At 42.0% G+C, this 535,022-nt stretch overlaps 5 protein-coding genes across 19 annotated transcripts; 2 read left to right on the top strand and 3 right to left on the bottom strand.

Moving 5' to 3' along the window:
• Positions 1-9,303: 9,303 nt before the first annotated feature.
• UROS (uroporphyrinogen III synthase) lies at positions 9,304-47,698 on the bottom strand. 3 transcript variants are annotated; one of them, XM_005281908.5, is made up of 10 exons: positions 47,563-47,698; positions 41,788-41,866; positions 39,999-40,082; positions 33,795-33,891; positions 28,680-28,754; positions 23,435-23,509; positions 17,304-17,387; positions 16,655-16,740; positions 14,291-14,389; positions 9,304-10,406 (listed from the first exon to the last, which is right to left on the bottom strand). In XM_005281908.5, exons 2-10 carry the CDS (start codon positions 41,848-41,850, stop codon positions 10,281-10,283), a joined length of 789 nt encoding a protein of 262 aa, XP_005281965.2. In that variant the 5' UTR covers positions 41,851-41,866; positions 47,563-47,698; the 3' UTR covers positions 9,304-10,280. The 3 variants fall into 3 exon arrangements, with proteins under 3 accessions (XP_005281965.2, XP_008164497.2, XP_023959322.2); XM_008166275.4 differs by lacking the exon at positions 47,563-47,698 and adding an exon at positions 45,001-46,981; XM_024103554.3 differs by lacking the exon at positions 47,563-47,698 and adding an exon at positions 42,248-42,393.
• BCCIP (BRCA2 and CDKN1A interacting protein) lies at positions 47,620-65,508 on the top strand. Of its 4 annotated transcripts, XM_042855387.2 has the most exons (8): positions 47,622-47,808; positions 49,103-49,180; positions 51,319-51,393; positions 52,214-52,294; positions 54,407-54,499; positions 55,821-56,008; positions 59,853-60,030; positions 63,997-65,508. In XM_042855387.2, exons 1-8 carry the CDS (start codon positions 47,686-47,688, stop codon positions 64,165-64,167), a joined length of 987 nt encoding a protein of 328 aa, XP_042711321.2. In that variant the 5' UTR covers positions 47,622-47,685; the 3' UTR covers positions 64,168-65,508. The 4 variants fall into 4 exon arrangements, with proteins under 4 accessions (XP_042711322.2, XP_042711321.2, XP_042711323.2 ...); XM_042855388.2 differs by lacking the exon at positions 52,214-52,294 and having other exon boundaries at positions 47,620-47,808; XM_005281911.4 differs by lacking the exon at positions 49,103-49,180 and having other exon boundaries at positions 47,627-47,808.
• On the bottom strand, positions 64,202-114,757 carry DHX32 (DEAH-box helicase 32 (putative)). Its single transcript, XM_065553626.1, is given in 19 exon segments — positions 64,202-64,663; positions 64,666-64,739; positions 68,817-68,884; positions 69,925-70,154; positions 71,971-72,017; positions 72,019-72,086; positions 72,089-72,126; positions 72,129-72,176; positions 89,082-89,108; positions 92,551-92,682; positions 92,769-92,868; positions 95,212-95,331; positions 95,333-95,363; positions 95,365-95,432; positions 101,345-101,538; positions 101,541-101,599; positions 112,794-112,872; positions 112,875-113,033; positions 114,727-114,757. Coding segments are annotated over 19 exon segments (1,614 nt in total). The 3' UTR covers positions 64,202-64,622.
• A 14,066-nt stretch (positions 114,758-128,823) lies between these two features.
• FANK1 (fibronectin type III and ankyrin repeat domains 1) lies at positions 128,824-191,790 on the top strand. 6 transcript variants are annotated; one of them, XM_065552251.1, is made up of 12 exons: positions 128,958-129,078; positions 147,163-147,245; positions 166,850-167,027; positions 171,281-171,405; positions 180,485-180,566; positions 182,866-182,940; positions 183,316-183,381; positions 187,566-187,731; positions 190,156-190,299; positions 191,238-191,315; positions 191,398-191,442; positions 191,542-191,790. In XM_065552251.1, the coding sequence occupies exons 2-12, from the start codon at positions 147,215-147,217 to the stop codon at positions 191,641-191,643; spliced, it is 1,092 nt and encodes a 363-aa protein (XP_065408323.1). In that variant the 5' UTR covers positions 128,958-129,078; positions 147,163-147,214; the 3' UTR covers positions 191,644-191,790. The 6 variants fall into 6 exon arrangements, with proteins under 6 accessions (XP_005281963.2, XP_042711331.2, XP_065408326.1 ...); XM_005281906.5 differs by lacking the exon at positions 147,163-147,245 and having other exon boundaries at positions 128,824-129,078; XM_065552253.1 differs by lacking the exon at positions 190,156-190,299 and having other exon boundaries at positions 128,955-129,078.
• Positions 191,791-200,767: 8,977 nt separating this feature from the next.
• On the bottom strand, positions 200,768-520,413 carry ADAM12 (ADAM metallopeptidase domain 12). 5 transcript variants are annotated; one of them, XM_042855394.2, is made up of 24 exons: positions 520,275-520,413; positions 505,428-505,556; positions 485,762-485,895; positions 432,072-432,145; positions 326,754-326,832; positions 321,843-321,919; positions 305,049-305,232; positions 297,472-297,537; positions 296,448-296,519; positions 293,638-293,807; positions 291,722-291,806; positions 283,529-283,677; positions 256,466-256,643; positions 252,884-252,973; positions 251,169-251,364; positions 240,843-240,951; positions 240,548-240,746; positions 237,051-237,128; positions 228,614-228,722; positions 223,513-223,648; positions 222,761-222,869; positions 222,094-222,276; positions 204,437-204,567; positions 200,768-201,964 (listed from the first exon to the last, which is right to left on the bottom strand). In XM_042855394.2, exons 2-24 carry the CDS (start codon positions 505,543-505,545, stop codon positions 201,907-201,909), a joined length of 2,784 nt encoding a protein of 927 aa, XP_042711328.2. In that variant the 5' UTR covers positions 505,546-505,556; positions 520,275-520,413; the 3' UTR covers positions 200,768-201,906. The 5 variants fall into 5 exon arrangements, 4 of the variants coding, with proteins under 4 accessions (XP_042711328.2, XP_005281962.2, XP_042711329.2 ...); XM_005281905.5 differs by lacking the exon at positions 520,275-520,413 and having other exon boundaries at positions 505,428-505,700; XM_042855395.2 differs by lacking the exon at positions 520,275-520,413 and having other exon boundaries at positions 201,801-201,964; positions 204,442-204,567; positions 505,428-505,700.
• Between the last annotated feature and the right edge of the window lie 14,609 nt (positions 520,414-535,022).

The raw sequence follows: 535,022 nt of genomic DNA, 5'->3' as shown, positions 1-535,022 counted from the left end.
TTTATTCAGAGGTGTATGCATATGAATAATATGTTGAATCTAGATTTCTGCTAGGATGGCCATACTTTCCTAGCAATTATATCAATTGAGGATGATTAGCAACTTCAGTGTTTTTTTGTTTTAATATTCTGTTTACATCAAAAGCAAACACCTGTGAAGTAAGAAAGGGTAAGATTCTTCTGATTTGTTTTTAAAGGGCTATAGTTATAGAGCCAAAAAGTAAACAGGGAGCCTAAGACGTCTAATCTAATCCGTTGAGTCTGATTCCCTATAAAAATGGTAACTTCTGTAGGTAACTTCTGTAATTTCTTAATGGCTAATCATGTTACAATTCCACACTGCAGTGGAAACTAGATTGCAAAACAGAAGTTGTTCTTCTTTGACATGTTCACCAGGCATTTGTGGTTAGCAAGCTACACCTTTTTCCTTGCATGAAAACTCATCTGTTGTGAAGCACTGGGAAACAACTTTGGCTTGCTGTAGTCAGAATTCAGAATAATAATCCCATTGATGTACATAATCTCGTTTGTTAACATCCCTGTTCTATGGGTGTCATTGTGACTTGTTCAGTGGATATCTAATCTATTCATGATCCTATCTTAAATACTGAGTTGCTGATGAGAGAAAAACCCCCACTTAGTTATCATTTCATCTGTGTACAATCTCTAACTGCAAATAAATGTAGAGTAACGTGGACAAGCTTTTCCTTGGCTCCCCAACTGGTGCTGATAGTGGAGTGCCAGAAAATGCCCCCACAACCATCCATTGATGCAAAAGTACAAAACTTTGAAACTAAAGGCCAGTTGTCGTTTGTTATTGCATTGGTCTCTAACTGCTAGAAGCCCAACCTAGTACTGTAAACTAATGTAAGTTTTTAAAAAATGCTTTAAATATTTGCAGAATTTATAAGAGCAGGGTCAGGTATTTTCTGCTATTTAGCATCTGGCTGAGATTATCACTTTGACTTTCGACTGCTTTCAAAACTGGAATTTCAGCAGGGCATCAGTGTTTAAATCTACCTCCCAATAATTGTTCAATAGTTGTTACAAGTGGTTAAGATCTCATTTTTTAAGCCTTGATCTGCCAGGCAGCATGGTGCATTCTAACATGAGGCTGCCCCATTAATTCAGTACAACAAAAAATTATGCATAAATAGCATCACTAGGAGTTCACAGGCATGACGTTATTCATGTGTGTAAGTCTTTTTGCAGGATCAGGACCTTCACCATCACAGTACCAACTGCTGAATCATAAGCACCAGGTCCTTCACATGTTCTCTGGGGGTCTCCTATTTGGGTGTGACCCAGCCTAACACTGTTTAGCTTGCACCAGCTGATTGGAACATATGATTCATATACATGACTATGTTCAATCCATAAAGCCAGCCCACTCCCTTCCTAAAGCATATTCTAACAAAGTTTGACAAGACAATGTTTCTTTCGGGGTTTATGCCTTCACCAGTCAGTGTCTCTCACAGTTTGAGGAGTAACTGCACATATATTCCCCTTCCATTGTCCATTCCAGAAGTGCCCAGTCAGGCCTCAAGAGTCCAGCCATCATCTGTCTCGTGGCAGGAATTTGTGTCCTCCTCCTTTCTGGCCAGAGGTTTTTAAGGCTGCACATTCCCTGCTGTACATTATGATATCCCAGCAAGCCAGTTTGTCTAATGACCGCTCCTAAACTGTGCTTTCTCTCTGAGGACAATGACAACATTTGTACCAATAATCCATACTGCTTTCTCAGCAAGCATGTTTATGTTTAAGGCAAAAGCATTATAGGGAAAACATATTTTTAAAAGAAGTTCCTATACACTTACTAATAAACATACCAAAAATTGCCAATCAGTCTTTTGGACCTTGGTAGGCCAATGCCTTCCAACTCTTCCCGCTAGGGTTGGGGGTCCCCTAGGACCAACAGTCCTGTCTGTTTGCTGAATCAAAAGGAAGACCACATGTAATTTAGTTCATCCTTTTATACCAGAAGCCCTTTCTTTGATTCCTAGTGTCTGGAACACCCAGCCTCATTGAGTATATGCAAGTCATTCCAGTGGGTGGTGCTCTAGATCGGTTTGCAATCCCAGGGGTATTCACACATACCCTGCTGACTGTTTTTAGTTCTCGGAGGAGTTGTGGTAACCCTCCACCATGAAGTAGAACACAGTCATACAGAAAACGTTAATGAATTTAATACAGTGGTTCCCAGAGATAATGTGCAGGGTTGCAATATGTGTCACACTATCCATAATGATATATTTTCTTTTCTTCAAATTACCAAATGCAGTATGGCTAACCTGAACCAATCGAAAGTCATGAGTCAGGCACCCACAAAATTATGCGTTAAAAGAATAACTCTTCTGTTTTTTGTGTATTTAGGGTTCATGTTTTCAAACTGTTTTCTGAACCCATAAAGGACACAAACTTAGGCTTTGACTACACTACAGGGGAAATTCGATCTAAGCTACGTAATTGGAGTTACATGAATAGCATAACTCAAATCGATGTAGCTTAGATCTGCTTACTGCGGGGTTCACACTATGTGATGTCGACATGCTGTCTCGTTAACTTCCCCTAGTCTTCTCAAACCAGTGGAGTACAGGAGAGCAATCTGCAATCGATTTAGCAGGTCTTCACTAGACTCGCTAAATCGACTACCGATGCATCAATCGTCGCTCATCAATCCCCCAGTAAGTGTAGACAAGCCCATACTTTCACATGAAAGCTGAGAGTCCTAGATATAACATGATTCCAGGAACTCAGCCTTTAAGAAAAGTACCAAATATGATATTCATGCTAAAACAGTGAGCATTGGCAACACTGCGAAATTCTTTGTTCCTTGAAGTGGACACTCATGCCTTTTTCTATATATTTTTTTTCCCCTGTGTATCCAGACATGCACAAAGGCACCAGTATCAGGCTGCAATTCCATGTTGCTATTTTGGCTAGAGTTGGGGCCCTTCAGAGTGTGCTGTGATTATAGTTCTCATGAAGCCAGTACCAACGGCCATAAAAGAAGTAAATATTAAATCATCTCACTAACTCTCCATATCACCTTTTCTTTCCTGGAGAACAGCGTTGCACTCTGTCTGCTAAAGCAGAATAGAAAATGCACCTTTCTACATCTAGCATCTTTAGATACTCAAATTCTTTTAAATCAGAATTAACAACACTTGAAATTGAAGCCAGGCTGACTGCTCGCTGTGCTCAGATTTTGTTTGCTGTAAACAAGAAAGCTGGGCAACAGCAGAGGAACTGATTTTTTGGCTGACTCTTGTTAGCCCACGTAAATGAGAGAAACCATTGCCAGGAACTGGAACGAAAACACACATCAGTTGCACCTTAGAACCCCCAAAACTCAAAGGTCACTTTGCCATTAGATGGCATTTGGAACAGGAGCAAGCCTAAATTGTTCTGCGGGATTTGCGGTTTTTCAGAAGCGTGTGTCAGCCACGCTTTGGCACGGAGAAGTGAACGAAATTTGGAGCAAAGCACTATGCCTGTACTCCACTGTACTGTGTGGCTCAATGGCTCTAGGAAGCGCCTGTGCCTTTATTTCTCCTTGTTGTTTATAGCAATAGCCGTTGACGTGGTTAGGTTACCTTTTGTTTTCAGACCAGGTTACTGCAATGTAGCCTGTGTTTCACCCTCATTACCACTCTTCCCAAGTGATGTTAGTGGAATCCTTCATTATCCCAACTGCCATTCTAATTTATGGGTCTCTATTTTTGTCATTTTAATTAAATTAGTAAGCCCTGTTAGCATTCTCCCTTAAATTACAATTAGATATCTGTGGCAGGAATATAAAAGTAACTTAAGCCATGTATTTTTACCTGTTGGGAAAGGGACCAACTTCCTCCATCAAGGTCTGATCCGGATGGTTTATGTGGACGCTATTGGTCATGTGGTTATGCTGACCAGTCATTGTAAAAACAGCGGAATGGCTATAGTGCCTATAATTCTGTTCCCTGTGTTTTAGAAGCAGCAATTCACTCTCCGGTCTTCTCACAGTTAATGCACTTTGGCATCTGAGCGAAATTACACAGCAGGGACTGTCAGAACACAAGCCAGAATACTAAATAACCTGGGTAATGTACCTTTTCTTTTGCTCTGTAGTAAGGTGGCCAGGCAGCCCATCTCTTGTCTGAGAATTAGGAGCTTCTACTAATGGAGAGGTAGCTGGGCAGTGCGGTCTTGGTGCTATTCAAAGTACAGATCTCCTAGAGAAGTAAGTGAAACATTTCTCTTCCTGTGAAATAATATGCATTCTTTATGCAGAGCCTCCACATTGTTATCTGGTCTCTCAGACTTCCTTGTCATGCCACTTTTGTACTATATTTCTAAAACCCAGTTCAAATCCCATCTAATGGGGGAATATATGAATACAGTGCTCCGGCTATGAGCCACTGCTAGGAAATGACCTGTAAAATGAACTGCTATCACTAAGATGAACTCAAATTAACCAGCATTAGCTCAGTTTTTAGATGCCTTCACATAAATAGATACAGAAATATTCTAACTCTTTCACTGCCGGAGATTTTATGAATAAATTGCAGGTGAAGGTGGGAACACATCTTGTGTTTTGGGGACCAAATGTTTTCTACTTAGCCTAAAGTGAATTTTCCCTAGTAACTGGGGGAGGTGGGGGGAAGTGCCAGAAACTAAGCATGTGCAAATCCCTGATTTGTTGATCCAGTGTACGTCGCAAGCACACCCCAATTTCTGACCTAAACAGAGCAAAAACTAATCTTATTGCACCACATATTGCGGGAGTGGGACGGGAGGAGGGAGGAAGGGTGAAAGCTGTATTAAGCATCTTTTTTTTCAACACATACAGGCTAAATTTTCACAACGGGCCTCTAATTTTAAATGCCTAAATGAATAAAACCCCTTTACAAAACACACGAACCAGAGGTCACCCAATACAATTAATAAGCAGCAGGTTTAAAACAAAAGGCAGTAGTTCTTCACACAACGCACAATCTGTGGAGCTCGTTGCCACTCATTGGCTAAGTTTATGAAGGATCGGGCCTTCAATGGCTATTAGCCAGGATGGACAGGGCTACAACTCTATACTCTGCTGTCCCAAAACTCCGACTGTTAGAAGCTGGGACTGGATGACTCGATAAATTGCCCTGTTCTGTTTACTCCATCTGAAGCAGCTGGCACCAGTCATTGTTGGAAGACAGGATACTGGGCTAGATGGACCATTGGTCTGACCTAGTATGGCCGACCCGATGTTTTTCTGAGCTACAGAAAAAGGCAGGAGAAAAATGGGAAAAAATGGAAGTCAATGATAAAATCCTGGCTGGAGCAAAAGCAAGGGATGATGGAGTACGACTACTACAGCTCAGTAAAGATGTCTCTTTCTGAGCAGTTTCCAGCAGTCTTAGAGCAGGGGGTGGGGGCATTAATATTTAAGGAGGCCTCTGTGCAATAGTGGCGTGGTTTCTGGTATTTCTAATGTAAGTAACTGAATGGGATTACAATGGTAACTGTGTGATAGGGAAGAAAATGTATACTAGTGGCTTGAGCACAGGTGCAGGAGTCTCCATTGACTTCCATTTTTTCCCCCTATATCTCTTGCCTTTTTCTGTATCTCATAAAAACATAAGAGGGAGTCTATTCCCTCTAATGCCAATGCCTGTGTGACCTTGATTAAGTCATTAACTTCTGTCCTTCAGTTTCCCCTATGTGAACTAGGGCTAATAATACTGCCCTACCCCTCAGGAAGTGTTTTGAGTATAATTTAATGTTTACGAAGCACACAGATTCTTGCAGAAGGCAGACAGGACCGGCCCTTTAAGTGGACCCAGCAAAGTCTGGGGTGAAGAGACGCTGTAGCAGAGTTGCATGGAAAGGCAGCTAGTAAATGACCTCTCCATCTTCCATCCCACACAGAGCCATGATTTGGGAGCATATGGCCTCAGCAGTTCCAAATATCTCAGTCAGTGCTCCATTGTTGTTAATTAGTAATAGCCCAGAACCTTATCCCCAATATAGGAATGCTACCAGTCTGAGAAGCACCAGCCTCTACCTTAGAGGGATTCCTGTCACTTAATTTCACACCCAAGAGCACACTTGTCAAGTTTGGTACTTCAGTGAGAGTTCTGGGGAAGACAGTAGCATGGCATCAACTGGGAGACTGAATTCACCCTTGGATTAGCTTTCGTGGCTGTGGAAGACAGGAGGTGGTGTGAGGTGCTTCTGTGCCCCAGAAGTTGAAAAGGCAAATTTGGCTGGATTGATCCCTTTGAATAAACAAGAAAGTTAAAAAATATATTATCTGAAGTGCTTCACCTTATAGAATGGTGGGAGGTTTTATGAAGACAAAAAGGTGTGATTTCCTCTCAGGGCCGGCTCTAGGATTTTTGCCACCCCAAGCAAAATCAATTTTGGCCGCCTCCCTCCCCCCACCCCCGTTTTTTTCTTACCCAACCCCCCGGCCCTGCCTCAACTCCGCCCCTTCCCCAAATCCCCAGCCCTGCCTTCTCCCCCCAGGCTCTCAAGCCTAAGAGGGAGGGGGAGAAGCGGCGCACGTGCCGCAGCCACTCAGAGTCTCCCCCTCCCTTCCAGGTTTGAGAGCCTGGGAGGGAGGGGGAGCAGCAGCGCACGAGTGGGGGCAGCGGCGGAGGTGAGCTAGGGCGGCCGGGGCACATTTTTAGGGGCGGCATTCTGGCGCTGGCCATGCCGCCCCTAAAAATGTGCCGCCCCAAGCACCAGCTTGTTTTGCTGGTGCCTAGAGCCGGCCCTGTTTCCTCTTACCTGGGCAGAATAGGGTTCAATAACAGTAGAAATCTCCATCGCTGAGATCTCAGCTGAGGAACAGTTTATTAGAGTACCCATAGCTGGGACTTGTAAGCCAGCAGAGTCTGCTGGAAGGGAGGCCAATCCATCTGCTGCAGTACTTCTTCCTTAGTGGAGACCAGATGATCTATGTGCTTCATGCACATCTGAGTGTGCCCTGCTAGTGCCATATTATTAACTTGCAACATAGACCCTGTCAGACCATGCGCTCGCAAACAGACCTTCAAATAAGGATTTGCAAAATACTTTTCAGCAAAAGCTGAAGTGTGCTGACCAGTGACTTGCTCAAACAAGCCCTTGATGAAGATCCAGACTACCCGGCTCCTTTGTTTTAGGCAACATTGTCACTACACTACAAACACGTTACAACCGTGTTAAGGAAGCCCAGAAACTAGGAGGAGAGTGCATCATTCCCCACTGGCCCTGCAAGAAGCAAGATAATTTAGCCCCTGACTGCTATCTTTCCATAGTGCCCCACTCCAATGTTGAGGACCTCAGGGCAGCTGCTGATTGCAGCAGCCCTGATAAGTGATACCATGGCTACATAACTCATACAAGGTGCAGGGCCTCCATTCTGATGACCCCTGGCCTCCTGCTGATTTCCTGCGATCCACAGGGGTTGGAGGCCAACCCTCAGGCTTGAACAATGGGGAGAGCAAACCCCCTAACAGGATGCCTTGGGACAAACTTTCTTGAGGAGAATCTGGTAGTGTTTACATCGCTGGGTTTTCTTGCAGGAGGGTGTAATTGAGTCCTAAGTTATTTGCCAGTAGACAATAAAAGGGCTATTTGGTAAATTATTAAGTGCTTGTTGTCTTTAGAGCGTAAGAGCCTCAGGAACAGAACCTGTTTCGGTTTTATTCATTGTCTTTAAAAGGTATCCTGCAATACACATCACGCAGTAGCATTAATAACTGCAGTATACAGGATGCAACTTTCAGTGATTCAGTCAATATTTCCTGTTTATCAGCAAGCAATGGATGATGTTTCTGGACTGTACTTCCCCCACTTTTTTTAAACCATCCTGTGCACTAAATATCTGTTACTCAGATTGGATTATAGACGTTGGTGTCTGCCAGAAAGACAGATAGTTTAAAAGAGGGGTCTAAATTTAGTAACAGGCAAATAATTGAATTCATCTTATACTAATGCTGTCGAGGGAGAAAACGCAACCATCAGAGAAACTTATGCTCATCTCTGTTCTCAGTCGATTTTTCTGCCTTTCCCGCCCTTGAACAGTAAGTTTCATATAAATTTGCTTTCAGATGTCTGACATATTTCAGACTATGAACGTGCTGAAAGTTTAAAGCTTTCCGAGTGGTATAGTGCAGGGAACCTAAGCAGATTTCCAAATCCTCAACCAGCTGTAGGTTTATTTCGGAAAGAAGGAACGAGCTGAACTGCTATTTTCTACGACATAATGATATTACATAGTTGAATCTGAATACAATTGGGCTTAGCGTACACTCAATCATGCTAAAGAAAATTGTGACAGAGAAGGTCAACAATTGTTTTCTAATCATTCTCTTCCACTTTTCCTTTGGGACTTGTCTATACACAGTCTTGCAGCTACATCCAGTGAGCACAGCAACACCAGAGAGTTTTAATAGATTTTTATGATGACCAGTGTTGACCACTATTGTTGAGAAGAGTAATTAAAGATTGCATGTTGTGAGGGCTTTCAATAGCCTTACGCAAAAACTGATACAAAGTAATTCCCACAGCTGTTACACTTCTGCAATTCTATCTCAGCCTAAGGAATCGAGCCACTATGGACCCTCATATGTTTACTGGGCTGAGTCATACTGACATACATGTGTACAACTTCCGTTGACCCGCGTGAACTGTAGATCAGAATTGGAATCTGACTTTTAACTACTATTTTGGGTAAGGAATTTCTTGTTTAAATAACTTCATTCAGTTCAGACACTTTGAATTAAACCAATAGAAACTTGCAGCAAATGAGACATTTATGTGGCGTGCTGTGATGTCATGGCCCCTTACCAGCATTAAAGATTAATTACTTAAATCTTAATCATGAGGATTATAATTGGGCACATCTTGATTTAAATTTTCTTTGAAAAAGAATGTATGTTAACATCAGCTGAAAGTACCCATAGTGCTAAATTATTATTTTTCTCCTGCCCCAGAGAAACAAACTATAAATCCTATCTAACACTGACAACTATGTAACCACAGGAGTATCTTTATAATGCTTCTTCATTAACACTAATAAACTAGTATTTCTTATTACAAATAAACCTCCTTTCTTTGAAGGACAGAAACCAAAAGAATTAGAGCTGGGGACATACTAGTCGAAAGGTACAGCATGAAAAGTGTATATATTAGCGCAGATTGATCTACTTTTAGCTCCATGACTGCTACAATTTTTGCAATATTTATATAAATACTTCATAATATTTTACTACCATGCTCTACAACCATTATCTAAGCAAATATTTATGCTTATTGAGATAAACAGGGAACAGAATTGCAAAGCAACTTTCACAACAGATTTTTTTATTGTAATTCTAATTATTTACCATGATCTGTTTTAAACCCCAAAATGTGCTCACAAACAATATGACATTGAAGCCAAAGAGTAAAACCCTGTTTTATATGCTATCAGCTACCCACTGTGGTTTTCTATGTGTGTGTCTGTGCGCATGCACGCGCGTGTGCAAGTAAGTCCAACACTAGCCTTTCGCAATTTGTAACCAACTGACTTTTAAGGAACTACCATACCAAATTATCCATACACCAGCCATGGGTTGAAATTAAAGGGAAAAAAACTAACTTGTTTTATGCTACATATGTGGCCAAATTCTGCTTTCAGATACTGACGTGCAGCTCTCATTATTTCCAATGGGAGTGCACGTATGAGGATGGAATTTGACCCATGAAGTTTTAGATGTAGCAGTTCTTGAGTATTCAAGAAAGGGGCAATATAGACTACAAAAGTGTCCAATACAAACCTGACCACTGACTGAATGAAACAATTTCACTTATTCCAAGTCACTCTGAACCATATTTTTGAAAGGTATTATGCCATAATGTAAAGTATATCTGGAATGTGAAAAATAGCAGATATAACACTACCCAAATACTTGTTTAATAATCTGATTTCTTTAACATGGTGGTTGGTATTAGTTACTGACTTTTTATGTTTTGGACTTCTGCTGGCTAACATATGGTGAAAATCACTGTCTTCTCTTAATGACCATTATTACAGTGGGTCAACAAAATTAGCCATATATTTGATCTTGACTGGTCAATCTAGCTTTTCCACTCCCACCACACAGTGCTATTAGAAGATGGATGGTCAAGGAAGGATTGAATGATAAGGCAGAGAGCATGGCTTTTTAAAAAAAAATCCAAATGAATGTTAATATCCCTGTTAAACACTGATGAATTGTCTTAAATTTCTGGAGGACTATTACAGCAACATGTGTGGTGCTTCTACTCAGGTAAACAGCAATTCTACAGGTGAAGGGCTTTTTTGATACCAGCAGCAAGGTCTTGGGGAGAAGGGTTCTCTGCGGTGCAGCTCACTGGGATTCCTTCAGCTTCCATTGCTTCAGCTGTCGTTGGACCTATAGCAGCAAACTGAAATGACAAATAACATTTATACTCGTATATAATAGAATCAGATGTGGTGTTAGCATCAGCTCTTGCTATGTTATCTCAGTGTCTTCTATCATTCTGTCCTGCCTCTAATCAAACTTAAAGAACATGTCCAACTTGAATACTTAAGTGTAAAAGTTGTTTGGGGCTGAGGATTTTCTATATTAAAATCATACATCAAATTTAGCTGCTTTGTAATGACTAAGTAAAGCTTATGGCTTAGTTCACTGGTCCAAATACCTTAAAAATCCTATTGTTTTCATACTCAAGGAAGATAGATTCTAACATGCGTCAGCCTTGTCAGTGCCAATTCAAGCAGGCACTTATTCTTGGCTTATAATAATCATGAGAAAATCAAATCCTACCCAAAGGAGGAAATGGATTGGGGAAGTCAGAAAAAAACAACAACCCTCCTTCTGAGGAGAAATGTCTCTGCAAAGGCTACAACACCCTCATTCGTGTTAGGCAATCCTGTTGCAGGTGCTTGGCTTACCAGTAAGATGCAACAAGTCAGTATCAGTCAATAAGAGGGAAGAAGGACAAGGCTGATTGTAGTAATGTCGGGTAGTTATACAGGGATGCAATGTGCACAGATTGCTGCTTCTGAATCCTTTAAAACTTTGTGTTTGTCCCACACACTCCCATGAGGAGAATCCTACTATATGCTGAGTAACTCACCATGTATATACATTCCAGAATGCTGTAAACTTTGCTAGAGAGAAAGTTATGTGGCCCTTCTGAGCAAGTTCAAGTTACTCTATCTGTACTGGAATCATCAAGTCAGTCATTCACCAAGTCCCTAAGGTACATGATCAGAAACTGCCAGCACCAGCTTTAATAGAATTTTTACTGAATGCAAAGAAAAATGTAAAATCTCAACAGGGAGCACAGAGTTTAAGATTATATATAAGAGTATTTGTACTTCCTTAGAGTTAAAGCCCAGAAACCCTGTTAGTAATTTTGTAGTTTCTAACTCCAAGTCCAGTAGCACCTAGAGTTGATCTAATTTATCTCTCATCTTCTTCATGCCACAATAAGAAATATGTTGATATATTCACAACTATAAAGTACATGAGATGTTGAAAGAATTGTTTACTTCACCCTGGTTTCCCCTTCAATTGCTTTTTAAATCCATAATTTCATCTTTTTATTGGTGGATGATTTATTTCCATATTCCCTGGAAACTCTGTAGTAATTCCCAGCAACTGCTGTGATACATAAAAATGATGATCCAGTGCATACTTCCCTGCTGTTGAACTCACCCCACAAGCTGCTTCTGGATACAGCCTACTGATTCTTTTAGCCTACATAAATATTATGAATTCCTATCCCTCTTACTCTCTGCTATATGCAAATACCACCACATAACACCATGAAAGAGTGTACAAATGTTTGTCTCCCTGAAGACGAAAAACAGTAAAGCAAACAACTTAATTTTCATTGTCAAGTTTCACATGGTATGATTTTGTTAGTCTGCACTGCAAGCGTGGTAACAGTAGAGATCTGTTGGGGCCTGTGACGGGGTATATCAGACCCTCTGAGGCCTCCTGCTGGAGGCCTCGTGGCCCTGACACACACTGCCCCAGGAAAGGGCAGTGGAGAGGGTCCTCTGAGCTGCCTAGCGTGGCTGTGTGGGACACAGCCAATCAGGGCCCAGCAGGTCAACATAAGAAGAGCTGCAGGGCCAGAGAAAGTTCCAGTTCCTTGCTAGAAGTGGGAGCATGGATGGTGTGTGGCTGGCTGAGGGACCTGCAGGACCTCGGATGAGGCAGCGCTGCCAGAAGCCGCGGAAAGCGAGAAGGAGCCCTGAGCTGGTTGTGGAGACTCCATCAGGACAAGGCCCTGAGGTAAGGGTGAAGACGGCACAGGGCCATGGGGAAGCGGCCCAGGGAATTAGAGCAGCAGGCACACAGCGGACAGCTGCTATCTACAAGGTCCTTGGGGGAACTGAACTGCAGTGGCTCAGCTGGAGAGCTACAGCCAGAAAGGTCCTAAGAGAGCGAAGACTTTTTCACCAGGGAGGGAACCCTGGGGCACTGCTCTATCCTGGAGCAGGGACAACGTGTGGAGATGTGTGTGATTTCAGCTGGAGGGCTGAGTCACTAAAGACACACTACAGAGAAAGTGCAGGCACATGCACTTGGCCAACGGGGGGTGCTCACAAGAGGTGAGTGCACCCCATAACAGGGCCTTCTTTTCATATTTTAAAATTACATGCACTATGCTATCTGTTCTTTTCAGGTTCTTACACCATCCTCATTATTATAGTATCTGAGCACCTTCCATAAGTGCTTTACATGATGTGACTGGTATTTGTCACGTAATTCTCTCTTCCCCTCACCCCTGCCCTTTGGTGAGGATTTTTCTTTAAAAAAATGTTTATATTTACTTTTTTATGGCTAATGTGCTCTGGGTGCTTGTTCGGGAAAGGTCAAATCAGTGCGCCTTGGAACAGAAAGTGATGATGTTTGAGATAGTGTTTAGTTTTTGTGGATTTGTTCCACAGTCTTGGACTGGATGCTGAGAAAGTTCGGTCTCTTATACAGATGAGCTTTACCCTTGCAGTGGACAGTTCCCTTGTGCTTGTGGGGTGGCGCTGTCAACCACAGTCCTCAGCCTGGAGCTTTGGGCTTCGAAGATACTAGTTTATCTTTTGGACCATAAAAATTATAGGTGTCCAAAATCAGGACTTAGGCATGTGTATAAAAAGCCAAAGTCTTTCAATATGGTCAAGCAGATTTATTTCTTTAGTTATAAAAGGTCTACACTAGACCTTTTATAACTAAAAGCCCTCATTTTTGGTAAACTATGGCTCCATATCCAACCTCTATAGCTGGTCCTGTTTGAATAATGAGCTGATTCAAATCCCGTACATTTTGGAAAAGTTCATATCCTGATCTGAACTTTACAGCTCATCTCTAGTATGAATGTAAACTCCTATAGGAAGACATTTCTTGTGCCACAAGAGGAAAAACTAGATGAGAATGTGAGGGACTGAAGAGAAATTTCCCTTCAGCTCAAGTGTATCTTTCAACTTAGGTCAGAAAGTGGGCCAGAAAAGTATGTGTCCTTGTTTGTCAATTATCATCCGGAATGAGAAGAAATGATTCATTTGAAAATAGATTCCCACAAAGGGGCAGCTCAAATTCATATTAGAGAGAGTCAAACAGAAGTAGCTGTATCTTTGTAATAAGTTGCACCTCATTTCTCCTTATCCCCATGACGGAGACCCTCTCCATAATAGGTGCAGCTTGCGACCATTTCCGTTATTTTCTGAAGGTACCAACTTTACGCAATTTATATTCTAAGAAGGGACCTATGTTGTACAGCATATTGGTTTAATTTGTGTGATGATCTTAAATGCATAAAGGAAATGTGATTGTAGCACTTTTAATTTAAAAAAAAGAAGACAAAAAAGCCTTAATAATTCATTATCATCCACTTAGTCACATGGTAGATGGAATTTTCAAACTGAAGAGGTCAAAGTTTAAAAATCTATTAGTGAATTATTCATTTCTAATACCTTTAAATACACAGATTTCAACAGGGGATTTACTAAAGAAAGAGGTAGACAACTCATTTTAACTAAGAATCTAAGATATTTTTTTTAAAAAGAAACACTTTGCACTAATTAGCCACTTTCAACTGATGATCTTAAAGCCATTTCTAATGGCCAGTAAACATTATAATCTGTATTTTATAGACAAGTAAACATAGGCAGAAGAGCCTGATGACTTATCCAAGGTCCCAGAGTAACTGAGTGGTAGTAAGGAACAGGATTTACCTCTTCTGATTCCCAATCCTTTGATCTAACCACTAGACCACATGCCTCCCTCCTATGTTTTAATACTTATTGGATACTTTACCTTAATTTGATTAATAAGATCACCAGAAAACTTCTGAATGTGCTGGAGACAAAATCTGACACCAGACGGACTGAAGAATGTGATGCTTGCTGGAATACCCTGTATAAAAGTAAAGAAGGAACAGCAGGTTGAAACATGTTTCTCTTGACTCTAGCTGCATATCACAACATGTTTTCATATCAATCTCTTCAGCAGTGTCTCTGTGTTGGCACCAGGCTGCCAGCAGAGAAGTGTTGAAGTCAGCCAACAGGCGAGATTTACTGAGGACAGTCTGTGGTGCCCGGCCTGATGCTGATAGTCTGCCAAGACTACACTCTACAATGGACCAATTGAAATTCAAGTGTTTTGTTTTGTTTTTTAACCATCCATTTTCCGTCATGTGACGATTGTGAGCTCTTTGATAACAATATGGGGATCAAGATGTCTCCTTCTTTATTAATGACCCAGATGGGGAACCCTTTAGATTCACTTACTCCCGTTAAACAGGAAACTTCCATACACTATTCTCCTAACTCCCTTCACAAACACACGTCCGTTCTGGACAGATTCTTGATGCCTCCCACCCTACATGTTCTCCCTGTTCACCCTCAGCTGTCCCAGTCACTCATTTTCTCTCACGCCCAACAAACTGGAATAGCTTCAACAGGAGAGATTGAGAGAGACCCACCCCAGAATATCTATAGCCCAGTGGGTAGGGCACTCTCCTGGAAGATGTGACCACTGGGCTACTGCTATAAGGAGACTACCACCTCCTCTGTTTTTCATGCAGAATGGCTGACTTGGCTTAGGTGCCTAACTCCAGAGAAGACTTCACAGCTGTGAATCCTGAGCAGAGATAGACACCTAACTCCCTTTGAGGGATGGGGCTTAGGCCACACCCCAGTCCTCAGCATTTCTTACTTACTAGCTTAGGCGACTCCCCATTCAGCATGCTGGCTTCAGTGAATTCCTTATTAGGAACCTAACTCTCTCTATGTATTGCATAGGGAGCCTGGATGCCTAACTCAGGGTTGTGAACTCCACTAAGAGGCAGAGAGTCACACTTTGGGATAGATTCCCACCACCACCACCTTATATTTATGCAGGGCACTGCACATTTAACTACAACAGAAATATCAAAAGTTAAGAGCAAGAAGCTTATAATAAACATTGTCTCGCTTAGCCTTGAATGACAAGAATGAACATCTCTAATTGCAACAGGTAATGAATTCCATAACAAGGATATAAAATTACAAGATGTCCTGGCTGCTACTTACTCACATTTATGACCTGTAGAAACCATATGATTTCATAATTTTGACTTTAATATCCAGCTGGAACAGATAGATAGCACAACATAACAGAGAGGCTGGTGGGACCACAGCCATTCAGGACTTTGAATGTAAGAAGAACTTCAAAATCAATATGTAATTTAACAGGAAGTCAATGCAAATAACATGCTCAGGCAAGCATTCTGTAAGGATGCAAGGCTGCATTCAGAATACGCTAAATCATAGCTATAATGCAGGTTCCTGCAAATAAAAACATTCCAGTAATCTAATCTTGAGAAAACAAAAGTGTGTATCAGTGGCTCCAAATCTATTTTGCTATCCACTGATCTCAACCTAATCACCTTTATTAGATGGCAAAAAGAAGCTTCAGTGTGGATTTTAAGAAACCGATCTATGTGAGGATGGTGTATCATCCAAAATTTTTACACTTAAAATGGAATCAGTAACACATTCTCAAATAGAATAATCAGCGTCCGAACATGGCTCAGCAGCCATGGAGAGCTGATAATTAGTGCTGGATTCAGATTCATAAAGTTGTGGCAAACACATTCAGAGACAGGGTGACAGAGATCCTACATCTGTGGCCATAAGTAAGTAAATCATTAAATACCCTTAGTAATTTTGTCTCTGATGTGACATGATCTAAAACCAGACTTTTTCAAAATTTCAGTTTTATTAAGCAGATCAAAAAGAACAAGGTGAATATGTAATTGTTTATAAAATAGTTTTTTCCAGTAATCCTGATAAAAAATATAGCTTGGAAACTGGGCAAAAATTTGAAAGGTCTACCATCAAAGAAGGTTGTTGTTGTTTTTTTTCTCCCATAGAGGTATTATTATCTATATATTTTAGGACTTTCTATAATGTCTGTTACCATAGTATTTAAGTGCCATTGTATTTACTGAAATTTTCTGTGTACTTTCCCCAATTTTAAGGACTGATTCACTATATTCAAAAGATTAAAGCTATCGGCAAGGGATTCTTCTCACAATAATACCTTGTACAGATAACTGAGGGGAAAACCTTTCATAAGGTTTCACATATATGTCAGAAAGCTTTACATTTACTCTGGTGACCATTGACTCTGAAATACCTGTTGTGAGAAATAATTCTTCAAGGATTCTTGGAGACTGGGATGTTGAGCAGTTTGATAAACAGTAAGGCTTTCCAGGGAAATTCCTGTAATTAAAAGAGAGAAAATACACCAGCAACTAAACAGAATGTTAATAGCTCCCATTATTCCAATACAACACTACTATAATATTGATTGCATTAAAATATATTACTTTAAAGCCTAAGATGTAGGAATATTTCTTTTAAAAGATTCCTGGGCAGTTCGTGTTACAAGATGCAATTACAGTTCTTTACATGTCTAGAGCATTTTTAATCTGAGGATGTCAAAGCACTTTACAAACACTATTTAAGCCTTGCAACATCACTGTGAATAAAATAAATATAGTAATTGCCATTTTACTAATGGGGAACTGAGCTAAAGAGAAGGATCAAGTTAGCTTCCCAATATCAGAGATGGACTCAATAGTAGAGCTGGAAGAAGCACTGAGATCTCCGGATTCTCAGTCCTGTCCTATAATCTCCAGACAGTACAAATCCAATATACACAAATCCATGGATGGTTCACAATGAAGAATAAGCCTTTAATCTTTTACTATTACTTTGAGGAAGGGTGGGGGTTTCCACAATAAATTAACAAATTAAAATAAAGCTCTAAAGGCTGCAACCACCTTTTTCTTTGAGTATTGTTGGGAGAACTTCTCTTTTGAGAGATCCACAAGGAAAAAGAAGAGGTGATGAATTAGGTGTTTCCCCTGTAAACAAGCACATTAGCAAATTTAAATCATGGTTACATTTTTAACAGTTGGCACAAATGACACTTTAAAAGTGCCAAATTTTGAACATATACTGAAAATGCAGTATGCTTCATCATAGGTGCGTACAAAACTAAGATCATTGAAAACATTTGTAGTTCAAGCCACGTCTGCAATTCAGAAGGCAGAGGCTATTTAGCATGTAAATTAAAAATGATTCCATTGCTATAGTGTGAATACATTGGCTAAAAAGATCTGGCAAAAAGATAAATTGCATTGCTATATTCTATTTCCTTTGCCTTTCAATAGAGAATACCAAGTAAAATGTAAGTTATCTCCTTCTCGTCAGTCACTCCTCAATTTTCAGACACACACTTGATTTGCTATTCAAAGGCTTAATCCAACAGAATGTAGCTGCAGCCATCTGAGCCGTGGATAACTCCATGATAGATCATGCTACGTAGAGGATAGAACAGGCAATTGAAGAAAGGGACAGAATGCTTTGCAAAAGTGTTCCAAAGCTACCTCAAGCAACTTTATTTCCTTGTTTGTGGGGGAGGATAGACTCCTACTCCCATTACCATGGGGTCTCAAAGGGGTCTCCCCACCCATCCTTACCCTTTGAGTTGGAGGGCCCCCATCCCTAATTGCTGCTATGCTGGGAGGAGCTTGCTGACATCAGTTGAAAGAGCAGGAAGGCTGGTTGATTTTTGGAAAGGGGACAGTCTTTGATTTGTATGTTTCTAATGCTGGCTTCTTCATGACTGATCTGTTAAATGGAGCCATTGGCTCAGAAGGAGATAATATATTTGGACTACAGATCCTTACCAATACTGCTATAAGGCTAAACACATATTCTTAAAAGGCACTATCAGCTGGTATTTCAGATCTCCATGTTGGCATTTTTACGGGGTCTATCACTGGAATCTATGTATCCACAAACCCTATCTGATATGGTAGGCATGGAAGTGAAGACCATAATTCCAACAAGAATGACAGCAGTGTTTGTGAATAGAAGCTCCCCCACTGGATGGGAATGAGATAACATTAATTGTATTTTGGGAGTGTTTCAATCTTTTGCTGGATTTTAGGGATTTTTTTAATTAATAATTTAGGTCACTGCTTCAGAAAACTGTTGTTATTTTTTATTGCAAGTGATTGTGTACTTAGAAAACAGGGGTGAAAGATAACAGAGGAAGAAGGGATATGATTATATTTATCTGTAAAATGGTAGTGTGTAGAAGCCCCAAGCAGGATCAGGGCCTCACTGAGCTAGATGCTGGGGGGGGGGGGGGGGGGGGAATAAATACGAGAGAGAGAGAGAGCAAAAAGAAAAACAACAACAATCTGGATAACTATTTATTTCAAGGTGCACCAGAAGGCCAGGTGTATATGGGTAGTCGTCCCAGTCTTTTTCTATGCTACTGCCCATCACTGCTTTCTGTTTAAAACGAGACGGTGGTTTGGCAGGCGTTTGGTTAACATTTTGAGTGCTTTTAACAAAAGAAGTAACACAGCTCCCTCCACCATATTACAACTTGAAATACTACATCATTCTTGATATTCTAACCAAACTTCCTGTAGTATCTATTTCTAAATAATGCTTTTGCAATTGTTATTTTTACTGCTGAAAAGAGATCCCAACATGGGAATTAATATTTTAATGAAATGGGGGTCCATGTCAGCAACAAATGAAACTATGACAATTACCAATCTTCCCTTTTTCCTAAATGGAACAACAAACTCCTTGTGGTTTTTTTCAGCATGAAACAACATCTGAGCAGTGGACATATTCTAATAAAGTCTGTGCACACATTTGCTTTTTTATAAGATACTTAGTGTAAAATATATACTGATGCACACAACGGTCTGAGGCAAAATTCTGCACAACTACATCACTCTCTTTTAAATAAATGGGGTCCTTTAAAACTTATTAATTAATCATTCAATTTGCCTTTAAAGAGATTTTTTTTCAGGAGTCTATCAGAACAATACACCACAGATTGGGTTGTTTATTTTAAGCACTGAAAAGAGATTCTTGGTTTTCAGCTTAAGCATCAGAGTTGCCTCTGGGAAAAAAACAGACACCATAGTAAAAATCAAATTGAAGGACCTTATTAGCAGTCTACACAGATTGATCTGAATATCCTAATTGCAAACTGAAGTTTTAGTAGGACCCAGAGACATGTTAGTAATAAATTACAGGAAGCAAAAAATTGAGATAAAATGCAGAAGAGTATTCTGAGATAAAGGCAAAATACATTAATATCAGCCCAACCAAAACTCATGTTAGTTAATTGAAATGCCAATGTGATATCTGGAAAGTAACACTTATCCTTTTTGACTTGTGTTTACAAAGCAAAGAATAATAGTTCGATAGCTCTGTATCAATATACAATATAACAAGCACTGGCCCCAGAAGCATCCTCTAACTTACATAATCAACACTACAAACACATTACATTCTAATAAAGCAAAAAAGATTTGTCTTGAAAACAGACTGAAACTACCTATTTAATTAAGGAGTCATTTGATCTATTCTCCTGATTAGCTAAGCCAAAATCAGCACCAAAGACATAGAAAGTGAATAACAAAAAAAAAAAAAATGTAACCCCTTCAGGGTTTTTTTCATGCTGACAGCAAATATAAATGACATACAACCTTTTGTCTATCTAGATTTAGTCTTCTCATTTAATTCCTTATTTGTAATTTTATGTATAAGCAAAAAGAAATGGTTGACTAATAAGTGCATAATGGAAAACATTGATTCAGGACATTATTATAATTTATCTCTTACTTCAGAGGTTGTTATAAATGATTTGATAAACTGATTGCATCTATTTATAACCAAACTTAGACTTATCAGGTTGGGTATGTTCACATCAGTAACAGGAGTCCCCACTGATTGAAATGTTCTGTATTGTTATGATACATTCGGGATTGCATTTTTTGCAAGTGTACTGAGACTCCTGCAATTTTGTAGTATTCTAAAATGTTGCTTGAGATCTAACACAAAGCTGCCCTCAGCCCAGGAATTTTTCCCAAATTGGTGTAAGAGGTGCAGTTCCTGCTTTCCAACTGGTGGCTTCCAGAGGCTGCTGTTGGTTCTGGAGGTAGTTCACCTGCTCTCACCAGAAGGTACTGTTTCCTATCTGGCTGCCTCTATCAGTACCAGCTCCTTGCTCGGCACTGCCCGAGTGTGTGGAGAACAGGGAAGAAGCTGCTGGGCTAAGCAGAGTGAACAATAAGAGCTGGGATAAGTGTATCAGCAGAGCAACCCACTGTCTCTCCAACCCAGAGAGAACAAACGTGGAGGAAGAGAAGGGGCTTACAGAGGGGGAAGTGAGACAAAATCTATTAGGGAGAGGGCTGTGCCTTTAATGCACACACCCAAGTGGGGGCGGGTTATCCTCCTAAAAGTAAAATAAGAAGCAGCCAAACCAAAAATCTCTTTAGATTTAATTTAAAACAAAGGGCTGGTTTGCCCTCCCTCCTTTTCATCACTTTTGAACCTGCATGGTAGGCAAGCCTCTATTTTTTCCAGGGCTGCTGTTGTGCTCATTGCAATGGTACAGTCATTTATTGGGGTCAGATAAAGACTTCCTTTTCTGTAATACAGCACTGTCTTGGAGCAATCAACAGAGCTCTTAAAGGTCATTTTTCTTTAGTGCAGTTCAGGTCTTTTCTTATTATTGGATTTCCTAAAAATGTCACAATTCCAGTCACTGGAGAGTAATCCTTGGTATTACACATCTTTTTTTTCTCTTTCTTGCATTTATCCTAAATCTATGTTTTTTTCCCACATTCTCAGATCACATGGCCCAGACAGACATCTGTCCTCTCTTCTATCAAATTCTCTTCAAAACGCACCTTTTCTGCAAAACCCACAAATACTAACCTATAATCCAAAATTACAGTTACCCACAATTTTTTTAAATAATCTCAGAGAAAACTTTCTGTATTGCGTGATCTTTAGGACAGGGACCATGGGTTGTTCTTTTATGCCTTGTGCAGTGTTGTATAGGCCAAATATTACTACTTCATTTTTCATTTCCAGAATTTTTTTTCATTTAAGTCAGCAGCTGTCTTTCTTGATTATTAAGAGGATTCAATTTATTTAAAAACCTGCTTATGCAATTTAAAAAAAAAATCTTGCAGCCTTTCTGTAAATAAAAGTTTGACAGCTCTAATCCTACTTTTTCAATTGGCTACATAAATCTCTGTTGTGCATAAAAGACTGTACTAAAACCCTCTACCCATAACAAATGTTATGTCCAATGGCCAAAAAATAATCTATCTAGGTTCTGACCCCATGCCCATCACTACAGTATCTGAGCACCTTGCTAAAAGATACATGTAGTCAGCAGGATGATAAGGTATGGTCAAGTAATAACATATTTAAGACAGCAGCTACACTAATTCACCTAACAGCTAGAATAACTGCACTGATCACCATCTGTGTTTCTGCATCTGGCTGCCCAAAGGTGGACCATTTTCACTTTAGTGGTTAAATAAAATGACTTTTCAAAGCCTGGGTCATTCTCTGTTCTATTGATGGATACTGCCTATGTCCCTAAACCAATGTTTTCTCCCCCCCTTCCCCCCCTCCCCCAATGTTTGGAGCAGAAAGCTCTCATCTCCCTGGCCTGTAAAAAGCAATTCTTCAGTTGAATCTCCCTATCTCCCCAATCTTCAATTTCACTGTCTCTTTGAGACTGCATTGCAGTTTCCTTAACACCCTGATACCTTGCATTGCCAGCAGAGGGACAAACTCAGTATTCAGTGGATTTAGGGTACAGAGCACCTAGACACTTGGTGCACAGCCTCCCAGAGTTTCTACAGCTGGCACACACACACAGAGCTCAATAAATCTCAAAGCCTTTTTAACATTAATTCCTGCCTAAATCTGTTGATCTTCTCTTGTTAAGCATCTCATCAAGCAGATATCAATCTGAATTTGAACACACTTTGAAGTCAGTATGAACATCAGTTACGAACTCTCCTAAACACTATATATATCAGAAGTTCTGATACCAGTCTCACTTCCTTAGCAATTATCTCTTATGGCGTAGGTTTCTCCTAATTCTAGAATCCCAGCTGTTTGATCATGAAACATCTCTGTACGGCTTGTAGTTGTTCTATCTTACAGTTGCCCAATAAACAATAATCAGCCACCAGCCTAAACATGTTTCTCAAAAACACTACTACAGGGAAAACTGATACTTTAAATTTCTGATTATGGAGCTGGTTGGTTCCCCACTATTTGTGCATACAATACATAACAATTTTAATAGCATGGCTATATGCAATCCAGGCCAGTATAACAAAAACTAATAAACACATTACCTAAGCTTTCTAAATTAGCATTTTCCACTGGACCGGCTGGCTTGAAATCACATAGAGCAGACAAAAGTTTGATACTGTTAGAAGTAGCTAGTAGTCCCGCATTACAGCTTTCACCATAACAAAAGTTAAGTTCAGCTTTCCATTGGAACCTTCCTCCCACCCCCGCTTTCTTAACTTTCTCAAAACAATTCTTGTTTGGGACTTGTCTGGTTAATTTTGAGGGGGAAAGGGTTATCCCTTTATCTACTTTTGAATCATAGGACAATGGCAGGGGAAGGGGGGGAATGCCAGCCTCATTTGGTTTGGGGTAATGTCTAATTTTGAAGCAAGGAAAGTCAGTATCAAAGGGACATGGAATATCAATTGCACCAAGATAGATAAACAGGCTACATCTGCAGCTCTGCCTTTCATTACATTATAAAAGTCATGGCTAATAGGGTCAGTAAATGCCACTTTGTCTGTTGGACCATAAAATATTTTATAATTATTATTACAATTTACTTCATATAAACTAATATACCAATTGGATACTGTATAGCACAAACCCATTTATCCAAAACATGTTGGGGACACCTGAAGCATTCCAACAAGAGGGTTTTCAGGATTCTATTGAGCACCTCTACACAGACTATGTGCAGTATTTTAAAATAAATTTAAATAAGTTTAAATGTGCCTTCACTGAAAGATTTCTGCATACTTACTTGCGCAAATGTATGCAGCTAGTTTTTCAGCATTTCCACACTTTTCTCCTTGTGGAGCAAGGCCAATTTCCTCCACTGTAAGAAAAGTAACAAAGAAATATATTGTTTGACAGAATGTGACAACCAATCTGATTTTATTTTCAGAAACACTTGAATGGAAACAGGAGATCCAACTTGATCCATCTTTTACTGAACTTTCTTTAGACTTTCTTGAATCATTTTTTAAAATAACGTACCATCTAAGGATTTGATCCTTGATCACACAAAGGGAACTGCATTAGGAGAGCAACATGGGGGATTATGGAGTGTCTGAATTTTTTTCTGGAGTCGGTTTGTGAGTAAGGCTGCGAGTCTGTCATGGCTTCTGTGACTTTCCGTGACCTCCGTGACTTCTGCAGTGGCTGTTGCTGGCTCAGCAACAGCAGTTTGGGTGTGTGGGAGGAGACTCAGGGGCAGAGGGTTGGAAGGTGCAGGGGGGTACTTACCTCGGGGTGGGGGGCTCCCACTGGCATGGCCCTGCAGCTCCTAGGCAGCGCAGGGGTCGGGGGGGCTCCGCACCACACGCTGCCCATGCCTGCAGGCCCCTCCCTCACGGCTCCCATTGGCTGCGGTTCCCAGTAAATGGGAGCTGCGGCAGCCGGCATTTGTGCCCCTCCGCTGCCTAGAAGCTGTAGGGACATGGAGCCGGGTAGGGAGCTCCTGCCAGCCCTGCCAATCCTCCCCCCGCAGCAGCAGCAGGGATCCCGGGCCGCGCGCCTCAGCCCGGTTCTCCTTCACTCCCAAGCACCAGCAGGGTCCTGGGCTGCACGCCTCAGCCCAGCTTCACGCCTGCCCCCAGCACAGCGGGGGTCTCAGGTCGCACACCTTGGCCTGGCTCCCTCCCCAGTACCAGCAGGGGTCCCGAGCTACGCACCTTGGCCTGGCTTCCCCCCCCAGCACTAGCGGGGATCCTGGGCCACATGCCTCAACCTGGCTCCCTCCCTCACCCCAGCACCAGCGGGGGTCCCGGGCCACCCCTCTCCCCCGGCCTCCCACCCAAGTTTTAGTCACAGGTATTTTTAGTAAAAGTCATGGACAGGTCACATGCCGTGAATTTTTGTTTACTGCCCGTGACCTGTCCATGACTTTTACTAAAAATACCTGTGACTATGTCTCTTATTTACCTTAAAGGCATATCTGGTGGAAATCCCAAGTAGTTAACTATATAGGGTCAGATGTGACTGGCTCAAGCTTCCTTTCAGTCCATATTATTTTCTGTATCTTGACTGATATTGTGAATTGTGACCTTCTATGTGCAGTTAAATTAATCTCTTCTGTACTTCTAGAAATTAAATCCAGATTATCCCCATGCTAAGCAACCATTCAGGATCAGATTGTATCAGTCTTTTTATTTAATCCATATACGCTAAATATCACTAAACATTTTAGGTCTCTTGCACAAAAGCAAAACATCTGATGCAAAGCTAAGCTATCTTTTGTCTCCTTGAGGCTCTCACATACATCCTGGTGGCCTTAGTGAGATTTATCATAGAATAGAACAGGGATTGGCAACCTTTGGTATGTGGCCCGCCAGGGTAAGCACCCTGGCGGACCGGGCTGGTTTGTTTATCTGCCGCGACCGCAGGTTTGGCCGATCATGGCTCCCACTGGCCGTGGTTCACCGCTCCAGGCCAATGGGGGCTGTGGGAAGCAGCGCGGGCCGAGGGATGTGCTGGCCGCCCTTCCCGCAGCCCTCATTGGCCTAGAGCGGCGAACCATGGCCAGTGGGAGCCGCAATCGGCCGAACCTGCGGATGCGGCAGGTACACAAACCGGCCTGGCACACTAGGGGCTTTCCCTCAACAAGCGGTGGACTGGCTTTGAGAAACCACTGATCTAGTTCAACCCCCTGCTCAGAGCAGGACCAATCCCCAACTAAATCATCCCAGCCAGGGCTTTGTCAAGCCTGAACTTAAAAACCTCTAAGGAAGGAGATTCCACCACCTCCCTAGGGAACCCATTCCAGTGCTTCACCACCCTCCTAGTGAAAAAGTTTTTCCTAATATCCAACCTCAACCTCCCCCACTGCAATTTGAGACCATTACTCCTTGTTCTGTCATCTGCTACCACTGAGAACAGTCTAGATCCATCCTCTTTGGAACCCCCTTTCAGGTAGTTGAAAGCAGCTATCAAATCCCCCCTCATTCTTCTCTTCTGCAGAGTAAATGATCCCAGTTTCCTCAGCCTCTCCTCATAAGTCATGTGCTCCAGCCCCCTAATCATTTTTGTTGCCCTCCGCCGGACTCTTTCCAATTTGTCCACATCCTTCTTGTAGTGTGGGGCCCAAAACTGGACACAGTACTCCAGATGAGGCCTCGCCAATGCCGAATAGAGGGGAAGGATCGTGTCCCTTGATCTGCTGGCAATGCTCCTACTTATACAGCCCAAAATGCTGTTAGCCTTCTTGGCAACAAGGGCACATTGTTGACTAGGGTTACCATATTTCAGCAAGCAAAAAAGAGGACGGGAGGAGCCCCGCCCCTGTCCTGCCCTGGCCCCGCCCCATCCTGCCCTAGCCCCACCCACTTCCCCCCCCTCAGAACCCCCAACCCTCCCCCTCTCCTTGTCCCCTGACTGCCCCCTCCTAGGACCCCTGCCCCTAACTGCCCCCCAGGACTCCACCCCCTACCTAAGCCTCCCTATTCCTTGTCCCCTAACTGCCCCCTCCTAAGACCCCTCCCCAAATGCCCCCTAGGACCTTACCCCCTACCTGTACCCTGACTGCCCAAAACCTTATCCATACCCCCACCCCCAAAAAGCCCCCCCCCGAACTCCTGACCCCCCCCCGGTCTCTTGACTGCCCCCTCCAGAACCTCCCTGCCCCTTCTCCGACCCCTTGGCCCCCTTGTTGTTGGCCTTTCTTCGCCTAATGTCTCTGTGAGCTTGCTCAGGAATGGCCTGAGCCTCTTGTCCCGACACGCTGGGGAGCGGGGGAGGAGGAGCTCCAGACTGCTGGAGGTGATCTGCGAATGCAGGGAGGGATCTCTGCTGCAGGGGGGAGGAGGGGCTCTGTCTGGCTGTCGGAGCCCCATGTAAGTGGCACCATCCGGCCGGCTGCCCTGTTAGCAGTGCGCGCTCTGCATGGGGGGAAGTCCGGACATTTACAAATTCCCCCCCAGACGCTATTTTTAGCTCAAAAAGCCGGACATGTCCGGGGGAATCCGGACGAATGGTAACCCTACTGTTGACTCATATCCAGCTTCTCGTCCACTGTAACCCCTAAGTCCTTTTCTGCAGAACGGCTGCCTAGCCACTCGGTCCCTACTCTGTAACAGTGGATGGCATTCTTCCATCCTAAGTGCAGGACTCTGCACTTGTCCTTGTTGAACCCTCATCAGATTTCTTTTGGCCCAATCCTCTAATTTGTCTAAATCCCTCTGTATCCTATCCCTACCCTCCAGCGTATCTACCACTCCTCCCAGTTTATCCAGTCATACTGAGGGGAATAAAACCTGTATCTAGCTTTGGAGTCTTGCTTGTCCTCATGGGCATGCGATTGTAAGATATTTTTGCAGGGAACTGAACAATTGCTCAGGCTACGTACTTCACAAAATAGTGGTGGGATAGGCAATGAGATAGGTGCAAGGAATCACATCACATAGCTATTGACACCTACTAATGACGAACATCGTGCAACTTGTAACAAAACAGTTGCCATATAAATTCATCTTCTAATTCAAACAACAAAATGTCATCTACCATGCTGAAGTTTACAAGCAGACAGGGTTTACATGAAATTAACATATCATTTAAAATGTGCCAAATTAACAGGAGGGAAAAAAACCACAGTCCTGTAGACTTTAAATAACACAGTATTGATTTATCCTGCAGTACCCCAGCTAAATGTCAAATGTTCTACACTGTCTGATTTAGACTTTGGTTACCCATAACACTAAAAACCACACACACAATAGCTAACAATAGCAGAAAAAAATGAGAATCAAACTGTGCTGCTTGTCTCTTTATAGACCTACGTTACATCTTGTTTACCTATGTCATATAGTATCTTAATAGAAGAAAAGTAAAACTTGCATGGGACACCTAGGTCAGACTTAAACATAAACACCACGTTATAGAGTTATAACCAATGTATCAGGCCAATAGCAAACAGTGAACCTACACATTAGTGAAGTGGTTAAAATTAATTCAGCTAACCATATACTGAATAAGTCATCATTTATAAAATAAAGATCAAGTAAATAAATAAAACTGATATTACTGAAAAAGTGCAGTAAACTCCAATTAAGAGAACTATTGAGCATTGGCCTGCTAAACCCAGCATTGTGAGTTCAATCCTTGAGGAGGCCACTTAGGGATTTGGGGCAAAATCAGTACTTGGGCCTGCTAGAAAAGGCAGGGGGCTGGACTCAATGACTTTTCAGGGTCCCTTCCAGTTCTATGAGATAGGTATATCTCCATATATTATAAGGGAAGGGATGGCTCAGTGGTTTAAGCATTAGCCTGCTAAACCCAGGGTTGTGAGCTCAATCCTTGAGGGGGCCATTTAGGGAACTGGGGTAAAAATCTGTCTGGGGATTAGTCCTGCTTTGAGCAGGGGGTTGGACTAGATGACCTCCTGAGGTCCCTTCCAACCCTGATATTCTAGTCTACATAATAGCTGATTTGTGCTACTAGCCTACCTCTACTTTGAAATGCTCTCAAAACAAAAGGAAAACAACTTAAGTATCAATTAATAGAATTTCAACATATGGTAGAAGGATTCTTTGCCCACAGCATGAGTTATTTGTACAGCATAATTAAAACAATGTATACAATTCCTTTAAACTCTCTGATGATGGATCACAACATAGAAACAATGGGTGAAATCCTACCCCCTTGAAGTCAATGGGAATTTTGTCACTGACTTCAATGGCACTAGCATTTCATTCATACTATAAACAAACAGAAAATACATATGAATTCAATACCTGTTTTTTTTTTCTTTTTTTGACTAATCTTTTAAATCACCATTAATGTAATCGCAATTGCCTTATAATGGGGAAAATAACGTGCATCCCAGGGCCAGATCCTCAGCTGGTGTTGCTCTGATGATGTGTATAAAGCTGACTTTTTAGAAACTTTCACTTGTTAATAAAAAGGAGCTTCGTATGCCTTTGTCCTGGGAAACCTTGAACTAAGGTTAATGCTTCAAGAATTGGACTGAAGAGGTTGTTTTGTATAAGGGTTTCTTCTTTAATCCAGCTTACCTAGAGAAGCTGTAGCTTTTCCTACAACATATGCTGATTTGGTATTCCATTTTTCTTTAAGAGAATTACTCCAGGCTGTAAAACATTACATTATGTGTAAGCATTTGGCAATAAAGCATAAACACCAGAGTATTTGGACATTTGCCCAAAAGATTGTTTATTTATCTTGCAAAATCTGTGAGTGCACCAAAATACTAATAACCAATACTACATTATAAATGTCAGCAATTCTACGTGTACAAAATGAAGACTTTAAATCAGTTATATGGTTCACTATAAAAACAGTCTATAACATACTTCAAAAAGCTTTGGTTGAACAAATACTGTTTTCAATTACTTGTATAAAGTAGTATTTTTAATGCATACTTGCACAGTACCAGATCAACTGTAACTTGTAATCCTCATTTATATTTTGACATTAACTAGTAATAAAAACTCAGTTAAACTTGCAGAAGAAAAAGAATTCCAGAGCAAAAAGTGCATGATAAACTGATGAATTTCAAATTGTGCAATAAGGATATCCAATATCGATTCAGTCTTAAACCTGAAAGCTTAGACGTAGAATAAATGCAAGATTTCATGCCAACCAATCAAAGAATAGTAAATAAATCCTATATTCATCACTGGAATACTTTAGTATGCAGCTTTATTATTTTATAAAAATAATAAGACAAATGTATACGCTGATTGTGCTTTGAATAAAAAGAAAAAATAGATCTATCAATATGGAGAAAAATATTATCCTAGAGAAGCAGACACCAAAATAAAATGGCTAGGAAATAGCTTTTCCTTCTAAAAATGTTAGTTAAATTATAGCTTCACACTGAGCAATGTTGTTCGGCTCCAGCCTCCTCTTCCTCCCAATTCCTGAAAAACTGATTGAGCAGAGATAGATCTGATAGGTCTCCTATTATAATGCCTTATATAAAACAACAGTACAGACTCACATGAAATATACTGAGTTCATTTCTGCCCTTGAGTTTTTTAAAAAAAATGGCTGAATAGAAGTAGAAAAGACCCAGAGAGAGTCGTGCAAAAAAACCCCCCCAAAACCACAGAAGAATGGAAAGCCTTCCATATAAGGTGATATTGAAAAGATTGGGACTGATTAGCTTAGAAAGGAGTCTGAATAAGAGGAGACATGTGTGACACTACACACCTTGTATTCAGACCCTACACACTATTGTAATAATCTTCGTACAAATATTCCTTGTGAGGTTTCATTTCAAAACTAGTAACGCATTGATCATTAACATTTTTGCATGATGTATGCACAGGTGTGAAAAAAAAGTTATGAATATATGCTGGAAATATGAGTAAAGTGTGTTTAAACCAGGCATGTCAGGGGAGATGGTAAACAGGTCTGCCTTAGACAAAGGAATGTGTATTTGATTCTCTGACCAGCCTGATCTTCAGGCAAAGACAATGAAGGTCCACTTTTACATATTAGGTAAACAAAGCTGTTAAATTAAGAAAAGGGGAAAGAAAGAGCATGGAGCTTTCTTTACCACCAGACTTAATGTTGTCTTCCTTGCAGTTTGAAAAAACTTTATTTTGAGGGGTAACCCTCAGAAAAAATCATTTAAAAGGTTTATTAGGCCTGATCCACACTAACCCCCCACTTCGGACTAAGGTACGCAAATTCAGCTACGTTAATAACATAGCTGAATTCGAAGTACCTTAGTCCGAACTTACCGCGGGTCCAGACGCGGCAGGCAGGCTCCCCCGTCGATGCCGCGTACTCCTCTCGGCGAGCTGGAGTACCGGCGTCGACGGCGAGCACTTCTGGGATCGATCTGGGATCGATTTATCGCGTCTAGACCAGATGCGATAAATCGATCCCAGAACATCGATTGCCTGCCGCCGGACCTGGAGGTAAGTGTAGACGTAACCTTAGTCTATAAAGACAGGGGGTCTGAACCTCAAATGATAAGCAATTGAATGAACTGATTGTATACAATATTACTATATTATAAAAGTGTATAGAGTGAGGTCTTTTATGAAACCCTATGACACAATAGTGATTAATATCAGTGTGAACTGTATGTGTTAACACTACATAAGAAATTATGGAAACTCATAGGCTTTCCTGTCTGTGACCAAAGGGAGAAACAAGTTTTCCCCCAGATAGGGATGAAGGTAGCTGTCTACCTGTCTCCAATGAAATTATGCAAGGTGTGACCAGAAATACGGGAAGTTCTATTTACATAGAGATCAGCAGGGGAAGGGAAGACCACAGGAAAGGAAAAACAGCATGAGGTCATCCTGCCTCTTGAAACAAGTTCATTGAACTTTGGAAAATATAAGCAAGGGCAGAAGTCATCTTTGGCATCCATCACTAGACAGACAGAAGGGAACAGAGCTTTTGCAAGCTGAGAAACATGGATCCTTCCACCAAGGGCGGGGGTAGAGAGGAAGGAAGGGTGGAAGTCTCTGGAAACTGAATATAGGTGAGAAACCATGTTGAACAAGGCCCGTACCTTGCTAGATTAAGTTTTAAACTTTTAGCTGTGTGTTTTCACTTTTATTTGCTTGTAACCCTTTCTAACTTTATTCCTTTACTTGGCATGACTTGGCCTACGTCCTATGTTAATAAATTTGTTTTATTTTTACTATAGACCAACTCAAGTGTTGCGTTTAAATGGAAGCATGTATTTACCTCATTTAAGTTAATAAGCGGTGATGTGATTTTGTGTCTTCAAAGAAATAAGAAGATTTGTTTGTTCCTCTAAATTGTCCAGGAGAGGGCTGGACAGTGCACAGCACATGGTTCTGAGAAAATCTGGGATTGGAAGTGTGTTGGGGTGACCAGGCTGTTGGAAGCCAGAGAGGGGCTGTAGTCAGGCTGCTGGGATCACAGCTGCTGCACCAGGGATGTCTAGAACACAGACACTTCAGGGTGTGACCTGCATGCTTGTAGGCTAGCTGTGAGCATCCCAGGCTGGGAGCTACAGTAGCAAAGCATTCTAAGATGCATAGGTTGCAGGGCAAATAGTTGCACAACCCCCCCACTTCTCTGGACTGCACCCTGACCGATGACATGATAGAGGTATATGTAATTATTTAAAATATGTATGTATTCCAGTAGTGCTCAAAAGCCTGAATCAGGATTGGGGCCCAACTGTAACAAGTATTGTACAAATACAAACGAGATGGTCTTTGCCCCCAAAAGCTTAAAATCTAAGGTGCTAATCCTGCAAACACTTAAATACAGGAACAGTCTCACTGAGCTGGTATTACTTACATGTGTAAAATTACTCATGTACATGTTTGCATGATCAAAGCCTAAATATGGAGAAGGTAAATCAGGTATTTCTAATTACCCTTGCTCATAATACAAGAACGAGGGGGATATCATTTGAAATGAAAAGATAAATACATTTAAAACTTGTGAAAGGAAATAATTGTTTAAACTCATTGCCAGAAGATAAAACATTGAGTTCTAGAGTTTAGTAGGATTTTAAAAAAGGATAAGATAATTTTATAGTTAATGAGAACAATCAGAATTATGTTAGTGCGAAGGGATGTCCACCCCACACAAGGCCTGAAGGGGTTAAGGTGGCGAGATGGGCCAATTAACCACCTAGGCAGCACCTGAAGGAGGTGGCAAGGACTAATTAGAAATGAGGCTGAGCTGGACAGGAACAGACTGGGCCTGTATAAAGCCCAGCAGCTCAAGGCAGATGGGGGCTACAGAGAGTGAGGCTACAGTCACTCCCAGGATAAGAGAAGGTAAGGTAGAACATAGCCCAGGGATACAGCAGTAAGATTCAGGACTGTGCAGACCTTGATGGCTTGTTGTAGGGTCCCTGGGCTGGAACCCAGTATAGAGGGTGGGCCTGGATTCTCCTACCAGCCACTGGAGAAGTGGCACTGTTAAGGGGCAATGAATGGGAAGATTGCCTGGGACAGTGAGACCAGAAAGACTTTGACTCCCCAGAAGGGGAGTACTAAAGTGACCTGGCTGGAGGGCCAAGCCGCAAAAGGAGAGCAGTTGAGTCCTGAGAGTGAGAGGCACAGAGAGAGTGATGAAGTGCCACTGCAGGAAGGGGCCTTGGCCTGGCAGAGCTAATCCCAAGGAGTGAGTAGAGCACCCCAGGACAGTTAGATAAAAGTATTAAAGGGTATATATCCTTGTTCTATGGAGAGTAAACCAATTATTAACTGTCTGGGGCCACGTCTACACTACCCGCTGGATTGGTGGGTTGTAATAGATCTATTGGGGATCGATTTATCGCGTCTCGTCTAGACGTGATAAATCAATCCCCGAATTGAGACCCGTGACACCTCGGCAGGAGGAGTAAGCGGAGTCGATGGGGGAGCTGCGGCAGTCGACTTGCTGCCATGAGGATGGCCAGGTAAGTCGAACTAAGATACTTCGACTTCAGCTATGCGAATAGCGTAGCTGAAGTTGCGTATCTTAGATCAATTTCCCTCCCCCAGTGTAGACCAGCCCTGGGAATAGAAAGAAACTTTCTCTATATGTGGGCTATTCAATAATTGTCCATTTATATGCTTTCTTGCACCTTCCTCTGAAGCATCTTGTACTAGCCACTGTTAAAGCCAGAATTCCTGACTAGACAGACTATTGATCTAATCTGGTATGACAATTTCTATGTAATGTTCCACAAGACTTTTCCACCCAACCTGGTGCATTGCTGTTCATTCATTATCATTTGTTCACTGTCTTTTCACTACTTTTCAATCCACATGACATATTTTATATTCAAGATTTGAAAAAACTGTTTCAAGTAAGATTTCATGCATGCATGATGATGGGGATGGCCAGTTTCTAGCGGCTAGAGAATTTTCAGCGGACACCTATGTACAGTCCCAGAATATACCTTTATATATTAAAAACTGAAATGGATTCCTTAGTTGGTGCTTACTACTGTCCTAGCATTACTAAGAAGAATAACAAACAAAATCTCTACATGTGAAAACTCACCTAAGCATAAAGCAGCATGGTGCCTTTAAATATTCAAAGTCAATTATTAGATACGATTTTTTTTAATATACACATACAGACACACTAAGTAGACTGGTGGGAGCGAGAATGAAATTTACAAAACTTCACTTAAAAAGACATAACCAAAGGGATAAATCTGCACTTACCTTCATTTTTACTATTCTCTCCCAAACATAACTTTGCAGCTTCTACCGCTCTTGGGCTGGTAAAAATTAAACCCTCATAATGATCTGGATGAGAGAGCTACCAAAAACAATTTAGAAAATATATTTAGATAAACTCTGAGAAGTTCAAAAAACATACAGTGAAGGTTACAATTTTACAATATGAATGTTACAAAGTGGCAAATATTTTGATCACTTAATACAAGTAGCAGAAATATTAATGAGATTTATAACACTAAATTCAGGTTAACTCAAACTTTCACACAAGACAATGTTAATTCTGAAATCTGAATGTAGGAACAGACATAAATTCTTCTCACCAGACTTGTATGTGAGAAAAGTGTATAGGGTGACCAGATGTCCCAATTTTATAGGGACAATCATGATTTTTGAGTCTTTTTCTTATATAGGCTCCTATTATCCCCCACCCCCGTCCCAATTTTTCACATTTGCTGTCTGGTCACCCTAAAAGTGTATGATGGTTTTAAAATTCTTACAGGGGAAGCTAATAATTATTGCTAGCAGTAACTCAGAAAGTAGCGTGAGGGCAGGTGCTTGCCTCATTGCCAGGGTGAAGACTAGTTCAGATTACTGTCTATGCAAAAAACACCACCAATAAAACATTTTCAGTGGGATCCTAATAATTGTAGGCCTTGTCTGAACATAGTAACAGATTACACAATTTAAACTCAGCACTTCAGGCAAACTCACTGGTAAAGATAAACAGTAAAACAAGTTTATTGATTATAAAAGATAGATTTTAAGTGATTATAAGTGATAGGCAAAAAGTCAGGTTACCATAAGAAAAGAAAATACAAGCACGTAGTCTACACTCTCAACTCTATTAGACTGGGCAACATCTAAATTAAACAGTTTTTCTCACCCCACTGGATATTGCAGTTCAGATTACACAGATTTCACCCTTGAAACCTAGGCCAGTTTCCTCTATTGGAATCTTCACTCTTCTGAGTGTCCTTCCTTGTTGCTTACAGCATAGGTGCAGGGAGGAGAAAAGGCAAAGCTTGGGGCCCCTTTGTGCTGTTTTATACCCTTAGTCCATGTGCTTGGAGAACACAAGTCCAGGCATGTCTGGTGGGCATTGCTGAGTCCCCAGGCAATTCCCCTGATGTGGCCTTGTGCATGTGAGTCATTGAATTGTAACTCCCTTGCTGGACAATGGCTGTTGATGGTTGTTGGACACCCGCCCGGGCATTGGTTATCCCCCTCGTTATTGTCTTTGGGGAGGTAGTATCTGGGTGCTTCCCAAACCCACAGCATATTTTAGTGACAATCATACAATGCAATTCTCATAACTTCATATGAAGTGATGATATACACATTTAGATGGAACAGTGGGTTTCAGCAGATCATAATCTTTCCTCTGATACCTCACATGGCATGCTTTATATGCAATATCACAATTATATATAGATGATGAATCTGAGGGCTACCGGGCATTCCCCCAAGGTATAGAGTGTCACAACATTTTAGATGTAAACTCTCTTAATGTACAATCTAAATCCAGCATCAGGTTGGAAAACTATGAAGCAGTATTTCAAATGTTCAGGGTAGCTGCAGGTGCGTTTCTCCATCCATGGTCCCTCAAGGGTTACACTTAAATGTTTCTGGCTCCCAGCCGTCACCTCTCCTGGATGGAAACCAGTGTCTCACTCCTTTCTGCCCTGGGGGCTTTAAGGCTGAACAGCTCCCAGCTTTATATTGCAATACCTCAGTAAGCCAGTCTGCCTAAAAGGCCAGTGCCTGTCCTTTGCTTCCTCTTTGAGGGCTATGACCAGTGTATTGCCAACACTTACAAATTACCACACAGCTCCTTCTAAGCCAGCACATTTATTGTTAAGGTAAAATCATCAGTATATAAAAACAACAACAACAACAAAACATACACGCATGCTACAAAGCTTACCAGGGTCACTCCCAATTTCAACATAAGTCACTGGTAATGTCAGTCTTTCAAACAGGGATAGCTCAGTGGTTTGCGCATTGGCCTGCTAAACCCAGGATTGTGAGTTCAATCCTTGAGGGGGCCACTTAGGGATCTGGGGCAAAATCAGTACTTGGTCCTGCTAGTGAAGGCAGAGGACTGGACTCTATGACCTTTCAGGGTCCCTTCCAGTTCTAGGAGATAGGATATCTCCATTAATTGATTTATTTATTAAACCTGACAACTAGGTTTTCCCCATGGTTGCAAGTTCATATCAGTCTTTAGATCAAGAACCAGAATGAAGGCCCTGAGTTATTTTAAGATGGGGCTATTTATCCAAAAGTCCTTTTTTGTCTGTTGGGCTCTGGAAAATCTAGTTTGAACTGGAATATGCAAGCCTCCCTTGGAGGTACTGCAGTACCTTTCTGGAGGTGTTATAAACTGAGTGATTTGTGCTGATCATCCCCTACTGTTTTCAATTTCTGAAGGAGCTGTGGTAACCCTCACCTCTTGGAGCGGGATTGGAGCGCAATCCCTGGCCCACAGATGTACCATTCATACATTTAATACAAAAGGGTCTCCCAAAGATATTACAGAAAGTTGCCTATCTGTCACAAGTATATTGAAAAGTGGATTGCTTCTGTATGAGATGATCCTTTAATTTAACAAATGCATTCTAAGGGGAGTCTTCCTCTGTGGGATGAACAGCTCTTTTGCTCCAATCCCTCAGACAGAGACAAACACCTACAGGATCTCTATCAAGCGTTCTTAAAACTACAATACCCACCTGCTGAAGTGAAGAAACAGATTGACAGAGACAGAAGAGTACTCAGAAGTCACCTACTACAGGACAGGCCCAACAAAGAAAGTAACAGAATGCCACTAGCTGTCACCTTCAGCCCCCAACTAAAACCTCTCCAGCGCATCATCAAGGATCTACAACCTATCCTGAAGGACGATCCATCACTCTCACAGATCGTGGGAGACAGGCCAGTCCTTGCTTACAGACAGCCCCCCAGCCTGAAGCAAATACTCACTAGCAACCACACACAACACAACAAAAACACTAACCCAGGAACCTATCCTTGCAACAAACCCCGTTGCCAACTCTGCCCACATATCTATTCAAGGGACACCATCATAGGACCTAATCACATTAGCCACACCATCAGGGGCTCGTTCACCTGCACATCTACCAATGTGATATATGCCATCATGTGCCAGCAATGCTCCTCTGCCATGTACATTGGCCAAACCGGACAGTCTCTACGCAAAAGAATAAATGAACACAAATCTGACATCAGGAATCATAACATTCAAAACCAGTTGGAGAACACTTCAACCTCCCTGGACACTCAATTACAGACCTAAAAGTGGCAATTCTCAACCAAAAAACTTCAAAAACAGATTCCAACGAGAAACTGCAGAACTGGAATTAATTTTCAAACTGGACACCATCAAATTAGGCCTGAATAAAGACTGGGAGTGGATGGGTCATTACACAAACTAAAATCTATTTCCTTATGCTAATTTTTCCTCCTACTGTTACTCACACCTTCTTGTCAACTGTTTGAAATGGGCCATCCTGATTACCACTACAAAAGTGATCTTCCCTCCTGCTGATAATAGCCCACTTTAATTGATTTGTCTCGTTAGAGTTGGTAAGGCAACCCCTATCTTTTCATCTTCTCTCTGTGTGTCTGTGTGTGCGTGTGTGTGTGTGTGTGTGTGTATATAATATATATATATAGTCTTCCTACTGTATTTTCCACTCCATGCATCTGATGAAGTGGGTTTTAGCCCACAAAAGTTTATGCCCAAATAAATTTGTTAGTCCCTAAGGTGCCTTACCTTAAAAAGTTTATATTTGTTTTTTAGTTTTAATAATCATGTAACAGACCCAGGTGCTTGGCAACTGACTCAATAAGAATGCCTAAACAAACATCAGAGTAGAAGGTTTAAAAAAATACAGGAAAGAAAATCAATTTTATGAGAATGAATTGAACATTTTGAAGTTGTTTCTAGCTTGCAGGGTTCAAAATGGAGCAATTTCTCACGCTCCTTCCCCCCACCCCCCAAATTTTAAGGAAATACCTTTTAAAAAATGTTTGAATTTTTGTGTTTTCCTCCTCTCACTTTTTGCCACCAAGTGCAATAAAATAAATTATGTGCAGGGACATAATTTGTCAGTAACTTTTCATTTTTCCTAACCTTTGAAAAGTTGTAAAATAGCAAAAGGAAAAATGAAACTAATTCTGCCACAGTAATTATTCAGACGTCTCCAGTTCTTGAAGAGTCTGAATTTTCATTTTTGCTTTTGCCACTCTAGCTTCTCCAAGGTAAAGAAGTTTTGAAAAGTTACAGTGGCAAAGGGAAAAATGAAAAAGTGACACCCTCCCTCCCCCAAAAACCTAGCTATGATTAATTTGATGGCAAAATGGAGGGGCGAAAGGGGGCAATAATTAAAATTTTTGAAACTTTCAATTTCTAAAAAACAAAACAAAAAAAACCAGAAAATTTTTAAAAAACCAAAAGCTTTTTGTGAAAGTTTTGAGTTTAGTACAAAGACCATCTTTTGTCCCCAAGATGTTTCAAAACAAAAAATGTCAACCAGTCCTACTAAACACATTTCTTTTCTGTTTCTTTCTCCAGCTCACATAGTCTTTCCCTCCTCTCTCTCAAGTCCACAAAATCCCCATTATTTAGAGCATTCTGTGGAACACACCACTGGGCACCTGTCAGGTAGGGAAACTTGAATAGTAAACAGTGTCCTTAGAATCTAGAAAAACAACAAGGAGTCTGGTGGCACCTTAAAGACTAACAGATTTATTTGGGCATAAGCTTTTGTGAGTAAAAACCTCACTTCTACACGGCTACCCCCTGATACTTAGAATCTAGGCAACAGGTGGTTCAAATCATACAAACAAGTTCTTACTAAGGCCTATCTTTTTCTTGCATAAACCCACCTTCCTGTATATACCTTCCTTTATATACATCCTAGTGTTACAGCATGCTATGCCATAGGCAGGAGCATAGAAGAAAGCACAGTCAGATCTTGGTTTAGTTTCCAGTTAACAAACAGAGGTCACTGATGAGCAGCTCAAACCACTAAGTGTGCTGTCCCCATTCCCAGTGGTTTTCAACCAGGGGCCAGGGTGCCCTGAGGGGCCACAAGCAGGTTTCAGGGGGTCCGCCAAGCAGGGCCGGCAGTAGACTTGCTGGGACCCAGGGCAGAAAGCCGAAGACCCACCACATGGGGCTGAAGCCCAGGGCCCCAAGTCCCGCCACCCGGGGCTGAAGCTGAAGCTTGAGCAACTTAACTTTGCAGGGCCCCAGGCAATTGCCCTGCTTGTTACCCCCTAATACTGGTCCTGGCTTTTATATACAGAAAAATAGTTGTTGTGGCCATGGAGTTTTTATAGCATGTTGGGGGGGGGAGGGGGGCTCAGAAAGAAAAAGGTTGAGAACCCCTGCCCTAGCCCCCATTAGTTTGGGGGAACAAGAAAGCAAGTCCTAAATTCAAAAGCTTGTTTTCTTGCCAGGCAGCAGCTCCACTTCCATGGCAAAGGCTTCTAGGCAATTGACCTAGTATTATAGTCACTGCAAGACTGGCTATAGCTCATCCCAGCTGAATCTGTCAGGTTAGTTACATGAGAAGAGACTACATCATCTAAGGGCTGGTCTTCACTACCTGCCCGGATCAGCGGTAGAAAATAGATCACTCGGGGATCGATGTATCGCGTCTCGTCAGGACGTGATAATTGATCCCCGAATCGACATACGTACTCTACCAGCACAGATAGGAGTAAGCGCCGTTGACGGGGGAGCCATGGCGGTCGATTTGCCGCCATCCTCACAGCGGGGTAAGTCGGATCAGATACGTCGAATTCAGCTACGCTATTCCCGTAGCTGAATTTGCGTATCTGAAATCGACCTCCCCCCCTAGTGTAGACGTAGCCTAAGGATGTCAGAGGGATGAGTTTTGCATGCTCAGTAAGTTCTTCACCATGGTTAGTAGCAGCTTTTTGGTCCAATTAGGCAATGAGGGACGAGACTAACAAGATACATACTTAAGGAGGGGACTAGAGTTGTGGAAAAGTTCTTTAACTCCCTATCAATTCAGGAGAGAAATAGCAATACAGATAGCAGTGAGGGGGTATTATTGAATCAGGATTAGTCTTTGTAGCTTGGCAGTCATAGGGCATAATTTCTCCAACAGGACTACTAAAAGGTTGAAATCTTACCTTTTCAAAGAAAGTTTGAAGAGACACAAATTCAAATGACAAAACAGGGATTAAAGCTGCTTCAAATCCATATAATCCTAATTCCTATGGATAAAAGTATATCTAGTCATTGGAATGCATCACAAATAGTGGTTATTTATAAGACTGGGCTTTTAGCAGCAGAACTATTCAACTACTTTTCTGAACTAAAATCCAACACTATCTATGGAATTTTTGGTTGTTTTTACTGATGAATTTAGTGCTGCTGAAAGATATTGTACTGACAGTCCTGGAGACTGAAGCCCTCTATTTATCCATTGAACAGGTACAATATAAGCCAGAGTGGGCAAACTTTTTGGCCCAAGGGCCACATCTGGGAATAGAAATTGTATAGCGGGGCATGAATGCTCACAAAATTGAGGTTGGGGTGCGAGAGGAGGTGAGGGCTATGGCTGGGGGCGCGGGCTCCAGAGTGGGCCCAGAAATGAGGAGTTCAGGATGCGGGAGGGGGCTCCGGCCTGGGCGGGGGGAGTGCGGTGGGGGGGGGTGAGGGCTCCGGCTGGGGGTGCAGGCTCTAGGGTGAGGCTGGGGATGAGGAGTTTGGGGTGTAGGAGGGTGCTCTGGGCTGGAACTGAGGGGTTCGGAGGGCGGGAGGGGGGTCAGGGCTGGGGCAGGGGGTTGGGGTGCGGGAAGGAGTGCAGGCCCCGGATGGGGGGGCGGGCTCTGGGGTGGGGATGGGGATGAGGAGTTTGGGGTGCAGGAGGGGGATCAGGGCTGGGGCAGATGGTTGGGGCATGGGGAGAGGCTCAGGAATGCAGGCTCCGGGCAGCGCTTACCTCAAGCAGCTCCCAGAAGCAGTGGCATGACTCTTCTCCAGCTCCTAAGCGGAGGCGTGGCCAAGTGGCTCTGCACGCTGTCCCGTCCGCAGGCACCGCCTCTGCAGCTCCCATTGGAACGCCAGAGGGGGCCATTGGAGTGGGGCCATCGGAGCACATAGGAACTGGAGGGGGGCCATGCCACTGCTTCTGGGAGCTGCGTGGAGCAGCCCCCAACCCTGCGCCCCGGCTGGAGCACCAGAGCAGGGCCCTGTGGCTGCTTCTGGGAGTGGCCCCCGAACCTGCTCCCTGGCTGAAGCGCCGGAGCAGGGCAAGCCCCAGACCCTGCTCCCCAGCGGGAGCTCGAGGGCCAGCTTAAAATGGCTGGTGGCCGGATCCGGCCCGTGGGCCGTAGTTTTCCCACTCCTGATATAAGCGGTCTGTCACCACTGATGTGCCTCAGTACTAAGGGCCCAATCCTGCAAATTGTTGCATACTTGGAAGGTTCATTAAAGCCAGTGGGACTATCTGCACAAGTAAGAACTGCCCACGTGAATAGGGTTTGCAGAGAAAAGGCCAATTATAGGGGTAAAAGGTATTTAAGTATCCAATTATGTTCTTGGACTCTCAATGGAGACTGCTAACAATTGTTTATAACAATTACAAAATACTGTAATCATAATTCTGATCTATGTGAAAGCAAACTGATATTTAGTCATTTACCCCGTTAAAAACTAAATTCAATAACAATGGATGATTACCAGCTAAGAACTTTAACTTTGATTTTACTGCATAACTATCATATCTAAAACTACTTTTTGTAATAGTGCAAATTACACTGGAAAGTTAGTTTTCTCAATAGATACTAACATTTCAAACACTTTTTCCTAGTTTTGTAACATCCAAGCAACTCAATGTTTAATTGCTAAGTATTATTATTAATTTAATAGTGAAACAACACAAGGGATAGCTTCCCCCACCCCCAAGTTACATACTTGAATATATGGATCTGGTCCTGAGTCTCGGTCTTTGGGCTCCTTCAGTAACAGAACCTTCATTGTTTACCAAAAATGGCTACAGAACATTGAAACACAACAAAGAAATATCTAAATTAGATCTAGAGGACTTCTCTCTGTACAATGCCAGTAAAAGTTATGCACCACAATAAACAGCATAATTGACAGATACACTACTGTTTACATAATGAGTAAGCAGTTAACGAACATTCTCTGGGAGTGAACATCCACCCTGATAAGGCCAGCAAAAAGTATGTTGGTTTTGAATGATACCACTTACAGAGAGACAAACGACAATGAAAACCAACAAAAAGAATGCACTTTAAAGGAAAACACTTTTAAAAAGGAATAATAATCTAAGTAACATATTAACATAGTAATATAATGAGCATCCTCTGACAGCTTTGCTATTCTATTCTATATTGGTTCTTATACTGACCTCATCACATGGTATTTGAGCACCTTCCAGTGGTGCACTAAGCCAGCGTTTCTCGCATCCAGCCACAGCCGCCTGGGCAGTGATGGGGGGGGGGGGGGAGGTGGGGGAAAAGTATTGGCCCCTCCTCTGGGCCTGCAAGTAGGGGCTGGGCCCTGCCCCCAGGGCTGGCTCTACTGTTTGCCGCCCCAAGCAGCGTGCCGAATTGCCGCCGCAGACGGCGGGGGCAGTCCGTGTGCCATTAGGGCGGCACGCGCATTTCGGCAGCAGCGGCAATTCGGCGGCAGCTTCTGTCTTCACCCAGAAGACAGAAGCCGCCGAATTGCCGCCGTGGGCAGCTGAACGTAGAAGCTGCCGCCGAATTGCCGCCGCCGTGCAAACACGCGTGCTGCCCTAACGGCACATGGACAGCCCCCGCCGTGCGGGGCGGCAATTCGGCGCCCTGCTTCGGGGGGGCAAAAATATACGGACTGCCGCGCCTTGCAGATTGCCGCCCCAAGCACCTGCTTGGAATGCTGGTGCCTGGAACCAGCCCTGCCTGCCCCACTCTGGAGCCACAAACGCCAGAGCCACAGCCAGTGTGAGTTCCCCACCTTCCCGTAGCCAGAGGGACTCATCCAGCTTCAGCCCTGGGGTGGCAGGTGGAAAGCTTCAGCCACGTGGCGGCAGGCTCTGGCCACTGGGGTTCAGGCTCACCACCTGCCTCATCGCCTCTAGTCCGCGCTGCCTCTCTCAGCCCCTAACCCAGCCACCCCATCACCCCTGGCCCCCAATGCTTCCCTACCCTCCACCCCATCCAAGGCTTAATTTGTCCCCTGGCTTGCCAGGGCTGTGTAAGTCTAATGTGAAAAGTGATATTTGTATGTTTGTTAATATCACTTTTCTCTGCCCCACAGCTAGCTAACAAGTCTGCTGCTGTGAAAAGTGATATTAACAAACATACAAATATAATTTTTCATAGAAGCAGACTTACTAGCTATCAATTCTATTTAAAAGAAAAAAACAAACCAAAAAAACAAAAGAAACAACAAAAAAGACAAGAACATGCAAAGCACCTTATTTGTATTTCTATTCTGTTTAGGTCCAGTAAAGAATAGAGACAACTGTACATTGTTGTTATTATTGAGTCTGCAAAAAACCCAACAACCTTACATATATAAATTACAATGATTTGGACAGGTATATGTGCATATTTATTTGTTTTTCCTAAAATTAATTACGTTTTTCGGAAAAACTGTCACAGCAGCCACCAGCAAGAGTTGGTGGCCGCACTCTGAGGACACCAAAAAATGTGTTGTGAGAACCCCTGCACTAAGCTACATAACTAACATCTGTCACATTTATTCTTTCATCCTCTCCCCATGGAGAAAAGTGTATGTAGCAGAATGTTTTATCTTGGAATTTATTTTAACAATATGTGTATTTCAGAGCACACACTTCCAAATGAAGTCAACAGAAGCTGTGAGAGCTCAATATGTCTGAAAATCAGACCCCATTGAAGTCAATGAGACCAGCTAGTCGTGCTTAAAAATAGGCATGAGCTTAGATACTTTGCTGAATTGGGGCCTAAGTGACTTCTCTCCTACAGGACGATTCAATATCAGAGCCATGACTGGAACTCATAGTACTACTTCCTGTTGCTGAGGTGTTAATCATGTCTCCTGAGATAAGGTTGTGATGACAGTTGCATGATAATAAGTCTAATTTTGACACACACATCCTCTTAACTTTTCATAGGAAGAAGATATTCCTATGAACATTTTTATGCTTAATTTAGAGGCAGCAAATATTTTGGGGAGTGTCAAACAGAGCTTTTTTTTCTTGAAAAATACGTGTTCTTGTGATTTTTTTCAGCCATTTATAACTTTGAAACAAAATTCCAAAGTCAAAATAAACAAAGTTTGGTATACCCCTCTGCAGAGTATAGGTTATTAGAATTTTGATTTTGAAACTAAAGGCATTAACAATCTTTCATGCTATTGACTGAATCTCCACTAGCCATTCCACCATATAAAATGTAAGCATTTCAAAACTTCAACCAGTTACTGATTAACACTTAAGAAAAATGAACTTAAAGCACTGGCAGAGTTGTTAAGGTTCACTGAAGGAGAATCCATTTTTGGAAGAATTTATGCAATTTACTATAGCACAGCTCTCCTCTTGTAGACATTAGCAAGTCCACAGGAGGCAACAGAAGGCAATGTATCGGGGAAGATCTAAGCCCAAGGTCCCTGCCTGTGGCTGACAGACCAAATAAGATACACAGGAGGACATCTCTGCTCCAAATTCTCTAATATAGACTAATGTAGTAGGTCTCAACTTTGGCAGACTTCATCAAGCCCTCAGGAGGGTATGTGCCTTTCTATCTGTCTGTCTGTGAGTATATACATGTTGGTGGGGTTGGGGGGTTCAGATTTTTTTTAAAACATAGGAAATTCACACAAACTTTAACTTACTCTTAAAAGTTGTTCCAGTAATTACTACAACTGTTATATAAATTACATAAAAAGAAAATTACGATTAAAAAACTCAACAGTCTAAGCCTTAGAAAGTATTGAAATTATTATTAAGGAAACATATATGTACTGCAATATCCTTATAGTTCATACATTCTCTTAACAATAATGACACACACACTTCATAAATTACCTGACCGCAACATGAACTTACAAACTTTTCCAAAATATACATCACTAATTATATACTTTAAATAACAGATGGCATACATATAATGACATTTTAAGAAATCCTTTCACCTCTTTGAAGATAGATGTATAATGTTTAATAATACTAAGAATGAAATAATCAAAAATGTGAATCTAAGAAAAAATGAAAATCGTCCCAAGGCAATAATTCTACTAGGGAAGAGTAAAAAAGCCAAAATAGAGTTACAAAACCCCAGAATGAAATCATAAAGTTGATTCAGGTGCATTCTGGAAGGAGGGGAGGTGTCATTGATGTTTTGGATGTAGTCAGAACCAAATTATCTCCCCATCATGTAGCCTGTGTCAAATACAGAATAATAGTAAACAGGTAAGCATCCATACTTAGAAGCTTATTATAGGCTTCCAACTATCAAATGAATTCCACTGTTTAGTTCTTATGGGCAAAATATATATTAAAACTAAAGAAAAATTATTGGGAAAAGTCTTGTAATATCACAAACTACTCTAATATGCAATTAGCTGAATGCCCACTTTACACAGAAATCACACAACTTATGTTTTGGACTCAGCCATCTGGTTTACTTTGAGTAAGCCTGCTTGCTCCTGATACCATGAACATCTTTGGCTTGCTTTAATTTCTGCCAGAAGGCAGCTACTTTATTGACTTCAAAGGGATTGCAAAGTGTGTGACTGAAAACAGAATTTGGGCTAGAGCGGCTGCAGATTTGTGCACTCCTGTAATATTTGTCATGCCATGCTAGTGTCCTTTGAGGGGCTTTGGTGCACCTGCTGTAAAAGCAGCTACAAATCTCTCTGAACCTTGTGTTGTCTTTTCCTTCACAGTTCAGGCAGGTTTATGTGGCAAATATATTGACATGTATGATCAAATATAAAGTGATATAATGCACCAGTATGGCAATGCTCTCACGCAGCAGGGATGTCCTATAGAAGAGACAAACCTTGCATTGTTTTGGCTACAGCCTATCCAAACTCATTTTTCTTAGCAATTATGCCCTAGGACAACTGACATCACCGTGAATGTAGGCACAATGCCACCCTAACAGATGGGGATGAGTACAGACAGCCAAAAAGCCGAGTATGGGAAAATATGCATGTTGAATATGGTATTCCCAAATCAGAAATGTTGAAACAGCTGTTATTGCTGAACTTGTACTCCCATGACTAAGTGAATATATAATCAGTACTTAAACTATAAATTGGATTTCCTTTAGAAATAATACTTTTTAAAAGTAACAGCTTTTGCGGCTTATTACAATGTGTTATAGGTGCCACAGAAACAGGAATAATAATCTGTATTTATAATGGATTCTTCAAATCCTTGAGACTCTGAGAAGGAGCCCCTGAAATTGGCTAATGAATTATTATTCTGAACAGCTGGATTCCCGCTGAATAAACTGAAAGAGTATAGAACTCTGTGAGATATTTCTGCTATATAGAAGAGTCCTATGTATCCTAGAAATGGTGGAAATACATGAATAATGCACACAATTTCCTTGGCAATATATTCAATGTGTTCCCACATATACTTAAACATTACGCTCCTTTACATTAGCTCCATTTGTCAAGAGATATACACAAACTTGTGACCAACATTAAAAAAAGTTTATGTAAAGAAGAATCAATGGAAAATGAAGTCCATTTGCTCAGTAGCTGTCGATTTACATCTGGAAATCAGAAATGATTCAGAAATGTTCCCACTGCCAATTCTTTGTCTAAAAGTCAAACCCTTAAAATGGACCACCAGATGCTTTTCGAACAGACTCCAAAATCTTTTTATTTACTTATCTTTTTTTTGGTTATTTTCTCTGGAGTCTGGACCTTCACTATACCTTGAGCAAGAAATTTGGACCTTGACAAAAAGTATTTGATTATCCCTGCCTTAAAACAAGTAACTGAAGCCCATCTTCCACTCTTGGCTAATTCAAAGAGTCCCTCCTTCATAGGTGTTTCAAAATGCTATCATTACAAAGATTGTTCTTCAGTGCTAATGTAAATTGCATAAAGTGACCTGTAAAGGGAGGAGGGAGAGGGAGGGGCTTTTGCCCCTTTTTTGTTCTTTTATATATAACGATATATAATGGAGGCCTAAAAAGTGAGGTGGAGGAGAGCTCTGCTTGATTTTTTACATTGGAAATTAAGGTTTTATCTACCATGTCAGATGCCACGTATCACTAGAAACCTCCAGGACTATGAAATTACAGAATCAAACAAACAAACAAAAGGAAACCTTAAAAATCGGAGAGTTGATTTTATTTATTCATAGCATTTAAACCCCTTTGGTTTGGCACCCCCCTTGTGACAGAGTGGCCGATTTCCAGACTCTGCGCAGGGAGGCAGGGCTGTTCTACTCAGTTATCCTGCTGTCAAGCTCCCGGACTTCACACCAAGATGCAGAGCCGGTATTTTTGCTGCCGTGCCCCGCGGCCTGCACCTTGCCTGCCCTCGCCCCCACCCTGCCATGTTTCCTGCTCCGAGTCCCTGTGCACCCGGAGCCCCGCCACCCCATCTCCGTGTCCCTCAGCCCCCTCCGGGACGCCGCTTAACGGGCCCCGCCGCAGCGCACGGCTCCCCGGCCCGCTCTCAGTCACAGCCCCCAGGCTGGGCAGCGGCCGGGCCCATCCCGCCGCTCACCTGCGTGCGGGGGCCGCCCCTCGCCAGGGCTCGCTGTGCGCCGCCCCGGTCCTCCGCCTGCTCCTCCTCCGCGCTGCGGCCTTCCGGCTCCGGGGCGCCTGCGCGCGGCGGCGGGGCAGCGGCATGGCGACCCGGGCCAAGCGGAGAGCGCCGGGGCCGCCCGAGCGCCGGGAGCCGGACGGGGAGGAGCAGGACTCGGACTCGGAGCAGGGGGACTCGGCCTCCGAGGAGGAAGAGATCAGCGAGGTGACTGGCGAGAGGGCCGGAGGCCCCGCTCTGCGGGCTCCCGGTCCAGCTACAGCCGCCCCACCCGCGTGGGCAGCGGGGCCCGCTCTGCCTTCCCCTCCCGCGGGTCCCGGAGCCCTTCTGTCTTACGGCCCCCTTGCCAGGGCCGCCCTCCCTCTTTTGCTGCCCCTCTTCCCCTTGCCCCTTCTTCCCACAGCACCGGGACTACGCTCGTCTTCTCCCTGTTCTCTTCTTAATCTCAACCCCAGTTACAAGCTTCACCAGCCTGTGCCTCAGTTTCCTCAGCTGTAAATTTGGGGGAGGGGGTGCTAAATTTATGTCCTATGGAAAGTGCGTTGAGCTCTGCAGGTGAAAGTACTATAGGGCAGCTAGGAGGTATTATGCTATCCCCGTGTGTCCCTCTTATAATCTCTCACCCTTCCTTTCTGGAGTCTGTCTTTCTACATGTTAATCTACTCCCCATTTTTGTTTCCTGAAGAGTAACTTTGATTTGTTATCTCTGCCCTTCCTGAAAAAAACAAAAACAACCACTCCTAGACTCAGCATTAAATGCAGTTTTCAGGCAACGTGCAGTATTTTTAAGCTAATATTTTTGTTGGAGCAAAGCAAAGTTAATTTAGCAAAACTAGAAAACAAGAAAGGCCAGCTAACAGGCTCAAGTGCTTAGGTTGAGAGAGGGTGATGTCAGAGTTTGATGTACTGGATTTTATGTGTATTAAAATAACACTAATTGTGAAAGCTTAAATGCAGAGTTAAAGTTAAAAAATTGAACAGTTCAGAGTTAGGAAATGTAAACAATCTCATAATATTAAGATTATAATACCAACATTTGTTTGCCCATATGGCATGTACTGGGCCTGATCGCACCAATTCAAAGAAATACCTATTTTCTATGGCCCCAATTCTGCAATGCAGAACAAGCTGTAGTATCAAGGAGGCCTGCTTTAGGACCAGACTATATTAAAATATACATTTAACAGCCTAAATAGCAATCGACAATGCAGTGTGTGTGTAATGAGTTGGTTACTGCTAGAGCCTTAACTTCTATATATTTTTACTTTTTAATGTTTATATCTCCAAGCCTGCAGTCAGTTCCACATGGATAATCCCTACATCTATATGGAGCCCTGTTGAAGCCACACAGGGATAAGGGTCTGCCTAGGTAGATTCAAATTGTAGGACCATGGATGACAGCTTGTTGGGAAAAGAATTTCTTCAGTCATGGAAGAGAGAAAACCACATAGGATACCAGAAAATTGATTATTTCTGTACTGATTTCAGTGTGTACTTCCAGAGCTGCATGAAGTTGAAAGTGTGCTCAGTGAACGCCGTAGTGAAAATACACTCTCTCTTCTTCAGTAGGGGGGAAAAGGTGGGTTTTTAACTGAAGTTAATTAACTCAAAGTAAAATCCTAGAAGACAAAGCAGTTTGTAGTTTTCATGTGAGTTAGTAGGTCAGATTACAGACAAGGCTTCCGTGAAGTCTTCAGCTAGACCTGCTAATGTAACGCCGGCAGACCTCTATTGTCAGTGGGCAGGATTGAACCTGGGACCTCTGGAGCTAAATACATGAGCTAACAGCCATGTAGCTCTTAGCTAAGGCTTTAGAGCAGACTCATTAATCTCTGTCTAAGTCAGGGGTGGGCAAACTATGGCTCGCGGGCTGGATGCGGCCTGCGGGATTGCCCCCCATGGCGCACTGCGCCACTCTCAGAAGTGGCCGGCACCACTTCCCTGCAGCCCCTGGGCGGGGTGGGGGAAGGGCTCTGTGCATTTCCCTTGCCTCCAGGTACTCCCCCATCGCCCCTGGGGGAGCTTTGGGGAAGGTACCTGGAGGCGCAGCAAGGACAGGGCACACAGAGCCCTCTTTCCTCCCTCCCCCCCCCCAGGGGCCGCAGCACTTCCTGGAGCAGCATGGCATGGGGCCAGGGCAGGCATGCAGGGAGCCTGCCCTGACCCCTGTGTGCGCCGCTGCCACCCTGGAGCGGGCTGGAGCCTGAACCCCGCCTGCACCCCAAATCCCTGCCCTAAGCCCTGCATACAATTTCCCCACCCAGAAAAGTTTGCCCACCCCTGCTCTGTGTGTTTTCGGTGCCACTAGATGGGGCAAAACACCACACCCAGAAGGTGTGTAAGTTAGATGTGAAAACTACAAACTGCCTTGACTTCTAGGATTTTACTTCTAGTTAAGATGACACCTGTTTTCCTAGTGAAAACACAACCTAAGACCCTGTTCTGATTGGGCGAGTGAGGTATGTTTCAATCATGGTAACACTGAGTTAGCTTTACATGATGGGATCTCTTGGGTATATCTACATTGCCAAAAAAAAAAAAAGAAATCCCTGTGGCAGCAAGTCTCAGAGATCTGGTCTACAGACTTGTGCTTGTGGGGCCTTCGCTACATGTTAAAAATAGCAGTGTAGATCTTCCCACTTGGGCTCTGAAACCCACTCCCCTCACCGGGTTTCAAAATCTGACCTCCAGCCCAAGCAGGAATGTTTATGCTGTTATTTTTAACATCATAGTGCAAGACAGAGTCTGTAAACCTGTATCAGAGGGGTAGCCGTGTTAGTCTGAATCTGTAAAAAGCAACAGAGGGTCCTGTGGCACCTTTAAGACTAACAGAAGTATTGGGAGCATAAGCTTTCGTGGGTAAGAACCTCACTTCTTCAGATGCCATCTGAAGAAGTGAGGTTCTTACCCACGAAAGCTTATGCTCCCAGTACTTCTGTTAGTCTTAAAGGTGCCACAGGACCCTCTGTTGCTTTCTGTAAACCTGGGCTCTCTGCCTCACTGAAGTGTTTTTTTGTTTGTTTTTTGCTGTGTAGACATACCCTTAATTCTCATTAAGATTCAGGCTAATGTATTCAAAATCATGTCATACACAACTTGGTGGTTGTGAAATCTGAGGGGAGCCTAGTAATAGGAATTTTTAATCTTGTTTTTAAATACCAGTGTGGCCTTTTTTTCCCCCTAGATTTCCATAGAGCTGGCAACATAAACATTAAAGCATTATGCTAGTGGATGGGCACTAGGAAGTGAAACTAGACTAGCAGTAATCTTTGTTTTATTTTCTAAGCTGAATAAAAAAAGAGCAAAAATGGTGGAAAAATAGACTCTGAACTTGTCATTTAAAAAAATTAGACTCCAATTTGATCCACACAGGTGAACTCTCAAAGCTATATGGAGTCCAGCTCTGCATGGCTGTAGTAGTGCACCTGTTTGGACCAGATTGCAGGATCAAGGCCTAAAGGTCGTGCTCGCAATACGGACTTGGAAAATAGTTTGTCTAAAAATGTTAACTTGACCAAGTCTCTCTAAAAGTTACAAAAGAGATGTATAAATGCTTCAAAAACGGCTGATATCAACGAGTGATAGAAATAAAACTTTAGATTAAGCTGATTGCCTTTTTTTCTCTTCTTCATGTCATACATGCTTTAACTTTGTTCTAAGATGTATTCTGCTTGCCAACCATATGTGTGATACTTGCTGTCTTCTGCTTATTCACAGGAAGTGAATGTTGAATTTGAAGCACATTCGATATCAGATAATGACTATGATGGGATAAAGAAATTACTGCAACAGGTAGACTCAGAATATTCTTTCTTGCTCCTATTCAGATTTCTTCCATTAATAAATAGCTTCTACAGCCTTAAACTGTCATCAGTCACCATTACTAGTATTGATTTAATGTTTTACTATGCCTCAGTAGATGAAGACATGAATAATTACAGCTACAACATGCACTTGACTAAATGCAGTGGTTACAATCTGTGACCCACAATGCACACCCAGATAGACCATAGTCCCTTCTTTCTCATTATTCTCAATCTTCAAGCAGTGGTGGTTCCTGAGATTTGTATCCCATTGGGTTTCTAGAGGGTTTTTGACCAACTGTAGCTTTAAAAAGTACCCATCTGCATCCTATTTGGCTGCTTCATTCCTCTCTTGATCAGTGGTTCCTCTTTTTTCAAATTCATTCTCAAACAAACTTGCAAACTGTGCCAGAATTGAAAGGGTAAAATACAGAAGAGGACAAACCAAATGCAAAGTAATTTGAAGACATTCAAATTACTTCAGGCAACTAGGGGAGATTAGATTTATTAGTGCTTGAAATCCTACACCCAGGGTAAGGAAATAAACGATAAATGTACTGAATGGGATTGGGGGTTAAGAGTATGGTACAAGAACCTAAACAGATTATTTTAAAGATTTTATTTTATTTTGATCTTCTTAATGCTGTCCTAACTTTTTCATGTAACTGAGCACTATAGCTGCCTCAGAAAATATGTGGGAGCAGGCTGGGAGGTGGTTCATAGGAGGATCTAAGTTTTAATAAGTAGTTCACAACAGGAAAATGTTCGACTGTTTTCACAGTACTTGTTCTTTTTTTTTTTTTTTTTAGCTGTTTCTAAAAGCTCCCGTTAATACTGCTGAGTTAACTGACATATTAATACAACAGAATCACATTGGGAGTGTTATCAAGGTAAGGGCTTCCATTCTTGCTAATTCAGCACAGTATAATTTTAAATTGGAATGGAATAATTGAGATCCCCTTCATAATATACATGTAGCTAAGAGTTCTAAAGCTCAGGCTGTTGCAACATAAAGTACTTGGATGTCACTTGTATTTTCATGTTCTAATCCACTCTTCAGAGCAGTGGTTCTCAACCCACGGCCCCATTAGCACACAGCTGTGGCCCAACTGTGTGCTAAAAAACCCAGGCGCAGCAGGGTCCAGGGTCTGGCTTCCTGGGCCTGGGACTCTGCTCTTGGCCATGCCCTGTGGAGGGGTCTCTGGGCAGGGGGCGCTGGGCATAGGGGTTGGGAGTGGGAGAATTAGTGGGGTCGGCGCTGTGGTTCTCAACCTGTGGCCCACAATTATAAATAGGTTGAGAACCACTGCTTTCAGAGTTCAAGTGGAGTTTTTGGGTGACCTCAGCTCTTGATATGGTAAGTTAACTCTTCTATTCCCTTTATCGAGTCTGAGCTGAAGTCAAACTGTTGCAGATTATCCATGTTCCTGTGTCTCTGTGAGTAACTAACGAGAAGAGTTGTGGTGGTGCTATAGTGCTTACAGTAGCAAACACTGTATTGAACATTATTTATAACCTCCATTACAAATCCCACTTTTCTCTTGCTTATAACTTTGTTACAAATTCTCCTTTTGGGGCTGAAATTTTCCATTCTTCATTTCAAACAAATGAGTTTTTGTTGTTGTTGTTGTTTTTTGGGGGGGGGGGAAAGAGGTTATGATATTGAAGGAAATTCTGGATTAGCTGAGAAATAGTGTTAAGTAAGTGGGGTAGAAGAGGAAGCTTTAATTTAAAAAAATTGTGACTTCCCCTCACTCCCCCCCTCCAAATTTAAAATTGGCTAAAACTCCAAACCAAACAAATGTGTGTCTTGAGTTTCTGACTAAGCAAGTGAAAAATTGTTTCTGTGCACATTCATTAGACATCTCCTAAGAACTTAGCGGATCCTAGTGAAAAGCTATCCCCTAACCCACTTGTGAGATGATGTAGCGGGCAGGGAGAATTGCCTATTCTTTCTTCCTATCCTGACGAGAGGGTTGGATAGGGTTAAGTGCTGCTGTTAGGACTACTTGGGTTAGGGAGAATGTAAATCGTTCACTGAAACACATTAACAATTTCCAAAATAAAATAAACTGCCCTAAGATGCCCCTCCCCCTGCAAAGAAACTTTGATTTTTATGGTCTGCATTCTGCTATGTTTTTCTAAATCATTTACTCTAAAATCATTTCTATTTCTAGTGCAAAGGGAGGTTACTACTATTATTTTTGACCCTGCCTTGCAAAGGTGTTTCATGCCAAGCAAATGGTAACATGAAAACTTGCCCCTCCTCAACCAATAAAACTCCAAGTGTGAACTGCAGTATCCACTTAGATCATTACAATACACAGTTGTCATGCCAACATATTTTCAGAACTGTGGTTCCTTCCTCCAAGAAATTGCTAGCTGTCTATTAGATTTTGTTTCTTAATCATTTAAATCTAGAGCCTTGTAAATTGCATTTGGTTAATCTGCCCATCCCATAATACACACACACACACACACACACACTTTTCTCTCTCCAGTGCTCAGGAGAGTTTTCATAGCAGAAAACTGTCAGATGGTCTCATTTCAAAGACATCATTACTTTTACAAAATATGCCCCAGAACATTTATTACTATTTATCATTATGAAGTATTATGAATAAAACTAAATTACTCTGGTCAGATAAATGAAGTACCTTGATATGCATATTCTTGCTTTCTTAAAATTTGTTTTTACACAATAATTCCACTGCAAGTAGCTGAATATCATTGGTGTGAATTAGTGAGGTTCTGCTTGGAAGTAAGTAAAAATTGGAGGTTGTAACATATTCTTATAAAGGTTTAACAGAATAAATTATTTAGACAACCTACAAATTTTCGCTCTTTTAATGTTCTTGTCTCTTAAGCAATTCCGTAGACTTGCAGAATGGCTTTTAGATGTGCATAAAACATCCCGGACATAGAATAATGGTGCTGTTTTGTTTGCTTTTGTTTTAAAAAGCAGCTTGGTATTAGTTGTCTTTTTTACTTTTGTTAAATAGCAAGCAGAAGTTCAAGAAGAAAGTGATGAGGAGGAGGAGGAAGAAGATGAAGTCTTTGGCTTCATAAGCCTCTTAAACTTAACTGAAAGGAAGGTCAGTAATACTGGTTAACTTCTGGATGGTAATTTCTAGAAATTAAAACTCTTTCTATTCATCCTGTCTCATTGAAAATTACTTTGTAGACATTAAGTCAAGTGCTAGATGGTTGTCTCTCTTTTTTCCCCCGTCACTGTCTACTCAAATGCCTTTTATATTACCAATAATTTAATTGTTCTGAAATACTGTTCCCCTTCTATAAGGTTACACTGTAAAGCATCTGTACATTGTGTGGCCAAGCAGTTCGGCTGCATTTTTATGGTAATAATGGAAAAGCACTGTAAGTTTTGGACAGGCCACTAAGAATTTCCAAATAAAGCTCATATTTCTGTTAGACCATAGCATTGCACAGGTCATGTCATGATGCATTACAGTCTTCTAAAAATATATTTAATGCATTTGTAAGGCAACTAGAAAGGTGTTCATGTCACCTGTACCATAAAATAAAAGTTACCATGCCAAATATACAGACAACCTGAACTAGATCTGGCACAATGACGTACGAACCTGATGATTCTCTGGTAAATTTCACCACCAGTCAAAAGGGATAAAATATGTGCAGAGAATAGGGATGAAAAGAGGCCAGTAAATACAAAATCCAAGGGAACAATATTTAATTAATAATTCCAGATATATTCCCTTCATTATTCTATAAACTCATCTTGGGTTTTGGATTAATCTAATCTTGTGATTTATATCATTAGTTCGTTTTAGTGCTTTGAATTACATTTTTCTGTTAACTTGATACCATTGCGTATAGAATGTGTTACAATATTTTAGATGAAAATGGTATGACAGTCACAGTGTAAGTGCTTATGTGGCCCTCATTAGCATGGTATCTGAGTGCCCCACAGTCTTTAGTGTGGCTGCTATGTTAGGTAGGGAAGTGTTGTTATTCCCATTTTACAGATGGAGGATTGAGAGACTAAATGACTTGCCCAAAGTCACACATGAAGTCTGTGATGGAATAGGAAATTCAGACTAGGTCACTCAAGTGTCAGGCTAGTACCCTAACTACTGGACCATCCGTCATCTCATGTTTCATGTTTCTCAGTTGTTGGGGTTGTTCCCCTTTTTTTGTGGTTATTATGCAGAGTGGAGTTGTAACTCATAGCTGCATTGTTATCATTTAGGAACCTCAGCCTGCCATCACCTTGAGGGTGGGTGAATAATAATTTTCAAAATCTACAGTACTTTAGAAACCATTGCGGGAAATTGCCCACAGGCCTGTTGAATACTCTCTTGAAGTTCACTTTCAGGTTTTCTTATGTAAATAATCGTTCTGGAATGTAAAGAAAATGTACCCTTTGATTCCTAGGGTACTCAATGTGCTGAACAAATAAAAGAGCTGATTCTAAGCCTGTGTGAGAAGAACTGTGACCAGAGTATGGTTGAACAGCTGGATAAGCTCCTAAATGACACCACCAAGCCTGTGGGCTTCCTACTAAATGAAAGATTCATTAACGTACCACCACAGATCGCTCTGCCCATGCACCAGCAGCTGCAGTAAGAGTCATTCTAAACATGATTTTGAACAGTAATTTTTTTCCTTCAGATGTCTTCAGAAACCTTATTTAAATGGAAATGTGTTGAAGGAGTGGGAATGATACCATAGATTTAAGTAAGAAATATATCAAAAGAAAAAATACAATTGTTTTATATAAGGTCCTTGATATTGACTTTTAATTTCTTTATTTGATATTACTTCTTTATGCATTAAAATTCCTAATCATTGTCTCTTGAAGAAATAGGAAGCCACTTTAAAATTATGCCACATACTACTAGAACAGGATAAGTGTGTGAATTGTAGTTGATCTTTGTTTTGAAAATTGAGCAAGCTTATTAAAAATTATACAACTTACAGCATTTTAATAATGAGTATCTGAGGTATTTTTGTTTATTGTGTTTAACTCAGGCTCATAGATGGAAATCTTGGCTTCAGCAGATTTGTAAGTGCATGATCTGTGGATGAGCCATTGAAATACTTTTTAAATCAGCGTCTGAGATGAGTGTTAGGCACTACTTTGTCTCCCAACAGGGTTCAGTGTTAAGGCCCTGTCAGGGATATCAAGACAGATGATTTGGAAAGATATGAGCAAAGAAAGAGTAAGCAGAGATGTCAAGGAAGGGAAAGAATCTAAATTTGCTTGTAGCTTTGACTGAGATGTAGGGTGTAGTAAGATGAGAGAGAGGTCAGGACATCCTTTCTGGTTTTCTGTGTGTGTGGTGTGTTTGTTTTACTTTTTTAAACAACTTTCTGGTAATCTGGTAGTATTTTAATGGGAAAATGGACACCCTTTGCTCTTCTATTTTTTTCCACTCTTCCTATCACAGGTCACATCACTTGCTGGCCCTTCTAATTTGTCTACTTCCAAATGCCAAATTAGGTTTTCTTTGAATCATTGCCTCCTAGTCCTATTTAGACACTATCTAATCTCCCACAGGGATGAGTTTTCTCTCATTTAGGTCTGCCTTTCCATTCCCATTTGTCTCATCTCCTCTTATTATTCAGGAGAGATTTTTTTGTTTTGTTTTGTTCTAGGACACTTTGGAGTTTCTCATTCCTTATTAATATCTCCTTTGAAGGAGAATGGCAAATTCTGTTGTGGTTGTAATTGGGCGATATTTGACTTTGGCTTTAGCGGCTTATCATCTTTCTCTGTCTCGATCTCAGGGACCACCATCTTCCTCCCCACAGTTTTAAATATGTCTGCAGGAATTAATTTCTACTGCTCCTCTGGCTTGGAGTTATCATGATCTGAAGCAAACACTTCAGCAGGGGCACTGGAGTTTGTGGGAAAAGATTGTCAGAAGTGTTTGAAGAGGGTGTGTTTTTGTGTCTTCTGGCCTTTGGACTTTCTTTTTCTTATGCCTTTTGAGAGCGGATGATTATCCCCATGATGGGAGTTCTTATCTCTCTACTGTTCACTCTCTCTCTCTTTATGGGGAATTTATCTCAGGAGAATGGTAGGTCTCTAACCCCTGTGTTCTTTATTTTCCACTATGTGATGGGGAGGAAGAGTTAGGAGTACATCCTTGAATGAGCCAAGATTTATCTTGGGAAGAAAAGAAGTTGTAAAAGATGCCTAGCTAGATAGCTCTCTTGCCCACTTCAGAAATGAGGGAAGATCTTTGAGCTTTTCCTTCTGAGATGGATATCCTTTTGTGGGGATATTATTAGACTTACCCCAGAACATTCCCGGATTGGTGAGAGTTGTCCAACATATTGCGTCCCGAGTGCTTAAGAGGACTGACCCAACTTTGTCGGGTTGCCTCTGAAGGGTTTGAGACGTGTGTGTTGGGATGGATGTGGATGCCTGACTAGACCATCCAGACACAGAGCCCCTTCCCTTGGCAGAATAAGTGTCCTTGGTCTGGGAGTGAAGGTTCCTATCTCTGGATTCTGAGAAGGTCTCCTCACGGAAGGAATTCTTCAGGCCTTCTGCTTGGTCTACTCTACTCTGAATTGGGAGGTGGAAACAGAAAGTAAGAGATCAGCTGGTTAGTTTCTTAATCTAATGTATCAAATTGGGAGAGAAATGAGGATTCCAAAAGTTTACACAGGTTTAGACCCCATTTTATTTTCACACTATAGTTTTAATTTTAAGCTATAGAATTAATTTTTAACACCGCATGTAGGATCCAAGTATTTTGAGTAGAATATAATGGTGATTATGATAGGGATACATGTAGTTAAGAGCCAGGAAACATGAGCTTTATGTCAGTGAGACTGTAAAAGGGGAGAGCCTCACAATGAACGTGCAGTATCTACTTTTTTTTTTCCTCATTACTCTATAACAAACTGAGAAATACACATTCTCAGCCATCACTGTTCCATTACTGGCTTAGTGATTCAATTGCAGCTAATTGTGCATTAGTAGAGATAGTTCTTGCAAACATCAAGCATTCAGAAATTGTGAGTTTGACTTAAAAATCATGGGGCTTTTAACAGTAGATTTGGGGTTCTTTGTATTTGCCTTCTAGTATTTGAGCATTTATAGTTCACATTTTCTAGGTTTTATCTGCAATCATAAAGGCTAGAAACATACCTTTTTTTAGTGAAGGATGAGATGCTCCGACATCGCTCTATGAGCTGGGTCTTCAGGTAATGTTGAGAGACTTTCAGTAAAATAATAGGATTTGTAAGAAGTTGAAGGTTTTCAGGACTTGAAATGAGCAGTGATCAGAGCCTCTTTCCCTCCCCACCTTCACTAAGACTAGTCAGAAATGATCTCCTGGATAGTAGATGGAACCACACATTTGTTCTTCCATTAGTGGAAGAGGAATTTACACAGGTGACTCCATGCCTGACTGAAGAGGGAACAGGCAATAGAATATTAACACATCCAGAATTATGGAGGTAGGATTCATAAATCCCAGCTCTGGACTGGGAGGGGTCTTTGAACCCACAGAGGCTGAATATGCTGGGGTGCACTGCCATAGAGTGCTGTTGTCCACCCTGGGGACTAGGGAGCAGAGAGTGACTGTAGAGGTTCAGAAGCTAGGGGAACTATGCGCACTCTTGTAAAGGAAGGGGCCTTTCATTTGTTTGGGTTGAAAGAAGCAGGGAATTTGTTTGACTTAGATCCAGGCCTCATTTAATCTTAATCTACCATTGCTGTTAGGGAGCTTTCATCTGCTCTTTTAAGTAGTAATACCGATCTCTAAGAAATGAATACTTCTGGATAGGAGAAAACCTATAACTGTCTCTTTGCTTTTTTTGTTTGATAAACTTTTAAATGGCTTGTCAGAGGAGGGGCTGGGGGAGATTTGAGGTTTATTTCCAGTGGAACATGACACACACAATCAGAATTCAGGTCTTGGGCTCCTTTACTAGATGGGGCTTGCAGCACTGCAGTGGCAACACACTCAACCGAAGGGAGGGATGAGAGCATCCAGTCTTCTGCGCCAGACAGAAGTTTGTCATTTTTAAGGGCTTCTGGAAAGGGGCAAAAAATAAATAAAACCTGGGGATCAAAGAAATGAGCTAGTTTTTGGCTGGGGAGGAAACCACTCCTATGAATTGTAGTTAATGGTGAGTGTTTAATTAGGTTCTAAGCATTTACAGCCGCAAGAACATAGTGTGTCCTTAGTGAGGTTTCCATAACAGGAGAAATGTATTATGAGGAGTAGGGGATTGGTTTTGTTGGTGGTGATTTTAAGAGTAACTGACTGCAGAGAACTTTTCAAAGAAAATTACTGCCATAAATTCATATATAAAGTCAATATAGCTATTTGAGTGACAATTATGAAGATTGGGAAAAGCATCAGTATGTTATTGCATTATGAGATCTGTGTGCATTTAATGGGGCTTTAAAATATTCTTTATGTAAATAATATTTGTCTTTAGGAAAGAATTGGCTGAAACTCAAAGAACAAATAAGCCATGTGGAAAGTGTTACTACTACCTTCTCATCAGCAAGACCTTTACAGAGACAGCAAAGCGCAGCTCTAAGAAGAGAGGAGAGAGCACACAGCAGAAAGAGGAATTAATGTTTGCAAATGCAGAGGAAGAATTCTTTTATGAGGTAACAGACTTCTGATATCATTAAATCCAATTGTTTGATTTTTCTTTAGAGCAGGGAAATGGAGATTCTGACTCTACTTTTTTTTCAATAATAACAGTGGCCTTTCTTACTGAGCCACTTTAGAAACCTGACTGACTTGCAGTGATTATGAAAAGGTGGTAAAATGACCTTTTTATTTAAATCCAGCTGCTTTTTGTGTAATTACTATTGAAAGATGCACAAACAAACCATCTTTGCTAATGTAGGATATTTATACTCACTAACTCTTGACCAAAGTAAATAGTGTTTTGCCTTGGGGGAACCACTGAGAGCTGTATTACTACAGATGCAGATTATAAAATGGCACTTGGCTTTTTTGTAGTAATTTATTGATATTATTTACAAGAAGTCTCAGTGACATGGTGATAAAAGCACTGGCATGTGCCTAGGCTCTGTTTACAGTAGCCCTCTCACCGTTGCTACCACCATTGGAGCTGCACCAATGGCAGTGCAATGGTGGGAAACTTCCCAAAAATGCCTGATGTAGACAAATTCTTCAAGGGAAAGATCAGCTGTTACCTTCAGTGTCTTGGTCACAAAGAATTAACTGGTTATCTTGAGGGTAATGCTGAAGGGATTTAACAAAGGATTCTGAACTAAGTGAACGTCTGGTTGAGGATCTGTGAATGAAATTTCCAAGTTTTTGAAAAGAATGGACAGAAGAGAGCAGAAGCACAGAGTTTAACCGTCTGAATTGGCCCTTCAAGGTTTTTAATCCTAGGGGTGGAAAAACCCTTTTAGTTCAGAGGCAGTTGTACCCTCTCTATAGTCTTGTATTTGAATCTGCATAAAAAGTTATAACTATTTGGAAGAGCATGATTCAAATAATCAGAGCAATTGCATCTTTCAGGCTTCTAGGAAAAAAGAAGTCTGTGGTGTTATGAAGGACCAAATCAAATTGCTGCATACATGATTCATGTAAAACATAAATATTTTCCCCTCTGAATACCCAAAAAGTAGATCACCTTCTCACAAACAGGCATCAAATTTATGCTCTGAGAATTCTTCCCGAGAAACTTGGCAGATTCAAAGCTCTGAATCTATGCTGCTTTTGGTTTAAAAAGACTGTTCAGAACAAATCTTCTGAAGAGCCAAATGTATGGATGTCACTATCCCATTTGTTTTATATATTCTGTTTGGGAAAAATACATTAATAAAAAGCACTAAAATATTGAACTGGAGCTATTACTTATAATTTCCTGAGGGAACCCTGCCACTCAGTTCTGCTGGTCCCAAGCCATATACAAAGGGGAGGATGCAGAAAATTAAATTTAAAATATAATTGGAAATGCATGGAATTTTTCAGTGTTCTTTACTTTTTTCAGAGCTTTAAAAACATTATTCCACAGCACTGCTGCTATGTCAAGAGCTCCCTGTTCTTCCTCTTTGATGGCAGTGCACACAGGGTAAAATGTTGGCATGTGACACCTCTTTCCCTAGCGCAGGCTAATAAATGGCTATCATGCTAATACTGGTCATTTAAGAAGAGGAAAACTTTAAATTCAAAGTCTAGGCACATTCATTATGAGACTGCAAGAAATACTGCTGTGGGGTGTAAAAGTAACAAGCAGCTAAGAGTTTTTCTTTTTATCTTTTTGTAGCAGGGTCTCCAGCACCTGAATTTGAACTTTATGCACACCAAGTGACCAAAAACCAGCATGTAGTGAAGGGACTTTCAATTCCAGGGCTGCATTTTCTCCCTGAAACTTCAAATATTTGATGTGGGAGGGGTAGTAAAAGGACACTACTCTGCAATATATATTACAGACAAATTGAGTCAATAAATATAAATAGAAACATTATGAAAAACTATTTACAGTATTTGGGAAAAGTGTCCTCTATAAATAACTTGCACTTCCAAGGATTTCTCAGGGCTCTATGAGATTCTATGTAAGGTGTATGTAAGGTTTTTATTTAATGCCTCTCACCTTGGTATCTAGGAATTTAACATAAAGATTCCTAATGCCACTGTGAGGAAGGGAACTACTACATCGTTTTTTACACCTGGGTTAATTGGGTCACAAAGATGTTAACCTTTGAACCTGTAAGGCTGCGATTGAAGTGATTCTTTAGCAGTGATTGGAGAAGAGTATGCTCTGCTCCCTCCATGCACTGCCCCTTCCCCCACCCCAAACTGTATCAAACTGACATCCTTGCACTGTTGGCTTTGTGTCCCCATACAGAGCCTCTTTGGGATGCATGACAGCTCCTCTTGCCCTGCTTCAGCTCTTGCTATGAGTCAACTTCTTCCCCCATGTCCCAGGTCTGCTGCTTCCTGGCTTTAGAGAGTTAGGGGTTCACTAACAAGCAGTGGGTAGTATTCTTGACAAGAGATTCAACATGACCTTCCCGTCGCTGGCCAGAAATCCCCACTCTCTGCCACAGTACCTCTTAAGAGCCTGGCTATAATACCTGATTGTAACACCTGAGGAATTATCTGCAATTTTAAAAACTAAGTAACTTGTCCAAGGCCATCTACAGCTAGTGACTGGAAGACCAAGAAGTCGTCGTTCTTATGTTTCATTTGTCCCCTACATTAACAATAATGCACATTACACAATGAATTCTGTTTGTTTTGAGTTTGATATGAAATGATAAGTGGTAGCTTGTGAAACAGGACACCGAATATTCTATTTTAGTTTTCATTGGATTTTTCGTAGGGATTTTTTCTGTTTAGCTTGCACTCCCACAAAACAGAACTTTCTTTTTTTACTTCACTTAAAATGATATTCATAATATCTTAAAACTAATTTTTGTAACATCATTCATAGAATCATAGAAATGTTGGGCTGGAGGGACCTTGAGAGGTCAGCAAATTCTTTCCCCTATGCTGAGGCAGGACCAAGTAAACCTAGACCATCACTGACTAGTGTTTGTCCAACCCGTTCTTAAAAATCTCCAGTGATGGGGATTCCACAACCTCTCTGGTATCATATTCCAGAGCATAACTACCCTTATAGTTAGAAAGTTTTTCCTAATATCTAAACTAAATCTCCCTTGTTGCAGATTAAGCCCATTACTTCTTGTCCTGCCTCCAGTGGACATGGAAAACAATTGATCAGTGTCCTTTTTGTAACAGCCTTTAACATATTTGAAGATTTATCTGGTCTTCCCTCAGTTTTGTTTTCTCAACTTTAAATATGCCCAGTTTTTTTAACCTTTACCCCTAGATCAAGTTTTCTAAACCTTCTATCATTTCTGTTGCTCTCCTCTGGACTGTCTCTAGTTTATCCACATAGTCCCTAAAGTGTGGTGTCCAGAATTAGACAGTGCTCCAACTGAGGCCTCACCAGAGCTGAGAAGAGTGGGGCAGCCCCCTCCCTTGTCCTACATACGATATTCCTGTTAATACACCCCAAAATATTAGCCTTTTTTGCAACTGCATCACACTTGATTTATATTCAATTTGTGACATACTGTAAGCTTCCGATTCTTTTCAGCAGTACTATTACTTAGCCAGTTATTCCCTATTTTGTATTTGTGCATTTGATTTTTCCTTCCTAATTGAAATACTTTGTGCTTACCTTAATTGAATTTCATCTTGTTGACTTCAGACCAATTCTATAATTTGTTAAGCTTGGTTTCAATTCTGAGCCTGTCCTCCAAAATGCTTGCAACCCTTCCCAGCTTTGCATCATCTGCAAATTTTGTAAGCATACTCTTCCCTCCATTATCTAAGTCATTAACGAAAATATTGAATAGTACCAAACCCAGGAGTGACCCCTGTGGGACCCCACTAGAGAATACCTCCCAGTTTGACAGTGAACCATTGATAACTACTCTTTGAGTATGGTCTTTCAACCAGTTGTGCACTCACCATATAGTAGTTTAATCTAAACCACATTTTCCCAGTTTATTTCTGAGAATGTCATGTGGGACTATGTCAGAAACCTTACTAAAATCAACATTTATTTATTTCTGTTTTAGAAAGCCCTTCTGAAGTTCAGCTATTCTGTGCAAGAGGAGAGTGACACATGTTTGGGAGGCAGATGGTCCTTTGATGATGTACCAATGAAACCTTTGCGAACTATTATGTTGATTCCATCTGATAGAATGAATGCAATCATGGATAAACTGAAAGAATATCTCTCCGTCTAGACAGTTTCCTTGGATAATGTTTTTATAAAGCAACCATGCAAAACGATATGCCTTTTGAATAGCTTCCCAAAAGTTTTATAATGTGATCAGTTTTGTGTTCCTCAGGAATCACCTTTGTATACTAGTGAAAGGTGTAGGTTGTACAACTAACAATGTCAATCATACTGTTACTATAAAATATTATATCCTAGTAGACTTTGGAGTCACCATTAAGAACACAATAAAAAAAACCCCTACATCCCTAAGACTTCTAAAGAAGTTAATTTTTCTTCTCTTTCCTGTTAAATACCTGTGTATTTCAAGTTGAAAAAACATTGAATGGATTAATTTGGGGACATATTGCACATACTGGTTCTGTTTGGTTGAAAGTAGTTGGATATAAGTCATTGAATAATTCATCTTTGTTCAGCAGGAGTTTGGGGATATTTTTCATATTCTTTGTCTTGCTGTTTTATTTAGCGTTCCTCTTTCATTGTTGAAACAGGTGATAAATGATTACTTCCTGCAGAATCTCCTTGCTTTCACTAGAAGGCAGATTGCTAACATATTATTGAAGTGCCAGTTCCACAAATCTGGTGAGAAATGGAATAAAATATATTTTTTAAAAGATGAAACTTTAAATGCTTTGTATATACATCTCATGGTTTGTGCAAAAAAGTGCTTGGAGCCAGTGATAGGTGCAACTGCATATTTAATGCATCAACAATTGGTATTGGGTTTATTTCAAAACGAAAAACTGCCACCAAAATGAAGCTGTATGTTTGTGCTCGAAGCAGACTTGCAAATTAACATGCTCAGCCTGCACTTGGAGTGATTGGGTTCAGTTCCCAGTGCTGCAAATCACATTAAATATTAATTATGGAGGTTTTTCTGTATTTGAGTGCACAGCATGCTCAACAAAATACAGAGAGAGGGTGCATTCTGTAGACCCCTGAGAAGGAGAAATCAGAGGGAAACTTTCTTGGCAGTTGTATGGGATGACTCAGTTGCATAGGCATATGAAAAAAGCATTTGCTGGAAGTGTCATTTTGGGGGAAAAAACTGGTTAACTTTCTTCAATTAAATTATTTTAATAGAGCAATCTTGCTGCTTTAGCATTAAGACCAAAGAAGAACTAAAATACATTTTCCGTTTTTAGAAATGCGTGTTTAATCATTTTAGGGACATTCTTTTTTAAATGGATTGAGTACAATCACAATGACAGACTTTGAGATGTAATGAATGTACGGGAAGGTGCAGTTGGCTTACAGAAGGTACACTCTGATATAGGGAATGCACAGTCTGATTTCCTGTATTATTTTTTTTAGTGAAAAACTTAATAAAAGGTTGGTATACATACAATATACCATACAGTGTTATGCAAAGACACAGCATAGACCAGTAAATATAAACAAAATAGAACTGGGCCCAGCAAAAGCTGCAAATTCCGAGCACTTTCACGTATGTTCCTATACAGATTATGAAATCTGTGTGAAAATAACTCCTCACCATGCCAGTCTTGTCCCACTACATGCACTTATACACACAGTTTGTCCTCTCCTTTCATGACCATCTTCACACTTTCACACCACCAAGAAGGGGCATTGGTTATGCTTGGACCCCTCTCTCAAACAAAACCATAAGGAGAGCTGGCAGAAATATTTCTGATTAAAGTTTCTTTTGTTGAAAAATGCTATTTTATCAGAACCAAAATGTTTTGGAAACTTATGTTTTGACAACTTTTTAGTCAGGAAGTTTTCTAAGGACCAGGATGGATTCTTGGGTCAGAACGAGAGAACGGGAGTTGACTGTCTCTTGTAATATGGTGGTAGGTTGCTGGGATATGGGAGATCCAGGTTCCAGTCTCTGCTCCAACTAATGCAGATCAGGAACTTTGAACCTTCATCTCCAGACCAGTGACTTAACCACCAGGCTATAAAGTCTGGTTCTTACTCCCCTGTGCATCAGAACAAAAACAAACTGAACCTCATAAGGTGAGATCCTTTCTCTTCCTCCTGAAAATCCATTTCTATCATAGTTTGATGCAAGGATTTACCCAAGTAATATGGCTAGGTCAAGTGCCATTTTAAGTTAACTTTTTTCCCCTTCTATAAATATCAGCTGATTATTTGGTCTTTCATCCAATCCTTTGTTTATTGTTTGCCTTTTTAGATCATGAACTCTGTGTGGTAGGGGTTGGTTTACCAGTACTGTATAGCTGGACAGGACCTAATGCATACTAGGAAAGCTACTGTCATAGAAATAATTGTAGACCATTGTCCAGATCCTAACTTTCTTGCACTATTGTCAATGTATTCTGCCTCAACTGTTCATGTGCATTGTATGTAGTTAATGCACAGCTTAAGGGGGTGCTTTTAATTCAGTTTATCAGCTTCATTCATTATAGCTGGCCTGCCTCAATGCAGGGGACTGGATTAGATGAGCTACCAAGGTCCTTTCCAGTCCTATGATTCTATGAGCTTCTGTCAGATGTTGCTTTCATTTTCTGATTTGGCATATCTGGATTCGGAGAGCAAGGTGGGGAAGGCTCCTGAGCTGATAAGCCCAGTGTGGCAGGCGTAAAGGTAGAGTACCATCTACTTGGTAGAACACTTTCATAACTGAACACTTCCCCTCCACATGCATGTGTTCTGCCATCCTTCAAGGATCTAGCTCAAGAAAGAGGTCAGAGTCCTGGCAGTTGATTTGGTGCTTAGGAAGTGGTATGGCTGCTGATGGGCATAGTTTGGAAATGGGGCTGGCTGCCATGGATTAGGGAGGGTTAAGAGGTAGTCTTCATAAGCAGAATGAGTGAGGGAGTCATTTCTTGCTGGAAAGCAATGCCGTGCTGACAGGAAGACCAGAGAAGAATGAATGTTTTCAAGGGGGATATAAGTATATAGCCCTACCAAATTCACGGCCATGAAAAACACATCACGGACCGTGAAATCTGGTCTCCCCCCATGAAATCTGTTTTTTTGTAAGCTTTTCTAGGGTTACCATATTTTGAGTGTCTGAAAAGAGGACACTCCACAGGGCCCCGGCCCTGCCCCCAGCCCCGCCCCTGCCCCAACTCCACCCCTTCCCCAAAGTCCCCACCCCAACTCCGCCCCCTCCCCTGCTTCCCGTGAACATTTGATTCGCGGGAAGCCTGAAGCAGGCAGCAGGTAAGCGGGGGGGGGGAGGAGGAGCAGGCGCGACCCAGTCTGTCCCCCCCCCCAACCGAGCGGCTCCCTCTGGCCCCCGGCCCAGCACTCCCGGCCCCGCACCCCGGGCCAGCCCCCGGCCCAGCACCCCTGGCCCTGCACCGCCGGGCCCGGCCCGGCCCCGCACCCCGGGCCAGCCCCCGGCCGAGCACCCCCAGCCCATCACCCCCGGCCCAGCACCGCCGGCCCGGCCCCCGGCCCAGCACCTCCCTATTTTCCCGGACATGTTCGGCTTTTTGGGATTTTCCCCTGGACGGGGATTTGAGTCCCAAAAAGCCAGATATGTCCAGGAAAATCAGGACATATGGTAACCCTACCCTATACTATACAGATTTCACAGGGAGACCAGCATTTCTCAAATTGGGTTTCCTGATCCAAAAGGGAGTTGTGCGGGGGTGGGTCACAAGATTATTTTAGGGGCATTGCGGTATTGCCACCCTTACTTCTGCACTGCCTTCAGAGCTGAGCAGCCGGAGAGCAGCGGCTGCTGACTGAGAGCCCAGCTCTGCATACAGCAGGGCAGAAATAAGGGTTGTAATACCATACTGTGCCATCCTTACTTCTGCACTACTACTGGCAGGGCTCCTGCCTTCAGAGCTGCTCTCCAGCTGCCCAGCTCTGAAGGTAACGCTGCTGTCAGTGTTATACCAATAAAAACTAGCAGGATCTTATTAAAGGGGACAAGATAAAGATGCCACATTTATTATAAATATACTGATAAAGCAAAAGATAAAAGTAAACAACGTTGTTTGACTACTTATTTCTAATACACACACACACACACACATATATATATATATAGAGAGAGAGAGAGAGAGAGAGATTCATTCACACAATCATTCATTCAAGTTCTGTATAGGTGTTATAGTTACCAGCCTAGAAGTTGCTCATGCCAAGTTACTGGCCAGGTATCTTGGTCATGAGGATGGAGCCGAGTCTGTGTCAGGTGCACCTGATGCTCCTGGAGGCTGGCAGCAGAATCAGAGACTCAAAGTCATCAGTCTTTAGAGTCCATTCTTATAGGAATTAATTCCTATGTTAGTCTATGGGAGCTGTTTCATCCTGCTGTTGCTGACTCAATCAGCAGATGGCACATTCCTGTCCAAAGTGGCACATTCCTGGTGGCTCCACACTGTCCAAAGTTTGTGTTTCTCATCCTTCCAGGTGATGGGGTGGATCCCAGTTTACCCTCCGGGGGTTTTCTGGTCATCCACTTGACACATTCTTTGGCCGATGGATACTCCCTTTCTAGGCTGGCACCTCCCTAACCATCCATGTATATCAAGCATTCATCAGCATACATTCCATACCTTAACCATATTTTAATTTACTGTCTCCACCACTTTCAGGGTGTGTGCTAATTCATTTGAGACTCCCAGCCCTTTAATCACAGAGGGTGGGGGTCTGTCCTAGGAGCCGTTGAATGAAGTGAAAGTCCCTTAATGGCTTATAGTGTTTGTTTACCTTGTATCAATTACTTCAAGAACAAAGTCAGTTAACTTGTTTGTAAATTTTACATAGTAGTAAAGTATCTTTCACAGGATAGATATAATCAATGGTTTCTATAGACAGTAGCTTAAAAGTTTTAACAGAAGACCCAAGAGATTTTTGTACTTGGTGAAACTGTTGGATTTTAAAGTGTGGGGGACAAATTATGAGGGGGTCACTGTCACTTGGGGGAATCACTGTTAGTACCTTCTTTTATATCCCTACATCAGCAGCAGAGCAGAAGTAAGGACAGCAGTACCTTCTTCCTACAATAACCTTGTGACTGCTCCCACAACTCTTTTTTGGGTCAGGACCCCTACAATTACAACACTGTGAAATTTCAGATTTAAATAGTTGAAATCATGAAATTTACAATATTTGACTGACATGGACCGTGAATTTGGTAGGGCTCCAGATATAAGCCACTCACCATCTTGTCTTTTCTATAGCTAAACTGAGAATGATTCCTCCTAGTTTACATTAGGAGGAATGTAAATCTAAAAATGTTCAAAAACTGCTGCTTTTGTGTTGTCTTTCTGTTGTAAATTTGGTTGGAATTAAGAATATTCTTTGGGTAATTTCATGCAGACAACCCCAAAGAGAAAACAACCCTGTAACAAGAGGTGCTGAAGGGTAAAGTGTTTCTGGAACCTACCCCACCTCTCAGCCTCTAACATGGATGTATGGACAGTGGTTCCCTTTCCTAGTGAGCCATCAGGCTGTGGCAGATAAATACCAGACGAGAAGGCTAGAGTATGTGGAGTATTGGTCACATCTTCTCAGGAATTAATGGCTTACAAATGTTTCCAGTACACTGGGTAGAAGAATTTTAAAAATACACTAATTAATGACCGCTTTGAAACAAAAGAGAACTTGGCTGATACTATAAGAGAAATTTGTTGGATAAATCATAAGTACTTGAATAAATGGAATGAAAGTGTACCAGTAATCCTTTGCAGGAATCAAGGGAATACCATTATCTAGCTTAATTTCAAGTTCTTTAATAGCAATTGGTTTAACTTAAATACTGTGCTGTCTTCTATTCATATCTATAGAATTATACTAAACCCTATTTTTTCCTTACTTGTATGAAGTAACCAGATAAGAGAAGTTTCTTTATGCTTAGCGTATTTTCTTTTGATTCAAAGTCAGGTTCTGAAATGGGAAGTTCAATACATTTCACAATCTCTGCCAGTTCAGCTCTGATAACTTCTGCCCTGCTCAGTGCAGAACAGCTTAGGAAATAATCATGACACCATTTCTCAACATCGTAGTCTGAGGAAGAAGTGACAGCATGTTGCAGGGGTGGCCAAACTGTAGATCATGAGCCACATGCAGCTCTTTTACCATTAAAGTCTTGGGGCTTCAGCCCTGCAGGGTGCACCTGCCAGCACTCAGGGCTTCAGCAGGAGCGGGGTTGAAGTCCCTAGCCCTGTCAGATGCCTCTCGCGGGGCTGAAGCCCCAACCCACAGCTCCCAGCAGGTGTGCCCCAGCTCTTGAACTTCTGAAGATTGTCGTATGTGGCTCGGAGGGCCAGTAGGTTTGGCCATCCCTGGCATGTTGCTTTGCCATGAAGTACAATTCAGATTGGGAGTAGGAAGTATATTAATGTGATGTGGCAGAATAAGTAGATGACCCCTTTGGCACTTGCTCCCATCCACAGAGACATGGCTCCTGGATAAAATGCTGTTCTATCTGTGCAAGAGCTTAAAAGGAGAGTGGGAATGAGCAGTAGTCTCTGACAGAGCAGCCCAAATTTTGAGGCCAAGAGCCACATGGAAAACTTAGCCTCATTTAGCTTGCATCTAACGTACATAGTGGGCCAATCCTGAGTCCTCACTTCATGTTTTATATATTTTTTTATTTTATAGAATTTTTCAGTTACATCTTCCAAAATGAAAGTTACTCAGAACAGAAAATCCAAATAGCCAGATTTATTGTTCAAAAGATATCTATAAAGTTATCCTGAATTTAGCCTCCTGAGGCTGCCTAACCATTTCAGGTTTGTGTCTCTTTACAATTAGAGGGCACAAACTTACATAAACTAAATACTGGAGCCTTGAGTAAAACAGAGACCACAAAAAATAATAAAGGGGGGGGGGAAATTGATAAGTACCCATTAAATCCCTCTCCCAAATTCAGTGACCAGATCATCCCTTTAGTCCTTACTTATAACACAATAAACCCCAGCATAAAATATGCATCAAATTTTTGAAAATCTAACTGCCACCTAGACTGGGCTGTGTGTGTTTGTGAGGGAGGCACGCCTCTCTTTTCATCCCTCCACGGTTCCCTTTTCTCTATCACATTAAACATTAACTGCTGGGTTTCACTTTCCAGGCCCTTCACAGTCTATCCCTGCCCTACCTATCATCTCACATTCACTATTGAAATGTCAACTCCAGTTTCCAATTGGCCAATGATTACTGATTTGTTAAATTTTCAAACAAGCACTTTCATACTTTCTCCCATGCTGTCCCTCATGCTTGGAAGGAGCTCCTCATAAACGTCCACAAAACTAACTCATCATCTTCTCAACTCAAATTCTAGAGTTAGCAGCCCTCAAATGCAAATGCTCTGTTTCCAGATCTTAGGTGTTCAAAAGTAGGGCCCACTGTTGATCCATTAGAATGGCATGGAATGAACACCAGCCTAATTGTTCTATAAAGTGATGTGATGGAATTTATAAATTAAAGTATTTTGTCCTCCAAGGGGTGAAATATGTTGACAAAAGAATTTCTAGTCGGTCAATAGTCCAATAATATTTTTCACAAGAACTTCTCCCTAATATGGTCTCTGCTAAATACAGGTGAATATAATGAGATCACAAAATCTCTCTCCTCAAAATGAACTTTTTCTCTTTCTGATAAAAAGTTGGAAATCAATGCTGTGTTTGGAGCATAGAATTCAGTGATTCTCATTACTTCACTGAAATTCATGCAAAACTTGAGTTTCACTGCATACTCAGAATAAAAACAGACACGGCTGTAGAGATCTTCACTTTGAGTAGACAAGAATTTGAAGAGCCTCTCGAGAGCTAAATAGTGGATTCTGGGGCCTGTGTGACAAAGCTAGACTTTAAAATGAGCCTGTATAGGCTTGGGTGGGGGCTCAAGTGCCATGCACTACAACATTCTTTAGGAATTCCTGTTACCGTGGCAGCAATGGTGAGCATTACTGTCAAATTCACATGAAGCTAAAATGGACTTGGACAGCTGTGGATCCTGAGGAAACTCTGACCTACTGTAATTATTCCAAATTCAAAAAAGTTTCCATCATTCTCCTTGGTGCTAGATAACCAAGATCTTCTAAAGCCTGCATCAGATTTTCAGGAGCTAGAAAAGGGGGAACAAATAATGTTAAATGTGTTAAACATACATGGATACGTATAAATGAACGTAGAACGTTCACATCCCATCACAATAGTTCAGTTATATACTCCCTTATGTAAAAGTGACTGGAGTCAGCGATCTGAAAGTGCGGAAAGGAAGCTATCACAAGAGGGATGAATGGAAGGGCACCAGATCCTTTGCCGCTAAATACACAAATTAAATTTATATTGCAAATATTTCCCCTTTTCTTCTTAGGCCGAAGGTTCCAAAGCCGTTCAACAGAAATTTTCTGCACAGCAGCAACCAGTTTAGGTATTGCTGATGCTTTTTAGACCTGAGGAGTTTGTGGCTTTTAGCAAAGAGAAAGAAAGAAGGTATGTTGGGGAGCCCTGAATTATTTTTGAAACTGACCTACCCAAGCAAATGAATGGTAGAATTTACAGCAGGTTATTCTGCATAGATCTTGGCTGCAAAACATGCTTAAGTTCTCCAGGGGCAGGAAACTGGAGCAGCTTTATACACAAAATAAGGGGTTAAAAATAGTTTGTACCTATAGATAGTGCAAACACTGACTGTGCTGATGGCCTTCCATTTTCCCCATCTTGCTGAAAGTATCAGAGCAGCTTCCAGAAGACAAGAATTCGTGAATGCCACAGGATTATAATATAGGTTGACTCCAGTCAGAATTCTTTGCCTCCTCTCCTGGAAGCATGGAGCATAGCTCTCCGCCTTCTGACTCCAACTGTTTCTTTTTGCTTGCTTCCTTTTCAGTGGAAGTGGACAAAAGATACTGGGATGATTCCAAGAAGAGGATTGAATACAGGGAGAAGCCAACAAAGAGGAAAGCCAAGGGCAAGCTCTTACAGAGCTGCCAACTTTCCCAGGATTTTTTGTGAACCCTGTGATTGTATTTGTTTTTTTTAATAACTGCTCAAGTGTCAGAAGAAAGATGAGGATGATCTCCTTGTGCTCACCAAAAATGGCTGCCCTTCCCTATTGTTTCCACAGAACTGAAGGCACAGGCTGCTCTCGCCACAGACAGCTGCCATCTCCCTATAGCCTTTGCAGGTGGGAGTGAGGCTGTTTCTAGTAAAGATAGTCACTGACTCCCATTGTTTTCAAGATAGCCATCCCCTATTTATTATGTGTGACCTAGGCATGAGACAGTGTGGGAACAGGGGAATGTGTAGGGACAGGATATGTGTAGGGTAGGGAGAATGACTAGAGGGACAGAGGAATGTAGGATACAGAAAACTGAGGGGGGAAAAGGAGGGAGAATATGGCAGGAGACTGTGGGTAGCAGGGAGTGACATGGGCTGGGATAGGAACTGAGTGAGAAGAAAGGGAGAGGGGAGTGGAGGAGACTGAGGCGAAGGGCCGGTTGGATAAGTAGAGAGTCAGAACAATGGTAGACAAGGGGGATGGAGACTAGAATGGCAGTTTCCTCACCCCAGGGATTAGAAGAGTAAGTGGAGTTCCTGCCATGAGCAGTCATTTGGGAGATCTATGTTTGTGTGTGCATTTAACATTGGATTTTAAGGCTGAAATGATCACATGCATTTTCACTTAAATACTTACACAGTCTGAAGGAAGAATTGCCAGGGTGTATGGTCTCCATTAGTGGCTCACTAAAAACCTTTCATAACATGATTTATTGACACTGCCAGCAAAAGCATACTCAGCAAGATGCCTTTCTATTTCAAGGATCAAGATAGCTGAGACTATCACCCTCAAGATCGTCAGAGACGCAAATTGGCCTCCCCTCATTCATTAAACCTTCATTAAATACTTCTGAGTAGACTTCAAATCTAGAGCCAGATTTTGAACCCTTCAAATCCAGAGCCAGATTTTAGGCATAAGGTACTCCAATCTATCGCTCAAGTCAGATCACCTTCTGACTTAGGATATTATTTGCATTAGCTGTTCTGATAATTCTACCTGGAGGGGAGTAGATGATGATCATTTCACTGGTAAAGAAGTTTGTCAGAGACCTTTCTCTTTTCCCATCATGTATCCCTCTCATAGTTTCATAGATTTTAAGATGAAAAGGGAACCATTATGATCATCTAGTCTGACCTCCTGAATGGCACAGACCATTGAACCTCACACAGTGACTCCTGCATCAAGCCCATGACTGCTGTTTGAGCTATAGTGTATCTCTTTGAAACACATCCAGTCTAGATGTAAAGAGTTCAAGTGATCCTCTTCTCCTTAACTTTGTCCTCATGGGTTTCTGCTTCCAAACTACCTAACTGGGTGGGAAGTGGAGTCAGTCTATATGTATATGCTAGGCCTTTCACCAATATTGTGTTTTTTGCTTCCAGTAGATGATGCTATAATAACTAGCTATTCTGATAACTGCAACAAGACTGGAGAACAGGAATTACTCTGTCAACAAATGGAGGCACTGGTGAGTATGTTTCCCTTCCATCTATAAGAAGGCTTTTCAACCACAATTTTTCTCAGTGAAAAATCGAATCGTAACTCAGACTTTTATCACATTAGATGGCGGTTCCATCCTCCCTTCCAGTGACATGCTCAGTAAACATGACTTAAAGACGACAGGTAAGAACTTAAATTCAATAAACGAAAATGAAAAGCTGGGAATCTCCCTAGTAAGGGTGAAGTTCAATACCCTTGAGCAAAGCATGAGTAAATATGCTTTGGATGTACTTCATCTGCAACCGTCTTCCCTGAATGCAATGGAATTGCCACGATTCCACTGCTCCAGATACCTTCCACTGCCTCTTTTCTGCTGGGTGAACTCATTTTATTTCTCGTTTGTTGTTAGAGGTGTTGCTAGAACAAAGTTCTTTCTATGCACCTCAGACCATATGGGGAATCTGTCTATGAACAACTTAAGAATTGATTGATTTTTATGAACTCTATAACTCTAACCCTCAATGTGTATTAAATTAGCAATTTGCTGACAGAGACTATATCACACATCACAAACCCTATTTGGAAGCAGCTGTAGGACAATCAAATAATTTGTTAACTTGGAATGACTTTGCCTTGACTACAAGGGACATGCAAAAGAGACTGGCCAAGCAGCAGGAAACTGGGTGTTCTCTCGAGAGTGTTTTCAGATTGTAAACATAGTACCTATCTTTAAAAAGGAGAGCAAAGAGGATCCGGAGAATTATAGACCAGTCAGCCTAACTTCAATACCAGGAAAGATACTGGAACGAATTATTAAATAATCAAATTATAAGCACCCAGAGGATAATAGGATAATAAGTAATAGCCAACATGGATTTGTCAAGAACAAACCTATCTAATTTCTTCTTTGACAAGGTTACTGGCCTAGTGGATGGGGGCAAGCTGTAGACTTGCTGTATCAGAGGGGAGGGATAGCTCAGTGGTTTGAGCATTGGCCTACTAAACCCGGGGTTGTGAGTTTAATCCCCTTGAGGGGGCCACTTAGGGATCTGGGACAAAATCAGTACTGTCCTGCTAGTGAAGGCAGGGGGCTGGACTCAATGACCTTTCAGGGTCCTTTCTAGCTCTATGAGATAGGTATATCTCCATATATTTAATTTAATTTTAATAAGGCCTTTGACACAGTCCTACATGACATTCTCGTAAACAAACTAGGGAAATGTGGTCTAGATGAAATTATTATAAGGTGGGTGCATCACTGGTTGAAAGACCATGTGCAAAGAATAGTTATCAATGGTTCACTGTCAGATTGGAAACATATATCTAGTGGGGTGCTGCAGTGGGCTGTCCTGGATCCAGTGCTATTGAGTATTTTCTTTAATGATTTGGATAATGAAGTGGAGACTATGCTTATAAAATTTGCAAATAACACCAAACTGGAAAGGGTCAGAATTATTGTGTAGGGCAGGATTAGAGTACGAAATTACCTTGGCAAATTGGACAATTGGTCAGAAATCAACAAGATGAAATTCAATAGCAGCAGGTGCGAAGTACTACACTTAGGAAGGAAAAAATCAAATGCCCTAATATAAAATGGGGAATAACTGACTAGGCAGCAGCACTGCAGAAAATGCACTTGGGTTATAGTGGATAACAAATTAAATATGAGATAACAATGTAATGCAGTTGCAAAGAAGCTTCATATTCTGGGGTGTTTTTTAACAGGCGTTTCATATGTAAAACATGGGAGGTAACTGCCCCACTCTTCTCAGCACTGGTGAGACATCAGCTAGAGTCCTGGGTGCCACACTTTAAGAAAGAATTGGAGAGAATTCAGTGGACAGCAACAAAAAAGATTTAGAAAACCTGACCTATGAGGAAAGATTAAGAAAACCGAGTCTGTTTAGTCCTCAGAAAAGAAGACTGGGGGGGGGGGGGGGGGATTTTAGATCTAGACTGCACCAATATGTCTTTCTGACTTCCAGCTCATTCAAATTCACAATTGTTCCATTATCATCACAACAGCATCCTCATCTTTCAAACCTGAGAGCCTTTGATTCTCCTCTTTGTGTCCTTTGGGTACCGGACTAAATCTTGGTCCCACTGAAGTCAATGGCAAATCCCACTGAATTCAACAGGATCAGGATTTGGTCCTCTTTCCTCATTGTGGAAACTACGAGACACCAGTGACTGTACTGACAACTTTCCAGGTGTCCAAGGGCTGCTCTCAATTTGCATACAAATTTCCATGAATCGCTTAATGAGAAATAAATGCACACATACATAATGTGTATCTGTACTTACATCTTCACTGATAGAGGACTAGAAATCACTTGCAGCACTGCTTCTGATCCAACTATTGAACCAGAAGGAGGAAACTGAAAAGTTTTATTTTTTTACATTGATGGTTCATATAGTGCATCCATGCTAACAGTGGACTCTGCACTGAGAGGAGCTGACTGCAATGAGTTAAGGAAAATCGGTTAGTAAAATAGAAAACAAGTAAAAAAAAGGTCTATTTTTAAGTCTTCTTTGATTATTAATTCCCCTTACTTTTCCTTTTACAAGGCTCACTCTGAAATAATGTGATGCATAACTTCGCCATAGCGTTGTGCCCATAGTTAAATTAAAAACATGAACAGCATTTTCTTGCAAATGAACCACTTTATTCCACTCAGATGCTATGTGTTTATGTAGAGATCAGTATTTTGAATCTGTTTTGTATTTAATATTAGAATTCACGTCCCCATCTATACAATATTCAGGATTTATAGTAACTGGGAGCATTTATTAGTGGGCATACAAGTTTTAACATGATAATAGATGAGACCTTGAGAAAGTCAAAGCATCTGAGAAGAAAATAGGTTGGATATATAATAAGGAAAAAAAGTTTGAGTTTTACCACTGAGCCATGAAATGAAAAGTAATAGCTGATGAACAGGGAAGAGAACAAGAGTCAGTGACAGAAAATACTGACACGCGATTAAAAAGATCGAGCAGGGGAATAGCTATTCAGACTTAAAGTAATTACCAGGGAATCATGGAAAACTAATTTCTATAAATCAAAAAAGCAGTTTGCATTATAAGATACAAAATATATGGCTGTCATCCTTATAAGCATCTGGGTTGTCAGCCAATTTCAGTCCCTGGATAGTCTTAAGTGCTTTGCATTTTTATGCCGCAGAGTTAGTTGCCATGAAGTTTAGAAGCAGGAATGGCTTTATGATTTTGCAAGCAGTGTTACAGAAACAAAAACAGAAAAAAATATTATATTAGAAATGGCAAGTTAATAAATGCAGATTAGACAGGTGAAGGAACAGTAATACAATAAAAAATGGAAGGGATTTTCAGATATTAGTTTGCATTTTCAGGCACAAATGCAGCCAATAAAAAAGCCATTGTAAAAATGGCAAATGTTCATTTGAGAATTCTTTATGGTACGTTCCTATTAAATAAAACCCATCATAAATAAGGCAAACAAGAGCAGCATAAATGCTTATATTTGTAAGGCTTTCTTTAAAAGAATAGGGATCAGCATTGTTTTATAAAAAAGGTTTTTAACAATAAGAAAAATGTCATTATCAGGACTGCCTGCCAAAGCTGGTTCTATTGCTATCCTAAAGGCAAACTTGCAAGGCTTTGTGACTCAACTGCTACGTCTACAAAAACAAATTTAAAAGGAAAATGGAGAATTCGGCAATTGTTTACATATTTTTCCTTGTTGTTACATCTCTGTAACTTTGAAAATGCAAAGTATTTCCTTATCAGATATTTTTCTTCCATTGCCTGTGCATATTGGCTACTTCATATTGAATTGGTCATAGATCATTTTTAAAGGAAAAACACCAGGAAGCAGTTGTTTTGGAAAATAAGTGTATAAGTAAGTAGGTCATCTAAGTGGAACAGAATGAACGGGTGTAGGATATCTTTGAAGATATCATTCATGAAATATTGGAATGTGGCCAGGGCACTGGTGAGATCGAAGGGCATAACCAGGTACAATAGTAGCTATCTCTGGTGTGGACAGCTCTCTTCTACTCGTCACCCTCCAGGATATGGACCAAGTTGTAAGCACCGTGCAGATTGAGTTTAGTGAAGACTGTTGCTGCAGCAACCCATTCTAGAAGCTCATTGATCAGAGGGAGAAGGCATTTGTTCTTGATGGTAATACTACTTAAGGCCTGATAGTCACCACAGAAACGCAATGTTCCATCCTTCTTTTTAACTTTCAGGATAGACTCTATCTGATAGAGAGTCCAGCAGGGGATTTGGAGGGCCAAAGTTTTTAGTCAGATTCTCATCCAGGTATTCTCGTAGAGTCTTGAGCTTAGTTCTGATAAAGAGTAAATATGCCCAAAAAGGATCTTTTCCCCTGTCTGAGGGTCTATAGGGCAGTTGTAGAGTCAATGCGGGGGTAAGACATCAGCATTCTTTTTATCGAACATGTCTGCAAGATTTCCATTCGTGGCTGGAATTAAGGAACCAATATCTCATGATGCTGATGTAGAACCAAGCAGAAGGATGCTTTCCCAGGGACCAGTTCTGTGTTCCCCAGGCTGGATCTCCCTAGGCACCCGAGCTGGCAAAACCCAGAGTCAAACCATACCCCCTGCACTCCCCAGGAAGTGCTCAGGTTGTGGAGGGAGAGCTAGGAGAGTCGCAATATGACATGAAAGTACGGCAAAAGGTTCAAGTCAACCTGCATAATCTTATGGTAGTCCCAGATGTCAATTTGGAGAGGTGTGGTCTTGTAGGAAACAAGCCCGGAGCTCAGCATACTGCTGTCAGTAGTCTCCACCTGCTCTGGGTCAAACTTCCTCCAGATGGGCAAGTGATTTGCTCGGGCAAAGCCCTGGCAAAGCCTGTATTTGCTGTTGTACCTTTACATTAGCGCTGCTTCAGCTATCCAAATGCAAAATATTTCTACTAGAGGTTCATCAAGGAATTCTCCCAAGTAGTGCCCAAATTACCCAACTCCTCTGAAAGAATTCTGCCTTTATCTGATTGTTGGAAGCCCAACAAGCTTTCAAGCAAATAAATAAAGCTTTCACTTCTGCACCTATATTGAAGCATCTGGACCCATCCATGCCCTTTATTGTCAAGGAAGATGCTTCCTATTATGTCATCAGAGCAGTACTGTCACAACCATAGGGGTCACCGAGCATTCTCCACCCAGGCACATTCTAGTCCAGAAAGCTCTCCTGCAAGGGGAGTACCTTGATGGCAAGGAAGGATCATCAGAACCCATCACCCTGGCCCAGACTGCATGCCTCCATGAGGTCATACATCAACTCATGTGGCAATACAAAGGTCTCCCACACTAAGGCCCTGGGTGCCTTGGTCCCCATACCTACCCCTTCCAGACCCTGGGATTCCATATCAGTGGATTTTATTGTGGAACTCCCTAATTGCCAGAACCACAGCACCATATTCAGAGTTGTAGATCTCCCATTCAAGATGTCCTATTTTGTGCCCTGCTGCAAGATCCCCAGCACAGAATTGTCAGCCTATCTCTTCTTCAACCATGTTTTCAAGCTTCATGGGTTACCCTCCAACATCATGTCAGAGTATGGACTACAGTTCATTTTCCACTTCTAGCCTGAGCTCTCTACTCTCGTAGACATTGACGTATGCCTCTCCACAGCCTATCATCCCCAGACAGGTGGACAGTCAGAGTGGCTGAATGAAGGTTTACAGCAATACCTGCAGTGTTTTATTAATTTCCATCAGGATGACTGGGTCTAACTCCTGCCCTTCGTGGAGTTTGCCTATAACAATTCTGAGCAAAAGTCCATCGACCAAAGCCCCTTTTTCTCCAACTATGGTTCCCACACCCAGTTCCGCCCACCCCTATCCTCAGTGTTCCACATCCCTGCCACCTCTGACCTGACTGAACACCTCCATCATATCCAGGAGGAGCTAAGATCCCAAATGGACGCCACTAAGGCAGACTATATAAGTGGTTCACTGATTGTCACAGCGAGGCTAATGCTCCCATCACCATCAGGGACGAGGTATGGCTCTTCATGCAACACATGGACACCCCCCATCCCTCCCGCAAACTCAACTACCAGTATCTCAGCTTCTTCCTTGTCACCCACCAAATTAATCCAGTCACTTTCTGCCTCCAGCTACCCCCCATGATGTGAGTACACCCCATGTTCCTTGTCTCCCTGCCTAAAAATAACACTCCCTATTCCTGCTGAGATAATGTAGGCTTCTTCTCCTCTGGTCATAGTGCATGGTCAGGGAGAATACCTTGTGAGTCAAACCCTAGATTCCAGCATCCTCTGAGGTAAGCTCCTAGACCTGACGGACTGGGAAGTTTATGGGCTGGAGGAGCACTCACAGGAGCCGATGAACAACATCCATGCCCTCAACCTGCTCCATGAGTTCACAGTCCCGTACCGACAAACCTGGCCCAGAGAAGCCTGTGAGGCCCCATGAGGGGAGTGGGGGATAATGTGAGGTAGATCCACAACAGGACCAAGGCTGCTCACTCAGCTACAATGACTTACCCCTCAAGCAGAGCCTGCTGTGTCTCATCTGGTAGGCATGCTGCAGCAGTTTATCCCTGGGCAGGCCCAGGTCAGATGACCCCCAGGGACAGGTATTTCACCTTCACCACCAGATAGTCTTTGCAGCATCACCACTTGGCTAGGAACGCTTCTGCTATCTCACAGTGTTACATCCAGTCTGCCCTGGAGCCTCTCCTTTTTCTTGCCCCAGCCTTGCCTGAGTCATGTTCCAGCCTGCTACAGCCTTGTCCATGACATATTCTGCTCTTGCTCCAGGCCTGTTCCTGATCTGCTGTACCCCTTCACCCACCTCCTAAACCCCCCAGACATTGGGACTGACTCCAATCTGCCTTTGACCTTCAGTCTGCTTCCAGACTCTGACTATGATCCTGATTTGGCTTATCCTCAAACTCTGACCCGGGTTCTGACACACAGCCGGACCTCAGTTTCAGTGCTGCCCTCAGCCCGGTCCCAACTCTACGTCTGGCTTCAGCCCTTGATATCCGTTCTGAACCACTGCTCCAACCACCAGTCTGACTGTCTCGAACCCAGAGCCTGACTCATTCTTCCTTCCCTCCTGTTCTTTTTGTTTCTCTTCCAATTCTCCCCATCATGTGCTTCTCTGCTGTCTGGTTTCCTTCTCCTCTGTATGCTTCCCGGCTGCCTGGTCCATCTCTCGCCCTGCACATGTTTGCTTATGGCCTGTGTCTTAGCTCTTCCAATTCTTTGCATATGTTTCCCTTTCCCATTTTCCTTCTCCCTACTACAATATCCAATATATAATCTAATCTATGTGCTTTTGCTTAGGAGGCAGGTTGTTAGGATATATGTAATAGCTGTTTAGTCAGATTTTATACACACACATACACAAACACAGCTTTGCAAATAAAAAATATACAATTGGTGAATGAACTCAACCACTTTATAGAGTCAAGGTGGGTGAGGTAATATCTTTTATTGGACCAAAGTCTGTTGGTGAGAGAGACAAGCTTTCGAGCCACATAGAGCTCTTCTTCAGGTCTGAGCTCTGTGTGGCTTGAAAATTTGTCTCTCTCACCAACAGAAGTTGATTCAATAAAAGATATTACCTCACCCACCTTGTCTCTCTCGCCTTGTTGTACCCATGGGACCAACATGGCTACAACGTTACCTCTTTATGGCAGATTTGTGATCTGATCTTTGAGGAGAAGCCCTTGTTATATGGCAATCTGTTGCAGTCTTTTCATTTTTTATTTTGTGTTATTCTGTCTTTGTTACAATTTGTTTTCTAAGTTAAAATGTGATAAAATTTGTCTACAAAGTAATTTGAAATGAGGCACATTTGTTCACCCCTTGTTAACACGGAAATGTAGGAATATATTCTCAGTGCACAGGGAGTTACAATAACAGCATCTCTCTCACACATATTATGGATCAAGCAGCATAAATTCTTGTCCATCAACATGGGACTCTAACATGAAATTGTTTGTGATAGCCACTGTATGAATGCAAAATCTGAAAACTGCTGTATGTCTCCCACCCTCTTATGTAATATTAGTATGACTTTATGATTTTAAAACCACTAAGCCATGTTCAAACCCCAACAAGGATTTTCAAATGATTTATAAATGAGTAGACTTACTGCTGTAATCCACAGGCAGGCAGCTCTTTTACCCCATTATATAACGCTCTGAAGACCCAGCTGATTTACAGATAAAAATGTAAAGATCTTAGTATTGGGGTGGTGCAGGAATTCAAATAATGCACTTCAGGCCATCAATGCCAAATCCATTTTCATCTGGTTCATGAATTCTAAAAAGAGTAACAAGTTTGCTGCATTTGTTCATTTCAGTTGTAATCTGAATCAAATGCAGTAGCTGTAAGCATGACACGTTTGTTGCTTCCGTAATACAGTGATGAGTTGGAGTTAATCCACACTTTCATTGTTTCCCCCCAAGCACAGCAGAAAACATATGTGCATATTGTGTGTGAAACAAAATGTGTTATTGTTACACTTCTGTTCCTTTAGTTGTCTGTTTAAGCTAGATCTAGTAGATGCTTTCTAGTGTTGATCACAGAGGATAGATTGCAAGATAATGGTCTTTACTGAATTTCTGTTATATTATGAATCTTGCTTTTTTTTTTTTTTTTTTTGAGGATCTCAGTGGAGGACTGACTTTCCTATCCATTTGCCAGGGGTTGGAAACAGCTACTGTGTGTCCACATTCCATCTCAACACTTCTCTGAAGCTACTATTTTGTTCTGCAGAATTTCAGGTTTCATTGTTTTTAAATCTCTAAGTTTTATGATTGTGAAGGAAGTCTCAAAAATATGAACTGATCATAACTGATGCAGAAATGAATCTGTAGAGAGCCTAGAACAATACTTCTAAGAAATGTGAATTGTCCCACTCAGCTCAATGAGGTGTTAACTCAGATGCCTAGTGATGACAACTAACAATGTTGATATTTTTAAGATTTCATCATAGCTCTGCACAATTTCCTCTCAGTGCTGTTTCTTTTGCTGCCTCAAATGAGTGGTATTTGGGGGATACCACTATTTATTTTTCCCCCCAGTCAAGAAGGATCCAAGACCAAGGAGCCTTGGAGAGCCAATGGGCATATTCAAATCCCCCTAAAGAGGGGCCCAGCTCAAGGAACCCGGTGGAGTTAAGCAGCAGCATTGACAGACCAGCCAGCCTAACTTCAATACCTGGAAAGATACTGGAACAAATGATTAAATAATCAATTTGTAAGCACCTAGAGGACAATAAGATGATAAGTAATAACCAACATGGATTTGTCAAGAACAAATCATGCCAAACCAATCTAATTCCTTCTTTGACAAGGTTACTGGCTTGGTGGATAGGGGGGAAGCTGTAGACATTATATATCTTGATTTTAATAAGGCTTTTGACACAGTCCTACATGACATTCTCATAGGCAAACTAGGGAATTGTGGTCTAGATGAAATTATTATAAGGTGCAAAATTGGTTGAAAAACAGTATTCAGAGTAGTTATCAATGGTTTGCTGTCAAACTAGGAGGATGTATCTAGTGGAGTGCCACAGGGATCTGTCCTCGGTCCAGTACTAGTTAACATTTTCATTAATGACTTGGATAATGCAGTGAAGAGTATGCTTATAAAATTTGTGATTTATTCCAAGCTAGAGGTGGGTAGGTTGCAAACACTCCAGCGGACAGAATTAGAATTCAGAATGACCTTGATAAATTGGAGAATTGGTCTGAGATCAACATGTTGAAATTTAATAAAGACAAGTACAAAGTTCTACACTTATAAAGGAAAAATCAAATGCACAAATACAAAACGGGGAATGACTGGCTGGGCAGTAGTACTTCAGAAAATGATTTGGGGGTTATAGTGGATCACAAATGACATATGAGCCAACAATGTGATGTAGTTGCAAAAAAGGCTAATATTCTGGGTGTATTAACATAAGTGTTGTTTCTAAGACACAGGAAGTAATTGTTCTGTTCTACTTGGCACTGGTAAGGTCTCAGCTGGATTAGTGTGTCCAGTTTAAGAGAGATATGGACAAACTGAAGAGAATATAGAGGAGAGCAACAAAATTGATAAAAGATTTAGAAAACCTGACGTGAGGAAATATTTTTTAAAAAACTGGGTATGGGTGAGTCTCATCTTACGCGCATTTAATATGCGCAAATTCAGCTTTGTGCGGTCGGCAAAAACAAAAACAACCCCCCCCAAGAAGAGAAAAATAACAATTTGAATATTGTACCTGTAGTGCATGCAATTCCGCCCGCCATTACACTCAATGTAATTTTGACTATACGCGATTTTCGCTTTACGCGCTGACAGCGGAACGTAACCCCAGCGTAAGATGAGACTCACCTATCTGTTTAGTCTTTAGGAAAAAAGGGCTGAGGGGGGACCAGATAACATTGTTCAAATTTTCTGAGGGCTGTGTAACAGAGTGGCTTGCCTGATGGGCTGAAAAGCCTGGGGCTAACCAAACCTGATTACAGAATGAGCCTCATCTGAGGGGAATCAGGCAATTCCCCATAAAGAACACAAGGTGACTGCGGTAAATGGAGAGAGCCAGGTATAAGTGTTAGCAAAGCGTAGCTGGGAGAAAGAACTGGAGCGAGAGCCAGATAGGTAGAGCAGGAAGGAAAGAAAGCTCTCCAGGTAAGAAGGCCTAGGAGAGATTGAAAAGCTCTCTAGGCCAGGAGAGACTCTGACTAAAGCAGGAATGAGACAGAGAGATCTAGAGGGGAACTTAAGCTACATAGGAAGTGGCCTAGGGAAAGCTGCAGCACAGGGAAAGGAGCAGACCTAGTTTTTCAGTACTGGGCTGGAACCTAGAATAGAGGGTGGGACCCCTACTTGCCCCAAGCCTGTCACAAGAGTTATGGAGCCCAGTAGGGGGGCTGCAGGCTAAGCCCTGAAGACAGTGTGAGGAATAGTCCCAGTGAGGGCATAAGGACTTTGGTTGTGTTAAAGATGTTTGGGGATTTTTTGTGTGGACAATGGTGACCCTGGAGGGGTGGACTTAAGAGGGTGACCCAGCTGGACGGCTGAGTCAGTGAAAGAAAAATCACCACAGGGCTGGAGCAACCATTGGCCGGGGAGTGCTAGAGAAGAGAGCTTCTATCCCAAGCCTGGCCACCAGGGGGCAATCAGCAGTGAGTGAACTCATTTACAGACATATAAAGAGGGCCACAAGTACTCCTCGTTGTTTTTGCTGATACAGACTAACACGGCTACCACCCTGAAACCTGTCATAAAGAGGATGGTGATCAGTTGTTCTACATGTCCACGGAAGATAGAACAAGAAGTAACTGGCTTAAATTACATCAAGGGAGACTTAAGTTAGCTATTAGCTATTCTTACAGTTACAAAGCTTTTTCTATGTACTGGAATAGGTTACCAAGGGAGGTAGTGAAATCCCTGTCATTGGACATTTTTAAAAGAACAGACTAGACAAATGTTTTTCAGGGATAGTCTAAGTATTCTTGGTCCTGCCTCAGCACAGAGGGCTGGACTAGATGAGCTCTTGAGGTCCCTTCCAGTCCTACATTTTATATGATTATATCTTGAATGTCTGCACAATGTACTGTGAGTGGCATTTCAGATGGGCGGAGCTCTGTGTGTGGCCAGAGATTAGAAGAGTACCACCAAAACTTCCCCCCACCCCATCTGTCCCCTGCCACCCTCTGGGCTCCAGCAACCTGCTTTGGCTGAGAAAGTTTGCAGGTTCATTTTGAACACATCAGCACCCCACGTTGCTCAGTTACAGGGGTTGCTGCACAGTGATGTGAGGCACTTCCTGATCTCGGCGTCTGAATGTTGCCTAAGTATTTCCCAGCGCAGGGCCCACTCCTACAAGGTGGGGTGTACCCTCAACTCTGATTGAACGCCAGGGGAATTGAATGTGCTCAGCAACTTTCAGGACTGGGCCCACATGGAGTAAGAAACTGAACTTGGTGTCTCACAGAGCAGTGTCTACTCTAACTACAAAGCCAGCAGGGTGATGCAGTTCCTTCAGCTATTGAAGCATGCTCTGCAAAAATGTTCTACAATGGCCATCTGGCACACACAAAAATCAGTTTAATACAATAGTTCTGTTTCTTTGTATCAAGAGTATTTAACCAGCAAATCTCAAACTGTCTGTGACCCAACAGTAGTCTACAGAGTGCTTGCTGGGGGCAAATGGAGAGTTGTTTTAGGATTTTATTTAATCACTAATGGGCATGGAGATTGGCTGCACAATTGTGAATGGGAGGGGAGATGACCTCTATGAGACAATCTGTTAACATGTGGCCCACACTATGAAAAAGTTTGGGGAGCCATGAGCTGAACAAATTAAACAGCAACATGTCAAAAAAAAAAGCTTAGTAACATAGGACACTTTAAGACAGAAGGAGTCCAGGAAACCCTGCAACCTTTCCCGTGGCTATATGCTAGGTCTCAAAATGTAATTGTAAACAAGGAATCATCATCAAGTGGGTGCATTCCTAGAGGGGTCCTGCAGGGAGCTGTTCTTGGCCCTATGCTATTTAACATTTTTTATCAGTGACCTAGGAGAAAACATAAAATCATGGATGATAGTTTGCAGATGACCAAAAAATTGGGGGAGTGGTAAATAATGAAGAGGACAGGACACTAGTACCGAGCTACCTTGATTGCTTGGTAAACTGGGTGCAAGCAAACAATGTGTTTTTTAATATGGCTAAATGTCAATGTGTATATCAAGGAACAAAGCATGTAGGCCATACTTACAGGATGGGAGACTATCCTGGGAAGCTGGGACTCTGAAAAATATTTGGGGTTGGTAGCAGATAATCAGCTGAACATTAGCTCCCAATGCGATGCTGTGGCCAAAAGGGCTAATGCAATCCTGGGATGCATAAACAGGGTATTCTCACATAGAGGTAGAGAGGTTATTTTACCTCTTTATTTGGCACTAGAGCAACTGCTGTTGGAATACTGTTTGCAGTTCTGGTGTCATCAAAAAAGGATGTTGATAAATTTGAGAGGGTTCAGAGAAGAGCCATGTGTGATGCTGTACCCCATAATTCTTTATGGGAATATGACATATCTGGAATATGTTTGGTCTACTATATCTATTCATCCTATTTGTACGCATATATCATTTTGTACTTGAGGTTAAGAATATTGGCTGTATACTTGCTTGATTTCTAAGTAAGCTTTGTGAGGCATTTGGTCAGCTTCTTTAGGAAGGAATTCACCAGGTTAAGTACCCGATCAGGAAGAACTTGGGGAACAATGCATCTTGGAATGCTCCAATCCACATAAGAAGTCTTCCTGGAGACATACAAGATACCATGTGGACAATGGCTTCTGCCTGTAAAGACTGTGAGTCATGCATGAACATGTGACTTGCCCAGGTGACTCCAGAACTCCATCTTGGAGCTGGACTTTGCATAGGAGTGAGGAGGGGGTCTCCACCCACAAGAGAAAGCCTATTTAAACCCCTGGGAGACCCCTCCATTTTGTCTTAAGCTAGCTAAAGAGAGAGCCTCTCCACCCCCCAGGATACTTGGAAGAAACTGGAACAAAGGGCAGTGACTGCAAGAGGTGTGAGTGATTGCTGGACCCAGGGTAAAAGGAGATTAGTCTGTAAAAGGGAGCATTCTGGAACTGGTGAGGATCTTATCTGTATTCAGTTTGATTAGACATAGATTTGTGCATTTTATTTTATTTTGCTTGGTGACTTACTTTGTTCTGTCTGTTACTACTTGGAACCACTTAAATCCTACTGTCTGTATTTAATAAAATAACTTTTTACTTATTAATTAACTCAGAGTATGTATTAATACCTGGGGGAGCAAACAACTGTGCATATCTCTCTATCAGTGTTATAGAGGGCAAACAATTTATGAGTAAAACTAATTTATTTGGGTTTAGACCCCATTGGGAGTTGGGCATCTGAGGGTTAAAGACGGGAACACTTCTGTTAGCTGCTTTCAGGTAAACCTGCAGCTTTGGGGCAAGTAATTCAGACCCTGGTTCTTTGTTGGAACAGACGGGAGTGTCTGGCTCAGCAAGACAGGGTGCTGGGGTCCCGAGCTGGTAGGGAAAGCAGGGGTAGAAGTAGTCTTAGCACATCGGGTGGCAGCTCCCAGGGGGTTTCTGTGATCCAACCCGTCACACTATGAATATGGTTAAAGGATTAGAAAACCTGCCTTTATAATGAAAGATTCAAAGACCTCAAAACATTTATCTTAACAAAGAAAAGGTTAAGAGGTGACTTGATCACAGTCTATAAGTACCTACATAGGGAACAACTATTTAATAGTGGTTTCTTCAATCTAGCAGAGAAACATCTAACAATATCCAATGGCTTGATGTAGAAACTAGACAAATTCAGACTGGAGCTAATTTTTAATATTGAGAGAAAAATTTACCAAGGGTTGTGGTGGATTCTCCATCACTGACAATTTTTAAATCAAGATTGAATGTTCTTTTATAAAATATGCTCTGGGAATTATTTCGGGGAAGTTCTATGGCCTGTGTTATCTACTAGGTCACGCTACATGATCACAGTGGCCTGGGAATCTATAAATCTCTTCTTTCATTTTCTCCACAGTTTTCATTTGTTCCACAGTCTTGCCTAACTTATTTTTCATAGTTACCACCCCCCCACCACCAAAATGCCTCAAACTCTTCTTTACCCTGAGTTCACACGCTTGTGTTCTCTTAGCTGGCGGTAGCTATCTTATATCTGACCATATCCCAAATAGCCTTGAACCATCTAGTCTCTGTTTACTTTACAATCTTGTACATATTAGCAAAATTCCTTCTTTATCCTTTATCTTTCCATAAACACAGACCAAATTTTTCCCTCAGTTCCTAAAGAGAAGAACCTAAAATCCCTGTAGTGTTTTATTCATCCTTGATACCCTCTCCATTTCTATAATGCTACTTGTATATTAGGTCTAGCAGTACTGAGCATTTTCCCTAATATAACTCTACTAATTCCACCTACTGCACAAGCTTAACTTCTTTTGCATTCATACAAGGCATTTATTTATCCTAGAATTTTCTTTTTACTAGAATGTGCCTAAACTGAGGGATGGAAGCTAAGTATACTCAGCGACTACTTCTGTCAAACAAGGTATTCTGGACTGTGTGTCAGAAGATTCCCCTCAAGAGCCCAGGAGCTTTATGCTTCTCATCTGTCACCAAACTGGCCCCACTTTCTCACATTGCTGTTAATGTGCTAGTTCCTCCTGTCTGAGCCCCTGACTGACCCATGTGCCTTGCTTCTGTCAGGCAGGTATCTAGCAGGGGGGAAATGGGATGCTATTGTATGCCTGAGACCTAATCCACTCTCAGCAGACAAATTGTTTCTGCTCCCCATAATAGCACCCAACAGTGGGAATTAACCACTGTTATATGGAATAAGCACTGAGTAGAGGTGTGGCCAGTGAATGTATAAAAGGGACAAAATCTTTCCCCTTTTTGCTTAGAAATTAGCACAGAAGTAGATAGTATCAGAGGACCTAATCCAAAATCCATTGCTGTCAAAAGGATCCTATTGGTGTCAGTGGGCTTTTGATCAGACCCAGAATGATCACTGAGGAGTTCAGACTGTTTGGGAGTTCGGTACTGAAGGAAGCAAGCTGTTAGGGGAATAAACTAAAATCTGTATAATAAAGTAAATAGCTTATTTATTTTCTAACTCTAAGAACACAATGGAGGTCAAGCTACTGTCCATTAAGAGAGTACAAACTTCAGTATAACTAATGGGGAAAACAGCCAGCAGCACATTAGTTAGGGTCAAGGACTACCTTGTTTACTGCAAAGTACAGAAGAATTACTTATAGAGACAACATAAAAGCACATTGTAGAGCAGGTTGAGTGACTTGCCTTCTGACAGACGGATGAGGTTGATTATCTCACAGTGGGGACTTTCCTTCCAGAGAGTATGTTACAGTAGTGAGTTAGCAAAATCTCATGATCTTCACCATTTGCTAAAGTTCCCCGAGAATAACTGATGAAATTGCAGTGCTGTCAGCTTCGAACTTGAACTGCAGATCCTGCTTTGAACCTTATGTGGGTCAAAATCCAAACACCACCTCACCTCAGTCCAGTTCTAGTGAGAGTTGACCATTTGTTCTGGTATCTGGGAAGATATTAGGTACCTCAGGATAGCATGGGTTGGCATTAAATTAAATAAACGAAATGAATGGAGATATCCTATCTCCTAGAACTGGAAGGGAAGGTCATCAAATCCAGCCCCCTGCCTTCATTAGCAGGACCAAGTACTGATTTTGCCCCAGATCCCTAAGTGGCCCTCTCAAGGATTAAACTTACAACCCTGGGTTTAGTAGGCCAATGCTCAAACCACTGAGCTATCCCTCCTTTAAAAACTTGTGCCTATAGCAAAAACCCCTCTCATCTAGGGTCTGATCTTGTCCATTTGAAGAAAATACCTGAGGAGGCCCCAGTCATTGAAAGGGGAACCAATGGGAGTCCATTAAAATATTTTGAGAGTATGGTCCTGTATTTCTAAAATGATTGGCTGTGAAAATGATGAGAGGCGTGAAAATATAATAATGTTAGCACTGCACTGTTATCACGCTCTTTCCTCTGCAGCTGACTTGCTTCTCTTTAAAATGAAAGAGATAAAATTCCTTCTGTATTACCCTAGCAGGTATTGAGGAAAGATATAACTCCAGAAGAGGTGAACTAAATAAATGTTGAAAGTAGCAGCTCTACTGGTGCAGGCAGAAGCTGTCCGCTTTATTTCTCTTGGCTTTTTTATTGATTTTATGGTGAATTTATTACTATTCTCAAAACAGGAGAGTCATTCTACATAAAACAGGAATACTGAAGGAAAGGAAAGAAACAGGAGTCTTTTGTTCAATACTGGAGGATGGGTTTGAGATCATTTTTAACCTTGTCATTTATTTATACAGTATTTTCCTTAAATAAATGTTTGACTTGAATTGAAGAAAGTCATACTAAGCAATGAAGTCATTCTTCTGCTCTACTCTGCTCTGGTTAGGCCTCAGCTGGAGTATTGTGTCCAGTTCTGGGCACCGCATTTCAAGAAAGATGTGGAGAAATTGGAAAGGCTCCAGAGAAGAGCAACAAGAATGATTAAAGGTCTAGAGAACATGACCTATGAAGGAAGGCTGAAAGAATTGGGTTTGTTTAGTTTGGAAAAGAGAAGACTGAGAGGGGACATGATAGCAGTTTTCAGGTATCTAAAAAGGTGTCATAAGGAGGAGGGAGAAAACTTGTTCACCTTAGCCTCTAAGGATAGAACAAGAAGCAATGGGCTTAAACTGCAGCAAGGGAGGTCTAGGTTGGACATTAGGAAAAAGTTCCTAACTGTCAGGGTGGTTAAAAACTGGAATAAATTGCCTAGGGAGGTCGTGGAATCTCCATCTCTGGAGATATTTAAGAGTAGGTTAGATAAATGTCTATCAGGGATGGTCTAGACAGTATTTGGTCCTGCCATGCGGGCAGGGGACTGGACTCGATGACCTCTTGAGGTCCCTTCCAGTCTTAGAATCTATGAATCTATGAATGTCCTCTCATGCATCACAGGCCTTGGCTACACTTGCAAGTTACAGCGCTGTAAAGCCTCCCCCAACGCTGTATTCACTCCCTGTCCACACTGGCAGGGCACTTACAGCGCTGTATCTCCCTGGGTACACCGCTGCAGGTACTCCACATTTCCGAGAGGAATAACAGCTGCAGCAGAGTGGCTACGACTCACGGGTGTGAGTGTAAACGCTTGCAGTGCTGTACTAATCACCTCTTCAAGTGGCCAATCCTCTCCATTGTTGTGACCGGCTGCAGGAATGCGGAAGTGCCGGTTTCAAAGCTCGTACCACAGAGAAAAGCAAACAGTTTGCAGCTTGCTTTGAGTGAATAAATGAATGAGCAGGGGGCCAGGAGTTCGGAACTTGCAAAATAGAGAGCTGACGTGCTCCAAAAAGCACTCTCTCTCCTGGCCTCTTTATGAAGCCGGTGGCCTAAGCCTGCTAAATCCATTCTCTTCAGAAAAAGAACCATGCTAGTTAGATCTGAGTCCTATATTCTGTCTGACAGGCATGGTTTCATTTCCTTGTATGTAAATTATCCAGGGTAGAGGCAGAAGAGTTTGCCTGGAAGAGATTTCAGAAAATTCTCTTGCTTTTTGTAGTATTGTATTTATTAATGTTATTATTTAATTTTGTGCTAGTGATTCTACCTGATGAAGACGTGCCCAGAATTTGCGTGCACATATCTTCTTGGCTTTTATTGCTAGAGCAGACGCTCTTATAATGCAGCCTGATTCTAGGGCTGCATACCTTTGAAGTGAAAGAGCGACATAAGTATTCAATAAATGAAGACTCTGCAAATACCAAACGGGTTTGCACTAAAATTTTGTTTGGTAGTTTTTTCATAAAATACTTTGCTATAGATTATTTTCCTTGACACACTATTGTCTCATTGGTCTGAAAATGAGACCTGCAAGCACTTTGATGAGACTTGACAGTGTCTCAAACGATTTATTTTCCGTAGGTATTTCTGTATCCTCTGCTAAGATAAATCTCATTTAATGATGAAATGCACCATACTAAAGTACAAAACATATCCTTATGCCATATAATAGAAAGGCATTCTCAGAGGATTATTTTTCCATCTTTTTTCCAATAATAGAATCACAACATTGTTAGATAATGTTCTGCTCCATTGCAACTCTAGGTCTTTGTCTCACTGATAACAATCAGTGCAGCACATGTGTGTAGATTGGGGGGGAAAAGTGGATACAGTACCTTTAAAAAAAAAGTCTGTTCCCTTCACTTTGATCAAATAAGAAGCTGATTGGGCTCCCTGTATGTCGAGTCAGGGCTATCCCACAGCTTTCATAGCATATAGTAGGACATATTACAATCTGAATTAAGCAACTTTAGTCATATTTTGCATGGCCCTTCCTATAGTCCTTTGACTTCAGTCAGAATTTTAACCAGTAAGATGAAATTTGCTTCAATTCACGAGGCACACACAAGCCCCTATGTACCAGTTAAGTCCTATGCAAGTTGCAAGTCACAAGTTAAGGGCTTGGGGGACTCACTTGGTGCATGTGACCTTGCATAGACCTTCTGAATTTTGCCAGTACTGATTAAATGTTAATTTGAATTGTTGATGAGTGAATCATAAAACTTAAAAATGATCTAGAGTAATAGACTTTAAGGTAGGAATTGTGTTTTCAAGAGAGATTATTTGGTTCCAAACAGAACTGTAAACTCACATGAATTAAAAATATGAAGTCCCGAAAATTTAAACCTGTAAGTCTGCAATCCCTGAATTTCACTTTGGGTTTCAGGTTCAAACAAAAATGAAACTCATTCAAAGCTGTAAGCCTAGCATGAATTCAGTGGCAGATCATAAATCAGCCCAGTTTCATTTAAAAACTGAATCTAGACATGCTCAGAAAAGATCACAAACCTTTTAATGACCCTGTGCTGAATTATGAGTTTGTAACAATCTAAAACCAGGTGAGTTTTGTGTGATTCCAGTTGTTGTGATGAACATTTTATACAGCTCCAATTCCCAAGGTTTTGACTGAACTAAGTGAAATGCTCTGTACAGGTTTCAAAAAGGGATATTTCAGAAAGAGTTTGAGGGATCCTAACTTCATTGTTGGGGAACCCAATATTCATTTATAATTTCATTACTCTATAGCAAGACAGCTGGGCATCTAGGTTCAAGGTCTCTAGTAATGCAGCTTTGTGAATATTGTAGTAAGTTACCACCCACCCATTCATCCCCCAGAGCATTACCGGCACATCCATTCTCTACAAACTCAAAAAACAAGGAAACCAAAGGTTGCTGGTGAACCAGTGCTTTCCAAACGGAAGGGAGGGTGGAGGGAGGAGGGGAAGGCTGCACAAGGCACTTAAAAAGCGGACTAACCCCAGATATAGATCATTTCAAATGAGCTGCAGTGTTTTCAAATATTGATTGGATTTATATCTGAAGATGGTTTTACAATCTGGTGATGCAGCATGTGGGGAGATCCAGACTTAAGAGTAACCTCTGCCTAGGCTCATGGGGGATCAGTCAAATTTCAGAGATGCAGAATGAGTTGAGGTCACATTTCATTGACCTTTGGAGTAACGGAGAACTGATTACACCCTCTTATCACCCCCATAATCAGCTTCCTGAAACAGTTTGGCAGTTTTGCATATTTTATTCTTATAGTTGCTGAAGAGGCAATTATAACACGGGAGGGGAAATTAAGGTGATAATGTCAGACCAAAATGAAAAAGCATGTGAGAGGTTTTGGAATGCACAAAAATGCGTTGCAATTCTGATCATGAAAACTTAGTCTGATTTGAGTTTCCTTTGGAAAATTTGGCTCAATGAATTAAGGTAATCTATATTTTCAGATAAGATATTTACAAAATAGCTTTATTTTTCACAGGTTGAAAGTTGAAAAAATGTTATGTAATTTGGCTTCTGCATAATGAAAATATGTTCAGTACAATAAACCTTCCTATTTTGTATAAATTAACTTTTAAGGAACTACTTATGAAAGAGTTGAAAACATTTGGATGCCCTAAGAACATATTTGCATCAAGCCACTAACAGTTTTAGTAACACACACTCCAGCTGTGCTTCATTATTGTCTTCTTGATTTCACTTACTTTACTAACATTTCTTCTCTCCACATTAATATCAATTGCAAAGGTTACAGTATGAATCCAGACCAACAACTCTCCAAAGCTCATGGTTAATAGCACTTTTCTTCTGTAATTTTTGCAGCATTTTTTTTTCTTTATCTTCATTTGGCTTGAATTATATCTTTGTGGCTGGGATCTAGAGAGACAGGGACTAATTCTCCAAGATCAGGATTGAAATTAGATCCCTCATGTCAGATAATCTGGTAGGCTTTTTAAAATTTCCTCTAGTTGGAAGAGACCTTTTTCATGAGTATTAAAACAAACACCGTTTGCTAATTTTGTATCAATTGATTATTTTTAAATGGATTTTAATTATAAAAATAGTGACATATACTTATCATGTGGATGATATTGATTAAAGGAGAAAATAAAATGGAACTGAATTATATGAGAGATCTTAACACTGTAAACACTGATAAGCATAGTGTTTGAGGACATTTGTTTTCCTCTAGCCCAGGAACAGTTGTGCTTTTTTAATGTACTTTTCTTTCATGTAATTTCCAAGCACATTTCTCCAGCCTGACATTTAATCATATCTGAACCAATCTTGGGGGGGAAAGTAGTTACTCTAATCTCCATTACAATATATCAACATGCTACTGAAATAGCAATACTGAAAAATTATGAGACAGCCACTTAGACTTTACATATTAGTAAGGATGAAATTAGCAGGTTCACTATCTGAATCACTTTGGAAATTACTATTATGATCTTAACCCAGTTTGAATTTAAAATATTAAAAGTGTCATGAATTGTATATATAAAAATGCTTCCTTCCCCTTTAAAACTATTATATTGAAAAATGCATAGAAATTTTAAATTTATTTATTGAGTTTTTTATCTTCCAGTGTTAGGGTAACCATATTTCCCTGCATGTGGGGCTGGCCTGTTCCCTGCCCCTCTTCCCTCTTCCCGTGCACGGGGCTGGCATTGCCGCTCACCCAAACCCTGCCCGCCCTTCCCCCGCATGTTCTTCTGCACCCTGCTAGAGGTGCATGCCCCACTTTTTTGGCAAAAGTGGGCATTTGTCAAGTAAGTCAGGACAGCCCAGATAGGACTTTAAAAAGGAACTGTCCTGGCTAAAACGGGACATATGGTCACCCTATCCAGTGTCAAACTCTGTGAAGGAAACTAAAATAATGAAATGCTAAAAAGCTATGTTAATGACGCATTAAAGTTAAGAATTTAAATGCATAAAAGTCCAAAAGTTAAAGGTGAACTGCAAAGGTTTTTGGGATCGAGGGGATTCTTTTAATCAAGCAATCTCTTTTCACTTCCACAAAAATTCTGCTTGCAAGATATTTTTAAGAGAGTATATAGATATTGTTTTAAAATGTCTTTAGTGCTGAGTGTTTAAAAAAAAACCCTGACAATTATTACATTCTTAAAATCCTGAGAGATCTGATCTGCACTTCCTGGTTTCTATGTGACACTGAGTGACATCACAACCATCATAGAATGGCTCTTTCAACCTGTATTTATCTAAATCCTTATTTCACTCCTACTTTCTTAAAGTTCTTCCTTTTGAGCTAAAATATTGAACTAGTTTATAATACAAATCCAGTTACAAATTTTATGTCTGGCCATGAACTTTGAACCACTATATTCAGCCTGCTCTGTCTCTGCTTACAGTCAAAGTGCGCACAAGAGCAAGAGAATGTAGGTCTAGAATGGTATATTTTCACTTTAGTGTGCAGGAAATTACACAAGCATTGCGTGTGTGTATGTATGTGTATATATATAACATCACTATGAAGTTATACCCCTAAAACTCAAAACACAAAGCAGAGTCAGAGTGACAGTGTTGACAAAATGTCTCCTTGAAGATGCTCCAATGGCATCTAAGGGTACATCTATACTTACCCGCTGGTTCGGCGGCAAGCAATCGATCTTCTGGGATTGATTTATCGCGTCTTGTCTAGACGTGATAAATCGATCCCGGAAGTGCTCGCCGTCAACGCCAGTAATCCTGCTCCGCGAGAGGAGTAGGCGGAGTCGACGGGGGAGCCTGTCTGCTGCGTGTGGACCCGCGATAAGTACCTTTAAGTTCGAACTAAGATACTTCGACTTCAGCTACGTTATTCATGTAGCTGAAGTTGCGTATCTTAGTTCGAACTGGGGGCTTAGTGTGGACCAGCCCTGAGTTGTGACATTTTGAGGCTAGATTAGCAACTTGGCTGGATACATCATAAAAGCCTAACTTTTCCTCTTAACTCATTCCATGTTTTTGTTCAGGTTAAAAGACACTTAATTGTTAAGAAACAATACACCAAATCTTAAACTCCAATTAACCAATAAAACCTACGATGGGATGTGAGTTATGGTGTAATAATTCATGCCAGATGTGGTGTTCAGTGTGAAGGTGAGGATTAAGTGATCTCTTTTCAATTAGGAAGGGATTATTACACAAGTATCCAAGCTTCTGAGTGTAGATGTGCCCCATCAAAAATGTTTTTAATCAACATAGAAACTCCAGTCCTCCCCCCTAAAAAAAAAAATAACCCCTGAAAACTTTATGCTTTTCTCTGATTTTAGATATTTTTCTATGCAGGCACTGATAAATACATTGGGAGGATTCATTAATGTTTGTAAATCACTTTGAAAATATAGAGCATTTTGAAAAGCTAAGTATCATCATTATTAATAAAATTACATAGCCATGTCTTTCTGTACGTAGCATGACCAATAATACTAGTAAGGTGGCTTAAATATATTTATCTTCTACGCCAGCGGTTCTCAAATTTTTGTACTGGTGACCCCTTTCACATAGCAAGCCCTCTGAGTGTGACCCCCTTATAAATTAAAAACACTTTTTAATATATTTAACACCATTATCAATGCTGGAGGCAAAGCGGGTTTTAGGATGGAGGCTGACAGCTTGCGACTCAACATGTAATAACCTTGCGACCCCCTGAGGGGTCCCAACCCCCCTTTCTACACAAAGTCAATATATTGCATGCAATGGTGAATTCAGTTCCCTTTGCTGCAGCTACCACAGAAATCAACTCCTATAAGCAGAATTAGTGATACATAGTAGGAGGATGGTGCTGACTAGCAGGAAAAAAGTTTATTTTTATTTACTTTATTTCTTTTAAAATAACCATCCTGAAATATTGGTTCCTTTGCATCAGCCAGCCAGTTGGGTTTGTCTAATAGGCAACTTTCATTGAGGGGGCTGCTGGATATACTGGGCACTGTTAGAGAGACAAGATATGTGAGGTAATATCTTTTATTGGACCAACTCCTGTTGGTGAGAGAGACAAGCTTTTTACTTACACAGAGCTCTTTTTCAGGTCTGGGAAAGATGCTAAGAGTGTTGCAGATAAATACAAGATTGAATGATAGTTTAGCATAAGTAGTTAGCACATATTGTCTGGATATACCGCAAGAAGGACAGGAGAGTTTTATGGGTTTTAATCAGGCTGCAACTTTATTATACAGATGTCTGGGACTACCCGGCAGATAAAGTGTTCAGTGCAGGCAAATCCATGCTTATTCACATCAGTTCTCCAGGGCTTCCACCAGCTCCCCTTTGTTTCCATCCAGGTCCCCCAGCCAACCCATGGCTTGGACCTTACCATCCACCAGCCTCACAAGAGCCTTAAGGAGGGCTATGAGAACGGGGGAGGGGAGGGAGGGTTTGGCTCCTTGCTGTACCGGTCAGGGGAGTCCCCGAACCCCCCCCCCCCCCATTCTGTTTCTTTATCCAGTACCTCCTTTTAAGTCCTTTACCAGGCCATTTACCTGGTCACTGGCTGCCCTCCCTATGGAGTACCTGCATTAACATCGCCACAAGGAGGCGTCAGCCATTTGCTTAGCTGCCTCCCCCCAACGAGTTTAGGTTGAATTTAGCAGCGTTAGATCAATTTAACCCTGCACCCGTCCATACGACGAAGCCATTTTTGTCAACTTAAGGGGCTCTTAAAATCGATTTCTGTACTCCTCCCCGAGGAGGGGATTAGCACTGAAATCAACCCTGCTGGATCGAATTTGGGGTAGTGTGGACGCAATTCAACGGTATTGGCCTCCAGGAGCTATCCCAGAGTACTCCATTGTGACCGCTCTGGACAGCACTCTCAACTCAGATGCACTGGGCAGGTAGACAGGAAAAGACCCGCGAACTTTTGAATTTCATTTCCTGTTTGGCCAGCATGGTGTGCTGATTAGCACAGGTGACCATGCAGAGCTCATCAGCACAGGTGACCATAGAGTCCCAGGATCACAAAAGAGCTCCAGCATGGACCGAACGGGAGGTACTGCATCTGATCGCTGTATGGGGAGACGAATTCATGCTCTCCAAACAGGGCCGGCTCCAGCATTTCTGCCACCCCAAGCAAAAAAGCAAAAAAAAAAAAAAAAAGCAGTTCAGCAGCAGGTCCTTCGCTCCTAGAGAGAGTGAGGGACCTGCCGCCCCCGAATTGCCGCAGGTGCCGTCCCTCTCCCTTGGCCGCCCCAAGCACCTGCTTGTTAAGCTGGTGCCTGGAGCCAGCCCTGTATCCAAACTCCGTTCCAAAAGACGAAATGCCGGAATATTTGAAAAAAATCTCCAAGGGCATGAAGGACAGAGGTTATAACAGGGACCCGCAGCAGTGCCATGTGAAACTTAAGGAGCTCAGGTAAGCCTACCAAAGAACCAGAGAGGCAAATGGCCACTCCGGGTCAGAGCCCCAGACATGCTGCTTCTATGATGAGCTGCATGCCATTCTAGGGGGTGCCCCTACAACTACCCCAACCCTATGCTTCCCTCCTCCCCCACCCCCTCCCGGGCTATCTTGGCAGTTATCCCCCCATTTGTGTGATGAATTAATAAAGAATGTATGAATTTGAAACAACAATGACTTTATTGCCTCTGCAAGCGGAGATCAAAGGGGGGGGAGGGGAGGGCAGTTGGCTTACAGGGAAGTAGAGTGAACCAAGGGGGCAGGTTTTCATGAAGGAAAAACAAACAGAACTTTCACACCCTAGCCTGGCCAGTCATGAAACTGTTTTTCAAAGCTTCTCTGATGCACAGTGCGCCCTGCTGTGCTCTTCTAACCGCCACCGTGTCTGGCTGCGCGTAATCAGCAGCCAGGCGATTTGCCTCAACCTCCCATCCCACCAGACGTCTCCCCCTTACTCTCACAGATATTGTGGAGCACACAGCAAGCAGTAATAACGATGGGAATATTGGTTTCGCTGAGGTCTAACCGAGTCAGTCAACTGCGCCAGCGAGCTTTTAAATGTTCAAAGGCACATTCTACCACCATTATGCATTTGCTCAGCCTATACTTGAACTGCTCCTTACTACTGTCCAGGCTTCATGAGCCATGGGAGCAAGGTGTAGGCTGGGGTAGGTGCGACCGCGCGGTGCTGCCGACTGGAAGAGCAGCCTGAGGCAGAAGCCTCCAGCTGGCATGATATTCCAGACAGGACTGAATCTCCATTAGACAAAACTTAAAAAAGAGAATGACCTGGAGTCATTCCCATTTTTGCCCAGGCGCCCCCGACCAACCTAACCAAGGTCGGCCAGGAGCACCCACAGGACGACGACAATGGTTAGCAGTCGTATTGCACCATCTGCCGTCCGCAAGGCAAGGCAGGATGCTGCTGCTGTGTAGCACTGCAGTACCGCATCTGCCAGCAGTACCCAGGAGACATACAGTGACAGTGAGCTGAGCGGGCTCCATGCTTGCTGTGGTATGTCGTCTGCTCGCGTAACCCAGGAAAAAAAGGCAAGAAACGATTTTTTGCCGTAGCTTTCATGGAGGGAGGGAGGGAGGTATGACATGTATCCAGAACCACCCGCGACAATGTTTTTGGCCCATCAGGCATTGGGAGCTCAACCCAGAATGCCAATGGGTGGTGGAGGCTGCGGAACTGTGGGATAGCTACCACAGTGCAATGCTCCGAATGTCGACGCTAGCCTCAGTACTGTGGACGCACACCACCAACTTAATGCGCTTAGTGGGGACACACACAATCGACTGTATCAAATCAATTTCTAAAAAAATCGACTTCTATTACATCGACCTAATTTCGTAGTGTAGACATACCCTTAGTCTCTAAGGTGCCACAAGGACTCCTTGTTCTTTTTGCTGATACAGACTAACACGGCTACCGCTCTGAAACATTTCAAGGAATGACATTCGTACAATGTTAAAGGGATTAAAAACAAATCCTCAGACCTCTGAATTGTTTCAGTGGTACAGCAGCTCTCAAATGGGACAACATAACCCACTTCATGGCCACTATTGACATCCATCTCATCAGTTACACGTAGTGCCAGCCACATTGCTGTCTGCTTGTGTACACCACTATCCCCTGTTGATAATGGGCAGAAAGACCGTACTTAGCACACCATTGGGGAACCTGTATAAAAAAGAGGAGAATGCACTCTGTATTTAACATGTATAGTACATAATATAAAATGAGCATACAATCTAGTATTTATACTGTAAAAGTTATACCAGCAAAACATCTCTGGCTTACTAGCTGTCTGATTACTGGCAACTGAACTGCGTACTAAATAGAAATTATCTGCCTGAATAAATGTCAAGACACTGAATCTGTTAAATGGTCAAGAGTTGGAGTCACATGAACTGAAAGTCAGGTTTGGGAATTTCTTGTCTTAAAACAGATTAATCTGAGTACACCTCTACCTCGATATAATGCTGTCCTCGGGAGCCAAAAAATCTTACCGTGTTATAGGTGAAACCACGTTATATTGAACTTGCTTTGATCCACAGGAGTGCGCAGCCCCGCCTCTCTGGAGCACTGCTTTACCATGTTATATCCGAATTCGTGTTGTATCGGGTTGCATTATATCGAGGTAGCGGTGTATATTACAGAAGTGACAGAACTGGTTTCTAGAGAGGAGGGAAGAGTGACCCTTCCATTCTTGATCCAGCTACATTAGAGCTGTTCCTGGTGAGGGCCTTCCATTTGACTTCAGATAATTGTAGTAAAATATCCATTCCAGGAAGAAGAAGACCTCAAAATTATAAATAAAAAGTGATAATTACTTAATTTCAGATTAAGTTCTGTAAATAAATCTAATTGTATATGAATGGTCCCAGAAAGGTATGTAATCTTTTTAACTGATAAAAGAAAAAATTGAAAATATATTATCACATTTACAATGGAAAATAAGTACAACAAAATTGTAAAGCAGTGTTCCATTATCTTAAGAATCTAAAAGCATTTTGAGAAAATCACTTTAGTGAAAGTATTAATCAATTTCTAACTCATCCTACTTAATTTAACTATGGAACATACATCATCTTGTGAGATTTGGCAGTATCAGGTAGATGTCACTTCTTTCTGTGTAAATAGTTACTTATATTTAATACCTTTATATAAAATTGATAAATGTTTTACAATGAATAGTCTTACTTGTACTGACATCCTGTTAGCAAATAAAGTAATGATATTGTAAATTTAAACTATGGAAATTACACAAAGCCCAAGGAAGACAAGGCCCTTGCAGAGAAGCTAAATGAATTCTTTGGATTGGTCTTCATAGCCAAGGACATGGCTACATCAGCCCTATTCTTTTTGGGCAACAAATCTGACATACTGTCCCAAATTGATGTGTCAATAGAAGAGCTTTTATAACAAACCGATAAACCGAACAGTTATAAGTCACCAGTTGGTATTACTGAAACCTGCTGGGATGACTCGCACAATTGGACTGTTAAAATCAATGTTTATAATAACCTGTTTAGGAAGGATTGAGTGTGCAAAAAGGGAGGAGAAGTGGCACTCTATGTCAAAATTGACATTACCTGTTCCCAAATCACTGATACAATGGAAAAAAATAATCTTGAATGCTATGGATCAATGTCCTAACAGATAAAGCACAAGAAGTGGTAATGGCTAGTGTCTGCTACAGCCTACCAAATCACCTAGAGAACATGCTGACTGCTTCTTATTCACCCATCTTTAATGTGCAGGGAAAACAGCTACGTGATCATGGTGGCCTTAAATTTGAGTGACAGATGCTGGAGGGCTCATACTGCCAGTACTAAAACATCCTTGGAATTTCCAAACATTAGCGATGACAATTTCCTAACTCAAAAAAGTGTTGCAGCCAATATGGGGGAATTCTTTATTAGATCTTGTCCTAACAGATAAAGAGGAATCAATCACATAACTGAAAATTAATGGTAGCTGGGGTACAAGTGATCCTGACTTGCTCACTTTTGAAATGTACAAGCAGAATAAAGTCCAGACCAGTAATATATATACTTGGGGCCAATTTACAATACTTTCTGTCTTATTTTCTAGCCCTTTCCTCATCATTCCTAACATACAATTTGTTAACCTTTTTGACTGCTATTGTGCACTGAGCAGACATTGTCAGAGAACTATCCACAATGAGTCCAAGCTCTCTTTCTTGGGTGGTAACAGCTAATTTAGAACTCATCATTGCATGTGTATAATGGCACTTATCAACACTAAATTTCACCTGCCATTTTGATACCAAACTGGATCAAAACTGATCCAGTTAGTCCACTGTCCGATCCCTGACAGTGGCTAGTATCAAATGCTTCAGAGTAAGGTGAAAAAGACCCTGCAGTAGGAAGTTCTTGGAAAACCTGCCCCCAGGGAAACTTTCCATTGGTTCCTAGCACCCAATAGTTACAGGCTGAAATGTGAGTGTATGTCTTGCTTTAAAACTTTTTTGTATTGTAACAAAACTGGGCTATTATATTTACTATTAGAACAGAATTAGATATTCTAGTTAGCCATATAAATAACCAATCCTGTTTTGAATCTTGATAAGCTGTTGGCCTTCACTGGTATCCTGTGGCAATGACTTCCATAGGCTAATTTTATTGGATGAAAAAGTATTTGCTCTTAACAGTTTTGAGTTTGTCCACTTTACATTTAATCTAGTCTTCCCTTGCTCTTGCATTGTGAAAGGGTGAATATTATGGCTGTCAAGCGATTAAAAAAATTAATCACGATTAACCGCGCTGTTAAATGATAATAGAATACCATTTATTTAAATATTTGTGGATATTATCTACATTTTCAAATATATTGATTTCAATTAAACACAGAATACAAAGTGTACAGTGCTCACTTTATATTTATTTTTATTACAAATATTTGCACTGTAAAAAACAAAATAAATAGTATTTTTCAATTCACCTAATACAAGTACCTATAGTACAATCTCTTTATCATGAAAGTTGAACTTACAAATGTAGAATTATGTACAAAAAATAACTGCATTCAAAAATAAAACAATGTAAAACTTTAGAGCCTACAAGTCCACTCAGTCCTATTTTTTGTTCAGCCAATCACTCAAACAAATTTGTTTAGATTTGCAGAAGATAATACTGCCTGCTGCTTGTTTACAATGTCACCTAAACACGAAAACAGACGTTTGCATGGTACTATTGTAGCTGGCGTCTCAAAATATTTACATGCCAGATGTGGTAAAGATTCAGATCTCTCTTGATGCTTCACCCACCATTCCAGCAGACATGCATCCATGCTCATGACAGGTTCTCCTCAATAATGATCCAAAGTAGTGCAGACTGATGCATGTTCATTTTCATCACCTGAGTCAGATGCCACCAGCAGAAGGGTGATTTTCTTTTTTGGAGGATCTGTAGTTTCCGCATCAGAGTGTTGCTCCACACCTCGTCCCTCTCAAATTTTGGAAGGTACTTCAGATTCTTAAACCTTGGATTGAGTGCTGTAGCTATCTTTAGAAATTTCACATTGATATCTTTTTTGCATTTTGTCAAAGTTGTAATGAAGGTGTTAAAACGAACAACATGTTCTGGGTCATCATCTGAGACTGCTATAACATGAAAAATATGGCAGAATGTGGGTAAAACAGAGCAGGAGACATACAATTCTCCCCCAAGGAGTTCAGTCACAAATTTAATTAACGCATTTTTTTTTAATGAAACAAGTGTCATCAGTATGGATGCATGTCCTCTGGAACTATGGCAGATGCATGAAGAGGCATATGAATCTTTAGCGCATGTGGCATGTAAATATCTTGTGACGCCAGCTACAATGGTGCCATGCAAACAAACACCTGTTCTCACCTTCAGGTGACATTGTAAATGAGAAGGGACCAGCATTATCTCCTGTAAATGTAAACAAACTTGTTTCTCTTAGAGATTGGCTGAACAAGAAGTAGGACTGAGTGGACTTCTAGGCATTAAAGTTTTACACTGTTTTGTTTTTGAGTGCAGTTATGTAACAAAAAAAATATAAGTTGCACTTTCATGATAAAGAGATTGCACTACAGTACTTGTATGAGGTGAATTGAAAAATATTGTTTCTTTTGTTTATCATTTTTACAGTGCAAATATTTGTAATAAAAATAATAATATAAAACGAGCACTGTATACTTTGTATTCTGTGTTGTAATTTAAATAGATATATTTGAAAATGTAGAAAAACATTCAAAAACATGTAACAAATTTCTATTGGTATTCTATTGTTTAACAGTGCGATTAATCGCAATTAATTTTTTAAATCAAAATTAATCGCGATTAATTGACAGCCCTTGTGAATATTAGTTCCTGATACACCTTCTCATTACCATCCATTATTTTGTATTCTTTTATCATGTTCCCTCTTATTCATCTTCTTTCCAAAGTAAACAGTCCCAATCTTTTCAATCTCTCCTTGTGTGAGAGTTTTTCATCTGTTTTCATACTTTATCTCTGAAGCCATTCTCTTCCTTTTCTGATGCGGAGGTATCCAGAACCAAACGCAGAATTCCAGGCAGGGATATATCATTTTCCAAATAATTTTTCATTCCTTTCCTTATGTAGCCTAACGTTTTGTTTGCATTTTTGATTGCTGCTGCACATTGACCACAGGTCTTCACTGAAATGTCCACGTTTCATGTCTTTTTCATAAGCAAGGGAGCTTGGAGCGTGGTTAGGATGATAGCCGGAGACCTGGGATCAATTCCCTGCTCTGTTTCAGACTTCCTGAGTGACCTTGTGGGCAAGTCACTTAGGCTCAGATCCTCAACAGTATTGAAGCATTTAACTCCTACTGATTTCAATGGAAGTTTGGGAGCCTAAATATATTTGAGGATCTGGGCCTTAATCTATCCGTGCCTCTGGTCCAAATCTGTAAAATGGGGAAACAGTATTGCTCTACCTCACGGGTGTATTGTAAGGATAAATATAATAAAGAGTGAACGATGCTCAGATACTACAGGAATGGGAGCCATATAAGTAACTAAAATAAATATTTTTTTCTTCAACTGGCATACTAAACTTAGAGGAGAGTAAAGGTAAATGGGTAGTTCAAAATCATTCTCCCCAATGTGTGTTACTTTCATTTCTCAACAATTAATTTCTTCTGAAATTGTGCTGCCCATTCACCTAGCTTGTCCCTCATTTTATTCTGTGCAACCCCACTTCAGACTTAATGCAAATCTGAAATGGGATTTCATTGCTACAAGAACTATGTGCTGGTCCACAAAATAGCTGTCACTCAAGATGAATAACACCTCTTTAAAATTATTTCAGAGGAGCCACTACTAACTGAAACACTAATGATTACTGGTAAATTGATAAAATATAAAACTGAGGTAGTAGCAATATCCAATGAATGGTATAAATTCTCTCCCAGTTCAATGGACTCTTTGTTAGTTCACACACCATATGCTCATAACATTATTACAGTATAAACACGTACACAATGACCACAAGAAAATACTTTTAGGTAGCCTTATATAACTAAATAACATTTCCATGAGTATTTGTGGTATTTCCTATATTTATTAAATTTAAAAGATGTTAAAGGAAAGTTAAAGTGTATATTTTTTATGTATGATTATGCAAACTAGCCTCTGGAGCCTTATCTACCCACCAACATTGCACTGTTTTAACTAATTGGTTTAAAATAGATTAGATAACGTAATAAAATTAAACTGATACAAGCCCCTTAGGTGGACTTTTAAAGCAGTTTAAGAATGCCTTACGTTAATTTGCTTAAGCTAAACCAATTTAGTTACACTGATTGCAACTTTTGTGTTTAAACAAGGGCTGCATTAGCTATAATATTCATTCTGGTTAGTAAAGCTGATCAAAATTTTTGGATGGAGCTTCATGACAAGTTTTGAAGGAAAATGAAGTTTTCATTTAATTTGTTTTTTACAAGAAAAAAAATCTCCTCCATCTCTCACTTAAAACAAAACCAATCCCGAAACTTTTCCCCTCTCTTTCTCTAGTGAAAAAACATTAAAATATTAGAGAAAATAGGGTGGCTGAGGAGGGAGTGCTTTTTCAATGGATAAAGAGGGGGTGAGTAAAAGTGGAGAAGTGCTACTTTCTCTCACTTTTCCCACACTCTTCCAGTGCAAAAAAGTTAAAAGTAATGGTGTTTTTAACCCACTTTCTGACTTTTTTACAAAAATTTCCAGGGGAAAAGAAAAGGGGACGGGGAGACAGAGAATGTGGGAATTTTCCCAATATTTCAAAATAAAAAACCCTACAATTAAGAAAAATGAAAGTCAATGTTTTAAACAAAAAATGTTGTCAAACAACCTTCTGGTGAAAAACTTCATTTTTGATAAAACTCAAATTTTTGTTGAAAAAAACTATAATAAAAATATTTCAACTAGTACTACTGTTTCATTTTAGGCTTTTAGTTTCATGTTAAGGTTTTAAGTCTACTTATATTTTTCTTAGAATGTATTACACCTGCACTATAAAAAATGAAGCTTTGTATGATGGGATCTGCATCATGGATGAGTAAAATGTTATATTGTAACAAAAGTGCTAAAGATTTGAAATAATTAATTTTTTAGAAATATACACTTGGAAAATGAGACTGCTACCAGAATGGTTATGAAAGAGACAAGATGGGTGAGGTAATATCTTTTATTGGACCAACTTCTGTTGATGAAAGACACAAGCTTTTGAACTACACAGAGCTCTTCAGGTCTGGGGTCAGGTCTACACTACACACTTACATCGGTAAAAATCCACACCCCTGAGTGATTTAGCTATACCAACCTCAACCCTCTGTGTAGACAGTGCTATGTCAGTGGGAGAGCTTCTCCCAGCAACGTAGCTACTGCCTCTTGCAGAGGTGGAATTATTAAGCAGACAGGAAAGCGCTCTCCCATCAGTTTACAGTGTCTTCACCAGAAGCGCTATAGCAATGCAGCTGCACCAATGCAAGTTTCTAGTATAGACCTGCCCTGGGAAAGGTAACCTGAGTGTTACAGCTAAGTTCAAGGTGGAACAGATTCTTAAGAATAAGGCATTAACATATATTGCGAGAGACCGTTCAAGATGAAGTTGGCATTTGTGGCGACGAAAAAGGAAGGAGACAGAGCGCCAGGTCGTGGTAGCCGAAAAAGCCTCCCAGGGGTTTTTATTATCTTACTTTTCTCTGGGGTTTTTATTATCTTACTTTTCTATTTACAACACTTATAAGTGGTTGAATTTCTGTGCATAGGAGGAGCATACAATACTCATCAACATGACTTAACAAGGTCATATCTTGTGCACGTGAAAGCGAGCAGCGAGGGTGATGATTAGGTCAGCCAATAAATATTTTAATCACAGGCGTGGGGGTGTAGGCCGCTCCGGCCTTGCAGCCACGGGTGCAGTGTGCCGCAGCCGTGAGCTAGCAATTCGGGAGCTGTGTGTTCCTACAGGCATTTAACACCTCTGGAGTCACGGGACAAAGGAGGGCTAGTGGGTTATTGTTGTAGGAGACATAAAGCCAGTGTCTCTGTTGAGTCCATGATTTTTAGTGTCTAGCAAAGTTATGAATTTAAGTTCCCCTGGGCTTAAAAATCATGAGAATCCTGAGGAGTGGAGACTGGGGCTGGGAAGGTAAAAAGAGTGGGACTGGAACCAGAAGCCTGGACTGGAACAGGTCCATGTTAGAAGGAATAGGGCAGAAAAGCTCAAGCGTAGAGGAAATGACCAGAAAATTCTCTTCCCACTAAGGCACACTTCCCTCCAGTGCCTGGAATGGAACTCAAGATTCCTGAGTCTCATCATTCCTCTGTTGTCAGCAAACATCCGTGAAACATACAGGCAAAATGTGTCTCCCATTCTCCTCTAGTGATGGTCCACATAAGGAATGATAATTTACTATTGCTATTGGTTAGTCTGTTAGATCAAATAGCAAGGGTCTGTGTGGTGAATCTAAAAGTTCCAATCCATATCTGTGTCAATATGGTGCCACATGATGGGATTTCTGTTTTTTTTTCTTTTTTGTTAGTTTGCATTTTTAAAAACCTAGAAACTTTAAAAAAAAACATTATTAAGTTTTCAAAGTCAAGCAACAAAAGGTTAGAAAATGCCAGAAATAAGATTGAAATCTTAATTTGGCCCCCTTGTGTGCATGCATTATGATATATTCTTTAATTTCATGATCATATGCTATTTTTTCCACAGGTTCTCTGACTCATTCAGTACACGGGACCTGCTCTGGGACTGAATAAGGGTTGCATATGAAAGAGATTGTGTGTGTAGGACTCCTGCTTCGTTTGTTGCAGAAGTTGGAAGGTGTGCAGTGAATGAAGTAGGGTACTGCAGGAAGAAAAAGGATGGCTTCACGGTTAGGCAGTTGTATGCTGCCTTGGAGAACTGGATTCTATCCCTGTCTCTACCATGCAACTTCCTACGGGATACTAGTCAAGTCACTTCTACCAAACAGATCACAGGTCACTGTTTGCCTGACTTGATGCCCTGTGGTCTGATTTGCAGACGTACTGAGCATTTACAGCTGCAACTGAAATCAATGGGAGCTGTGCTTTGAACATACAAAGGGCTTTATAATGCCAAGTACTTGGAAGAATCAGGTCCTAGTTGTCTCAAATTGGGCATCCAAAATTAGTGGAAACTTTTGACCATAATCTTTGACCTTAGTTCCATAAAATGGGTATTATATCACCCCCTCATCTCATAGGGTTATTGTGAAGATTAATTATTTAATGTTTACGAAGCACTCATATACTAAAGATATGAGTGCCATAGAGCAGCAGTTCTCAACAAGGAGTCTGGGGCTCCTTGAGGGGCTGCGAGCAGGACTCAGGGGGGCCTCCAAGCGTGGCTGACATTAGACTTGGTAGGGCCCAGTGCAGAAAGCCGAAGCCCCGCCACATGGGACTGCAACACAGGGCCCTGAGCTCCACCACCCAGGGCTGAAGCTGAAGCCTGAGCAATTTAGTTTCATGGTACCCCCTGTGGCGTGGTGCCCCAGGCAATTGCCCGACTTGCTACCCCCTAACGCTGGCCCTGGCTTTTATATACAAAAAAGCAGTTGCTGTGGCACAGCTGGGCCATGGAGCTTTTATAGTATGTTGGGGGGAAGAGGCTCAGAAAGAAAAAGCTTGAGAACCCCTGCCACAGAGGAAATTATTTGATTCTGTCTTCAGAGCAGGTTTGAAATTGTGCAGTAAATAAGACTCACTGAACAATTAGGATAAAACAAAATATTGAATAGTTGCTAATTAGGGAACAACATCCATCCTGTGCTTTGAATGAGGCAGGGTCTTGTGGAAAAAAAATAAAATTTAATCACGTAATTAAAGACTGCATCATAATGCATATGCACAAATGGGCTGAATTAAAGCAATCTTAATTCTCGATTTCCTAACCTTTGAGTACATGATTTTGCAATCTTAATGTTCTTTTAACATTTTTTAATGAATATGCATACAAGACAGTCATAAACCAAAATGAGATTATCCATAAGGGTGCTGTACTCATTTAACAAAATCAACTTCTAAACGGGTTCAGTTACATCAGTATAATCTTCTTGTGTAGAAAGGCCTAATTTTCCTATCCAAAGGCATGGCTACATGAACATTTACTATGCAGCAAGATGGGGTCTAAATCTACAGCATTCCAGCATGCCACCTGCTAACTGTCTGTGGACCCTGCTGATGTGCACTAAAAGTTCCCTAGTGTGCATTGTAAGTTTTCATGTAGACATGCCCCAAGATGGTATATGGTTGTCAATAAATTAAAACAGGAATAGAGTATCCTGTGTCCAAGTCACTCATTTCTCTCTCAACAAGGAATTAACCCATACCATGAGTCAAACCTTTGACCATTTGGAATTCACTGAAAGTTTAATGAGTTAAATCTGCCATTTAATTTTACTTTGAAAGATAGTTTAAAATAATAGATAATGCAAAATGAGTGGTGTAATTTACATAAACTTTCAAAAATTCTGTCATGGATTAAAATGGTTGAAATACAGTAAACAGTGCACACATAAATGTGCAGGCCTCAACATGAAAAGAAGTTAATAGTCAGATGCCCTAGGGAATAGTATAGACAAGACTATTATTCAAAATATTTATTAACAATCTGAAATAAGGGTGAACTGCATGATGGCAACATTTTTTTGAGAAAAGGAAAAAATGTGTAGTTTTAGTAGTTTCTAGGGAGGAGCTGACAAAATTAGGCAATTGAGCAAAAAAATGGCAGATTAAATTAAATGTAGACAAATGCAAGATAATAACACTCAACTAATAACAATTTAACGTACTCCATTTTACACTAAAGCTTTCTGAATTCATTCTACCTTCTAAAATGTTTGGATTAAATCCTGGTCCCTTTGAAGTCAGTGGAAAAGCTCTCTGTGACTTCAATAGGTCCAGGATTTCACACCTTGTCTTTTTTAACAAACCTGAAAATGTACAGGTAAACTAAAAAGATATTCAAGTTTTACATGTGATATTGTTATATATAGGTAAAACAAAAGTATATGGAGCAATGTTGTTATATACTGATAGGTCCACATGTAGTTGGTACAGAGTTTTTCTACATATACGTATGTGACTATTTGGTGCAGAATTATTAGGATCTGATAAGTGTGCAGGTGTTGTTTAGTGTATAAATAAGAGTCTGACATTTCTAAAGAGTACTTTTTAAATTTTAGCTTGAGGCCTTTGTTGACTATTTATTGCATATTACAAGAAATTCAGTGATTAAAACCCAATACTTGCCTTTCCCAAAACCTACAAGAACTCAGCCAATTAATAATGGCTTGGCAGGCAGCTGGAAATAGATGCCACTTACTTTACCTATTTATAATTATCAGGAAAAATAGTGGAATTGTACATTTAAATATAAATAGTGTATATATTTGATATTGCTCTCCCTCCACCTTTCATATTTCACTTATCTTAGGCTCCAATCCTTCAAGTTACAATGTGTGGGCAGATCCCTGTGCCCACACAAAGCCCCACTGAAGTCAAATAGGACTTTGTGGGCACAGGATCTACCCTTGCATTGTAAGTAAACTCTTTAGGACAAGGACAGTGTCTTAATATTACAGTACACTACAGTACATAGCACAATGGGGCCTTGATATTGACTGTTGCCTCTCGATATCAGCATAATATAAATTTAATAATAAATAAGCAGAGCAGCAAAAATAGTGAACCATAAATTAAATTTTAAAAATTATTTCAGTTTTAATAATTAACAATGTTATTAGGAAAGCAGTTAAGGAAATCTGCTCTTGGAAAATATATGAACTCAATATTAAATATTAAGTAAATAGCACTTGGTAAGTATTCTGTACTACCCCCTTGGGAACTTTTGCCACTCTTAGCATCTCCTGAAACAATCACCATTTGATTACGAAGAAGACTCTCCATGGAAGGATATTCACTTTCCAAAATGGAAGTTCCTCTCTTTCTTTCAAAAGTTTGTAATAATGAGATGAGTATGGTAAGCCATCAAAAGGATTATGCTCTAAATCTTCTTCACATACTAACATCTCTTCTTCGTCACCATTGCTGGACTCAAATAATTCTGAGAAGTAGTGTTTCCCTGAAGAAAAGGTTAAAAACTTAATTTCTCCCTCATATATTATTCCCAGCAATGAAGCACTGGTGCTGGAACCCTAATGGAGACCTTTATATTAATAAATCATTCAGACCCTACAAACTTGAAGAAATCCATTGCTACACAGTTCAGAATAAATATTCCCTGAGTCCTCAGTTCAAAAGGTCAGAAAACTTTCTGTCCTGGGCTGTTCTATTTGACATCTTTGTCTTTTTGCTACCTCTGAAATTGTGTTGTAATATATATTTTAAAAGTTCTAAAAACCAAAACACACAGTTAAGATGGTTCTGCCGAAAGGTATTTTAACACAAGTCAATTACTTTCTGCATTTTAAAAGCCTGTTTACTGAAGTCAGATAATTAATAATAGTTGGTTTGTTTCCTTGCACTGTTGTCTGTGGCTCCGAGACCAGTCTGGAGAATGATTAGACTAAGAGTGTGCTGAGCCTGACCTTTCTCACACATGGCTGCATCCTGACTGACTGTGAATAGAAAATTACAGGTGTGATTATTATGACTGTAACCCTTCTGCCAGTCAGAGTCGGCAGCAACAAGGGCTGGGTTCAGTATCTAGAGGTTCCTTTTCAACAATACAAAACCTGGCTCGAGCCCCCACCCAGTGACCTGGGACAATTACACACCAACCCCTGGGTGCCTCTAAGAGGCAATACTTCCCCTCTCACAAGCACAGAGTCTGAGTCTAGCAAAGAAACTTTTAATAAAAGGAGGGAAGTAACTTGGCATTAATTTGGGAAAACACTGCAAACAGGGTTCATCATTAAGGCTACGATTATGTCACTGAGGGCACGGAATCTGTGACTTCCATTGACCTCCATGACATTTTCTGCCCCGGGGCTGGAGCTCCCAGCCAGGTCTGCCCCCGCATCTCCCAGCCCCCACCCTGGTGGAGGGACCCTGCAGCTGCCCAGCCACGACAAGTGGCAGGGGGCTGGTGGACTCTGTAGCTGCTAGGCCACAGCAGAGGGCAGGGGACTCCCGGCAGCTGCCCAGCCGCGGCAGGGGGCGGGGGACTACCCGCAGCTGCCCAGCCACGGCAAGACCCTGCAGCTGCCCAGCCGCGGCAGGCAGCGGGGACTCCCTGGGGGATCCTGCAACTGCCCAGCCGCATTGGGCAGCCAGCGAATTCTGCAGCTGCCCAGCTGTGGCCAGTAGCTGGGGGACCCTGCAGCTCCCAGCTGCCCTGGTGGCGAGGAGACCCCACAGCAGCCCAGCCCCATGGGCAGGGGGACCTCAGCGCTCCCACGTACCACAGCGGTGGGGGACCTGGGAGCCCCAGCAGCAGTGGGTGCTGAACCCGTCTACCCCTTTTGTCAGGGATATTTTTAGTGAAAGTCAGGGACAGGTCAGGGGCTTCCATGAATTTTTGTTTATTGCCCGTGACAAAAATATCCGTGACAAAGCTTAGCCTTATTCATAATCATAAACCATGAGCAAAAGACCCACCCTCAAGTAAGTTGGGCAGTGTCCTTTTCCCTCAGATTCTTAAGTCCAGCAACCAAAAGACCCTTTAACATGCCTGTCCCTTCTCTGCACCCCCCTCACAGTTGTCCTTGGTCAACGTAAACGCAGAGTTCAGAAGCACATCTGCAGAGCTCACTTCCCACCCTGGGTGGAGGGGGAGATAAGAAGTTATCTAACTTGCTCTGCTGCCTGGGCACTTGCTCGCTGTTCCTCTTCGCTGGCCGCCATGCCAGCTGATTGGCACTTCGCACCTCTGCCCCAGCCACCCTGCTGGCTGATCACCATGCCTCTCCACCGGGCTTCACTCCGATCCTCTTCGCCACCCACCCTGCTGACCAATCACCTCACCTCTCCGCCAGCCGCTCTGCTGGGCTCTGCTCCACTCCGCTCCTCTCCACCAGTCACCCTGCTGGCTGATTGCAATGCCTCTCTGCAGGGTTCCATTCCAGTCCTCTCCACTGGCTGCCTTGCCAGCCAATCATCGATCCGTCAGGATGTCTTCAGGTCCCACCACTTAACACAGCTCTCAGTGATCACAGCTGTTAGCGGGGGAGCCTCACTGCTGGTGCACACTGGACAGTCTCTTGCATAAGAGACACTGTTCAAAGCAAGTCTAACACTCAGACCTAGGTATCAGTGATTTCAGAGTTCTGCAGTGTGTAATGACTCTCAATTGAATCTAAATTAGCTCTTTTATTACATAGTGGAGAGAGGAAGGGTCAAATGGCATCTAAGATCCTTAAGCAGGACCCACCCTCTCTCTCTACTCACCAGGCTTTGGAACCCATGTCCCCTGCCTAGCGAGTGCCATTTCATTGAGGGTGAGTCCCTCAATTGGGGTATGCCAAGTACAGTTCTGCTGCCCTTGAGTCACACAACAAGAATAACAACCCTTTATTACTCCTGCCCCAATAACAAGGAGACTGGGGATCCAACATCAGCCAAAAGTGATTATTTGGGCAAGCAATCCCATCATGGTGGGTGTGCCCTTGCAAACAAGATCAGCTCTTAAAGTCCTCTTCCACAGCGCATCACTAGATGTCAGGGGAGAGCTCATTCAAAACATGACTCTGAAGATGGTCATGTGGTTGTCCCATTATGATTAAGCCTATGTTTTAGTCACGGGTATTTTTAATAAAAGTCATGGACAGATCATGGGCAGTAAACAAAAATTCACGGCCTGTGACCCGTCCATGATTTCTACTATATACCCCTGACTAAATCTTGTGGGGAAGGGGGCGATCTGGGGGCGCCGCGTGTGCTTGGGGGGGTGGGTGGCCCGGTGGCCCAGGACCCCCGCTGGTGCTGGGGGGGAGGCACAGGCAGTGGCATGCAGTCCGAGACCCAGGGGGGATTGGCGGGGCTGGCAGGCTCCCTACCTGGCTCCGTGCCTCTCTGGAAGTGGTGACATGCCCCTTGCTCAGCTCCTAGGTGAAGGTGTGGCCAGGCAGGTCTGTGCACTGCCTCTGCCCAGAGTGCCAGCTTTGCAGCTCCCATTGGCCAGGAACCACGGCCAATAGGAGCTGCGGGGGCAGTGCCCGCAGGCGGAGGCTGTGCGCAGAGCTGCCTGGCCACGCCTCCGCCTAGGAGCTGAGCGAGGGGAATGTCGCTGCTTCCAGGGAGCCCCCTAGGTAATCACCGCCCAGAGCCCACCTCACCCCCTCTCATGCCCCAATTCCCTGCCTCCTCCCACACCCAAACTCTGCTGCTGCTGGGGGCGGAGGGGTGGTGGCCCGAGACTGCCCCAGCAGCGGCCAGTGCAACTGGTGCAGGGGCTGCCTGAGCGGCCCAGAGGGCAGGTGCACCAGTCACTGCAGAAGTTATGGAGGTCCCGGAAAGTCATGGAATCCGTGACTTCCATGACCTCCATGACAAACTCGCAGCCTTAATTATAATGGATGTAGAAAAAAATTGTGAAAAAGCTGAGAGGGTTCACCTGTGATACAACTGCCATATGAAAATACCATTTAGTAATAAAGCTTTCAGTTTCAGGACAAGTATTCAGAAAACCTTTTAATTAATGCTATTTTGCAGCCCTTTAGAAAGTCAAAAGAGGAAAGGTTTTATATATATTAAAATATTTATTAAATGTGTGAGACCTTTTACAGCCTTTGGTCTATTTAGTTCTGAAATCTCAAATATATTTCTTAAAGAAGGAGCACAGATATGTCAATTGTAATATTTCAAGACAACCAGAAATTCAACAGAAAGACAAAATAAGAAATTTAAATAACTCCAGGTACTAGCACTCATTTGACTCAGTTCAACAACCTAACAGTGCACAAGGTATAAAATATTTGTTATTTGAATAAACTGATAATAGCACAATAGAGGCCCTGATCTTGACCGGGTCCTCTAAGCACTATTGTCGAACAAACAGTAAATAATGATATTTGTAAAATTCTAATTCTGGAGGTGGCCCTCTTGTTGAAAAGTCATAAACTACATGACAATGGCAGTGTGGAAATCCATCTGAAGCAGGCTAGAAAATATCATATTATCTAGTAGCCTTAAATATCCAAAACCCAGTCCAGACAAGTTTAGTTGCATGCTGCCCACCAAACACACTGCTGACTGCAGTGCTTAATTTGTGCCAGGTACTGCCAGGGCTTATCCCCGGCACCTCTGGACTTGCCGCATCAGTTATGAAAGTAAATCGTTGCTTGAGGCCCAGCACCTCTTTCATTACAAATTAAGCACTGGCTGACTGGTCCTTAAAACTCTTGGATGCAATGACTGACCAAGTTGTCCAGTCTCAGGGTGAAGACAAATACTGATCTCCCGCTGGGAAGCATCTTTGAACGACAGAAGGAACAGATGATTTGTCTGCCCACACTTCAGCTTTGCTAAATACTTTCCACAGCTGCATCTCAGCCAGATGTGCCACAAACTGCACATCACAGAGACATGGCTAATTCTGTATGTTGTGCTCTCCCTGAAATGTGGTATGGGATGTAGCTGTGACATGTACAAGGACTGCTAGAACCCGGTTTTCATTTTCAGCGTAAGGTTGGACACGTCCAACAGTCATGCACTAGAGATCAGTAGCTTGTCCTTGAGAGGAAAAAAATGCCCCTGCATCAGATTGGCTTTTCATATGTTTAGTTGCAGCAACCACCACTCCCTCTCCTCAAGCTCAGCATAGACCCTGGCTACAATTTAAGTTTTGGGACCAACATATTTTCTTGTTGCTCATTCAAAGTTGAAATTCAGGTTGTTCCTTGGCAAGTAAATAAAAAAAAAATCCTATCATTAATAGGCGACAGTGAGTTTAAACAAGTTTCCAGATCTCTTAAATAATGGTTAAAAAGCCAGAAATATATTTGAAAATTAAATATTAATTAAATAATAATTGTTATGATTGTTAAGCCTTTAATAAAACAAGGTGACAATCAGTTTACATTCTCTTTCTTTACTAATTCCACAAGTCATTTAATTTTTTAACAAGATGGCCATTGACTGGGTATCCTTTTATTAGTATAGAACAGAACCTCACTAGTTTGAATAAATGAATGGAAGACCCATTGCAGATGAATCAGGGCCAGCTCCAGGGTTTTGGCCGCCCCAAGCAGCCAAACAAAACAAAACAAAACAAAAACAAACCCGTGATCGCGATCTGCGGCAGCAATTCAGCGGGAAGTCCTTCGCTTCGAGCAGGAGTGAGGGACCGTCCGCCGAATTGCCGCTGAACAGCTGGACGTGCTGCCCCTCTCCAAAGTGGCCTCCCCAAGCACCTGCTTGGTAAGCTGGTGCCTGGAGCCGGCCCTGAGATGAATGACAAATTAGAGCCTGTTCCCATTGATCTCAATGCAAGTTTTGCTACTGGCTTGAACTATGTTTATATGTTGTATTGTAAATGTTTATGGTAATATTTTGAAGCATACACTGTACTAGTAAATATGTAGTATATTGATGTAGTATAGTTATTTTGTAGACTTAATGTTGATATGTGGATCCTTTCTACAGCTTGTGCTATTAAATCTTTGTTGAGAACTAGGGAGAGCTTTTTGTGATAAATTATGGGGCCGTGGATCAGTAAGATGGTGCTATATTGTGTCCCTCCCCTTTTGACTGTAATAAGGAACATAGCTTGTTTCTATAATGGAAATAGAAAATCAAGAGTGTGATTGCTTTTCTACAATAAGGTTTTCTGAATGGACCTTTTCAGATTATATTTATTAATTTTTTAAATTTTACTCTATTTCTATTGAGTTTATTAAACAAAAATGCCAATTATATTATTACATTTAAAATCTTTTCAAATATATATTACACAACTTAGTCATACTACGTGAATGGAGGAGAATGCTATGAGAGTACGTACCCCTCCCATCCTGGCCTCACCCATAAATCCCCTGCGAAGCCTGATACTGTAGAGTTCTTGTAGGGTGCCAGAAAGGGGAGGAGAATACTATGGCCTTGTAGCCACTCAGGGTCCCTGGAATTGGAGGGGATATTCAGAACCTGAGATAGGATTTGGCCTGAACACCTAGTGTATGTCTACACAGCACGCTAAGCCTCGGCTTAGACTCAGGTTCAAACCCAAGCCCCCCTTTTTGTCCACACAGAAATTAGTCTGACTCGGGCCAGGAACCACTCTTGATTTAGGCCCACATACCCTCCGAGGGCTGGGGGGGGGGGGGGGGGGGGGACGGAACACAGAGCCAAGTCCTGTGAGGCAGGTCAGAGCGCAGGCATTTTGCAGTATGGATGCAGCTCAAGCCTGCATCACCAGTCTCACATTTGGAGAGTCCACTAACACTGTCCCACATTCACCTGGTGCTTTGCTTCGCAGCCCTTCAATTCCAAAACTTGCCACTCGCTTCCCAGGAACCAGAAGCAACCTCCTCATTCAAAAGCAGCTGCTTGGGATTTAACCCTTCATTTCCAGGTGGACTATTGAATTGGAAACAATACAATCAATGCTAACATGTATTAGCTATGGCCAGCAGTAGGATGAAGTCCTGCATCAGGCACGTTGCTAGCTGTCAAGAGGAGCACAGCCAGATTCTGGTTTACTTCTGGTGTGAGACATCTGACTTCAGCCAGAGCACAAAAAATTATCATGTCTGCAAAACTATATCTGATCAGCTGGTGGCATTGGGGATTGACTGGACAGCAGATCAGTGCAGAGCGTGGTTCAAGTGGCAGAAGACAGACTACAGCAAAGTCAAGGACGCTAACAGCACCTTTGGGAACTCCCCATCTTCCTGCCTCTTTTACAAGGAAGAGCTGGGAACTGCACTGAGCACTGTACCTCCATGGTGCATGAAACTCTGCTGAGCAACAATAGCAACCTTATAAATGCCCACCCACATCACACGCACAGCTGGAGGAGAGCCAGCCACTGATAAAGGGCAAGAAGTGATACTGGAACTGAGGCTGGTGACTGAAGAGGCTGTGTTGCCAGAGAAGCGACAGCACATTCTGGGTTCATACTTGGAGGAACTATTTGGGGATGGCCCTGGGGAGCAGCCTGCTGCAGAACCGTCATCAGAACAAGCGCAGAAGCTGGAGCCTGGTAAATTTCTGCTGCCATGTTTGTATTTATTACTATATGAATGGGAAGGATTTCCATTTTATGGATCTATTAAGTTATTAATATACAACCCTAGATTTGTGTGTGCTTCCTTTCAGGGCAGAACCCACACCATTCCCCCAGTTCCTCCCTGCGTTTCAGCCTGCCACCAAATGGGATTCAAAATGGACACAGTGAAAAAGGGGAAAAAGTAAAATAGTTATTATGACATTTTTACTAGTTACTCACTGATTGGTATATGTATGGGTTGGTGTGCCACAATTCATAACCTCACATAGCCCTACCATGTAAAACATCACACCTTACAAATTAGCTATGCAGGCACTGTTCCTGACTGCCTGTGAACTGGGTCCCCCAAAATCTGGCTGTTATGAGTCCAAACAAAACCAGAGTGTGTATTTGGTCCACTGTTGGCTTTAATGTATGAGTCCAAACTGCAGCAGTGGGTGTCAGTCTATCTGCGTTAAGAGTCCCAATGGTGGCAGTGAATCAGGTGTTTGCATGGACACAGGGTACTTGCAAGGAGGTTGTACTGTGCCTTCATGCTAATTCAGCATCTTGTAGATGTCACCATGAATTTTCACCCACTGCTGGCAGGTGATGAAAGCAAACTTCTCACAGAGCAGGAACTCCAGACGGTCTGTTATGTTCCAGGACAGCGCATACTTATTTGGGCTACCTTTGTAGCTCATGAGCCCCATCCATTCCAGTCACCAAAATAGCTCCTTAGCATACATGGATGGCTGTCCTCTGCTGGCCTGGACCAGAAGTTCACGGTTCCACTTGGGGACCTCCAGAATATCAATGTTCTCCAGAGCTTGCCTGCCTGACATGAACGAACGATCATAGCTTGTAACTAGACCACTCGTAAGTTCCACACTTCCAATAATCTTCCCTCCCCCCAAAAAGAGGGTATAGGAATAATTTTAATTTAATTTTCTGTCTTACCATGATATCTGGTTTCCAGTGCTGCTCCAAAGACATCTGAAGTGGATGGTGGTTTTTGTGTGAATAGAATAGAATACAGCCCACTGATAAAAACTACAGTATAATCTTTTGACTTGGGTTAATAGCACCCCTTTCACAAACTGTAAAATGTATTTTACACCATGCTCAATGATGTTCTCTGTCTCCCTCCTTTTGAGGTCCTTCCATCGCCACAGGGCAAGCACAAGGCACTAGGAGCCCAGATGTGCAAACCACCCTACTGCAGAGGAAGAAAAAAGAGAGTCTCAGATGAGCTGAAGAGAGACCTGCTTGACAAAACAAATTGGTAGATCCAGGTCCAGAAGGCCCAGCTCAGCTACCAAAAGGATAAGGATGACCACTGGGTGGAAAAAAAGACAGAGGCTGAACAGTGTGAGGAGAAACTGGCAGACAGATTCATGGAGCATGACCACCAGGTTGAGGAAGGAAAACAGCATAGCAGAAGTAGCTGTTTGAGTGATTACTGGAGCTGATGGGTACCAGACTGCAGGCTCCAGTGCAACCTTCATCTCCTGCTCCTGAACCAGGGCCTCAGTCCCCTTATCACTATCAAGTCCTGCAGAGCATCCATTCTTTGGACAACTCAGGGGGTGGCTGGAGCATATCACAGGCAAACACTAGTACATGGAATGGACAAATGTACCCTGTGTGTTAATTCACTCCAGTCCAGGTATGGCCTGTATGTGCAAAACTTGCCAGCAAGGCCGAGGACAATATGGACCTTTGCCTGTTTTTTTTTCTGACCAAGTTAGTTTATATTATTGCACTGCGTGCCATGATGGCAGCTGGTCTGCATTATTGGTTATTACAGTATATAGTTACCTCTGTAAAATAAAATGTTGGATTTGCACATAAGAGTACAATAACAAATTTTATTATATGTAATCATCAAAGTGGCACCAACTTTAATGAAGGTCATCCCATGCCGAATGTCAACCTTTCAGAATAAAAATTTACCAACTGTCATCACAGTATTCCAGAAACTGTAAATGGCAGTACATTGCCAGTATGGATAAAATACGTAACACATCCCCATACATTTCACGAAAGTGTTTACAGATTTCATGGTGCACAATACCTACACATTTACAAAAATCTCTCTCACAGAATAACCTCATATGCCATTTAATTCCTCCTCATGCATGAGATTGTGCAAATTCATGTGGGCTCCCAAAGCATCCCTGATTTGCGTGTCTGGATCTAGCACCAGTCTGGACAGGTGTATTGTCTGGGTCTGTGTACCAGTTCAGATATCCAGCAGGGTCCCGAGTCCACGCCTGGTGAAAAGGTTCCCCCTTCTCCTTGCAGGCATTGTGCAGAGCAAAGCAAGCCCCAATAATGCAGACTGTGTTAATGACACTGGCATCCAAATAGTTTTGAAAGTAGTGCCAGTGGGATTTCAATCTGTCAAATACACATTTTACCACCGTCCTACAGCTACTGAGTGTAGTTGAACCTTCTTTTGGCAGGTCCTCTGAAATCAGGATACAGTTTCATAAGCCATGGCAACGGGGGAAGAGTGGGGACCTATAAAATACCAGTGGTAGGATGACCAGATGTCCTGATTTTATAGGGACAGTCACGATATTTGGGACTTTGTCTTATATAGGTGCCTATTACCCCCCACCCCCTGTCCCAATTTTTCATACTTGCTATCTGGTCACCCTAAACAGAGGGGACAGTGACTCCATTTCTAACAATGTCATTTGATGGGAATAATGTCCCAGCCTCTCTGTGAAGGTAAAGTCCTGATCTCCAAAACACTTTGGCATCATGCACCCTGCCAGTGCATCCCATGTTAGTGTCCATGAATCTGCCTTTGTGGTCAACCAGGACCTGCATAACGGTAGAGTGGTATCCTTTATGGCCCATGTACTCATTTTGGTGGGCAAACTACAGGCATATGAGTCCCATCAACGGCCCTGTGCAGCCTGGAAAGTCCATTCTCTGAAAACCAGCAATTATTTCTGAAGCATTTATTATGCCCACCATCTTCAGGTAAATAACAGTTCTGATCACCTCACAAACCTCTGCCACAACATCCCACACAGTTGATTTGCCAACTCCAAACTGGTTAGACACAGACCTGTAGAAGTTTGGGATAGCCAGCTTCCAGATGGCTATAGCAACTCACTTCTGGCCTGGCACGATTGCCCTCATGTGGGTGTCCTGGAGCTGGAGGATAGGGGCAAGCTGATCCCCAAACTCCAAAAATGTCTGCTTCTTCATGTGAAAGTTCTGGACCCCCTGCTGGTCATCTCAGGTGCGCATGACAGTGTGATCCCCACAAGTCTGTGCTTGCGGCCCCACTCCAGAAGCCCTGGTCTATATAGGGGCAATCTGCAGCTAGGGCAACAGGCATGAGCAGCATCAGCTGGTTTGCAGCTGACATGTTAGTATGCCCCACTGAGAGGTGCGTTCAGCAAGTCAAAAACTGCTGCTGAAATGTCCACCAGCGTCTTGCAGATGTTCTGCCTGTGCCCGAAACAGGACCGACAGCATGCGGTAGAGAAATTCTTCCACCAGGGCAGGATCCCTGTTGGCTCTGGCTGCAGGGAGTGTGAGGAAATAAAATGTCTCAGCTGGTTGTGCTCATGAGCTAAAACAACCCAAAATTCTTCCAGTCAACTCCTGCAGGACGGACAGACAAACCACGTTCTCCCATAACCCACTATGGAGAAAGCAACAGAGCGGTTTCAGATGCCAGGGGTGATAGGAATCCTGGAGTACAATAGTACACGACCTACAGAAACTGAAGTTCTGAATTGGGTCTGCATAGTGTACTTTGGACATGTGTTCACAGTTGTGAGGCCTGAGTTTCTATAGCAGCGTGGATGCTCAAGCGTGGGCTTGGAAACATGAGTCCGCAAGCCCAGGTCCTACAGACTCAGGCTTAGTGTGTTGTGTAGACATATCTCTGGTACACTATCCCTTATTTTTTTCAAAAAATGTTGTGGATTATTTAAAAGTTGATTAAAAAAAATACTTTACACTGCTAACAAATACTTCTCCTGATGTGCTTGATCCAAAATCTGCATTGGGTCACTTCCTTTGATGGCACCGGGCTTTGGATTAGGCCCTATGTGTGAGCTCTCTGATCACAAAATGTTTCTTTTAACTTAGCCAGACAACAGTTATTTGTTACCAGTGTATTTTAGAAAACAAATGCTATCTAAGAGAGTATACCTTTTTTATACTTTGTAATCAAATGTTTTAGTTTATTCTCTTTGAAACTGGCATATTCTTTGGAGGAAAGGATCTGGGAATCTAAACGCTTGGCATTTCATTTTTGAAAACCACAGTATCCATTCCTAAATTACAGCTACTAACAAAATTGTCTGCAGTTGTATCCATTAAGCAATTTTTATATCCTTTTCTTCCTTTTGTTCAGATTTCCATTTTCCTCACACTTCTTTCATTATCTTTCTATCCAGTTTTCATTTTAACACCTTCTTCTCATTAAATCCTACTCCCTTGTGCGTACCCCTCCTCATTCCCTTGTTACATATTTTCGGAGGGCTTTGATGCTAAAATGTTAGCCATGACAAAATGGCTATGTACAATGAACATTAGATATGCAATGGAGTTAAATCTCTATAGATTCTTTTTTATGAGATGTTTGACATAGCAATTGTATTTTCCTCATGTATGAGAAGTATATTTAACAAGCATTCAGATATAAGTACATTTCATCAGGAACTTTTCCACAGAGAAAGCTGTCTCAAACTGCCCCAGTCCTTCCTTTCATAATCTTACCCAAAAAGGGAGAGATCAGAGACATTTCATTAAATTTATTTAAGGAACCCTTAATGAAGAACCTTAATGCATCATGGGCTTACAAAGAAAACAGATTTTAAGAATAACACATAGCTCATATATTTCTGTTCATTCAGTGAACAGATTTCCAGCAAAAGCCTTCTGTACAGGGGCTTCCAATAAGAAGTTCAAACATGTCACAGTTCCTACAGATTTCAACTCCTCTGTCTACTCTAAAGGTCCATTTACACTTGGACACTGACCATTACTAACAGTGGTTGTCAGCAACAGATTTTACCTTGAACCCATGCTGACAATATGTTTGACTGCTCATGTAGATGGGGCAACAACATTTTAGCAATGTTACCAAAAGCTTATTACATCACTGTTTCATCCTACTTTCTGCAATAATGATGCTAAAAATAGTTTTGTCCCATGCACACTATCCACTTCAACACCAGTTCAGAAGGAACCTGCTGATGACAATGGTTGCCAAGAATGGGTCAATGTCCTAGTGTAGATGTGGCTCCACAGAGTCCTGGGCTATACAGACAAATACAGATGGGCCACCTGAGTGGGCACAGCCTGAGCACAGCATGGCCACCTACTTCTTAGAGAGAGTTCAAACATAGTATATCCTCAAAATATATACTGTAGGGCAAATAATACCACCTCAGCCACTGAGAGGTACTTGAGTTTCCTTTCAGATTGGAAATGAGACTTTTGCAGTATGGTATAGTTTCCTCACTGGTCCCCATTATACAACATACCAGTGATCTGAGAAAATCACTGAAACAGGAAGATCAAACAGTGTGTTGTATAACATATTTATTAGTATGCACTGTGTGTATATGTTTTGATGTGTTTATGTAAATATATGTTAAATAAAACAGGTCTCAAAATGAGATTACATGCAGTGATGTGGTGTACTAGCACCTGTCCCCAGGTGTTAAGTTAGCAGCAGTATGAGTTTTAGGCCCATTTTGGAAAATGTTCTAGAATATCCCCATGGAAAAACGGTCTGACTGAGAAACAATAGTGGGAGTTAAGATCAACTCAAGACTGAAACAGAGAAGGTGGGACAGCTGCAGTTGGACCCTGATGCCCTGAATTAGGCCTGCTCTATGTTTGTAAAGTTGTCCTGGTATAACTATGCAGGTTAGGGGGGCTGATTTTTTATCAATACAATTATACCAGTATAAGCCCTTCTATGGACACAGTTATATTGGTTTAACTTATTTCGCTTCTTGAACTGGAATAAGCTATACTGGTATAATCACTTTTATACCAGTATAAATGCATCCACACTATAGGGGTATTGTTTGTAGCAGACTAGTAATTTATATTTGTATAAACTAGGCATGACGGTATAACTGAAGTGGCAAAACTTTTTACTGCAGACAAGTCCTTAGCATTCTGAAAAAGGAAGTATACAATTTCAGCAGTCTATAAATGCTGGTAAACCCCAGAAGGGACATTTATCCAGAGTGAAGACCGTGAGGAAGCATCTGCAGACCTGACAGTAGGAGAGAAAAATTCATGTAGTCTCCAGGGGTACAGAGAAACATCGTTGTGACATCAGCATTTCCCCCTCCTACTCACCAGAGGGAACAGGAACTCTTGACAAGGAAAGGAAACTCCCGCTGCTTGGTATGGTATGTTGCCGGTGTTCACATCATTTATGCTGTTAACTTCAGAGAAAGTACATCTTTCAGGCATTAGTTTTGGAGAGAGAAAATGTAGAGGGAATTTCTAGCATTTTAGAAAGAAAGAAACAGTGTGACTATGAGGCTAAATTCTATCTACTGATACTTGAAGTGTTGTAGCAATGTTGGTCCCAGAATATTCGAGACAAAGTGAGATGAGGTAATATTTTTATTGGATTAATTTCTGTTCATGAGAGAGACAAGCTTTGGAGGCTACACAGAGTTCTTCAAGTACAAGATAGTGCTCTTTTTCAAATTGCTACATATTAATAACATGGTTTCCAGACTTGTTTTAGAAAAATCTATTTGAGCAATTTTTTTTTTGAGATATCTGGGTTATCTGTTAACTAAAGATCCAATTTTAGGAATTGCTCAGCTCTCTCAGCTCCTAATGAATTCAACAGTTGAGGATCCATCTTCCTATTCTTCCTCCCCCTCTTAAATAATTTTGTATACTACCGTCATCTCAGTAAAAATACATCTTAAGCTTCAGTAAAAACAAAGTTTTAATCCACATTATGTTGTGGCATGCACACACCTTCTTAATCCAAAATGGTCAGAGATGAAGAAAATTTAGCTTTCTTTACGGATACAGTCATTCCTCTGCCAGCAGCCACGGTGCCCTTCTGACCCAGAGACCATAGAACATTGCACTAGAATCTATGTACTCCACCTCATTCAGCAGGTATCCCTCCTCCAGGAGCCTCATTCAGCAGGTATCCCTCCTCCAGAACCCCCCTCACCCACCACAGAGCTTTGTACCAGGATCCACCTACGTCATCTCACCCAGTAGGTATTCCTCTGCCAGGAGACATGGTTTCTTCCTCTGCTCCTTTCTAGCATGGAGATTCTCACAACAAATTTTTTGATGGCCTCAGAGTGCGGCCACCAACTCTTGCAGGTGGCCACTCTGACAATTTTTCCTAAAATACTTAAGTAACTTTAGGAAAAACAAATAAACATGCACATATACATATCCAAATCATTGCCATTTATTCATGGAAGGTTTTTTGTTGTTGCAAACTCAATAATAAAAATAACTTCTCTATTCTTTACTGGACCTACACAGAATAGAAACACAAATAAGGTGCTTTTCATGTTCTTGTCTTTTGTTGTTGTTTCTTTTGCCTTTTTTGGTTGCTTTTTTAAATTAGACTTCTAGCTAGTAAGTCTGCTGCTGTGAAAAGTGATATTTGTGTGTTATATCACTTTTTACAGAAGCAGACTTGCTAGCTAGCTGGGAGGCACTGAAAAGTGATATTAACAAACATACAAATATCACTTTCCAGAGCAGATTTACTCAACCCCAGCAAGCTGGATGACAAATTAAGCCCTGGATGGGGAGGTGGGTAGGGAGGCAGTAGGGGCCAGGGACAATGGAGGCCAGGGCCAGCACTCACTGCCGCGCAACTGGAGCCTGAAGCCCCACAGCCGGAGCCTGAAACCCGCCACTCCAGGGCTGAAGCCAGATGTGCGAACCCCATTGCCCCCAGGAAGGTGGGGAAGTCACACCGTCTGCCCGCTCCTCCGCTGTTTGTGAAATTGTGGCTTCAGAGGGGCCAGGGCCGAACCCCTGCTGGCAGCCCTGGGGGAGGAGCTGCTGCTGCTGCTGCTTCCTCCCTGTCCCCCCCATCATCGCCCAGAAGGTTTTGGCTGCAAGAAAAGTCCCTGGTGGCTGCATTTGAGAAACGCTGTTCTAGCAGGAGCCACCAGCCACTGTCCACAACATGTATCCCTCCACCAAGAGCCACACAATCCCTGCTTCCCCTCTCCCACTTTATATCTGCTGCCAGAAGCCACATAACCCCTTCACTCATTAGTATCTTTCTACCATAAACAACTACAGCCCTTACGCACTGTGCGTTCCTTCGGCAGCAAGCAACCCCATGATACCCACGCCCTCTGCTTAGCCTTTCCCAGGAACATAAAGACCCCGCTTCATCAGGGACACTGAATCCCTCCACAGGGAGCAACGCACACCCCGTAACTACCTCCCCTCAGAGTCACTGAGATCCTGCACCCAACAGGTGTTACCAACTGGACCCAAGGGGCCCATAGCTACTATGTAACCCTTCATCAAGGAGTAGAGGGCTGGCCAGGGCCCGGGGCCTTGAGACCATTAGCAAACACATTCAGAGTGGGTAAAGGGGAACTGGGGACAGATGAGGAATGTGGGTCAGGGGGCTGCTGGGGGCTCTATGATGGAATCCCATTGTGGGTGATGGCTTTTGGGGGGCTCCTGGCGCATGGTTATACACTGGATGGGTCAGGAGGCCTTGAAGTTCGTTCTAGAAGCCTCTGGCGGAGGGATACCTGGGGTTAAGCAGTTTCTCGCCTTGCCTCTTTCGGCGGGCCAAGCCGCGGGGACAGGCGCGCTGCCGCGGCCCATTCATGTTTGAGGAGCCCGCTGGGCCTGTCTCCGCTTAGCTGTGGGCCGACCATCCCCCCCTCAGCGTTGCCGTGGGGACGGGACGCCGGGCTCCGCCCAGAGGTGAAGAGAGGCGGTGTAAGAGATCCTGGGGTAGCCGCCGCCCGCCCGCCCGCCATGGAGTCGAGCAAGGGTGAGCGAGCCCGGAGAGGAAGAGCCGGGACAACAGCCCGTGGAAGAGGGGACGCTGGGGAGGAGGGCGAAGTAGTGGGGTGGCGGGGGCGCTGGGGAGTGGCGGGATGGCTGGGGGCGCTGGGGAGTGACGGGGGGGCTGGCAGAGGTGAAGTAGTGGGATGGTGGGGGTCGCTGGGGAGTGACGGGGGCGCTGGCAGAGCTGAAGTAGTGGGATGGCTGGGGGCGCTGGGGAGTCGCGGGGGGGCTGGCAGAGGTGAAGTAGTGGGCTGGCTGGGGGCGCTGGGGAGTGGCGGGGAGGGGGCTGGCAGAAGTGAAGTAGTGGGCTGGCTGGGGGTGCTGGGGAGTGACGGGGGGGCTGGCAGAAGTGAAGTAGTGGGATGGCTGGGGGTGCTGGGGAGTGACGGGGGGTCTGGGGCGCTGGGGAGTGGCGGGGAGGGGGCTGGCAGAAGTGAAGTAGTGGGCTGGCTGGGGGTGCTGGGGAGTGATGGGGGGACTGGCAGAGGTGAAGTAGTGGGATGGCTGGGGGCGCTGGGGAGTGGCGGGGTGGGCTGGCAGAGGTGAAGTAGTGGGCTGGCTGGGGGCGCTGGGGAGTGGCGGGGGGGCTGGCAGAGGTGAAGTAGTGGGCTGGCTGGGGGTGCTGGGGAGTGGCGGGGTGGGCTGGCAGAGGTGAAGTAGTGGGATGGCTGGGGGTGCTGGGGAGTGGCGGGGTGGGCTGGCAGAGGTGAAGTAGTGGGATGGCTGGGGGTGCTGGGGAGTGGCGGGGGGGCTGGCAGAGGTGAAGTAGTGGGATGGCTGGGGGTGCTGGGGAGTGATGGGGGGACTGGCAGAGGTGAAGTAGTGGGATGGCTGGGGGCGCTGGGGAGTGGCGGGGTGGGCTGGCAGAGGTGAAGTAGTGGGATGGCTGGGGGCGCTGGGGAGTGGCGGGGGGCTGGCAGAGGTGAAGTAGTGGGATGGCTGGGGGTGCTGGGGAGTCGCGGGGGGGCTGGCAGAGGTGAAGTAGTGGGATGGCTGGGGGTGCTGGGGAGTGGCGGGTTGGGCTGGCAGAGGTGAAGTAGTGGGCTGGCTGGGGGCGCTGGGGAGTGGCAGGGGGGCTGGCAGAGGTGAAGTAGTGGGATGGCGGGGGTCGCTGGGGAGTGGCGGGGGGGCTGCCAGAGGTGAAGTAGTGGGATGGCGGGGGTCGCTGGGGAGTGGCGGGGGCGCTGGCAGAGCTGAAGTAGTGGGATGGCTGGGGGTGTTGGGGAGTGACTTGGAAGGTAGGGTGGCAGAGGTGAAGTAGTGGGATGGCTGGGGGTGCTGGAGAGTGACGGCAGGGGTTAGCAGAGGTGAAGTAGTGGGATGGCTAAGGGTGCTGGGGAGTGATCCGGAGGTGGGGCTGGCAGAGGTGAAGTTGTGGGATGTCAGGGGGTGCTGAGGAGTGACCCTGCAGAGAGGACGGGAGTGGTAGCAAGGGGGTGGAGTAGTAGGATGGCAGGAGATACTGGGGATGTGACCCTGGCAGAGAGGAGGGTTGCTGGCTGTGGTTGAAGTAGTGGGATGTCAGGGGGTGCTGGGGATGTGACACTGGGGGGGGGGGGGGTTGCAAGGGGATGGACTAGTGGGATAGCAGGAGGTGCTGGGGAGTGGCTTAAGAGGGGGTGGGGACTGTCAGGGGGTGAAGTAGTGGGGTGGTAGGGGATGCTGGAGAGTGATTTGGAGAGAGATGGAGGGGGCTGTCAGGGGTAAAGGAGTGGGATGGCAGAGGCTGCTGAGGATTGACCCTGGAGAGAGGAGGGGCTTAGTAGAAAGGGGTGGAGTAGTGGGATGGCAGGAGGTACTGGGGACTAAAGCCGGTCCTGTTCATAACACATGTATGTGTCAGTTGTCTGTTTTATTAAATAAGCCAAAATCCTATAAATTGCACTGTGGCAGCCATATAGCAGGGTCATGCAAATTGGCTGCTGAGGCACCAAATGTGTTTGCCCACCCTTTACCACTTGTCTGTCACAAAATTTTTGTCTTGGTTGAGTAGAATTTCAAAGTCAGATTGTAGAATGGCTGTTAGTACTGTCTAAATATCTACATGTTGAGATGATTGAAGATAGAAAGATGAAGTGGGCCCCTAGTAAATCTGTTGCCTGTTCTGTTTGTTAGAAAACACAAGACCTCCTTTTTCTATTCCCTAGTCAGTAATATAATATAACTGAGTTTTTATGTAGTCATTCATTCATCCTGCTTCCCAAACATTTTAGAATGTTAACCCAACTACAGGGATTAACCAACAGCAGGAGGAGAGAGAAGTCAAAGTACTCTGTAGGCAAGGGAAAAAAGATATATTTTTGGTTGAGATTTGACATTAGATGGAGAATCAATTAGACAGTGTTAGGACAGTCTGTTCCAGATGGAAGAAGTTGCAGATGAGAAGGTTGGGTGGGGACCAGAATGTCTGATGGGACAGTGAGAAGGCTAATGGTAGATGAGCAGACAGACACCAGATCTGTGAGCTCAGCTGAATAAAGCCAAAGCTTAAAAAAGGTGGCAATTTTGAAAAGGATCCTGAAATAAATGGGGAGCCAGTTGAATTGTGTGGGGTGATGTGATCATGCTTCTGTCTTCTCACTTGTAGGAAGAAGTGTTTCTCATATGCTGGAATTCGGGTTGCTATGAATTGTGGGCAGAGCGGGGTGCAGAGGGAGGCAAAAAAATATGAAAGGGACTGGTAACAGTTAGAGTTAGGTGTGTAAAATAGATGAGGATTTCAAGAGGTGGCAATGAGACACTTGCCTACATGCATAGTGGTACAGAGAGGTGATGTTAGATTTGCAGACCTACGAGTTGTGGGAGGAAATGGAATATGGAATTCTGACCCTGCTGAAGTCAATGGGCATTTAGCCATTCATTTCAGTGGAGCCAGGATTTCATCCACAGAGCTTGAAAGGCAAAGCTGACACTGCAGTTACAGGCAGTGGAAACAAATTGGAAGTCAATGGACTTATCCTGACTTCTCATTGGTTTTTCAAATTAGAGTTATATAGTCCAAATGAAGAAAATATTCTTTCTGCAGCGGCAGAAGAGGTTACTGCAGACAAAAAACATGTTTGCCGCTTCAACAAACACTGTATCTAAGTCAGTGTTTCTCAAACTGGGGCCACCGCTTGTGTAGGGAAAGCCCCTGGCAGGCTGGGCCGGTTTGTTTACCTGCCCCATCCGCACGTCCAGCTGATTGCGGCTCCCACTGGCCGCGTTTCGCCGCTGCAGGCCAATGCGAGCTGCTGGAAGCGGCGGCCAGTACATTCTCTCAGCCCGCGCCGCTTCCAGCAGCTCCCATTGGCCTGCAGCGGTGAACCACGGCCAGTGGGAGCTGCGATCGGCCAGACCTGCGGATGGGGCAGGTAAACAAACCGGCCCTGCCCGCCAGGGGCTCTCCCTTCACAAGCTGCGGTCCCAGTTTGAGAAACACTGATCTAAGTAGTTGACCAACAGCTCTATTAAATCACAACTTCAGTTTTCTTTATGACTTTGGCAGCAAATATACAACTTTTGCAATATTATTGTTGATGTGAAAGGTGAATGGTGATTAGGTGCCAGAGTCATAATAATTTCTGCAGTTCAGTGTCTCTCCACAATTCTGATACATATGGGGTACTCCATTCCTGTCTGCAGTTTCCAGAGTCAGTTCAAAACAGTAGCACACCCCTTTGCCGGCTTGTTGCCAGATCTTCTGCCTCTTCAGCAGCAAAGTGGCAGTTCACTTTGCTCCTGACTTTTCTTTTCCAACTTACACACAAAATGGTTGAAATAGTATGTGTGACAGTAGTGAGCAGCCTTTCTTTCTTCTCCCTGTCTTGGATTGGGTATCAGGTAGCGGGGTATGGAGCCAGCACTGCAGTGCCTACTTAATAGATTCTTCTGCTACCCCCACAGTCCTCCCACCCCTGGAAGAGCTGTTGCAGAAACACCAACATAAATTCAAGTGGTGCTCTATCTGTGAAACAGCTTTTACGGGCTCTTAGAGAGTGAATTGTGCCCTTCCTGTTCTCAGCCAGCCAGTCCTTGCATTGATAGGCACGGTCCACTAACAGTACCAAACACCTTTTGTTGGCGATCAAGGTCTTTACCAAGTTTCTGGTGGCAACAACAGCCAGACTCAGATGTGTATCTCTTCCTGGATGACATCTTGATCAGCGCTCTGACCCAGGCAGCGTCACACCGTGCCACAATCAGGATGCTGGATCTGCTTCAAGCACGTGGATTTGTGATAAACGCCAAGAAGTGCTCTTTGACTCCCTTAACAAAGACCGTTCATGTGGCAGTGGAAATAGACACGTGTTGCAATGGTCTATCCATCACCGGATGTACTCCACAAGATCCAGAACCTAATATCCATGTTGGTAGAGTGTGCGAGGCTGACCCTAGCTCAATGTCTATTGCTACTGAGCCTCCTGGTTTTGTCTATAGGACTCACCCCATGGGTGAGGTCCCATATCAGGTGTCTTTAGGCCTTTCTCCTGAAAGTATGTGTAAGCAGAATCAGAATGACCTCTCCCCGACATCTGGTGGTGAGCTGTGGAAAAGGACTTCAGGGGCTGATCTCGTTTGCATGGGACTACCTAGCATGATGGACTGCTTGCCCAAATGGTCACTTTGACTGCTCTGGGATCCCCAGTCTCTTTGTTATTGAGGCAGGAGTAATAAAGGGCGGTTATCCTGGTTATGTGAATCAAGGAGAGTATAACTGTACTTGGTATTTTATGATCGAGGGACTCGCCCTCAACTAAGTAGCACTCGCTAGACCCCCCTTCTGAGGGTCCCAAACACCACTTTTACCCTTCCTCTCTCCACTGTGTAATAACAGAGCTAATTTTGACTCCATTAGGAGTCTTGTTACATGCTGCAGAGCTGAAATCACTGATTCCTAGGTCTAAGCATGTGGTTCTGAGTGTGCCAGCATTGGGACTCCCCTACTAACAGCTGAAATCACTAAAGAGCTAAAGTTACTAAGAGCTGAAATCATTGAGAGCTGTGTTAAATGCCGGGGGGCTGAAGACTTATTGGTGAGCAGCTAGCAGGATGGCTGGCGGAGAGGAGCGGCTAGTGGAGAAGGGCAGAGAGGCATGGCTAGTAAGACAGCTAGCGGAGAGGAGGGGCCAGCAGGTTAGCTGGCGGTGAAGACTGTAGCAGAACGCTGCGGAGAGGCATGGCAATCGGCCGTCGACCCAAGCCGCAGAGCATGTGAGCTGCCCCCTTACCTCCACCCAGGCTGGGAGGTAAACTCTGCAGATGAACTTCTGAACTCTGGGGGCTGCACTGACCAAGGACAGAAACTGTGGGTAGGGGTGACTGTTGGGTTGCTGGACTTAAGACTCTGAGGGGAAAAGGACACTGACAAACTTACTTGGGGGTGGGTCTTTTGCTCATAGTTTGTGTTATCCTGTTTGTGATGTTTCCCCAACATAGTGCCGCAATGTTTCCCTCCTTTATTAAAAGGTTTTTGCTACACTCGGACTCTGTGCTTGCGAGAGGGGAAGTATTGCCTCTTAGAGGCGCCCGGGGAGTGGTATGTAATTGTCCCAGGTTACTGGGTGGGGGCTCAAGCTGGTTTTGCATTGTCTTATTGAACCCATAGATACTGAACCCAGCCCTTGTTGCTGCCAGCTCTGACAGGCAGAAGGGTTACATATGGAACCATTCACCAGAACACTTGCAGGATCAGGTACTGGTTTTGAACTCTTTAACATGATTGACAATCCCATAAAATGTCTGCAAGGGTCTTCCCATATGCCTGCTAGAGCCACAGGTACTCACAGTTGATGCCAGCCTAATGGGCTGGGGAGTGCATCTTGAGCACAGGAATGTGCAAGGCACCTGGAAATCCAAGGAGAAGAGTCTGAGCATCAATCTGTTGGAGGTCAGAGCTATCAAGTTATCTGAACAAAGGTTCCAGAACTACCTAGAGGGAGAATGTGTTCTTGTTCAGTCAGACAGCTAAGCCACTGTGGTGTCTATCAACAGCCAAGGGTAAGAAGGAATGTAATTCTACATGCAGATCTGGAAGAGATAATGGAGTGGAAAGAGAGGACTCTTTCTTTTGTAAGAGAAGTGCACATAAAAGGAGAGCTCAACCGAAAGACTGGCTCAGCAGATACATAGCGAACAACTCAGAATGTTGCCTGAAGCAGAAAGCCTTCACTCTGATTTCACCGAAGTTTGGCTTCCCAGCAGTTGACCTGTTTCCAATTGCAAGAACAAAAAGTGGCTGAAGTCTAGGAAAGGTGATGCAGAAGATCAAGCGAGAAGACGCAAAGGTGACAGTGCTAGTCCCATGCGGGCCAAGGAGACCATTCCGATCTGATAGAACTGAAATTGGAACCACCTTTGCAGCTATCAGTGAGCCCAAACTTCCTTTACAAGGGCCATTCCTCCTTCTGGACCCAGACCGTCTACAACTGACAGCCTGGCTATTGACATGAGACATTGACAACATTCAGTTACAGTGACTCTGTGATTAAAGGAAACCAACCATGTCAATTTCAGCTATAGGCTTGATATTGCAGTTTGATCTGTGGGGGTGTCTGACTTCTGCATGTGACATCAGTGGGTCACATCTTCAAACAGAAGTGTGTTCTATTTCTCTTTGTTATTTTAAAAAAGTTGATGTCCCATTAAAACAACTCATCTGACTGCTGACAAGGTATATTTTTGGTTCATATACCAGCCAATGAAAATGAAGAATTCTTTAGTAAAATAGTTTAGAAAAGAAAAAAATGATTAAAATGCTTTAAAGCAGGATTTTTAATTTTGATTCAAACAATTGATTTAAATTGCTTTCTATTAAATTAACCTACCCTGCAATCAGATATTTGAAAAAACTGTCAAATTATTTAATTGTTTTTTAAATGTTTTTCTCCTTATTGTTTGTAATCCTCTGGGAAGCACACAAGTAAAATACTTTTTCTCACCAGTTAGTTAGTCCTTTTTTGTTTGGCACTTTTTCCCTTGTGATTTGACTACAGCTGAAATTGACATGGTTGGTTTCCTTTAATCACAGAGTCACTGTAACTGAATGTTGTCAATGTCTCATGCTTTGAAAATAAGTCTTAGTTTTGCTTTGGCATCAGGAGACTGTCCCACGAAAGCTTATGCTCAAATAAATTTGTTAGTCTCTAAGGTGCCACAAGTACTCCTGTTCTTTTTGTTCTAGTATAGTGACTTTCAACTACATTTGGACAATGTTATATTTCTTTACAATGCTATTATTTTAATGATGTGGTAGCCAGTTGGGACCCAGAAAATCCCACCACATTACTACGGTCACCATTTTCGATTAATTTTTGAACACTTGGACTTAAATCATGGCCCCACTGAAGTCAGTGGGAGCTTTACTATTGACATTAGTGTGGCCAAGATTTCAACCTTGTGGCCTTATCTACGCCGAACTTCTAGTAAAGTTGATGGGATTGGCCTGCTTATGTTGTTGTTTGTTATTTGTATGATTATACTGCATAGAAGCCCAGTTGTGGACTGAGATCCCATTTTGCTAGGCATAAACACAGAACAAAAAGACAGTTCCTGCCCCAGTTAACTTAGAATCGAAGTATAAAACAGAGCATAACTATGGGTATAGGCAGACAGGAGAGTACAAGGAAACAATGAGACAATATTGGTCAGCATATTAGGCAGTGATGTGCAGAGTCAGGCCCTCTTTGTTTTAAATTTTTAGCAATTTGTGTAGATGATATTCAGGATAAAGAAATCGCTGTCTTCTCAAATTGAAATTTCTAGTTAATAATAAAAACAGAGTGAAATCTTGACCCCATTGAAGTCAGTGGGAGTTTTACCATTTCAGTGAAACCAAGTTTTCACCCAGAAAGTATAATTAAAATGTCTATAGAAAATTTATGGCTAAAAGTTTGCAGAAGTCTAGTTTATATTTAGTAGAATTATTTGTTTAGAAAATAAATTATCATATATGGGGGGGGGGGTCAAATCTGGTAGTTGCCTTTAGGCACTACTGCAGTGTAAATGTTAAATAATAAAATAATAGTATTTTTAGCTTGTAATAATATAGTGTTCTCGAGTGTACACTTTTTTTATTCTTTATATAGTTCTGTTCATCTCTGTTAGAGAAACATCAACTACTACCTGGAAATATGGAAAATACCTATTCGGTAATTTTGTCATCCTGACATCCCCAAGGTGGTTAGGATTGCTTTTTTTTTTTTTTCATTATAAATTTGAAAAACTCCAGAAATGGGACTGCTGCCATTTCCTTTAGGAGACTGTTAAAACAGACCTCAACGTATGGAACCATTTCATAGTATATGTTAGTAAACATTTGTAATGTTATTAAAATAATGAAATCTGGTATATATTAAAGAATAATTGTTTTAAAATGAAAATGTGTTTTTTCTTGTTTAACAAAGCTTTAATTTACATGGCTCCAGAGTATGAAGTAAATAGGTGATTGCAAATGTTTTTTTACAAACACAGTACTGTAACAGGAAGTTGATTAATTTGAGTATGCTATAAGTTTAAAAAAATTTAACATATTGTACAATGCCATGAAATAATTAGAAATAGTATTCAAATCAGGCAGATTCATTAATTCCACACATTTAGCTTTCTATTACTTTTAGGCATGACCTTTATTAACTAAATGATTACAAAATACACACAAATTGTGCAAAGTCTGACAGCTAATCAGGGTACTAGCAATGTATAATGTGTAGAACCAGTTGCACAATATGATGTCTAGGAGAAACTGTGTCCTCAGTCCTATGAAGACTTACGCACATTCTTGTTCTTGGGCGTGTGAGTAGCCCCATTGGTTTATTATTGAAGTCAATGGAAGTATTCAGATGCCTAGAATTAAACACACGAATAAGTCTTTGCAAGATCAGGGCTATAGTGTTGAGTGAAATGATTCCTGGATGTAACATTCAAATCTCTCTCTCTACTTTGGCAGAGGTCCCATTGAAATACAACAGGATGTGGCCTATACATTGTGCAGTGATTTGAGATGAATCTAAGAAGGATCTCATCTCTCCTAGAAGTCAGATATACCATTTAAATGTTATGGTGTCAGTTGAAAACCTAAGCTGATAACTTATATAGCATCACTACACTATTTATTATTTATCTCTGGTTCATCCTGGATGGAAAAGTCAGTGGAAAGTTAGATTTGGTAAATAGCTTCACAGCCTCACCAACCTGCTCTGGCCATGTGTGGCAAGGAGCAGGAATAATGCTAAAGATGCCTTTGTCTTGTGCTTGGCTGAAAATAGCCAGTATGCCTCAAGCCGAATTAGTAACTTCAAGAGAGTTTCTACAACACAAAAGCTTGTGTATCTTTTCAGATGAACAGAGTTCATGGAGTGGTGGTAATAAAATACACACAAATGTTATTGTTCATGTTAAAATGTTGCCTGTAATTTTGTAACTACAGTATGTTCTAGATTTTTGTGGTGATTCCCCATTGTGAATCATGTTGGAAGTAGGGTGACCAGACATCCCGATTTTAACGGGACTGTCCCGATATTTCCTTGTTTGTCCCGCGTCCCGACCGATGTGCGGTCGGGACACTGGACAAACAAGGAAATGCTCCGGAGCCCGGAAGTGCTCCCCCCCCCCCCCCGCCCCAACTCCGCCCTCTCATCCCCCTGTTGGCTCCCTCCCCAAATCCCTGCCTCTTCCCCAGGCTCACCATTCCTCCTTCCTCCACAAGCTCTGGAGGGAGGCCCCGGAGACGCAGGGGGAGCGCGGGGCCAGGATGAGTGAGAGTCCGGCCTGGCCCCAACCAGGCAGGACTCAGTCAGGAGGTAGGGAGAGTAGGGGGCAGCTGTTCTCCCCCCCTGGGCAGCAGGACTCAGGAGCAGCCGCTGCTTCAGCTCCCACTGCCGCGGGGGGAGGAAGCGGCCGATGGCCAAGCTCAGCGGCTGTGGCTCTGGCGCCCGGGCCCGAACCCCCCGGGCCTGCTGCGGGGACCCAGCAGCGCGCACGCTGCGCCCAGCCCCTGGCCAGTCGCGTCTGGGCTGCTGCCCAGCTGGTGCAATCCCGCGGCGGCCCCGGGGCGGAGGCATCGGCAGCCCAGGCCCGTTCGTTCCCCTGCGGGACTCGAGCGGGACTGGGGGGCTGGGGCCTGCTGCCCGCATTCCGGGGCCGCCGCAGGATAGCACCAGCTGGGTAGCAGCCCAGATGCAACTGGCCAGGGGCTGGGTGCAGCGTGCGCACTGCTGGGTCCCCGCAGCAGGCCCAGGCTTGGGGGGTTCGGGCCTGGGCGTCCAAGCCGCAGCCGCCGAGCTTGGCCATCGGCCGCTTCCTCCCCCGCGGCAGTGGGAGCTGAAGCAGCGGCTGCTCCTGAGTCCTGCTGCCCAGGGGGGAGAACAGCTGCCCCCTACTCTCCCTACCTCCTGACTGAGTCCTGCCTGGTTGGGGCCAGGCCGGACTCTCACTCATCCTGGCCCCGCGCTCCCCCTGCGTCTCCGGGGCCTCCCTCCAGAGCTTGTGGAGGAAGGGTGGGGTTTTTGCCCCACCCCCTGATCCGCCCTGCCCCCCACCGCGTCCCGATATTTGACTTGTGTGGTCTCGTCACCCTAGTTGGAAGTCACTTCCGATGTTTAAGGTCACAGCAAACCATAATCCTCCCACAGCTTTTACAAAAATGACTTGTGTGTCTGCTTTGTTTTGATTGTGGTTTTGGTATTTATATTTTTAATTGTTTGCTTGTCATGGCTGCTGCTAACTGTGAGTGAATCTGTAAATAATATGATGCATTGTTAGGGTGGACATTTTTGTGCAAAAAAAGAGATTAACTTGTTAGCAAACTTCCCTAGGGTAGTGCAAGAATAAAGCCCTTCTAAGGTTCTGTCTCTGCGCTCTGAGCCAAGCAACAGTAACGTATGCCTTGCCTGCTTAATATAACTAGATAAATACAATTTGATAAAATGGGAATTACTCCCAAAATATTTGAGCATTACTTCAATAGTATTTTTATTATTAACATGAGACAGAATTTTATATATCTGGAAACAATTAATGAAAAATTGACCTGCTATTGGGTCTTTTTGTGAATCAATTCAGATTCTAATAACTTTTCAGTTTATGAAGATAGCTTTCTAAGGTCTTACATTTTCAAATTTAGCCATTTTCAGATTTATTTATATTAGCTATAACTTTTGTTTGAGAGAGGTGCTGGATTGACAGTCTTGGAAACTGAAATTCCCTGTATATTCACAGAACAGGCATAGGGACAAAGTTTCTCCACCACTGTAACTCCGCTTTCATCTGGAAGGGGGGCAGCTCTAGGAATGACAGAGTAGTTGAGTTTCCATACCTACTCCTCTGCTGAGGCTGCCCATAGGAATGGCATTTGTGTGCATGTATTTCGTTTTATAAAATGGTCTGCTTAACAAATTTGCTTTGCATATATGCAATAAAATCCAAAATTCAGTTAAACAGTAATATTTTATATATTGCCATAATATTAAAGAACCCAAAGTACATTCCTTAAAAACATGCAAATTTGAACCTTTCCTGCATATCGCTTTCTACAAAAATGAGTAAATAAATGAGTCTTCGCAGAATTTTCTTAGGTCAACAGGCTTGCGCTCTGTTGCACCAGCTGGAAGAGTTAACTTATCAGCTGATTTGAATGTGGGGACCACTAGTGCAAGCACCTCAGCTGATTTTAACTCCTGTGGTGTCATGCTAGAAGAGAAATGTGTAGACCTTTTTATGCCAAAATCAGCATCTTTTTTGATAATGGGTTGATCACATTTGTGATGGTGGATTCTGTGATTCGGACATCTGGCTTCTAGGGACTGGACTGAGATTACCAGCTCCTATCACACAGACCACTAAACAGTTATATGGTAACAATTTTGTCACTACTGACCTGGTTCAAATTCCAAACAGTGACATACAGATGAAAGGCTCCATATTTTTTTGATGCAGTGGTAGATCCATTCCTTTGTTCCTTTTCAGTATGTTTTAAGGATTGTTTTCCATATTAACTTTGTAGTAGTCCATATTATAGACCTGCATGATTCTAAATATACAAATTCACAAAATTGACTGTACCTCTCCAAGGAAGCAATTAAGAACATAGTCAATGAGATAAGTTATTTCTAAATACCTATTGCCTGCTTTTCTGATGGAATTGTCCTTATTTTTTATTTTGTCATATTATCTGCCTCTCATATTTTAGTAATATTAATTATTTCAGTGGGACTACTGGTATGAGTCAAGTTAATCATGAGAATAATGTTTGCAGGAATAGGGCCTAAAACATTAAAATCATACTTACTTGTTTATTGTACATTGGACTCTTAGGTGTGAAATTCAGTGACTGAGAGTTGAGTTGTTAGTAAATAGGAACTTCTGATTTGTAATGAGGAGATTGGAGCAACAATATTTGAAGAATATTATTTCTAATTTGCTTTGGGTCCTGGGATATGGAATTAAGGAGCCAATTCAGAGTTGTACACGTATGAGTAAGTAATATGTCTAACTTGATTTGGCATATTTTCCTTTGGTGCTCATTATTCAGTGGATTTAAGCTGTAGAAAATGCAGGGAAGCTGTGCGTTATCTGTGGAAAATGTGATTTTTCTTCTTAATTTAAAGGACAGGTTTTTTTCCCCTTGTACATATTGATTTTTAGTAACAAGTGCAAATGTCATGTTATGGTTAATATTGGCAGAGGTTGAGTAAATGCTTTGCTTCTCTATGTGACTAATGGACACAGTAGCCATACATTATTAAACAGTCATGATAGACAATATCTCAGCATGGACTCATTTACTATGATACTCTATTGACCTGAGGCAACTGGAATGATACTGAGATTGTACAGACCACATTTAAACTTGCAGACCTTGGGGAACCATCTGAAGGTATTTATTCTGAGTTCCTTCTGTAGATAACTGGGATTTAAATTGTCATTATCAACAGGATCTGCCTAATCAATACAAAGAAAATTCATTGTGCGTCAGCACCGATTTTAAGGCATTTTTTCAGATTGCAAATAGAGTGATAATGCAAATTTTAAAAAAAACAGCATGGTGCTGTTTATGCGGCACATGGTGAACCTAAAGTAGCTGGACATTCTTACGTGAAAACACCCTGTATGTAAAAGGAATCTATGCTAGAGTAAAGCTGGTGGAGGCAGTTCTGTTTCTTTTTGTGCTGGAACCCAAGTTAGTGTAATGAGGGAGGGAAATGAAGTGAAGGGAGCATGGACAAGCAAGGCTCCACTATTCCTGATTTTCTTCACTAACATATGTCAGTGGCATACGTTAATTTGCAGCTTTAATTTGCACCGCAGCCTGGTGAATAAGCATCAGGGAGACATGGCCAGCTTCCTTACAACCCACTTCTCCACAGGGAAGTGCTTGGACACAGCAGAGAATCAAACCTTTATTTTTACTACAAGAGACTTTTGTTTACAAATTTTAATGATAGAAATAAACCTTGGAAATGTCCCGCAAGGTCCTAGTCTTTAGTCCTGGAAGAGGATAGCCAAATTAATTATTACTGGATCATCAAGTTTAAATATGTTTTATATACATGTTAGGAATAAAATTACTAAACTAATTTGTTTTGGGTGGGAAAAATCTTCCATGATTTGTAATGCAATATTTTTATAGTTTTCTTAATCTGAATGTGCTCCTCCTTCTTGTCACTCTTTCTTGTTAGAATCTTTATCTGCTTCAGCTTCATCAGACAGTGATTTTAGTATTAATGTGATCAGTGAACTGTTTGAAAGATGATTTAATTGTGCATCCAGAATTAGATGATAACTCGCTGTCATAGCCTGAATTGGGGAAGGAAAAAAACAAGCCAGAAAATGGCAATTCCTGAAGCAAATGCGAATAGTTATGCTGTGATGGAAACAGTGGGAGACGTGAATTTAGCGCAAAAAGCAGGTCCAGTTGTTCCATGGAAAATGTAATTCACTTCTAGTACTAACCATGTTAACAATGAAAGAAAGATGGTAAAATCTAGTAAATATTATGCTATTGATCTTTGTTTATCTGGTGTGTTGTATTGTTTAAGGAGCAAATGCTTCCTTTTCATTGAAGGGTTTGAAATGGAACAATTGTGGTTCCACTGTACAAGGTGAGGCCCTCCCGTGTTAGACCACCACCCCACTCTGCATGCATTTCCTTTTTCTTTGTGCAAAGGGGTTTGTCGGCTGTCACTGCGCAGATTCTCTGTGCTCTCTCTTTTTCTGCATCCCTGTGGAGGGGTGTGGCTTAAATTTACAGGTTACAGCTACTCTGATATTATCTGGTGCTTGGGAGAAAAGCACGGCTGGCTCAAACTTATTTGCCGCCCCAGGCAAAAAAGAAGAGTCGCCCTGCCGTATCCCCCCCCCCCGCGAGCGCCGCCGAAATCCCCGCCCCCCCAGTGCCATGCCGCCCGAAGCCCCTGCCCCCCCCAGCACCACGCCGCCCGAAGCCCCACCACCCCGAACCCCCCGCCCCCGCTCCGAGCGCTGCGCCGCCGAATCCAAATAAATAAATAAAAAACGGAGTGCCGCCAAGGTGCCGCCCCAAGCATGTGCTTGGTCGACTGGTGCCTGGAGCTGGCCCTGGAGAAAAGATATTCCATGGGACCCAGCCCATCTTCAGTCTTCATTCAGCCATTAGCGGGAAGTGTGGATCAGTCACAGATGTGAAATTACAATATTCCTGTGAAAACAGTTGTTTTAAATTAATATTTTCCCAGCAGTATTTGCAGCCCAAGCATTGAAAACTTGAAAGTTTTAAACTGAAACAAAATTGAAAATTACTAAATTTATTTTCATTGCCTAAATTGAGGCTGTAAGCTAGTGTATTGGTAACATAGCAAGGAAATTTTGTTTAAAAGATACATTTTAAAGGCCCTTTAAGAAAAGAAGAGGAAAAGAAATTTGAATGCTAATTGCAATGGAGGAATCTCTATTAAGCAAAAAACTCCTAGGACTAAGGCCCAGATCCTCAAAACTATTTAGATGCCAAAGATCTGGGCCAAAGGGCCCACTTGTGAGCTCTTCTTTGTGCATGCACAGCGGAGCTGGGTTGTGTGCGTGGAACCACTTCGCTTCCCTGTGTGGGGTATCCACATTGCTGGACCCTGCACAGGAGTGAGAACATAGGGTTACCATATTTTAATACAACAAAAAGAGGACACTCCACGGGGCCCTGGCCCCGCCCCAACTTCGTCCCTTCCCTGCCCCGCCGCAGCCCTGCCCTGCCCCTTCCCTGGCCCCGCCCCAACTCCGCCCCTCCTCTGAATGCTCCGCCCCCCTGCTCCTCTTCCTCCCCTGCTTCCCGTGAATCAAATGTTCACTGGAAGCCTGAAACAGGCAGGCAGCAGGTAAGCTGGGACGGGGGCGCGAGGAGGCGCGGCCCAGTCCGGCCCCCCTGGCCGAGCGGCTCCCTCCGGCGGCCGGCACCGGCCAAGAGGCTCTGGCCCCGGCGGCTCTGGCCCCGGCCCTGGCGGCTCTGGCCCTGGCGGCTCTGGCCCCGGCCCTAGCGACTCCAGCTCGGCTCGGGCCCAGGGGCACCGGCCCCAGCCCTGGCCAAGCGGCGCTGGCCGGTGGCCGAGCACTCTCAGCCCCGGTCCCAGCGGCTCCGGCTCGGCTCGGGCCCCGGTTCCGGCCGAGCGGCTGCGGCCCGGCTCTGGCCAAGCAGTGGCCAGGAAAGCATACAGTGAGCGTGGTCAGAACATGCAGGAAGAGATGCTGAGGCTAATGGAGCAAACAGACATGATGAGGCATCTGGTGGTGGTGCTGCAGGAAAGGCAACTATAGTACAGAACCCCGCTGCATCCATTGTGTAACCCGCCTGCTCTCCTCGCCAAGTTCCATATCCTCCTCACCCAGACACCCAAGAATGTGGGAGGAGGGAGGCTCAGAAGGCTGTCATTCAAACAGCTTTGATTTGTAGTGTGGCTACAATAAGCAATGTGGCCTTGTCCTTCCCTCTTCCCCCACCCCACCCGGGCTACATTTTATTAGTCAGCGTTGTCAGTAATCTCAAGGTTTTTTTTAATAAATAAAGAATGAATGGATTCAGCACAAAACGGACTTTATTTACTGTGCCAATGTGGTTGAAGGGGGGAAGGGGTATTGGCTTACAGGGAAGTACATTCACCAAAGGGGGTGCATCAAGGACAAACACACACAACTGTTACACCGTTGGTCACAACTGTCACACCTGGTCAGTCATGAAACTGTTTTTCAAAGCCTCTCTGGTGCGCAGTGCATCTTGGTGTGCTCTTCTAATTGCCCTGGTGTCTGGCTGTTCAAAATTGGCCGCCAGGTGATTTGCCTCAACCTCCCACCCTGCCATAAATGTCTCCCCTTTACTCTCACAGATATTATGGAGCACACAGCAAGCAGCAATAACGATGGGAATATTACTTTCACTGAGGTCTAACCTACTCAGCAAACAGCGTCAGCGCCCTTTTAAACATCCAAAAGCACATTCTACCACCATTCTGCACTTGCTCAGCAGTTGAACTGCTCGTTACTGCTGTTCAGGCTGCCTGTGTACGGCTTGGGTCGCCAAGGATAACTATTGGCATTTCAGCATCCCCAACGATAATTTTCTGGTCTGGGAAGAAAGTCCCTTCTTGCAGCTTTTCGAACAGCCTGGATCTCCAAAAGATGCGAGCGTCATTCACCTTTCCTGACCATCCCACGTTGATGTCGGTGAAATGACTTTTGTGATCTACCAGTGCTTGCAACACCATTGAGAAGTACCCCTTGTGGTTTTTGTACTGGTTGGCAAGGTGGTCCAGTACCAAGATAGGGATATGTGTTCCGACTATTACCCCTCCACAGTTATGGAACCTCATTGCAGCAAAGCCATCCACTATGACCTGCACATTTCCAAGAGTCACTACCCTTGTTAGCAGAAGGTTATTGATTGCCTTGGCTACTTGGATCACAGCAGCCCTCACGCTAGATTTGCCCACTCTGAATTGATTCCTGACTGACCGGTAGCAGTCAGGCGTTGCAAGCTTCCACGGGGCTATTGCCATTTGCTTCTCAACTGTCAGGGCAGGTCTCATCTTGGTATTCCTGCGCTTCAGGGCGGGGGAAAGTAACTCACAAAGTTCCATGAAAGTGGCCTTACGCATGCAAAAGTTTCACAGCCACTGGGAATCATCCCATACCCGCAACACTACGCGGTCCTACCAGTCTGTGCTTGTTCGCCGGGCCCAAACTATATAAAATCGGTTGCTAAAGATAGACGTCTATAAAATCGACCTAATTTCGTAGTGTAGACATGCCCTGAGCACTGTGTCCCATTGGGTAGATAGAAAGAATAACCTAAATAATCTATACAGAAGCTCCTGGAACCCCATAAGATTGGTCCCTAATCCATGAACTATTGGAACTCATTTACAAAACTTTTTTTTAAATATTACATGAATATATTGTTTCATACTATAGAAGTTATAATCCCTATTACATGATAGATTTTTGAGCTATAATGTATCTTAATTAAAACTATCTTTAGATAGTTTCTTTCCTCAAAAAGCATTTTTATAAAAAAAAAAATCTGATTTAAATAAAAAAAAAAACTTTTTTTTTTTTTTTAAATCATTGATTTTTATGCACCCTGCTTAGGAAACACTGGAAATCAGCAATCCCTAGTATGTGGGCATAGTGAATGAAATTAAAGGAGAGTTGTCAGTGCCATCTGAATCTTGGACAACAGTATAGAAAATGAGCTTAAAAAACTCTAACTGAACAAAAACTCTAATGTATTTAGAAAGACTCTAGTTCTTTTAAGTTGACATTCTTTAATTTAGTTATTTATGCTTTGGTTGTAAATAGATGTCAACAACAAATCCATGGTAATTGAAGCTGTAGTCTAAAACTGCAAAACATTTTTTTAGATGTTGTCTTTTCTTGACCTTCCAGACTTCTCATCTCTTGTTTTAATATCCATGTTAACTATGAAGGTAATCCAAAAGAATGATATGATCTCTTAATTTTTATAAAATATATCTGTGTATATTTATACAAAACATATACAGATAAATCTGCTGAGTTGTAAATCTAAAACATCTTCGCTTCCCTTTTTCATGTGGTAAATGATGCCTCTCAGTGGCTGTGGGGCATACCTGTTATGGCTGAACTTTCAGAAGTCTGGAGATTTAATGCAAAGAACCAGTAACCTCATTTGCATAGGTAAATATGCAATTCTTTATTTCAGTAAATTGCAGCAAATGTAACACTGTGATAAGGCTGAAATATGGACTGAGTTTTACTAACAGAAATATCTGTTACTGGCTGGGAGCTGCGGGCGGCTTTGCAAATGTAAACAAACAGTCTGGTGGCCCGCCAGTGGCTTGCCTGGATGGGCTGCGTACAGCCTGCGGGCTGCAGGTTGCCCACCACTGACCTAGAGTATTTCCTCAGCTCTTCACATCAGAACATTTAAGCTGGTAGGCAGCAATTGTGCAGAAAACAGCTTTAAGGCTTGTTTTATGCTGCAAAGTTATATCAGCATAGCTATGTTGGTCAGCGGTATTAAAAAAACCCACCCTTGACTGACATAGTTCTGCCAACGAAACCCGCAGTGTAGACACAGCTATGTTGATGGAAGAGTGCTTTTGTCTTCAAAACAAGTGGATTTTTTCGGTGAAGGCTGTGTCTACGCTAGATGGCTATGGCAGATGAGTCTCTATAGTGTAGACACAGCCTCAAATGGGAGTCTCCTAACCAATCAGGAAACTTCACAGGTCTGTCAGGCCAGTCAGGAGACGGGATAAGCGGAGACAGACAACATGGGGCTGGTGTGGGGTCAGACAGGGGCTCATAATGGCTAATGGGGGAGGACAAAGTGGGGCAGGGGCTGAATGGGAATGGAGGCACAGGGCAACAGGGGTGAGGGAAGTGCAGGACCACATGGGGATGGGGGAAGGGGTGCAGGGCCACATAGGAATGGGGGATGGCTGAGTGGGGGCACAGAGACATGAGGAGAGGGTGTAAGGCCACATGGGGATGGGGGGTGTGGGTGTCTGAGTGGGGGTGGAGGAACACGTGGATTGGGGGGTGCAAGGACACCTAGGGGTACAGGGTCACATGGGGACAGGGGCAGATGTGCTTGACTGAATGGGAAAGTCTAGGGGTCAGCCAGGTTCTGCATGGGGGAAGCTCCTTAACAATCCCTCCCTATCCCCCCGCCAAAAACCTGTTCCATACTTTTCCCACCCATACCCGACAACCCTCCAAGTTCACACCCAGGCTCCTTCCCAGTACTTACTTCCCTCTCCCTCAGCTCCTTCCTTACCCCTGACTCCCCCAAGCCTTTGCACTGCTTCTGAGTGGTGTGGGAAATACGGTTCTGTATTGTAATTTAAATGAATTATTACTCAGAGTTCTGGATTAATATGCCGAGTAAGAAATCTATTTATTTGTCAAACATTTCCTGCATCTTTTTTGTTGTCTGTATTGTTACAGACATATTTGCTGACAGGTTTTTCGAAATAAATGACCAAAAATAATTGAAACTGGTGTGATTATATTGTGTTATTTTCACAAATAAAATTTGCAGAATTTGAAAATATTGTGCGCAGAATTCTTAATTTTTTGGCGCAGAATTCCCCTAGGAGTAGGAAACTGAATAGCATGTTTATCCCAAAATAAAGCTTTCAGTATATGAACAAAGCTGTTTCCTCTTGGGTCAAAAACAGTTACCTCTAGTGGGCAACAATGCCTTCAGCACCTGCAGCTTTGAACCTTTTATTCCATTATACATCACTTTTTTTAAACTGAGGGAATAGTTTTCTGTTCTAAAAATATTTTGTATTTATAATAATTTAAGGTTAAACCCTTCATATGAATATCTTTTCATTCTTATCACTTTGTCCATGATTTTATTCTTTTAGGGCCAGATTCTGGCACTCTTACTTGCAATGTGTATCACAATACTCTGCGAGAGTCCCATTGAAATTAGCTTGAGTAAGGATGGCAGAAATTTGCCACAGCAAGTAAGTATAGGAAAGTCTAGCCCTTATTCTTGATTTTTTTTCTCCCTCTTATTATTCCTTTCCTGATTCATATATCCGATTCAAAGAAGGAATAACTGATCATGCAAAGCAAGGAAATCCTTAAATGTTGAGTAATTCTGCTAGAGTAACTAATTTAAATAATTAAAAAGATTTACACCAAAAGGGAGGCTCAGGTCTTTTTTTATTTTAGGGTATTCATGAGTTTCAACTGTCTCCAGAGAAGTTAAAGTAAACTCCCAAATTGAATTTGAAGCAAGAGATTACAAGAGTGAGTAACTTTAGATTCTGGCTGACGGATTTTAAAAAAAATCTTTTAAAAGACTGATCTGATGCCTCCTAGTACAGCTCTCCCTAGTAAATACAGTGTTCATAAGGTCTGTTGTTTGTCTGTCTTTTTTGTCGTTCACAGTATGCGTCTAAGGAAATTGAGAGAATTTTAGTAATTTTTTGTTAAAGCAACTTCCATCTGAGAATTTAAGAAAACTCCTATGTGTAGTAGGTTTCTCTTTTAGTTTACTTACAGCAAGAGAATTTCTGCTTGTGGCCTAGAAAATCCTAGTTCAAGTTTCTGTGGCAGTGGTATTCTTCATGAAAATGAGATATATAGCTATCCATATAAATACATATGTGTGTATGTGTAATATATATCTATATAAAAAACAGAAACACATCCTCAGGTGTTAAATGAGCCCAAAGTAAATCAGTATAAGGAGAATAACAGTATTATAGATTGTGCTTTATCCATGGAAGTGATAAGCATTTAACATATCAATACTTGTCATGCATATTACAAATCCTGTTTCTGGCTGAGCTCCTCATTCAATATAGATTTCTCAAAAGATGGGACAGTAAACATAGATTATATTACTGTTTTTTTGGCTTGAGATTTTTTTTTAATATGCCAACAAATCCATCCAGTGAAACTGTAGTATCACTTGCTGTCATACTGACAGATAAATAAGGTCCAGAGAATGTTATTTTCGGCAGCAAATAAGCAATAAAGTTGCTTTTGTTAGTTGCCAATGGTAATTTCACAGGACCAATGTGAAAGTTTTACATGGAATGCCCAGGATCAATGGCCAGTGTTTGCTCCATGCCAAATTGCTACTAGACTTACTTAAAACAAGAATAATGTTTTAACTGTTCATAATTTGAAAATAGTTATAGCTTTTCAAAGACAATAGAGTATAAAATGTCTGGTATGCTAACTTTGAGCTCCCCAATAGACAACATTTGGTACAATTGCATCAAATAGAGCGAAAGTGTTTTGTGTTATTAAGTATTTTTATTACATTAAACCTTACTTGTGCCAAATATTACATTGCTCAGAGGACATGGATAGCTGGATTGGGATTGTTCCTTAAAGAAGTAAGAGGAGATGAATTGTCTTTCAGAATGTCAAACTTTTTCTAGGCTCTGTACCAGATTCTTAGCATGAAAACTGTGTAAGATTCCAATTTTAGTCAAGAGATGATGGCCTTTTCTTTATGATTCTGTACTGTTTGATGAAGGTGCCTACCTACCTTTCTTTCTTAACATTTGCTGATAATTTAGAGAAATAGTAGTTGTGAATATGGGGAAGAACTGCTTGCTTCCCACCCCTGTTACTTTTACCGGCTTGTAATATATCTAATTACAGCCTGGGTTTCTTTTTATTCTGTGTTAATTTTAAAACAAAAGTTTGATTAAAACTGGCATTCCAGTTACCATATCATCATTTTAAATTGAGATGGTGTGGAATTAACATTTACTGATTGTGAAAATATTCTGAGAGAAGTAGTTTAATTAATTGGTACAATTTAAAAAGGGTTGTATAAAAAGAGTACAAGAGTATAATGTAGTCTTCCCTTGATTTGTGTGTGTAATTCTTGTTGAACTTAATGAGTTATGTTTATTCATCGAATAAAGAAAGGAATCATATTCTTTATTCCTTTACTATGGTGCAATATGAATAACTGTCAGAAAATGGTATTTATTTGCTGATCATTGTTTCATAACCACAAGAATATCTCACAACATTGAAAATATAAATGAAAATTGATTTTAATTTTGGGCTAGCTTCATACAGGCATATGCCTAAACTGTTGAATCAATACGTCATATGCAATGTATTTATTTACAGCCAGTCTCTTACAGATTGACATATTGACCAAACAATAAATGATTCACTGCCTCTGTAAACCCCAGAGTCTTAAGTCACCTTCCACTATTTGTACAGAGCTCAAATAAACAAATTAGTGCAAACACTGCGGAAGTTATTCTCCAACATAGGAAAATATAAGCAAAGACAAGCTTTAAGGCTCAAAAGTGGTTTTGCTGAGTAAGATGAGCCATGCAAACCTTTTCTTGGAAAATTAACAAATAGAAATTTAATGTGAAAAGCAATAGGTCACTGGATAATTGTGTCCCCTAATCTTGTATTTGGCCTGAGCATAATTTATTTTTTGGGGAAAAAACATCCTCTTTTCCCCCATACGTATTTCTACTGTACTTCTAATATGTGGATGATATGGCCTGTGTAGTCTATAAATTGTATTAATGGGTATTTAGACAGCACTGACAAAAGTGGACATATGTTATACCACTAAGTGTGAGCTAGCATTTTTAGTGTTTTTTTAAAAAACACACACACACACACACACACACACACACACACACACACACACACACACACACACACAGTGTTAAATTTCTAACTTACAAAAGCATAAGTAATGACACGCAATCCTAAGGAAACCACAACTGGTGATACTTTGATATAGGTGTGGTGACAATCTTCCTGACGTGTTGATTGTACATTGAGTATATATTGAAGTTTTAGGATGTCAGTCTCTTAATATATTGCCTCCGGTCTCTGAGTGTTTACTTATCCATCCTTTATAGTTCTTATCTTACACTCCTTTTTGGAGTTAATTTTTTTGTTTTGGGCTTGGATTTTTACTCTGTACCAATTAATTGGTGACAATACCAGGAGAAAATGAAAGCAGATTATTCACACTTTACCATAGTTGTAGAGTTACAGCTGCTGTGCAGAGACTGTGTAAAAATATCAACCTTAGTGCTATAATAAATTTTATTAGAAGAATAGAAAGAAATGTGGTGGTTGACTGGAAGAAGGCTAATGTAGTGCCCATCTTTAAAAAATGGAAGGAGGAGGATCCAGGAAATTCCAGGCCAGTCAGTCTCACCTCAGTCCCTGGAAAAATCATGGAGCAGGTCCTCAAGGAATCAATTTTGAAGCACTTTGAGGAGAGGAAAGTGATTAGGAACAGACTGCATGGATTCACCAAGGGCAAGTCATGCCTGACTAACCTAATTGCCTTCTATGATGAGATAACTGGCTCTGTGGATGAGGGGAAAGCAGTGGACGTGTTATTCCTTGACTTTACTAAAGTTTTTGATACGGTCTCCCACAGTATTTTTGCCAGCAAGTTAAAGAAGTATGGGCTGGATGAATGGACTATAAGGTGGAGAGAAAGCTGGCTAGATCATCGGGCTCAACAGGTAGTGATCAATGGCTCCATGTCTAGTTGGCAGCTGATATCAAGTGGAGTGCTGCAAGGGTCGGTCCTGGGGCCGGTTTTGTTCAATATCTTCATTAATGATCTGGAGGATGGTGTGGATTGCACCCTCAGCAAGTTTGCAGATGACACTAAACTGGGAGGAGTGGTAGATATGCTGGAGGGTAGGGATAGGATACAGAGGGACCTAGGCAAATTAGAGGATTGGGCCAAAAGAAATCTGATGAGCTTCAACAAGGACAAGTGCAGAGTCCTGCACTTAGGACGGAAGAATCCCATGCACTGCTACAGACTAGGGATCGAATGGCTAGGCAGCAGTTCTGCAGAAAAGGACCTAGGGCTTACAGTGGACGAGAAGCTGGATATGAGTCAGTATGCTTTCGTTGCCAAGAAGGCTAACAGCATTTTGGACTATATAAGTAGTAGCATTGCCAGCAGATCGAGGGATGTGATCCTTCCCCTCTATTCGGCATTAGTGAGGACTCATCTGGAGTACTGTGTCCAGTTTTGGGCCCCATACTACAAGAAGGATGTGGAAAAATTGGAAAGAGTCCACCGGAGGGCAACGAAAATGATCAGTGGGCTGGAGCACATGACTTATGAGGAGAGGCTGAGGGAACTGGGCTTATTTAGTTTGCAGAAGAGAAGAATGAGGGGGGATTTGATAGCTGCTTTCAACTACCTGAAAGGGGCTTCCAAAGAGGATGGATCTAGACTGTTCTTCTTCGAGAGATGTCCCTGTGGGTGCTCCACTTCAGGTGTTGGTGCGTCCCTGCGCCTTTGCTCTGAGATTTTTTGCAGCAGTACTCCTAGCGGCCACGCATGCTCAGAGGCTGCCCCCGCTGTGAGTCTAGGTTGATAGTACGCATGTGTGGCCGGTCTCCTCAGTTCCTTTTCTACCGTCCCCGGCCTGAGACGGAGCTCAGCAGACACATTAGGAAATCCCTCACTCTTGCTACAATTACCCTTCTAGTAGTTAGTTTGTTGTCAGTTCCTTGTTAGTGTAGTTAATTACCTCTTTTATCTGTTACCAAAAAAAAAAAAAAGTTTTTCTGTCAGCCGCAGCCGCTTCGGCCATGCCGGACTCCACAGGCTTCAAGCGCTGTTCTACATGTAAGGAGGCTATCCCGCTATCAGATGGCCACTCAAAGTGTATAAAATGTTTGGGGGAAGCCCACATTCCCCAAAAATGTGCCCACTGCTGTAAACTCAGTTCCAGGGCACGGAAGGACAGGGAGCTTAGACTTAAACTGCTCCTCCTGCAAAAGTCTATCGGGTCAGTTTCAGACCCAGGCGCTGAATCCGGCTCCACTGCCCGCCACAGCCCGCCCCCCCGCCTCAAAAAAACTGAAAAAATCTACAAAGAAGGGACAGCCTTCTTCACCAAAGAAGGTTGTGAGGCACAAGGTTTCTTCAGGCAGATCAACGGTCTCCCTGCCTGTGTTTCCTCGCCTGAGCAACTTTGATGAGCCGGGCTCCTCAGGAATCGCGCGAAAGCCGCCTGAGGCTGCGGCGGCGGCGTGAGGCTCCGGTGCCGAGGCATCAGGCTTTCAGTTGCCTGCCTCTATTATGGCACCGTGACGGGCGCGGTGCCGACATTTTACAACATGCCTGATCCCCTGCAGGCTGATGTTGCCCGCCCGGCACCGACCGCGGCACCGACAACCGCGGAGCAGACTGACAGGGAGATCGCAGGCAAAACCCCTGCTCAGAGGAATGCTCCCGCACGGCAACCTCCCCCTGCACAGCTTTCACCTCACGCAGGAGCCTCACCTTTTCAATTTATTCAGACAGCAGATCTATTGGTATCGCCTATCCTGCAGTCTCCCCTGATGAATGCCTGAGTCAGGATCTGAGCAGCCTTCCTCCAGTGAGGAGGAAACTGATCCACAGGGAGTTTTTTCTCCATATCAAGACTCCCACTCCCAGACCCCAGTCAATAGAGGTTATAAGAAAACTACCTCATCCTACTCTCAGGATCCTGCCCCTGGGGGGTGAACCCCTGGATGGCACCACCTATGCCCTACCCACCACCATGGCAATATTGGACACCATGGGCATCGTACCCTCGAGAATACGTGGGCAATGGCAATTCGACCAGACGCAACACTGGTCTAGCGCCACCACCTGACGAATCTGCCAGTGACACAAGACACCTGGCAGCACAGTCACACTTCCAGGATCAACCTAGCCCTGCTCCTATTCCAGCAGAGCCGGAGGTAACGCCTGAGGAAGGCTTACTTCCCCTTCCTCCAACACTGTCGGATGACTACGCAAAATTCAAGACCTCTTTAAAAGAGTTGCCAGTGACTTGAGAATTAACTTGGAGGTAGTCACTGAACAACAGCATGAGCTAACGGACATCCTACAGCCCTCTTCTTCCTCTTGGGTGGCATTACCAATCAACGTAGCCCTTTTAGAACCCGCTAAGTCCATCTGGCAGACTCCAGCTACAAGCCTACCTACCTGTAAACAAGCGGACAGGAAGTACTTTATCCCTTCAAAGGGTTCTGAATTCCTTTTTACCCACCCGACACCAAACTCATTGGTAGTAGACGCCGCGAACCAAAGGGCCAAACAACAGTATTCCCGTTCTGTCCCAGCCAACAAGGACAGCAAACGCTTGGACCTCTTTGGTCGTAAAGTATACGAATCCTCGACCCTACAATTTCATATAGCTAATTATACTGCAGTCCTTGCAAAATATGATCACAAAAACTATAATAAATTCATGGAGTTTATTGACGACATTCCTGAACAGAAGAAACAACAATTCACAGCTCTGGTTTCCCAGGGACAAATCATATCATGCACCGCTCTTCATGTGGCCCTCGATGTAGCCAACACTGCAGCAAGATCGACCGCCACAACAGTAGTCATGCAACGGGGTTCATGGCTCTCCTCCTCTTTCTTTCCTCGAGAAGTTCAGAGCACCATTGAAGATCTTCCCTTTGACGGTGACAAACTTTTTGCTTCTACCACGAACGACGTGCTTCATTCAATGAAGGACTCAAGGGCAACTCTCCGGTCTTTAGGTCTCCAGACACCTATGACCAGAAGACGGCAATATAGATACCAACCGTACCAACGTCCACGCTATCCCGCATTTACACCTACCGATTTTTTTTCCGAAACCACACGTGAACTCGTTCGAAGCCTCAATGCATACACTAGATGTATGCAGGGCCTTGTCCTTCTATTTGGATAGAACCAAACCTTTTAGAAATTCTTCCAGACTTTTTGTCTCCATCGCGGAGTGCTCCAAAGGTACGTCTATTTCTACCCAGAGACTTTCGAACTGGATTTCGCAGTGCATCCGGTTGTGCTATCAGATGAAGAAAGTTACACCTCCAGACGGCATCAGAACACACTCCACTAGATCTCTGGCTGCCTCTGTAGCATTCTTATGCAAAGTTCCCCTGGCTGATATCTGTAAAGCAGCCACCTGGTCCTCTGAGCACACATTTGTTAAACACTATGCCCTTACTCAAGGCCCTCTATCTGATATATGTTTGGGCAGGGCTGTACTATCTACGGTGTTCCTATCAGATCCGAAGCCCCTACCTCCTTAAGATATAGGGCTTTTAAGTCACCTGGAGTGGAGCACCCACAGGGACATCTCTCGAAGAAGAAGAGGAGGTTACTCACCCTGTGCAGTAACTGACATTCTTCGAGATGAGTGTCCCTGTGGGTGCTCCACTACCCACCCTCCTCCCCTCTACTTTGGAGTTGGGGGGCCTCCGTTGTAGAGACGGAACTGAGGAGACCGGCCACGCATGCGTACTATCAACCTAGACTCACAGCGGGGGGCAGCCTCTGAGCATGCGTGGCCGCTAGGAGTACGGCTGCAAAAAATCTCCGAGCAAAGGCGCAGGGACGCACCAACACCTGGAGTGGAGCACCCACAGGGACACTCATCTCGAAGAACGTCAGTTATTGCACAGGGTGAGTAACCTCCTCTTCTCAGTGGTAGCAGATGACAGAACAAGGAGTAATGGTCTCAAGTTGCAGTGGGAGAGGTTTAGGTTGGATAGTAGGAAAAACTTTTTCACTAAGAGGGTGGTGAAGCACTGGAATGGGTTCCCTAGGGAGGTGGTGGAATCTTCTTCCTTAGAGGTTTTTAAGGTCAGGCGTGACAAAGCCCTGGCTGGGATGATTTAGTTGGAGATTGGTCCTGCTCTGAGCAGGGGGTTGGACTAGATGACTTCCTGAGGTCCCTTCCAAACCTGATATTCTATGGTTGTGTAGTTAACAGGTTTTGTCTCAGGAGAGACCAAGGTTGGATGTCCAGAATGTCCTCCAGTTTCCAGGGAAGAGGGGGGGAAGATATATATAAAACTTGGCAGTGGCCGGACGGCTACCCCTGTTTAGCCAAGGGAAGTGGTCATGACACTGACCTGTGAGTGAGAAATGTGGAAGAGGAATCCTTTTTAGGAATGGAGTAAAATCCTCCACAGCATATAAAAAGGAATGATGAGAAAAGTACAGTAACTCCTCACTTAATGTTGTCCTGGTTAATGTTGTTACATTGCTGATCTATTAGGGAACAAGCTCGTTTAAAGTTGTGCAATGCTCCCTTATAACATCGTTTGGCAGCTGCCTGCTTTGTCCATTGCTTGCAGGATTCTCTGGAAGAGCAGCCCCTCCTTGTGGAGATTAGAACTGGGGGAGGGGGGCCCATCAGCCCTGCTCCCATCAGCCCCCTTAAATTCCCTGTAAGGTATGTGGCTCGGCAGCTGCCCAGCAGCAGTTCAGGTGGCCCTCCCCGCATTGCCATGCTGCTCCTGCCTTTCCCTCTGCCTTGGAGCTGCTCCTGGGAGCTTCCTGCTTGCTGGGGGAGGAGGGGAGAGGGGTGCTGATGTCAGGATGTCCCCCTGCTCCTGCCCCCCCGCTCGGAACCCCCTCTCCACAAAGCGGAGGAGGGGGACAGGGCTCAGCAACAGAAAGGAGGGAGCTTGCTGGAAGCTATTGCTTCCTGTCTGAACTGGCTGGTCTGCTTAAAAGGGCAACATACTTGAGTGGGATTGGTGTACTTAAAGGGGCAATGCACATCTCTCTCTCTGTCACTCATGCATGCACCCCCCCAGCACTTTGGAAAGTCAGCATCTGTGCAGCCATGCATGTGCTGTCAGGAGGAGAGAGTGGCGAGCTCCTGCTGGCTAGCGTGGTCTCATCATCATGTTCAGTTTTTCCAGGGAAGTGTTTGCAGCTACTGCAATGCATCTATTGTGTTTCCTCCCTCCTGCCTCAGTCCATGCTGCCTTGTAGAGTGTGAGGCTACATTAACAGTGTATTAACCCTTGAGGGCTTAGCCGAGTGTTAGTTCATCATTTAGCAGCAAGGCATTCCCTGGGAAATATTCCATCCTCTTACTCCACCTCCTCAACCAAGCTTCACAATCATTCATTGCCGTGTACAATATTAAACTTTGTTTAAAATTGTTTAAAATGTATACTGTATATGTATATAATGTCTTTTGTCTGGTGAAAAAAAATTCCCTGGAACCTAACCTCCCCCCACCCCCCACTTATATTAATTCTTATGGGGAAATTGGATTCGCTTAACATCGTTTTGCATAAAGTTTCATTTTTCAGGGACATAACTACAACGTTAAGTGAGGAGTTACTGTATTTTGCAATAGTGTCCTAATTTTGACCCAAGAATTTATGGTAGCAGAGAGATTATATAAGAATCTCTTAAAATGGATTCTATTTCATTTCTTCCCTCATACCTGCTACCTTTCATGAGCTGAAGGGTGTCTGTCCTTCTGTCATTCCCACCTGCTACGGGCCTTCTTTCCAGCTTCCTCCCAATTGCTCTTGTCCATACGGTGCTTCAAAGCTCAGCACAGACTAAGGCTGATCATGGAATCATCACATGTATTGAGTCTGTTGAGCTTTTAAGCTCCATAACTATCCCTGAGTAAAGTGAGAAGCATCTCATGAATTGGGTTAGCTGAGAAGGAATGTGGATCAGGGGACAGGAATCATCGACTGATCCCTAAGAAGTGATGGCCCTGCAACGTTGGGCCATGGATAATGTTGGGTGTTTGATGTGGTCCACTCAAACGGGGTGTTAGGAGCAGCCCCACTGCCACCATCAAACTATTTGGAGGGATCCTCACAGTTGAGCTCAGAAGCATCTCCCACCCTTTCCCCATCTTGCTCTTGAACTTGAAGGTCATTGAGACATAGCAGGAATCATAGTTGGTACCGGGATCAGTACCTTTCCCACAGAAGAGACATGGGAACCTGACCTAGTTCTTTCTGGCTGTCAGTGCAGTATCCTTATGCACAGTGGCCTCCATGGAATCCCTGGGGAAGTCCTTTGTTTGGCAAAATCCTAGTTGTTTGCTCACTCTAGGATGAGATCACCTATATCTCCAGTGACACCCCTCCCCCCCCAAGAGCCACCAGACTTCAGCTGTTGACAGAGGTGGCTCTCTGCGATAGGGCATCCTGAACCTTTAGGGCAGGCAGAAGTCATTCCTGAGTATTCCACTGATCCCAGCTACATCTTCCTCCTCCTCACCAGATGACACAATGAAACCCAAGTCCTTGTCTCCATTACCAAAAGACTTCAGATCGTATCATTATTTGTTCTGGCACATGGCTGGCATCAGCCTGAGGTATTCAGGCTGAGTTTCTTCAGGAGAAGATCCATAAATTGGTGGATATCTTCCAGCTATTGGCTCCTGGGGAAGTTGCTTTCCTTATAAATGAAGCAATACTAGAACTTGCTAAATCTCTATGGAATACTCCAGCTTTGTTAAAGCCCACAACAAAGTGTACTATGTGCCAGTGTAGGATTTTGAATCTTTTTTTTTTCTCTCATCCAACTCCAAATTCCCTGGTTGTGACAATGGCAAAATGAGCGAGCAAGACAGAGAAGATATAAATCTGCGCCTAAAGAAAAGGAGTTCAAAAGGCTAGATTTAATGGGAAGAAAGGTCTACTTGATTTCCTTCTTGCAGATGTGCATTGCAAGCCAGCATTGCTGTTATTGAAATAGGATTTTGTGAACTGGATGCCACATCCAAATTTGTGAACAAGTTGCCAGAATTCCTTAGAGAGGAATTTATGGCCTTTGTTATGGAAGGCCATTTAGCGCTCAAGACATCCTTGTAGTCAGCCCTGGTTATAGTAGTTGCTTCATCTGTGCTCATGGCCTTGGCTGTAATAAACATTTAATAAACATTCAAGTTCTGCAGTTTCTCATTGAAGTCTGTTTTTGTGTCCATTTATTTGTTTGGCCAAACCGGACAGTCTCTAAGCAATGTACATGGCAGAGGGGCGTTGCTGGCACATGATGGCATATATCACATTTGGTAGATGTGCAGGTGAATGAGCCCCTGATGGTGTGGCTGATGTGGTTAGGTCCTTTGATGGTGTCCCTTGAATACATATGCAGACAGAGTTGGCAACGTGGTTTGTTGCAGGGATTGGTTCCTGGGTTAGTGTTTCTGTTGTATGGTGTGTGAATCACCGGACAGTCTCTACGCAAATGAATAAATGGACATGAATCAGACATCAAGAATTGTAACATTCAGAAACCAGTAGGGGAGCACTTCAATCTCCCTGGAAACTCTAACAGAGTTAAGTGGCAATTCTTCAACAAAAAACCTTCAAAAACAGACTTCAAAGAGAAACTGCAGAACTGGAATTAATTTGCAAAATTGACACCATCAAATTAGGCCTGAATAAAGACTGGGAGTGGCTGGGTCACTACAAAAAATAATTTCCCCTCTGTTGATACTCACACCTTCTTGTCAACTGTTGAGAATGGGTCACATCTACCATGATTGAATTGGCCTCGTTAACACTGACCCCCTACTCAGTAAGGCAACTCCCATCTTTTCATGTGCTATGTATTTATACCTGCCTACTGTATTTTCCACTCCATGCATCTAATGAAGTGGGTTATAGCTCACAAAAGCTTATGCTCAAATAAATTTGTTAGTCTCTAAGGTGCCACAAGGACTCCTCGTTGTTTTTACCTGTATTGTAACTGTTGTTCTTCAAGATGTGGGTACAGACATATATTCCATGATCCATCCTCTGTCTCTTTGCATTAGAGTCTCCATCTGGGGATTTCGGTGCAAAGGAACTGAGTGGGGAGGTGGGGCAGCCCCACTGTTATATAGCCAAGATATTGGCACATGCACTGCCAGTATGGTTATTGCTTGGCAAAATTCTCTGACTTTGGTGTGCTGGGAGCACACACACCTGAGTGGAATACTTGTGTGCACTCACATCTTGAAGAACAACAGTTACAGTACAGGTAAGTAACTGTCTCTTTTCTTTCTCAAAAAAGACCTCTCACATAATTTTCTACAAGAGTTTTGACACTGAGAACATCATTGATGTGTATGCTTTTTGTAAACTGTTTGCTATTGACTTCTGTGATGTACATTTATTAATGGTTAAGAGTGAGAATTTTTTCCATTTTATTTTATAAATAAAGTATTATATGCACAATAATTTACTCCTGGGAATTCATGTCCCCCGCAGATTTCTTTGCTTCCTTTGACTTTCTGACAGGGAAGCAAAGGGAATCGGCAAGAGCAGTCATGCACCACTACCTAGTTGTGCAGGTACATCGTTTCAGGCACCTGGAGCAGCTGCGGAGAGGTAAATCACCGCAGGGCTGGGGACACCCCAGCCAGTGGCTTCTACCCTGAGCTGGGATTAGCTGCTAGTCCTGGCTGGGCTGGAAGCAGGAGAAGATGGGACTTCCACTTTTCCTGCAACGAGTGTGCTGGGGCTGTATCAGACCCACCACCAGAATCCTCCCCCAGCTGCAGGAACACCCAGAACCCCCCTAGCCCTCCATACCTGAACCATACCCCATTGAACCCCTGCATCTGGAGCCCCCTGCAGCCAGACCCCCTGCTGCCAGACCCACACCCCTGCACCCAGACCACCCCCACTGAACTCCCTGCACTCAAAGTTTCACCCTGACAAATCCCACCCCCTGCACCACCCTGATGCCCCACATCCAGACCCCCATGCCACTGACCTTCAATTAGTTGCATCCAGACCCCCACCACACCAAACCCCACTCCCTCACACCCGGAACCCTCTGCTGAGCCCCAATCGCTTTCACCTGGAAGTCCCAGCAGAGTCCCATTTGCCCCCCCCCCCCAACAAGCCTCTGTGCATCCAGATCCCCCCCACACTAAGCTGCCTGCACCCAGATTGTCCCACACTTAGATCTCCCCACACTGAGCCCCTCCACACTTGGATCCTGCCTGGTTGAGTCTGCCTGTCCCACACCTGGTGCAGAGGGGCAGGGCCCTAGGATGTTTCTGGGGCAGGCCCAGGCCTTACACTGTGTCAGGGTTGGGTGCAGCCTCACCACTGAGTCTGTGTCCCCAAGGTGGGGGTGTGTGGAGGCTGCAGGGTGATCTCTCACTTTCGAGCAGTTAGTGGCCTGTGCTCCCCACTGCCATGCTGGAGCCTCTGCATTTATTTACTGACCAATAAAACTTGCAGAATTTTAAAATATTGTGCACAGAATTTTTAATTTTGGCACAGTGTGCCCTCAGGGGTAATAATAATAATGTACAATTAAGTGTACAATTTGTCCACCAAATATTAAAATTTGATTGCCTTTAGTAAGATAGAGCAATGCAAAATTTCAGAGTGTTTTTTTTTTTTAGCTGTTTAACTCCGAAAGTTTGTCTCCAAATTTCCTTCAGATTTAGTGGAAAAAACTGTTATACCCTGGGACTTACCCTACATAACAGAGACTTGAATTTTAAGAGTAATGCATGTGAAAATCACCTTATTGTAATGAAATCCTGTTTGCAGTCTTAATTTTGGAGAAACTATTTGTCTGTTCATAATGGTATTATAGAAAATATTCTAAGAAAACCTCATGCAAAAGTTGAGTTCATTGCACATTTATAATCGCTAGCATATTAATATTTTAGCTAGGAACAATTTCCATACAGCTGGGCCCTAAGCTACCAGAGGGGTCAAGTGCATATTCTGGTGAGGGTTTTAAAAACAAAAATATTTTGTCATTTAAAAGTTCTAAACTAATACAGTTTTCTTAAAGAGCTGCTCTCCTACCAAGCCAGAAATCCACTATATCTTACACTCAATGTATGTAGACTGTTGATATTGTCTCAGTATATGTTGTTTCATCACAGTGGTGCACTGCTGGTGCTACAGACTTTGCCATTCATATAGCACATGCAAAACTATTGATAGGAGAACTTCAAAAGTTCTAAGATAAAGTAAACATTCCAAAATGTGAATCTGAATCCATAGATTCTCCTTAATATTTTGTGATCTTCTCCCACAAAATCACCTTTCCCCGTTTAGGCCGTAACTCACTGGGTGGAAAACCTAGCAACCTGCTATCCTATCTAGTGTCATTAGGGCAGGAAATAACTTTGCTCCCTCATTTTGGCAACTTTATGGGGGCACTAATCCCCTCCTCCCTCTCCCAAATTATCCCTCAGTATAGTGTTTCCCTCTTTCCACTCTCCCTCTGCCACCTTTGCTGGGTATCCTTTTATTTTTGCCTGTCCCCAGTAGAAGGTTCAGCTTCTCTCCCCGTTTCTCGCCCTCCTCCCCTCTCTGAGTCCTGTTGTCCTCTTTCCGCCTCTACACGGGGTTTTAACAGTTCCCTCCCATTTCCCTGAGGAATCTCATTGTCGTTCTCCACATTGTGGGAAACGTGATAGGATTACAGCATCGTCATTGTGGAGGCTAGCTGAAGCTGCTGCTGTTTGTAGCTGCCTCCAGCTTATGGAAAGCAATGAGGAGGGCAATGAAAGTATACTTGGAATTCTCTGGTTGCTTAGCAGCGCTGGAGCAGTGACTGCTGGTGGTCAGAGGCAAGGACTTGAACCAGTTTTAATTGTATTTTTAGTCTCAGGTACCAGGTTCTTACCTCTCCGATGTCCCTCATTTCAAGGGATGTTACTCATTTTAGATCCAGGGTCACCTAAGATCTGCACAAATTTAGTGTCCCCTCATCTAGGGTTACCATACGTCCTCTTTTTCCCGGACATGTCCGGCTTTTCGGCAGTCAAACCCCCGTCCGGGGGGAATTGCCAAAAAGCCGAACATGTCCGGGAAAATGGCGGCTCTGTTCCTCCCCTGACTCTTCGGCTCTGTTTAAGAGCCGAGCTGCCCGAGCGCTATGGGCTTCAGGCAGCCCCCTTGCCTCCGGACCCCAGCCGCTGGCCGGGCACTTCCCCTCCCGGGCTCTGGCGGCGCAGGGTCCGGAGCCACGGCGGCTGCCCGAAGCCGGTAGCGCTCAGGCAGCCCGGCTCTTAAACAGAGCCGAAGAGTCGGGGAGGAGCAGAGGCTCTGCTCTGCTCCTCTTCGGCTCTGTTTAAGAGCTGGGCTGCCCGAGCGCTACCGGCTTCGGGCAGCCCCCCGTGCCTCCGGACCCTGCGCCGCCAGAGCCCGGGAGGGGAAGTGCCCGGCCGGGGGCGCAGGGTCCGGAGGCATAGGGGCTGCCCAAAACCCGAGCGCTACCGGCTTCACGGTTTGCTGGGCAGCCTCCAGACCCTGCGCCCCCGGTTGGGAGCTTCCCCTCCCGGGCTCCAGCTGCGCTGGGGAAGCGCCGGCCGGGGGCGCAGGGTCTGGGGGCTGCCCGGCAAACCGTGAAGCCGGTAGCGCTGGGGCAGCCCTTTCCCCGTGGCTGGGAGTGGGAGGGAGGATGGGGCGGAGTTAGGGCAGGGAAGGGGCGGAGTTGGGGCAGGGCTAGGGGTGGGGAAATGGGCGGGGCCAGGGCCCATGGAGGGTCCTCTTTTTTTTATTTATTAGATATGGTAACCCTACCTCATCTTTATTTTTGAAAATTATCTACATCAAAACCAAATAATTATGAAACAGGTGATAAATTCATTTACACTAAAGGAATGAATCCCACATAATTTTTAAGTTTCCTGCATAAATAATGTTTGTGTACCTTTTGGTTCTTTGCTATACATCGCTTCCTACAGTTGGGCCAGGTTGAGATGTATGACTGAGGGTATGTCTATACTATCTGCCAGATCGGCGGGCAGCGGTCGATCCAGCGGGGGTCGATTTATCTAGACGCAATAAATCGACCCCCGAGCGCTCTTCCGTCAACAACTGTACTCCACCAGGCCAAGAGGCACAGGCAGAGTCTAGGGGGAGCATCAGCAGTCAACTCACCACAGTGAAGACACCGCAGTGATTAAATCTAAGTACGACGACTTCAGCTATGTTATTTACGTAGCTGAAGTTGCGTAACTTAGATCGATTTCCTCCCCCCACCCCAGTGTAGACCAGAGCTAAGATAGTCTCAGGCCTCCACCTCTTTCCCTCTTCTCCCCCCCCCCCTGCAGCTAGTCTCTCTTTACGCAATTGAAAAACTCAAAACTTGAGAACAAAATGGTATTGGTTTATTCAGCAGTTGCTTACTTATAGTGCTGAAGAGATGATTGACATTGTGATGCTAGCAGATCAGGTCATGCCAGAGAGTATTCAGGTCAATTCACTTGTGTATTAGTATAGAGCAAAGTAATTGTTAAATTTATAAGAGTGTATTTGGTGTTTAAACTAATGGATCTTACATGTATTATTTTACTTGTGTGTCATGTTATAATGTAATAGCAAACATCTACATTGTAAATATCCCTGTAACTGAATAAATCAGACAAGAAAGAAGCCTTATGAAATGCAAATGAAGAACTTTAACAGAAAAAAGGCTAATTTCAAAGCAGGTGGCCATGGTGTGCAATGACTGAAGGTCAGAGACTCAAAGTGTTTTCCTCACTCACTGTCATCAAATGAAAAGCCCATGTGGGTAGAGACACTGTCAGCTTGCTTTCTGTCAGAAGAAAATTAAAATATGGATTCGAGGAAAAATCCTGCATCTCTGGACTGTTTGTATTCTAACAGGTCAGAGAAACTGAACGAGAAGACAGAGATTCCCAGAATTATTCTGAGTAGCCCTGAAATATTTTTTGGGAGACCGGCAGTTTATTACATCACTGCCACTATTTGGAATTACAAACTGTGTCTCACCTTTATATATATTCTACATGCTTTAACCTCTCAATAACTCTCACTTCCTTTTCTTAGCTAATAAACCTTCATTTAGTTTACTGTAGAATTGGCTACTTGTATTGTCTTTTGTGTAAGATCGGAGGTAAGTGATTGGTCTCTTGAGACTGGGAGCAACCTGATGTGGTGTGATTTTCGGTTTATGTAAACTTTTATCACAAAGTTCAGTTTGCTTGGCAAGATAGACTGGAGAGTCTGTGACTCCATGGTAAGACTGGTATAGTGACCCAGGAGTTCACATTTGTTACCGGTTTGATGAAATACCACCAGCTTGGGGTGTCTACCCTGTTTTCTGACAGTCTGCCTTGAGATAGGCACTCACAGTTGTGAGCCAAGACAACTCCCACATGTTCATGCTCTCTGTATGTGTGTATATATATCTCCTCAATATATGTTCCATTCTATGCATCCGAAGAAGTGGGCTGTAGCCCATGAAAGTTTATGCTCTAATAAATTTGTTAGTCTCTAAGGTGCCACAAGTACTCCTGTTCTTTTTGCGGATACAGACTAACACAGCTGCTACTCTGAAACCTGCAGGTAGCATGAGAGACATCATCCCTTGAACATTTAATAAACAATGTGAAATAGTCAGTATGTGTTCCTTAGACTATATTTGTGAAGGATGTTTAAAATGGATTAGAAACAAATTATATAATAAGGGGACTTTCACTGATTAGTTTAAATGAGCATAATGTTAACTAACTGTATGTAACTTCTGAAATCTTAGCCTAGACTTTTTTGTTTTGTGACTTGGGACACTTCACTATCGATAAACTTTAACATTTATAGGCTTCCTAAAATGTGTTCCAAAGCTTGTGGCATCTTGGATGTCTCAGTCTTGAGTTTCTTTTTATGTACAAATTGTAGTGTACTTAAAACACATTCAGTACACACTTCAAACTACATATATATCCACTGCACCAACTCAGCATTGTTTTTTAAGTAATCTTTGCACAATAATTATGTATTACTTCCCTGCCAAGTGGTGAGTTAAAATATGATCTTACTTGCAAGATAAAGGGATGCAAAATTTAAGAGTGTTCTTCTCAATACATGAGTGTGTACTCTTGGGTACACAAGATCTTAATCAACATAGGAATAACAAAACTAATCAATGAACACCTAAAATGCAGTTTCACACACATGAAGATCTTTTTACATTCTATGTTATAGAAATAACATTTTGAAATATTTTTTAGGAAAACGTACTATCCCAAAACCACATCCTCCAGTTGTAGGTGAGGTGACCCACCACAGCATTCAACTCTCTTGGGATTTGGAAAATACAGCACAAAGAAAAGGACCTCAAGAGCAATGGCTAAAGATGTCAATTGAAGAAGAGGACCCCAAATTACATACCTATGGTACCATTTATACGTAGGTGCAATGTTAATGAAGTTTTATCTTAAGTAATGGCTTGCAAAGCATTTTAAAGATGAAAAGTGATGAAGAAATGCTAAATATTTATTATGGTGGCAATCTTGTTTTTGTTATGTTCTGAAAACTATTACATTTTTCATTCAATTTTTAAAATCTAATTTCTTTCGAAATAAATTACTTAATATAAACACAATTTTTGAGGTAATACCATGTATTACCTATTTTTGTTGTAAAAAAAAAAAAGAATATGTTGTTACTCTGCTCCACCTTGCTTGATCATGAGGGGTGCATACCTGAAGCAACTGAGTAACACCTACATGGCTGTTAATTTCCATTCAATTTCCTTGGTCACAATTAGTGACTGTCCCCTTAACTGCTATATATGGCTGTCAGTATGTTAGGTGATGTTGAGAGACCATGGTTGAAATCCTGGCCCCCCATGAAGTCAATGGCAAAACTCCCATTGGCTTCACTGGGGCCAGAATTTCACATAGTGTGTGTGGCTTCTGCTTGGCTGACAGCTGAAAAGAAAACTAAACCTACCATGCAACCTGCTGGCTGACAGCTCCAAAGTGGTACAGTCATCTGGGAGAAGATGGCCAGTTCCCATGAGAATATATTTAATATTATTAGGGATGACCTCTCTTTTTTTCTTTCCATGGGTTGTGGTCTGTATAGGCAAAATGTGGGAGAGAGGGGCACTAGTCACCCCCCCCACCCCAAAGTGGCTTCATATCCTACTCCCACAAAATGAGCACTGAGTCCCTTATTTCCCTTCCACATTGTGCCTAACTTGAATAATGATTAGTTAGCAAAGTGCAGAACTTGCCTCTGTAGAAGTAAGGAGCTAAGATGATGTTAAGAGTGATTAGGGATGTTAGGGTTAGAGGGCAGAGGCTGTAGGATCTGCTCCTTCCCTTTTGCTCATGTCTGTATATAAACAGACACCAACATAAAATCTGTAAGATGAGCATCTTGTTTGTAAAGCAGTCCATGGATTGATGTTGTATGCTGTCCTTCCCCTAAAGCCCCAGGAGATCAAACTTCTTAAGACTAGTCACTTCTTAACTTGAGCCTCTTGCATTGCACTGTTGTATGGCATGCTGCACTGACTCCAGATTCTTCAGTAACGCATAATATGTTTCCCAATATTTAGAAAACCTTACAGTGTAAGATTTGTCACTAGGTGGCAGAATTAGACTGTAGTAATACTGACCTTTTATGCTCCGCCAAAGGAGTTTTTCACATTTCATATATTTTAAAATTAAAATGTTTTTAAGATGCTGGGTTTTGGGAAAAAAAATCTGATAAATATAGCATTTTTAGAAGAAGAAATTTTGCATCTTGGATGCAGTAGGTGTCAAAGGGCAAACTCTATAGAATTCTTGTAAATAATTAATTAACCCTTTCACTTTGTATTTGTTATATAAAATAAACTTATTAGACACCTGTTTTTTTCCCATTGGGGTATTACTGTTGCAAAATGTATTTAAGCAATAAATGACAACAAAACTATATATTCAGCACCTGGTTTATAAAGATGCGCTCAGATCTGTGCCTAATTTTCAGATACGCTTGCAGCAACTGCATGCACAGATTAGGTATTTGTATAGGCAAATGGCTGTTTATGCTTCTAATGGGCAGTTTGCATCTGAAAATATCTAATTTACATGCTCACTTAACCTTAAATGGGTGTATAAATTAGGCTTTTGTCAACATGAGAGAGTTTTACCAGTTATATTGATATAGTTATATAGGTACAGTAACTCCTCATTTAACGTTGTAGTTATGTTCCTGAAAAACGCAACTTTAAGTGAAACGATGTTAAACGAATCCAATTTGCCATAAGATTTAATATAAATGCGGGGGGTTAGGTTCCAAGGAATTTTCTGGGGGGCAGACAAAAGGCATTATATACTGTACAGCACTGTACTCTACTGTGGTGGGGAGGTGCCCCTGGCTTACCCCACACAGGCACAGCCCGCTGCAGACAATGAGGCAGGCAAGGGCGCTAGGAAGCACCTTGCGCAGCAGCAGCTTCCTCCCAGAAGAACAGGTGCTGACTTTGCCAGGGGATGCTCCAGGCCTGCCTCTTCCCGTCCCCGCTCCACTCCAGGCCCACCTCTTCCTGTCCCCGCTCCACTCCAGGCCCACATCCTCCCACCCCTACTCCACCTCCTCCCTGGAACATGCTGCGTCCCCGCTCCTCCCCCTTCCTCCCAACGCTTCCCTGCTGCCACACAGCTGTTTGGCAGCACTTAGGACTTTCTGGGAGGAAGGGGGAGGAGCGGAGACGCGGCGCGTCTCCACTCCTCTCCCTCCCACCAGTGGCAGATTTAGTTAGTGGGGCCCTGTGGCTCAGCTTCATTTTTGGCCCCCCCTATGGGGGGAGCATTCTCTCATCTCTCCCCCCCCCCATTTTTCATTTTTTTTTCTCCATTCTCCTCCTGGGGCTCAGGACTGGGGGTGCTGCGTCTGGGAGGGAGTTAGGATGCGGGAGGGCGCTCAGGGTGGAGGTGTGGGAGGAGGCTCAGGGTTGGGGCAGATAGGAGGTGCAGAGGACTTACCTGAGGCAGCTCCTGTTTGGTGCAGGGGGTGTGCAGGTGGCTCTGCGCAGCGCGGCACGGCCTCCATGGTCGCGATTGTGGGAGCTGCCCCCCCCCCCCCCCCCCAGGCAGGCAGGGCTACCCGGAACGCAGGGGCTTTAGGGGCTGCAGGGGCCCTGGCCTGCAGCGTCTCTCTTAGGGTTACCATATTTCAACAATCAAAAAAGAGGACTCGGGGTGCCGCCCTAGCCCTGCCCCAGCCCCACCCTCTCCCACTTCCCGCCCCCCTCAGAACCCCCCCTACCTGTCCCCTGACTGCCCTCTCCTGAGACACCTCCCCCACACCCTAACTGCCCCCAGGACTCCACCCCCTATCTAAGTCTGTTCCCTGTCCCCTGACTGCCCCAACCGCTCTCTACACCCCCTTCTCCCGACAGCCCCTCCTGAACCCCTGACCAATCTAACCCCCCCATTCCCTGTCCCTTGCCTGCCCCAACCACTCTCTACACCCCCTTCTCCCGACAGCCCCCCCCCCCCCCCCCCCGAACCCGGACCAATCTAACCCCACCCCCGTTCCCTGTCCCTTGCCTGTGTTTGGCTGCGAGCTCCACGTGCAGCCAAACACTGTGACATTGCTCTGTGGGGGAGGAGGGAGCGGGGGAGGGAGAGGGACTCTGGCTGCTAGAGGCCCCAGTGGCTGCGAGCGGCTTTCAATCAGGCCCAGCCGTCCAATCATCCGCGCCGCACTCTGCATGGGGGAAGGGGGATATCCCGGACATTTCTACTTTATTAGAAATCCCCCCCCCGGACAGCCGTTCAAAGCTGAAAAAGCTGGACATGTCCGGGGAAACCCGGACGGATGGTAACCCTAGTCTCTCTGGCTGGCTTTGAAGGGGAAAGCGCCGCTTCTCTCTGGCCGCTGGCTGCGCAGCTGCCCCTGCTCCTCCTGAGTCCTCCGGTCCGTGCTCGCAGGGCCGCATTTTGAAAGGGGCTTTAGAGCTGTAGGCCTGGGGCCCCCTTAGCCCAGGGCCTTGCAGCCCCTAAAGTCTCTGCGTTCTGGGTGGCCCTGCCTGCTGGGGGCGGTGGGTTTCAGCTTCCCCGTTCGCTCGCTCGCTCCCTCCCTTCCTCCCTCCCAGAAAGTCCTAACGGGGGAAGCCCTGGGAGGGAGAGGAGGCGGAGAAGAGGAACTTGTGCAATGCTCCCTTGTAAAGTCAGCCAAATGACATTATAAGGGAGCATTGCACAACTTTAAACGAGCATGTTCCCTAATGGAGTAGCGACGTAACTTCGAAACAACGTTAAGCGGGAGGACGTTAAGTGAGGAGTTACTGTATAGTCATCCCCTATGTGGATGCTTTTAGTCTAGGATAAGAGTGTTTTTTTCCAGTTTAGCTTAAATCCTTTCCCAAGTGATATAAAATAAACTGAAAAAAGTCATTCTTATCCTGGAATAAGTGTGTCCTCACTGGATTTGTATCAGTATAACTTTATTAGTTTAAATTCACAACTTTAGCTTATACTGCAAAAACTTTCCCAATGTAGACACAGCTGTAAGGTCTAGATCCTGTAGATAGATCAGCGTGGGAGCAGTGGTTTAAAATTGTATGTACGTTTTTGCTTTAGCATCAGGACATTATGCTTAAATGTTGTTTGCCAAAATGTTTGACAAATACTGTATGAATTATTATATAAGAGATTTTTTAGGGGCTATGCTAGACAACATGTCATAGAAGGTCTTCAGCCAAGAACGACCTACAGATTTCGACTAAAGATCACTAGTCCTACAGGGGACTGTGCTTATAGTCCAGCTGTCTCTGTATCCACTACAAGTAAGTACAGACTTTAATTTATTATAAGGTGACAAAAATTACAGAATTCCTTACTATTTAAAAAAAATTGATATAAAATAGCTGTTGAATTGAAAACTGTAGTTCGGAATTCATAAAAATTGAAATGTATATTTTGTAAACATAAATTTATTACTTATTCTAAGAGTATTATGGGTTCTGAGTCACCTACAAGCTGTTTAGTTCTGTATTCTCTAAAATAGTAGTTTAATTTTACAAAATATAGTGTGCTATTTCAATTTCCTCTTCATGTTATTCAGACCCCAAGTGTTGGAGTAGAAAATAGGCCAGGAGTGTTACTAGTTCCATCAAATGCTACTGTGGTTTCTTTTTTTACTCACTTCACTTGAATTCAAAACCAGGTTTATTCTCAAACTGAAATAAAGGTCTGTCCCTTAAAGAGGAAGAACAGAAAATATATCTGAGTCTGTCAGCCACAGGTTTCAAGAAAGGCTAGAGAATGTCTCTGTGTCAGAGAGAGTGGGACATGGGCCTCTCTGATTTGGATTGTCTCATTGGGGAGTAGCACAAGGGAAAGAATCAGAAATACTTTAATCAGTGAAAGATGTCTTCCGATTTTAAGAGTGACAGAGACAGGGCCATAAGTGGTGGAATATATATCCCTTGTGAATAAAAATATTCCTAATAACACATTTTTCATGTTTTCTGGCCTATTCTATTTCATATAATTTACTTAGAATTTTTTTTTTATTGAGAATGTTAGTTTTCTTTATTGTTGTGTGTGTCCAGGAATCATATCTGTGTATTGTGTGCTCTGAACAAGTTGTGTTTCTGCTGTCATTCTAAAAGTTAAAGCTGAAGAGGTACAATTTACTGCTCAGCAGGAGAGACCAACTGCAAGATGTGATTCTTGAACATAGAAAAGCAAAGGGAGATGCAGTATTACCAGCCTCAAGTGTTCAACAATCATCAGTCAGGCCCCCAAAATCATGAAATTGGCTTAATCATAAGATATTAAAAATAATAAATGTTGGGTTCTTAGTCTTTAAGTCACATTTGAGTCACGTTTTCAGGCTTTTATCTGTAACCTGCATGATTGCCATTGGATCTTGTTATGCCTGTTTGTCTGCTAGATTAAAGAGCCCTCTATCAACATTCTGTTCCCCATGTAGGTACTTATAGACTGATCATCACTCGCATCTCATTGTGTAGCAGTCACGGTCGTGTAATCTTCATGTGGTAAATTTACTGCAATACTCTGGCACTGCCAATGGACCAACATTGCCTAATTTTGCAGTTCTGTGGTAAATGTGTCACAATGACTGCACTTTTGGCACCTTCACTCTTCATTGTGATATGGCAATTCCTATGAACAATATAAATATAAACAATTTTATTAAATAGTGAAGCAAATATGGCTTAAACCTGAATAACTTGCCATATAGACTATTTTCTTTTAACTGTTGCAGTTGCATGTAAATATTTTCCATTAACCCATTTGTAAAATAGTCTGTGAACATTATATTATGCACATGAAAACAGACTATGACTCTAGGTTTCTAATTTGCATTCAGTTGGATAGTGGTTTAATAAATCAGAAAAGCAACTACTCTGTTTGAAAAAAGGGTGTTCTGCCTTTTTTTTTCCTCCAGGAAAAGTATAAGAAAATACTGCTTAAATGAGGCATGCAATTTTAATCAATTGGGCCCTAAAAAAAAGAGAGACAAACAGCTGCTGCTTGTTAATTGGTGAATGTCTTCACCAATGAGCTCATCATTTATTCACTGCTTTCAATGGAGCCTTAAATTCCATAAATAAAGGTGTTATCACCACATTATAGTATGACTGCTTGCACATCTGTAACAAAATGACTCATTTATAATACATGAAGGATTCATTTCAAAAGAGAAATGTATGACTTTCACCTGTGCATATTTATTGTGCTTTTCTAATTATTATGTTTTATTGTGAGTGGACAGAGCTCTCATATGAAAGCACAGGCATACATGCTTAAATTCACCATATGAAATGTTAATTTTTAAAAATATTTACATTAAATTTTGGAACAGCACTAAAAAATTCATATATCTCACTTTTATTTCCTCTGACTCTTACATTGACCCCCTACACAACCAGATAACTGTTCTTTTCCAAATAAATTGCCCTTGCAGATTCACACTGTGGTTACCTTGGAAACTAGATGCCCTGCCATGTGGATATGTAACCTTGACAGGGAGGTTTTGCAGTGGCAATGCCAAGGAAGAATTTCGAGTTTTGAAGATTATTTTAAAATATGTATGTTTCAGTAGTGTGGACAGGAAATTAGCAATGATGAATCCAGGTAGACAACATTAATGGTAGTTGATTCTCCGCTCATTTATGCCAGTTATGCAAGACTGTAAATAATTAGATTTATATTTATATCTTTGTTGTATTAGACATTAATATACATAATTAACAACTTTCATATTTTTTCAGGAAATCTAAGTGGGAAAAGGGCATAAGAATTCTGTATGCCTGCAAACACCCATTCCAAATCATGGATTAAAATATATTTGAATGTTCCCACTATTTGATTATTTTCTGGTTGAAATTATTATATATTATATTTGTATTTAATAGACTTCATTTTTAATATTCAATTTAGAAACTTTATATTATTTTTAATTGAAGTAGAATGTCCTGAAAATGTTTGATATATGTTGTTTGTAGACTAAATAACTCTCATTGTATTGTTGGTGTACATACTAATGGGTAACTGGTGCTCTGGTCTTGAAATTCAGGGAGAAATTACCTGCTACTAAAGCATACCATTTTAAAAATTCCTGACCGTTTATCTTTGTTCTGTGGTTAACTATAGTGTCAGATAAATGCAGGTCTGGAAGGGACCGTCAGAAGTCGTATAGTCCAGCCCCACTGTCGTATAATCCAGCCCCACTGTGCTGAGGCAGGGACAAATATACCTAGATCATCCCTGAAAGGTGTTTGTCTAGCCAGTTCTTAAAAATATTCAATGACAGGGATTCCACAACCTCTCTAGGAAGTCTATTTCAGTCTTTAATTATCTGTATAGTTAAGTAGTTTTTCCTAACATTTAACATAAATTTCTCTTGCTACAGATTAAACTGATCACTTCTTGTTCTACCTTCAGTGGACAAGAACAATTGATCACAGTCCTCTTCTAACAGCCCTTAACATATTTGAAGACTATTATCAGTTCCCTCCTCAATTTTCCTTTCTCAGGACTAAACATGTCCAGTTCTTTTTAATCTTTCCTCATAGGTTAGGTTTTCTAAATTTTTGTCATTTTTTTTGTTGTCCTCTGAACTTTCTCCAATTTGTCCATATCTTTCATAAAGTGTGGCATCCAGAACTGGACACTGTCCTCCATCTGAGGCCTCCCCAGTGCAGATGACAACAGGACAGTCATCTCTCTCATATCTTACATATGAAACTCTTGTCCATACACCCCAGAGTGATGTTAGTCCTTTTTGTAACTGCATCACTTCGTTGAATCATATTCAATTTGTGATCCACTGTAACCCCCAGATCCTTTTCAGTCCTTAGTCAGTTATTCCCCATTTTGTAGTTGTGCATTTGATTTTTTTTTTCTTTCTAACTGTAGTACTTTGCATTATTTTCATTGAATTTCATTTAGATGATTTCAGTTCTCTAGTTTGTCGAGGTTATTTTGAATCCTGTCCTCCAAGCACTAGCAATCCCTCTCAGTTTGGTGTCATCTGCAGATTTTATAAGTGTACTCGCCACTCCATTTTCCAAGTCATTAATGAAAGTAATGGATAGTACTGAACCCAGGACAGACACCTGTGGAACCCCTCTAGATACATCCCTCCAGTTTGACAGTGAACCACTGATACCTGCTCTTTGATATGGTCTTTCAACCAGGAATGCACCCCCACCCCTTTCATCAAGACCACAGTTCCCTAGTTTGCTTATGCGAATGTCATGTGGGACTGTGTAAAAAGCCTTACTAAAATCAAGGTATATCAAGTCTGCAGCTTCTCCCGCATTCCCTAGGGCCGTTACCATGTCAAAGAAGAAAATTAGTCTGGCTTGGCATGACTTGTTCTTGATAATTCCGTATTGGCTATTACTTATTACCCTACTGTAGGTGCTTGTCCAAACTGATTGTTTAGTAATTTGTTCCAGTATTTTTCCAGATATTGAAGTTAGGCTGACTAGTATATAATTCCCCATAATTCTACTTTTGTTTCCCTTTTCAGGTTTACCTGAAAGCAGCTAACAGAAGTGTTTCTGTCTTTAACACTCAGATGCCCAACTCCCAATGGGGTCTAAATCCAAATAAATCTGTTTTACCCTGTATAAAGCTTATAAATTGTTCGCCTTCTATAACACTGATAGAGAGAGGGAGCTGTTTGCTCCCCCAGGTATTAATACATACTCTGGGTCAATTAATAAGTAAAAAGTGATTTTATTAAATACAGAAAGTAGGATTTAAGTGGTTCTAAGTAGTAACAGACAGAACAAAGTAAGTCACCAAGCAAAATGAAATAAAATGCGCAAATCTATGTCTAATCAAACTGAATACAGATAATCTCACCCTCAGAGATGCTTCAGTAAGTTTTTTCCTCAGACTGGACACCTTCCAGGCCTGGGCACAATTCTTTCCCCTGGTAAAGCTCTTGTTCCAGCTCAGGTGGTAATTAGGAGATTCTTCATGATGGCTCCACTCCTTTTGTTCTGTTCCACCCCTTTATATATCTTTTGCATAAGGCGGGAATCCTTTGTCCCTCTCTAGGTTCCCACCCCCTCCTTCTCAATGGAAAGCCACCAGGTTAAAGATGGATTCCCGTTCAGGTGACATGATCACATGTCACTGCAAGACTTCATTGCCCACTTGCCAGCACACATGTATACAGGAAGACTTACAGGTAAACACAGCCATCTGCAGACAATTGTCCTGGTTAATGGGAGTCATCAAGATTCCAAACCACCATTAATGGCCCTCACTTTGCATAATTACAATAGGCCCTCAGAGTTATATTTCATATTTCTAGTTTCAGATACAAGAGTGGTACATTTATACAAATAGGATGATCACACTCAGTAGATTATAAGCTTTGTAATGATACCTTACAAGAGACCTTTTGCATGAAGCACATTCCAGTTACATTATTTTCACTCATTAGCATATTTTTATAAAATCATATAGACTGCAATGTCACAACCTTCGTTTCCTTTCTTAAGGCTTGGAAGGTCTGGAAATCTGGAGCTTTTATGCAAATTATATCTTGCCCAAATTTGCATATTTGAAGATGGTGCAGTATCTCATTTGTATAATATTCCCCTTCACTGTCAACCCCATCATTTTTCCCCCAAGCCATCAACTCCTATCAATCCTCCTCTTCCAAGTAATCCATCAGTTCCCTTGAGGTTTTCCCCAGTCTCTCCTCCTGTATCTGTCTTCCATATCCCCTACCCTGCCCTAAGTATTCCTCCAGCCCTTCTTTTTTCTGGTTCCCCCTACCTTCCCCTTTCCCTTGAGTTAGGTGTCCGCCCATCTCTTTCTCTGTCTTCTTCTTAAGGTTTCCTATCCATCTTCTGTTTGATTTCTCCTTTGGGCTTTTCCCAGGTCTCTCCCTTTCTAAGGCTTCCCCTTCCTCTCTTGAGTATGCTTTCCCTCCCTCCCCACCCCACCTTTTTGCCCCTCTTTCTCCCGGCTTTTTCCCCCTGAATGCTAGAGGGACCTAAGGCACTGTTTGTTTTTCTTCCCTGTGGGTTGGTTATATGCTGGAAAGGGACAGACTGCTAAGGTTTCCTACCTAACTCCCTGGTCTGGGTTGCAGCCTGCTGCTCCTTTTGCTGGCCACCATCTGCAAAGCTGCCTTTATTTGTGTTGCTTAGCAGAAGTTCAACATCTGCTCAATTGGTATGCAGGAAGAGATGAGTGAAGAGCACAGAGCCTCTGAGCTGATTTCAGGCTCATTTGCATGGCCTCCCAAGAAGCTGCCTGAAAAATAGGAGATTCAGGCAGCCAACCAAGAACCCAAGAGAGGGAATCTGAAGTATACCAGGGAAATTTTTTTCCTCACAAAAAAGCTCCTCTCATGGTGGATTTGATTTAAATCAAATTTCATGATTTAAATCACTAGTCAGGAAGACTCAGTTTAATCATAAAATTTCTACATATGGGTTTCTACATAAAAGTGCATTCTTGTTGGTTATTATAACCTTAATACATATTCTTCACAACTCAGAGATAGATGACCCCCAAACTGGGTCTCTTTTATGACCTGCTGCCATTATACGTTTTCCCTTCTAGTGAGAGAATGCTATGGTAGATCTCAAATCAATGAAGACTACTCTCAGAAAGACCTCAAGACTTCTAGAATTTGCTGCTCAAACAGTTTCACTTCTGTTTCTACTGCCTGTCCCTCTCCTCTCACATTTATCTCCAGACATCTTCTCCTTGTCCAGATCTATTCCACCCCCCAACAATCTTCTATTCATTGAACTTTTTGAAACTTTGCACTTTTAGAGTGAGGTAAGGGACTGACTCTGTGTACACAAATTTGCAGAGGGACAATAGAGTTGAGGTCTGTTATTTCTCACCTCTATATATTATTTTTATTTAAAAAATATTTTTGCTGTTAACAAGCATGTTATCTCTGGAGACACAAATCCACAATTTGAGAACTGCAAAACTAAGCATCTCTGATGGTATCTTCTAGACTTAGCACTGAGTCCCATTGGGTAGATAGAAAGATTAACCTAAATAGTCTATACGGAAGCCTCTGGAACCCCATAAGATTGGGTCCCTAATCCATGAACTATTTGAACTCATTTACAAAACTTTTCTTAAACATTACATGAATATATTGTCTCATACTATAGAATTAGAATTTATAATCCCTATTCCATAATGATATCTTTGAGCTATAATGTATCTTAATTAAAACTATCTTTACATAGGGTTTTTTCCTTCAAAAAGCATTTTATCAAAAAAATCTGATTTAAATAAAAAAAAATCTGTTTTCTTTTTAAATCATTGATTTTTATCCACTCTTGCCCCTCTACAGAAGTGGTATGTCTCTTCACTACCCATAATGCAGGGTTGTGGCTAAATATCACACTCTATCCCTAATAGAACTGTGAAGCATCTTCTAAAGAAGTAAAGTGAAATGTAGGAAGTAAGATGTGTGAATTAAATCTGACTCACCAAAATGCTGTTATGTTTTTTCTCCTTTATCTTTATCTTCTTTTAATTTCTCCATTTTCTAATTTTTTCTTATTCTCTCTTGTTTACTTTGCTCCTTTTCTTTCATGGTAAACTGTTTTAGCAGCTACAACAGCATCACTCCCTTTTGTAGTGTCCACTCTCTTTGCTTTTGTTTGGTCTTCCTGATGCAATGGCTGACTTTGGAGTCTTGTTGAATGACTTGTGGAACTTTTCAAATATAGATGCACTGCCCTAAAAAATACCACCCTTGGGCTACCTAGCTAATAAGAACTTCAAACACTATAAACATTGTAGAATTAAGATTTAAAGTAATATGCCAAATTCTTTAATTTTTATTGAAGCTGATTCTCAGGCAAATAAAATAAGCATATTCTGGCAATTGAAAACTGTTAACAAATGTCTTGTACAAGCAAGTTAAGTCATCAACTCTGTAGCTATCTTGTAAAATCTCAAAGGATGACAACTGCAGTATCTTCACACTAATCCTCCACATTTTCTTTCTTTAAATACTTCCACACTCTCTAATTAGAATGATTTTAATCTTGCTTTGAGTCAGTACTGCATTTTAACAACATGTAGTTTCCTAAAATGCAGAGCCATACAGGTTCTAGAAAATATGCAGTCTGAAGCTTTTTAAACTGAAATGTGGCTAACCACTAGTTGCTTGTTTTGCAACAGGATTTGACTCACTTGGCATGCTGTCATCAGGTGCCTATCCAATAATCAAATCAAAATCTTCCAGTTTTTGAAGTTTACTTCCACAACACAGGCTTTACATGCAATGCCCTTTTTCATCCTTGCCCTGACTTTTTCAGAGTGCAACCAGATATTTCAAAGGTTAGTTAATTTTCATGGGAGAGACCTGCAACACTTTGTGCTGGACCTAGAGTCTGAGCAATCAAATCTATTTGCTGTGTTCTCCTAGTTTTCTTTCGTATGACCTGGTTAGGTAGCTACAACTTAACTACAGATGTGTTCTCTGTAAATAGGAAAGAGATCATTCCGCTTTCAAAAGAAGGTTGCTATTTTTTTGGTTCATTAATGCCTATGTTCATCATTAGACTAACACAAAAAGTGTGGCATATGGATTAGAAATCTGGTCTTTACCAATTACCACAGGAACTAGTGTGTTTTAGAGATGGCCCATTGAAACTGGGCACATTTATGGGCATGAGGAACAATACATTTGATTTGTTTAGGAAATACCATTTTACAACTGGCTTTTGTTATGAGAGAAGATATCTAGAACAGCTGTTACTCTAGTTCTGGGTGGTGTTTGGTTCTTATTTTTATTTTGACAAATGGGCTGTAGGAAGATATCATCTTTGTGAATAAAGGTAGGCTGATCATGGTCCAAACCCTAGACAGGAGGAGTCATGGTCAGACACAGCAATTTTGCCCTTCAAGAAAGAATTAAGAGAGAACTGGAAGCCAGATCTCTCCCAATCACCACAGCATTCAAGGGATTGTACTATGTTGGCTGAGCAGTAGAGTAGTTTAATATCTAACATGATAGTTCCCAGATATAGGTTCACCTCCAATACAGAAGTATATAAAGGCATTAGTCTTCCACTAAAATAATTGATTTTTAAAAATGGTAATGAAAAAAAGATAAAGATTAGTTAATGAGCATACTGTATTGTGAGAATGATGCCAGTGAGTATAACCACACTTCAAGAGTCACCTCTTAAATAAAAACAGCTATGTAACAGTGATACAGATTCTTTTGTTAAATTTAGTAATCTAGAAAATATCCAAAAGTGGTACTGAAAAATATGAAAGCTAATCATTTATTTGCAGCATTTCAATACTTGGCAACACCACTAGAATGAATTTCTGAACTGTTTTGAAAATACTTTCCTATTTTGTTTTCTACAGGAGAGCCGATGAGCGGAGAGCAACTTCATCGAGCTGTCAGTATGAATGATGTAGAGGCAGTTCTTAACATTCTTCAGGGAGGGTGAGAAAATATTCAGATTATAAAAGATCTATAAAGTGTTACAGTGGACATGAAATCATGTAAACTGCATGATGCTATTGTGTTTTGGTTCAATGATTTAGTTTTCCCATGTCCTAAAAATTAGACTGCACATTTTATGATAAAGTGACAAATTACAAATTTGCTTTCTGTGTTATATCATTTTACAAATGGAATATGTCATTTGGTTTTGATCACTCTTCCTTAAAAAGTGTATATAAGAAATAGATGTGATCCAAATACACCTCTACCCCGATATAACGCGGTCCTCGGGAGCCAAAAATCCCTACCGCGTTATAGATGAAACCCCTTTATATCGGGGTAGCGGCGGCAGGGCTCCAGCGGTGATTTATAGGGCCTGGGGCTCCCCGGAGCAGCCGGAGCCCCAGGCCCTTTAAATCGCCGGCCGAGTTCTGCTGCCGCAGCTCCGGGGTAGCGGCAGCAAGGCTCCAGCAGTGATTTATAGGGCTTGGGGCTCCCCACAGCAACCGGAGCCCCGGGCTCTTTAAATTGCCTCCCGAACCCTGCTGCCGGAGCCCCGGGGGTAGCAGCGGCAGAGCTCCAGTGGTGATTTAAAGGGCCCGGGGCTCCCTGCAGCAGCCAGAGCCCCGGGCCTTTTAAAGCGCCGCCCAAGCCCCGCTGCCGGAGCCCCGGGGTTACCGTGCTATATGCAAACCCGTGTTATATCGGGTCGCATTATATCGGGGTAAAGGTGTACGGGCAATGGGAATGATCAGAAGCATGGGAACACTTCCATGTGAAATGAAATTGAAGAAACTGGGAGTGTTTATTTTACAGAGTTGACAAATAAGGCAGAGGGGATATCATAAAAGGGTACAAAATAAAGAAAATGGGCACCTATATTCACCCCTTCTCATAACACAAGAAAAAGGGGACTTCTGATGAAACAGAAAGGTAGAGCAGGGGTTCTCAAACTTCATTGCACCATGACCCCCTTCTGACAACAAAAATTACTACATGACCCCAGGAGGGGGACCGTGGGCCATAGTTTGCCCACCTCTGATCTAGAACTAAGACTGTCACTTCCTCCCCATACTAGATGGTGGATGGATTGTGGCTTTTGCCTGGTAAGTGGGGAATGGCCCCCATGGGGTGAGATGTGGTGGAGCCAGGGTACTCTTTCTGCTCGCTGCACTCCTCACATGCATAGCGGGGACTGTAGATGTTTATCACTCTCTACTTAGTGTCTGATAAACTTGGTTTGTTTTAGGTAGTGTTAGTAGTTAGCTGTTTAAAGTGCTGTACCACTTCTGGCAGGTGTGCAGGGTAGAAAGTATAGAATGCATCAGCAGGAGCAAGTTTTTTGGGAAAACCAAGAGATAAGGCCAGAATGTGGTGGCCTGAACCTACTATATCTGACAGAGCAAGGGAAAGCCTTCATGTGTTGCACAGATTGAGGTACATCTTATCTGTATCTTGCGTGAAGACCGGGTGATGGGCTCCCATTCCAGGATTTAGCTCCACAGCTCTTTGCATGTGCAGAGATACCATCCCTGTTTAGCAGCCCAGTGTGAGTAAAGGAATGCATTCTACTTCACCCATTGTATCAACCTGATCCATCCTCCCACTATGATAGGCACATCTCTCTTGTCTATTCGTCATAATTGACCACAAATGTCATAGAATATCATAATCATAGAGATGCACACAAACTCATTGAGTTATTTAAGTAAAAGTATATATCTTAATCACTCAGCAAGTTACTATCCCATTCAGTTGCAATCAGTAACATGCAATTTCTAGTTGCTTTCATCTGTATAATAGACTAGTATCCTAGTTAAGTCAACAGGGTTAGAATAAGGTTGTTGTGAAACGTTGTCCAATTTTCCTGATTTTTCAAATGTTTATTAGAATATTCTATTTATTATTTGACTTCCATTATATTTCCAACCTCAACTCTGACATGGTGAAATTATTTTTTCCCTAAAAATATGATTTTACCTAGGCAGCTATAATTTTTTAAGTAGCTTATTTTTTTTGGAAAAATGAAACTTGAAAAATATTTGTCAATGAATTTCTATGGAAAAAACAATAAAAAACAAACTGTAATAATAGAAGTCAGCAAGAATAGTAGTCAGAATTTTTGATAAAATGATTAATGGTTTTTACTTTCACGCTGTTGGCAAAATTAATAGGTGATTACGATGCTTTGAATTTATAAGACACTATTTAGAAATATGTTGTGGAAAGATTTATAGTTGTCTCTGGAAAATATTTGAGATACACTAGTTTGTAACATTTTCTTTTCTCCTCCTGTAAGACATGTGAAGGTGGATGTTCCTGATAAACTAGGCTTTACTGCTCTGATGGTTGCTTCGCAGAAAGGATATGATAGGTATTACTGTTTTTCTTTTACCTCTTTGTTGTGCATGATAGATTTTTTTACACTTTTCTACTATATTGGAGCACAATAATAGATGGTCAGTTTAGGAAAAGTACAATAGAATATTATTGATGTTTTGTTTTTTTCATAATATAAAGGCAACTTTGACAATTTTTATAAAATTAATCCAGAGTGTTTATTTTATTCTTCTATGTATTTATTGTTGAAAATCAAAAAAGTCCTTTTTAGGATATATATTTTTTTTACTATCAGTAATAGACTGTGTGCAAAACTAAGTTTTTATTTACTCTTTCAGAGTTTCTATTTTAATGAGAAATGTTAGTTTACTGGGCATTGTTCTTGATGAAAATATTTTATGTTATATAGGCTTGCGAAAATATTGGTACAGAATGGAACAGATGTAAATCAGAAGAATGGAAGTGGAAAGGACAGGTACTGCATGGATATATTGTTTTACCAGAGATTTTGGGGAACTGGTATTATGCATTACCGCATCAATATTTGTTCAGTTCTGGAAACTGATATTCAGATTCTAGTTTTGGTCACAACTGAAAATGAGTTTTATTGATTTAATCTTAGTCTCCATTTGACCACATCATAAAATTACTATGGAGTTCAGTAAACTGGGAATCTTTGTTCAGGAAGAATACAGGACTTCATTAGAAAAGAGAATAGTAGATCAGGAGTCAGCTGCATTAGCAGAGGTCTGAAGAGGAAGCTTACACAGTATTTACTCTCATTGGATGGCTCTAATATCTAAATTCACTCATATTTGTAAAGAAAAGAGACAAATAAAAACAACTTCAAGGAACAACCCCCTCTTCAAATAAACACTAGAACAGACTGTAGTAAGATAAGAGAAGTGGCTGATAGATATGATAGATATGTAGTTGTTAGGCACCGTATGCTGTTCTGTATTAGAGCCTCTATACAAAATTCATATTCAGCTGAAAGTTGATCCCATCTAGTGATTCTTTGGTGGCTCCTATGTGAGATGAATTTGGTGTGTGTCTGCTCCCACATCACAAACTCACCGCAATGCTTTATAATAATGGGCAGACTCAACAGAGAGACTGATAAGTGCATGGGCTATGGAGGCTGCTGCTGCCCTGGAGATAAACAGAATGTATCATTTACCAGGACTATCATGACAGTGCCTTTCATCATCACTAATTTCGCACACAATTTTTAAAAACAAGTTTATAGTAATAAGTGAATTTTAAATATGCAAATTAGTCAATTAATTGATTTGCATAAGGCGGTGCCTCCTAAAATCTAGTTAAGCTTGCTAGGTCTCTCTGTTTCTCCTGGACCTTGTCTTTATCTGTGCCACTATCTTGATGCTATCTGGGTTCCTTCTAGTCTGACCTCACGGTGTTCTACACAAACGTCTTCCTTTGAACCTGAACTCCCCAGTGATTTCCTTCTGTATATTCTTTACTGTGCCTATCCCCTCACTTGCAGCTGTTACCCTACTTCCTTCTCTGATGAGACTGCTACCAATCTGCTGGGATCCCTTACAGCTGTCACCCCTGAAGCATTCAGGTGGCCCAGTCCATTTGTAGCTACTTGAGTTTCTAGTGTAGCCACTCTGATTTCCCCATTGCATTCTTAGCTCCAGGCAGCCCTTTCTGGCAGTTCTGTTATCCTGCTTGTCCTCTCCACTCATAACTAGGCTACTCAGTTTGGTACTTAGTAAATCAGACCATGAGAGGTAGAGTTACCTGGTTCTATATGTGATCCAAAAGACAAATGCTCCCAGTGATGAACCTTTTCAAGTGTCCCAGGATATTTGTCCATCTGCTTCTCTATTTGTCAGATCACGAATCTGTTTCCCTGCCCCCTTGGCTGATCAATGGGCCAGTTATGGCTTTCTGGGGTTGTAGTATGCACACATACATGTGTTCTGCCTGGTAATGATCTGGCAGGTTCAATAATTTATATATACTTTCTTATACACAGAGCATCAATATTCAATAAGCTTTATTCCACATTCGCCAAAGAAATATATTTGTCTTGTTTCCTGTGCATTGGTAAAGTGTGTTTTCATCTCTATCCATGCACACATTTGATGCCAGGGTTCGTGGTTTTGAGAAAGACTGAAGACTGTCGGATATCAACTAAAATTAGCAAGTGTATATACACAAGACTGTGATAGATAGATATAAATTAGATTCTTTCCAATTTAAAAATAAAGGGAAAACTATAATGATTGGTTACTGATTCATGTTTCTTGTATGATTAACATAGAGCAATTTTATTATGGTTGACAATGAATTTAAGGGCTCAAAAATTAAATGTGTGATTTCATTGTTTGTGTACTTGAATAACTCCCTTGTGACAGGTGCTGTTCAAAAATAAAATAAGACAGTCCTTGTCCTGATAGTTTGCAGTCAAAATAGGGACAATACAGGACAGGTGGGTGTAGAACCAAATTTTGTCAGAGGGAGAAGACAAGGGTAATAGAAACACGAAGTGTGAGTATATTAGCTGAATGTATAGTTTTGTAGCTATATAATTATTTTATTTAAAAGAGATTAGCGAGAAAGAGATATTAGGGTGGAGACAGGGAAAGGAAGCTGGGAGGGATGGGGGAGGAGCGAGGATGCAGCGTGATCGGGGGAGTGGGCAAAACTGGGTGGGAAGAGGTGGGGTGGGGGTGCAGCAGGCACGGGAATGTGTGGAGTGGGGGCGGGGCCTAGGGTGGAGACAGAGTTCGAACTCCCCCTCCCCCCCTCGCGGCACTTTGAAAAGTCAACGCCTGTGCAATGGTGCCTCTGATGTTGGCTGGGACATTGTTGTTTAGACGTTATCTCATTAGTGATTAATTAATTAATTTAATTAAAACTAATTAATGAATCACTAATGAGACAATTGTTTAGACGTTATCTAGGCAGGTGGCCAGTCAAAACATCATCTTAGCATTATTATTGTTGTTGTTGTTGTTATTATTATTACAGGCTAATCTTGTATTAATTTTAATACTCTGAATAAAAAATGTATTTATATTTTCGTTTCACCTTAAGGATTCAGTTAAGGCTTTAAGAGCCAGAACTGTGTTAGAGTAGGAAGTGCATCACCTGAGTAATAGCTTTATTGTATGTAGTGTAGTTGTAGCTGTGTCAGTCTCAGGATGTTAGAGAGACAAGGTGGGTGAGGTAATATTTTATTAGTAAAAGATATTACCTCACCCACCTTGTGTCTCTGACAGTGTTATTGTTATTAATATATTACAGTAGTGCCTGCATGTCCCAGCCAACATCAGGGGCACCATTGCACAGGCGTTGACTTTTCAAAGTGCCGCGAGGGGGGGAGGGGGGGGGAGTTCGATCCCTGCCTCCACTCTAGGCCCCGCCCCCACTCCACACATTCCCGCGCCTGCTCCACCCCCACCCCGCCTCTTCCCACCCAGTTTTGCCCACTCCCCCGATCACGCTGCATCCTCGCTCCTCCCCCATCCCTCCCAGCTTCCTGCATGCCGCAAAGCAGCTGTTTGTGGCGGGCGTGAGGCGCAGGGAGGGAGGGGGGAGGCGCTGATCCGTGGGACTCGCCGGTGGTTGGGAGGCACTGTGGGGATGGGGAGGTTCTGGTAGAGGGGTTGCCGGTGAGTGCTCAGCACCCACCTTTTTTCCCCATGGTTGCTCCAGCGCCAGAGCACCCACTGAGTCGGTGCCTATGCCCCATTGTACTAGGTAGTGTTTAAAATATAGGAAGACCGTTTCTGCCCTAAAGAGTTTACAATCTAAATAGACAAGACACACTAAGGGTGGGAGGGGAAATGAGAAACAGAACGGTGAAGTGATTTGCTGAGTGTCACTCACTGAGGCAGTGGTAGAGCAGGGGCTAGAAGCCATATTCCCTAGTCCAGTGCTCCCATCCACTAGATCAGTATTTCACTGTGGGGATCATGAATGGCAGTCAGGGTGATCACGAGGCATTGAAAATTATGTTACAATCTAAAGCAAAAAAAATCTTCTCCCTTGCTCTCTGCACACCCTTACCCTTAAGGTCTAGTATTCTCGGTTAACTTCTCAAAGATACACAGATTAATAGGATTATTACTGATGCATTTTTTACTGTAACATTTATAGTAAATGTAAAGGAGTTTCAAACATTTTTGGCTTTGAATAAGGGGTTGCCAACCTGAGAAGGCTGAAAAACATACTGCCTCTTATGTCAGTGTAGGGCTGGAGAAAGCATAATGGTTCCAGTGTCGCTGTCTGAAGATGAACTCATTAATGGCCATTTCTATTCTGGGGCCTCCACGTGCTTGCCAGCATGCAGGAAGGTGGCATTATGGTGTTCATTACTAGTAGTTCTCTCCTCTGTATTTGGGTTATGCTGGCTGTAGCATTATGGTCCTCTTCTGTTTTGGAGCACTGGAGGCAGAGTGGGGTGCAGCAGGGGAAGTGAAGGGTCTTCTTGTGCCTTTCTTTCACCCTCTCCCAAGGACAGCTACAGTATAGCTGTACATTAAAATATCAGTAAAGTTGGTGGTTGTCAGCTCAAAATTACTAGTTGACAAGAAAAGGCTGCCCAAATTAAAGTAAGTCAACAATGTAAGAAGAATAATGATGTCCTGTTCTTCCAGCAAAATAATTCTCTTTATGTTTCAGCCTAATGTTAGCTTGTTTTGCTGGTCACCTGGATATTATTAAATACCTCAGAGAACAAGGAGCTTCTTGGGAAGTCAGAGATCTGGCAGGTTGTACAGCTTTGCACTGGGCTGTGGATGGAGGACATTGTGAGGTTATTGAATGGATGATTAATGATGGCTGTCAGGTATGGATTTTATCTGTGTGTTCTTAAGAGAAAACAGCATTTTATGGGACATAAAGAGGTTGTCTGATAGCCTGGTGATACTTTGGGAATGTTAGTGCTCGCTAAGTATATATCTGAGCCCCTTGGGATAAAGGAGTGCATCATATTGCTCAATGGATAGTGACCGTGACCATGACATAGGTCCTGAACATCTAGGAATTGTGAAACTGAAGAAAAAATGGGGGAAGGTGAGGTCAGAGTTCTGATAAGAACATAGAGAATCTGCTATAGGAGGCTGGGGGAAGTGCTGCCTTTTAATTCTGTTGTTTATATAAATAAATTACTATACTTTGGTAATTGTTTTGTAGATAGCTAATAGGGAAATAGACAGACCCTGAAGAGCCTAAAATTGAAGGTTTTATAGTTTTAATAAAAATCTGGCATTTTGTTTTGCTCCCAAGCCTCCATGAAATTGGAGACAGGCAGTCTTGCCTACTTTTGATTTCGCACCATCTGGAGACACAAACTTGCATTAGCAAACAAAATGGGATATTCTTAGTAACAGCTCAGCAAATATTAGCAAATTGGTGGATATAATTTAATCAAGCTCTGGTTGAAGACTGCAGGGAGGCTAAATGAAAAGTTAAAGATATGGAGATAAAGATTGATGGGTATAATGTTATTCTAATTGAGAATACTAGAACTGTAAAGCACCAAGAAATGACCTGTAAAACAAGTTCAGATTAAGAAATGTCTTGTTGATAGAGGCTCCTGCAGGAGTGCAAACTGAGAGAGAAGGGGATTATGTGCTAGATAGGTCATGAAACCTCACATTATAACTTTATTGTCAGAAAGCATTCTTAGCCCAGTGAGTAGGGTAGTAGAGGTTACTGATTAATGAAAAATCTGCAAATCTTGGAGTGAAATTTGATCCTGTTGCATTCCACAATGACTCCACCTAAAGGAAAATGAGTTGTATATTTTCAGGACCTAAACTTGCATATTGCAGTCTGAAAAATATGAATATTGACATAGAAATGGCATGTTTCTATTTTTCAGTTTTAAAATAATTTCATCTAGGTTCTTACCATGTTCTCCTTTGGTATCCATTTTTTTTATTTTACCATAAAAGAATATGGACTTTGAATACTTAATTTATCAGATATCCAGCCATATTCAAGTTTATTACTGGAGCTGTAGTACAAAGGTTCCAGAATCAAGGGGTAGAAAGGAGATTTCTTATTTAAATGATTGGCATACTGCTGAGGTTTTGTTGTAATATTAATTATATGTTTAGGGTGCCTAATGCTTTGCATTTTTGTTATTTTAAATTGCAATAAATAATAAATACATAATGATGTTATGATTCTTTTGAATGAGGAAGAAATCTATTCTCCATGCACAAACTTAAAAGGCCTGAAAACATACAGGAGTCACTTCTAATGTCTACTTTCTTAAAGCAGTTACCATGCAACTTGGGTGCAGAGCAAGGAATACATTGCCTCCTCTTAAAAGGAGCATGTACTCACTGGAGCCTGCAGGAGAAACTTTCTGGGGCTCCAATTAAAATATGTACCCTAAGTACTACTACTAATATTAGGGTTACCATACTTAACAAATAAAAAAAGAGGACCCTCCACGGGGTCCGGGCCCCTGCCCTAACTCCGCCCCCTCCTCCCTCCCACTCCCAGCCACGCGGAAAGGGCTGCCCGAGCGCTACCGGCTTCACGGTTTGCCGGGCAGCCCCCAGACCCTGTGCCCCCGGCCAGCGCTTCCCCAGCGCAGCTGGAGCCTGGGAGGGGAAGCGCCCAGCCGGGAGTGCAGGGTCTGGAGGCTGCCCGGCAAACCATGAAGCCGGTAGCGCTTGGGCTTCGGGCAGCCCCTATGCCTCCGGACCCTGCGCCCCCAGCCGGGCACTTCCCCTCCCGGGCTCCGGCGGTGCAGGGTCTGGAGGTATAGGGGCTGCCCGAAGCCGATAGCGCTTGGGCAGCCCGGCTCTTAAACAGAGCCGAAGAGTCAGAGGAGGAGCAGAGCCGCCGCGGGAGAGGAAGTGCCCGGCCGGCATTTTCCCGGACGTGTTCGGCTTTTTGGCAATTCCCCCTGGACCGGGGTTTGATTGCCGAAAAGCCGGACATGTCCGGGAAAAACCGGACGTATGGTAACCCTACTAATATCCTCTGGGAGGCCGGCCAGAATTGTAACTCCTATGGGCTTCATCCAGCAAGGAAGGTACTGAGTACTGTAGCCCTGATCCAGCAAAGCTCTTCAGCATATAATTTATTTTAAATATGTGAGTTAGTCCCTTTAGGTTTATGGCACAATTTGATTGCACTCAGAGTGGTTGTGGATTTGTTCAGTAATTGCTCAGCAATGTGAAAAATCCTTGTTTATTTAAATATGGATTTTATTTTTCAAGTATGAGAAATGCCTTTCTTTCTGCAATAGGTAGATACTAAAGATACATGCTTAGAATGGACACCATTGATGAGAGTTTCTGCAGTAACAGGGAATAAGGATGTGGCATCTCTTTTAATTGAAGCAGGAGCAGATGTGAATATGAAAGATAAAGATGGCAAAACACCTTTAATGGTATGCCTTTTTCAATAATCAGTTTAGTTGTGTACTTGCAATTAAGGTCAGGAATTTGACTACAGTTAGAAAATTCTTGTTAACTCAGATGTGCAGTAGGATAGCAGTGGTTATTCATCAAAGGGGTAGCCGTGTTAGTTTGAATCTGTAAAAAGCAACAGAGGGTCCTGTGGCACCTTTAAGACTAACAGAAGTATTGGGAGCATAAGCTTTCGTGGGTAAGAACCTCACTTCTGGCATCTGAAGAAGTGAGGTTCTTACCCACGAAAGCGTATGCTCCCAATACTTCTGTTAGTCTCAAAGGTGCCACAGGACCCTCTGTTGCTTTTTAGTGGTTATTCATTCACTCCTAGAGGGATTTTATTCAAGGGAAAAATTTACTACTATTCCTCTACTAATACATTATACATTAAAAAAACGCTTGGTTTGGTTTGTAAAATAACAGTACCTTAGTTTGAGTAGAGGTCATAGGCTCAAATGTATTTTTATTAGGATGAGTCCTCTGATTCTCTCACCCTTTCAGAATTTATCTTTCTGAAGTACTATAGTTATGTATTCTATAAAGATGATAAAATGCTTTCTGTATCATGTTATCATTTCAGTCATCACAGACTAACATAGCCTGTACATTTTAAATCCATAATATTTATAAATACGTGTGTGTGATATTTTGATTTTTGTAAGTCTACATATTATCGCAGAGCCCTCTCTGCTGTCTAAAACCCAGATCCTGCCTCAGATTCAGCTAGTGCTGATCTCTGCACTCATTTGGAATCTCACTGAAGCCAGTGGAACTCTGCCTGGGCACTGGAGTCCACATTAGCAGATCCCAGTACAAGACTGAGGCCTGTGTAATGTAACTAACTTACAATAACTTGTGGCAGATAACAGTATTGTAATATAAGACTATGTATTCTAGTATTCTAATTATATTGCAGGTGGCAGTATTAAATAACCATGAAGAGTTGATTCAGTTGCTGCTGGATAAAGGAGCAGATGCTACTGTTAAAAATGAGGTAGCTAAAAACAATCATCATATTATATATTTTTTTTAAATCTAAAAAAAGATTTTGAATATGCCATTGTTTTGTCTTTCAGTATGGCAAAGGTCTTCTAGAAATGGCTAGAGGTTTACAGAGATACGTATGAATAATTATTTTACATATTGATTTCCTGGTTTCTACTGGTTTTGTTTTTTAAAACCCTTCCCTTTCCCTTAATCTTTCTGCTTTTTTTGTTTAGAGCGTGGTCACCTTATTAGAAGAAAATCAGAGAAAATTAAATGAGAACACCAATTTTCCTCCACCAGTTCTTGGCTCACAGGCACGTGAAGTAACTAAATAAAAGAAAAGGAGTGCTTTTTCTACCAGTAAGGTGAAAACATGAAGACTGGCCCTCAGTTAAGCATTAGAATTTGCTTGTTTTACTTTATACTGTTCAGTTGTTACAGATTCATGGATGCTCATTAAAATGTGTAGCTCAGCTTCTTGAGGATGTTGTCTTGTATCTCAATATATATATGTATGTTGTACTGTCATTGTTCCCTAACACTACTTTATATTCTCTTGCATTTAGAGTTAGATGTAAATCAAAATAATGTTTTCATAAATGTAGTTTGTATATCATTCCCCTTCCTATTCTAAGCCCTTCTCAGAGCTCATGACAAAGATTCTTTTTCACATATTTTTTATTATTACTTCCCTCTTCTTTTCCTTTGTGTCCTAGTAACTGTTCCTCTGGCTAGAGAATGTTCAGTAACTTCCACTGATACCTGTCAGTGTCACTCTTAAAATAGCCAGGAAGTCCCTTCTTTCTTTCCAGGAAACGAGCATCTTGCTTGTGCAGCAAGCCCAGACTAAGCCATAGGAGTGAAGGACTAAGTTTAAGTCTTAAGGACTGTAATATCCTTCCAGGATAATGTGTTAGGTTAGGGAGGTGTATGTAATAAATAAAGTTGAAAGGTGGATTTCAGGGTGGAAGCTGAGTTGTGACGTTAACTGTAACTATTATCCGATGTAAATAATCAGGGATCTCCTCATACACGGTCTTGCAGCATCAGGGGGCAACACACATGCACAATCTATCCTGCGGTAGAAACGCAAGGAAGTCCAGGCACTTAAGTTTTATCACAAGATAAAGAGCCTTATACCCACTTCAAGGGATTGACCTCACTGAGTTCACTTTGTGGTAAAAGTAAAGTGACTGGTCTTCACTGTTTTTTTTTACCTTGGGATAGCTCATGTGTATTAGTTACCCTTTTCAGTAGAGAAGACAAGGTCTATACTGGGGATGTAAGAGGAAATTGTCACTAAAGGTACAGTCTAATCGTCACTAAAGGTACAGTCTAACAGATTTTTGGAGTTCAAACCTAAAGAATTCCAAAGCATTAATGACAAGTTTCAGAGTAACAGCCGTGTTAGTCTGTATCCGCAAAAAGAAGAACAGGAGTACTTGTGGCACCTTAGAGACTAACAAATTTATTAGAGCATAAGCTTTCGTGGACTACAGCCCACTTCTTCGGATGCATCCGAAGAAGTGGGCTGTAGTCCACGAAAGCTTATGCTCTAATAAATTTGTTAGTCTCTAAGGTGCCACAAGTACTCCTGTTCTTCTTTTTGCAAAGCATTAATGCAACATTTAACCTGGCCTGGTCACCAAATAATGTTTTATTATTTTAAAAATTGCTTGTAACTCTTGCATTCACAATATAGTGTGCAAGGTATTAGTAAACCCAGAAATGGCTAGTTGGAGTTAAATAGTGATCAGCTTTAAACATTAATAATAATAACTTAAAAATCAACACAATTTTAGTAGCAGCCAATGTAAACTGTACAAATTATGAGATAAATGTTGTGAGAAAACAAGTAGCAGAGTTTTATACAATTTGAATGCTTTAAATTTTCACAATGGGAAGACCATTTAAAATGTAATTAAAGTACTCTTAAGTTTGTAGAGGGGAGAGTGCACATCAATGTTATTTACTGACAATTACCATATTTCATATGGTAATTATAGTTGATGTTTTTTTATATAAAACACATCCACATAACTATATTTTGAAAGTCTTCTGCATGCTGTCACTTTTAAAATATACACGGATTGACATTAAAATGTAGATGTTTTCCTTTATCATGATACATTGCAATACTTCCCTTACTACAAGGAAATATTACAATGGGGCACATCAGTTCTCTCAGGTGTAAATGTTTACTTTTAAGTGTCAATCATTGTACTTTCTGTCCTGTTGATAATGCTATCATATGCCTTAAAGCATAAGCTGCACTTACTTTGTGTTTCTATGTAAAGGTAAATTAAAAGTATGCATCCACAAGAAGTAACTTTCATTTTGTGGGGCGGGATAACCAGTGTTAGACTGGTATTTTTAACCTTTAAGGTACCAAGAATGCCATTGTGGATTTTTTTTTTCCCCAAAATGCTGCCAACATTTCCTATCCTTGATGCTATGTTGTTTTAAGCAGTCCAGTTGCCCAGCAGCACTGCCAATATGGATGCAGTTTTACTAAAATTCAAAAAATAAATGTATGCTAAAATTCTATTAATTTGAAAAAAAAATAAACCTCAGTATCTTGCAATTCCTGTAAGAAGAAGATTGATAACAAAGAGACTGTACTATCAGAAATATTTACCTCATTAAGGAAGAACTTGTCTGTGACTCTTCTTTCCTGTTCAGGTTTTATGCAGAACAGAAGGGGCTTTGGAAGATGCCTGGGGTGGGCGGGCAGGAGAAAATGCAACAGTTCTAGGATTTTCCTCCATTTGTGCTATTTCTTCTAGAAGCCAAATCTTCTTTTTAATCAGAAAAGCATTCCTAGTTCTTTCCAGGGCAAAGATAATGTCTGCAGTGAAAATTCTGTTCTCTTACTCCAGCCTTTCAAAAAACTGTCAGCCAACTAATATGATTCACATTTTGATGCAGATGCTAACTTTCTTTTCCACTCTATTTACCTTTGTAAGATGTAAAATTGAAATGGAACCATGAAAACAGTAGTACTGTTAGGCATGGCAATTAACAAATAATGGATTGTTTTTATGCTTATCCTCTGCATCTACGTTTTTTCCAGGGATGGGCTGTTTACACATCTATCATCTAACACAGGATGTTTTTATCTCTCACTTTGTGCTGGAAGGAAACTAGACTATTTCTTACGCTTCTGTCTCTCATTTTACATTTTATTTGACAATCTTCCTTCCCTTTATAATGAATTTACTCAAATAGCAGGGATCTATGAGGTGAATCTAAAGGTTTCAACCCTGCTGAAGAACAATATGGAATTTCAGGGGAGAAGGGGTTAAATTTTTTTGCTTGTTTTTACTTTTTTTTAAATGTAGGAAATTACACACACAAAAGTGTTAGAAGAATGTTACTAAAGTTGCAAACAGAAGCACTGAAAAGGAAATACCAGAATTAAAGTTGCTTGTGCAACCTTAATTCTGCCCTCTTATCCATATGTATCAGGAAAAGTCTTTAATTATATTTACATACTGTTTTCTCCACAGTACCTTCTTATATAATGTTTAAAACAAGTAAAGCAGTAATGTATATATTACATGTACAGGTCTACTAACAGAGCAAGATCTGCAGCTGGGAAGGAGTTGGAAGCTTCTTAAACTAATGACAAACTTACATAATGCTGAAACACAAGTTGTTTAAGGAAATTTCAGGATACCCAAAAATATGACACCAAAAGTAGCTGTCTAGCCTGCCTAAAGCTGCTCCTACCCCTTAGTAATAGAAAAGCAGATAAACTGTTCCTTCAATATTAACGTAATTTCTGTTCTGCAAACGCTTTAGCAAGGAATGTTGTATGAGAAATTAAGCTTGTGTTAGACATCTATGTTTCCTTCATACGCTCAGTAAGCTATTTCAAATGCAGCTCTAAAATGGGAGCTTGTCGCTCTATGGCTTCCAATGGCTAAAGAAAACACTATTTGTAAACAAGTTTTTTCCGTTAGTTTACCATATATAAAGGTGGTAGTTCAAACTCCTATCATTTTTTTTCAAAATTTTAAGTACATATTTAGAAAATATCTGCATACATGTATAACAAAAAAGTACCTGTGATATGCTAATGTATAAGAAAAATAATTCTGTTGCATGGTGAAATTTTACAGTTATTTAGAGTGTCAAAATGAAATAATTGACATACCTAGCAAAGAAAGATGTTACCGTATTGATTTCTTAGGTAGTATCTTATATTTTTTTCTTGATGTGGTGCTTGCATTTTTTTCTAAATCGTTTTGGTAATTACATAAGACAAAACAAAACAAAACAAATGTGTTTACAGTTTATTGAATATAGTATTCTTAACAATGAATAGAGTGTCCTGCTATTGCAGCATTACATTGTGTTCACTTGTAATATCTTAAAATAACAAATTCTATAAGAAATGTGTACAAAAGTAACACAAACTGTTATATAGTTAAGTGTGTGAAAAAGTTAAGCACATTTAAGTTTAACTGAAGCATGATAAATGAATGGTTCATAAAAAGTAATGTGCTGGTTTATGTAGCTTTAATCTCAGATCATACTGTGCTAAATGGTCTGCAGTTTAAACAGTTAAAATTACTTATCAGTTGCTACATTTTTTTTTTAGAACAATAGCACCTTTTTTCCCCAGAGTTTAACCTAGTGAAAACATGCCTTGTATTTTTATATATCCTGCCTTAAAGTGCTTTTAAAAATACTTTTCTGTGACTGCTCTGTTAATGATTGTTTACAGTCACTGGTCACACTTTTTAATGCTTTGTTTAAAAACATAAATTAATACATACAAAAGTCTTCTGTTGGTTTGAAATAGATGTGAATGTATATTGGAAAAGCATATTCAGGTATGTTGGAGAAGCAAACACCATCCAGAAGAGTCTATGCGAAAGCAGGAATTTGACAGCGAGATGAAAGTTTGAGGTGCCTTAGATAACGTGTAGCACTTTAATGGGTTTTAAAGTGCTTTGTAACTACTAACTAATTAAGCTTCAAAACCACCCTATGAATTGGATAATTAAGTGTTACTATATCCATTTCATGGATGGGAAAAACTGATGCTGAGAGGTTAAGTAACTGTGTAAGATCAAAAAGAGAACTCTGTATCAAGAAAAGGATGAAAATTCAGGATCTCCCAATTCTTATTCCCATATTTAAACCATTAGACCCCACGCTCTCTTAAATGTGTAGTAGATTAGTATTTTATTTCTTTTTCTGTTAGCTACATTCATATTTAGCTATATTTTGCAACATGTGATGATGATCCATAGGGGCATAATCTCTTGTGGATAGATTTATTTAGTTGCTGTTCAGAAGGGATAATCTGTATGTAGAATGAGTTCTGGCACTAATGAGTTTACAAAAGTAAATTTCCTAGTGTACTAAAAGATAATTAACGAATAAATCTTCCTTCAACTTTATTGTAAATGTCTAAATGCATTAAAAACAAACTATAACTAGTAACATTTATTGGGCATTAGCAAATAGTGCAATAACGTTGGATTTTCAAATAATCAGAACCAAACAGAACTGATGCTAAAAAAAGTACCTGCCAGGAAAAAAGCCATGTACAGCAGCTTTGAACTAACTAGGCATTTAAAAGAAGACACGCAGGTGGAAAAATTACACTTGTATATGAAAACCTGTATCTATATAAAAGCAACACCTATGATTACTAAAATTGAAAGACATTAGATGGGAAAACCCCATATCTGTCTCCGTTTTATACAGTTTTTGTACTTCGCATATTTAGTAATTTTCACTGGTTTGTTGATGGTCATTTGTACTTCCAGTCCCATGCACTAACATAATGCACCTTTATGCATTGCTCTGTGGAAAGCCCAGGTACGTGCTCTTCCCCAGGTTCTATGAGAGTGTTGTTTACCAGTAACAACAGCAGCAACAAAGCATTAAGTTTTTACCTCTCTAGAATGAGGGAATGCTTTCAAAGGGTCCAGATCTCTCTGGAATTTCCAAACCAGGACATGAGTCAGCAAGTCTCAAGTAGGTCATACATACTTGTATCATAGCCTTTAACTGTAAAATTAATCTCAAAATCATTACATATGCTTGAGCTGTTTTGCTTTAAGAAGTTTAAATGTTTAATAACCTTTGATATATATCCCCCTGTTTAGTCAGCAGTTTTAAGTAGTTGTAAATTATTAGTTTACAAGTTGGTTAAAGGTATTTTTCAGAGATTTCTCATGCAGACTTAAGATGAATCTTGGGATAGCAAGAGTTGTCTGATTAGTGATGATGCATCATCTCACTGTAGGTCATATAAGCAAAAAGCAAGATCATGTGAAAGTCAATGTTAAAGTATCATGACTTAACTGTTATGGTTCAGATTAGTTTTAACCCATCTATGATCCTTGTAAATCTGTTTTGTCAGCATGGGTGTTAACTCAGGATCTGATCCTGTAATAAGAGCTATACACACAACCTCACTGGATTCATGAAGCATTTGTAAATTTGGCATTGCAATATTCATGCTTGGAATTCCAGCTTGTTAAAGGGGTATTGCTTAGAGATGCTGGTTACACTTTTAAGGTTCCATTTATAAATAGTTTTTAAAAAGTTAATGGGTGATTAACAGATGCTTTGATACATGGTTAATCAGTTGTTATAGAATCCAACAGGTTAATAGGTTACTTGTGGCTTACAGACATCTACTGATGTGCTTATAACCACCTGTAATATGCAAGTGTAACCCATACACCTTCTGGGTTTGGTGTTCTGTCCCATCTGGTGACACTGAGACCACGTAGAGAGAGATTGAGTCTGCTCTGCAGCCTTAGCTAACAGCCATATGGCTTTTAGCTCATACAGTAGAGGATTATGAACTAAGCTCCAGAGGTCCCAGGTTTGATCCCGCCTGATGACCGGAGTCTGTTGGTTTTACACAAGCATATTCAAAACATGAGTAGTCACATCTATTAATTCTTCATAAACCATATGCTAATGGAACCTTTTTTTATCCAGGTTATTTAAGAAGTGTACCTTTGTGTTTAAACACATTGATGATGGTGAGGGGAAGTTGATCTGGTTTAAAAACTTTCAGACTAGTCATGCAACTTCTGTTCCTCTATATTGTGTTTAAATTGTTCTTGCTAATACATCTTTCACAAAAGTAGTCTTAAAGAATCATACGTGTATCACCCTAATAAGCCTTAGCACCACTACAGATTACCAGTTCAAATCATTAGCTTCCTTGCAGCAGTCTGATTTTTACATTGTGTGCCACTTTGTCACATAATTTTGCCAATTACAAGGGACAATGGCCTTTAATTTTAGTTTCACAATGCCCAATAAAGTTACGAAGGCATAAGTGTTCCCTCTGCAAGTGGCCATTATTTGCTTATATTTTGTTGATTGTGTGGTTCATGTGATGGTGAACTTGAAGAAATTTAGATTGTAAGGCAGTGTACACTCTTTACATATTTTGACATGTAATCGTTTTATATATAGTGGCCAAAAATCCTCCCTGGTGCATCTGCATGGAGTTACACCAGGGAAGAATTTGTCTCCTGGTGCTTGTTAGTCTTGAAATATCTTATTTTCAGAAAGAATTAAGTTGTAAATGTCATTTGCAGGCACTGGAAAATTAGCCTCTCAGCTCTTGAGACCACTATTATATAGGCCCATAATTTGACCTGTTCACAATCTGCTGGAGTATAACCTTTTCACTGAGAAATCAAGAAAGAGTTGCAAAAACAAACAAAAAACCCCAATCCCCTCAAAAACCCCTTTATCGGGCTTACTGCCATAATTTTTAGTACTCTCCATGCTTCCTTTACAGACTCTGAAGCAGAAATTAAACAGTATTTCCATCACTGCACACAATTATGCAGGGAAGCTAATACATAAATAAGGAAATAGACAAAAAAGAAAGCCATATTGTCTTCTGTTGTATTAGAAACATGGGAAAAGTTTAATGTTTGCCAAAGGCTAATGAAGAAAAAATATTTACTTTCAAATAATGTTGTTGGGATTTTCTAAAACTAGAACACTTTGATAGAATACTTTACATGTGCAAAGCTCTGCAAAAATGCTGACTACTTTTCTACCTCAGAAGGGTATTATCACAAAGAAAAAAATACAGAAGATTTTGTGTCCTTTTAATATTAATAGACGTTTTAGGATTAAGTCCCTGCATATCATACTGAAAACTTACTCCAGTATGATCTGAGGAGTCAGGTCCCAAGCTGCTGTAAAATATTACAGCTCCATTGAAGTCAACACTGCTCTGATGTACATCAGCTGAGGAGCTAACCTTCAGGTAAAATTCTGGCCCCACTAAAGTCATTGGGTGTGTTGCCATTCACTTCAATGTGGCCACACTTTAAACATTATCAGAAATACAGAAATATTTTGATACAGTATAGTCAATGGGAGCCTAAAAAAGGACTATAAAGGACTGAAGTGTCCATATGAACCCTAGTATGTTTTAAAAGTGATGTATTTTCCTAATTCTGGCAACAGAACAAGATGCCACTGCTAGCAGTAAGGGGTTAAGGCTTTTAAAAACAAAACAAAAATACCTATCCAAAATTCATAAAAAGGTTGCTTAAATAGCCACAACAGCACCTGGTTTTGGTGTTTGCCAAATCCAATATAAAAGAAAGTAGAGTGCAACCACCCTCAGATATTCTCCATGTTTATCATAAATATTTTGTTAGCATTTTCCAGAATGTCTTATAAATTAAATCACTGGTAATTTTATTAAATATGCATGTTTTAGGAACTGAAATGTCTTTGAGGAGGATTCTATTTTGGTTTATTTGTTTTGTTGGTAATGTGGATTTAGCTGTTTAGTTCATCCGTGAACCTGGCTGCTATATTGTTGCCTTGATACAGTGGAGACTGAGAAAGTTAAGTCGAGTTACACTCACTGAAATGAGATCCAAAGGCCTCTGTACGTTTCTTTCTGCTTGAAGAAACAAACATGAAACTAACCCATTGCTGACAATAATGTCAGTAATGGCTCCCACTTAGTCCCTTTCAACTTGTATTGAAAAGAAGAGTTTGTTGATAGCGTAGGTGAAACATACTATTTTTAGCAGCGTTACAGAAAGAGTGTGGAAGAGACCTCACACAATGCACACACACTCATGTTTCCAGTAGCAGTGTTGAAAATGAATTTGTTGCATCTACACTCACAGTGAAGGTGTTTACAGCACTAGTTGGGCTAGGTTAGCGTAGTGGGAAAAGCTAGGGAGGAGTAGTCACTGTGAGCCTTTGCTGCAATATGACCATTTTCCTAATATAATTTAACCCACATATGGAGCAATGGTCAGTAGTAGCTTGATTGCTTATCACTGTAAAAGAGATGATCCACCACATGGTGATTTGAGGGAACTAAAGTAGGACTTAAAAATATTCCTCTAACAATTTCAGCTTTAAGAAATACAAAACAGAAATCAGAAAGGTATTGATTTCCAATCTCTGCTTTTTGATGAAGATTCGATGTACAGATGAAGGGCAAAAGTAGCTTTCCTTTTTACACTGAATGGTGCTCAAGAGATATGAAGATCCTGTCTGTTTTCAGACACCTCATGTACTTTAGTATAAAGACATCTTTTTAACACTTCGTTCACAGGAGTATGAGTATTTTGGGAAAAATCCATCAGCGACAGACAGAATAACATTTTAGAAGTTAGATACAAAACAGCAGTAAATATGTAAAATACAGTTGATAAGCAGAAGTGAGGCAGCAGAAATGCATATAATCTATTTTTAAAACAATTCTTTGTAAATATAGCATCTTAGTGTTTTCAATGTATTTGACTGTATAGCTATATTGCATAGTAAGATGTCACTATCTTATAGGATATTGAATTTATCTAATTACCAAAGCATCAAAAATGTGATTACATTGGAAGGCCTGAATCTGCATTGATACGGAACGATTGTGTTGAGTTTGATAAAACCGTGAGCTAAAAATACAATTTTATGATATACAGTATTTGTCCAAAACCAATATGCTCTCTTTAAGCACAGATTTCCTGACAATTTCAAACAGTGATACCAGGCATCTTGAAATTACAGTACAACTAGTAACAGTTATTTTGGTTAAACAGATACGGTATACATTCATGTGCAGATATCGGGCATTTCACTGTATTCCAGAAAACCATGGCTCACCCTGATGTAATCATTCACAGGTTTGTTATAAACCATTGAGATCACTAGAGTTGTTTATCCATTGATTTATCCATGAGTATCAGTACTCTATAAAGAATAGATCAAAACTAAACACTCTACATAAGACACAAAGCAGAATGTTTCAAGTTCACTGAAATATTATAAAAAAGGCTTCCTTCCTAGGAAAACTCAGCTATGGTAAAAAAATATCTACTACAGTGCACTGCACTGTAATAAATATTCATCATAAATTAATAATTTACAAGTACCTGAGCAAGTACATGAGCACCATAGCACAGCACAGCACCAAAAGCAGTAGCTCAGAGTTCTTAAAAATAATGGTGTTTTAAACATTAAAAATTCTAAGTATTGTTATTTTTTTTAAACCCACTCTAGTTGGAGTTTAAAGATAGTGCAAACTTCTGTCTTCACTTTTTTCAGAAAGGTGTCAGATTTTCTTGTCATTTCACATAGGCAGTGTTGCTGGATCTGGGCACTTGTGGATGTTTAGGTGCAGGTCTGTTTAAAAAGAGATGAGAAATATATAAATGAAAATGTCAGAAATTGTTAAACTTCTATTTTTAATTTTGGCATTAGGATATGTATAGCTTAATTCATTCAGCAATAAAGGGATTTACCAATTTTATCTTCTTTTTGTGAAGAAGCAGTACAGAACTTTTATGTTGGAAAAAGATAGGACATCCAACTTCTTTTGAAGCTACCATCATGTCTGCTCTAGAAGCAGATTCCTTGTGTGACCCTCAGACAAGTCCCTTCAGCTGTTAAAATATTGCCCTCTGACCAGTGGCAGAACTAGGCTTAAGTTCTAGGTGTGTGTTATAACCTTCCTTAGCTCCCTATGGGGTCACTTAATTTAGGACACTTTAAAAAATGCCTCTTAGTCCTGTACTGTAGCTACCAGTTCAAAGATGTGTGGGTGGCCACCTTGAAGTATTGTTACTGCTTCTTAAGAGCATCTTACTGGAATGCATAATACACAATACAGGGTCTTGGAGGAACTCCTCTCTCCCTCCCATGGATCTTCCACATGGAAGAGTAATACTGGTAAGTTAAGAGCTATGCATAACGTACAGAATTATTAGGAAAGTAAAATGTTATTTTGGTTTTATTTTTCAATTTTCTGAGCAGAGCATCACCCTAGGTGCCTCAGGGTAGAACTGCTATTGCTTCCAACTCCATTATTTTTATTTCTTTGAGAATAATTTTTTTTAATGCGTAGAAGATTTAAACTCTAGGGTTACATGATACAATAATAAAATGGAAATTTGGAAGTTAATGGAGCCTTATTTACACTGGATCCCCCACCGGTGCTACCATTGGTGGAGATGAACCGGTATTAACACGGGTGAGACTTTCTAGATAAAGGGTGATAAAACTTCCTAGTGAAGATAAGGTCTAGGAGGTACCCTTTAAAATACCACCTAAAAGGATTAAATGTTTGTGTGTGGAGGAGGTATGGGGCTGAGATGGCTAAGGGAGGAATATAATGAAGATTCTCAGTGTACATTTCCTACATACCGGGCTACACTAGTCACAAAACCCAAAAACTTCCTATCAAATATGAGTCTCTGTTAAATTGCTATCATCTTTCAAAAAGGTGGCAATGCTATCATCCCCAGTTCTAGTTGTCTGCAGCAGTACTGTGCTGTCTGAAAAGGCTAACTACTGGATTCTTTCGAAGCAGCTGCTGTAAGAGACATCTCTTTTGTGCTACTGAAGATTTTCAGAATCACACTTCAGTGTCTCAGTTTGTGCTGCAACGTCACTATCCGCTTGTTTGTTTGCTTTTTTGGTGGGGGGGCAGGCGTTTGTAAAAACAAACACTCATCTTGCCACACAGTTTTCCTCATGAAAAGTCACTGCAATGACCTGATTTTGAAAGAAAAACTGTATTTGTTTTTCTTTAATGGGCACAGATTAAATCGCGTGTTGACACAGAAATCACAAAGCAAAGTACTGAAGCTTCTAAACAATTTTCTGTATCTACAGTATGGATGATTTTACTGTAAATCTTTGCTATGCCTGTTTGAACTTATTTATCTTGTATGTTTTTAGTTTTATTCTGTTTTATTCACCAAGAATTCTTCCCAAGTAATGTAATGAAATCCTTGCATCCTTTGTGACACTAAATTTCTGAACCACTGCCAACTACATTACTTTCTGGTAATGCTGAAACTATAAAATAATGGCAAGCTTCCTTAAAGGAGGTGCCTGCCAATAAAACATTGTTGATACAGCAGAATATCATCTCAATGTGCAAAGTTACTGCATGCGGTCTTTCATACATTATATAAGATCATATAGCTCTTGCATGAGTTTTGCCTTCATGAGGGCTGTAGGGTAATGCTCTCTATCTCTTTCTTGCGCTCCTTGCCACAGTCTTTCTTCATCATTCCTTGCAGGCGGTCAGCCTAGATGATCACGATGGTCCCTTCTGACCTTAAAGTCCGAGTAATGTACAATATGAAATTATTATTACATAAGAGTTTAAAAAATAAAGTGAATTAGGTGTTTAAAGGCAGATCCTCAGCTGGTAATAAAATGGCATATCTCCATTGGAAAAAAATAGAGCTACATTTATTTACAGTAGCTGAGACTCTGGCCCTATCTTTCACATATTTGGTAAACACAGAGAAAATGATTGCTATGTATCTTGGTAATAAATAAAGGTACTCTACAATGGTATTTTATGTGCAGTTAGAATATAACTCATTGCTGTATAATAGATGTCTTCATTTTTTATCTCCTCTGTGATATACTTGTTTACTACCAGAGTAAGATACAAGCACAATGCTAATATATAGGTAAGGGAGTTGCAGGGAACCTTATTTGATGACAGACCATTTAAATGGAGAGAATGGTGGTTTTTCCAAAAATATGGTAAGTCAGCTCTAAGTAAGGGAGAGTCTACAACTTCCAGTAAAGTATTTGCTATAGGTCATAAAAAACATTTTGATTAGCAAAACTAACCTTACAGGAGTAATGTGAGGCACAAGTTTCTGATGTCCAAATATTGGGCTGGAGGCATTGTTAAACCGAGCAGTTTTGTTCAGAGGATTTGCTGGCAAAGGCTTTTGAGGAGGGTTTGGTTTGAGAGTTTCCTATAAAAAGATATCAGATCATGTAATCTTTGTAAACAAAATGAAAAAACAAACACTTGATTTTAAATGGAGTTGCTTTAGACTTTTATATGCAGTAGCTAGAACACATGGAACACTAAGGTTTGTTGTTTTATTATTTTTTAAATGTTCATTAGAGAGGTGTATTTTAATCCGACAGTACATCACACAATGTCCAAATTATAGACTGTAATTTTTACATTTCAAATGTGATTGAAATGTTCCAAATCTTTATATTGCATATTTTCAGAACCATGCTGTATGTGTTTAGACCAAAAGAACTTTTTAGATAAAACTCACTCTTAACTTTCCTACTGCAAATTTGGTAATTCCATAATCTATGTTTTGGACTGGGGGACATATTCTGCCCTCAATTAAGCTCATGCAATACAAAAAAAAAGTAGCAAATCAAGGGAGGATAGGTAACAACAATGCAATTAAATCAAGGATGAATTCAGTCCATTGTGTCCACATATGTTTATAAGAGTGATCTGTAAAGGGTTTTTTTTTTTTTAAATGAGCTTCTACTATTTTTTTATTGTCTTATGATATATAAAGAGGGCTGCAAAGGATTTCTTCTTAGGCTTTTTCCTTCTCTTTGTTTTTATTTTAGAAATATTGGGAATAATAAATCTGATCTTCACTACCTTTGTGGGAGAACCTCTGATGGGTCTCATTGCATGTGTATTGTGACTTCACTCCTTTATTGAAGAAGCAGTGGTGTTAAAAAGCCATCTTTTGTCCAAAATTGTAATTAATCATTAAAAGTTAGCAGGTGTTAACATAAAACTAAACAAAACAAACAGTTTTAAATAACTTGAGTAAACATCCCCTCCTTTTTCAGTTGCTCAATTTTCATTTGTTTAACTCGTGATGTCATAATTTCACTAGTTCTTCTGTTAGTGTGTCTTTCAGGGCCTGAATTTCTAGCATTAAAAATATTTTGAAAAGCAAACACAATTTTTAGTTATTTAAAGAAACCCTTTCAGGTCATCTTTATACATTATAAGGAGCAAAAAAAAGAGCACAAGCCCAACTTTTATTTTCTTGCAACCCTCTCCAAATCTAGATGCAGCTGCATTCCAATAGCACATCCAAGTCTCCAGGATGAGTTTCCATTGTTTCCGGAGGCAGTGTTTTCGGCCTGGTTAATGTACAATTAGTAAACACATACAAGGTTTCCTACAGGAGATGACGACAACAGAAATGACTTCAAAATGAAAATTTTGGATGACCCTAGAATCAACCTTTCTGATTCCAGTTTGACTGGTGAGCATTCATGGAATTGTTATAAATGCAGCTGCAATTTATTTCAGCCAAAAGAACTGTGGAATTAAGTAGTTCATTAGTAAAGAACAGTAGTAATCTTGCTACAAGGCATGAATTAATGTCATTACTGTGTGGTCGTCAAGCTTCTCCAAAGATGGTAACATTGTTTCATTGGTCTTTGAGAGAAGGATGCTTGTTGCACAGTTTGTGAGCCAAAAAACGACCACCATTTAATATTGTTTGCAATTTGGCATGTGTGCAGCTGAGCAAAAAAAGTTTCTGAACACCAAATTTTCATTATCTGTTGTAAGCATCTCATTTTCAACATAAGCATTGCACTTTTAAAAGGAAATGGGGAATGACCACTAAACCTGCTGATCACAAAGAAGGAAAAAGCTGGACTTTGGGTGAACTTTGGATTCAGTCAGTTCAAGTTTAGAACAGTTTTGTATCCCTCTTCTCCTTGCATGCAGTCACTGCATAACTAGTACTGATGGTGTATGTAAGTGAGGAATGGCAATACAAAATATTTTTTTTTCTGTTTGGCTACTATGAAAAGTTAAAATACTCCATACAAGTCAACATTGACCATCATCCAAAAGAATTTTGAGCTCTTATCAACTTCCTCTTTCAAAATAAAGGAAAAAACATTTTTCTTATCAGTGCTGTTTTGTGTGTGAAGAATAGACTTCATAAAAGGAAAATACAAGGGATATTGCAAATAGTAATGAAGTAATCAGCTATGGTGGAAAAAACAGCACTTTCTTGTAAATATCTTTCTATGTGATAGGAATATAATGATGATGCTTATGAAGTCAATTATAGATCCTAGCAAATGAAATTGTTCAAAATTTGGTAAGTTTCAGTGGATATAAAATGGACAACCTGAAATCCATAAGAGAGAAGCAGCCTTTCTGTTCAAATAAACCACAGTCAAGAAACCACATGTGTTAGATTTCTTGAGGAATAAAACTTGCATATATGTATCTGTTTAAAGCACAATATACCATTTTGGAAGAAGGGAGATTGCAGTTGAACCACATAGGAAACAACTTTTTGCATATATGTGGAATTGCCTCTTACTGAAATACTACATTGAGTTATGATTATGAATATAAGTTCCCTAAGGTAATGGATTTAAAAAAACCCAAAAACCTTTCAATGTGGTTGGCACATGAGAGATTGTGTGCAATTTTATTATACCATTGTATTTGGTTGCAGTTAGTCTTTCTTTGCCAAAGAGTTAATGACCAAATAAATAAAAATGAGCATTACAGAGATGGCAAGTTAATTAGAAGGAATTTAGTCGTCTTGCATCGTAAAACCTTCGTTCCATTGACTGACTACAATAATATGAAAGTGACCTGCTTCTGCATGTGAGTAGCTTTACTCAGATGAGCATTCTAACTCATCTGTGTAAAGTTACTTATTCACTTGTGTTTGCAGGATCAGGCCTTAATGAAAATTCTTATTTATTCGTATTATGGTAGTATCTAGATGCTTCCAATGAAGATGGGGACCTGAATGTGCTAGGCACACTAAAAAATATAGTTAGACAGTCCCGGGCCTGAAGAACTTACAGTCTAAATGGACAAGATCAACAAAGGTCAGGAATTACTTTATCCATTTTACCTATCCTAAGTGGCAGGTAGCTACTATTTCATAGCTCCTCTCCCATGGCTCTCTGCTAGTAGCACCTTCCTTTCGCCCAGCCCATTAGTAGGGAATGGAACTGCTTACTGGGTAGCTGCGGGGCACAGAACAAGGAAGTGCCAGCACGTTGGTTACAGATCAATCGGGCTTTGGACTTGCCTCCATGGGGAAATTATTCCAGAATAGCCATTCCACTGAAGTGTCTTTTTTGGGTTTTAGCCTAATTCACATTGGTAGTAGTTAGAGTTTAATCAGTGCTGGCCCACAACATTTTGGCACTGGGGTGGGGAGCTCAAATGATGCCCTCATGCCCCCTTACTTGGGCCAAAACTTTGAAAGGTCTCAATTCTGCCTTCTTCCTGTTCTACTCCTCTCATGGTACTGCTCTACTACCTATCCCAATAAAGGAGACCTAACAACTTTACGTTGCCGTCCCCTGCTCTATTGAGATGGTTGCAAGGCCAACCAGCCTCTCCTGTGTCATTGTGGAGCACAGATGTATTTTTATTAACTTCAGCTTGGAGAAGCTGCGTTCTCCACTGGGAACTGTTACAGGAAGTGTTAGAAGTATGCGCAGAGCAACAAAAGCATTTGGAAAGGGGGTGGGCATCTTATTTGTGCACATATATTCCAGAACAGCCTTTGGACTTGATCCTGCTAAAATGTATCTTGAAAGGGCTTTCAGTTCATCACCTAAATCGCTCACATCAATATCACACATGTCATCATTTGTCAACACTGTCTCTAGTACCCTGCATTGCTGGTGTAGGTCGTCTTCAGATATAGTGAGGAGTTTTGGAATATTATACAACATCCCAAATATACTGCTATGTTCCTTGAGCTGCATGAAATGTTCAACTGACTGAATTGCACAATCTAGCACCTGGTTAAAGAATTCAACTTTGAATTGTTGTTTGGGGTCTCTTATGGGATTATCCTGTGCCTCGTAATCAAAATGTCGTCTTCTTCGGTGACTCTTGTATTCTTGAATGGGTGGAAAAATAGCTTCAGTGTGAAGTTCCTCTGCAAACGTCTGTGCACTCTTCCGAATGTTTTGAAATCCCTCATCTGACCGGTAAGACTGTAGGTATGACTTTGCTTTGTCCAGTTGTTCCATTGCTCCAGATATATCAACGTCAACACCTTGGTGTCTCTTGCTTACAACATTTATTTCAAACAGTATGTCATGCCACAACACTAAGCCACACAGAAATTTGAAGTTATGTATGTTTCTGGTGATTCCATTTCCCTCTGCCACTGTTCTCCCACAAACCGTTCCTGTCATAGCATTATCCTCCATAATGGCAACTATGGCATCATCTATCTTCGCAATTTGGTGTTTGATAGGCTTTATTGCCTCCACTCAACTTTCCCATCGTGTGGCACTCGTTGGTTTCAGTGTCAGAGATGATGTTGCTTCAGAATTTGCCATCAATGTGTTGATGCAGAGAAAAATGCATAGATGCTTTGAATTACATTTAAAAAATTCAGCAGCCTCACTAGAAGCTGATTCTGCATCACTGACCACCAAGTTCAATTAATGAGAACTGCATGGGACAAAAAAAGCTCGAGGGTTTAACTCTGTGATCCGTGTCTGCACTCCTCTGTTCTTTCCTTTCATGTTGGCACCATTATCGTAGCCCTGACCTCCCATGTCAGCTATCGCAATTCCCGTATCTTCCAGCTTTTTAAGAAGCACATTTGTCATACCAGCTCCTGTAGTATCATCAATGTCAATAAATTCTAGAAAATGCTTTCTGACAGTCACCACTGCAGGGACATTTTCACTAGGTTCTGTTGTTGTTCCAAAACGCACCATTAAAGCCATTTGTTTCATATGGCTGATGTCAGGTATGCAGTCCAGAATAGTATCTTGCTGACTTTAGATCTGCCACAATCTTGTGTTTGACTTTTGTTGCCAGTAACTGTGTGATCTCATTTTGAATTGTTTTTCCAGGGTAGTGGTGTGTGTACATTTCTCGGGTGGTGACTCTTCTTAGATGCTCCCAGAGTACAGCATCAAACTCAGCCATCAGCTCCACAATTTTAAGGAAGTTTCTATTGTTTGGCACATACAACTGATCTGAAGTGCCATGCAGTGCTAGGTTTTGTGTAGCAAGCATTCTCACAATGGCAATGAGCCTTTTCAGAACATTTTGCCAGTAAAGAGACTCTGATGCAATCTTCTCTTGATGCTGATCAGCTAGTGTGGCCTTTAACCTTAGTCTCATCTCAAGCTCTTTCCATCTATGGAATGTTCTCTGGTGATTTGCTGCCTTTTCATGGCATGCCAGATTTCTATCCAGATTTTTCCAGTCCTTTGTTCCTATAGAACGCAATGTGGCTGGAACATTAGACTGGAAGAGTTTGCACCAAAAACATTATGCAGCATTCTGGGTTTTTGAGTACATAAGCCATGGCCTCTCCACTTTGTCACCATTGGAGATTTCACGCCAGTAATGTGTTGGATGGAAACTTCTATTTTCATTGTCTTTGGGGAACATGAAGTTTTTCACTTGCTGTGGCCCATGCAGTACAAGGAAGACCCCCAGGCTACTGCTCAAGTGGGTCCACAGTCCTGGATCATCTAGACTTAATGAACTAAACTCAGCAGCAGCTGTTTTTTGCACCTCCACCACACTCTTCTCTGATCTACAATTTTCTTCAGGAATGTGCATGGTTACATCCATTTGAGATAGAGATATGGATGGTGCAGTAGCTACCAGGTCACCTACACTCTGACTAACTGGAAGATCAGACATCTCCTCACCACTCACATCCTCACTGGGGACGGAAGGCTCACCTTGAACATTTGTGACTATGTATCACAGTAGAGCTCCTTCCTTCTTAGATAGAAAAGCTTCCTTTGCTTTCTTTTTCTGAATGCTTCCCTAGAGGGGCATTTTCTTCTTTCACTCATGACTGCTGTTCTGTGCCAGCTATAGTACACTCAGTTGAAGGGGACAAATAAGCAGGCTGGTAGCAGGGCCTGAGTGAGGGAAGATATGTGCGTCTTAAGGGCCTAAGTGGCTCCTACTATTTCAGTTGACTGCCTGTTTTCCTCAAGTGGGTTCAGGGAAGTAGCAGGAAACAGGAAGCTCCCTGAGAAGCTGGTGTTAATCAGTCCAGGCTCCCAAGGGTGCTAGAGAGGTACATAAGAAGCGCCTCCTCCTCTCTCTCTCCCTGCAGCTCCTGCTGCTTTGTTATTCCCTGTCACCTTTTCTCCTGCCTGCCTGTTATGTCTCTTGTGCCCCCCTTCCTCTAGCACAGCACTCCACCATCTCTGTGCAGCTAGAGCAGAGAGAATAAATATGCACCAGCAGCAGACACAATTTTCTACACTCTGGGGCCCAGGGGTGCCCCCCAGCCCCCAGGCTGGAACCTGAGGCGGCTGCCTCAGTTCGCCTCACAGTAAGGCCAGCCCTGAGCTTAATGGGAAAATTTGAAATTCACACCCGATCTCATTCTGGAATATCTTCCACATGGCGACACACCCTTTATCTGCTGGTAGCCACACTGGTTAATCATGGTATTAGCAGGGTGCAATGAAGTAGAGGGACAAAGGAAAAATGGGGAAGGGCATAGTATGGTAATTATGGCAGTTGGGAAAACAGAATGGAGAAGAGGAGGAAAACAAGGAGAGCAAGGGGGGGCACAGGAAAAAGGTGAGACTGGCAGTAGAGGCAGAGGTAGATGATTGGCAGAGGGAGTTAGGAGGAGGTGACAAAGAATGACAAAGAAAAACAGTGATGTGATAGGAGAGAGAGACGAAGAAGAAGAAATCACCTAACTGGGAGAAAATGATATAAGAAAACAGTGGCCCTCAGAAGGAGAGAAATGAATGTTTGAGAGAAGAGAAAACAAGAAAAGCTGCATCTTTACAGTTGTGTTTCATTTCTAAGTGTATCACAGGGAATACAAATTGACACAAGCCATGTCAATTTATGGAATGAACATGGAAATTAGTTGTGACCCTTGAGCTCCTGGCAACTTGCTAATATGGACCTCAGTACCACAAAGGTGGTGCTTCACTGCTCAAGCTCTCTCTGCTAATAAGGCCCTTTTCCTGACCCTGTTTTTTTTCCCCTACAGAGCCTCAGCTAAACGTGTTTACGGATAGATTTCTTTCTCCAATTTTATATCAGTAACCTAGAGTCAAGTTCAGCATGTCATGTTTTCATCGGTATTTGGGGAAAGGGCTGTTTTCAATAATGGCACTAGCTCTTGTTACAGCTTTGCTTAGGAGAAAGACAGTGTATTTCTTATATAGTAGGCAGCTATAAACAATGTATATCAACTTTAATTGCTCCTTTGGTCTATTCTGACCTGCTTATGGAAAAGGTTTCTAATCTAAAATGCACTGTGAGAAAGAGGGGTCTTTATTAATCTAGTGAAGAAGGTGCTTCAATGGATTCTGTATCAGGGAGCTGACTATAAAGCCAGTTTGAGATGACTGCGGCAGAACATGCAGACAGTAAATACAGGTCTGGCTCCTTACCAACTATGTCCCATAGCAGGGGTTCTCAAACTAGGAGTCATGACCCCTCAAGGGGTTGTGAGCTGTCAGCCTCCACCCCCAAACCCCGCTTTGCTGCCTGCATTTATAATAGAGTTAAATATTTAAAAATGTGTTTTTAATTTATAAGGGGGATCGCACTCAGAGTCTTGCTGTGTGAAAGGGGTCACCAATACAAAAGTTTGAGAACCACTGTCATACAGTAAGGATATTCTGTAACAAGTTGATTTAGATGAGAATGTGGTGTGGCATAACAGCAGTAGCATGCAACTGATTACAGAATAACCAAGGAAAACATGAATGAAGACCTAATTATGGACTGGATTCACTAGGTGCTATAACTTTATGCTGATTTACATCAGCTGAAGATCTGACTTATGGATAATCAAACTGTTTCATGAAGATGTCTATACAAAAGAAAATTTTATATTGGTCATAGACTTTCAAATATTACACTTGCCAAACAGTTAGAAGAGGAGGTTATTGACCAGTAACCGGAGGTTCTTTGAGAGGTGTGGTCCCTGTTTGTATTCCAAACACTGGTACACAGGCGTGCCATGTGCCCAAGTTGGAAGGTTTTTCAGCAGCAGTGTCTGTTGACCCCCCACGGCCTCCTGATGTCACCACATGCTCTGTGTGAGGTTATAGGAGGCTATGTGGGGCGACACCCCCTCAGTCTCCCTCTTACCCCAACGTAAGATTCCCCGCAGCATAGGGGACGGTGGGCAGGTACTGGAATACAAATAGGGACCACACATCTTGAAGAACCTCCAGTTACTGGTAACAGGTTTCAGAGTGGTAGCCATGTTAGTCTATCAGCAAAAAGAATGAGGAGTACTTGTGGCACCTTAGAGGCTAACGTTTATTTGGGCATAAATTTGTTAGTCTCTAAGGTGCCACAAGTGTTAGCTTATTTCTTCACTTTCCCACTTCCCTGCTCGTTCTCGCCTCCGGGACCACTTTCCCCCTGATCTGGTAAGATCCTGGGTAGTAAGTTTAGCCTGCAGTCTCTGGATCTGTTGCTCTATAGCTGCCTGCTCGTCCCTGACTACCCCCACCCCCCAAAGCCAGGACCTCTACCTCTACTTCCTCCCCTCCAGGCTGACCCACCCCTTTCCACGTTGTACTGATCCCCTGCAGTAATAACATGGACCAGCTCTCCCCCCTGATGCATCTGCCTCCACACATCTGCCTGTTCCAGAAACTGGGGTAGCTGATGGGGAGCAAGTTCAGGGTGCTGCAACCTTAAATGCCCCACGAACTGAGGATTGCTCAGCTCCAACCATTTCTCCAGCAATTCCACACCAGTACCATGCTCCACACCCTCACCAGGTGCCCCTGTCTGGGGTATCACCCATGGACCATCCAGGGGATTCACCCAGCACCGTGCCCATTCCTGTATGCGATTAAGTGTATCCTGCCCTGCTTCCCCAGGGATTCGCTTCATCTTATTGAACCCTGCAGTATGAGAGTACACTCCAAACAACTGTTTTGCCACCTGTCCAGGGATTAGAAATGGGTGCGTCAGTCCTGCCACATCGATTCCTAAGGTGCCCCGTCCCAAAAGACTATGCCATATGATCACCTGGTCCTCACAAATTAGACCCGCCATCTCCCTGGCCACCTCCACTAACCACAGCACAAACTGATCCCAATCCTCCCAGGCTACCTTTCCCAAACGTCCTAGTACTGCCTCCTGGTCCTTCAGGGACAAGGGGCGGATTTCTACCTGTTCTACTACTTGTGGGGCACGGTCCTCCCCCTCCCCCCCACCCTGCAACCGGGGCCACTATTCCTACCAGGTAGCCTCTCTCGCAGGGGCTGTAACTGTGGATTGCTGGCTTATAACGTCCACTGGCAGTGGTGGGTATGGTGTTTTTTCAGGGTAGGGTGGTGGAGATGTCTCCTTCAGCTCCATTAGTGGGGGCGGATGGTTTGGGGTCCCCAAGTCCATTGCTCCCATGTTTACATTGATACAATTCCTCCTCTAAGTCTCCTGCTCTCCCCAGAAGTTCATCCCTCTCTCTCCAGATTGCCTCACAAGACTCTTCTGTCCGTGCAGCATCCCGTGCCTTCAAATCTGCTACCTCTACTGCTAACCTGGATTTTTCTGTTAAAATCCATTGCTGATCCACAATCCCCTCCAAATCCTTAATGTGTTGGAGGAGATCGGCTTCCCTTTTTATCAAGTATGCCATCCCAGCATACAAACCTTGTAATACCATTACCTTTTCCCTACACTCCTTTCCCTTGGGGTCTCCCAAAACCTCCCCCATCTCCTTCTCAATCTCATCCCAGGTGGACCCCTGTACCTGGTATGGGCCCTGATTCTTCCTTATCCATTTGTTCAAAAAAAATCTGTTACTCCAGCTTGCCAGAACCCGCAACTACCATCACGAGAGTTCGCCATACCCCCTCCAAGCAGCTGCGCGGACTGTTGGAAGGGGGACTTAGAGGCTGCCACTCACCTGCATCTGAGTCAATGGCACCAAGATGTTAGAAAGCTTATTTCTTCACTTTCCCACTTCCCTGGTCCTTCTCTCATGAACGGAGAGCAACAATACCCGAAGTCCGAAGGTGCAAACAATTCAATGTTTATTGGTGTGAACTTCCAGCAAGCTTAAATCCAAGTTCCTTTTTCCTTATTTTCGAATCCCAACTTACTTCCTGTTTGCCTCTAATTTATATAGTAATATTTACAGCTACCTTAACCAATCATTCTACTGATATTTACCTAACCAATCCTAACATATTGTAACATGATTAGCTAACCAATTATATCCTACCACCTTAATTAGTTTACACCCAGCAAAATTAATTATACAGCAGACAGAAACAATCACAGAACCAGACAAAGACCATGCAAATAAACATACAAAACAATACAGAAGTGAGGATTTCACAACTACATCCATAAAGACATAAGGGTTTCCCAGCTGTGTCTATTAAGAAGTGAATTCTTACCAGACAGAAAACTATCAAACTAATAAATTTCTCTTTACATCTTCTAGGCTCTTCCCTTTTTCTGGAGGTAATAGATCGGATCACCTTTCTAACAGCCCCAGATTGCCTTATTTCAGTATGACTAAACAGGGCCTCAGACTGTCACAGTGAGACAAGGCCCTTATACAGATTCTTTCTTTTATACCTCTATAACTAGCTTAATAATAATCATATAACTAAATTCTTTAAGTCTAGGCCTTTACAGACAGGCTTGAATATCTATATCCTAACAACAAGTATTCCTCGTTCTTTTTGCAGTTACTGGTAAGTAACCACCTCCTGTTCTTTGAGTGATGGTACCTCTATGTATTTCAAATGCGGGTGAGTATGGCGTAATGATCAGTTTGGAGGTGGGTGCGAGGACATAATGGGGAAAGCCTGCTGTAAGACAACGTGTCTTATATTGGCTTCTGTAGATGCCCACTGGTCGATGGCATAGTGCGCTGTGAAAGTGTGGACAGAGCGCCATGTTGCCGCACGGCAGCTCTTGTGCCAAGGGACATCTGCCAGGGAGACGCAGATAGTCGCATGTGCCCGTGTGGAGTGTGCCGTGATTCTGCCAGGTGGCATTGCTTTGGAGTGTGCATAGCATTCTGTAATGCACTTAGAGATCCTGTTGGATATGTGCTGCGAGGAGAGGGCTTGCCCTCTCAACCATTCCACTGTGCCTACAAAGAGGTGTGGGGAGGCGTGACAGACGCGAGTCCTATCCAAGTAGAAGGCCAGTGCCCTGCAGATGTCCAGGGAGTGCAGTGTCCTGTCCACAGGAGTGGCATGCTGTTTAGGATGGAAGACTGGGAGATAGATGGACTGGTTGAGCTAAAACTCGGAGATGAACTTTGGGAGGAACTTAGAATGAAGGCGCAAGGAGACTTTCTCTTTATGGAAAACTGTATATTGCGGGGGGTGGGGGAAAGAAAGCAGGTCAGCCAACATGGCTACTAGTTTGCTGACCCACCAGGTGGAGGACTTTCATGAATAAATGGGCATTTGCATGTGGTCAGGAGTTCGAATGGAGGCCGGGTGAGGGCAGACAACATGAGGTTGAGATGCCAGAAGGGAGTGGCAGTAAGGACTGTCGGGAAGCAGTTTGTTAGGCCCCTCAGAAACCAGGTACCAGTAAGATGGGTAAATATATTGACTGGCCGTCTGTAGCAGTGTGACGAGACACCCCTGCAGCGCCTCCTGCTGGTTGTCCAGGGAATTAGCTCACCAGCTGTCAGAGTGCCCTCTGCTGGTCGCCATCCTACTTGCTGCTGGCCCCGTGTCCCTCCCGTAAAAGCAAGTCATCACAGGCAAGGGAGGTTCTGGACCTGCTGCCTTCCCAGTACCCTTTTAGGCCTTACTATCAGGCCACAGCCTGGGAGGTCACCAGGCCTGAGCTCCCTAGCTCAGTTTGCCCCTTTCCCAGCACTGCTCCACCCTCAGTACCCTTAGCTTTCAGGCAGGAAGGACCATCTCCCTCCAAAGCTAGAGGGAAACTCCTCTAGCTCCTGGCTGATGGCCCTTTATAGGGCCAGCTGTGGCCTAATTGGGGCGTGGCCCAGTTGTGGCTGCTTCCCCAATCAGCCATCCTCAGCCACAGCCCTCTTCAGGGCTGCTTTTAACCCCTTCTATTTTAGGAGCGGGGTAGCCACCCTGCTACACCATCCATGGGAGGGAAGGAGGGAGGAAGGTGGTGAGTGCTACGAGGTGGACGTGGATTGAGCTGAGCATGAGGCCTGAGTCCTTGAGCTCCAGGAGATAGTCTAGGATGATGGGTACAGAGACAGTGGAGGGTGGGGGCACGCTGATGGTGCGCCCAGGAGGTGAAGTGCTTCAATTTTGTGGCATAGCATGCCCTCATAGACTCCCACCTACTGTGTGTAAGAATACAGCGCAGGCCTGGCCACCGCTTCCCGCAGCCCACATTGGCCTGGAGCAGTGAACCAGTGGGAGCTGCAATTGGCCGAACCTGCGGATGCGTCAGGTAAACGAACCACCCGGCCCTCCAGAGGGCTTACCCTGGTGGGTCGCGCGCTAAAAGTTGCTGATCCCTGCATTAGCCCATCCAAAAATCAGACCATCAGTTGGAGTGGGCCCAGGTTGGCAAACTCTACTGTGGTCCTGTGAGAGAAGGTCCAGCCTGTTGGGGAGGTTGATCAGTGGGTGGGCTGACAGTTGAGTAGCTTAGGAAATCAGAACTGTCAAAGCCAGCACAGGGCTATCAGGATGACCCTTGCCTGATCTTGGCAGGTCCTGCGGAGGGACTGGGGGAAGAGAGTACAGAAGGTTGCCATGCCATAGAAGAAGGAGGGCACCACCCTTGGAGTCCTGACCCCTGGTCCTCACTGGAGAATTAGAGGGGGAATTTGCAAAGAGATCCCAGAGGTGGGTGCCCCAGGCCTGGCAGATGGTGCAGCGCATGGGGTCATGGAGCTCCCACTCGTGGTTGAGGTACCAAGCTCTGCTTAGTGCGTCCACCAGGGAGTTCTGTGTCCTCAGGAGGTACGCCACATGGGGCACAATGTTGTGGCAGAGACAACAGTTCCAGAGGTGGATGGCCTCCATGCAAAGTGACCGGAATCTAGTGCCACCCTGTCTGTTTTTGTATGCCATGGCGGTGGTGTTGTCTGAGAAGACCTAAGTGTGTCGGTTGCAGAGAAGAGGCAGGTGGACCGCATGCAGCTCCAGCGTGTTGATGTGCATGCGTGCTTCCCTGGGAGTCCACCTCCCCTGTGCATTGCGGCCCCCCAACTATGCACCGCACCCTGCCAGGGAGGTGTCCATGGTGAGAGTGGCGAGAGGGGTGCCTCCGAGCACCTTGGTAGGATCGGTCCACCAGGTGAGTGATGCACGGACCCAGCGGGGAATGGTCAAGGTTGACCCCAGGTGGGCTTAATGGGGCCTGTAGACAGAGAGGAGCCACAGTTGTAGGCTGCACATATGGAGACACGTATATGGCGTCACATAGGTGTAGGCCACCATGTGATTGAGGAGGCAAAGACAACGGTACACCATTGCGCATCGGTTGCAGTGCAGGGACTTCATGAGGGCCAGAAGGGTGGCGAAGCAGTATGTTGGAAGGCAGTCTAGGTAGGCTCCGAGGAAGTGGATTGTCTGCATGGGGACGAGCACGGATTTCTCCATGTTGAAACAGATGCCCGGTGGGGCAAGAAGCAAGCAGAGCGCTGCGACCACTGTCATCACCTCGGCAAAGGACAGAGACATCAAAAGCCAGTAACCAGATAGGGGAATCCAAAGTGCCCCCCCTCGGCAGAGGTGAGCTGCTATGACTGCAAAGACATTGGTGAAGATCCTGAGGGCTGTGGCGATGCCAAAAGGAAGGACGCTGAATTGATAGTGGTTGTCGCCCACACAGAAGCAGAGGAACTCGTGGTGGGCCAAGTGGATGTTAATATGGAAATATACGTCTTTCACATTGAGGACTGCGAACCATGCCCTCTGGGAGAGGGAGGGAATGATGGAAGTGAGTGTCACCATATGGAACTTGCTCTTTCCGATGAAAGTATTGTGTAAACAGAGATCGAGGATAGGGCGAAGGCCACCATCCTTCTTTGGGATGAGAAAGTACAGGGAGTAGAAGCCCGTGCCAATGAAGGTGATGGGCACAGGTTCGATAGTATCCTTCCTGAGGAGAATGCCCGCCTTGTGTTGAAGGAGGATGTCGTGGACAGAGCTCCGTGGAGAGAGCCCGGGAAAGTGGGGGCCCGGTGAGGTGGGAAGGTGAGAAACTCTATCCAATAGCCATGTTGCATGATCTCCACTACCCATCGATCCATGGTCATCTTGCCCCAGTGGTGGGTAAATATGGCAAGATGGCCTGCAAAGGTGGCACGGGGGCTGCAGGCAATGAAGTGGGGGGTTCAGAGGTCTCGACTATCGGGCCTTTTGCTGGTGGCGAGTTGTGGAGGTGGCCGATGGCAGTGGGTGCTGGGAGCAGGGGCGCTTGTGGGCCAGCTCCTGGTATTTAGTGTAGGTAGGTTGGTATGGAGGGTATGGGCTCTGCTGGAACTCCAGCTTAGATTGTTGGCAGCAGAGGTGTAGATCCCAAAGGATTGAAGGGCCGCTTGAGAGTCCTTCAATGAATGCAAGGCCTCGTCAGTCTTTGTGGAGAACAGCTTGTCCTTGTCAAAAGGGAGGTCTGGGATGGTGGACTGGACCAACCTGGGAAAGCTGGACAACTGGAGACACACTTCACATCGCATCGCTACCCCTGTGGCCAGGGAGCGGGAGGACATGTCCATCGCATCCACCACGGCCTGGAGGCTTACTTTGGCCATCATGCTGCCCTCATCCAGCAGGGCTTGGAACCATTGGTGCTTATCATGCGGGATGTCCTCCAAGAACTCCATCAGCTCGGTATAATTGTTGAAAGCACACTTCATTAGCAGAGCTTGATAGTTAGAATGCGGAATTGAAAGGCCGCAGAGGAGTAGAGTTTGCAACCCATGAGGTCTAGGCATTTTGCCACCTTATCCAGGGGGGTGGAAGAGGAGGAGTGCTGGTGTGCCCGTTCCATGGCAATGTGGGGGTGGGAAAACAGAAAGTCAGCCTCCTTAGCTGGCACAAAGTATCTGCCTTCCTATTTATTGGGTGTGGGGACGCAGGATGCCAACATGTGCCACACTGCTCATGCAGGTTGTAGAATGGCATTGTGAATGGGCAGAGCTACAAGCATCAGACCTGCGCCTGGAGAATGTCCCTTGGCTAGTCTGGTTGGTCTTGGACCTTTTCAAGGGGCACACCCACTCCAGGGCCACCCGAAGTAGCAGATCCTGGTAATGGTGGTGATCATCAGGAGGGAAGAGGGTCGGTGGGATAAGGGCCTTGTCCAGAGAGGAGGAGGCTGCCATCAGCACTGCTGGTGTTGGATCAAGCGCTGGGTCCTCCTCCTGGTCCAAGACTATGGGAGCTAGCAGAGGGGCTGAGGGCTGGTATTAGGCCACCGATGGTGGGTACGGGTGGCAGTAAGGATCCCACATGGTCCAGTGGTGCCACAAGGCTGGGTTGTGATGGCACTGTGGGCTCCACGGGTACAGGTACCATCCAGGCAGGCCAGAATGGGTGGGCAAGCCTGGGAGTCCGCACTATGCTGGGAAACCAGGGAGAAGGACGGCTTTTCTGCTGAGAAGCCCTCTGAGTCTGAAGAAGTCTCCGGCAGTTGCGAAGCCATTGGTGCGGGTGGTACCGCGACCGGCAGGGGCAGATTGCAGCTGAGGAGAGGCAGCTCATCCGCCGGTGAAGGTGGCTGTGGGGCCGAAAGAAGTAGTGAGGGCGGGTACAGCAGCTTCAGGTGGGACGTGGGGATCAGCAGATCCATCCAGCCCAGTGTCCTGGGCACATCCCGCTGTCTGCTGCTCTGAGGAGGGGTATGCAGAGCAGAACCCAGAGAGTTCTGCCACGGCTGCGTGGCACACGCTGGCAGGCTGTTGGGATCTTTGGTCCTTGTGGGAACCAGCAATTCCAGTGGCTCTTGCTTCTGCTTTGCCTTGCCCCCTGCCTTAGGGGATGGGCCTGAGGGGTTGTCACACGAAGTCTAACCCAGATGAACCTGGCTTGGGGAGGAAACATGGTGCGGACAGCGGTCCATGATGCAGACCTGCTGCAGTGTTCACGAGAGCGCTTGGGACTCTCCTTCTTATGTCTTGGTGGTGCCGATGGAATCGGGTGTGAAGCTGAAGGTGGGACGCTCACCGCCAGTGATGGGTGATGCACTGTCGGCATCTCCGGTCGGGGATTGGACTCCACATGAGGTCAGCGCACTTCCGCCATGAGGAACTTGCGGAGGTGCTGAAGTTGAGTGTCACAGGTCCTTGACAAGAAGGACTTGCAGATATTAATCCCATTTCACAAATGAGGAAACTGAGGTACAGAGTGGCTTAGTGTCTTGTCCAAAGTCGTACAAAAAACAAACCTGGAAAATCTCTTGTGCTATGTCTTCATTGCAGAGTTAAATCAGGATCTTACTCAGGTGTTGCCCTTGTTCCCTTTCTGTTCGCATACAAAACTTTCTATCATTCAAGTTTGGTGGTGCTTCAGCCTGAGCTAACTGGCTTATCTGGGGCTGCAGGCTAAAACTCAAGTGAAGCTTTCACCTGGGCTAGTAACCTGGCCACTTTGCAGTGAGGACAAAGGCTAAATCACTCGAGGGCTAATACTTTTCCAGTGCCCTCCCACAATTCCTTGTGGATCAGCGCAGAAGGACAGAAAAATTCTTCCACAATTCACCAGGAAAGAATCAGAGTGGTTCAGTTAACTGCAGCACAAAGAACTATCAAAGGATATGTCCTGAGAAGTCCTAACACTATATATAGGTGAGTACAGCACCAGGGAGCACACAGTAATTCATCTAGAGATTTGCAGTGTGGCTGCACACATGCAGGCTAGGCTAACCTGGATGGTGATCATGCGAATTAACTCTGCAGCAAAGAGATACCTTTGATTCTCAATCTTGCACTTCAGCCACATGACCATCTCCTCTCACATGAGTAATGGTAAAAAGGATCTTTACTTATAGGAAGGAGCAGCAATAATAGTGGTCACCTGGCCAACATTCCCTTGTTTAAAGTCCCTTTCATCAACACATGTAACCAAGAAAGGGAAACCAGTTACAACACAGAGGATAACTCCACTGCAAATTTTAGTGTTGACATGTATGCTAAACTGGAAAATACCCTTGATGTTTACCCAGTTACAGAAAGGTTCCATGGTAAAGTTCCCACCTGTACTATATATTGCAACCATGTACTAACTTGGTCTTTTAATTGGCTGAAGTACAAGGAATAGTTAAGGCCAAATCCTCATTCAGAATAATCAGAACACTTCCATTTACTTAACTGGAGCTACACCACTTTACACAAGCTCAGGAGCTAAGCCATAATGACTGCTGTCTGGCTATCCACTCTTTACACTATCAATCAAACAGGAAATGCTGTGGGAGAACCCATATATGAAAAGTGATAAAACATTTTATTCTGATTTATTATATGCTGTTATTCATGCTGCAGTCTGTAGCCTGACATCACTATTTGTAAATATAAGAAAGAAAGAAAATGTAGATTTACCTGAGCAAGCCTAAGAGATGGGTTAGCTGGCAGTGGTCGTGCAGGTACAGTTTGAGGACAGGGTAGCTGGTGAAGGGGTGGTAGGACTCGCTTGGGTGTTTTTGACCGCTGTAAATCAGATGTCTTTACAGAGTTATTGATGTCAGTAGTCTGATATGGTAGCAATCTTCTCGGACCATCTCTCTATAGAGCCATAAAATAATAAAATTGGTAGTTTTAAAAAATCCCAATGAATATTATGGATACAAACAATATTGTTTGAAACACTGTAATCTTCCTTGTTCTGCACTTGCTTTGCCCTTCTTTCCCTCCCTGCTTTACCGTACCCCTAAACTCCTTTTCTGTAGCCAGAGAACAAGCAATTAACAACTTCCAGAAGCCTATTCAAACACTAATCCTTGGCTGTTCAGAAGGTAGTGCTTCTGTCTGAGATGGCTGGCTGTATCCCAGAGACTAACTGTATTTCCTTTCAACATTTGAGTCTCCATCTGTTTGGAACTTGGAAGCCAAAGTGCATTTTGGACCCACTTTTTCTGCTCTTGTTTAACTAGTTCATCGTTTTATATAATTTTAATACTTAATGATAATAAGTGTCATAATTACTTCAAACATACAGGAAATGTATATCAAATTCTAATAATGATACTTTGACTGTTTAAGAACCCACCTGATGTATGTTTAAATTTTGTGGCTTTATGACTAGATTTTTACTGAGAGTTGTGGTATGAACATGATTTGGCTCAAATGAACTGGAAGGCCTTGCTGGACTCACAGACCTGCAATACAAGTATACACTTATTGAATGCAACTTTGTTCTTACAGCTTTACTTTTTTCACAGTATCGTTCTCAGAATAACACTTTGAAAGGGCTTTCTTATTTTTGCTCTCTATGGAAAACAAGGAAATGTAAAAATTATCTAAAAATCTTGCAAGAATAAAAATAAATATTGATTTTTTTGAAGCCACTAGTCTGTTAAATTAGCTCTTGCAATCTGTGGAAATGCAGTTTTAGAGCACCCAAGAGACTGTTCTAATGAGTCTAGCATTTAAGTAGTAATGACCTCAAATACGGAAGTTTTAGCTCACTTGACTGAGTTTAGATAAAAGGCCAAGCCAGATAATGAAAATATTTCAAGCAACCCAAAATCAAGGCAAAGTTTCCTTTACTTTTTAATTGCTTATCACAGAAAGCATAATAAAAAGGCATATAGTCAAACCCCATTTTATTTACTGACGTCACTGAAGTTGAAGTGAAGAAAGAACACTTCTGAAAAACTCATCTTAATTAAAGAATGAATCCACTTTTAGTATAGTAAATGTCTCATATACGTACCACAAGTACTGAGAAATGTAATGAGTACAGTCAGTTTCTATTGAAGTTTATTAAAATGAGTGGGTAGTTAAGAAAAATTATCATACCTTAGTTTCTCTATTGTTGTCTTTTTATTTGTAAATAGCAGTCTAATCAAAGTCTTCCTTTTGAGATACATGATTAAACCAGCAACAATAAGGCACAGAATGGTTACGAGTATTCCTATGGTTAAACTTCTATTATCTGAAATAAAACACAGTTTTTGACTTGTGATGGAGTCAGTTATGATGAAATCTGTCTGATATCAAGAGTGGGATATTGCTGGCTAGGCCTGCTTTCTAGCAACATACAAAATGCAATTAGTAAATAATACATTAGGGAATTAATAAGGTAGTATTTCTGCTATGATTATGCTTGAACTTAATTCTCACATCATTTGTTTCTGTCAACTCCAAAAACAAAATGGTTAAATACAAGCTGATAGACTCATTCCTCAACTGTATAAATATCCAAAGCAGAAAACTGGAAAAAAAATACAGAGGGGTGCACTAAAAGAGGGAAGAAGCAATTAAATATCAACTCTTAGTGATACAAATACTAAAAACTTTGATAGTTTATTGGTTAGCTTCAATTTGAGATACTACACAAAACTCAACAGCTGATAGCAAAATGGTTGTGTCTCGGTTTACCAAAGTTTTCTCCACTTGAAATGGATATTAGTGAAAGTGTAAAAATCAGTTGTCTTATGGTGGAAAAACATAATGTTTGCCATTTAAGGGTCAAATTAAGTAACAAGACCACTCATGGTTGTATTTATTTAAGACACTACAGAATGGCAATTTCATTACCAGGTTTCACTGTATTCCATTGGCCCATTTCACAGTGTTATTTGGATTGCATTACTCTGGATTTTACAGTCCAAATGTCAGCCTTTTACATTACAGGTTGGTAACTGCTGTGACAATGGTTATGGCTCCTTGAGCTCAGTAACAACAGATGGAATGGAATAATGGGTGGCCTTTGCTCTAAATACAGTAATATGCAGTAATGAATAATGCTGGCAGCTTCTGCTCTTCCAAAACCAGAAAATAATCTAATCAAAGATTCCATCCAAGCCAATCCAGAGCAAACCCTGCCAGGAGCACTCTCTCTCTCTCTCTCTCTCTCTTTTATACCAACAGGGAGCTCCAGCTCAAGGCTCTCTGCTAACTGCAGCTGTGGCAGTATGGCAGGGGGAGCGGGAAGGTCTCAAGCCCTTAGGGCTTTATACGTCAAAGCCAACATCTTAATCTCAATTTGGAAATCAAGGAGCAAGCAATGTGAGAATATGGTATCATGTGCTTGTGATGAGACACACCATTTAACGTGCAGGCTGCTGCCTTCTACACTGCCTTAGGTTTCCAGAATGATTTAAAGTGCAGTTTTGTGCAGAGCACATTGCAATAGTCTAATCTAAAGGTAACAAAGACATGAATTAATCATGCCCGCAAGGTTTGCACCTAACCCCCCCCCCCCCCAAAAAAAACCCAGTTACAATCTTGTGGTCAGGAAGAAATGGAAAAAAACTCTGGTAGACAGGTCTGCTATATGATCATCTACCAGCAGCTGGAGATGCAATAATACTCCAGAACTACAAACTCTAACAATATATGGAATTTCTCACCCTCAGTAAAAGGTACAGTTATAATGCTTACAATGGCAACCTATCAGCATTATCTCAGTCTTATCCTGATTGAATTTCAGCCAGCTAGATCTTCAACATACCCTAACCTCAACTAGACATTGGTCAATGCAATTGACAGTATTGATTGCGTTGACTGACAGCGACATAGAGCACTTTAGCTCAGAGTAACAGTAATAAATCTCTTTCCAGTACTAAAAGCTAAATAAAATTAGTAAACCGAGTATAGGCAATTACATTTAATTTATCTTTACATAACGATTCTGTTAAATATTTAGTGCTGCTATTTAATAAAGCTATAGTGTGCTGAGTACACGGATTTAGTAAAAGTCAGCTGGGTAAAATCAGTTACTAAAGACAAATCAGGCCATATGTCACATTTAACTAAGGTAAATGACTGTGTGTCTTTTATTGAGCGAATCCTTCTACAGTTTGATTAACAGATGTGCAAACTATTCAGATCATAATCCAAACCTTGTATCAACTGCTCATATTTAAAGCACAAGTGTCAGGGAAGGAAAATTAGCTCCCCTAGCAATTTCTATATTTGTTCATTCCCAATACTACTGAATATAGCATGGTCATTGAAAATAGATGGCAAAAGTATCATGATATATAAAACTGCAGAAAACTATTTTAAAAGTAACATTAAAGAGCTTCCTTCCAAAGAAGAGAACTGAATTATTGAAGACACCCCGTATTTGCCTTCTCCCCAGTTACCGCTATGTAGTGCAGCACATTCTACGTGATATGTACAGTCAGATTTTGTAGTTCCCTGCACTACTTAGCCATAGCAAGGTGAGTTAAAAAAGGACTTGTGTTAGAGCAAACCTGGAAAAATGAGACTATTTACACATTAATAACTGTACTTGCTCACTTCTTGAGCTCAGTTTCTTTGCTATTTTGTTGGATGTTTAGTGTTTGAATAAGCTCTTTCTCCCTCAGAACCCAGAATCTTCTTTCTGCTATGTCCTGCAGTGAAATCATAATGTCATGTTGTTGCCATGGAAATGATTGTGAGGTCACTAGTTCAGCATTACAATTCACTGCAGGATCCAGTATGTAGAGAATACAATCCAATTTACTTTTGAATAGCATTATTCATATGAAAAGAGCTCAGATTACTTCCCAGGAAATCATAGGCCACATATGCAAATGTGAGTAGACTAGGGGCCTAATTCTCCTGTCACTGATATAAATTAGAACTCCATTGAAATCACTAAAGTTATGGTATGCTGAAATATAAATATAGGAGTGCACAGTAGATGGTTACAGTGGTCCTTCTAGCTTTATACTCTGTGAATTATGAGACTGATTTTCAATGGTGTATTTGTACTGTTTGTGCATGCAAAGCCACGCCCACAATTGTCTAAGGATTATCAAGGATTATTAACACGTATCGAAAAAATCTGTCTCTGGCTAGAGGAGAAATAGGATGCACTGGCCAGTAGGGAAATTGAAGGCACCGGGTAAAGGAAATATATACATCTTCCATTATCATCAAATTTGAGAAGAACTTTTAAATATATGTGAAAGTTAAAAGCATTTATGTTTAATTGTGACATATTCAGAAGTTTTCCCCACTACAAAAGCCCGTTCTTAAAGTTCCCATATCACAGTTGCTTATTTTTCTGGATTTGTCATATTCTGAGGTTCCGATTTTTAAAAGTGCGTGCATGCATGCAAATCAGTTAATAGCATGCATGAATGTCTGGCCATCTGATTGCACAAATTCCCGATTTGCACTTGTAACGACAGTAATTTCAGGCTTACATTAGGCACACAGTTGTGGGCGTGGCTTTGCATGCACAAACAGTACAAATACACTATTGAAATTCACAGAGTATAAAGCTAGAAGGACCACTGTAACCATCTAGTCTGCCCTCCTATATAACATAGGCCATAGAACTTCCTTGAATTAATTTCTTTTTGAACTAGAGCATATCTTTCAGAAAAAACATCCAATCTTGTTTTAAAAAATTGCTAGTGATAGAAAATCCACCATGATCCTTACTAAATTGTTCCAGTGGTTAATTACCCTCACTGTCAAAAATCTGCACTTTATCTGTAGTCTGAATTTGTCTAGTTTAAACCTCCAGCCTTTAGATCTTGTTATATCCTTGGTCTGCTAGATTGAAAAGCACATTGTCAATTTTTTGTTCCTCACATAGGTACTTACAAACTGTGACCAAGTCATCTGTTAACCTTCTCTTTGTTAAATAGATTGAGCTCCTTGAGTCCATCACTGTAAGACATGTTTTCCAATCCACTAATCATTCTTGTGGATCTGTTCTTAACCCTCTCCAATTTATCATCAACATCCTTCTTGGATTGTAGACCCCAGAACCGGACACAGTATTCCAACAGCGGTTACACCAGTGCCATATATTGAGGTACTATCCTTAATATTACTCGAGATTCCTTGTTTATGCATCCAAGATTGCAGTAGCCCTTTTGGTCAAAGGGTTGCACTAGCAGCACATGTAGAGCTGATTATCTGCCATGACCTCCAAGTTTATTTCCAGGTCAGAGTACCCCATTCTGTAAGTATTCTTTGTTTATATTTGACCATATTAAAATACACATGGTTTGGAAGTGATCCAGTTTGTTCTGTATCAGTGACCTGTCACATTCATTACTTACCACTCCCACAGTCTTTGTGTCATAAGTGAATATTAAGTTTTCTTTCAGGTCACACCAAGAAACAATCCCTGAAACCCACTAGAAACACACCTGGTCAATGATGATTCCCTGTTTGCAATTACATTTTCAGACCTCTCTATTAGCCAATTTTTAATCCATTTATTGTTTGTGATGATAATTCTGTATTCTAGTTTTTTAATCAAAATGTTGTGTGGTATCAAGTCAAATGCCTTACAGATGTCTAAGTAAATTACATCAACACTGTTACTTTTAACACGCAAACTTGTAATGTCATATGGAAAAGATATCAAGTTAGTCTGAGAAGATTTATTTTCCATAAACCCATGCTGATGCTGATACAGTGATGCTGTAGTCAATGGAGGATGCTTTGGAGTTTGATGTATCTCAAGGTAGATCAGAAACACTGTGTCTATCTCTTATATGATAATATGATATAGAGACTCAATAAATACGTGGGAACTGTTACAGGGTACCCTATAAGCCCTTACAGCAATTGAAAAGTTAAGTTACTGTACTTGCTCATGTCCACACACTGAGTTCGGGTTAAAACTTGAGTTCCTGGTTCATAATCTTGTGCTCACACCAATATAACGTCGCCCCACATCCCAGAACTACCTAACTGGATAGTGTACTTTTAAAAACAAACAAAATCTCTGGGTTGTGTTCTTAATTATGCAACTACATTGCTACAATCAACTGGCAGTGTTTTTGGCTTCATTAAATTTTAATTAGTGCCAATTCATTTGGACTAGCTTGCCCAATTTATTGACAGTTTTGCAGTCTCAGTACATATTTTCAATAAAACCCATTTGGATTTTCACTTTCTACCATGGAATGGCAGGAAAGCACCAGCTATTACTAACCTGCTTGTCTGGTTGGTCCACTGTCCATACTGCCACCAAACCCTGGCTTGTCACAATGGGGAGGGGCCCAGTCAGCTTCGCAGTGACAATTTTTTTTATTGTTACAGACCTTCAAAATAAAATGACAACAAATGAAGTAATATGAAAAGTTATTTCAGGCAGCTTGGATTGAATCTTATCAGACTATAGGAGCTTTCACTCAGGCAGTGGTAGATGCATGGGGATTAAAGCTTATGTCACAACAGGGACACATCCAAATCAGCCTGCTGCCACAACCTCGATTAAATACAATTACTTATACATTTTTCAAAATGTGTATAGCCTAATAGCAACGTGGAACCTAAATCACTATTCACGTATTGCAGGTGATAATTTGAACTGTAAGTGCCATCTAGTACCTCTATTGGAACTATAAACCTTTCTCACAACTCCTGTTCCTTCTCCCTTGAAAGGAACAAGATTCCTCTCACCTTCCTAACGCCCCGACAATGCCTGAGCAGCTTGCTTCTCTGTCCAATCCTAACCTACCTGTGCTGGACTGCCTACTGATTCTGCCACTTCTCAGGCCTCAGCAATAAGGGGGACCAACATTCCCAGCCAAAGGGAGGAGACAGGGAACTGGAAGCAGGACAGAGTTTGATCACACTGGATATGCAGGTTGAAAGAAGAGGGATCTTGACAGATGAGAAGGATGGTGCAAGGTGGACACCTCTGAAGAGACCTGCCCTGCCCCAGGTTCCTGTGACTAAAACTTTTCTCCTTGACACTAGATTTGCATGACCTGAAAATATATATACACCTCTACCCCAATATAACGCTGTCCTCGGGAGCCAAAAAATCTTACCGCATTATAGGTGAAACCGCGTTATATCGAACTTGCTTTGATCCGCCGGAGTGCACAGCCCTGCCCCCCCCCCGGAGCACTGCTTTACTGCGTTATATCCGAATTCGTCTTATATCGGGTCGCGTTATATCGGAGTAGAGGTGTATATATATACTAGTGTCCCACAGTGGTGCTCTATTTGCTTAGCCTATAGTTAGGCAGACATAGAAGCACATGGCTCAGTCAGGGAGTGCTCCCTGCAGCATGAGGGAGCACCAAGGAACGGACCCAATAAGTAGGGTTACCATATTTTAATTTAAAAAAAGGAAGACACTCCACGGGGCCCTGGCCCCCCCTCAACTCCGCTCCTTCCCCGCCCAACTCCGCCCCAGCCCCGCCCCAACTCCGACCCTTCCCGCCCCCACCCCTTCCCCAAAGTCCCCGCCCCAACTCTGCCCCCTCCCCTGAACGCTCCGCCCCCCCCTTCTCCTCCCCCTCCCCTGCTTCCTGCAAATCAAATGTTTGCGGGAAGCCTGAAACAGGGAGGCAGCAGGTAAGCTGGGGCTGGAGATGGAGTGGGGGCTGGGCCTGGGGCGGGGCGCGGTGCGGCCCACTCCGGCCCCCCAGGCCGAGCGGTTCCCTCTGGCGGCCGGCCGGCCCAGGCCAAGAGGCTCTGGCCCCGGTGTCGGGCCCCAGTTCTGGCCAAGCAGCCCCGGCCCGGCCCCGGCCCCCGGCCGAGCACCGCTGGTCTCAGCGGCCCCGGCCCCCAGCTGAGCACCGCCGGCCCTAGCGGCTCCGGCTCAGACCCAAGCCCCACGACCCCTCCCTCCCTATTTTCCCGGACATGTCCAGCTTTTTGGGATTTCCTCCCGGACAGGGATTTGAGGCCCAAAAAGCCAGACATGTCCGGGAAAATCCGGACATATGGTAACCCTACCAATAGGGTTATAACAACCTGTTTCCGTTGCACAAGGGAGAATGAGCTAACGGGATCCCTGTGCTTTATTCTTGGGAGAGATACTAAAAAGAAAAAAAAAGAAACCTTCAGCTCTCCAACGAAGGGCTAGCCCTTCAGTTCTCGCCCAGGGGAAGACCCTCTCCTCCCATCCAAATGAGGTGCTGCCAGGATTTTAAGCAGCGGCTAATGATGCACCTTTTGCCATTATGGTATGATTGAACGAGATAAACATTGTGCTGCATAGGGCTAAGCAAGGCAGAGTTACACTTTATCACTCTCACACTCGCATTTATGGCAAGGTGCCAAGGAGGTCCTTAGTGCTACTAACATTGATCATCACTGCTCTGCAGAACCTTTGCCATGGGAAAACTTGACAACAGATTGATCAGTAGAATCCTGTTTAAGACAATCTAGTTAGGTTAAATAATCTCTCAAGATGCTTTTTCTGAGGAAGCCAATTTGCATGTTTTCAGTAAGGCCGTATTTTGGGGAGTCTGCATAGTTCAATAAAAATAATCATTTACTCAGCCTTCGCTTTCTCTCACAGTACTTTCAAAGAAAATATTCCAGAGTCATATAAAACATTACAATTGATTTGTTTTCCACATACAGAAGGACAGTTAAAAATATCATTTATGCTACACTTATTTATAAATTAAAGCTCTACAAGGATTACCATCTACAACTCTGCAAGTTCTTGTTTTGCTTCTTAGAAGTCACTATGTGTTCTCCATAACACTGACGTACACATGCCAATCTGTAAATCGATGTTTATTTCCGCACACTGACAAAACCCAGTTACTTACCTTTTGTAACTTGTTCTTTGAGATGTGTTGCTCATGTCCATTAGATTCTAGGTGTGTGCGTGCCCACGTGCATAGTCGTCAGAGATTTTTGCCTTAGCGGTATCCATACAGTCGGCAGTGGTGCCCTCTGGAATGTCGCGCTCATGCATCGGTATATTAGGTGCTACAGGCCCTATGCCCCCTCAGTTCCTTCTTGTCTGCAACTCCGACTCAGGGGTAGGAGGGCGAGTAATGGAACGGACATGAGCAACACATCTTGAAGAATAACAGTTATGAAAGCCAAGTAACCATTTTTTCTTCTTCGAGTGTTTGCCCCTGTAGATTCCATTCTAGGTGACTCACAAGCAGTATCCATGGAGGCGGGCATGGAGTTCACAGTTGTACGGCTTGCAACACTGCTCTACCATAGACAGCATCATCTCAGATCTGCTGGGTAAGTGCATAAGGAGACATGAAAGTGTGAATAGATGACCAGGTAGCAGCCCTGCAGATATCTTGAATCGGCACTTGGGCCAGGAAGGCCACCAATGAGGCTTGCACCCGTGTTGTCTGGGCGGTTACAATCGCTGTGGAGGCACTTTAGCCAGATCATAGCAAAAACAGATGCAGGAGGTGATCCATGATGAATTCTTCTAGGCGGACACTGGAAGACCTTTCATCCCGTCCGCCACCGTGACAAACAAGTGCGTTGACTTACGGAACGGCTTGGTCCTGTCGATGTAAAAGCCTATGCTCGCCTGACGTCCAGAGAGTGTAATTTACGTGCCTCATCTGACTTATGAGGCTTTAGAAAGAAGACAGGTAAGTATATCCTGGGTTGCATGAAACTGTGAAACAACCTTAGGCAGGAAAAATGGGTGTGGTCGCAGCTGGACTGTGTCCTTGTAAAATGGAATTAGACCTTCCAGGAGAGTAAAAGAAGGGAGCAGGAAGCCAAAGGCTCAAAAGGAGACCCATGAGCCGCGTCAACACGAGATTCAGGTCCCAAGGAGGGACAGGGTCATGAACACGTGGATAGAGTTGCTCCAGACCTTTCAAAAACCTGATTGTCATGTTGTTAGCAAAGACCGACCTGCCCTGGAATGGAGGGTGGAAGGCTGAAATAGTGCCAAGTGGACCTTAATTGAGGAAAGAGACAGGCCATGGAGCTTGAGATGCAGAGGTAGTCTAATATCGACCACAGCAAAGCCTGCTCGGGCCGGATGCTCTGGTCAGGGCCAGATTAACTCTCCTATGGGCCCAGGGCTATTAGATTTTGTGGGGCCCCTGTATACAAATCTTTTTCCTAATTTAAAACAAAACAATCACAATTATGGCATTAACTCTATACTAATCTTGCCTTTTAATTAACATAAAGCCGTTCTGTGGTTCCATTTCAGTCTGAAAACATGTAAAATATAGTTAAATTAATTAAAAATGGTCTACTTCTTACCTTAGAACAGATGTTATATTAGTTTTTTCTGGGAGGGAGTTTGGGTGCAGGAAGGGGCTCCAGGCTGGGGCAGAGTATTGGGGTGCATGAGAGGGTGAGGGGTGCGGGATCTGGGAGGGAGTTTGGTGCAGGAGGGGATTTGGCTCGAATGTCCTTAAGTCCATGCAGCCTCGCATCTGTCTGCTCGGAGAAGAGACCGCTCCCATCGAACGGGAGGTCCTGGATGGAGGACTGCACCTCCTGGGACAGACCTGCGGATTGAAGCCAGGAACTGCACCTCATTACCATGGCGGAGGCGCCGACCCTGGCTGCCGAATCGGCTGTGTCCCAGGCCATCTGGAGGAAGGTCCTTACCACTGTGGTACCCTCCTCCAAGATGGTGGTGAACTCTTGGGCCAAGTCCTGGGGTAGCGAGTCTTTAAACTTTTTGAGGGAGTCCCACCCTAAACTGAAGGCTGGACGTCAAATAAACTTTCAAAAGCACGTTGAATAAAGTGTCAGGCTGCTCTGCCATTTCTTCTACCTCCAGGCCCAAGTTCGAAGCCACCCTTCTGAGCAAGGCTTGGTGCTCCTTAAAGTCATCAGGAGGTCTGGCGCTTGAGGGCCCTGCTACTGCCTTGTCTGGTGACAAGGATGAGATTAGACCACCTGGGGAGGGCCTGGGACATTGTCCCCTGTGGGGAAAGATTCTTTTGGAGTGGGCACCCACTCCTCTACTGCAGTATCAGATTCCGCTCTGCGCACCGAGCCCGGTGCCATCGGTGCTGTGGGTTGCTTCTCCGAGGCAGCAAGGGAGGAGTGATGCGAGAAGGGCATTGGCATAACTGGCATGCCCCCCGCATTCCAATATGGCCACTGCGCCTGCCACCGGCCCTGCTGCCTGCTCGGCACCGTGAAAGCCGAGATGGTCTCGGGCGCCTACAAGGGCTGCTGCTGTCATGGCGAGGGGCTGAAGTCCAGTTCTGATCTGGATGAGTCCCCTTCCGGTGACCAGCATGGGGTCATAGAAGCATGCGTCTGGCAGCTGACCGTAGCTGTGGAAGTGTGATGCCTCGAACTGAAGGACCGGTGCCTCTCCAAAGACCAGTACTGGAGGCAGGGAAATCAGTGCCATGCCAATGACTGGTCCCATATCTGAGGGGAATGATGCACCGATGGAGATCTATGCCGAGGGGTAGGCTGGCAGGAGGATGATCTGTGTTGGATGTACGGAGACCACATCTCACCATAGGCACATCAATGGTGACCGCAAGCGCAGTGCTGGCGACCTAGGCTGTCTGACAGGAGACCTAGGTTGTAGAGTCAGGGATCCCAGCCACGGAGATGGGGAACGCTGCATCTGCTCTGGAGACCAACAGCGTTTGGCTGCCCGCTGAGGAGGTCTCATGGCTGACTTACCCCTTTGGGAAACCTTAGCCAGATCCAACACCATGCACTGCATTCGCAGCGCTGGGAGAGCTCTCTGATCCCTGGCCATCGGGAGGGCGTCAGACGTCGATGGCCCTACCAAGTGCCTGGGTGCCCTACCACTCCTGGGAATCGGTGGTGGATCCCTAGCGGGGACTGGGGCGTCCAGCCAGAGAGGTACCCCCTTGTGGCTCTGGAGTGGGCGGGTGGCCTGAACTGGGCCCTTTGCCCAACATCCCTTGACCCTTCTTGCTCGGTGCTGGGGAGTCTCATTTCTTCAGACGCTTCTTGGCCACCGGCGAAAGGGAGCAGGACCGGGCGGACCTCAGTGTTGGCGGTGCACCAAGGCTGAGGTGCTGGGCGTAGAGTCAGAGCGGGAAGGCGCTGATGCCGGGCGAAGAGCAGCCTCCATGAGGAAGGCCCTTAGACGAATGTTGCGCTGCTTTTGAGTTCGAGGATGAAAGTTCTTGCAAATGCGACACTTGTCCTTCACGTGTGACAACTAACTAACAGGAAAAGGCCTATTGCAGGCAGAACAAGGCTTAAAACCCAGGGACCGGGGCATACCCCACCCTGGGGCTAAATCCCTGCTGGGACTCTAACTTACTAAGTAACATTACTTAACACTTACCTACTGTAAACAAACAACATACAAAGTTAACAACAATGAGAGTTAGAGAGAACCGCTATCCACTTGCAAGGCAAGGGGAAGGTTCTCCGACCAAATATCATGGGCGGTAAGAAGGAACTGAGAGGGCATAGGGCCGGCAGTGCCTAATATACCGACGCATGAGCACAGCACTCCAGAGGGCACCACTGCTGACCCTACAGATACCGCTAAGGCAAAAATCTCTGACAACTGTGCACGTGGGTGCGCACTCACCTAGAATGGAATCGACATGAGCAAGCACTTGAAGTTATGTTATCATTGATTCTGCAAATCTTCTCAAAACAAAAGCTATAATATTATCTATTAATTATATAAAGGGATTTTTAGTTCCTATAGTTCTTGAAGCATGATTTCTGTTGGCACAGGCTTTCACGGAAACAAATGAACCAATCGTGCATCACATCAAGATTAAAATGATGTAGTTTGAAATAATTAACACCTTTATGAAAAATAAATTGTGTTTAAAAGCATTTAGGTGCTCTTTATTGCTAAAAAGTTTTGTGAACTGAAATAGATTATCATAACTGGTTTAAATCTAAATCTATCTCATGTAACTTTCATAGAATCATAGGACTGGAAGGGACCTCAGAAGGTCATCTAGTCCAGTCCCCTGCACTCACGGCAGGACTAAGCATTATCTAGACCCTCCCTGACAGGTGTTTGTGTAATCTGCTCTTAAAAATCTCCAATGATGGAGATTCCACAACCTCCCTAGGCAATTTATTCCAGTACTTAATCACCCTGACAGGAAATTTTTCCTAATGCCCAACCTAAACCTCCTTTGCTGCAATTTAAGCCCATTTCTTCTTGTGCTATCCTCAGAGTTTAAGGAGAACAATTTTTCCTCCTTCCTCCTTGTAACAACCTTTTATGTACTTGAAAACTGTTATAATGTCCCTTCTCAGTTTTTTCAGTCTTCCCTCACAGGTCATGTTTTCTAGACCATAGTTGCTCTTCTCTGGACTTTCTCCAATTAGTCCACATCTTTCCTGAAATGTGGCACCCAGAAATGGATACAGTACTCCAGTTGAGGCCTAATCAGCCTGGAGTAGGGCAGAAGAATTACTGCCTGTGTCTTGCTTAATAACACTCCTGTTAATACATTCCAGAAGCATGTTTGTTGTTTTTGCAACAGTGTTACACTGTTGTCTCATATTTAGCTTGTCATCCTCTAATGACCCCCAGATCCCTTTCTGGAGTTCTCCTTCCTAAGCCGTCATTTCCCATTTTGTATGTGCGCAGCTGATTCTTCCTTCCTAAGTGGAGTACTTTGCATTTGTTCATAATGAATTTTCATCCTATTTTCTTCAGACCATTTCTCCAATTTGTCCAGATCATTTTGAATTTTAATTATATCCTCCAAAGCATTTGCAACCACTCCCAGCTTGGTATCATCTGCAAACTTTATTAGTGTACTCTCTATGCCATTATCTAAATCACTGATGAAAATATAGAACAGAACCAGACCCAGAACTGATCCCTGCAGGACCCCACTTGATTTGCCCTTCCAGCTTGCCTATGAACCACCGATAACTACTCTGTGGGAATGGTTTTCCAACCAGTTATGCACCCACCTTATTGTAGCTCCCTCTAGGTTTTATTTCCCTAGTTGTTTATGAGAAGGTCATGTGAGACAGTATCAAAAGCCTTACCGAAGTCAAAATATACCACATCTACTGCTTCTCCCCTATCCACAAGGCTTGTTACTCTGTCAAAAAAAGCTATTAGGTTGGTTTGACAGGATTTGTTCTTGACAAATCCATGCTATTACTTATAGCCTTATTATCTTACAGCCTTATTATCTTCTAGATTGTTCACAAATTGATTTGCTTAATTATTTGCTTCATTATCTTTCTGGGTACTGAAGTTAAGGTGACTTGTCTGTAATTCCCACACTGCAGTCACCATGGTTTTGCTATTTTTTTAATTTTAATCCTTTTTGAAGTGCTTTTTGAAAAATCTCAATTCAGATGCATACTATAACTCACTGCTGGGACCACAGAGAAACAACTTGTTTGAAATGTTAATAGGAAATTCTTCATGAAGGAAGGGTAGGCTTAAAATCACTTTGAAGATGACACAATTCCTTTTAATCACAGAATGTTAATTTAAAAAAAAGATAAATTACTACTTGATCAATTTTTTTGTTAAATAAAAATCACATTTAATTTCTCGCAGTGTGTAAAGGGCACTGAAAATTAATATCTTTAGAGTGAAATGTTGAAAAGACTTTGACTGATATATTACAAAGAATCATGGATTCCAGAGGTGTTACAAATGAATGATTTATTGCTCAACTGGGTATTGACTGACTGCAAAAAATTGTTTCTGTAATACTTACTCCGCGTCCATGGCATTTTGTTGCACATTCATGAACACCGAATATACTAGTATTTTGGCACCGGCGGTTAAGACAGATCTGCAAAATGAGAAAGAACAGCTTTAATGTTGCTGAAAAAAACATACCTAGGGTGCACACAGCAAACTGTTACATCCTTACAGCTACATTTGTTCATCTATCACCTTTCCATTAGCAATTTTACTGATTTGCCTATGCAGCAACTGATTTCACACCAGTGGAGTTATCCCTGATTTACAGCAATGTAAGGGAGGTCAGAATCAGAACCTATGGCCCAGATTTTTAGGTGTTGTTGCACTCAGTGTTGCAATGTGTAACTGATTCATGAGCCTAAGTTTCATTTTCAAAAGGAATTTAGGCACTTATGCTCCAAGCATGGCGGTCAATGGCATTTGGGCTTCTACATGCCTCAATCACTTTTGAAAACAAGACTTAGGTTCCTAAATCAGTTAGGCATTGCGACACTGAGCTCAGCAATGCCTAAATACTTTTAAAAAGTATGTCCTTTAAATTATCATCCTTGTAAATCCTTTGGGTTCAAATCCACTTCAATCCCAGGTCAGGGTAAAGGTTGGTATCACTCTTGACTAGCATGCAGGGTATTGCAAGATTGAATTTCAGATCTATTTGATATCGCAGGCTATATCCTGACTTCAATGGAGCTACACCAGTTTACACTAGGTGAGGATTTGTCTCTTAGGTCTGGTCTATACTACCCGCCTGAATCGGCGGGTAGAAATCGACCTCTCGGGGATCGATTTATCGCGTCCCGTTGGGACGCGACAATCAATCCCTGAATCGGCGCTCTAACTCCACCAGCGGAGGTGGTAGTAAGCGCCGCCGACAAAAAGCGGCAGAAGTCGATTTTGCCGCCGTCCTCACAACGGGGTAAGTCGGCTGCAATACGTCGAATTCAGCTACGCTATTCACGTAGCTGAATTTGCGTATCTTAAATCGACTCCCCCCTGTAGTGTAGATGTACCCTTAGTTTTTGAAAATTAACAACTACTAAAACACTTTATTATTTAAATAATTGTGTTCTTATTTTTCCAGAACTATGAACATGCCAAACTGGATTCTTTCATGTACTTGAACTGGCTGTATTAGAATTCTCACAAGCCAACAGACCACTTCCTGAATTAAAAGATTGGATCCTCTGCTGGTATAAACTGACATAGCTCAATTTACACCATTACGTGGCGCTATGTTGATTTACACCAGTGGAGGAGCTGGCCCAGGATGTCTGGAAATTTCTGAGTAGTTTCAAAAGAACACTGATCAATGCTGGGGGGAGGGGCTAATTTCATCTCATCTGATAAATCTAAATGATTCTAACTGAATTTTTTCAAGCTAAATTATTTTTTAAATCAACTATAAATAGAGTTGCAGATTAGGTAAAATAATCATCTCACAGGAAATTACAAATTAGCATTAGCCTAGGGGAAGAGCTTTTACCCTTTTGTTAAGTGGAAATTAACAAATATAGACTGTCATATAATCACATGCAAAATTCTTTGTTTTGCAATCGTTACAGAGAGTTAATGTCACTCTTCCCACACAGCTGAAAGTTGGGATAAAGCAAGATTAGCACCATCTAATAAAAGGACCAACCAATACAAACTGAAATGACTGATGTGACTGATGGTAATGAAAAGTTATCCAATTCAAGCTGAAGAAAATATTACGATTGGAATGACTGTTACTATACTAGCTCAACAATAAAAAACCCAGTGTATAAATTCTGCTCTCCTTTAACTCTGTAGTTCAGTTTAGTAGGATTACAAGGCAGTCACAATAATTAGCAGCAGGCTGGGTAAAAGTGATGGCAGTAGACAAAAGGGATGTCTAATCAGGGCAGTTATCCCCTGGGGGAAAGAAAAACGGGAAACAAATTAAAGTGAATTGGCATCCACGTGTATGCATGCAGTGAATATGCTCTGATTACAGCAGTATTCACAATTCAGATATTCAGAGTGCACTAGCACAGAGAATTCTGAGCACATTAAAATGGCTGCATTTTAAACTGTGTATCTTCAGCATAAAAAAAAATCAAGAATATTTAAATTCATATTCCATATCCATAATACAAATGTGCTAATGCCTTGAAAGTAAAACATACAATTTCATAAGTATTAGGCTGTATATTCAATAGTGTGTGTATATGTATACGATTAAACAGATTAGAAAGATTAGATATTCACTACTGAACTGGAATGGGGGGATTTTATACCACTGGATTCCTCACTAGTTTTCTCTTTGAAAAGCCATTTTATAGACCATTTTAACTTATCTAAACTTTTCTAGGCTCTTCCCCTTTTTCCTTTCTGCCCACAATCCTCCATTAGCATGCCTTCCCCCTCCTCCTCAGTAGTTCCAGGACACCATTCTTCCCTCCCCCAATAAATTCACAGCATTCTAACGTCCCCAGGGCTCTTCTGTCTCCCATTACCCCCGCTGCTCTTTTCCTCTCCACCCAAAACTATGGATGTGGTGCCAAGATGGAAACTGTACTACAAATGTGCAAGACAATTAGCAATGCTTGTGAAATATGTGTGTGTGTGTGTGTGCGCGCAAGTGTGTGTGTGCAAAAATCTGCTTTGGTGGCTGCACAACAATTGGTTTATGTTTCCCTTTAAAGTGAAAGGCCATTCTTTGCAGGCAGAAGCTGCCTTTCTTCTTAGCAATTGCCTCAATTTCAATAAACATTTTTTTCTGAAGTGAAAAATGGAAGTGTGAGCAATGATTAGCAAAATCTCATGAACACATTCCAAAGCTGGTGTGAGGCTAATTAGAATTTTGCAATTCTTATTAGCCTCACACCTGTAATTCTACACAGGAAAAGCCCCGGCAATGATGCAGAGCTCAAGAAACTCCCTGGACTCTGAAAGTTTTGGATATTGGTTTGAAAATTCATGGACACATATTTTGAATCTTATGTTTCATTAAGCACAAACTGGTTGCTCTGAATGGGTCTAAAGAACATTCAAGAAGTCCTGAGTACCCTGTGTATGGAAATCTTTTGACCTAACAAATGAATTCTGTAAAATAGTGTAAACAACAAATCTTGAATCAAGACAACATGCAAACCTGATTAATTACAATCCTAATGTCCAGGTATAGCTCCCAGCAATAAATATACTTAGCCAGATTTTCAATACTTGGCCTTTATTTTGGCTTCTGGAATTATTTTGCAGGAGGTAAAATCTCTGCTATTTGTACAAAAAGTACTTGACTGTGCTCATAAATCATGTCTAAGTGATTTACATTCTACATGCAAAACTGTGGGTTCAAAAACAGAAGCAAAGTGAAGGAGTAGGTAAAAATCTGGCTCATTATGAGGGTACGGAAGACAATGAGATATAATATAATAAAAAAGTGACACTTGTCATAGTACACAGAGATTTGAAACACAAGGATGGCAAAGTTCCACTTTTATATATTGAGAATTAGCTGCTTGGAGAGTAATTTTTAAATCTTACTTTTTCATCTTCACATTTTGTGCCTGCCAAAACGAGACCAGGATCAGGCATATCATCTCCCAAGTACACATGGGTACCACGACATAGAATCTTGCCTCCTTCCTGCAGCGGGATATTTGTTTCTATGGAAACAGCATTGGTACCAATTACAGGTCGATTTGCTCCCCCTTGACACTGAATTTTTCCACATTTAGCATCTCTGAAGGGAAAAATGATTTCAATAATTGTAAAGATATCCAAAAACTGTGGCTTGTGTTGCAATGTCAGTTGTTCTGGTTACAAAGAGAGACCCTACCTGGGTTCACATTTAGCAAAGGAACTTTTGGCGTCTTTGCCACAGTTGCCATAAGGATCACCTGCAGAATTGACTCTCTCAAAGCAGATCCCAGGGGCGGGTTTAGCACCTGAAACAAAAACAAATGAAGACTTTCATCTGATGCAGTGTTCTTAATAATTTTCTTTGAGCTCCACTGGTGTTGTAGTTGAAGGTAAGATGTAGCCTGCATACAGACAAAGCACAGCAAAACACTTGTGCTTGCTCAGCCTGCTAACGGAGCAACCTGAATGTATGGGTTGTCCACAGCTGGTGGTCTCTCTTGGCTAGGCTAATTGATAAACATGGCAGGCTTAATTCTCCTTTAAGATTTCTAGATGGTGTCCCTCATATATCCTCCTAGGACATAACAATTGTAACTAGTTTGGCTAAGACAGATTTTGAATAGTTTGCCAGTTGGCTCTCTTCCCTTCAGAGTAGCTAAGTGAGAACTTAAGAGCTAAAGAATAGCCAAAGAGAAGTGCTAGGTCACTGAGTGAAATGGGGAGAAAGGGATATGTAAAGAGCTCATAAAACACATGCAGTTCTTCAAAAATTCCAAACAAGAGGAAGGACTGGTTTGAGGGAAGGGTAATACTCTAATGAAGGGGCAGAGTTAGGAGACTATGAAGCTACATGACACCTGCACCTTATTTACACTAGCCTTTTTAATGTAAAAAATTCCCAACACCAGTGCAGCTTCTTTGGTGATAGCAAAGGTGGGTATGCTTGTATAGACAGGTCACAGATTCATAGATTTTAAAGCCAGATTGGAGCTTTAGATCACCTAGTCTGACCTCCTGTATAACACAGACCATAGAATTTAATCTAGTTGCTTCTGTACTCAGCCCAATAACTTGTATTTGACTAAACCATTATCTTCTAGAAAAGCACCCAAGTTCTGATGTGAAGACTTCAAGAGATGGAAAATCCACCACTGCCCTTGATAGGTTGTTGCAATGGTGATTGCGCTTACTGTTAGACATTCATGCTTTATACTTAATTTGAATGCATGGCTTTAACTTCCAGCCATTTGGTTCTTGTTACACCTTTTTTATCTGCTAGGTTAAACAGGTTTAGCCCCATGGAGAAGTCATTATTGGCATACACCATATGCAAGTCATTACTGGCATTCCAAGCACCACAACTTGCTCTGAGAAGAGTTAGATGACACAGTAGTTAAAGTTCAAGCAGATGCTTGGACCTCTGCTTGCACCAGCATTCACACCATTGATAGCATTGATGTAGCTATGCCAGTGGCCCTTAACAAAAAAGGCCCTCGTGTAGAATACAGCCAACAAGCATTGGACTTGTGTCCAGATCAGGAAAATGAAAGAACAAAACAAAATGATTTGAAAACCTGCAGGCTGAGAATATTACAATTTTAACACATTATGTCCCTAATCCTTAACAACAGAAACAGAATATCCTAGTGAGCATTACAATTGCCAAATGTTTTGAGCTGTTTCCAAGCATGTGTATATAGTAAAAATCCTGCACTTTTTGGGAAAAACTTTTAAAAGAGGGAGGTTAAAAAAGAGTTTCATACTCTTGGAGAATAAAATTAAACATGATAAAAAGAGTTACAGTTAGTGTGAATCTTTTCACTAATAATGCAAAGATTAAAGCCTCAATTAATTATCTACATTTCACAGTCAGAAGCTTGACTAATAGAATATCCTTAACTGAACAGCAAGGTAATGCTACAATGGACAAAATGTGCAATCTTAAAGAGAGGTTTTAGATGGCTTCCCCACCTTCCTCTTACTTTTTACATATTGAAACTGGAAAACCCAGAATAGAGGGAACAAAATATGAGCTGCTGCTCTCCTGGAGAGAAAGACAAGCACCTGAAATTCTTTGAATGATTAATATCAAGCTTGCTGAGTTCAGGATACTTCTCTAATCTGAGACTATTAAAAAGGACTCACACGGGATCCTTGCACTTTTTTCAGAAAACCACGGGCAATAATTGTAAATTGATTGAAGCATCTAGAAAAAGAAACTACCCAGATAAAAGCCAAAATGCAAATTTCACTTTCTATGTGGTTTCCTTCTTGACTTTTCAGTTCAGGGCCAATGGCTATTCAGCATCAAACATTAAAACGTGCACAGGCTATGACTGGTTTTTGAGAGGGAAAGTGGGATGGGGAAGAAGAGGAGATAAGCTAAAAAATCAAGTACACCTCTACCCTGATATAAAGCGACCCGATATAACACGAATTCGGATATAACGTGGTAAAGCAGTGCTCCGGGGGGGGGGGGGGGCTGCGCACTCCTGTGGATCAAAGCAAGTTTGATATAATGCGGTTTCACCTATAACGCAGTAAGATTTTTTGGCTCCCGAGGACAGCATTATATCGAGGTAGAGGTGTATACCTAATTCTGTTTCCTCTTACCTCTGCACAGACTTAATTATTTAGCCCCAGCTTTCATAACTGACTTAAGGAATACAGCACTGAATAGATCTTGTGCACCTGCTTCTGGTCTCTTCTTCTCAGCTGGGAAACCTCTTACACAGTATGTTATATTACTACAGTAATGAACACTTCCCCTGAGCATGTATCAAGAGAATGCTTCACTCTGGCAGTCCAAAGCACAGATATGTTTGCACCAGAATGGTATGTGGGTCCAGAAAAGCAAAAGCATTGCTTGCATACATTGCCTCAAGACCAGCAATCAGGGTTCACTGAGGCAATGGCCATTACTTGGATAAGAATCTGGATGAAGGAGAGCAGATTGGTGTTTATTTTTATTTTCTGACTGAACCTTTAGAGTGGGACACCCACCTATATTTTTAAATGTGTAAGCAGCAAGCACATTAAAGATGACAAAAGAGGCCTTGCTGGATAGGGGACATATCTGTCTCTTCTAGCGCATCAGGAACGTTCAACTCCAACTGATGTTACTTATTAAAAGAATAGACCTTTTAGAGAACAGAAAGTCCATTCCTACCAGGCTCTGAATACTCTGTATGTAAAAGCAACCGACTCCCACTGGTCAACTGTAGTCTGGAAACCAAAGCCTAGCGCTACGTTTCTGTCTCCTAATTGAAAGCACAACATCCATTGGCTTGGAATTCGGATGGCTGCAGCCTTCTCCAGATTGGTCTTTTTACCAGCTTTGGATTTTATTATAGCTGCAAACATATAAATGTATGAGGAAAGTGAACAGATGGAGTTACTGGGTTAAAAGAAAGATTTCAAAGGACACTTACGGAAGAAAATCATAATGTTGTGTTTCTTGAAGAAGCCCATTTATCACAATTTCAGCACACAAACGGAAGCAGAAAGTGCTGTCTTTCTCTATTTTGCTACTTCAAGAGGCAGAAACAAAATGGTTTGTGCAAATATTTCCAGTGAATATTAAGCTCCTTGATCTGGATGAGCGGAGTTTATTTCACTTTGCTATTGATAATTATAGCATTGCAACCCTATAATTAAGGTCCTATCAGCCTTTCCCATACAAATCTTTTTTTCGAAGAATTAAATCAGCCATCTGAAATCACATCACGTTAAAACATGCCATTAAAGTTGTCAGCCTGGATAGATATTTTTTTTCAGATGTGCGAACTGATAAATTCATTTCTTTAGTTATAATATAGAAACAGAGAAATGTTGTGTGGTTTCAGATGCTTCTATGACCTGTTTTAATTAAAAAATACCTTAAAATACCATCCAGGAGAAGAAGGAGGGTTAGAATCTGGGAAGGAGAGTGAGTGCTGACAGTAGGGGAGGTTACAAACACAGAAGTACCACGTGCTGGAATGAAAAGTAGAAAGGAGGGGAAGGATGGTCTTGTTAAGGGACTAGACTGGGACTCAAGAAACGTAGGTTCAATTCCCAATGTTGACACAGACTTCCTGTGGGACCTTGGGCAAGACATTTAATCTCTCTGTGTTTGTTCCTTGTCTCTCAAATGGGGAAAATAACCCCATAGGGTGAGTGGGAGACCTGATGCTCAGACACTACACTAATGAGTATCAATCATGTAAGAGTGTATAAATAAATACAAGAAAGACATGCAGGAATCCTAAGTTTTGCAGGCTAAAGTCTTGATTCTCCATCCTGTTAAGTCTGCTTTGTGCTGTTCCAGTGGTGCCAAGGCAGACCTCAACCTGCTTTATCTGGCCAGAGGAGAAGTCTCTTTGTATAGGGGGAATAGTTTGGTGGTGCAGAGCTGATATAGTGCCTGCATCACTGGCCCCTAACCGTCCATCTGGGTGATTCCTAGATGCCTGAGCAGCTCCGGTGGGCTGCTGGCAGTCTGTGTAAGACAGCCCAATTTTTAAGCTGCTATGCTTTGCACTGGGGAACACTCTGGGTCCCAACCAGTCCCAATCTGGCCTTGATACTAACTTTGTAGCTCTAGTTGGACTGGAGGAACTGGCCCTAAATTTGTGATGATCGCGTTTTATCATGTTCAAATACTTGTGAATTTGGTTATATAAAGTTCATTTGTATTTACCAGTCATGCAGATAGATATAAATCAATTTAAAGCTTGTTGAGACCTGAGTTCCAGGTAAAATGATTTAACCATAGTTTAAACAGCCAATTTCGATGGGGGCAACCTGTGTTATAATGTCCTAATTTATCTTGATTTGCTGCTGTAGGTTTTTTCTTTTTTTTTTCTCTTAAGAGCGCCTGCCTTGACCATAGGTACCCATAGCAAACACACACATACAACCAGAAGAACTCTTCCTAAACAAATGACCACGGCTGTCCAAACTGCCGCAGCACAAAGTCAACTGCCCTCAAATTATTAAAAAGCCAGTGCCTGCAATTGGCTCCCCAAAGCCCTCATTTATACCATGCCTGGAAAAGGCCGGGAAGCAGATGAGCACTGCAGTATGTCCTGGAGGACACCAGCACCAGGGAGCGAAGCATGTTGTAGAGTCACAGATTCCTCATAGGGAATGAATGGTCATCTAGCAAAGCCCCCCTCCCCTCCTTCTCTCATACCAACGGGGTACGAGCTCAGATGATACTCCCTGTTACTTGCAATGGCTGGGTATAGCACCAGCAGACAGACTCCATCCAACAAGAAGGCCATGTGTCACTCGGCTGCACAATCACACACACACACACACACACACACACACACACACACACACACTCACTCACTCACTCACTCTCTCTTCTTAAAGATTCATTTGCCTGTCAGTGTAGAAAATGCCAGCAATCTAAAGGTTAACATTCCCCCCCCCCCATGCCCAGGAAATCAATAATTTGTCTCTTTTCAATAGTTTTATCTGCATATCTGGCTTTTCCAGAAAATGCCAATGGAGCAGCAGACATTATACAAAGGCATTTACGATTGATGTATCCTTCAGTCATATTACCGTCGATAGGTCAAATCAATGGCAATATGACTTTTTAGAATTAGAAATGTAAAAAAATGTGTCAAGTAGAAGCATTTTACCCTTTTAGTATTTAAAGTGACACACATGCAAGAGTATGCAGTGTTGCTGTAGCCGTGTGGGTCCCAGGATATTAGAGAAGGTGGGTGAGGTAATATCTTTTATTGGACCAACTTCTGTTGGTGAGAGAGACAAGCTTTTGAGCTACACGGAGCTCTTTTGAAGATTCTACCTCCCCAACCTTGTCACTTATACATGCAAGAGTGAAATAGGAGAAAAATCTTGTGTGTACTAGGGGCAGAGCACAGAGGGGATGCTCTTTAACAAGTTTACTGTTATTTTTAGACTGTTCCCTATGTATTCTTTTATTCCACCAGCAGAGGTGTTCTCTGTCCAGCCAAAGACTTGGTGAAACACAAAACATATGTTTTGTAAGTGGCCTTGATTTAGGACCAAACTCTAGCTGTGGAGGACTTGGAGCATCCAAGAGGTTATGCACTTTTCCCAAGTGTGTCTAGGTGTGAGGTAGGAGGCTGCTTGGACTTCTCTTTCAGACACTCGGATTATTTAACATCACTGCAGTCTTCGGTTGCACATCGGTCTATGATCTGTGCTCCTGCGGGCAAAAGACTGATGGAAAGAAATGGTTTGGGGTCTCAATGAGTATTGCAAGACTCCTTCCTGCTCTTTATCTTCCAAACAGCCCCTTACTTTCTTTGTTTGGTAGCTCTAATGCTAAATTGTCATTCAGGTGCTGTCTTAGGCTATGTCTACACTATGCAGCTAAAAGGCGTGCAGTGTAGCCGCTGTTTGTCGGCAGGAGAGAGCTCTCCCGCCAACAAAAAAACTTCTACCCCCAACAAGCGGCGGTAGCGCTCCCGCCACTCCTGGATACTCCTGGATACACAGTGGACTAGGATTTGGTCTTGGGTTACTTAATTTACAAAGATTAAATGGACTCTGGGAAAACATGCCAAATTATTTTAAGAAAGATGATATCCTGGTATAATTAATGCTCAACCCTAAAATATTGCTGGATTTATTGGGTGTCCGTGGCAGGGTCATGAGAAGTACTTCTCCATGTGAACTGGACTTATCTGCTTGAAGCAATGAAGAAACATGGTAGAGTGTAGTTCTTCTTTCCCTGAAACAGATTCTCATTGCTCTTCCTAATTTAAACAAACTTAAATATCTCTCATGGCTTTTCTTTAACTACAAAGGTAGGGTCAACATTTATCATGGGGGGGAGGGTGTTACTGGGCCTTTGTAAGGAAACATGTACGAAGGACACTCAGACCAAGGACTTGAATATATTTATACAGGAAACCTTACTATGCTTTATCCCACATGACTTCCTGTTATTCCAACTCGCTTCTTGGGAAGAAAAAGAAGAGCAGGTGATGTGTGCAAGTGAGAGAGTGAACTAGGGTCTGTGTTTCTCTCTGGCTAAAGTAGAGTTTTTTTTTTATAATTATTACAGTTTAGGTTCAAATGTGAAATTTATGCATTTTAAGGTGCTGTTACTATTATAAAGATGTGGCTAAGAAAAGCATCGTAGAATCTTCAGGCTCATTTTGTTTTACAGGAAGTATTTTTATGATTCCCACCTTACTGCGGTATAAAAAGAACAAAAGAAAACACTGGGCTTGTCTACACTTGAAACATTGCCGCAGCACTGTAGCACTTCAGGGTAGACACTAACTATGCTGACGGGAGAGGTTCTCCCATCAAGATTCACCCCTCTGAGAAGGATAGCTAGGTCGACAGAAGAATTCTTCCATCAACCTACTGCTGTTTACACCAGGGTTAGGTTGGTTTAACTACGCTGCTCAGCGGTGTGGATTTTTCACACCTCTGAGTGAGGTAGCTGGGTCAACCTAACTTTTTTGTGTAGTCGAGGCCACTGAAACTTCACTTTCTTACATGGCATTGAATCAAAGGGGAAAAAATTGCTCTCAACTCACACATCTGAGATCCATTGGCACCAGCTGGGAGTTTTGCTGTACAATCAAGTGTAAAATCTGGTTTTGCTATAAAAGAGTCAAGCTACACATCTGTTGTTTTAAGGTTAATATAAAAATGTCAGGCTCTAAGAGAAACTGTTTTGTGCCAGCATTACATTACTGCTATTTATAATGGTAAATGGTAAATATTTCCAACTCTGCTATAATTCTTCACTGATTAACATCCTTGCTTGGTTCTCCTTCTCTCTCTACTGTAATTCTGCTCTACCTTGCTCCCATTTTCCACTTAATAGCATAGAGGACAGATGATCCTGTGGTTAGATACTAATCTGGGAGACAACGTTCTATTTACTGCTCTGCCTCAGACTTTCTGTGACACCTTGGGCAAGTCACTTAGGGTAGAATTTTCAAAAGTGGCTCAGGGCCTAAATCCCGTTTTCATAAGTGAGTTAAGCACAGAGTATATATCTACACTGCAAAAAATAAACCCAGGGCAGCAAGTCTTGAGCCCGGGTCTATTGCTACTTTTAGCACCATAGCACAAGCCCTGCAAGCCTGAGTCTGTAAACTCAAGCTCTGAGACTCACTGCCACGTTTTTTTTTCTTTTGCAGTGTAGACATACCCTTAGGAGCTTAATGTCACTGAAAGTCAAAGGGACTTAAGCTGCCAAATGCCGAAGTTACTATTAAAATTGGGACTAAAGCTCCTAAATCATCTAGATGCTTTTAAAAGCCTGGTTCATTCTAGTCATTTTACTTATGGTCTGTGTGTATCTCAGTACCCCACCTGAACAATGGGGATAACAGCACTTTCCTACCTCAAAAAAAGATTATAAGGCACTCACTACTACAGTAACCAGGGCCCTCTAAGTACCTAGAATATACAGTGTTCTGGTTAACCATACTCCAGTTTTCACTGATGCTTATTATGAATCACCACTCTCTGCCCAAAATGTGCCTCTCCAGTGTAGTTAAGTGGGGTCTAGTTGGAGGCTACGCCACATATCCAGCCCTCAAACTCACTCCAACTGCTGTACTCATATATATATATATATAGGACCTTTTTTTGTTTCCTTCGCTGTTGGAGCTTTGATTCAACAATTATTTAAAAGCTGTGGGCCAGCTGGTCTAAACTGGGGTAGATCCTGTGAAATCAATGAAGCTTTGTCATTTTACACCAACTGAGGATCTCGCCCTGATTCTCACAAACACAACTGTATTCAGGAGTAGGTACAGTACAGGCCTTGTGCCTTAAAAATAACACAGCTATTGAAGCCACAACCATACAAGGTATCAGTAATTTCATTTAGGAAGAAAGACTCAGGCTGTTTGACATATTCTCATGGGGAAAAGGAGGCAGATTCTGATCTTACCTGGAGAGGATTTACACCACTGTAACTCTGTGACTTCAGTGGAGTTATTTCTGATTTACAAAGGTGTTAGTGAGATCAGAATCAGACCCCTCGATTTGGGTTTGGCAATCTCCTCTCCTTCTCCCTCAGAAATGTCTATGGTAGCTTGCAAGAATAAGAGAGAGGGCCGTTCACATTGTAGGGGCAACCACAGTAGGAGAATTAATACAGCAGCAGCTAGCAACCGTGCAACGTCACAAATGCTAAACGTCTCAAGGGGTTTTATCACCCTACCATAAAAACCTTATACTGTTATTCCCTCCGGTTTAGCTGCACCATTTCTGTCTGTTGCTGTAATTCAGAGAGCCATTGTTCTAGTGCAGACCTGGCACGGGTGTGGGTGTGCATGTGCATGCCCATGTTATTGAAACTCATCATGAGACAAATGAGGTAATTCCAGGTAAGGTGTTTCATGACCAACTGGGCCCTGGGCTCAACAAGATCTCAGACCGTTTTCCCAATAAATGTGCCCTAGTAGCTCCTCTCTGCTGTAGGCTTGCAATGCAGCACAGCCCACGTTGGACAGAATTTTTAAAGACGTTAGTGAGAAAACTGGCATTGAGCAATGGAGCTTCCAGAGGAACCTCTTCCTCAGGAAATGAAGATGGCAATGGAGCCCTGGGAATTCAGCTTCCTGACCTTCAGCTGGATTTATCTCAGTGACAGGAATTACTAACAGTTCAACTGAGTAACGTTCCATTGTATGGAAAACTGTTTTACGAAGTGTTTTTGTTTTGTACATGAGAAAACTTCCTGTATCGATGGGATTTAAAAGTGGATTTCATCACTGAGTATGTCTATGGTTGTAGGTAAGGCTGCTAGTGTACTGGTGGATTTGGTGGAGTATTTCAGATGCAACTTTTGTGTGGGACTGTGTATGTACACACAACAAACACACAAATCAGGCTGTTAATTCCTGAGGTTTTAATGCCTCATTTCCATTTGCATGAACGACTTCAAAGAGAATTGAGAGTGCTTAGCACCTTGCAGGATGACATGAGGCCCCAGTTCAGTAAAGCATTTAAGCACGTGCTTAACTTTTAAACATGTGTTTAAGTCCCAGTGAAGTCATGACAGAATCAGGGCCTAAGTACAGTAATTTGCCTCAAGTCACATAGCCAGTTAGTAGCAGCCAGGAACACTGTCTCTCAGTCTCCTGCTATAACCACTAGATACCACTCTGAACAAAAGGGGAAAACAACTCCTAAAATTGTTCCATCAGAACAAAAAATGCTATGGGCCAGATCCTCAGAGAGTGTAAATTGGAGTAACTCCGTTGGCTTCAATGAAGCTACGTTGCTTTACACCAGCTGAGGATCTGGCCCCAAATGCCTAAAACTAAACTTGGTTACTAATCTGAACTTTATTAATACAGAGGCCTTAAAATCTATGAATATGTTTGTGAACAAAAAACTGGCACAACTTCTTCAGATGTATTCCTGATCACAATGGGTACATATTGCATTGCATAACACGCTCTTGCACATCCTTCCAAAGTCATATGATATTTGTTATTTTATTAAAAATTGACATAATTCCTAGAATACCCAACTCTTTGTATTCAGAACTTACCTTGTCCCCAGAGTGTGACACATTGTTGTTCATGAGTCTGACATATGCCATTATAACAATACCCATCTACTCTGTAGCATGGATGTCCATCGTGTAAATATACATTAGCTGGGCAGTGAGGATTGGCTCCAGTGCAGAACTCCGGAAGATCACAGGAATTACTTGAGTCTCTGCAAGAAATCCCTGCTGGCTTCAACTGAAGGAAGAAAAAAGCCACAGTAATTCCAATCAATAAAAGATATCCAGTGGTATAATTTATGCTACACATTAATGTTTTATTTCAGTAGCTCTGCACCAACTGACCATTAAGCACAGCATAAAGACAATTGAGCAATTTATATATATTTATTTGACATATTGTGTAAAGGTTTTTGGCACATTTTCAAAGCAAGGGCACAATTCTGCTCTTAGATGAAAGTGTACGGATCATGTGGTACACCTCAGAGTAGAATTTAGCCTTTAATTAACTTTGCAGTGGTTTGGTTTTTAAATGGACAGATAAAGAACTAGCATCAATTTTTCATGGGGCCTCCTTAATTGCTCCTGCAGACATAAAAATATGTGGTGTTTTATGGCAAAGGGCAACTGTACGTGCGGATCAAAAGTGAGGCTGAAAATATTTTCAGTGGTTCACTGTCGATATCGGGTCTACATTACATGCTCAAGGCGATTGTAATGACATAACTATTGAGTCAGCAAACTAACCATATAACATTACATGTACTGGCCTTAATTAATACAACTAACTCAGGAACAGGTTATCCTCTCCCCTTTTCCTGAATACTGAACTGGGTGGCCTCTTTCTCATAAAAGATGCTTCTCTTTACATGTTTCAAGATCTCCCCCCCCCCCCCCCCCCAGAGAGTAGCCAGTCCAGATAGCTGCTCCTGTCCTTGCATTGCTTAACAGAATGACTTCATTCTCTTCAGAGCTGAAAGAACTTAATCGGTAACTGGCGACCTAGCCATTCTGAGTACTTACTTATCAACAAGATGACAATGGTAATGTACTGGAGTCGAGCTAAATTTTTAATTGCATCAACAAGGTATTGTAGACAACAAACAGAATGGCTTCAAGACTGACTCTGATAAACTGTATGCGTTAGAAAAGCATCTAAGCAGGCTTAAAACAGTGCCTCCTAGCCTCAGTGAAACCCTGCCTAGATACCTTACTAACTCATACTCAAAAGCTGTTTTGAGGACTTAGGAATATTACTGTCTGTGGCAGCCCTGTCTGGCTGCTCATAACCGTAGCCACAAAGCTAAAGATTTGCTGTCACTTATGACTTGCCAACAAAAAAGTTTGTTTTAATAGAATTCATTAACATTCATCCTCCTTAAGAACCCCTCCAGATAGAGCATATGAAGCATGTCCAACATACCTTGATTGCCAGCCATGGCATAGCATCCAGAAGCGTCTGCAAAAATCTGCATGCAGAAATTCATATAAATGCAGGGATTTTGCATGCATGAGTGGAAACAGCCACAAATACTGCAGGCACAATTAAGGTGGGCCTATTGAATTGGCCCTGTATCTTCAACTGCTGTTTCTGGTTGATATTTTTTTTTTAAACGGCTTACATGAAACACCACAAGTGTTTTAATGCTTAATTATACCGATGTATTTGTTCTGCCTCCTTGTTTGCTAATCTGCAATTAAGATGATTATGGAATTCTGCCACTCCACAGCAATAAGAAACCGTTCTACAAATTCACCTTGCAGTCTTTACAGCAGAGTCCATGGGCACACACTGCTTCTGCTTTCAAAGTGCAGCTAGTAGCATTACAGCAACGATTTGTACATTCCTAGATGGGGAGTAAATTAACATTGGACAACATTAAATAAAAACTGGCTATAAATCAAGAGGCAACATGTTTCTAGAAAGCATGCTTTAGCTCCAACAGAAGTTATGGGTTCGATGTAGAAAATACTACGAAATTATATGTAGGAGATCAAATTAGTTGATCTTTTGGCCTTGAAATCTGTGACCCTATAAGTAACTGGAGTAAACCAGCCAGGGCCATAGAGCTATGCCTATTTACTGAAGATCAGGCCCCGGATATTATTAACATGTACAATATATGCATGTAAGATTCACCAATGGTTGTAGCTCCACTGAAATCAATGGAGTTACACTGGTATGAAGCTAGAGGAATGTAGTGGTGAATCCTGGCCCAAATCCTCATTGCCAAATTCTGTCCTCAGCTATGTGTGGGCAGTGACACTGTTGTCAATGAGGCTGCACTGGATCACCGATAACAGATTCTGACCCTAAAGATATCTGACAGTCTCCAAGACATTATAAGAAAAAAAAAATGAATTTAGCCAATCCCAATGGTTAGTTATTCCTAGATAGAATAAGAAAAAAATGAACCTAACCCAACTTCATTTTTAGTTATTTCTAGGTATAATAATGAACAGATATTGCAATTGTTTAGAGAGTCACTAGAGGCCAAATCCTCAGTGGTGTAAATCAGCACAGTTTCACAGACTTCAGTGGAGTGATATTGATTTACTCCATCTGAGAATCTGACACATGGGCTTTATGGTGTCATTAAACATGAGCATTACAGTTCTCCCTTTTAAGAAATTATCTCATCAGAATTCTGTATTGCAAGGTGGCTGTTATAAAGAATGAGATAATGATGTCGTTCAATACCGCTGAGAATGCAAGTGCAATAGTTTTATATCAGAGCTATTCTGATAATAGGGCTTTGTAGAAAATATGAATTGCACTATCACTAACTGACACATTCTCAGTTCATGTTGGTGCATTGGACTGTGGCACTTCCCATGTATGTGGGTTTTTACAAACTTTATTGTCTTAGACTGCTACAATAAAAACTTTAAGAAAATAGTGGATATGCTTCCGAGATTATAGTCATTAGTGGCAAACTAAATCACTTGCACTTGAATCACAGCTGTCTAAAATCTAAAATAGCAGCAGATAAAACTGCTGTTCAGCAGTGTTAAGTCAGCCTGCCATCTATCCATGCTACAGAATATTCAAAGATAGGATATAGGCTATGAATGAAATTCCAACCAAAATTCAAAATCACTCTTGCAAAATTCTAATCACTCACTCCCCTGTTACTCATCATGGTAAAGGGCAGGCAAATTGATTTTGTGCCTGGGCTGGTAAATTGTCATAACTGTGTTGTTTTTTTTAAATGTTGGTAAGAGAGTTTTGTGATGGAGGAGAGTCACAAGCCTGGGCTGCTACTTCAAAATCTTTCTTGTTTACAGGAACAGAAAAGCGTAGGACTTGGGTTTCTTGGAGTAAGTTTCCTGGCCTATGACAGCATTTCAGCCAAACAAATTACAACTCCTGCATTCCACAAGAGATATTAGTTAGTGATATACAGAACATCTTGTTATCACAAGGCACCAACATCTCTCATCATTTCTTCCATTGTCTCCAGGACATGGGGTTTACAGTGAACGTCTCTGCTGCCCGAGAGATGTTACAGTACTTTACACATTTTCTGTGGTCGGTTTCAAAATTGTTTAATTTTTAAAATAAAAGAAGAAAGCATGTGCTGCAGAATATGTCTGCAGCACATCCCTCAGCTCTCTCTGTACATAAAGCTTTAATGTGGGCCACAACGGGGAATGCTGAACTTAACTGGTATTTTGCATTGACATCAGTCTTAATTGGGATTTCACCTCTTGTCTTCACACATACTTCTCGATGACTCAATAAATAAGGGTCTCAGAACTTGGTCCTAATGTTTTGGCTAACGGGACCTGCAAAGCCATAAACTCAAGGTCTATTGTGTGGTCATCACATAGTGCACAAACTTCTTAATGCTGGACATTAAATACAGCTCTACTCCTGGGTAAGGCTTTTATGAGCAGAGCAAAGAAAATTGTAATATGTGATTCTAACATGTTGGACAAACCACTTTTTGTACATAAATATGTTTAATCTTGAAAGTTGATAAAAACAACTATAATGTGCAGCATGCTACAGTCTCATATGCAGAGGTGCACTGTGACTGGTGCCATAAAGCATTAGCACTGGAGTACTGACACTGGTATAAATGACTTCGATAGTGAAACATTAACTAATGTAACAGATTTGCTGGTACCTCTCAGACTACAGTGGGAGACTGCAAGTTAAATCCATTGTACCCGAGTCACAGTTTTCTAAGATATTTAAGAAAACAGAGAGAGAAGAGGCAGATCAAGGTACTATTCAATGGTATTAAGTGGCTTTGACTCTAAAAAGGTGTCACTAACACGCAAGTAAAAATGAGAAAGATAACTAGATTCGAAAGATATTTGCAAGCTATTGACACTCTCCACTGGCATTAAACAAGAAGACAAACCTACTTCTTCAACCCTGTTACTCCAAAGAATGAGTGAGCTGTCAAGAAATCCTTATGGTTTATATAAATTCAATATACTGTAAGGAAAGGCTACAGCAGTCGTTTGCCATTTTAACTGCCCTGGATCTATTTTGCCAGCAGTTCCATATTTATCAGAGGAGACAAATGCCTCATCTGCTGATGTGTTCAATTCAGTTAGTCTAGGAGAAGTTCAATATGACCAATGAATATTGAGGCGAAAAGAAGTATGGATGTCTGATCAGATATCATTTTAATCCTGGTATTCTGTATCATCTCTCCTGATTCGAGCAGTCCTTTGACTCATTCACTAAATTAAACTGAATCAGCTTTGAAGTAGTAGTAATCTTTCTGGAAGTAGTGTAGGTTATTTCTATTAGTAAGGCAACTGAATCAGATGGTTGTAAAGAAAAGTTTCGAATCAAAAGGGGAAATGTATTGTGCATGAAAATGGAAGCAGGTTTTCCTGGGAGCAATATAACAAGTAGCTCCAAATCCAAGGAAAGAAATCTCCAGATAATATATGGTACCTTGAGAAATCTGAGTAATTTTAACTAATTTGTGTTGGTTTCAGGTCAGTAACTAGTACTGACATGGATTCCCAGGTTGCAAATCCCAATAGGAACATGATTAAAATTCTCCGGCACTAATCTTAAGAGATACAGGTAGTTTGTAAAACCACACTAATATGACACTTACGCCTGCCTATTGCACTGCCATCAGACACAATGAAAAGTAAGCAGAGTCTAACAGCTATTTTGGGGAATTTAATTAAGGTTTGAGATTGAGAAATGCAGGAGGAGGAAGAAGAATTTTATTTAATATCAATCAGTTTCAAAAAAGTACTTTGACTAATTTGCAAGCACTCTTGCCCTCTTCTCCATAAAAGATTGGTAGCAAGGAGAAAAGCAGTAATTCTAAGCGAGAGAGACAGAGAGACAGCCTTACGTCGGGTTCCCCACAGTCACACTCCTCTCCATCTTCCACATAGCCATTCCCACACTTCTGTCCACCAAATGATTCCTTAACTTCAGGCAGGTTAAAGAGACACATCCCCACTCCTTTTTCCAGGCTGTTTTCCAGGTCCTTTTTACTGCAGCTGCTGAACACCATGGGAAATGGATAGCTGGGAGAGAAAAAGATTGAAAAAGAGAAAGATTAGCATTTTCAGATGAAAAAAATCTCTATTGTTCTGGTGACCTCCTCTGTGACCTCTATACACAAACAAGCACCAGGGTTTCCATTATTCACCATTCCACACAGGATTCAGCTGTAGAAATTCACTGTAGGTTGAACCTTTCCAAGAAACATTTTGAGACTAGACTCAATCATTTCCAAGAGAATTTCCATGCTTAACCACCTAACTTGTGGATGCGAACAAGACCTGTGCCTTCAAAGCAGGAGCTGGATGTCTACACAGCTGATTATGCATGCAAAATTGTGAGGGCCAGTTTAGGCCATGATCCTGCACCATCCATAAGTGCAGAACGTCTTGCATCAGCAGAGCCTTAAGAGCTGGTTTAAGGTCCTTTTGAAAATTTGGCCCAAAATTATAGATTTCACTCTCATTTTAAAATTAAAACTCACCACATTTTATTAGAGAGAAGTTGTAGGCCCCTTTGCCTTCATCTTGGTGGACTCATGGTTTTCTTAGGGAAAACAAGTGGGAAAAATACCAACTTATTTTAGTTACAGCCCACTCCTGCAATCTCCAGGCAAGCAAAACTCGCCTTGAAGTCAAGGCCTAGGGACCATGGGTCTGAGGCAAATTCTGTTCTCATTTTATACAAGGATGGACCCAAAGTAAATACTGAAGCCACCCATATTATGGATTTATACTGGTGTAACAGCAGAATTTGTCTCCCCAGATTACTGCTCATGGGCATGAATATTTTGACTTCCTTTCTAAGATGCTCAAAGGGTATTAGCACACAAATCTACAAACATGCTCTGCAATGCTCTGTGCTTTTATTTCAGAGGATTCAAGTCGGCACTCACTGATGTCAATGGATATTTACCGGTTGAGTCAAAGAGAACAGGCCCAGGCCCCTGAGGCCCACTGACTTCAGTGGTACTTGGATCTGGTCACTGGTACATTACTGTGGAAACCATGCTATCACCCTGTAAAGAATGCCAAAGCTCCCTCTCTCCACTGGGACATGTGCATGATTACATTCGATCTGGTCAGAACCAGCTGGCAAATAAGATGCAAACTGCCTTATTTCCCTTAAGACTTTGGACCCTATTCACTACCACTCTACACTCAGGCAGTAATTCAACATCGTGGCAGCACAGGGAGTCAGACTGATGATGGCTGGGCTTTGTTCCCTAAATGCTTTCTATCAATCACATATTATTAAGAACAGGGTATAATCTTAACAGGCAAATAAGATAATAAATGAAAGTCCTAAGCTGTTGAATTACAGAATTTAATGAATCAATTGTTCTTTCTAATAATGCAGAGTAGGAAGTGTTCTTCTCAGAGCCGGTGAGACCATGCCCAGAGACAGCAGAGAGAGGATCCTTTCTAGTTACAGAAAAAAACTCAGACTGAAACAGTTGTAAATGGAATGGAGGTTTAAGTTCCTATGTTGATTTAGAAAGGTTAATTAGGATCTTACAGTAAGGTGGAGAGTACCTTACACAAAGAATTAATTTGCTCCTATTTAAAATTACCTTTTCACAGATTCTTCTGAAATAAAATAATCAGCTCTCTAGCACAGGATGCAGATGTGCTTCTGAAGAAGAAAATAATTTTCACTGAACACTTATGGGGCTTGACTTGCTAAACTAAACAATGCTGTGGTTCACTGACACATGACTCTAATAAGCTAACAGGCATCTTCACTTAAGGAATTGGTTTCTGGAAAATGTTAATGTTTAGTAGGATGACAATGCCGAAGAGAAACTATCAACGTTCAGAGGAGCATGAGAGAGGAGTCAGGCTACTTTTCAGAAGCTTTGGGCTCTTAGGAAAGCGATCTGGGGATAATGGGGAAGGAAATGAAGGGAATTTGGGAAACCTTCCTACTTACCCTGGTATAGAACCAGGGGAGATTAGCATAACTGCGGACTCTTGATTGTATGCAGTTTAGTTGTAGCCGTATGGGTCCCAGGATATTAGAGAAACAAGGTGGGTGAGGTAATATCTTTTATTAGACCAACTTCTGTTTGTGAGAGAGACAAGCTTTTGAGCCACACACAGCTCTCTCGATCGGTGATTCCTGACAACTCTTGGTTTGGTGGGAAAAAGCTGCACAGAACATTCTGTGTATGTGACTGTGAACAGGTAGGCAGACATACTTAATTTCCAAATACTGGCATCACGCATATGCATGATTCATAGATTCTGTATGGAACATGAAAGGATATTTAACTAGGCATGATTCTTGCCTCAAGCTGTGAATGTCTGAAGACTTGATCCTGCAGTTTTTTGGCAAGGGTTTATTTGAAACCCACCAATGTGAAGAAAGAGAGACATAAAGACATATATGTTCAGTCAAAATTTGATGTGGGAACACAGATAATACATTTTATTTCCTTCTCTGCTGTTTTTGTAAACACAGTTTCAACAGCTCAGTAAATTTGCTACAGAAGCATGCTGGTCAAAACTCTGAATATTTAGGGTTATATCTTTCCCTCCATGAATGCCCAGAATTGTTCACATGAATAGGAGGTGCATGTGTCCACCACTGGGAGAACAGAACCCTTATTCTGTATCAGTGACAAAATAATGTCATTGTTATTGAATGAGATTTCTTCCCCCCCACCCCCCAAAAGGAACTTCAAGCTGTTTCCTATTTTTAAGTAAGAGACCCATTCATCTTCTGGCTTTTCCTGCTCTTGACACTGATTTCCTCAGCTGACATCAGTAGAGCATGTGTTATTTACGAAAGAAAAGACTAACTTTTTGAAAATATTTGTTCTTCAACCAAGCAATCCAAAAATAAACAAACAACGAGACAAGCACAACAACTGGAAACAGAGCATTTGAAGAGTGAATTCACCCACGAAGGGGAGGATCCTCATACATTGAAGCCATTGGGAATTTTCTACAGAAGCAGGACTGGTCTCTGACATTCTGATGTAAAGACTTTTCCCCTTACTTTGATGATAACTCCCCACACGACAGTCGTATCATTTGATATTGCTGCTTTTATGCTATGATGTTTTGGCTGTGTTATTTTTAAGCTGTTTCAGCAGCACCATGAGCTACTTGGCGGGTGGGGGGGGCAATAACTATCATATGTCAACAGCATTAGGCATGTTATTAGTTTAAATAAATTTAGAGCTTGTGAAAGTTGGTGGGGTAGTCATCACATGGACTGAAGTCCCCCAGAGAACAGATACAGCAAGCTTCCTCACACTGCTCTGCCAAAATGCTTCAAATCTGATCTAGAGTAACCACTTCTAGACATGAGAAGGTAGTTTGGTCTCCACCTTCCATGCAATCCTTTATCTGTCTCCTGAAACTTTCAACCCAGGTGTCAAATGGGGGTGGTGGCAGCTTGAGTGCTATCACAGGTCCTCACTTTGTAGGAATTCACTTCAGACCATCAGCTCATTTCAAAGAGGCCACTAAAGAATTTTCAGAAGGTAACAGCTTTCATCACTACCATCCTGTGACAGATTCAGGTTATCGACCTACAGCTAGTAAAATACTCCATATGTCTCATTATCCATCACTGAAGCCACTATCATTGTGTGTTTTTTATAGATCATATTTCACCTCTGTGCACAGGCCCAGCACAAGGCCAATTTAAGCACTACTTGAGTCCAACTTATTTTGAGATCCTAAGTGGGATGTAAATGGTCCATAGATTTTCTGCATAAGGGTAAATGTAACCCACAATGGATAATTTCAATTCAAACATGCCTGATGAAGATATATACCCATAGCACCAAAATCATCCCTGGTACACCACCACTGGCTTCAGTGGACTTACCGCAGGGACAAGTTTGGCCCACAACATCTAGCTTTCTTGAATTACCAGCATTCCATAACAACATCGCCCATGTCCCTTTAATACTGAAACTGGGGTGCAGAGTCTCATGAAATTAATGCTCTAGTTTCCATCAGAAGCAAGATGTCATTGTTCACATCTACAAATGAGGCATTCATTTTAGCAAGATGATGTCATTAGTAATAAGTGACCCCATTAGCAACAGCGCCTGGTTTTGTTCCATTCAGAACGTTTTCCATTCATTATTATTTCAAATATTTAAGCCATGTAAATGCCAGCTCTTTTTCTATACATCTGCTTTTAAGTTTAGCCCTTGTTGACCTGTTCTTTTCATTAACTAAGTGACGTGGCATCATTGAGAGTGCCCTTTAAGAAACTCAGAATCCTCTGTTAATGCTACAACTGCAGCACATGCTACTGCCCTGTGTACTCTAGCAGTCAAGAGTCTTGCATGAATTCAGAGGTTAACTTATCCTCTCAATTTCAGGGGCGGACCCGCTAGAACAGGGCTGAGGAATATTGTGGTAGGCACTTTACACAAATATAGTAAGGGAGACAGTCCCTGCCCCACAGAGCTTACAGTCTGAATAGATAAAAAAGACAAAAGGTGAAAGAGAAACCAAAAGGTGAAGCAACTCATACTAGGTCACACAGCAGGTCAGTTGCTGAGCTGGGAGCAGAATCCAGACACGACTCGCTCCGAGTCGTGTCCAATCCGCCAGACCACACTGCCTCTAAGGTTATGAATACCTTAAGGGAGTGTGGCCTAGTGGATAGAGCACTGGACTGGGACTCGGGGACCTCTGTTTTATTCTGAGCTCTTCCACCAGCCTGCTGGGTGATTTTGGGCAAGTCACTTCGGGGAATCAAGGTGCTTTTGAAAATCACACTAGCTGCCTATCTGCATCTTTTGGCACATAAATACTTTGAAAACTCTGGTTCTTCTCCATATGCTTCTGTTTCCCCATTGTAAAATGAGGATAATGATACCTCTTTTGTAAACTGTTTTTAAATCAATGGCTAAAAAGTGACATATGAGATACTATTATTAAAATATCTTGTAATTCATAAAAGCATGTTGCATAGGAGAAGAAACCCCTGGCTCATGATGTCCTGAAGATGATTATTCTCACTCTTTTTACACTGCCTACCAGCCTTGTAGGACCTCCCTGAGAGATCCTGGCTCCATACAACTTACATTCACAATAAAGTAAAGGGAGAACACACCTGAAGAGAGTGGATAAGGGGAGAGGAAGGCAAGGGTTATAATGACAGGATCATGAGTTTGTTCTGATGGTTCTAGGGCCAGGCTGGACCTCGATTCATACCCTCAGAAATCATTAGATTTTCATCACTGAGTCCACCTGAGCTTGGATGCTCCAGTCCAGACAGCAGAACTTCAGTCCCTTTTCAATGAGTGGCACTCCTAAGCCATCCTCCTGAGGATTGTCCCTGGTAGTTAAGTATCAGAGGGGTAGCCGTGTTAGTCTGAATCTGTAAAAAGCAACAGAGGGTCCTGTGGCACCTTTAAGACTAACAGAAGTATTGGGAGCATAAGCTTTCGTGGGTAAGAACCTCACTTCTGCATATGCTTGCATCTGAAGAAGTGAGGTTCTTACCCACGAAAGCTTATGCTCCCAATACTTCTGTTAGTCTTAAAGGTGCCACAGGACCCTCTGTTGCTCCTGGTAGTTAGTTTCTCACAGACGGGATCTGCCCAGGGAACATCATGAAGAAGACAGTGGAGACTCCTAGCAAACCTCCCTTGTGTGACCTGCAGCTTGTTACCCAGGTGGCTCGGGTTCCTCTTAAATCTTCCAGACTGGAGGACGCTATGAAAAAGCTGCTGCGAGAAAGGCAGGTAGAAGAGCTGCACCAGCATGACCAGTCTTCACTCACCCCTGCCTGAATCCCAACACCATGGCCCTTCAGTGCTTTGGGGAGCTGTGTCCTACTTGGTTTGTTGCTAAAGGTTAGATTGGTTAGTGATTCTGCTATAGTCTAATCAAACCCACAACCTCCCAAATTCAAAGTCTCTATCTTCCCCAACCTTTTCCTAATTAATGTGCCACCTCATTTGACAAATAATATGCTTAATGAGTTCCACTGGTTCTGCACCTAGTTTATTTCTCAGACATTTCCAGGTGGATACACCAGGTGATAGTGAAGGATCAAACCCAGGAATCACTTACACCAAGGCAGTTATCAACCCATGATGTGACACCTTGAGTGTCCGGGTGGCAGCATGTGTATGCATTAATCACACATTTCTAGAAAAAATGAGCACAGTTCGGCCCAGGTGTTACTCCATTGACTCCTCACCTATTTGAAGTCAGCAGAGTCATTCCAAGATGGCATTTGACCCTGTGACTATGGGCTTGATCCTGCCAGATACCACAATGGTGCTGAACACCCTTGATTCCCACTGACTTCACTGTGAGTACAGGATGCTCAGCACCTCACAGAAGCATTTTTCACCTTCCAGGATCAAGCCCCATCTTGCCTCAGATTCTCCTGGCTTCTCATTTCAGTAAAATGTGCTTTTCTTTCCCTGCCTTCCTAATCACCAGTGCCCTTAAACTCATGTACTAGTCTGTAACATTTTGAACTTTAGCTGGTTTCCTTTTCAGCAATTTGATGTTAAACAGCTGCACTTGTTCTGAGCAGATTTTTTCCTGTGCTCCATTTAGTCTTACAAACCTTCCCCAATCCCCTTTAGAGGAACATTCAGATTATTATGACTATCACTGCTTAGAATCATATTCTGCAGTGTTTTTATTTCCAGGAATTTTAGAACATTCCCCTAACAGTTTTCTTCACCACAATTCCAGTACCTATATGCTGCTTTTATTCCAGCTCTTTCTCCATGCTCATTGATGTCCCTTTTCTCTATACAGAACCTTTCAGCCAGGGGCCTGAGGTGTTTTACAAGCAAACAATCAATTAAAATGTACATCAGCCCTATGAAGGTGGCTTAAATATCACCACCCCCTTTGCAGAGAACAAGCTGAAGAATGATCCTGAGGTTAATTTAGGCCTAAGGGTCAGATTTTTAAAGGTATTTAGATACAGTACCTAGCTCCCATTGAAATCAATGGGAGCTAGGTGCTTAAATTTAACAACCTTTAACAACCTATCCCTAAGCGACTTGCCCAAGATCACATAGCAAAAATCAATGACAGAGATAGAAGCAGAACTCACGATTACGAGGGGCAGATCCTCAGCTGGCATAAAGTGTCCTCGTGCCATTGACTTCAGGAGGGTGTTGATTTCAATGGAGCTATGACAACAAATTGGCTGAGGACCCGCTTCCAAACACGCAAACTCCTGGCCCACTACACAACATTCCCTTTCAGTAAAGAAACCATCCACTTGGGTTCGGTTTAGCTTTCCAGATGTTAATGTTCTTTTAATCTTTCCAAACTCACTTTTTAAGGCCTCCTTTGAGATGTCTGAACCTAGCAAATACAGTTTCATCCTGCAATTACACAGCATCTCTCAGACGCCAAGTGTCCTGTATAGCATCTTATGGTAATGAATTGAATAAGCAAAAGGAATGTAGCAGCCTTCATGCACTAAGCAGCAGGTAAAACCCAACCTTATCTGATATCTAAACAGATGTTTAAATACTATAGATCAGGGGTCAGCAACTTTTCAGACGTGGAGTGCGGAGTCTTCATTTATTCACTCTAATTTAAAGTTTCCCATGCCAGTAATACATTGTAACATTTTTAGGAGGTCTCTAAGTCTATAATATATAACTAAACTATTGTTGTATGTAAAGTAAATACGGTTTTTAAAATGTTTAAGAAGCTTCATTTAAAATTAAATTAAAATGCAGAGCCCCCCCGGACCAGTGGCCAGGACCCGGGCAGTGTGAGTGCCACTGAAAATCAGCTTGCGTGACACGTGCCATAGGTTGCCTACCCATGCTATAGATTTTCATCAGTGACATTACATCTGCCTTTGTATAACTCAAGTTTTCACAGAAATCGTCTCAAATTAGACAAGTGCCATATGGGGGATGTTATATCTCAGTCTTCCATTTAAATGATGGCTCCATTTACATATTTTTAAAAGAAATCAGAATCATTTAATTAAAGTAGATCCCACAAGTCTAATGCAAGCAAACAGCTTGAAGATTAGGGGCCAGATCCTGCTGGGTATTAAGGCAGCTTTATATGGCTCAAGCAGTATAAAGCATTCCTAAAGAGGTGTACCCAGACGCTGGAGAAGCATTCGCTGCCGCAGAGCCCCCCTCCTATGCAATCCCACTCCCTGTGGCAGGCAAAGGGGACGTGGCTGGGAAAAGGGGGATAGCTGAAGCATGCCTGCACTCCACTGATTCCTGGCTGCTGCAATACCCCTTGGGGCCATAGGCAGGTGGCATAAATTAGAGCAACCTGCTGGGGACTGACCCAGCAGCCAAACAATCCCAGGAGGGGTTGGGATAGGGGGCATCTTTCCACTGTCCCTCTTCAGCTGAATGGAGAGGATGTGGCTAAAGGTATAGAGCTTTTTCCATTATACAGTACTAAAATATGAATTTTGCTTCAAAAGGAACCCGATGTGTGACAACTCACACTTATTTTTCTAGCCTATTTTTTACTCTCTCTTTCTCTCTTTTATAGTTTTTATCCCTAGAGCATCAATAAAGTAGAGCACGAAATTGGGCCATGTTGTTACACATGACATCAAAGCTCTCACTTGTATAGTTCATGGTCAGTGGTTTAAAAGCAAGCCTAGATTTCTTATATAGCTTTTGGCATGTTCTTTACAATGTAGCTTTTACACTCCCAATATGTAATTGTGAAGGTCAGGCTAGTGGCTAATTGAATTGCAATGTGGCAATAACAGCTTGTTCTGTTACAATGAAATTTCCGGGATTATAAAAAGAAAGCCTTTTCACTGAAATGTTTAAATTTCACACAGAAAAGCTTTAGGTTTATTTGAATTGGGCCCTAGTGATTCTGAAGATTCCCAGTCTACATTTAAATAATATTCACCTCTGGTGCCTAGACTGGACTGCCAGAACCTCTGGTAGACTTGTCCTCTGCTGAAAAGCTCAGGGTGAGAATTTAACTACCAGAAATATTCTGAAGGCAGATTTACAATGCTGAATGCAAGACTTCAGTGTAGAAAGTAGTAATGAAACATGGTTCAATGATTCTGAAAAATACTTTCGGCAGAGGAACAACACTTATGGTTTTGTACAGTATACACTCTCACAGCTTAATATTTTTGCAGTCACAAATCTGCCAAATAAAACATTATTAGAAGTTACTTTTACTTTGACAAATGTACAGTGAGAAAAGTTTTTTCTTGTTGAGAGGCCTATTGTGATTTTCATTCCTGTATTCCGGAGGTGAACCAATATTAACCAATTTATCAATCTTGACAGTATCCTAACTGTATTCTGGAGTTATCTGCCTTGCAAAAGCTCTACGGAATTGTGCTCAAACAACTGTTTTTCCTGTTGGAAACCAGACAGCCATGGAAAGTAGCTATAATCTGTCTGAATTCACCCCTGGCTCATCGTTTGCTCTGTTTCCTTTTACTCTGCTACCTCATTAATAAAAATTTTCCAGATTGCTGAGAGTTCAGGTTACACAATTTACTATTTAGTACTTGATGTTAATCCAGTGCTGACTACAGAAAAATTAAAGCGGCAACAAATACTAGAGAAAGAGATGAAAAGGCCAGACCAATGGTGGTGCTAGGGTAAGGAGAAACATGGTAGCAGTCATATTGTGTCCTCTAGTAATTACCAGCATCTGAGGAAATTGTAGATAAGAAGCCAAACTAGATTACTCTGTGTTTAAATTTGTTGCACAAAACGGAACATCCTCAGCAAGTGATAAGTGAATGAAGTTACATGACTAATGTTGTTGTTCAAAACACACTGCTGACATTCTGTTTCCTACTGATTTTTTGGTTAGATTACAGAGACCCTGTCTGGAATGGCTTACAAGTGTCTCAGAGAATTACCAGGTCTGTATTGCCTGATGATGGAATTTCATTAGCTCATGACATGATTTCAGGACTCTGACTTTTAAAAAAACACATTTATAATGTGGTTTCGTCCTTTGATGAACAATGGAAATGATTTTTAATACCAGATAGTGGGAGCAGATTGGGTACCAAGGCAAAATTGAATGTAGGGAGCTGGGGATCACTGGCTGATTACCTCAGCCCCCAGAAAGGCTGATCAGGGATGGACCCAGGATGATACAGCAGAATCCCCAAACAGTGGGATTACCAAGCCCAGTTAATTGCCAACAAACCAAAATAAATCCATGAAATTTATACCCAAGCATAAATACATTCATTCCCTGTTTCCAGTCCTTCATGTGTATACCATAGTATCACTGCTAACAGCTTATTTTGTTAGCTGTTAGCAGTGATGCAATTCAGGCCCATAGCTTTAAAGAACTTGAAGTGACCCTTACGTTTGACCTTAAAATGACGAGGAGTACTTCCAGAAATGGTGCCTGAGACCAAATCTGGACAAATTGGTAGTATCTGCTTTCCACCTTGACATTAGAATTGCCCAGTAGACTCTATCAAGTTTTGTGGTGAAACTGTGCGTGATGACACAAAGCTAACATATCTTGGTGTCATTCTTGACCGCACATTGACCTTTCACGATCACCTTAAGAAAGTAGCCTCTAAAACGAAGTCTCATGTCAGATTATTCAAAAGTTAGTGGGAATAAGCTGAGGATCAATGGCCCTGTCCTACGAACGTGGGCCTTGGCCCTGGGTGTAGTCAGTTGCAGAGTGTGGACAAGAAATTGCCATAATCAACTTATGGAAAGGCAGCTGCATCAGACCATGTGAATCATCATGGGAACTTTAAAATCAACACCTCTACCGTGAGTTTCTGTATTAGCAAACATCGAACCTCCATCTACCCATCAAGATATAGCTACAGCACAAGAATTTAAACACACTGAAGACTACCCCAAACTTCCCATCTGGCAGGTTATGGATAACGTACCTCAACAACACCTGAAATCACGAAAACCACTATGGGCCACACACAACCAGCTCCTGTCTCTGTATCTGGCCAAGGAATGGCAAAGTGTCTGAACCTCATCTACCATTTCAAATTAGCACCTTATTACTGACCCAACAAACCATCTTCCTGGTTTTGACATGACATGCAGATTTTGGACCACACTGAACTACATCTGAACAAACCCTGGAGGATGCAGTTACTTGATGCACAAGTTGAAAATCAAAGGCTCCCCTTTGTGCAACTGCGGTGAGAACACCCAAACCACTGAATCCATCATAAGACAGTGTCCCAAATAAGCACTCAAAGGTGAACTGGATGATATCCACAACATCACAGAGGAGGTATTGAAATGGCTAATGGACCTACAATTGCATCTGCAGAATGTTGCTCTGCAGATGCCACATGTGGATCCATGAGAGAGACTGCTAATAGCACAGGGTTCTGAAAAGAATAGGAAACTTCAAAGATAATGCCAGATGACTGATGCCATGATTGATGTTGCTAGTTAGACTCACAAGTTAAGTTCAGAAGAAATTACTATGGTCATCTAGTCTGCATAAGAGAAGCCACAGTATTTCTCTATGTAATTCCTGTATCAATCCCATTTCTTCTGGTTGAGCTTGAGCAAATGTCTCTAAAAGAGAGAGATGTACATTCTACTGATAGCACCAAATGCAAGAGTGAGCTACGTCAAACTCAGCCTTGAGAAAGCCCTGGGAGGGCTGGCTTTTTAAGGGAATTGGACTCATCCCTCTCTGTACCTAGTTATCTGGCCCCAGTTGATGTTTTTGGGCTTGAGCCTGGCCTTTGGATCAATTGACCATCTGATAGCCTGAGGGGATAGGGAAGGGGCAGGACTTCCTGTAAGAGGGATCCTGCTCCATTGATGAAGAGAAGGAGAGTGACCTGCTAGGAATGTAAAGAAAATCTGTGGACAGAGAAGACTGGGGAAAGACATCTCAACACAAGGCAGATGAAAAAGCCTGGTTGAAGTTACCTGCAGTGAGAGACAGAAAGAGAAGCCTTAAGAGGAAGAGGCTTGAGGAAATGCCAGTCAGCAGGACCTGTGTTTTGGGAAAGAACTCCTGAGCCCAGCCAAGGGCTGAACAAACTGTAGAGTTAGAGGAAGACTTGTTTTCAGTTGACACTTGAACTACAATGTTCTCTAAATAAACCAGACCCCAAGAAGGAGTGTTATTTGACTAGCAAATGACTTCATGCAGTTTTTGAGAAGATCAAAAAGGGGAAAATAAGAGAGCAGCAGGGGGAGATACGAGACTGGGTCAACTTAGCAGCAACCAACTTACCTCCAGAGTGAGCTGTGTGTGTGTGTGTGTGTGTGTGTGTGTGAGTGAGAGAGAAAATAAGCCTATATTTTTAACCAACCAGTTAAAAATAAAGGTTTTTACCTGGTGTAATCTATAATGTGTTAGATTAATGAAACTAGAAGAACTGTTGAAATCTAATTTACCTCTCATCATTTATTCTAACTTCCAGTTTGCTCTTCCATCATCTTGGACAATGAAAATAGGCTAGTTAGTTTCAATTTTGTATCTAATCGGCATGCAGTCATCACCTATTTCTGGGATCTCTCTTAGGGTATATTTACACTGCAACCTGGACGTCTGATAGCAGCACATGTAGGCATACCCATGCTAGATCTAAGCATTGAAGTCAAGGCGGCATGGGAGGCTGCATGGACTAGCCCTGCCTGCCCAGTACCATGGGTACATACTTGAGCAGTTAGAACAAAGCTAGTTTAGGTATGTCCACACATGCTACAATCAACCCTTCCCGTTGCAGTGCAGATGTACCTTAAGAGAAGAGTGAATCCAATTAAGATCAATCCCATCAGGGTTCTCAGGTGAGCCAACAAAACCTTGCATTCAAAAGGAATCCAACGCTGCTGATAGATCTAAAGAGGACCAGCATGGACACCTGGGGTGAAATCTTGATCTCACTGGAGTCAGTGTGAGTTTTGTTATTGACTTCAATGGAGCCAGGATTTCACATCTGGATGTTTATCCATTACCAATAGGATACTACTGACCAAGATTAGTGCAGTCTCCATGCCATAGTAAAAGAGATCAGGGAAATCGGAGGATTCCATTGGATGCCAGAGTTGTTTTGCCACTGTATTCTCAGTAGTTTTGTCCAAAAAGGGGAGGTAATTTTTATTCTGTGCCATCCATTTAAATAGCTGAAATGGAAAACTCTCACATTTCTGCAATTAGTAAACTACTGTAAGCACTCTGAGCTCTACAATACTTTGCCATTAGAAAAGAAAAAGGCCCTTGGGCCAGTTTGCAGGCTGTAATTATTTGGGTAAAATGGACATCTCTCTCAAATGTTTAAAGTTTCTGTCCCATCCCTCCCAGACACGATGGACTCTGATTCTCATGACAGCTGTAGCCAAAATGCAGCCTTAAGCATCATTTAATTATAGTGATTCAGACATCCAAGTCAACATCAACTCCTTAAGTAATTCAGCATACGCCCAACAAAGGAGCATTCAAGTGACCTTAGGATATAACCTTTAGGGTAAATTTCCACTGACACAGGGAATTTGGCATTCATCAACCAATTAACAATAGAAATTGTGTGCTTAATTCTCCATGCACTGCATATTTACCCCTGCAGATTGAAATGTTCCACTGATGAAATGTAAAGCCAAGACAAAGATAAATGGAAATGTCTTTATATGATTTGTTTATATGGGTCACAGCACTAGGGGAAAAAAGTGTTCCTAACAGAGCTATATTCTGTATATATACTATATTGACAAGACAAAATGTAGTTATACTCTTACATACCAGTGTCTCTCCTGGAAAAACAGTACAGGTTTGGTTACATTAGGGTGACCAGATGTCCCTATATTATGAGGACCGTCCCGATATTAGGGGCTTTGTCTTATATACGCAACTTAACTCCTCCCCCTGCCAAAAAAAGGGGTCCTGATTTTTCACACTTGCTATCTGGTCACCCTAGGTTACATTCATGAGATGGACAACATGATTTGTCCTTAAGCATTTCTTGTAAAGTACTAGAACAAAATAAAATGTGTTTTCCTTTGAAAAGTAATGTGTGTCCATGTCAAGGCAAATATAGAAAATGGCTGCTGTAAATCTGAATATGATCTGGTTCTAGATAGATCTGGTTTTGATCAGGAATGCACCACAAAAGCAACCTACTAGGGTCTCTAGAAGCACAAATTTTGTCTACTAAACTGTTTAAAAAACCTATGAACGACACAGCACTGTGTTTTAATTGTTAATAGTGACAAACTGCTGAGGAGGGTTGGAAAATGTACAGCCTGTTATAACTAATGCCACTAACACTTGAACTGTGACCTTTCTCCCCCCAAAACCAATTAAATGTATCTATAATATACCTGAATTATTAATAAAGGATGCCAAATGAGCACTGATAGTCTCCTAGTTGCACACAGGGATTTTCTGGAAGCTAAATGAAATGCTGACATAAGTCTGTTCTGTAATCTCCTGGTTGTTTCCTACTAAAGGAAGAACTGGACTGCAATGTACTAAATTACTAGGGCATAAGGATATGTTGTTTAAGTTTTTTAAAAAGCAGTTGTACTGCTGGCAAAAGAGAGCTAGTTCTGTCACAAGCAATTTATTACATCAGTAATTCAACTTTTTTTTTTTTTTTAATAAAGTCTGCCTCTGTGCAGAGCTCAGCTAGCACTGGGTTGGCAACATAAACAGCTCCAGAGTTTAATTAGGATCTGTTTACATCTAAAAGATAATTTCATTTTCTTCAAATGGTTAAAGATATCATTCCAGATGGGTCCACTGACTCTGCAATTTAACATCCTTCTGACCTTAGAGTCTATGAGTCTGTAAACAGCAGGTCTGAGAAATCCAAAGCAAAGTCTGCTCAACTGAAAGCAACCCAAGGGAGGTCAGGAAATTCAGGAGTTAACTTGTGTTTGACTTTCCCTATGGCGGCTAGGTTCTAAAAGGTCTCTGGAATAAGGAGAGGAGAACCAATTTGTGTAAAATAAAAAATCCTACCCCCTACCCCACCCCCATAACCCCATATCTCTGTCCCACTTCCATCATGACTCTTTGCTTGTTTTAGCACTAAACTTCAGACCAACTTAAAAAAAAAAAAAACTTTCTGTAGTGTTGGGGATAAATGGTTTTTCACTTCCAGATTCAAGCTGAGATTGGTACCAAAGCCAAAATGCTGTTCTCATGGCACATCTGGCTGAGACGAGAAGCCAGCTTGCTGAAAATCTCATAAGAGAGAATGTTTTCACAGCCCAGAAATGGGATTGTGTTGGAACACCTAATGTATATAAGGGCAAGTTAAGAACAGGCTTAAGCTTTTCTAGATTGTTGTTAATGGGTTTTAATTTAAACGTTTTATCGTTAATAGTGTACTTTTTGGATTTAATTGTTTTTGTTCTATGTCAGTCATAAAATGAAAAGCAAAACAAAAAACAGATGACAGAATAACTAAGCTCCCCTAGAAGTTTCTGAGAGTTGACACTACTGAGCAGAATGGATCCTCCAGAGACCTTAACCAACCATTTATCATGCAAATATATATTTAGATGAGTTATAAAATCTGTATTATTACCAGACTTCCTTTGATATGAATCCTTAAAACTCATTAACACTAACAGGCAATACACAAGAGGCGGGAACAGACCCTCCACAACACATTATCGAAAAAAGAGAAAATAAGGCATATCACACAATGACAGTGAATTTGACATTCAGATAGTTCATCTGGCAGACATGCAGCCTTTATAATTCATATTACTATGACTATCCATGGCATTGTTTTTAAGAGAACAAGTGTAATAATTAGCAATGTGACACTGTAGTGACTGTGGCTGGAATTTTCAAAAGGGCTCAACTTCCATTTAAGCATCTAAATAAATGGCCAGAAAAGGTCAGCAAAGTAGGTGCATGTTGGGTGCTGAGCTCTTTTGAAAATATGGCCATAAGTGTCATTATGGGAGCTACTGGGTGCTGAGAACTTTTGCAAATCTGGCCCCCATGGCAGATATTGAGCACTTGCAAATCTGGCTTTTAATAAAAGCATAGGATGACCCAGTTTAAAACAAAAGAACAAAAAGTATGAGAACTATCAATGCAAAAATGCGGGAAGGTTTGAAAAAAAGTGAAAATAAATTATTAATAATTGCAAGTCAGAGGCGCACAGAAAACACTGCAACAAACTGCACTAATAATCAGCTTGCTAGAATTTAGGCTAAATGTATGTACATAAACCACAACCAATTTCTCCTCAGCAGCAGAAATACAGACATGCAACCAATGATAAAAAAGAAAGAATAATATAGGGCTCAGTGTTCAAACGTGGACACCCAAGTTAGCGCATCCGAAGAGGCATTGCGATCCCTCTGTGCTACAGCAGCTTAACTCAACTGTTTTTCAATCTTATGGGAACTGCCCCTCCAAAAACAAAACAAAACAAAAACATCCCAGTCTTTCAAAATGCACAAAAGGTTACATTTTCAAAACAACTTTACTTCTAAGCCAGAGCAAATTTTTCTAGATCTAATAAAACTTGGACAATTGGGTTGACGGTATAAAGAAATCACAGACAGTAGTGGTGCAAACAGGGGGAACCTGTATTCATGAAATCTTCATAGCAAAGTCTCTTTTAGCCTCTCATGAAAAAAAAATAAAGGAGTTTTGGACACCTGGCAGTATCAACACAGAAACGCCATTATGTTTTCACATTAAAATTTTATTTAGACTTAATTGTAACTAATGTACCCCAGCTCTGAGTGACGAACATCCAATTGTGCCTAGCGGAAATTAGAACATACTTTGTATTAGTAATGCTCTTTTAAAATGGCACTTTAAAGAATCCCTCTTGATAGTTTTCTTTTCTCTTTTAACAAAATCGAGACTGAGCCAATTAAATTAATTTGGGAGGGTAACTAAACAGATTCTAACCAGGTAATATTTTTATCTCGCCCAAGTTACACCATCTGCTCCTTCCCATTAGTCACCTTCTTTCTCATCTAACTGTAAAAGGTTTCAATTTTAGTTAAAAATGTGTTGATGATGGGGGGGGATGCTTTTATGATTTTTTAAAAAAGTTTTCTCCAAACCTCAGCAGTAAATGAATGTGCAATCAACATATTTTTTCCAACCTCAGGTAGAATTTCTACTGCGTGCTAACTTGTTTCATATTCTCCATGTTCTTTCTCCCCCCCCACCCCCCGCAAAAGTCAATAATTAAAGTGAGATGAAAGGCAATTAATCAAAATTAGTCATTTCCTACTGAGAGGAATAGTCCTACTAAAATCCTGTAAACAAATTATCAATGGCCAAGAGGTTAATGAAGAGTTGGTTCCAACTCCATTTTCCTTTTTTCTTCACTGAGTTTATGACCACTGCATGAGTAACCAGATTCCCTAGGCCACAACTCATTTAATACAGCAGTGTGCACAGCCAACACTCAACAGTATACTGTCATCAGAGATTCATAGTGTCTGAGTCTCCACTTTCTTGTACCTTGTATAGTCATCTATAGCCACGCAATTTACATTCTCTCTGCAAAGGTGCAAATGAGCAATAAAGAATCAGACTTTTGAAGAGAAATTCATGGTATTGCTGCTACCACTTTATACTGCCAGAGGTGGCATAATTAACTCTATACCTCCTTCAACGGTGCTCCCCCACTGCAGGGGGTGTGCCAGAGGTGCATCGTGGTGGGAAATGAGGCTGGGGCAGCTATTTCCCAGCGGTACAACCCTAGGTAGTGCATTGGCCTCCATATGGACACAGGGATGAACAGTACCTTTAATGGAAAGAGGGAAAAGGCCTGTTAAGGATATCCAGTCCAATTCCCTGCTAATGCAGAATTGTTTCCTACAGCATATTTAATAGTGTTTTGTCCCATTTTCTTTTTCAAATTTCCAAAACTTGGGGATTCACGCACTCCCATTGGGAGACAAAGCCACAGGTGCATACAACTCAATGATTGCCCCCTTTCTTAATTTCATCCTTTTCTCCTTGGTATACTCTTGTGTACAACCCTAAAGCATCCCTGGCCCTCTTTGACATTATACCATTCAGATAGGTGTGTGGTGTGCACTTATTTCCCATTAGCCAGGCTACATACTTACCCCCTTCAACTCTTCCTCCTCCTCACAAGCCAATCACTCCAGCCTCCTGATCAGCTTCACTGCTCTTCTCTGAATCCCCTCCTAACCATTTATTTATTAAGTAAAGCTCAGCTCTTAACATAGAGGAGCTGATTAAAACTTGGTTCATTGATTTTCAGGATTCAGGCCAGGATTCAGCACCAGACAGTGGCAGTAGCTCCCCTAAAAATTCTCCAGCACAACTCTTTCCTCCAACTGTGACTACTATTGTACAGGGCAGGTACAAATTGGAATAAATTGATAAACTAAACAGTAATAAGTTACCAGGACCAGATGGTATTCACCCAAGTGTTCTGAAGGAACTCAAATGTGAAATTGCAGAACTACTAACTGTAGTCTGTAACCCATTATTTAAATCGGCTTCTGTACCAAATGACTGGAGGATAGCTGATGTGATGCCAATTTTTAAAAAGCGCTCCAGAGGTGATCCTGGCATTTACAGGCCAGTAAGCCTGACTTCAGTACCGGGCAAACCGGTTGAAATTATAGTAAAGAACAAAATTGTAAGACACATACATGAACATAATTTGTTGGGGAAGAGTCAACATGGTTTTTGTAAAGGGAAATCATGCCTCACCAATCTACTAGAATTCTTCGAGGGGGTCAACAAGCATGTGGACAAGGGGGATCCAGTGGATATATGGTACTCAGATTTTCAGAAAACCTTTGATAAGGACTCTCACCAAAGGCTCTGAAGCAAAGTAAGCTGTCATGGGATAAGAGGGAAGGTTCTCTCATGGTAACTGGTTAAAAGATAAGAAACAAAGGGTAGGAATAAATGGTCAGTTTTCAGAATGGAGAGAGGTAAATAGTGGTGTCCCCCAGGGGTCTGTATTGGGACCAGTCCTACTCAACATATTCATAAATGATCTGGAAAAAGAGGTAAACAGTGAGGTGGCAAAATTTGCAGATGATACAAAACTACTGAAGATAGTTAAGTCCCAGGCAGACTGCAAAGAGCTACAAAAGGATCTCTCGAAACTGGGTGACTGGGCAACAAAATGGCAGATGAAATTCAATGTTGATAAATGCAAAGTAATGCACATGGGAAAACATAATCCCAACTATACGTATAAAATGATGGGGGCTAAATTAGATGTTACCACTCAAGAAAGAGATCTTGGAGTCACTGTGGATAGTTCTCTGAAAACATCCACTCAATGTGCAGTGGCAGTCAAAAAAGCAAACAGAATGTTGGGAATCATTAAGAAAGGGATAGATAAGACAGAAAATATCATGTCGCCTCTATATAAATCCATGGTACGCCCACATCTTGAATACTATGGGCAGATGTGGTCACCCCATCTCAAAAAAGATATATTGGAATTGCAAAAGGTTCAGAAAAGGGCAAGAAAAATTATTAGAGATATGGAATGTCTTCCATATGAGAAGAGACTAGTAAGAGTGGGACTTTTCAGCTTTGAAAAGAGACAACTAAGGGGGGATATTATTGAGTTCTAAAAAATCAATACTGGTGTGAAGAAAGTAAATAAGGAAGTGTTATTTACTCCTTCTCATAACACAAGAATTGCGGCCACCAAATGAAAACAGCAAGTTTAAAACAAACAAAAGGAAGTTATTTCTTCACATAACACACAGTCAACCTGTGGAACTCTTTGCCAGAGAATGTTGTGAAGGCCAAGACTATATCATGGTTCAAAAAAGAATTAGATATATTCATGAAGGATAGGTCCATCAATGGCTATTAGCCAGGATGGGCAGGGATGGTGACCCTAGCTCTGTTTGTCAGAAGCTGGGAATGGGCGACAGGGGATGAATCACTTGATGATTACCTGTTCTGTTCATTCCCTCTGGGGCACCTGGCATTGGCCACTGTCAGAAGACAGGATACTGTTTTGCTTTGTTTAATATCTTTATTAATGATCTGGAGGATGGTGTGGACTGCACTCTCAGCAAGTTTGCAGATGACACTAAAATAGGAGGCGTAGTAGATACACTAGAGGGTAGGGATCGGATACAGAGGGACCTAGACAAATTAGAGGATTGGGCCAAAAAAAACCTGATGAGGTTCAACAAGGACAAGTGCAGAGTCCTTCACTTAGGATGGAAGAATCCCATGCACTGCTACAGACTAGGGACTGAATGGCTAGGTAGCAGTTCTGCAGAAAAGGACCTAGGGGTCACAGTGGACGAGAAGCTGGATATGAGTCAACAGTGCACTCTTGTTGCCAAGAAGGCTAACAGCATTTTGGGCTGTATAAGTAGGGGCATTGCCAGCAGATCGAGGAACGTGATCGTTCCCCTTTATTCGACATTGGTGAGGCCTCATCTGGAATACTGTGTCCAGTTTTGGGCCCCACACTACAAGAAGGATGTGGAAAAATTGGAAAGAGTCCAGCGGAGGGCAACAAAAATGATTAGGGGTCTGGAGCACATGACTTATGAGGAGAGGCTGAGGGAACTGGGATTGTTTAGTCTCCAGAAGAGAAGAATGAGGGGGGATTTGATAGCAGCCTTCAACTACCTGAAGATGGGTTCCAAAGAGGATGGAGCTTGGCTGTTCTCAGTGGTGGCAGATGACAGAACAAGGAGCAATGGTCTCAAGTTGCAGTGGGAGAGGTCCAGGTTGGATATTAGGAAACACTTTTTCACTAGGAGGGTGGTGAAGCACTGGAATGCGTTACCTAGGGAGGTGATGGAGTCTCCTTCCTTAGAGGTTTTTAAGGCCTGGCTTGACAAAGCCCTGGCTGGGATGATTTAGTTGGGAATTGGTCCTGCTTTGAGCAGGGGGTTGGACTAGATGACCTCTTGAGGTCCCTTCCAACCCTGATATTCTATGATTCTATGATACTGGGCTAGATGGACCTTTGGTCTGACCCTGTATGGCCGTTCTTATGTACTAACCAGCTGCATGGTCCGGGGTCTGCCGGCGGGCAGGGGGTGCTGGGCTGATAGGGGGGCTGCCAGCTGTGGACAAAGCAGGCGGCCAAACAATGTTATAGTGAAGCACTGCACAACTTTAAATGAGCATGTTCTGTAATGGAGCAGGGAGGTAACATCGAAACGTTAAGCAAGAGGACGTTAAGTGGGGAGTTACTGTATTTAGTCTGCAGAAGAGAACAATGAGGGGGGGGGGGATTTGATAGCTGCTTTCAACTACCTGAAAGGGGGTTCCAAAGAGGATGGATCTAGACTGTTCTTAGTGGTACCAGATGATAGAACAAGGAGTAATGGTCTCAAGTTGCAGTGGGGGAGGTTTAGGTTGCATATTAGTAAAAACTTTTTCACTAGCAGGGTGGTAAAGCATTGGATTGGGTTACCTAGGGAGGTGGTGGAATCTCCCTCCTTAAAGGTTTTTAAGGTCAGGCTTGACAAAGCCCAGGCTGGGTTGATTTAGTTGGGGATTGGTCCTGCTTTGAGCAGGGGGTTGGACTAGATGATCTCCTGAGGCCCCTTCCAACCCTGATATTCTGTGATTCTATGAAGGTTCTCAATTCCCACCTGTACCCTCTATGGTGAATGCAGTAATGCAGTGGGGTTAGTACGGATTGCTGAAGTGGCCAGTTTGCTGTGCATGCTAGCTTTCTTTGCCAGCTGTAAAGGCTGTTTATGCCTTATTCTTGAAGCTCAACACATTTCTAGGATAATAGGACTTATTTTGTCGTAAAGTTACTTGGATAGGAAATAAAGTACACAGTAGGCTGGGGGGCAGACTTTAAGGAGATCTTTACCTCTCCTACAGCAGGACACAAAGAGGACTGGATCATAGCCTCGAAGGCGGCCGCTTTTTAGACCTCCCCCCTTTTCTGTCATTGAAATGTCACCATAATGACCCCCTCCTTCTGTATCTAGGAGAAAGGTGGGTCTGCTGCGTAAGGCCAAACACAGAAACATTAAGGAATATGAACTATAAAATGCTTTTTTCTTCAAATTAATACTTATGCCACTGAGATTAAAGCTGGTAAGAAGATAAAATGTACATGAACTACAGGAACGGCCCCACAGTTAGTTCTATCCCTTTGGCTCCAGCCCATTCTTATTATGCCCAGCACTCATTAAGACTCTAGACCCGCCATTTGGGCTTTTCACCATTCTTCCTCTCTCAAAAAGAGTTTAAATTCAAAAGAACTAAAAGAGGCAACAAAGTCTAATTAAAAGACAAGCTTAGAAAGGAAATTGTGCCTTATTATTAAACACTTTTCTGTTGATACAATTTATTTATCATAAAAGCCCCACTCTTGTACTGTGACGTATGTTTTTGCTAGATGATATTTGGATCTCTGGGGCAACAGAGGTACCATGTTGCTCTTTTGATCCATAATTCTAGATGGAATATTACGCCAAATATACTTTGCTAAAGTGTTTGACTCTTTAAAGCATTTCTTGCTCATACAAAAGTTGCATGCACATCTTTCAGGTACCTTTTAAGACTAAAAGCTACAGGAAGCTCATTAATGGACAGATCCAACAGAGTTTAGGTTCCTGATCCCAGGAGGCTGCTTCCACTAAGTAATAATTTCCAAGACAAGTTTTTAATGTTAAATTCTTCAAAGAAGGAAGATGGCAATAATTAATGAAATCACTTTAAAATGAAAAAAACCTCAAACATTTTCCTTCATTACAGAACCACATTAGTGTCTCCAAAATTAAGGCTGCAGGAGGCCTGTCCTTCCAACCTATGTTTTTCCTACCCTTTATAACTCTTGAATAAAGACTTCTTTGGGGCTGATCCTTTTAAAAAGCTTAATCTCAGCCTGAGAGAGTTTTTTCTTCTTTTATAGTTTTGTAACACCCTGCTTAAACCAACAGAAATTAGAGGGCATGGATGGGAAGGGAATACATATACTGGAAGCAGACACTGCCTTAGGAATGTATTTGGGCTTCTTTATATCCTCTTTCTTTTTATGTTTCCACTGTTCCGAGAATGTTTTCCAGGTAGGGAACATTCACCTAGCATTTTCTGAACTGATCACACTCTTAGCCTCCAAGCCTGCAAACATTTCAGGGTTCAGCGAGTAACCTACATATAAGAATAGTCCCAGAGATTATATATTTTGGTAAATATTCAGACTGGTAATTTTAGACTAACAAAATATTGTTTGAATTCTTTTATAAGACTGTAAAGTATATCTCCTGGAATGTTTATTACAGACAGGCAGCAGCTACTTCATAGCTAAGCTTGAAGGTAAAGACAGAGGCTAAAAATTCCCATTGTAAGTCAATAACCTTCCCCCCACCAAAAAAAGTGATCTCCCTGGAGCAAGCTCCTGGCTAAGTGGCAAGGGACTCTGGCAGGTTGGGCCTGTAGACTACAAGGTGCAGTGCCCAGACAAATAGAAACAGACACATTTTTCATATTAATTTGCAAAAACCCTAGAGGGCACAGCAGGGTATTTTCATTCCCTCAGAGGATGATGGGGAGGATTTAGGACCCAGATTCCTGAACCTGCGAGTGTTGAGAAGGTAGCTCTAGGGCTGCAGCTAACTATGGTACAGTGAGGGAAAATGGGTAACCTCCTGAAGGTATTCAAGTACATATTCTCATTGCTACAAGGGTGGACCTCCCTTATAGTAAGAGGGGCCAAGCTGGCACAGAAATCCTACTGAATATCAGAAGGGATGAAGAAGGTACTGGTTCAGGAAGTTGAATTAATGTTGAAACTGGGGGTAATCAAGGAATCGTTTAACTCTTGGTAGTCCTGCTCCTGAAACTCTAGGGGGCCATCTGTTTCTGTGTGGACATCAGATAGGTAAATGCCATTTCCCGCTTTGATGCCTTCCCTATGCCACGGGTGGATGATTTACTAGAGTGTGTTAGCCAGACCCAATATATTACTATTTTAGATCTGACCAAGGGATATTGGCAGATTCCTCTTTCCCCCTGACTCTCAGGAAAAAAACAGCTTTTGCTAATTTGTTAGGCTTGTTCCACTATGTCCACTTTCCACCATGACTTTGGGTGACATGGGGCCCAGCCATCTTCCAGAAGTTGACAGAGCAGATATTATGATCTCACCATTTTTATGCAGTGGCACTTCTAAATGATGTTGTGTCTACAGCCAAGAGTGGCTTATTCACCTCTAAAATCTGGCTGCAATACTGCAGTCCTCCAGGAGGTCAATCTCACCGCAAACCCCGAAAAAGTGCCAGGTGGGCAAGCAAGAAACCAAGTATTTGGGGTAGCTAGTGGGGAATGGGTGTGTACAAACCCTCATCGATAAGGCAGAGGCAACAGGCAATACTCCCATCCCAAAGACTAGAAAACCAGTGGTGTGGTCCTTTTTAGTCATAGCTACTAAAGATGATTTTTCCTGGAACTTCACTGTAGTTCCCCTCACAGACCTTGCCAAGACATCAATCCTTCGGCAAGTCACCAATGTGACTGGGCCTTCCAGGAGAAAAAGTAAACCAGATCCCCTTGGATTTCTGAATGTCACATCTCTTCCTAGGGTTGAGTTTGTGTGTACTCTGGTTTCTGACAATTGTTCTCACTTTTACTCCTCTCTCTCCTAACTCCAAAATGCCTTGTTTTAGAAACATGCACTTAGTCCTCCAGGGGGACTTAGAAATCAGAATGTTTTTACTATTAAAAGCCTTTGGGCAAGCTCCTCTGAGAAGCATGGAGGAAAGGGAGTTGTGATTCCTGTCTGGTGGGCCATCGTTGCTGGCATAATTTAGAACAACTGAAGTATGGCTGGAGAAACTAGCCTCTGGATGGCCTCAAGATTAGGGGAGCAGAAAGGTGGTTCAGAGACACCTATTCTCTGCATGGTCCATGACCTGGCCTTTTATCATGTCATAGCATGGTTATATGGTGTCTAAAGAGACCTTTCACTTCAGTCAGTGCTTATCATGCATCCCAGGAAGAACAAATGAAAGAAGCTGGATGAATAAAAAGAGAAGGTTTTAGTAGTTTAAATAATCTTGCTCTTCTCTAATTTTCAACCTCCCATAGTCTCCTTCTGAACAGACCCCCAAGGAGAGCCCTTCACAGGTTGGAGATCCATGGAGGGCCAGGAGGTGGATGAGGAGAAGCATAAAAGCCAGTGGAAAGCTAATGCAGCTTGAGGCTATGTTAACTATTTCACAACCTGCTCTGTGTTGGGTGAACCATCATTGAGGGCAGGTGAGGCCCAGAACTTGTGGTTGCTAGGGGACACCCTAGCAGTTAATGGACCTGAGCAGTCAGCGAGCCCATAGGGGCAGAGGGCTGCAGAGCCAACGTAGAGACACAGGGGTCCTGTGTGGACCTACAGAATTCTGTGCATAGCACTGCTCCCTAATCCATAGAGGTAGGGCAAACTGACAGAATAACTTGGGGAAAACTTCATGAGGTTTCTTCCCGTGGGACCCTCTTGTTTCTTCTGAAGCTGCGGGGTGACCAGGTGCACAAATACTAATTTGGCTGATCGTTAAAGGTTGTGTATATCATTCAGGCACTAAGATATAAAATCTGTCTATTCATTGCAGATATGAAGTCAGGAGTTACCAATCACATTAGCACTCCTCATGGTCATGTTGCCAATTTCAGTTTGTTTTTTTAGTGTGTGTAATAGCTGTGATGTGCTGCTGAACAGAACTCTGCAAGGATATTTATTACCTATTGTTTTAGAAAAGCCAAGCTATTTTTCTTATGCAAAACTTTAGAAATCGCTCCCTTCCCCCCACAAACACACCAATCTCTTTTCATTGTTTGTCCCCTAGGTTGCTATGACTGGCCACTAGCCAGCACCTTTTTCTTTTCTGAACAAGGATGACAGTTTGCCTTTGAAGCAGATGCCAAAGCTGCTGTTTGGCTGATCAGCAGGGAGCTCTCCTGCATGACACTCCCTCTCCTCTCCTACCTCCTTTCCAAGAAATATGCAGTCACTGCACCAGCAGAGACGAAAGAGCCCTGAGCATGGTCACAAATCCTAACACTGAAAAGCTTCGTAACTGACAGACAGAGTAAAATATACAAAAAAGCCCACAGATACAGAATATGGATGACAAAACAGATGCACATCCAACGCTGGGTGTTTCAGTTTCTAATATTGTAGAACAGGCTGTAATTAGTGAACTGGGCCAGAAGTCCAAGACCTCTTGTAGAAAACACCATTGTATCTTTGATGTCCATAAAAGGTCAGGCTGTCAGCAGCAGCCTCCTAACACCATGCTTGAGTATCTCCTCAGTATTGACTCAGAAAGAAGAGTGTTGCCTATTGATTCATCACCATAACTTCCTAGATTGCCTTGTTTTTTCCCTCAGAAGACTCCCATCCAAATACTGAATAGGCCTGACTCTGCTTAGCTTATGAGATCTGATTTGTTTACAGCTCATGCTAGTATAGCTGCAAAAAATACAGGTAGAGTTCACCCCTCACCCCATGCAAAGCCTACATAGCATTCACATCCCATTTCAGTCTTCTTCAAAACAGGGTTAAGTTAGGACTTATGTGGTGCATCATGCTTGTGCTGATCTTCTGCACAGGAATGAACTTCACCAAAAGTGAAATAACAGAAAGCCTAACACTTTATTTCCTACATACTAATTTTGGTCATGGCCTTTATTCTGGTCATTCCCCCTTATGATTATTTGTGATGTCACACTGGCAAGATGACAGTAGTGGAAGTTCTGATAACAATGCCTGCACTGTAGTATAACAGGGGTTGTTCAAAACGACAAACAATTCATTGCTTCTCATGGCATTTTTCTCTCTTCCACACTAGAGAACTCAACATGGCAAATTTTGCTCTGCTAACAAGTTTTATTGTTTCTACTTGTGGAGGGGTTTTTGTGGGAAGCTTTGACTGGCCTCATTGTGTAAACTTTTACTCAAAAGCTTCCCGAGATAACAAACTACAGCATAATTTCCTCCCCACCAACTAACGCTTACTAATGTTTGCACTTACCCAGTAGAGGGGTTCATGATACAGCCACCTTTATCAGTAGATGCTTTGCAGGTACAGCCCCTCTCCAGGGTATCATGATTCATCCCAAAGTTGTGGCCCAGCTCATGAGCAAGGGTTACGGCTGCACCAAGAGGGCTGTCTGAATGATCCTCAAAGAAACAAAAAAAAAAAGAACCGTGAACCATGTACAAGAAAGAATGACTGACAAAAGAATACACGTTTAGATCCATCCTCGATATCCTAAATTGTTTTATAAGCCTCTCCATTATAATTGCAGGTACTCTATTGCTGCTAGATGGATAAAATTACAAATGATCAACATCCTCCCTTCCCTCAACAAGCCATTTACGTTGGGATTATCAAAGTAGCCTGTGGTATTGGGGCACCCAATTCCTTATGGCAACTAGGCATTCAGATAGCTGAGGCAGCTTTGACTAGCTTCGTAGTCTCTCTTCGATAGCTAGAAATTTTCTCGTAACCCCTGCCCATTTTATGTCCAAGAATTTGGATATCGCATAAACAGCAGAAAATGATTTGCACATATCTTGAAGGATGGGGACGACAGTGGCATAAGAGGAGGGACTGGGAGAAAGAGGGCAGAAAATCCTGCACTTCAGGAGCTCAATCCCCACAGTGCTGTGAAGAGGTTTGGCTTTGTCTCTAACATCCATTACTAAGCTGAAGCAGAAATTATAGCAGCTGTGAGCTCAAGCAACCATTTTACAGGACCTCATTTTTAATTAAAAAAGTAAAAAAGACAAAGTCCTCAGGTGGCCTCTAGTTAATTCCTGTAAGTGTTTTACTTGGTGTAAAAGTAAAAAAATAGAAACACTGGCATTGATCCTTGTGAGAATGTTGTTTTCCCAAACAAATGTTTCTGAGAAATGCACTGTGTGGTTTGGTTAGGGGCTACTGATCAGATTAATGTTTTGGCCTGGCCTTGAATAAAAGAGATCTTTCCACAAAGCTCTGTATGACATCAATCACTTTCCTTGGGAAAAAAAACCCATCTTTCTTATAAAAGCTCTCCCAAAAGGCATAAAACATGTAATAGAAATGCGTGATTTACGTTTTATCAGTCAGTAAATGGAATTAGTATGTACTGCTGCCTGCTTTAAAAGCATAAATGAATATATTCAGCTTAAAGAAGTCTTCTGTTATTGTCTTAGCCAGCCTTAGGACTAAACAAAAGTGAAAGGTAAAAAAGAGTCTAAAACATCAGCCTTATATAAGAGAAGCCCTTAATAAATGATTTGGTTTAGATTTTATAGATTCCTTTTTCAGCTCGCTAATATTTTAGTACACCAATCAATTCTCAGGTAGAAAGCACATTTGAAAAAATAATGTAATACTTTCAGAAGGCAAATGGCCACTGTTATTTGGCTCATGGAGTAAATTCAAGGAATTTTATCTTCAAAACAAACAACAAAAAAGTGCTCTCATTTCAGGCTTTCCTGAATCTTGCAATATTTAATACAAAAATGTTGTTGCTAAAATTCTACTTGTGCTTGAAACTGTGTGTGTATCATTGTATTTTAAAATGGCTGTTTTAGGGGAAGCTAAACAGCTAATTTTTTTGTTTGTTTGTTATTATGGCAAACTGCAGTGTGCACACATGTACATTTATAATGGTTTTTAAAAAATATTCTCTCATGACACTTAGTTACACACCAAGATGTCTTAATATCTAGTTTGATTGATCTCTGTGGGTGCATGCATTGAATTTCCCAAATATTTAATCAATAGCTGTAATTACACTGACTCCACAGAAGAAGCAAAAGTAAAACAGGGCTGCAGATTGACAGGACAATGATGTAATGTCCACACATTTTAACAAAGCAGCACAGAAGTCATGTCTTTAAATTAGGGATCTGTCGCAGCCGCATTCACTTTTAGCTGTGGTCAACATTTAGAACTTTCTTCAAATCCTGAACAACTTAGAGAGACAATAAACTGAGCCTGGAACAGGGTGGCTTGCCCCAGGGACTGGAAAGCCTGTGGCTAAGCCAGCTCCGATTAGAGCATGAGACCCACTAGAGAGGGGATCAGGTGATTCTCCTATAAAGAGCAACTGGAAGCTGCAGTGGAGGTGGGGGAGATGTTCAGGGAGAGCAGAGATTGTTGGGTTTTGGGACTAAGACTCCAGCCAGGAAGGGCTGGGAGTAGCCTGTTAAGTCAGGAGAGACCCTGAGCAAGCAGGGGAGAGAGTGCAAAAGTTCTCCAGGCAGGGAGGCATGGGAGTAGGAAGAGAAACATTTGTCTGTTGGATGTCAATTTGGGAGTTTGAGTTTTGATTTGAATGATTTTCTGTGAATAAACCCAGACCTGCAAGGAGGGGTTCTTTGACCACAGAAAAAGTGTGGAGAGCCTGTGTAAGAGGCCCTCAAGAGGGGGAAACAGAGGCAGGGCTCTGCAGAGTGACCCCTCGCCACGAGGGGGTGCTCAGTACGGGGCCACCCTATTACAGAACCCAGCTGTTACTTTCATGCTCACAGCCATTTCTCTGCACAAACAGTGAGATTCTTCTTATTTCAACATCCCCTAAGATAATAATTTTTAAAATAATGATTTGCAAGGTCCATGACCAAATTAGAACAAGAAATGATCTGAAATATAATTATTACAGCCCATGCGGTTCTCATTACTTGCTTGGATCATTCTGAATGCTATCAGGTTTCTAGAGTGGGTTTTTAAAGACAAAGAATGTGATGTCTCAGCAAAAGAGGTTATTGGAAAACAGCATAAATTAAGACTATCCAAACAAACAGTAATATGCCAAGTTTGATAGTGAGACTATTTAAGCTCAGCAGCACTTGAGAAATGAATAGACTTACGAGGAATGAGGCTTTGATTTATTCCTCTACATTTTTTTACGTTAAGTTCAGTAGTAAAAGTCATTAGCAAACAGTTTCACAATCGCCAAACAGGAAATCTTCTCCTGTTGAACACGTTATAGGCTGTTATACCAAATATGCAGTTGCTTTCAACTGAACTCTGCTGCATTCCACTGAGATTCAGCTTGAACATTAATAATAAAATAACTTTGTCTAATGCTGCTGCAGACTAGCACCTCAGTCCTAGAACTGACTCCAGGCAGGCTCATTAAGTTGTAAACCGGGACATTTACAAAAAATACTTTCCACTGAGGTGTTTCTTAAATTAAATAAATCTCAGTGGCTCAATTCTGTACTTCCCATTCAAGCGAACCGTGTTTTGCCTGAGTGTGTACAGCAGAATATGTCTGAGCAAGAAAGCAACATTTTACCTTTACACTTAGCTTGCATTAATATTCATGGAAAATATGAGCCTCATCTATCACAAAGAGAATCAAACCACCTAGAATGTATAGAGCAGGACAGGTGCTCAGAGAGGCATGATAAAAGAACCAAGATAGATTAGATATTAGATTTGAATAAGGGTGCAGACAGAAAAATCAGACCAGACAAGGATGATAACTTTCTTTGACAGGGTAACAAGCCTTGTGGATAGGAGGGAAGTGGCAGATCTTGACTTTAGTAAAGCTTTTGATATTGTCTCGCATGACCGTCTCATAAACAAACTAGGGAAATGCAACCTAGATGGAGCTACTATAAGGTGGGTGCATAACTAGCTGGAAAACCACTCCCAGAGAGTAGTTATCAGTGGTTCACAGTCATGCTGGAAAGGCATAATGAGTGAGATCCAGCAGGGATCAGTTCTGGGTCCGGTTCTGTTCAATATCTTCATCAATGATTTAGATAATAGCATAGAGAGTAACTTATAAAGTTTGTGGATGATACCAAGCTGGGAGGGGTTGCAAGTGTTTTGGAGGACAGGATATAATTCAAAATGCTCTGGACAAAGTGGAGAAATAGTCTGAAGTAAATAGGATGAAATTCAATAAGGACAAATGCAAAGCACTCCACTTGGGAAGGAAAAATCAGTTTCACACATACAAAATGGGAAATGACTGCCTAGGAAGGAGTACTGCTAAATATGAGTCAACAGTGTAACACTATTGCAAAAAAAGTGAACATCATTCTGGGATGTACTAGCAGGAGTGTTGTAAGCAAGACACGAGAAATAATTATTCCGCTCTACTCCATGCTGATTAGGCCTCAACTAGAGTATTGTGTCCAGTTCTGGGCGCCACATTTCAGGAAAGATGTGGTCAAATTGGAGAAAGTCCAGAGAAGAGCAACAAAAATTATTAAAGCCAGGGCCGGTTCCAGGGTTTTGGCCACCCCAAGCAGCCAAAAAAAAAAAAAAAAAAGCCGAGATCACGATCTACGGCGGCAATTCGGTGGGAGGTCCTTCGCTCCAAGCGGGAGTGAGGGACCGTCCGCCAAATTACCGCTGAATAGCTGGACATGCCGCCCCTCTCCGGAGCGGCCACCCCAAGCACCTGCTTGCCAGGCTGGTGCCTGGAGCTGGCCCTGATTAAAGGTCTATAAAACATGACCTATGAGGGAAGATTGAAAAAATTGGGTTTGTTTAGTCTGGAAAAGAGAAGACTGAGAGGGGACATGATAACAGTTTTCAAGTACATAAAAGGTTGTTACAAGGAGGAGGGAGAAAAATTGTTCTTCTTAACCTCTGAGGATAGGACAAGAAGCAATGGGCTTAAATTGCTGCAAGGGAGGTTTAGATTGGACGAAACTTCCTAACTGTCAGGGTGGTTAAGCACTGGAATAAATTGCCTAGGGAGGTTATGGAATCTCCATCATTGGAGATTTTTAAGAGCAGGTTAGACAAACACCGTCAGGGATGGTCTAGATCAGGGGTCGGCAACCTTTCAGAAGTGGTGTGCCGAGTCTTCATTTATTCACTCTAGTTTAATGTTTCACGTGCCAGTCATACATGTTAACGTTTTTAGAAGGTCTCTTTCTCTAAGTCTATAATATATAACTAAACTATTGTTGTATGTAAAGTAAATAAGGTTTTAAAAGTATTTAAGAAACTTCATTTAAAATTAAATTAAAATGCAGAGCCCCCCGGACCGGTGGCCAGGATCCAGGCAGTGCAAGTGCCACTGAAAATCAGCTCATGTGCTGCTTTCGGCACGCGTGCCACAGGTTGCCTACCGCTGATCTAAATGGACGGTCCATATAGATTTTGCCCTTTCTGGCTCCCATCTCTCCCTGCAATATTGATCCACACAAACACCCCAGATACTTTTCAAGTTCAGAAGAAGGTAGCATGTGAATTTAAGAGGAAAAGCAGTGACTGTACCAGCAACAGGGTGGGGGGGGGGGGGGAGGGAGAGGAGGGAAGGGGGACGCTGCTACCACATAAAGGAACATTAGGAGGTTCTTTCACAGGAACCTGGGCACCGAATACTCTTATTGGCACCGTGCCCAGGGGAGTTTCAGCTTCTCCCTTTCGGTGATGCCAATGGCTCAGAGAAGCAGCTCAGCTGTAATTCCTGACATGAAACGGACACAGCAGGGACTGGAGCTCTCACAAGCGCTCTTGAGACTCGGGTCCCTGCTCCCCAAAAAACTCATAGGGCTGCTTCTAGGGACCACTGCACTCCCCACTGCCTTCCCCTTTGAGATGCAGATCCCCTGCGATGCAAGACCTACCCAGATCACACCGCAGTTTGTGCATTTTAAACCTGAACTCTCCTGGGGGCTGAAAGCTGCCCAGACAGGAGGCCACTCTTGCCCGAGCTGAAGTGCCACGGTGTTAGGATGCACAGACACAGCAAGAGCCTCCCTGTCTCCAGCTGCTCTTTCCAGAGGCTGCAAAACCCCCAAAGCCCACCGCTGCCCGGCCGGCTCAGGGGCGCCAGAGGCATGGCCCCCTCCTGGGCTGATGCAGTGCCAGAGAAGGGGAGAGGAGAGTGGGAGCATGAGGTGGCAGCGGGGCCCTGCAAAGAGGGGGGTCAGTTGCGACTCGTGGCGTCTTGCACCAGTCCAGGCTCCCCCTTTAAAGTCCAGGGGCCAGGAGAGAGTTGCACAAGCCGCTCATGCAGCATCTGGGAGCCCTAACGCAGCTACCTCCCAGAGCCCAGTCCCCGCAGTGCTCCCTGAGCCCTGTGGGCAGGGGCTTCGGAACTCACATCCAGGATCACCGAGGTGCCTTTCCGCTAACTCGCGGGGAAGAATCCCTGCCTGGCGACTGCCTGCCCTTCCTGGAGGAACTCCCTGTTGGAGAGCAGCGGGCTGAGTGGGGCCGGCAGCTGGGACTCCAGACCGGCAGCGGGCTGAGCCGCTCAGCCTGCCACTGCTCTGGGGTCCCGGCCACTGGCCCCACTCAGCCCGCTGCCAGCCTGGGGTCCCAGCCACTGGCCCTGCTCAGCCCGCTGCCGTCCTGGGGTTTCTTTCACCCAGGCCGGCAGCGGGCTGAGTGGGGCCGGTGGCCAGGACCTCGGTTGGCAGCAACGTGCCATTAAAAATTGGCTTGAGTGCCACCTTTGGCACGCGTGCCGTAGGTTGCCAACCCCTGGTCTAGATAATACTTAGTCCTGCCATGAGTGCAGGGGACTGGATTAGATGATCTCTCAAGGTCCCTTCCAGTCCTATGATTCTATGATCCTTCCCCCTTTTGATATTCACAGATTATTTGGTATATAGTGACTTCCACCACCTCTGTACTTAGAAATGTACTTCCAGAGTGGTGGGAGCTCTTTTGGAGAAGGGCGTGTAGCATTACAAAGAGCATGTACATGAATATGTGCCATGTGTTGGACAGTTTGGGCGCTGTAGACTCTAGGGTTAGAAACCACTGATTAATTCACCTACACATCCTTCTTTCTGAAGTTTTGTTTTTTGTGTATTTCATTTTTATACAGGAGTTAAATTTCAGTGCTTGTGATTTGGTTTGGTTGTGGGTTTTTGTTTTGTTTTGGGCTAACTGTCTGTTTTTCAGGAAGATTTAGCTAAAAAATTAGAAAAGCACTTAGGGCCAAGATTGTGCAAAAATTACATTAAGTAGGACTTCAAGTGCTTTCATTTATTTCAGTGGGACTCCTTAAGAAGTAGGGTACTACTCAATGTGAATAAAGCTGCACAACCTGGCCCATGGTTTCTAGAGCACTCTTTGTTTAATTCTAGAAAACATGAAGTATTATTTATCAGCCTAATACCCATAACCCCACAAACATTTTAAAGAGACATTCATTTCTGTAATTTGACTAGTTGAATAAAGGAATTTATTTTTTGTTAATAGAGTGAACTTTCGTAGTGAACAAGGTAAAACTTTGCATTAAAATACAATGTAACACAGCATGGGAATACTGGGTAGGAGATAGTTTAAAAGGAAGAAAGCAAGGAATTCAACTGAGGATGGTCCTTCAGGTTAACAGCTCCCACTATACCAATATTCTGAGGTCTTTCAATGCATGTAACTTTCAGTGAAATCAACAATAGTTCTGCATGCCAGTCCAGAACCTACTGTATATGCCAAGTGTAGTATATAAAACAATATTTTATTTTAAGATCCTTAAATAACTCAACACAACAGGGGATCTTATGAACTGAGTAGCTAGCTTAAATCAGCATTTCAATGTTTGTATTGGTTTCGGTGCATCTTTTCTTTATTTGGACATGTAATTATGTTGCATTTATCACCGGTGACAAGTTCTGATAAAGGCCAAAATGTTCTAACTCATGAATTATGTGTATTACTCACATGTCTGGAAGCTGACAACAAAAGCAACAGTAAAACCCTTTGTGAGAGAAATGTAGTTAACATGAATGTTGCCACTGTTGCTAGTGTAGATTGTGCTTGAAGTCTGACAATTATAGTAAAACCACTTTACTAGAAACATGAAAAATAAACTATTACACTGGAGGCTTTGTAAATGTATATCCTTGGTGCATAGTAAATGCAGTATTTTAAACTATTATTTCTTATCAAAGATTTATGAGAGGCTTTCATTGCACATAGCCATATATGCACAGCAAACTTGTTCATTTCTATCCTAATCCTGCAAACGCTCATAACCCAGTGAATGCTCCCATTGATTTCAAGGATTTCTATAAAGAGGCTAAACCATATTTTAATACAAGGTATTATTTCATTCACTATGAGATATGATACTTAAAACAAATATACATACACTGTATGTAGATGTAGACAAAACAAGAGTTTAGATTGAAAACAGTACTAAAAAGCAGACTTTCCATGACAAGATACAGTATTATATAACTCATGGAAACTTTTTGCACAAGATGGACCAAATTCAACTTTTGTGCTCCCGATACTTACCATAACAACTCCTCCAGACTGCTCTGCAGTGCACATGCTCATTATAGGTGCCATGCCGATGGTAGTCCCTTGGAAGTACACCCCACTGAAGGGTGGGGGGAGGAGGGGAAGAAGACAAACCACAGAATCACCATTTAATGCAAAATGAGAGGATCCTAATATTTTATAACTTCTTTTTCCTGCCAGTCTCAGGCAACGATCCCATTTTCAAAATGCCAGCTCCAGACATTGAAAGTTGAAAACAATGAGGATCAGAAATTAGTCATGCAAATCTGTGGAACTGACAATGACAGAATCCCAGCTATATGAAAGATGCATTTGAGCATCCTCTGGAGTTTCTGATGTAGTAGGACTTTTTTTTTTTTTTTTTTTTTGGAATACAATATATTAGAACCATGCCAACAACTGAAAACTGCCATTACAATTTAACTTGGGAAATGCACATACATAGACATGCTTGCAGTTCACGCAAGTGTCAATAAACACAGTGCAAATTTATAATTTATTAGCTATAAGGTGTACCCTAAAATTCATTAATCCAACCAAAAGATTTTTGTATTTACAGAGCAATTAATGATATTGCAACAATTTGGAAGACATCCTCCTATACTTCAAGTAAAATACTGAATGCCTCAATATATTTTTGCTTTAATTGCTAAGAGTCATTCAACTGTGAATGTTTGATCTTTCAACTTATTGTTGTCTACTAAATTAAAATAATTAAGAGAAAACATATACTAGCTCTGGTCAAGTATAAATATTCTCTGTATAAAATATACTTTCTTGATCTGATTGTCATTATGGCCAATGGAAGATTTTGTCATTATACCTTTGAACACTTGTTTGTAGAAAATAAATCAGTCTAAGCCATATAATTTTTGCAGTGTTGTTGTAGCCATGTATGTCCCAGGATATTACCTCATCCACTTTGTCAAGTTATACAATGACAGGCTTCTCATTATATTTAAGTCACAAATACAGTAGAACCCTTACATTATGAACTGAGGAGTTCTAAAAATTGAAAAGTTCATAAAATTGAACATCTCAAAATTACAATAGGAATGCATAAGTTGCAGAATAGTGGACTACATCACTTTCTTATGTCTTTCAGACCTCTTGCAAAGCAACTTCCAATGCACTGAAGGAATGGAATGTGAAGGGATATTGACTTGTTCTTTGTAGACAACACTTTTGTTATGTGATATTTTTTTCCATCTGCAAAAATGGTTAGTATAACTGGTCATTCACAAGACTAGTGTTTGTAAAATCAAGGTTCTACTGTAAAAATGAACTTGGTGATCTCAATCTAGGTCTGTGGGGGCAAGGAATGTCTTTTTGTTCTGTGTTTGTACAGTGCCTGGCACAGTAGGGTCCTGATCCATGACTAGGGCTTCTTGATGCTACAATAATAAATAATAATAATTAATAATAAATAAGGGGAGTCTTTAATTGAGTTCAACAGACTTTGGATCAAGGCCCTGGTCTGTTAAAACTGATAAAACTAGGCAAAAGTCCTGCAAACAGTTACACACATGCTTAATTGTAAGCATGTGAGTGGTCCAATTAACTTCAGTGAGATTACTCACACACTTAATGTTAGGCATGTGCGTAAGTGTTTGTGTGACTGTGCTCTAGGCACAATTCTACACAGATGCTGCTCAGAGGAGGCCCATGAGTAATAGTTTTTTGCAGAAGTGTGTGAGGAAGCTGACATAGCATCTTCCCACACTAATGCAGGGTCCTGGGAAGAAATTGTGAGCTTGTGAAGGATGGAGGGCTGCTTTTTGCTTTCAAAAACACAATCACCCAAATATTTTAACAAAAAAAAAAAGTAACAGAACTTTGTATGATGATTCTCAGTTCCTGGAAACCCCAGCCAATAGTCATGCAAATATTAAATACATCGCTGGCTATACCTCACTAGTTGTGCATTGTCATGGGGTTTACGAGGTAGTAGTTTCAGCTTTCTCCAATCCAGAAACTCATGGAGGCTGGTGAAGGGGTCTTGTGTTATAGAGCACTTATCCATGTCATTCCACACCTCCACTCCAACCAGGGCTACTCGAATATTTAATGGCCTGTAGAACTAGCGAGGCAAACAAATGAATCTTTCTACATCCTATTTTAGAGGAATGTGTTAAATCAGTGCATGTTAACAAAATCATAATGTTCACACAATCCTCTCAGAAATCTATTTGGTCCCAGGAAAAAACCTTTCCTCTTAGGGTGGAAGAGGAGAGTACAATGTGTATCCACATAAACAAACACCTGAAATCACTGGCATCAGACAAAACATTGCCATGACCCAGAGAAAGAGATCGGACCATGGCTAACTATCCAGGAAACATTCAGGAAAAACATTAAAACTCTCAGCAGGCCTCGTGGTAGAATCTCCATGTCCTGGCCGAGGTTGGTACATTCCTCCAAAGTGCAACAGGCTTCCATATCCAATTAATTTCCAAACAAATTCACTGCAAGTCCAAGTGACTCCAAACATTTCCCTTTGTTGCTACCACCAATGCAACACAACTGGTGGGAGTGCTAGTATAGACTTGTAACTAAAATGCCAGTTGCCAGAGTCATCTAATCCTGCTCATAGCAGGTCTAGATGACAAAGTGGTTCTAATATCAATGGCTACCTTATCTATAATAGAGACCCCACCATTGATAAACTTGCACTAGTGACAGCAATGGCAGGAAATTTTAGGAAAATAAGTCTAGTATGGAGAATACCTACTAGGCCAGGGACCATTCTAGCAGGGTTATGTCTTACAGTCCAAACAAAACCAGGCATATACAGCATCTTTGTCTGATTTGTATGTTTTGCAGTCATTTGGGTAGCAGTGCAATTCACTGAGAGCATAAACTGAAGCCAAAATGAATATAACATGCAAAATTAGTTTCAAATAGGTAGCAAATAAACTCCCTCCTTCCTTTAATAAGTCAGCAACACAGTTACAGAACAAGCTGAGCTCTGTCCAGCAGCTTGTTTTTAATCTAGAATTGCCTGACCTTGAGTAAGAGTTTTGCGATACCAGTTGATAAGTTCTCAGTTAAATCAGACTCTGTCAGTCACAATTCCATTACTGGACTCTCCTAGGTTTTCTGAACATATGGCACAGTACTGTAAGCTTTAATCCCATTTTACCTGGTGGCTGGTTTGTGTTCAAGAAGCTCTTATTAACAACACTGAACATTATACAATTCCTTTCATCCTGAAGAATCCTGGTGTATATAGTATATTTAAAAGAAACCACATTAAATACAAGAAGTCTAGCTCTATATCTCACTCCTCATCCTCACCTTCAAACTACCACATGGCTCTGCCCTTGCCCACCTCTCAGCTCTTGTTTCCTGCCATTCGCACAACTGGGGATCTGTGTGCTGCTAATTTTGCTTCCCTTCTTGCTTCTTTCTAACTTACTTCCACAATACCTTATAGCTTTCTCCCTTGCTGGCCCTTAGGTCTGGAGTATGCTCCCTACTTCTGCAACCAACCACCCTCTCCTTCTTCAAATCCCTTTTCAAAAACCTACCTCTTTCTACAATTTGTCCAACAATTACCCACATTTTCAGGCCAGCCTAATAAAATCTAAAGCCTAAATTGTGGTTCTACCACAAGCCCTGTGTAGGAGGCTGCATATTGGTGCAGTGTCCCATAAGCATTACAAGGAAGGAATCGTTCCTCAAAAAGTATGTTGGTTTCAGCTAGGCTTTGAGATATTTAGGGTACTGAGTTCACAACTTACTGAGTTGAACAGGACATGGTGGGGTAGTTCATAATTTTGCTGCTGCTGCTGTTTGGCTAGAGATATTTTTTTGCAAGTTGGGGTATGGGGTGAACACCACATTTGAGAAGTCAACACATGAGAGCAACAGAAACAGAGAAGCCATGGCTGCTTGTAGACCTGCCCTTGTGTAGACAGTCAACAACAGCCAAGTACTGCAATGGGTACTTTCAGACCTGCACGGAGCTGGCTGGTGGGTGGATTGAGAGGTGACAAAGGATGAGCAAAAGCATTATGGAATTAGGCTAGGATGACTAATTGCACCAATGCAACCTCTGAAGTAGTACTTGCTGACTACACTAGCATTGCAACAGTACAAAGTGACACACTGGAGGACCATATAGTGCACAGCTTTGCTCAGAGCAAGGACAGTCACAGTAGTGGAGTGAGTTTTTGCATAATGTTGCAGGCACTTCTGTTTATGGACATGTAGTGTGTAACAGGCATGCAGAGAGGTTGCAATGGTGCTGGCAACATAAAAATGTTCTAGTATAGACAAGGCCTCAGAATGCAACAAACTTTCATCCTAGCCACTGGAATGCCCAAGTTGGTCATTACCTAAACAAAGTATCTTTGTCTAAGTTAAGTCTGTGGTTCTTCTCTTGCACTTAGAAAGAAATGTGTCAGGTCTAGGTTAATGTTTGCCTTAAAAATTGCATTAACAGAACCTTAGTCATCCCATTGCCACATGCACAGCACCCCCATACTGTTTCATGGTTGTCCTAGTAAAAATGCTCCGGTGCTGGAAATCTAGGTCTTGCCATTCTTACTGGCTGACACATTCTCACTGAGAAGCCATTTTCTTGTCTTTGCAGGAATGGTGTGTAACAATCTTTGAATTTCAGAAGGCTTTTCCTTCCCAATAAGCCTAGATGGCATAGATTTCACAGCAATACCCCTTGGAAATATGAGAAAATGAAATATTTTTTATCTCTTACCTTATCAACATAGTTTGCAATTTCTATCAGCCTCTGCTTAACTTTTTCCACATCCTTTCCCTGTCTCTGAAACTTAGAATGTAAAAGAGTAATGCATAATCAGCAATAGTATCGTCACAATTGCCTGCAAAAATCACCTACCACTGGCAGACTGACATTAACATTTGGGGTTTAAATGCATAAAAGGCCAAAGACCCATTGACTTCCGCGGGACTAGGATTTGGCTCAAAATGGCACAAAATTTGGCACAAATTGGATGAAGGGATTTTGTTTTCAGAAAAGATTCTAAAATCCCTTACACTCCTATGCAGAATCTCCCGAGGATTGTTTTTATTGCACAAATGGAAAGGTTCTTCTTTTAACGGTCTCTGCTATTGCGAGAAAGTGATGTTTGCTGTTTAACCAGCAGTGTTCAAGAAGTGGAGTCTGTCACATTTTGAAAGAAAAAATGTAAATTGGAAAATAGTTCGTACCAAGATTTCACATCTTTGGTTTCACTCCAGCCCGTTGAGATATTTTTGACAATCTGTCTCTTTTACTTGTTTTGAAACCCACTTTGCAAACTCTGCATACAGTCTTGCTTAATTCAGCATAATTGCCAAACTACAAGAACCAACAACACTGAATTATGCTGTTTACTCTAGACAGTGATGGTCTCCAGAGGTCAGAGTTAAATAGTGCATTGGGGGCTCAACCACCTCACTGGGTCATGGCCAGTGAATACTTACAGGCATCCATTTAAATTACTGAAAGAGGTCCCAGATGTTTGTGAGCACTAAATTCCTTCCAAAGTGTTGCAAGGAACATTTTAGCCTTGGAACAAATACTTGTCACCCTTACACTGTTTTTAAATAGTCCTTTCTGTTACTGTAGCCCTATTTAGATGACAAATGTTGTTTTAGCAATGCACAGTATTGTTCTCTTAAGCACAATTGTTTGCAGCACCATGAAAACTGAACTAAACAATGACCTTCCCTCCAATACTCCCTCTACTAACTGCATCTTCTCTTTAAAACTTTCTTACCTCTCGATTATCTGCAACAATAACAAGCTCCACATATTTTGTTATCTTCAGAGTCTCCCTCTTGTGCTGCCAAAACAAATATAAATAGAAATCTGTTTTTGCATCAAATAACCCTGAAGACCTGAGTATCAGCTCTCACTCACCCCAGCAAAGACATTGTCAAAGAGAGTAAAAATTTCCTTCTCAAGCTTCACACCACTCAATTCTTGGTCTCTTTTCTCCTCCTTACATAACCCTCTCCCTCTTCAATCAGAGGAGAGGATGTTTACATGGCACTCATCTAATCATCAAGAAAGCTGGGCAGTACAGGTAGGCAAATGGCCTTTCTGTAATTTGTAACCTTCCACCTTGCTCTATTTGAAATGGTCAGGTGCCCCTTGCACGATGAAAATCTTTTTTGGTGGAAAGACCTCAGTTGTTTCTTGCAATACTTTCAGAGAAGCACTATGGTAACAGCTTGTAATATTTCACATAATGGTCAACTGACCACTTAGCACAAAATCGAGATGTTGAGAACAAAATTAGTCAAGGGACCAAACGACATAAGGAGAAGAAATTCTTGAATTATCTGTACACCAATTCTAAGAGCCTGGGTAACAAACAAGAGGAATTGGAATTGCTCATTTATCAGCATAAATTTGATCTGGTGGGTATTACTGAAACTTGGTGGGATGGTTCACACAACTGGAATATTAAAGTCAATGGTTTTAACCTATTTAGTAAGGCTTGAGTGAGGAAAGGGAGCGGGAATGGCACTCTGTGTTAAAAATGACATTACCTGTTTCCAAGTCATTGATAACTCAGAAGAAAATGAGCTTGAATGGTTATGGATCAATGTCCTAACAAATAAGGCACAAGATGGGGTACAAGTTGGTGCTTGCTCAAGTCCGGCTCCAGGCACCAGCGCAGCAAGCAGGTGCTTGGGGCGGCCAACGGAAAGGTCCAGCTCTTCGGTGGCAATTCTGCAGAAGAACGAAGTGGCGCGGTGGAGCCACCGAAGTGCCGCCGATCAGTGTTTCTGCCGCCCCACCCCCGGCCGCTTGGGGTGGCAGAAACACTGGAGCCGGCCCTGTGCCTGCTATAGACCACCAAATCACAGGAACAGGATGACCGCCTTCTTACACAGCTATCTATAATGTGTAAGGAAAAAGAACTGAGCGATCATAAGGGACTTCAATTTGAGTGACATATGCTGGAGGTCTTATGCTGCTGGCACTAAAACACCCTTGGAATTTCAAAACTTTAGAGATGACAATTTCCTAACTCAAAAAGTGTTGCAGTCAGCATGGGGAAATTCTATATTAAACCTTGTCCTAACAGATAAAGAGGAACTGACAACAGAACTAAAAATCAATAGTAGCTTAGATACATGTGATCATAACTTGAACACATTTATAATGTGCAAGCAGAATAAAGTCCAGACCAGTGATATATATGCTTGGTGCTTTAATAGAGCCAATTTCACAAAGCTGAAAATATTTATGAGCCAAATCAGTTGCCCCAAAAAGCCACAATCCCACAGCTGAGCAAGAAGACTATACTGGTTAAAAAGCCAACTTGGTTTAGATGGAAAGTGAAGGCAGCTGTATAAAATAAAATATAACAAAAGGTAGAAAGGAGAAGGTGATAGTAAAGAATTTAAATCAGAAGTTAGGAATTGTAGAAAACTAATAAGAGAAGTCAAGGGAAGCAAGCAGAAATTATGGCCTGTAGAGTTAAGGACAATAAGAGGGAGTTTGTTAAATATAATAGGAACAAAAAGAATTCTGACAATGGTATTGGTCCATTACAAGATGGAAATGGTAGAATTATCAATAATACTGCAGAAAAGACAGAAGTGTTCACTAAATGTTTCTGTTCTGTATTTGGGGAAAAAAGAGATGATGCAGTCTCATCATATTGTGATAACACACTTCCCATTCCATTAGTATATAGGACGTTAAACAGAAGCTACTAAAGTTAGACATTTTTAAATCACGAAGTCCAGATAACTTGCATTCAAGCATTTTAAGACAGCAGGCCAAACAACTTGCTGGATTGTTAATGTTGATTTTCAATAAATCTTGGAGGACTGAGGAAGTTCCGGAAGACTGGAAAAAAGCTAACGTTGTGCCAGTGTTTAAAAAGGGTAAACAGGATGAGCTGGGTAATTACAGCCTTATCAACCTGACATCGATCCCAGGCAAGATAATGGAGCAGCTGATATGGGACTCGATTAATAAAGAACTAAAGGAGAGTAACATAATTAATACAAATCGGGTTTATGGAAAATAAATCATGTCAAATTAATCTTATTTTTTTATGAGATTACAAGTTTGGCTGATAAAGGTAATAGTGTTGCTGTAATATATTTAGACTCCTGTAAGTTGTTTGTCTTGATACCATGCAATGTTTTGATTAAAAAACTAGAATGATATAAAATTAACATAGCACACATTAAATGGATTAAAAACTGGCTAACTGATAGGTCTCAAAATGTAGCTGTAAATGGGAAATAGGTTCTTGGCCCTACACTATTTAACATCTTTATCAATAATCTAGGAGAAAACATAAAATCATCCCTGATAAATTTTGCAGAAAACACAAAAATTGGGGTAGTGGTAAATAATGAAGAGGATAGGTCACCTATCTGGATCGCTTGGTAAACTGGGTGCAAGCAAACGATATGCATTTTAATATGGCAAAATGTAAATTTATACATCTGGTAACAAATAATGTAGGTCATACTTACAGGATGGGGGTGTGATATTATATGATTAAAATAGGACCACGTAGATCATTGTTGCTACCACTGTTATAAAATTGCAACACATCTTATACAAAAAAGTATGTCATGTAACATATGAATGGAAAAGTTATGATTTGCTGAATATGATTATCCTGTTTATATGTGTATATCATCTTTGTATCTGAAGTTATGAATACTGACTATGTACCAATATTTCAAATGTGTTTGCTCCTGGGGTGACTCCCACCAGGTAGTTTATATCCAGTCTAGCCAGCAGATTGTGAATGGATCATTCAAGTTGCTGACCCATTAATGAGCACAATGGGTCACAGAAGAAGCTCATTCCCGCTCAGTGGGTCTTCCTGTGGACGTTTTAGCCAAAATATGGGTAATGACTGCTTCTATGACTCATCGAAGCATGCAAGGGCATGTGACACTGGACTCAATCTTGTGCCTGTACTTTTCCACAAACTGGGCTGGGGGCTTTGCATGGGACAATGAGTTTCCCTCCACATGGGAGGGAACTATAAAAAAGCCTGGAAAGAGCCATTTTGCCTCTTTCCTGCTCTGATCTCTGGACTATGGACCTATACTAACGGGAGCATCTAACCAAGGGACTGAGGACCTTCCAAGCTTTTGGATGTTACCAGAGACATTATAAGCCAGCAGTTTATTCCATCATTGCTTCAAACCTGCTACAAGAACTTTGCACTTATTATATGTATTTAATTTCCTTTGACCAACTCTCACCTCTTTCTTTTCTCTTATAAATAAACCTTTAGATATTAGATACTAAAGGATTGGCAACAGCATGATTATTGGGTAAGATCTGAGTTATATATTGACCTGGGTATGTGGCTAGTCCTTTGGGATCAGTGGAACCCTTTCGTTGATGAAACTGGTTTTAAATAACCACTCATCATTAAGTCTAGCATCTGGGTCTTGAAACAAGAATTATGATACCTAAAGAGACTGCATTTCTGACTTCTTGTTAGCCAATGTGGTGAGACAGAAGTTTACTTTTGTTACTGCTATGGTATATCTTAAGGAAGAATAACCACCAGTTTGGGGCGAGTCTGCTCCACTTCTCAGCAGTTTGTCCTGAATCTAGTATTCTCAGTTGTGACCCACTGAGGCACGGTGACAGGGGAACTTTATGCTAGGAAGCAGGAACTCTAAAAAAGATTTGGGGGTCCTGGTGGATAATTGGTTGAACATGAGCTCTCAGTGTGATGCTGTGGACAAAAGAGCTAATGAGATCCTGGGATGCATAAACAGAGGAATCTTGAGTAGGAAGAAAGAAGTTATTTTATTTCTGTATTTGGCACCAGTGCAACCACTGCTGGAATACTGTGTCCAGTTCTGGTTTTCACAATTCAAGAAGGATGTAGACAAATTGGAGAGGGTTCAGAGAAGAGCCATGATAAAGATTAAAGCATTAGAAAATGGGCTTTATAGTGCTAGTCTCAAGGCGTTCAATTTATTTAGCTTAACAAAGAGACGGGTATGGTGTGAAGTTATTACAGTCTATAATGGCTCTTCGATCTGGCAGAGAAAGGTGTAACATGATCCGATGGCTGGAAGTTGAAGCTAGACAAATTCAGAGTGGAAATAAGGCATATTTTTTTTAACAGTAAGGATAATTAACCATTGGAATAATTTGCAAAGGTCTATGGTGAATTCTCAGTCACTGGCGATTTTAAAATGAAAATTGAATATTTTTCTAAAAGATCTGCTCTAGGAATTATTTTGGGATGTTCTATGGCTTGTGTGCTCCAGGAGGTCAGATAAGATGATTACAGTGGTCGTTTCTGGCCTTAAAGCCTATGAATCTATGACCACTTAGAAACACCAGTGAGGAGGAAATGAGGAGTGAACTAGGGGAGATATGAAGAGGGAATCAGTGAATGACATAAATATGGGAAGCTACAAAGGAACATGAACTACAGGAAAAAATGGGTGAGTGGAAGTGATGGATGGAGAAGAAAGGTTGTTGAGGCGAAACTGGGAAGGGGAGTAAGATTAGGTCTGGACAGACTCAGGGAGAAGGGAGATAATGGGAAAGGGAAAAGAAAGGTAAGCAAAACTGGATGGAGATAAGGATTGTGAAAGAAAACACAGAAATACAAGCTTCATCCTGGAGGTTGCAAATGTTACTAACTTCATCAATGTTACTAAATTCATCAATTTTTGGTGTCCCACAAAGAGACTTAGAGGAGGAGGATGAAAAATTACTGGCAATTGTACTCTTAATAATCCTATAACTCTGAAGTGTTACATGTTTTATTATAAGCAGATTTTATATTTATTCATTCTGTATAACATTTAAACCACAGTATCTATATAATAATCAAACTACAGGCAGAGCAAATGCTCTGAACTGGCTGGGCTGGAGAAATCTATGGCTTAGTGCACCATTTGTGTGAAGTCTGGGGATTCGCATGATTAAGCATCTTGATTTACCTTCCTTTTAAAATCTCTATCCACAAATACTGGGCATGGGTGAAACGCTACATTACTGAAATAATCAAATGACTACATGTTCCTATGTGTGGCAGAGTGGGTTTCTCTGCCACTGTAGTTTTTAATAGATGTCTGAAACTTATTCTGAGCTGTTGTTCAGAAAACTGCAGATTTGCAAGATGCTTTGGTTTTCCCCAAAGCTAATATTAAAACCATAGATGACAGCATATATGTAAACATGTGAGAAATGCTTGGGCATGCCAATCAATTTAAGCCATCCCAAAGTAAAACTGCTTGGAATGGGGAAGATTTAGAAATTGAACAGTTTACTGGAGAGGCCTAATCATATGAGCCTGTGGTGACTTATTAGTGTATTGAATCTATTCCTGTGACTTGGCCAGAGGCTGTGTGTGTTCCTCAGATACAATATTTATTTATAAAAAGTACTTAATTATCACTTCTTTCAGCTTGTCTTCTGAAACTAATTGCATTGTGGTGCAATCTATGTCCTGACTTACCCATACTTACAGCATTAGAAAAAGATGCAGCAACCTATCTACAGCAAATGTATATGTATTTAGAGAAAAAGAAATTTGGTAATGTACTGTTTAATGTTCCTGCAAGGCAAATGAATTTGTTCCAGTACATAAATAACATCCCTTGATGCCATTTAAACTGTTTTCCTTAACACTGAACTTAACATAAAGACTAAATGAACTAGGTAGGCAATGTGACTATAAACACTAATATTTCCTATTTAATAAAAACTGTGCGCAGATTTGTGCTACTATGTTACTCTTGAACATCTCAAACATTCCCTTCTACAAACCCAGTCCAAGATGCACGTGAATTTGTGGCAGTATTTTTTCCATCTGGTTTGAAAGTCATTTATTTTATACAATTTCCATTAGCTAGATGCATTGCAAGTCAAGTACATTTTCTCCTACATGAAAACAATTACAAATGATATATCCCTGGAATAAAATGCTGAGAACATGTTCTGTGTGCATAAGATACTTTCCTATTACAATATAAAGGTTTGTTTAAATTTCAACATGTATTATTAGGAAAGTAACATGACTATAATGTTCTCCTTTCCTCCTTGGGTGGGCCAACAGCTATTCTAGACATTGTCAACTCCTTTCTTTAAGACTGAATTGCAAGTGGCACAGGAATCAAAATATATTACCAGAATTTGTAATCTGCCTACAATTCTGCATCACCTCATTAATGAAAACAGGGAGGAATTAAAATACGAGCAAGAAAAATGATTAAAGGCCTTGATTTAGCAAAGCACTTAAGCACATGTTTAACTTCAAACACATGCTTATGTTCCATTGTCTTTAAGAGAACTTACCATGTGGTTAAATGCTTTGATGAATAGAAGCCTAAGAAACCGGAGCGATTAACTCATGGACAAAGTGTAAAAGAACTAAACAAGTATCGATTGTCAAAGCAGTAAGACTCAGATTGTGAGTGGCCCCTGCGCAGGGCTGGAAGCTACCCAGGGCTCACTCACAATCTGAGGAGCATAAGGCCTGCTTGCTCCTGCTATTCCCCAGGGAGCAGGATGTTGAAGGCAGGGTTGTGACTGCATCCCTTCCCTCTACATCAGTCAATGGAGCAGGGCTGGCATACCACAGGGAACATTCTGCCTAATGCAAGGAACAAACTGTGCTCCTCCTGTGCACAAGGAGCAGCAGCAAGAGAGAGTGCACCCTTGGCAAGGCACAATTTCCCCAATGTTCCTCCTTGGAAAAAGCCATATTTTGACCTAAGTATGGCAGGAGAAGTGATAGCCTCCTAAACCCCTGTTTTTCAATCTGTGGGCTGCAGATCCCTGGGCGTCCGCAGACTATATCTAAGATTTCCAAAGGGGTATTCACCTTCATTCGAAATGTTTAGGCGTCTGCAAATGAAAAGAGGTTGAAAACCACTGTCCTACACCGTATGTCTAGGTAGATCCAGAGAGGTATAATACCAGAAGTCATATGTTGAACTTTAGAAATGGGAAAATCTCTCTACACTGGAATCGCAATCCCCAGAGAAATGGCAGAAACTCCATTTGCTGGGCTGTTTAGAACTAGGTTGGGCTAACCATCTGATATTGTAGTGTATGGAACCATGGAGCAACAGCAAAGAAGAGAGAATTTAGCAGGGTCTTTTCCAATCATCTCTATTTTACTTGATTTCATGATGGTCACCACCTCAAGGTGAAATCTTGGCCCCACTCAATGGAGCCTCAATTTCACCATCCATGCATTACTTTAAATGATACACATGTAGTGCAGCAATTAATTTTGATCTGGATATTTCACCAATTTCTGGAAATTAGCATAAGGAGATAACCAACAATCCAGAAACATAAAACTATCTTTCCACCTACCCTGCTGGTGAATGCTTGAGAAGACTGTGGTGTGTCATCAATAGTGATGCCAGAGACGTTGAATTGGTTGCCACAAGATCCGGAGGCTATTTTCAGGTTCTCGGCTTGGTAGATCTTGTGTTCACTTGTAGCATTTTCCAATGGCTCCAGAATGTAGGTTTTATTTTCAAATAAAATAAGTCCCCTGTTTATAAAAGATCAGAAAATGACACATTGCTTTTAAGTGCTGATGTGTGTTTGCTTTCAGCCAACCTACAGGTTTTAATAATGATGATGAAATATGAAAACTGATTTATAACATCAAAACCTACTGGGGTCTGAGACACCAGTGATGTATGTGTCGTCTAGGCATACCGTACTTTACAAGAAGTAAAGGCAGAGAGAAAATATTCCTCCTCTGAAATATTGTGCTGTAGAGCAAAATTACATTTGTTTGATGTGTTTTCCATTCTTCCCGTGATGCATTACCACTGCGGAAAGGAGTTACAATGCATCTGCATTGTATCTGGCAAATATTAACGAACAAGAATGTAGTGAAATACTTTTATAAGAAAAAATACAGAATTCATTATGATCAGCAATATGTATTATAACTTTTAAAGTGAATGCTGCTGCAAGCAGCAAATCTGCCAGTTCAAAGATGAACCTCAGTATCAAAATGAGTTATCGGATACTGTATCATAGGAAATTATAATGGAGCCCAGATGCAATAACCACTGGATTTCTGTTTAATACAATCAACTCCAAGAATAATAATATGTGCTGCAATTTTATCTGCCACCTAAGGATCTCAAAGTGTTTTACAAACATTAATAAAGTAACCCTTGCTAAACACCTGAAAGCTACTGTATGTAATGGAGAGATAGTGGCTCAGAAAACAAGTAACTTGATGAAAGTCCCACAGGTAGTCTGTGGAAGAGCCTGGAACAGAACCCGGAACAGAACCCATATTTCCTGGCTTCCAGTCCTGTGCCCTGGCCAGAAAACCACTCTCCTTTTACACTTCTTACAGCTCACATTAAAAGGGTTATTACATTGGATACTGTCCTGCCACATTCACTGCAACAGTACAGCAAATTCCCTTTACCTAGGGGAACCCCCACTGGTGTCAGAGCGCTACCATAGAGCTCTTACACCACCTCCAACTTACTCCCCGCCGCATAGGGAGTGTGACCAGAGTGTGCCAATGCCCCAGCAATCCCTAGTTGCTGGACCAGCCCCTCAGGGGCTAATGGTGGCTAGCATAAAGTACAATAGACTCATACTATGATAATATCATTTGAACTGATAGTCAAAGCTCCCATGTAAGGTTGTACCACAGAATCAAAAGGTTGCTCTAATTTATATCATGGACCAGACTGGCATGAAACTGGCACAGACAGGCATAAAGATGGTTTAGAAGCCAGGACTCCAGCTCCTAGGTGGAAGTTAAAGTAGGAAGAGAGAGTATGACATTTAGCTATTTTTCATATTGGATGGTATTGCAAAGTGCTTTACAATGAGTTGCATCCTTAGTGCAGTGACTACATAACGGTAAGCAGAGGATTAAAAACCAATTGAATTCTCTGAAACAGTGAACACAAAGCTTTGGCTATTTGAACCTGCTCTTATTGAGAAAGGTGATGCTAGGCAGGGCACTAGAGATAGTTTCTTCCTTTCTCAGGCCCCTTTGCTAATTAAGGGTTACAGTAGGGGAAAACCTGTCAGGCAGTATCAAAAGGCAGGAGAGAGATTGTTGAAGAGTTACAGCACATGACATCAGGAGATCAGGTTTTACTGGGTTACAGTGTAACAAAAGCAAATCAGCTCTCCACAGCTGTTTCTCCTTCTGTAAAATGGGGATAACATTTACCTATCTAACAAGGCTGTTGTGAGGCTTAATAGATTAGAACCTCAGCTGAAAAGCACTACAAAAATGCATAGCATAATTAATTTTTACCATATCTGTAAAATAAGGAGTTTTAATCCCTGAACACTGGCAAAATTAAAGCAGAAGTAATTGCATTCTGCTTGCCTAAAATTCCTGTGAACGCTGGAACTGACTATGACATTCTTCTTTAATTCCTGACCTAACCTGCTGTGTACTGTCCAAGTATGCTGTGAAACAGCTGTCATTTTTTCAGCACAGAGCTGGCTTCATTTCAGTGGTGTGTCTTCCTTGTGCATATGAAGTGTATACTCTTCATACGTCTGTGCTTGTGATAAAGGTGCTCCGTAAGTATAAGATATTATACTTATTGTTATGGCAGGATGGATCTCTGCATGCTTCCTGGGGCAGTGAGTGAAAAGTGTCCCAGAAGACTGATAACACTATAAATGCGGATTTTAAGAAATAATAATAATAAAAACCAGAATTATTAGGAAAAAAGCAATCCATCTGAAATTAAAAGAAAAAAGGAAGTAAATCAAAGCCCATGCCTCATAACCAATTAAATAAAATTTGGTGCCAAGCTGACAGTACAGTTTTAGGATAAAACAACTGCAAGTGTGGTTCAGCCTGGTCAACCAAGGTTCATTTCTGTTATCGCTAATGATCTTTACTTTGAGGATGAAGATTGGGTTTTTCACCATATTAAAAAGTCTAAGTAATATCCTCCACAAGAAGATCTTTACGAGAGAGAGGCATAATTTACTGCTCTGAACAAAACCAGGGTCCAATAAATCCTTCATTTGCCACTCCCTCGGTAGCCTTTGGCAAGTCACTTGAGGCTCATATTTACCCACCGCACAGGCATGTTTTGTGGACTGTTAAACCTTTACAAAAACATTTTGAAGATTAAAAGCATCAGATATGGGTATTAAATTTCTACAGCAACCCATATAGCTGAGGCTGAGATGCACTGTTTTGGAGCATTTATAATTCAGTGATAACCATTTCCTCCAAGAGCTTTACACCTAGTGTATAATAGCTAAAACTGAGGGGAAGTGTTTTCACTAGCTTAAAAAGAGAAGGACTAAGACCGAAAAGTCCAAATTAGGAGTAATGTGGGAAGGGACAGAGAACAAGCAAGGTCTAAGAGAGGAGAAGAAGTGGCATAATTTTAGTGTGGTATTTCCTGACTTTAGTAAATTTAAACATCAAAACCTTAATGAGCCACTGATATTGGATTTTTTCATTAAATATTATATTACTTTCATTCATGTGCCAAAATGGAACAGTGCAAATGTACACTAGGATGAAGAACTGTAACTCCTCACTTAAAGTTGTCCTGGTTAATGTTGTTTCGTTGTTACATTGCTGATCAATTAGGGAACGTGCTCGTTTAAAGTTGTGCAATGCTCCCTTATAACGTTGTTTGGACCAGCAGCCCCCCTATCAGCCCCCCTATCAGCTCCCTGCTCCCCTAAGTTCCCTGTGCAGCAGCTGTCTGCAGCTCAGCTGTCCCTCCCCGCACTGCCATGTGCTGCTCCTGCCCTCTGCCTTGGAGCTGCTCCCCGAGATTTCTGCTTGCTGTGCAGGGGGGAGGAGAGGAAGAGGGGGGCTAATGTCAGGGTGTCCCCCTCCCCCTGCTCCTGCACCCCGCTTACCCCATCTTCCATAGAGCAGGGGGACACACCAGGGCTCAGGACGGAGGGAGCTTGCAGCAGCTGCAGTCTCAGCAAGCTGATCTAATTAACAAGGCAGTGTACTTAAAGGGGAAATGCGCATATCTCCCTCCATTCCTGCTGCCTTGTAGAATGAGAGAGTTAACCCTGGAGGTCTCAGCCAATTGCTAGTTCATCATTTAGCAGTAAGAGAAATATCCCACCCTCTGACTCCTCCACCTCAACCAAGCTTCACAATCATCATCACTGTGTACCAGTATTAAATTGTTTGTTTAAAACTTATATTGTGTGTGTGCATATATATATAACAGGGGTCGGCAACCTTTCAGAAGTGGTGTGCCGAGTCTTCATTTATTCACTCTATTTTAAGGTTTCACGTGCCAGTAATACATTTTAATGTTTTTAGAAGGTCTCTTTCTATAAATCTATAATATATAACTAAACTATTGTTGTATGTAAAGTAAATAAAGTTTTAAAAATGTTTAAGAAGCTTCATTTAAAATTAAATTAAAATGCAGAGCCCCCCGGACCGGTGGCCAGGACCCGGGCAGAGTGAGTGCCACTGAAAATCAGCTCGCATGCTGCCTTCGACATGCGTGCCATAGGTTGCCTACCCCGATATATAATATAGTCTTTTGTCTGGTGAAAAAAATTTCCCTGGAACCAAACCCCCTTATTTACATTAATTCTTATGGGGAAATTGGATTCGCTTACCATCGTTTTGCTTAAAGTCGCATTTTTCAGGAACATAACTACAACGTTAAGTGAGGAGTTACTGTATAAAAGGCCTGAGACAAATTAACTAACCATTATGAGTCACTGGGAAACTTCTGTACAGTGTAACTCAAATGAATAGTTCTCCACTTTTGTTTAGTCTTTTAAGTCACCCACAGAAAAGGCTGAGGTTGGGAAACTTGGGCAACATTCCCTTTGCTCCCATAATTGGCAACTCTATAACACAATTAATTAAATAATGGTTGTAGCCTCTCTCTGGTGTAACTAATCATTTAACTCTGACAGCTGCTAGAGACAACAATGGAAGCAGAATTCCATGCTTCGTTGTTTGAGATGGGCAATTCTGACATTTTTACAGCATTGACAGCTGCACAACACTAAATACTACACCACATTTAGGTGTTGTTTCTTAAACTATACAGATTACTAAAAGTAAGATAATACATGTTATATTTTGTATTTAAACTCACACAAAGTCCTTATTTGTACGATACAATTAGTTAAAAACCTCTCACTTCTCCATCAGCATCATGATCACAGAGGTTTATCGAAGAAATTGCTCACGTTGTACAATGAACAAGTTGCAAGTGGTAGTATCATTACTACAGCTTCCCCAATGTATTATTTTGTAATCTCAACCATTGTCCAAAGTCACTCAATAACCACTATTTCCCTTCCATTGTATTTTCCCAGGAGCAGGAAATGTGGATGCAAGTGAAGAGAAGACACCTAATTGAGTGACTAATCTCATTCTCCAACTAAAGTACTGAGACTGGAACCCTTAATTCACTGTGCCGCTGAAACACCCATCTTGAATGAGAATACAACCTTTTAAGAACAGCTCTACCTTTGCATACAGGCCATCATGCTGTACAAAAATCTGCAAATTCAACATAAAGGAAAATATAACTTTCAGTTTAATGTATTGTTATTCTTTGAGTGCTGCCTACAGGATATCAGCACCTGGTTTTGACCATTTGTAATAAGATAATGAATATCAAATATGCATTATCTTGGCTGGCTCTCTGTTTTCTCACTAATTTTCTTTTCCTACAAATGCATTTTTTCCAATAATCAGTGCCAAATACAGCACCTTAAAAATGTAGTTAGCTGAAAACTTCTACATCTTTCCTTCTTTTGGTGGGGCGGGGATGAAAATAATTGTACCTTACAGCCTTTCAGTGTTCAGAATCCGATGCAAATAAAATAAATCCAAAATTACTCTTTTCCTTGCGCATTTTTGTCACAGATTTTTCAAACAGGCTTGATTACTCCCACACTGCTTTTGCCTCTTCCACATGGGTTTCTCCCACTCCTGCATAGTGCACACATTCTCAAAGGCCAAGACAGGATATGGCTCAGCTGGGATGTTCTCTTCCAAAGCAGAACAGCCAACAGTTGGGATTTTCTGCTGAATACCTTTTTGTTTCAAAGAATAAAAACTAGTCAATGCTGCAAGACATTTATTGATTTTACCACCACTGCATTGTATATTACTAGTTTTTACCAAGAACCATTCAAATTTTGGGAAACATCTGGGGAAGAATTATTACTATAGGCCAGTTATCTATATGAATATGAACCCCTCCATAACCTAGCTTCTATTTACCGGAGAGAATGCCTCCTATCCTATGCTCCGGCCCAGCAGTTATGATATAATGGGGTGAGCTGGCTTTTTGCATTTAATCCAGTGCCCACTGAAGTTAATGGAAAGAATTTAATTGACTTCAGTGAGTTTTGTGTCGGGGCCTTTGTATCTAAGTTCAGCCAAGAGTAGTTTTCTCAGTTCACGGTCCTCTCTGGCAGTCCTCTCTCTTGGAGGTCCTTGCTGGCTGCATTTACGACATGATGTTGAATAATAATAATTAAATTATTCAGTTCTTTTCATCTGTAGAGCTTTATAAAGGAGGTCAGTACTTGTACCCCCATTTTACAGATGGGGAAACTGAGGCACAAGGAAGTTATATGACTGCTCAAGATTAGTCACCAACCCAGTGACAAAGATGGGAATAAAACCCAAATCTCCTGCATTCCAGACACATGCTCTATCTTCTAGGCCCCCAGTCCCTTGCTGATGTAAAGTCCATTGATTGCTGTAATCTTTACCCTTGGCCATTTTTAGGTTCCCTCCATTATTTTTCATTTTTCTATTTCTGTCTAGGCTACAGCAATCTTTTTTGTTCCAGAAATTTTATGTTAACTGGGAATTTTCCTGTTTGCTTGGTGGGGTAGCTGTTGGATTTGTCCTGGGTTCTGGACGGTGGTCTGTTTGGAGCTTTATTTTTTATTTTAGGCCCCAGTACTGGTATTACTGTACAGAGCTAGGATGCCAGATAAAATACTGTATAATTTCAATGTTTTGTTCTCCATTTCCCAGACTGCACTAATGCTCATTGATCCATGCCTTACAAATGCAATAAGTACATAACGTACAGAACATGGACCTGAGCAAATATGACAGGAGGAGCCATTAAAGGATTCTAGTGACATTGTGTAACATGAGTGCTCAATTTTGGTTGGAGTTCTTTAACCTGTCCTTTGAGATTGTAAATAGTTAATGGCCAGCTCCTGTGCCCAGTGAAGCCTGTGGGAATTTTGCCATTGACTCTAATGGAAACAGAATTGGACAATGAATTTGCCAGGTACTTTGAAAATGGAAAGGGGCACCTATTGTCTTTGCAGTGTCTTAAGATCTGTGTACAGTTACAGCGGCATGCAGAGTACAGACACTGCACGCCTCTCTAGCACAGGTATAAACACCAGTGTAGACAGTGAGGCACTGCTTAGGTGAGTAGAGCTGACATGCCAGAACCCTTAGGCTATATACCCTACATGGCTTTCTACATGCCCAAGCATGTAGTGCCTCCCACACTTACTCTGCTAAAAATATCAGTGTAGTTTCTTGCTGCCTCCCTGCTGCCAAAATCTTTCTCTGCTGTAGTGAAAGGGTCCAGCAGCAGGGAAAGTCTATGGGCAGCAAAGTGGCAGCAGGGAAAGGCTCTGGAAGTTGCCCACTGCCGGAGCCTTTCACTGCATCAAGGAAAAGCTGTGGTGGGGGACGGAGGGAGGGGGCAGCAGGAAAAGGCTCCAGCAGTGGGCAATTGCCAGAGCCTGTCCTCATTGCCTATCCTGACAGAGCCTTTTACTCCCCTGTGTAGCTACCTGTATCCTACACGCTGCCACAAGTGTAGGCAAGATGTATGTGTTCATAAAAGGTGCCTAAATGACAGCGTTAGAGACTGAAGTATCAAAAAGGGAGAGCTCATAGAACTGATGGGGATCCATCACGGATCTCCTGAGATCTACCAAAGGCTTGTGCTATCTGCACACGGGCCCTGTGCCTCTTCATTTCTCCCCAATCCTTCCAGCTAGTGGTGGGTCATGAAGTTGGACGAAACCTGTGACGGAGCAAGGAGGGAACTGGAAGAAGCTGTACTTGGTGTGAAGGAGTTTGCCTTCCGAAAAGACTCCCTCTTGAATAGCTGAGTGACAGAAGCAAAATTAGGAGCCCCTCGTCACCATAGTACCAGAGCACCTTCCGGTATTGCATTAAATGACATGACTAGCATCTGTCACAGGGGGTACATTCTCTCTCTCATATCCTCACCTCCTCCTCCTATCTCTGTCCTAAAAGCCCCATCACACTTTCTCCATTTCATCTTCCTGCTCAGTAACCTCCATACTCCCACTCCTTCCTACAGTTAAGAAGGGGTTCCTTGGCCCCGTAGTTAACTCCTTCCTATTCTCCTGCCCACAAGAGAAACAATCCCTTGCTCACATCCACAAATAGCAGCAATTTGAGCCCCGTTAGCCTTCACTACTGCATTGACAAGGCAAACAAGGCTCCAGAGGATTGATCCCTCCTCAGTATGGGCAGATCCCCCTCCCCTGTGGAGTGGGAGCGAACACAACGTGGAATTCTCTCTCCATCCCACTGAAAGGAAACTTAAAACATAAAATAACAAATGTAGTTATTAATTGCTGGTTAACTTGCCAAGAACCTCCTGAGGGGAAGTGTAATTAGAGGGAATAACTCCACTTATTTAATACATGACAAAATGAAATGGTCTATTCCATTCCCCCTTCCTTTTTTTAAAAAACAAAACCTAATGCAAAGCCAGTAATATTTCATAAATCAACAGGCTTTTGGAAATCTTAAAATACAAACGGGATTTTTCTTTTCCAGCCTGTCAGCAGAAGAGTGGGCCCTGCCAATATAAACCATTGATGCATACTTGTCTGAGAAATTGTGATACTAAAGGAAAACTTGGCTAGGGCAGCATTATCCGAAGCTATGATATATTATTCTGCTGCATTGCAAGTGGAGAGTTAAGTAAATCAATAAATCTGATACCCATGAATGCAATTAAACATTTGGTTTTAATGAAGCTCAAAGTTATTCTCCTTTCTAAATAAAAACAATAAAAAACCCTATTACCATTGGGAGAAGAATGTATATTTAATTTGCCTTAGTACATGAGAAATGTACTGAAATAGAAGACTGTCTCAGCTGTGTATATTGTGTATTCATTTTGGGTGAAATTCACCCCTATACAGAGGCTCAATGCAAGGCCTATGTATCAGTGAAGTGCCCCTTAAGTCTAGGGAGTTAAGTATTGAGAAGATCTCATGCTGCCCCTCTGCTCAGAGGTGAACTTAACTAATTATGAATATTGTAGCTTCAGTAGTTCATGCTCATTGCCTATCCCCCATGCCCACACATCATCCTGGTTCTGGAAATTGCACTGCCATTAGTTAATGTCTCTCTGTATCTCCTCTGTGTACCTGTTCTCAAAGGTTCATAACTCTGCAGACAAGCTCAGCTGGAAAGAGTCTTCTAAAATGGATTCAGCTCCTTTTCAGTTATACTTGTAAGGGAAAATGTTCTGCCAGCCTCCATTTTATGAGCACTGTGAACCCTCAGGAGTGCAAGCCAATCAGGTAAGTGTGCAGACAATTACACAGCGTGTATGTGCAATTGCGCAAATGTGGAGTTCGCTCAAGTTTTGGATGAGCATGAAATGAAGGCCGTCTGAAAGGAATAAGAAATGTAGCCTTTATTGTGTTGATATGTACTAATTTTCCAAATGTGGAGTCCAATCTACATTATATTGACTTCAGTGAGAATTTTGCCTGAGTAAATAGTCCAAGATTTGACCTACATTGCCTTAAGAGCATTACTTCCTTCCTCTTTGTAACAGTATGGCCTACTGGATGTAGCACAGGACTGGGACTCAAGAGACCATAGTTCTCTATTCCAGGTTCTACCACCAGCCTGCTGGACGAGCCTAGGTAATTCACTTCATCTCTCTGTGCCTCACTGAAGTAATGAAATTTCCCTCCTTTGTACAGAGCTATAAGTTCTACTGATGAAAAGCACAATATAGGAGCTTATTATTACATACATCAGAACTTAAAGCTCTGACTCAAATCAACAACAGAGAGAAATTCAAAGTGACCACTAAAACAATGGCTGTGTTGTTTTCAGGTACTAAAGCATAATAAGCGAGTTCTCATTTAGATACACCCCATATTCCCGTGAACCTGCTTTATGCTAGCAAAATGTCCTTCATCAATCTGAAAATCTATTCCATAGTACAGTACCATGTCCAGAGACTACTGTAACACATAGTTAGGCAGGTTAATCCTTTCACATTGCAAATCAGATTTATCCAGTGTCACTGCTTATTGGTCTGAAATCCTGGTGCTCAGAATTCAAGGATGGAGTTACACAGAGTGATAATAGAATTTAATGTCCTGTACTTGGGAGTCAAGGTACAGTAACTGTGTTATCAGAGAAAGTGTTATGAGCGAGCTTTACCATTAGAATGGCAAGACAGACCAGGGAAGATAGCTAAGGAACTAGAGGAAGAAAAGAGAGGGCAGTTAATATCAATGCCATTTTACTGTGTTATTTTGTAGCACTATATAATAAATAATATAGGGAAACAGTAAAGAGACACTGAAGTCAAACTTGGCCCCAGATTTGGGGTTGATAAGGAGGCTCTTTTAAATACCGTAGGACCTACAGAAATGATTTTACTTTCTATTTGTTGTTGTGCAGTGACTAAAAATTTCATGTATGTATGACTCTGTTGTGCTTATTATTTAGCAAATATGCTGCACCTGGGCACATGGGGTAAGATTTTCAAAGTACATAAGAAACATAGGAGCAAAAGTTCCACGGACTCTCAACGAGACATGCTCCTACATCACTGAGGCACTTTTTAAAATCCCACCTAGGATCTGCTGATCAGTGAGATCTCAACCTGGCTTCCTCTAGTGTATGCACATGTACCTGCATATGCACTTTTCTAGCACTTGCACCTGTGCATTCAGGTAAAGGGGTTTGTGCATGCAAATCTTCTTCAGACGAATAGGTTTTGTGTGTGTATATTCTATACCCTGCATGCAAAAGGATTAGCAGATATATATTACTACTTTAAGGTTGTACAAGCACATGTGGAGGCTGAAAATCATGCCCAGAAGACTCACGTATTCGCTACTAAACTGGAGGGCCTCTTTTCCTGGGAAAGAAAGAAGAGTACTTTCTATAGGATGGCAAAATGACCTTGCCTCATCCAAACCATCACCTCCCAAGTAGTCTGAAAAATCTAATTGGTTTTCTTTTCCGGATGGAAGTGCTGGAAGCACTGATTATCCATCGTTCCTATTTCATGCATTCAATATATACAGCCTCTCTCCTGCCACTCAACTCCTCCTCCACAAAAGAAGTTAAGCAGCATGCAGACAATGGCATGATTACACTCTCCCATAACCTGCATTTTAGGTAGCTATCAGTGTCAATCTAACTCTCTTTATGCCATTGAAGTCCTAAGTGAAGCAAGACATTCTAATGTTATGTCTGAGAGAAAGTATTATAGTGGGAATATGAAAGCGTGTGTGTAGAAGAAAACTGAGTCTTCTTTCTATCTCTATGTGATTCAGTTATCTCTACATCAAACCCCCCTCCACTTGCATGAGAGACATGTGCTTTTCAAATGTTCAGATTTCACTCTATTCCTTATGCAACACAGGATAGGCAATCAAATGCCATATATAAGCTAATAATTTGTCTTAAATGCTTAGCCACGTGGCTGCATTGTATATAGAAGCTTCACCGCTTTCTGAAATGTGTAACCTTCTCTTTTGGGTCAGTTTCATGCCTTTTCATGCATTATCTTGGTCTATGGGAAAGGCACGTGTGTTTCTCCTGTATAGATGGAAAGGTGTCCAAGATGGACTGCTAGTTTCAGATGGAAAGATGACGGCATCCTGAAATTTAAATGAAATAATTATAATAGTTTGCGCTTCCTTTCATCAAGGGATCTCATGGTGCTTCAACTTTAAGGCTCATGCAACACTCATGGGAGAGTAAGAATTATTATCTACATTTTACAGATGGAAAAACTGAGGCACAGAAGTGACTCGTCCAAATTTGCGCAACTGTGTGGCAGAGCCAGAAACAGAATCTAGGAGCACTAGGCAAGGCTTCCATCTTTAGCCCATGACTGCATCACAATACTTTCGTGTGAAATTCCGTGTGGAGCTAGGATTCCTGGGACTAGATCAGATCAAAACAGAGCCCTGGAGGGAAAAGCAACATAAATGAGGAAACTGCAGCATGTTAGCTTTGTAATGTTATACATTAGTCATTAATTTCTACAATACTCAGGCACGATGGAATGTGTTAAGGACCAAGTGGTTGCTTTAGCTCTGAATTTCCTGCACTATTTTAAACTATTTTTTCTGCATACTAGTAAAACATTCATACTAATAATATGCATTTTAATGTTTCTGACAAAAGAGATTATTAAAAATGTTTTTGTGAGAGAGGTATTATGTGAACGGTGGGACCAAACCTGTGAGGTACTCCGCGCACTTAGGACTTCACAGCAGGCCTTTAGCATTTTGCATCATCCGGCCTTTTATTCCTAACTTATCTTAATGAGGGGAAGTAGATGGTTCAGGGAACTGATATTGCAATATGTAGCCTTTCAACTGTATGTTTCTGTTCAAGCTCAGATACTGACAAAGTAATTATTATCTGTTACCAGGCTGTGAAATGAGTTTTGGGGTCTAACTCAACAGGTGTTCCTATCACAAAACTGCTATCACTCATGGGCACTCGTATGCCCAGTCCCAACAGAGAATGCAGCAGTTAAATGGATATTGAGATATATCCTCAACCTAGATGCTCTCCCCTCATGCTAAGGTTGAACCACATTAGCAGAGAAATAGGAAAGCCTGCCCTGGCAAAGAAGATGCTACACCAATAAGGGGCCCAGTTTATCACCAACCTGCCCTGTATGCAGTTACTTGCACCAGTGCAATTTGAGTGAAAAATGTTTCTATTCTGACTGGATAAGGCTTTACATCCACTTTGCACTGATATAAATGACTGCGTAAGGAGCTGGGTAACAATGACCGGATCCAAAGAGAGGACTAGGCTTGTCATTCAGCTGTGAGCACAAAATTCACCAAAAGTGAAAGAGAGAATGAATCAGAGAAAAGAGAGAAACCACATTTAACGTGCAGTCGAACTGCTCTTCTTGTTAGCTTTTGTCTTTGTAAATAGCTCTGGGGTGCAGGACTAATGCTATCTTTTATTTTATGCACAAACGGCAAATTTTTCCTAGCTGCGGTAGACCACTTAGCACTGCTTTCACTGTAATCATGCAATTCTTTAAAATATTTAAGGGGCACTAAATTATTTTTTATCTGCCATGAGAATGGCTTATATTTGACTAATGCTGTCTAAAATACCACAAACATAATAGGTTAACTAGAATAAAATTTAGTGGAGATGCCAGATAGATGGAAAAGCACCTTTAAAAATGTTTTCTTGCAGGTAGACAACAGTGGACTCCTACTAACTATGGCCAAGGTTGCCCTTTTAATAAGGATAAGAATTTTGGTAACAAATTATTCTTCCTCTGCTCCTATTATCTCCAAGGCTATAATATAAAAGCCTTGAAAATACCACCACCATACGGAATGCAAAACAGAGGAGGGAAAGGCTCAAATAGTCATGCTGTTTGTAGATAAATTAAACAAACTCAGAAAAGTCTGAGACAGCTGGAAATTTGACAGGAAAACTGGTTTTCCAGGGAGAACACAAGAGCCAATTTACAGTTAATTACTGTGATTTGGAACTGCTCTGTGAGTAAATATCACTCTGTGATTGACCAACTAGGAAGGGTAATTGGTTCCTGAACTATGTCTATGGTGTATTTAAAAACTACCATCAGTCAGTGCCTTTCTGAAAGTTGCCTGAGAAATTATTAAATTGGTTAATTTAATTTTTTTCTTGACATTGTGTCTCTCTCTCACTCTTTTTTTTTTTTTTGGTGTGTGTTAACATTAGCATCTAAACTACTTGCTACGTGTCATATCTTTCACCACCACAATTTATTGAGCTTCATAGTCACATTAGGAAGCAAATTCTCAGAACTACTGGGCTGTTGGAAGCTGTAGGAGTTAGCCGCTGCACAGCAGTTCTGTCATTGCTAGTGTATACCATTGCTCACTACCACGGAGCGACACGTTTGAGGACTCCACAGCTAAACAAGGACTGGAAGGCAACCAGGTTCTGTCACAGTCTGATAGATATGCCAACCAGTGTACTGTCAGAATAAAATATAGCATCACCTGGGCACAACTGCCATGCGAAAACGGGAATCCCCAAAATTCTACTAGCCTGTTGATGTCCCCCTTGAGCAGCTGTAGGGAATATGCATTCCTCATTAATAAAGAATTAAGGGCAGGAATATAATCAATGCCAGTCACCATGCATTTATGGAAAGTAGTTTTTGTCAAACAAACCTGACTTTGTTATTTGAGGACATTACAAGTTTGGTTGATAGAAGTAACTGTGTAGATGTAGTATCATACGTTTGTAAGGTTTTTGACTTAGTACTGCATAACATTCTGATTAAAAACGTAGCACTGTACAACACTGATAAAGCACACATTAAATGGCTTAAGAACTGACTAACTGACAGATCTCAAAACATAGCTGTCAATGGAGAACCCACTCTCTACACTGGATTCCCAGAAAATTTTGAATCAAGTTCAAGGTCTAGGTCCTTATCTTTAAAGCACTCCATGGTCTGGGCCCAGGATATCTAACAAAATCATCTAAAGCTCTGGGACAAAGGCTCCCCGCACCCCGGAACAAAGGAGCATCACAAACCTCACCACTTTCTGCTCCAAGCGCAAGTCTGCACTAGAGTCGCAGACTTGGGAATCCCAGCAACTATGGACAAACTGAAATTCTTGTCCATTTCCCCTTACAAGTATGCCAATTCAATCAGCAGCTTCTGGTCCAGGGAGCATATTTTGTTTAGGAAACACCATGTGGCTGTATTTCTGAAATGAAGTTTTTTCAGGTTTTCTAGGAACAAGAAATTTCAAAAAAATTGGTTTCAATCCAAACTGGACCAAAACCAAATTTCAAAAAATCAACATTTCTCATAAACTGGAAATTCCAAATTTCAGCCAGCTCTCTGGATGAGACTGATACTGGAATACTGTGTATAGTTCTGGTATCTGTATTTTTAGAAGGATGTTTGAAAATTGGAGAAAGGGCTGAAAAAATTATTCATGGGCTAGAGAAAATGCCTTACAGTGAGAGACTTAACCTGTTTACCTTATCAAAAAGAAGAGTGAAAGGTGACTTGATTAGTGCATAAGTGCTTCATGGGGAGAAAATACTGGGTTTAAAATGGATTTTTAATTTAGTGGAGAAAGGTATAATAAGAAAAAAAAGTTATTTACTTTTTACAGTAACTAAAGTACTTCAACATGTGTGGTCCCTATCTGTATTGCACTTTGGGTGTGCCTCACCTCTACGCGCCTGAGTTCAGAAGTTTTTTGCTAGCAGTGTCGGTTGGTCTGTTCCTACACCCTCCTCCTCCTCCTCATGTGCCGAACCAAGGGTATAAAGGGCGGTGTGGACCAACTGCGTCTTCAATTCCTTCTCTACCATGAACCATGCATCAAGGATCAGAAGCAAAGGGGAAGGAGGGCAGATAGTGGAATACAGATAGGGACCACACATCTCAAAGAACTCCAGTTACCATACACTATAAGCAACCCTTCTTTCTCCTTCAAGTAATGGTCCCTATGTGTTTTCCACTCTGGGTGACTGACAAGCAGTATTAATTGAGGAAGAAGATGCGAGAATCTTTGTGGTACCAATGACTGGAGTACTGCTGTGCTGAAAGATGCATCAGCTGGAGAAGCTTGCACCAGAGTGTAATGTCTATTGCAGGTATGGACAGAACCCCACATTGCTGCCTTATAGTTTTCAATGAGAGGAACATCCCAAAGTGAGGCTACTGATGGGGTCTTGGCCCTAGTAGAGTGGGCTCTCAGACCTTAGGGAGGAGGGGTGTTTGTTAACTCATAACATGCAGCCTGAAATTCATTTGTAAAGTCTCCATTTTCCATGTCCCTCTCATCTAGATGGGTGCCCCATCCTAACAAGGAAATGTCTGTGATCAGGGCCGGTGCAAGGAAGTTTCGCGCCCTAAGTGAAACTTCCACCTTATGCCACCCCCCCACCCAGCTAACCCCTTCCCCCCGCAGCAGCTAACCCCGCCCGCCACAGCAGCTAACCCAGCCCGCCACCTGGGGAGCCCGCCACCCCCCCCGCTCGGGGAGCCCCCCCCAGCAGTTACCCTCCCCCCCTGCAGCTAACCCCACCCGGGGAGCCCCCCTCCATGGCAGCTAACCCCGCCCGCCACCAACTCCGCCTGGGGAGCCTCCCCTCCCCCTCCGGCAGCTAACCCCGCCCAGGGAGCCTGCCCCAGCTCACCTCCACTGAGCATGCCAGCGCCGCTCTAATTCTCCTCCCCTCCCAGGCTTGCGGCGCCGACTGGAGGAGAATTAGAACAGGGGCTGTGTGCAAACTCCAAGGTCCCTCCAAATGTGATCTGGAAGAAAATTCCTTACCCCAAATCTAGAGAGTAGTATGACCCTGAGCAAGACACACCAATCAAGCGTCTAGAGCAGTGGTTCCCAAACTTGTTCCACCGCTTGTGCAGGGAAAGCCCTTGGCGGGCCGGGCCAGTTTGTTTACCTGCCACGTCCACAGATTCGGCCGATCGCGGCTCCCACTGGCCACGGTTCACTGCTCCAAGCCAATGGGAGCTGCTGGAAGCCAGTACGTCCCTGCCAGGGGCTTTCCCTGCACAAGCGGCGGAACAAGTTTGGGAACCACTGCTCTAGAAAGAGGCTTTTCCATACCGCCTCAGAACACTGGTCCACCCTGTCTGGTGTCGCAACTCCAGGTTTGGCCAAGCTTTTGTATTTCAGAGGAAGATGGAAAAAACATCAACCCAGAATACATCTAGCTAATTATTTATTGCGGGGGGGAGGGGGAGAGAAATCCTTCCTGACCCCTGCAGGCAACCAACTGAAGCCTTGAAGCAGTCATTATATGTGTTTTGATTGCAGTCATTATATGTGTTTTTAGATGTCCAAGATGTCTTTGGAAAGCTTACTTACCTGAGTCCAGAGCAGGTACTGAGACTGACTGCAGAATCAGGATACCCTTGCACAGTACCATGGTAATAGCAGTGACCCTAATTGCAAAAAGGAAGGAAGGGGGAAACATTTAGGTAATCATAAATTCTATTCAGTGCCTTGTTTTTATAAGGTTCTCCCTTCCTTTCTAGCTAAAAACCTTGTTTGATTTCAGGAGACAGCATCCAGTATCCCACTGATAGCAATCTTTCTGCTTCCATGAAATATTGTAAAGAGCATTCTCAATGTTTAATGTTGGACCAAAGGAGTCCACACAAGTACCTGTGGCATCCCTAATTGCTAAAAGACAATCAACAGTGTATTTAAAATATGACACGTTTTTTCTCCTTGATTATGTTATCTGAAAGCTATGATATGGGGCATTTTATAACATTAAGCAGCGGAACAAATCTCATTGACATCAACATTTTGCTTAGATGTAAATTTTCTTTAGTAATAGGATGTAAATTCATAGGGGGTAATTAAGCATACCGTGAGATGTATTAAATCTAGTCTCAAATCTATGGCTTGAGAAACTCACATGGCAAATGAAAAGTGGGTTTGAAGGGAAGCATTTTATTAAATTAACTAGCTGGGTAGCTGCACATTATTAGGAACAAACAAAAATAAGAGGGTCTTCTATTTTGAAAGGCATTTTATGGCTGGGTTATTGTATTTCTTTAATAATCCAACTGCTTGCAAAAGGCAACCACAAGACAGATACTGACTCAATAAAGATACATATCTCGCTGCAATCAAAATTAATTTTATTGTTGACTAAAGGTTATACTACATCTGCAATTATGTGACTGGCTGGAAAGTAATGATTGTGTCACGTTCAGCATTTCTTTTTTTCACAGCTCCTTTAAATGCTATCAGGAAGCTGAAAATACTCTTGTAAAAGGTTGCTATCTTATTAGTGCAAAGGAAAGTTATCACTTATGTTTCAACTGACAGTCATCTCACTATGCCTTTTTATTACTTGGTTCATTCACATCTAGCTGCATTAATTAACCTTTTCAGTGTCAGGGAATGGTTTTCAATTACACAGCTGCACACAGCACACTTCTAAAGCCCACCTTGATTTCTTAAAGAAAGCAATAACCTAGAAAAAGACCAGGGTAAGAAGGAATAGCTCAGATATGAATCCTAAGCAAATTAGGTTATCTCATAAGAAAATGTTTATTTGCAGCATTTTTTAACATGAGAATGTAACAAAATACAGAAAAGTGGGTTATAATCTGAATTGAATTTACATGGTTTGCCATTGCAATTTAGTTAAAGCAATGAGAAAAATGGTGTGTCAGTGACTTATTGTTAGTGTGTCTTCATTATCTGCCTCAGTAAAGTGCTAGTAACGCTCTGATGAGAAAGAAAATCACAAACAAGAGGAGCAATTCCACACATTGAATTCTCTCTAGAGGTTTGCTTCACTCACAGCTAAGGACATGCGGCTGTTAGGCATGGCCATAATATTTCTGCTTTAAAGACAATGATCAATTAAACTCATCCAATCCTTAACTGGAGAAAAACCTCAATGACATTGAGACAGCCTGGTTACATAAACATCCACTAAAAGTCATAAGAGTTAGTAGTCTGGAGTCTGAGGCAGGAGCACGATTTATAACTGGTCCTGCTCATGGAAGCCAGATATCTGTGTGCTCTCAGTGTATGTAGCAAACTCCTGGTTTACACTACAGACCGATATTGGTATAGCTATGTCACACTCAGGGGTGTGGATTTTTCACACCCCTGAGTGGCGTAGTTATACTGACCTAACTCACTGTGTAGATAGCTCTATGTCAGCAGGAGAGTTTCTCCCATCAACATAGCTACTTGGGGAAATAGATTAAGTGCACTGATGGGAGAGCTCTTTCCCATTGGCTTAGACCATCTTCATTAAAGTGCTACAGCAGCACAGCTGCACTGATGCAACTGCGCTGATGCAGTGTTTTAAGTGTAGACTTGCCTGGTCTGTGAAAGTGTCTGGTGAAAGAGGACGGGGATGATGATTCCTAGGCTGATACAGACTGCACCTGACATTATCGAAGAATGTATTATAGAAAAGGTTCTTATTCCTTCCCACTCCAGACACACAACTAGATATTTCATTAACTTTGAACTCGTCTATTCATTTTCATAACTTCAAGATCCACATGTTACAAGAAGGTAAGGTTCCTTTAAGTTCAATATTGAAAATGGTAAATCTATCAGATCATATCCTGTGATTGGATTAGTGGAAAATTGATTTCTAGCTCAGTAACTCAGTTGAGTTACAGTATTTTTCACCTACCAAAAAAAGACTTTTGCGGTTTTAAATTACTGAATGAAGTAGATAATCCCCCCCAAAATGAATCGTTACTACAGTGAGCTGATTTGTTGTATTTAAAGCTGTGCTCTGGCTTTACTGCAGCCCATTAACTACTAGAGCCGTGATTAACTTTCAGAATGAAAGATTTTGGGGGAGCTATTTAGTATATAGTCTAAATGTGAAGAGAATACAACAGTAACGTCTGCACCAAGCAGATGCTTAGAGTTAGAGCTTGGCTACACTTGCGAGTTACAGCGCATTAAAGGAGCCCCGGGCACACTAGCTCACTACCCGTCTACATTGGCAAGGCACGTAGGGCGCTCTGACTCCACGGCTAGAGCACTCCTGGTACTCCACCTCAGCGAGTAGAATAACATTTGATGCGCCCCCACCAGAGCGCCCAGCGTCAGTGTGAACGAGATGTTGCATTACTGCGCTCTGATCAGCCTCTGGAAATGTCCCATAATCCCCTTAAGTCTAGTGCCAGTCTTGTCATTGTTTTGGATATGCCCTTTGAAAGCTCCGTTTCTGACAGCCAGCATGCTTATCTGCTCCGAGACAAAGCAACCATTATTGTGGAATGCTGTGTGTGGGGGCGGGGGAGGAGGTCTGCTGCTGTCTGAACTTACAAGACAGCATGCTGACATGCTCTCAGCCCCCCAAAAACCCATACACAACACGCTCCGTGTCACACTCCACCCCACCCCCCTCTTGAAAAGCATATTGCAGCTACTTGCATGCTGGGATAGCTACCACAATGCACTGTTCTCTGTGGCCATTGCAAGAGCTGCTAATGTGTCCTCGCCAGTGTGCTGTCAGCTGTCAGTGTGGACAGATTACAGCGCGTTCCCTACTGCGCTCTACGAAGGCTGGTTTAACTCAAAGCGCTCTACATCTGCAAGTGTAGCCATGCCCTTAGGACTGCAAATAGCACAATGACCAAAACCTGATTTCATTTCCACAGCCGGGTAACTATAAATCAGTAACTTGATTTAGTTTAGAGTGCACCATACAGGTATTTTAGGAATACTAAATGAAAAAAGATGTAAAATCAAATTATAGAACCTCAGGAAGACATTTCTTTTAAAAAATATTGCAGTTGCTCTTGATCAAAAATGTGTTGTACTGGTCTCTTCAAACTATATTAGGTAGCAAACTGTACAATTTATTTGGGGTCTTTCTGCCATCATCGTTGTACCAAAGTACATTGCCTACTTAAAACTTTTCTTTCAAATGTATTTGTAAAGAGGAAACTTTCTACAGTCAGCAATACACATAGCTGAGATTAGTTTGCTTCAATAGTGAACCACAAAAAGTTGTATATTCTTTCCTCATTTGAATATTATGAATTTTAAAACCATTTTGAAATTTTTCATCTAGTTGCTTTTTTGCTGCTTACTTACAGCACAGACTATACATCCCTCCTTTTATAAAGTGAGCCCATGGGATAACTATTGATATTATACAATCTTCCAAAAGAAGTGATGAGCCATTTTCCATTGCAATAAGATATAACCACCACACGCATGCTCACAGAAAGCGGCTGATAACTTTCAAAAATGATTGCTTTAGTCTGGACATGACTGGCTTTTCATAATGAAGATATTTCTTAGCATTAAAAAGATGTGAGTGAAAATACTTCCCCTGTTGTCATCTGCAAGACTCATTACAGATAACATGGAATGAGATGCTTCTACTGATACAGTAAGTAAGTAAGTACGTAAATAAATAAATAAAAGAAATATTCCATCCGAGCTGGATCTACTAAGCCAGATAAAAGATAAACGTAATAATTAAAATCAATCGCTGCACTGTTTTTAATTAAGGAATTCATATTTGCCGTCAGAGGACAAAAATGTGAGTGACTTAAAACAGTACTTTATTTATAAAAAGCATTTTTAAAAGAAAAAAGGCATTTTGTGCTCATTTTAATGAAGAGCATGTTAGCCAGATATTTTTTATAAAAATATCTTAAGGCCTGATTTAATAAAAACAAAAAATAAAAGATACATCTTGCTTTTGCATTGTGGAAACCCACACAGACCTTGGAATGCCTTTATGTGACCTTCAAGTATCAGGGGGTAGCCGTGTTAGTCTGTATCTACAAAAACAACAAGGAGTCTGGTGGCACCTTAAAGACTAACAGATTTATTTGGGCATAAGCTTTCGTGAGTTAAAACCTCACTTCTTCGGATGCAACCTTCGACACTGCCCTGCGGAAGCCAGCTTTTTAAGGCTTTCTTTTAATTGAATCAGGCCTTTACTCCTTATCTGTGCAACAATGGCTGTTTGTGGCCTACTAGAAAACTCTAACAAGTGCATTTTCAAAGAGCTGCATAAGGCTTTAACAGCAAAAATCTTATAGGCTTCAATGACAGTCAATGGTGAAACTCCCCAAGCCTCACTTTGAAAATTTCCCCCTCAAAATTCTTGCTTAGGTACATAGGGACAAGCAGTTGCCAAAGGCAACAATCTAAAAACAATATTCGGCTAGCTATTTTATTTCACTCTCCCATCCTGGCAGCACTCACATGGTGTTTTAATGATGAAGCATCATCTATTTCCCAAGACACAAACCTTACCGTGTAATTGCGTGTGAGAATGACATCAGTGCCATCTTTCATATAGTGTGTTTCTGTGAAGCTATCAGCTAAGAGGCCTCTGAAAAAACAAAAGAAAACAAAAAGACACATCTGTAATATTAAGATCAAATAATCATGACATTTGTTCTTCCATGGTTCCATCTGCGATAGAATAAGAAGTTTAAAATTAACAAGCATGGAAACAGAAAGCCTCATAATAGGTCACTGTGACTAGAGCATGAATTAGTGCAGAACTGTGCACAAGATTAGGAAAAAAATGTGTCTGGAAATCACTCGAAACATCAAAGAAATCTAGTAGGTTAGTAGGCTGGAACTTAAAAAGTTCCCTGATTAATAATAAGTCTTTATTCTGACTGAAATTGACTAGAAGCTGCCAGATGTCCTTTCCTCCAAATGAAGATTAAAAATAAGCACAGCTCAATATTGAATCCCTCATGTCATTTTTAGTATCTTTCCAATCAAACTGGAAATCTAGACATTTGGAATATTTTAAAAGTAATTCAGTCATGGTAAAGATGCTGAAAAAATGACACATATTGGAAAAAAGGTAATGTGTCCCACATTCTATCCAGCCCTTTGCTATCTAATGCACTGTGTACATCAGCAAATGGCTAGCCACTGCTGCCACATTTACATGCTCACAAAAATGTAAAACATGGGTTTTGAAAACATACCATGGATTTATTGGACTGGTGTATTTAATTAGGGCCGTGTGAGCAATTTGGGTAACAGGGAGGTGGGAGAAATGAGGTCACTGGAATATCATCAAGAATGCTCAGCTCTAGTGTAATTCTGCTCTCTGAAAAGTCAGTGGTACTCCCATTGGATTCAATGGGAGCAGAAACAGGCCAATGACGAGTTCTTCTGAAAATTTTACCCCACAAGTTCAAGGAGCACAAACCTTAAAACTTCAAATGTTTCAAGCAGTTCAGGGAAGAGGATTATATGTTTGTACCTCCTGGGATCTGTCGGTGCCCATTTAATTTTTGTTACATTCCAGAATGTCACAACTGAAGCATCTTGTGATTTATACAGCAATTCACCATATTACGCTTAGCATCACTGACCATTGCTACTGTAGTGCAAGGGCAATATCAGATGTCTTTGAAATTCAGGGACATCTACTTTCTAACAGCATTCAGCTCCTGCCATCAGAGATTCCCCAAGGATAAGGTTTTATCCTTAAAAAAATTCTAATGTAAAATGGGTATAAAGGAACATAACAGCTATTTGGGCAGTTCACTTTTCAAGAAAAAAGTGTATGAAAAGCAGTTGGGATGAGGAGAGAGAGATTGGCTCCAGTAAACTCGCAGTTCATTAGACTAGTTTTCAATAAATGCGAGGGATGCTTCACAAAATTAACGTTTTTGTCCCCAGAATTAAAAAAAAAATCAGAAGGTTCTACTATGGGTACCCATACCACAGTTTCTTGAAGAAAGAGTTGTTATTGATAAAAGACTTTCCACTTCTGACTCAAGTTCTCAGAAAGATTTATAATCATGGCACTTAAAGGTTCCTGGACAAAGGAATGTCAGCAAGGAAATGTAAGTGGTCTAAGGTGTTTTGCAAAAGAATTTCCAAACTGTGTAAATGTTCAATGCTAATTGTACCTTCTTTTAAACTACACCGAGAACAAAGATCTTGGCAAAGATTTTTGGAGTTCATAATTGTAGTTTTCTAAAAAGTACAGCTGTCTGTGTGTGTGTATGCATGCGCATGCACATGTATGCGTGTGTGGTGTGTGTGTGTGTATATAAAGTTTCTCCTTGCGGAAAGCCCAGGGAATAGGGGAAGCATTACTTTTGAGTGCAGTCTCTGCTCAGGGACTGTCTTCAAGTCAAGGTATTGATCTGTTTTTCAATTTTTCATCTAGAAAGCATTTCTAACAAGGTCAGAAGGAAGAATATATATTTACATTGGCTCTCAACACAGGTGAAAAAATACCATCTGTGAGTGTATGAGGTTTTGACAAACATTTTAGTGAAATATGAAAGCTCCAGACAGATGATGATATCAAAACTAAATGGCAGTATCATCTGCACACCTGCAATGGACCAGAGAATTCAGATTACAGAATATATCTTTGGCATAGAGTTTTGAAATGTTCTGCTTTCTTCCGAAAATGTGTTTTTCATTTGGGAAGTTCATTTGTCCAAACTGGTCCATCTCTTTTTATTGCAAAGTATGGACTGTATTGTTCTTGAAATTAATATATATTTTCCAAAATTGGTGATATTTGCATCTCTGTTAATACAATTTTTTTTCAACTTGCACACACGTTAACATCTCTGGTAGACTAACATTTATTATTATTATAATTTTATTACTTGTGTTATGGTAGTGCCTAAATGCCCAATCAAGATCAGGGACCCATTGCACTAGATGGGTGCACTGTACAAACATTTTTTAAAAAGAAAATCCTGGTTCCAAAGACCTTACAACCTAGATTACAGTAGAAAATGACAAGTGGAGGAATCAAGCAAATGAGGAGAAAAGGAGGATGTGGTAATACTAAAGAAAGCAGGTCTTGTACCACAAGCTTTATTTGTGGATCTCATCCGAAATTTCAGCATGTGTGTGGTACTTTTCTTTGTATAGTCATATTTTATGTTAAAATCCAGCAACATTTTTCAGTGGTTCACTGGGTTGCACAAGAGGCAATTTGGGTAAAAGCAAAGCAGCAGATATTATGACCACACCAAGGGTATGTCTACACTGCAGTTAGACTCCTGCAGCTGGCCAGTGCCAGCTGACTCAGGCACATGGAGCTTGGGCGAAGGGGCTGTTTAATTATGGTGTTCTTAATGTCCTTAAGACCTCCCAACTCGCAGGATCCTAGAGCCTGGGCTCTAGCCTGAGCCCAAATGTTTACCCCGCAATTAAAGAGCCCTTTATCCCATGCCTCAGAAGCCTCTGGAATGGCTGCTAATTTAAGAGAAAGAAGTTTAGTTAAGGTTGCCAACTTTGTAATTGCACAAACCCGAACACCCTTACCCCGCCCCTGCCCTGCCCCTTTCCCAAGGCCTCGTCCCCCGCTCACTCCATCTCCCCTTCCTCTGTCGCTCGCTCTCCCCCACCCTCACTCACTCGCTCATTTTCACCGGGCTGGGGCAGGGGGTTGGGTGCAGGAGAGGATGAGGGTTCCGGCTGAGGGTGCAGGCTCCGGGGTGGGGCCAGAAATGAGGGGTTCAGGGTGCAGGAGGGGGCTCACGGATGGGGTAGGGGGTTGGGGTGTGGGCTCTGGGGTGGGGGAAGGGATGAGGGGTTTGGGGTGCAGGAGGGGGCCCTGGGCTGGGGGCGTGGAGACAAGGGATTCGGAGTATGGGAGGGGGCTCTGGGCTGAGGCAGGGGGATGGGGTGTGGAGTGGGTATGGGCTCTGGGCTGGGGGTGCAGGTTCTGGGGTGGGACCAGAAATGAGGGGTTCAGGGTGCAGGAGGGGGCACAGGGCTGGGAAAGGGGGTAGAGGTGTGGGAGGGGGTGCAGAGTGCAGGTTCCGGGAAGGAGTTTGGGTATGAGAGGGGGCTCAGGGTTGGGGCAGGAGTGTGGGAGGGGGGGTGTGGGGAGCAAAATCCAGGCAGAGCTTACCTCGGGGGGCTCCCAGGAAGCAGCAACATGTCCCTCTGGCTCCTAGGTAGAGGTGCAGCAAGGCAGCTCTGCGCGGCGCATACTGCCTCCATCTGCAGGAGCCTCCCCCGCAACTCCCATTGGCAGTGGTTCTTGGCCAATGGGAGCTGTGGAACCGGTGCATGGGTCGGGAGCAGTGCGCGGAGCCCCCCTGCTCGTCCCTCCGCCTAGGAGCCAGAGGGACATTGCCGCTTCCGGGAGCCTCACGGAGCCAGGTCGGGAGCCTGCCAGCCTGCCAACCAGACTTTTAACGGCCTGGTCAGCAGTGCTGACTGAAGCCGCCAGGGTCCCTTTTTGACCGGACATTCCGGTAGAATACCAGACACCTGGCTACCCTAAGTATCTACCTTCCCTTACTGCCAGTGCTTCTGAAAAAGAGCAGCTGTTTTATTAATTAGTGTTACCATTTATATAGCAACACTGGTGAGCATTGTGCTTTATAGACATGTAAGGACAAAGAGTAAAATCCTGTTTCTATTGAAATTTATGAGAGTTTTGCCATTGACTTCAATGGGGCCAGGATTTCACCCAGGATGCCTGCACCAGAGGGTTTACTATTTAAATAGACAAAATACTGACATGGGACAGGGTAAGAGATGTAACAGAGAGGCAAAGTGATTGAACAGTCCTCTTGGCACATACCCTGTTATTCCCAGGGGTTTCACAATAACCTAGTGATCTAATGAGGTGAGAGATGGAAGTAGGGAACGTGACTCAGTGCTGGAGCGCTAGACTGAATAAGGGAATTTTAAGGAAGAGACTAGAGAGGAAAGCTCATTTCCTTGGGTACTGGAGGAGGGAGACGGTTGATGTTGATATCATCATTACGGAGATCAAAATTTGAGAATAATAATGACGGGAACGATGACTAGGATGACCTTTACACTTCTATTCATTCCACCCCCGAGAGAGGGCTCAGGAAAGGCTAAATAGGTTTTAATGCAAGAAAGGACCATTGTGATCACATGTGGAAAATCCATACCTTTGAGCAACGTAGTTTTACCGATCTAACCCTTGCTGTAGACAGTGCTACGTCAATGGGAGGGATTCTCCCATTGACATAGCTACTGCCTCTTGTGGAGGTGGTGTATCTATACCGAGGGGCGAAGTTCTCCCATTGGCATGGGTAGCATCTTTACTAAGCACTACAGTGGTGCTGTAAGTGTAGATAAGCCCTTAGTCTGACCTCCTACTTAACACGGGCCCTGGACTTCCTTGAATTAATTCCTGCTTCAAGTCCAGTAGCTGTGGTTGACCTAAAGTATTTCTTCTAGAAAAAATATCCCATCTTGATGTAATAATTTCCAGTGATGGAGAATCCACCACAACACTTTCCATGTTGTTCCAATGGTTAATTACCTTCACTGTCAAAAAAGTGTCTTTTATTTCTAGTCTGACTTTGTCTAGTTTCAACTTCCAGCCACTGGATCTTATTCACTGGCATCATTGGTTTCATTTCTCTTATGTCTTTCCTGGAAAGTGCTAGCTCTTGAATTAAGAAAGTTTACCAAGCAAAACAAACTCCCAAAGGTGCTACTATCAATCCCTGGTAGGCTTCTTTCTTCAGAGACTTTTGGCTCAGTAGCCTGATACCAGTCTGCTGAAAAAGTTTTTTGAATGGTAAGGCTGAACAGTCTAAGGGTACGTCTTCACTACCCGCCGGATCGGTGGGTAGTAATCGATCTATCAGGGATCGATTTATCGCGTCTCGTCTCCGGAACTCCACCAGGGCGAGTGGCGGAAGTGGAGTCGACGGGGGAGCCGCGCCCGTCAATCCCGCGCCGTGAGGAAAGTTGATCTAACATATGTCGACTTCAGCTATGCTATTCTCGTAGCTGAAGTTGCGTATCTTAGATCGATCCCCCTCCAAGTGTAGACCAGCCCAAAGAGTGGTAAAGGGTTAGCAACAATACTGTGGCAATAGAGTCCACCAGCAGACTTTCCCGAAGGAAGATAATCAGGTGAAATGGTCTGCTCCTAAAGCAGCAGCTGAAGATCTGCACATTTCCTGTGCAGGTTATGGGCCTGCTTAGGAAGATACACTTTTAAAAGTAGAGAGAGGGTTTCAGTAATAATACTAGTCATTAAAAATGCTTTTGAGTAGCTCTGAGCCTAGTTACTAGAGCAGGAATTGAAATTTCCCTGCTTAAGACCTCTCCTTTTGCTCTTTTGCCCTTTTGCCATGTACTGTGGCACATGGATATTAATTGATACTAAGATAGAAAGACAGATTTTCCTTATGATGTAAAGGATGGGGACTATATAATGCATGCCCTGTTGTGAAAATTTGGCCTACAAATTTACCTTAATTGTGAGCTCAACTATAAAAAGTGAGTGTTAAGTTCATAAGATGGTACAATAACATATAACAACAAAAGTTAATGGAAAAATGTACAAAAGGGAGACAACAAATTAAATTAGCCCAAAATAAAAGGCCTACTGATATAATTCAAGGACTGTGTTAAGATCATGCCTAGTAAACACACAGTGTGAGAAACAAAATTAAAATTAATGAACCAAAATTAGTGTACCAGAAATTAGGTCTATTGATGAGAAAATAACAGGATGGGCTACTCCACTGATCACTCCCTTTTGGGGTCCTTAAAAAGACATATGGATAAAAATTGTTTACCAGAGTGAGTTTCACCATCATACCACCCACCACCACTGTCTCTTGGGAACCTGGATCTTTGTCAACCTGAACCTGAGAGATGTTCTGAACAGACTGGGCCAGAAGGCGGGAGCAAGAAGACATTTGCCACCTGTACTGGTTCCTGCTAATACCTGAATACCACCTGGGATGTAAAACTTACCTTTCCCCCTCTCTCTCATGAGTGGCCTTGTCCTTCTCCATCTTATTTCTGCTCTTTCCTATCCCTTTCCTATTTCTATCTGTTTAACAAGAGTCTAGCTTAGCCAGCCAAGACTGCATATTTTGCAACACTGCTGTAAGCCTGTGACCAGAAAGGGGCAAATAAAAGCAATGCCTTAAACAGCCCAATGCTGGTATTAGTTTGCCAGGTGTCAAACTGGCTGATAAGACCATGTGCTTTTTTTAGCAATAAGGTTGCAAGTCAAAGTCAAACACCAGAAACAGAGGTTGCATTTTCTATCTTTGCTGTTCTTTTCTCTCCCCTTTTTGTGTGTTCATTTTGTTTTATGCAGTGTTATAGCTGTGTTGGTTTCAGGATATCACAGAGCTTGTCTCTCTTACCAACGGAAGTTGGCCAATAAAAGATATTTCCTTACCCACCTTGTCTCTCTTCATTTTGTTTTGTCTTCTAGGGGGAGGTATAGCTCAGTGGTTTGAGCAGTGGCCTGCTAAACCCAGGATTGTGAGTTTAATCCTTGAGTTTAATCCCATTTAGGGAACTGGGGTAAAAATCTGTCTGGGGATTAGTCCCCCTTTGAGTAGGGGATTGGACTGGATGACCTCCTGAGGTCCCTTCCAACCCTGATATTCTATTTTTCGGGGGGAAGGATAACTCAGTGGTCTGCTAAACCCAGGGTTGTGAGTTCAATCCTTGAGGGGGCCACTTAGGGATCTGGGGCAAAATCAGTACTTGGTCCTGCTAGTGAAGGCAGAGGGCTGGACTCAATGACCTTTCAAGGTCCCTTCCAGTTCTATGAGATAGGTATATCTCCATATATTATATTATATATTATTATAAATGGGATCAGACTTTAGCAGCAGCAGCAACAATGACCGCTCCTGTCCATCTCTACTTCTGCTCTTTTCCCCCAAACAGTGGTTTTCAACCTGTGGTCCGCAGAAACTTGGGAGTCCGCAAACTATGTCCAAGGGGTCCATGAAAGGTTGTCGGTACCATAGAACAGTGGTTTTCAACCTGTGTTCCGTGGACCCGCTGGGATTCTGCAAATTATGTCTAAGATTTCCAAAGGGGTCTGTGCCTCCATTTGAAACGTTTTTATGGGTCCGCAAATGAAAAAAGGTTGAAAACCACTGCCCCAAAAGGATAGTTATTACCATCTTTAATGCTACCTGAAAGACTGTCAAACAAAGGATTTTTTCCTTCTAAAAACTCTCTTGAGCTAAAGGGAAAGAGAACAAGGGATGTTGTTAAAATGAAAGTCTTATTTAATATTTTACATCTCAAATGCTTTAACTGCTTCTCCTTCTTTTCTGTATTTTTAATAAAAGGTTAAAAGGATTTTTAATAGTGTTTGCACCATGGTACTAAGCAAGCTAAGGTCTCACTATACCAAACCTTGTTTAATGTTGGACAGCACCTGGGTTATGTTAACACCTTTGGACCATATATTCCATCTAACTTAATACAACAGCCCATAGGGTATCCAATATTTTTTGGCAGGCAAAGCTGTTATCCCCTCTTTCAAAATATCTAATGCCTTAAAAGCTGTATAGTAGAATAAACATTTAGCATGAGTATCAAGAGACTAAGTCATGTAAGGGCATTTCTTGAAAGCTTATCAAAAATAAGTATAACAAGCACTCAAGTTCAGCAATCAGGAAAGGTGTGCTTGAACTTCCCATTATGGCACTAATATTAAACAACAAATTTAACATATGTATCCATTAGGTAATTTAATTGCCTCCCTCAGAAAGAGATGTAATTCACTAAATTGATTTACATTTCCTTTTCTGACTCATAGCAAAGAAGATTAATACAGGAAAGTAAATCAATTTAGATGGCAAGCTACTTAACCTAATTGGATCAATGTAATTCAGAAAGAACATGGATCAAAATAACATTAATACATCATAGTGCAGGAGCTCTGATTCAGTTCATGCCCACAGCTGAAGTTCCAAACCCCATCAATCCACAATGTTCAACAGTGCCAAATGATTATCAATTTTTTGCACTGCACGAAGAAGTAGAAACAAGAGAAATAAATAGTATCAGGAACTGCATTACTTGCTGGGCACATGAGAAAAGAAAGAAAGAAAGAAACTAATGGAACACCAGAGCTTCCTGATTAATTCTTTGTAGATGAGAAACGTGCTTCTCCTGAGTTAAATTGCTTATGTAATGCAGCACAGTCAATGACAGTGTCATGAAACAGCTCTTCCTTTTCTGTCTCTCTGAACAAACAAGTGGAAGCTTCTCAGGCCAGGGCAGGACAAGCTTTGCCTATCCTGAGCTAAGTCAAATATAGTGCCGTTGTAAATTACCGGTAGTTCTAAACTTACCTATCAGATTTGCCTACAAACTTTCAAGTGTCAGCTGCCTCCATTGGTCTAAGGCCCAGAGTACATAATGGACATAACTTAAATTAACAAAAAAGCTAATGACCCAGAAACTTGAGCTGCTGATTTTTCCAAAATGCTAATCTTGCATTCAGATACACAAACAGGATCTTTTTTCAATCCACTCACTAACAGGTATGATAGTGCAACACAACTTAGCCTCTTATCTCCAAAACGAGAAAACCACACTGTGTTCCCCAAGCAGCAATACATTATCTCCAAAGGTCATAATGATCCTTCCATCAGTTTGGGAATGTCAAACAGATATAGAATCAGAGAAGCCAGAGATGGAACAGATCTACTAGATCAAACAGACAAATCTCTCTGCAAACGCAAGATGTTGTACAGCAACAATTTTTGCCTCATCCAGTTTCAAATGTCGCAAGCAATACAGCCTCCAACACTTTGCAGAGGTAACTGTCATGATTTGTTTCCTGATATTCAGCATAGATTTTTCCTGTTTTAATTTCTCCTTGTTATACCCCTTTTACTAGTTTAAATAATTCCTGTCCTCTTTGGTGCATACATCCTTCAAATGGGTGTAGACCATTATCATGTCCTCCCTGAACCATTACTTAACCAAGTGATACTCCCATGAGGATATGGAAGTGCCAAGAATCATGCACATTTCACACTACTGCTACTTGGGCAATGAGTGGCAACAGCAGGGACAGACAATGGAATCATTCTTGGAGAGGAAGGTACTGGAGGCAGGGATAGAGTAGCAGCAGGGCCGGTGCAACCCATTAGGCGACCTAGGCGGTCGCCTAGGGCGCTAACATTTTGGGGGCGGTGACTGCAGCGGCCGGATCTTTGGCTGCCCCGGTTGTCAGCGGTATTTCAGGGGCGGGACCTTCCGCTGCCTCTGTTGAGGGTGGTATTTCGGGGGCGGGACCTTCCACCACCTAGGGCAGCAAAAAAGCTGGCGGCGCTCCTGAGTAGCAGTAATCTCTTTCTACATCCTTTCAAAGCAAAGAGCATGAGAGTAAGAGACCCTCCCTCTCACAGCAGCCACCAGACCATGGAGTAGAGCACGCAGGCTGATTTTTTTCTGCTGAACAAAACATGGCTTTTGTCTAAAATTAAATTTTAATTTTGGTTCACATGTCCCTCCCTTTGGGGAGGGGGGAAGTGTTGAGCAAAAATTTTGGGCCCATAAAAATGTTCAGGTTTTCCAAACCAGAAAATGTTGACAAAAAAGTTTTTTTGAAAATCATTTTTTGTTTGAATTTTGTATTAAATACATACTTATAAAGAAACATTCTTGAAAATGCCTGTGAAAATTAGCAATTTCCAACCAGTCTTATCCTGGAGGGATAAGCAGAGGCAGAAAGTTAATTCTCTCTCCAGCAGCTGAGGTGGGAGGGAAGAGTTTTAAACTTTATATGAAAAGACCCAGTAGTTAGATACGAAATGTGGAAATTCCAAGCAATGTCTGGGGAGAGTAGCCTGATAGAAAGACTAGCCACCATCCTCCTTCCCAGCAGCTTGGGGAGCAGTGGAGATGGGAATCACTTTCGGACCTTGCTGCTGGGCCTCTTCATATCTACTTGTCGCTAGTCCTCTAGATAACTGGTGTCTGGGAGATTTTCCAAGCCATCCCTAGTACATTTCTCTACTCTATTTTTGTTCTGTCTCTTTACACCTTTTTTTCCGACAGTCTTGTAGGCAGTTCTCAGTCCCAGTTCTCAGGCAGTGTTCATATCCAAGCCAATCTGAATTAATTTTGAGAATAAGATCTCATAAAACACTGTATCAAAAGCTTTACTAAAATGCAAATATATTACAATACAGCTTTGACTCCATTGTCCACTATTTGTACTTCATGGGCCATAGGCTGCTCTTGATCCATGCTCCAAAAATGATATAGCACTTCTTTTCCGCCTTCTTGGAGGTAGGCAGAATGGAAGAATGTGTCTGCCACAAAGGCTTAGCAAATTTTAGGACCCCCAGGCAAATTTTAGGACGGGCAATGCAACCCGGGCTGGGGTGGAGGGAGGTATGACATTAAAGAGGTCATCAGACTCCTCCACTAGCTCCTCAACCTCCAAGTTCAGGTTGGCATCCACCCTTTTAAGCAGGGCCTGGTGCTCCTTGAAGTCGTTGGGGGAGACAGGGGGGCTGCTTGTTTGCAAGGGGCCCGCCACTGCTTCGTCCAGAGACAACGAAGATGACTGCGCCACAGGGGGAGGGGCAGCTTCCCCTTCCTCATCTGGGGACGTCTCCTTGGGCATCGGGGCCCACTGTGATGCTCCCATGTCAGATTCGGCACCATGCTCCAACTGCAGTGTTAGCTGTGCTGGGGGCAGTTTATCTGATGTGGCCTGGGAGGAAGGGTAGGAGTACGGGATCGGCATAATGGGTACACCCCATGGGTTCCAGTACTGCCACTGAGTGGGCCATTGCCCCTGCCTCCACGCCGCCGCTGCAGGAGCCATGCCGGTCTCATGGACCGGTAGCAATTCGCCTTTTATAGGTGAGGGGCTGAACTCCCCCTCTGACTCAGACCATTGCCCTTCTGGTGAGCAGGGCCAAGCGGTAGATGCCTGAGTCTGCCAACTGACCATCGTCGGCGACCAGTAATGAGAGGGCGAGGACCAATGCCTGCCCAAAGAGCAGTACCAGGGAGCTGGAGACCGGTGCCGCGACCGAGAACGATTCCGCACTGGGTGTGTGTGTGTGGGGAGGGGGGCGGTGGGATCAATGTCTGGGAGACCGCCTAGGCCAGGGGTGGCCAACCTGTGGCTCCGGAGCCACGTGTGGCTCTTCAGAAGTTAATATGTTGCTCCTTGTATAGGCACCGACTCCGGGGCTGGAGCTACAGGCACCAACTTTCCAATGTGCCGGGGGGAGGAGGGGAGAGTTGCTCACTGCTCAACCCCTGGCTCTGCCACAGACCCTGCCCCCACTCCACCTCTTCCCGCCCTCTCCTCTGAGCCTGCCGTGCCCTCGCTCCTCCCCCTCTCCCCCCAGAGCCTCCTGCACTCCACAAAACAGCTGATAGGGAGGGAAGGGAAGGCGCTGCTGGTGGGGCTGCTGGTGGGTGGGAGGCGCTGGGAGCAGTGGGAGAGCTGATGAGGGGCTGCTGACGTATTACTGTGGCTCTTTGGCAATGTACATTGGTAAATTCTGGCTCCTTCTCAGGCTCAGGTTGGCCACCCCTGATCTGCGCTGTGGCGAACTCTGGCAGGAGGCCCAACAGTATCATGGGTATGTGAATCGACGTAGTGACTAAGGTGTCCCGTGCCCTGCAGGTGGAGAACTTGGCATCATGGACCTGCGTCTTCTAACCAGGGGCCAAGGCTGCAGTGCCAGGGTCCGAGGACGCAGTGATGGGGACCAGCGCCTGTGGTCCGGGGATCGGGGACGCTCTTCTGCATTAGGGAGTGGTCCCATATCCGGCTTGCCCATAGATGCTGGGGCCTTGGCTGGGTCTGTCACATGGCTTGGCATCTGCGGTGCTGGCTGGCCTACTTGATCTTTGGCCACCGGGTCCGCTTCGGGCATAGATGGCCCTACAAGGGGCGGGGATGCTCTGCTGCTCCCGGGATTCGGAGGTGGGCCTGACTGGGCCAGGGGGTCTGACCGCACGGGTACCCCCGAGTAGCTCTGAGGCGGGCATGTGGCCTAACACAGGTCCTTTGCCTGAAGCCCCTTTTTCCTGCGGTGCTGGCGGGCCCTTCAACTTCAGCCGCTTCTTAGGCACTGGGGAGGGGGAACGGTGCCAGGAGGATTCTGGTGTTCGTAGTGCACTGCATGCTGATGCCAAAGTGCCAGGCGTGGAGTCCGGTCAAGAGGGCTCCAAGGCAGGATGAAGCGCAGCCTCCATGATGAGGGCCCTCAAGTGGATATCCTGCTCCTTTTGAATTTGAGGGCAAAAGTTTTTGCAGATCCTGCACTTGTCCTTTCTGTGGGACTCCCCCAAACACTTCAAACAGCTCTCGTGGGGGTCACTAATGGGCATCAGCTGGCTGCACGATCAGCAGGGCTTGAAGCCTTGGGAATGGCTCTGAGGTGAAGTCCCAGCCGGGACTCTGAACTACTAAATTACTACTCTAATACTTAACTTAATAGTCTAACTAAGTACCTATCAACTAAATACAAAGGAGACAGAACAATGGACTGTAAGAACCGCTAACGCTCTTGAGAAGCAAGACAAAGCACTTTGACCAACCGTCACGGGTGATAAGAAGGAACTGAGAGGGCGTAGGATCGGCGGCGCCTAATATATCAACGCATGAGTGCGGCACTCAAGGGGGCACCTCAGCCGACCCTACGGATACTGCTAAGGCAAAAGTCTCCAACGTTTGTGCACGTGGGCGCACACACACCTAGAATGAAATTGACATGAGCAAGCACTCAAAGAACAAATCATGTCAAACCAACCTAATAGCTTTCTTTGACAGGGTAACAAGACTTGTGGATGGGGGGGAAGTGGTAGATGTGGTAAATCTTGACTTTACTAAGCCTTTTGGTACTGTCTCACATGGCCATCTCATAAACAAACTAGAGAAATAGAGCCTAGATGGAGCTACTATAAGGTGAGTGCACAACTGATTGGAAAACCATTCCCAGAAAGTATTTATCGGTGGTTAACAGTCAAGCTGGAAGGGCATATTGAGTGGGATCCCGCAGGGATCGGTCCTGCGTTTGGTTCTGTTCAATATCTTCATCGATATTTTAGATAATGCCATAGAGCGTACGCTTATAAAGTCTGCAGCTGATACTTAGCTAGGAGGGGTTGCAAGTGCTTTGGAGGACAGGATTAAAATTCAAAATGATCTAGACAAACTGGAGAAATGGTCTAAACCAGTGGTTCTCAAACTTATTTGATCAGGTCCTCCTCGTGTGTCTCTGTAGTTGTTTACACACACACAACCCCACACTCCAGCTCTGAAGGCAGAGTGGAGAACAGCAGCTGCTGGCCGGGCATCTAGCTCTGAAGGCAACGCTGTACCTGCTGTTCAGTGCAGAAGTAAGGGTGGCAATGTGAAAAGTGATATTTGTCATCACTTTTCACAGCAGACTTAGCATCCCATTGCCACCCTTCTGCATTGCTGTTCCCACCCTGGGTCTGACAGCCAGGGCCCTGCCACCCCCAGGCAAGGGATTGGAGGGAGGAAGGAGAGTCTGAGCCCAGTCTGCCTCCCAGTGAAGGATTGAGATGGGATGGGGGAAGAAGAGCCAGAGTGGCAGGGCTCCAGCTGTCAGTCTTGGGGTGGCAGGGCTCTGGCTGTCTCCCTTATCCCCACCTCCAGGTATGCAAAGTCCTTCTGCACGAGCCCCAGCTACCCAGGGCTGACAGCCAGAGCTCTTCAAAAACAAACACACAAAAACAAAAGAAAACAAACAAACAAACAAAACCCCACACAGCTCATGCCTCACTTGACACATTCCCGGGCCTCCCTTGTGAGGTTTGTCCCATAGTTTGAGAACCGCTGGTCTAAATTAAACGAAACAGGATGAAATTCAATGAGGACAAATGCAAAGTACTACACTTAGGAAGGAACAATTAATTGCACACATACAAAATGGGAAATGACTACCTAGGAAGAAGTACTGTGGAAAGAGATCTGGGGGTTATAGTGGATCATAAATTAAATATGAGTCAACAGTGTAACACTGTTGCAAAAAAAGTAATAGCATTCTGGGATATATTGGCAGAAATGTTGTAAGCAAGACACTAGAAGTAATTCTTCCACTCTACTCTGAGCTGATAAGGCCTCAGCTGGAGTATTGCTTCCAGCTCTGGGCACCATATTTCAGGAAAGATGTGGACAAATTGGAGAAAGTCCAGAGGAGAACAACAAAAATGATAAAAGGTCTAGAAAACATGACCTATAGAGGGAAGATTGAAAAAACTGGATTTGTTTAATCTGGAGAAGAGAAGACTGAGGGGAGACACAACAGTTTTCAAGTACATACATGGTTTTTACAAGGAGGGTGAAAAACTGTTCTCATTAACCTCTGAGGATAGAACAAGAAGCAATGGGCTTAAACTGCAGCAAGGGAGGTTTAGGTTGAACATTAGGAAAAGCTTCCTGTTAAGGTAGTTAAGCACTGGAACAAATTGCCTAGGGAGTTTGTGGAATCTCCGTCATTGGAGGTTTTTAAGAACAGGTTAGACAAACAGCTGTCAGGAATGGTCTACTTATTACTTAGTCCTCCCTTGAGTGCAGGGGACTGGACTAGATGGCCTATCGATGTCCTTTCCAGTCCTACACTTCTATCATTCTATGGCCTGGGATATGTTTCACTTCTAAGTTATGGGTTCAAATCTGCCTCAGTTTGCTAGTGTCCAAAAGTCAATCACAACTGATTCAATGGGCGACATGAGACATGGTTGTGGGCTCCATTCAACCCCAATGGATAAGAGTCCTCATTACAAAAAACAGCTAATACTATTGGCACTAAGTCGTGCCTGGCTGATAAATTTCAGCAGGTGGATGTCCTCTGGAACAGGACTCATTGGCATGGCAGTATGATGAAGCTTCCACTGCTACAATCTGTACAGTATCAGTTTGGTGGGGTTTTCTAAAGTTGGGAGGAATAATGGCTTGTGGGAAAGAGGGACGAGAACTTTTTAAAACAACTAACCCATATACTGGCCTGCTTCTGGGAGCACTATATAACAGCCTGCATTCAAAAGCAATGTTGGGAGTCTGGGTTTCCATTCTCTGAAATGTGGCTGAAAACAACATGGAGTATTTGTGATCAGTCATTCTCAGGTTAGTTCCATTAAGAATTATATCAGAACTCTGAGATGTGGTGAAGTGAAGCAGGAACTGAGGGAACAGGAGAAATCCCACACTCCTAAAATAGAAGTTCTCACAGCAATTTCCCAAAACTCTTTAAAAACTTCTCTTAAAAATAAGTAAATAAATAAATACAGGCGAGTCTCATCTTACACGGGGGTTCCATTCCGCAGTTAGCGCGTACAGTGAAAACCGCATATGGTCAAAATTACATTGAGTTCAATGGTGGGCGGAATTGCCCACACTACAGGTACAGTATTAAAATTGTTATTTTTCTCTTTTTTTTTTGCCGACCGGGTAAAGTTGAAATCGCGCATGTTAAATGCGCGTAAGATGCGACAGACCTGTAAAATCTCCTGTGGGTGGAAAGTAACCAGAAAAGCTAAGACATAGCCCCCCTCCACTGCACACACATCCATTGTTGACAGTCACTTTGATTTTGAGGGCTGACAGGTCTGGGAATAGGACTTGGACATCCAGCATATAGATTTCATTAATCTAAGAACAGTGAGATGTAGGATCTGTTTCTGATTTCTTCTGCAATACTCCCACCTCCAGCGCTCAACCCCACTGCAAAGGGCTTGGAAATGCAGCCCATTAGCTTCATTTTATATACCTAATTAAATCCTGCTATATCAATGATCTCCTTTATTTTCTTATTTATAATTCTAACTCTTTAACTAGTGCCCTACATTGCCAACCCCAAGCATACAAAACTCATGAGCCCCCCAAATCATGAGATTGGCTTAAAAATAGTATATTTGCCTTCTGATTTTTGAGCCTTTAGGGCTCATGTTTTTAAGCTTTTCTCTACAACTTACTTCTTTGATTTTAAACGAAAGCAGATTCTTCTGTAATCACATGACTCCAGGACCTGGGGCCTTAAGAACACCACCAGATATCATAAGACTCGTGATTAAATCATGAGAGTTAGTAACACTGTTCTGTGTTCTAACTATTCTGTGAGAGCAATGCATTATTTTAAAGCTCAGGTCCAGATCTCTGGACCATCATCTAACCGCTCAAGCTTAAAACAGCTGGAGAGCTGCCCTACAGGGGCTGCTCCCAGTTTTGGGGAGTCACTGGGTAGTGTAAACCTGGCATATCTGATTTATGCCACCTACTCCTCCAATCCTGAGTAAAGGGGCATGTCATGGGCAGTGAAAGGAGGGGATGTTCTGGAGCCAGGTCCAGAACACCTTCCACTGTGGCCATCCTTGGCTGACAAAACAGCGTCTGAGGCTGTTCTATTTTATTCCAGTAGCTGAAATCGCCCTGAGACAGAGCACTGGCAAGGCGCTTTAGAGCCATCTTCCATCTTCCCTTCAGATGTGCTGCCGGAGCTTTACTGCAGTTAGGGAGCTGGCCCTTTGTCTTTATTTAACTTTGTTACTCCAGTCCCTTCCTCAGATAAAGATTCTGAATGATAAAGTGTCTGTTCTTTTTCCCTATCTTGCTCTCAATCTCAGTTGCAAGAATTCGTATCAAAAATTCTTGATATGCATTTTGAAATCTTGTCTGTAAATATTGGGGGAAGAGGGGGGAATAGGGGTGCAGGGAGCTGTACCAAAAAATCATTACTTAAAATGTCATCCATTAATGCTGCAGCATATCAGTCCTGGTCATCTTGACCTTTACATTGGAATTAGTTATTTCTCCAACTGGTAACCATTTGGATTACCATATGCATTCAGTGCAATAAACAAGTCTATTCAAGCTGTCGTCTTTTTGCAGCGGTGGTCTCGGTGAAAATCTCTTCAAATATTCAGCCGGGCTTGTTTGGCAGTGGCATTTTTCAACGTTTGTTTCTCATTACAATATACAGAATGAATGAAGCATGATAATGAGTTTCCCACGCTCATGCATCTAACATCATCCTAGTCATACAATCACTACATATTCTTTAAACACACCATATTCTTTCCCCCCTGTTTAATTACCCTAAGTGATTTGGATAGGGTGGTCATTGGACAGGCTTTTGGACATTTTCCCACTGAACATCTCCACTTCATAATATCCTATCGGCTACACTCCAGGATGTTGCTATGGAAGAACTGCAATGTCATCATTAAAGAACCTGAGAGACTGAAACTTACCATGCTTAATTAGCACAGTGATTCTGAGGAAAAGAGAGGCGCAAAATAGAACTAGGAAAACAATCAAGCATTCAAAATTTCAATACTGTATATATGGTAGTAGCCACTCCCTTATTTCTTACACAGCCAACAGGTAAAACTTTTGAGTCAATCATGATCAGCATTTGAAAAACAGGCCTCTGTATTTCTACCCGCTACACTGTGTACACAGAGGGCGTGATCCAGCATCCACTGCAGTCAATGCTAATGCTCCCCATTGACTGTAGTGGTGCATGATCAGGCACAAACTCAGCAGTATTTTGTTTAAGTACCCAATTTACATACACAAATTTGTAAGGCCTATGTAGAAGCCTGGTTAAAGTTTGACCCCCAAACAGTATATTTAAACAAAAGTATTTTCAATGATAGCTGATTTCTCATTACCCTGGGAAAAATAGACAGGAGACATATGCATATTTATTTAAGAATGGCATACTGGAAAAGTCCAATGGTCCATCTAGGCCAGTAACCTTCCTTCAAAAGTAGTCTCTATGTAATGTTTGAGACAAAAGCAAAGCAAAGCAAGTAATATTCTACCCAGCCAATTGTACACTACTATAGGGGGGAAATCCTTTCTAACTACAGCTGATGATCAGTGGATGATTTGGAATCTAAGGATAATTGTTTCCCAACTCCCATCTCACCAAGGAAATTTCAGAATGGTAGATCATGACAAACAAAGCAAAAAATCTACAAAGCAGCAGCAGCAAATATGGCAGAGAGTGGTGCAGTACATGTTATCTTTCATCCCAGAGACTCAAATCTAAGTTTTGCAAAGTCTTAAAACAAACAACAGGGCTATTTTGTACATTCCAATGCTGTACCGGTTAGGGACTGATTAACTGAAAAACATCTACAGCCTTAAAGCTCTGTGCCAAATATCTTGGTTCCATGGCTGTTAAGCCATTTAGAAGAAAGTGTGAAAACAGTAGCAGCCACTTCTCATGCCAATTCCAAATCAGCGATGAGGAGCTCTACTGATAATTGGTAGTGTGGCAAAAATGACTTTTTCCATCAGGAATTACCCTTCCCCACACACACCTCAGCCTAGTATTTCCTAGATGCATAGAGATGGCCAGTCAAATTCTCTTTAAAATGCCCTAGGCCCTTCAATATGGCCTTGATCAATCTTTTTTTTTATCTGTGTCAAACATTCTGAGAGACACAATGGGATGTCATTAGTGAGCATATGCCTGACACAGCCATTAAGGGAAGGATAAGGGGAAACCCAAAAGATCTGTTGGGTGGGCTATGAAGCAATGAAGGAAGTGTCAAAAATGGTCTTCTCTGGATTGTACTCAATTTGAGAATGTGTCTGGTGAATAATAGACTGTGCAGATGCCAAATCCTGGAAACCTGAAAATACTAATATCTGCTGAAAGAAGCCATGAGGCTTTAAAGGGGTATGACAATGACTAACTGCCCACAATCCAGGCTAATTACTGGAGATTTGTCCCACGACCATAACAGCAGGAGACATTTTAAGATCCTTTAGCATTTTCATAATGAATAGGACTGTTACTCAATTTCAAATAAAAACTGACATGTTGAATTTCCAACAGCATAATCACTGCAGCCAGTAAGATCTGGAACTCCCATTCCTTCATCACCACTCCACAGCAGACTTTTATGGTGAAAATCAGCTCCCAGACTAATTCCTACAAGTTGAACTGCCACTGAATAGGTGGCTGAAATTAATTTATATTTGAGTAGATTTTACATTTGGAATTCTGCAATACTTATGTGCATGCAACATTTTTGCACAAACATGCTCCTCTTCCATATCTACATGAAACGACTTCTAGAGGTATTGAAACCTCTCAAAATAGATTGTGAGCAGACCTGCTTACATCCATGTCCCATCAAGATAGTCTAGGTAGGAATGGAAAGGCATTCTTCATCTCCTTACCCCCTTGCATGATCACATAGCCCAAGTCAGAATTTCTCCCTCAGCATCTATTCTGTTAACATTTCACAGATGCCCTAAAACATTTTCTTAATTCTAATTCAAGTATCCCAGATTTCATGACAAATTAAAGAATCTGGTAGTTAATTTTCACTCTCTCTCTAGTAGCCAATTATCCTATACAAATTGCTGGCTTGGAATATTTTATGAAGCCTCCATGGTCTTCCCACCATAGCAGTAAAATATAAACCACCTTATCAGTTTAGCTAAGTAATAGAATATTATGCTATGCCATGAAAAGAAGAAATCTTCAGTAAGGGCTACAGAACACCACTGGCCACAGATTGTAATATTAGTTAAAAAGAATGGCAGGGATTATTAACTAATTCAAATTTGATTGGAAATATAATTCCATATATTTAGGCAAGCCTTGCAGTCAGACTGCTTTCAAATGATTTTATAATATTAGTTACATGAAATTATTTTTTAAAACTTACTATAATGGCAGTGACTGTGAAATTCTGAAGGAATGTGCCAAAAGTTAAAATATTATGCTAGAAATAACTACTAAACCATTACATCACTGAGGTATCCAAGGCACAGAGCAAAAAGTAATGTGCATTGCTGTAATGTACATTGAAACCAGACAGATTTACACAATCCAGAGTATTACTTCATTTCTCTGAATTGGCTTTGGCTAGACTAAAGTCTAACACAACTCTAAAACTTCTGGCTCACCTGCCATGGATCTGTGGATCTATTCCTCAGATGACAACCCTGTGGTTTCATATGAAATGCATACTTCCTATTACAAAACATCTACTAAAACCCACACAAATAATCTAATGGCTTCATTCAACAGACTCATCTTGCATGCAGAATATAATATAGAATTACATATACATAGTATTCAGACAATCCTATACAGTCACGACTCAAAAACAGTTAATCAGAAAATGTTCAGATGTTTCAACATGCTTTAAAAGATGGCAATATTACTAGGGGCAAAAGTAATATTTTCATGTGTTCTTTTTTATTGTCACTAGCATAGACCTTCCTTATAAACATCTCCTCATAATAACAGTGTGATGTTTCTTGGATGAATTATTTCCATTGAACAGCAAGATGGGAGATACTGGACTGAAAAGCTGACAAACTAGACTTGAAACATTTCATTCAACTAAAGATGTAGTTTTTGTCCAAATAAAATTATGCTGCTGAAGAGACATCATCTGACAAAATCCCTGAAACTTCAGCTTCATCTGCATGCTTTCAGAATAGCACAGAACTCCATTTAAAGGGTCAGTGAAAACTAGCCATAACATGGAAAAAAAATCTCTAAAATAGACATTTAAGTAACTCCAATGAGGAAATTTGCAGTTATTAAAAAATAACTAACAGAACTTAAACAATACTATAGGGTTACAAAAGGCACTATCCCTTTATTTGTAATGGTCTATGCTTTTAAGATTAGAGACTGACTGAAAAATCAATGAGACTTGGGTGTCTAACTCTCCTACAGCCCACTGAAAATGCCACCCTTATGTCCTACTTTTTATGTGTGTGCACGTCATATGAAGCTGCCATCAGTCACATGAAATAAAAATAATATTTTAGTTTTATGTTTCTAAATCCACAAATTCTCCTTCTGGCACAAGAATGAACTATATGACATGGCCTCTCAGTGCTCCTATTTTACTTGTAAAATGTTGCTAGTTTATGCAGTTATGTCCCTGGTTTTCTTTATTGTCTTTCTTGCTCACTTTTAGCAACCTACCTAAAAGCATGAGGTTAAGAACAGAGAGATATATGCAGGGAAAACTCTGTAACAGAGACCAAGACATGACCATCACTTCTGGCACCCACCCTTGAAAAATCTTAAATTAGACCCCAATTCTTCAAAGATTTATGCACATATTCATTTAACGTTAAGCACACATGTAAGCCTTTGTAGGGCTAGAGCCTTACGGTTGGAACTAGAACCAAGAGAGCTTTCCCAGTTTCTTCTTACAATTTTCTTTTCCAGTTAAAACAGAGAGTTCCAGGCAAATCAATTAATCTGGCTCCACAGCAAAATTTCAGGTGTGATTTAAGAATATATACTGAAGCTAAAGGCAACACCTATAGTTAAGCCTGCGAGTCTGTCATGGAAGTCACAGATTCCGTGACTTTCTGTGACCTCCGTGACTTCTGCAGCGGCTGGTCCTGGCTCAGGGGCTGCCCGAGCCAGGCAGCTCCTGGGCTAGCAGCAACAGTTTGGGTGTGTGAGAGGGGGCTCAGGGCTAGGGGTTTGCGGAGTGTGGGGGAGACTTACCTCAGGGTGGGCTGTGGCAGCCAATGCTTGTGCCCCTCCACCATCTAGGAGCTACAGGGACACAGAGCTGGGTAGGGAGCCCCTGCCACCCCGCCCCCAGCACCCTCTCCCCCCCCCAGCACCAGCAGGGGTCCCAGGCTGCAGGCCTCGGCTCGGCTTCCTCCCACCCCCCAGCACCAGCAGGGGTCCCAGGCCACTTCTCCCAGCACCCATGGTGCCCATGGACTGCCCCCCCTCCCAGAATACCTGCAGCCCCCCGCCCATGTTTTAGTCACAGGTATTTTTAGTAAAAGTCATGGACAGGTCACGGGCCGTGAATTTTTGTTTTTTGCCCGTGACCTGACTATGACTTTTACTAAAAATACCTGTGACTAAAACGTGGCCTTACCTATAGTTACTGGGCGCTGTAGGGTGATGTCCTGGTCCCATGGAAATCAACTACAAATTCTTGTTGAATTCAATATGACCATGATTTCAGCGTTTTGGGCAACAATTCCACTGCAGCAGAGTAACAGACAGAAGGATACCCATTGTCACAACATGCCTACACTGCAATTAAAAACTCACAGCTGGTCCCAGCCAGCTGACTCAGGCTTGCAGGCCTCAGGTTGACAGGCTGTTTAACTGCGGTGTAAAAGTTCAGGCTTGGGCAGGAGCCCGGGCTCTAGGACTCTGCGAGGTGGGAAGGTCCCAGAGCTTAGGCTGCAGCTGGAACCCGACCATCTACTTTGCAATTAAACAGCCCCTTACCCAGAGCCCCTTTGCCCAAGTCAGCTGACACCAGCCAGCCGCAGGTGTCTAACTGTACTGTAGACATACCCTAAGTGCACTTTATTCTCAGCGAGGGCAGGGCTCCTGTAGTTTTCAAGTGAGTAAGGCTTCCTCTTTACAGGGTGAAATCACGGAATTTTTACATTTTTCTCCAGTCCAGCAGAAGTTGGATTATTTTCTGGCTTCACTAGTGGCATCAGCTTTTGTGCACAGCGCTAACTGCAAATTTCCTGACACCTCTGCTGAAATTCACCACACCTTTCAGCCTCCAATGCGTCAGAATCTGGAAATCCCAACTTGTTCACTTACCCACTCCCTCTCTACCCACTGCAATTTATCCAACCAGCCGTGCCAGCCTTTTGCAAAGCACATTTCAAACAGCTAAGGAGAAATCACTTGTGGCTTTCCAGTAACTACGTTTCATTTTAAGAAGAGGATGGCTAGTTTTCCACTAACTCTGGATTAAATTAAATATTTGACTTGAAACTGGAACAATGCAATATTAATATATGCAAACAAAAGCACTGTTAAAGACCAGGGACATTGTGCAACCATCCTAAAAGGGCACACCATCTTACTGCTAAATATGCCCTGATAAATTCCATCAAGATGCCTGTCTCCTTCCACTCTCTTCCCCATCCTCATTCCCTCACCCTATATTTCTTGCGCTTTTTCCTCTCCATTCTTTACTGTGTTCCCATTATTCTTCCTTCCCATTTGTACCCTGACTTTACATTTTTCACCATCTTCCCCATGCCCTCATTAGAAAACGTTAAAATCCTTTTAATGCCTTCTGCTTCAGTATTCTGCCATTATTCTGGCTATACATTCTGCCCTATAAGAAAGTCACAAAATTAGCAACAGAAAGATCCCAACTACTGGGTCTTCCCTTCAGAGCTCACTGGATTTTGAGGGTGCCACTATCCAGGGGAAGCCTGGCCCTGCAGAACTCCTGATCTCTCAGATACCACTTGACAGACAGAGATGGCAGCCTTGGAGGCAGAATGGCCTGGAGAACACTATAAGAATCTTATTCAGAGAGATACAACTTTAAACAAATGAACATCCAGGAAAAACATATATATGCAGAATACTATGTTGGCTTCTTAAATATACTGGATGAAATTCTGGTTACATTGAAATCAATGGGAGTTTTGCCATTAACTTCAGTGGAGTCAGGATTTCACCCATTCAGGGTTTTTGACTGAGCAAAAATTACAGCTCCAGGCCCTCAAGGACCAATACTCCCTCTCATACTGTGCTATATCAGGAATAATTTCACTGAAATCAATGGAGATACGTGGGTGTAAAGCCAGTGTGTGAGGAGGATAAGGCCCTATATCCTTCAACTCTTTCAGCAGAAGAATATAATTTTCTTTTCAACTCAAGAAAGTAATTAGTTTATAATAACATTTAACATTTAGTCACTGACACAGATGACAGTTATCTTACATAAGTCATTTTAATCATTTCTGGTAACCAATAGCTCAAAAATATTGTGTATTCTGAACTAACAATGCATTTTCAGACACTTTTGGTTCTATTTCAGCTTGAAGAATTGATGCCTAGAGCATTTGCATTTATCAAGCTCATTATATGTTCCATCCAAATTACTACAGATAATTGAAAGTATGCTTCATTTTGATTGTAATGTTTTTTCCCTAACACAGCAAAGTGAGTCACTGTTCGGAGTCTTAAAAAGTTGTGTTGACTCATCTGCTAGAAAATACAGTTTCAATAAATTGTATATATTCTCTCACACTCACAACACATACATTCTCACACACACACAGTGTGTGTGTACACATGGCTGAGATATTCAAAGGGACAGTGATTTTGGAAGCCCAACTTGAGACACCTTAAGGAGGCCTGCTTTTTAGAAAGTATCGAGCACCCACCTTCTGAAAATCAGGACCCTTTAAGTTGTCTCAATTGGGCATCCAAAATCACTAGTGACTTGAAAATCTTGGTCATGGGTATTTTTAGGTAGGTGTTTATAATAAAATACATATGCATCTGATTCCCCACTACCTTACACCACATAGAGCCATTCACAACCGTGCAAAGCAGGTATAACAACACTACTGTTAGTATGAGTGGCAAAATCTAATCTGGTAGTTTATTACCTCTCTTTTCACAAGTGTAAATAACTACACAAGACACAATGCAGTGAAGAACCATGCCTATATATGAAAAGCTACCTGGACACAATTATACAGTGTCATTCTGACTGAACTAAGTTTTAAATTATTTATATTGAAACCTCTTTTGAGCTGTAAAATCCATTTCAAAAGACCTCTGAACTAATTTAGATTTCTCAGCATCAGGAACTAGATGATTTGTAGTAAGAAAAAGCTGCCCTTGAATATAAATTTAAGCCATAAATTTCTACAGGAAGCCATTGAATTAACAGCCTGAATTTAAAAACAGCAGGGTTAGCAATCATGCCTATTGTCTTCTACTGTTTCTATGCAATGATAAGTCAAGGATACTGGAATTTATATAAAATTATTTGTAATACATTTACAAGGATCAAAGTTAAGGTAACATTTATTAACCAGCAGAGAGTCCTGAGAATCAGGATGTCTCTAGAGTTTCTAATCTTGGTTTGCAGTAGTAGAAAATTTCATGTGGAGGTCTGCTCAATTTTGGAGCACTTCACTCTATTTCAATTAGAAGAGACTGTGTCTCATAAATGATCCCTGACTCTGAAGTATCATCAGATACTTATATTTTTACAAGACTTTCTAGGTTACTTAAAAATAAAAGTAAATAGAGATGACATTAAAAAAACATTACATACATATGCCTTTTTAATGCCCCCATCATAATCCACATTCTAGTTACTCAGAGAGATGTTATTTAATGACTATGTGTATCGATATAATTCCAATGATTTAGCATTAGTACACATAGGCTACATCAGTAACAAGGTATAAAAGAAACACGCCTGAGTCAGATAAGAGAAGAAAATCAGTTGGTAGAATCTGACCCTGAATCGGAGAGTTGACAAATATTAGGGAACAGATCAATATTTTAAAGACAGTTTTATATGTCAACTCAGTCTGGAAACTGGATAAATAATAAAAGACAAAATGATTACACATAGGTTTCCTCCCACCCCAAGGAATAAATTCAGTGAGCTAGAATCTGCCTCAATTCTGCATTTATTTGAATACTTCACATGTAGATTGAGATTTTATTTTGAAAATAGATTTTTCACAGAGCTCTGGCAGCTACATAAAAATACTCCTACACCTATTGTCACTAAGGAATCAGAAAAGCACGCAGGGCAAAGAGAAGGATGCTGTCTCATTCTAGGGACTAGAAAGTGGCAGTTTACCTAGCTGTCAGGAAAAATAAGACAATTTAATTCTTTCAAATTTGACTCTTCAGACAACAAAAAGAAGAGGAGACTACTGGGTTAGGCCATGGGCAAGGGTCCCATAGCTATAGATCCCCTGGTGAGTTCTCCTGTATATATGGTCTGAAACGGTGTCACAATCCTGGAGAAAGCTTCCACATATTCAAACTATGATTGAGCAACAGTGATATTCATCTTAAATATATAAAGTGGCAACAAAAGTACTTTAATAATTATAGGGAGGTGCCCTTGAGACTGATGGATTCAATTATTACTAGAAGAATCCGATAGTAGGAACAAAGTTGTCTTCTCTTAAACAAGAATCTCTAAGTCTGAAGGAGGAGATTACTAGGAATTTAGAAGCAGTAGTAAACTAAGGGAGGGAGGAGTTTAGAAGAACAGAGGAATAAAGGAATTTCTAACCTCATATCTATGGATGGTTTAAGTCCCTTGATTTCATATTTTCAATAGTTTGTTTTCAAAACAAATAATTACGGATTTATTTTTCTCAGACATTTTAGGCACAAAACATATGACACTTAAATATGCTTACTAAAATTATTTACATTTACATATTAAAAATATAGATACCTGCAAAAAAAGAACTCCCAATGCCACCCAATACTAATAACCAAACAACAATAAAATCCCACTTAACTTGTCCCAAAATCAAGAATGGCAACCCGCCATCCTCCAAAAACAAAACAAAACAAAACAGAAAAAAAGCTGTGCAAACCATACTGCAGTAATTCTACCCACTGCTATAGCACTTTAAATTTACAAAGAGCTTCCCAGACATTAAGTAATCCTCACAACAGACCTGCAAAGGCATAAATTAACAGGGCAAGGTCTATGTCCAAAATTAAAGCTTGCAACCTGAAGATCCAGACTAACAAAAGACAGGCGTATCCTTCAGCTGAAAGCCAGATACCATCCCCACTCTCTTTCTTCTGGTTGTTTCCCTCAATCCTTATACATTTCCTTTGTTTTATTTCCGTTGGCCTCCTGCCAGCTAGTTTTTCTTGCTCCATGTGTAGACATTGGATGAGCCAAGAAACTACCCATCCAAAGAAAAATTAGAAGAGAAACCCAACTCTATAGTCTCTGCAATAGAAACAAATAACTTTGTGTGATACTCTGAGAGCTTAGCCCTGGTCTACACTGCAGGGGGGGCAGAGGGGGGCGGAGAGGCAAGGGAGGAAATCGATCAAGTTACGCAACTTCAGCTATGTGAATAACATAGCTGAAGTCAACATACTTAGATCAACTTACCGTGGTGTCTTCACTGCGGTGAGTCGACTGCTGCTGCTCCCTCATCAACTCTGTTCGTGCCTCTCGTGGCGCTGGAGTACAGGAGTCAACGGGAGAAGGCTCAGGGGTCGATTTATTGAGTCTAGACTAGATGCGATAAATCAATCCCTGCTGGATCGATCGCTGCCCACCGATCCGACGGGTAGTGTAGACATACCCTTAGTGTCAGAGATTGAGGTTTCCTTTTCAATGTGGTGTTCAAGGAAACAGATATGCAATTTGTATTGTTGGCAACATAGGAGCTTTGTGTTCTTCACACACACTGCTAAACATTTATTCCTTATAGCAACATTCAAGAGAATACACAGTATATTTTATTTTTAGAGTCCCAGACCCTTTATTTAAGCAAGAGTCTGGCAGCTAAGTTAAAAGACTGATATGGATTCCATTGTGTAGGCAATTAGTTCATTTTATCATCTATTTATCATTGTACTACATGATGTTATGGCCAATTTATATGTTATTTCATATATAATCAATGTGTGCTAAATAGATTTAAGTTGTAGGATTACAGAAGTATAGGATTGATAAGTATTTAGGAGTGATGAATGTGTATTAGGTATATAAGTAAAACATGGCTGGAACGCAAGGCCTACAGGCTGAGATCCATATGTTGTAGCTTAGCCATATTAGGCCGTAGAACACTTGAAATGAGTGAGTGATCTAGGAATAACCCTATACCCACAAGGTCACAAGGTTACTGTATGAGATGTGCCAATAGGTGAAGTTATGGAAAAATGGACTGCCATAGACCACAATGTATTGTCCAAGACCATGAGACACCTGATTGTAACATCTTTGAATGTCTGTCTTGACTGCAGGGTACATGTCATGCGTAGATGCTAATGAGAATAAGAGGCACTACAAACAACCTATGAAAAATGGAGCACTCCAATGTTCATGGAGTTGTGGAAATACAGAAAAGGAAAAGAGGGTTGACACCTTCATGCAAATGCATAAGGTGTAAGGTGTAGTCAGAATTACAATATAAAAGAGGGTTCCTTGGTGAGAAAAAGTGGGAAGACTCTAGGGAATACTCCCGGGAAAACCCTGGAGGAAACCATTCCTGATGATCATCTGTGGAGAAGTCCATCAGCGCCTAGAATATCTTTGAGGATGTGAGTATGATTATAGTTATAATTATTGCATAGGTTTTTGTAGGATTTCTATATGCATGGGTAATTGTAACTTTACTTATTGCTTTAATAAAAAACTTGTAGTACAGATAAGTCTTTGTACTTGTGATTGAGTCTGTGGTCATTATCCTTGAATTTCATGTGTTCCTAAAGCCTCCAAATCTCAGAAAAGCACCAGCAGCAATTTTGCTCTGTTGAGCTTGAAAGTGTAGCAATTGAAGCCGAACCCATGGTGGTGTAATACAACATCACTAGACGCACTTTAAATAAAATAAAAGGCCACAATGGCCATATCTTGTTTGATCACTGGTGTACCACAGTGCAGGAATAACCATAGCAAAGTAAAGGATAGAATTTTATCAATATCTTCCCAGCTGCCCAAACAACTAAACACATAGTAAAGGTGTGTAATGAGGAGTTTTAGTACTACTGTGTCTGTTTGACATTTGTACATGTCAACACTGGCATTGTAGAAAAAGATTAAGAGAAAGCACACACTATAAAAATAGATGCCAGGTTGCAAAAGAGATAGAGATACAATTAACAGAAAAAGTTTTATCCCATGTTCAGATAGATGAAGAAAGAGAAGATGCTATCAGAGTTAAAACTGCAGACGAAAACTAGCGGTTTGGAGGACTGGTAATGGTATACTGAGCTTTTCATCTCTACATCTATGGTTTGAATTAGGTCTTTGTCTGTATAAATGGAAAGTTTTCTAGCATCAGATAGCTGCTGAGTAGTCTTTGACAAATGGATTTCTAGTCTGAGATGAGGAAAGGATATACAACCTGCTCCCAACCAACAACACATTTTTTATTCAGGCATCATGTCTGTGCAAGGAAGTTAACGAAAGAGTGAATCCCAAACTACTCTTTCACTGACAGGAGTCAGAAGGCAGGTGTGGGAGGCGAGGCTGCTCTTCAAAGCCATGTGTGGTACTGCAGTCACTCCTCACCTTAGTCTGCAAGGTTTGGCTGACTGCTTGGGGCAAGGAAGCGTGTGTCATAAGCTTGGCACCAGTCCCTAAAGAATCAAAAAACAAAACAGCAACTCAGGATTTGGCTGTCTGTGCCTTTAAGTGGAGAGTTAAAAAAACTTTTCAAAATGCAAGCACCAAGTTGCAACATTTATGGCAAGGCCATGGCCTGGGCCTGTGTTAGCCCTGAGGTGCTCCTCCTCTGTCCCAGTGTCACCCAGCTCTGCCCCTGAGCAAAAGCAGGCAAGTCTTTTTAACTGGCCTGCTGGTTCTTGATTGGTCAGTACTTCCTCTTGGCCCTTTTATGCCTCTGGAGGGCTGTCTTGTTGATCACCTGGTCTGGATGTATTTTCCTTGGATGGGCAATGTCAGGGCGCTGATGTCTCCACTAAGGGGTCAAAGAAGGCTGAATAAGGTCCCGTCACAGCAAGTCAGAGCTGAGGCACATTAACAGGGCAATGTGGAGAAGTTTGCACTGAAGTTGAGCTATGCTCTACCTGTTCTGTAGATGAACAGAGCTCTTCCATTTCCAGGGCTGTTAGTCCAGCATCTACAGCAACCAACAATGCAATTAAATAAATGCAAGAAAAAAAATCAAGTCAGAAAGATTTCAATATTGCCAAAGCAACAAACAATAGGCACTTTATATGCCTCTAACGTACTGAACAATCCATCTTCTGATTAATTCATCTTCTGATTTGAATTTTTTTCCCTTTTTTCCCCCTCTTTATTTATTTTGCGTATCAAGTGGTTGGCTTTTCCTAATGTCTCTCTCATTGCAGAAAAAGGAACCCACTCATCTCCATTTTATTCTCATTTTGGTCTAATTTTCCATCTGGGAGCCAGCTCCTAAGCTTCACCAATAGACTTAACGAACCTTATGTTTTTTAATGAAGAAGGGAGGGTTGTATAGAGAGCACCGTTATCCATAGCTTGTCCCCTCCAGACTGAACTACGGAGATTCACTTCACTTGAGACTGCAGTTGAAGGTAACTTGGAAACTTCCAACTGTTGCTGAACTGCACCTGTCCACTTTGTGCTGTTTCAAATAGCATGAATATTCCAACTGTGCTCCAGAAACTGCAGTGTTTTTAAACTATCTAGAAGCCAAACAAATAAACAAACAAAAAAAAACCCCACAATTCGGGCCTGTTGTCTTTTTGAGACAGACTGCCTCTTCACGCTGTAACTTGACAATTGAGATCAGTGGTAGCAATCAAGCTGATGCTCTATAGTCTTGGGCTGTGAGAAGTCCTTCTCAGAAGATGGACCTCTGTTTAACAGCTGTTTCTTTGCCTTGATCCAAACGAGTTTGCTTGTTATTTAATTTAATACAAAGAACATTGATCTATTAGGCACATTGCGTGGTCTTTTTATTGACTTAGACTTTCCTTGGGATGACTCAAATGTGTGTTTGGGAAGGAAGGTAAAGATGTGTGCATGTCTGTGTGTGTTTAGGGGTACAGGGTTTAATTGTCATTAGCTGATAATGGCTCAACTGATGAATATATGTATTTGATTTCAGAGATATTTTTGTACACGTGCTCAGTGACCCCAGTACACATTATAAACTCTAAGCCAGATCCTCAGATGGGGTAAATCAGCATAGCTGCTTTATTAGCTTCTGAGCTACACCATTTCACACAGCTGAGGATATAGTTCTGAAAAAACAAACAAAACACAAAAGGGTCTGTTCTTTGGATTAAAACCAGGCAGCAAACAAAACAATTGTGTTGTTGAAAACAACACAAGACCATAATCTTAGCTTGTGAATGGGGAAAAAAAAGCCAAGGGATTGTGGAATTCCTGAAATTTGCTATCCTTGGAGGAAATTTCTCTTATCCTCTCAGAAGGGTGAAAGGCTTAGTGTACATTGTCACTGAAACAGCAAAGTGAGTGACGCTACAGAGAGCCAAATCTGCCAAGCTACAGAGTAGCCTGCCAAAAACAACACATTTGAAAGATTAACAAGATCTGACCAGAGAGTATTTGGCTTGTCTCAGCTTCTTGATGGTTAAAAGTTGGAAACGTAAAGGTGTCCTGGCTAATACATCTTGAAAGCCCAGGTGGCAGAAAAACAGCGGGGAAGGAGGGAGCAGGGAGGAGACGTATTCATGTCAGTTTTCAACAGTGTTTTGCATCAGGAACATTTGCTGCCATTTTTATTTTAAGGCATTGTTTTCTTGAAAAGCTCTCTAAGTTTGCCCAGTGTATAACACACCAATCGGTCTGTGGCACTGAGCTTTAGCAAAAGAAAGGCAACAAAAATCTCTCTTCATCTCGACAATTCTGATATTGTTTCTGCTTTTATTTCCTTGTGTGCTTTTCGGTTTTGGAGGGTCTAATAGGTGTAATTAGCTCCAGAATGGAAGAGGTGACCAAGTGGTGTAACAAAGGTTCCACAAAAAGGTTACATGTGTTGGCCTGTATTTGGAGAAAAGCCTTGGCTGCATCTAGATTGGTGAATACTGCATGCAGCTGCCAAAATCCATTACCTCTAACAAGTTGCCTAAAAACATGATACTGAAGTTTGTAATGTTCCAAAGTATCAGTAGACTGCATGAGTAAAGTGATATCATGCTTGCCAACAGCTGTCATAAATAGTATAAATTCATCTTGTTATTGGACTCACAACTGTCTTTCTTTTCCACTTTTTACTTCTACACATCTTCAGCTGTCACAACAGATACATCAAGAAACTTCACCATCCCAACAGTATCAATCCAAATTACTTCCCAACATGTTCCTCTTCTGACTTCTGGAAGGCATGAATCCATTTCCTCAATCAAAGTCAATGCACTAAGATAGAATTAATATACTGCACACCAATATTCTGTGTATCATTCCCATTCATCACCAAATTTAAGATGGATCAGCCCAAGAAGCAGTCCAAAACTGCTGATACACTGCACTGGTTGGGGAGATCTGTGGTAAGTAGCCAAGCCAGGGGTACAATTAATTCCCACAGCTTCTGAAGCCAGATTCAAATTAAGTAACAGAAAGAGGGAGGGAAACTTGACTTACTCCTTTAACATGATTCTAAATATCATTGTCCCAGACATAGATTTGCATGAAATCTTTAGATGAATAGTTATATAATGCATACTGACATTCTGTCTACGTACTTTTGCACAATACTGGCAAATATAGAATCTATCAGTGTTTCTTTTAAGGTCTACTGTTTTCCCATAAGGATGTTATTCTATCCTTTGAATCTCAGACGGGAGGAAATCTTAGAGAGATTCTCAACAAAACAAACAGTCTTACTAGTTGTATAGGTTTATAGGTTCCTATCAAAATTATCTAAAAATGTGTGTAGTAAGGTATGTAAATAGCAAGGGAAGATATGAAGTTCTATATAGTACAGAATCAGAGCTGCTGATACTTGTAATATATACATTACATGTTGGTCAACATTCACTGATGCAGCTTTTCTTGGATAGTCTGGACTCTGCTGGTATTTCCTTTGCAATTCCTTTCCTGGGAATTACAGTTTTCCATAAGAGGTGCAGGTCTTGTTACAGCAGAACCTTGAAACTAGTATATGGTTATTATAACGTGTCAATTGTGGTAGTGCTGAAGACGAAAGGTAGACATATCCCTTTCCTATGCTCTACATCTCTTTCTTAAAAACCAGACACACCATAGTATGACTAATTTTATTTCCACAGAGATATTCTTCTTCTCCTCATCAGAAGCTGGTAGCAGTTTTGCTCCTCTGATTACTTACTCTACCCTGCAGTTGGTTCTGCAATTGGTTTGATTAGGATGTTTCTCTACAGCTCTTGGGAGAAATCCTGACCTGGCAAAACTCCCGTCTATTTCAATGGAGCCAGGACTTCACCCACAATATTTTAATAAGAAAAGTGAATTAACTAATAGCTGGACAGAGCAAGAAGGTAGAATTCAGTAGAAGATATTTATTCAGGGGTGTATGTAACAGGACAACACATAGGAGAGGGAGAGGCAGAGCTATGCAATATCTGCAAAGAGGCAGGTATGCATAAAACATCCCAGTAATCACTGCTGTAATGAACTTGAAATCTAGTCAATTTAAAACACATAGTTAAAAGCAGTTTCAAGTATGCTCATGCCTCTTTACTAGTCTGCCACTTTTCTGTAATTTTACAATTACATTGATCTATTTTTCAAAAAATGTCCCCTATCTTGTAACTGAGTGATAGACCCACCTAAACAAGAAAACTGACTGACTCCGGTCCTGATTCAGCAAAGCACTTCAGCACCTGTTTAAGTTAAAGCATATGCCTAAGTCCAACACTATTCAGCAAAGTACTTAAGCATATACTTAAGTTACTAAGGCTCCTGCGAACTGCCCATAACGTTGGTTGGTGACACAGAATTATTGCCATAAAAACAGACCTTTGGTCTGATGCCCATAATGTAAGAAGGGCTTTTATGCTATGGAAAAGCTTTTGCAAATGTATCACTGTTTCATAAAAGTGATGCAAGTCACCTACTAGCAGCCTTTTGTTTTGTGAGTTGCACCAGGATTGTACCTTACAGAATAAAGGTGAATGAGTGTAGTTGTCTTAGCTGAAGAGTGCTGGGAAAGTGCTTCCTTAGCTGAAGAAAATCGAAACACATATCTTTTGGCACAATTATCTATCCCTCCTAAGGACTGGGTATATTGGGAAATGCTGGGGTTGCCTGATCTCTTTTACCTCTTTAGTCAGATAAGTTAGCATATATCAGACCTGAAATGCACACTAAATTGTTGCCTGAAGAAATAACATACTTGATCTATAAAAGACTGGTTAAATCTGAAGTATGTGAAATAACAGTTGACGGTACATAGCATAATACTGGAAGGAGATAAGGGAAAAAGGGATTAAGCACAGAAATGGGTGTCAAGAATTTTTGACTTCTATTCCCGTTCTGCCACTGAAGTGCCTTAGATAAATCCCTTACCCTAGCCTCAATTTCCTCATCTGTAAAATGGAGATATTTACCTGCCTCAGAGTCACAAGGAAGTTGTGAGGATTAACTACAGCGGTAGCCTATGACATCTGTATAGGTTGCCCTGTACTACAGATACACCCAACCCCCAGCCAGAACACTGTAATCAGTTTCACATTCATAATCTCATCAGAATTTAGTGTTCACAGGGCATGGATGACATTAACTTTCCTGTAACCCATCCCTGTCCCTGCCCCTGCCCCAAAAGTTGGGTTTTGGTACCACCAAGTAGATCTCTGGGCCAGCAATGATGGGGTTGGGGAGATTAACCAGATGTGATAATTCGCTACAGACAGATGAGATTTGCAATAAAATGAATATGGTGGAAGATGGGAGGCACTGTGGGTACAAAGCTGAAGAGGCCCAGTCAGAGTTGCGGAGGGAGCTGTATGGGTCCTCACATGTCACCCACATAGAACCATGCACAACCTTCAGCTGACCTTGATTAGATAATGTCTGTACAGTGCTTTAAAGACACAAAGTGCTAGATGAGCCGAAAGAATCATTACTATTAAGTATCAGCACAAAATACACTATTAGTAGCAAAAATATTTTATGAACATTACTCTGGATCTTTCAGCTTTCACAACTTCAAGAAATAGAATGAAATGTTATGAGGCATTAGCACCAGATGGCAGGGGCGCTGGAACTAGGGGTCCTGGGGATGCAGCAGCATCCCCTCGCTTGAAGTGGTTTCCATCATATACAGGGTTTGCCGTTTTGTTCAATGGCTTTTGGCACCCCCACTATAAAAATTATTCCAACACCACTGCCAGATGGTCAGCAAAAGTAATGGGAAAATGGAAAAGGATAAATTATTGCCTCAATAACTACTCATAGGTATATTTGTAATTGTCTAAAAATACAATTACCGGGTTGTTTTTATTTATACCAATTCTTTTACTGTTAACTGGTATTAAGTTTGCATCAGTAAAGTCTACTCCATAACCTTCTTTGACTTTTGTCTTCAAACAATATTGTGTACAATGTTCTGCTGTCAGGCATTCATGCTACAGTAACTTTAGACAATTCCCTTAGGGCTGTGATATTCTATTTAAATACTTAGCAGCTATTACCTTTCTGAAAAATCATCTAGCCAATAAGAAACAGTAGCTGGAACAGTGTGAGCACAGATACATAGAGATGGCAGTGATTAGCCTGTATTTTGTTTTCAGTAGCTGGTGAGTTCCAAGCATCTGTTAGAGGACATTATTATTTCACTTACATTCTCAGACACCCTCTTTGTCCCATTTTATACAAAGAAAAAACTCTGATTCACAGGATGAGTTACCAGGAGGAAGTGTCGATATTTCTTCCAAGTGTAAAAAATATGTAATGCCATAAAATATCATAAGAAAGGAGAGCTTTCAAAGTAATTTACTTCTTCAAAGAGATGTTCCCCAAATTATGTGTTGTAATTTTAACATGGTTTCCTGAACCAGTTAACACATTAATTTAAAACTATAACTTGCCTTGACTACAATAGGATTTTAACAAGTTCAATAACAAGCTAACAAATGATTTAACAAGTTAACAAACGTTAAAAATAAACCTCTCTCTAGTGAAGACAAGGCCTTAGTGTGGTTCACACAATGCAGAGTACAACCAAATAAATGCAAAGCATAGTCAACATAGACTTAGGTTTCCACAAGTCTTCTAGGAAAATCCATCTAATGACTGTTTCAATGATGCTACATTTTGCCATGTTTATCTACCAAATGTAACATTGCCTGTTCTTGTAATCACTGATTTGCCAAACCCTTCACCTTACTTATATCTTCTCAATACAGATACTTCTTCAACCTCCTACTTACTGACTCTCATTACTGCTCTCTCCCACAAACCTATATTTTGCCCATATAAATAATGATATTTCACTTTATTTATATAGTAGGCGGATGGGATTTTCAGAAGTATTAAGTGTCAACCTACCTTCTCCCATTGAAGTAAATGGGAACAGAGTTAGGCTAACCACTGAGCACTTTTGAAAAGCCCACCCTTGATGTTTGATAATCTAAATTTCCCCACAAAATCACTGGGGCATTGCTCAGTGTATTAGAAGCCATTATAATACAACACAAATCCATTTCAAATTCAAATAAAAATAAATCAGCTCTGGTGGAATGGAAACAACTTCAATGGCTGGAAGTTGAAGCTAGACAAATTCAGACTGGAAATAAAGTGTAAATTTTTAACAGTGCGGGTAGTTAACCATTGGAACAATTTACCAAGGATCAGTATGGATTCTCCATCACTAACAATAATTTTTAAATCAAGATTGGAATTTTTTTTAAAGATATACTTTAGTTTAAAATGAATTATTTTGGGGGAGTTCTTTGCCCTGTGTTATATAGAAGGTCAGACTAGATACGGTAATCACAATGATCCCTTCTGAGTTTGGAATCTATGAATCTATACAATCAACTTAAATTCAAATAAAAATAAAATAGATGTTAATGGGTCTGACCCAGGAGAAGAAGGAAAAGGTTACTGTCACAATGTTAAATGTCCCTAGCACCTATATCTATTTTTTATTTACAAATTATTCCTTAAGGTGATATCACAGTCACAGTTTTGTGGCTTGAGACATTTGTTTTCAGTGTGCATTTCACATAATTCTCTTGTACCATCAACCCCCCTTCTTCCACTTACCAGCTGGCTGCTGGAGGCAAAGAATACTGAGTTTGACTTCAAACTCACATTTCCCTGCTAGCTGAACATCACCCTACTATTATATCCTCAGGCTTTTCACTACAAGTTGCTCTCCCTATCCAGGATAAAATATACATGTAAGTGCATAACCTTGTTGATTCAGGAAAAAAGAAACTAAATTGACATTATAAAAAGCTGGATTATTTTTAAAAAAATTATAGGCAGGGGAAGTTTTGTATTTTAATAAATGAAGCCTAAGCATACCTTCTCTCACAGAATCATACATGGCTTCAGTTTAAGGGCACAGTTAAGGTGTAATTTTCAAAAGTGCTCCCATTGACTTCAACAGAAACAGAATTAGGCCCAAACAGGATTCTTGAAAAAAGACTGTTACTCGCCTTCTTGTAACAGTTGTTCTTTGAGATGTGTTGTTCATGTCCTTTCCAATCAGGTGTGCGCGCGCTGTGTGCAAGGTCGTTGGAAATTTTTTCCCTTAGCAGTTCCCGTCGGGTCAGCCAGGGAGCCCCCCGGAGTGGTGCCCTCATGGAGCTCAATATATGACCCTGCCGACCCAACCCCTCTTCAGTTCCTTCTTGCTGGTTACTCCAATAGAGGGGAAGGAGGGTGGGTATTGGAATGGACATGAACAACACCTCTCGAAGAACAGCAGTTACAGGAAGGTGAGTAACCATCTGTTCTTCTTTGAGTGATTGTTCACGTTGATTCCAATCAGGTGACTCCCAAGCTCTCCCATGAGGGTGGGGAGGAGTTAAGGAAGCCCTGGATGGGCTACTCTGGGCCTGATGGTAAGCCCAGGGGGTCCAAAAGAGCCATTGTGCAGCCGGTGGCCACTGTGGCTGCCAGGTCAGCTGAGCATGTCTCCGGTGCTTAGCCGACCTGTGCCTACTGCACTGCAAGTAGTAGGAGTCAGCCTCAGAGTCCGAGGATCCCGAGGGCAACGACCACGGCAGTGCCAACGATCTCTGAGCCGGCATTCGGTGCCGAGAAGAGGAAATTGGAGATCAGAGCCACGACGATCGTGTAGAGGATCGGTGCCGGCTGTCCCATGACTTAGACTGGTGCCGTGAGTCTGGTGCCAGAGAACAGCTCCTGTGTTTTGGTGCCGTATCTCAGTGCTGGCCGATAGAGGGTGACCGTGAACGGTGCTGACCCCCTCGGTGCCGGAGACACAGAACACGGCGCTCCCTGCACTGGGCGATCTAGTACAGTGCCGGAGGGGGTGTTGCGGTGATGTAGACTGGGAATGGTGCCATGAACGGTGCTGGTCTGGTGAGGAAGAGGGCCTCATCATTGCAGGTTTGCTTCTAGATGGCACCTGTCTAGGCGATGCTGGAGGCTTCTCTCTAACAGCAAGGGGCTGAGGCCCAGTACTTTCTATAAGCTCTTTTGCAGCCTTGAAAGTATCTGGGGTGGAGGGGAGTTCCAACTCTTCCACCAAGCAGTGCCCTGCTGGAGAGACACTGGATGCCGGACTCAATGGTGCCAACTGGGGTGCCAGAGTCGACGGCACGAGGTCTTGCTGTTTGGAAGTAAATCCTTCCTCTGAGGCAGCAAAGTCTCCCCAGATGGTCTCACTCTCTGAGGTGAGCACCCTCTGTCCACCTTCTTATGGCACTTATGGGGCACCGGGGATGTTGACCAGTGCCGGGGATCTCCGGTACCAAGGGTCTCTAGCACCGGAGTCCTTCCTCGGTACCGGTTCACTGACTGACGCCAGGGTGCTCCGCACCAAGCTTGGACCCAGGACTTGGCAGTCAGGTGCCGCTGGACGGAGTGCGGCTTTCATTAATAGCGGCTTCAAATGGAAGTCATTTTCCTTCTTAGTCCTGGGCTTGACAGCCTTACAGATCTTACAGAGCTCAGACTCATGCGCCTCCCCTAGACACCTCAGGCACAAGTCATGAGGGTCACTAAAGCATAGGCTTTAGGCTTTATTGGGCAAAATTTAAATCCTTGGGCTTGAGGCATGCCCCGAAGCCCAAGGTGGGGTGAGGGAGAATGGCCCAACTCAGCAAGACTATCCTAACTACGGAACAATAAACTAACTACAAAACAAAACAAAAAGAAAGCTGTGTAGAACTAAGTAATAGCTAAGGGAACACTTGCAAGCCAATGAAATGCAGTTCCAACGCTGCCACGGACAGTAAGGACCTGAAGGAGGGTTGGGTTGGCATGGTCATATATTGGGCGCCATAAAGGCACCACTCCAAGGGGCTCCCTGGGCTACCTGACGGGAGCTGCTAAGGGAAAAAGTTTCCGACGATCGTGCACGTGGCGCACACACACCTGATTGGAATCGACGTGAATAATCACTCAAAGAAGAATCCCACCTTGCTGTAAAGATTTTACTGTGAATGAATTGCAACTGACAAGACCAGCACCCCAGTGTTCATTTTATTTTACCTAACTAGTTGTTGCTATAGTTTTGTTCTATCTTCTTATTACATCATTGTGGTACAAAGATTTCATATTTCACCACATTTATATTTGTCTAACAAGATGGCAGGGTATATATAGTTACAATGTTACCCCATAAAAGATCATTTTAAAAAAGATATAATTTAGTATTAATATAATAGAACCTAAAGCTTTTAACATAGTAGACAATTGCTAATACAAAAGAATGACACCCTAGGGAAATCTCACTTAGCTTCCCCTTCCTTTCATCCAAATCATTTTCACTTTTTATCAATACACACTGGAGAGCAGCAGGATGAGCAGCAGCATAAAATCTGAAAGGGAACTGCAGTATCGAGCCTGCTCCTATTGGATGCACTTTTGCTGTTTCAGGAGCTTCAGAGCAGGAGTTCTGCCCTAGGCGGTGGAAGGTCCCGCTGCCGAAATACCGCCGCGGTCGCCGCCCCCCAAATTGTAACGCCTAGGTCACCTAATGGGTTGCGCCGGCCCTGCTTCAGAGGGCCAATTTCAAAACTGGCATAAGTGGGTGAAGCTCCAGTGAAGTGATGTTGCACCCAGTAGAGAATTTGTCTCATTTGGATGTATTTCTAGAAAACAGAGATGTACCAGCCACTTGCTATACAGAATTTGCAATTCTTTCGTAACAGGACACCGGCCTGGCAAGACAAAAAAAACCAACTCCCGACCCCGACCCCAAACCGCAAATGTTAATAAAAACATTCAAGTCTTTTATAAACTTTCCTGGTGGAATCAAACCAAACTGGATGAGACAGATTAGTTGTTGCCTTCTAAGAGGATCAGCATGAAATAACAAACAATACCAACATTAAAATTGCCATCATGATGGCTGAGAGTTAACAAACAGTTAAGATGAATGAAGGCAATTCAGAGCTACTGTTTGAATCTGTCAGCCTGAATACTCAGTAAAACAACACTGCATCTGCTCACTTATGGAGTTTATCTTTGTAATACAGACTACATTATAAACTTATTTTTTGTAAATGAAAACTGAAATTATGAAGAAAAACCCTCAAAACATGCAGAAAATCCCCAAACCCATTCTTTAACGTGGAATTTACATTGCACATGTTTCTAGCGTGTCCAGATATATGGCAATGACAAGCTCAAGACCCAGGTCACTGGTCTGAAATATCACAGCAAGATACAGTGTGTCTTTCCTCAGTTCCAAAACAGGGATGCTTCCATGGACAGATAGCGAAGAAACAAAGAAAAGTCACTCAACTAATGACATGTACATTACTTTAGTAATGGATGACACTTCAAGTACAGTAACTCCCCACTTAACGTTGTAGTTATGTTCCTGAAAAATGAAACAATGTTAAATGAATCCAATTTTCCCATAAGATTTAATGTAAATGCGGGGGGTTAGGTTCCAAGGAAATTTTTGGGGGGCAGACAAAAGGCATTATATACTGTACAGTACTGTACTGTGCTAGGGAGATTCCCCTGGCTTACCCCTGAAGCTCAGGGCTGGGGGTGCAGGGTCTGGGAGGGAGTTAGGGTGCGGGAGGGCGCTCAGGGTGGGGTGCGGGGTGGGAGGGAGTTAGGGTGCAGGAGGGCGCTCAGGGTGAGGGTGCCGGAGGAGGCTCAGGGTTGGGGCAGGCGGGAGGTGCAGAGCCAGTTCCTGTTAGCTGCAGGGGGCTCTGCGCAGCACGGCACTGCCCCCATGGCTGCGATTCTGGGAGCTGCCCCCCCCTGGAACGCAGGGGATTTAGGGGCTGGAGGGCTCTGGGCTAAGGGGGCCCTGGCCTGCAGCCCTAAAGCCCCTTTTGGAATGCAGCTGCCCCTGGAAGCACGGGCCGGAGGACTCAGGAGGAGCTGGGGCAGCCACGCAGCCAGCAGCCGGAGAGAAGCGTCGCTTTCCTCTTCAAAGCTGGTGGGAGAGAAGCGGCACTTTGAAGGGGAAAGCACCGCTTCTCTCTGGCCACTGGCTGCGCGGCTGCCCCTGCTCCTCCTGAGTCTTCCGGCCTGTGCTCGCAGGGCCGCATTCCGCAAGGGGCATTAGAGCTGCAGGCCAGGGTCCCAGGGCCCTGCAGCCCCGAAGACCCTGCGTTCCGGGTGGCCCTGCCTGCTGGTGGGGGGGGCAGCTTCCCCGCTCCCTCCCTCCCTCCCTTCCTCCCTCCCAGAAAGTCCTAAGCGCCGCCAAACAGTTGTTTGCTGGCAGGGGAAGTGCTGGGAGAGAGGGAGAGGGGGAGAAGGTGGAGGTGGAGAAGAGGAACTTGTGCAATGCTCCCTTGTAAAGTCAGCCAAACAACGTTACAAGGGAGCATTGCACAACTTTAAACGGCTATGTTCCCTAATGGAGCAGTGACGTAACTTTGAAACAACGTTAAGCGGAGGATATTAAGTGAGTTACTGTAAATGCAAAACAGGGCTTTTTTGAATTGTGAATAATCCAGAACTCGGCTGGCTGCTGGTACCCACTTGGAGAACAGCAAAATAAAAGATTTTTTAAAATGAGGGAATAAGTGGAATAAAGGAAATATTTTTTCTAGGGTTACCATTCGTCCAGATTCTCCCGAACATGTCCGGTTTTTCTGAGTTAAAAATAGCGTCCGGGGGGAATTTGTAAATGTCCGGATTTCCCCCCCACGCAGAGCGCGCGTGGCTGACAGGGCAGCCGGCCGGATCGTGCCACTCGCACGGGGCTCTGGCAACCAGAGCCCCTCCTCCGCTTCTCCCCTCCTCTCCCCTGCAGCTTGAGATCACTCCCCTACTCTCTCTCTCTCCCTCCCCCTCCCTGCACTCGCAGATCGCCGGACATTCGCATCGGGCCTCCGGCAGTCTGGAGCTCCTCCCCCTGTTGCCCAGCGCGCCACTCCGCAACACTCTGCGGGGGCGGGGACCGGGCTGTACGCTCCGCTGCGTAGCCCGACACGCTGTTCTGAGCAGCACAGTAAGGGGGCCAGAGGGTCGGAGAAGGGGCAGGGAGGTTCTGGAGGGGGCAGTCAAGAGACAGGGAGCAGGGTTGGATGGGTTGGGAGTTCTGGGGGGGGGCTGTCTGGGGGTGGGGGTGTGGATAAGGTTTTGGGCAGTCAGGGTACAGGTAGGGGGTAGGGTCTCAGGAGGGTGCAGTTAGGGTGGGGGGTCTCAGGAGGGGGCAGTCAGGGGACAAGGAACAAGGAGGCTTAGGTAGGGGGTGGGGTTCTGGAGGGCAGTTAGAAGCAGGGGTCCCAGGAGGGGTAGTCAGGGGACAAGGAGCGAGGGGGGGGTTGGGAGTTCTGGGGGCGGGGCTGTCAGGGGGCAGGGGTGGGGAGAGGGATCAGAGCAGTCAGGGGACATGGAGCAGAGGGGTTTAGATGGGTCGGGAGTTCTGGGGGGGGTGGAGTCCTGGGGGGCAGTTAGGGGCAGGGGTCCCAGGAGGGGGCAGTCAGGGGACAAGGAGCGGGGGGAGGGTTGAAGGTTCGGAGGGGGGCGGGAAGTGGGAGGGAGTGGAAGGGGCAGGGGTGGGGCTAGGGCAGGACAGGGGCGGGGCTAGGGCAGGACAGGGGCGGGGCTAGGGCAGGGCTCCTCCCGTCCTCTTTTTTGATTGTTGAAATATGGTAACCCTAATTTTTTCCAACCCATCAGACTTTGCTACAAAAATTTACATAAAGGCATGATTTATTACGTAACAACTATAGTTCACAGTTAGTCAGTAGCTGTTCAAACCTTTAATGTGATAATGGTAACAGCGATAATGGTATCAGTGTCAAACAGATTCCACAGGAAGGGATGTAGAAACCAATTTCCAGACTATATTTTTCCTGTTTCTTGACTGTTTCAAGTGAGATGCTGAAGCAGAAGGAAAACAATAATAAAACCCTACAGAAAATATATGATGTTATTTTTTCCCTTAATTTAAAAATGTTTTTGGTGGTTGTGCTAAAAATCAAAATCAAAACATAACTTAGCCAGTTCAATGGTGTGCTGTTAACACTAGAAGTGCAGTTTTGATTTAAAACTCTTACTTAATATCAGCTAATCAAGCTAATGGTTCTGTTTCATAAGAAATTTGAAGATGCAAATTAAGCATCTCTTTACACAATAGCTCTGGCTTTCAGTCATAACTGATGCCTGTGATGAGGCACAGACTCTTGCAGACATGAATGAAACACTGGCAAGCTTGTATTAATATAATTTACAAATACTGGCTGAAGATGCATTTAGTTGCTGTTGACAGATGCCACATGAAACACCATGTTAACAAATACATTTCAAAGATTTAATCTCTACCCTGCTACAAATTAGAAAAAGTAAAAACTGTCAAGAGAATGGCCTGATGAAGTGTCAGAATGCTAAATGATAAAACCAGGCATGTGACCAGAAGGGCTCACCTAAAGGTCTTAGGCTAGGTCTACACTACCCGCCTGAATCGGCGGGTAGAAATCGATCTCTCGGGGATCGAATTATCGTGTCTCGTCGGGACGCGACAATCGATCCCCGAATCGACGCTCTTACTCCACCAGTGGAGGTGGGAGTAAGCGCCATTGACGGGGAGCCGCGGAGGTTGATTTTGCCGCCGTCCTCACAGCGGGGTAAGTCGGCTCCAATACGTCGAATTCAGCTACGCTATTCGCGTAGCTGAATTTGCGTATCTTAAATCGACCCCCCCCTGTAGTGAAGACCTGCCCTTAGTCTATGTGTCATTTCCCCCAATTCCTGCAAGGAAGACATCAGGGGTGGCCAGATGATCCCACTAGTTTCACTGGCTCTTTCAGTGAAATACTTGTTGAGGTGAAATTAGTGGATAAAAAAACCCAGGCTTCCTCCTTGAATGTTAAATGTGTTGCTTCTGTAGGAGAGTATTTACACTGAAGATGTTTCACCAGGGTCAGTGGATATGAAATAGCTTGGACTGTCTTGGTATAGGACCCCGTCTGTTCTTGTAAACAACTGTTCAATTGTTAACACCTTTTGAATATCAGGAATGTGCTATATCTGAGGAAATCTAATGATATCTAACATTCAACTATTTAAAGCAAAAATTTTATACGTTGGTAATGACTCACAATTTTTGTCTCAAGATATGTATGCTTACCCTTTCTGCCCTTTCAATTCTGTAAAGTTTCCCCCCACATTTCATGTGTATTTATGAATATACTATTACTGCCAAATTCCTGGCTTAGCTATCGTTGCCGTACTTAATACATATTCAAAAGTCACAGCTGTGGCTAGAAAAAGATGAGTACTTTTTGTAGAAAACAATTTTCCCCACATATTAAAATGTAGAGCAGTTATTAATTGTCATATGCCTTTTAAAGCATATGGGCTTTTTAAAAAAATTATATTTATGTGGAAAATGCATTATAGTCCAGAAGACACTCACAATTGCAGCCCATACTTGTTTAAAGAGAGATTTACTTCAGTTATGAAATTCTAAGGGCAAAACACTGCCAGTAGCATTTGGCATTTTAAAAAAATGCCTGGTAAACTAACAGGAACACTAACATTTTATTAGGATGGAGAGTTGATGGCTCCTGATAACTATAATGTCTATGACAGTTACTACTGTTATGGTAGCTCTTGGAAATTGCTGTTTAAGTGACTCACGAATAAGGATAAAGGATGACAACTCAAATAGATTTAAACCATAATAAAAATCCCCTTGTATACCTCCAGTATTTACTTGCGCTTTATAAATTTTAGAAAAAGCTGTCTTCACCGAGAAAGAAAAACCAAGAAATTCACTGTATAGCTTTTGGACTTAACTAAAGGAATTGCTTTTTTAACCACATTCCATTAAAAATGTGACTATTGAAGCAGTTGCAAATCTCTGTTATGTCTAACATGACTCACAGCTAGAGTGAAACAGTATGAATGCTGGCCCCTTGGTAATGGTCCCACATAAAGGAATGATAAAAAGAGCTATTATTCTAAAGAATTAAGTAACTTCCTGTTACATGCCATAATTAGATACTAATATACTAAGCAAGGTTCATAAGGATGAAAAGTACATATAAGCAGTATAATTTATGTTAGCAACTTCCATTCAATAAAACCTAGGTTAAATATATATGTAGAGATATACCTATCTCATAGAACTGGTAGGGACCCTGAAAGGTCATTGAATCCAGCCCCCTACCTTCACTAGCAGTGACCAAGTACTGATTTTATCCTAGATCCCTAAGTGGCCCCCTGAAGGATTGAATTTACAACCCTGGGTTTAACAAGCCAATGCTCAAACCACTGAGCTATCCCTTCCCCCAAGGTCCAAGGCTACATTTAAATACAGAATTATATGCGGTCCTGGACTATAGCATCTCTCCTGACCTGTTAAACTATAATAGCACAATCTATAAGAGGACAAATCCTTACCCAGGCAAGTAGCCCCACTGACATCAGAGAGACTACTCAGGGGAGGAAGGTGAACAAGACTGTACCATTCAAGAGACTATTCGATTAGGGCCAAATTTACACATTTAGACCTTTAATGGATCAAATGAATGGGAGTTAGATATCTAAATACTTTTAAGAATTTGTCCCTTAGTGCCTGGGTCCAGTGCTCATTCAAGTTAATGGAAAAACTTTCATTCACTTCAATTGGCATTGGCTCAGACTCTTTGAACTTGTCTAGATTAGGATAAAAGATATATTTTAAAAATGTGTTAACTAAAACAATTTCAACAACATGTTTTAAAACCCAAGTGCAGACAGGACAATTAACATTTTAGTGGCCGTTAGTTCATAAAGGTGAAGCCTTAAAGGAGACCCCAGAGGTCACATTGACCAAGTAGCATGTATTAAAATACAACTCGTCCTGTCTGTACCAGACTTTTAAAACATCATAGTTCAAACATTTTAGCTACCACATTTGAAACATATACCTTTATCATAGTCTAGACAAGACTAGTATACAGTAACTTTTAAGCCAAAAGCTATTTGATACAGCAGGAGATGCAAGAAGTAGAACATCTGGCATTAAACATAGTAAATTCTGGAGAACAATGTGAATGAAGTATATATTGCAAATCATCAATGTTTTGCATATTGTACACATTTGTAAACTAATGGTACTATCTCTAGAGCATGGATTTTCCCTATGTCATTTTTCATCTGTTTAGTCAACCATAGTGTCTTAACCATCTGCATATGTGGGGCATAGATTTTAAAGTAATTATTTTTATAGTATTCTGAGTTGCTATTCCATACAACAGCATATATTTTTCAGTTAAATAGCCGGAGGTTACATAAGTCATAAAATACACAGGACAATATGTGTTTATTTTAGTTTAGCTGTTGTGTAACTAACGTGAAATTTCAAACCAGAAGATAGTGTGTAGATTTTTGGCTCACAAAAACACTAATCAGTTGGTTTATAGTTTTAAGTTTCCCTCCTGGTGATAACATCTGCAAAGGACTTCTTGTGTTTTATTTTCTTGTCTTCAGGAACATAAACAAGATAATGTCTATCACGATTGTTATTTGATGAGGTTTAATTTTAGGTGCAATTATTAAGAGTTTTTATTGTTGTTGTTTTAGGTCATCTAATTTTTTTCTGACTTCTTCCCCTCTTTTTGCTTGTTCCAGCTGTATGACCCATAGTTGGCTTATAATGGAAAAATTATAATGTCTACAATACTCATTGAAGTCTAAAAATGGCCTTTTTCATTATGAAACACTCCACCCTATAATCCAAGAACTAGCAAAATAGGAAACATCATGGATTTCTGAAATCATTACAAATAAGGGTACTTTAGCCAGAATTATAATTACAGCAGAGATGGGTTTACTTCAAAGACTAACATTCAAAAGGCAGATTTATGACAAATAAAATTAAAGTTGCAGTTAAACCTTCATAGCAAAAGCCTCAACTGAAAACACAAGTTTGGTCAACATGAATGTTACATTTTGTATGTGCCAAAAGACAAAAGCATTTTTTCTTCAACAAAATTTTTGTCATCCCAGACAGAACTGTACAGGACTCATCTGGCGTCAAAGTGTATGAGGTCCCAAACTGCTTCACATTTGCTAGGCTAGGCCTCTTTGAAATGATTCTCTGTAGTTATTCAAAAGGTCAGAATGAGACTCAATACCTCAAACCACTGAAAAGAAAAAACATATTTAATCTCAGGGCTGTGATTTTATTTTGGTTTTTTGTTTTACTGAAGAGAGCTGGGATTTTACTGCCTAAAAGAAAGTTCAATACAAGGGCTATAGAGGGTCCTCTGGTGAGTCTTGCAAAATTCTAGTCACCAATTTACTTGAAGTGAGCAATTTTTTATTTTTGATGGATACATAGCAACAGCATCATGTTAAGGGTGGGTGGATAAGTTCTGTTCCTAAGCAGGTAAATTTACATGATTATTTTGAGGCTTTGGCAAGTTTTCTATATTGAGTCAGGTCTTCTGTTTTACCTGGTACACTTTTTACAACTGTCTCTAGTCCTAATACTGGAATAGGAAAAAAACAAAACAAAACAAATTAAAAGATGACATTTCAGCATCTTAGCTGTAAAAAAAGATAAAGCAAAACCAAACACTTCTGAAGTTTGATGGTCTCTGAACCAAATCATCCCAGATTTAGCACCTGCAGATAGCTGTAAATTTGATCTATAATGGTAACAACAGTAGCAGGGATTTCCAATCAGAAATTACTAGCCCTATCGTGCCTGGTGCATTTTTAATCAGAGTTTTTGTGTTTTTTTCTTTGAGCATCCATTTAACAGAATAACACAATTACAGAAATACACCCCCCTCTTCAAACCACAGCTCAAATCACAGCTAAATTCACATTTAAGGAAAATACTGAAAGAGACACTTTTTACTTTTTTTTTTAAGCCATTGCACAGGGGTGCTGGAACAATTTTTATAGTGCGGGTGCTGAGAGCCATTGAACCAAACTAGAAACCCTGAATATGATGGAAACCACTTCAAGCAAGGGGTCCAGCCACACCCTCAGCACCTGTAGTTCCAGCACCTTTGCCACTGCAATGGAATTCCTCTATAGAATGTACACACCACTGCCAAGAAAGTTATGTTTTGCAGATTTCAGATACTTTTCAACAACAGGTATGTGTGTACACACACACACACACACAGAGAGAGAGAGAGCAGTAACTATCTAGAACCCAGCATCCAGGTGCCCCCATATATTTACAACACCTCTGATATCTTTCTATAAAATAAAATAAAATAAAATATGTATATATACACCTATCTCATAGAGTTGGAAGGGACCCTGAAAGGTCATGGAGTCCAGCCCCATGCCTTCACTAGCAGGACCAAATACTGATTTTGCCCTAGATGGCCCCCTCAAGAATTGAACTTGTAACCATGGGCTTAGCAGGCCAATGCTTAAACCACTGAGCTATCCCTCCCCCCACACACTGAATCTCCGATTGGGGTCTGTACACCATTAGTGTTTCATGGCTCACTCGGTGGTGGACTGTACAGAGTGGTATAGTGTCATGGTGCTGACTTTATTCCACATTTCCCACTCACAAATCACATTAAAAGAGGTTAAATAATTTCTTTAAATGACTTCTCCATGGAGCGGTCACAGGGAGGTTAGGTCATCCTGAGCTGGAACGAAGGCAGCCCATGCTTTTAAGACTGCAATGGCAGATGGTCAATGAGGAAAACACTCTATTAAATTGTGGCCTGTGCTATGGTGATTTTTGAGAACTCCTGGATTAGGAGATACCAAGGTACAGATGGGAAAATGTTGAGTTTTTAATGTTTCCTGCTCCATGGAGTTGAGATTCTATTGCTTTCATGTTAGTGTTGTTATTATTTATATTTGTATTGTGATATCACCTAAAAGGCTCAGTTATGGACCAGAACCCAGTTGTGCTAAATGCTCTACAGACACAGAACAGAAAGATGGTCCCCTGCCTCACAGAACTTACAATCATCAGAGGGGTAGCCATGTTAGTCTGTATCCACAAAAACAACGAGGAATCTAGCAGGGCCGCCCAGAGGATTCAGGGGGCCTGGGGCAAAGCGGGGGAGCCTGTACTCACTGATTGGCGCGCCGAATCTGTGGCAGCAGCATTTCGGCGGCAAGGGGCCCTTCAGTCGCTCCTCGTCTTCGGCAACACTGAAAGGCCCCTCGCCACTGAAATGCTGCCGAAGACCCAAACCGCTGCCAGGTGAGGAAAGGGATTCTCGGCCAGGGCTCACGGGGCCCCTGTGGGGCCCGGGGCAAATTGCTCCACTTGCCTCTATCCCTCCCCCCCCTCCCCCCGAGGGTGGCCCTGGAGTCCAGTGGCACCTTAAAGAGTAACAGATTTATTTGTGCATAAGCTTTTGTGGGCTTATGCCCAAATAAATCTGTTAGAACTTATAATATACATCACTGTGCTTTGTTTCATCGTGTGTAAATAAACCCTCCTCTCAGATTCTGTAATGGAGAAGCCTCCCATTACAAAAGAGGATGACTGTGGTCACTAATGGAGGCTTCCATCCTGTATTTTATTATATATTAGAACTCAAGTTTATTTAAAAAAAAAAAATCTTCCAAAAGCATCAAGGTAGCCCCTCACTTACTGTGATGTTCAGACCCAAGTTGGGTTTACTTAAGTACATGTACTAAGCCTTCTGTTAAACAGTTAATGCACACCAATGCACACTCCGATCTACTCTGCAACCACTGCTCTGCAATAAACAGAACACCATTGTGAAAATCGTAGGAGCACCGAAACAACATGTGAACATCTGCGCTTGAGATTTTGAAAAAAAATATCTCTTAAGAATTTGCTGCCATAGTAGCACATTTTGGCCAGATTGCAAATTTTTTATGGAAGGGTAATTGTTGAAGTCTACATAAGCCAAAGTCCCTTTGTATTTGCTCCCATTAAAAAAAAAAAAAAGACATAAAAAGAAGTAAAAAAAAAAAAAAGCCAGTGATGCCAGTTCACAACTTTGTTATTTGTCACTCCAGATAGTTATGGGGACTGCAGTATGGGCTGTTACTACTGTTTTATTAAATCAGCATCTAACTAAATGTCAGCTGTCACCATATGATCAGTTATTTTACATGCAAAAAAGATTCTCCTTCCCATTTCTTTAGGCAGGACCCTACATGCAATGTAATTTGTTGAACAATGCAAATAGACACACAACTCATTTTTTGCTCAAGCTACAGCTTAAATCCCTGTTTGTCACACAGATCAACAAAATGCTGCCTCCTGCACTTGAGGGTCTCCACCTCTCATTGAGCTTTCCTGCTTTCTGCGCCCTGGTCTGTTTTTCTTTTTCTTCTGGGATTTTCCCCAAAAAGAGAAGGTTGCGGGGGGTGGGGTGGGGGTGGGTATTCCTGCATCCACTCCCTGACTGCTGCCTTTAAAACAACAGAGCAGAGCCCAGTGAGAGGGAGCTCCTTCCCCACTTAGAACAGCAGCAATGACAAGCAATAGACAACTTGTCCAGGCCCCCTCTCAGGGTTCTGTGTAGGTACTGGAAGGAGTGGTCTGGCGGGATTTACCATTTGTGCCAGGGTGAGATGAGCCATCTTTTAACACTGCTCCCCTCCTACAGCTCCACAAGACGGAAGGCTCTGTGGCCAGCTAGAGGAGTTGAGAAGGAGGGCCCGAAGTGACTGCTCTGTTTGTAGGCTTAGGAGAGGCTTGCTGAATATGATGGCTGCCATGCAGCCTTCCCTCTGAACATACATGTCACCTCAGGATGGGATGCAGAGATAAAATTTCTTGACACCTTAAATGACTGCTTCTTGGAGCAGCAGGTCCTGAAACCCACCAGAGGAGAGGCAATTCTTGATCTAGTCCTAAGTGGAGCACAGGATCTGGTGAATATAGCTGGATCACTTGGTAATAGTGACCATAATATAATTAAATTTAATATCCCTGTGGCAGGAAAAACACCACAATGGCCCAACACTGTAGCATTTAATTTCAGAAAGGGGAACAACACAAAAATAAGGAGGTTAGTTAAACAGAAATTAAAAGGTACAGTGCCAAAAGTGAAATCTTTGCAAGCTCCGTGGAAACTTTTTAAAGACACCATAATAGACCCTCAACTTAAATGTATACCCCAAATTAAAAAACATAGTAAGAGAACCAAAAAAGAGCCACCGTGGCTAAACAACAAAGTAAAAGAAGCAGTGAGAGGCAAAAAAGCATCCTTTAAAAAGTGGAAGTTAAATCCTAGTGAGGAAAATAGAAAGGAGCATAAACACTGGCAAATGAAGTGTAAAAATACAATTAGGAAGCCAAAAAAGAATTTGAGGAACAGTTAGCCACAGACTCAAAAAGTAATAGCAAATTTTTTTTAAGTACATCAGAAACAGGAAGCCTGCTAAACAACCAGTGGGGCCACTGGTCGATTGAGGTCATTAAAGGAGCACTCAAGGATAATAAGGCCATTGCGGAGAAACTAAATGAATTCTTTGCATCGGTCTTCAGGGCTGAGGATGTGAGGGAGATTCCCAAAGCTGAGGCATTCTTTTTAGGTGACAGATCTGAGGAACTGTCCCAGATTGAGGTGTCATTAGAGGAGGTTTTGGAACAAATTAATAAATTAAACAGCAGTAAGTCACCAGGACCAGATGGTATTCACCCAAGAGTTCTGAAGGATATGAAATTGCAGAACTACTAACTGTAGTCTGTAACCTAGCATTTAAATCAGCTTCTGTACCAGACGACTGGAGGAGAGCTAATGTGATGCCAATTTTTAAAAAGGGCTCCAGAGGTGATCTCGGCAATTACAGGCCTGTAAGACTGACTTCAGTACCAGGCTAACTGGTTGAAACTATAATAAAAATAATATTGTTATAATTTGTTGCGGAAGTGTCAACATGGTTTTAGTAAAGGGAAATTGTGCCTCACAAATCTACTAGAATTCTTTGACAGTGTCAACAAGCATGTGGACCAAAGGGATCCAGTGGATATAGTGTACTTAGATTTTCAGAAAGCTTTTGACAAGATCCCTCACCAAAGGCTCTTACACAAAGTAAGCTGCCATGGGATAAGAGGGAAGGTGCTCTCATGGATTGGTAACTGGTTAAAAGATAGGAAACAAAGGGTAGTATAAATGGTCAGTTTTCAGAATGTAGAGAGGTAAATAGTGGTGTCCCCCAGGGGTCTGTTCTGGACCAGTCCTATTCAACGTATTCATAAATGATCTGGAAAAAGGGGTAAACAGTGAGGTGGCAAAATTTGCAGATGATACAAAATTACTAAAGATAGTTAAGATCCAGGTAGACTGCGAAGAGCTACAAAAGGATCTCTCAAAACTGGGTGACTGGGCAACAAAATGGCAGATGAAATTTAATGTAGACAACTGCAAAGTAATGCACATTGGAAAGCATAATCTCAACTATACATATAAAATGATGGGGTCTAAATGAGCTGTTACCACTCAAGAAAGAGATCTTGGAGTCATTGTGGATAGTTCTCTGAAAACATCCACTCAATGTGCAGCGGCAGTCAAAAAAGCGAACAGAATGCTGGAAATAACTGAGAAAGGGATAGATAATAGGACAGAAAATATCAAGCTGCCTCTATATAAATCCATGGTATGCCCACATCTTGAATGCTGTGTGCAGATGTGGTTGCCCCATCTCAAAAAAGATATATTGGAATTGGAAAAGGTTCAGAAAAGGGCAACAAAAATTATTAGGGGTGAGGAACGGATTCCGTATGAGGAGAGATTAATCAGACTGGGACTTTTCAGCTTGGAAAAGAGATGGCTAAGGGGAGATATGATTGAGTTCTATAAAATCATGACTGGTATAGAGAAAGTAGATAAGGAAGTGTTGTTTACTACTTCTTATAAAACAAGAACTAGGGGTCACCAAATGAAATTAATAGGCAGCAGGTTTAAAACAAATAAAAGGAAGTATTTCTTCACACAGTCAACCTGTGGAACTCCTTGCCAGAGGATGTTGTGAAGGCCAAGATCATAACAGGGTTCCAAAAAGAACTAGATAAATTCATGGAGGATAGGTCCATTAATGGCTATTAGCCAGGATGGACAGGAATGGTGTCCCTAGCCTTTGTTTGCCAGAAGCTGGGAATGAGTGACGGAGGATGGATCACTTGATGATTACCTGTTCTGTTCATTCCGTTTGGGACACCTGGCACTGGCCACTGTCAGAAGACAGGATACTGGGCTAGATGGACCTTTGGTCTGACCCAGTAGGGCCATTCTTATGTTCTTATACATACACTCCATTCATTTCATTACTCTTGCAACCTTGCACAATACAACACTGTCTCCAAACAGCAACAGCAGCAAATGAGAACTGCACCTCTGCTCCCTGTATGCTCTAAAGTAAAACATGAATGTCAGAAGGTGATCCCTAAGAATCTCACTGCAGTGCCCATTCACCTCAACTGTGTTCCCAACCCTCAGCATTCAAAAAAAAAATCACAAGTCAGGCAACCCAAAATAATAAGATTGGCTTTAAAATCATGGCTTTAAAATCCATTCCATTCTAGGTGTGTGCACGCCCATGTGCACAGACATCAGAGATTTTTGCCTTAGCTCTATCTGTAGGGTCAGCTGTAGCACCCTCTGGAGTGCTGCGCTCATGTGTTGTATATTAGGTGCAGCCGACCCTACGCCCTCTCAGTTCCTTCTTGCCGGCAACTCCGACAGAGGGGTAAGAGGGCGGGTAATGGAATGGACACGAGCAACACATCTCGAAGAACAACAGTTATGAAAAGGTAGGTAACCGTTTTTTCTTCTTCGAGTGCTTGCTCATGACTATTTCATTCTAGGTGACTCAGAAGCAGAATCCTCGGAGGTGGGCTCAAGTTCACAGTCTAGCAGCTTGCAGTACTGCTCTACCAAAGTCAGCATCGTCCCGGTCTGCTGGGCTAAGTGCGTAATGGAATGTGAATGTGTGGACAGACGACGAGGTGGCTGCCCCACAGATGTCCTGAATAGGCACTTGGGCTAGGAAAGCTGCTGAGGAGGCTTGCACCCTAGTTGAAGGGGCAGTTACGATTGCTGGAGGGGAAACCCTTGTCTGATCGTAACAGCAGTGAATGCAGGCAGTGATCCAAGAAGAAATTCTTTGAGCAGACACTGGATGACCTTTCATCGTGTCAGCCACCGCAACGAATAATTGCGTTGACTTGCGGAATGGCTCCTGAAGTCTAGGGAATGCAATGCATGCTCCTCCTCTGACTTGTGTGGCTTTGGTAGAAGACAGGCAAATAAATGTCCTGGCCCATATAAAACTGCGAGACCACCTTAGGCAGGAAAGCTGGGTGTAGCCGCAGCTGGACCTTGTCTTGGTAGAAGACCGCATAGGGTGGTTCTGAGATAAGCACTCTAATCTTGGAGAACTGGCGGTTTGATGTTATCACAACTAGGAATGCAACCTTCCAGGACAGGAGAAGAAGACAGCAGAAAGACAGGGGCTCAAAGGCAGGTCCTGTGAGCCATGACAGCACAAGATTTAGGTCTAATGGCGAATGGGGTCCCTGACGTGTGGGTAGAGGCGCTCGAGGCCCTTGAGGAACCTGGCAGCCACGTACTGGGCGAAATCTGACCTATCCTCGAGCGGCGGATGGAAGGCCGAAATAGTGGCCAAGTGGATCTTAATAGTTGAAAGGGACAGGCCTTAGAGCTTGAGATGCAGAAGGTAGTTCAGGATCAATTGCAGCAAAGCCCACTTGGGCCAAATACCTTTATCTGAGGTCCAACAAGTGAAACACTTCCATTTGGCCAGGTAGGTTGCTTTGGTGGAGGGCTTTCTGCTGCTTAACAGGACCTGCTGGACGGCAGCCGAGCACTCCTGTTCCACTGCATTTAACCATGCAGCAGCTATGTCATTGGGTGCAGAGCCGCCAGGTACGGATGCCATGGTTTTGGGGCAGCAGGTCCATCTTGAGCGGTAGCTGTAACGGAGCAGCCACTGAGAGGTACAGCAGCGTGCTGAACCAGTGCTGGTGAGACCAACCTGTGCCTTCACTATCTTGCTTGATTTTCATGAGGACTTTGTGAACCAGAAGCACCAGAGGGGCGCCCCCGATCCCGGGATCAAAAAAGCATCTGACAGGGAACCTCTGTCAATCCCCTGAATCGAGCAGAAAACGTGGCATTTCCTGTTCTGCCTGGATGCGAACAGGTCCACCCGGGGAGTTCCCCACCTCTGGAAGATGAATCTGTCCATTTTCGGATGGAAGGACTATTTGTGGTGAGACGAGAAGGTCCTGCTGAGGCGATCTACCAGAGAATTCCTGGCACCGTGGAGATGTCCAGCTACAAGATGGATGTTGTGTTGTACACAGAAATTCCAGAGCCTGAGGGCTTCCTGGCAAAGGGCAGACTACCTGGCCCTGCCTTGCTTGGTGTTATAGAATATTGCCGCTGTATTGTTTGTCAGGACCTGGACAACCCTGCTTTTTATGTGAAGTAGGAAGGCTTGAGAGGCCAGGCGAACTGCTCTGAGCTCCCTGATGTGTAGGGAGTGATCGTGACGCGACCAAAGACCTTGAGTGCTGGGATTGCCCAGGTGGGCTCCCCACCCCAGGTCCGAGGCAGCAGAGATGAGAATCTCCAATGGGGACAGAGCCGCGAAGGGAACCCCCTCCAACATTGATGCAGGATTCCCCCACCATGTGAGTGAGGACAGTATGTGTTCCAGGACCCTGACCACACAGTCCATGCTGTGTCTGTTGGGGATACAGACCGATGCCAGCCACACCTGTAGGGGCCTGAGGTAGAGCCGTGCATGCCGGACCACATAAGTGCAGGCTGCCATGTGGCCCAACAATCGTAGGCACATGGTGAGAGGGTGGGCTTGCATGCACGAGATCAATTCCACCATGGCTTGGAACTGAGCTTCAGGGAAGACTCTGGCCTCAGTAGAGTTGAGGACCACTCCAATGAACTCTATGCACTGTACAGGCATTAAGGGCGATTTTTTCTCATTTATCAGCAACCCCAGGTTGCAACAGGTGGAGCAAACCAGATCGAGATGCCACCGTAACTGATCCCAGGACAGGCCCTTTATTAGCCAGATGTCGAGGTATGGACAAATTTGCACCCCTCCGCACCTCAGGTAAGCAGCTACAGGTGCTATGCACTTCGTAAACAATCTCGGCACTGACAAGAGACCAAAGGGGAGTGCCATGAATTGAAAATGGTGGTGGCCCAACACAAAACAGGGGAAACGCCTGTGCCCCAGGAAAATTGGAAATATGGAAATATGTGTCCTTCAAGTCGAGGGCAGCATACCAGTCTCCCGGATCCAGGGAGGGAATAATAGAGGCCAGAGAGAACATGTGAAACTTTAACTTCTTGAGAAACTTGTTGAGGCTGTGCAGGTCCAGAATGGGGCTGAGGCTCCCTTTTGTCTTTGGGATTAGGAAATAGACTTCTCCTGAAGTCTGGAGGGACCTCCTCTACTGCTCCCAGGCATAGAAGGCACTCCACTTCCTTAATGAGGAGTTGCTCATGAGAAGGGTCCCTGAAGACGGACGGGGAAGGGGCGGATGGGAGTGAGGGTTGGCCATGAACTGTAGGGTGTAGCCCGAAGATATTATGTTGAGCACCCAACGATCTAAGGTCAACCACAACCAGGCCAACCAGAAGGGGCACAGGCAGCTGAAGAAAGAGCAGGGGGGTGGATCCTGGGAAGTGACTGGAGCGCCATCCTCGGGCACATCCTCAAAACACCTGCTTCTGGCTTCCTTGGCCTCTGGAAGAAACAGGCTGGGTGGAGGAACGGGAAGACAAAGGGTGATGCCGTTTAAATCCTTTGTCTCTGTCCTTCTTTCTTTAGGAACTGGACTGGGGGACATCCCAGGACCTCGACAGAGGCGAAGGTGGCACGTGATGGAATGGCTTTCTAGCCTGCTGAGGGATGTGAAGATCCAAGGAACATAGGGAGGCACAGGATTATTTAAGGCCGTGGAGCCATGTGATGGTAAGCTCTGAAAAGAGCCCTGCTCCCTCACATGGAAGCTCCTGAAGGGTAGTCTGCATCTCCTGAGACAGCCAAGAGGACTTTAACCAGGAGCTGCGTCTCATGACCACTGCGGAGGTGACTACCCTGCCCACCAAGTCTGTAGCATCCCAGACCATCTGGAGGGGGCCTCTTGCCACCGCTTTGCTCTCGTCCACCAAGGCAGAGAACTCCTGGGCTTGGTCCTGTGGAAGGCCCTTCTTGAACTTGCTGATGGAGTCCCACAGGTTGAAGTTGTACTTGCCTAGCAGGGCCTGATGGTTAAACACTCGAAATTGCAGGCTGGCTGTTGAATAAATTTTCCTACCAAACAAGTCCAGCCTCTTGGCATCATTATTTTATGGTGTGCCACTCGCCTGTCCCTTTTGTTGATGATGGACATGACCAGGGATCCCGATGGAGGGTGGGTGTACAGGTACTCAAACCCCTTTGTGGGGACATAATATTTCTTTTACGTATTCTTGGAGGTAGTCGGAAAAGAGGGTCTGCCAAACTGATTGGCAATTTTAAGGACCTCTAGGTGGACGGGCAACGCGACCCAGGCCAGGGCGGAGGAGGGTATGATATTAAAGAGCTTAGACTCCTCCACTAGCTCCTCAACCTCCAAGTTCAGGTTGGCAGCCACCCTTTTGAGAAGGGCCTGGTTCTCCTTGAAGTCGTTGGGGTGGGGGCTGCTCATTTGCGAGGGGCCTGCCACCACTTCGTCCAATGACAATGAAGACTTCTGCACAGCAGGGGGAGGGGCTGCTTCCCGTTGCTCATTTGGGGACAGCTCCTTGGGCATCGGGGCCCCAAGTGCCACATCAGATTCGGCACCATGCTCTGACTCGGGTGCCAGGGGCAGCTTGTCTGATGTGGCCTGGGAGGAACGGTAGGTGTACATACAACGGTAGGTGGCATAACAGGTACACACCCCAGGGGTTCTAGTACTGCCACTGAGTGGGCCATTGCCCCTGCCTCCACACCACCGTGGCAGGAGCTGCACCGGTCTCAGAGATCAGTGGTGATTCGCCCCCTCACAAACTTCTAGTTTTAATCAATACAGTAACTTTACAGGCGAGGGGCTGAACTCCCCTTCAGGCTCGGACCATTGCCCTTCCGGTGACCAGGGCGGAGCCATAGATGCTCGAGTTTGCCAACTGACCATCGCTGGTGACCAGTAACAAGAGGGCGAGGACCGATGCCTGCCCGAAGACCAGTACCAGGGAGCTGGAGACCAGTGGATGATCCCACGCTGGGGGTGGGGGGTGGGAGGGGCAGCGCAGGAAGGAGGATTGATGCCTGGGAGACCGCCTAGGCGATGGTGATCTGCACCATGGTGAACTCTGGCAGGAGGCACAATGGTACCATGGACACGAGGATCGGCGTCGTGACTCAGGTGTCCCGAGCCTTGCAGGCGGAGACCTTGGTGTCAGGAACCTGTGTCTTCTAATCAGGGACCGAGGCTGCAGTTGCCAGGGTCTGAGGCCACGGCAATGGGGACCAGCACCTGTGGTCCGGGGATCAGGAATGCTCTGCTGCTTTAGGGGGCAGTCCCATAACTGGCTTCCTGTAGATGCCAGGGCCTTGTCTGGGTCAGTTGCCTGGCGTGCTGTCTGCAGTGCGAGTCGACTTACTTGCTCTTTGGCCACTGGGCCCACTTTGGGCACAGATGATGCTACTAGGGGCCAAGAGCCCTGTCACTCCCAGGAGTCAGAGGCTGGTCCCTGGCTGGACTAGGGGGTCTGACCACAGCAATATCCCCGAGCAGCACCAAGGCAGGCACATGGCCTGACACAGGTTCTTTGCCTGAAGCCCCCTTTTTCTGTGGTGCTGGCAGACCCATCGACTTCGATCACTTCCTAGATACCGGGGAGGGGGAACGGTGCCAGCTGTGTTCTGGTGGTGTGCTGTGCACTGACGCCAAGGTGCCAGGCGTGGAGTCTGAACGAGAGGGCTCCAAGGTAGGACGAAGTACAGCTTCCATGAGGAAGGCCCTCCTTCTGAGTTCAAGGGAAAATTTTTTGCAGATCCTGCACTTGTCCTTTCTGTGGGACTCCCCCAAACACTTTAAACAGCTCTTGTGGGGGCCACTAATGGGCACTTGCTGGCTGCATGATGTACATGGCTTAAAGCCTGGGGAAGGGGGCATGTCCCGCTCTGAGGTGAAGTCCCATCCGGGATTCTAACTCCAAAACAACTACTCCAACACTTAACTTAAAGGTATAAGTACCTATCAACTAACAACAAAGGAGACAGAACAATCGACTGTAAGAACCACTAACGCTCTTGCAATGCAAGACAAGGCGCTCCGACCAACCACCATGGGCGGTAAGAAGGAACTGAGAGGGTGTAGGGTTGGCAGCACCTAATATACCAACACATGAATGTGGTACTCCAGAGGGCACCACAGCCAGCCCTAGGAATACCGCTAAGGCAAAAATCTCCGACAACTGTGCACGTGGGCACACACACACCTAGACTGGATTTGACATGAGCAAGCACTTGAAGAAGAATAAATTTTTATTTCCCTGCTCGCTTCTGGGCCTTGGTGGTGCACTTAGGTCACATTTTCCAATTTTTCTCCACAACCACAAGGGCTAGAAACTTACTCTAAAAAAGAAAAATAATTAAATAAATTTGAGATTCCGGGGGGATTTAAGATCACACACCAAACCTAATGAGACTCTCAATAAAATCATGAGAGTTGGCAACACTGCCTCGCTGAGCAATAAATCCAAAGATAACTCTAAGTGCTGCTAGAAACACTGACTCTCAAACCCTCACAAACTTCTCATTGGAGTCAATATAGTAACTAATTTATTACACACATATGGGCAGGAGAACTTGTCATCGAATGGTGTTTTGATTTGTCCATTGTGGAAATGCCAGGAAATCTTTGTTCCATTGCCTTCCTATAATGCTGATAACAACATACATTTGTTCTGTTTACATTTTGGGATATATTTTGGGAAGTGTTTCAATAAAACTAGAAGCTATCGAATGATTGTGTAATTAACTAACATAACCACATAATTCAGTGCATGCCCGCTGCATAAATTATTGGGCCTAGCTGCATAAGTTGAATCTATGAGACAGGACAGGGGGCTTTGCCTGAATGCAAATCTGTGAATAAATTTCCATTTATACATAGATATTCCCACAGAAAGGACATTGTGATTATATATGCACAAACTAATCCAGTCTTCATCATGTTTGTTTTATTCTACAAGCCAAACAATTTTGTAAATGTGCACAGGGATCTAAAAAGTTTACGTAGTTGTACATTTTACTTCCAATTTCATATTGTATATAAGATCATGGAGAAGCAGTTACTTTTCACTAGTAAATTAGATGCACAACTCTACATGAAGAATCTGTGCTCTTCATCAATGGCCTATTTATAAGATGGCTTCTTTATCAGAGGTTGGTGGCAAATCATGGACAAAATTCTGTCACTTATTTACCACTGGTTAATGATAATCCTTTATAGGCAAAATTTTCTCTCATATTTGCATGATGGATCTTGGCTTTGATATCATGTTCTTCTCTTCCATACAGAACTATGGGAGGAGCAGAGCTGAGATCTGTTACATGATCTTAGGAGAGAATTTTATCCATTTTGGGATGCTGTCTTGTTACACGGGCTTTGCGTCAGACTCCCAACCCCGTAATTCCTGCTGCTGTTGCAGCTCCTTCTGTAACCAGAGGGCATGCTGTTGTTTGACATTAGGCTTTCAGATCAGATCACCACTTATTTTTTGGATAACTGATCTTTTTCCTTTGAAAAATGAGATTTTGTCACACAATCTACCTGAATGCGCAAGTCACTTCTTTTATGTGGCTTTCTTTGATGGCCTATTTGTGTAAAAATAGACATCTACTTTCTGTGTAGTTTTCCCTGCAGCTTAACTATGCATTGACATTAAAAGCATTCATTTTAAAATATTGCTTTCTTTTGGTCTCGATTTTCAATTTTCATTTAGACCCAACCCAAAACCTTGGCCCTTTACCTACAGAAAAATTTGGATTTGGACCTGCACATCTTGAAGATCAGTTTATTTTGCTTATTCTGCATCTTAAGATGTTTGGAGTGAAATCTTGACAGCAAAACTCACACTGACTTCAGTGGGGCCAGAATTTTACCCCTGAAGGAAGTAATTATTCTTCATGTCTTTATTCATTTGACATGTCTTTCTCAGGCCTATGCAATCAAAATATACAGTGTGGAATGCTTACTATTTTAGAAGGTGTAAATTACAAAAGAACGAATGCCGCCGAGAAGCAGCGTCATCCAGAGGCGTCGCCACGGATTTTCGGCAGCGATGCCTCTGGATGCTGCTGCTTGTCGGCAGCGATGCCTATTGACGTTGCCGCTTCTTGGCGGCATTTCGGCGGATGCTCGTCCGCCGCCACGGTCCTCCGTGGCTCGTCATCTGGCGCCCACCAGACGAAAAAGGTTTGGGACCACTGGACTAGAACATGTAATTTGATCTGAACTTGAAAGTGAAAAAATGAACTTCCTGAATGAGTTTTCTTTTAAACATGTTTCAGAAAATCAAATAAATAATCATTTTAAATATTCCAGTCTCCTGTATTCAAAATTCATACTACAATGCAAAAGGCAGCTCAAGAACTTTTAGGGCTTCCTGACAAGGGAGTTTTTTTTCCAGTTATACTGCTATAATTATACTGATATTGTTAAACCACTACAGTTATATCACTACAATTCCCCATGTGGACACTCTTATTGTAGTATACAAGAGGCTTTTTTCCGCTTAACTTAAACTGTTCCAAAATGACATAAGCTATCCTGGAAAAAGGCATTCTTATTCGGAAAAAGACTGACCTACAGGTGAGTTATACCGACACAACTATAGCAGTTTAAATTCACATCCTGTGTTATACTGGTATCACTTTCCCATGTAGGCAAGTCCTTAAGAAGATAAGAAATTTCTAATAGGACTAGGACTTAGATGACACACTACTACATCAATGTTAGCATAAATAGTTCTTATGATTCTTCCAAGAAGAAAGAGAACATGCACAACCAACCGAATAAAGTTAATGAATCATACAGGCTTCAGAAACGATAACTATGAAAAGAGGCAATTCAGGTTGGCTGGATTAAATTAGTGCAGTACGAATATCCTTTGACACTTTCTTTACAACTCTGACACATAAAAAGTTTAAGTGACAAGGAGCCTGCTTGAATAATTTTACATTTCCTGCAGAGTTTCAACATAAAGCACTTACTATTCTTAGAAACATGAATTATTACTAGTGTAAGGGAAATGGGCTTATCTGAGTAAAACCTAGTCTATACATCTCAATTTTCTTGAAACTCTTAATTTTTCTTTAGCTTATGTAAGGTTTATATCAATAGCATCTAAGACAGAACATTTGCTAGGAGATGACCCTTCACCCAGTCAGGCTATGAACATTTACTTCCCCAATTCTTTGCCAGTAAAAGGCCCAAAATATTTTAGGAAATGCAGAAAATGAAATATGGATGAGTGGAAGTATCAATGAAGTATTAATAATAGACTTATTAGGGAAATTGATCACGTCCAGAATTTGTAGAGGCCTAGAGAAACTTCACCCATCTGCATCCTTTAGCCTCTACCACAGAGGAGGGGCCCAAAAATGCACCCTCAGAGTCATCGTCTGTTAATCCCATGCTCTCCATATTTGTGAAGTACATCTGGTTACAGAAATGCCCAGAAGAGATGGGATTGTCCAGACTGACCAAAGCTCAAGTTTGCTCGCCTTCCATCTGGATTTGACTATATTATTGGGATCAGGATTGTCTGATTTGCTCAGAACGATCTCAAGGGTATCATTGGGTGAAGCAAGCTAGAATTGCAACCTTAAAGAGCCAGGGAAATGCAGAAAGTGGTGTGATCCTCCGAGGCCATCACAACACCAAGAAGGGCTGCTGTCCCCCACCTGTCCCCAGGAAGGAGTAGACCAAGACTCTACAGGCTATCCCAGCCAAGTGCCGAGAGGATGCCTGTTGACCATTATCAAGTTCAAACAAAAGATGATATCACTTGGTTCCCTGAACTGTAGTCCTCGCTCTGATGTTCCAAAGACCCGCAAGCTCAAGCGTTAACAGTTTCCTCTTAAAATAACTTTTTCTCTTTTTCCTATCTGATGGCTTGGCTGGGGTGTCTGTCACTCACATTAATAATTTTTTCTCTAACACTTTTTAAGGGGTGTGAGTGTGTGTGTGAGAGAGAGAGAAAGAGAAAGAAATTGGACAGGCGCATCCATATTCTAAGTAAATCCTATCTTAAATTACTGTTACCGCGGGTTGTAAAAATGTCAACTGTGGAAGTCATCTAATAAACAGCAACCTTGAAGGAGTCTAGATATTGCTACCGAGGGCTGAGAAGTAGACTAGGTCTCCTTAGGTTTCCAGGATAGAATGTGTCATGTTAACTTCATGATTTAAATCTTGATTGTGTTCAGCCAATAATTTGGTCAATTGTTGGTTACATTTCACAGTATTTCCCACTCACTGATTTATTAACTCAATTCTAATTCTGATTTGATATCTCTGTTTAATCCTTAATTAGCTAGTAAAAATTATAATAGTTTGAGCATGAAGTTTAATGGATTTTAGTAGGGCTGTCGATTAATTGCAGTTAACTCACGCAATTAACTCAAAAAAATTATTTGTGATTAAAAAATTAATCGCGATTAATCACAGTTTTAATCACACTGTTAAACGAGAGACTACCAATTGAAATTTATTAAATATTTTGGATGTTTTTCTACATTTTCATGTATATCTTGTATTCTGTGTTGTAACTGAAATCAAAGTGTATATTTTGATTACAAATATTTGCATTGTAAAAATGATAAACAGAAGAAATAGTATTTTTAAATTCACCTCATACAAGTACTGTAGTGCAATCTCTTTGTCCTGAAAGTGCAACTTACAAATGTAGATTGTTTTTTGTTACATAGCTACACTCAAAAACAAAACAATGTAAAACTTCAGAGGCTACAAGTCCACTCAGTCCTACTTCTTGTTCAGCCAGTTGCTAAGACAAACAAGTTTGTTTACATTTACAGGAGATAATGCTGCCTTCTTCTTATTTACAATGTCACCAGAAAATGAGAACAGGTATTTTCATGGCACTTTTGTAGCCAGCATTGCAAGGTATTTACGTGCCAGATATGCTAAATATTCGTATGCCCCTTCATGTTTCGACCACCATTCCAGAGGACATGCTTCCATGCTGATGACACTCATTAAAAAATAATGCATTAATTAAATTTGTGATAGAACTCCTTGGGGGAGAATTGTACATCCCCTATTCTGTTTTACCTGCATTCTGCCATATATTTCATGTTACGGCAGTCTCAGATGATGTCCCAGAACATGTTGTTGTTTGTTTTAAGAACACTTTCACTGCAGATTTGACAAAACGCAAAGAAGGTTCCAATGTGAGATTTGTAAAGATAGCTACAGCACTCGACCCAAGATTTAAGAATCTGAAGTGCCTTCCAAAATCTGAGAGTGACGAGGTACGGAGCATGCTTTCAAAAGTCTTAAAAAAGCAACACTCTGATGTGGAAACTATAGAACCCGAACCACCAAAAAAGAAAATAAACCTTCTGCCGGTGGCATCTGACTCAGATAATGAAAATGAACATGGGTTGGTCCGCACTGCTTTGGATGGATTTTGAGCAGAACTCATCATCAACATGGACGCATGTCCCCTGGAATGGTAGTTGAAGCATGCGCATCTGGCACGTAAATATCTTGTGACGCCGGATACAACAGTGCCATGAGAACGCCTGTTTTCACTTTCAGGTGACATTGTAAACAAGAAGCGGGCAGCATTATCTCCTGCAAATGTAAACAAATTTGTTTGTCTGAGTGACTGGCTGAACAAAAAGTAGGACTGAGTGGACTTGCAAGCTCTAAAATTTTACATTGTTTTATTTTTGAATGCAGTATTTTTGTACATAATTCTATATTTGTAAGTTCAACTTTCATGATAAAGAGATTGCATTACAGTACTTGTATTAGGTGAATTGAAAAATACTAATTTTTTTTGTATTTTTTACAGTGCAAACACTTGTAATCAAAAATAAATATAAAGTGAGCACTATACACTTCGTATTCTGTATTGTAATTGAAATCAGTATATTTGAAAATGTAGAAAACAATATTTAAATAAATGGTATTCTATTATTAACAGTGTGATTAATCGCACAATTCATCACGATTAATTTTTTTAATCGCTTGACAGCCCTAATTTTAAGTTTGCCTTTTTATTGATTTGTAATAAAATCTATAAAAAAATAACTAATTTTCTTTACTATTACAAAGAAATTACAATTTCTTTCAAAATTGCAACCAGGGTCACACTACTCTGCCTGAAGACAAAGGACAAAAGTAAAGTATTTCAGAGATACTTAGCTCTGTCCCTAAATTAACATATGTGCCTCACAGTAGGGATGGGTGAAGAGGTATGACTGAAATAAGAAGTGCCTTCCCTACTCCAATGAAAATCATCCAAATCATGACCACAAACCAAATCTTTATGTGAGGTTTGATAAATGGCTCCACTTTGCCAACATCTCCAGGGGTCTCAAAACTGCCTCTATGCTACCATCCTCTTCCTGTACACTGCCTGTGAAGTAAGCACTTCACTTAAAATCAAGAATTTCAGAGGAGAAAGGTCCCAGTGGTTAGGCTGCTAGCCTAGAACTTAGGTGAGCAGAGTTCAAGACCCTGCTCTGCTACAGATTTCTCATGTGACTTTGAGCAAGTTATTTAGTCTCTCTGCGCCTCAGTTCAATATCTGTACAATAGAGATAATAGCCCTGTCCTACTTCACAAGGGCACAGTAAGTTTAAACTCATGCACGACTGAGATGCTCAGTACTACAGTAATGGGGGCATACAGACAGATCAGCCTATTGTAGTCTGGGCCATGTCCATTCCAAGTTGTTGTAACGTTAAGTGACAAGCAGTTGTGGGACCCAGAACAGCCTTTCTGAGGTAGAACTGGAAAGTGAGGGCAAACAGAGAGCTGTCCCAAGTGATCCCACACACAAGGACAAACTTTTTGCTGGGGGAACTGTACAATGCTTTATTTTCTCTTGATATAAAACATTTTTTTAAGGTCTGTCAATGCTTATACTGGAGTTTATAACCCATTCTACATCTGCTGTATCAGCTGCATCCTGTCAATCGCTGGAAAAGGCTGACACACAACATACCGTACCATACACAGAAAGTGTTCTCAGCAACAGAAGGAATCCAGAAAATAATCTTACAGAGCAAATCCCATACCCCTGCACACAATTTAATTTGATTCCTGGACCTCTCAATAACCAACTTAGGGGCAGCCCTACCCAAGTGTGTGTCCACCTCCACCTCTACTCAGCCTACCAGAACCATTTGAACCATGTCTTCAAATTCATCCACTTTGCCCATCTAAGCTTCAGACCAGCGTGTGACGGGTTCCCCCTCGGGGTGCCACCTGGAATTGGGGTAACACTGAGCCCTCTGACCCACCAGCCTGTGCTCCCTCTCACACTGTACTGCTGTGACAAGCTGCAAAGCCCTCCAGGCTTGCACTTTCACCAGCATTTACACAGGTAGGGGACACAGTACCCAGCTGCAGTTACGTGCAGGCTCTCTAACCACCAGCCTCCCAGCTTGGGATCCCAGAGCAGTACCATCTTGCCCTGGTCAAATCTGGCTAGTATATGGGTTTAATACCTGGTCCGCCTCTCCCTCAATGTGAAGAGGACCATGCACACTTGTGGTAACCAAGCTGAGATTTCCCTCAGACACCTTAGTCAAACGCACACTGGTTTGGATTAAAACATAAAATAAGTTTATTAACTACAAAAGACAGATTTTAAGTAATTATAAGTGATAGCAAACAGATCAAAGCAGATTACCTAGTAAATAAACAAAAACGCAAACTGATCTTAACACACTAGATAGGTAGGATATGAATTAGCAAATTCTCACCCTGAGTGATAAACAGGCTGGCAGATTCTTAAGGCACAAGCTGCCTTTGCTTTGCAGCTTTGGTTTCCCAAGTTTTCATACACAGGCTAGAAATCCCTTTAGCCTGGGACCATCACTTCCCCCAGTTCAGTCTTTTTTCCTCAGGTGTTTTCAGTGAGAGAGTGAGGTACCATCATGATGTCATTTCCCCCTTTTATATCTTCTTCCCACTCGCTGGAAAGCTCTTTTGCTGTGACCTGGGTCAAATAGTTTCCAGTGCATAGTGCTACCTCTGAGAGGTTTCTAGCATACACAGTTCCTGGGGGTAATCCTTGTGCTTGTGTGCAATAAGACTAACATTGTTTGGCCTTTTTACTGTTTTAACTGAAAGGCTGCTTGTGGGTGTTTTCTACCTCACAACATCTTTCAGTAACACATACATAGCCAAATTTCATAACTTCACAAACAATCCAATGAGATATTAAAATCTAGCTGATCAAGACTTTTAGAATGATACCTCACAAGGCACACTTTATGCAAAACATATCCTAATTATATGACAGTGGTAAATAAGGGGTGCCAGGGTGTCACACAGCGGACATTCAAAATCTGCAGTGCAGAATGTGGGCTGATTTGACCAGCTATATGGTCTCATGTTCAGATACAGATATTGGTAGGATTCCCCTTTCATTAACCATGTCAAAGAACTGCACAAACTTCACCCCTGACTGAGCATGTCACCTTTTATTTACGAACACCGAATCAGCTCTTACAGGGACTGTAGAGAACAGAAGCTGGCTGGTTTCACAGTTGAGGGTGGAAAATGGACTCTAAATTGTCTTCTCGTGCTCATGATACTGATGCTGCCACTCCTAAAGCTCTAAAAGATGGTGTCCAACCTGTGGCCCAAGAGACATGTGACCACTGAGGCTACAAATTGTCACCGGGCAAACAAGAAAATGTATATTTGATTATGAATTGTCTCTTGATCTGCACCTGCAACTCCGACTTGAACTGTTTGATAGAAAAAGGCACTGTTTCTGTCTCAGGAACAGCTCTGGCGAGAGAAAGGAGCTGCTGTTCCTTCTCTGCTTCAGCTGCATAGCAGCTCCCCCCTTGTGATGAAGCAGGTGTCCAATGAAGACAGAACAGAGTAGCTCTGGCTGGTTCCATTGTCTGCTTCCCTGCCAGACCGTAAGAGCCCCAAAGAGAGTAGTTTGACTGGCTTTTACTGAGCTTAGGGGTAGCCCTACCCAAGTGTGTGTCTCCCTCCATCTCTACTCAGCCTACCAGAGAATCCCAGCTAAGGCAGGGGGGGAGGAGGAGGAGAAGCTGAGAACAAAACTAGTTACAGCTCCCTGATCTTCTTTGCTTGTACCAGCTGCTCATGGTAACACTACTATGGTAGCTAGAGATAGCTGCAGCCCGGCATGCACCAGCCACTTCCTGTCCCTGTTTTTGTCATGCTCCTCTACCGTCCAACATGCCTCCTGCTCCAGAGGCTGTAGTGAGCCAGATTCACTGGGGGAATGACCAGCAGGGGACTTATGGGAGGTTTCCGCTCCCTTCATCACTGCCAGAATAATGCAAATGCCAGACAATCTGTCCTAACATACTGATTGTGGCTCCTTGATCGTCTAGAAATAATCTGTTTGAGCCTTGGACTTGCATACTACTTCTTCAAAAACGACTGGATGGGATTTTCAGTAGCACACGGTACTGGTCTAACACTGCTTCCAGTGGAAGCAATGGTAAAACTCTAACTGACTTCAATGGAAGATGAGTTAGATCAGTGCTGAATAGTTTGGAAACATTCACCCACTGTGTCAGTGATTTCTTTTGGTCCACAGTAAAAGGAGCACATTCTGAATGTTCATAGGTAAGGCTAAGATTTTGTCATGGTTATTTTTAGTAAAAGTCACGGACAGGTCACGGGCAATAAACAAAAATTCATAGAAGCCGTGACCTACTTCCCTTACAGCATAGGTTTCCTGATTGGCATTTTTTTAGAGTTCCAAACTAATTGGTTTATCCTATACCCTATGACCTCCTTACTTCAGCATATTATAACATGTTTCCTCAAAATCAAATAATCAATTATAGTTAGGAAATTTCAGATGAAGGTATTTTACCATGCAATACAACAAGTAATAAAACCCTCCTGGATGACATTATATATGAAGTATCAGCAAATGGATCAATTCTTAATTTCCTGAAGCCAAACCAGATTATAAACACAGCCCATGTTATTCAAACATAGTTCTCCCAGCTCCCTTTACAATCTCTGTCTGTCTAGGTCTAGAATCTTTTTTGGTAGAACCAAAAAGTAGAACCAAATGCTACACCCTGTCAGCCCCAAACCTGAATGCTTTCTTTATTAATCTGATATTCATTCCCTCTGTAGGCAAATGAAAGGATGCACAACTAATGATTCTGACAGGGTACTGAACAGTCAAATCGTCTTTCCACTCTTCTCAGTTCATGTTATATTTCCATACATACTCTCTCGTTCAACTTTTCAACAGAGAAGTTTAAAAGCACTAAAATCCAAAACATTTGAGGTTAAGCAACCATGAAAAACTGTTAAATTACAAATAAACCATTACCAAAAAGCTATATTTCACTAAACCAAAGCAAAACTCTTCTGCAGATTAGATCCAGGCTTCCAAAGCTTTCACAGGAACTCTGTTACATTTTGGCCTGCAATATCACCTCATTAACAGGCAATGACATCCAGCTCTATATCTCCTTTCCATAGAATCAGATACTGTGGTTTCTGTGCTCTCAACCTAAAATTCACCAGTGTAGAGAGCCAGGTACAAGACCTATGCACAACTTAATGCATAAAGGTAAAGACATGGATGGATGCAAAATAGATCAGGCTGTAGTGGGGACTGTGAGCATACATCCTATTTAGAGGTGTCAGTCCTGGTCTGCAGTTTTAAGATTAAATCAGGTCCATTACTATTATTGGAGTGTAGCACATAGTAATGTTTCCTAACTGCGGTTGGCCTAAGACTGTTGTCATGGTGAATTAAGCTTTATTAATCTAATGTTTACATTGCTGTAATATACTCCGCTTGGGGCTATCCTTGAAAAACACCCAGTATATTAAGTAGGGCAAAATATAACAGTGTGTCCCTTAAATGGAGTGAGCTATTATGAGCACACAACACAAATGATCTGTACTTTGTACTGGCTACCTATTCAAGGTGTTGGTTACAAGCAAAAGCCTTATTGGCCCGAGAACTAGTTATCTGAGAGATTGCCCTCTCTCTCCCTATCTCTTCTTGCAGAAGTTAAAATCTGCTTTGTTGCTCCAGTTGCTGGTTCTTGGGATCAAATTGTTGTGCCTGATCATAGTCTATTCTCAGTCGAGACCACATACAATAAAAATCTTAACTGTTGGATCAAGCTTTTGACCCATCTGTGGTCTAACGTAACAGCCATTATAAGATTTTTGGTTTGGAATAGGAGGTTCTTTGTTTGGCCATTTAAGCTGAAAGACTTATATTTTGATTTTTTGCTAATGCCTGTTTTGAATAGATGCAAGGCATTCATATGCTTGGCAATGGACACTGATATACATTTCAAAATAACTAGCTGCCATTATATCAATATATGAAGGGGCAAACAGGCCTCTTAGGGTGCTGCTGTTCTCATATATGGGTTAAAAAAAAACTTATAATCTCTTTAAAAGTAGAAATTTCTACTTAAATCCATGTTTGCCCAAACCCCACAAGATGCAGGTGCACAGCTACATGTTTCTGCTGACATTGTTCAGATCACTGTGTTGCCAGTTAACTTCATATTGCTCTACAGAAAATCCATGTGTGCCTACAGTTATCCAAAACTATAGCCAGTTATTTGACAACAGACTTAAACATCTTGTAGCACTACCAAAAAGTCTGCTGTCATGATTAGCCCAATTGGTCACTTATTAAAAACTGAGAAAAAGGAAACTTGACATGTTTGCAAGTTCTGTTTTAAAAAGCAAAACTGATTAGGGTTCAAAACAGTGAGGTAAAGCATAGCAGAACATCTAAATTTCACTGGAAATTGACTAAATATGACTAATTATTAAGCAAAAGTATTACGACAGTAAGTGGAATAAGTTGAACAATGAGAGGCCAAGTATTTCTGTCAAATAAGGCTGCCTGCAAATGGTACTGACATATTGGCTCACATAGATGCATATTCTAGGAAACAGACGCAGCACTTTATATTCACAGATTTTTTTTTCCCCTGCAGACATCTTTGTGTTGCTGCATACAAAAACTTGCATGGGCACAAAAAAAGGAAAATTTAACATTTATTCTGAAATTCTTGTGTGCTGACTGCAAAAGTACTGATCAATACTGCAACTGCCAATCCAAACTCACATCCACATTGTTTGTCAGTGTGAGCTTAGTACTTAAATATTATTTTGAAAAGTTAAGTGCAAGACAAACCTTTGGAACAAAAATATTAGTAGCTTATATATTATAGCAGAATTGACTCTCTAATGGACATTTATCTGATTTTACACTGAAGTACTGTGTCAGTTTCCATTTAGTAGAAAAAGCCAACTAGTTCCTTACTAAAAATGCCTACGGCTGGGATTTTCAAGGAGGCCTAAAGTATTTGTGTGTTTAAATCTCATTGAACTTCAGTAGGAGTTGGGTACCTAACTCCTTTGGGCTTATTTTAAAATCTCTCCCTCAAGCTGTTAGGTTCCACTGTTATTAGGAGAAAGCGTGGGATGTGGCAGTTGCCAGTCCCATCTCATTGTACAGCAAAATTTGTTATGTTACTTCTTTCCTACAAGTTATTCCTACACCCAAGATGACCTAATAAAAGTATAGCCTCATTGTTTACTCATTCAGCATGCAAAACTCCCAATGACATTAATGGAAGGGCCATAGAGTCCAAGATTCGAAGGCCAGAAGGGACCACTGTGATCATGTAATCTGGCCTCATGTATAAACACGGGCCAGAGAACTTCCCAAAATAATTTCTCAAACAGATTTAAAAAAAAAAACCCATCCAATCTTGATTTAAAACTTGTCAGTGATAGAGAATCCACCCTTACCTTTGGTAAATTGTTCCAATAGATAATTTTGGATACAAAACTTCCAAAGCCATTTGCATGATCAGGCCCACAATAACTATAATCAACTACTGATATCTGTTAAGGTTAAAGTTAATCTGTGTTTACCCTAGATACAGATATTTACACATAGGAACAATAAATCCTGATATTTCACTCAGATTGTGAACTCCTTACTCCCATTGGTGAAGAGTTATTCACAAGGGCAGTCCCATTGACTGCAGCGAAACTACTCATGTGAGTAATGACTCACTGATGGGAATAAAAGGTTCACAGTCTCACCCTAAAACACAAAGGTTATGCATTTATTTGGATTTCTAAATTAATGAGAGGTGCTTATCAGAATGCTAGGCACTTCTGATTATCTTTTAAAAATGCATCAGATCAGCATAATCAAAATAAATAGCATCTCCACAACAAACAGTACTGAAAAGCCAGGCAGTACAAAAACAGTCCCCAACCCACACCCCATATACCCCCTATTTTCCCTATACATCACTCCACAACAATAGTCACTTCTTTAGCAGTGATGAGCCCTGCACCATTTTGAGAAGCTTCAGGCTCTTTTGGACCAAGGTTTTGTTATGTATCATTAGATGTTACAAAGAATTCAGGATATTTTCATCCAAACTTTTCAGTTAATCTCTCCATTCCAACCATTAATTTCTTAAGCGCAAAATGCTTTATTCTGGTGTAGGTTGTTCTAGTATTTTGAAGAAGAGGTGAATATCGTGGTCCTAAAAATCCCTCTAATGCGCAAATCATGATGCAGAGAACTGCATGTGTGATCAGACTGGTAGCAACATGCATTCAGGGAAAGCTATTTATTCTCTGTTTATTTATCATGCCAGTCAGGATGGCACTGCTTAACATTTTCCCAGGTCATAATATGGAGGTCATAATATTGACTCAATACATGCATAACTGACCCAAGGCATGCATCAGTTCAGCCAGTCATGAGCCTGAATGTTCTTCAGAATGGGCCATTTCCCTCTAGCAAATATCTGCTGGAGGATATGGGCTTGCTTTTGCCTAGGTTTATTTTAACATATATTGGGCCGGATCCTCAGCTAGTGCAAATCGGCATAGCTCAATTCAAGTCAATCAAGCTACATTGATTTACACCAAGTAAGGATCTGACCCAGAGTCAGCATCCTTCTCACATTTTGTCAGCTTTGCCTAAATTAAGGTTCTGTTGGTAAATCCTTTCTTTGTCTATGAAGAACAAGCAAAACCCTAGAAAGTGCTATTTAGTGTCAGTCTACAAGGTATGGCACTAAATAGCACGGTATGGTATGTAAAGTATCTGATATACTGTCCCCTCCCTAATGCAGTATCACACTGGCATGGCTTAGTATACATTAAGGCACAGCAAGAGTAAAAAGATTATATCTTCTAAAGATGGTGCTGGCAGCTGTACATATGTCAGCTGTATTCGGAATAATAAATAGCGTTCTTCAGGGATTACACACAAAAACACCATTTTCAATAATTTATATAAAAATAACAAGCAAAGTCAGGAATGTTAGCCAAGGGTGATAACACAAATATTTTTTTTATTAGCAATACATCAGTTTAATTTTTTCTGGCTAAAACCATTACTGCTTGCATTCTTTCAAGACATCTGAATCTGTATTGTAGTCCCAGATGTTACTCCACCCTCAAGAAGTAAGAGCTTCTTGGAATATAAATTGTCCCTTTCTCCCTTCAGCATGTCTGTTTAAGATGCTGGAAGCAGGAACACCCCACTTTTACATAAAATCCTGCATTAGAAAGGTGCCTGCTTGAAGAACTCATCTAAACATGTCAAACAGCAGTACATGCATGTTAGAAATGCATCCCAACTTTTCCTGAAAAGATTACACAAAAATCCAAAGAAACAATGGAGTATTGCAATATGGATCACAGAAAATTAAAGAAATGCCCTCTTGTAAAAGATAAAGAAAACTGAGATTTGATATTAAAATCAATAGACTTTGATCTAGTAATATATCTCTGAAGTATTATTCCATTATCACATTCTAAGTCTTTGCCTCTAACAAGATGTGGGCTGCCAGAGCTTCCAACATAACTCACACTTTATAAAAGAACATCTTTAATTTCAGGCAACTGATGCGAATGGCTCTAGTAAAATACCCATTGCCTCCACTATCATAAATCTTTAACTTCTTCCAGTATTACATGAAATATACAGCTGGACAATAGACGAAATGCTCTTATTGTACATTAATAAGTGCTTGTCTACACAGGGAAGTTAATTAGGATTAAGATAGGGTGTGAATTTAAAGAAGAGTAACTATGGATCAGTACATGCAAGTGAATGAATGACAGACACATAGGATATATTTAAATGGCAGTCCACAACTTTGATGATTTAACATGGGGAAGAGCATTGGGTGTCCTGCTTTCTCCTACCAGGTATAACTGGATCCAGTGCAGTGTTTAGAACTCCCACCATACAACCAATAATTTGCAGTAGAGCCACCAGGGCTTACCCCAAGGATTCATCTCACTTCTGAGTCTTCCTCCCTCAAGAACCAGGGCAGGAGAGGTTCCTAAGGGAAGACCTCAGTCTGTGAATATTTCAGGTCTCTCCTTTTCTAACTGGCAAAATGACCACCAGCTCAATCACAGGGATCATTTACCTCTGGTAACTGTACTGCTTTTTCCTTATCTGCACTGGACACTGGACACAAGCTGCAACAAGCTAAAAGAGTTAATTTTCCCAAAGTTAGTCCTTTTAAAATCACAGTGTTGTAACCCAGCTGTCTCTTCATGCTGCTGAAAGGAAGGCGAAAAAGCCCACCACACATTTTGCCAATTTGGTCTAACAGGAAAAATTCCATCCTGATTCAAAACAGGCAGTTGGTAAGACAGCCAACATGACTCCATACCAAGAGGAGGGAGGGTGAGGTAACTGGGCCAGAACAAGAGACTTTTGATGAATAGGCAAAGGAAAAGCCCTCGAAGCCAATCAATCTATTAGCCCACTGTCACATCTCCAGCCAATGGGAAGGCAGCAGGCACCCTCCCTTCCTAGCCATACATGCCCTCTCGCGTTGCCTCCCTCCCCCACATGCGCACACTTGAGTGTTGTGTCCTTTTCCTTTCCCTACGGTCGATCAAACTTCCTCTCCAATAGTTGTGGACGCAGGTCATTTCAGGTTAACTCCCTGTGTGGATGTTTTTATTATGGTATAAAAGTACCTTATTCTGAATTACCTTGATCCACTTCCAAAATGAATTACATTAATTTGGGAACACCGCATGCTTATTCTGGAGCATCCACACAGGGAGTTAATCAGGAATACCTATTCCAGAATAACTGCCCATGTAAATAAGTCCTTGGGCCTTGATCCTATCATACATTGCACATGGACCCACATGGGCACTGAAGTCCATCCTTGTACAGCACACAGCAGTATTGGCACCCACATATGTCACTAAGTTTTTACAGTCTCATTAAATTATTTATCAGAGGGATAGCCATGTTAGTCGTTGTAAGGGAACTCCCTTCTCTTCATGTGCCAATATATACCTCTATCCAGATATAATGCGACCAGATATAACACAAATTCGGATATAATGCGGTAAAGCAGCGTTCCGGGGGGGCGGGGCTGCACACTCCGGTGGATCAAAGCAAGTTCGACATAATGCGGTTTCACCTATAATGCGGTACGATTTTTTGGCTCCAGAGGACAGCGTTATATCGAGGTAGAGGTGTATATTTATGCCTATATCTGTAATTTTCACTCCATGCATCTGAAGATGTGTGTTTTTATCCACGAAAGCTTATGCTCAAGTAAATCTGTTAGTCTTTAAGGTGCCACCGAACTCCTCGTTGTTTTTATTACATTATTCATTGTTGTGTTGGCTTTTAATTTTAAATAGGAATGGACACAAACCACAGCAACAGTTCCAAACATCCCCAAACTTTAGCAGCATGCTCAACATCCAAATCTGGATCCAGATACCATCTTTTTAACAGGCCAAACCCAACACTTCAGGCTCAAACATGCCCAATACTTTGGGGTGTTTAAAGTCTAGATCTAAATTGTACAGTCTTAGTCCATTTCTGTTTTTTAGATATATCAATAAACGCATCTTAGATTCAGCCCTAATAATAATGACCAAAGGCTAAAAGTCATTTGGCTAAGAAGTGTCCTGAGGAAACATATTTATGGGGGACAAGGCAACGAAAGAAAAGCCATTGAGAGGGGAAACCAGAGGACTGAGAGGAAAAATACTCATTGTCCACCGTGGGAGATCAAGTGAAAATGACTCCCGAACCCAAGAAACTGACATACTAGGCAAAATCTGTATTTTGGCAGCATTGTAAGACACATTAACTCCTATTGTTTTACATCAATTAAATAACAATATGATGTAAGCTTTAAATTGTAACTTGGCACATGCTCAACAGCACTTGTCAACAGCTCAACTGGATTTGTACCCTAATTTGTATGTAGCACTTATATACTAGATATATTATTTAATTTATATCATAGGTAGGAGTCAGTGCATCACTAAATGTTGTACTGTCATATTTGCTGGGGCGTCTAACACAATGTGATGGGCTGATCAATCCCAGAACAGGAAATGGAACAGTAGAGTGGCAGAGTGAAGTGGTAGATGTCTGTAGGGTATTAGTGCCAGGTCCTCAAGAATTACATGCAAGGATAGAAGATAAAATATTATGTTAACACTTTTTTGCCTATCTTTTCTAGGTAGCTTAAAATCTAAAGTTATGTGGAGTGCTTATGGTACAGAAGGAATCCCGTGTATCATTATATTATTTTCCTCAGACAAAAACTCATGCAAGCATTATGTTGTAACTGTGCTGCCATCTAACTATATATTAATGATGTAAAAAATGCTAAATCAAGACTGCGCCTAAACAAAAGGTTTTATATGACAATTCAGGTGTCATAGTAAGTTGCCAGGTCTCCAAGAACATCTATAATTCTGGCAGACTCCTCACTAATGCATAGTCGTAAAGATTCAATATTTAAAGTTACTTGTTCCTCAGGTTAAAAAGTCTGATTACTGAGGTCAGGATATCAATTTCTGTAATGAAGCCAGCTCAAAATGTATTGTAACATTGCAGCTAGGTCACAGACAAAAAATAAATGGAAGCACAATGCACTCTGAATTTAAATGAAATATCAAGCAACCACTACCTAGCTATTTATGCTATCAAGAATTCGAGTGACAGTTCAAACCAAACAACAGTAGATAATCTCATTTCCTATAGATACAGAGACTGATTCTCCAGAATGACTATATGTGGAATTCCCATGGCCTGCATCAAATATCATTATGTTGCAAATGGTATTTTGAATTGTAAACAGGTTTTATTTATTGTGGCTGGTATTTGCAAAGGCATTTACAGGAGTCAAGCTCCCAGTTGAATTTCAATGTGATTTGGGCACCTAACTCCCTTCAGGCCTTTTAAAAACCCCAGCTTCAATGCTTGCTTTGAAATCTCCCCACAGTTAACAAAATTGGGAATGAAAGTCAACATAATAGATTAATACATTTAATGATTTTGTGTGTGTGTGTGTAATGAAGTACTTTGGGTCATGATCACATAAAAAGGAGTAAGCTGTATGAGTTCGCTGCTATTTTACAAGGGAATGCATAACCATTATAGATGAGTCATTTCTTGGAAATAAACAGTTTATTGTCAAAAGAAGAAGAGAGATCTGTGGAAGAAATGAATAATATTAAGAGATTCTTCAGATACAGTGGAATGGAAGCAAAACAAAATCAGATTAATTTCCTTGAATAACAACATCTAGATTATGATGAATAAACAGCTGGTGAAGAATTAATGAAAACATAAGTAATGTTATAGTGTGCACCTCTCTGAGATTGATCAGGGAGATTTTTTTTTCTCCCCACCCAAAAAGGAGTTTCTTTCAACTGCCTATGGAAACCTTCATTTCAGAATCAGAATGGTGACAGTGTTCATATGTATTTAGGACACCATCACTCAAAACACCTTTGAGAGTGTAAATACGCCAATCAATTTTAGAATTAATCTTTTACCCAGATGATAGAGGTATCCCATGGCGTGGCCGTGTCCTAGCAACAACATACTCTTGCTAAGCTGGGGCAATCAAATAAAATCAGTCAAATTCAGACACAGTTAAGATTAAATGTCATAACTGACAGGATGTGAAAAATAATAAGCTTTTGTCTTTTGTTTTAAAAAATCCTCCCAGCACTTCCTACTTTTTGCAGTGATTAATACACTGGCATTGCTAATTCAGGGAAGTATTGGTTAGCCATGAGAACAGTGTCACTAGGAGTCCAGTCTCCTGGCTTCTCTTCCTGGTTCTGCCCCATTTTGCTCAATAATGCTGGACAAGCCACTTCACCTTTGTCTCTCTTTGTCCATCTTAAAATAGGTATAAAACTTACCTGCCTCATAGGGATGCAGTGAAGCTTAAATACTGCAACTAAAATGTTTACAGCACATTTTGTAATTTTTTCTTAGAGAAAAAAATGTAGTGTTTAAGAGGGATGAAGGAAAAGATTTTCAAAAGGCAAAAATGAGAGTTTAGGTGCCCAAGTGCCCTTTTTGACTTTGAACATTTTCTCCAAAACTAATGGGTAATATAGAAATTATTTGAAAAACCCACCATGCAATTTATATCCTTTATATCACGTTTAATCCAACCTATAGGATTCAGTAGCAAATTATATGTATTTTATATCACTCCTGAGATTGTTTTAAAAGTGATATAGAAAAGACATTCCTCATTACATTTTTCCAGGGTTTATATGAAAGAAATATCCTTTACTTTTCATTTTTTCTTGATATAAGTCTGTTGGGGGTGAATTTTGATGAACAAACAAAAAAAATCAAAATCAAAACGTATTTTATAAATAACACTGACAAAACTGTGGAAATAAACATCAGCTTAAGCCTCCCTACAACGTTTTAAAGGTAATTTGTAGCAGTTCAAATCTATTAGATTGAAAAGGGACAATAAAATATATAAAGGTGAAATCCTGGCTTCACTGAAGTCAATAGGAGTTTGGTCATTGATTTAAATAGGGCCAAAATTTCACTTTGAGTGCCTCCATTTACTATCTTCCTATAGAACACTATCAAATACTAAAGTAACTCTCAGCTAGTTGTACAATGATCACTGTTTTTAATTGAAGTCCAGTAAGTGGAGTTCCCACTTTGCTCTGAACAGAATATACCAGGGGTGGCCAAACTGTGACTCACGAGCCACATGCGGCTTTTTTACTGTTAAAGTGCAGCTTGCGGAGCCCCCCACGGCACCCCCCATTCTACACCTACCAGACTGGGCGGAGGGGAGCTCAGGAAGTCTGCCTTGCAGTGGGGTGGTAGGGTAGGGGCTTCTGCCCAGTGGGGAGGGAGGTCTCGGGGCTTCTGCCCCATGGGCGCACCTGCAGGGGCTCGGGGCATCAGCTGGAGTGGGGCTGAAGCCCCAGCAGGCTCCTCCCATGGGGCTGAAGCCCTAAGCTCCGGCAGATGTGCCCCAGCTCTCGAACTCGAAGATAGTTGTATGCGGCTCGGAGGGTCAGTAAGTTTGGCCGCCCCTGGAATATACAGTAAATATATAGAATACAGTCCGTATCCTGTCCAAACTTACCTACTTCTTGAAGTTTGGCTTCATTAATAGTTAAAGCAACAACAGCACATCATAAAACTCAGATTAATCCTTTTTTCTAAGCTTGGATGTTCCCAGTGCTGCCTTGCAAAAATCTCTCCCCCACCAAAACCCTCATTCTCTTTTATCTCCTTTACAGCCTGGTGAAATTAACAAGACACACTTGTCACAGTAAGTCAGCAGAATTTACTCAGTAGTTTTTTCCAGGGCTCTAACACTTGTTAATGGAGTGGGTCAACAGAGGAACCTTGCTGCCCTGTTACAAACACCTACATTCATGTCCTGTTATAATATACGGTGCATCTCACACACAAAAGCAGACTTGCCTCCTGTCTTATAGGGGCTCCAACAGGCAAACCTACTAGGTTTCATTTAGTTTTTCTGATTTAGGTGCCTACTGCATATCCTTCAACTGTGTTTTTTTGTTACCTAGGGTTTGTAAGCTAACAGATTCTGTCCCATGATAATCTCTCTTATTACCATCTATATTCTTCTTAATGAGTAATGCTTCCACATGACCGAGTATCCTTCCTGTACAGCTTGTAGTCAGGAATCATCATTTCAGGCTGATTTCATCTCATCACATGTCTGGGAACTTATGTCAATCATCTTAGGAAATTATGTCATTTATGTCAATCTCCTCTTCGAAAACTAGGCAGGCATTCTTACCTTGTTTTGGTCTGCAACATTCAGCATAAAGATATTTTGCACATTTTAATCCAAACAATATCTCCATTACCACTTGCCTTATTTAAATGACATTCTACTTTTTCTTGGACTGATGTATATAATTCATTGTCATCTTTTTTTTTTCTTACTGCTGGAATGTGGGACACCCTACCAAATTCTTTCCAAAATGCCCCCCAGGATACCATATAGTTAACAAGATTTTTTTTGTAGTCTGGCTGAGTGTATCACATGATGACGTCTCTTCTAATTAAAAACATGACCCCTTCCACCAAACGGACATATTTCCTTTTCCAGCGTTTCCTGGTGGAGCCCATCTCCCTGAGAAAGATCCTCCCTTTCCCAGAAGATTCCTGAATGCCTAATGAATTTGAACCCCTCCTCTCTGTAGTCTTGTCTAGTATACTAGTACACCTCTACCCCGATATAACGCTGTCCTCAGGAGCCAAAAAATCTTACTGTGTTATAGGTGAAACCGCATTATATCGAACTTGCTTTGATCCGCCGGAGCGCGCAGCCCTGCCCCCCTGGAGCACTGCTTTACCGTGTTATATCTGAATTCGTGTTATATCGGGTTGCGTTATACTGGGGTAGAGGTGTATTCCTTAGTCTAGATGGTCATGCATTTAGAACAGATACCGTCTACTTACAGAAAGACTAAACATACACATCTAAATTTAGTTTCCAAGATCTATTTCTACAATTTCCTTTTATTGCCAAGATGAGCCACAGTCCTGGGTGTCCTCTAAGCACTCCTTGCAAGGCTATCTACTGATCAGATAGCCTCATGTCTCATATGAAAGTCTCTGCTGTGTTCTCATGGTCCCCACAAATCCAGCTGTCAATAGTCCCAATGCCTGAATTTCCTACTATCTGTTGCTTCTCTTATCCCTACCCAACAACAAGTTGCCCCTGGCAAGACGTCTAATCCAGGGGTTCTCAAACTGGGGGTCGGGACCCCTCAAAGGGTCGCAAGGTTTTTACATGGTGAGTCGCGATCTGTCAGCCTCCACACCAAACCCCGCTTTGCCTCCAGCATTTATAATGGTGTTAAATATACAAAAAAAAAGTGTTTTAATGTATAAGGGAGGTTGCACTCAGAGGCTTGCTGTGTGCAAGGGGTCACCAGTTCAAAAGTCTGAGAACCCCTGGTCTAATCTATTAATCATTCAGAGTTTTGGGTTGCCTTCAGCTTCCTTGTGCACTCTGTGATTTCCCTACCCTCTATTGATTCTATAATGGCATTCTTTTTTCTACTGTCCTCTCTGCCCCTTTCATGTTAAACCTAGTCAGGTCTCCCCTCCCCTTCATTTCTTCTCCTCACATTAACAGTATACAAAGCAAGTCCTACTTCTACTCACATGCAGCCTTTTCTGCTACAAAACCCACTACAGATTTGTTTTTCTTCCATCAGCTTTGCTTTTTCTCCCTGGCTAAATACAACTTCCTGCTCCATAGACTCCTCTGCCTTTAGTCCTCAATATCAAGTCTCTCCTTAGCGTAGTTATTAAAAATATCTTCTAATGATACCATCTCATTTAATGGATCTGATCCTTGTGAGTCTGCATAGTCAGACCTGCTTAATTTAGTGACAAAAATAAGTTTTTACCACTTTTTACTTCTGAAAGCAATGCAGAGCCAATACTGAACTGTACTCTGAGCTGCACTGTTAACTCAGATACTTAAGTATATTACAAGTTTGTTTCATAATATATGCTATTTAGACTTCTATGATGTTTGACTTAGTACCATGTGACATTCTGATTAAAAAATTAGCACTATACAATATCAATAAAGCACAATAAAGTGAATTAAGAACTGGCTAACTGATGGATCTCAAGAAGTATGTCAATGGGGAAGCACTGAATGTAGAAGTTTCTCCTGTGAATCTGCAGGAATTGTTACTAGGCCTGACCCTATTCAATATTTTCATCAATGATCTGGAAGTAAATATGAAAGCACTGCTGATAAAGTCTGCAGATGACACAAAGATCGGTGGAATGGTACATAATGATGAGGACCGGGCTGTCACACAGGGCTGGATTCACTGTGGCCCATTAAACGCCCCATCTCCCAACCCCCGTGGTTTAACACAGCCAAAGGCAAAGACATACACCTAGAAACGAGCAGTGCAGGACATACATATAGAATGGGGGACTGTACCCTGGAAAGCAGTGACTCTGAAAAGGATCTAGGGGTCATAGTGGACAATCTACTCAAGGTGAGTTTCAAGGGCAATGCTGTGGCAGCCAATGCAATCCTCAGCTGTATGAACAGGAGAACAATGAGTAGAAGTGATTTTACCTTTCTCTACATTAGCGGTATCGATACTGGAATACGGCATCAACTGTAAAAAAATGTTGAAAAATTGCAGAGGGTGCAAGAAAAAGCCATAAAATGATTCAAGGGCTGGAGAAAATGTTTTACAGAGAGAGAGATTTAAAGCGCTCAGTCTACTTAGTTTATCAAAAAGAAGTTTGAGAGGTGACTTGTGAGACAGATATGGCCATTTCCTGCAATATTTTGGGAGATCTTACAAAACATTGTGGTAAACGGACTGTGTGTAATTCCATGAAGGAGGGTAACCACAAGCCCTCCAGTAACTAAGAACATTGGGAGGTGATTAGGCAAATTCACTCAGTAACTCTGTAACACCTCCAGAAAGGCACCCTCTCTTGGGGACTTTTGCATACACAGGTTCAAACTGGATTCTCTAGAGACCAGACAACAAAGTAAGGATATTTCAGTAAATAGACTGAATTTAAACAGACTCAGGGCCTTCTTTCTGATCTATCAAATGGACAGGACCTTCTGTCAAAGCATAAGACCCCAGTCCTTACAGAAGGGTTGGATGGACTGACACTGACCACAGCCGTTCTGGAGTTGGAAGGGGGAGATCTCTGATAAGCTTATTTGCACTTTTGTTTTTAATGTTTTCTCTGTAATGCTTTTACATTAAGAATATATGTGCTCGCTCAGAAAGGCCTGCAAGGTAACTTAAAACCAGTGTCAATTGACATAGCCTCTCAGGAGAAAGCAAAGCCATCTTGGTAGTGTGGCTTGCTGGGGATCACAATGTAGGCAGGGGATTGTGCAGCCTGGAAAAATCCTGGTCAGGCGGGAGAAACATGTGTCTCCACCCAGAAGAGGCCACAGCTGGGGAGCCAAAAGCCTAGAGCGGGTGCTCTTTCTGACCACAAAGGGGGAATACAGATGCAGATGCCCTGAACAGTGACATCTTTATTACAGTGAACAAGTACCTTCATGGGGCACAAATATGGGTACTGAAGGACTCTTAAATCTAGCACAGGAAGAAAGAAAATGTCAGAGAGGAGCCAGCCAAGACACTAGCTGGCAGGAGCAGAAAACAGCCAAAGAAGGGGCCACTGCACTGGAGGAAGGAGGCATCTTGATTACAGTGAACAAGTACCTTCATGGGGCCCAGCCAGGGCTATACCCACCCCCAGCACCTCCCTGGTGTCAGCACTGTGCAGGAACACACACGCAAACACACAGCCCCCCGCACAACACTGGGGGTACTAGGACCCAAGTGGTGCCGCTTCTCCTCCCACCTTGGGGGGGAAGTGCAGGGAAGAGCCAGACAGATAGTCAACTAGTAGGAGCAGAAGTTGCCAAAGCAGGAACCTCTGGATATCCAGAGAGCTCTCTACAGTTTTAAGTGGATTTTCTCTGCCCTGTGCCGCTTGACTGTTTGCTCCTTCCTCCTCCCTCACAGTCTTCTCTTCCTTCACAGGATTCATTTAAGCTGTCATGGGATAAGAGGGAAGGTCCTCCCATGGATTAGTAACTGGTTAAAATATAAGAAACAAAGGGTAGGAATAAATGGTCAGTTTTCAGAATGGAGAGAGGTAAATAGTGGTGTCCCCCAGGGATCTGTACTGGGCCCAGTCCTACTCAACATATTCATAAATGAGCTGGAAAAAGTGGTAAACAGGTGGCAAAATTTGCAGATGATACAAAACTACTCAAGATAGTTAAGTCCCAAGCAGACTGCAAAGAGCTACAAAAGGACCTCTCAAAACTGGGTGACTGGGCAACAAAATGGCAGATGAAATTCAATGTTGATAAATGCAAAGTAATGCACATTGGAAAACATAATCCCAACTATACATATAAAATGATGCGCTCTAAAATAGCTATTATCACTCAAGAAAGAGATCTTGGAGTCTTTGTGGATAGTTCTCTAAAAACATCCACTCAATATGCAGTGGCAGTCAAAGAATGTTGAGAACCATTTCAGCCCAAAGTGCTGGAAATCTTGTGGGTTTTGTTGCCCTCATGAGATTTCTACCTGTGCGTGTGGAATTCTTATAGGTGCATAAACTCTCACCAGATTTTCAGAAAATATGCCCCAGACATTTTTATTTAACACAAAACCATAGAGGTGGTCCAAATCTGTGAATCTAATCCCCCCCCCATAGAACATATAGTGTCCAGATTGAAAGTTCTGGTTTTAGTGCAGTGGAGCAGCGAACCGCGGCCACTGGGAACCGTGATCGGCTGAACCTGCGGACGCGGCAGGTAAACAAACCGGCCTGACCCGCCAGGGGCTTTCCCTGCACAAGCGGCCAAACAAGTTTGGGAACCACTGTTTTAGTGCATCTTTAAATTAAAATGTAGACATTGCTAAATCAAAAAAAGCTGAAAATGCAGAACACACCTATTTACCTCCTGAAACATGGCAGTGTACAAAAACAGTCACCTGACATGACCACTCAAGGGGAGGGAGATGTCATGATTTCAACCTTCTTGCTGAGCATGATAAAATTATCTTCTTCATTTTGGGGGCTCAAAAGTTCTTATAAACAGGGTAACATTCCCTCCAGTGCAGGGGGCCCAGGCAAGGCACTCCACAACACACAAAGTCTGAATGAGCAGTTTAAAGGTTGCTTATGATTTTGAACAGATCCCCTTGCTGCTGGACTTTCATCCTATCTCAACTTTCTACAAAGATATGAGCAAAAGAGCAAGAAAATCCATCTACCCTGAGAAAAGCAACTAAGTTAGTATGGCTAAATATATGTGGCTTTGCCAGTTGTTCCTCTGTTCGCATGCAAAGGACATTCGCAACAAGAATCTATTGAGCCAGCTGACATAAGACAATGCATCTATCTACATACCTCTATACTGTGTGAATGGTTTTTAAGGGCAAGGTTAACAACACTGTAATACTTACTTTTCCCTGTATGCATTCTCCCTCCTCTCCTTCCCCCGCCCCGCCCCAGAACAGGATTCACATTTGAAAATAAGCAGACAAGTGAATTATTCATAAAAGGGAGAACATTTCGTAGACTAAAATATTTAGACCCCTAGCTCTGAGTTTGGTCACACAGGCTACCTGGGCATCTTGGGAATTGAAATGTACCTAAATTAAGTGGTATAAAGAATACATATAAAATAGTGAACATTAATCAGAAAAGAAACCTCTAGCAATAATATCCATGTCAGTGTTTTACCTTTTATATGGAATTAGTTCAAATACAACTAAATGCACATGCAATTAATCAACATTCTTATGTTGTCCTACTTAACAACATCTAAACAGCTCATGTGAAATCCCTACATAAAATAGGCTCTGTGCAGAAATGTGCCATATGTCAATATTCAATTAAACAGTGTTAATAAAACCACTAAAAAAGAACTAATAGGGGCATGGATATGAAGTGCTCCTGCCATACATTAGTTGGTCTTTAAACATTTTATAAAGTAATGCAATAAAAAACTATTAAAATATTTATGTAATGTTTGCATTAGTTCTGTTTAATGTAGTCAGTAGAAACCCTACCAGTGGTTTAAAATGCAAAACTACTTAATATTGCATGGTTGTTCATTGGTTATGTTAAAAAAAAATTCCCAGTTTTAGAATTTCTAAGCTGTCTAATGCCTTATACTATTTTGATGGGGAGATAAGAGTTACTTCCCCTCTTTAACTGAGAGCATGACCAGCCACATTCATTTGTTTCTGAGGAATTGTGCTTTCAACAACTTATCTACTAGGTAACATTACAGTTAGCGTACCATAGTGGGGACTGTGGCTGAAGCAATATTAACCTTGAATTAGATTCTGCCACCCTTCCTCATATAGTAGTCCAAAATGAATCACAACCTCACCCAAAATCATTACTTATGGAGCTACACTGTAACCTTAAAATCTGCCCTGAATAAGGCTGGCGCATAGTTGCACTACCCCAGGTGCTGAACAAAGAATGAATTGAGAGTGACTCAGAGAATCATGAAGCCTCCCCTGCTCCCCCACTTGCTTTGTGGAACAGCTTTCTCCGCCATGTGAACCTGGCCAGCTGCTATAGGTTGTGAATAAGGGGGTGGAGCCAGGGGCACACAATGAAGAATAACAGGTGAGTAGTTCCTGATGTCCTCACCATCACGGGAGCCACACTTGGAGCAGGGACTAGCAGGGGAGCTTTATTCCCTGAACAACTGAGTCAAGCTGTGGCAATCAAGTTCATTGTGACTGCCCTTCTCTCCCTTCCAGGAACTAGCTAAGGGAAAGAGTTTCAGGGCCCAGATCATGATCTCTCCCACCCAGGCCCCCAAGGGGGAGGTGAAACTCTGCCTGCAACGTTAGTGGCTCCCCAGCCCTTTCACTCAGGGACCATTAAGGCTTCTGGGCTCTCTCTCCTTGCATATCCAAACACAGCAAAGATAGCTTGCCCACTCCAGTAGAAGCAGCTTATACAGAGTGGGGGCCAGATTCTGATACTGTAGTGCATTACTCCCTAGGAAACCGCACTGATGCTAGCAGGGCTATTTGGGAAGAAAGGTGCTATTCAGCACGAGTAAGGCTATTGGAATCCAGCCCCTCGTGGAGAGCTTACAGAAGAGAGAGGGATTATTAGTTTGTTCCAAAAAATTGTGCTGGTGCAGCAGTTCTTTTGATTTGTGTGGGCTCCTCCTCTCCCCAGTGCATACCAGAGAAGCCTCTTATCACTTGCTAAGTAAACCAATGTAATCAAGTCCAATTCTGTGCTATCTGCATGGGAATTGAAAAAAGCTAACATGAAATCTTTCCCATGTACATGAACAAAACATGGCTCAGGTCACTATATGAACTGCACTCTAGGGATTTAAAAGGCCTATAAGTAAGATGTGAAAGACATTCACATTAATGCACTAAACAATTCAATCCCTTCTCTGCCCTTTCCTACTAAGTGAATTCATTACCTATCAAAAGTTATTGCTGGTCCTTTTTTATTCCATTTACTTCCACTACCAGTCACTGAGACGCATTTCAAACTCATTGCTCCAGGGTGTACCTACTTTATTTGGGGTGCATGCTAATTGTGAGGGTAGGGAAGGATCTCTGACTTCCTCAAGGCAGTGACCCATTTTTAGATAATTTCAGTGAGGGGCGGGAGGAGATAAAAATGTCACATCCCCTCATTCTGGGCTTTAAAAAAAAATAGCACAACTCCTTTGGTTCATAGCAGCTGCATTAACTGCAGCAAGGAGACAGGCATCTTCTGAGACTGTGACAATAATCCATTGTCAATTGCTGTACATTGCAATGCAGGCTAACTCCTCCCCCGCCGAAAACAAAATAGATATTCCCCTGCTTCCAACCAGACTGAAGTGCCATAGTCCTGACATTGCCAAGAGAATGTTTATGTATTTTTCTTCTAAGAATTGTCAGGTTGAAAGACCAACATCTCTGTCTCTGACAATACCACTCCAACAAACTTTCCTAATACAAAGCCATTTTCATGTTCACACATTTGTGACCCTCTTAGAAGAATTCACTTGCAATTTTGATGGAAATGGTTCCAAATATGTACACAACCACGTCTCTTCTGAAAAGAACACCAATTATTCTTAAATAGATCAGAAAGTGGCTCCTAGCTGAAACCCTTTCAATAATAACTATGAAAAGCCCATTTCAAATAAGCCTTATTATTACATTAAATCAATATACCTGTGAGTTTAAAGGAAATCAAGTGCATTTCTTATTTAAGCATTACTTTCTTTTGTGATACTTTAGAAAATCGCTAAAATTGGACACTAGGGCAAGATACTAGCTTTTCCTCCCTTTTCCTTTCACTAAATGCAGCAACTGATTCTCAAAAGTTGATTCACCATCTTCTTTCTAAATAAACAAAAACAGCAATACAGTATATTTATTGGAGTATTAGTGTCCAATAAAACAGTGTCAGTACTACAAACAATACCACTAGAGGCAACATTATCCAGTAGACAGAATACTGGACTGGGAATCAGGAGACCTGGGTTATATTCTCATCTAAACCAATAACCTTCCCCTTTCATGTCTCATATTCTCCATCTGTAAAACAGAGAAACTGCTACCTACCTTGGTTTATAAAGTATTTTGAGATACACAGATGAAATAAGAGCTTATTATTATTCATCAAATTAGCACAGACTAGCAATGATCTACTTATACTTTTAACAAATTAAACATTTTTCTGGTTTTTTTTAAATAGTGTTTTTCATTTTTACTAACAATTCAAGTCATTGATCAAGTCAGGGCAAATTTTAACCATCGACACCCTGATCATCCTTCCAAAACAAAATATTATCCAGTACATGCTATATTAAAAAGCTATAGCTGATTAACATTTCATTACAGTTTATAAGCCACCTTTTGAATGACCAGAAACTATGTAATAGACACATCACACTTTAGGGGTTGCAACATTGCACCTTAGTTTGGCAGGTGAATGAGTCTTTGGAAATAGTAGATGCTTACATTTAACATTCATTTTCATAAGAAACCCGCATCATCCCACTCCTCCACAATTTCTCAGACACATGCAAAACTCTGTTTCAGAGGTGTTTTCTATCATAATTATTGCCCGGGTTTATGTTGACCCTACTCCAAATCCCTACTAATGATGCCATTTGGTGTGGCTTTTTTAATATTTTATCTGGTTTTATCTGATCTGTATTAGGATAATTTGAGATATATTCTGTTTTAATTCCTTGTGTAGCACCCTGAGTATGTTGGCATTTCATAAATAAATGAAGTTATTAATGATTATTCTTAGTCCAATTGAAACAAGAGAAAGCGCCAATAAGGTCTATCAAACCAGCCATCTAATCATCACCCCTACTGCTACAAAATGCAGTTAGATCCATTTGAAAATGTAGATCAAATTTCAACACACACACACATCCACGCACACACGCACGCTGGAGCACCAGCTCCATAATGGAAAACTTTGCTTATTAACAGGTCCTCATAATACCCTGTGTCCAGCAGAACATAGTGGGTTTTAAACACTGTTATTCCAACTTTTGATGTGGTTACTAAATTATAGCGTTAAACTAATCTTTTCGGCCAATAATTTCAAAAGTGTTTCTTCAAAACCAACACCCAACTAGGGATCATGTCTAATACAGGAAATGTTGTTTCATCAAACTTGACATTTACTGCAAAGAAACAAAATGCATACATAGAATTTATGAGTCACCATGATATATTTATTAAGCATTAGATTGTGCTTTTATAACTGGTCTTCAAAGATTTTTCATCTCTTAGCCAAAGTGTCATCTTTTCTAATGACTCATAATGAAGACACATTCCATTTAGCTTAATTTTACTGGCTCATCAGTCTTTTATTCTCCAGCGGATAAGTTGTTCTTTTTACCACGTTCACCCCCACATAAGAGTGGCCATTAACTATCCTTTTTCATTATGTAAAAATCAGCTAATCAGGACTGTCCAAGAAATAAATGATGTTATGATTAAAGAGAGAGAAACATCTGCTTAGAATTATCCAGACTGCTGTTTCAGAACTGATAAGGCATTTATTGCCACAGTATTAAATTACAACAAGCATAAACTGTGTTTTTGGGGGGAAATGTGGGATCTGCTTTACCTAAAGGGGAGAGGAGAAAAACGTAGTCCTGGAGTGTGCTCTATACTGAGTTAATGGAGAACCATGCCCACTGTCAACTGAAAACTGTGTAGTGTGCCAATTGAAAACTGTGAAAACTGTGACAACTGAAATCTGCCAACTGAAAACTGTGTTGACAAAACTAACAGTGAAGGAAAGTAGAATGAAATCCCAAGCCTTATGTGAAGAACTGTGGTAGTGTGATGAAAACTACACCTTTGAAGCCATGGAAGAAGCAGCACTCCTGGTAAGCCTATGATAAAAAATAAACACATGCACTTTCAAAAATCACAACATTCAAAGGGTCATAATTCTCTTTCAGCCACAGCCATAAACTTTCCATTTATTTTATAACAAATGGAAGCACTGTAACAGTTATATAGAATAATATGGACCATATCCTGCTCACATGAATGCACACCATTCCCACTGAAAATGTGTGTGTATCTATTATTAAAATTTAGCTCTACAAAACCTCTGTAAAATTCAGTGCAAGTATAACTTGTCTAGACATGAGACTCTTATTTTGTCAGGAGAGTCTGACACATACTGTTTCAATGTCACATGTTTTAGAAACTTGTTTTATTGACATTTGAATATCATTTTAAAAACAACAATGAAAATATAGAAAAATATCATCTGCCACAGACATCAGGTAAAATACCACATCAAAGCTGCACTGTATGCTAACCATTCCTAACTTGGTTTTCTTAGACACAAAATAGATTATCATGTAGGAATAGGGCATTGTGCCCCTTATCTATAACATTTAGACCGTGTAAATATGTGGGTCAGGGCAAGGAATAGGCAATCCCTGCACTGATCCAGTGAGGTCTGAGAAAAAATAAATTGCTAGGAACTAGGGTGACCAGACAGAATATGTGAAAAATTGGGATGGGGGTGGGGGGGTAATAGGAGCTTATATAAGAAAAAGACCCCAAAATCAGGACTGTCCCTATAAAATCAGGACATCTGGTCACCCTACTAGGAACAATCCCATTCAAAGACAGAATGACTTTTACAGCCCTCGTGATTATGGAGACAAGCTTGAAAACATGAACCCTAAGGCTCAAAACCGAGAAGGCACTAAAAAGAACTCAATGTTTGTTATTTTTTTAAAAAATCTCATGATTTTTAAAGCAATCTTGTGATGTTGGGGTTCTGACTCAATTTTTGAACAATTTGAGGTTGGCAATATAGTCATGTGTTCTTATTACTGTAGCTCTTGTCCTTCCTTACCCTATCCTCTCCCTTGTGTAGTGTCACCTCCACCTGGCTCCTCAAATCCAAAATGTATTGGAGGCTTGGAAGCAAGGGAGCATGACTTCTTATTGGAAATGAACAGCTCTAGAATACTTATGGATGTTGTAGCCAGAGCCATCCCTAGGGTATGACAAATCAGGGCGATGGCCCTGGGCACCGCACTTTGGGGGGGCCTTCGCTTCGTGAGGAGTCAGGTGGCGAGGTGAGATGGGAGGTGGGGGGGGGCAGAGGAGGAGCCCCCCTACCAACCTACCCCTCCCCCCAGCGCCTCCTGCACGCTGGAGGCCCCGCCGATCAGCGCTTCCCCCTCCCTCCCACTGCCAATCAGCTGTTTTGTCATGTCTGGAGGTGCTGCGGGGGAGGGGAGAGGGGCGGGACAGAGGTGGGGCCGGGAGAAGCATCCCCCGGCAGATAGAAACTCGGCACCTATGTCCTGGGCCCCGCACCTCCCTAGGGACGGCCCTGGTTGTAGCCATAACATTATGATAAAATAAATGGATTGAACCACATAATAAAATATGCAGCTTTAGGGAGACTATAAAGTTCACTACCTATTACAGAAATCTTTGATGTGCTACTCCTAAAATACATGAGTTGTGCTTTATTTTGTTTTTTAGGGAGTACATATCCTGTAGCACATGTACTGTACTCCATCGATATTTAAAATGACGTACAATCTAGAACTTGACTCTGGCTAAATTAACATACATATGACAAAGAATGAATGGTAGTTGGGGAAGAAAGGTATGTGGAAGAGCAAGTACATCCAGTCAGTCTTAAGCAACATAACCCAAGAAACCAGCAACAGCAAATCACTTGCTGACAGTGGTGGGTCTATTGAAATCAGACATTGACAAAAAGACCAACAACTAATGCTACTAGAAGATTGTATCTTGTAGTTTCCAGTTAGGTGCTGCATTAGCTTCAGTGAAAGCTTAGTGTAGTTTAACTGCAGGCTGAAAAGTCCTGTTGCCCTCCTGGGCCCAAGAGTGAACCTGCATTTAGTTTCCAGAGAAACTAACTGGAGTCCCACACATGGTATAGCAGTAGCTTGGGTTCCAGAAGAAGGATCAGGGAGTGAATTGAATTGTTCTTTTTGATTCCTTCATTCTCTAGATGTTACATGAAAAAAATGAGAAAATTCCTTTGATGGATTGCTCTTCAGTGCATTCTATATTCACTAACACCTTTAAAATACATATACAAAATTCAACCATGAATAATAAAAGATAATTAAGTAGCTGGCATCTTTCCCTATAAAACTCTTTTTATCAAGGCAACAAGATTCATTTTTTTCTGCAGAACTTTTGGAAGAGACTAACAATTCTGAGAAATCGAATACAAGCCCAGAGACAGTCACTAGGAGCAAAGAGAAGATAAATTCTAGAGGCCAGTGAACTTACTGTCATCTCTCAGTCTCAGGAATTTAAATAAGAACTGAGCATGAAAATGAAAATACCTAGCAGAAAATTCATTAAAGGAATGTTTTCAAAATCAGGGCTGAACGTTTAAAATTTTCTTTGTCTTTTCAGAGCAAGAATGTAGTACCTGCCAACTTTTCTGCGAAGGAAAGCAGATGCCTCTTCATTTCGGCATATCATCTTAACGCATCAGACATTGCAAGACAAAGTCACCACCTAACTTTCAGTGCCACTAAAACATTGAACACCTAAGGAAAAACAGCATGCTTTTTACAAAGTATTTCCACTTTAATCCAAATGGCTGCAAACTCTGAGATCTACCTGGTTGGGAGATGGGAACATTGTGGGGGAATAATCAAGAAGTCATCGGAGAGCTTTTCAAACAATGTGTGGGGTTAGTTGGAAACATTAATGTGTCAACTGCCAAAATAAAAAATGCTTTGGTGGCATCTGAGAGGCCTTCATTTAAGTTCGGATGCTCATATACCACATGTGCTGGAACATAATATTTAGTTGGGTGTTTATCAGGTTTATGGAAAGATATTTTTCTCCCTCTCCTCTTTGCCAATTATTTATTTTAAAGCCATGGATTATTATATTTTGTCTGTGTTTTTATTAATATCACCATCAGTACTATTTCTTGACAAGCCACAGGAGAGGGAGTAGACATTCCTCTTGCATTATTACAGCTGATTCTCTTCTCTAGCCTCCCTACTAAGTGATGTTAGAATAAAGTTATCTGAAAACATGACATTAAAGACAGGAAGTAAGAATTTAAAGCTAACATTCCTTTATCTTGTTAAATACACTAGCAAGTATATTCTTCTAACACTTTTTATAAAACTCATTAGCAGATACAACTCTTTGCCTTACTCTGATGCTAGTGGCAGAGAAACTTTGCACAAGACAATACCTTGTATTCTCTTGATTCAAAGCTATTAGCATGTTGCAGCATCTAAAACTAATGTTCTTAGAGAATCATACATGTCTTCATTCCCCAGCTGGCTCCACAATCTTTTGGCTTAGGGGTAGTGTAAGCATGTTCTTCCATAAATTCATTATGTGACACAGTCCAGCTGTTTCCCAGGACATTGGAGGACATGGGATAAAGAGGGCATGGACATGTTCATGACATTGTGACTTGCAATCATCAGGGTGGTCACAATAGCGGCTCTGGAACAGCAGTTTGGTCCTTTTCTCCTTACCATTCTAAGTGTTATATTAATGTAAATATTTGTAATTAAGATTTTCCCCAGCCTTCCTTTTTGTGGGTTTAAAAAAAAAGGGGGAGGGAGGAGATACAGAACAAACCATCATAGCTCTCTCTTCTGATTTCATTGGGTACTTCCATTTTGACATAGCCCAAAACTGGTACAACAATGGAACTACACAGCAAAGTAGCAGCCAAATCCACATGTACATAACTAACATTGCTATTACCAATTTACAATATTACTTACAGGACTGTGGAATAATCTGGCCATGCAAGTGGAGGAAATTTTAAATTGTGCATATATAAATTCCATGTTACTTGGAACCTTATTCTTTCATTGTTTGCACAAACTGGCCTGGAGACAAGTCCTAGGTGAAGACTGGCCGCCTGTAAAGTTTCATCTTGTAAAATACAGCCGCTGTTATGTTGTGTGGGGTGAAATGTCTTAACACTAGGAGAACATAAGAACGGCCGTACCGGGTCAGACCAAAGGTCCATCTAGCCCAGTATCCTGTCTACCGACAGTGGCCAATGCCAGGTGCCCCAGAGGGAGTGAACCTAACAGGTAATGATCAAGTGATCTCTCTCCTGCCATTCATCTCCATCCTCTGACAAACAGAGGCTAGGGACACCATTCCTTACCTATCCTGGCTACTAGCCATTAATGGACTTAACCACCAAGAATTTATCCAGTTCTCTTTTAAATGCTGTTATAGTCCTAGCCTTCACAACCTCCTCAGGTAAGGAGTTCCACAAGTTGACTGTGTACTGCGTGAAGAAGAACTTCCTTTTATTTGTTTTAAACCTGCTGCCTATTAATTTCATTTGGTGACCCCTAGTTCTTGTATTATGGGAATAAGTAAATAACTTTTCCTTATCCACTTTCTCCACATCACTCATGATTTTATATACCTCTATTATATCCCCCCCTAGTCTCCTCTTTTCCAAGCTGAAGAGTCCTAGCCTCTTTAATCTCTCCTCATATGGGATCCGTTCCAAACTCCTAATCATTTTAATTGCCCTTTTCTAAACCTTTTCTAGTGCCAGTATATCTTTTTTGAGATGAGGCGACCACATCTGTACGCAGTATTCGAGATGTGGGTGTACCATTGATTTATATAAGGGCAATAATATATTCTCAGTCTTATTCTCTATCCCCTTTTTAATGATTCCTAACATCCTGTTTGCTTTTTTGACCGCCTCTGCACACTGCGTTGACATCTTCAGAGAACTATCCACGATGACTCCAAGATCTTTTTCCTGACTCGTTGTAGCTAAATTAGCCCCCATCATATTGTATGTATAGTTGGAGAAGTAGTATATATATTTTCTTGCCCATATAACAAAAATTGATCAATAGATTTTGCTCAAACCTTCCAAAAATATAATCTTTGGTCTGAGATCAAGCATGAACAATTTCATCAAAAAGATTTTTTTTCCCAGAAAGTTGAGAGACTGAATACAGAGCATTATATGGGAAGTCCCACTCTATCCTTAACAATAGCTTTTGCCTACAATTGGTAAATTGCTTGCCAGTTCTAATGCTAGATAATTTTACAGGATAATTACCAACTTTATCAAAGTTACTAAGGAGACTAGCGAAATTTGTAATCATCACTAGCCATCTGATCAGAAAAGATACCTGTCTTCCCCCGCCTCCCCCAAAACACAGAATATTCCTTTTTATTTAAAAGAAAAAATCTTGCGAAAAGATCAAAGCACACACATTTGAACACTAACGAATAATTGCTGACTTTAGGAAACAATAACATGGTTTACTTTTAGCAAAGATACGACAGTTTACAGTACTTAGCAGTATTCAATTCTATGCATAAAACATGCAATCCTTATACAACCAAACAACTGCTGCAAGTGACCTTATTGGAGGCATGGATCGGAATTCATGTTGCACTCCAAATCAGTACCCAACCTGGGTCAGGGAAGCTAATGATCCAACAACCAGAGCAAATTTGGTGATGAATCCTGGTCATGTCCTACTTGAGGCATGTTGCACATATGCAAAGAAGAAGTATTGACCTTATTTCATTTTTTCAAAATTAATAAAACAATGGTATGAACACTACCCCTTCCCACTAACTGATAATAACTGACTCCCAATATCTCAGTGTGGTGCACACATTTAGACTGGTACCAATGTGGAAGTGAATTACATTTTTGACTTTCAGAACCAATTTTTACTGCCACTAAAGTGTAACTACAATTGTCAGCTTGCTCTGAAACACCGCAGTATGGCTCCTGGCTCCAGTACTTGCAGATAAAATAGTCAGGGAGTTACAGTCTCCTTGACCAAATTACAGCAGTGAATTACAACAGTAAGTATATTCTGTGAGGCCCTATTTCTCCATTTAATAATTTTGTTTGTTTTGACTCGTTTTCTTTATCCACATTTCAAGCCAATGATTATACACAAATATGTCAATTGATTAACAAATACTGTCAGTTATTTTCTTTGGCAGTGGAAGTCCTTTATTTCTTTTTAAATCATGCCAGCTAGAGCGTCATCAACAGGCCAGTCACGATTCCTATTCAGAAAGAACAGGTTGGGAGGAACAGAGGGATTTTTTTTCTCTACAGAAGCATGCACAAAGTATTTTTATGACTAAGAAAAGATTCTATGGATGGTTTAGGCCAAAATTTCAAATGTGACTCCCTAAAGTTAAGGGCTTAGGGCCTGATCCAACTCCTAGTTAAATCAATAGGAGGAGTCTTTCCACTTACTTGAGTGGGAGTTGGATCAGATGCCAAAATCCATAATAGGTCCCTTAAATAAAATGTTCTGATTTTCAGAGCTGGTGAGCACCAGCATCTTTCATTGTCTTAAGTGGGAGCTGCATATGCTCATCCCCTCAGAAGATCAGATCACTTTTATTTATGGGCCTAAATATGGATTTAGATGCCTAGCTTTAGTCATCCAAGTATGCAAATCTGGCCTGTGGGTATTTCATTTCTGTTTTAGTCATCTCCTTCCTTCCCAAATGTGCCATTTTATAGATGAGAAAATATAGGCACAGTAAAGGTCAGTGATTTGCCCAAGACGTCGCAGGAAGTCTATAGCCTAGCCACAGGCTAGGCATACATTGTACAATAAATCTCAGGGAGGGAGTGTGCCTCTGAGCTGTGCATGGAGAGGATCATACACCGCTTCCCTCCTGTGTAAGAGGTAGCCTCTACAACTCAACTTAATCCAGGCTTCTTGGAGACCTCTCTGGTGGTTTGGATGTCTGCCCTTGGGAAGAAGACAAATTGGGGCAGGAGTAGGCAGGTCAAAATGATAATAAATTATAATAAGAATGGGGACACACACATCATCCTCTTTCCAGCCACCAGGAGCTGACAGGGAAAAAGTTAACACATACCAGGGCTGAATTGTCTTTTCCATGAGAACCTTCTGCTTTGGGATTCACCTTGTGGTATTCACAGCCAGAGGAATCCCTGGTATTGTGGCTCCACTGTAGCATTACTGCCAGGGACACAGTGCCACAGCATAGTCAGAGATGGCCCTAGACTTCTGGATATCTAGACTTGCAAAGGATCTGCAGGGTTAGCTGGTTGGTCTCTTCTGTAGTGGGGCAGATTATGCCCCAGCAAGAGAAAGGCCCGGAGAAATTTGCAAGGGGAACAGGAGAGGATCATATTTTTCTGTTCTTTATTTCTTTATTAAAATACATTATAAATTGGACTTAACACAAAGTTGAAGGGAAATGGGCAGTGAAATCCATGTGTTCTATATCTCCATTTAGATATGCCATATTATCCTTCTCAGGTCAGGGGGAATTATTATTCCCATAATAAGTACAAAGCTATCCTTATTTCCCACTCGTCCCTCAGATGCTTTCTAATTTATTATGAAATTGCCACTCTATTTTAACCTTCCATCTTTGTCTAATTGACCCTTTTACATCCATGTGATTCAAAGTTAAAAGGGCTAACATCTGTTCAAAACTGTGTTTCTTAATTATGGCCCAAGCTAGCAAATCACTTCAACTGGATTACTCACATGCTTCAAATTAAGCATGTGCTTAAATGCTTTGCTAAATAGATGTGTATTTTTGTGTAGGTATACAGTACATTTCTGCTATCAATATACAATTGCACCTAGAAAATAATTATAGATTTGCCACATACCACTCCACTGACAAACTCAGATTTAATGTTAATTTTTTTCTAGTTTCATTTACTATATTAAATCTGCTCTCCCTTTAAACCACATGCATAACTCCCATTAGCTTTAATGGAATTTGCAAGCACATAAATTATTGTAGATTGCACAATAAAACTGCATCGGTATTATTTCATGTAACGCAGTATAATACAGTGAGGGCTACTTCAAATGAAATTTTATTTTGTAGTTGGTAGATGATTTGCTGATTTTGAAAGTCTCTTCAGATGACAAGAGTTTCTAAAACATTTTGAGGTATTGAAGAACTCCAAGGCACCCAGAAGTGCAATCAGATTTTGGAACTAAATCATAAATGTGCCTGCAACATGCATTCCCAAGATAGTCCTCTAAGACAGACAAATGGAATTTATTGCAAATAATTCTGCTTTTACCAAATATGACTTCTGTCTGGTCACTAAAATAAAAGTTCTCAAACACTGAGCAAACATTTATGTAGGGAGATTTAAAGTATGCTTGATAGTTGAAGAACATAAAGAAAACCTGAAATCTATGTATGAGTCTGAGTATGTATTTATGTAATCCTTCCCAGTGCCAACTATAAATGCTGCATAAAAACAAAACATGAACACATCTTCTGATCCTAAAAATCAACAAACTATTTAATTCACATTAAATATTCCCACAGATAACAGATGGTTTAACATACCATTCCCCAATTGGGTCAGCTAATGCATCTGTAATCATTTCTTGAAATACAACTCTAGCTTTGGAAAATCTCTTGTTTTCAAGGGGAACAGGAGAATGTGAAGACTACTCAGAGCAGCTGTTTCTGCTAAGTCTGGAAAACTGTACCCAGTTTTTGCATAACCCAATGCAGAATTTATGTCATTTAGGTTTTTGCCCCTTCCCCACCCCCACCCCATTCCCCAAGGGATAACATATTTTACATGAAACAATCAGCAGTAAAGTTACAGATCATGCATGTCAGGACTTTGTCATCATTTTATTTAATGACAAATTGTAAAGGTATTTGTACTTAGCATTCCACTTTATCTCAAGCACACTGACAATTGTTTTTTCCAACACTCATCTTTTGTAAGAGGCATTTTGTGTTTTATATGTTAAACTCCATTCTCCAAAAGGTTAATTTTGGTACTTTCTACTTTGTGTTTCTTTAGTGCCTCTCAGCTGAGGATTTCAAAAGGCTTTATACAAATCAATCAATTAAGCCTCAATGCCTGTGTGAAGCAAGTGGCATTTCTCCATATTGCAAATGGAAAACAGAGGTTAAGTGATTTAATCACCATCAGAACAGTGGCACAGCTGGAAATAGAATCCACCCAACTCCCAGTCCCCAGCAGCTATAATCACTAGGGGCCATATCATGCCCTCCATATTCACAAGTAGAGGTTAAAGGGATACAGCCTGGAGGAGAGTGGAAAGGAACAGTGCTGCTGCACTGAATTGTTCCCCACCTCCTATTGTTAGCCCACAGAAACCCTTTTACTGGAGTAGGGCTGTGCTGCTAGAAAGGGGATGGAAGGAGTCAAGGGCATCATGTCCCACAAACCCATATACCTCAGGGATGACTAGGTTTCAGCCCTGCAGGTTGAAATTCCCTGTCCGGGAGATCCCAGGGCAGTGAAGGATTTCTTAGCAGCATAGATTGTGCAGGAGCTGTGCTGTCAGGGAACTGGAATGCATGTGGTGGGGGGAGGAGGGAAGACAGACCAAGTTTTCCCTTTGTGGATCCTCAGGAGAGACTTATGAGATGAAATCCCAACCAGCTCTTCCTCACAAAATAATTCTAATGGAAATAACCTGCCTAGGGAATGATCTGGCCCTAGTTAAGCATCCTGCCTATTCTATTCTTTTCTTCTGAAGGCTTCTTTTCATGAATCTGAGAACCCAGCCACAATGACCTCCCAAAATTCTTGGAAACGAAGGTAAGCCTGGTGCTGCTTCTAAACAATACAAATTTCAAGAGTGTGTGTTACATTCTCTCCAACCATTCTCATATGCCATCATTCTATAGCTACATATTGCAACACAGGGCCTGCCTCTACATATGCCACTGACACCACTGGAATGGAGCCACTGATTTCTGTGGGAAAAGCATTAAGTCCTTAGATTGTAAACTCTGTGAAGCATAGATTATTTCTTCTTATATATCTGCATAGTGCTATGCACGTCAACGGTAATTATGAATACCATACAGATATTCATCCAATATACACCGCGAAGCAACGTACACGAAAATGGTGTTCACCAATATGTAGCTTAACCAAGTTATTGATGTTGCTGTGCTAATTTTGCTGTTGGATTCTTAACTTTTTCATTTCCTGAATTTGAGTAAAAAAATCTTAAAATTAAATGGAAAAAAAAATCCTTAAGACCACATTTTGTCTTAAAAAGTAAGTCAGCAGCACCAACCAGAAAGAAGGGAGAAGTGACTTTTGCAAGATCTATGGCCAGCTATTTATGTGGTCTGGTGTCCGTCAACAGCTTAGTATTTTACAAATTCCAGAAGTGAGGATAATAAGTAATATTTATTTATTGTATTGCAAAAGTGCCTGGATAATCAGTGGAGGTTAGGAACTCATTGTGCTGGTGCTGTACAAACATGTACTAAAAAACACATTCCAGTCCTGAAAAAGGAATACTGATTCAGAACATCCTTAAGATAAATATAGAACCAATTATTGCCCAATTGGCTAATGATTTGGGAAAATGGAGTTTGTTAACCCTCAGTTTGTGGGGTAAAATTAATATACTGAAAATGAATGTCCTTCCCAGAATTTTGTATGCCTGGGGGGGGTCTCCCTATTTCTATTCCTCAAAGTTATTTTAAGAAATTCAATAATATTTTCAGAATGTTCCTTTGGGGTGCAGGTAAGAAACAGACTGCCTCTCAACAAAGTACAGCTCCCCCATCTCTGGGCGGATATTGTTTTCCCAACTTGGACAATTATCATATCTCCCTTTTGTTAAGCCAGACATCTTTATGGGTGTTAGATATGACCCCAGAGATCCCACCTTGGGTTCAGACACTGAGAACTGGTATAACCCTCTCCCCGTTTCAGGTATTGTAGGATCAAATTATTATAGATTTGATGGTTCCAGAGGTCCCACAATAATGGCTGTGAGGAAAAGCCTGGTCAAACTTGGCAAGGCAATTTTGTTTCCATCCAGTCTTCCCTGTAGAAGTGGTCCTATGGAGCAATCCTATCCTTAAAAATTGGTGGCAAAACTGGTGGTAGGATTTGATGGACAGAGGCATTATGACAGTGTCACAGTTAATTGACAATTGTAAATTTAAACCATTTGTAGATCATCAGCAACAATTTGGCTTGCTCTGCTCCGGAGCATGGAAATATCTCCAGTTAAAGCTTTTACTTATGAATGTATTTGGACCAGATGCATTGGGAGCTCCAGAACTACTTATTTTGGAGGAAACTTCTTGATTTACTCAGCCAGTGGTATCCTTTTAAAATTTTCTGGCCCAAAAATCTCTGCCAAAGATTGATCATTTGAGAGTTGTTTAGAATAGAGATTTGGATGGACAACTATCTCTGACCCAAGGGAATACAATTGTATCTAATGTTAAAAAAATAACTTTAGACCTGAGGCTATGGCTTATTAATCAAAAAATACTTGTTCGAACATACTGATCCCCACATAGGCTAATGGTAATGGACTCATAAATGCTGACCGCTGCTGATGCTACATTAGCTCATATGTTTTTGGAATGCCCCGTATCAAGAATTTTTGATAAGAGGTGGGGAGGTGGACCAATTTGATATTGGATGCTAAACTGAAGCCCTCCCACTTAAGTTTCATTTTGGGGATACGTCCTTGATACTTGGAGATTATCTGACAAGGCAATGTGGTTCCAATGTGCAGCTTTGGTCACTACAAAATTTATCCTGCAAAAATGGAAAAGTCAATCCTCACCAAATACTGATGCCTGGTTCAATGATATGGCTGACCTCGCAGCTAACAAATGACTGGCATTCCACACAAAAAAAGGAGTGCCCCAAAAGGCAAAGCAATTAGGGATGACTTTTTAGAAGTCTAGGATTAACATAGACCCTGAAGATAGGTATGTCACTTCTCCTCCCTTCCCTTTACCCTAACCCTGTTTATTTACATTGTGTATTATGATGAATCTGGTATATTTGTTGTATTTAGAAAAATTAATAAAAAAATACATTAAAAAATCACATTTTGGTCCTGAAAAACTTACTGGATAGGTAAGTAAAGATAATTTGTAAATAAAGGATTTTTTTTTTTAAAGTAAACCCCTGTATTCCAAAATTGATGCATGATATCATCATTTCTGTTAGTCAAGCAGATGCTTGAGTTCTGACATTAGCTGATTTGCAGTCCTTTCATGTGCTTTTTATCTCTTAAAGTCAACACAACTTGCAGTCCTGAAGACATCTAAATCTAATTGTTGACTACAGGTAAAAAAGGATTTAATATGTTTACTAATGTCAATATTAGTGGTTTAACATTCTTTTAAATCTTTGATAGAGAATATGAATAGCTTCCTCAATTGTGGCATATTCTACATTTCAGGAAACTAGGTATCCCCTTTCTCAAAGATTAAAAAAATATAAAACTAATACCATACTTTCTAAGCAAATTTAGTCTTCTTTTAGCTGCAATGAACAATTGGAACTGAATAATCTCAGAATGCTGCAATCTGCATCTTGTTTCAGACAGAGGAAATGAACTACTAAGAAGCACTGAAAATCAAAGACCATTGTGATTTTGGTATAACACTGATTGGGAGAGTGCAGTGGACACTGTGCCACAGAGGGATGATGTTCAGGTCGTCCAACTGAATGGTAATAAAAAGCATTATTCCTGGTTTTACCATGAAATAGTAGAGAGGTGTCCTCACTGAGGTCCACGCTGGTTACTTGTCACCAGCTTGAGCACAGCACGTTTCTGTGGACATTTGCTTTCATCTCCCACTCTACACCCCTCCCCCCGCAAAGTTTATACAGTACAACCATTGTATGTCTCTGTTAGATGAAAAGAAGCGTTTATTGCTAGAGTTCACCAGCTAGAAAAGCCTTTTCGCTATTCTATAGTTTTAGGAACATGTGATCACAGAATGCGTCTGACCCTGGATCTGCAATGTAACACACACTGTATAGTATTTTGTACGAGACACATAGAACATTTTCTGTTCACTTGGATGGTTCCACCTCTGTCTGCTTCCCAGAATGTGGTTGGTACTGTTGGCATGAGAACTTAGGCCTAAAGAGGAAGGATGACCTTTTCGTTAAAGCAAAGGACTAAAACGTGGGTGATCTGTGTTCAATTACTGGCCCTGACACAGACTTCCTCAGTGACCCTAGGCAAGCCACTTAATTTCTGTGTACCTCTGTTCCTCACCCCTTGTCTGTCTTGTCTAATTGGAATGTAAATTCTTCATGACCGGGACCCTTTGTTTCTATGTGTATGTATAGTGCCTAGTACCAGGGGGCCTTGACTTCAGTCTCATAATAATGGACCGAACTAGCGGTACCAAAGAGAAACACACAGTTCTGTCCTGCCTATTTATGGGCATATCATACAGTACCAGCAAGTGCAGCTGAAATTTGCACAAAACACAGTTCATGTGGCCGGTAAGTTCAGATTAGAGAGAACAGAGTTGAATAGGAATTGTTCACCTCCCCCATAGAGGCTCTACTGTATGAACATCACAAAGCTGGGGCTTTGCAGTTTGGGAGTATCATCTTACCAGGGATGGTGGGACCAAGACAGATGGTAACTGCTTTATCCGCAAAAAGAACAGGAGTACTTGTGGCACCTTAGAGACTAACAAATTTATTAGAGCATAAGCTTTCGTGGACTACAGCCCACTTCTTCGGATGCATACAGAGTGGAATAAATATTTCTCTAAGGTGCCACAAGTACTCCTGTTCTTTTTGCGGATACAGACTAACACGGCTGCTACTCTGAAACCTGCTTTATGTGGCATCATCTCACCTCCCCCTCCAAGAAACCCATGAAACCTCCATTGAAAATTCCAGCAGGGGATTAATACTGACTGACTCATGCTCTACATCTCAGGGGCAGGGTATGTGTGCACAGGCAGTCAGCCAATGGCAGCAGGGAGTATCAGGGAAGAACAGACCCTCCAGGAAGATGCTCCAGGACCCACAGGGTTTCCCTCAATATGTAAACAGAGGGAGTTGCCACAGGAAAACAAAAGGCTGATAACAAGGAAAACACTGAGAGGGAATGGTTTTCTTTTCAATGTCATATATAGAGATACTAGATTCTTACAATACAGTAACCAGAATTATAAGAGCCAAAATATAAACTGGAATGAAACACTATTGGCAGGAGTTTGTTTCCATAAGCGCAGGAAGTAGACTTTCCCACAGATCCAAGCATTACACACCCCATCAGTTTTAAGACTATAATCCCTCCACTAGCATCTCCTGTGTGAAAGGAATATGAATCAGATCTACTTACTCGTTTCTCTCCAGACTGATGACTAGTCGCTTACTTTCAGTTTGTATTAGAAACTTCATCAGTGCTGGGTGACTCTGAAAAATGAAAAAGATGACAACTAAGTTCAGTCTCTTAGGGACTGATGCTGCAATGTGCTAAGCACCCAAATCCCGCTGTATACAATGGCAACTCAGGGAACCTGGCACGATAGGGCCCTTATTCCTTGAAGGGAGAATGTAATGTTGAGAGACCATTAACTTTTTGCAATGCAACAGCTCATAAGCAATATTTCTCTGTTAATAAACAGAGAGAACGGCAGTATGGGAATCAGCAGGGTATCACACTTGCTTCACAAAGACAGATGAAAGACTCTATACATGTTAAGCAATTATATCACATGTACTCTTCCTGAGATCAGACTGTGGCAGGAATATAGCTCTGATTCAGTTTGTAAGAAAGAACCACAGCAGTACATTGCAGATCAGTTTCTGGAGGCCTTCTGGAATGTCCCCAATACAATTTTGAAACAATCTTTTTCTTCTCTAAATGTTGGTATAACATCTTGCCACAAATGCCTCATGAAAGCTTAAAAGGAGCTGAATCAGCCTTAGGCTTTGTGGGGCAGTTTGCAATTAAGATGTTCACAGTCACATCTAGTTCCCTCCTCACCTGTAACCAAATCTGCGGTGCTGAGATTGGGGAGTCAGTTATATGGCTCCAGTCAAAATACTTGTGTACTTGAAGCTTGTGCTTAAGTACTTTGCTGAATTAGGGCCTACAGTGTTGACCCCCGGGGTAGCATAGACCTATGACCATCATTGGAACTCCGCTGGGAAAGGCAGCACTGCTGAATTAATTTATTTTTCCCTAGGAATATGTGCAAATTTTAACAGGTATTTTTATAAGCTTCCTATAAAATAAAACAAAATCCAAACAAAAACAAACCAAAACACCCAACCTCTCCCTCCCAAGGTTTTTAACTTAAAAAAAAAAACAACCACCACCACTGCCATTCCAGGCCGAGTGATCAGAAATAAAGAAAAATAATAATCACAACAATCTCTGTGAAAACAGACAAACTATTTGATCTCTCTAGATCATAGTTAGAACACCATTGAGAATGCACAAATAATTAAGAGGAGGACTTTCTATACCAGATGTCAACTGGAGAACAGCACCAAAAAATTAAAAATCCCACTCAGGACTTCTAGATTTTATTTCCAGCTCTGACACAATTTCTGTGAGATACTGGGCAAGACATTCAATTCTCTGTTCCCCAGTTGCCCAATAATAATTCTTCCCTATATCAAGGAGGTATGAGGCTCCATTCATTAAATAAGAGATCCTCAGAGAGAAGGCTAAAGGCCTGAAGCAAACTATTGTAAGATTCTAGGAGTGTGGAGGAGTGGACATTAAAACTCTACTGTGATGTTCCACTCTATGTGATTTTTTATGAAAATATTCTAATGAGTGTGAATATAATGTAACTGGAATATGCCTCATGCAAAAGGTCTCTTGTAAGGTATCATTACAAAGCTTATAATCTACTGAGTGTTGTCATCCTATTTGGTATCATTCTTGTATCTGAAACTAGAAATATGAAATATAACTTTGAGGTCCTATTGTAATTATGCAAAGTGTTTAATGGTGGCTTGGAATCTTGATGGCTCCCATTAACCAGGACAATTGGTTGTAAATGGCTCTGTTTACTTGTAAGTCTTCCTGTATACCTGTGTGCTGGCAAAGGGGGCTGCAGTCATGAGAAATCCCCTAGCTACCACCTGAGCTGGAACAAGGATGTACCAGGGGAAAGGATTGGATCCAGATTAGAAAGGAATCTAGTCTGTGAAAGAAGCTTATTGGAACTTCTCTGAGAGTGAGATTTCATCTGTATTCAGTTTTCTACTGTATTAGGCTTAGATTTGCGTGTTTTATTTTATTTTGCTTGGTAATTTACTTTGTTCTGTTATTACTTGAAACCACTTAAATCCTACTTTTTATACTTAATAAAATCACTTTTTGCTTATTAATTGACCCAGAGCAAGTAATTATTACCTGGGAGAGCAAACAGCTGTGCATATCTCTCTATCAGTGTTATGGAGGGCAAACAATTTATGAGTTTACCCTGTATAAGCTTTATACAGAGTAAAACTGATTTATTTGGGGTTTGGATCCCACTGGGAACTGGGTGTCTGGATGCTAGAGACAGGAGCACTTCTTAAGCTGTTTCCAGTTAAGTCTGCAGCTTATGGGAACATGGTTCAGATCTGGGTCTGTGTTTGCAGCAGACTGGAGTGTCTAACTCAACAAAACAGGGTACTGAAGTCCCAAGCTATCAGGGAAAATGGGCTCAGAGATAGTCTCGGCACATCAGGTGGCAGTCCCAAGGGGGTCTCTGTGACCCAACCCCTCACAACTACTTTGCCTAGTGAGCCAGTAATTCTTGAATACTGCCCTTGAATGCTGAATTACAGTTTACATGTGCAAAGTCAGTCCTAATAGAAAGCCCACATTTATATTAAGGACCACGTGATCATCTTGCTTGGTGGGGAGCGTTGTCTACTGGTCAGGGGATTAGGCCCTATGACATGCAGAGAGCGGTTTCGGTAGGGGAGCGCAGGCCCTCCAAGTCCACCAGGCTCCGGCCCAGGATCCTGTGAGGGTGACCAAAGGGACTGACAGCCAGAAGCGCCTTAAGGCTGCCCTCCCTGGGCCACTTCCTACAACCCATCTAATGTCCAAAGTTTACAGCCTGTAACAGGAAGGTGTGAAGGGGATCAGCTCATCGCTTGGCACCTCTTCGCAGCTGGTGGTGGCGTGGCAGCTCTCTCCCTCTTGGGGTGGCCAGGTCTGTTCAAAGACTCTCCCCTTCCAGGGTAGTTCATATACAAAACAAGGGAAACTAACACAAACAAACAGTCAGTATGCAAGAGAAGGAGATGCCTCCCTCTCAGGGTATAATGGAAGCAGGTCCTCCCTTCCCTCAGCCCTTTCCTCAGAAGTTGCCAGGTAGCGGTCCTTTCTCTTCCCTTGTCTGCCTGCAAGTGAGCTGCTCTACTCCCTTTTACCTCCTCCTCCAGTCTGTGCATCTCTTACACGTGTAGTGGGGCAGAGCTGGCTAAACCCAGAGCAGTTCCTTAACCCCTTGTTGCCAAGTGTCGGATTGGTATATCCATCACAGACCATTTATGCTCAGTTTGCACCTTAACGAATAAGCTTCATTGAATTGTTAGACAATACTTTCTTGTTTTGAAATTCTGTTTGTAGTTTAAGAGAGTCAAAGGATGACCTGCACATTTAATTTACTTTTTGAAAAACTATCTAAATTTAGGTCAGTCAATCAGAGCTGAAACACTTGAATTTTAGTGATTTAGCATTTCACTGATTTATAGAAAAATGCTTCCAAATTTCTGATTTATGGACTAAAGAGTCTGTACTACCTCAGTTTGACTGAATGACAGCATGTCTTTGAAGTATAATTATTTATAAGTGATTTAGAAAATCACAACCCTTTATTAAAATTGAAATCATTATGGCAAGATTGCTATATGTGTGCATGTGGGAGATTGAGGCGGAATTACAAATTCACTATATTAAAAACCTGGCAAAACTCCAACTCTCTCAAACACACCATTAAGTACAGACTGGACTTTTAAAGAGAGATGGTCACTTCCATCTTAAATCATTTGTTTCAAACGTCACTAGTGCAGATTCATGTGCAGCTTTTTTCCCCCCTTGCAAAACAGTAACAATATTAAAATACTGTGTCCTAGTGTACTTTTCAATAACTAGATCCCTCTACAACAGTAGTTCTCAACCAGGGGTCCAGGGCCCCCTGGGGGGCCATGAGCAGGTTTCAGGGGGTCCGCCAAGCATGGCTGGCATTAGACTCGCTAGGGCCCAGGGCAGAGAGCCGAAGTCCCGCCACATGGGACTGCAGCCAGGGGCTCTGAGCCCCACCAACCAGGGCCTGAGCAACTTAGCTTCGCAGTGCCCCCATGGTGTGAGGGGTCCCAGGCAATTGCCCTCCTACCCCCTAATGCCAGCCCTGGTTTTTATATGAAGAAAAACAGTTGTGGCACAGCTGGGCCATGGAGTTTTTATAGCATGTTGGAGGGACCCCAGAAAGAAAAAGGTTGAGAACCCCTGCTCTACAATACCAAATAAATGCTTCTGACTGCAGCCTTGGCATTCACCAGACACATGGGAGTCATTTATTTGCATGAATATTTAGAGGTAATTTTGATTACCACTTTAATATTAGTGCACTGATTCCAAAGCTCAGGAGATATGCACACCATAGAATTTAAAAGGACAAAACAGAATTAACTATAATGTTACACAGTAAGGAATTAAGATATTGCAGCAGCATAATGGGTTCTCCTAGCCTTAAAGCCCTTTAGTTAATATGTAAATGATGGATATGTTTATTCATGAGTTCATAATAAAATTTCATTGACAGTCAATTAACACTACCAGACTGTGATATAAAAATGATGCAGAGAAGAACGTACCATCAAAAGATAAAACTGTCACTCTTCAAAAGGTGCACAGGTAATTTAAATAATACTTCATCCATAATAGTGAGTCCTTCTCTCACTGCTAGAGAAAGATGGTCCAGTGATTTGGGGTCTAGCCTAGACCATGGAAGATCTGAGTTCTATTCCCTACTTCTCCATAGACTTCCTACGTGATTTATGGCCTTGCTCCTGATCTGGAAAATAAATGGGGCTAATAGCACTTCCCTATCTCACAGGGATGTTGAGAGGATAACTACACCGGAGATTGTGAGGTGCTCAGATATTGTGATAACAGAGGCCATATAAGCACCTTACATAGATATATTTTAAATGTGCAAGAGAATCAGGGATTATTCTGAAGAAGGTGGGTTTTAATGTATAAATCTCTGAAATATGCTGAACATTATTATTTCATAGGAAGTTATGTTAATGTTCCTCCAAACTGTTAATGAATTTGTTTTTGAAAGTCTTTCAAAACTGTATATGTTTCTTGCAAAGCATAATAATTTCCACTTTGAGACAACTTTTTGAAAATGCATTGCAAGATTCAATAGAAATCCCACTCGCGATAAACACTGATGTCAGTTAAATGGTTTATATTTTCTGCTTAGAATAACCAACAAAAAAAACCACCACATTGTTGTGGTATGTAAAAAGTGTTATGTACAGTCTCTTTTAGAAAGAACCAAACAATATTTGCAGACATTTGTTGTAAGACACAAGCAAAAAATAATGAGTGATATAGACCATTAATTTCCATGCTGACATCACTTATTCCATGTGCAAGATCCTTCAATATTACAAAATGTGAAACTAAAATGCTTTTATTAAAACAATATAACTTACACAACAACAAAAAACTACAGACATGCCAAGTCTATAACCACTTTTCCAATTAGCCTATTGCTTTCGGACCTATTCTATTGGGATATCCCACCAATCCACTGCTTTTTCCAGTACGCAACTAGTACTCATGAGACCAGAGAATGGTTTGTGTGTTAAGAAACAGCCCTGACCCTAAGACGTTTAAAGTATTCTGTTGTTTTCCTCACTTCTCTCCTAATTCAAAGTACCTACATTAATTTCATTATGCACTCTCACATGACATAATTCTAAGGCACATACATTTTTTTTTTAAAGTGTGCAAATTTACAGTCAACTGTTTTGTTTTCGTTTTTGGTGTTTGTTTTTTTCCGTAGGTTTGAATTAGGATTAGTGCAATTTATTTAGTAATCCGAGAAAAAAATATTGAAACACTGAATAAATGGTACACAATTTGAATTAGACCTTCAGTTGAGGCCAAGCAGGAATTACTCTGACAAATCCCATGAAAAATAGATAAAACAAATAATGGACAATTTAAATCATCTCTTGTGAATGAGATGCTAGGCTACTGTTGACAGAAACAGACCAAAAGAGAAAAAGATATGACATATCCAAGAGCCAACTGGCAGGAAACAAACCCTCTCATTTCTTATAATGGAACTAGAATCATTATGCATGTCTACCTGATGAGTAGAGTAGGCAATGACTTTTAGATTTATTGCTCGTCTGGAATATGAATGATTGAGAAATACAAGTGCAATACTGTGCCAAATGAAAATGTAAGTTGACTAGGAAACATCATTTGTTCCACAAAAAAATCCTGGCTTCAAAAATTCCATGCTCCTGATTGGCTAAAAGCAGTTGCAACTTGTGATGATATCCATCATTGGCTGGAACTGTTTTTATAAACAACTGCTTCCTGGTCTGGACTTATTCCCTGGCACTGAAGCTGCCTTCAGGAGAGCTCTCCTGTGGTCATTCTGCACTTAACTTTCCTCTTCGGATTTAAATTGAAAACTGCAGGCAGAAGAATTTTGAAGTAAAACAATTAATTAAATATTGTTTTTAGACATCACTATTACGTTAAAAAAGAATCACAGGAAAGCTCTCCAGGCCTTATGTTGTGAGAAAGCTCACAGCTCAGGGTCAGAGCCAATGGCTGTGGCTTTCTGATTTTTGCTCTGAGTAATGACACAAGTGGCCTGAGATTCAGGACCAGGATTCTAGATCATTTCCCAACAAGACATCTACTGGTATTCGAGTGAAAAGTTAGACAACAGCAAGGATAGTTTTGTGGTTAAAGCATTAAATTGAGTTTCAGGAGACGCAAGTTCAGAGCCCATCTCACACAGGATGTCTGTGGCTAAGTTGGGATAACACATTTAGGGTACACCTATACTGCATCTGGGAGTGAGCCTCTAGTCCAGGTAGACTTCCAAATGCTGTGGAGACATATCCTATAAGTACAGCTCACAGGGCCGGTGCAACCATTTAGGCAACCTAGGCAGTCACAGAGCATATTTTTGTTGCAAAGTAATCTACGAAAAAGTATTATTCAGAGCTGGACTACACCTTGCTTGGGGCTGCAGGTTTGGCATTTACTGTAATCATGCTGCAGTGCTGTTAGCTTTCCCCTTGATACTAGCTGTCAAGATCAGGATAGAAAACTTCTAAATAATTTTATATTACATCTGAAGGAAGAAGAAGCTGATGGAGTGGCCACTCCTAAGTTATAGGACTCTGTACTTTCTTCATTATCAAAAGATTCAACATTTTTATCTGATTAAGATAAAGGAGTTATGCTGGCACTACCCTATCTAAAAAAATGTTTTATTAACATGTATATAATAGAAATAAAAGAATGTCTAAATAAAAGGACTAGAGAAATACACAAAACCAACTCGAAAGTTGAAATGTCTTCTATAAAATTTCAGATATCAATATTAATAAATTTAGGAAGTCCAAATTTAAATTGTATAAAATGTCAAATCCCATAGTTGAGTACAAATCATCAGAGTGTACAAAGCATGTAGACACATACATTTCTATTGTATTCATCCAACTGCCAATTTAATGACAATATGTGGTATATTGATATAATAATCAGGTGCCTGTGTCTCAAAAAATGCCACTAATAAACATGGATCCAAAATAGACAGGCAAACTTTGCAGCAACAAAAATGAGCTCATAGACCTTCACATTCAATGATTAATTGCATGGGCTCTACTTCAGGGGAGGAGAAATCACCTTGTAAGACACAAGCACATGAAACTAGGTTTGGGGGGGGGGATGTTTCATCCTTGTGCAAAGCTTAGGTCAGACATACATATTACTAGGTTTGCCCACAGCTGCCTGAATGTGATTTCCCCACAGAATGCACCAAGCACATGCAAATGTGGAAGATGAATGTCATTTATTTTGACAGAGTTGGCTAGAGCCAAGCAAGTCTGGTTGTTGTCATGTGCAATATTTGTAATACAGCAACATGAGTCGGTGCAAAGGCAAAATAATGTGTGCTTAATGTAAGTTAAGAAATAAGAGGAGAGGGGAAGCAAAAATCTTAGGAAGATAAATAAACAAGAATAAAACTCTAAATGGAACCAAAAATCTTCAGAATGAAACCAAATAGATATATAATTTAAATTTCAGTCAGCAATTAATTTCTGACTGGTGCATAAATCACTCAAGACAATATTTAGAAATTGCCTCTGCTTCTGTGATTTGCAGACAGCTCTTTGGTTTTGTCATGGTCTCGCTAACACTCATCTAGTGCATGTTTAACTCAGTCTTTGCTGTTTTGAGTTGAAAGTGGTTTGGATCCCTAACACATCACAAGAACCTGCCAATCACCCCAACATGGTAATGAACACTTACTTTTTTCCCCAAGTTTGGTCTTAGTGGAAATCAAGTGATGTAGTTCTTATGAGAATTAAGGTACTGGGCATTTACTTTCAATAAGAGTTGGGGGCTTAACTTCATCAGGCTCCTTTGAAAATACCAGCCTAAAGTTCTGTGGGCCTGATTCAAAATGGAAAATTGCTGTTGACTCTGAATCAAATCTTATAGCTCTCATTCAGCAAAGAACTTAGACACCTGCTTTCTTTAAAGCACTTAGCAGGTGTCTATGTGTTTGCTGGATAGAGCGTATATGCCTAGAACAAGAATGTACAACAATCCCCAAACACCACCCTACAAGAATGCCTCCAGCCTGACCTGTGGGAGCACCTCTACTGGTGAATAACTAGTTCAGCATCTGTGCCAATTCTCTGGAACTCTGCTGAGATTGCCAGTAACAGTGACAATGTGTGTCAACTTTAACATGGACACTTGTCGACTAGGAACTGGACTGAGACCCCCATTTCCTTTCAACTATGACAGGTCACCAAATGGTAACTATTTTCAGCAAGTACTTACCAAGGTCACATTCTAATTGATAATCTGGTGGTCAAAGTAAAGTATTGTACAACAGGACAGTTTGAGGGTTTAGGGGGTAAGCACTGTGATGGGATTTACAAACCTCACACGGACCTGTAAAAGTCAATGAACTGCTGTGATCTCCATCAGCCCCAACCACTACACCTGAAGTGGACATCAAGCCTGAAGGATGGGGCTAAAAAGGGACAGCCTGCTTAGTTGGGAGCTGGCAGGGAAAGGGAGCAGACCAACAGCTCTAACTTGGGGAGAGAAGCCAGGTTGGGGCCAGGAACTGATAAAATTCTTGCATGTCATTGTCTTCATTGAAGGAAGGTAGGCTCTGACGTGGGACTCTGTGTGTACCTGGACCTGTCAGCTGTTAAGCAGGATTCAGCAGAGTCAGATCCGCCGGAAGGGAAGTAAGGGGACAAACACCACCAGAAGGGCTGAGAATTAAGTCCACCTAGGACAGAGACTCCATTATTTTGTGTTTCTTTTGGACTATGGTGTTGCACTCTGCCACCCCAGAAGAAGGTTGAATTTTTGTTGTGACCAAGCTGGCAGCAGACCCACAAATGACCCGAGCAGGCTAGAAACTCCATTTGAGAAACTGAGGTAGAGCAGCTGCAATGTTTTGCTCCACTACAAAGAAGCATTTAGGGAGTGGTGATGCATTGACAACCTAGTAGAGAATGTGGGCACTCACTAGATCCCTGGAATCAAGGGGATATTGGAACAAATACAGAAGAGCCAGTGGTAGAAGGGAGGTAACTAGCAAGCATTTTCCGGTGTCCTCCCCCTACCCTTTTGGTTGGAGGAGGGGTGGTATTTATGAATGAAAGATGGAAGACATTCTATGCCTGATGGCAGTAGGCCAGCAACACAGGAACAGCAGAGGCAGACCCAGCCCATCCACCTGTAAACTTCTAGAAAACCTGCAGGAGACACAGCTTGCTGCTGAACAGCAGTGGCAGAGGGCGGAGCACCAGGAACAGCTCCTAAAACAGCTGGAGAAATAGGCTTTAAGAAATCTGATGATCAGGAAAAGGTATCTCAGGCAGGCCTGTAGCTGGATCAGCAAAGCTGGGTCCAGAAGATGACACTGAGGCCTTCCTGCACATCTGTGCAGGTAGCCAGTGTGGCCAGCTGGGAGGAGTCATCTTGGGTGGCCACAGGATCCCCTGATGGGAGTGGCCCAGGCAGCATATCAGGCTGAGTAATGAATAGATGGGCTATTATGCAGCTATTTTGGGCTTGCCGGGCTTGACTCAGGAGAGGTATCAGCAAAAGTTTCTGGTCAAACTATTCCCACAGAGAGTATGACCATGGATAATAGCCCAACAGTTTTGGGACCGCATGAGCTGTTGGCTGGCTCCAGAGACAAACGCCACAGAAAAAAATCACAGACCTAGTGGTTCAGGAGCAATTTCTGCATATTCTGCCTGTGGGAGTACAAATTTGGGTCAAGTGGTTCTGGCCAGTGCTGGTGAGGCGGTGGAGAAAACGGATACCTATTTGGAGGCCGAGCTGCCTCAGCAGTGGGCCAGACCAAAGGATGCCCTCTCAGGTAAGGCAAAGAAAAGGAAGAGATCCAAGTGTGTGTGTGTGACACACACACACACACACACACACACATACACACACACATGTGGACTGCTGGGGGTCTGGGGAGAAACTAGTAAAGACAGTGTGTGTCCTGGGTAACCTTAAACCAAGGGTAACAGAAGAATTAACAGGGCCCCAGTCAGTTCCAGGTCTGACCATTCCCTTGAGGACATTTAGGGAAGCTCAATGGTATGCTTCTGATGTGGGCATCCTGGCACACATTGGTTTTTGATCTCTGTAAGAAGTACAGACATTCACTATAAGGGTAGTATCATGTTTATTTTCTCCTCTAAGCTCCTGAAAACAATTAAACACAAATAATCAAGGTCAGACATATGCATTACCTCACAGGCCTACCTCCCAAATGTTCCTCATTTGCATAGACACCAAAATTAACTATGTTCCACACAAATCTGGGTTTCTTTCTCTTTTTCAATCAGGAATTCAGAATTAAGGAACTTAGGTTACAGAAAGACTTACACTACGGGACCTAAATTCCACATCATTTTAAGTTTTCTGTACAAGGGACATCTGTGTCCCTTATTTGTCACACACTGATGTTCTACATCGGGACCCTGGAAGGTTGAAAAGTATGTTTACAGGTGTCAAACTTCTATGTTGGATTACATATCCTCACAACATATGGTAGCACCTACCTAAAAGAGAGACGTGTAAGAAGATCCATCAGAGCCAAGACTACCTGGGGAATCAGAGTGATAACTAAAATGCAACTCAACAAAACACAAGTTCTCCAACAAGCGTATCTGTTTAAGATAATTACAACAGAGTATTACAAATGGTTTGCACTACTTTCTACCCTAGGAATATTTCTCTCTCCTATTAAAAACTTCTTTCTAAACTAAAACTGTAGGAAATGAAACAAACACGGAATACTCCGTGCAAACATCTGTAGAACCAAATGATATTTCATGCAGACAAAGAGAATAAATATTTAGATTTAGTTGATATTGTTTTGCAAGTTCCTTAGGGTAGGGAACTCTACTGTGTTTTGTAAAGTGCAGTGCACTCATCCCGCTAGAAGTAAATAACTAATAGCTAAAGAGAACACAGGATTTTTAAACATAATTCATTTTTAAGGAAGCAGCAAAGAACCACAGTCCTTTAACACTTTGACATTGATGAGTTCAATGTAGGAACCTGAAGAAATTCTTCACAACACTTAAAAAAAAAAAAAGAAAGAAAAAAGAAAAAGATTTTCTTTCTGAGACATCAAAAATACTTGCAATCCCAACCTTTATGGGATGATAAATGTGCACAAAAATGCACAGTAAAAAGAAGTTTACACCATTTTTTCCCTTAATGTCTGGAAAGGCATCATATCCAATCTAGGATTTTCTCCTCTCCTATTATACTTAGGCAATTTGAAGTCCACAAACATTCATAACTTCCCCCTTCCATTTATGCTTCCCAAACTGTAAGTCCGCCATAGACATAGCTAAGGGTTGTTCACAAACTGTGGGCCACATGCTATCCCTCTATTAGATGTACACAGTAGCTACATGTGGCATGTTGGGCCCAAAGCAGTAAGGGTGGGGAGAGCAGCAGCTCTGATGCCTTTCCTCTTGCTTTTCAGCCACCACAGTAGCCCTGCTGTGGAGTTGGGGTTCCATGATTCAGGAGGGGAGAGAGTGAGAGGAGCCAGGGAAGAGCTGCTGAATGCATCTTGCTTCACCTCAGATTTCCAGCCAAAATTCCACTCGTCAGAGATCCCTCTATATATCTGCAATCCCAGCCCGCCAGAATTGTTCTGGAGTCTCCAGGAATTAAAGATTAATCTCTAATTAAAGAATATGTCATGTGATGAAACCTCCAGGAATGTGTCCAGCCAAAACTGGCAACCCTACCCCCCCGCTGATAGATTTCATTGCAGACAGTTGGCTCCACTTGGGACAGCATCCAAAGACGTTCTTGCTCTCTGTAGGCATCCCAAGATCCATGTTTAGGTTTAAAGGGTGGAGCGCCATAAAAATTCTTATGTAGGCAGGGCAGGCAAATCCCTCAACCTGGGAGGAAACTTCCATCTATCCCAGTGGATTTCTCTCTCATGAAGTCAATGAAGCCATGACAATTTAGACCAGCTAAGGCTCTGGACTAAGGTTTCCTGACCTCTGCGCAGGAAAACACATGAGGGCACCATGCCTATTTGGGGAAAGACTACTTTACTACATCCTTTTCAAGAGACATCCTTCTTAATCTTTTCAAAATAAATATTAACTATCTGAAACAGACAATCGGAACAGCATGAATCAATTTTGCTCTTGAAAACAGAATTAGAGCTAGGGAGCATGATTTCCCACTCACAGTGATTTTACACTGTTGTAACTCTACTGAGTTGCTGATGTAAGAGAAGAATTGGGCCCACAGATTTAATTCAACGGTCAAACTGTAACTTTCGTGATCATCCCACGAGGAACTATACTAAACCATATCAAAGTGTTTCTGGCCAAGCATACAGGAATCCACAGAAACTTCAGAAAGTTAAACTTTTAAACTGTCAAGTGTTTTCTTTTGTTGTTGTTGTTTATTAGTATTCAACTGAGCAGAGAGCCCAACCTCATTCCTAAAATGGCTATCCCATTAAGGTAAAGCCTAAGTATATAAGCTAAAAATAGGTAAATCAATACCCTATTTTCACAGCAAGCTTTGAGATAAAAAAACCATTCAGGGATATCTAAAACACAAGTTGTTGGAGTAAGACTAATGAAATATGAAAGAGGGACCCAATCCTGTGAACACTTAGACTAATAACCACTATGATTAGGAGTAAGTGTTCACCTTCCATAGGGCAGGGCCCAATCCTATGATTTGCTATAACAACATGAAACATCCTGTCAGAGATAAGGAAAACCCCACCTGAATCCCTGCAATAAGTATAAACATAAACCATTGTTCAGTGTGTACCAACTGTCCCTCTCTGTGCCTCAACTATATATATATATAGAGAGAGAGAGAGATACCTACCTCATAGAGCTGGAAGGGACCTTGAAAGGTCATCAAGTCCAGCCCCTGCCTTCACTAGCAGGACCAAGTACTGATTTTTGCCTCAGATCCCTAAGTGGCCCCCTCAAGGATTAAACTCAGAATGCTGTGTTTAGCAGGCCAATGCTCAAACCACTGAGCTATCCCTTCCCCCAGCTACAATGAGTCTGCTATAGCTTCCAGGGTTGCAGGGTTCTTTTCCCGTTGATGACCAAGAAAGACAAGTTATAGACATTTACCTTTACTAGGGACCATTTAAAAGAAATTATCTCTAGAATAAAGAGTTAGACTTTTACTCATTTTATGACAAAACTTTAGGCTTCTGTGAACAGCTAAAGATATTCCTCCACAATGTTCATTTGGTTGTAAAAACAGAAAAATGACAATAGTTTATGTGCTGCAGTGGAAATGAAGCCTCCCAAGGAGGATGATAAAGCTGCAATGGTTATCTCAAGATGCAAGTGAAATAACCCAATGTCATCTACAATATCATCTTTCATTTTAGTGTATTCCTTCCAAGTTATTTTATCTCCTGATTGTTATGGTCCCAGTGGCCAGTGCTAAAGAGCATAAGCAACAGAGGACAGAATACATTTGGAAAAAAATATAGTGCACTGCATTTATTTTCAATAGACACCTACTTTGAAGATGAATTGCACAAGGGAGAAGACAATTCAGGTTTGCCAAGAAAAGAAAAAAATCATATACTTGTGACAGAGAAGGATGCGTCTGCACCAAATTGTGAACTCCATTTTATCTTGTAATCACTTAGTTCTACGTGCTGAACATACGTACAACAGTCTATTGCGAGTAGGGAAAGTGTTTGTCGCCTCATTGAAGGACTGTCACTGAGAAGCCACGACAACCCAATGTAGGGCCTTTTTTCCCTCAGCTGCTGAACAAACACCATGGATCAATGGATTTTCTAAGAAGGACAGCAGAATGGCTGATGGATATGCAGCTTCTCAGCCTGGGCACATGGAAAAAGGAGAGAGACTATACTGAAGGGGGGAGGTTGAGTCTCTGAGCAGTGGGACAATCATTGCTACATGGAAGCTGAATGTGTGTGTGAGTGAGAGAGAGAGAGAGAGAGAGAGAGAGAGAGAGAGAGCAGAAGGCACTGTGCCCAGTCTGAATGCTGACAAACCTCAGCCTTATGTGTAAAAGGTGAAATTAGCCACAGGGAGGGTCTTCTCAAGACTTTTATTTTTTCAAAGAGCTGTAACTCTCAAATGCTTTTAAGTGTGAAGTGAATGTGGTTAAGACATTCTTTTCCTAAGCTTGTGTTCCTTGCTTTCATGCCATGTTGTCCCCAAAAGAAGTTAAACTAGAAGCCAGAGTGCCCACAGCTAGGCGGGATTCAGTGGGCGGAGGGCAGGTATGTAAACAACTGACATTTCACTAACAGGTGACATTAAGATGAAAGACTAGATTTTGTTAAAAGTAAAATTCATAGTTATTATACAGTATTTATACTGCATGTTTGACTCACACCTGTTCACTTTGCTATCAAACAGACAAATGAAAAATACATCATTCTTGAAACACATTTTGCTCTGCTTATACAATGCTTTGCCTAAGCCTCTGCAGGAAAAACAAATATGTTATTTTATAGTGAAGTCTTACAACACAATACTTAACAGAGCAGGCAGTGAGAAAGCAGTAGTTTTCTATCTGGGTAGTCTTAGTTATTAAACAGAACTTGTTACAGAAGATCCTCTGCAATCTGAGGCTTGGTCTACACTAAACCCCCAAATCGAACTAAGGTACGCAACTTCAGCTACGTGAATAACGTAGCTGAAGTCGACGTACCTTAGTTCGAACTTACCGCCGTCCAGACCCGGCAGGCAGGCTCCCCCGTCGACTCCGCGTACTCCTCGCAGCGAGCAGGATTACCGGAGTCGACGGGGAGCACTTCTGAGTTCGATTTATCGCGTCCAGACTAGACGCGATAAATCGAACCCAGAAGTTCGATTGCCTGCCGCCGAACCAGCGCGGTAAGTATAGACAAGCCCTGAGTAATTGTAATGGGAACAAGCAGCTGATGATAACCCCACCAATTTAAAAACTAGGCAAACTTCTTTGATAAACTTTCTCATATAAAGATTCACATTTAGTAGATGATCCATCATGCATAGTGTTAAAAGTAAAGTTCATTTCCCTTCCTCTATGACAGAGTATACTATGATCCATTTTTAATGCTGCCTTCTGCACAAAGAAGAATCACCATACTGTAAAAATGAACACAGTAAATCAAATTCAAACACTGACTAGGTAAGTCAAGGGCTATGCGCAGCAGCTTCTCACACAATGCGAATTGTATTCACCACACCTCTTGCAATATATTTTCCCAACAGCCAAATCCTTTAGCACACTCCACCACCCCTAGACCCCCACATGTCCAGGACTCCAGCACACTTCCCCAAACCCGTAACTGAATAATAAACCTGACAATAACGTCAGCACCCTACAAGTGTCTCCTCTCCACCCCTTTGAAGGTTGCTTATTATTGCACACATTTATAAGACACCCATCCTTTTAGCATCTGGGCATGGGGAGGGAAAAGGTTTACAATGAACATTACACTCCTTGAAGGTTCACATTTATAAGAATTAAACAACTCCTTGATCATTTCTCAAAGTGCTGAGTTCTTGTCTGCCTGTCCTGTCCTGAGAGAGGAGTACCTGTGCCCCTTGCCATACAACCCATATGTTGTGTTGGGAGAGGGGGAAGAAGAAACCACAAACAGATGGGAGATAGCAGAGCATCAAAATAAATAAGTTGCTGTTGGGCCCTGGCAGTAGTGGGGAGCTGGTTTGGGAGAAGGGGGATGTCCAGGTGTGCTCAGGTCCATGGGGGCATACGTGGGGGAATCGGAGGGTTGGGATCAGTAGACTGTGAAGTCAACTCTGAAATCTGTCCACCTGTCATCGGCCCCCTGATCCTCACACTCTCCTGTCTCAGCATGACATTTTCCTCTCCCAAGGAGGGAGAACCAAAGCGGTTGGAAGGAACTACTCCCAGGGGAATTCTGCACCACTGTGCATGCACAGAATTCATGTCACCCACAGATTTCTTTGCTTTCCCATAGAAAAATTACTTTCTGACAGGGAAGCAAAGGGAAGCTGCAAGAGCAGTCACACAACAGTCTTAGCAGAGCAGGTGCATCATTTCAGGCACCCAGAGCGGCCGGCGGAGAAGTAAACCACTGCAGGGCTGGGGACACCCCAGCCAGTGGCTCCTACCCTGAGCTGCTAGTCCCAGCGGGGCTGGACGCAGGAGAGGACAGGACCTGAAACCTTCCTCAGCTGCAGGAAGCTCAACACCCTCCCCTGGTTTCTACCCCCATCACTCCTCAACTGTGAGGGGAGGGGTCACTGTACAGGGAGCTGCTCCCTCATCCACCCAAGCTCCATGCTTCCGGACCTCCCATAACCAGACACCCTGCCAAGCCTCCCTGGGTACATCCAGAACCCTCCTAGCCCTATATATCTAAACCCCACCCCACTAAACCTCAACCCCTGCATCTGGAGCTCCCCTGCACCCAGACCACCCCCCACTGAACTCCCTACACGCAAACCCCCACCCTGATGCCCCACCCCCTGCAACAGCCTGATCCCCCACATCCAGACCCCCATACCAGTGACCCACAACTAGCTGCACCCAGATCTCCACCCCACCAATCCTCACTCTCCCAGCACCCAGATCTCTCTCCCCCCCCCCCGATGAGACCCCCACACCTAGACCCTTCCGCTGAGCCCCAACCACCTTCACCTGGAAACCCCTGCAGAGTCCCATTGCACCTGCACCTGGAACCCAGTCAATGAACCTCTGGGCATCCAGATCCCCCCACACCTACACACCCCACTGAGCTGCCTGCACCCAGATTGTCCCAAACAGACTCCTCTCACCCCACACTGAGCCCCTCCACACTTGTATCCTGCTTGGTTGAGCTGCCTACCTCACCTCTAGTGCACCTGTGCAGAGGGGCAGGGCTCCAGGGTGTTTCTGGGGCAGGCCCAGGCCTTGTGCTGAGTCAGCGTCAGGGGCAACCTCACCCCTGAGTCCGTGTCTTGGGGGTGGGAGGTGTGGGGGCTGCAGGGTGATCTCACACCTTCAGCAAGTCAGTGGCCTGTGCTCCCCACTGCCATGCTGGAGCCACTGCATTTATTTATGGACAAATAAAACTTGCAGAATTTTAAAATATTGTGTGCAGAATTTTTAATTTTTTGGTGCAAAATGCCCTCAGGAGAACTTTCTTGTACCACTGAAGTAGGATTTCAGATACTTTGTTGCCTTTCCCATCAACCCAAAATCTAGCTGGGCTCAGTAGCCTATATGAAATACACATATATCTCCTTCAAGCCATATTTCATGCTCTCCAAACATCACTCTCTAAATTAGGTCCTTTCATATTCCTCAAAACATACAGTTCCTAATTAGGGAGGAGTTCCAATCTTGCCATTTGCATTAATTCATTGTAGCTAATCTCTTTATATAATAATGTAATGTGTTATCTATTGTTGTGATTAATTTATATGTAACACTGCTCTACAGCCAAAATGCTTCTGAAATAAATGTAGTCAAACTTTACTAATTCTGGGTCACTGAGAACGAAAATGATGCTTAAAATTGTTGATTGGCTTTAGTTTTCAAGATATGCTATTGGGTCCGTATATACGACCCTTGACTTGGGAATGGCGGAGGATAAGTGAGTTATAAAGGGAAGGGATCTCAATTTAAACCAGAAATGACTAAAATACATCTTTGACTGGATCTATGAATAACTCTATGACTGGGTTTGGACAGTACTTGCTTTTTAGGCAAAACAATGAATGATGCAATCTGAAGCTGGTATTGAGTCATACATGATATGAATTGCATCATGTTATTCCTAGAAGTCATGGATGATGCAATCATAACGAAGCTTACATCATTCTGCTAAACAAATTGCCCTATATCAGCTCTAGAAATCATACAGTGTCATGCTCTCTTATTTGTCAGTGTTTGATTTTGCAAAGGAACACATTTCTGTTTAGCCAAAGTGAGCAGAGATGCCTCGTACTTGTGTGAACAGTGCAGATAACTTCTGCTATGTTTGTGGTGAAGTGACTTTTGCATCACAAAAGCACAGTATAACCACTATGGTTAAGAAAGCCTATCACCTTTATTTTGGCTGCAAAATTGGAGATCAGGACAAGAGGTGGGCCCCACACACATGCTGCAACACTTGTGCAACAAATCTTCGCCAGTGGTTGAACAGGAAAAGGAAATCTATGCCTTTTGCAATGCCAATGATTTGGAGAGAGCCAACAGATCATACCAGCAATTGTTACTTCTGCATGGTGCCTCCAGTTGGGAAAGGTGTGTCAAAGAAGAAAAAGTGGACTGTGCATTATCCAAACATTCCATCAGCTATACACCCAGTACCCCACGGAGAAGGACTGCCGGTTCCTGATGCACCAGAATCATTCTCACTTGAGTCAGATGAGGAAGAGGAAGAGGATGAAACTTCTGGTCCTGAACCATCAATGTCACAGGACCCACATTTTCTCCCATCCTCCTCCTCTGAACCACACCTCATAACACAAGGTGAACTGAATGACCTTGTCAGGGATTTGGAACTACCCAAGAATAAGGCAGAGCTGTTGGGCTCCAGACTACAGCAGTGGAATCTCCTGGCAGGTGATGTTAGGGTTTCCATGTTCCGTGACCGTCAAAAGGATCTTGTCCCATTCTTCTTCCTGGAAGGTGATCTTGTAGCCTGCAACAACATCGATGGTGTGATGGCAGCCCTCAACATCGTTCACGATCCAGATGAGTGGAGACTGTTCATTGATTCATCGAAGACGAGTCTTAAAGCTGTTTTACTGCATAATGGCAATGTTTTGCCATCAATTCCAGTTGGTCATGCAGTCCATATGAAGGAAACCTATGATAACATGAAACAACTTTTGAGGTGCATAAACTATGGCCAACATCAGTGGCAGCTTCGTGGCGATTTGAAGGTTGTTGCTCTCTTGGTTGGTCTGCAGACTGGATACACAAAGTACTGCTGTTTTCTCTGCGAATGGGATAGTCATGCAAGAGATTCCCACTACAACAAGAAAGATTGGCCACTCCGACAGTCATTGGAGCCTGGGAGGAAAAGTGTTCAGCATCCACCACTTGTTGAATCAAGGAAGATTTTGTTACCACCCTTGCACATCAAGCTGGGTCTGATGAAGAACTTTGTCAAGGCCATTGACAAAACACAAGCAGCTTTCAAGTACCTCAGTGGAAAATTTCCAAGGTTAAGTGAAGCTAAGATAAAGAAAGGTGTCTTTGTTGGTCCTCAGATTCGTGAACTTCTTCGAGATGATGCATTTGACCATGCACTGCGTGGCAAGGAAAAGACGGCATGGAAAGCCTTCCAGTTAGTGGCAATAAATTTTCTCGGAAACAACAAGGTAGACAACTACAGGTTGTTGGTGGAAAACCTCCTCAAGGCATACAAAAGCCTTGGTTGCAACATGTCACTAAAGATACATATTTTGCACTATCATCTAGATTTTTTTTCACCGAACTGCGGAGCAGTGAGCGACGAGCACGGCGAGCGATTTCACCGGGACATTGCAACAATGGAGAAACACTATCAGGGCAAATGGAGCCCATCAATGCTTGCAGACTATTGCTGGACAGTGACAAGAGATGCTCCATTTAATGAATACAAGAGACAAGCCAAGAAGCGCCGAGTAGACACTGAATAGGACTAAACTATGTACATAATAGTTTTTTGCCTTTTGTTTCATAATAAATTTTATTTATATAACCCTTTTGCTGATTTTCAAAGTGTTACATAAACAGGACAGGTGAAATATTATCATGTAAAGCAACCATAAACACATGAAAAGACCTAGGTTTACAATTTATGATTAAAACTCTACTATCTACACAATATACATAGACATAAAATGTAAAAACTTAAATATCTTAGAAACAGTAGCCAATCAGTTGTTTTAATTGTCATATTTGAATTCAGCACATCAAAATACATAATAAATAGCACATTTTATCTCTGAAGCAGACGACTTCTCAAAAATTGTAGACCACTGTAATCAATGTGTGATTAATAGATTTAAGTGGTAGGTATAAGTGTAGGAACATGGAGTATACTACTACAGAGGTATAGGATTGATAAGGATATATTATTGGTAAGGGATATAAGTAAGGCTGTAAAGCAAGCTTGAGGCCTGTCAAATTTCAGCTGACCCATATCAGGCATTATGTCAACTGCTTTCAGGCCTGAGTAGTTGACCCAGGGGTAACTCTGTACCAGCAAAGTTGCAAGATTATCATAAAAGACGTATTAATGGGTGATGTTTGGGAAAATATGCTACCATGTGCTTGTCACTACCGCAAGATGCCCCAATTATAACAAGATGGGAAATCCTACAATCCTTACCATGGGGACTTACTGACATAAATGTTAATGAAGATATGGGGAACAAAGAGGATAGCCAATGAGAAGCTGGGCACCCCAACATTTATGGGAAGTCCAGAAAACGGGTTTCAATCCTCATGCCAATGCATAAGGGTTATGGGCATGGGTGTAACAGAATAAAAGAGGTACTCACCAGCATGAATAGGGAGGAAGAATCCATGAGGAAACCCTCCACAAATGATCACCTGTGGAGAGATACTTGCATCCCCAAAGGTACCATAGAGATTGGCATATAAAAGCTTTGATGTTAGACTGTTTATGGTTTATTTCTCTCTGTGTATGCCTCGGCAGCTGAGGCTTTGTTCACCTGATTAATAAAATGGTTAATAAAAGGACGATTGACAGCTTGTTAATGTTGTTGTGGTCAGTACTCTCATTCCTCATTCCTCATTCCTCATGTGCTCCTAGAGTCTCCAAACCTAATGATATTTCTAATAGTGGTTCTCACCCTGCTAATTCTGATTCCGTAGCCCTTAGGGAATGTGAACCTTTGGCTCAGGTCACTGTGGTTTAAGATACCATTCGTAATATTGGTTTAAGATACCAATCAATATTATAAAAGTTATGTCATTTGATTTCAAGATCTTGGAGTCTGAGTAGTGTAGCCAAGGACTAACTGGAATTTGTTCTAGACATCAAAAGATATTCTGAGCTTCAAACTCTGAGAAATTTAAGAACTCTCATAGACCCAAATAGATGCACTTAATATCCTGACTACACTTAACAGTTCAACAGTCTCTGGAGCAGTAATAACAGGCAGTTTGCTTCTCTAAATGAACTCTCAATGTTGCCCAGATGAATCCTTAAACTGCTTAATTATTTGGCTTAATTTGCATGTTGTTCTCTCCTTTTGGCTCCTCCATGCTCCAGACCAGTCACTGTTTCACTACACCAGTTATGTGCCAAAAATCCCTTAATTCAGACTTCATGCTCTTTAAACATCCCTCTATAATATGTGGCTCAGATTAAATCTTCTTTGTTAATTTGTTATTGCAATCACAGATGTGCTTCTGGATTAATGTTCCCTTTTGCGTGAGAAGTAATGGAATATGAGCCAGAAGAGAAGAGTCAGTATCTAATTTCTCTTCCATTAAACTGCAATTTGTCTTTGATGATCTTTTGAAGATGATAAATGAATTACTACAAAAAAAGATAACGTATTTTTTATAAACTAGTGGAAGAGGAGATTTCACCTCTCCTCTCAGACAACTCAGGATACTTCGAGGAACTTTCCAAAGCTCCATTCCTAAGACCAATGAATCATTTTTATATCCTGGACTGTGCTCTACTGGAAATAAAGATCTGTAGCTTTTCTAGGAAAATGAATGACTATACCAATACATGAACTATATTCCCACATTTTTCTGAGTAATAAGAAATGGGATTCATTTCCAAATACCTCATCTGTACATCTTCATTCATGTACAAAACGAATCACAGACACTAACTAGCCTAGAAAGCTCAGAAACTGTTGTCCAAAAAAGCATTCCTTAGGATAAAAGGACACCGTCTAGATTCTCTGAGTAGAGAAAACAAACAATGCTCTCTTCTGAGCAATACCTCATACCTCAAAATATTAATGGCCATCAAGGGAGAATTATGGCCTTTCAATACACTTTGGTAACATTCTGTATTTACTTTCTTTTGACAGTTTGTGGGTCTTCCAGCCATTAATAGCATTATGAGCTAGGCAAAACCCTGTTATGGGTCTCTTTAAAACCTTGCTGAAATTGATGGATGAGAATGCACCCTTCAGTTAACATAATTAAGAATAAATTATTCATAAGCCCCCGCCAAAGACCAAAGGGCTATGTGAATCCGACCAGAGATTTTTGTGTGTGTGTGTTGGAGAGGGGATTGTGTTGTGTATAAAAAGACAGGCCACAGAGGACCAGGGAGACACACAGACACCCTGAAGGAGCAGCTGAAAGGATGGTATATCACCCTGGAAGAAACCTGGAGAAAGGTTTTTGGGTCAGGGATGCAGGCTGACAAGAGTGCTCTTGGTGCTGTGAGCAAAAGAAGTTGTTTCCTGCTATTTGGTTCCTTCTCTGTTGAGAGACATAGCACTTTGTAGACTCTTCATAAATAAACCAAACTGCATTGAATTTTTGGCTAGCCACATGGGTCAAAAAAGGGGTAACATATGTAAATATGATCTATGATCTATGTAGCAGAGTGATACATAAATACTTTTGCTGTAGAGAAGTTCCCAACATATTTTAAATTGGTAATTGAGCTAATAAAAGAGAATCTGAGCATTCTTTTCATTATAAATTCATTTCTATCCCACGGAAGGGACACCACTTTATCAGGCCATGTCTACACTACAAACTTACATTAGTATAACTACGTCACTCAGGAGTGTGAAAAATCCACACCCCTGAGCGATGCAACTATACTAACCTAACCCCCAGTGTAGACAGCGCTGTGTTGATAGAATCATAGAATATTAGGGTTGGAAGAGACCTCAGGAGGTCATCTAGTCCAACCCCCAGCTCAAAGCAGGAACAACACCAACTAAATCATCCCAGCTAAGGCTTTGTCAAGCTGGGCCTTAAATACCTCTAAGGGTGGAGATTCCACCACCTCCCTAGGTAACCCATGCCAGTGCTTCACCACCCTCCTAGTGAAATAGTGTTTCCTAATATCCAACCTAGATCTGCCCCATTGCAACTTGAGATCATTGCTTCTTGTTCTGATGGGAGGGCTTCTCCTGTCAACATAACTACCACTTCTCATGGAGGTTGATTAACTATGCTGATGGGAGAAGCTCTCCCATCGGCATAGTAGCATCTTCACTGAAGCACTGCAGCTGCACTGGTGTACAATGGTTGTACAATATCAGTATACCAGAAAGTGTTACAGTGCAATAAATATCTTCCTAACAAGCTTTTTAAAAGAGGTTACTTTTTAAAAAATATTTTAACATAAACCACAAAGCTCAAAGGCAAAACCTACAAAATAGTATTTTCTAGGACAAGCTCTCTCACATGACATACCAGAAAAGTTTGTGCATTAAAAAAAAGAATAAGCCCTTTTATTAAGGTTACACAAATTAATATATTGTAGATCAGCAAAGAGCCCTTCATGCTAAACCAACTAGAAATATCACATCCTTCCTCCATTTGAAGGGCATGAGGGAAAATAACCAACAAGGAGGTAACGGATAATCAATTATCAGAGCTGGCTTCAGTGTCATTGCTGAAAACTTTTAGCCCCTTAGAGAAAAAACAAAAATCAATACACTACAGCAGCCTGAGATAACACAAGGAAAAATATCTCAAAAGTCATTTGCAACCCTACTATAAAAGTTCAGTCACCTTCCTATAGCTCTACCCCATGATGTAAACGAATAAAATACTTTGCTTGTTTGTTAAACTGTTCAGAGAACAAACAGGAAATTCTGCAGGAGTCTCATAAAGCACTTTAATTACCTGACCTCAGTTTCAGGGAGTAGAATGAATGAGACTATTTTTCAGCTAAATCTGTGGATGCTGGGGTCTTGTACCCAACAGAATTGTGGGAAGATACAATCATTTAAACACCTGAAATCCATCGGGGATTACAGAAGATGAAGAGCTAATGGAATAACTCACCATAAACATTACTTTCATTTTCCTTTCTCCAAGATGAATGTTTACTCTGGGATGCACAGAGAAGTGAAATCCCCCTTTCCTCAAAAGCTTCATGGATAATATTCAATATTAATTGATGTCTCATGTAATACTTTTGGTAGGTGAAGGTATAAACAATTTTTGGTTTATATTATAAATAGAACAGATGTTAACGGCATGATCCACAACAGCTGAAGGGACAGGAAGACAAAGGTGACTTTAAGCTACCTTTGCATCTCCCCCAATACCAGTGCAGGCCCTCTCATAAACCAGTCTTCGGAAAGCAATGTGTCCTAGTAGATAGAGCACTGAGTCTTTCTGGCTCTGCCCTTGGCCTACTCAGTGACACTGGGCAAAATGACTTCTGTTCTCTGTGTTTCCCTATCTGTAAAAAGGGGATAATGATACGGACCTTCTTTACAGCGTGCTTTGAGATCTACTGATAGAAAGTGCTACACAAGAACTAGGTATTATTTTAGTTAGAGCAACCACAGGGCTGCTCTAATTTATGCAAACAGAAATTGCCCCCTACGGACTTCTTTTGCTAGCAAGGAATTGCTAGAGTTCAGCACACTGACCACGCCCCATCTGGCCTACCTCCATACCCAAAAGGAGGGGGGAGCAGCACATGCATGCTTTTTGCCACAGAGTATTCCTTTATGATAGGGGAATAGCCAACTGCCTCTTCAGGACAGCTTTAAATCCTCTTTGTGCCAACCTAAGTTGAGTTAAAGAGTTGGCCCTAAATTAAATTTTATGGATTTTTCCATTTTTTCATAGCTCATTCCTTGTTGCTCGTACATCAACCCCATCTTTTGTGTCTGATAGACACAAGTAACACCAGACACTGGTATACCAATACAGGTCTACAAAAAGGTTAAGATCATCAGAGACAGATATGCCTATTTTATGTACCATTTTGTTTAAACAAATGTATTAGCTCTTTCACAGTTTAAATGTCATGACTTAACCATTGCTTATCTTCTCAATCACAAAGTTCTGGATTACATATTTAAAGCATGGAGAATCTTTTACATATTAAAACCAAATGAAAAGTGACACCAGATTTGAAAGAAAAGTCTCCAAAGATAGGGTTACCATATTTTGTGCCTCCAAATGGAGGACACTCCACGGCCCCCGGCCCCGCCCCCAGCCCCGCCCAACCCCGCTCCCTCCCCAAAGTCTCCGCCCCCTCCCCTGCTTCCCGCGAATATTTGATTCGCGGGAAGCCTGAAGCAGGTAAGGGGGGTGTGGGGGGAGGAGGCGCAGCCCAGGCTGGCCCCCCGGCGTTTCCAGCCTGGGTCGGCTCGGGCCCTGGGGTGCCGGCCCCGGCCGACCACCCCCGGCCCGCCCAGCACTGCCGGCCCGGCCGACCCGGCTCCCCGCCGGCCCGGCTCCCCGCGGGCCCGGCCGACCCGGCTCCCCGCCGGCCCGGCTCCCCGCGGGCCCGGCCGACCCGGCTCCCCGCCGGCCCGGCTCCCCGCGGGCCTGGCTGACCGGCTCCCCGCCGGCCCGGCCGACCCGGCTCCCCGCCGGCCCGGCTCCCCGCCGGCCCGGCTCCCCGCGGGCCCGGCCGACCCGGCTCCCGGCCGACCCGGCTCCCCGCGGGCCCGGCTCCCCGCCGGCCCGGCCGACCCGGCTCCCCGCCGACCCGGCTCCCCGCGGGCCCGGCTGACCGGCTCCCCGCCGGCCCGGCTGACCGGCTCCCCGCGGGCCCAGCTGACCTCCCGATTTTCCCGGACATGCCCGGCTTTTGGGGATTTCCCCCCGGACGGGGATTTGAGCCCCCAAAAGCCGGACATGTCCGGGAAAATCCAGACGTATGGTAACCCTACCAAAGATTAGACTTTGATGGCATCCATCTGCAAGGAGTTGACCCTCAGAAGTACAGATTATATACCAGTGAAGTATCTAACTATTTATACTAGATGCACCTACTATATTGAATGCTGCTGACTTTCCATCAGCAATGGGCCTGCACTCTGTCCAAGGGGAAATCCCCACTATTTGAAAAGTTCACTTCCCTGCCTGTTTTAGAGACCTCATTAGAACAATCTGGAATTATGAAGTGAGTAGCCCTCAGTAGAAATAAAAGAGAAATGGAATAGGTAGAAAACCAAAAACATACACCACATTTTCCAGTTTAACACTAGGAAGAGCTGGCAGCCCTTTACACATTACACTGAAGAAACAAGACAGTGTTTAGTGAAAATCTGCTGAACATCTGAAACATTTTAGTAAGTGGACCACCACCACCTCAGTCACAAAATATTTCAGTACTCCACAGGGCGCTGCCTGTATCAGAGGTACCAATGCTGAAATGTAGAAAGCACATGCTTTAAAAAAAATTTAAAAGGCCCTGAAAGCAATTTTGGGTGGAACACCTCTCTGTGTGAGCATTTCACATCAAATTAAAATAGAAAAAGCTCTCACATTTCAGCTCATTGCTAATTGAAAATAAAACAGTTCAGGGACATAGCCTGTGTGATTTACCAGAAGGCCTTTATAGCCCAAATGTCCCAGAATGTGTTTTGAATTACCCTTTGCTCATTGTAAACAGTCAAATTGTCATTTTAGGATTTTGTGTATTTTTGTTGCACAGCAGTTAAACCCTCTTGCCCACACCCCACCCTGCCTGAAGAGATTTCAGAGCTTTGCTGGTTCTCGTAATACGTGACACAAATATTGCTCTGTCGCTGCCACCCAACATGGCTTATAGCCATTATACTCCTAGAAAAGCCACAAAATACTTCTGGTCAACAGTGATGATTTTTGTGTAACAATTTCTCTATGAAATCAGTATGGCGTTAAAAAGCAAATTTCAGTTGCTTTCATTAGATTAATCTGTGCACATAGTTTGTGTTCTTTGCACTGCATAGTGTCTAGTTTAAGAAGGGAGACTGAGGAAAACGGTGTAAGAACATACACTGTGGGAACTGGTGGCAATAAGATATGGAAGTAAGAGACTGTTCATATCCTGTCTATGTGGGTTTAGGAAATGAGAGGTGCCTTTACACTGCTGTACATTTTTTGAACCCCCATGGCCCAGGAGCTGCGATTTCTTCATGCTGGCTGTGATTATTGGTTAAGACTATATCACTCTTCAGTACTTTATATAGCCTTATAATATCAGAACCCTGCACAATTTTTAATGAATTTATCCTTGAAACACCCTTGTGAAGTAGGGAGGTGCTGTTATGCCCATTTTATAGATGGAGAACTGAGGCACAGAGAGGCTAAGTGATTTGCTCAAGGTAATACAGAAAATCTCGGGCAGCACAGGGACTTGAACCGAAGTCTCCCAAGTTTCCAGCTACTGCCCTAACCACTGCACTGGTCCTCCCTCACCATTCTGGAAGTTAAACTCCAAATTTCTATAAATATTGAGGCTGCTCAATGCTGGAGTACACCAAACCTGTAAGTTGCCAGTAGCATGCCAGGTGTATCACAGCTCAGAGGCAAGCACTGTAGGTGCTTCAGAAGCTAAGCCTTGTTAGCACTACCCCTGGTGGGTCCCAATAACCATTCAGACACATGGCTAAGTGAAAAGGTATTTTATTAGGGCTTACAGGAAAGGGAAAGGTTGCAAATAGCCTGGGTACAGAGACTTAATGGTTACAGTTCAAAGTGAGCAATAGTGGTAAATGTTTGGGTCCCTGGGACAATCCAATCAAGAGTCACAGCTCTTCAAGCTTAGCACATGGAGTGTCCTCTCCAGTTCAGTCCCTATGCAAGCAAGTAAGAGCTTGCAGGTTTGCAAGCGAGGCTCAATTAATGTCTCTCACTGAGGCCACCTTCTACACTGGTTCCCTGGCCAGCCACTGCTGCTCCACTCATATATCCCACATAGATCTGCAATCAGCTACAATGTCCAGCAGTTTCAGCCTGTTCCACACACCGCTCTGCATATGATTACTGGGACAGAGATGCCTTGTGGGGGGCCACATAGGGTCACATGTTCCTCCCCAGATTTTTGCCAGGGTTTATATGGCCTGCCCTGAACCCCTCTGCATACCACCAGAACCTTTCAGTTGTGCCCCGTTCCCCATCAACAGTGACACATTGCTTCTGCCTGGGGAATCTTTTCTGCCTCCAGCTTCCCTGCAGCTCCTGCTTTCCCAGAGCTCGGCCACTTGTTTATTTAGGACCTTTCTCCTTACCTGGCCAGGAGGAAGGGGGCTGTACAGTGGAGAGGGGCTAATGAAAGTTGTAATCCCCTGTATGGCATTCTAACCTGCTTGCAGAGTTTACGTTATCTGTCTTTAGAGCAAACAAAAACACTGACTTCTGTTAAACTTCATCTCAATACACAGGGGAGATAAAAACCATGTTTTCTGTTCCATAACTCTGAAAAACATCAGGACAAGGGAATGACAAAGAACAGAAGGCTTCCCAATAAAAAGCATCATAACTCAGAGCAAACTAGGTGGGCAGACACCAAAACATGTCACCAAGGTGGGGTAGACAAGACTGCCAAACCTGCAGCAGCAGGCTCATACCCAGTCATAAAGCTGCATGCTAGCAGGGACTGGTCTAAATGCTGGCATGCTATTTATATGGTGCAGTGCCCTGTGGCAAGATGGGCAAGCTGTTTTGTAGTATCTGAAGACTCTAGCGATAATAGCTTGAGTCCCCAGCAAAATCAGAATGTCTAACTCTTTTTAACACAGCCCTGGATGGGGACACCTCTCTCTAACAAACCTCTAAACACCATTCCCAGCATACCCCATTGTAGGCATATTCCCTATTGACTTCCCCTGCTCCCCTTGTTTCCCTGAGAGTGGACCCCCCTAACTGGCATAATACAGCAGTCTGAGACAGACAGCAGGAGAGGTTCACACCAAGTCTTGGGCCTTGTAGGAGAGAAGGGGGCTCAACTGAAGGGTTTGGCAGGGGAGCCCATATCAACGTGTATTGGGCTCTGCCTATACTAGAACTTTCCAATTAACATTCTCCATGATACTTTAGTACTGTCTATAAAACAAACTGTTCTATAATTTAATAGTGAACTACTTGCATGCAACACAATGCACACAGCACACACCAAATTCTTCAGACACACAAGTTAATAGCACACAGTTTTCCCTCTCCTTGCAAAACATACCTCATTTCCCAACCCTAAAAGATATTTGTATTTCCCCAGAACTGTAACATATTCCTGGCCACCTCAATCTTCTAAGCACAAAAAAATAATAATATAGTTTCATAATACTTTTAATCTTAAAAGCTGTTTACAAACATTAATCTGCACAGAACTCCATGGAAGCAAGTAAATGAAATCCCAATTTTACAACTGGAAAGTTGGAGGCAAAGAGATTATGAGGGATTACTGTCAAAGTCACCGATGGGAGTTAGGTGCCCAATTTCAACATCAATGGAATTTGGGTACCCAACTCCCATCTGTGCCTTTGACAATCCCCTTCTGTGACTTGTCCAAATCCACAGCTCTTTCAACAGAGCATAACACTCGCCATTCCTAAAATTCAGATATCTAATTCAGAAAATTACATGTTAAAATATTTTATCCTTTCCTTTTCTTAAACTGCCTTTCATGGGTTTGATCCTTTAGAGGGTGGGAAGGGAGCAGTCTTTTATGGACAGCTTTCACAATCAGGGCCTAAATCATTCCAGCAATAAATTCTCAAGCATGAATTTACTCAGTATCAGCACATCTTGGCTCTGAGGAAATACTACACTGTGCTTTAAGCTTCACAGCTCACATGTCTTTGTTGCTCTTATTGGTTAAACTTAAACTGGGGAAATGAAGGTCAATATGGTGTAACATTAATATCTTTATATTGTACCATAATACTTCTTACAATTCAGTATGCTAAAAAGCATGTACATTTATAAAGGGGTCACAGGGATCCAAGAGCTGCCCTGATATTCGTATGCATTAGCAAGAGGAAAACTCAAACGCCATGTTAGAACCAACAACAAAAAACACATTACCCTAGTGTTCTGAGTCCTTTGATTGATTCACCAATAACTTGCCCTGTGTAACTCCTTGTCACATACACTCCCTGAACCACCCTTTCCCTCCCTGCCCCCATGGAACTTGCTAGAATACAGCCTGGTTATTCAGGTTTTGTACTAAAAACAGAAGTTCACTCATAGTAAACAGAAAACAGGGAGCTGCATGAGTGAGATCAGAGAATAGTTATCCCAGAAAAATAATTTGAGAAACATACTGGCTCTGGTTTTCTTCTAATTTTCAAGAAAATATGAATCTCTAAAATTTAATCCAAATATCCCAAATTAAATATAAATAAAATATTTTATTTCCCTGGAAATGATGCATTCTGACTTCTTAGTTATATTCTATATTTTCACTGCTGATGTCCTCCCCTATATTCCAGCAGCTACAGCACTAGCACTCTGACGTCCCAACCTCTTGGCAATAAATGGTTAAAGTCCACTTTGCCCTGACTGCAAAAGCGTTTTCTTTGCAAGCTAATCAATATAATAGACTGGTTTGAATACAATTCGATGGGCTGTTTGTTGAGTCATTTTGAGTTTGAGGACATGGGCAGTTGTTACTGTTATGGTTTCAGTGAAAAACGTACATTTGTTGTGCTTCAGGAATTTGTTTAACTTAAAAAAGTACATTTACACAGCTTCTGGACATTTATTTTACAGAAAAATATCCTTAAAGCCTCTCCAACTTATTTCCATCTGACAACTTTCCTTGCCAATTCTTCCTTAGTAATGCCCATAAATGCCAAAAAAAAAAAAAAAAAAAGACTTTTATACAATGTTTCTGTATGTTGTAACCAACAAAACTGTATTTGGTTACGATATTTAAGTATACCACTCCTGTCCTCTCTGACCGAAAATGTACATGACTGTGTCAACGTAGTGGAGGATGCGGTATTAGAAACAGGAATATAATTGTGTGGAACTCAAAGAAGGATAGAATTATGCTGCTCCTATTGCTGGCTTTTCCTGTGACAGATTGATTTCCAGAAACTCCTTTCCAGTTTGAAAAAGGGAGAGGTTCAATACCTGGCAATGAAAAACAGCCCCCTTAAGCGGGAAATGTTGCTAAGGCTATTTTGGGTTGATGAATGTAAGAACTTTTGTCTCATTCTTATTTGTCAAACTTTGAAGAGATTCTTAATATTATTTATTAACTGCAATGTGCACTTAATGCTACAGTGCACAGAGAAAGATGATGGGACAGATTCCTCAGCTGAATGGTTTCAGAGTAGCAGCCGTTGTGTGTATATATATCTCCTCAATATTTATTCCACTCTGTATGCATCCGAAGAAGTGGGCTGTAGTCCACGAAAGCTTATGCTCTAATAAATTTGTTAGTCTCTAAGGTGCCACAAGTACTCCTGTTCTTTCCTCAGCTGAAGTTAGTTTAACTTCATTGACTTCAATGGAGCTATGCCAATTTGCACCAGTTTAGAATATGGTCTTGTGTTCCCGGCCGCATAAGACCTTGCAATCCCACACAGATTCACAAGAAAAAGAATTGTCCAACTTTGGTTGATGAAGTTAGGCACCTAAATAAAGGGCTGATCTTGCACCCATGAAACCAATGGCAGTTTTGCCATTGCCTTAAAGGAGTACAGGATCAAGCCCTTTAAGGGTATGTCTACACTGCAATTAAAAACCTGTGGCTGGCCAATGCCAGCTGACTCGGGCTCAGGGGGCTTAGGCTACAGGGCTGCTTATCAACAGCATAGATGTCCAGGCTCGGGCTGGAACCCAGGCTCTAGGACCCTGCAAGTTTAGAGTCCCAGAGCTTAGGCTGCAACCCAAGACAAAACATCTACACTGCAATTAAACAGCCCTGCAGCCTGAGCCCAAGTCAGGTGGCACAGGCCAGCGGCAAGTGTCTAAATGCAGTGTAGACATACCCTTTAGGGGCCTGCCCTTTTGAGGTACTGTACACTTGTAATAAGTGGGCCTACAGCTTTACCCTAGTTGTGAGCATAACTGTGGGAAAGTAGATAAAAGTTTACAAAAAGTTCCAATCAAATATAAAGATAAATGTTGCTGGGTGACTGAATTAGTCCAAACAAAAAGGCCTACTGATATAACTCAGGGACTATGTTAAGATCATGCATGCTGAATAAGATAATTGTGGGACCAGAAATCAGTGAACCAAAATTGGTGCCTTGGCTATTAGGCCTAATTGGGGGACCAAATAATAAGAGGACAGGCTATTCCACACATCACTCCTTTCTCAGGTCCTTAAAATAAAGGATTTTGGGGGGAAATTAGGAAAGAAGCAGACACTGGCTGACTGAAAAATGGGACAACAGGAAGGAGTGAGCTTTACTACCCTGGCTGCCACCCCCATCATCTCCTGGAGCCCTGGGATCCACTGTGATATCACTGGGCCTTTGTCATCTTAATCATGAGAGATGTCCTGATCAGACCAGGCCAAAGACAGGGACCCAGATGGCACTATCACCTCTACCAGCTCCAGCCAAATCCTGAACACCATCTGGGATGTTGAGTTTGTCTTCCCCCTTCCCCCACCCATGTGTTCCCACCTTACTTCTTCTCTTTCCCATGCCTCTCCTTTTTCCTTCTGTCTAATCCAAACTGCATCTTCCGCAACATGTCTGTGAGCCTGTGACCAGAAAAGGCAGCGAAAAGCAATACCCTAAAACAGCCCAATGCTGATATAAAAGTTTTCCAGGTCTTGGAGCAGTTGTTAAAACTGTGAGCTCTGTTTGTGTTTTTCCAGGTGTCAGACTACAAGTGAAAGTCAACATGCACCAGAGAGAGAAGTTGCATTTTCTATCTTTGCTGTTCTCTTCTTTCCACTTTAGTGTGCATGTGTCTTGTTTTGTCCTCTAGGAAACAGGATTAGACTTTAACAGCAGCTCCGGTCCATCTCAACTAACTTTTTCTTTCCTCCAAAAAGGACAGTTATTGCCATTTTTAATACAATCTAAAAGAGTGTCAAATCAGCAGGGTGGGGTTGGGGGATGTTCTTTTTAAAAACTTCTGTCCTGTTAGTGAGAAAGGAAACATGGGATGTTGTTAAAATGAAAGCCTTACTTAACAGTTTACATTTCAAATGCTTTAACCTTTTCCCCTTCTGTTCTGTATCTTCAATAAAAGGTTAAAAGGATTTTAATGGTGTGTTTACCATGCTACTAAGCAGAGGCTCAGGTCTCTGTATACCAACCCTAAATCTTGTTTAAAACTGTTTAATGTTGGACAGTGACAGGGTCATGTTAATACCTTTGCCTCTTTGGGCCCATATATTCCATCTAAATTAAATTAACCACTCACAGCTCTCATGAACATCAAGAAATATGGGAGCCTAACTTTAAACCCCGTTTGAAAATGCTGCCAATAATATACGGATTGGCCTAATCCCATCTCAAAGTGGTGAAGGGTATATTTTAATTAAATTAATATCAGTAATAGGACTATAATTAGCACCACCAAATAGCAATATTACAAGCATCTGTCTGGATGAGAACCTCTGTAAATTGGAGTCTGACACATCTTCTCTAACATTTTACACACTGGCAAAAGCAAAACAAATGTACGTATAAATATCACAATCACATGCGGGCCTAGTCCTGGGATTTTGCTTAATAAATGGATATTGGTAGTACCCTTGTCCATAGCAGAAGTGTCCTAAAACAAGAATATAAACAACCATCAGCAATATTAGATTTAATGGAAGTTACCTACTTATATCTAAAGAACCTACCCCACTGGCTTCATCTGAAACTCGAGGAGGGGAATAGGTTGGGAATTTAAAGTAGAATGGATATATTTTTTTACTCTAGGTAAAAGCCTATTTCTTCCTCCTTTACGAAGACCAAGTTAATATAGTGGGAGGAAATCAAGGGAATAAGTGACATTTCTCCCCAAAATCAAAAGTTATTTTAAGAATTCAAGGTTTATTAAGTTTAAATGTACAATTTGCCATCTATTGTATATTAGATCTCATCTTGACCAATAAAGACAAACTAATCACAGAATTAATGATAACTGAAGTACAAGTGATCATGATTTAATCACATTTATTATGTGCAAACAGAATACAGTCCAGATTGATTCATATTATATATATCTGGTGCTTTAAAAGGGCCAATTTCACAAAGCTGAAAACAAGGTTGAGACAGATCAGCTTGGAGGAAGAATTTAAGCAAAAAAAAAAAGTGAATTGTAAAAAGTGAAAAGTAAATTGAGAATAGTTTAAGAAAACTGTTTAAGCATAGTTTAAGATATTGGTTAACAAAACAACCTGGTTTAGAGGCGAAGTAAAGGCAGCTATAAAAACATAAATAGAATAGTATTTAACAAAAATGGAAGAAAGGAGAAGGTGATAGTAACGAATATAAATCAGAAGCTAGGCATTGTAGAAAACAGATAAGGAAAGCAAAGGGACAAGAAGAAATCTATGGCCAGCAGAGTTAAGGACAATAAAAGATTTTTTAAGTATACAAGGAAGAAAAAAAAACATAACAATGATATTGGTCCATTAATAGATGGAAATGGTAGCATTATCAATAATAATGCAAAAACGGCAGACATGTTCATTAATATTTCTGTTGTGTATTTGGGAAAAAACAGATGATGTAGTCATATCATATGGTGATAGCACTCTTTCCATTCCATTAGTATCTTAGGAGGATGTTAAAACAGCAGCTACTAAAGTTGGACATTTTTAAATCCGCAGGTCCTGATAACTTGCATCCAAGAGTTCTAAAAGAGCTCATTCTACCATTTATGTTGATTTTAGAACACTGAGAAAATTCCAGAAGGCTTGAAGAAAGGTAATGTGCCAGTATTTAAAAAGAGTAAACAGGATGATCCTGGGCAAGATAATAAATCAGGCGATGCAGGACTCAATTAGTAATGAATTAAAGGAGGGAAATATAATTAACGCTAATCAATATGAGTTTATGAAAAATAGATCCTGTCAAACTAACTTGCAATCTCACCAAAAAAAGATAAGAAATTTTGTTTATAAAAGTAATAGCATTGATGTAATATGCTTAGACTTCTGTAAGTCATTTGACTTGCTATCACATGACATTTTGTTTAAAAATCTAAAAAAAATAGAAAAATAACATGGCACACATTAAATGGATTAAAATCTAGCTAAATCATAGGTCTCAAAATGAAACTAAACAGGGAACCATCAAGCGAGTGTGTCTCTAGTGGGGTCCCACAGGGATCAGTTCTTGGACCCATGCTATGTAACATTTTTATCAATGATATGAAAGAAAACATTAGATTGTCACTGGTAAAGTTTGCAGATGACACAAAAATTGTGGGAGGGATAAATAATGAAGAGGACAAGCCACTGATATAGAAAGATCTGGATTGCTTGGTAAACTGGGCTCAAACAAACAGTGTGTGTTTTAATATGCTGTATGCATCCGAAGAAGTGGGCTGTAGTGCACGAAAGCTTATGCTCTAATAAATTTGTTAGTCTCTAAGGTGCCACAAGTACTCCTGTTCTTTTTGCGGATACAGACTAACACGGCTGCTACTCTGAAACCTGTTTTAATATGGCTAAATATAAATGTGTACATCTAGGAACAAAGACCGTAGCCCATGCTTACACGATGGGGGGAGACTCCATTCTGGGAACCAGTGGCTCTGAAAAATATTTGGGGGTCACAGTGGATAATCAGGTGAACATGAGCCCCCAGTGCGGCTCTAGCGCCAAAAGGGCCTGGGATACATAAAGAAGAGAATCTGGAGTCGGAGTAGAGAGGTTATTTTACCTCTGTATTTGCAACTGGTGAGACCACCGCTGGAAAACTGTGTCCATTTGTGGAATCCACAGTTCAAGAAGGATGTTAATAAACTGGAGAGGGTTCATGGAAGAGCTACAGGAATAATTAAAGGATTAGAAAAACTGCCTTATAATGATAAACTAAATAGATGGAGCTCTTTGAATCTAACAAAGAGAAAGTTAAAGGGTGACTTGATTACAGTCCATAAGTACCTACCTGGGGAACAACTGTTTGATAACAGGCTCTTCAATTTAGCAGAGAAAAGTAACATGATCCAGTGGCTGCAATTTGAAACTAGACAAATTCAGACTGGAAATAAGATGCAAATTATTAACAGTGATGGTGTGGGCTGGTGAGGCCTTGGAATCTATGGAAGTAAGTAGCAAAAAGGATTTAGTAAGTGAAATAAGGCAAAAGTATAAAAACCCCGCAATGCCTAAGTCTTTATTATTATTAACTTATATTCTATTACCATATTTTATGTTCACTAAGCTTCATTGCTTCACAGAATCTACATCATTTACAACAGTTTGAGCTTTTAAAGCTTAACTATATTCTGAAATTACATCCTGGGAGAGAAAAAAAAGGGACTTAGAATTTCTTCAAGGCAGAAATTGAATACAATTAACAGCGCCCTCTCCCCGCATCCCCCAACACATGAAACAACAACACCTTTAAACCATGTATATAAAAAGTTTACTAATTGTGTTAGCAGCTTCCTGGAGATCAGTTTTGCAAAAACAGTTTCCGGTAGAAAAGTTTTAATACAATTTAAATACTTGACCAAGATTGTGTTATAAAATGACTCACAAAACTAGGATCTATTCTAGACTATATTATGGCGTTTTAAGCCATTTTATAACATAGGTCAGACTTGTCTACAAACTGAGGGCTAAATCCTTGCCTGCCTTATTTATGCAAATAGTCCCACTGACTTCAATGAAACTATGCAAGCGAGCTGGGATCTAGCTATGTGTCAGCAGCATCTTTCTTGGTAAGACTCTTACTTTCAAACAAACACCTAAATAAACAAATACAGTCTGTAGAAAGGTGCCAATTGCTAACATGGTCTGAAAACTCTTTATAGGTAATGCCCTTGATATTAGTGCTGATATTAGAGTATAGTAAAGCCTTGATTTTACGAACGCCAGTTTTGCAAACGACCAGTTATACAAACCACTTTCAAACATGGGGGGGGAAATAATTTTTTTAAAAAATCACATAAAGACGTTGCTGATGAAGATAAAGTTGACATCCTTTTACATTCCGATGCCTTCGATGCACTGGAAATCACTTTGAAGTGGTTTTAAGGATGAGAAGAAAGTGATGCAGTGCACAATATTGCAACTTATGCACCATACCCATTGTACTTTGGACTGCAGATGTTACATTTTATGAATTCCTCAGTCCCCAATTAATTCATAAAATAAGGGTTCTACTGTAAAAATAACCTTACTCACATCCACTGACTGTAGCTTACTGCCATGAATAAGCCATTAACTGCATATATTTTGCATGTTTTTGGTTACACTGCCCTCAGAAAGCAGGGATGATGTTATAGTACTTGTAAATCAAACAGACATCACATTTACAATAGCAGGATTTACTGAAGCTACTGGTTCAATTTAGCCCTTCATCCTTCAAAGACAGTAAGCTGCATTGTACTCAGTTTAATCTGTGGAATGCTACGAGATAAGGGTCTGATTCTGGGAGATGTATACTATTCTCAGCTGCGATGGAGCTCAGGGCACTCATCACCTTTAAGGTTTATTATTACAGGAGAGAACCTTACACAGCAGTTAGAATGTATTCAACTTTACTAGAGGCAGCCCATGTGTTTTATTATTACCAAGCACTAAAAGTATGTTACCATGAAAGCATATGAACATGGGAGACATTCCTTTTTGCCTATAGAGGAAAGATCACATTTTCACAGCTGGAATAAAATAAGACTTTACTTTCCAGCATCGAAATTCATACTTTACGCTCGCAGAGTCTGTTACAAGAAAGAAATAGCCAAGAATGGGCTAAATTAATTCAATATGAAAATGTCTCAGTACAAGCATTTTAACACACACTATAATACAACTAAATTGCAGCAAATTAGCTGAAGCTTTTAATATGATGTTAAAGAGTTACTGGGTTACAGGCATTAACTGTATTCCTAAGTAAGATCAAAATTACTTTTTCCCTTTATGATGGAAAATATGATTTGGGGTTTTTTTAATACCAGTCTGAAAATTCACATTAAAGAACATCACATTAGACTACATCATGTTACATAGGAATGTATTAACAGATTCTGGGCCTTAAGTCTGAGACACTACCTCATAGTTGGTGGGTCAGAGGCAACAAATGTGACAAAGAACCTCTGAGGAGCACCACCAGATACAACAATCTCTGGCAGGTTCAACTATGGTAGTAGGATCAGTGGGAAAACTGAGTTGGCCAAGACCATCATACCACTGCCAACCTGCACTGGCCAAGTAGGACTAAGTTCCAGCCAAACTTCTCAGCATGACATATGCTTATGGAAGAGATTTTCACCCTGCAGGAAACTGCAAAATGCTGACGAAGAGGCTGATAAATTATCTAATATAACCCTGTCCCCCATTTTCTGTATATTGAAGCAGCAATGCCTCTTAATAACAAGGTCCTTTTATATAGAGCTTAAGCATCCCACAGAACTTTACAAACTTAACCCATTGCACCATATTCTAGGATGAAACCCAACAACACTTTAACATCTCCCAGTACCCCAACAGTTTAGAGGCAGGAAATGAATACTATATCCAGTTGAAACTGGGGCATCGGTTCAGTACTGACTCATGGAAAACAATATCCCCTACTGAATTACCAACACCACTTCTTAATAGTCCTCTGACATCTCCAATCCAAGAACTCCAGTCCAACACTCCCTAGCTTGAGAGATCTAAGAGGATCCTAGCATGTAGGTACTAAAGGATGCCATTTTTTTTGCAGTTTAATATGGGAAGTACTGCATTGGGCACTTTTTAAAAGCAGATAATACTCTTATATTGCACTTTTAATCAGTAGATATCAAAATGCTGTGCAAAGGAGATCCAGGCTGGAGCACATGACTTATGAGGAGAGGCTGAGGAAACTGGGATTGTTTAGTCTGCAGAAGAGAACAATGAGGGGGGATTTGATAGCTGCTTTCAACTACCTGAAAGGGGGCTCCAAAGAGGATGGATCTAAACTGTTCTCAGTGGTACCAGATGACAGAACAAGGAGTAATGGTCTCAAGTTGCAGTGGGGGAGGTTTAGACTGGATATTAGGAAAAACTTTTTCACTAGGAGGGTGGTGAAGCACTGGAATGGGTTACCTAGGGAGGTGGTGGAATCTCCTTCCTTAGAGGTTTTTAAGGTCAGGCTTGACAAAGCCCTGGCTGAGATGATTTAGTTGGGCATTGGTCCAGCTTTGAGCAGGGGGTTGGACTAGATGACCTCCTGAGGTCCCTTCCAACCCTGATATTCTATGAGTTTATGATTCAGTGTCATTATCCCATTTTACAGAGGAGAAACCAAGGCAGGGAGAGGGTGGCCACCCAAAAGGCCAGTGGCAAAACCAGGAAGAGCATCCACTCCACTGCTCTATCCACTAGGCCAAACTGGTTCCCCTATTAGTTCTGAAGTTTGATACTGACTCACTTTCATTATGGGACATAAATAGCTTTTACTTGATTTGTAAATATGGGTTTGAGACATAGCAGGTTACAATCCAAACTAATGAGTACCTGTGTCACTCCTGCCCTTTAACCTGGGATACCCTTTACAATGTATTGCTACTGTAGTCTCCAGCCTGGATTGCTTACAAACAGCCTCCAGCATGCAAGTCACTCCCAGCTATGTCTGATTCTGTGCTGCTGCCACCCAGCCACACTGTGACTCTACCAGTCTTGGTTTTTCTGCAGGGTGAGCCCATCACACTCCCAAGCTTAGGTTTTCCCTCAGAAATATATGTCTTGTATTGCCCAGCCTTGTCCTGGACAATACAAAGTTTATATAAAGTCAGTTATTTCTCTAATAGATATAATATGCACACAACTTACCACCCCAAATGGAGTTTTCTGAAGACTTCAATTTAAACACACTGGATTAGATAAAACAATACAAGTTTATTAACTAAAAAGAGATACATTTAAAGGGAATACAAGTAATGAGGCATAAAAATCAGAAATGGTTACAAGAAAATAAAGTTAAAACTCTTCTGGTGCCTAACAAACTATAACAGATTCAGGCAAAGTTTCTCACATATTCTTTCAGCAGTCTTACTAACCAAACCCTCTAGGTCAGGACCCCTTTTTCCAGAATCCAATGAAGGCTTTCTTTGTTGCTTCAGGCATAGATAATGCAATGGACGGGGATGGGGAGGGTACCGTGGAGTGTTTGCCTTTTTATAGTTTGAGTACCCTTCTTGAAAAATATTTCCAGCTGGATACCAGGAGACAAAACGTCAATGGGGAAGGATGTTCCCTGCAGCTTTTTACTCACTTGTTTGAGTTTCCATTGTTTCCCTTCCTGTTTGATGACTCTGTTTACTGCTTAAATGCAAACTAAGCAGACCACACATTCCTTTGTTTGAGACCGACCTGTGCGCCAATCTCATTTTGGAACATGTGTTAATAACACCATACAGTGAAATCTTATAACTTCACATACAATGTAACCACGCATATTTTATCAGGATGATACTGATCAGCAAATTATGAGTTTCCAAATGATACCTTACAAAGCATACTTTGTACAAAGGTTATTGCAATAGTGTATAAGGTGTAAATACAGGGGTACATTCTGTAACAGGGTTTAGTAGACTGTAATGAATGTCTATTTAATTAAAATGGCTGCTATTTCAACACTAAACATTAAAAGGAAAGCGGAGTGATTACCTTTAAAAAAGGTAAATTGTTTTGGTAACTTAATATAATCATTGTTATATTTCCTCTACTAAATATGTGGAATGCTACAAATACAATGAGAGCCAAGTTTTTAAAGAAACAACCTTTGTTGTAAATGAAAAAAAATTAAGTACACATACAAAATTAAGTAAATACTTATTTACAATTTTCTTAGGGCTCATTCTAGCAGAATAAATGATCGATTTTCAGAATGGAGAGAGGTAAATAGTGGTGTCCCCCAGGGATTTGTACTGGGACCAGTGCAGTTCAACATATTCAGAAACAATCTGGAAAAAGGGGTAAACAATGAGGTGGCAAAATTTGCAGATGATACAAAATTACTCAAGATAGTTAAGTCCAAAGCAGAATGTGAAGAGTTACAAAGGGATCTCTCAAAACTGGATGACTGGGCAACAAAACGGAAGATGAAATTCAATGTTGATAAATGCAAAGTAATATATTATATTATATTATTATAAAGTAATATAACATTATATTGCTGTGACTCTCTGTACATCGGGGGAATACCCTACACCCCATGTTCATCTTTATAAAATGATTGTGTGGTTTCCAATGCAAAGTTTGTCATGTCGGGTGTCTTCGGAAGGCTCATGATGCACTGAGCATTGTTGTTATAGTAATTGTTATTATAGTAATGTTATAGGTTGTAATTTCATGTATATAGTTATGAGGCTGAAAATGTGTCCTCGTGGCTTAAAACAGGACCAGACAAAACTCTCCAAGAGCAGTTCATACCTCATCAGGGCATGTATGGGACAAACCCAGCCCAGCCTCACTCATTATGCCCTTCCAGTATGTCTGAGAACCACTGATAACTACTCTGTGGGAACAGTTTTCCAACCAGTTTTGCACCCACCTTATAGTAGCTCCATCTAGGTTGCATTTCTCTAGTTTGTTTTTGAGAAAGTCATGCGAGATAGTATCAAAAGCTTTACTAATAAGTCAAGATATACCACATCTACTGCTTCCCCCCCATCCACAAGGCTTGTTAGCCTGTCAAAGAAAGCTATCAGGTTGGTTTTACATGATTTTTTTTTTGACAAATCCATGGTGACTGTTACCTATCACCTTATTATTATCTTCTAGAAAATAACTGCTAATGGCTCAGATATCCTATTTACTGGTATCTCCTCTAAAGTATGCAACATCACAGATGGGAACATTGTCCCCTAAGTTCTCAAAGAGTTGCTTAGATTGAGCTGCATAAACCCCATTGACACAACTCTAAGTCTAAGCTTTGTAAATTAATGTACCTGAGAAGGAGCAGCATGGGGCTTGTACAACACAGTCCCAGAGCACCACTTCATGACAGAATGGGGTATTTCTGCAGCTCTGCCTCAATTTCCCTTTTGTCAGCTTGCGACCTGCTTATGTCATAGCAGTGATTTGACCCTCCAGTTAAGTTTTCTGAGAATGTTAAACCACTTCCAGGGTAATAGAGTCCACCTGATACAGTCCAATAAAACAAAACATAGCAGCAAGTGATTCTTCAGCCCAGCCAGGCTCTGTGCCCAGCCTCCTACAAAGCTGGCCTCTGTCCTTAGCTAGTGCACTCCCCTCTCCAGTCAACCACTCCCAGATCCTCCTGCCTGGAGACTTTCTCTTCCTTGCCAGGCCACTCCCACCAGTACCTAGCTGGAGTCTTTTCTCCCCTTGTGTCTCAGGGTCTCCTGCAGGAGCCTAACCACTCTCTGCTACCCTTACCACCCTCTACTGCTGGGCTTTCTTCCTTTTAAGTCCCATAGCCTGTCCAGGTGAAGCATGGTGGGGCTAACTAAACAGGGCTGACAAAAAAGCCTCTTGCCCTTAAAAGGGCAGATCGTCTTCTTTCACAGCTCTTCTGAAGCAAATGAAAACAATTATCTCTTGCATGAGGGCTATACGCTGTATGAAAAACTTTAATGGGACTTCTCCTGTAAGGATGGGTTTGTAAGATCAAACCCTAAATTAATGGTACATTATAACAACATAAAAATTCAGAGTTTCTCTGATTTGGGATCACCTTGCATAATTATTGTGACCTGTTTACCTGCATTCCTCCACATCAGTGTTATTTCCCATTCCTCCCTGAACCCTCCACTGGGGCCCAATTGAGCTACCATTTCTGTCCGTGGACAATTTCCCATTCATTTCTACAGGCAATGGATTGGGCCCTCACAGTAGAGATGCACATTGAAGCAGGCAAAAAGGACAACCCAACTTTTTTATTCAAACCTCAGCCTGAAACTCAACCTGTGAAATAGCATCACATCCTCTGACAACTATTAATTACATTCAAGGTTATCCTGATTACATGCAGATCATCAAGAATGTAGTATGTGTTAATCAGAGTAATTTGTAAAGAACTGAATGACCGAGGCAAGGAGAAATACAAAAACTATTTCTTCCTAAACTCAATCAAGTGCAATACACACTAAGAAATAGAAAATGATGATATTCTTGCCAATTTACATGCACAACCTATTGAGTTGTGACACCAATTACAGTTAAAGAATAGAAGAAATATGGCTTAACTACATATTTATAGCTGGTCTTAATCATGGCAGTTCGGAGCTGGAGTTTGTGTTCAAGTATAACACCAGGAAAAAATATAAGAAAGTTGCTATGAGAAATGAAACTAAATTTTTATGATTTCCAAGTATTTTTTTAATTCTCCCAGATTTTGTTTTGCAAGTTTGAGGGCCATATCTTCAACTGGTGTAAATCAGCACAAGACAATGGGGCTACACTGGTTTATACCAGCTAAGGATCTGGCCTTGAGAGTTTAAAACTTGGTTAGGCAGTTTTAACAGCACAAAACCACTTTTTCTAGTCATAATGAATTTTTACTATATTTGGATTTTCCAGTCAGCAGTACTGGAGTCATAATCACACTACAGCATTCTAATAGAGTTAGAAGAGTCTCTATTTTTAATAAAGCCCTAGATAAGATATGTTAGTGAAAGTAATTTTTATCAAACATTTTTTGTCCATTTCTTTTCTATTGAAAATGTTTTTGATGCATCTCCAAATGCATCTGCTGACTCCCCTCCCCCCATTTTGAGCAAAGAGTTTTAGAACCATATTGGTCACTGTAAGAAGCTGTGTGGAGGCAGTGGAGATTCACACAAATGACCATATGACCATGCCTTCTGCCTGGATTCCAAGATCCAAAGGATCTTCCTGCAGATTTCATGATGTCAGTGTGTTTGGTGGGTCTCCCCTCTGCCTACTATGCTGCAGAGTCAACCCCTCCACTCACCATAGAGAGGACAGAAACTCCACCTGTGGAGACTCATTGAGCTTCCTCCTTCTAATTATTAGTCCAATTTTCCCATCCTTATGCACACTAAAGGAACACCTTACTTCTCAAGTAGTTCCTTCTAGTCACTGAAATCACTGGCACTACTCAAAACGGTAATACTCATTGTGCCTAAAGCAGGCGGAATTAGGCCCATAGTCTGTTGAAGCTTGTTTGTTATGTGTGTCTAGCTATTTATGACCACTCACACCATTTAATAAGAAACCAGGGACCAATTTCTCTCTTATCCTTTGTGTGTGTCCCAAATTATAACATTACGAACTATTTTCTCTACATCCATGGATGCTCCCTATGTTGACAGATTATGTAAATATATCAGAACCTCTTGAAACACAGCAGTGAGGCTTAGGCTGATTAACAGTAATGAAGACAAACCATAGCCACTTGACAGGAAAACAGGCATTGACAGTTGAAAGGCTCAGCTTAAAGGAAGTTTGAGTGCGAAAAGTTAACAGAAAGGTGTCATGGGACCATATAAAAACACTACAGGAAGGAGGAACTTTTCTCCAAGGATGACACCAGGGAAAAAAACATTTGGAGTAGTCTAATATTCCACCTCTACAGACCAGGGGGCAGATTTACAAAAGTATCTGGGTACAAAAAGATTTAAATAGGCACATAGTGAGATTTACGAAAGCACCTAAGCAAGCCAAGCACTTAACTCCCGTTGCCTTCCATTCTGACACCAATGGGAATTAGGTATCCAGCCTACTTAGACAGTTGTATAAATCCCACTAGGCACCTAAATACGTTCGTAAATCTGGCCCTTGCTCCTGTTGCAGTCTTCACATGTGCCTATTTCCCCAAAATGCCAATGGGGTACCTTATGAATGCTACAAAAAGAATGAGAAAGGGAAAACCAGCATTTGAATGCCTCACGTGCTATGCCACAAAATTGGGGGGGAAAGTAGCTCACATTTTGAGTATATACTCGAGGATATACTCATTTAGTAAGACATGGGGACTATTTCATGTGTTCATATGCACACGTAATCATATCGTATATGTACATGGTGCCTTTCAGCTCCAAGGATCCCAAAGTGCTTTAAGAACTGAACCAAATTCTGGCCAAATGACAAAAAGCCAGGCGCCTCAGCAGGTATCTGCTTTCTAACAGAAATCCTGTCGGCAGAGGGTAGGATTCTACATTGGGACAGCCTAACGTGTTGCAGGGAACATGTTCTTGCATCTCTGCTCTGGATGGTGATTTGCACGTACTATGGCAGTGTGAAGATGGCTGGTATTTTGGCCTGGCTATGCCTTTTTTCACACCCTCCCATTTGTGTTTTGTCCACAGCCAGTAGCATTAGCCATATGCACATCTCTGTGGTGTAGTACTGTAGGATGTGCGAGAAGTTACTTACCTGTACAGTAACTGGAATTCAAGATGTTCTGTCCCTATCGATGCTCAAGGTCAAGATGAGCATGCTCTCATGAACTCAGATTTTTTGTCATCAGGGTCCGCATGTCCGCACCTATGCCTACACATTTTCATGTTGGTATGCAGGTATATGGGGAGGGGCAGACCCACTGCCGCTCCAGTTCCTTCTCAAACACAAAGTGCAGAGGCAAGGACTCTGGAACAGAGGGGAAGAGCGGGTGGTTGAGCACCCATAGGGACAAAACACCTTGAAGAACTCCAGTTACTGTACAGGTAAGTAAAACTCTCCTTCTTTGAGTTATTGTCCCTACAGATACTCCATTGTTTTAATTTGTTCAGAACCTGGAGGAGAAATGGTGTTGGAGGATAAGTGTACGGCAGAAGGTGAGGCCAAGGGGTAAGGAGGACATGTCCCCATTGAGTGGCAATCATGCCCTCCCCTCAACCATAAACACCGGCACTTCATGTTGGACAATGTTGCGAAGAGATCTCTCTCTGGAAGACCCCAGGATTGACAAATCTCCTGAAAAACCCAATTGCTGAGTTCCCACTCATGATCCTAAAGGAAACGTCCGCTCAGGGAATCTGCTATGATGTTTTGCAGACGCAGCAGATAAACCGCTGAGATTTCTATATTGTGGGATATGCACCAATTCCATAGCTTTCTGACTCCGCACAAAAGGACTGGGATCTTGCTCTTCCTTGGCGATTTATATAGTACACAGCTGCTCTGTTGTCCAACATTACTTTGACGAGTGGCTCCAATGTTAGGTAGGAAGTGTTGGCAAGCGTAGCGGACTGCCCTGAGTTTGAGAAAATTGATATGGAGGGATGACTCCTGGGGAGTCCATTTGCACTAAGCTCTGAAGTCCTATAGGTGAGCACCCTAATCCAGCAGAGACACCCCTCTGGTGGGAGAGGGCACAAAAATGGAGCTCCCATACAAATCTTGCAAGGCTCCTTCCACCAGTTCAGGCATTCAAAAACTCTGAGGTATAGCCACCCATTTGAAAAGTGTTCTTGTTGTGAGTGTAATAGACCTGAGCCAGGTTTCAGGACACAGAGAATGTAGTCTTGCATGGGCTGTTATGAATGTACAGGCTGCCATGGGGCCCAGTAGTTGAAGATAAGCCCTTTCTGTGGTGTGTGGGTTCTGTTGTAGTCTGGAAATGAGGCTGGATATTGTGGTGAACTTATCAATGGGCAAGTACACTCTGTCAGTTGAGCTGTCTAGAATGGTTCTGATTAAGTCTATGCATTTTACAGATGTCCAGGTAGAGACTTTTCCACATTGAGATGAAGGCCCTGAGAGCGGAAGAGGGTTATGGCCTTGTTGGTACCTGACTGCACCTCGAGAAAGGAACAACTCTTGAGCAGCCAATTATTCAGATAGGGAAAGATGGATGAAGATGTACTGCAATGACCACGAGGAGCTGTGTGAACATTTTTGGGGCAGTCAAAAGGTTAAAGGGAAGTTACTGGTAATGATCCATGCCAATGAGATGGATGCATAGCTATATGAAAGTATTCACCCTGGAGGACTAGGGCGAACCAGTAGCCAGGATCTAAAGATGGAATTAGCGTTGCCAGAGTTACCATCCTGAACCTTTATGTAAGGATAAAGATATTCAGAGTACTGAGGTCTCCAGCCTCCTTTTATTTTGGGAACCAAGAAGTACCAGAAGCAGAACCCTTTTCCGATCAGGTTATGGGGAATGGGTTCAATTACCCCCAGAAGCAGGAGAGATTTACCCTCTGCTTAGGAGACCCTTGTGAGAAGGTCCCTAAATAGAAACAGAGGAAGGGAAGGAGAGGGTATGGAGCTGAATTGGATGGAATATCCCTTCTAGGATCCATCTGTCTGAAGTAATGAGCTCTCAGATAGGTAGGAAATGGGAGAGACTGTTTCCATAGGGTGGTTGCATGCAGCATGAGATCCAGAGTGGGGGGGGGGATTCATGACCCCCAACCAATAGGTCAAAATTATCACTGACTGGGAGGTCACCATAGATGAGGTCCCCTTACTAGAAATCTGGACCTCTTTCTGGGTGGTCCTACGGCCTCAAGGAGGTTTGGTATTGGAATTGGCAAGATCATTTTGCCATATGTAACTTGCTATAATTTCATGTTAAACAACATTCAGGAAAGCAGTACCAGAGATGGTACAGAAGAATCTTCTCTTATACTCTTTGTGACCAGGACCCAAGGAAGATGGTACCAAAACATGGGTCAAAGGTAATTTCTTTGAGGAGCGCTTGGAGTCCTTGTGCTTGCAGGGCTCTGATCCTGGCTCCGACAACAGTGCCATGCAGGCCTGCTTGCCAGAAGACTTTTCAGTGTGGGGCATGGCAGACGTCTTTTTTGCAAGTATTGGTATCTCAGTACTGGGCAGTACCTGCACCAGGATGCAAGGTCTCCTTGTTCCCTGGCCACAGAAGTGTTTTTTTTTCCCTTCTTTTAGTCTCCCGCTGGGAAATTGGGGCTTTTCCTTTTAGGAGGCTTTGAAGTATCTGAAGCTGCCCCATGGCCTTTGCTTATCAGGGCTGGAGAAATCATCAGAGTACTTTGAGTGGCTGAGGCCAACATACCAGAGAGTTGGGTGGTGATGGACCCAGCAGGTCTCAGGGAACATTCCATGAGGAGTGGCTTGAGTCTATCTTCGCTCAGCTTTGTAAATCTGGTCTTGTAGTTGGAACTTAGATAGGATGTGGGACTCTCTGAGGCAGCTGAAATGCCTGTCACTAAGGGAAAAAGACACGCTGTTAAACCCAGGGATTTTGGCATAACCTGTGCAGGAAAGGCTGCAAACAAAACAGGGACAAGGCCAAGGAAGACCTGACCATACAGAAATGGGGGTGGGGAGAAGGGGAGGCCCCCAAAAGCACAAGCTTCTGCTAAAAAACTAAACAAAGCAATAAAAGTAAACAGAAAGGAATACGAAGAAATAAAAGAATAAAACAAAGTAAGCTGTGTAGCTAACTAGCAGACACCACAACACTCTGTCTCGAGCTGCAGAGGCAGGGGTCCGCCCCTCCCTCTATACCAGTGGTTCTCAACCTATTTACCATTGTGGGCCACATATGTGTTATGTGGGCCGTATCCAATACACAATGTGTTATGTGGGCCGTATCCAATACTACCTGTACAGCCCTGAGATTGTCACACGGGCAGAAGCTGTGTGCTGATTGGGCAGCAGGTTGAAAACCACTGCTCTATACCCTCATACCAGAGTCAGAGGATGCATTGGGCACAGATGTAGACCCACGGACACTGCTGACAAAAAAAATCTCTGATCCAGACAGGGCCGGCTCCAGCTTTTTTGCCGCCCCAAGCGTCGGGAAAAAAAAAAAGATAAAGCCGCGATCGGCAGCACTTCGGAGGCAGCTCTACCACGCCGCTTCATTCAGCGTCCGGTCCTTCCCTCCAAGAGGGACTGAGAGACCCGCCGCTGAATTGCCACTAAAGACCCAGGCGTGCCGCCCCTTTCCATTGACCGCCCCAAGCATCTGCTTCCTGCGCTGGTGCCTGGAGCTGGCCCTGGATCCAGAAGGCGGGTGTATGCACATCCTGATATTGAACACTCATACGAACAAAACCATGAAGAACCGCTCACAATGCTACCTGTGCACACACTTTGCCTTCTTTACATCCATTCTGTTCCCACTAGTTAAGGCTTTTTCCTTCCCACCACCCACTTGCATCTTACTGGCTTTGGAGATTTACATGCTCCACTTGCTTCAGCAGCAGAGCTATTAAACTAGTCTGACGATGGCCTGGCAATTCTCTCCCCTGTGGCAATGATAGGCTTGGCAGGCTCCTGACCCTGGCTCTGGCCCCAGCTCCAATTAGAGCCATTTTTAACTCAGGCATCATGACTTGACTTTCAAAATTCCTTGTGATTCAGTGAACTGGCCTACAGACTTAACCGATAGGGTGTTATTACCCCAGGTATAGGACTGAAGGTTGAGGCCAAGCAGATGGTCCCTTAAAGTTCTTATTTTAAAAGTCCTACTGTGCACTATAAAGTTATTGGCCCAACTTTCATCAAAATTGGCTTGATTTTTTAAGTCTCAAAACAGATTTGAAGGAAAAATTCAGCCTGGAGCAACTGGGGAGAGAGTATTTTTTTCTTCACTTGAATAACACAAAAGCGTCTGAAATGATTTTGCTAACACCTTTGGGCTGAGACCAAGCATGGAAAATGTCAGCACTAAAATGGATTTGTTAGGGAAAGTTATGAACAAGTAAAAAGGGGGAGTTAGAATGGAAGTTGGAATTCAGTCTTAAAATATAATACCACTATCAGCACCTTCTTTAATGCACACATATATAGGAATAATTTCTCCCAACACTAAAAAGCAGCCATATCTCTGTGTAATGTGGCAGCTGCTTAAAAGCACACTGCAATGCCGCACAACTGTTTAGGGGCCTGAATCTGCAAGCACACACATGAATAACCTTACTCATAAGTAGTTCCACTGGAGACAACTGGATTACTCACAATAATAGACACTACTCCTGGGAGTAAGTGTCTGCAGGATTGTGTCCTAGGGCAGCACAAGAAAAATATACTATATCTACTTAAAACTAAGAAAGGAATGTAGTTGGGCAGAATTAAATACCCAAACTGGAGGTTAGTCAGAACACAGGGGCTAACAGTTCTACTCTTACCCAAAAAAGCCTTGTGAATCTTTAGAGAGACAAGGTGGGTGAGGTAATATCTTTTATTGGACTAACTTCAGAAGTTGGTATATGTATGTAGATATGTATAAAATATATATATTACAGAGCAGCAGTACCATTTCCATATTAATGTTCCAAGTTCCATTATAAAAATCTTACTTTGTTTCTGCACAGTTTGAAAAAAAATCACGAAATTAATTTTGAATTATAGATCATTTCAAATTATCCTGATTTGAAATTTTGGTTTTTTCTCCTACCACTTTTTTTAATCCCCTCTTGCTTGAAAATGGTTCATAATTTCCCCCTGAATTTCCCATATTGTTAAGTATCCTTGAAAGTTCATGTGTCAATTATATTTATAAAAAATAGGCTGCAATTAAGAAGGTTAACAATTTTTATTGTTGAGAGTTTGAGTCCCAGTCCTACTGCCGTCAATGACAGTGTAACTGATTTTAGTTCAGCAAGACTGGGCTCTATCGCCACAATTCTACTGGTTATTCTGCATGGGTGGCCCCTTGCATGAGACACTGCTTCAGTATTAATTCAGGACCAGATTCTGATCTCAGATACTCCAATGTAAATCAGGCATATCTCCACCAAGCACTGGAATACCTGAGTAGAGAACCTTGCCTTGAGGGGGCAGAGCTAGTGTGATCTACTGAATGACCAACACAGTTCTCGTGTTTAATTCGATGGTCTCCAATACAAGTGATAAGCAGGATCAACCTACCTTAAAGTTTTTGAGATCAAAGTAGATTACTGCCTGGGTGAATACAGTGGAGTGTAATTATCTAATTTGAAGTACATACCCAAGTAACTAATACTTCAGTATCACACACACAGAATGACTGAATTGTTTATCTTTCTATATTTTCTACTACAGTGTAACTCCCCTGGTTACCTCTCACTTAGAATATACAGTAAAACAAAACAAAAATGGTGGCACACTTTCAAAAGAGATAAAGAACAAAGGATCTTATTTAACTCCCAACACATTGTTTAACTTTCCTGCTTTTGATCAATAACATGAAAAGCTATTCATAATTTTTCTCCCTCAACCCGTATAACATTGTTGTTCTTCCCACAGCTTGATCTGCACTTATGTATTTAATTTATAACAGTTTCCATGGAAGAGAAATATTTTTAAGAAGTGCTGACACAGCAAATGGATCTCTCTACCAAACCACAAATCTTTTCTAATGTTCATCTTAAACTGCAAGCAAATCTGGGAAACAAATTAATGATATAAATCATTATCATTACTCACATAAAAGGTACTCCATTGTAACCCTTTCAGAAAACTACAGCAGCCTAAAGTACTCTACAAGGAGAACGTCTGTTTCCAATTAAATGTTCTAAAAATAGACTTGCACATACGTTTAGGACAAAGCCATCCCAGTTCTCTCTCATAATATTTCACATGTTTTTATAGATTCACAACAACATCAGTCTTGTCAGGGCAGAAATTCAAATTCAAAAAAGATATGACTATTCTTTCTTTCCAATTTGAAAAAAAAATTAAAAAAAGGAAGAAAAATTTAAATATGAAATTTTTTAAAAGAAGTCTCATCCATTGCTTTAAAATCTCTTCACATCCACTTCTGTCAATTGCTAGTTAGCACAACTCAAAAGCAGTATCCCTCAAAAGGAGAGCACTTGTGGTAATTTAATACAATTTCGCTGTAAAAGGTTTTTAAATTACAGTACAACTCTACTTTTTTTGCTAAGCTTCTGTTTCATTTTACACGTTATTTTTCATACATGACTTTTGGAATAATTCAAAAAGTGAATTGGAACAAAACAAAAATTTGCATGCAAAAGTTAGGGAGCAAGTTGGGCACTTGATCTATATGCCCATGCAGAAGACTAAGGGGGCATAAAATGTCCTCTTACTCCTTTGTGCAGTCCACCCGCATCACCAATGTGTGCATGAGAGGGGAGAGTAAGATCAGTGGGGCTGGTCCTCCTCCTCCATGTAGGGGGGGTGAAATGTGGGTGGGACTGGGAACAGGCAGTGGCTTGGCTCCACCTTCCTCTACAGTGCTGACCACCAGATCTGAGCCACCGCTAAGGGGGAAGCAATCTAATTGGTTACAGCCAGTTACAGATTATTTCCCCCCTGAAGCAAAGCAGGAAAGCAGGGAGCAAACTGAAGAACAGGAGTACTTGTGGCACCTTAGAGACTAACAAATTTATTAGAGCATAAGCTTTCGTGGACTACATTCCCTTGACTGCTCCTTGAGCAGCATGACTAGGCACAAACCTCTCTATGGGAGATACGCAATGTCTTGAACTAGCCCTAACAAGCAACATTACTGTAAGCTACAGGGATCAGTCTTTGTCACAGAGAACCTACATATATGTTCTAAGTTACTCCGGGGTAAATGGTCCCAGGATTTGTGAGGGAGTGGGTGCATAAAAGTAGAATATAGTCAGTTGCATACACTGACTTTTTACTAAGCCCAGTCTTGTCTTTTACAAAAATATATTCCCTAACCTTCCTAAAATCTTCCATTTCTCTAAGTGACCTTTCAAACTCCTTCCTTCCAAAGTCATCCCTGTGCTTTCTTTTCCAGATTCCTATCTGAAGAACAAAAAAACCACAAATGTTTGTCAAAACTTGTCAATAGATTTCAAGCAATTAATGTTAACCTCTCTCAGGCTGGGTCTACACTACCCGCCTGAATTGGCGGGTAGAAATCGACCTCTCGGGGATCGATTTATCCCGTCCCGTCGGGACGCGACAATCGATCCCCGAATCGACGCTCTTACTCCACCAGCGGAGGTGGGAGTAAGCGCCGTCGACGGGAAGCCGCGGAGGTCGATTTTGCCGCTGTCCTCACAGCGGGGTAAGTCGGCTGCGATACGTCGAATTCAGCTACGCTATTCACGTAGCTGAATTTGCGTATCTTAAATCGACTCCCCCCTGTAGTGTAGATGTAGCCTCAGAATACTGTAGTTATGTTTCTTGAAATTTAACTTTTTGCTATCAAAAATAAAACGTCACTTTGAACTGAGGCAAGTGTTCATTTTAACCACTCAAAGATCTCACTTTTTTTAAAAAAAAGATTTCATTCAAATTAGGCAAATAATCATGTCTAGCTGGCAGACATTTTAGTGGTGAAGTATAGTCATTTGTTTTCATGTAAAGTCTTTCAGTTGTTGCATAGTGTTGTACTACAATAGTTAGCAAAATGAAAACTAACCTTTGAATCAATGCTATTTATTGGTTTCCATTGTTCTCCATTCAAAATGTAGGGAATTATTATCTCATAATGTTCTGACTGGTTCTTTGACATCTGTTGCCTGGAGGATTCCAATTTACTGTCTGCATTCTCTCCTGGGATAGAGAAAAAAAAGTTGTGTGTTAGTAGGAAATAGGATCTGACAACATAATCCTTATTAAGGTGACTTGGCAGAATATTTCAAAACACAATGAGTTCAAGGAAGAATGAAATATTAAAACATAACGGGCAGATGCTTCTTTCCATTCAAATCAATGGCAAAATCCTCACTGAATTCTAAGAGAACAGGGGACAGAACCCTCCGGCTGTCAAGGCTATTTCTACTTTTCAGCAAACTTTGCACTTCTGTAAAAAATGCAATGAAAATAGAGGCTGGATGGGAGAATGAAAAGAAGGATTCAGTGGCTCAAGGTAGCAGAACAAGAGCAGCAGTAGCTCGTGAGCAGTTGAAACCCCCAGCCTTAAAACAGGATGTGCAGCCCAGGTGCCATTTCATAACATTTGCACCCCCAATTCCATACTGCAAAGCAGAGAAATTAATTAATAACAGCAGCCTCTATTTAACATGACACAGAGGTAGTAGTTATAGTAAATATTTATATTAGGGTAGTGTTCAAAGCTCCTGATCAGTTTTGAGGTCCTGTTGTGCTGGATGCTGTACAAACACAGGAAAGAGACAATCCTTATCCTTCAGGGCTTACAGTCTAAAGACACAGACAAAGGGTAGGACATGGAGCTACAACATGACGAGCAACGAACCTGGTAAAGAATTGGCACTGTTAAGTTAGTTACGTATATTGTACTTATTTTTTGTGTCTTTAGATTTGGGGTAGGAGAAGAAAGAAGGGCAAGTGGAATAGCTGGTCTGTTTAGCCACAATCAACAGATTGGGTTCTGCAGACCTCATGGCCAAGGAGAGCCTTAAAGAGGGATGTGAAGGAGGATGAGGCAGTATAGTTCAAATTTTATCAGGATTATTATTCCATATTCAAGGTAAGAAGTTAACAGGGGGCTGGATCATTGCCTCTCAGCTGCATGTTGGCATGATCAGACACATATAAAAAAGTAGTTAGGATTTCTCTTCTGTGTAACCAGATCCTTGATTTCTCTTGGGTAATTTAAGCTTCCTACTATGCTTGTTACATAGTGTTAGTTCCCTAAAAGATAGATGATGATCACAGATTTCCTCTTATGTTCTTTCCATTTCTTTGGCTGAGTCAGTTGCTCCTCATAGTTTGAACATCTGAATCATTGCACAGACATAATGATACAGTTTTAGGTTACTGAAGCCTCCAAGTTTATTGTGCACAAAGGGTTTAGCAATTTTAATCCTAGACTTTTTATTATTCCCCAAATACTTTTTATCTACACCATGTTATCCTTCTCCATGTGGAAATCTGCAGTTCCTTATCCTCCATCTGACTGATGACTTTAGACTCTGCTAATAAAATTTGAGGATGACACAAAATTGGGAGGTATAGCCAATACAGAGGAGGACTGCAATATCATACAAGAAGGTCTGGAGGACCTTGAAAACTGGAGTAATAGAAATAGGATGAAATTTAGAAGTGCAAAGTCACGCACTTAGGGACTAACAACAAGAATTTTTGGTGTAAGCTGGGGATTTACGTGACAGAGGAGGAGAAAGACCTGGGTATATGGGTTGATCACAGGACGCTTATGAGCCACCAGTGTGATGCAGCTGTGAAAAAGGCTAATGCGGTGCTAGGATGCATCAGGCAAGGTATTTCCAGTAAAAATAGGAAAGTATTAATACCATTATACAAGGCACTGGTGAGACCCCATCTGGAATACTGTGAACAATTCTGATCTCCTATGTTCAAGATTAATACAAACTGGAACAGGTGCAGAGAAGGGCTACTAGAATGATCCGAGGAACGGAAAATCTACCTTATGAGACGAGATTTGTTTAGCCTAACCAAAAGGAGGCTGAGGGGAGATATGATTGCTCTCTATAAATACATCAAAGGAATAAATACCAGGGAAGGAGAGGAATTATTTAAGTTAAGCACCAATGTGGACAAGAACAAATGAATATAAACTGTCCATCGACAAGTTTAGGCTTGAAATTAGATGAAGGTTTCTAACCATCAGAGGAGTGAAATTCTGGAACAGCCTTCCAAGGGGAGCAGTGGGGGCAAAAAAACTAACTGGCTTCAAGATTAAGCTGGATACATTTATGGAGGGGATGGTATGACGAGACCACCTACAATGGCAGGCAGCTGATCTGCAGCTGCTAGCGGCAAATATCCCCTATGACCAGCGCTGGGACACTAGATGAGAGGGCTCGGAGTTACTATAGAGAATTCTTTCCCAGGTATCTGATGATGGGTCTTGCCCACATGCTCAGGGTTTAACTGATCATCATATTTGGGATCAGATTGGCAGAGACCCTGGGGGGGGGGGTTTCAACTTTCTCTGCAGGATGGGGCACGGGTTACTTGCAGGTTTAAACTGGTGTAAATAGTGGATTCTCTGTAACTTGAAGTCTTTAAATCGTGATTTGAGGACTTCAATAACTCAGCCAGAGGTTAGGGGTCTATTACAGAAGTGGGTAGGTGAAGTTCTGTGCCCTGCAATGTGGAGGAGGTCAGACAAGATGATCACGATGGTCCCTTCTGGCCTTAAGGTCTATGAGATCTATTTTCAGTTCCTAGCCCTGCCACAGACTGCCTGTGTGACTTTGATCAAGTCATTTCATCGCTCTGTGCCTGAGTTTTCCCATACTCATTCTTTTCTTCCACTCTTTGGCTGCTTTGTCTATTTAGATTGTAAATTCTCTAGGGCCAGGACTATCATTATGTTTGTGCAGTACCTAGCACAGCAAGGCTCCAATCTCTATTGAGGGCCTCTAGATGTCACAATAACACAAAACAATAATAAGTCAGCAAACTTAGACTGGGGTAAAACTGCATGAAAGGAGAGATCAGACCCTTTGTATCTCCCTAAGCCTTCATTAGATCTAGTTTCCTTTTGTTATAATCACCCACCTATTTTCCTTTTTAGTAGAATTCTCTTTACTTCTACTTCACTGAGGCTTATGTCTCACATTGTTCACATAGAAAAGTCTTACAGTAATATCTAACTTTATTTTCTATTTTCATCATGCACTGAAGGAAACTCTTATGATCCATATGCTACCCACAATCTGATGCAGTGCCCCTTTATTCTTTTTTCAGTTACATAAAGACCGAGAGATAAAGTACTTTCTACAGTGGTTAATAAGTCTCAAGTTCTCTACTTCTTTCACATTCTACTGAAGTGCTGTTGATCACATATGCTTTTGGAACACCTTGTTTTCCTTTCGTTTCTGTAACTCAGTCCCCTCACTGTTTTCCTTCCTCTCCTTTCTCCATAAAAGTCATATAGGGGTTCTCTCCCTGCTTCTTCCTTTTCCCCACTCTACATCTTAGTCCTTGGAGACTTCACCGGCTCCCATGGTTTCTACTATAGTGAGTTATCATCATAGAGATAAGTCTACCTCACTGAGCCTGCCCTGTTCTTCTGCACTCAGGCTGGGTCTACACTACCCGCCTGAATCGGCGGGTAGAAATCGACCTCTCGGGGATCGATTTATCGCGTCCCGTGGGGACGCGACAATCGATCCCCGAATCGATGCTCTTACTCCACCAGCGGAGGTGGGAGTAAGCGCCGTCGACGGGAAGCCGCAGAGGTCGATTTTGCCGCCGTTCTCACAGCGGGGTAAGTCGGCTGCGATATGTCGAATTCAGCTACGCTATTCACGTAGCTGAATTTGCGTATCTTAAATCGACTCCCCCCTGTAGTGTAGATGTAGCCTCAGATCCACATCTCTCTAACAGGTATTACCTTGGCCAGCCACTGTCAGCTCATGCTCAATATGACCAAAATGGAACTTATTTTTATTCCCAATCCCTGTCACCACCATCCTCCTTGTCTTTTAGGCTCACAATCACAGGATCATCTTTAACCTCTCCCTCTTCTCACACATTCATGAATATTGTTGCTACTTTTCCCACAATATTCCTTTCCACCCTCAAAGGTAAAAGACTCGTCCACCCCCCATGTGATCTCCCACTTGATTACTGCAACCTCTTTCTCTCTTAAAAAAAAGAACAGGAGTACTTGTGGCACCTTAGAGACTAACAAATTTATTAGAGCATAAGCTTTCGTGGACTACAGCCCACTTCTTCGGATGCACATATATATATATATGTATATATATGCATCCGAAGAAGTGGGCTGTAGTCCACGAAAGCTTATGCTCTAATAAATTTGTTAGTCTCTAAGGTGCCACAAGTACTCCTGTTCTTCTTTTTGCGGATACAGACTAACACAGCTGCTACTCTGAAATCTTTCTCTCTTGCCTCCCAAACACCAAGTTCACTCTCCTCCAGTCCTCCAAAATGTCACAAACAAAACCATTTCCTTGTCTACCAGTTACACCTTGTCACCCCTCCCACAGTTTAAATTGCTTCACTGAATTCCCCTTGACCATCAGAAGAAATTTAAAATTTCTAGCCCTCACCTTCATGGCCCATCACAACGCAGCCCAGCCTGCTCTACATGTATGTCTTGGTCTCCAATTATGTTCCCTATCCTATTGGCTCTTCAGGACTGACAAGTGTAAAAACTAGTAAAATGTTATTTTAATCACAGCAGTGAGTAGATATGATCCTGAATACACAAGGGAAGAAGTTCTGATGAGTAAAGACGAGCCATTTTTATACAGTCACCTTTCAGAGTAGAGTCATTCTTTGATAATTAAGGGACTGATTCTGATCTCACTTGCACTGGTTATATTTTCACTGACTTCAATGGAATTGCACAATTTACTCTGGTGAGATCAGAATAAGGCCCTTATGGTTTTTGTGCTTGAGAAGATGACTTAGCCTTTTCATATTGGCTGTGTAGATTTTATGAGGGAATTATGCTTTCCTGATATTAAGGTAGAACAAAGTCCATAGTACATAAGAAAGGACTCTGCACCAGGATTTGTAATCACTACATTACTATTAGCACTATGCTTAGTAAAATGTTGTGCCATTTGTAAAATATCCCTAAGTCATAGAGCGCATTAAGTGGATATACATAAAGATTTCACTGTGTCTTGAAATAAAAACCAAAAGGTCACCATGACAGATATGAAGAGTATTTCACGGATCGGCTTCAAAGGTGGCACTCTTTCTCTGAGAGATAAGATCCACTGGACAATATTTTGTTGTTCTGTATATTGTATGAATTCTTGTGCATATTTATCTTAGCCAGTTTCAGAGGCATAAGAGTCAAATGATCAGTAGTTTGGCTTGGATTACAACTCATCTAGTATTTTGTTCTAACCACCAGCCCAAACACACACTGTTTACCTGGCTCAAACAATAGAGACCTACCAGTGTGCTGAGGTACTCCCCATTACACTACTAACAGTACTCAGACACATTAAAAATAACCCCATCTACTACACACAGAATTGTACTGACTTGTAAAATTCTCTCACCCCTTCCCCAAGGCATGTAAGCACTAATGCCTTCTGAGAAACAATTCTGTAAATCGTCAAAGAAACAATTCTTTCCTTCCACCTGCAAAATAACTACTTTTGTATAAAATTTTGAAGAAGAAGAAAAAAAAAAGTCAAAGGCCTTTGATGAGCCTGAGGACAAGAAGCAGAGAGATGGACTCCATGCACTTCTGAATTTAATTTTCTGTTCCTTCTGCTTCTAATCAAAAAAGATCCTCTCTCTAAGTTGACAGGTCTGCCAACTTTGAACTAATCTGCGTATGGTTTTGTAGCATGTCCACTTGATCTTTCACACTGCTCGGTTTCATGAGATTTGACTGCTCAGATGAGAAATATGAGTTTAAGTCTTACTGATCCCTTTAACTAAGCAGCATTAAAAACATACCCTTCAATAGTTCAGTTTTCTAATTCTAAGAACTATTTCCTGTCACCACTTGCTCTTCCTAAATTTAACTTTTGCTAATGAAACAGTCTGCAAAAGAGAACAGTCCCCCAAAATAGTCCCATAAATTTTGTGGAAAATATCAGGTGTTCAAAAACTTTACATGAACATGGGAATGAAAGCTTAAAAGTATGTGCTAGTCTTCTAAGCTGAAGGTCACTGTGGTCAGTGTCACTGACTGGCCAGCTGAACAAACCAGTAACAGTTTCAAAGAGGGGGGGAACTATCCTCACACAAAAATAAAATGTTCATTGTGGAACATGCCCCCTAAGACATTGAATCATCTTAATCTCCCAGCTTCTGTAATACAACAGTTGGAAGGCTCTAAGACTGTGCACAATAAAGTGCTTTATTCAGGGAACCATATGACTCCATCAGTCATTCAAGCACATGTTTGGCACAGATTGAAAGTGAAAAGCATAGTTAAGTCAAATATTTCAAAACTGAACTTGTCTTTCTAACACACATGGTTTATATATTGGTGTAATAGCTATATAACTTTTCAGTTCTCGTATCATGTCATTATTAAACTACAAAATGATCTCTATTGCACTAGACTGCATGAGACTTTTTCTAAGATAACACATGCCAAAAAATTAGGGCTGTCGATTAATCGCAGTTAATTCACGCAATTAACTCAAAAGAAATAATTGCAATTAACTGCAGTTTTAAATCGCACTGTTAAACAATGGAATACCAATTGATATTAAATATTTTTGGATTTTTTCTACATTTTCAAATAGATTGATTTCAATTACAACACAGAATACAAAGTGTACAGTGTTCACTTTTTATTATTTTTCTTAAAGATATTTGTACTGCAAAAATGATAAAATAGTATTTTTCAATTCACCTCACACATGTACTGCAGTATAATCCCTTCATATGTCCCTTCATGCTTCGGCCACCATTCCAGAGGACATGCTTCCATGACGGTGACGCTCGTTAAAAAAAATAATGTATTAATTAAATTTGTGACTGAACTCCTGGGGGGAGAACTGTACGTCTCCTGCTCTGCATTTTACCCACATTTTGCCATGTATTTCATGTTATAGTAATCTCAGATGATGACCCAGCATGCTGTTCATTTTAAGAACACTTTCAATGCAGATTTGACAAAACGCAAAGAAGGTACCAATGTGAGATTTCTAAAGATAGCTACAGCACTCAACCCAAGGTTTAAGAATATGAAGTGCCTTCCAAAGTCCGAGAGGGACAAGGTCTGGAGCCTGCTTTCAGAAGTCTTAAAAGAGCAGCACTCCAATGAGGAAATTACAGAACTCGAACCACCAAAAAGGAAAATCAAACTTCTGCTGGTAGCATCTGACTCAGGATGATGAAAATGAACATGCATTGGTCCATACTGCTTTGAATTATTACAGAGCATCAGCATGGATGCAAGTCCTCTGGAATGGTGGTTGAAGCATGAAGGGACATATGAATTTTTAGTGCATCTGGCACGTAAATATCTTGCAACTCCAGCTACAACAGTGCCTGTTTTCACTTTCAGATGACCTTGTAAACAAGAAGCGGGCAACATTATTTCCCGTATATGTAAACAAACTTGTTTGTCTTAGCGATTGGCTAAACAACAAGTAGGACTGAGTGGACTTGTAGCCTCTGAAGTTTTACATTGTTTTGTTTTTGAGTGTAGCTACGTAACAAAAAAAAAATTAAATTTGTAAGTTGCACTTTCAGGACAAAGAGATTGCACTACAGTACTTGTATTAGGTGAATTGAAAAATACTACTTTTTTGTTTTTTTTAGAGTGCAAATATTTGTAATCACAAATAAATATAAACTGAGCACTGTACACTTTGTAGTCTGTGTTGTAATTGAAATCACTATATCTGAAAATATAGAAAACATCAAAAAATATTTAAATAAACGGTATTCTATTATTGTCCAGATTCTGGAAAGTCTATTTGTTCCTCAAATCACAGCCATGTAACATGGTTAAAATTCAAATTTTGGTTCTCTGCTCGATGGCTCTATAGTAAAGCCAGGACAATTCTTAACTCTTAAGTTTCAGTTTTATACATGCACATGGCACTGACTCTGCCTTGTTTTCAGACCAAATCCTGCTCACCTTATACAATCAGTGCCACAGATTTCAATATGATTAAATAAGGGAAACATGAGTGTTTGGGGTGATTAAAACAAAAGTAATGTGAGCATGATTTGTATGCAGAATGGATACTGAAATGCACAAGAATCCTACTCTAATGCACTCAGACAGGTGTCTTGTATATTATTTCAGTATCTTGCCTGTTCACCCCCAATGAACTGTGACAAGTGGAGTTTTGAAAATAAAATTTTGCCATTGATTTGTTTGGGGCCGGAAGTGTTATAGTGCATTTTAACAAGCAGGATCTATGCTTAGTTTCCTTGTATGGAATTTTATTTTATATATATATATAAAATAAAGTGTGTGTATTCCATACAATATAAATATATTCTGGTGGGGAAACTGTTGCCCATTCCTGTTTGCAGTTTGTTTGTGATTGACAAAGGAATTCTGAATGACGGTCAGTGAAAGAACAGAATTCTGGTTCTTTTTGGATTGAGCATTTCAGAACTCAGCGAGAGGGAAAGAATATGAAAAGTTTGAAATAGAATATGTTTCAATAAACCAAGCTATATTGCTTATAAAGTGTTCCACGTGTGCACAGTGCTTCCCATGACATGGAAGAAGTTAAGAACCCAGCCTCCTGGAGTTCAGACTGTCTCAGATGAATTTAAACCAAGAAGGCTTGCAAAAAAAGCAGCATATGGCAGCTTAGAAAAAAAGTGAGTTGAAGACAGGATTTGACATAGGGGCAGGAGTGCTTGACACATACAACGTGGACTACAATAATGGTTCCAGATGTCCCATCCCAAGAAAAAACTAGCAGGAAAATGCTAAAGGGGAGGAAATCTCAGTGAGATTTTCCATGAAGGATACCTACCACCCTCTTCCCCAACTGCTTTGCCGGATGGGGGAGTGAAGAGTTAGGCCACCCTCATGAAACAGGCCATGGGATCACCACCTAAACCAGGCCCGTAGGAGGCCAAGGCCAATTGTGGGAGGTGCTGTGTCCCCACACCAGCACTGGATCTCCGGCAGCCCCACTCCCTGGCAACATGATTCCAATCCTCACTGTTATGGGGAGCCACTGAAAGATACTACAGCCTAAAACTGTGTTGTCTTTTCCCCCTGAACCCTGCAGGATGGTGAACAATCCCACCTCACTCACGCCCACCTATTCCCTATTCAGGCATATCTGTTTCTTCTACCTCAAATGCTCCCTCTCCGTAAGAGAATCAAAGCCTAGGGACTTCACCAAGCCTTCCTTCTGATTGCAGGCTCCATCCAGCTCACAATCAAATCAATGGAAAGCAGCTTGTTGACCTCAAAGGGGGTTTGATAGTGTCCAACAGGAGGAACACTTACAGGGAAGAGAAATACCAAGTATCTTTTGTGATCAGTTAATCAGAAGTAATCCATACAGCTCCAACATCAAATAGCAAGCATCAAATATATAGAGATTTTTTGTGATCAATCCACAGAATTAGAAAAAGAAAAATCAAACACCAAATAAATCAGAAACCTTCTATGAGCAGAAAAAGCAGTGAAGTGTGTCAAGTAAAATATTAGCAGCAAATTATTTGCCCAGCCACAATAACCATAAAGCTTATTATATTAAACCACAAGTCTCATTCTGCTGCCATTATACAAACAGAAATCTGAAGTAACTCCATTGAAATTAGTGGCAGCATTTCCCCCCCCCCCCCGCCCGCCCCCTGCAGGTGCTGAGATCCACGCAGAAGGAAAATATTAAAACTTTTCTTTTTTGGACCCTCAAAAAGAGACTGTTCTAAGATTTATTGGCTGGGTGCAGAGCTCAAATTTAAATTTTCTTTCAATCCTAGTTGTAGAAGGTGCAGCGAGATCATTTTCTGGATTATTCAAGAGCCTGTGAGTCAGGGCTCTGGTGAGGGAGGTGGGAACCCTCACCTCCACTGTGTCAGGCAGCATTCCATCCTGTATACCACTAGCAGGAAGGAATACCTCAAGTGTGAGTTTGAAATGTGCTTTTCACATACATTCATGTGCATGAAAGTCATTTGTTCCAATGTTCCCAGAAAGCACATAGAAAGGAGGAGAGAATGTGGCTGGAGGACATTTCAGCATTAATTCAAGTATTAAAAGGAAGCATTTTGTGGCATTTACCCAAGTCTGGTGAATGGGATTCTAAGATGGGTAGTTATGTCCATCATGCACCTTTGTTTTTATGGCTATATCTGCTACTGGTGCTACATGATAGAAAAAGAAAATGGACTTCACCTGTACTAACAAAGTTACCAGTTAAGTCTTAAGTCTTTTCGTTAAATTTATATATATATATATTAGTCAAAAGTAAGGGTAACATTGCTGGCATAAAAGATTCTTTGACACCAGGTGCCCTATCAATAGATTTACATAGGGTCAGCCAAATTAATGGAGCTATGCCAATCTACACCAGCTGGGGAACTGGCGCATTAATACACAAAATCCTTTCTTCTGTAACCTGAAACTTCCAGCAATGATTCTATTAGCACACCTAAAATGCGTGCATTCACCTCGGGACTCTCCCTTTAGTGGGACTCAAAGGACATTGATCTCCACTCAATCCTTTCCTATTTTATTTATACATTCTTTCAACGAAAACAAACATTCCAGCCAAGAGAAACGTCCATCGTGTCTTCTAGGTGCCCTGGCAAAAATACAGGAAAAGAAAGATTCAATTGAAAGTCATATTTATGACCTCCAGTTCATAGAGAAGCACCAGTTACAAATGACATGGCTCAATACTTCTCAATAGACTATATCTGAGGTCAAATTCTGCTCTCAGCTACAGGTGTGCAATGTTAGCAGTTTTAATGGGTGAAACCAGTGACAAAATTTAGACTCAGATAATGTAGATTAAATAATACTCACCACAATACTCATTTTTTAATGAACTAGCAGAAGTACCTCAGAGTTGGGCACATTAAGAAATTAGTGGATGCCCAGGAGCACTCTTCTGTGACTACTGATGAATAATAGTCACTTGTTTTAATGTGGTGTTAATACCAGGAAGCTGGAGGATTTTTCATGATTATATTAAAAAAAAAAAAGTCACATCAACATTTGGGCCCAGGGAAGTTCATACTTTAATCTTTCATGGATAGGCTGCCACATGAGGTTTTTTTTGCACTCAATCAGTTGTTCTCTATAGAGTAACAAGAAATTTTAAAAACACAAAGAAAATAGCGAACTGCTACTATATTGTCAGAAAAGACTTTTTCTCTTAATGTGTATATATAACTAGAACATACTTTTAACGATGACAAATGTTAACTGTTAACAAATATCTTGTGGAATAAACTAGCTGATGACCCTTTTTTTGCCAAGTTCTGCATCCAGCTTTTTTATGCCTCATTATATAATAGCCAGCATGGTTAACAGGCCATGAAATGTTCCATTGTTGCCATATTAGATCATATATTTGGTACAAGAAAGAATGCATTTATCCAATCTATGGATTCGTCATGTTGAACTTCTGGATGGGCAAACAAACAAAATCAACCCACAGCTCTCTCATATTTATTCAAGTTCCAAACCGCAGGGAGGGCACTTAATTTAAGTCATTTTTATACATTTCTTGGGTTTGGAATTACTTGGAAAATTGGTCAAGGTTGCTTAACGATGTTAAGTGAAATAGTGGACATAATTTTTACAGACTGGATTCTGAAGTTGTTAAGTCACTCACTGAATCATTGACACTAATACTTCACATTAGATAGCAGTGTGTTTTCAAAGTGATGTGCAAACATTAGGTAATTAGTTCTGACAACAGTCCTCTGTGATAAGTATTATTGTGCCCATTTCACAAATGAGAAGCTGAGGCTAAAGTTAAGTGACTTAACTAAGGCCACAAAAGAAAGCAATGGCAGAGCAAGAATTAGAACTCCAGCATTCTTGACTCCCACGATAACGTTTGTTCCACTGACAATGCTGTCTGTCAAATAAATGGCTTTCTTGTGCTATATTATCATGCAGACGCTTACTGTAAAGTTTACCTGATGTTTCTCAATGTGATTTGTTATCTCTTTTCCAACCTCCTTAGGACCCTGATCCTGAAAGTACCGGCAAATGATGGTGTAGGGGCAAACCATTTTGTCAAGCAAGTGTAATTATTTCTTACATTTATTTAACAACAACAAAAAAGAAACTGCTACTAAAAATTAAAACTCTGTAAAGTAATGTAAAAGTTGAGTTATCTGTACTAGAGTTTTTACCCCGAGTTACTTCACTAAGAGTTAGCATCTTTGCATAGGCTAGTCTGGATACTGCCCAAATGGTTGTGGTTTATCCTGGGATCAATCTAGAGTAAACTAAAAGCATTTGTTGTCTGGAACAGAAGTTTCTGGAATGGCAGACTAGCCTTTACAGATGTTAACTACCTCTAGTCAATGGGCAGATCACTAGAGTCTTTACCTCCAGTTAAGAAACCTTAACCTCCATCTGACTGATGACTTTAGTTACCAGGTCAAAATGATCTCATAAGATTGAGTAAAAACATTAAAATTGAACCCTATAATTAAACAGGAGCCCAAGAGAGAAGAAAGCCCAAACTTCAATTTTTACCCTGTGACTAATAGAGGAGATACTTGCTGTTAGCCACACAGACAGGAGTCCATCAATTAAGACTTTCCACCTGGACAATAATTTTAGCACTCAGAGTAGAATTATATGGCCTTTCCCCACCAACAAAAAGATGCTTCACTTGTCACTTCCAATGAATAGTCCTAGAGTACCAGCCTGTCACACAGCCCAATTCTTCATACTAGATAAAAATTCACAGGTAGGGCCTTACCAAATTCACAGCCATGAAAAAATGCATCACGGATTGTGAAATCTAATCTTCCCCTGTGAAATTTGGTCTTTTATGTGTTTTTACCTTATACTATATAGATTTCATTGGGGAGACCAGTGTTTCTCAAATTGGGAGTCCTAACCCAGAAGAGAGCTGCGGGGGGGGGGGGGGGGGTTACAAGGTTATTTTAGGAGGAGGTCATGGTATTGCTACCCTTACATCTGCACTGCCTTCAGAGCTGGGTGGCTGGAGAATGGCGGCTGTTGGCCAAGCGCCCAGCTCTGATGTCAGTGCCCCGCCAGCAGCTGCACAGAAGTAAGAGTGGCAATACCATACCATGCCACCCTTACTTCTGCGCTGCTGCCTGCAGAGCTGGGTGGCTGGAGAGTGGCAGCTGCTCACTGAGGGCCCAGCTCCGCAGGCTGCAGCGCAGAAGTAAAGGTGTCAATACCATGCCCCGCCATCCTTGCTTCTGCGCTGCTGCTGTCAATGGCTCTGCCTTTAGAGCTCAGCTCCCGGCCAGCAGCCACCGCTCTCCAGCTACACAGCTCTGAAGGCAGCGCCACTGAAAGCAGCAGTGCAGAAGTAAGGGTAGCAGTACCACAACCCCCCTCCTACAATAACCCTGTGACCCCTCCACAACTCCTTTTTGGGTCCAGATTCCTACAATTATAACACTGTGAAATTTCAGATTTATATAGCTGAAATCATGAAATTTACAATTTTTAAAAATCCTATGACCATGAAATTGACCAAAATGAACTGTGAATTTGGTAGGGCCCTACTAAGGCCCACATCCTCCAAGGTACCGAGGCACTTGATTTAAATGGAAGTTTGGCACCTAATGGCTTTGAGGATCTGGACCTAAGTGCATCTCTGTCTCAGCAGCTGGACCTAGACCTTGTCTGTGGTGGGTTTTAACTGCTGGTGTAAATTTCAAATATCTACAAGGGACCAGTCCTCAGCCAGTTTAAATTGTGTTCTGCCAGGTACATCATTAGAACTATGTTAATTCAGACCAGACGAAGATCTGGCCCATGATTTACATTGTTGCAACTTATCTCTGTTTGAAGCCTGAGTAAACTGCACCTGGACAATTCATGCCAGGCATATTTAATCCTAATTTAGCGCCAGGGCAAGGAGAGGGAAATGGACTAGATGATCTTGAGGTCCCTTCCTGCCCTACAGTAATATGGTTTTATACCACATTAGTGTAAATCACATTAGGGGGTTGCACCAATATAGGTACACTGATAGTTACAAACGAAGTGTAGATTCATAGAATTTTAAAGGCAGAAGGAACTACTGTGACCATCTAATCTAATTTCCTGCATAACACAGGATATAGGATTTCCAATAATTCTGTTCCAAATTCAATTTAAGGTTGAACTACACAAGGCCCCAGTCATCACAAGAAATGCTTATCAGCTAGCTTACCACACAAGATGATCACAAGCATTAGAACCTTCCGAGAGCCCACAGCTTCCAAGGTCTTTAATGCCCTTTTCAGTAATCTTTAACTTTTGTCATTATGAAATGCAGCTACTGCAGAGAAGAAAGGTATTCTGTTTCTGCTTATGACAGGGACGGATGCATTAATGATCACAATTACAGATGTCACCAGACTGTTATATGCAGGACATTTTGCAGCTGAACTTCCCTGGTCAGTTTTCCTAAACGGAATCTGGGTCAACAACCCTGACCAAGAGGTTTGGATTCTCCTGCGAGAAGATGGCATTTTCCTAATTACTTGTGGTCTTTTAAACAAAAGTTAATATAATTAATAACCAGCTATATTACACATAGGCTAGAAGCTAATCAGCATTCTATCTGTAGCAATAAGGACCCACAGTTTTTAGGAAGACAGAACTACACTTTACTAAAAACCATTTAGTACGTGACACTGGTTTCTGAAGATGCAGTCCGGAAATAAATATAGCCGAAGAAGGCTACATATTTATACATGACACTAAATGTATTTCCATTACCATCAGTACATCTCAGTTTCCACTTAAGGCCAGACTGGCCAGTCTCTCTCTGGGGGAGAAAGGAGCATACCTTTCCCTAGTTGTCACAACCACAATCTTTGCTCTCCTTTGGCCACTACAGCTAGCTGTACAAAGAAAAGAATGCATGTTGCAACTCATTACAAGGCTGTACTAACCAACATACAGTAATCTGCCTGCATGCTTGTGGCACAATGTACCTAGTCCAAAATCCATTGAAGTCAATGGCAACACTCTCAGTGACTTCAGTAGGTTACAGTTTTGATCCAACACCTCCGGTGCTGCTATTGGAGACTCAACAGTGCCCCAAATGAAAGTTTCTGCCTAGCAGGCCCAATGCAGACCTTAGTTCTTTTCATATTAGAGATTTCCTGTGATCAAGATCCCTTGTCATATGAGTTTTAGAGATGTTGAATGTGACATGAACGATACACCTCAACGTATAATGTACATGTTTATATATGTTTGAATGTAAAACTTAAAAAAATCCCGATATTTGAGGTAGGCTTCAGGTAAAAGGCAAAAACAGAATGAGAGAAAAATGGAAATAGAAAAAGGGATCAGAGCAAACAAGAGATCCCTCCAATATGAATACCAAGAAGAGAGTCAGACCTTCTGAGCAGAATTGGTTGTTGCAGGAGATAGAGAGCCAAGGAAAGCTTGCCCATGTAACGGAGCATGGCCTTGTAAGCATTCGAATATTTCAGACCTAAACAGAAAACACCCCTAAGAATGGCATTTTCCGGCTTATGACGCTTTTCGCTGTGAAAAGCCAGGAACAAAATCATCCTGTCAGTCTGTAAGGGACACAGGCTCTAATAGTTAGATTCTCTGGTGCAAGGCTTGGCAATAACAACAACAAGCTCTGGGTCTGTCAGAGATACACATGTGCACATTGCTCCAGTGCCCTTACAGGCTCTGAACTAGCAGAGGATTGAAAGTGACGCATGGTCTGCTTGAAAAATAGATCTCACTGTTGTCAATTTGCATGTTACAATGAAGCCCTTTAGTACAAATGATACTGCCCAAAAGCGTACCAATACTGAATAAAAGAAACCCTGGCAGGCTCCATGGACAATTTGCACTGGCAATTTGAGAAATGTTAGAAGCATAAGGGCCACTAGTGATAAAACTGTCAGGATTAGGAAATGTGAGATCTGAACCAGGCTGGTGAAGATCCAAATAAACTATTACAGGAATTCAGACTTTTTAAACAGAATTTCATGATCAATAGTGTGTCAACTCCAGCTGACAGTTTCAGTACGAATAACAGATAAACATAACCCTGATTTGTGGCAGTCACTCACAGATCATTAGAGAGCTGCTATCAGGGCAGTCTCAGTGCTGTGAGCAGGATGACAAGTAGTCTGAAATGTATGCGGTAGATCATTACTTAGAAGTTGCTCCTCATAGCAAGGCAGCAACATTTCCAACAACCATCAAGGAAAAAGGGAGATTAGAAACTTGGCAAAAACAAACAAATTGGATATCTCCCCTGCAGGCAGAGGGAACAGATGAGATCAACTGGAACAGAGCATTTTCAGGGTGGGATCAGAAGAGGGACATCCTAGCTGGGGTAAGCTGACACAGTTCCATCAGAGACAACAGAGCCACGCCTATGTACACCAGTTACAGATCTTACACAGGGTGTCCAAAATATCTGTAGGAAAGTCAGTTTGGCCAACAGTCAAATGAGCACGTGGTTGTACAGAGTCCAATCTTATCCCCCTCAACCTCAGCAACAGTTTCAAGATGACACTAAAAAGAGCTCTGAGGGTTACATGGGAATCAAGTAGGACTCAATCAAAGGGAGTTTTTCTATGGACTCCAAAAAGACTCCAGAGGGAGCAATATGACAATAAAGTAAGTGTTTAATTTTGCAGGTTTACTAAGGATGAAATCCATTCCTATACTAAGGACCAACACAAAGGGTAAATTTCATCCAACGGTATCAACAAAGAAGATGACAAGATTTGAAAGAGAAGAGAATATGTGATAAGATGTGATTGGGGGGGAAAGATGGGAGAAGGACACGTTCAATGGCAACTGTAAGAAAGGCAGGAGACTGGGAATTGTAAGAACTAATAGTTATTAACTTAGAAGGTTTAGGATTGGAAATGGGAAGACACAAGGAAAGAGCCAAATCCAATAAGTGGCTCTTGACAGATGGTTGCCCCTTAAGAGAAGTTATAGTTTACGGCTATTCGTCCATGATCTTAAACTCTCAGAGCCATTAACATTCATTCTATAAATATTTAGGCACTTAAACTCTCATAAACTGTCCATGTGAAGTACTACTATACAAGCACAGAAACCATTATATAGGGTTTAATATCTCAGATGTATAAATCTTTCCTTCTTCAAAATACCAAAATCAAGCAGGTTATATTATGAACCCTGCACAGCAAGTTTTCAGCCCAGATGCATCACAAGTAGTTGAAGAAGCACTAGACATGCCTTGATCCCACAAGCTCATATGCATCGTTGTCCCCTGGGCCCACACACAGTTCTATTGAAGACAAGGATTAGTTCTCACATCTGATGGGTTTGTATGCTACCAGTTGACTGTGACCAATTGATGTCTTCCTAGCTCACTATCTGGGGATATCAGCTGACTAAATGACCCCAGTTCACTCATACACAATTACATAGAATATGCGTGTTCTCAAATCAAGTGAATCATGAAGCTCTATTTGTGGTAGGACTATGGCTCTGTCTTCACTAGGAAAATGATAATGGTTTGTTAACTAACACGGGTTAACCCTTGTTAACTAACATGTTGATAAAGGAATGTTTTCTTATCACGTTAGTTAACATGGGTTAACCCATGTTAGTTACCATACCGTTAATTTTCCTAGCAAAATCAAAGCCACAGCCCAGCATAAATCTGCTATGCATAAATTTAGGGTCTAAACAAAAGCTAAATTTCAAATTGGAATAGTAGACACATGCAAACAGGTCTGTAGGAACAGATACTTCTTTCATTGCTATACTATATATTTATGCAATTTAACAACTCTCTCTCTCTCTCTCATAAATTATGCAATGTCAGCTCTAGTTAAAGCAGGGGACAGAGTCAGACCTCTGTGTTTGATTCCTGACCCTGTCACTAACTTGCTGAGTGAACTGGAGACAAGATGACTCCAAATATTTCTGAGAAACTGGCATAACAGAGCTAAGCAAATACTGTTAAACATTTTAAGCAAATATTTATTCAAATATTTAAATAAATTCTGTGTTCCCTTAGCATGAATATTCTAGATAGAAAATAAAGCTTTCACTAATGAGGAAAAATGTTAAACCCGAATTGCCCAAATACTCATCTAAAGTGGATTATGACTCACATCTGACTAACAGTTCAGATTTCAAATTCTACACCAACATGCAATTCAAAATTCTTACTGTTGGTGGTTGCTTACAGAAATTATCCACTCAGAGACCAGAGACAATACCATATGACCCAGGAAACTAATCAGCAAAGTACAAATATCCACTTTCAAATATTCATGTGGAACTGTCCTCCACTGAGTCTACAGACTCAGGATTAATAGCTGAATTCACACATAATTTTGAATGATAAATCCATTTCCCCCTATTTATGTGCAGAAAATTCATAAACACAGAAGCAAAGTGTTTTGAATATATTACTTATTATAAATTGCTTGCCCTTCCCTAAATAATTCTTACCAAATTCACTGATGTGTTGTAAGGCTAAATTTTCAGTAAAGTGTTTGAAAATCCTCAACTGAACATATGCGAGTGTTTATGCTAAAATAAACAGGAACCAGGTGAATAGCCCATAGCAACAGGTTGGGGGGCCGGGGGGGGGCAGTTGAAGATTCCCTACATACTGGAACAGGACACAAAATAAAGGCTATGGTGTGAATACTCTTTAGTCCTTGAGCTATTTATGCAGGTCTGCATTTCAAGTTGCTAGGACAATTTAAATGAGGTGAGATTTCAAAGCAATCTCGAGTGTAACTGGAACACATAGCAAAATCCTTCATTCCGAACAAAAAAAGAGAGAGAGACTTTAGAAAAAGGTCTCCCACACTCCTTCATCCCCAAATAGGTGAGACTAGAAGGTCTGATGTGTGCAGTGTGCGGCTAGAGTTTGTCAAGGCAAAACTTGGAAGCAAAGACAGAACTTAGTAACCTATTAGATCAACTTTTGTATGGCGTGTGTCCCTCCGTCCCGGGCTCCTCCGCATCAGTAACGAGAATCGCCTGCCACATTGCCCCGGGGGGAGGGAAGGGGCATGAGAGCTAATGCAAGCTCGGGTACTTGGCGGCTGGGGCGCTGGCGCTGCAGCTAAGCAGGCAGCAATCCTCCAGCCCGGCTCTCTGGGCTGCAATGAACAGCCGACGCAGCGTGAATGCTTTCACTCCCAGACGAAGCTAACTCCCCCTTACACGCAAACACAGCGGCACAACCAGAGCAAAAGAGGAGTTGGGGAGGCTGGGGAACGCGGTGCGGCTGCTGCTCTCAGAGAGGAGCTGGATTTGCAGAGCAGACGGGACGGGATGGTAACTGGAAGAGGAGGGTTGCAACGTTTGCAAAGCAGCCACGAGAGGAGGGGGACTTTTTGGGGGGGAGGGGGGGAGAAATGCAAATATGCAGAAGCCCCGGGGTGGTGGGGAAATGCCAAGGGAGACTCTGCTTCTTTCTAACCGTGTCGGCGCGGGTGAAGGGGTCCAAACTTGGCCATATCATCTGCTGGCTTGTGCCCTGGAAATGTGTGTGTGTGTGTGTCTGTATATAAAAGCATCGCCAACTTACCTTGAGCCCTGGATGATGCTATAAAGAGCCAGTTTAGGCTGAGCAGCAGCATGAATATCTGGGCTGGGGGGTGAGGAGGAGGGAAGCGCCGCTGCTCTGCATGGAGACGCTTTGACATCTTAGCCCAGACTGAAAGAGACAAACTTTCATCAGCTAGGTCTGGAGAATAGCACCATCATATACAGTTACAGAGAGGAGCGAGCTGGGACGCAGGATGTGAGAGATTTCCTGCATGCAGTTAACTCCCAAACCCCTCCTGCTCCTGCATGGACTGCTGATGAGCTGGGCTTTGCTTTTATTTAAAAAAAAAAAAAAAGTTGTTTGGGGTTTGGCTTTTTTTTTTTTTTTGGCAAGAACTATCTGTTGACCGTTGCAATAAATGAGCAGACTGTCCGTGTTGGCTAGCAGGAGGCACTAAAGATCGTTGGTGAAAGAAGGCAGGCCTGCCTGGGAAATCTGCCCCTTGCCAACATTTACCGTTCTCATTACAATGGAACAAATTATTGTCCTCCTGCCTCCCCTCACGGCGTCTCCGCGGGGTCCTACGGCCCGCCTCTCCCGCTGTGCACACGGTAACAGTTACTCTGTTGAGAAGAGGTTACTCAGGCACGGTGGTATGTTCCTGAAACGACACATCATCCCCATTCTCAGACCTGCCAAGTCTCCTTCAGTTGGAAGGAGACTCCCTCCTGTGGGATTGATTTTAAGGTTGGCTTTAAAGACTCCCCCTCTTTTGCTGGAGTGACTGGTATATGTGTTAGAAGTCTCCCCCTCTAGTGATAAGGGATCTGGATGAAGCTTCTCCTCCCCGCTCGCGGAGGGTTGTATAGTGTTCTAGTGATTTCTGTTACACACAGGGTGATGTCTGAAAAACAACTTGAACGTGTAATAAGAACAGAGAAATTCTTTATTGGTTTCATATTATTGTAGGTTATTTCTGATTCCTGGGGCTGTTACTTTACAGTGTTTAAAAGTTTAACGAACAAAATAGGTTGTTTTTTAAAAAGATATCTTCCTCGTTCACATTGTCAACAGTTGTCTGGGAAACAAACAAACAAAAAAACCAACCCAGACAGTAGTTTATGCCCATCAAACCCCTAGCCCGCCAACGAAATACATATAAATGCAGCGATAGATGTGTCTCAGGGCTTCTCCCAAGGAAGGGAGAAAGAAAGGCCCCGATCCTGGGAACACAAAGCTGCCTGCATTTTACACACATAGTTCTATTGAAATCAGGGAGAATACTCATAGGCATAAAGTAACTCATATGTGTCAGGCCCTAATTCTGCAATTTTTTCCACTCAAGATTCTTCTTGCATGGAACAATTTTCAGGATTAGGGCCTCAGTTTGGGCCTTTGCCAACAAAAAACAAAGACAAAACCACACTCACAAACCCCACAGAGCTATGCAAATTTGAATGTGTAAATAGTGACTGTTCTAGTGCAGGGTCCTCAACCTTTTGCTTTTGGAGGCCGGCTAGAGTGATCAGATGTCACGATTTTATATGAACAGTCCTGATATTTGGGGCTTTTTCTTACATAGGCTCCTATTACCCCCCCCCCCCCCCCCCACCCTCATCCTGATTTTTCACACTTGCTATCTGGTCACCCTAGGAGTCCCCTCCCACCCCCCACCCCCTCTACATGCTATAAAAAGTCCAAGGCCCCCTGTGCTATAACAACTGTTTTTCCACATATAAAAGCCAGGGCCTGTGTTAGGAGGTAGCAAGCAGGGCAATTGCCTGGGACCCCACGCCACAGGGAGCACCGCAAAGCTAAGTTGCTCAGGCTTCAGCTTCAGCCCCATGTGGTGGGGCTCAGGGCTGCGGACTGCAGTCCCGCACACCGCAGCTTTGGCTTTCTGCCCTGGGCCCTGGTGAGTCTAATGTCAGCCATGCTTTGCAGACCCCCTGAAACCTGCTCACAGCCTCCTTACCCCCCCCCCCAGGGGTCTCTGCACTCCTGGTTGAGAACCACTCTTCTAGTGGGTTTAAAGACAGTAGTTACACCATGAAGGGTATCTTCGGATCACATATGGGTTTGAAAGATTTGTACAGTCTGACCTGGAATGGGATAGGACAAGTCCTTTTAGCCTCCTACCTCTCCTCAGACTTAAGATATTACCCCACCTCCACCAAAAGGTGTCAAAACATGCACAGAACTCTTTCTCTCATTTCTCAGAGTTTTGATTTGCATTTCTCACCCCCACTAGAAAATTTGATGAACTGAGCTCTGTGAAGGACACACAGACAAGGAGAGTGTTTGAGAGGTAAGCAAGGATAGGTTTCTGATAAAATTTCACCAAATGTTAATATGATTTAATTTTGTCCATTTCTCTCTTTTGTGCAGGTGAAATCCTGATACATTTTAAATGCATCTAAAACTTATGTCTTTAATGGATACCTTATTCCAAGTTATACAGCTAGATAAACTGCTTTGGGCAGGGTCTTTCATTTTTGTGTACTGTACAACACAAAGAAAACCAATAAGAGCAAAACAATTTTCTGAATTTGCAAGTTATCACAATCCAAAATAGCCAGATTTTGTCTGGAAGCTGCTATCCAAAATGCAGGTCATCTCTAATGTAGAATGATTCATGTAGGGGTGTTTAAATGAAATAGTAATTTGGAGAAAAATTATCCTAAAAACAAAGAAAACTTCTGAATGGAAAGAACTCATTCTCTACCCCGCCTACGTACAACTATAGTTCTCAGGCAGGTGTTATGATTTTCCAGTATAACTTTAGATTGGTTTATGCTATTATTCCTGATCCCATGGATCTGTTTTTTAGAACAGTTAAGTGTCAAGGTGTAAAGTTGCCAATGCTCATTTTTATTGTCCCAGATAATTTCAACATTTTAATTTTAAAATCTAGTCAATGATGCCACTGATTTTTTTTAAGGGATGATTTATTGTATGTATCCCAATACCTTCAAAATGAAGGTTAAAAACAATAACCCCTTTGTGTCCAAAAAGCCAGAAAATTCTTCAGTAATGGCCCTGGGTAACACCTAACCAAGTCAGGAGAGGCTGTAGCTTTTCTGTCCTTTGAAGGTCTATTTTCTTAAAACATAGGGTAAAAAATTAAAAAGCAACAAATGCTTTTATACAGCTCCTCTTTATGCTCATGTAGACTGCTGGCAATGCATTTCAGTATTGTGATTTGTATTTAATTAAGTATTCCCCAATTGCCCTATTTTTTGTTCATTCACCAAGTCTGCAGGGAGGGGAAAAACCTGTGGATTTCCCCCCCTCCCAAGCACACAAGTGAGGAACTGAGAATACTATCATTCCTGTCCTACTACTTGGAATATATAATTCAGTTTAGTTTCATGGGGTTTAAAGTGAATCTATTAACAGAGTTTTTAATCACCAAAGAATCCAGAGTGCATTGTTAACCATCTCAGGCTGGAGGACAGCAGCAAACTTTCAAAAGCGGGACATACAATTTTAGCTAAAGATCTAGAACAAAACTCTCATTCATTAAAAACAAACTCATTACTGACTACAGAAAACAAAACAAACCTTGATTTCTTAGGTTTCAAAGTGGGTTTTAGCCCACGAAAGATTATGCCCAAATAAATTAGTTAGTCTCTAAGGTGCCACAAGTACTCCTTGATTTCTTAAGGACTCCTACTAAAAAACCCACTTGCAATAAATTTTATGAAACTCCACTTATCTACCTTAGATGAATGAATGGGTGAGCAAGAGCAAATCAAACTGCTGTTGCCAGGCACTCTGGATATTTCAAAGGTATCAGAATATCAGGGTTGGAAGGGACCTCAGGAGGTCATCTAGTCCAACCCCCTGCTCAAAGTAGGACCAATTCCCAACAAAATCATCCCAGCCAGGGCTTTCTCAAGCCTGACCTTAAAAACCTCTAAGGAAGGAGATTCCACCACCTCCCTAGGTAATCCATTCCAGTGCTTCACCACCCTCCTAGTGAAAAAGTTTTTCCTAATATCCAACCTAAGCCTCCCCAAGTGCAACTTGAGACCATTACTCCTTGTTCTGTCATCTGTCACCACTGAGAACAGTCTAGATCCATCCTCTTTGGAACCCCCTTTCAGGTAGTTGAAAGCAGCTATCAAATCCCCCCTCATTTTTCTCTTCTGCAGACTAAATAATCCCAGTTCCCTCAGCCTCTTCTCATAAGTCATGTGCTCCAGCCCCCTAATCATTTTTGTTGCCCTCTGCTGGACTCTTTCCAATTTTTCCACATCCTTCTTGTAGTGTGGGGCCCAAAACTGGACAGGTAGGCCCTGGTCCAGCAGATTTTTCCATATAGGCAAATACCTGTCTAGTCATTTTTAAATTTTTTTTAAAATCTTATCCATTTAAAGGTGTCAGTGTTTTTTCTTGTTTGTGTCCTTTATCAGTCATGTTTTGTCCTCTCACCCTGATTTTACTCTCTCACCCTTCCCCTTGCCCTCACCCATTTTTGCCCCCCTTGCTTCCCATAAAGTACCTTTACTTACTCCAGTGCAGGAGTAGGCAACCTGTGGCACGCAAGCTGATTTTCAGGGGCACTCCCACTGCCTGGGTCCTGGCTACTGGTCCCGGGGGGGGGGGGAGGGGGAGAGAGAACAGGCTCTGCATTTTAATTTAATTTTAAATGACGCTTCTTAAACATTTTAAAAACCTTATTTTACATACAATAGTTTAGTTATATATTCTAGACTTATAGAAAGAGGCCTTCTAAAAATGTTAAAATGTATTACTGGCACGCAAAACCTTAAATTAAAGTGAATAAATGAAGACTCGGCACACCACTTCTGAAAGGTTGCCGACCCCTTCTCTAGTGCTTCCAATACTTCTTATATTTGGGACCCACACCTCCTTCTGTCTGTGGCACATGATATCCTGTGACAGTAGCAGCTCTTCAGGCAACTGCTGCTCGTTCAGCCCCTTGATTTTTTCCTCCTGACAGTTGGGCCACTACTTCTCTTGTGCTGTGAGATGGGAGAAGAGGAGACAGAAGGTAGGTAGCTGGTCTGCTTGGAGTGTGGTAACATGACATTAACCCACATTAACACAATCACTAACTCACAACTGAACTGACAATTCAGTCTCATTTGGCGTCAAGCCTCAGGTAGCTGCCCTGTCTCGCTGGTATAATATTGACAACTTGGATGGAATCTTCTAGACTAGTGTGACATTCTGACTCACCTGAGAGGCACTGTGATCTAGAAAACAAAACAAAAAAACAACAGTGAAGGCTTAAGGGTCAAACGCTTCTGAGAGGTAATCTTGTCTCTGATTTGGAAAAATCATGGAGCAGGTCCTCAAGGAAACCATTTTGAAGCACTTGGAGGAGAGGAAGGTGATCAGGAATAGTCAACATGGATTCACCAAGGGCAAGTTATGCCTGACCAACCTGATTGCCTTCTATGATGAGATAACTGGCTCTATGGATATGGGGAAAGCAGGATATATCTTGACTTTAGCAAAGCTTTTGATACAGTCTCCCAAGGTATTCTTGCCAGCAGGTTAAAAGAGTATGGATTAGATGAATGGACTATAAGGTGGATAGAAAGCTAGCTAGATTGTCGGGCTCAATTGGTAGTGGTCAACAGCTTGATGTCTAGTTGGCAGCCGGTATCAAGTGGGAGTGCCCCAGGGGTCAGTCCTGGGGCCAGTTTTGTTCAACATCTTTATTAATTATCTAGATGATGGGATGGATTACACCCTCAGTAAGTTTGCGGATGACACTAAGCTGGCGGGAGAGGTAGATATGCTGAAGGGTAGGGATAGAATCCAGAGTGACCTAGACAAATTGGAGGATTGGGCCAAAAGAAATCTGAAGAGGTTCAACAAGGACAAGTGCAGAGTCCTGCACTTAGGAGAGAAGAATCCCATGCACTGCTACAGGCTGGGGACCAACTGGCTAAGCAGCAGTTCTGCAGAAAAGAACCTGGGGATTAGTGGACAAGAAGCTGGATATGAGTCAGCAGTGTGCCCTTGTTGCCAAGAAGACTAATGGCACATTGGGCTGCATTAGTAGGATCATTGCCAGCAGATTGAGGGAAGTGATTATTCCCCTCTAGTCTGCACTGGTGATGCCACATCTGGAGTACTGCGTCCAGTTTTGGGCCCCCCACTACAGAAAGGATGTGGACAAATTGGAGACAGTCCAGCAGAGGACAACGAAAATGATCAGGGGGCTGGGGCACAGGACTTTGAGGAGAGGCTGAGGGAACTGGGCTTGTTTAGGCTGCAGAAGAGAAGAGTGAGGAGGGATTTGATAGCAGCCTTCAACTGCCTGAAGGGGGGTTCCAAAGAGGATGGAGCTCAGCTGTTCTCAGTGGTGGCAGATGACAGAACAAGGAGTGATGGTCTCAAGTTGCAGTGGGGAAGGTCTAGGTTGGATATTAGGAAAAACTCTTTCACTAGGAGGGTGGTGAAGCACTGGAATGGGTTACCTAGAGAGGTGGTGGAATCTCCATCTTAGAGATTTTAAGGCCTGGCTTGACAAAGCCCTGGCTGGGATGATTTAGTTGGTATTGGACCTGCTTTGTGCGGGGGGTTGGACTAGATTACCTCCTGAGGTCTCTTCCAACCCTAATCTTCTATGATTGGGTAAATCACCTCACTGCCTGACCTCAATCTCCACAATCTGTAAATTGGAGAAGAATACTTCCTCACAGGATTTTGAGAGAGTTCATTAGTTAACATCCATACAGTACTTCAAAAAGGCTAAATCCTGTATAAGTGTTAAGTATCATTACTTATTGCCATTAATGCACTGTGGCCAGAAAAGTGTGCTTTGTCCTCCAGCTTCCCAACCACCTCTTACTCTATTGCATAGAACTGCCTATTAATGTATCAAATACAAATTGTCAGCTCTTTAGCATCCTCTGCTTTCAGAGAGCTGTGTTTATTTAAAAAAAAAACCTACTAAAATATTTCTGAGTGCAATGTTAAACCTGTGAAAGAGAATTTGTGGCATTAGTCCCTGTTCCTTGGCTTGGGCCTGATCTCTTTACTGAAAGAGAACTTAGGGTGATTGAGTGAAAACTTTGCCCAAGGAAGGTGTGCAGTGGCACTAGGACTGACTAATGTACCAGTAGTTGAAAATAAGGCACAGTGGAAAAATAACCAGCACATCAGCTGTAACAGCAGGAATCTGAGAGGTTAAGAGATGCTTGTAACAACAATGAGTATTACATTCAAGCCACAAGACCACCACATGCTGTCATTCACAGGTTTAGACAACCTATCTGTACCAGACAGGCATGTCCAAGGGACACTTGGTCTGAAATTTTGTTCACATGTCAGTATAGGTCAACTTTGATTACCAGAATCCAAGCTAATCGAAATGCTTGGTTATCCAAAAGTTTGCATGTATTATTTTATAATAAATGCAACATGTTTGTATGGTTAGAAGCAAAAAGGTAGATTTGAGAGTAGGCAGCAGAAAGCTGCTAAGTGTGGCAGAAGTCACCCAAAGACAAACATGGCCTAAAGGAAGGAATGCACAAGGACAGATGCCTGGGAGACTAGAGAGGAGGGAGGCAGAGAAAGAGTCATCAACAAAAGATGAGGATAACCAAAAGACAAACTCCTGGAAGCTAAATGAAGAGAGGATATTGAGGAGAAATTAGTTAGCATCAAAGACAGGAGGGAAAGGGGGTGCTGAGTCTGGAGAAGAAGCCCCTAGACTTAGTAAGGAATGTATATAGAAATATGTTATACTCATTAAGTGCTGTGATATCCTTACATGGAAAGCACTATAATATATGACTAGATCAAGCCTCACAACATCTGTGCCGTAGACAAGTATTATGCCCATTTGACAGATGAGGAGAGTGAGAGAGGGGGTTTAAAATGACCTTTCCAGGGTCACAAGGAAGAAAAACTGATGCAGACAGGATTCAGAATTAGAAAAAGAAAAGATTCACGCAAGCTGACACTCTCACCATAGATCTCTCCTCCACCACTGCAGTTGTTAAGTCACACCCTTATCAACTATTCCAAACCACACCATTGCTGACGTTTTTCCAGTAGACAATGGAGGAGGACTCTAGAATTGGGACGATATTTGCTTCCTTTGTAGAGTGCTTTGTGATCTGCTGATGAAAAGCACGGTCAGAGCTAGGTATTATTATGCATGGAGTTATGTTGGTCGACCTCTCCACAGAATTGGATACAGCCACCTGTGGAATCTGTCCATCTCACAGATATATGGCAAGAGTTAGCACGATTGTGCTGAGATAGCGTCAATCATTCCTCTAAGGCTACACCCAGAGAGTCATGATAGCACTAACTCATCATCCTCTCCCACATTCTGCTCAACATCTCTGCAAAGCCACTAAGGAAGATTGTGAAACATTGACAGCAATATATAGTGGTACCCAGCCCAGTACTACATCCCCTTCACATCAGATGGAAATAGAAACCCTTTCCCAGCTGTTCAAGTGTCTGGCTGAGATCAGCAACTCGAAGAAGGGCAGCTGACTGAACCTCAATTCCAAAAAGACAAAGGTTTCTGGTGGGGAGATAGCACCTCCATAATAATACCTAACTCTTGTCTAGCATTTTTCATTCATAGATTTCAAACCACTTCACAAAAGATAGTCAGTATCATCATCCTTAGTTTACAGATGGGGCAAAAAGGACACACAGGGAGAGATGTGACTAGCCCAAGGTCATAACATTGTCTTCAACTGAGGATGCTCTCAGATCATTAAGGATCATACATAGACTCTGTTCTCCTAGATCCTCAGCTTCTTCTAGATACCCATAACAGCCCAAGGGACAAAAAAATACCACTGCCCATCTATGTTTCGCAAGATGTCCACATCTGCTCTGACTGTGCCACAGGCATCTGTGTATTCATGGCCTCCAGGATTGACAATTAAGATTCACTTTATTTTTGAATGAAATGCTTGTCCTTCCTATAAAGCTTGACTCAGTTCAGAACACAAGCCAATGAAAGCTCACTTCTCCCTCTCTTCATTGGCTCCCTATGGAATCCGGGAACTGTCAGATTGTTTTGCAGTGTGTAGAATGCAATTACAGTGGTAAGTGTCATATTGTTGTAGAAATAGTGTGAAAAGGAGGGTGGAGGTGGGTTTGTAGTATCTGAAAAAGACTATTAGAAACAGGACATGTCCCTGTACTTAAGTAGACTTGATAACCCCTATATGCCTCATCACACAATGTTTATACATAAATAAAAGGAAATTATGTTTCCCTGAATAATGCTGCTATATATTGTCAAGGCTGATTCTCCAGAGCATACACAATGGCGTAACATTCCTTTTCTGAGACTGACCAGGGGCTTTCCCTCTCAGAAAGTTTTTTTTGCTGAGAAACATGACAGGATGGAATTGTTGATCTGTTTCTTCCTGCATTAAAACTGCTCCTACACCACATCATAACCACAGATGCGTCCAAGTGAACGGTTGGTCAAAGTCCGGGGCCCTTAGTACAGGGTCAGACATAAGGGTTGCCTTAAGCTGATTAAAGGCTTTCTGACACTTCTCAGTCCACTGAACTGCATTTGGCTGTTTTTTCCTGATTAGGTGTGTTAGTGGGGTGGCAATTTGGCTGTAGTGTGGTACAAATCATCGGTAATACCTGGCTAAGCCAAAGAAGGATTGGACTTGCTTCTTTGACTTAGGAACAGGCCAATTTTTGATAGCATTTACTTTAGCCTGTAGGGGGTTGATAGTTCTTTGACCCACCTGGTGTCCAAGGTATGCTACCCTGTTTAGGCCTATTTGATATTTTTTGGCCTTAACAGTTAATCCTGCCTCCTTTATACGCTGGAAGACAGCTTGGAGGCGTTCCAGGTGTTCTGCCCCTGAATCTGAGAATATAGCCACCTGCAAATTTCCTAAATCCAGTCAGAAGGTTATCTACCAGTCTCTGGAAGGTGGCAGCTGCATTTTGCAGTCCGAAAGGGAGCACATTAAATTCATACAGTCCTACATGGGTGACGAAGAATGACCTTTCCTTGGCTGGATCATCTAGGGCACTTGCCAGTACCCCTTAGTTAAGTAAGGTGGAGATGAACTGGGCACATCTCAGTTTCTCCAACAGCTCATAATGTACGTGGCATTGGATAGTCTTCTGGGTGAGTTACATCATTTAGCTTATGGTAGTCTACACAAAAGTGGATTTCCCCATCTGGTTTGGGAACCAGAACCACTGGAGAGGTCCATGCACTCTCAGAGGGGCAGATTACACCCATCTGTAACATGTCCTTGATCTCCCTTTCTATTGCAGTTTTGGCTTGAAGAGCCATCCAGTAGGGTTGGGCTCTAATTGGGCGAGCATCAACTGTGTCAATGGAGTGGTAAGGCCGTTCTGTCCATCCTGGGGTTACTGAAAACATTGGCACGAAGCTGGTGCACAGCTCCTGGATTTGCTGTCGCTGCTTACGCCCAAGGGTTATGGAAAAGCTCACCTCTTCTATGCCAGCAGTGCTTTTTCCTTCATAGTAGACTCCTTCAGGCCTCTCAGCGTCATCTCTCTCCTGGGCTGTAAACTGGAGAATCTTGATTTATCAGGAATAAAATGGCTTTAGGGAACTAACATGGTATACTTTAGGTTTTAGGGTAGGGTCTGGGAATGCTATGAGGTAATTAACAGCTCCCAGGCACTCTTGGACTTTAAATGGCCCCTCCCACAATGCTTCCATCTTATTGGTCTGGAGCGCTTTCAGGACCATGACTTGGTCACCTACTCTGTAGGAACGCTCTCTGGCATGTTTATCGTACCAGGCCTTTTGCTCTTGTTGAGCATCCTGTAGGTTCTCTTGAGCAAGGGCTGGAGAGTCTTTGAGGGTGGTTTGCAGGTTGGTTACAAAGTCCAAAACGTTAGTTCCTGGAGAAGATGTAACGCCCTCCCACTGCTGCTTCACCAACGGTAATGGCCCCTTAACTTCGTGGCCATGAGTGAGTTCAAAGGGTGAAAACCCCAAACTGGGATGTGGTTCAGCCCTGTAGGCAAAGAGCAAGTGCTGCAACACTAGGTCCCAATCATTGGAGTGCTCATTCACAAATTTACATATCATGACCCCCAAAGTCCCATTAAACTTCTCCGCTAGGCCATTTGTTTGATGGTGGTAAGGGGTGGCAACAAAGTGGTTTACCCCATGAGCTTCCCAAGGACGTTTCTTGGTCCCTACCAGAAAGTTAGTTCCCAAATCTGTAAGGATGTCTGAGGGCCAGCCTACCCTGGCAAAAATGTCTGCCAATGCCTGGCTCACACTTAGCCCTGATGTTGCTTAGAGCTACTGCTTCCAGCCACTGGGTGGAAAAATCCATGAAGGTCAGTATGTACAATTTTCCTCTGGGTGTCTTAGGGAAAGGACCCAGAATATCCACAGCTACACACTGAAATGGAATCTCAATTATGGGGAGTGCCTGGAGAGGGGCCTTGACCTGGTCTTGGGCTTTCCCACCCTCTGGCACACCTCACAAGACTGGACATGGGCAAGGATGTTACTACCTTTCCCTCCCAGTGAAATGACTTCCCCAAACCATCTTTGGTCCTGTTCACCCCAGCATGGCCACTAGGTTGATTGTGGGCTAAACTCAAAAGCTTTTCCCTATACTTAATTGTAACTACCAACTGTCTCTGAGGATGCCAGTCCTTCTTGTGCCCACCAGAAAGGGTTTCCTTGTATAAAAGTCCGCTTTCTACAACAAACCGGGATCTACTGGAAGAGCTGAGAGGTGGTGGGTTGCTCCGTGCCGCCATCCAAGCTCCCTTGAGGCTTTTATCTGCTTCCTGCTCTGCCTGGAACTGCTCCCTTGATGCTGGAGACATTAAGTCCTCACTGGATTGTGGATTTGGTCCCACCAGAAGCGATGCAGGTGATGGGGGTGTCTCCGTCGACTGTGAGCCACGCTCTGCTGGTGCACTGGGTTGTATTTCAGGCTTCGGTTGAGCTTCTTGCACCGGTGTAGCTGCCCTGCATGTGCAGGCTCTGTGGCACCCTTTGGTGCTGGCTCCCCAGACTCTGGTGGGGTTGCAAGCACGGGCTCTGGTGCTGACTGCTCCACCAGTTCCAATCCTTGGGCTGGTTCTGACTGGGTCCCAGCCTGGCTGGATCTTCAACTGCTGCCATAGATTTTGGTCTGGGGTCTGGTTTCACCACCTCTGGCTGGGTCCCTGTAGGAGGCTCAGGAATGGAGTTAAGTGTGGAGGCCTGTTTAGCCTGGCTGCAGGTGACCATCCCCACCCTTTTTGTTAGTGTCACATGGTTGGCTAAGTCTTCTCCCAGCAGCATGGGAATGGGATAGTCATTAGAGACTGCAAAAGTCCATATTCCTGACCAGCCCTTTGACAGGACAGGCAACTTTGCTGTAGGCAAGTTAAAAGAGTTGACCTTAAAGGGTTGCACCATCACTTGGGCCTCTGGGTTGATGATTTTGGGGTCCACCAGGGATTGGTGGACAGCTGACACCTGTGCTCTAGTGCCTTTCCATGCAGTAATCTTCCTCCCACCCACACTTACAGTTTCCCTTCTCTCTGGCCGTATTTGCAAGGCATCTGGGCCTGAAGGCTCTCAGTGGGACTCCAGGGTGATGAGTTGCAGTCAGCTGGTACTCTTGGGGCAGTTGGCCTTCACATGCCCCAGCTCATCACATTTAAAGCATCGCCCAGCTGGCTGGGGCAGGGTGGGTGGTTGGAGAGTGGGGTGGTGGGACAAGAGGGCATCTGGGGTCTCCCTGGCTGTGTGGAGGGCTCCTCCTTGCGAGGTGGGGCTTTGGGCTGACCCCAATGGTGGGGTGTTGTCTCAGGTTACCCCTTCTGGTATCCGCATGAACTGCTATTAGCTTTCTTCTTCTCCACCACTTCCGCCCATTTGGTTCCAATCTCCCCCGCCTCAATTACAGTTTTGGGCTTCCCATTTAGGATGTACCTTTCTACTTCCTCAGGAACACCCTTCTAAGAACTGCTCCATTTGTATTAGGAGAGACAGATCTTCCAGAGATTTAACACTTGCTCCTGATATCCAGGCATCACAATTTTTTACAACGTGGTAGGCATGTTGGGAAAATGCCACGTCTGGTTTCCACCTTAGGGCTCTGAACCACCGACGGGCATGCTCGGGTGTTAACTCCATTTTAATTCTGGCCTTTTGTTTAAAAAGTTTGTATTTGTTCATGTGGTCTTTAGGCATTTCAGCTGTCACCTCTGCTAAGAGTCCACTGAGTTGTGGCCTCATCTCCACCATATACTGGTCTGTAGGGGTGTTGTACCCAAGGCAAGCCCTTTCAAAATTTTCTAAGAAGGCCTCTGTATCATTGTTTACCTTGTATGTGGAGAATTTCTTGGAATGGGGAGCGGTAACTGGAGAAGGACTGTTAGTGTTGCCTGGTGGACCCAGCTTAGCCCTTTCCAGCTTTAAGCGCTTCAGCTCTAATTCTGCCTCAGAGTGCTTCATTTCCAAGCACTTTGCCTCTCTTTTCAACTCCGCTTCCAAGCACATCATCTGTGTGACGAAATTCCTGTCTTCTGTGGTCAGAACTCAGTCTGGGTTGAGGGCACCCCTCCATCTTGGCACCTGGATCTCGGGTTGGGGAGGGCTGACCCTTCCCTCCTGGGAAGTTCCTGGTCCCCCATCCCCTCCCTGCATTTCTGAAATGGAGCTGGATGTCGGGGCTTGATCTGGGTCTGTCTTCTTCGTGGCGTGCGGCTTTGGGATTTCGGTGCCCAACCTCAACCTCAAGTACAGGCTGCCCTACTCTAGCCTAACTACTTCGTTGCCACAAAGCTAGAGGAAAAAAATAAACTGCTTGTTCGATTCCCTGGCTTTGCAGGCTGAACCCTTTGCGTGCCTGTGAAAAAAGGAAAAAGAAAACCCCCCTGGTTTTCAATCAGCCAAAAAGGATTTTAAAAGGACACATTTTTCTGAGGTCTGTGCTTCTGGTTCAAAATGATCCCACTTCTCTGTCACCATGTCAAGGTGGATTCCCCACTCTGCGACTTCGAGTGCAGAAGGTGGGGGCCCACAAGGATTCTAAAAATTAATACTGTCCACTGCAGGCAGATATTAAACTCCCAAGGTCACAGCTTCTCTCTGACCTTGGATGGTTAGATGCTGCCACCACCCAAAATGCAAAACCCCTTGGAACCCCGGAAGGTGCACTTGAGAATTCCTTCTTGTGGGGTACCCTCAAGCCCTTTCACCCCCTCTCCGGGGAAGAGTGGAGAAAGAAAAAGAAATCAGCTGTTGCCACCAGCTACCTAAAAAAACATGTGCATAAACCTCGTAAGACACAAAAATCCAAATCCTGTTCTTAAAAAAGATAAACTTTATTAAAAACAAAAAAAAAAGAAAATACATCTGAAAACTCAGGCTATTGCTAGTTTTTTAAAAGAGCAATTCCAAAATGTAAGTACCTAAAAGAGTTTTCTGGGGGTTTAGCTTCAAGGTTACAAGCAACAAAAGCATCTGGGGTTAGCACAGAGGAATCCACAAGCCATAAGAAATAAACCTAATCATGTTTTTCTACACCTTTTCTGATCTACTTACGTATCTGGGTTCCAAAAAAGCAATTCTAGGTACGATTCTGATGATTTTCATACCTGGCATTCAGCTTCTCACAGCATAACTGCTGCCCTGTCCCGCTCTTCTCCAGAGAGCCACAACAGACACAAAGGGAAAGTCCCTCCCCCAATTTTAAAAAGTTCTAGCCTTTCCATTGGCTCTTTTGGTCAGGTGTCCACTCCCTTCCTTTACCTGTGGACTGTTTTAACCCTTTACAGGTAAAGCAAATAGAGAACAGCTACTAACAGGGATTTTATAGCTAACTTGCTGGCTGGGTGTCCATAAAAGGGAACTACCCACCCCCCATTTATCACATGTACAAATAGAATGCTTACCTTATGACACTGATTTCAGTAGAAAACTCTCTCTCTGGGCTCACTTGTCAGTGAAGTTGGTTGGATTTTCACTAGTAGAACACAGAGTAGACTTTCATTATCCAAGCCTTGATTGAACCTATGCCCCAGTTCTTCTTGCACTTTCCCCACATTGGTTACAACATTCTTCGCTGCCTATCGTAAAAGGACATCACATTGAAAGTCATATTTCTGTGTAAAATTTTTAAATTTTCTGCGTTTACAAGTAACAGCTGTGAATACTGGAACTGGAGGAAGCAAATATTGTCTCTGTTTATTGACAGCACTTGGTTTAATTTTTACTGATCCCCTTGGTAGTCCGGTTTTGATCCTGCCACGATCTCTGCACAAGCAGCCCCCTGTGCCCACATAAATGCCCTTTAGCTTCAACAGGGTTGTGTGAACGCAGGGGACTGCCTGCATGAAGTTCATGTAACAATTGGGGCATTGTTCAGTTTCTCCAATGCTGCAAACATTTATAATCAAGGTAGCAACAACAACAAAATTAACAATTTTTCTCAGGAATTTAGGAAAATTCAGACATTGTTTAAAGGGTGCTCAATCAAACTAGATTTTTGTAGTCCGGGAATTTCAAAAACTTGAAGTTGATAATTAAAGGGACATGAACACAAATGCATTTCACTCCACGGGCAACTATATTTCCTTTTCAGACATGTATAGCAGGGGTTTGAATTAAGTAAATCACAAATGGATGTTTTTCTAAAAGATATGCTATAGGTATAACAGGAATTAATAGAAGGAACTCCTAAAGCCAATGTTACAGAGGTGGTTACATTGGAGCATCTCAATGATCCCTTCTTGCCTTATGATCTATGAATTATGCATGTGTTTGTAGTTATTGTAAAAAGCCTTGCTACTCCCAAGAGATCCTATATGATTGATATTTTCTTATAGTCTCTAATGAATCTATTGTGCCAAATTCACATTCACTACTAGACATTATATGTCCTCAACATTAGTGTGACTTGACTGTTAAGTATTTAAAAAAACAAACAAAAAAAACCCACCCGATTATTATTATTATTTTTAGGAGATAACAGCATTCTCGGTTTCCGAGGGGAAATGTGCCAGGCCATAGTTTCTTATTAAAATCATAAAGAACTGTAAAATTATATTCACATATAAATAAAACAGAGCCATCCTGAAGTTATTTATGCATTTATAACAAAATGAGATGCAGCAATTTTAATCTTTTAGCAGCAGCCTGTCTCAAAGCTAAGGCTTACTCTGAAAGAATAAACACCTTTCATTAAACAGCACTTATAAGTTGCTACCAAGCATAATTTCAAATCAGAAACAGCCAAGACATGAGGTATAGCTCTTATAAATATCTCATTCCCCATCCCCCCCCAAAAATTGTTGCGCTTGATACTTCTTGCCTCTTTTTTGAGGTATCTTTTTAGACAATAACAACTCACCTTTAGTTATGAGGCAACACAATAAGCTAAATTTCTTAAAGCAGTTCTGATGAAGCTGTGTATGTTTCCTAACAGGGAAGATATGTTAGAATTGTTATAGCTGAATGGAACAAAACCAGAGTCTGAGAAACTGAAGAATTTGCAGGAAACTATATTCTAACAAAAGCAAACAAATAAACGCACCTCACTGGGACTTTAAAGCTATTTAAAACCAAAACAAAAAGACACCCCCAATTTCTTATATAATTAAAACACAAATCCAAACCTCACAAAGTCTCTAACCACATCCTTTTCTTGTCGCATAAACCCCCACTCATAAAAAAACACAGACATAAACAAGCCAGCACTTTTACCTCTAAAATTCCCTGCCCTAGCCCCTAAACAGCAATTCCTTTCTCTTCTCTGTTACAGCAGCCCAGTCTCTTAATACAATTCTGAACCTAACTAGTTTCAGCTGCACCTAATCACTTCCCTGCTGAAAATTCCTCCTTGAGAGGACTGAAAAGCCCTCTGGGGATTTGACTCCCCTCTCCCACCCAGCCATGTAAAAAGCCCCAGTTTAGTAGTGCCTCTTGTTAGGAGCACTCCTGGGAGAGGGTATATTGTAACTCCAAAATCCCTTGACAGAGGTATCAAAAGATTTGTACTCCTTCCCTGTCACAGTGTCACTTTTTCTCTAAGGAGTTGGGTATTTTATCATTCTCACAAGCTTAGCTACCAGCCGCGTAAGCCTGGAACCTTGGAGCCATTTCCCCATCAAGTTCTCACACTGTCTCTGTTGCCCTGTTCCACCTGCGCATCTCCAAATACTGGCCTTTAACATTTTAAAGCACTGCTGATCTTTCAAGTATAGCTCTCAGTTTCATTATGTACAGAATTAAAATCTTTGAAATGTCACTTCCCTTCCTCTTCCAGCCTCCTGTGAAAAAGCAACAGATTTGTTTCAAAACATTTATACTGTCTTCTGTTTTAATATCCTGCTACACATCTGTATATTTATCTCCATAAATCGTTTGTCTCTCAAAGCCTATAAGCTGCCTCAATGAAATACTTATATGCTTCTCTAAATTCCCATTATTTTTTCCTGTACTGCCATTTTCTTAATCAAATCTGTTATAATAATTGATGGTCTCTCTTTTCAGCACAGCAGCCATGACATATGGGTTACTGGGTAAATTCTGTCTCATCAGATTTGTCACAGTATTCTGGAAAATTGTTTGTTGCTTTGTATAACTCTATACTCTCTCAGACCAGTCCCTCTATTATACTGATGAGGGAAGACTGGTTTGCAGAAGGCAAAAATTTTGTGATTGCTTTGTCCATCAATCTGCTACAAGACTGAGTTTAGAAAAAATCCAAAGGGCTATGTTTTGGCCAGGAGAATCATGGGTTTTGACCCACCTATCTGTTCCTTTCTCTTTGCAGCTCCTTCCCCTCCAATCAAACAAATCAGACCCACCTGAAGAGTTGCTAGTTGTCCTCCTGCAGGAAAAGAGAGCCAGAAAACAGCACAGCTTGAACCCTACTTTGCTTGCTGGAAGAGATAGAACTGGGAGTTGTTAGGACAGGAAGTTAAGGAGGACATAGCATCAAAGTGGCCCTGTTTCTAGAGTGGGCTGTTGCAGAGAATAAGGTTCTTTTTCGAGTGATTGCTCATGTGTACACTAGGTGTGCGTGCTCGCCACGTGCACTGGTGCCGGAAGTTTTCCCCTGGCAGTATCCATAGGGAGGAGCGCCCCCGCAACCCCTGGAGTGGCTCCTGCCTGGTGCGGTATAAGGGGAGCTGCACGCTCCCCCCACCCTCAGTTCCTTCTTGCCACCAGTGAAGGTGCATCGGAACTGCTCTGCTCCAGCTTCGCTGTAGCTGGTCCCCAGAACTGTTTGTTCGTTTAGTACCTGTGGTTAGTTAGCTGTTTAGTTAGTCAGTGAGCCCGGCCAGGGCATGCCCCAAGCCCCGGGATTTAAGTCGTGTGGTTCTTGTCGGCATTCTATGCCAAGGAGCAACCTGCACGCAGATCGTTTGCGCTGTTTGGGATAGACCCACATCAGCGAAAGGTGCAAAATTTGCAAATCATTTAAGCCACCGGACCAAAAAGGAAAGAGACATTGGGCTCTGGGCCATTCTAATGGAGTCGGTGCCGACCCAGGCATGCCGCTCCGAGCCGGTACCAGGCATCGCGGTGTCGGTATGTGGAGATCAGCCGGTGTCTTCGACCAGTCGGCACTGCTCCCTGTCCACGGGACATGCCAAGAGAACCAAGACTCCCTTCTTGCAACGGCACCGAGGGTAGTCTGGGAAAGAGGCTAGGCCAGGGGTAGGCAAACTTTTTGGCCCAAGGGCCACATCGGGGTTGTGCAACTGCATGGAGGGCTGGGTAGGGAAGGCTGTGCCTCCCCAAACAGCCTGGCCCCCGTCCCCTATCTGCCTCCTCCCACTTCCCGCCCCCTGACTGCCCCCCCTCAGAACCCCCGACCCATCCAACCTCCCCTGCTCCTTGTCTCCTGACTGTCCCCTCCTGGGACCCCTGCCCCTATCCAACCCCCCTACTCCCTGTCCCATGACTGCCCCGACCCCTATCCACACCCCCCCCTGACAGCCCCCCCCAGGACTCCCACCCCCTATCCAACCCCCCCGCTCCTTGTCCCCTGGCTGCCCTTCCGACCCCTATCCACATCCCCACCCTCTAACAGGCCCCCCGGTACTCCCACTCCCAAACCTCCCTGTTCCCCATCCCCTGACTGCCCCCCCAGAATCTCCGCCCCATCCAACCGCCCCCTCCTCCCTGACTGTCCCCCAGGACTCCCCATTCCCTTACCCAACCCCCTCGCCCCCTTACCAGCAGCAGGAGCTCGCAGCCGTGACACCCGGCCAGAGCCAGCTGCGCTCCCCACACTGCCCAGCAGGAGCGGCGGGCCAGAGTGTGGCCCGCACGTCGGTGTGGCTGCGGAGGAGGGGGGACAATGGAGGAAGGGCCGGGGACTAGGCTCCCCGGCCAGGAGCTCAGGGGCCGGGCAGGACAGTCCCGCGGGCTGCCATAGTTTGCCCATGTCTGGGCTAGCCCCATGTCGGGCAGTCCTCGATCCCCATCGGGCCCCAGGCCTCCGAGTCACGTAGAGCAGAGTAGCGCTTCAGAACAGGCCTCTTCAGATGTCCAGATGCCTTCCACATCCAAAGCCCTCCAGGTGGCCCAGGACATGATGTTCATGCCGGTGCCCGGAGCCCCGCTGATGTCGGCCCCGCGGTCCAGAGGCAAGCCACCGCTGGGATCTCTGCAGTCGCCCCCAGCTCAGTACCGGTCTCAGTCGAGGGAACGTTCCCGACGCCAATCACTTCCCAGTGTCCGCTCGGGGCAGAGTCCACATGGATCTCCCCCAATGCCAACTAGACTGTCGGGCTGGGTTCCAGCCTGCCGGGATTCATGGCACCGGTCCTCCTCAGAGGGCGGATATTGACGGGACTGCGGCAGACATTGTCGTCGGTCCTCATCATGGAAAAGGTACTGCAGTCGGTCACGGCAGGGTCATCGACGCCGTTCCCGCTCGGACTCCCGCTCCGAGTCTCCGCTGAGACATCACAGCCCGGGCATCAGTCACCGGCATCTTGCCGTTGGGGGTCCGCCCGTCGAGGGCGTTCACAGAGCATCAAGATCGCGGCCCCATGACCATCACAGATCATGGCACCACCGCTCCTCTCGGTCAAGAGACAGCAGCGGATCCTACGCCAGCCAGGTCTCCGCTCATAGCCGCCTTTCGACGAGCCAAACCAGCCAACCTGGCCCGCCGGCCCTGCCAGTGCCACGGACACAGCAAGTGCAGTGGCACCGAGCGTCGTAGCTGGCCCAGTGGGCACCGTGGCCTCCAACGCAGTCTCCGATGGGAGCTCGCTTCGTGGCCGGAGCTTCAGAGGCTCCGTCGGCATCCATCTCCAGACCCCCGACGAAGGAGTCGGTGGGACGCACATCCTCGGCACCGTGTCCAGAGTCTGACCAGGTGGTGGATCCTCCAGTGCCGGCCTCTTTGCTCCACCTGGAGGAGGCGATTGCGGTCCTGCTCCCCCTGCCCCCCCATCCCACAGGAGGACTTTAGGGCTCACCAAGACTTCTTAAAGAGGGTGGCAGCAAGCCTCCACCTCCAGGCAGAGGAGACGGAAGAGCCTGCGAACTCCCTGTTTAACGTGCTGTTCACATCGGCACCCAGTAGGGTGGCCTTTCCGCTCCATGAAGGGGTGGCTAAGATTTCGAATGCCCTGTGGCAAACACCGGCCTCGTTGGCCCCTATAGCAAAAAAGGCTGAGCGAAAGTACTTCGTACCCACTAAGGGGCATGCATACCTATATACCCACCCAGCGCCCAACTCCCTGGTGGTCGAGTTGGTCAACCACAGGGAACGACAAGGTCAGCCAGCCCCGACCGCAAAGAACAAAGTCTCTCGGAGACTGGACTCTTTCGGGAGAAAAATGTATTCGTCTTTGAGCTTCCAATTATGAGTGTCGACCATCAGGCTCTCCAGGGCTGGTACGAATTCAATCTGTGGGGCTCCCTGCCCAAATTTGAGGACTCCCTCCAGGAGCGTGATAAGAAGTAGTTCAGGGCGCTCGTGGAGGAAGGGGCAACAACAGCTCTAGCTTCCCTACAGGCTGCCTCAGATGCTGCGGACATGGCCGTGCGATCTATGGCCTCAGTGGTGTCCATGAGACAGGCGTCATGGTTCTTACTCTCTGGGCTGTCCAGCGAGGCGCAATCTTCCATGCAGGACCTCCCGTTTGATGGGAAAGCCCTGTTTGCAGAGGAAACAGATACAAGCCTGCATGGCATGAAGGACTCCTGCGCAACCCTCCAGACACTGGGCCTATATGTCCCGGCAAAACCTAAATTTAAGCCACATCAGACTTTTACCCCGGCCGCCCTCCTGAAGTACAAGGCTGCTCATAAAAAGCAGCAGGACTATAAGAGACGCCCTCATAGGCAGTCTCGACCTGACCCCCAGCCTGGACCCTCTAAGGGCAAGCACGCGGAGAAAAGGTGGTTTTGACGGGATGCTTGGGGGCATCCCACCAGTCCTCGTCAGGGATCCAACCCCAATAAAGCTTCCCTTCTCCAACCGGTTGTGTGCTTTCCTCCCAGAATGGTCACGGATCACCTCAGACTGATGGGTCCTCAACACCATCTCCCAGGGTTATACCCTCCAGTTTACCTCCTCCCCACCCAACCACCCCCTGCCCCTGTCCCTCCTGAGGGACTCCTCTCATGAAGCTCTGCTTGAGCAGGAGGTGGGGCAGTTCCTGGAACTAGGAGTGATAGAGGTGGTGCCCGAGGAGTTCACAGGCAAGGAGTACTACTCCCATTATCTCCTTATCCCGAAGGCCAAAGGGGGGCTCAGACCCATACTGGACCTGTGGGGCCTAAACAAGCATATGGTGAAGCTCAAGTTCCGCATGGTCTCCCTGGCCTCCATCATCCCCTCCCTGGATCCCTGGGACTGGTACGCTGCCCTCGATCTACAGGACACGTACTTCCACATCCACATATTCGAGGGGCACAGGCACTTCCTCCAGTTTGTGGTGGGACACAATCATTACCAATTTATGGTCCTCCCGTTTGGACTGTCCACTGCCCCCAGGATGTTTACAGAATGCATGTCGGTGGTAGCGGCCTCCCTCAGACGGCGGGGGGGTCCAGATATTTCCTTATCTAGACGATTGGCTTATCAAGGGCACCTCCCGGTCGCAGGTGAGAGATCATGTGGCGCTCCTCCTGTCCATGTGCACTGCCTTGGGCCTGCTGGTAAACAATACCAAGTCCACATTAGTCCCGGTCCAACGCATCGAGTTTATCGGGGCGCACCTGGACACAATGTTGGCCAGGGCCTCTCTCCCACCAGACAGGTTCGAGACCCTGAAGGGTCTCATCGACTCGGTCACGAGGTTCCTGGTTACAACAGCCAGGGTTTGCCTGCAGCTCTTGGGCCATATGTCAGTGTGCACGTACGTGGTCCATCATGCCAGATTCAGGATGAGGCCCTCCAGCTCTGGCTGGCCTCGAATTTCTCCCAGGCCACAGACGGGATGGACAAGGTCCTCACGGTGCCAGACTTGGTGATCACCTCCCTGAGGTGGTGGTCCACCCCAAGCAACATGCTCCAAGGGGTCCCGTTCAGAGACAAGGCCCCATCATTGGAACTGGTGTCTGATGCATCGGACCTGGGTTGGGGAGCCCACATGGGGAGTGTTCAGACCCAAGGCCTGTGGTCGGCTCAAGATCTGACCCTACATATAAATGTCAAAGAACTCAGGGCAGTGCGGCTGGCATGTATGGCCTTCTGCTCATGCCTGGAGGGTAAGGTAGTCAAAGTCCTCACAGACAACATGGCCTCCATGTTCTATATCAACAGGCAAGGCGGGGGACTTCTGTATAGCCCACAATATCCTTCCCCTCTGTTGGAGTTGTCTGGCAAGAAGGAACTGAGGGTGAGTGGAGCACGCAGGCAGGCAGGCAGGCAGGCACCACCCCCCCTACAGGTGCTAGGGGAAAAACTTCCGGACCGGTGCACATGGCAAGCATGCACACCTACTGTGGAAAGACATGAGCAACACATCTCGAAAAACACCAGTTACGGAAAGGTAACTGCTTTTTATGTAATAGCCCAGTTCCCCCAGCCACAATCTTCTCTGCCCCTCAAGGAGTCTGGCTTTAGTCCCCACTTGCTATAGATTAGCTCTTCCTCTGTCCTATACCAAACTATCACTGCTAAAGGAAGCAGTGACTCCCCCAAACCAAGGTTCTGTGGAGGAACAGGCTGGACCCTGAATGGATCAGGCCTGTCAATTTGTCTTCATCTATTTTCTACTCTGTTTTGATACTAGTGCACTAATGTGGATTTTAAAACGTGCAAGAATTACTTCCAACTCAGACTATTAGTCCTAAACCAGGATCCCAAGTATGTTTCCTCCACCTAGCCCCAGGGCTTTCACAGCTTCTCCACTGCCTCCTTGCTTCCCTCAGTGCTTTGTTCCATCCCCTGCAGTGCTTTTCTGTCCTGGGATGGAGAAGCCCATGAAACTTGCTACCAGGGGTCATACTCAACACATAGCACCCCACTAGGGCAGTACTGTCTGGTGGATAAAGCACTGGATTGTTACTCAGGAGTCCTGGGTTTTTCTCCCACCTCTGTCATTGGATTGCTGAGAGACCTTAGACAAGTTACAGCATTGCCCTGCGCCTCAGATTCCTCAGCTGTAAAATGGGGATAATAAGGCTGACCTCCTTGGTAAAGTGCTTTGAGATCTATGGATAAAAGGGCTATAAGAACTAGATATTAGTATTTACTTTTATTAGAGACTGGCAGGGCAACAAATGTGCTGTTTGAGCCTATCGGGGGGAGAAGCACTTTAAATTTTCCTATCCACTTGACAGAAGCCTACCTATCTAGAGGGAGAACATTCTTCACCAGAAGCCCTTTATTCAGACATTTCACTTTCAAATACTTATTTGGGGACCAGCAAGCAAGTCTCCTTATTTGACACCATTTAAAAATGTTTTTGAATTTTCCTTCCTTTAATCAGTCTTTAAAAATTAACACTGTTAGTCCCTGTTATTTTCACTCATTTTAATGTTACTGTGTCTCTGAGGATGTAAATAAAAATACTTTAAAAAAAAGATTTCAGAGGATAAGAGACAGTAGTATTAAACCAGGGCAAAGGTATAATTAAATCCAATTTTTTTTTCTACTGTGCCCATCTAATCCTCTGCAGTATACAATCACAAAGCAATACAATAATACACAATATTACCAAAAATTGGGACAATGAACAATGTTTTTTTTGTTTTGTTTTTTAAATCCCCTGGAGAAATTCCCCTCATGTTGTACTCAATAAAAAGCATTGCTGTGTATGTGATGTGAGTATTAAAAAAAAGTCTATCTCCCGCTAGGGATGAAATGAAGAGTAGGGCATCATTATTTTTATTATTGGTGGTATTAGTGGTTTCCTGATGATTACTATCTGAATCAAACCTTTCTCTCATATCCTTCAGACCACAGACACAGCAAGTGAAATATGCAAAACTAAAAGATGGTAAGTAAAAAGTTGGCTTTTTTGTAACATCAGCTGATAATATTTGATAGAACATTTAACCAATAATTATATATCTTCCATGCGCTTTAACATATGCCATTATATAATTATATTTAAGACCAGCTAGCCCTCAAAATTATATTTTTACACAGTAACAAATACAAAAATTATATATGTGCTCCCAGTAGCATTACAAGTTAAGTATGTATTTGGCAACACTTTACACTAAGTGGGTATTCATTACTAATTCCTTTGGTATGCATTGTAATAACATTAGTCATGAGGAACTAATGTGGATATAATATTTAAATACTGGTTTATTTCTTTGTAAATCGTCAGCAGAGAACACACTGGTAATTCCCTTTTGCTGACATCTTTGGAAGGCTGTAAAACCTCCCTGACATCAATGGGAGGGTGGTAAGAAAACCCTGTATTATTAACGCGAGTGGAAGTGTTATACCTTTTTAGTGATAACAGGCTCAATACAATTTTCAATTATTTCAGGGTACTAAAAAGTCTAAAAGATAAGAACAGCAAAGCCAAATGTGAAATAAAGCTATCAAATTGCAGCTTTCTCCCCATTCTTTGCCCGTGTGGTTATTTCTTAAGCATGGACTTCAAAATAAATCTTCAGAGCTTTTCTCTTAAAATGCATTACATCTCATTACAACATTAGATGGACTAGGAAAGAATATAAGATTAAAATGCATTCAAATGACACATTGCCATTTTGTACTAGAGCTCTCTAAAGTGAATTGTAGCCTTGTATTAAATCCAGGGCCATTTATTAACATTTCTATAATATCTGAATACATAGGAATTATTTTTTAATTTCACATTAATGTCCAGTTGTTGTAAAATGTTGATGACAAAAAGAATTGTAAAATATATAAAAGATTCCTATAAATGTGTCTTTTCATTTATAAACTGAAAAAAGCCTCTGTAATTAGTGGATTCATTTTTCTTGTTCCTATAAGAGAAATAGGGATATCAACAAGTAATTTATTTTGCTTCCCTAGTTACAGTAAAAGCTGTGCTATCTGGCACTTTACCAACCAGAAAGCTCTAGAAACCGACATTTCTGATATCTCCCAATACAAATCGTCAATAGGGTTGCCAGGTGTTTGGCTTTTGACCAGAACACTTGGTGGAAAAGGGACCGTGGCAGCTCCGGTCAGCACCACTGACAGGGCCATTAAAAGTCCAGTTGGCACGGCCAATGGGAGCTGCGGGGCTGGCGCCTGCGGGCAGAGGCAGCGCGCAGAGCTGCCTAACTGCGCCTCTGCCTAGGAGCAGCAGGGACATGTTGCCGCTTGCAGGAAGCCGCCTGAGCTGAGCGCTGCCCGGATCCAGCACCCCAAACCCCCTCCCGCACCCAAACTCCCTCCCAGAGCCCATACCCTGCACACACACACACAGACCCCGCACCCAAACTCCTTCCCTACATTGGTAAGTATAACTCTAGGTTAACCGGAATTTTTGACTAACCGGCACCCATCATTCCCCCAACATGCCGGATAACAAAGGTTTTACTATACTAACCTTAGAACAATTCTGTTTAGTGTTTTATATAATTGCATGTACGATGAGCACATCTGTACATTTCCTTCTTCTCATACTTCATCTGGTAGGCAGATGATACATATCATTATCTGATTTTGTCGGACATCTAAAATGGACATCAAGCAATTCTACCTCCTACAGCTTTGGTAAAGAGCCAAACAGAACTAGATTCAAGATTCTTGAGAAATAGGATTTGTTTTCCCTCCAGTATAGAACAAGTGGTGGTTTCATTTGGTATACTTCTTTCAACAGCCTTGTCATAGCCAAGCAGATGGGGGCTGGAGGCTGGAGTCATGACCTCCTAAAACACGGAACATTTCCAGTAGGTTTGGTTAGTAAAGGATTTTCAGTTACAAAATGGAATCAAGTATTATTCCATTGTTAGCTAGTAGTGCTGCCATGACAGACAACCAAAATAGGCTTCTCTTTTTTAGAAAGAATGTCAAGGCTATACAAAAAGGGAAGGTTGTGTTATGAAGGTAAATCCTATCTTCCCTTCTGCACTATAGACTATCAGGGTTGGAAGGGACCTCAGGAGATCATCTAGTCCAACCCCCTGCTCAAAGCAGGACCAATCCTCAATTAAATCATCCAACAGATTTTTGCCCCATATCCCTAAATGGCCCCCTCAAGGATTGAACTCATAACCCTGGGTTTAACAGGCCAATGTTCAAACCACTGAGCTATTCCTCCCCAATATTTTGTAGGACTCATTGAACAATTATTTCAATATAAAAATGTATATTCTCCCATTAATATGAAGAATATTTGTACAAGTGACACTCTCTGGGCTAAATCATACTCTTAGGGATATGGATGCAACACCTCAGGTGTCACTGAGAGCAGAATTTGGCTTATTAACATTAACCAGGAGTAGCGGCATGTGTCAATCCCTTGCCCATCAGCAAAATAGTCCCATAGGGCAATTTTCAGAATCATAGGGTTAGAAGGAACTACAAGGATCATCTAGTCTGAACTCCTGCCAAGATGCAGGATTTGTTGCATCTAAACAAGGGGTAGGCAACCTGTGGCACGCGTGCCAAAGGCTGCAAGTGAGCTGATTTTTCAGTGGCACTCACACTGCCCGGGTCCTGGCCACTGGTCTGGGGGTCTCTGCATTTTAATTTAATTTTAAATGAAGCTTCTTAAACATTTTAAAAACCGTATTTATTTTACATACAACAATAGTTTAGTTATATATTATAGACTTATGGAAAGAGACCTTCTAAAAACGTTAAAATGTATTACTGGCACGTGAAACCTTAAATTAGAGTGAATAAATGAAGACTCGGCACACCACTTCTGAAAGGTTGCTGACCCCTGATCTAAACCATCCAAGACAGATGGCTATCCAGCCTCCTTTTGAAAACATCCAGTGAATAAGCTTCCACAACCTCCTGAGGCAGTCTGTTCTATTGTCCTACTATTCTTACAGTTAGGAAGTTTTTCATGGGATTTAATCTAAATCTGCTATGCTGTAGTTTGAACCCATTGCCTCTTGTCCTGCCCTCTGTGGCAAAAGAGAACAACTTTACTCTTTTTTCATGGCAGCCTTTCAAGTATTTAAAGACTGCTATCATGTCCCCACTTAATCTCCTCTTCTCCAAATTAAACATCCCCAGTTCCTTTAGCCTTTGCTCATATGGCTTTCATTCCATCCCTTTGATCATCTTTGTCACTCACCTCTGGATCCTTTCCAGTTTCTCTACATCCTTTCTATACATTAGTGACCAAAATTGGACGCAGTTCTCAGGCTGAGGCCTAACCAGCGCCGAGTAGAGCAGTACTATCACCTCCTGTGACTTGCATGCTATGCCTCTGTTAATGCAACCTAAAATTGCATTTGCTTTTTTTGCAACACCATCACATTGCTGACTCATGTTGAGGTTGTGATCCATCACAACTCCCAGATATTTCTCAGCAGTGCTGCTGCCAAGCCAGTTTTCCCCCATTCTGTATTTGTGCATTGGTTTTTCTTCCTTAAGTGTAGTACCTTACATTTGTCTTTGTTGAATTTCATTTTGTTGTCTATAGCCCAGTTCTCCAATTTATCAAGATTCCTCTGAATTTTAGCTCTATTCTCCATAGTATTGGCAACCCCACCCTAGCTTTATCTCATCTGCAAACTTGATCAGTATGTCCTCTATACCTACATCCAGGTCATTAATAAAGATGTTAAACAACACCAGACACAGAACAGCTCCCTGTGGAATCCCACTTGAGACCACCCTCCAATCTGACATCATTCCATTAATAGTTACTCTTTGTTTGCAGTTGTTTAACCAATTATGTATCCACTCATTGGTAGCTCTGTCAAGCCTGCATTTCTCCAGCTTACTTATCAGAATGTCCAATGGAACTGTGTCAAAAGCCTTGCTGAAGTCCAGGTATATTATGTCTACAGCATTCCCCCATCCACCAAATCAGTTACCCTGTCAAAGAAGGAAATCAGGCTAGTTTGACATGATTTGTTCTTGGTAAATCCACGCTGGCTGCTAATGATTACTCCTTCATCCTCCATATATTCACAAATTAAATGTTTTATTCATTGCTCTAGTAGCTTCCTAGGTATGGAAGTCAGGCTGACTGGTCTATAGTTCCCCAGTTACTCCTTTCCCCCCTTTTTAAAGATGTGCACTATGGTAGCTCTTCTCCAGTCTTTTGGGACCTCTCATGTCATCCATAAGTTTGTAAATATTATTGCCAGAGACTCTGAGATTTCTTCACCTAATTCCTTCAGTACCCTGAGGTGAATAGCATCCAGTCCTGCTGATTTGAATTTGAATCAGAAGATGTCTGACATATTTTTTACTTACTAACCCAATCTGCATCCCTTCCCCTTTATTGTCTATGGTAACTTCACTAGTCATCCAGTTATATATTATTTTTTGCGAGAAGACTGAAGCAAAGAAGACATTGAGCAGTTCTGCCTTCCTACCATCTTCCATTATCAGTTCACCTTCTCCATTGAGCAGCGGACCCACAACATCCTTGATCTTCCTTTTTGTCTGACATATTTGAAGAACCTAGGGTTGCCAACCCTCCCGGTTTCGCCGGGAGTCTCCCAGAATCAGGCCCTATTTCCCAGAGGCTACTGCAGCCAAACTGGGAGATTTTGAGCGCTAACAGTCTGGCAGCGCAGTGGAGCTAAGGCAGGCTTCCTGCCTGCCCTCGCCCATGCTGCTCCCAGAAGCGGCCGGCACCATCCCTGCGACCCCTGGGCAGGACCAAGGACTCTCCATGCGCTGCCCCTGCCCCAAGTGCTGACTCCGCAGCTCCCATTGCCAGGAACTGCAGCCAATGGGAGCTGCAGGGGTGATGCCTGTGGGCAGGGGCAGCGTGTGGAGCTCCCTAGCCTCCCCCCCCCCAGTAACTGCTGCCAGAGGGATGCGTCAGTCACTTTCGGGAGCCTCCTGAGGTAAGCGCCACCCTCCCTCACCCTCTCCCACACCCCAACCCTCTGCACCCAAACTCCCTCCCAGAGCCCACACCCCCTCCTGTATCCCAACCATCTGCCCCAGGCTCAGCCCAGAGCCCCCTCCCCCACCCAAACTCCATCCCAGAGCCTGCAACCCTTCCTGCACCCCAATCCCCTGTCCCGGGCTCATCCTGGAGCCACTCCTACATTCCAAACCCCTCGGGCCCACCCTCCAGCCC

Source organism: Chrysemys picta, chromosome 7 (genome assembly GCF_011386835.1).
Source record: "Chrysemys picta bellii isolate R12L10 chromosome 7, ASM1138683v2, whole genome shotgun sequence".
Classification (NCBI taxonomy): domain Eukaryota; kingdom Metazoa; phylum Chordata; order Testudines; family Emydidae; genus Chrysemys; species Chrysemys picta.
This window is presented reverse-complemented; position numbering and strand designations above follow the sequence as displayed.

Coding starts and splice junctions, on each gene's coding strand:
- UROS (XM_005281908.5), bottom strand. CDS start 41,850: ATGAAGGTTCTGTTACTGAAGGAGCCCAAAGACCGAGACTCAGGACCA. Junction 40,083..41,787: donor GACCAGATCCATATATTCAA/GTATGTAACTTG, acceptor TTTTATCCATAG/GAATTAGGATTATATGGATT. Junction 16,741..17,303: donor AACAATACTCAAAGAAAAAG/GTGGTTGCAGCC, acceptor TTTTAATTACAG/GAATTTCCCTGGAAAGCCTT.
- BCCIP (XM_042855387.2), top strand. CDS start 47,686: ATGGCGACCCGGGCCAAGCGGAGAGCGCCGGGGCCGCCCGAGCGCCGG. Junction 47,809..49,102: donor AGGAGGAAGAGATCAGCGAG/GTGACTGGCGAG, acceptor GTGTACTTCCAG/AGCTGCATGAAGTTGAAAGT. Junction 52,295..54,406: donor ACATTGGGAGTGTTATCAAG/GTAAGGGCTTCC, acceptor TTTGTTAAATAG/CAAGCAGAAGTTCAAGAAGA.
- FANK1 (XM_065552251.1), top strand. CDS start 147,215: ATGCAAAGAACCAGTAACCTCATTTGCATAG. Junction 171,406..180,484: donor TGTCTCTGTATCCACTACAA/GTAAGTACAGAC, acceptor TGTTTTCTACAG/GAGAGCCGATGAGCGGAGAG. Junction 191,316..191,397: donor ATGCTACTGTTAAAAATGAG/GTAGCTAAAAAC, acceptor TTTGTCTTTCAG/TATGGCAAAGGTCTTCTAGA.
- ADAM12 (XM_042855394.2), bottom strand. CDS start 505,545: ATGTCAAAGCGTCTCCATGCAGAGCAGCGGCGCTTCCCTCCTCCTCAC. Junction 305,233..321,842: donor AGTACCTGCTCTGGACTCAG/GTAAGTAAGCTT, acceptor TTTTATAAACAG/GGGACTTATTTTATTTGAAA. Junction 291,807..293,637: donor GACAATGCACAACTAGTGAG/GTATAGCCAGCG, acceptor CCCACCCTTCAG/TGGGGTGTACTTCCAAGGGA.